We start from the raw sequence: 507,856 nt of genomic DNA on the forward strand, positions 1-507,856 counted from the left end.
AGTCTATTAATGTGGTGTATCACATTGATTGTCTTGCGCACATTAAACCATCCCTGCATACCAGGGATAAATCCCACTTGGTCTGGGTGGATGATCTTTCTGATGTGTTGTTGCATTCTATTGGCGAGAATTTTATTGAGGATTTTTGCATCTATGTTCATCAGGGATATTGGTCTGTAATTCTCTTTCAGTGCTGCATCTTTTTCCGGCTTAGGAATTAAGGTGATGCTGGCTTCATAGAAAGAATTTGGGAGGATTCCCTCTTCTTCAATTGTTCTGAATAGTTTGAGAAGAATTGGAGTCAGTTCTTCTTTAAATGTCTGGTAGAATTCAGCAGTGAATCTGTCTGGTCCTGGGCTTTTCTTTGTTGGGAGGGCCTTTATTACTGTTTCAATTTCTGTCTCAGTTATGGGTCTGTTTAGGTTTTCGATGTCATCCTGGTTCAATTTAGTCAGGTTGCATGTGTCCGGGAATCTATCCATTTCTGATAGGTTTCCCTGTTTGCTGGCATACAAGTCCTTGTAGTAATTTCTGATGATTCTTTTTATTTCTGTGGTGTCTGTTGTTACGTTTCCTTTTTCATCTCTGATTTTATTGATTTGGGTCTTTTCTCTTCTTTTTTTAGTTAGTTGGGCCAATGGGGTGTCAATTTTGTTTATTTTTTCAAAAAACCAGCTCCTCGTTTGGCTGATTTTTTGTAATGTTTTTCTTGATTCAATCCTGTTGATTTCTTCTCTGATTTTAATTATTTCTCTTCTCCTACTAGATTTGGGTCTGGTTTGCTGTAGGTTTTCTAGATCCTTGAGGTGAATTGAAAGCTCATCTATTTGGTGCCTTTCCAATTTTTTGATGTAGGCACCTATTGATATAAACTTTCCTCTTAACACTGCTTTTGCTGCGTCCCATAAGTTTTGGTATGTTGTGCTGTTATCCTCATTTACTTCCAGAAAGTTTTTGATTTCTCTTTTGATTTCTTCTATGACCCATTGTTCATTCAGGAGCATGTTGTTCAATCTCCATATGTTTGCGTATGCTCTAGGGATTCCTGAGTTGCTAATTTCCAACTTCATTCCTTTATGGTCTGAGAAGCTGCATGGTATGATTCTAATTCTTTTGAATTTGCTGAGACTTGCTTTATGGCCTAGTATGTGGTCAATCCTAGAGAAGGTTCCATGTACTGCTGAGAAGAATGTAAAATCTTTAGCTGTAGGATTGAAAGTTCTGTATAAATCTGTTAGATCCATTTGGGCTATAGTGTCGTTTAAATCTACTGTATCCTTGTTGATCTTCTGTCCTGTTGATCTGTCTATTTCTGAGAGTGGAGTATTGAAGTCCCCCAGTACTATTGTATTGGGGTCTAAGTCTCCCTTTATGTCCGTTAATAAATCTTTTAAATAAACTGGTGCCCTGTAGTTAGGTGCATATACATTGATAATTGTTATATCTTTTTGCTGTATTGATCCCTTAATCGTGATATAGTGTCCCTCTTTGTCTCTCTTAACAGTTTTTGTGGTAAAGTTTATGTTGTCCGATATTAAGATGGCTACGCCCGCTCTTTTTTCATTTCTGTTGGCATGGTGTATCTTTTTCCAGCCTTTCACTTTCAGTCTGTATGGATCTTTGTTGGAAAGATGTGTTTCTTGTAAGCAGCAAATAGATGGGTTGTGTTCCTTAACCCATTCAGCCAATTGGTGTCTTTTAACTGGACAGTTCAGGCCATTCACGTTCAATGTGACTAATGAAAAGTGGTAACTTTGCCCTGCCATTTGCCAAAGATAAGTTCTAATATATGCTTTGAATTCCCTGTGATCTTTTGCTGTGAGGTTTCCTACCTTGGTTTCCTTCCTTTACCTTCTTTCATATTGATGACCGTGTTTCTGTGTTTCTGTGTGCAACACATCTTTAAGCATCTTTTGAAGGGCTGGACGAGTGGCAACAAATTCTTTCAATTTCTGTTTGCTATGAAAAGTCTTTATTTCACCTTCATTCACAAATGATAGCTTTGGAGGATATAATATTCTGGGCTGGCAGTTTTTTCTCTCTTAGTACCTGGGCTATATCTCGCCATTCCCTCCTAGCTTGTAGGGTTTCTGATGAGAAGTCAGCTGTGAGTCTGATTGGAGATCCTCTGAGAGTAATCTGACGTCTCTCTCTTGCACATTTTAGGATCTTTTCTTTATGTTTCACTGTGGAGAGTTTAATTACAACATGTCGTGGTGAGGATCTCTTTTGGTCGTGTTTATTAGGGGTTCTGTGAGCTTCCTGTACTAGGATTTCTCTGTCCTTCTCCAAACCTGGGAAATTTTCTGCTAATATCTCACTAAAAAGGCCTTCTAATCCTTTCTCCCTCTCCATGCCTTCAGGAACTCCTAGAACCCGAATGTTGGGTTTTTTAATAGTATCCTGTAGATTCCCGACAGTATGTTTTAGATTTCTAATTTCCTCGTCTTTTCTTTGGTCTGACTGTATCCTTTCCTGTTCTCTGTCTTCTAAGTCCGATATTCTCTCTTCTGCTTCACCCATTCTGTTTGTAAGGCTCTCTATTGTGTTTTTCATTTGATCTATTGAATTCTTCACTTCAGTCACTATCACAGTTTCCTGTTGTACTAGTTATTTCGTTTAATTTTGATTCCTCCTTAATATTTCATTTTCACGAGAGAGATTTTCTATCTTGTCCATTAAGCATTTCTGTAGTTCAAGAATTTGTTTTTGAGAACTTCTTAATGTTCTTATCAATTTTTTGAGATCTGCTTCTTGCATTTCTTCTATGTCATCATCTTCATAATCTTGAATTGGGGTGTCTTTTTCATTTGAGGGCGTCATGGTGACTTCCTTGTTTTTATTACCTCGGTTTTTGCGTTTGTTATTTGGCATATTGGAGATATTTGGTTTCTTCACTGTGGTGCTTTTTCTTGTTATACTATGACTCTAGATTAAGTGGACTGTCTGTTTTTGATGGAGCCTTAGAGGCTTGAGATGGGTGTGGCCTGAGAGCTCTGTTTGGTGTGCCAAAGGTGACACTCCCAGGTTAGGCGTGGTGAATCTCTCTCTCTCTCTCTATTTCTTTTTTTGATTCAAAAGGGAAGTAATTCTGCACAGCTGAACGATGTTGGAGGTAGTTAGCAGGCAAATGATATACCCACAGGAGCCAGAGATCGGAAGCTCTTTCCCAAGGACCACAAAGGGAATCTGTTCGGCCCTCAGAGTGGGCTCAAATTCTCCTTCAGTCTCCCACTGGGTTGCCAAAGTTACAGAATTGTAGTGTCTCTGGAGAGTACTCACGTGAATTCCGTGAGTTCTCTCCCCCACCGTCTCTTTTTTCACAGTCTCAGTTCAGTAGCACCACAAATTTACTAGGTCCTAATCTCCTGTTAATTCGCCCCGCCCAGAGTCAGGTTTTTCTGCTAGGCTCAGGGCCAGTGCAGACCTGAGATCGCTCTGCTTATGACGTATGTCCAAGATGGTGCCTGCTCTTTGTCTTGCTCGTCCTTGAGAGGTGAGCGGGGAGAGAGAAACCCGTGTGCATACGAGTCACCTTTTTTTTTTTTTCTCTCTCTCTCTTCCAGTTAGCCTGGTGAACTTCCCCCCCGCCCCGGGGGTCGTTCCCTCTAGTCTCCTCTCTCTGCTTGCCTGCCGGTGTCTCGGGCTATTGAGGTTCGGCTCACCTCACGTTCCAGCGCTGGTGTGTTGAGTCTGCCGCTGGTGTCCCGAACTGTGGGCTCCCAGGCTCTCCACACAGGTCCACTGTGAATCACGTGTTCCGGAAGAGTTTCTTCTGCTGTTTCCTCCCCTACTCTTCCTTGAACCTGCAGTATCTCCACTTTTATTAAACTATCTCTCCCCGGATTATCAGTGTGCTCCCTTCCTATTCCGCCATCTTGCCTGTACTGTTTAGAACTTTTTTTTTTTTTTAAAGGCAGAGTGGACAGTGAGAGAGAGAGACAGAGAGAAAGGTCTTCATTTTCTGTTGGTTAACCCCCCAATGGCCGCTCCGGCGGCGCGCTGCGGCAGGCGCACTACGCTGATCTGAAGCCAGGAGCCAGGTGCTTCTCCCAGTCTTCCATGCGGGTGTAGGGCCCAAGTACTTGGGCCATCCTCCGCTGTACTCCCTGGCCACAGCAGAGAGCTGGCCTGGAAGAGGGGCAACCGGGACAGAATCCGGCGCCCCGACCAGGACTAGACCCTGATGAGCGGGCGCCGCAAGGCAGAGGATTAGCCTATTGAGCTGCAGCACCAGCCAGAACTCAGAACTTTTAAAACAATACAGCAGTAAATCAAAGGAGCATAGTTGGAAGAGTTCAATATGAATAAAGAATTTGTAAAATAACATGCCATCAATCACTGTCTCAGGTTATATTAAATGTGGAGATCAAAACTGTCCCAGTGTTGCTTGAGTCAGATTATTAGTAGAAATAAAGGTATTGATATGGAAAGAAAGAATTCCTTTTTTTACAACATGAGGCAACCAGACTTGCTTCATGTTCAATCCTCACCAAATTATGTAAGTGTACTGTAATTCTGTTTTTCCCAACATAACTTATTAGTAGTCCCCAGTTTCACTGCACATATTAGGTGTTTGATTTTTTTGATGATTGATTGCTTGAACACTGTATCTGCTATTTTAGGTGTGTTCCATCATGTCATTGATATTGATACTATGATTTTATTGATATTTAATACCAATAAAGTTGGAAACTAACTTAGAATTTTTATTTTTTTTTCTAGAGAAATATTAACCTTTTAAGCTGTCTGTAGAAAACCATAGGAAAACCATTTCTGTCATCCCTTTATACACTGCTTATACCAATTATAGCTAAGCTAATCTTGAAAAAGTAAATACAACTTATTGAAAACTTACTATTTTAAGCACAAAATAAGATAATTTCTCATTTTAAAGGTGGCATTATTGAATCAATATAGTTATTTTATTTGTAAATGGTAGACTAGGCATTTGAATCCAGATTTATCTGATATTTAAGAATGTTTTACTGTTCCTGTATAACAATTCATGTGGTATATTATTTTGAAAATTTCTTTCATGCTTAGCTTCCTTTAAATAGACTAAAATAAACTAAAGTGCTAAGGCAGTGCCTTACTTATTGCTTCTGAATACTAATGTCTAGACTACTATCTGGCAGAAAAAGCTGCATCTAGTAATTAATTAAAAAAAAAAACAATATAATTGCATCCAGTACTGCCAAAGGAAAAATTGATGTTCCATTTTTCAGAGTTCATTCCAAAAAAGGGACATTCCCTGAAGCGTTAACTTTAACTTCAAAATACACCCATTTTCTTGGTGTTATTCCAACATACAAAATCTTACATATAAAAAATGAAATGTATCATTTTAGGTAGCTAATTTCTGACTGCAAGTGATTTTTAAAATTGTTATTGGGACTATGAATTATGTCAATCACTAAATTAAAATATTAGAAAACCACATGCTTTGCCATGTAAAGTTTAAGGCTTAACTATTTATGATATTTGACACTTTTCAAAGGAAAAAATATGGTTTTAAAAGCTTATGCACATTCAAATCAGTGAAATTTCCTTTCACTAGACTAAATTTCACCTGAATCTTCAGATCTTCAAATGGAATTTTTCCCTGTGATCAAATGTTGCGAAATTTACAGTGTGGCATTATACAGCTGTCCAATTCCACAAACAGGGCCTGATTTGGCAGTTTACAAAGGCTAAACTTCTACTGCATCTAGGGACAGTTACCGTTTTTAGCATTTCTTGGAGATGAATGTTAGGAATTACTTCCAAAAAGCTTTCTTCCAAATTATTTTACATACAAGAAAGAGGATATATACAAAGACTCAACTGAGTTTTTGAAGTGTATATACATTTATAGAGTTAAAACTCAGATATCAGTTTTTGTTTTAACTGCAAATTTCATACAAATATTAAAGGTATTTTCATATTACACCTTACTGTTTAGGTAAAAACCAACTTGCTTATATTAAGCTCCAATATCAGAGATATAGACAGGGAGTAGGCAAATATTAAATAAACAACAATAAGAAAGAGTGAATAAACTCACGGGGTATAAAGTGACCATTCTTCAAAAGACAACTACTTATCTTCAGGAGGAAGAAGTGAAAATGTGTGTGTATGGGGAGGAGAGCAGGAACTGAATTGCCAGGTTTTTGAAAGTTAAAAATCATCCCCTTCAACTTTATAACCAAAGTGGCTGCTCAAACTGATAACCAATGTTTACATTCAAAATCCTACTAGGGAGGTGTAGCGGCATAGTGGGCTAGTTGCTGCTTGGGACACCTGCATCTCCGGAGTTCTGTTCTAGTCACAGCTGCTCTACTTCCCATCCAGCTTCCTGCTAATAATTCCCAGGAGACAGAAAATGATGGTTCAAGTGATCAGAAGCTGTCACCCATTTTAGGGAACAGGATGGAGTTTTAAGCTCCTGATTTCAGCTCTACAGCTTGCCCACACTCTGGCAGTTGTAGGCATTTGGGTAGTGAAGCAGTGGATGAAAGATAACACGCTCTCTCTCTCTCTCTCTCTCTCTCTGCTGTCCTCTCTCTGGCTTTCTTGCTTTCACCTTGGCTCTGCTTTCAAGTAGATCAGAATAAGTAAACATTCAAAAAGGAGTTCAACATAATGTAAATAAATTTAAGAAATTAAATGTTAACAATTAAACCAAGAAGTTCTCAAGATAAAGGAATCCCAGTTAGCCGTCAATTCGTAAACCACAGTTAAGTAAAGTTGGAATGCTCAGCGGCAGGGTGAGAGTGATAAAAGCAGAGCCTGAAATGAATTCATTGAAGGAAGGTCAAAAGTGTCAGGATTCTTCTCCCCCTTTCTCTATCTTGGGGAAATATAAATTATGCCTCTCAAACTGAAACTGAGTACACTGGGAAGCTAGCTCAAAACAAGGCTGGACATGCCAAAGTGGCGACCCTCTCCCTTTCATACTGTAGGGGGATGGAGGAGGTACAGATGTCCTGCATGCTCATAGCCAGCACCCAATTCAATGAAATCCCTGGTCAAGACACTCCACTCACATTCCTGTAGAAAGTAGTCAGCCTCGTCAATTTTTCCATCCGATGAAGTATCCTTAAATGATATATGGCAATTTGAACACAATTCCAACAACTGCCAGGCACCCAAAGAGAGTCAAGAACAACAACCAAAGATTATAAACAAACTGCATTTGAACAAATATTTTCTGTCTTGTCAATTCGCTTTACAACAAATAGACCTGACTTACACAGTTCTTACTCTGACCCCTGCAAATTGGATGTGATGTTGACTCCCTGATAGGCTCAGACACTTTGCTCTTGGAAGTTATCTCTTTTCTCTAATGAATCATTTCCCCTCATTACTTTAGTCCCCTCTAAAACATACTGTGATATGTCTTATGGCAAATCAAACAAATAAAACTTGCCTTGACTTTTATTGCTCTATCTTCCAGTCAAGTGGTAAACTCCAATTTAGAAGTAATCTGCTTGAGAGGTTGCTTGTGTCTTGTTCTCTGGACATCTGCAGCAATCAGACTTTTATTTCCACCACTTGTCAAAGCTGATCAATTTGCTTCACATTTCCGGAACACAAAGGCATTTTCAACTGAAGACTGGGAAACTCGCAGGCAGCAGACCATGAGCATGTGTCCTCCGACGAGAGTGGTGGAGACAAGCACTTCAGGGAGGAGGAACTCTTCTGCGACATCCACATTCTACTGTGTACCACTCATCAGACAGAAATGGATCTGTATTCCAGGAGACCACGTGTGGCCAGAGGTGCCCCATCTACTAGGGTGGCACCGCCAAAATGCAGCAGAGCACCCTCAGAAAATCTTACAGACTGCTGCTCTGAAAAAGGATATGACTATTCTGGAGAACTATGTTTCAACAAGCAAAGAAAAAAGAAATATTCAGACTACACACGATGAGGCATTAAGGACTAGATGAAGTGATCAAAGTTCAATGGAAATCAAATTTAATTGAGAAATATTGAATTAAATAATACCTTATTCATTGAATGCATGAAAGCTGCATAAACTGAGAACCCAAAATGGCGCTCTCAACCAGATAAAACAGAAGAGTGTTACTGAGGACACTGGCCTTAAAATCATGTGGGCATGTTGCAAAGTTGATAATATTAAATATCTATCGGATTCTATTCTATGTTTCTATCCCTAATAATACCTTGTGGCTTATTGGCATATAATACAATTTATACTTGAGGTAATTTTTCTTTTTACTATTTTTCTTATTTTTGTTGCAAAATTTAATCCTTTTTGATTTTTATGCATGCTACTTACTTTATATGCATTATGGATACATATATATATATGTATGTATAAAATAAGTGTGTACAAATGTCAAAATCGTCATAGCAGCCCTCCTTTTTTTTGTTTGGTTGACCTTAAAAGTTGAATGTTGTGGGCAATGTACACTCAGTGGTGCAGGAAACTTTGCTTGGCCTAGATTGCACAATCATGAAGATATTTTAATAAAATCCTACAATCTCTAATAATTTATATGTATAGCATTGGATGCTCTATTAAAAAGCCACAATGGCTTTATTACACAAATAATTCAAAATATGCAAGAATTCCAAATTATTTTTATTCAAGCCCTAACATCAACTATGACCTATTCCATACATTTGGTTTCAGAGAATTTTGTTTCATTTGTAGTTGCCTGGTGTGTTAATGATACAGTAGAACATGTGCACCCGAGTAGTTTTCTTTTCTTAACATTACTTCATGATATTTTTGTATGCCTTCCAGTAAAATTTTGAAAACAAACATGTTGGGTGGGCATGTGGCACCGCCAGTCATGTTGCTGCTTATAACATCTACATCACATAGAAATGTACATTTAAGTCTATGCTACTTTGCTTTTGATCCAGCTCCTTGTTGATGTGCCTGGGAAGCAGAATAATAGCTCAAGTACTTGAGTTCCTGCTAATCCCCAAAAGATACCCAGATGGAGTTCCTGGCTTCAGCCTAGCCCAACTTTGCTGTTACAGTCATATGTTGAATGAATCAGCAAATGGAAGACCTCTCTGTGCCTTTCAAATAAATGAATTTTTAACAAATGGAGTTATATAATAAATGTAATAATATATTGGAAATTTCTCATATTATTTTTGGAATACAGTGTTTGTTTTTCTATTCATTCCATTTTAGAGCTATACTAACTTTCCAACTATGATATTATCTTCTAGAAAACTTAATTGCTAGATAGCTAGACACAACATTATAAGGCTTACTGAATTACCCTATTTAATAAGGATCCACATCATTTTCAATAATAAGTACTAGCACTTTGGAGATAGAAGGGAAAATTTAAAACTTGCAGATAACAATTTTAGGTCTAGCAAATGGAAATATTAGAAAAAGCTTGATACTCAAAACACACATTTGTAGACAAAAACAAAAGTTATCATCAAATTCATGACAAAATGTCAAATGAGAAAAATAGTTATATTGCTATTTCACCCGACAGTCAATGTGTTGGACTTCCTTCTGTAGGAATTTTTCCTCTCCCACCCCCCTCTACTTTGTCTTAAAAACCCTGAACATCCCTTACATGTTTACTGCTTGATTAGTAAAGACTCCACCCTGTTGTGCAGTGAAGTCCTTATTAGAAACATCAGTTTTGGGCTGGCGCCGGGGCTCAACAGGCTAATCCTCCACCTAGCTGCGCCAGCACACCGGGTTCTAGTCCCCGTCAGGGCACTGGATTCTGTCCTGGTTGCCCCTCTTCCAGGCCAGCTCTCTGCTGTGGCCAGGGAAGTGCAGTGGAGGATGGCCCAAATACTTGGGCCCTGCACCCCATGGGAGACCAGGAGAAGTACCTGTCTCCTGCCTTCGGATCAGCGTGGTGTGCCGGCCACAGTGCGCCGGCCACGGCGGCCATTGGAGGGTGAACCAATGGCAAAGGAAGACCTTTCTCTCTGTCTCTCTCTCTCTCACTGTCCACTCTGCCTGTCAAAATAAAATAAAATAAAGAAACATTAGTTTTAGTTTGAATGCCATTTTAGTTTCACAAATTGGTATCTACCTTAATATTTAGAAAACCTAAAATTTAATTGTATTCCTTTTTCTCTTCACTGTATTATATATCAGTTGACCAGGCAAAGTTCAAGAAGATTGGGGCAGGTGCTGTTTTGTAGTGGGTTAAGCCTCTGTCTGCAATGCCAGCATGCCATATGGCAGCCTGTTCATGTCCCAGCTGCTCCACTTCTGATTCAGTTCCATGCTAATGGCCTGGGAAAAGTAGTGGAAGATGGCGCAAGTGCTTGGGCACCTGCACCCATGTGGTAGACCCAAATGAAGCTCCTGTCTCCTGGCTTCATAATGGCTTAGCCCTGGCTGTTGCAGCCATTTGCGGGGTGAAACAGCAGATGGAAGACCTCCCGTCTTTCCCTCTCTGTCTGTAATTCTGATTTTCAAACAAATTTTAAAAAAACATGTGGGGAGCAACTCGGACTAGACTGTTACTGGAATTAAGACTTATTCTATGCATCTGCTCTCCCACAATATGGTGCTGGGAGAGGAGGAAACAGCTTCTACACAGCTGCCTCCAGTTCAACCAATAAACTGTAGGACCTACTCCTGATTGGAGGAGAGCAGCGTACTCGGCGTGTGGGTAGCAGAGTTGGGATTGGTGGAAGAGGACTATAAAGGAGGAGAGAGACAACATGCACCAGGAACATCTATCTGAAGGAACACCTGTGCAGCCCCCGAGAGAGCCGGCCGGCGGTGTGCCACTCCCCCGCGGAAGTGGGGAAAGTGGCAGGGGGAACCGCCCTTCCACGGAGGTGGAAGGGTCGGTAACCAACCCGGGAAGAACCAGCAGCAAACCCGGGGAGGGCCGAGCAGACAAAAGAACAGCGCAGGGTCCTGTGTCGTTCCTCCATGAAGAGGGGGAGCGACAAAACAGTTCAAGAAGATTTGAGCCAAACCACAAATGTCGCTAGAATCTGTATCTGAAATTTTCCAAACAAATCTGCGATCATAAGGTGATATAGTGGGTGTTACATAATGGTTAGGTAGGGCAGAGAGGAATCCACTTTTTTCCAGTCTGTATTTTGGACATCCCTTGAAATCCATTGTCTCATTTTCATGGTAAACAAATATATTTAATAGTCATGCTCTGAAAATGGCATATTGGAAAATGGCTATCTCCTCTCAGGCATGGGAATTTGTATGATCCCTTATCTGAGTGCTAGATCCAGTGCTGGCTACACAGCTTGCAATGCAGCTTCCTGCTGAAGCACCTGGGAAGGCAGCAGAAGGTAGTCCATGTGCTTGGTCCTCTGCCACCCACATGGGACATCAGGATGGAGTTTCTGGCTCCCAGCTTTTGTCTGGCCCAAACCCAGATGTTGTGGGCAAAATATTCTCCCTAGATCACTGTCTTGCTCTCTCTCTCTCTTCCTGCCAAATAAATAAATTAGTAAGTAGATAACTACATAAATAAATCTTAGAAAAATAAAGTGGGTACTAAAGGTAGAAGAAGTGGTAGATACTATGGTTTGTCTCAGTGAATTCTCACTTAGAATTTTTTCCCAGAAAATTTGAAAAGCCTATCAGGATCTTATAGTTGCTACTTACAAAACTTCTGTAAGGAATTTTTTCTAGGACTGGAGGGTGGACTGACCTTAAGGTTGTGACTCAGTCTTAGATTCCTTCTAATGATTGTCCAGACTCATTCCCCTGGATATTTTGTGATTGATCCATGTTGACAGCTCTAAGCTGCTAGATTTTTCCTGGACTTCTCTTCAGTTGAAGAAAGACATTATCTTGTTGAGTGCACTCCTCTCCCAGACAGAAGCCTGTATACAGTGACTGTTTGCTGTGTGCAATCAGCCCAGAAACCTGTGTGTTTTAGGAAATATACTTTTCCTGGTTTTAATTTAGTACATTGGAAACTAATGAGGATAAAATAGGTGTTAAAACTTGAACTCTGAAAATATAACCTGTCTCTCTTTTCAACAAATTTCAATATTTATGATTCAAGACTCCTTATAAAATATAATCAGAGATAATTTAGTTTGAATATCTGATAAACTCATATGCATCATTTTAAAAAGAGTAAAGTTTTATTTTCAGAACCATTATGGAGCTTCTTTCACATTTCTCACAGATTGTTTTGACATATTAAGTTTCAAAAGAAAAAAATAAGGAATTTCTGGGATAGAAATTAGTCCTTTAAACTGCCCTTGCTTTAATAAATACAATATTAGCATTCAATAATGTCTTTGATGTAGCTTTATACAATATTTTAAGGTTAAAAAAAAGATGTGTTTTTAAGTATCACAGGATTAGATGTATTAGGAACAAAGACTGGGAGAGAAACTCAGGTGAATTAAGCAAGCGAAGTTCAAGGATAACAAGAGATAATCTCATATAATCGCATATATGTAGATGTCAGTTATTAGGATACAATTGCTTTGTTTTGCTCTCCTAAGTTTAAGACATACAAGAAACTGAGCCCCTAGCTGAGGAGTCAAATATTAAAAAAATGTACTTGAAAGTAATGAAAACCTAACAAATCTATATGTAATGCTCCATGATTAACTGATTTCTGTTTTTCAACAAAAATTTTTAAGTAACAAAAGGATGTCAATTATACAAGCTAAGTATCTTGGACACTCTTTCTTCTTCTTTTATTAAAATAAAGGTCTATAGCATTGTAAAATATATATATATATATGTGTGTAAGAGAGAATAGACAAAAAGAAGAAGGTATCAGTAAATTAAACATTAATTAGACCCATAAATAAGTTGATGAGGATATCAAAACATTAAAAATTGCTGGGTTAAACATTTGGCATAATGTTTAAGACGCTGCTTGCGACACCTGCATCCCAGTTGAAATGCCTGGGTTCAAGTTGTAGATCCACCCACGATTTCAGCTTTCCATAAATATGAAATCTTAGGAAGCACCTTGTGAGGATTCCAGTAGTTAGGTCTCTGCTACCCATGAAAATGACTTAAAGAAGTTTCGAAGTTTTTGGTTCTCAATTTCAGTCTGGCCCAGCACTAGGTCAGATGTCTCTATGAAAATTGAATGAGTGATCCAGTTACTATCGCTGTCTCTTCTCTGCCTCAGAAATAAACATTAAATATGCGAAAATTCTTTAAAGAGTATACAATTGAGCAGAAAATATTTGCTACATTATAGGATTATCTCATTCTACATATAAAATATATACCCCCTATATTTTCTTATTGAAAATTTTCCTTTTCTATATGAAGAAAACACATCTACATGTATATCTTGTTTGTAAAATTAACTGTTGGAAAGAATAGAGTTTTCTCTGGCTCATATAGTAAGATATACAATAAAACATTCTAAAAGAGAGTGTAGATACAATGGAGCTATCAAATAATTTTGGCTAAAGAGGGACTGTTGGAATCAATTAATCACCGAGGCAGACAGTTAAAATCATATTATATTAGCCACGTCATGGTCTTGTCCAAAGCACACAATGGGTTTATTAGCTTGAAGATACGAAGTGGTTTTCAAGGCTAAATAATTACTAAGTGAAAGAAAGAAAACTGGACTTCTTACCTGCAGTTCTCTGGTCTATGCCCTGTCCTTTCATGACTCAAAGTCAATTTGTTCTCATTGTCCCAATAAGCTTATACTAAAAAAGTGGGAGCACGTATTTATCTGACGTACCTAGAGCATAACCAATTACACTATATTTTCTGTTTTGCAAGAGATGCAGAAGAAGACCATACCCATGTTCTAAGGACCACTCTTAAGCTGGATCTAGTTAGATTCAAACACAATTTACCTATGCTAATATATGTTTTAAAAAAAACCCTATTTTTGCAACGAGATGGAGGAATTTGGAAAACATCATGCTGAGTGAATTAAGCCAGTCCCAAAGGGACAAATATCATATGTTCTCCCTGATCGGCAACAACTAACTGAGCACCAAAGGGGAAACCTGTTGAAGTGAAATGGGCACTATAAGAAACAGTGACTTGATCAGCTCTTGTCTTGACTGTTGATGTACAATGTAATACTTTATCCCTTTTAGTTTTTTTTGTTGTTGTTGTTCTAGTACTTGTGGGGAGCAATCCGGACTGGACTGAGTTACTGGAATTAAGACTTATTCTATGCATCTGCTCTCCCACAATATGGCGCTGGGAGAGAAGAAAACAGCTTCCGCACAGCTGCCTCCAGTTCAACCAATAAACTGTAGGACTTGCTCCTGATTGGAGGAGAGCAGCGTACTCGGCGTGTGGGCAGCCGAGTTGGGATTGGCAGAGGAGGACTATAAAGGAGGAGAGAGACGGCATGCACCAGGAACATCTAAGGGGAACATCTAAGGGGAACACCTGTGCAGCCCCCCGAGAAAGCCGGCCGGCGGTGTGCCGCTCCCCTGCGGAAGTGGGGAATGTGGCCAGGGGGAACTGCCCTTCCACGGAGGTGGAGGGGATAGTAGCCAACCCGGGAGGAACCAGCAGCGAGCCCGGGGAGGGCCGAGCGGACGGAAGAACAGCGCAGGGTCCTGTGTCGTTCCTCCACGAAGAGGGGGAGCGACAGTACTATTGGTTGAACTCTGTAATTAACACACAATTATTCTTAGGTGTTTAAATTTTAACTGAAAAGTGATCCCTGTTAGGAATTTGGAAACATTACGCTGAGTGAAATAAGCCAGTCCCAAAGGGACAAATATCATATGTTCTCCCTGATCGGTGACAATTAACCAAGCACCAAAAAGGAAACCTGTTAAAAAAAAAAAAAAAAAAAACTATTTTAGGGGGTTGGCACTGTGGCACAGCAGGTTAAAGCCCTGGCCTGAAGCATTAGCATCCAATATGGGTGCCAGTTCTGGTTCTGGCTGATCCTCTTCCAATCCAGCTCTCTGCTGTGGCCCAGGAAAGCTTGAGAAGATGGATCAAGTCCTTGAGCCCCTGCTCTCATGTAAGACCTGGGAGAAGCTCCTGGCTCCTTACTTCTGATGGGCTCATCTCTGGCCCTTGCACTCCTCCAGGGAGTGAACCAGTGGATGGAATAGCCCTCTCTCTCTGTCTGTCTATACCTCTCTCTCTGTAAATCTATGTTTCCAATAAATTTAAAAAAAAGAAAGGAAGAAAGAAAAGAAAACTTCTCTTTTCATAATGCTGTCAGTCTCAGAATATCAGATGAACAATGCTGTCTCTCAGAACTTGTATTCTTGGGGCCGGCACTGTGGCATAGTGGGCTAAAGCCCCTGCCTGCAGCACTGGCATCCCATATGGGTGCTGGTTCTAGTCCCTGCTGCTCCTCTTCTGATCCAGCTCTCTGTTATAGCCTGGGAAGGCAATAGAACAGCTCTGGCAGTTGTGGCTATTTGGGGAATGAAAAGTGATGGAAGACATTTCTTTCTCTCTGTCTCTCTCTTTCAGTGTCTCTAACTCTATCACTCAAATAAATAAATAAAAATCTTTAAAAAATGGAAATTGTATTCCTGAACTCTTTACTTTATAGAGTTAATCATATGTGTATAAAGTTAGTTGAAAATAAATCTTAGTAAAAAAATAAGAATGAGAATAGGAGAGGGAGGAGGAAGAAATGTGGGGGCTGGGAGGCAGGTTAGGGTGGGAAGAATCACAATGACTCTAAAGTATACCTTAAATAAAAGGTTTCTGGGGGAAAAAGTGAACAGAATCATGAAAAGAAAGAAAAATGTAATCTGAAGATCATCCTGGAGCATTTTATATCCAAGACAATGTGCCCTGTCTCAATGAATCATCACACAAATTACCAATATATAGTTTAAAAAGTTACAACTAAAGACATTTAATTTACTAGAGTCTTCCTAGTATTAAATACATAATATTTTGGCTCTGAGCTTTTTAACTGGTGAAAAAACCTTATAAATTATTATTTTAATATTTTATGCTTAATAATTCCTTGGATTGTACCTAAAATAAAATCCACTTATTGTGCAAGTTTTAAATTGGAGTTTTATAAAACATATTAGAAATATTTCCTTTCTTAAATTTTTTATGTCTGTTATGCACAGACATATTAGAGCAGTGAATTAAAATAAATATATTAAAAGAATGAACTAATTGGCATAAATATATATAGTTTGCTGCTTTATTGAACTCTTCATTAAAGTAGACCTGTTTATAAAAGTTTGAGGGTTTAGAGTTGTACCAAGTGATTTGATGGATTCAGTAAACTGTAAAATAATTTATCACTTGAGGTCATGGCTAGGCTTCTTTCCATTCACTTCCAAGTTTACCGGTGACTTGCTATTAGTTTGTGCACATTGTATGGAGGATTGCTCAGAGTTCCCAGACAGTGATTCACCCTTCATACCTTTCTTTTCTGATTTTTGGCAGCTTATGTTGCCAAAACATAAACTTGGTGACAGCACATTCTAGACTTCCTTGAAGGTATCCTCTGGCCAAAAGTATAAACAAAACAAAAGAACAAAACAAAACAAAAACAAAATAAAAGTACAAACTACAAAAACAAAGTGTGTAACTTCTTACTCATAACCTTAAAATACGGATCAGCTGTCCCTGATCTCTCTTCCCTTTATTGCTCTCTGAAAGACATGATGGGAACCACAAGAGCAATCTGTTTGACTTTTTGCAGAGATGTCAAAAATATCTTGCAGAGGTGGTAAATATTTTTGTGAATGTGGCCAGAATAAAGAATAGGGATGTGGGGCCAGTGCAGTGGCTCAGTGGGTTAAAGCCCCAGCCTGCAGTGCCGGCATCCCATTTGGGTGCCGGTTCGAGTCTTGGCTGCTCCTCTTTAGATTCAGCTCTCTGCTGTGGCCTGGGAAAGCAGGGGAAGGTGGCTCAAGTCCTTGTGTCCCTGCACCCACGTGGGAGACCTGGAGGAGGCTCCTGACTCCTAGCTTCGGATCAGCTCAGCTCTGGCTGTTGTAGTCATTTGTGGAGTGAACCAGTGGAATGGAAGTTCTCTCTCTCTCTCTCTCCCTCTCTCTCTCTCTTTCTCTGCCTCTCCTTCTCTCTCTGTGTAACTCTGAGTTTCAAACAAATAAAATAGTTTTTTAGAAAAAGAATAGAGATGTGTATTACCAGAATTTTTAATGTTCTCATTTCAAGGAGAGATGCAAAGACTCTCATATTAAATACTATGCAGAGTCAAGTTGGGAGTTGATAATTTCTTTTCTTTTCTTTTCTTTTTTTTTTTTTTTTTACAGAGGATCAGTTTAGTATGCATTAAGTAAAGATTTCAACAGTTTGCACCCCCATAGAAACACAAAGTGAAATATACTGTTTGAGTACTCGTTATAGCATTAAATCTCAATGCACAGCACATTAAGGACAGAGATCCTACATGAGGAGTAAGTGCACAGTGACTCCTGTTGTTGACTTTACCAATTGACACTCCTGTCTATGGCATCAGTAATCTCCCTATGCTCCAGTCATGAGTTTCCAAGGCTATGGAAGCCCCTTGAGTTCTCCGACTCTTATCTTGTTTAGACAAGGTCATAGTCAAAGTGGAGGTTCTCTCCTCCCTTCAGAGAAAGGTACCTCCTTCTTTGAAGACCTGTTCTTTCCACTGAGATCTCACTCACAGAGATCTTTTGCCAGAGTGTCTTGGCTTTCCATGCCTGAAATACTCTCATGGGCTTTTCAGCCAGATCTGAATGCCTTTAGGGCTGATTCTGAGGCCAGAGTGCTATTTAGGGCATCTGCCATTCTATGAGTCTGCTGAGTATCTCACTTCCCATGTTGGATCACTCTCCCCTTTATTTATTCTATCGGTTAGTGTTAGCAGGTACTAGACTTGCTTATGTGCTCCCTTTGACTCTTAGTCCTTTCATTATGATCAATTGTGAACTGAAATTGATCACTTGGACTAGTGAGATGGCATTGGTACATGCCACCTTGATGGGATTAAATTGGAGTCCCCTGGTATGCTTCTAACTCTACCATTTGGGGCAAGTCAGCTTGAGCATGTCCCAAATTATATATCTCTTCCCTCTCTTATTCCTACTCTTATGTTTAACAGGGATCACATTTCAGTTAAATTTCAACACTTAAGAATAACTGTGTATTAATTACAGAATTAAACCAGTCGTATTAAGTAGAACAGACAAAAAAACTACTAAGAGGGATAATGTATTAAGTTGTTCATTAACAGTCAGGGCTATGCTGATCAAGTCACCGTTTCCCATAGTGTCCCTTTCACTTCAACAAGTTTCCTTTTTGGTGTTCAGTCAGTTGTCACCGATCAGGGAGAACATATGGTATTTGTCCCTTTGGGACTGGCTTATTTCACTCAGCATGATGTGTTCCAGATTCCTCCATTTTGTTGCAAATGACTGGATTTCGTTGTTTCTTACTGCAGTATAGTATTCTAAAGAGTACATATCCCATAATTTCTTTATCCAGTCTACCGTTGATGGGCATTTAGGTTGGTTCCAGGTCTTAGCTATTGTGAATTGTGCTGCAATAAACATTAGGGTGCAGACCGCTTTTTTGTTTGCCAATTTAAATTCCTTTGGGTAAATTCCAAGGAGTGGGATGGCTGGGTTGAACGGTAGGGTTATCTTCAGGTTTCTGAGGAATCTCCAGACTGATTTCCATAGTGGCTTGACCAGTTTGCATTCCCACCAACAGTGGGTTAGTGTCCCTTTTTCCCCACATCCTCGCCAGCATCTGTTGTTGGTAGATTTCTGAATGTGAGCCATTCTAACCGGGGTGAGGTGGAACCTCATTGTGGTTTTGATTTGCATTTCTCTGATTGCTAATGACCTTGAACATTTTTTCATGTGCCTGTTGGCCATTTGGATTTCCTCTTTTGAAAAATGTCTATTGAGGTCCTTGGCCCATCTCTTAATTGGGTTGTTGGTTTTGTTTTTGTGGAGTTTCTTGATCTCTTTGTAGATTCTGGTTATTAACCCTTTATCTGTTGCATAGTTTGCAAATATTTTTTCCCATTCTGTCGGTTGTCTCTTCACTCTCCTGACTGTTTCTTTTGCAGTACAGAAACTTCTCAATATATTTCACTTTGTGTTTCTATGGGGGTGCAAACTGTTGAAATCTTTACTTAATGCATACTAAACTGATCCTCTGTAAAAAAAAAAAAAAAAGAAAAGAAAAGAAAAGATACTATCAACTCCCAACTTGACTCTCACTGGGATTAAACATGACAGTAGGTCTGATCTGATTTCATCATCATTAAAAAAAATCATCTATTATTTTTCACTTTATGTTTCTGTGTGGGAGCAAACTGTTGAAATCCTTACTTAATGTATACTAAGCTGATCTTCTGTATATTAAGATAATCGAAAATGAATCTTGATGTGAATGGAAGGGGAGAGGGAGTGGGAAAGGGGAGGGTTGTGGGTGGGAGGGACGGTATGGGGGGGAAGCCATAGTAATCCATTATTCGTACTTTGGAAACGTATATTCATTAAATAAAAGTTAAAAAAAATACTATGCAGAGACAAGTGTTATAAACATATATAAATATATATGTATATAATTTTAGAATACTACATAGTTTCCTTTTAAACATGGATGAAGTAGAAAACGAACTGAAGCCACAGATTTGTGCCAACAAGAAACTACATGGATATATAAACAATTCTAGTGGAAAAGCCAAGGATACTCCGTGGATGAGAAAGAGAGAGAGAAAGGGAGGGGTGGGAAGGAGAGAGAATGAATGAATGAATAAAAATGAATCAAATGTGTGCTTGGACAGGGATCCCATAACTAAAATTTAAAGTGTTCATGAATATTGATTTAAGGTACATCGAAATTTATAAGCTTAGCAAATGTACCCACTGGGCTCCATTTTTCCAGCCTAATGAATTCAGATAACTATTTACTGATTTAAAAGAACCATAATTTCAAAAATAATCATCCATTTGGGATAATTCAACCAAACACAGTGGAAGATATTTTGTAGCTTTCCCTTGCTTTACCTGTGGAAATATTATTTCTAAGTTTAGATAATGATGCTGTCACATGGAGAAGTTCAAATAGTATCAATAAAAATATGGTAACACTTATTTTTAGAAGGAAAGGGAGCTATTTTTAAGCTTCTTCTCACTTTTGAATCATGTCATGAATCATCATATATCCCAGATCTTTTATCTTTACTTCATGCCTCTTTCTTCCTAATCACTTCCACAGACAGCAGCTCTCTATTAAATTACAGTTAAGTCTATTTTATAAGATTTTGCATGCCAGATGATCTAGTCAGATTCAATGACATTCTACATTTTGCATTTTGAGAAGTCATTAATATCTGAAAGAACAGCTTGAATTGTTTTCTAAATGGACTGAATAATACTTGTTAAAACATATAGAATAGAAATGGATAATTGAGATACAGTAAGAAAAAAGATAAGTACAGGAAATACAGGAGATATCTTACATTAAAGTCATTACAGCACTACACTGCATAAAGAAAAAGAAATGGAAAGGATGGAGTGCCTACATTTTTTCTTCCTTTAGTTGTGAGCGTGCTTGAAAAAGCATGTTTCCTAAAAATATATAACTTATATGCAATGAAATATAAACATTATGTATAGTTAGTAGCAATCTTATAGAATTTTCATCAGAATTAAATTAATTAAGTTATATTACCATTTAGCTATGTATAAACCTTCATGAATTTTATTCTCTATAGCATATATTACTTATCGTTACTCTCATTAGCAGAATCATTACCATATTACATTACGCAGTCTCAATAAAGAAAAAATGTACATGTTTCCTTATGTTTGCAAAATCATTTTCTCACTTTGGGCTTATCATCAGGGGTTGTGTGAATTATAAACCATTTCTTCTATTTCACTGAATTCCCCATTTCATACTGAAAATAAGAATTGTTTACACATAATGCATTTACTTTGTTCCTCCAGATCCACTCTATTCAATCTATGGCATTGTATACTTTGCTTGGTGCCCTAGGAGGACAGGTTTTCCTGAGTTCCCTTGCTTTCTGTGTTTCTGGTGAAGTTAACCAGAAGAGGGCACCAACAGGGAAGTGAAGGGGAGGAGGAGAGAGATGAGTGTGCCGTTCCAACTCTTCCAATTCCAGAATATATGTGGTTAGTTTTATTGCACATTTGACCAGATCTTCTGGTTACTAGTCAGACAACTCTTTGCCTTTGGTCCTCTGCTCTTATAGATAATAATGACTTCCTACTACAGCTAGTCCCAAATTGCTTTATTATCATAGCTCTACTATAAGTTTGCAGTACTTTTTTTTTTGTAGTCCCTATGTGAAATTTTCTTCAACTATCACCTAGGAGTGTATCCTATATGCCTAGTAGGAGCCTGATCAAATTAAGTGTCACTAATACTCTACCAGTTCAGAGAGAGCTACCTTTAATGGGTTGGTCATGTTACTTAGAAAATAAACTAAATAAACTCCACAATGAAAACACTAAATGTGTACTCTAACTCTTCTTTTTATTCTGACATCCCCAAAAGGGAGTGTTGGCCATACATCACAGCATCTCATTACTCAAAGAGGCAAACATCTGTAATTTGTGTCTCTGAACTGGCACTATTTGCTATTTTCAGGGGGAAACAGAAGGCTACAGTTATTTTTCAGTTAGCAGGGGATTAATGATTTTCAGGTGAGAAATAGTCTTGGTCTCAGTAGATCTCACAAAGGGTTTTGTGGGATTATAGAAGTGAAGCGGTAGTTATTTCCTCAGTCCAAAAATGCATTATGGTGATTAAAAGACACCTCACAAAATTAGTTAAGGTTCCTATCATAGCCAGAGCCAAGTAGAACTACCTTCACACACCCACTAAAATAATAATCAAAAGCATTAGTGTATACCCAAGAAATTGAGGATGTTAGTGCAAACATTAAAAACCTGAATTCTGCTTGAGTGATTTTTCCTATCATGTTTCTATTTAATTTCCCTCCTCATGTGTACAAAAGTCAGATGAATCTCAGAGAATAACTGTGGATTATCATAAATTTGTTCAGGTGCCGACACTAATCACAGCTGTGTTTTTAGATGTACTAACATGATTGTTTCAATTAGCATGCCCTTGTTCTGCATCTATTGGAATTACCAATAGCTTTTAATTTAATTTAAAATCCAAGAAGAGAAATCCTCCAAGTATTAGGATATATAGTAATTACTAAGAGGCATGTTGCAGCAAATAAGAGTACAACTGAAACTTAGGGCATTTTTTGGGCTACCTCTTTTTAACTTATTTGCCAACATATCAATGACTGGCCAAGAATAATGGGGATGTGGAAGGATTTTATAATTAGACTTCACAACAAGAAATAGAAGTGGGGAACACAGCATAATTGTTAATACCTTCAACCTTTTCCTTCTTCCTTACATGAAGTCAACTGATGATAATTGAGTTTAAAAATCTCTAACAGGCATGCAAAAGATGATGAGATCTTTAAAAATAAATAAAATGGGACCATTCTTGTGGTGCAGCACATTAAAGTAATGTTTGAGATATCTGTATCCCATATCACAGGGCTGGTTCTAGTATCAGCTGCCCTGCATTCTGTCTGTTCTGCTTCTGATCTAGCTTCCTGCTAATTCTCATGGAAAGGCAGCCAATGATAGCCCAGGAGTTTGGGCCACTGCCACCTACAGAAACTGTAGAAGTTCCAGATGGAGTCCCAGAATCTTGGCTTGTGTCTGGTCCAGGCCTGGATGTTGTAGGCATTTGGGGAATGAAACAGCAGATGGAAGATCTCTGTCCCTCTGTCATTCTGCCTTTCAAATAAATAAATTCTTCCATAAAAAATTTGGGAGTTTTTTCTATATTTCCTTTGGGTTGCTGTGCAGATTTTTTTTTTTAATCCAAACTAAGGGTAGTCACATATTTTATACTATACTCCTGTCTTCCCATAGAGTCATGTGATTTTAGTGAACAAAAGCATTGAGACAAGTAACACATCAGTTATATAGCAAATAAATATACAAATTGTGCAAATTCTAACTCTAGGAAAGAAGCAAAGAAACAGGAAGAAATAAGCTAGAATTGGTTACAAATAGTCAATACATACAGATTTGAGAATTGGAGGTTTACTTGAATGATACTTAGCAGTGCATGTGTGTATACAGATAAATCTGATTCTTTCTTTAACCTCAACAGTTTATGGTTAACATTTTTCAAGAAATATCAATATATTGCAGATTATAAATACTGAAAAGAAATTTTTGTCAGCCTTTTACAGTTTCTTACACATAGGATTCCACATTATATAGAATTTTATACACAAAATTTTTAGCAAATTTCGAATATCGGCTTAGTAGTTAAGGTTTAAAACATCACTAAGAGGTAAGGAGTTGTAGTGTGGTAGGTTAAGTAAACACTCTGGACACCTGTATCTTACAGTGGAGTGCCTGGTTCAATTCCTAACTATTCTTTACTTGCTATCCAGTTTCCTGCTAATGTGTCTGGGAGGCACACTCATGTGAGAAAACCAGATGTAGTTCCTGACTCTTGATTTCTTGACTGCCATGTAGGAAACCTAGATGAAGTTCCTGACTCTTGGTTTTGGCCAGCCAACTCCCACCTCCAACTCCACCCCTCGATTTTGTCCTACCCTGTATCTGTCTGTCTGTTGCGCATACTTGAGTGAAGCAGAAGATAGAAAATTTGTCTCTCATTCAATCTTTCTCACTTTGAATTTCAAATAAATAAGTAAAACTTTCCTAACATTAACTAAAGTTAACTAAAGTGTCAGATAAAGATAATTATCCAAATTTATTTTATTTCTTTCACAACTTTTAAAAATAAGATAATATTAAATTTTGAGCATTATGAAGACAAATAATAAAAGGGAAAGTTATCTACTTAAGATTATCAATCATAATTATTTATAAATGCCCAAATTGCTCTCTTTTCACAGTGAAAAAATATTACAGAAATCATTTCAGTAATCTGAAAGAGAGAAGGTTGAGAAATCAAAGCATAAATTTTCATAAATTGTCTGTTTCTTCAACTGATTTTTCAGACTTAACTTAGTATCAGTTTTACTTACATAACTGCATTATCCTTCCTCTATATTTCACTCTGCAAGAGTATCGTTGGATTTTGTACAGGAAACTAACCTCTTCAAATAATATTTTGTAGGTAACAGCTGCTCTGGCAATCCAAACAGCTGTGAAAAATATGAACAATTGTCATCAAGCAGAGATAATGTGAGTTTATTGCAATGTTCTAAAGAGTTGCCAGCTGCATCCTTGGTGTCACAAACTCCTGAAGTTTTCTAATACCTCTTCATCAACATTTTCTTATAATTTTATCTCATTTATAACAGACTCTTTACTACAAATTCCTCTGAGATGTAAGGCAATTTAATTTTTTATCAGAATTATAAAGAGGCAAGACACTCAATATTTTATATCATTTCTCCCTTCTTCAAGATTATACAACCCACAAAATATTAGTTTTAATTGGAAATTGCTGAATAGGAGTTCACCTCATGACATCAAACACATACACACACACACTTTTTATCTACTATAGGTTTTTTGTAATATCTCACATTTTCTTTTTTTTAAGGTTTATTTATTTATTTGATAGAGTTACACAGAGAGAGGAGAGGCAAAGAGAGAGAGAGGTCTTCCATCTGATGGTTCACTTCCCAGTTGGCCAGAACAGCCGGAGCTGCACTGATCCAAAGCCAGGAGCCAGGAGCTTCCTCTGGGTCTCCTACGTGCGCGTAGATGCCCAAGGACTTGGGCCATCTTTCACTGCTTTCCAGGCCATAGCAGAGAACTGGATCAGAAGTGGAGCAGTGGGTTCTCAAATTGCATTCATATGGGATACCAGTGCCTCAGGACAGGGTGTTAACCTGCTGTGCCACAGCACCGGCCCCTAATATCTCACATTTTTAAAATTTTGCATTATATGCAAATCCAATAGAAGCAACACCTTTATTATCATCAGCCTATATTCATTTATACTTGACTGAGTCACCAGTGTACACCTTGAAATGAATTAGTAGCAACATAAATGAGTATTGCATAATATGGCTTCCAACAGTAAAAGAGAGCCTAGTTCAGTACCAGTTTCTCTGGGGTTCTTTTCCAGTTATCAAAGGTAAAGTATATTATACTAATAAAATTTGATTTCATATAGCATAGGCCATTTTTCAGTAGAAAAGGACATCCCATTGTCTACATCAAAAGATGTAAAGCAAGATTTTTAGTTCCCAAAAATATATGGAAACAAAGTAGCCATTAGGGTCTCTAATTTTCATATTCCAGGAAAATTCACCTTTAGATCCTGATATTGAGCATTTGTATTCAGTCTGTATTTGTATTCAGTTCTGTAGCATCAGAGCAGGCAGAGATTGCAAATCTCTGGATAGCGAAATGGGAAATGTGGAAGGGTGAGAAAGAAATTGATGAGCAATGCAGAGAGAGAACTACAATAAAAATTCCTGTGGAGATAAAGTTAACTATGGAGGAATGGAGTTTTGTAACTGTGAAAAAAAGAAAAAAAGAATAATCCTTCTTCACACAAAAGAATCATTTTCAAATCTTTATCTAGTATCTTTGGACAGTAAAATTTATTTACTTTTTGAAATTTAGTAAATATTCCTTGAATAACTCATTTACAAAAAAAGGTACTGAGTCTTAAAGATCTTGTAATCTGTTGTTCAATGACTAAGCTTCTACACACACCAAAAAAGATCAGAAGATGCACAACTTGATAAAAAGAAGAAATAGTGTTTTTTGATTAAAATTTTCTTTATTTTTCATGTTATTTGAAACGGAGAGAGAGACAGACAGACAGAGAGTGTTCTTCTAGCCACAGATTCCTACCTCAAATGCTCCCAATAGCTGGTGTTACACCAGGCAAAAGCCAGGAATCCAGCTGGTTCTTCCATGTGCTTTACAGGGACTCGAATACTTGAGCCATTATTTGCTGCCTCACAGGGGACACACTGCAGAAGCTATATCCAAAAAGGAGCAGGGTCTCAAATCAAGGCATTTGGGGCCAGCAGCGGGTTAATGCCCTGGCCGGAAGCGCCGGCATCCCATATGGGCTCCAGTTCTAGTCCTGGCTGCTCCTCTTCCGATGGGATGCCAGCACCTCAGGTGGAGGATTAATCAAGTGAGCCATGGTGCCAGCCCCAATTACTATTGTTAATAAGTCCTATTTAATTTATTAAGTAAAAAGGAAATTCAAAGAAGGATTGCTTCAGTCAGACATTTATCATTACATTTTTCCATTTATTATATCATTATATTGCATCATTCACCAGAGAACATTATTCTACATGTTAAATTGAGTGATGCAGTCAAATGACAAAGTTTTAATCTGCACTGAAAATTTTAAAGACACACAGCTATATTTGGCTGAGGAAGCTGTCATGGATTCATTTATAGATTTTTTCCCCCAACTGCAGTGAAGTTGTAGTCATTTCTTTCATGCCTATCATATATTATAGAGAGCAGTGCTTCAATTATTTAATTTCTAGGAGAAGAACTTGGAAATAAAAATGCATGATGAGGTTTGGTCAGTTAAGGGTAAAATGATTTTCTATAATTCAAAACCAAGATTTTCTTCTTTCTATTTAAGATAAAAGCAACTTCATGATGATTCGTTGAATCCTTTTGGAAGCCAAAATTTAAAAAAAAAAAAGTCATAGCATGGGAATTAGGAGGCACTATTCTTAATGGCAATGATACCTTTAAAATTAGAAAAAAAAAAAAAACCTAAGCACAATCTGTACTCATAATCAAAAATAATATCTTTCTATATCTCTCTAAAATTTGAATACCATTCATGCCACAGGTACGTAATGAAAACTTATGTGTATGATCTAGTCCTTTCAAGCACTGGAAACTTCATTTTCTAATTAAATACAGGGCTTCATTTTTGTGTTTTTAAAAAATTCAGATGATGTGCCCATTATTTTATATAGGAATATCTCAAGTCAAATAAATGTCACAAAACCCAGGGAACAAGAGATTAATGTCATCTAGAAGAGTTTTGAAAAATCAATAGAGAGAAACATTATTGGAAGATGATGGCTGAGTATGAGGATAGGTACAAAAATAAAAAGATAAACATATTTCAGAATAGATAATAGCTGAAATACTCATTTTGAACTGAGAATGAGTATCACACATTAAACAAAATGAGGTAAATAATATGTATTAAGAATATTGAGGAATAGGTGAGAAAATCAGAATTCTGGGCTTAAGCTGGATAGTTAATCCAATATTTCCAGTATAATGAACAGATATTTTTACATTAAACATTATGAAAATGCTTTTAATGTCCTGCTTAATTACACAAAATACTAGAATGATATGCTAAGAGAAGCAGCATTAACATGATTAATAAAGCTTAAGTTCTATATTAATTTTCATCATTGCGAGCTAACAGGAGTACTTGACATGCTTGTGCCATAGCTGTTTTATGAGAGAGAGAAAATAGCATTTTTTTAATTCAATATTTCAAGTATGGTGATTTTTGTCCAATAGAACAGAAAATAATGTGCTAAGGAAAACTAAATACCAGAATGACACTTAAGTTAGGGCACCTTAAAGAATATAGACCCCTTTCTAGAAAGAGCATATTCTCCTTAGTATGAGTAGGAGAGCAAAATCATTTTGAGAAAATGTCTTCATTATTTTTCTCTTCATGTTTTACTTTAGAGATACTCTCTGTATATTATAAATCTTAAGTTTTAAAGACTTTTTTTTTAATAGAAAGGTAGAGTGACAGACAAGGGGCAGAGACAGACAGAAGACATCTTCCATGTACAAGTTCACTTCCTAAATGACCACAATGGCCAGCCATGGGCCAGGTTGAAGACACGATCCAGGATCCATATACGGATCCCCAGTGTAGATGGCAGGGGCCCAGGTATTTAAGCCATCTTACGCTGCTTTTCCGTCACATCGGCAGGGAGGTGGATAGGAGTGAGCAGCCTGGGCTTGAATTAGGACTCTGATATGGAATGCTGATATTGCAGGTGGCAGCTTAGGCAACTGTGCCACAACGGCTGCCTTTCCTTTTAATTTTTTATTAATCATAACTAAATACACTGTAATCGAATATTATAAATAATGATTGTATATATTAAGTATTAAAGCAATAGGTTAAATTTGTGATGGGAGAAAGATGGAAGAACAGGAATTGATACCATTACACTTGAGCAGAAACATCAATTTTAACAATAATCCATGGACAAAAGTACCTTTCTTTCTCTCTGTTTCTCCCCACCTCTGGCACTTGCCCTTCAATTAATAAAGTAAAAAAAAAAGAAATAATATAAAATTCCTACAAAGTCCAAGGGATCAAAAACAAATAACAAAAAAAAAAATTGACAGAGACACATTATAATTAGTTTGTCAAAAATCAGAGGTTAAGCTTAGAAAGAAATAAGAAGACATACTCTTCATATACGAGGGAACACAATTGAGGTTTCTTAGCAGAAATCCTGCAAGTCAAGAGAGGGTGATATAACGTACAGATATTCTTCTGTATTTGTGAGCTCTAGATTCTTGAATTTAATCAATCATGGATTAAACATATTGGATGAAAAAATCCATCTGTATTGAACATTTATAGACAAACTCTTGACGTTATTCCCAGCACAATGTAGTTCAGTAACTATGTACATTGTGTTAGCTATTATAAATGATGTAGAAACGAGCTAAAGTATACACAATGACATGTATCTGGTATTTTACAAATTGTGATTCTCAGGGTTAGGGATCCTGAACGAATCCATCATTAACTCCAAGGCAAGAAGCGTTCAAAATGCGGAAAGAAAAGCAAAACTGCCAACTCCAAATACTTTAACTGGAATTGTTGCCTGTCAGAAATGTTGGAGCAACAAAAACTTTCCCAATTAAAAAAAAAAAAAAAAAAAACACTGAGGAAGTTCAGGAAGTTCATCACCACTATATCGTCTTAGGATAAATGTTAGAGGATTTTTAAGCAGAAATTATAAGCTGCCAAGTAATAACATGAAAACAGTTGAAAGTGTAAAACTCATGAGTAAAGATAATTATATGGTCAAAATATGTACAGTATAACATTGTAAATTATTCGTTACTCTATTTTAAAGATTATAAAACAGATACTTAAAAGAACCATAGTTAAAATAGATACAGAGTATTAAAAAAGATGCAAATTGTTCATCAAAAACATTATGCAGGTATATCAGAAAAATTAAAATTTTTCAATGTAATTGAAATAAATCTGTCATCAGCTTAAATACACTGCTATGTCTGAATAATATTTATGTAAGTCTCACTGTAGCTACAAAGCTCAAACATCTACTAGTTTCACAATAAAAATAGACAGGAATCAAGGCCCACTAGAGAAAATCACCAAATCACAGAGAAGACAGCAAAGAAGGAAGAAAGAAACAATGAAAGTGACTGGTTCCAGGAGCAAAGTCACCATAAGGAGCCTCCACCAAGGCAATGCCAAGCAGAAATACGGGATCAGAAGGGCTGCAGAGAGTCCTCATGAAGACAATGCCTACTGAAGCTATGAAGGTGAGACCTCAACCTACAAGAACAGGAATAGGACTGTTACCAGCAAAACTGTAGGAGTAGGGCTGCCTAAGGTGATGGGAACCCAACCATCAAAATAATGCAGTGAGGATGCCACATACATATGGAATTTTAAGACAATATTTCCCCTGCTAGTTTTGGCCTTATTTAGGTCTTACTAATTGTTTATATTTCCTGTCTTCCCTGTCTGTAAAGGAAATACATACCCTGTGTTTGACATGACTTTTTGCTTTTAAGATTTATTTATTTATTTGAAAGGAAGAGCTAAGGAGAAAGGAAGAGAGGGGGAGAGAATCATCCACCCTCTGAGTCACTCCCCATATGACTACAATGACCAGGGCTGAGCCACGACGAAGCCAGGGCCAGGAGATTCTTTCAGGTCTCCCACGTGAGTGCAGGGGCCTGAGGACTTCGGCCATCTTCCACTGTTTTACCAGACCACGAGCAGAGAAAAGGGTGGGAAATGGAACAGCTGGGAAATGAACTTGAGATGCTGCACATCACCAATCATCTCAGAAATGCATAGGAAAAACACAGAATAAGCTTATCTCACACTAGTTATGATGAATAGTATCAAATGTTAAATTGATAAAAGTAGTAGTGAAGGTGTAGACAAAGGGAATACTTTTCTGTCTTTTGATAAATATTGTTTATTTGAGATTCTGAGTGGATGAGTGAGTAATTTAAGAGAGAGAGAAAGAGAGAGGGAGAGCTATCTTCCACTTAGAGGTTCACTCCCCAAATGGCTGCAACAGCCAGGTCTGAGCCAAGCAGAAGCCAGGAAACAAGAACTTCATAATGGTTTCCCACATGGGTAAAAGGCTCAAGTACTTATGCTGTTTTCTGTTGCCTTTCCTGGCACATAAGTAGGAAGCTGGATAAGAAGCCGAGTAACTGGGGGCCAGCATTGCTTCACAGCAGGAAAAGCTGCTGCCTGCAAAACCGACATCCCATGTGGGTGCTGGTTCATTTCTGGCTGCTTTACTTCTGTGCAGCTCACTGCTAGTGTGTGTGGGAAAGCAGTTGGAAGAAGACCTAAGTTCTTGTGCCCCTGCACTCATATGGGAAAACTTGATAGAATTCCAGGCTTCTGGCTTTGGCCTGGCCCAGCCCCCATTCCTGTAGTCATTTGAGGAGAAACCTGCAGATGGAATATGTCTCTCTGTCTGTCTCTGTCTCTGTCTCTCTCTCCCTCTGTCTCTCTCTCTTTCTCTCTAACTCTTCCTCTCAAATAAGTAATAAAAAGTAAATCTTCAGACAAAAACGGTGTGTGGGGAATCACTTCCCTGTCCACACCATGAAAAAAAATGAGTAGGGGTGAGAATACTTTGAATCTAGGTGAATATTGTGGAATCCTGATAATATTCAAATTACAGAAATTTAACAATAAAATCAATATCAAGTCAAAGAATAAAGTTGTAGTGGTAAGAATTTTATGCTAATTCAATTATGAAGATTAAAACTTACTACTTTATATAATCAATTTTCTCAATAATTTATGAATATATGCATTTACATACATATATTACATGTATAATATGTTATATATAACATTGAGTTATATGTAATGTGATCATCTATAACTATATTAATAATATATTGATAATCAAATACAACATGATAGAATTTCAAATGTAATTATTAAATGGCATTTTAAATTTAAAATTAAGTGACTTTATAAGAAATTATCATCACTAAACTTGAGTACTCACTGTTTAGTTTAATAAATTAATATTAGTGTTTTCAAAAATTATTTCTGTGCACCATTTTTATCCATTCATTCTCCTCATTAAAAGGAATTTTAAAGCATTAAAGATTGAGCAATATTTCATTTGAAATGGATTTATTATACTATTATTTAGAAATAATCTCCATTAGGGTGCTCATTTTCAAATATTACCTTTATCTGAACTCAGAAAATAAAGCATATGTAAATGATACAACACAGAGAAATATGTTTTGAACCTATTTTAATAAATAATTGCTTTATGTTTCTAACTCTACCATTTGAGGTAAGTCAGCTTGAGCATGTAACAAATTGCTCATCTCTTCCCTGTCTTATTCCCACTCTTATATTTAACAGTGATTACTTTTCAGTTAAGTTTCAGCACTTAAGAAGAATTGTGTATTGATTACAGAATTCAACCAAAAGTATTAAGTAGAACAAACAAAAAAATACTAATAGGGATAACATATCAAGTTCCTCATCAACAGTCAGGGTGAGGGCTGATCAAGTCACTGTTTCTCATAGTGTTCATTTCATATAACAGGTTTCCTTTTTGGTGCTCAGTTAGTTGTCACCTATCAAGGAGAACAAGTGGTATTTGTCCCTTTGGGATTCCAATTCAATCCCATCAAGGTGGTATGCACCAATGCCATCTCACTAGTCCCAGTGATAAATTTCTGTTCACAATTGATCATAATGATAGGACTAAGAACCAAAGGGATCACATAAACAAGAATAGTGTCTGCAAATACTAGCTGATAGAATAAAAAAGGGAGAGAATGATCCAACATGGGAAGTGAGATACACAGCAGACCCATAGAATGGCAGATGCCCTAAACAGCACTCTGGCCTCAGAATCAGCCCTTATAAGGCATGTGGATCTGGCTGAAAAGCCCATGAGAGTATTTCAGGCATGGAAAGCCAAGACACTCTGGAAAAAAAAAAAAAAAAAAAAAAAAACTAAATGAAAGATCTTCGTGAGTGAGATCCCAGTGGAAAGAACAGGTCATCAAAGAAGGAGGTACCTTTCTCTGAAGGAAGGAAAGAGCTTCCACTTTGACCATGGCCTTGTCTAAAAATTATCAGAGTCAGTGAACTCAGGGGGCTTCCATAGCCTTGGCAGCTCATGACAAGAGCCTAGGGTGATTACTGATGCCATAAACAAGAGTGTCAATTTGTTAAGTCAACAACAGGAGTCACTGTGCACTTACTCCTCATGTAGGATCTCTGTCCTTAGTGTGCTGTACATTGAGATTTAATGCTATAACTAGTACTCAAACAGTATTTTTCACTTTATGTTTCTGTGTGGGAGCAAACTGTTGAAATCTTTACTTAATGTATGCTAAACTGATCTTCTGTATATAAAGAGAAACGAAAATGAATCTTGATGTGAATGGAAGGGGGAGGGAGTGGGAAAGGGGAGGGTTGCGGGTGGGAGGGACGTTATGGGGGGGAAGCCATTGTAATCCATAAGCTGTACTTTGGAAATTTATATTCATTAAATAAAAGTTTAAACAAAAATAAATAAATAAATTATGCTTTATGGAAATGCATGCATCTTCAGTAATGATCAGTCTACTGAAACACTGAAATAACTACTTTAATATTTTTTGAAGTTGTTATTAATGACTGCATAAAATTCATTAGGGCATTTCTTGAAATATTATAAGAAAAAACATTGGTTGGAGGAAATTTCCAAAGTAATATTTTTGGACACTGAAACCCTTCACTTTTGTTTCTTTTCATAAAATTTCATTTCAGATTATGAAAGCGCTAAAATTTTGAAAAAACTGTGATGACTAAATGAGTCATCTATTACCAAACAGAAATGGAAAGACTGTGAAGTTCTCCATCCTTTAGGTATTAGAAATACAAATACAGGCTGGCGCCACGGCTCAATAGGCTAATTGTCTGCCTGCAGCGACGGCACACCGGGGTCTAGTCCCAGTCTGAGCGCCAGATTCTGTCCTGGTTGCTCCTCTTCCAGGCCAGCTCTCTGCTGTGGCCTGGGAGTGCAGTGGAGGATGGCCCAGGTTCTTGGGCCCTGCACCCCATGGGAGACCAGGAGAAGCACCTGGTCCTGCATTCGGATCAGCGCTATGCCCTGGCTGCAGTGCGCCGTTGTGGCAGCCATTGGAGGGTGAACCAACCACAAAAGGAAGACCTGTCTCTCTCTCTCACTGTCCACTCTGCCTGTCAAAAATTAAAAAAAAAAAAAGAAGAAGAAGAAATACAAATACAATGTGGGCGTCAATTGAAAATGAATAATATTTACAACTATTAGGAAATGTTCTCAAAGATACAAAAAGGATAATGATATAATGATAATCAGAATTTTTAATAAAATTCTAAAATGCATAATATATAAGTAAAATTTTATTTTGTATATAGATGCATGAGATACAAGGGAGAGAAATGGATATCTTCCATTTGTGGGTTCACTCCCCAGATGGCTGCAACAACCAGGATTGTGGCAGGCTGAAGCCAGGAGCCAGGAGCTTCTTGGGTCTCTCACATGGATGGCTAGGGCCTGAACACTTCCACTGCTTTTCCGGGCCATTAGCAGGGAGCTGGATAGGAAATGGAGAAGCCCCATCATGAACTGTCACCCAAATGGAATCTTGATGTTGGAGTCAGCAGCTTTACCTACAATGCCATAACTCTGAACCAAACAGTTTGCAGTTTTTAATATTGGCTTGAGCATCTAAAATGTAATGTCACTGGGTATATGTGTGGAAATACTGCACTGTACTCCAATAAATTTCCATGCATGCATGTTAAGTGTTTTTAATGTAAAAATTTAAATGATTGTGTTGTTCAATATGATAGCCACTAGTTGTGTGTAGCTATTTAAATTTATTTATTTTTTAAAGATTTATTTATTTATTTGAAAGTCAGAGTTACAGAGAAGAAGGAGAGGCAGAGAGAGAGAGAGAGAGAGAGAGAGACAGGGAGAGGTCTTCCATCCGATGGTTCACTCCCCAGATGGCCGCCACGATCCAAGCTGCGCCAATCCCACATGTGTGCAGGGGCCCAAGGACCTGAACCATCTTCTACTGCTTTCCCAGGCAATAGCAGAGAGCTGGATCAGAAGAGGAGCAGCCGGGATTACAGTCTGAACCCATATGGGATGCCAGCACTTCAGGCCAGGACATTAACCCACTGCACCACAGTGCTGGCTCCAGCTATTTAAATTTAAATCATGCCTACATAGCTTACAACTTTTTTGTACCTCAGCCACACCTGTTGCATTTCAATTGTTCAGTAGCAGCTTATAAAAAAAAAAAAATCTTTGCTCCTTAATATGCAGTGTGTTTCCATTATTATAAAGCCCATGCTGTCTCCATTAAAATTACCTCAAGATATTAGGGAAATTCAAAATATTCATAGAAAGATGGAATAAAAGAAGTTTATTTATGTGCAAAAATCATGAAATCCATTCATATTGTCTTCATAATATGCATTTTTAATTAACTTGTTGAAGGTCCCTGGTATGTACAGAAAAAAAAAAAACTTTTTTTTCAACTTTTATTTAATAAGAGAGTGAAAATTATGTGAAGATATTTTATGGAATAAGTCTTTGATAAAGGACTATACACATATTTTTAAAATTAGAATTTACATTTTCTCTCCCACAGCTAGCTTTTATCTGTTTTTACACACATTGAACAAGCATAGCCGGTACATAGAGAATAACAGAAAATTAAAAAGCCACTGATTTGACTTTTATGGTTAAAACTTAGGTAAGACTATCCAGGAAGTAAAGAAAGGATTTAGGAAATATGAATTTCTTAGATCACTAAGTTGTAGGCAGTCTTATTTTATCAAACTTAGTTTGTTATCACAAAGATATTCAGCATAGTTTGTACAGATTGCTATTTTAAAAATTACTATCATCATATAATTCTAAAAATTATTAAGCTAACCAGTGTTAATTTTTTAAAAAATTCACAATCATATTTAAATAACTAAGGGAAATGTTTGACTTGTTAATTTCAACAGAAAAATTCAAATGTGCCCATCAATATCGTAGCAAGATATTATATATATATATTATGTTATATTCTTTCAATCAAGAATTTAATTGCTACAATATGGTCTTAATTATTTTATTACAAAAACACAGAAAAACCAGAAGCTAAATTAAAGATTTATTTTATTTATTTGAAAGACAGAGTTACAGAGAAGTAGAGACAGAGAGAGAGAGAGGTCTTCCATCTATTGGTCCTCTCCCCAGATGGCCGCCACGATCCAAGCTGCGCCAATTCGAAGCCAGGAGCCAGGAACTTCTTCCAGGTCTTCCACGTGGGTGCAGGGGCCCAAGGACTTGGGCCACCTTCTACTGCTTTCTCAGGCCATAGCAGAGATCTGGATTGGAAGAGGAATAGCCAGGACTAGAACAGGTGCCTATTTGGGATGCTGGCATTTCAGGCCAGGTCTTTAACCTGCTGTGCCACAATGCCAGCCCCGCTAAATTCCTAAATAGTTTAAAAATATAATTCATTAAATTTAATTATACTTAACCTGCTGGGTGTTATGTTTACAGGATCCAGTGAGATTTAACTAGAATAGCTTCCCTTGCAGAGCAAAACATCTTCAGTAATGCCCGGGACTGTTGTTACTATATTTTGGTTATCAAATCACTCCATGTAGGAAGGAAATATTTTTAAGTCATTTTATTTATTTTTTTATTTTTTAAATTCTTTTTGACAGGTAGAGTGGATAGTGAGAGAGAGAGGCAAAGAGAAAGGTCTTCCTTTTCCGTTGGTTCACCCCCCAATGCCTGGAGCCAGGTGCTTCTCCTGGTCTCCCATGCGGGTGCAGGGCCCAAGGACTTGGGCCACCCTCCACTGCAATCCCGGGCCACAGCAGAGAGCTGTAAAAAAAATTAAAATGAGAAAAACCCCCCAAAAGATTAATTTCTTTTGATGTTTCACTTATTTCTTCAATCTGCTATTTAAGTCACTTATAGTTATCTCAACTCTCCTTCAATTCTACTCATATTTGTTTGTTTATTTTGTTTTGCTTTTTAATTTGAAAATAAAATTGAGAAAAATGGAGACAGACATAGAGAGATATTTCATTTGCTGATTCACTTCCCAAATGCTAGGGTTGGACCAGGCTGAAGCCAGGAATTCCATCTTGCTCTCCCATATGTGTGGCAAAGACCCAAGTACTTGAGTCACCACCTGCTTCTTCTGAGGATGCACATCAACAGGAAACTGGATTCAAAGCAGCTGTGGACTCTGATTCTCCCACTGACAGCCGTATGAAATTTGGTCATCCCAAGCAGCATCTTACCCATAGACTGGAAATATTCCAATTTCAGGGAGCAAGAAAGATTCAATTCAGAGGTTCCCATTCCTCATTAGGTTCTAGAGGACCACATTCTATTTGCTCTCCTAGAGAATAACTGGGGAAGAAACATAACTCCTTTCTCCAGGGAGTTACAATTTGCTCTGTAGACATCTCTCTGTCTTCAAGATGTAAACAAATAATTACATATAAATATAAGATGTTAAGTATCTTGTTGGAATGATTCTCTATAGAACCTTTCCAAATAATTTCACTACTCTTTTTTTCAATTCAATGAAAGTAAATCTTTCTCAGGCTTAATTAATTTATTTACAATCCTTCTTATTTTTTATGAAAATTAACTTCAAAGAAGAACCCAAAAATGATACATCTTTTGTGAGCACTTAGACATAACTATAGCTTATGAGACATAGGAATATCCTTCACATAACACACTAAAACAAAGTAAATCTTTGAGAAAATATTTTATTGCTAACTCTCGTAATGCAACACTTTGGGGAAGTTAGTGCACAGCGAGTCATGTTGTTAATTTAACAATTAACACTCTTATGTGTGATGCCAGTGATCGCCCTAAGCTCTTGACGTGAGCTGCCTATGCTATGGAAGCCTTTTGAATCCAGAAGCTCCAATAGTATTTAGTCAAGACCATAAGCTAAATTGGAAAGTTTCTCCTTCCTTGAAATAAAAGTACATCTTTTTTTGATGACCACTTCTTTCCTCTATGGTCTCACTCAGAAAGGTCCTTCATGTAGAATATTTTTTGCCAAAATGTCTTGGCTTTTCATGTCTGAAATGCTCTCGTGGGCTTTTCAGCCAGACCAGAATGTCTTAAGGGTGATTCTGAGGTCAGAGTGCTACTTAAAGCTATTATCAGTCTATGAGTCTGCTGTAGACACTGCTTCCCTTATTGGAGTAGTCAATCCTTTTTAATTCTATTATAATTACAAAACACTTAATCTTATTTACAGGATCATTTTAACACTTAATTCTATCTGATCATTTTAACACTTAATCCTATTCATACACTCCCTTTAACACTTAAAATGCTATTTTTACCACTCATCTTAAAGCAATTTGGGGTCCCATGATAAATTTTTAAAATGTACCCTGAGAAGTAAGTCTGTAAGAATGCATGCAGAACTATACAGCTTTACAATTACAAATGTCATACACTTCTTAATTACAACTTTAGGAACATGGTGATTCTTCCCACCATTTTTGCCCTCCCCCACACACCCCCACACCTCTTACTCCTCGCTCTCTTATTCTCACTACTTTTACTAAGATCTACTTTCAGTTAACTTATACACCCATGATTATCTCTATGGTAAGAGTTCAACAAACAGTATATAAAAAAAAAAAAAAAAAAAAAACTGTTCCTCAACAGTTAAGACAAGGGCTGTTCCAAGTCATTGCTTCTCAAAGTATCAATTTCACTATACAGATTGCCTTTTAGGTGCTCTATTAGTTATCAAAGGTCAGGGAGAACATATGGTATTTGTCCCTTTGGACTGGCTTATTTCATTAAGTATAATGTTTTCAAGATTCATCCATTTTGTTGCAAATGGCCATATTTCTTTAATTTATTTTAACAACTGTGTGGTATTCATGGTGTACATATCCCATAATTTTTTATCCAGTCTTCAGTTGATGGGTATTTCGGTTGATTACATGTCTGAGCTAATGTGAATTGAGCTACACTCAACAGGGGTACAGATAACTCTTTCATATGTGGATTTCATTTCCTTTGGGTAAATTCCCAGGAATGGAATGGCTGGGTTATATAGAAGGCCTATATCCAGATTTCTGAGATAATCACCATACTGTCTTTCACAGTGGCTTTACCAATTTACATTCACACCAACAGTGGGATAGGGTACCTTTTCCCCATAATCTTCACTAGCATTTGTTGTTTGTTGATTTCTGTATGAAAGCCATTCTAATGGGGGTGAGGTAAAACCACCTTGTGGTTTTGATTTGCATTTCCTTGATGCCTAGTGATCCTGAGCATTTTTTTATATGTCTGATGGCAATTTGGATTTCTTCTTTTGAAAAATGTCTGCTTATGTCCTTATTAATTAATTAATTTATTAATTAAGATTTATATATTTGAAAGAGAGAGTTTCAGAGAGGTAGAGGCAGAGAGAGAAAGAGGGAGAAAGAGAGGTCTTCCACCCACTGGTTCACTCCTCAGATGGCTACGATGGCTGGAGCTGCACTGATCTGAAGCCAGGAGCCAGGAGCTTCTTCTGGGTTTCCCATGTGAGTGCAGAGGCCCAAGAACTTGGATCATCTTCTGTTGCTTTTCCAGGCCATAACAGAAAGCTGGTATGGAAGTGGAGCAGCTGGGATTCGAGCTTGTGCCCATTTGGGATATTGGCACTGCAGGCAGTGGCCTTACCCACCATGCCACAGCGCTGGCTCCTCCTTGTGAATTTAATAACTAAGTAGTTTGTATTTTTGCTGTTGAGTTTCTTGAACTCTGTATATATTCTGGTTATCCATCCTTATCAGTTGTATACTTTGCAAATCATTTCTCCCATTCTGTCCATGCTTCTGCACTTTGCCAAGTGTTTCTTTTACAGCACAGAAGCTTCTGAATTTGATGTAATCCTATTGACAATTTTTGCTTTGATTGTCTGTGCCTCTGGGATCTTTTCCAAGAACTTTTTGCCTATGCCAATGTCTTGCAGAGTTTCCCCAATGTTCTCTAACACTTTGATGATACTGGGTAGTAGTTTTAAGTCTTCCATCCAATTAGAGTGAATTTTTGTGTAAGGTGTAAGGTAGGGGTCTTGTTTCATACTTATGCTTGTGGAGATCCAGTTTTTCCAGCATCATTTGTTGAAGAGATTGTCCTTGCTCCAGGGATTGGTTTTAGGCCCTTTATCAAAGATAAGTTGGTTAAGATTATTGAATTGATTTCTGGTGTCTCTATTCTGTTCCATTGGTTTATCTATCTGTTTTTATACCAATTTTAGGCTGTTTTGATTAGAACTGCCCTGAAAAGTATGTATTGAAATATGCTATTGCTATCCTCTGGCTTTGTTTGAGTTGTATAAGATTGCTTTAGCTATTTGGGTTCTCCTGTGTTTCCATATGAATTTAAGCATCATTTTTGCTATATCTGAGAAGAATTTTCTTGTCATTTTGATTGGTATCACAATCAATTCATGAATTTCTTTAGTAGTATGGACATTTTGATGATATTGATTCTTCCAATGCATGAACATGGAAGTTTTTTCAATTTTTTGTCTTTTATTTCTTTCTTTAATGTTTTGTAATTCTCATCTTAGAGATCTTTGACAATCTTGGTTAAATTTATTTCAAGGTATTTGATTTTCTTAGTAGCTATTGTGAATGTAATTGATTTCAGAAGTTCATCTTCAGCTGTGCCATTGGCTTTGTATACAAAGGCTGTTGATTTTTGTGTATTGATTTTATATCTTGCTAATTTACAAACTCTTCTATGAGTTCTAATAGTCTCTCAGTGGAGTTTTTTGAATCCCCTAAATATAGAATCATGACAGCTGCAAATAAATATACTTTGACTTCCTTCTTCCGATTTGTATCTCTTTGATTTATTTTTCTTGCCAAATGGCTCTTGATAAAAATTCCAGGATTTTATGGAATAGCAAAGCTGAGAGTTCACATCTTTGTCTGGTTCTGGATCTCAGTGGGAATGCTTATCCCCATTCGATAGGATGCTGGTCATGGGTTTGTCATAAATTGCCTTGATTGTGTTAATGCATGTTCTTTCTACACCTAATTTGCTTAGAGTTTTCATCAGGAAATGTTGTATTTCGTCAAGTGCTTTCTCTGCATCTATTGAGATAATCATATGATCTTTGTTCTTCAATTTGTTAATGTGACGTGTCACATTGTTTGATTTGCAAATGTTGAAACATCCCTGCATACCATGTATAAATCCCACTTGGTCCAGGTGAATGATCTTTCTGAGGTGTTATTATATTCAATTGGTTAAATTTTGTTGAGGATTTTTGTGTTTATGTCCATCAGTGAAACTGGTCTGTAGTTCTCTTTCTCTATTTTGTCTTTTTCAGGTTTAGGATAAGGTGATGATGGCTTCATAGAAAGAATTTGGGAGACTTTCCTCCCTTTTCATTGTTTGAAGAGCTTAAGAATTAGAGTTAGTTCTTCTTTAACTGTCTGGTAGAATTCTGCAGTGAAGTTATCTGGTCCTGTGATTTTCTTTGTTGGGAGGGCCTTTATTATTGATTCAATTTCTGTCTTGGTTCTGAGTTTGTTTAGGTTTTCTTTGTCTTCATGGCTCAAATCAGTTAGGCTGTATGTGGCCAGAAATCTTTCCATTTCTACTAGTTTTCCTGAATTTTTGGCAAACAGCTCTTTGTAGGCATTTATGATTATTATTCTTGATTCTGTGATGTCTGATGTTACATTACCTTTTTCATCTCTAATTTTATTATTTTTGGTTTTCTACATCCTTTTGTTTAACTGAGCTAGTGGTGTGTCATTTTTTTAATTTTTTAAAGAACCAGCTTTCCTTTTGCTGATCTTTTCTATTTTTTTTGTTTGTTTTGATTTTATTGATTTCTTCTCTAATTTTAATTATTTCCTTTCTCCTACTTGTTTTGGGTTTGGTTTGCTGTTGTTTTTCCACCTCTTTGAGATGCACTGATAGCTCATTTATGTGGTGCCTTTCCAATTTCCTTATGTACACACCACTTGCTATAAACTTTCTTCTTAAGATGGCTTTTGCTGTGTCCTGTAAGTTTGATATGTTGCATTGTCATCTTCATTTCTTTCCAGAAATTTTTTCTTTCCCTTTTTGATTTCTTCCATGACTCACTATTCTTTCAGGAGCTTGCTGTTCATTCTCCATGTGTCTGCACATGTTCTAGAGCTTCCTGAGTTACTGATTTCCAACTTCATTACAAGTGGACTGAGAAGATGCATGGTATGATTTTGATTTTTTTGAATTTGCTGAGACTTGCTTTATGAACTAGCATGTGGTCAATCCTAGAGAAAGTTCTATGCACTAGTGAGAAGAATGTGTATTCTGTGGCTGTAGGATGGAAAGTTCTGAAGATATCTATTAGGTCCATTTGGTCTATAGTGTTGATTAATTTTGTAATTTTCTTGCTGATTTCTGTCTGCTTGATTTGTCCATTGCTGAAAGTAGGTTATTGAAGTCCCCCATTGCTTATTGTATTTGAGTCTCTGTCTTCCTTTAGATGTATTAACATTTCTTTTAAATAGCCAAGTGCCCTGTGGTTAGGTACATATACATTTATAATAGTCATTTTTTCCTGTTGAGATGATCCATTAATTATTACATAGTGCCCTTCTCTGTCTCTTTTAACTCTATTTTTGAGTCAGTCTGTTCTGTCTGATATTAGGATGGCAAAAGGAACTCTTTTTTGGTTTCTGTTAGCATGGAGTATCTTTTTTCATTCTTTCACTTTGAGTCTGTGAGTCTCTTTCTTGGTGCAGTATGTTTCTTGTGGGCAGCTGATAAATGGATTTTGCTTTTTAATCCACTCAGCCAGTCTGTATCTTTTAACTAGGGAGTTGAGGCCATTTACATTCAAGATGACTATTGATAAAAAATGACTTTTTTATTACTAAATATATTTTATTTTTTATTTATACAATTAATTTGGAAATGTTTATACCAGAACTGTGAAACTAAAGTTTAGATACAACAGGTGTCATTATCTTAAACAGACGTGAAAATTATTTACATGATAGAAGATTCCAGAACTTCAGTGGAATACAGTCTCACGTACGCCATTTGTTTTTTTTTTTTTTATTTATTTAGTAAGTATAAATTTCCAAAGTACAGTTTATGGATTACAATGGCTCCCCCCCATAATTTCCCTCCCACTCACACCCCTCCCATCTCCCACTCCCTCTCCCATTCCATTCACATCAAGATTCATTTTCAATTATCTTTATATACAGAAGATCAATTCATATATATTAAGTAAAGATTTCATCAGTTTGCACCCCACAGAAATGCAAAGTGTAAAATGCTGTTTCAGTACTAGTTATAGCATTACTTCACATTGGACAACACACTAAGGACAGATCCCACATGAGAAGTAAGTACACAGTGACTCCTTTTGTCGATTTAACAACTTGACACTCTTGTTTATGGTGTCAGTAATCACCCTAGGCTCTAGTCATGAGTTGTCAAGGCTCTGAAAGCCTCTTAAGTTCACAGACTCAGATCTTATTTAGACAAGGTCATAGCCAAAGTAGAAGTTCTCTCCTCCCTTCAGAGAAGGGTACCTCCTTCTTTGATGGCCCCGTTCTTTCCACTGGGATCTCACTCACAGAGATCTTTCATTTAGGTCTTCTTTTTTTCCCAGGGTGTCTTGGCTTTCCATGCCTAAAATACTCTCATGGGCTCTTCAGCCATATCCAAATGCCTTAAGGGCTGATTCTGAGGCCAGAGTGCTCTTTAGGAAATCTGCCATTCTATGAGTCTGCTGTAATCTCCCAGTAAAAGAACAAATGGGAACCCAAAGTGAACAATAGGAATATTTATAGAAAAATGGCAGGGAAAAGTCATTATTTCAGACTTTTCCCTGCCATTTTTCTATAAATATTCTTATTGTTCACTTTGGATTTCCATTTGTTCTTTTACTGGGAGATTTTTACCTTCACCTTCTTTCACAGTGATGACCATGTTTCTGTGTTTCTGTGTGTAGCATCTCCTTAAACATCTTTTGTAAGGCTGGAAGTGTGGTGACAAATTCTTTCAACTTCTGTTTGTTATGGTAGGTCTTTATTTCACCTTGATTCACATATGAGAACTTTGCAGAGTACAGTATTTCGGTTGACAGCTATTTTTTTTTCTTACGTCTTGGAATACATCTCGTATTCTCTGCAAGGCTGTAGAGTTTCTGATGAGAAGTCAGCTGTGAGTCTAATTTGAGATCCTCTGAAGGTAATCTGGTATTTCTCTTATGCACATTTTAGAATCTTTTTCTTTATGCTTTATTGTGGAGAGTTTGACTACAATGTGTCATGTTGAAGATCTTTTCTGGTTATATCTATTGGGAGTTTTATGTGCTTCCTTTACTTGGATGTCCTTTTCTTTCTCCAAATTAGGGAATTTTTCTGTTATCATCCACTAAAAAGGCCTTCTAATCTTTTCTCTCTTTCCATACCTTCAAGAAATCCTAAGACCCATATGTTGTGTCATTTGATGGTATCCTTTATATCTCCAACATTGTTTTTTTTATTTTTTAATTTCTTTTGTTTATGATCTGACTGTACAATTTCCATAGATTTGTCTTCTAGCTAAGATATTTTTTCTTCTGCCTCACTGACTCTGTTGTTAAGATGTTTCTATGTATGTTTTATTTGATCCATTGAATCTTCATTTCCAGTATTTCATTTTGATTTCTCTTTAAGGTCTCAATTTTATGGGAAAAATTTTCAGTCATATCATACATAGTTTTCTTTAGTTCATGAAATTGATTCTGATTGCTTCTGAGTAATCTGATAATTAGTTTTTTGAATTCCATTTCTGGCATTTCCTCTATCTTCATCTTCACATTCTAATATTGAAATGTTGTGGTGTTCCATTGGGAGGCTCATAGTGTCTTATTCTTGTTTATTGAATTTTTGCCTTCATTTTTCAGCATTTGTAGATTTTTTTTGTCTGATGGCTTTTTTCTTTGATCTGTGTCTCTGTGGCTTAGTGGGATGTCTACACTTTCAGTGAATACCAAAAGGTGCATTATGGGTATGGCCAGGGTGCTCTAATCAGTATTCCAGGGTGGGACAAATATCCAAGATAAAACCATAGTTGGGCATGGTAGCTCTCCTCCGGTTAACTGGATGGAGAGGAATCATCACCTCTGTTGGGGCGGCCAGCTGTTCTCTGAGCTGAGGAATGCCCAGGTGTTAGTCCCCAGTGTGCTCTGCACTCATTCACAACACTTTATGAATTGTGCATTTGACATGTGTTGTCTTTCCTGTGAGCATATTTTCCTCCACTATGAGCTGCTATAGACAACCAAGGAGCTCAGAGAGTACAGATAAACATTCTCTGGTTGCCCAGAACCTAGGCATATTCTGCTTTCTCTTGTGCAATCACTGTTTTCTCAGACCCAGCTCTCAGGCCTCCCCAGATCATGGAGTTCCAGTGGGGCTAACCAGTCCTGTCAATAAGGGAACTAAGGTGTTCCCAGAGTTGCTGTCTGTGTGTGGTCCTCCCAACCAGATTTGGTGTCAGAGGTTTTTCTCTCTGGTTAGATCTGTGGTTGGCAGGTGCCCAAAGTACCTGCCCCTTGCAGCCCTGTTCGCTTCTCAATTGTGCTGAACTAGGAGAGTCCTGCAGGCAGTACCTCCCCTCCCCTCCCATTGTAGGGCAGCTGGCATGGTGCAACTGGCTCAGTGGAGGACCTTCTCACCTTCTCCTGAGTTGCTGGGCCCTTGATCACTGGGTAGAAACGGACCCCAACTATTGCTGGGTACACACACAGGAGCTGTGGTGGCTGCCACTTACCTGTATCCAAAAGTGGCATCAGCTCTCCCTCTGGCTGGACTCAGGAAGAGAGACATGTGTCATTTCATATATTTTTTTTTTTCTTTTTCACCTGTCACCTGCTGTTGTGGGGGATTAGCATGGAACTTCAAAAGCAGTTCATCAAGCTCCCCCTCCCATTGTATTAGCCACACTATGGGCCTGTGGAGTCCCCTTTCATCTGGCTTGGGGGGCAGACATCTTTCTTCCAGGATCATAGTTGGCCAGTCTTCTGTTGTGTATTTGCTCTCTCAGCATGTGCCCAAACCACTTCCGCTGCTTTCACAGAATCTCCTACCATGGCTTTCCCACAGCTTTATCCTGAGAATATAGTCTCTCTTTTTTTAAATATTCATTTTGCACCACATAAATCAGATCATCCTGTAGCTATTCCACCATCTTGGAAACACCCAATTTCATTACTCTTAAATAAAACTCACAAGATTGATAAATTATTTGTTTAACTTCTTTTTCTCATGTTCAAATGCATTGGCTACTGACTTAGCAATATCTGATTGTGATGATGGAGATCAATTTAATAACATTATCAGTACATAGATCTTTACATAAGTGATAAATTCCTGTTGATTACAATAATGTTAAACATAAATTGTAGTAAAGTCTAGATAAATACTTTTTATTTTTTGAAAAGTATCTTTAGGAGTGAGTTTATCAATTTTCTAAAAAATTTTAGACCTTTAGTATATTAGAAAAATATATAGTATAATATATAACTAATATATAGTCTATTAATAAATATATTAATATATACTCTATGATAATATATAGTCTAATATATAGTCTAATATATAATTACTCTGTTAATGGTTTGCTATTGACAATTTTTAATTTTATTCCATTTATAATCCATAAATTTTGATAGGTGTCGCTCCCCCTCTTCATGGAGGAACGACACAGGACCCTGCGCTGTTCTTTCGTCTGCTCGGCCCTCCCCGGGTTTGCTGCTGGTTCTTCCCGGGTTGGCTACTATCCCTTCCACCTCCGTGGAAGGGCAGTTCCCCCTGGCCGCATTCCCCACTTCCGCAGGGGAGCGGCACACCGCCGGCCGGCTCTTCTTGGGGGCTGCACAGGTGTTCCTTCAGATGTTCCCCATAGATGTTCCCCCGTGCATGCCGTCTCTCTCCTCCTTTATAGTCCTCCTCCGCCAATCCCAACTCGGCTGCCCACACGCCGAGTACGCTGCTCTCCTTCAATCAGGAACAGGTCCTGCAGCTTGTCAAGTTGGTGAGAGGCAGCTGGGTAGAAGCTGTTGCCTCCTCTCCCAGCGCCATATTGTGGGAGAGCAGATGCATAGAATAAGTCTTAATTCCAGTAACTCAGTCCAGTCCGGATTGCTCCCCACAGATCCCCCTTTCTTTTTATTTTTTGGCGTTGATACGCGCCTGTCTTCGGTGTCCCGCGGCACACACTCTGCTCTACTTGCTAGAGTTGCCACAGGCTCTTACAAGTCCTATCCATCAGGCAAACTGAATCCGGGTCCTCTCTTCGCCATGTTGTGAGGAGGTTTTTAGGCGCTGATGCGTGCCTGTGTTCGGTGCCCTGCAGCGCATGCTTTGCTCTGCCTGCAGGGGCTTACAAGCTCTATCAGGCAAACCGAATCCAAGCCTTCTCATTGCCTTTTTGTGGGGAGGCCTTACTGATGTTAATTCGTGCCTGTCTTCGGTGACCTGCGGCGCATAAGCTGCTAGCCGCCCAGGTGCTCATCGCCTCACTTAATCAGGCAGACCGAATCCAAGCTTTCTAATTGCCATGTTGAGGGGAGGCCTTTCTATTTCTCTATTTCTCTATCTCCGGGCATTCCTATTTCTCCCATTTTACTTCTATCTTCCAGCATTCCTATTTTTCTCATCTTACTTCTAAACTTCTGTTTCTCTTATCCCCGCAGCTTCCCGCTGCCCGCCCCGAGGCTACTTCTCGGCGGCTTCCCGGCTGCGCTCGCCCCGAGGCTGCTTCACGGCTCTGCGCGGCTTCCCGGTGCCTCGCCCCGCCGGCGGGTTCCCGGCTCTGCGCGGCTTCCCGGCGCCTCGCCCCGCCGGCGGGTTCCCGGCTCTGCGCGCACGCTCCGCGGTCTCCACGCACTTCGCGCCCGCACCACGGCCTCGCGCCAGCCCATCTATTCACGCCCCGTGCTCTCTCTGCACGCAGCGGCTTCCGCGAATGTTTCCGCCACCACCGGCATTCAGTCCAAGTTCCCCGGACTAACCTGGCGAATCCTGGCGGCCCACGTCTCTGCCTCTGGTTCCAGATCTTCGCCTCTTGCTCCCCGGGGTGACTTGAAGAATTCCAAGATGGCTTGGCCTGCACTCGCGGCTTCATCCTCCCTAACATTTTTCTCTACCCGGTGTGTTTCCCTAAGTTTTCTTCCAACAATATTCCTCTCATTTCTCCTGGCTTCTCCCCACAGTCCGTATCCGAGTCTAAGTTTCTTCTAGGTTTCACTTTCACTTTCAACCTGCAGTCCGTATCTAAGTTTCTTCTTGCTTTCACTTTAAATCCTAACTTCTTTCCCACAGTCCATATCCGAGTCCAAGCCTCCTCCAGGTTTCACTTTCGCTTTCAATCTCCTAGCTTCCCCGCCATAGTCCACATCCGAGTCTATGAAAGCTTTCACTTTCGCTTTCAATCCTAACTTCTTTCCCACAGTCCGTATCCGAGTCTATGCCTAGGCTTTCAATAGCTTCTTCCGGCACCTAGGCTTTTTGCTAGTCTCTCTCTCCGGTATTTTCCTGCTTCTTCCCGTTTCTTCCCTCCTAAGTTTCCTATCCGAGTCAGGTTTCCTATCCGAGTCACGGCACCACTTGCTGCTCCTCCGCACGCGGAGGAGCCGCACCGGACCGGGCGCTTGTTGTTCCCTTTTTTTACAAGTCCTTTCTATAGTAAAGTAAGAATAAGTAAACAGCAAACTCCCAAAGCAAGAATGAGTAGAGAGAAATGAGAAAGAACGAAGTAACGAACTTCCCCGCGAACTCTCCAACGCACTCTCCAACCAACCCACACCACCATGCCGTCTCTCTCCTCCTATATAGTCCTCTCCACCAATCCCAACTCGGCTGCCCACACGCCGAGCACGCCGCTCTCCTCCAATCAGGAGCAGCTCCTGCAGCTTGTCAAGTTGGTGAGAGGCAGCTGGGTAGAAGCTGTTTACTTCTCTCCCAGCGCCATATTGTGGGAGAGCAGATGTATAGAATAAATCTTAATTCCAGTAACAGTATAGTCCGAATTGCTCCCCACAGATCCCCCTTTCTTTTTATTTTTTTTTTTGGCGTTGATACGCGCCTGTGTAAAGTTCAGTGTGATCTTCATGCTATTGACTCTTGTTTGTCGTGCTACTTCAGAGTTTGTTGAAAAATGTCCCGTATTCCAAAGATCTCAGGGATTGGTTATTCATTGTTTTCTTCCTCAAATGGAGTTTTCTTCTTCTAGATCTTCTGCTGGCAGGTTTATCAACCGAATTCTTCTCTCAGGGGTCCATATTGGTTGTGCCGCACCCTGTGGAAAAAAACAAACGGCGCCTCGTACTCTTCTGAGTAAGGGGAACGGGCCTTTCCATTGGTTGTCCTGTAAATCCTTCCACATTACCCACTGTATTGATTCCTTATCAGCTGATTGAGTATGCATTTCTGCAGGTGTTTTACCGTTCTTTTTCTTGTTCAAAAAATTAATTGTATAAAGAGCTAGGGCCAAGACGTCCTTGTTGGATGTGGCCATTTCCCCTATTCCCCCTTTTTGTTTAATTATTAAATTTTTTAAATATAAGTGAGCGCGTTCTACCACAGCTTGCCCCTGTGGATTGTATGGAATACCGGTAATATGGGAGATTCCGAATTCTTTCAAAAATGCAGCAAAACGCTTTGATGTATACGCTGGGCCGTTATCCGTTTTGATCACATGAGGAACTCCCCAGGCTGCAAAAGCCTGCAAGCAGTGTTGGATTACTTGTTGTACTCCTTCTTTATTCATGGCTGTGGCCATAATTACACCTGAGTATGTATCTACAGTGACGTGAACACAGCTTTGTCGCCCAAAAGAGGGGATATGTGTAACGTCCATCTGCCAGATATGTCCTGGTTTAAGGCCACGGGGATTGGCTCCCGCAGGAATCTTTGGAACTATGGTAACAACGCACTTTTCACAGGATCTAATGATATCTTCTGCTTGCTTGCGGGGAATATTAAATTTAAAACTTAAAGTGTGGGTGTTAACATGCCATTTAGAGTGATATTCTTTAGCTTGTTCCAAAGCGGTGCATGCAAGCAAGAATCTTGAATAGTGATCTGCCATCATGTTTCCTCGAGTAAGTGGGCCAGGTAAATTAGAATGAGCTCTTATGTGGCCTATGTAAATAGCATGCTCTCTTTGATTTAATAACCCCTGAATTTCACTTAGATAAGAATAGACTGAGGAGGATTTAAGAATAAGGCACTGTGTAGCGAGCATCTGAACTGCATTCACCACATATGCACTATCAGACAAAATATTCATGGGTGCACTCTCTCTGCGTAATACTGTTGCGATAATAGCTAATTCTGCATGTTGTGGAGAAGGGGATGCTGTTAAAACAAAATATCGTTGATTGTTAAATATAGCTGCTCCTGTTCCGCCTTTAGCTCCATCCGTAAATACGGTAACTGCCCCTTGAATTGGATCCCTTCGCACCTTCTGCACCCGTTTTATTGAAACCTGTGTGCAGAAGTTAACAAATGGATGGCGAGGGTAGTGATTGTCAATCTCTATTTGTAGAATGAGAACTATGTATGCCCATTGCCAGCATTCCCTTGTAAAGGCTTCTACTGCCTCTTGAGCAAAGGGAACTACACATCGCTTTGGAGTCTTCCCCGCCATTTCTGTCGCCTTTTTTATTGCTGTTAATATTAAATCAGCCACCGCAATGCCTTGGGTGTATAGTACACGCGGTGCATGTGAATGTGGGTATACAAACAACAAGGGTCCTCCTTGCCAAATGACTGCGAAGGGATACAGCTGTTCCATAAAAATTAATATTTCTAGGGCTTGTTGTGGATCACATCTTTCCATCTGCATTGCTTTAATTTGTTTTTCAATTTTCTGTAACGCCAAGCGGGCTTCTATTGTCAATCTACGAGGGGAATCAAGCTGGGCATCTCCTTCTAAAATATTGAATAATGGCATCATATCTTCGGTAGTTAATTTACAATAGGGCCTCAACCAATTTAAATTGCCACATAATTTTTGGAAGTCATTAAGGGTCTGTAACCCATCTATTGCAATTTCAAATTCTAATGGGGTTACCTTTTCAGAAGTTACTTTAAGTCCTAAGTACTGTACTACTTCCCCTTTTTGTATCTTCTCTGGCGCTACTTGTAACCCAACTTTTTCCAAATATAATAGCAGCAGCTTATATGCTTCCATTAGGTGACTTTCACTTTCAGCCGTTATTAACAAGTCATCCATGTAGTGTAAAATTTGTACTTTTGGGCACTGTTGTCGAACCGGCTCTACTGCCTGGTCAACATATAGCTGGCATATGGCAGGACTGTTAGTCATTCCTTGGGGAAGCACCTTCCATTCATATCTTTTGTCGGGACCTTGATGATTAATGGAAGGTACAGTGAAAGCAAACCTCTGAGTGTCTTGTTCATGTAGAGGTATGCTAAAAAAGCAGTCCTTCAGATCGAGTACTATTAGTGGCCAATGCTTTGGGATCATAGTAGGAACCGGGAGTCCGGGTTGCAATGACCCCATGGGTTGCATCTGCTGATTAACAGCCCGTAAATCATGCAACAACCGGTATTTCCCTGATTTTTTCTTTATCACGAATATTGGCGTATTCCATGGGGAGGTTGATGGTTGCAAGTGGCCTGCCTCTAATTGTTGTGATACTATATCATTTACCGCAGCCAGCTTTTCCTGGGTAAGGGGCCACTGTGGTATCCACTTTGGCTTGTTGTCCAGCCATGACAATGGCAGCGGCTGCATCTCAGTGGCCCCCACGAAAAACCCGTGTCCTGTCTTTTAAAATCGCCTTTGGGCTGGGCTAGGTCCCTTCTGCCTTCTCTGGAGCCTAATCCTCTCTCCTGATATCCCTTTTTATACATAATACGCCGTTCTGTAGAACTCTCCAATTGATCCTCATTTGTTAACGTCAGTCCCAATTGTTCTAAAATGTCTCTTCCCCATAATGTGATGGGGAGTGCACTAACATAAGGTTGCACATTTCCCTTGTTCCCTTCTTGATCCTGCCAATGAAGCACCTGAGCACTCCTTGATGGTGTCATGGCCGCACCTAGGCCTACTAAAGTATTATCTCCTGGCTGAAGGGGCCATGACTTCGGCCAATCATTTTCCGAAATTATACTTACATCCGCACCTGTGTCTAGCAGGCCCTGAATCGACTTTCCTCTAATGGTTAAGGTCCACAGAGGTCGATCTGCTAGAGATAGGGACAAGGCTGCAAATTTCTCCCCTTGGGGTCCATGAACGTCCTGCGCTCCAATCATGATCAGTATTTGAGCCACAGGTTCTTCTGGTTTGATTTGAATAATACCCTTTGTAGATTGTATTAGCACTTTTAGCTTATCAAAAGGTAACTGAATGACTCCGGTGATGACCATTAGGCCTCTCAAAGCATTTGTTTCTTTTCCTACGATTATTCCAAGTCCGTTATGCTCCGCTGAAATTGCTTCTGCCCTCACCTCTATGGCTTGTGGCCCCATTTGAGGTGTCAGTACCGAATATTCGGTGGCTCGTAACTCTGCGCGGTAAATATTTGGTTTTGGGACCGTGGCACCCACCGATTGTTTTGGCCCCGGGGTGCAGGGGCCCACATTCCGTTTTTTTGCTGTTGACCATATACACCTGATCTTCTTATGGGGCCCGGCTCATTTGGCATCCTCTGGGGATTGCCTGCGCTGTTTATTTTAAAGTAACATTCACTGACCCAATGATTTCCTCTTCTACAGCGTGGGCAAAGGCCTGGTCTTCTCGAGTTCTCTATGCCCTGCCGATCTCGGGCTGGAAATCTGGCCCTACATTCCCTCATTAGATGCCCTTCTCGACCACATCTAAAGCATATACGTCCCCTCATGTTCTGTCTGAATTGTCGGGTTACTGCTACTGCAGCATGTGATCCAGAAACTACATCATCCATGACATCCCTACAGATTTTCAAAAAGGTAGGGATGTCCTTATGCTGCCATGGTCTAAGAGCTTCCCGACATGTTTTATTGGCCTGTTCATACGCCAATCTTTTGACTAAGGGCATTGCTTCTTCCACGGTTTCGAAAATGTTTCCTGCTGCTTCCATTAATCGGTTCACGAAATCAGCGTAAGGTTCGGTAGGGCCCTGTACTATCTTAGTTAGGCTGTGTCTTACTTCTCCTTTTCTGGGTATCACCTTCCAGGCTCTTCTTGCTATCTCTCTCACCTGTAAGAGGACAGCTGTTGGTAATCGGGCCTGCTCATCGGGACAGGCAAATCGCCCTTCTCCATTCAACATTTCCTCATCCCATGCTTGATTCCCTGTTTGATAGTTCTGCTTTGAATATTCTCGCGCAAATTCTTTATAGGCAGCTAACCACAAGAGGAAGTCACCCCCGCCTAACACCGCCTTTACTAAGTTTCTCCAATCCTCAGGTATTAGGCCTTGCTGCCCGATGTTATCAAGGATTGCCTGAGTGTAACTTGCATGGGGCCCATACAATTGTACTGATTGCTGCAACTCTTTAAGTAATTTATGGTCAAGAGGCGTCCATCCCCTGTTTCCCTGTGGATCCTGAATTACAGGAAACACCTGGCCTGGTTCCTGGTACTGCTCCCAAGCAGGTTTTCTATAAACAGCTCCCCTTTGCTTGTTTTCAGTTCTTGGCCTTTCTAGCTCCTCCTGCATACCTACTCCCTCCATCACTCCTTCTTCCTCCCACTCTTCAATCTCATGGGGAAAAAAGGGGCTTTTCTTTACAGGAGGAAACTTTGGTAGTACCAATGGGCGATACCGGGGTGGTGATTCATCCTTTATGGTTGAATTTGCCAGCCTTATATGGCCAGGCATCTCTCTCGGGGGCGAGGTTCCCTCCTCAGCTTCCTTCTCCCCCCCATAAGCTTCCTGGCTCTCTAAATCCTTCTTTGATTTTCTTCTCACTTGTTCGTTACAATAGTTGCTCGCCTGGCTGCCCTGCCATAATTCTTCCTGCATTTCACTCCCCTCATTAAGCAACAACTCGATCCCTTCCGTGGGGTTCTGAAGCACCTGATCAACGAGTTGCCACAGCTTCAGCACTTCTATCGGTTCCCCAGCCTCGCGCATTTTCCGTCCCACCTGCCTCCACTGCTGTAGAAACCAGGGGGACGTCTCTACGATTGCTCTTACGAATGCACGAATTTTCCTCCCCCCTCGTTTCCCTTGCTTAGAGGAAAAGCTGCGACGAGGTGGGGAGTAGGAAGAGAGAGAGAGAGAAACCATATTTAGCCCATAGATGATCTTTAGGGAGAAACAGAGGATGGTGCCCAGGAGGAGGAAGAGGTAGCCAGTGGGCAAAGAGTAGCCAAAGAACTCCATTGTCTGTACCGTCTGTGACATGTTGGAGCAGTGAGCGTAATGGAAGACTGAGTCTCCCAGACGTTCCCAGTTAATACCTCCTTCCTAGCTTCTAATTTTCTTCCCCCGCGGCTTTTTTCCTAGGTTCTGACTAGCTTTTCACCGGCACTCTTTCCGTCCGGCCTTCCCCTAGGCTCTTTGCTAGTCTCTCTCTCCAGTAATTTCCTGCTTCTTCCCGTTTCTTCCCTCTTAGGTTTCCTATCCGTCCTAGGTTTCCTATCCGAGTCACGGCACCATTATGTCGCTCCCCCTCTTCATGGAGGAACGACACAGGACCCTGCGCTGTTCTTTCGTCTGCTCGGCCCTCCCCGGGTTTGCTGCTGGTTCTTCCCGGGTTGGCTACTATCCCTTCCACCTCCGTGGAAGGGCAGTTCCCCCTGGCCGCATTCCCCACTTCCGCAGGGGAGCGGCACACCGCCGGCCGGCTCTTCTTGGGGGCTGCACAGGTGTTCCTTCAGATGTTCCCCATAGATGTTCCCCCGTGCATGCCGTCTCTCTCCTCCTTTATAGTCCTCCTCCGCCAATCCCAACTCGGCTGCCCACACGCCGAGTACGCTGCTCTCCTTCAATCAGGAACAGGTCCTGCAGCTTGTCAAGTTGGTGAGAGGCAGCTGGGTAGAAGCTGTTGCCTCCTCTCCCAGCGCCATATTGTGGGAGAGCAGATGCATAGAATAAGTCTTAATTCCAGTAACTCAGTCCAGTCCGGATTGCTCCCCACAGATAGGCAATGTTCTTCTTGAACATAAAAAGATAAATATTTATCTTTCTTATAAATAGTTTTTGTTTGATTTATATCTTCATGCAAACAACAAATTCCACATGGTTAGCTTATATTTTTTCTTTTTATAATCTATGGTTTTGTGCTTATTATAATTCTTGCTTTATTCATAGAGATAAGAAATTACAGGTTATGAAATTAAAAATTTTTGATTGATCAATGTTAAATATTTCCCATGTTGGTTTTAAAACATGCCCTCTGAGTGTCATAATCATGTAAGTTTTGTTATTATATCAACATTGGTAATTGATTTATTTTGTATGTATAACTTTTTTGTTGTTTGGTTAACATCGAATATCTCTATATCCACTTTTTTGATTAGAAATTTATCCATCCTTTCATTTTCAATCTTCCTTTATAATTTTAATTTAGATGTGTATCTTCAAAATACCCTATAATTAGGGGCCAGCGCCATGGCACAGTAGCTTAATCCTCCACCTGTGGCACTGGCATCCCGTATGGGTGTCAATTCTAATCCTGGCTACTCCACTTCCAGTCTGGCTCTCTGCTGTGGCCTGGGAGGGCAGTAGAAGAAGGCCCAAGTCCTTGGGCCCCTGCACCCATGTGGGAGACCAGGAAGAAGCACCTGGCTCCTGGCTTCTGATTTGAGCAGCTTGGGTCGTTGCGGCCAGTTAGGGAGTGAACCATCAGATGGAAGATCTTTTCTCTGTCTCAACCTCTTACTGTTTGTAATTCAAACTCTCAAATAGAATAAATAAAATATTTTAAAAATATATCATATAATTAAAAGTTGTTTCCTTGCCAATACTAAGTTATCTATTAATGTTAATCATCTTTATTTATTAAGTAAAATTCTAAGAATCACTCTATGTTCTTATTTTTTTTTCTATCAGAAAATTTGTGGTTACACACACATAAATTTCCATAATTGGAACTTACTACACTGGTCAATTTATTCTTATATCTCTTTTATTTAATAGAAATTTGAAAACAATGCACTAGATGTGTCTTCTTAAGGAGCTCATATCTGGGGATGGCATTATGGTATAGCAGGTTAAGCTGCTGCCTGCAATGCTAACATCCCATGTAGAAGCTAGTTCATCTACTGGTGGCTCTATTCTGATCCAGCTCCCTGCTAATGCACATGAAAAGCAGCACAATCTTGCCCAGGTACTTGGGTCCCTGGACACACATGGGAGACCAGAAGCCCCTGACTTCTGGAAATGGCCTGACCCAGTGCAGGCTGTTCTAACCATTTGTGGAGTGAACCAGTGGATGTGTGATCTCTCATTCTTTGTCTCTACATCTCTGTAACTCTGCCATCCACATAAATAAATAAGTATAAAAAAATAAAATGTTCATATTTAACATATGTAAAAAATCTAAAAAATAAAAACTCTAATTCAATTAAAATTAATCTTTTTTTTCATTTAAAAGCCTAGTAAATGTGGTATCTTTTACTTTTCCCATTTCTCTAATCTGCTCTTAATTTTATTTTTGGTAATCTGATACCTTTATTCCCAATTATATTTAAATTTCATATACACCATTAATTTGTTTATTTCATTATTTTCTGATTAAAATAATGTACCCCTTTTGTATTCACTCTTTTCAAGTCCCTATAAAATATCATTTATGAGTTGTTTAGAAGATAATGAGTTAAGACCCTAATCTTTGTATTTTTTAATTTTTTTTTATTTTAGTTAAGTCTTATTTTGGCTGATAATAAAATTTATTTTTTAATTAATATAAAATCTGAGAAATATGAAAGCTGTTGCTTTATGGTAGCTGTTTTTGTCTGAAGGATCTTTGATCTCCATTTTCCCCAGGCTTTCCTGACATTTTATTTTTTTTTTTTTTTTTTTTTTTTTTTTTTTTTTTTTTTTTTTTTTTACAGGCAGAGTGGACAGTGAGAGAGAGAGACAGAGAGAAAGGTCTTCCTTTTGCCGTTGGTTCACCCTCCAATGGCCGCCGCTGCAGCCGGCGCACCGCGCTGATCCTGGCAGGAGCCAGGAGCCAGGTGCTTTTTCCTGGTCTCCCATGGGGTGCAGGGCCCAAGCACCTGGGCCATCCTCCACTGCACTCCCTGGCCATAGCAGAGAGCTGGCCTGGAAGAGGGGCAACCGGGACAGAATCCGGCGCCCCAACCGGGACTAGAACCCGGTGTGCCGGCGCCGCAAGGTGGAGGATTAGCCTATTGAGCCACGGCGCCGGCTCCTTTCCTGACATTTTAATTACAATGTACTGTAGTTACTATCCTGGTCCTCACAAGCAAAACATCCAAGTTGGGAGCCAGTTTGGAAACTTCACGAAGGTTTCCTCTGTCATTCAAATCATATTCTTTCTGGCTTTAATTCTTAGGAAATGCAAAGTACAATTATCATTTTTTTATTTTGCTTAAATTTCCCTTCCTATGAATCATATTACATATGATTACCTAAGAAATATACGTGTATAGCAAATTTTTAAGGAGTAGTAGAAAGGAGGAATAAGCAGACATATTTGTTCGATTTTCTACTTTCCTCCATTTGTAAAATTCAATACATTTATAAATTAATATATACATAATAAATATATTTTATGATATGAATATTATATATTTATATTAAGACAGCTTAATGTGATTTTGTATCACAGCACAGAAAATTGATAATATGGAGCTTCATAGGAAATATACTTTAGGGGCCGGCGCTGTGGTGCAGTGGGTTAACGCCCTGGCCTGAAGTGCCGATTCGAGACCTGACTGCTCCACTTCTAATTCAGCTCTCTGCTATGGCCTGGGAAAGCAGTACAAGATGGGCCAAGTCCTTGGGCATCTGCACCTGCGTGGGAGACCCGGAAGAAGCTCCTGGCTCCTGGCTTCGGATCGGCATAGTTCTGGCCGTTGCAGCCAAGTGGGGAGTGAACCAACGGATGGAAGACCTCTCTCTCTCTTTCACTCTCTCTCTCTCTCTATGCCTCTTCTTCTTTCTCTGTGTAACTCTTTCAAATAAATAAATCTTTAAAAAGGAAATATACTTTAATTATTATGTTATAGTGCATCCATGCAATTAAACTGTTTTATATCTGTTTCCTGCCACAATGTGTTCACTCATATAAATAACTCTGGAACAATTTTCACACGGAATATATATGCATGTAATTTAATGGTTTGTTGTTAATAAAGTGTACATGGGTTTCACATGCTGCAAATATATTGCTTTTAAAATGTAATGCTTTCTATAGATAATAACAATATATTGGCACTCATGTTAAGAGTAAAAATTTTTAAATTATTTTCCATGTTGTGCAACAAGTCTGTTTACAATTGTGCCTATTTTACTAGAATCCAATATCCTACATTTGCCTGTATTCTCCTTACTTCTTTAGGATTTACTCTAAGAGAATAAATCTTCACATGTATAAAGGGACTGGCATTATGGTAAGCAGGTTAAGACAATTGCATCCTATATTGGAGTCCCTGTATTACCAAGTCCCTATGCTGCTTCCAACTCAGCTTTCCACATCTTGGAGGCAGGAAATTAAGGTCCTCATATTTGCGTTTCTGCCACCCGTATAAGAGACTGAATGGAGTTACTGGCTCCTAACTCAACCCTGGCTGTTGTGGGCATTTGAGTAGGGAACCAGTGGGTAGAAGGTATCTTACTCTTTCTCTGCTTTTCTCCTTCTTTCCAGCCCCCCCCCCCCAATCCTCATTCACCATACCTTTTAAGTAAACATACCTTTAAAAGGTACATTTTTGGAGGCTGGTGCTGTGGCTTAGTGAGTTAAGCCACTGCCTGTGGTGCCAGCATCCCAAATGGGTGCCAGTTCCACACACAGCTGCTCTACTTCCGATTCAGCTCTCCGCTAGGCCTGGTAAGGCAGTGGAGGATGGCTCAGGTCCTTGGGCCCCTGCACAAACATGGGAGAGCTGGGGGAGCTCCTGGTTCCTGGCTTCAGATCGGTGCAGCTTTGACCTTTGTGGCCAATTGGGGAATGAACCAGTGGATGGAAGACCACTCTTTCTCTCTCTCTGCCTCTCCTTCTCTTTCTGTGTAACTCCGACTTTCAAATAAATAAATAAATCTTTAAAAAAGAAAATGTACATTTTTAAAGTAAGCAGATATCTCTTACAAATCTCCTTAAAATGTGGAGCAATTTAAATTTCTGTAACCTATTAGGAGAAACTCCATTTCCTAATAATCTTCTATAGCATAAATTTTTTTTCAAATATGGCCTTGTTAATAACTGAAAATCTAATAAATAATTGTAATTCATAAGTCTAAAATTTTGATGCAAATTTTTTCGGAAAATTATAGTCAACACAGCTTCTTTTTTTTTTTTTTTTCTTGAATCTTAAAGGAGATAATATATGTGAAGCATCTATTAAAGTACTTTGGAGATGATATGAGCTCAATAAATGCAATCCTCTGCTTGATATCCTTTTTCTTAACAACAAATTGCAACTATACAAGCACATGCACATTTATCTTACATGTGAAAGCCCGTGCATGTACAAATGAGGGCTTGGTGAAGTAAGAATCTCTATCGCCTAATTTTGTCCAGTGTAATATCTCTTCCAGGTAAACTGCACTGTACACATAATCTGTGACATTGTGTTTGTAGTATCTCTTTGAAGGCCTAGGTTTCTACAGAAAAGATAAAATTATTATTTTAGGTAAAGTCAGTATTGTTCATGTTTTTTATATCAACCTAAAAGATCCATAAAACATTTTAGCTTTTGAATTTTATTTTATTTATTTGACAAGTAGAATTATACACAGCGAGAGAGAGAGACAGAGAGGTCTTCCTTCTGTTGGTTCACTCCCCTAATGGCCAGCACTGCACTGATTTGAAACCAGGAGCCAGGTGCTTCTTCCTGGTCTCCCATGCAGGTGCAGGGCCCAAGCACCTGGGCCATCCTCCACTGCCTTCCTGGGCCACAGCAGAGAGCTGAACTGGAAGAGAAGCAACTGGGACTAGAACCCAGTGCCCATATGGGATGCCGGCGCTGCAGACGGTGGATTAACTAAGTGAGCCACAGCGCCGGCCCCTTGAATTTTATTTTTGAATTTAAAAATATTTGTTTGACAGGCAGACACACACAGAGAGAGAGAGAGAGAGAGAGAGAGAGCTCCTATCTAAATAACATGAGAGGCAGGAGCCCAGTTACTGAAGCCATCACTCCTATATTCCCATTTATGCATTAGCAGGAATCTAGACCCAGAAGCCAGAGATAGAAGTGAAACTCAGAGAGTCTGACTTGAGACACAAGTGAAATGACCAGCAAATTAGCTTCTAGACCAAATCATTATCCCCCTAAAAACCATCTTAATGTCTTGTGGCTAGGTTGTGTTCTTAGGAAAGAATGACAATGATAATAAGAGGTCTTATTTGTATGCTAGGAAAAGCATTTCTTTTTAAAAATTATGTAATTGTGAAGCAGTGAGACAGAAAATGTGCTTATCCTCTTTTCACTCTGCAGATGTCTAAAATGAAGAGGACTGAGCCAAGTCCAAAGCTGGGGGCCTGGAGTGCAATCAAGTCTCCTGTGAAGAGGACAGGACAAAAATTCCATCATTATTCCCTCCCAGAGTCTGCACTGGTGGGAAGCTGGAGTCAGGAACTGGAGCCTGGAATCAGGTACAGTTTCTCTGAGGCAGAATGCAGGTGTCTTAACTATTACACTAAACACCTGCTCCAATAATAGTATTTTTTATTAAATTTTCTTAAAATATCTTGTTAGCAGTTCAAGAAACAAAGAAGTTTCTAACAAAAGCTATATTTGTAAGCTTAGAAAGGACAAAATTTCTTGTTAAAATACCTTTAAAGTGAATTTTCCTTAAACATGTCTACAGTTCTTCCAAAAGTAGTTTAACATCTTCCTAAATAATTTACTAATTGGGTAATTTGATTAATAAATTGGCTCAAAATAAAAATCCTATTATCCATTTGTGACATAATGATTGACTTATTTCAATGAGTATTGTTTATTTCTTGCCTCATTGCACATCAGTGATGACTTATTTTAGAGCCATTAAAGAAAATGTCTAGCTATTTTTCTACAAGGATGATCTAGAATAAATTTCGTAGATTTTTATTGCAGAAGGAAGTACTCTTTGTGGAAAATCATGGGAATACTAAAATATGCTGTTTTCAGATACTTCAAGCAAACAATAAGATTTATATAAGGTACTTAGAATTACAATAGTTCACATCTGCAATGCATTAAAACTGAAAATCCATTCATTTTGGTGTATTTGTAAGTGAGGAAAGGAAGGTAATATTAACGATGATATCATATTTAGTTGTACCACCAGCATACCCTGTACTAGATACCTTACAAGTACTTTTAGAGAAGTTCATCCACAGACTTTCCTTTTGCTTCCCGTTTGTGAGGCAGTTAACTCTTATAGAATCAGTGTTACTTGTGAAAAGAAAAAGATGTGAAAATAGCCACAACACCAAGTCAGAATGCCACTATCACTCCCTGTCTCATCAGAATTGGAGGAAAAAATAGAGAGCTGAGAGCCCTTCCTCAACAACTCACGAAAGCACCTTCCTCAACTGTTGGCTTTACCCTTTCTCAGCATGCACAATAAAATAAAAGTCACTTTGATTAGAGGGGAGGGAATGTGTGCAACCCCGTCTCATACCCTTATCCATTCTGCTTTTCAATTAGCAATCATATATTTCTCTTTATTCTTTAGAGCACATGCTTGTAGCAGTCAGGTTAGAAGTTGAACACAAATGCTGGAGGAGGGCACTTCCACATTGAACTAAACTGTGATTTTCACATCAACCTAGAAACATGAATATGCATATCTTAGTGTTCCTAAATTCAGTTAAAATTAAATTTGCTTTTGGTTTTAGTCATGGTAAAAGTGTTCAGACTTTGGAAATCCCTCACATATATATTTTATGGACATTTGTCTATGAAGTTGTAATGGAAAAAAAGCATTTTCCCTCTAAAGTTCCTTTGAATATTAATAATAATTATAAATATTGATGACAATTTTTTTAGGTTTCCCTAGCTGGGCTTGGACCAGGATTTTTTCTCTCAGTGCAAGAAAGTATTCAAGAAAGAGATACAGATAAAGATGTGCAGAAAAGCAGATTTCCTTAAAGCAAAAGTTAATAAGCGATATTAATAAGCAAGCTCAAGAGAAAATGTAATTCTATCAGCAAGGTTTATGGCTGTCTTTTTAAACATATTGAAGCATACCACGTGGTGTTTGGGGTAGGGCTTGAGTATATGCCACTTCCCTGCCCTTTTATGGAAATCTGAGAAGTGTATGCCTTCAAGTGCATGATTGGAGTGGGAGCGTTGGCCATGGTATCTTTCTTATAATGACATTATAATGACTTGAAGATCATGTGGGGACGATGCCTATCACCATATTTTAGATACCTAGCAGGAGCTGGCTGTTAAGTTTCATCATTGTGAAAGTTACAGTTTCTGCTACATGGCAGGGTAATTTGTGCAGTGCACAGCATCGTGTTTGGGATGGTGCAGACCATGCTGCCATATGCATAGCTGAGATTTTCAACATAGCCTAGCCGTGGCTGTTGTGTTATTCATCAAGTGCTGCTGCTCAGGTCAGCTGGTGCTGTCATGGAGATTGGCCAGGGCTGAGTTGTGGCAGGCCAGGCAGGAAATCAAAAGAGTTCCCTCAAATCTCAGCACTCTTTGTTCTTGCTACCTCCCTGCCTATGTTAGCAATGTAGAACTGAACAGTGTACTAGAGGGAGAAAGTGACTTAACAGTGATCTATCCAATCACTAATGTAGTATTTCTGGCTTGGTACAGATATCAATAAGGAGCTTGAAAAGTTGGATGCATCAAACTTTAGCCTAACAAAATATTCCATAGTAAATATGAGATGCCTCTTTTTAAATTTTTTATGAGAAGGAAGCTGGTAAAATAATGGAAAAGAAGTAGAAATATATTTTGCTGTTCTGTAAGTACACATGGATATGAAATTAAAGAGATTCTGCTGGTTTTGCTGTATAATTATATTCTTACCCCAATGGAGAAATATCCAAGTTAAAGCATTTCCTCATTTATTTTAAAACACTTCAGTTAAGGAAGTGTAATATAAATAGGTATTAGTTTTACCTATGCCCTGAACAGTCTGCTGCCCTCATGATGAAGAACCCAACTAAAAGGGCTTCTCTGTGCCATGCACCAGAGATAGCAAACACAAATCAGCAATCCATCACTAGGACAGTGAAAGTCAAAATGAGACTATTACTTGGGAAGTATGTGGTGTTGATTAGAAGTATTTTAGAGTCGTAACTTTAAGGTACTAAAGAATTCTTCAGGATTTTCTACCCAGAATGAGACTTCTGCTGCCCCAGTTAAATACCACTAATGCATCAGCACAAATATAACTTTCTCTGAATTAATGAAGCTTCAAGTCTGCAAACAATATTTTCATACTCCTATATTTTCTCGTAAAAGAAGGAAATACTTCCTGAGTTTCCAGTTTGCTGGCCTTCCTACAGTTATGTGTGTGTGTGTGTGTGTGTGTGTGTGTGTATATATATATATATATGAAGAGAGAGGGAGAGTTAGAGAGTGACAGAGAGATTTTGCAGACTCCTAATACAAACCTAACAATTTCATCAAATGAACAAGTGCATTTTCTTCACATCTGCTAATAAACGAAGTCTTCTGCACTGCACTCTGCTTTCAGTCACCCTACAGTAAGGATGTAGATAGGAACTCTGCTCTCCCCATGTACCTGTAAATATTGAAGCATACTGAAATTCATTAAACACAGAGGTCACAAATGCTAATGGATGTGCAAATTGAGTTTGTCCCTTCAAAACACTTCATTTGTATAAGGATCTCTTATACTACTTGAAGTGAAGCTGAATATACATATCTATGTATACTATTAATGATGCAAAACACTGAAAATCTACTAAACCACAATCTGGATTCACCATGTTCATTAGATAACCAGAATAATTGCCTGAAATATATTTTAATTGTGCTATGTCCCTCTTATCTCCTTGTTATTGTCAATTGAGTCATTTTTAAAATATGGAAAACAAAAATGAATATGTATTTATTTCTACAAAAAAGTCATATCATTACGTGGCTAATGATGTTAAATACCAGAAGACAAATTTCAAAAAGCAAGAAATGAAAAATAGTGCTAGTCTTATGCAACATTTGTTAAATGTTATATGAAGAAATAATAACTTGCTAAACTGACTTTCAAAGTTTGTAAAATGGACAAAAGAATTTAAAGCTGAACATTAAGTGCAATTCTGCTTCTAGAAATATAAACAATATTAGGTGTAAATATATCAAAATACATATTATGATACTTGACTATTTCTTGCAGTCAACATTACAGTTTTTCCACTTAGAAAACTACAAGGAGGGGGAAACACAGCAGCACTCACGTGAAGGATCAAGACTATAATGACAATGTCATTGAAATTTCACCTGCCAAGCTATCCCCTAGTGCCTTAATCTGGTACAGTACAGAGTCGACAAGTTCTTGGTAAGTTAATAACTGAAGGAAGGAAGAATGGAAGGAAGGACTTAGTTAATGGAAGGAATGGAAGGAGGGAAGGAAGGACTGAGGAAAGGGGATAGGTAGCACACGATGGGATGGGATGGGAAGATAATTTTAAGCAGAGTGGTCAAAGAGCCTAGAGCCTTTAATGAAGGAAAGAAGGCCAGTGATCTTCAGAAGTTGTGAGGGAGGGTTACAGCGTTAGCAGACAAGGATGGAGAATGGTTCAAGATCCTGATGAACAGGATATTGAAGACATGACTAGAGCTCCTAGATTTCATCTTAAAAACAGTGAAATATGTGGATGGGTTTTGAGTCTAGGAATGCTAAGATCAAATTTATGTTTTAGTGCATTCCTTCCAGCTGCTAAGGGTGAAAATGTTGGGATAGAGAGAAGTTATAGGATTATAAAAAAAAAAAAAAAAAAGAAAAAAAAACATTGATTTGCATTGGAGTTGATTAACTTCTGAAAACAACTTGCACAGATGCACTTGCATGCACATGCAAGTACAGCTTGGAAATTTTAAAGAGAACTGAGCAGAACAGAGCCCGTTCTGGGAATCATAAGACCTGAATTCTGGTTCTTACTTTACATTTATTAGCCATGTGACCTCAGAAAAGTAAATTAAACTCATCTATGAAAGGAAAAACACAAATTAGATGAACTTTAAGGTCTCTTCTATTTCTACAATTGAAGACAATTTAATTTTTGAAGTAAGCATTATTGAGCCTGAAATTTTAAAAGGTCAATTAACCAAAGTTCTCCAGGGAAATCTGCCACTAACACAAGGATTTTCATGGTAATGAAGAATAGAAGTCTGTTTTCAGAACATCCTAGGCAATCTGAATTTTAAGACATGTAGTGATTTGTTAATTTACAGGTCATAGAAAAGAAAAAGAAAATTAAAAGCACAAGTTTAAGCATATAAATACTCATACACTAGGAACTTTTATAAAAACATTGCGTGAGAGTTCAGCACAGCAATTAAGACCTCACCTAGGGTGTCCACATCCCATATTGGAGTGCCTGAGTCCAGGTTCTAGCTCTGCTCCTGATTCTAACTGCTTGCTAATGCACACATAAGGAGAGAGCAGGGAATGGATGAAGTGATCGGGTCATCAGGTTGCAGACCAGTATTGAGTTCTGTGCTTCTGAAATCGGACATGACCCCCTAAAATTCATACAAAAACGTGGCCCTATAAAGTTCCCCAGAAGTGCTATCTGGGGTGCCACATATGCTACCAGAATTTGGGGTGCCATATGATTTCACCAAATGCTTATTAAGAAATCCTCAATATTGGCAGGCGCCGTGACTCACTAGGTTAATCCTCTGACTGCGGCACTGGCAGCCCAGGTTCTAGTCCTGGTCGGAGCGCCGGATTCTGTCCCAGTTGCTCCTCTTCCTGTCCAGCTCTCTGCTGTTGCCCGGGAGGGCAGTGGAGGATGGCCCAGGTCCTTGGGCCCTGCACCCACATGGAAGACCAGGAGGAAACACCTGGCTCCTGGCTTCGGATCAGCGCAGCGCACCAGCCGTAGCAGCCACTTGGGGGGTAAACCAACCGAAAAAGGAAGACCTTTCTCTCTGTCTCTCTCTCTCACTGCTATCTCTGCCAGTCAAAAAAAAAAAAAAAAAAAAAAAAAAAAAAAAAAAAAAGAAGAAGAAGAAGAAGAAAAGAAATCCTCAATATTAATAAGCCCAAGAGGGTTCTTGCCTAATATTTAGAGAAGAATTCTACATACCGGCACAGATAAATGAGGCAGCAAGGTACATTTTAAACTTTTATTTAGTGAGAATGATGCATAGGAGAGTGAGAGATTTATTAAGAGAGAGAGATAAATCTGCATTCATACCAATCACCAGGAACCAGCCACGTGGAGGAGCATCTAGGCCAGGAAGCCTAGGGCACGTGGCCCAAAGGCCATGCACCCTGGAGGCACAGGGCTACAGCAAGCCCCTCCTGGCAAGAGACCAGGGAAGAAGAGAAGGGCTGGGACACACTGTGTCCCAGGCTTTTAACCCACTTCCAAAGAGGAGTGGTTAATTAACCTGATTGTCTGTTGGGCACCCAGGTGTGGCCAGGTAGGGGGATGAGGTCACACAAGGATGTAGTGAAGGTATCAGTTAGGGTGTGAGGTCACACAGGGGTGTGGCGAAGGCATGGTCTTCCAGCTCACAAACCTAATTGATTTTAACCTGTATGCCTGCCTACTTCATTCCCGGCTCAGAGACTCCATCCCTTAATCCCAAGGGAAGTTGATGAACGTCGAATCGTCTCTTCTGTAACTGCTTCCCTATCCAGGCTCTGGAGGTCTCTGCCTATCCTATCCAGCAAATTTGCTTTGTGAGCTGGAGAAATCTCTGTCATTGACAATGTCTGTGTCCCCTGCATGCTCAGTTACTCCAAGAAGCTGAGTTCTGAAACATAAATTGTTGATTAGCAAAGGCAAAACTGGAGCAAAACCAATTGTAAGTGGGGTGCCCCTTTTGATGAAAACAACATAGCTTACAGAATCCCAAATAGTGGGTAGAGTTGTGCCTCTCCTTAATAATTTTCCATTGAGTGGCCATTGGTAGCACAATTCTATGATTTAGCATCCACCATCCATTTGCGTTTTTAGTATAGCCTCGCTGTAGGGCCCATTCCTTATGTTTTGTTTACTTATCTTTTGTTCTGGGGAGAATCACTGTTGTTTTGGCTCTTTTTTTTTTTTTTTAATTTAAAAAGAAAGAAGGTGAGTGAATCAGTATAGATTTGGTCAGATTCCTTGAACCAGCATTGGTGTTGAGGAGTTCATAAACTGTTCTACATTAGAGTCTTTGGAAAACATTGTATTCTTGTCACTAATTAGAATTTTATAAAGGACTTCTTTCTCATTGTTATTTCTTATCTCTGAATATTTTGTTGTGCTATTCAGGTCATTTGTTGATTGGTCAAGAATTTAAGAGACCCAAGCTAGCAGTTATTATCCATAAAGACAGTTCCTCTGTTGCCAATTTACATAGGTGCTTCTAGACCAATCACCTTGTTTCTTCATGTGTTTTGACTGCAATTGCAAATTGTGTGTATTTTTTTAAATTTGCACAATTTCACAGAAGTTGAAATTCCATGAGCAGAATTGCTCCAATGAGTGACATTTAAACAGAGGAGAACTTCTTTGAAGGAGGAAAATCCATTTTGCTTGGCTTATGTCATGTTCCTCTCTATTTTGTAATTTATTTATGAATATTGGTTTATTTATCATAGACCTTATAGCATTTTTCAAATTCTCACATTCTTTCAAATGACAATTTGCTCATTTATTCTGTTTTACCTGTCAAAATACGGTCTTTGTACCTTTTCTTAGCAAAGAAAAGCACATTAAGTTTGTAGATTCTTTGTCTCTCTCTTCTTAACTTGGCAGATAAAGAATTGTACAATTTACGGAATACCATGTTTTGTTTCTATACATTTATACCTTGTGTGACATTCCAATCAGCATATCTATCATCTCATCATTTCAAATTTTTATCATTTTTGTAGTGAGAACATTTGATATCTTTTTTCTATAGTTTTTTTTTTTTTAAAGAAGATACAGTCTATTATCATTATCTGTTGTTTCACTATTGTACAACTGAGCACCAGGACTTTCTTATCTTCTCTAAGTGTTGACTGATCTTTTCCTTTCCTTTCTCTTCAGCCTTTCATCACTATTATTTTTCTCCCAAATACTTAAAAATAAAAAAGTTCCCAATATACATATGAATAAGATCATGCAATGTAAGTATTTTTTCCTGTGCCTGGCTTATTCTACTTAACATAACATTTTTACTTCCATTCATATTCTTGAAAATGACAGAATTTCATCTATTTATGGCTAAATAGTATTAATTCCTATATATAGTATTTTTCAATCCATTCATCAGTTAATGGACATTTATATTTTCATCTTCTGACTATTAGGAATTGTGGTCTTGTACACACAGGAGCACAGATATTTTTCAACAGAATGCTGTCATTTCCCTTGGATATATACCCAGATTCCTGGAACATATGTGACAGGTCTGTTTTTATTTTTGTGAATAGCTTCATTATTGTCTCCCACAACAATTATATACTAATTTACTTCCCATTAATAGCATTCAAGCATTTTCTTTCAAGAAACCTTCACCAGTCTTTGTTTTATTTTATCTTTTTGTCATATTCACTCTAATCAGAATGAAGTAATATCTCCTGGCTTTGATTTGAACTTCACTAAATTTTAGAGATGTCAGGTATTTTTCATGTAACTTGGTCATTTGTATGTATTCTATTGAGAAATTTCAATTTCAGTCTATTTTTTAAAGAATTCATTTTCCATTTAATTTTCCTGAGGGTAGCTTTATAAATGTTTTAAAATGTACTTGAAAGTCAGAGAAATGGGGCCAGTGCTGTGGCATAGAATGTTAAGCCTCTATCTACAATGCTGGCATTCCATATGCGCACTGGTTGGAGTCCTGGCTTCCCCACTTCTATTCCAGCTCCCTGCTAATGCACCTGGAAAAGAAGTAGATGATGGTCCAAGTACTTGGGTCACTGCAACCCACATGGGAGACCCAAAAGAAGCTCCTGGTTACTGGCTTAGGCCTGGTCCAGTCCAGCAGTTGCAACCATTTGGAGAATGAACCAATGGAGGGAAGATTCTGTCTCTCTCTGTCTCTCTCTCTTTCTGTATTTCTGCCTTTCAAATAAATACATAAACCTTAAAAAAAAGTCAGAAAAACACACACAACCACACACACACACACACACACACACAGAGTGAGAGATCTCCCATCCACAAGTTCATTCTTTTATAAGATTTGTTTATTTATTTGAAAGGCATAGTTACAGATGTTTATTATGTAATTACTCTGTTATATATCAGTCATAAATAAATATCTGCATGCCTCCTGATCCAATTCTATTGTTGACTATTTAAATGTTTATGATTGTCCCAGAAAATGTAAAAAGAAATTTAGGAACATTACATCATTCCTCATTTTTATCAGATTTCAATTTACATATTTTAAAACATCAATGAGAAAAATATTAAATTAGCTTAATATAAACATAAGATCAGTTTATTAATAGAATTTATTATGTTTATTTTATTCTTCTCTATTATATTAAAAGCAGCATTAAGGAAGATACATTCCAGTTCCCCAACAAACTCATCCAGTTTTCTTCTTTTTTTTTTAACTTTTATTTAATGAATATAAATTTCCAAAGTACGGCTTATGGATTACAATGGCTTCCCCCATAACGTCCCTCCCACCCGCAACCCTCCCCTTTCCCATTCCCTCTCCCCTTCCATTCACATGAGGATTCATTTTCAATTCTCTTTATATACAGAAGATCAGTTTAGCATACATTAAGTAAAGATTTCAACAGTTTGCTCCCACACAGAAACATAAAGTGAAAAATAATAGATGATTTTTTAAATGATGATGAAATCAGATCAGACCTATTGTCATGTTTAATCCCAGCGAGAGTCAAGTTGGGAATTGATAATTTCTTCTTTTTTTTTTTTTTTAAAACAGAAGATCAGTTTAGTATACATTAAGTAAAGCTTTCAACAGTTTGCACCCCCATAGAAACACAAAGTGAAATATACTGTTTGAGTACTCATTATAGCATTAAGTCTCAATGTACAGCACATTAAGGACAGAGATCCTACATGAGGAGTAAGTGCACAGTGACTCCTGTTGTTGACTTTACAAATTGACACTCTTGTTTATGGCATCAGTAATCTCCCTATGCACCAGTCATGAGTTTCCAAGGCTATGGAAGCCCCTTGAGTTCTCCGACTCTTATCTTGTTTAGACAAGGTCATAGTCAAAGTGGAAGTTCTCTCCTCCCTTCAGAGAAAGGTACCTCCTTCTTTGAAGACCTGTTCTTTCCACTGGGATCTCACTGAGATCTTTCATTTAGGTTTTTTTTTTTTTTTTTTTTTTTTTTTTTTTTTGCCAGAGTGTCTTGCCTTTCCATGCCTGATATACTCTCATGGGCTTTTCAGCCAGATCGGAATGACTTTAGGGCTGATTCTGAGGCCAGAGTGCTGTTTAGGACATGTGCCATTCTATGAGTCTGCTGAGTATCTCGCTTCCCATGTTGGATCACTCTCCCCTTTATTCTATCAGTTAGTATTAGCAGGTACTAGACTTGTTTATGTGCTCCCTTTGACTCTTAGTCCTTTCATTATGATCAAGCTTCTGCATGGGACCGATACAGAAATTCATTTAATAACAATGTTACAACAAATTAAAAGGCAAACAGTTTCCATGTATGCATAATTTTAGCAGTATGAGGAATCTTTCTGCACAGTTACACTTAATAATGTCTTCTATACAATATTGCTGCTCTTAAAGAAAGTACATACTGAAACAAAATAAACTAAATATGTCATGTCAAAGCTAATATGGAAGCTAGCTAATTAAATATGTAATCTGAAACAGAAAAATACTAGAAAGTAGATAATAAACTAAACAAGACTTTGGGGAACTCAGCTAATAATCTGGATTGTACCATTTGGTGCTTCAGTATGACTATTTTATTACCTGCAACCATAAGTGTCCCAGCATTCTCTTTTTTTTTTTTTAATCAAAAAAGGAGTATGTTTGGTTTTAGTTTGCTTAAAGTAGAAAATTCACATTTTATTAGCAAATAGCTTTAAATAGATTTTTACAAATTGCCAAATATTTTAACAAATCAGCAGAGTGTCTGTATATTGATTTTGTGCTTGGATTGCTTTATCATCTTACATTTAAACTAAAGCAGCTTTCAGTATTTTAGAATCTGTTGCATTAAAATTAATGGCCATATCAAAAAAAAAAAAACCTCTCATTTGCTTTTCATATAAATTACTGCTGACCAATAAATGACATATAACGTAGAGAATGCAGAAGAAAGAATGAATGATATTTCTTGTGGTCATGAGGGTGAAAATTGTTATTGTTGTAGCATTGTCAATGATCTGGGTAGAAGGAAAGGTTTCTTTTTTCATCAGTGTGCAAAGTCTTATGGCTCATAATTGTAATTACATCAGCACTGTGTTCATCTTTTTTTATCTTGGTGACTACAGCAAATACAACACAAATGGAAAGTTGAACTTCCATGAAATGCACACAATTTTGCACGAATTTGTAAGCACATTCTGACTCTAGTAAACAGTTTTTCCTCAAATACATAAAAATTCAATGCATCATTCAAAACAAATTAAAACCTTTTGAATAAAATCTCTCTTGTTTTATCAAGATCTTCTTAATGTTTCTTATCTGTTCAGAATTTTGGGGGAGATGTTAAATTATCATTCTATTGAATCATTTATAATACTTCTGACTATGTGATGACTATGTTACCCCAAACAAGTATTATATTAAGTGACAACCTCTGTATTGAGAACTGAGTAGTTACAAGAACTTTGTTATAGGATGAAGATTTGTGTGGAGAGCTGAGCTTCTTCTTACCTGTGGTTCATTGATGGAACAAGATAAATTTATCCTCCCAGGGAAGTTTGTTTCTTTATGTACTGACATGTAATATTCTTTTAAAATAATTAATAGCATTACATTAAATAAAACATGCAACAATTTAATGATTAAGAATTTTATTTTTTATTTTTATTTTTTAACTTTTATTTAATGAATATAAATTTCCAAAGTACAGCTTATGGATTACAATGGCTTCCCCCCCTCAATAACTTCCCTCCCACCCGCAACCCTCCTCTTTCCCGCTCCCTCTCCTCTTCCATTCACATCAAGATTCATTTTCAATTCTCTTTATATACAGAAGATCAGTTTAGCATATATTAAGTAAAGGTTTCAACAGTTTGCACCCACATAGAAACACAGAGTGAAAAATACTGTTTGAGTACTAGTTATACCATTAAATCTCAATGTACAGCACATTAAGGACAGAGATCCTACATGAGGAGTAAGTGCACAGTGACGCCTGTTGTTGACTTAACAAATTGACACTGTTGTTTATGGCATCAGTAATCACCCTAGTCTCTTGTCATGAGCTTCCAAGGTTATGGAAGCCTTTTGAGTTCACCAACTCTGATCGTATTTAGACAAGCTCGTAGTGAAAGTGGAAGTTCTCTCCTCCCTTCAGAGAAAGGTACCCCCTTCTTTGATGACCTGTTCTTTCCACTGGGATCTCACGCTTGGAGATCTTTCATTTAGGTGTGTTTTTTTTTTTTTTTTTTTTTTTTTTTGCCTGAGTCTCTTGGCTTTCCATGCCTGTAATACTCTCATGGGCTTTTCAGCCAGATCCACATGCCTTAAGGGCTGATTCTGAGGCCAGAGTGCTGATTAAGAATTTTAAAATATTTGTTTATTTATTTGAATGACAATTTATTACTTGGAGAAAGAGAGAAAAAGATATAAAGAAAGATAGAAAGAGAAAGAGAGAGAGAGAGAGAGAGATAATTTCATTTGCTTTTTCACTACCCAAATGGCCACAATGGCCTGAGCTGGGCCAGTCAGAAGTTGGGAGCCAGAAGCTTTTTCCAGGTCTCCCATGTGTGATAGGGGTCCAAGTACTTGGGCCACCTTCCGCTGTTTTCTCAGGCTCATTAGAATGGTGTTAGATTGGAAGTGGAGCACTGAGACTCAAATCAGCACCATTATAGGATGCCAGTGTTCCAGGCCATGGTTTTACATGCCAGGTCACAACATCAGCTCTGAGATTTAGGAAATTTTAATTGAAAATTTATAGTGCTAGAAAATCTGTGTAGGTTTTTTTGTTTGTTTGCTTCCTCTTTGATCTTTGCATCCTTTGTGATCAATGCTCTAATAAGGTGAGTTAATTCTTGTTTTGTACTTTGCCTTTTATATGAAAACATTAATGACTGGAGTCCAGATTTATTCACAATGGAATAATTGGCCTATTCACTAGGAATTCAATCTCTAAGTACAGACAAAATTCTTTCCTTTCCTTTATAAAACAAAAGCTGCGATTGTGTGACACACATGCATACATGCCAACAAACATTGCTTCTGAAAATTGTAGATACTCTGTACAATAGCTTATAAATTTATAAACATTCAATCTAGAAAGGACAAAATTCTGTAATAGGTTTTAGCCTTAACATTAATTCTGTAACAGTTTTGAGACTTAAAAGCATTTTACGATTCTAAAACAAAACTGGGATGGAAATAAATTCAGAAGTGGGTAAAAAGATAATCATCAACTTTTTCATATTATTTTATCCATTATTTTGTTGCTTTTAAATAAAATAATGTATATGGAGACATTAGAATAATTGCTGTTTTATCTTTCTCACTGTTTATATTGCATATAACTCTTTAGAACAATATGTAAACTCATAAAATGTGAGGCTTAATAATCCTTTTATTTTAAAGATTTATTTATTTGCAAGTCAGTTACACAGAGAGAGAAGGAGAGGCAGAAAGAGAGGTCTTTCACCCACTGGTTCACTCCTAAGATGGCCACAACAACTGGAGCCTCTTCTGGGTCTTTCCAGGAGGGTTCAGGAGCCCAAGGACTTGAGCCATCTTCTACTGCTCTCCCAGGCCATAGCAGAGAGATGAATGGGAAGTGGAACAGTCAAACTGGTGCCCATATGGGATGCAAGCACTGAAAGTGGTGGCTTTACCCAGTATGCCACAGTGCCAGCCCCTTAATAATCCTTTCAAGGTAGCCAAGATCACAAAAACAGGTATCTACTAAAAACTGCAAGATGCAATATATTTTATATCTAAATATATTAGACTTTAAGAGGTTAATTGAACACAAATAACAAAGTAACTATAGATTAAATTCCATCCACTAAAATATTGTTATAGAAAAAGTAATGTATATGCTTTATTTTACCGTTTGTCACTGACTCCTATTTTATCAATTATAAACACTTGAGGAAATTTGTCGCTCCCCCTCTTCGTGGAGGAACGACACAGGACCCTGCGCTGTTCTTTCGTCTGCTCGGCCCTCCCCGGGTTTGCTGCTGGTTCTTCCCGGGTTGGCTACTGTCCCTTCCACCTCCGTGGAAGGGCGGTTCCCCCTGGCCACATTCCCCACTTCCGCAGGGGAGCGGCACACCGCCGGCCGGCTCTCTGGGGGCTGCACAGGTGTTCCTTCAGCTAGATGTTCCCCTTAGATGTTCCCGGTGCGTGCCGTCTCTCTCCTCCTTTATAGTCCTCTTCCGCCAATCCTAACTCGGCTGCCCACACGCCAAGTACGCTGCTCTCCAATCAGGAGCAAGTCCTACAGTTAATTGGTTGAACTGGAGGCAGCTGTGCGGAAGCTGTTTACTTCTCTCCCAGCGCCATATTGTGGGAGAGCAGATGCATAGAATAAGTCTTAATTCCAGTAACTCAGTCTAGTCCGGATTGCTCCCCACAGAAATTAACTTCACTGAATACCTGTCAGCTTAGCATTGCACTTTACTTATGCCAATGGTTATCACTAGACTGTAAACCTCATTATTATCATGTTATTAAAAAAAAGTGACAACTTTAAACAGGGTATGAAATTAGTTCAAAGATAAGAGTTCTTCAGTTAGATCAAATGTTTTGTCCCAACTTGTTTTACTTTGCCTGGGATGCAAGTTCCTGTAGTACCAATGTAGCCACTGAGATTCTCATCTACGAATTGGAAAAGTGACCCTCAAAGAATTTGGATCAAAGTGTGATCTACTGGATTGATTAAGTTTAGGAAACTTTTTGAAGTCTCCATATATCTCTAAAGGTTATCAATTAGGTAGAGATCAGAAGAAATATGCCTGAAAATAATTTATATAGAAGCATACAAATGCAAGGATACTGGTGAACACTGAAGTGTTTTCTGACCTTATTCTGTGCCAGAATACCATGTAAATGGAATCACATAGCGTATAGCCTTTTAAGCATGGCTGCTTTCATTTTTTGTGCATTTGACACTAACTGATGTCATTGCAAGCATTAGTGCTTCATGCATTTCATTGTATAGATGCAATATTTTGCTTACCCACTGAACAGTCAAAGGATAATTTGGTTGTTTTTAGTTTGGGATGTTGTAAATAAAGATGCTATATTTGGTGCCCAGCACTGTGGTGCAATGGGCTAAAGCCCTGGCCTGAAGTGCCAGAATCCCATATGGGCGCTGGTTCTAATACCAGCTGCTCCTCTTCCAATCTAGCTATCTGCTATGGCCTGGGATACCAGGAGAAGGTGCCCAGGACCTTGGGTCCTTACACCCACATGGGAGACCTGGAAGTAGCTCCTGGATCCTGGCTTCAGATCAGTGAAGCTCCAGCCATTGCAGCCATATGGGGAGTGAACCAACCGAAGGAAGACCTCTCTCTGTGTCTCTACCTCTCTCTGTAACTAACTCTGTCTTTCAAATAAATAAAATAAATCTTTTTTTAAAAAGATGCTATATTTGATTGCTTAATGTATTTTTATGTTTTCATTTCACTTTGGTAAACTTTTAAGTGTGATTTTTTAAATTGTACAATAAGTTTATTTTTAGCATAATGAGAAACTTCCAAAGTTTTACAAAGTGGTTGTACTATGATACATAGTTGCTCTGCATAATATTGTCAGTACAATACTTAATATTGTCAGTAGTATTTCCCTTTATATATTTACTATTTCAAATAATTTTGCAATGTTAACACCTAACTTATTTTTTAAGAATTTATTTATTTGAAAGGCAGAGTTACAGAGAGGCAGAGGCAGACAAAAAGGTTTCCCATCTACTGCTTCAACACCCAGATGGCTGCAACAGTTGGAGATGCACCAATCCAAAGCCACAAGCCAGGAGCTGCTTCCAGGTCTCCCATGTGGGTTCAGGGACCCAAGCACTTGGGCCATCTTCCACTGCTTTCCCAGGCCATAGCAGAGAGTTGGATGGGAAGTGCAGCAACTGGGACTCCAACTGGAGCCCATATGGGAAGCTGGCATGGCAGGTGGTGGCTTTACCCAGCATGCCACAGGCACAGCCCCTCTTAATGCTTTTAATTTGAACCTTTATGGCTACTTTGATAAAGTATCTATTCAATTAATTTATTTTTTGGTGATTTTGCTGTCATATTTGAATTTTGATTTTTTCATTAAGTATAAAATTTGTCATAAAATATTTAATGTGGAATAAATTTATTTTTGGATTTGTGGCTCATGTTAGCAGTATATTTATTAATAGAAACTTAATTCTAGAGAATTCTAATTTGTCAAGTTTAAATTTTTGGAATTTACTTTCAGTTGTGCCTATGAAAGCTTTGCTTCACTCAGTTAATAAAGGTTTTCTTCTACATTTTATCTCTAATATTTTTATAGTATTATTTTTATATTATGATCAATGGTAAGATACATGAAATTCAATTCCTTTTTTATAAGCACATTCAACTTATTTAGCACAACTTATTGAAAACACTATCTTTTTTACATTGAAGTTCATTTGAATACTCACTGAATATCAATTGCAATTTATTGAAAATTCAGATGCTCTGTCTTAATCTGGTTTTTTTTTTTTTTTGCTATTGCTCTTTTTTCTTTTTTCTTTTTCTGCCACAGAATACCAGAGACTGGGTAACGCATAAAGAAAATACATTTCTATTGTGAATTGAGCTGCAATAAACATTAATGTGCAGACAGCTTGTTTGTTTGCCAATTTCATTTCCTTTGGGTAAGTTCCAAGTAGTGGGATGGCTGGATTGAATGGTAGGGTTATCTTCAGGTTTCTGAGGAATCTCCAGACTGACTTCCATAGTGGCTTAACCAATTTGCATTCCCACCAACAGTGGGTTAATTCACAATAGCTAAGACCTGGAACCAACCCAAATGCCCATCAACAGTAGACTGGATAAAGAAATTATGGGACATGTACTCTATAGAATACTATACAGCAGTCAAAAACAACGAAACCCGGTCATTTGCAGCAAGATGGAGGAATTTGGAAAACATCATGCTGAGTGAATTAAGCCAGTCCCAAAGGGACAAATATCATATGTTCTGCCTGATCGGCAACAACTAACTGAGCACCAAAGGGGAAACTTGTTGAAATGAAATGGACACTATGAGAAACAGTGACTTGATAAGCTCTTGTCCTGATGGTTGATGTACAATGTAATACTTTATCAATTTTAGTATTTTTTTTGTTCTAGTACCATTGGTTGAACTCTGTAATTAACACACAATTATTCTTAGGTGTTTAAATTTTAACTGAAAAGTGATCCCTGTTAGGAATTTGGAAAACATTATGCTGAGTGAAATAAGCCAATCCCAAAGGGAGAAATACCGCTTGTTCTCCTTGATAGGTGACAACTAACTGAGAACCAAAAAGGAAACCTGTTAAAGTGAAATGAACACTAGGAGAAACGGTGACTTGATCAGCCCTCACCCTGACTGTTGATGAGCAACTTAATATGTTATCCCTCTTAGTATTTTTTTTGTTTGTTCTACTTAATACTTTTGGTTGAATACTGTAATCAATACACAATTCTTCTTAAGTGCTGAAACTTAACTGAAAAGTGATCGCTGTTAAATATAGGAGTGGGAATAAGAGAGGGAAGAGATGTGCAATTCGGGACATGCTCAAGCTGACTTACCTCAAACGGTAGAGTTAGAAACATACCAGGGGATTTGAATTCAATCCCATCAAGGTGGCATGTACCAATGCCATCTCACTACTCCCAGTGATCAATTTCTGTTCACAATTGATCATAATGATAGGACTAAGAACCAAAGGGATCACATAAACAAGAATAGTGTCAGCAAATACTAGATGATAGAATAAAAAAGGGAGAGAATGATCCAACATGGGAAGTGAGATGCACAGCAGACCCATAGAATGGCAGATGTCCTAAACAGCACTCTGGCCTCAGAATCAGCCCTTAAGGCATGCGGATCTGGCTGAAAAGGCCATGAGAGTATTTCAGGCATGGAAAGCCAAGACACTCTGTGGGAAAAAAAAAAAAAAAAAAACCTAAATGAAAGATCTCCGTGAGTGAGATCCCAGTGGAAAGAACGGGTCATCAAAGAAGGAGGTACCTTTCTCTGAAGGGAGGAGAGAACTTCCACTTTGACCATGGCCTTGTCTAAAAATTATCAGAGTCAGTGAACTCAGGGGGCTTCCATAGCCTTGGCAGCTAGGTTGATTACTGATGCCATAAACAAGAGTGTCAATTTGTTAAGCCAACAACAGGAGTCACTGTGCACTTACTCCTCATGTAGGATCTTTGTCCTTAGTGTGCTCTACATTGAGATTTAATGGTATAACTAGTACTCAAACAGTATTTTTCACTTTGTGTTTCTGTGTGGGAGCAAACTGTTGAAATCTTTACTTAATATATGCTAAACTGATCTTCTGTATATTAAGAGAATTGAAAATGAATCTTGATGTGAATGGAAGGGGAGAGGGAGTGGGAAAGGGGAGGGTTGTGGGTGGGAGTGATGTTATGGGGGGGAAGCCATTGTAATCCGTAAGCTGTAGTTTGGAAATTTATATTCATTAAATAAAAGTTAAAAAAAAGAAATTGTAAAAAAAAGAATGAAATTCTTTAATTTGCATCAAAATGTCTTCAACTGGGGGACATCATATTGTGTGAAATAAGCTGGACCAAGAAAGACAAATACCACATATTTTCCCTTATATCTGGGAGCTGAAATTAAAAACAAAACAAAAGCAAAAAAAAAAAAAAAGAAAAGAAAATACACTTCTTTCTCACAGTTTTGGTGTAAAGGAATTCCAATATCAAGGCACTGTTACATGACAAGGAGCTTCTTTCTGTGTCATCCCACAAACAAAGTGAGATCCACAAGAGGACAAGATAAACTAATTAACATCCTATGTGCTTTTTCCTTTACTTGATTGCTTATTTTTTGAATTTGTGATTAACATGATACTTCCACCATTATAAGGGTTTATAATCGAATTCTTAAATGAAGATGAAGCCCTCATGTCCTAAACACCTCTCCTTAGGATGCCAACAGTCACATTGTTGTATTGCGATAACATACGCATTTTGGGATAAACATACCAGCAGTAGAAACTTACTCCAATTCTCACCATTATTTATGCCTCATTATCTTTGTGTCACCTCTTAATGCAATTCCCTGATCATTATAATTTATGCTAAGTCTTTGAATTGAAGCATTTGAGTTATCCACCTTTGTTTTTACCAAAATTATTTTTGCTATTTTAGTTCCTTTGTCTATCCATATGATTGTTAGAGTCTACTCTCCCGGGAGGTCACCATATTGATGCCAAACTTAGTGTGGACACCGAATCGGCATAGTGCACACCAGCCCAGAACTCCTGGACTCAAGCGATCCTCCCGCCTCAGCCTCCCGAGTAGCTGGGACTACAGGCGTATGCGACCACTCCCGGCTAGAGTCTACTCTTTGCTGTAAAGTATCACTGCTGGGATGTGATTGGAAATGCATTGAATCTGTGCATTATTCTGGAGAAGATTAGCATTCTATTATTATTTTTTGTTACTGAGTTCTTGCTGCCCTTTTGTGGAAATACTGCTCTTGCTCAGGCTCAGTAATAGGGAGGTGATCTGTTCTTTTGTCTTGGAATTGAGATTTTCTCAGTGATACCATCTTATCTTCCTCAGTAATAAACAGGTGGTTGTGGGAGACAGGGCCCGTCTCTCACAAGATGGCGCTGAGAGGAAGTGGAAAAATGCGGAACTGAGAATGGAGTGTTGCAAATGCTGAATGACTGGGAGCTGACCTTATCATTGATTGGAGGAGAACTGCGTGCGCACCGCATGGACTCAAACCTGATTGGTCTGATTGCTGCATGAACTGAGGGACAATTCTGATAGGTGGAAAAGGACTATATATGGAAGAGAATACAGCATAGAGCTCTCTCTTTTTTTTTTTTTTTTCCTCTTTTCTATCTTTCTACCCTGTAACATTTTCTATTAATAAAGCCCTACTGAAGGGGAAGCAAACAGCGTTCGGTGTCGTTCCTCTGCGGGCGGGAGAGCGACAGGTGGTATTTAATAATCCATGGCTTTATCTGACAGCAATGATCTATACCAGTGTCATCACTGTAATGAGTTTTGCCCCATTCCAGTATGGTGAAGTCCTTAAACACAATGGAGAGTGCAGAGGAGAGGACTGGGGCCACCAGCAGTGTTGATAGCAGTTGCACTTCACCCTGAGGCCTGCCTGGACCACAGAGGAAAGGTTCTCCAGTCTCCTGCTTTGACCCTCATCTTTCTTGTGTGTGCCTAGAGCAGTTTGTAAAGAGCCTACGAATGGGCCTAAACCAAAGTAGTATTTGCTCCTAATGAAATTTTATACTGTTATAGCCTACTTCCGTTTTTAGCAGTTAGCTAAACATTTTACATGGATTCTTCTATCTGTGTCATTGGCATCTGGTATAGGTAACCTATATTTACTTTGCATGGACAGAATAAACTTTAAATTATCTATTTTAAATGCTCTGTTTCCATTTTATCATTTATAAGATGAAGACTCATTCCCCAAATGATATGCACTTTTTAAAGATGTAGTTTATTTATTTGAAAGACAGAATTACAGAGAGGGGCAGACAGAATTGTTTTATTTACAATTCATTTATTTATTTGGAAATCAGAGTTATAAAGGGAGAGAGAGATGGATGGAGAAAGTGTGAGAGAGGTCTTCCATCTGTTGGTTCACTCCACTAATGAGCACATCAGTCAAGGCTGGGTCAGGCTGATTCCATCTGGTTCTACCGCGCGGGTCAGGGTTCCCCAGGGAGTTGAGCCATCTTTCACTGTTCTCCCAAATGCATTAGCAGGGAGCTGAATCAGAGTAGAGCAGCCAGGATTGACAGGAACTGGTGCCCATATGTGATGCTGGCACTTCAGTCAGCAGTTTAATTTGCTTTGCCACAGCACCAGCCCCCAGAGAGAGAGAGATCTTATATTTGCTGATCAACTCCCCAAATGGCTATTACAGCTAGACCGGAAAGAGGAAAGCCCTAAGGTTAAAGCTCCATTAGCTTCTCCTATGTGGGTGGCAGGAAACCATCTTCCATTGCTGTCTCAGGCATGTTAGCAGGGTACTGAATCAGAAATGGAGCACCCAGGACTCAAAATGGCATTCATATGGGATGCCAGTGTCGCTCCCCCTCTTCATGGAGGAACGACACTAAGCCCTGCCTAGGCTTCATATCCGAGTCACGGCACCATTATGTCGCTCCCCCTCTTCGTGGAGGAACGACACTGAACCCTGCGCTGTTCTTTCTGTCTGCTCGGCCCTCCCCGGGTTTGCTGCTGGTTCTTCCCGGGTTGGCTACTATCCCTTCCACCTCCGTGGAAGGGCGGTTCCCCCTGGCCACATTCCCCACTTCCGCAGGGGAGCGGCACACCGCCGGCCGGCTCTCTCGGGGGCTGCACAGGTGTTCCCCTTAGATGTTCCCCTTAGATGTTCCTGGTGCATGCCGTCTCTCTCCTCCTTTATAGTCCTCCTCCGCCAATCCCAACTCGGCTGCCCACACGCCGAGTACGCTGCTCTCCTCCAATCAGGAGCAAGTCCTACAATTTATTGGTTGAACTGGAGGCAGCTGTGCGGAAGCTGTTCACCTCTCTCCCAGCGCCATATTGTGGGAGAGCAGATGCATAGAATAAGTCTTAATTCCAGTAACTTAGTCTAGTCCGGATTGCTCCCCACATGCCAGCATGACAAGCAGTGACTTAACCAACTGTACCCCTAAACTGACAATTTTAAGATATAGATCTAGCTATGACTCCCAGTTCTTTTCATTTTTGTCCTTATTAGAAATGTTTCCTATGGGAAATGTGTCTATTTTTTCTATTTTCACCCTTTTAGTCTTTCTCTGTGACTAGAAATACATCGCACATGTAGTGTAATCTTAATTAACATTTATGCAACGTATTCTACCAAGTAGATTCTACCACGTAGATTTACCTCATCTTTCAAACTATTCTCTTTTGAAAGAGAAATTCAATCTCATCTCCCCAAAAAGTAACTCAATCAGTCAAAATAAATTAAAAACAAGTAAAAAAACATGCAATAGATACCATTATCTTAAGTATAAGCAGAATAAAATTGACTATATTTTTTTTCTATTTTTTTGACAGGCAGAGTTAGACAGTGAGAGAGAGACAGAAAAGACTTCCTTTCCGTTGGTTCACCCCCCAAGTGGCCGCTACGGCTGGCACGCTGCGCTGATCTGAAGCCAGGAGCCAGGTGCTTCCTCCTGGTCTTCCATGTGGGTGCAGGGCCCAAGGACCTGGGCCATCCTCCACTGCCCTCCCGGGCCACAGCAGAGAGCTGGACTGGGAGAGGAGCAGTTTTTAAGCACTATTGTTCCATCTCCAAGTCACCAGCTAATACTTGTATTCCATGAATGTTCATATTTTTATTTTGCTTTAACATATTTATTGAGAGCTATTAAAATAAAAATGATTCTTAGATAATAATAAATCATAAAACCTAGATTACACTAATTGACCTCATTGGATCCAGTAGAAAATTTTAAAAAGAGGGGTTATTTATTAAGAGAGAATTGGTGTTTGTAGAATTGAGAATAGAAGTAGAACAGAGTGAATTCTTATTGACCATATAGGATATGTCATGGCCACCTTTTATAAATTTATTTAATGTTAAAAATTGAGTTAAAATATTTCCATTTATATCCTTTTTCCAAATGAAAAAAATGTTCAGAGAAATGTGCAGCCATTTGTCTTGGTTCCTGTGTGGACTGAATGAATGAACGAAAGGTCACAGCTCCTTCAAGTATTTTGTACCTTTCCAATAGTCTAAAATGTCTGCCTGAAGGAATACGCAAGATAAAAACACAGACTAGGAAGTGGAGAGAGGAGATTTAGAATATCGTTTTCTGTCACTGAAAAATAACAAGATAAATGAAGATTCCAGGATAAGGATACTGATAAGTTCATGGTGTTTTTCATTCTCTTCAAGCCAATTTGAAGCAGAACAATGCAAAGCAAGTTATCATGACTTCCTTTTAACGCCATGGTGTTCAGATAGACTTTAAAAAGGAAGCATATTGAAAAATTTATTTCAACAAATAGGCAACCACTTTCATTTGAATGTGTTCATTCCTGTGGCTATAAAATAATTTAGACTGGCCATTTGTAGGTTTTCAAATTCTTAATTTAGCACAATTTTAAAGAAATTCAAATTTCTCTTTTCTTCTGCTTAAAACATCCATATTCATATAAAAACAAAAAGCAACTACGCACAAAAGGGATTTTTAAACATGTGTGAAAAAATAAACTTCACTCTCTTTGATTTTTGAATAAAAAGTTCTGCTCCTTTTTCATAAAAAATGAAGTATGTTGTTAATCAATTTCATGCACTGTGATTATTAACACCCTTTAATTAGCCTGTTAACCAATGTAAATGTCATCTGTTTCAATTTTCATACACTGCACCTATGTCATATAATGGCCTGATTTCTTTAAAAATCAGCATTATTTGATTTTTAAAATAAATGCATGCAGTTCTGATACCTCTTTAAATATAATAAATTACTTTTGTATCTGAGCTATGTTTATCTTTCTTTCATTCCCTCTTCTCAAATAAGAACAGATTTTTTGATGTTCCTATATTCTTTATTTTGCCTTACTAGGTCTCATTTTAGAAAATTTAACTGACTTTTACTTTTGAATTTAGGTAAAATAGGAAGCAACTATAAACAAAACAATAAAAAAAACCTGCCTTCACAGAATCTCATTTAGTGGAGGAGAATAAACTATGCAACATACACATAAAGAAGCAAATGAGTAAGTCACGTTGTGTACTTGAAGGTGTTAAATGATTGAAGAAATAGAGAGCGAGATGGTCAAGTAAACGATTGAAGTAATTTAAATAATGTGTTCAGGAAAGCCCTCATAAAAAATAGAAATGGATCTTAGAACTATTTTCAGCATCATAGATTTTGGGGACTTCTACTCTCCTGTCAGTTTCCAAATATTCCCTCAATGTCTTCTCCTATTGTTAATAAGAATTATTTCTCTATATTTGTTATTTATTTATTTATACAATGAATGACTGGAGACTTGGCTCTAGGATGCTTCTTTTTAAGATTAGCCCAAGTCAGCATGACAAGGGATTAAAACCTGTGGAATTAAAACGGTTTAAACAATCAAAAGAGAGGAGAAATAAATAAAGAAAATATCAAGTAATATTTCATAGAGTAATTGGAATTCAAGGTTTTTTACTCCCAAAGAGTTAACAAATCATGGTGAAATATATATAAACATTAAATTGACAGTTACCATTCAATCAGAAGGAAACTATAGATGTTAATATGCTACTTTATATTGTAAATAATAGAGCAGCAACAAGTTGCCAATTATTCTAGTTTTTTATACTTAATTATTCCAATCCAGTGAGAGAAAATAATGTGATTTATCATTCTTTTAAGCCCTTCAAATGTTCACTTCTAGTGATGTTGCTTCTTCAATCTAGTATTCAACTCTAGAAATTAAGGCACTTAAATTATTTGAGCTTCATCTTCTTCATAATCAAAACAGATAGCTTAATTTCACATGCTTTACCTGGTATTGAAAATAAAGTAAAAAATTAAAGTAAAAATTTATTTTCAGAACACATATTGCCTCTTTGAATACTTTTAAAATTTTACCCAAATACACAAAGTTAATGCAATTTTGTTACTAATAAAACAATTTATGTAGCAAGTATAACCTTTTGTAATCATCCAGCATGCAGGAATTATATAAATAGATGTCAAAAGCATAATATTTGATTACATATTTTCTCTTAAATTCATCCAGGAGGCAGTTCTATTTTTTGAGAAATTAAGAGAGAATTGCATAGTTGCTCCATTTTTATACTAATAACTTTTTTCTGTTATCAGCAAACCTTGAAATTGTATGAAATCATACTATATCAATTTAAAAGTTTCTTTCTTAACAAAATTGTGATTTTGTGTATTGATAATATGAAACTAATTGATGTTTGAATTATTTAAACTTTGTTCAAGTTGTCTCTTTCTAAAACAAGACAACTTCATTTAAAAATAAATTATTTTTATTTTATTTGAAATATGGAGAGATAGCTAAAGAAAGAAACAAAGAAATAGACCCACAGAGAGATCTTGCATCCAATGGTTCACTTAGCAAATGACTGCAACAACCAGGGCTGGGTCACGCTGAGGCCAGGAGCCTGGAATTCAGTCTGGCTCCCCCAAATGTATAGCAGACATCACAGTATTTGAGCCATCATTTGCTGCCTCTAAGGGTGTGCATTAGCAGAAGTGAAGTCAGATTCACAGCCTGTACTCAAATCAGCTACTTCGATACGGCAGTGAGCATCTTAAGTGACATTCGAACAACTGTTCCAGATGCTTGCTCCAGGATTTTATTTAAGAACATGTAATCATTTATCACTAGAACTCTAAATGTTTTTCCAAAGTATGCTGCAGCTATCAATCAAGTTAAACATTAACTGTATTTATTATTTGGGAGGGTGGAAAGTTTTTAGTGCAAGAGTAATAGAAATTCTCTTTAGGATTCTTTTGGTCCACCATGTCTTACTGAGTATGTCAAGAATACAAGTCCCCCACCGATTTTTACCACCACCATTTCACAATGTTGTTTCTAGCAAACTTGAACAATTGTTACAATATCAGACACAGAATAGATTGATTAACTGTTTTATATGAGAGGAGTAGTTTCTCCAGGTTTGGATCCCTCAGCTCTGAATCAAAGACACTGAATATGGACATTTTCCTGAACTCCTTCATATTGTCCCTGTGAGACATGGGGACAAATATTACTAACTGAAATATTCTCATGATGGCTATAGCTGCTGCTGAGCTGTATGTAATAATATTCTTTGTTATTTAAGAATCTATTATCTTCTGCCACATTTGTAACAGTTACAGGTTAACATATTAAGTTGAATAAGGGCACCAAAAGAAAAGAAAAGAGAGAGAGAGAGAGAAAACGAAAAATGTATATGAATTCCTTCTCACAAGAGAAACATGTTTTTAAATTGTAATTTTGCGGCTCAATAGGCTAATCTTCCGCCTGAGGCACCAGCACCCCAGGTTCTAGTCCCAGTCAGAGCACCAGATTCTGTCCTTGTTGCTCCTCTTCCAGTCCAGCTCTCTGCTGTGGCCCCGGGAGTGCAGTAGAGGATGGCCCAAGTCCTTGGGCCCTGCACACACATGGGCGACCAGGAGAAGCACCTGGCTCCTGGCTTCGGATCAGCGCGGTGCTGGGTTCACTGGTGGGTGAACCAACGGAAAAGCTCTCTGTCTCTCTCTCACTGTCCACTCTGCCTGTCAAAAAAAAAAAAAAATGTAATTCCATGTAGTGATTTTTTTTTTATCGATTTAAAGCTTTATTTATTTGAAAGGTAGAGTTACAGAGAGGCAGAGGCAGAGAAACAGGTCTTCATCTGCTGGTTCACTCCCCAAATGGTCCCAAATGTCAGAGCTGGGCAGATCCTAAGCCAGGAGCCTGGAGCTTCCTCTGGCTGCCCCGCATGGCAGCACAGGGGCCCAAGGACCTGGCCCATTCTCCATCCTTGCCTTCCGAGGCCGTACCAGATAGCTGGATCAGAAGTGGAGCAGCTGGGAGTAGAACCAGTGCCCATATGGGATGCCCAGCTCTGGCCATTTCTGCCATTTGAGGTGTGAACCAGTAGATGGAACTGCAGGCAGTGGCTTTTCCAGTTACACAACAGCCAACCCCAATGATTTATTTTACATATAAATTTTATCATGTTTTTACCTTTTAGATACATAAGGATAACGACTCACTACCTTAGAAATCTGGCATTTTTTTTTAATAAAATGGCAGTCGATGCAGTAATTCCAAAGCACATTATGTGAGCAGTCATTACGCAGAAAGAAATCAATATTCGTCACTGTGAGCCCATGATAACTTGCATAGTCAATCTAATACAAATTTCTCTCGACAAACATTGACAATATTTACTTTCTAGTCAGAAAATAATTTGAGAGAGAGAGGCTGTGGCATAGTGAGTTAAACCGCTAGCATGAATGACTGCATCCTACACCTGAGTACCAGGGACCCCCTCATACCTGCATTGATAACCTGCCTTCCTGATAATGTACCCAGTGGAAGGCAGAACCAGAGAGTATAACATTGTCTCTCTCTCTCTTTCTGTTATTTTTCTCAAGCTTTCAAACAAATAAAAATAAATAAATAATATTTAAAGGAAGAATGAATTTTAATTAGAGCTCTTCATTTCAATATATTAATAGAAGTATTTTCAAAATAAATTGAAATACTCACTTTGCTCTGCTGTTTGATTTGCGATCTCTAAGATAAGTTACACTTTTAACTAAAAAAAGATAAATTAAATTTATTTCTACAATACATGTCTTGAACAATTCTTAATTTTTTTAACTATTTCCTTTTGAAGTTGCACTGAACCACTTAAATTAAAAGAAATCACATAGAAACCTTGCTTTAAATTACAACTTTTCCATTTATTGAAATTGAGTTTTATTCCTTATAACCAGAATCCATAGTATTATTCAACATAAATTAGCTTTAATGTTTTTGTAGTCACTATGGTATTTACAGTTTTTTCTGTTCTTTTTTTCTTTTTATTTTTTTATTTATTTTTGACAGGTAGAGTTAGACAGAGAGAAAGACAGAGAGAAATGTCTTCCTTTCCCGTTGGTTCATCCCCCAAATGGCCGCTATGGCCTGCGCGCTGTGGCAGGCACACTGCGCCAATCCGAAGCCGGGAGGCAGGTGCTTCTCCTGATCTCCCATGTGAGTGCAGGGCCCAAGGACTTGGGCCATCCTCCACTGCTTTCCCGGGCCACAGCAGAGAGCTGGACTGGAAGAAGAGGATCCGGGACAGTACTGGCGCCCCAACCGGGACTAGAACCTGGGGTGCCAGCGCCACAGACGGAGGATTAGACTAGGGAGCTGCGGCACCGGCCAGTTTTTTTCTGTTTCTATAATCATAATAAAGATTGGAAAAAACTCACTTCAAATGTTTCACTAGGGACAGGAGCAACTGTTACAAAAATTGAGGGGAAAAAGCCCTAATATGAATATTGCCTAACCACTTTTCAAATAAAATAATAAATAAATCTGAAAATTAAAAGCAGATGTAGATTCTGTGAATCGTAATGTAAAACTTAGGAATTGGGCTTGTGTGTATGCAAGCACTTTTTGAATGTTTACATGCAGATGGACTGCTTGACTAGATGAAACAGGAAGCTTCTCCACGGTCAGAAGATGACAACATTTTTCTGGTTTCTTTATACACCATAGAGCAAATTTCTTCAACATACAGTTTCTTAATCAAAAATCAAGTTTAAGCTTTGAAATTGAACACAGTTGATCTTTAATCTTGTGAAAAACCACAATTGTATGATATGTCAGTTATCAGTTGATCATAAAATATTACTTGTCTGGGGCCATATTAACAGAATTAACAGCATAACAATGTTTATCATAAAATGAAAGTACAAAGCATAGCTGTTTATATTTTATAATTATGTTACTAACCTGCCTTCGCAATAAAAGGTGTTTTTCTTCTTCACTTCTCCTAAAGTGCAATTTTCTTGTAAGCAATGCCATAAATCAAAAGGGTTAATTCTAAATGAATAATAAACCACTACTATGATTGGGCCAAGGTAGGAAATTGCTGGAAGAATAGGTCTGTATAATCTCTCTGAAGATATTGGTCCTAGACCTGATCCACTATGAAAGTATTCTATCATCTTGAGTCAATCAACTTGGGTAGATTATAGACATTATGCCAGTTACAGCTGTATTTAATAACACATACCTTATTTTGAAAGATAAATTGATATATGTTAAATTTTAAGACAATTATGTATCATGTCAATTCTCAAAGTTAGAAATCACCACTGAGAGAATTTTCACCCTAAGCATCATTTTATAAAGGATGATCTTCTTTAGCAGCTCATTTCTCCCTGGCACATCTTCTAAAAACTTTTCTCTCTCTCTTTATTGGTAGTGCAGATATGACATTAGCATTTAGGGTCCATAACTCTCTTTAACCTTATTAAATAAGAGACATCTAAAGAAAACATGGATGATTGGAGTATGTGTTAGTTTTCTACTTCTGAGTAACAATTGTTCTCAAATGTTTATCTAAAAATACTTCCATTTGTTTTCTCAGTTTCCAGGAGTCAGGAGTACAGACTGAGTACTCTTTCCTTCTTTACAAGATTGCAGTTAAGTCATACGTTGGGGGTGCACTTCTTATCTGAAGCTTCATTTACCCAGATGAAGTGAAATTGGCATATGAGAGGGTTATCTGTACTCCTATGCTTATTGCAGTTTAATTCACAATCGCTAAGATATGGAATCAACCCGTATGTCCATCAACTGTTGACTAGATCAAGAAATTATGGTATACATACATACACTATTTACCCAGAAGAAGAACTGTGGGTCTTATGATTGTTCTATTTTCACGGCTTTGCACTTGCATAGCATTTTCTGTAATGACTGTACCAATATACATTGCCACCAACCTTCTACAACAGTTCCCATAACTTCATCAGCACTTGTTATCTTTTGGCTTTTTGATAATAGGCAATTTTAATGAGTGTAAACTACTTTCTCATAGTAGTTTCATTTGTATTCATCTAATTAGCACTGTTGAGCACATTTTATTAATGAGGATGCTTTAAAAAGTTCATGGAAATTGTATTAACAGATATTTCTTTTGGTCAAAAAGTTTTCAAAACCATGATTATTTTTCCTTTCATAATATACACTTTTTATGAAATGCCTGAAGATCCACCATTTTTGTTGGCCATGTTTTCTTTGAGAAAATGTCTATTCTGGACTTTTTTTTCCCCATCCATTACACAAGTTATTGGATTTCGATCATTGAGTCCATGAGTTATCTAAAAATTTGTATATTAACCCATTATTAGATGCATTGTTAAAAATATTTTTTTCTGTGCAGAAGCTTCTGGTTTGATGTAGTCCCATTTATTTATATTTAGCTTTTGCGTCTTGAGCTTCTGGTGTGATGATATCCAGAAAATAATTGCCAAGATCAATTGTGTACTTTTTTTTTTCTTTTTGTATTCTAAGGTGCTAATTTCATACTTTCACATGTAGAAATTCAATCTGCCCATCACTATTCATTGAAGAGATTATCCTTTCACTATTGTTTCTTTTTGGTTCTCTTTTCAAAATTCATTTGGCAATAAATATTTGGATTTATTGGCTGGCGCCGCGGCTCACTAGGCTAATCCTCCGCCTAGCGGCGCTGGCACACCGGGTTCTAGTCCCGGTTGGGGCGCCGGATTCTGTCCCGGTTGCCCCTCTTCCAGGCCAGCTCTCTGCTGTGGCCAGGGAGTGCAGTGGAGGATGGCCCAAGTGCTTGGGCCCTGCACCCTATGGGAGACCAGGAAAAGCACCTGGCTCCTGGCTCCTGCCATCGGATCAGCGCGGTGCCCCGGCCGCAGCGCGCTGGCCACGGCGGCCATTGGAGGGTGAACCAACGGCAAAGGAAGACCTTTCTCTCTGTCTCTCTCTCTCACTGTCCACTCTGCCTGTCAAAAAAAAAAAAATTGGATTTATTTCCAGGATTCCTATTCTGTTTCACTGACCTATCCATCTGTTTTTATGCCAGTACTATATTATTTTTAATGTCTATTTATTTATATCCATCTACTTGAAAGACAGAGCACCCCTGCACATGGTTGGAAAGAGAGACAGAGAATAAGAGAGAGGAGAGAGAGAGAGAGTAAGAATGAGTCTTCCATCCAGTGATTCAGTCCCCAAATGCCCACAACAGCCAAGGCTGGACCCAGTAGAAATCAGGAACCAGGGGCTCACCCATGAGTCTTCCTTGTGGCTGCAGGAGACCAAGCACTTGCAACATAATCTGTTGCCTATCAGGATTCATTATCAGGAAGCTTGGTCGAAAGCAGGGTAACAGGGACTTGAACAGGAACTCCAATATGGGAAATGGATGTCCCAAGTGATGGCTTTACTGACTGCAGCAAACTGCCCACTCTACCATATTGTTTTGGTTCCTATATCTTGCGATATAATTTTAAATGAATTCTTCTTTCCTCAATTTTTTGCTATTTGAAGTTATTTATGGTTCTTTATGAGCCTTAGAATAAGTTTTTCTATTTCTATAAAGATTACATTGGGATTTTTATATAAAACATGCTGAAACTGTATTTATATAAAATGAATAAAATTCATGTATTTCATATATGAAGTTTTCAGAATAATACTTCCTATCCTACCATCACTACCACCATCCTTCTTCCTTTCTTACTTTTCAATTTTAAATTTTTTCAAGGGAACACTTTAAATTAACCATAATCTCAATCATCAAAAAAATGAAGAATTCAATAAGTAATAAGTAGAAAAATCTCTTTTCCTCAGGAGCATAGACAAGGGCTAGAAACAATAATCAAGTCTCAAAACATCAATTTCATTCATATATATAATTTTTTTTAGTATATGTGTTAGGTACCACAGCTCAGAGAAAACATATATTTGTTGTTTTGGTACTGGCTTCTTCCGCTAAGAATAATTATCTCCAACTATATCCATTTTGTTTGGAAAGAAAGGGTTTATTGTTTTTTGGCTGTGTAGCATCCCATTATATATATATATATATATATATATATATATACACATATATATATACACACACACACACACATATATATGTGTGTGTGTTTGTGTGTGTACATATAATTTTGTGTGTATACATATACTTATGTGTGTGTGTGTATCACATTCGGTTCATTAGTTGATGGACATCTGGGTTGATTCCATATCTTAGCTATTGTGAATTAAGCCGCTGCAAACAGATAACACTTTAATATGTTGTTTTCATGCCCTTTTAACAATATCAACTCTTCTAATCTATGACTTTGAGTTATTTTTCATCTATTTTTGCCCTTTAGTCCAACATTCTTGTTGGATTAAAAGCTCTCAATAATTTTGGCATATAATGAGTGTGATTCTACATAATAAAAATCTTTGGGTAAAAACCCAAAGCTAACATTTTATTTTTTTTAAAGATTATTTATTTCCTAGAAAGTAAGAGTTACAGACAGAGAGAAAGAGAGACAGAAAAAGAAAAAAGAGAGAAGTCTTCCATCCGCTGATTCACTGCCCAATTGGCCACAATAGCTGGAGCTGTGCTGATCTGAAGACAGGAGCCAGGAGCTTCTTCCAGGTCTCCCATGTGGGTGCAGGGGCCGAAGAACTTGGGCCGTCTTCCACTGCTTTCCAGGCCATGGCAGAGAGCTGGGTCAGAAGTGGAGTAGCTGGGAACCCGAGCCAGTGCCCATGTGGGCGGCACTGCAGGTGTCAGCTTTACCCTCTACACCACAGCACCAGCCCCCAAACTCAAAGCTAACATTTTAATTAATAAAGAAAAACTGAAAGCTTTCCATTAAGATATTGAAGAAGACAAGGGTGTTCATCATGCCACTTCTATTCACTATAGCACTGGAAGTACTAGTAAGAGTATTAGAAAAGAAAAAGAAAGAAAGGCATTAAAATCAGGATGAAAGAAGTAAAATTTTCCCTATTTGTGATAGACATGATTGTATATGTAAAAAATCTAAAGATTCAAAAGGTAACCCTTAGAGCTAATCAATGCGTTCAGTAACTGTAGTATACGAAACCAGAATACAAAATGTGGCAGTATTTTATTCACAGATAGTGACCCAATTAAAAAATAAATAAAGCAGTACAGTCATAATAATATCGTAAAAATAATGATTCCAGGAAATAATTTAACATATAAGTAAAATCTCTGTATAAAAAGTACAACCTGGAAAATTTAATTTAGTTGAAACTTTTCTTGAAGTTGGGTATAAAATGAGGAATAATCTTGACCTGATTAGAATCTAGTAAAATGTATCTAGAAATTTAGTATGAAGAAAAAAGATCTGGAAAACTTACAAATACTCAGATTCTGGATTCCTTCAATGATTTGCTTCAGGAATTTCTACTTGGGAATGATGACCATAATTCTCTATTACTGACAGGCTGCCAGAGGTGATGTGGCTGGTCTGCAAGCCACACATTCTATAGTGTATTAATATTACCCCATAAGGCATTTTATGTAGCAAGTTTATTTTCTTCATTCATTCCTTCTGGACATTTTTTTTTTTTTTCATTCTACTCAGATCTCTCACCTATTTCTTCTTTTTACTGCTTCTCCTTCCTTCACAATCTCTTTTGGGTTTCTTATTTAAACATTCCGAATGATAGGTTAGCTTTACAAATAAAAAAAGAAAATGACAAAATATTCTCATTATTAAAATTACTTTCATTGAAAATGCTAAATACTTTATTTTTCTTTCTACACTTGCACCTAAAGAATAGAAATATTTATTTGAAAATGTTTGAAGAGAAATCATTCAGACCACAGTTAAATAGAGAATGGAATTTAGAAGAAAAATGATTTTTCTTGTTGGTATGAAAGTAATAGTAAATTTTTCTAAGAAATACTAAATTTAGTGTGGTAAGCAAGAAAAGCCTGTTGTACTTCTTGGAGTACTTAATTATTTTTGTGATATATAATGTTTACACATGAATACAAATTTGTATATTTGTAATGATAAAGTATTTTTCTTATATAATCAATGTACTAGTTACCTAGAATCTATGCATAAAAGCAACAAAATATGTTTTCTAATCACAAACATAATTTAATATACTTTTCTTATGCCCACACTAAAGAGAGATACATTAGCACATGATGAGTTCTTGTGCCTGGGCATTATTCTAACTATAATCTATGATAAACAAATACTAGCACCACTTTTTTCAGTATATAAATTATATTTGCTTGAGTTTGTGTCTAAGAAAGCAGGAAAGAGTGATGAAGGAGGGCAAGAAAGATTGGAAGGTAGGGAGGAAGGGTGTTGTGCATGTAATGCCATGAACCCACATGCTTGGATACAATTTACAGATGCAATGAAGCCATTGTTTTTAATCACAAACATAGAAAATCTCCATTTAGTAAACCTATATTATCAACTCATGTCTATATGATATTTAAGTGCTTGTTGACCATTTTTGCAATATATTTAAGGTAAATATATTGTAAATATTTTTAAGATTTAGGCTCATAATGCATGAAAAGTATAGAAAAAATTCTTGCTGTTGATACATATATTTAGAAATCACTCAGAACCTAAGGTCAATATTTGTTAGTGAGTGAGAAATAAAATGCATAATTAGTGGATTTTCAAAATTGGTGATATTGAGTAAGCTACTGTAATCATAATTATGTCTCCTTCATTTCTAGTGAACAGATTATATGATGCATTTTAATTATCTTAATGAATAGTGATAAGGTATTTTAACTCAACTCGTAGCACAATTTAGATTTAATATAAGATAAACAGATCATGAATTTAAATTAGCACAAAGAATGTTCTTATAACATTCAAGTAGTAAATTATATCTTTTAAAATCTGCAAACACACACAGACACACAATACTCTGCAAATGTTTCCTTCTTTTCTTTTCCTTTTAATAAAAGTTATTATCCAGGTCTACAGCTAATTGTTACTATTGCTTTACATTCATAAAGCTCTAAGGGACTTACCAGGTTTCAGAAACAGACTTCAAAATTTTAAAACCCCAGTATGAATAGATAAAGAAATAATAACCCATTGTATAGCACTTCATTACACTTTTATTTTATCTGTCATAAAATCCACCAAAATTGTTCATTCTCCCTATAGATGAAAACGAAAGCTAGTAACCCATGAAATGCAGTTTTGAATTTAGTGCAGCAGGTATGGATGAACAGATATTTCAAATCCAATTGTAAAAGAAAATTCGTTAACTCTTTTGGATGCTAGATCTTTCTTTGATCTCATTTTGCCAAATATTCATGAAAACTACCAAACTGATGTTCAGCTTCTCAGAGAATTTGCTATTCAGAAGTGTTTGTGGTTCATATGGAACTTGGCTTACAGGAGAGTTCCCAAACTTCACTGTGGACATATATCACTTCAGGATCTAGTTAAAATTCAGTTTCTTGCCAGTTCCACAGCTCACTAGGCTAATCCTCCACCTACGGTGCCAGTACCCGGAGTTCTAGTCCTGGTTGGGGTGCCGGATTCTGTCCCTGTTGCTCCTCTTCCAGTCCAGCTCTCTGCTGTGGCCTGGGAAGGCAGTGGAGGATGGCCCAAGTGCTTGGGGCCTGCACCCTTATGGGAGACCAGGAGGAAACACCGGGCTCCTGACTTCGGATCAGCACAGCACGCCAGCCATAGCGGCCATTTAGGGGTTGAACCAACGGAAAGGAAGACCTTTCTCTCTGTCTCTCTCTCTCTCACTGTCTAACTCTGCCTGTCAAAAATAAATCAGTTTCTTATTCTGTAAGTCATGGTTGGAGCTAAAGATTCTGTATTTCTACTTATTCTACTGGTCCTAACAAAGATGATCCCCACCTTGAGATCTTTCCTGTCCCACCACTAAATTCTAGTGAACAATTCAGAGTATCTTATACTCTCCCACAACAAAGAATAGTGTGGGTTTTGGACATATGAATGGAAAGCCTTTTTTAGAATATTTAAAATGATTTTTAGTTAATTTATTTGAAATGCAGAGCTACAGAGAATGAGAGAGAGCTACAGAGAGAGAGTTCCCATCCACTGGTTCACTCCCCATATGTCCACAACTACCAACTCAGGGCCAAGCCAAAGCCAGGAGCCAGGAGCTCCCTTCAGGTCTTCCACATGAGTGCAGGGTCCAAGAACTTGAGCCACCCTTTACTGCTTTCCCAAGGGAATTAGCAGGGAGCTAGATAGGAAGTAGAGTAGGGCTCAAGCTGGCACCTACATGAGATGCCGGCATTACAGTTGGTGAAAAGCTTTACCCTTTGTGTTAGAATGCCAACCCACAGCTTTTGTTTCACCAGTTGTAACTATGATCCAAAACTATGGAAATTTTAAGACACAGAGAGTTTCAAAACCTAATGATTTTAGTTTACTATTACTACTTCATTAATCATACACTTAGTGTTTGAAAGTCTTTTTTTTTTTTTTTAAGATTTATTTATTTATTTGAAAGTCTGTGTTACACAGAGATAGAAGGAGAGGGAGAGCGAGAGCGAGAGAGAGAGAGAGAGAGAGAGGTCTTCCATCCACTGTTGACTCTCCAATTGGCCGCAATGGCCAGAACTGTGCCAGTCCGAAGCCAGGAGCCAAGAGATTTTTCCTGGTCTCCCAGGTAGGTGACTTGGGCCATCTTCCATTGTTTTTCCAGGCTATAGCAGAAAGCTGGATTAGAAGTGGAGCACCCAAGTCACAAACCAGCGGCCATATGGGATGCTAGCACTGTAGGTGGCAGCCTTACCTGCTATGCTACAGCACTGGCCTGGAAAATCTTTTCCATAATTATCTGAAAAGAGAAAAACAGTGTGCCTCTACCCATCTTTAAACATGAGCTGAAGTGTTCACTTTTACCTTTACTTTCCTCTTTTTGTCTAGTTCTGTTTCCTGTCATTTTGAATAAAAGATTTTATTTCTGGTGACAACCTATCTTGAATGGCAAAGAAAGACATTCAGGATGCAGACATATGAAGAATTATTTTTGCACCTTATTCTGAATGGATAATGCTGGAATCTGTTATAACTGCAGCCAAGAATAATTTTGTGTTATCCTGATAACCCACTTCCTGGCAATATTTTTAATGCAATCTGGAGGAGAAAAATCAATGTTTAGATCAAAAGCTCAACTGAATATTATTTAAAATGTTTCCTTGCAATTCTTAACTATAGAGGTTAATTTTGGGAAGATAAATTATGTAGGAAGATCTCTGTGAAGACAAATTTGAAAAAAAATACATATTTTTTTTATTTGAGAGTGGGAGAGAGCAAGCGAGACAGCTCCCATCCACTGGTTAACTCACCAAATGCCTGTGATGTTACAGGCAGAAGACAAATACAAGGAACTGGGAACACAATCCAGGTCTCCTGCATGGATAGTAGGCAACCAACCCATTAAGCTATCACCTGCTGCCTCCCAGCACACTCATTAAGAGGAAGGTGGAATTGGGGCTGAGTTGGGACTTAAATACAGGCACAGTATTTGGGTTGTTGGTGTCCCAAAAAAGTGTTAACTGATAGGCCCAACACTTGCCCCAGAGGGTAGAATTTTTAGATTACTTTTTTTTTTTTTTTGACAGGCAGAGTGGACAGTGAGAGAGAGAGACAGAGAGAAAGGTCTTCCTTTGCCGTTGGTTCACCCTCCAATGGCCGCCGCGACTGGCACACCGCGCTGATCCTATGGCAGGAGCCAGGAGCCAGGTGCTTTTCCTGGTCTCCCATGGGGTGCAGGGCCCAAGCACCTGGGCCATCCTCCACTGCACTCCCTGGCCACAGCAGAGAGCTGGCCTGGAAGAGGGGCAACTGGGACAGAATCCGGCGCCCCAACCGGGACTAGAACCCGGTGTGCTGGCGCCGCTAGGCGGAGGATTAGCCTAGTGAGCCGCAGCGCCAGCCTGATTACTTTTAATTAATTATACATTCACAACACTTCAGATATGATTCATACATTGGCATAATACTCTCAGTTATCAAGATTTCATAATTCATGGTTACTGAATATGCTTTTTTTTCCTACTTTTTGTATTACATGATATAATTAAAAGTAATGGCGATCTGTTTAAACTGGCTTGCTCAACACAAAATTGAATTATTATCCCCACTTGTGGAAACCATGAAAAAAACACAAGGCTTCTTCAAAAAGTTTATGGAAATGTGTAATGTCATTTAATTCATTTTTTCATGAACTTTAGGATGTACAATTGTATGTCTTTTGGATTCACATCCCACAGCTTCCTTTTTTTTTTTTTTTTTTTTTTTTTTTTTTTTTTTTTTGACAGGCAGAGTGGACAGTGAGAGAGAGAGACAGAGAGAAAGGTTTTCCATTTCCATTGGTTCACCCTGCAATGACCACCATGGCCGGCGCACCGCGCTGATCTGAAGCCAGGAGCCAGGTGCTTCTCCTGGTCTCCCATGGGGTGCAGGGCCCAAGCACTTGGGCCATCCTCCACTGCACTCCCTGGCCACAGCAGAGAGCTGGCCTGGAAGAGGGGCGACCAGGAATAGAACCCGGGGTGCTGGTGCTGCAAGGCGGAGGATTAGCCTATTGAGCCTTGGCGCCGGCCCCCACAGCTTCCAACATGTGATTGGAAAAGAATGCAGGCGAACAATAACAACAACTGCAAGGGGATGTGCACATTAAATTGGTAAGCAGAATAAACACTCCTTTGGTTAAATTCATTTTATAAAAGTAACTGGATGGTGCTTTCACTTGCTAATTTAAAGTCATATTATTTTGTGTAAGTGCTTTTATAATGTATTGGGTGATTTGAATAACCAAGACAAAGATAATTACATAGAAATGAATAAGAGGTCATCTATAGATACACATTGAAAACACAATAAAATAAAACAAACATAGAATTATTTATAAAACTGTACATAAAATTTATTTGTAAGTGGTTTTTAGAGTGGTAAATTATACATGATTTAAAATCCTCTACATTTTAGCGATACGAACAACATCAAAATTCTGCTAAATATGCACTATGGTATCTGAGGTAGAAATATTGAATTTATTCTAAAGACTTATTTTATTGAATTTTGATCATATTTTCCAAATGTAATTCAAGAAAGTAACTAAAATTCTGAGTCAGGGCTAGAGCTGTGCACAGGGGCATAATAAAAATCAGTCACTGAACAAGAAAAATATATTCAAGTTTTCCCAGGAGGAATAAAGAAGCCTCACCTGGGGAGAAGCTTGACTGCTCTGAAGAAATGTTATATACCACAATAGCCAAAGAAGTAGCATGGATGATTTACGAAGCTGGAGGGAAATACAGAGTATGCTGAAACAGAAATATAGTAGCAGGTGAGATAGAATGACTATGAATGTAGATGAGTGTGAATAGGAGCATGTATTGCATTTCAAACCATCAGTTATAATTGAATGGAAATCAAGTATTACATTATTTTTCAGATAAAATAAAGATGTTTAAAAACACAAAACTTAAATTGTATAGAAAACAACAATTCATTTATGGAAAAGAAAAATTTTTAAGAAGTCACTGCTAGCGCAGAGCTTCAGAACTGTTTTATCGTCATTAGTATGTAAATATCTGTAATTAAAGGAAGAGACAGATAAGCCAGTGACAATATGTCATGTTTAATTTAGAGCTGTAATATTATTCAGATTTCCTCTAAGTCTAGGATGTTTTCTAGGGAATTGTTTTGGTTCTCAATATAAAAATGCTTCTGAATTTGGTGTAATGCATGACAATTTTTCAACAGTCTTAAGTGTATATCCAAAACACAAGGTATAATTGTTTCAAAGAGTTACCAGCTCTACCATGTTTGTTGTAACACTATTAATGATAGTGAAGATTTAGAATCAACCAAAATGCCCACCATAAGACTAATGGATAAAGAAAATAAGGTATATACACAACATAGAACAGTATTATACCATCAAGAAGAAAGAGATTCTTTCACTTGAAGCAAAAGGGAATGAACTGGAGGGCATCATATTAAGTGAAATAAGTCAGTCACAAACAATAATGGATGTTCTATTTCACACATTAAAGTTTAAAAAGAAGAATCTAAACACAGAATAGTAGCTACTCAAGGTGAAGGGGGGATAGATTTTAGACAATAGATACTAAATCAGAATTAGATTGAAGGAATAACTTTCAGCATATTTAAGGGGCTATAGGTCATAATAACCTATTAAATATTTTATGAGAAAGAGATGAAGTATTCTATAGGGCATCAATGATAAATAATATCAAGAAATGAGAAATGTTAATTACTCTGATTTGATCAGTACATACATGAAATGTTTCGCGGTGGTCCATAAATATGTACAATTATTATTAATAAATTGTTAAAATAAATATCTTTAAAAATTACTAAAGAAGTTAACAAAAATAACAAACTTTTAAAAATTACTGCTGCTATCATTACATCTCAAAAAAAAGACTGGTTTAACTTACGTTTTAAGTATGTCAAAAAAGGACACTGAGACATACTTCAAGTGGTAAAGTTAACTGATTTTAGGCTGGAGCAGTGGCTCACTAGGCTAATCCTCAACCCGCAGCGCTGGCACCCCGGGTTCTAGCCCAGGTCGGGGCGCCGGTTCTGTCCTGGTTGCTCCTCTTCCAGTCCAGCTCTCTGCTGTTGCCCAGGAAGGCAGTGGAGGATAGCCCAAGTGCTTGGGCCCTGCACCCACATGGGAGACCAGGAGGAAGTGCCTGGCTCCTGGCTTCAGATTGGGGCAGCATGCCGGTGGGAGCAGCCATTTGCGGAGTGAACCAACGTAAGGAAGACCTTTCTCTCTGTCTCTCTCACTGTCTAACTCTGCCTGTTAAAAAAAAAAAAAAAAAGTTAACTGAGTGTAGGAAACATAATGATGTCCTCAAAAACAATGACTAGTGCATTAATAGTCTTATTTATCTGTGGTTTTGCTTTCTACAATTTCAGTTGCCCATAATTAAGTGCAATCCAAAAATATTAATTGGAAAACTCCAGAATTAAATAGAAATAAAGGAAGATATGAGAAAGGAACTGTCTTTTAAAGTCAGAAATATAGAAAAATATAGCTTAAATTGATTTTATTTTGTTACACAGGCCCCAGCTCAGAGCCTTTCAGAACTGTTGAGATATCTATCTGAAACCCTGTAGAAGATAGCTCGGGTATGATGGCTGCTACATCCAGAGTATGGGAGTCAATCTCAGAGTGCGCTCACTGGGGACCATCAAAGGCTCAGCTAGAGTTGAGTGCAAACCCTGAGGATGATAAGGCAATGTCCGAGTAGTCTGTGTTACTAAAACTCACAGAATTGTCAATTTGAAAGACAAGGGGCGGAGTTTTTTAACAACCAATGTCCCCAGAACATGCAGGTCATTGAGAGAAAGGAGGGTTTGTTTCCGTAAAAAGAAATCAAATAGTAAACCAGTAGCAATGAAAGGCCAGACAGTTAGGAACTCAGAAAGTTCCTAGGAGAATGCATGTGCTTTATGGCTGACAGTTGGGAGACTAGTAAATCAAATGAACCATCAATGCTCAGAGAGACAAGGACTCAGAGAACAACAGATGGTTGGATGAAAAAACCCATAAGGAACTTGGCTGTTCCATGGACCAAACATTAGACAATCCAATTTCTGATATGCAGAGAACCAACTGTACAAATGAGTTAGAGATAAGAACCAGGTCAGGAAACAGATCTCTGCTCTTCCCCCTCTGGTGGTACTCCCAATATCCTTGAGTTACCTGCATAATCTGAACAAACAATGCCTTAAATTTGTCTTTGTCCTTACTATTATTTTGCTAAGCTATAAAATTAAATAAGCACTCTAATGGACATTATTTGGCTACAAATATTACTCTGGTTTTGGCTTCTAGGAAAGAAGACACCAGGTTGCATAAGTTCACAAAGCCTTCGCAGGTTGTACAGTTTTATGTGTCTTATTCCTGAAGAAAACGTAATAGTTCTTGTTATTGGGTAAACTATGTTTCCACCTCAGACTCCTATACTGAAGTCCTCAATCCCAGTAACTCAGAATGTAATCATGTGTGGAGATTGGATCTTTATATTGTTAATCAAGTTAAAATGAGATCATTAGGATAGGGCTTAATCTAATATGGCTGGTATTTTGAAAGCCTGGAATTTGACCATAGGGAGAACAAGTGAAGACTAAGGTATGATGCTTCTGAAAACCAAGGGATACCTAAGATTATCATTAACTGAAAAGAAGCAAGGGGGAGAATCTCGGGATATAGCCCTTCTCACAACACTTAGAAGCAGCCACCTCTGCCAGTCTGGACTCTGCCTTCAGAACTATGAAGCAATGAATTTCTGTTATTTAAGTAACCCCCTTTGGTTCTGTCTTGCAGCAGCCCTGGCAGGGTAATATAGACTTCCACACTTAAACTTAGGTGTAGTAAGAGACTCTATGCAATACTGTTTCCAGCTTTCAGAGCCCTGCCTGGCCATGGCAAATGCCGTTGTGGACTACAAAGACCTCAGCAAAAACGCAGCCACCGTTGTTCCTTTCCAGCTATACATCACCACAGTATCACTCTCAAAACCAACCATTAGTAAGAAACCATTTGCATTTTTATGTCTGCCTGTTATAGTCCTCTATGAAGTAAACTGGCATCAATTTTCCTTCATCAAATGACATACATAACTATATTCTGTTAAGTATCAGTGATACATCATCAAACAATAGATAAGCCCCAGTCAAATATAAAGTGACGGTGGATGTCGAGGCCATCTGTTACAGAGAGGTTTGCCTTTGGAAGGTCATCGATGCTTGTTTTTTAATATAAGCATATTAAGAAATAAGTACTTCTTTATTAGCTCTCACAAAATTAAATTCATTTTATTTTCATAAACTTTCATTTCTGAATATTTCATGATTTTCTCTGTACTTCCTTCTTTGATGAATGAGTTAATTAGAGGACTGATGCTTAACATAAATTATTTGGGGATTTTTCTAGACATCTTACTGCTACTATTTACTAATTTTTAATTCATTGGGGTCTAAAAACATATTCTATCTGACTTCAATTACTTTAAAATGTTGAGAATTTTTCAATACCCTAGTATATGATGTATATTCATGAATGTACCATGTGAACATGAAAAGAATATGTACATTAAACAGTAGCTGGAAAACTCTTCAATGCTTAATAAGTTAAGAAGATTGATAGTGTTGAAATACCTATCTTTAGTGATTATTCAAAAGATAGAATTTATAACTTCTGGCTATAAAGTATCTGCAATATTGCTCTGCCCTTTTAGCTTTGTCCATTTTTGTTTCACATATTTTGAAACTTCATTATTAAACCAATACACATTTGGAGTTTTATGTCTTTTTGATAAATTAATCATTTTATAAGACTGATTATGTTCTCCTTTATAATTCAGCATATTTTTGTCTTAAAGTCTACTTAATCTTATATTAATATATCCATAAATCATTCCTGTAATTTGTGTTGTACATCCAAATTCCATTTATCTCAAAAAGTATTTTTCATATTATTTTATTTCAATTTTTAATTTTTTAAAATATTATTTGAAAGCCAGAGCTACAGAGATGGGGAGAGACAAAGTGATTTTTCATACACTTGTTCACTCCCAAGTGGCTGCAATGATCTGGATTGGGCTGAGACTGGGTTGGACCTGGGCCTGGGCCAGGTCAAAGCCAGGAGTCAGGAACTTTTTTTCTGGGTCTCTCATGTGGATCAGGGGCAAGGAATTGGGGCATCTTCAGCTGCTTTCCTGTGAGCATTAACAAGGAGTCGGATTGTGTTGAGATGATTCGTTCTGAGAGGAGGAGCGTGGTGGGTACAAGAGGCATGGAGTCACCACACAGACCCCGGGAGTCAGGTGAAAGTGAGCCAGAGGTGAGAAGCTCACAGACTCATTTATTTCAGTTAGTACAGCAGCTTATATAGCCAAGGCAGCCAATACGGTCAAGGGCCAGTCTATGCCTTAACCAATCACAGCCTGTTGCCAGGCAGTTACTGAAGCCATCCAATCACAGCCTGTTGCCAGGCAGCCTCCATTGCCATGTGGTTTCCAAAGCCATCCAATCACAACCTGTTGCCAAGCAGTTTCCGTTGCCAGCAGCTATCTTGACATGGCCTTCTCATTCCACCACATTTCCCCCTTTTCATTTATTTTTGAGTAATGGGAGGCATGATTCTTGGCCATACCATTGTTGACCTTGTTTCCATGTGGTCTCCATATGCGGCTGTGACTGTCTCAGGTTGTCCCCCATGGGATCTTACCCGTAATTGACTAAACAGCACTCAAAATAGGAGACCACAGGAGTGCTTGCTCAGATCGGGGTAGGAATGAGGAACAGTGGTAATCAGGAATGGCATGACCACATGCAGGCTGTGGGCCATTTGAGTAGCTGACCAGATCTAATGGGGTATAAAACAGTAGTGGATGTGGCTATGGGCAGTTTCTCAGGTAGAATGATAGGGCAGGTGCATCTGCTAACAAGGCAGGTTCTCAGTCTTGTTCAGCTGGTTCTGGTTGGCTGTCAGTTGCAGGCTTGATGTTTCTGGCTGGTACCCAAATGGGCTGTCCCACATTCTCTGGAAAGACACAAGCATATCCTCGACCCTTGGTTAGCAGAGGGTGTGGTCCCTTCCATTCTCCTGTCAGGGGGTCTTTCCACCTAACCATAGAGGCTGGTGGCTGGGATGGAAGGGATCCCCAGTGTTTACAAACTGGGCTGATTCCTTGGGAATCAAAAGTAAGAACATTGATAGTGAAAAGGACCTCAGTCAAAGCAAGCTCTGGGTCTGGGGGCATATGATTGTTTTTCTGTCTTTGTAAGATATCTTTAATTGTCCTATGAGTTCTTTCAATGATTGCCTGTCCCTGTGGGTTGTATGGGATACCTATGGAAGACTGTATGTTCCAGGATTTCAGGAGGGAATTAAATTACTGTGATGTATACGCTGGCCCATTATCTGTCTTTATGGTCTGGGGGACACCAAGGACCAGCATGGCTGACTTAACTGCCTTTATCACATTACTAGCCTTTTCTCTGGACTGGGCTGTTGCAAATCCAGCCTTTGAATAAGTATCTATTACCACATGGACAAACTTAAGTTTACCAAAGGAGTTAATGTGGGTGACGTCCACTTGCCAGAGCTTATTAGGAGCAAGGCCTCATGGTTTCACTCCTGCTTGTTGCAGTGGGCCTAACAGGGTGAGGGGGGAACAATTTTTGTAAAAGTGTACTAGGTATTTGCATTAGCTCGTTATTAGCTCCGGGAAAAGCAATTTTATGTTGCTTGCCAACATATGAAATTTTTGGTGTAGAATAAAGATTTGTTTTAGGTGTCCAATGGAAGTCATGCAGGGGATAAGACAATCAACCTTTTTGTTGCCTTGGAAAATAAAGCCAAGTAACCCAGTATGTGATCTTATGTGTGAGATATACCATGGGTGTTTTCTGTTCTCAGTTAGCTCCTTAAGTGTTGTGAACATCTGGTCAATTGGCTTATTGGTCGGGTTAAAGACTGCAAAAGGTATCGTCTTTGCTACCTGTACTGAGTATTTGCTGTGTGAAAGTATATTTACTGGCCCATCCTGGCTAAGGAGTAGAACCTTGACTATTGCACTTATTTCTCCTAATTGTACTGATCCCCCATGGGGTTCTACATGGATCTTATCTTTTTCTGTTGAGGATTTGATCACTATTCCAAACAGTGAATTGTTGGTGCCTGTAAACGCACAGGGTGCCATAGGTATAGATAGGTTGATTAACAGAGAAAGCATGTTTGGATAGTCTATTTCTAAGATTTGTAACGTCTGGAGTAGCCTGTCCAGATGATTGGAAGTGGAGCAGCCTGAACTAAACTGGTGCCTATTTGGGATGACAATTTTGCAGATAGTGTCTTTACCCCCATACTACAATATGGGCCCTTCATTTTAATTTTTGAATTCAGCTTTTTTGTTCACTGGCTATAGTATTCAACATAGATAGCTTTTCTTTTTCTTTCAGCACTTTACAAAAGCTGTCCATTTGCTTCTCGGTTTCAATGTCTCTGGTAAGAAAGCTGTTGCTTTTTTTCTTGTTCATTTATGATATCTTTTTTATCTGGTTGTTTTGATTTTTTTCAACTGTTTTTCCAGCAATTTGCACATTGTGGAAGGTATGGCTTTATTTGTAGTTAATATATGTTCTGTTTTTATTTAGGAAATACTAGTTGAAAATATATGGCATATTATAGGTTATTCTGTGGAGATGTGCAGGAGGAGGTCAAATGGGAGGAACTAGCTCCAAAGGAATTCACAGATTAAAGTCATTAGTACTTCAAATTTGATTAAGTCAAAGTATCTGAAAACTGTTAAATAATATTGAAATAGATGTATTTTCTTGGGTGGATTGGAGAGATGCTAAAATTTCTTAAGGATGGTATCATATTAACCAGGAAAATCACTTGAGCAAAAAGAAAATGACACCAATTACTGCCTAAAGTATAAAAATTCTGATATATTTCCAGCTGAATTGTCTTCGACTTAGCATTTAAGTATATTTTCAAAATATAGTCATTCCTCATTACCAATAGGACATTGGTTCTAGCACCCCTTGAAAACAGAAAATTCAGTTTTTTAAATACCACATATAAAGTGTTGTAATATTTGTATGTAACATACATATATCTTTGTCATATACTTTGTATCATCTCTAGATTATAAAGTAAACGCTCAGTAAAAGTTATCACATATTGTTTAGGTAATCATCAGAAAAAATCATGTTCAATACAGATGCAATTTTTTAAAAATATTTCTTTTTGAGATGATTCAATCAGTGGATGCTGAACTTACAGTTAGAGAGGGCCAGTTTAGTATTAAAGTACGTATTTATATATACCAAACACAGTTATAATTATGTAAAGATAGAGTTCATCATAAGTAAGCATGAGAAGAAGCGACCAGGACCAAGAAATAGGGCATAATTTTGTGGTTGAAATCGGTCCAAAATATATAGTTTTAGTAGAGAGACATCATGGAAGACAAATAATGGAGCTCAATCTTTAAGTATACTCAAGGAATTAGAGAAGCAGAAAAAAATGAAACATGATTTTTTGGGAAAAAATCAAGGAAACAGATCATTTAAACGTTAATAGGGCTACCTTGCATATGGTTCAAAAGAGTACACTAAATCATAGTTAAGTCCAGAGACAAATTTGAAGATACCAACTTATGCTAACAAATTGTCTTTTTCATGCCCCAAGAGTCCTTGAATATTCTTCCCATTATTGCAATTCTTTCTACCTTAGAGTAGATTACTTTTCTTTCAAGGGTGCATTTTAGATTTCAGGAAAACAATTGTTTAATTCCATGTTTGTTCAGTATATCACTAGATGGTTTGTCATATTATCATAATGAGAATTATTAATAAAAGTTCATGATAAAATGTTGATGATAAAAAGTTGATGATAACTATGTGGTGAATTATTGAAGAGTCGATTATCACAATGAGGTCAAGCTAGAGATAAGTGAAGTACCAGACAGTCCTCTGCTATTGAGCATATGTTTAACTTAGTAAAACAGAAGACAGTTAAAATTTGTGAATTGAATTGCATTGGTAAGGGAAAGCTATTGTACAGAGGTTAAGCCACACCACCACTTGGGATGCCAACATCCCAGATAAGAGTGCCAGTTGCTGTGCTGATTGTTCTGCTTCCAGTCAAGCTCCCTGTTAATGCAATGTGAAGCAGCTCAAAAACTTGAGTTCCCAACACCCACCTCAGGTAGCCCCGAAGGAATTCCTGGCTCCTGGATTTTTCCTCAGCCAGCCCTGGTTGTTATGGGCATTTGGGGTGTGAACTAGTGGATGGAAGATATTTGTGTGTGTGTGTGTGTGTATGTGTGTGTGTTTGTCATTTTGCTTTTCAAATACATAAATAAATTTAGAAAAAAATTGAGTTAATGATATGAATGAATTAATTAAATATAATATTAATTGGCCGGCACCGTGGCTCAACAGGCTAATCCTCCACCTAGCGGCGCTGGCACACAGGGTTCTAGTCCCGGTCAAGGCGCCGGATTCTGTCTTGGTTGCCCCTCTTCCAGGCCAGCTCTCTGCTGTGGCCTGGGAGAGCAGTGGAGAATGGCCCAAGTGCTTGGGCCCTGCACCCCATGGGAGACCAGGAGAAGCACCTGGCTCCTGCCTTCAGATCAGCGTGGTGCGCTCGCCACAGCACACCGGCTGTGGCGGCCATCGAGGGTGAACCAACGGCAAAAGGGAAGACTTTTTTCTGTGTCTCTCTCTCTCACTGTCAACTCTATCTGTCAAAAAAATAATATTAATAACAGTCTCCATGAAGAAAATAATTACAAATGAATATAGAATTATATACATAAATATGAATGATTAATTTCTTCCATCCAGGATAAACTACTGATCCAGAAAGTTCAAAATACATATGTTAACCACTTAATAAAATAGTTCATGTAAAAAGTTATCTTAGTTGTCTTTTAAGATAATAACTTTCATTCTCCAGAAGGGGTTAATTCAAATCAGTATTTTTTAAGATATCACAACTATGTATCTGGGTAGCACACTTCATTATGATTGCTAAAAATTTAAACTCAATACTGGAATCAGAGCAAGATGAAATGGAGAAGTTGCAAACCGTGTCACAAAAGTAAAGGTTATTGCAACTAGAATTGTGTAGTCCAGGGGAGAGAATATTTGACAAGGGGAACAGGGCATTATCACACTTTAATATTCTTACACTGCTGAAGTTCATTAGTATTCAATGCATGCATAGCTATTTCTCAGATTATTTGACAACATGCAGTCTTGCTGTTCAAGTTGTCTGAGAATCATTGATCCCAATATCAAAGTGTAGACGTGTTTGACAGGCTGTCATATGAAAGAAAACTTCTGTTTTTATTCCACAGGGTAAAAGCAGAATAAATGGTTATATGAATCAAGAAATTAGATATTTACTTCTATATATTGAATTTGTAAATTGCAAATTAATCCAGTATTAGCAATGTTTTGACAAAAAACACATACATGATAATTATCAATCATATGGAATAAAAAAGTATTTATTGTAGAGGGGAATTAGTTTTACTAATATTCAATGTTGTTCAACCATTAGTGCTGGTATTAACTAGTATGATGGGGATATTTGTATTTAGTAAAAACAGTTTCTTAAATGTATAACCTACTTTAAAATATTATATTAATAAAATAATCACTTAAATAAGCATTTTGATAAATTCTCAATCAATTGACATTTCAGTTCTCTTATTTTTTTTTAATTTGCATCTTGTTCAGCAAACAACTACTACTAAATTTGCTATTAATGTTCTCTGTATTACCAAGATCTGGTACACAATGTTCACTGAATCAAATGGCAGAAGAAAATTCATACTCTCAGAGTCATGTGCTTTCTCAAAATTCTTACGTAGCATCCTTGCAAATGGGACACTTAGCACAAAATAATGATGAAATATCCATTTAAAATTAAGAAGAAGCAAATGACTCCATCATTCATGAATGAGTTTATCCTCAAGCAAAAATTAGGGCCTGGAGGTAGTAAACTTTGAGTACTCCGGAGTAGGATATACTACATAGCATGGCATGGTATTGAAACTATTGAGATATTCTTAAAGTTATGCCTCAAATAGAGAAAATTGAGACAAGCTTAGTTTGCTCTGCAATTCTGTATCTTTTGCTTATACAAATTGGCAAAATAATAATTTTTTTTCTAGTGTAAAAACAATTTGGGTCCACTTTCTTACTGAATTTTTAAACGTCTATTATAGTATTGTTTTTTTTTTTAAGATTTATTTATTTATTTGAAAGTCAGAGTTACACAGAAGAGGAAGGGTAGAGAGAGAGAGTTCTTCCATCCGATGGTTCGCTCCCCAGTTGGCTGCAATGGCCGGAGCTGCATCAATCCAAAGCCAGGATCCACGTGCTTCTTCCAGGTCTCCCATGCGGGGGTAGGGCCTAAGGACCTGGACCATCTTCTACTGCTTTCCCAGGTCATAGCCAAGAGCAGGATCAGAAGTGGAGCAGCTGGGTTTCAAACCGGTGCCCGTATGGGATGCTGGCGCTTCAGGCCAGGGCATTAACCCACTGCACCACAGCACCGACCCCTATTACAGAAATGTTAACTACATGTACACTGCTGCATAGCAGAGTTCTAGAACTTTTTGCCTTTGTGTAATTGAAACTTTATACCTGTTAAACTACAATTTCCCATTGCTCCTTCATTATGGCCTATGTCTATGAGTTTGTGTATTGTAGATGTAATATAAGTGGAATTATGTAACATTTGTCTTGTGACTAATTTCTCTTAGAATAAGATGTTCCACAGCCATCCATATTGTTGCCTAGGACTCATTTTTCAAGACTAAATAGTAGTCCACGGTGTACATTTATCACATTTCTTTTTTTTTTTTTTCAGTTATCATGCCTTCTGTTTTTTTTTTTTTTTAACTTTTATTTAATGAATATAAATTTCCAAACTACAGCTTATGGATTACAATGGTTCCTCCCCCCCATAACTTCCCTCCCACCCGCAACCCTCCCCTTTCTCTCTCCCTCCCCCCTTCCATTCACATCAAGATTCATTTTCAATTATCTTTATATACAGAAGATCAGTTTAGCATATATTAAGTAAAGATTTCAACAGTTTGCACCCACATAGAAACACAGAGTGAAAAATACTGTTTGAATACTAGTTATAGCATTAAACCACAATGTACAGCACATTAAGGACAGAGATCCTACATGAGGAGTAAGTGCACAGTGACTCCTGTTGTTGACTTAACAAATTGACACTCTTGTTTATGGCATCAGTAATCACCCTTGGCTCTTGTCATGAGTTGCCAAGGCTATGGAAGCCTTTTGAGTTCACTGACTCTGATCATATTTAGACAAGCTCGTAGTCAAAGTGGAAGTTCTCTCCTCCCTTCAGAGAAAGGTACCTCATTCTTTGATGACCTGTTCTTTCCACTGGGATCTCATTCATGGAGATCTTTCATTTAGGTCTTCCTTTTTTTTTTTTCCAGTGTGTTTTGGCTTTCCATGCCTGAAATACTTTCATGGGCTTTTCAGCTGGATCTGCATGCCTTAAGGGCTGATTCTGAGGCCAGAGTGCTGTTCAGGACATCTGCCATTCTATGGGTCTGCTGTGTATCTCACTTCCCTTGTTGGATCGTTCTCTCCCTTTTTGATTCTATCAGCTAGTATTTGTTGACAGATACTTAGGTTGTCTCTGCATCTTGTCTATGGTGATTAATGTTGCAACAAACATAGAATAGGGAGAAATGAAATACAGTAAGAAGTGTAATTGGCTATTCTATTTTGAAATACTGAGATAACCTCATACTTTGTTCCATAGCTCTGCATCATTTACATCTCCACCAACAGTGCACAGGTATTCCAGTTTGTTCACATTCTCACCAAGACTTCATACCTTTTATTTATGAAATAACCTATGTACATATAGTGAACTGACCTTCAACTAGGGTGCCTAGAAAATAATAAGAATACTCTTTCAGCTAATGGTCCAAGGACAACTGGACCTCCTTGTGGAAAAGAATGAAATAGTCCTTATAATACAGAGTCCACAAAATCAACTCAAAATAGATTCATGGTCATAAGGTCCATATCAATATAACTGGAAGAAAATATAGCAGAAATTTTGATGGCATTGATCTGGACAATGATTCCTTGAATATGACACCAAAATCATAGGTAACAAAAGCAGAAAGAAATAAAAATCAGATGTAATGGCTTCTGCACACCAAAAAACCAACAAAGAAAAAAAGACAAAATAAGAAATGGAGAAGATATTTCAACCATGTATCTAATAGGAGATTAATATCTAATATATGTAAATAACTCTTGCAACCTTGTTCCAATAAACAACCCAATTAGAAATGGACTGAGGAGTTGAAATGACGCTTACTAAAAGATGACATGAGAATGGGCAACAGATGATATGCGGCAAGATACTCAAAGTTGATAATTGTCAAGATGAAAATCACAACAGCATATAACCTCACACCTGTTAGGATGTTTATTATTTTATTTCATTTTTTAAAGATTTATTTTATTGCTTTGAAAGGGTTACAGAGAGAGGTAGAGACAGAGAGAGAGGTCTTCCATCCACCGGTTCACTTCCCAGATGTCCGCAACCCCGGAGTTGTGCCAATCTGAAGCCAGGAGCCAGGAGCTTCCTCTGGGTCTCCCACGTTGGTGCAGGAGCCCAAGGACTTGGGTCATCTTCCACTGTTTTCCCAGGCCATTGCAGAGAGCTGGATCAGAGGAAGAACAGCCAGGACTAGAACTGGCGCCCATATGGGATGCCGGTGCTTCAAGGCCAGCGTTTTAACTCGCTGTGCCACAGCCCTGGCCCCAGGATGGTTATTATTTTAAAAAATAATTTGGAATCCACTTAGCTCTAGTAATTTACTCCTTCATGATTATTGCTATTACAGTTTGTTTTCTCCATATTCAAAACCTGTGTAAATATTAGCACACTGTTCATGTCATAGTATTTTTGAAGACATTTGGAACTGAGGGTGCTTTGCATAGTTGTCAAGAGCACATGAACAGGAGCCAGCTGGCCTTTTTGTGATTTAAAATTTCAATGATTTTCAATATTATTATCTTCATTCTAAACCTTGGGGAAAATATTCTCTTGTTTTAGTGAAGAGGAAATCTTAGAAATATTAAATGATGCAAACTCTATCTCATAACTTGTATACCAGCTCATTTCTTTTACAGTATTGGTTTGTGCATCATTTATCTAATTTTATACCTCTTATTTATTGATAAAACTTCTTTTTTAAAGCTAAAAGCCTCACTTGTATAAGTTTTGACATTTTAAAGCTGCTCTGTTGCACTCCCATTTGCTGTATCACTGCCAGTTTATCCAATTAGTCTGACAACACATGTAGTCTCAGTAGTCCCCTTGTCTCGGAATCACTGATCCCAAGATCAACAGATAAGTGTTGCTGATTTTCAAACCCATGCACACGATGTTATTCTTAATCACGGATGTCCTCGTGCCTTTCTGTCTGTGACAAAAGCATTGTGAGCTGACTTGAGTCATCTGTGGTAAGCTGTTGTCATTACTGAGAATTTCACCTTCCAAAGATGTAAACAAGTCTCTTGCTGTCCATTTTTACACTGAGAAGTCTTAGGAGCAATTCCTTTTACCAGGTTGCTAAATTTAAATATGGTTTGACATTTTACTTAAAAGTTCCCAACATGCCTATTTTTCAAGAAAGGAATTTAAAATAATTTAATAATTTTCTATAAGTTTAATAAATATAATTGCATTCTTCTTCTATGTATCATTATACAGTCTCTTAGGAAAGTTGGTAATTTGACCATTAAATCAATCTGTTAACAAACAGGTTTTTAGTATCTGCATGTGCACTATTGAAATATAAGTTCTGTAGTTACAAGTAATTAAATTTTGAATAAATGTGTGCTGAATGGTGTAATTCTTTTTGGTTTGCTATTCACTCAGTTTATTGACTTAATTGTACATGAATCTAACCATTTAGATTGCTATGTAAGTTAAACTCAGAATGTATTACCAGCTTTTTAAAGAATGTAGTTACGTGAGTAGACTTGCTTCTACAATATTCAGAGTTCTCCAGTTCAGTAGATTATCAACATAATATTACTTCTCCCTCTTTACACCCGACTTTTGACCTTTTTAGTGCTTTTTCACACCACTAATAAATGAACAGAATTGATATTAAACCTAAATTAGTCTACTTGTTAGTCAGCCACTGAGTCAGCAAGGTTCTGCTGGAGTCTACAGCATACAAATTACAGCAATTTTCTCTTTGGTAATCTCTTAGGCAGAGTGAACATCACTTTCTGAAAAAGTACAATGCATTAATTATGGCATTTTACAGATGCAGCCATTTATGTTTCTTCTATTTCAGCACATATTAATTGTTGTTATTTCTATCACCATTCTAATTTTTTCTTATAGAAAAAAATAACATTTTGTGGAATTTTAAATATGTTAATTTCTGTATAGACATGGTAACAGACTAGCAATATTTTATAATATTGTATGCTATTTTTATGTTTTGGTTTAAACAAACAGAACATTCGTTACCTATTTGACAGTGAGTCTTAAGTAAAGTAAGCACCAGTGCATCCCAGGAATGTGAATAAGAATCCAGGTTGTCTCCATATCTGTGATATGTCATCTGTATGCTAATTATTTGCATACTAATTATCCTCCTAGACACAAGATAGCTGCCAATAGTAATTGGTAGAACTTTTGCCCTGGGTTTCGTGTGTTAGAATAAAGACCGAAGGATTTGAGGATAGAGTATTGGGTGGACAGAAAGAAGGAAGTGAGAATTATGTGAGTACCTCAAAAGTGGTTGGCCGGCACCGCAGCTCACTAGGCTAATCCTCCACCTTGCGGCGCTGGCACACTGGGTTCTAGTCCCGGTCGGGGCGCCGGATTCTGTCCCGGTTGCCCCTCTTCCAGGCCAGCTCTCTGCTGTGGCCAGGGAGTGCAGTGGAGGATAGCCCAAGTCCTTGGGCCCTGCACCCCATGGGAGACCAGGAGAAGCACCTGGCTCCTGCCATAGGATCAGTGCAGTGCGCCAGCCGTGGCGGCCATTGGAGGGTGAACCAATGGCAAAGGAAGACCTTTGTCTCTGTCTCTCTCTCACACTGTCCACTCTGCCTGTCAAAAAAAAAAAATAGAATATAAATTATTTCGTTTAGCCTGATTGGGATAGTTTAGATCACATGCCGTCTATTTGACCAGTGAAAGCCACCAGAAAGCATTTTCCAGTGATTTGTTGGGACTAATTAGAATGTACCCAGAGTCACTAATGCAGTAAGCTTCCCTGAGTCACATGGGCTATATGGAAAAAGTGTCAAAAATGACACAAAATTAAATTGTTTGTGTGGAAGATTTTATCAGTTCACTATCAAATATCTATTTCCTGCTTCCTGTTACCTAGAGGAATTCTAATTCTATCCATGCTCTTTTTATGAAAATATAAACTTAAGTTTTAAAATTAAAAATTTCATTGACATCCAAAAACATGGTCAATAATTTAATTAATATTAAAGGACTAACTGGTGACTACAACAGATGGAAATACTGTGATTTAGAAGATATAATTATTGGCACAAGCATTCTTCATTCTGGTGCACAAGAATGCAAATAGTTGGAAAATAAGGATACAGCCAAAAGTATGTAAAATGTAAGAATGGTAGTGTCTATTTTTTAAAAATACTGCAACAGATATATATATGTATATACACATATTTAAATTTTTATTTTTCCACAACAAGTTGAAGAATCCACCTCATATTTGTGTGATTGTCTGTTGTTTTCAACTGCCCTGCACTACAGTTTGACAATAGCTACCAGTTAATGTGCTTCCTAGTGGGTAGCAGGTGATGGCTCAGGTAGCTGAGTCCCTGAGTACCTACCACCCCTGGTGGAGAGTTGAATTGAATTCCAGGCTCCTGTTTTGCCCTGGCTTAGCCTTAGCTGAACAACTGTGGAGTGAACTGGCAGGTAGAGGATGTGTCTCTCTCAACCTCTCTCTCTCTCCCTTTTTCTCTCTCTCACTATCTTTCTCCCCACTGCCTAAAAAATAAAAAGTAAATAAATATTAATAGCAACATTAGTCTACAGATAAAAAATAAAAAATAGGGGCCAGTGTTCTGGCTTAGTAGGTAAACTGCTGCCTGTGACACCAACATCCCTTATGGCACTGGTTCACATCCTGGCTACACCAGTTCTGATCCAGCTCCCTGCTTATGGCCTGAGAAAAGCAGCAGAATGTGGCCCAACAGTTTCGGCCCATGCACTCATGTTGGAGGCTCAGAAAAGCTCCTGCCTCTGGAGCCCCAACTGTTGCGACAGAATGGGGAGTGAACCAGCAGACAGAAGATATTTCCCTCTCTGTAACTCTGATTTTCAAGTAAATAAATAAATCTTTTTTTTTAATTAGCACTTCTTTATTATCTCTTATTTTACTGCATCCATATGAACAGAATATATATATATATATATATATATATATATATATAGAATAGAATAGAATAGAATAGAATAGAAGCGGGGTCGCATTGCCAAAAATTTAGGGAGAAAGTTTACTAGATTAATAAGAATCCCTGTATTTTATTCCCTACATATGAAAAAAGGCAATATGCTCTTTATGATTCAAAAGCAAGAGGTCTTAAAAGGAAACTTTAAGGGACGGGCACTGTGGCAGAGCAGGTAAAGCTGCATTGCTTGCATTCCATATGTGCACCGGTTCAAGACCCAGATGCTCCACTGCAGATCCAGCTCTCTGCTATGGCCTCGGAAGGCAGTAGAAGATGACCCAAGTCCTTGGGCCCCTGAGCTCATGTGGGAGATTCAGATGAAGCTCCTGGTTCCTGGGTTTGGATCGGCTCAGCTCTGACTGTTGTGGCCAACTGGGGAGTGAACCAGCAGATGGAAGACCTCTCTTTCTCTCTCTCTCTCTGTGTAACTCTGACTTTCAAATAAGTAAATAAATCTTTTTTAAGAAAGGAACGTTTAATAGGTTAGGGCAATGTTTCTGTGTGGCAATGTGCAGAAATCTAATAGCAGTAAATGATGTTATCAAGTAGTCTGGGAATTGCACATTGTAACACCAATTAGAGTTCCAGCTGCCCGTTTCCAGTCCAGCTCCCTGTGAATGCTTCCCAAGGCTCATGTACATGGACCTCTACCACCCACATGGAAGACTCTTTTGTAGTTCCAAGCTCCTGGCTTCAGCCTGACCCCCTGACAAATCAGGCCATTTGGGGAGTGACCCAGTAGACAGAATTTGTCTCTCTCTCTCTCTCTTTCTCTCTGTCTCTCTCTCATTCTGTTTTTCAAATAAATGAACATGAAAAAAATCAAGACGTCTGCAGTTAGGTTTTTTGTTCTTTGTAAGAGGAAGAAGTTATATAACTATGAACATATGAAAGTCGCATACAGTGTGCAGTGTTTTATTCCTGATATTGTTCCCTACAAGCAACTTACTGTTGACTAACATTTACTCGATGGTAAAAATTTCATTAAACTAGACGTCATTGCCAGGTGCAGAAAGAGGCATTTTTGCTGAAGCACTCAGTAGTTCACTCTAAAATGTTATTCTTTTTGATGAAATATCAAAAAAAGTAAGATATTTCATATAAGGATTCAGCTTTTCCGTCTTTCTTGAAAAAATGTGTATGTGTAATGACAATATTGGGCCTGCATTGCCAAAAGGCAGCTATCTGAGCTGACAGTCACGGACCTTTAGATGGTTACATGTCCTCCCCACCTCCCTAACTCTTCCTCCCCACCATCCCTCTGCCATGCCATGTCTCTTATACTTTATTTATTTTGCTCGTTGTAAGACCCATCTAATTTGAATTTCCAATTTTTGCTCTATTTTAGCAGAGCATATTTTCATGACAAATGTTTATAGATTACTTAAATCTGCAGTTATTATTGTGTCAACCCCATCCCCATGTTACCTTCAATCCATAAAAAAGAATCAATAATTATAATGGTATATTGAGGCATATGAGCCTGAAGAATTTTTAACCATGATTTTGTTAAATAGAAATTTCTAAGAACTCATTTGCATTTCTTGCAAGAACTGTGAATTCAATTAATACTGGAAAGAATTGCATTGCTTCTGGTGGATTTCCTTATAAAGAAAATTAACTAAGTCAACTATAGTTTGGGTTTTTTTTAAAGATTTATTTATTTATTTGAAAGTCAAAGTTGCACAGAGAAGGAGAAGTCTTCCATCTGCTGGTTCCCTCCACAATTGGCCGCAATGGCCGGAGCTGCGCCAATCCAAAGCCAGGTGCCAGGAGCTTCTTCCAGGTCTCCCAAGCAGTGCAGGGCCTCAAAGACTTGGACCATTTTCTACTGCTTTCTCAGGCCATAGCAGAGAGCTGGATAGGAAGTGGAGAAGCCGGGTCTTGAACCGGTGCCTGTATAGGATGCCAGCACTGTAGGCAGTGGCTTTACTCTCTAAGCTACAGTGCTGGCCAACTAAATCAACTATAGTTAATAATTGTATAGTGAATCTTTAATTTCTTATTCTCAGATTGAATTTTGACCTGAGAAAACTTGATTTATACTTTAAGTAAATGCTCCATGAATTAAGTGGTCACATTGCACTGTCCACACTGATAAACTTGATGTGTAAGTTATGAATAACTTGTACGTTACAACTTTATACAAGTATATATTAAGTATATAATCACAGAAACACATATTGAAAGATATTTGTATAAATGAATACTTGAATATCAGTTAGAAAGTCAGTAGTACTTGCTTGCATTTGATTTTTAAAATTAGATAATTGTTCTTAATAATATAATTAATCAGACTTCTTCCATTTTTATTAGCAAAGATTATTAGCTAAATAGAACATTATTAAATTTTTATTTTTTAAAAAAACTTGCCACCAAGATCAGAAACAGAAAAACCACTAGGAGGCCTTTTTAATCTGTTCTGCTTATTTTATAGTTTGTAAGTTTATAACTTTCATTCATGAGATAAAAAATCTTTTTGAATAGTGTCATTCGATATAAGTTTCATTCATCACTGAATATTGATTTTCAAGATAGTATTTGGAATTTTCAAGTCATAAAATGTAACTTAAATTTTTACTTTAAGATTATTTTGTTCATAGTAACATTTAATTGCAATAATGCACAAAGTAAGTCACAATAGAAATTTCTAGTTCCAATTGAGAATGCTCTAATTCCTATATAAGTGTAATTGGTAATATTTATCTTTAAATATCAAGTTTTCAAAGATTAAACTATCAACATATAATCAAGTTTACTTTCACTGTTTATATATATATATATATATTTATGTAATAACTACAAATGAGAACTTTGAAAAAATATAATCATCTACAATATTGAGAAGCATATGCTAAATAAATGCAAAACACTCTGAAAAAATTAATATAATTTTTGTAAAGTAAATTAATATTGAATACAATGAAACAACCTTCTTTGCAACAGAAAATCAATTTTCTAAGTGGGGACTTGACAATAACATTCCATGGCCTCCGTGATGATAATCATTTTTGTTAATGTGGTAGTATGTGAAGACAGAGAGCCATTTGATCCTGCAGCAACACCCATCATGACAATAGGGTGGTGACACAGCTCACATGGGCTGCCTTATCAATCCATCTCTGCTTGCTCCTTTTTCTGGTGTCTAAAAATTGTGTGAGATATCTTTCAACTTTTCTCTTAATGGCTCTTATCTTGATTAACCTTACATTTTTATTCTTTTATCATCTATCTTGACTTTTGAAGATAAAGTTTCTACTTAAATCTCATTTTTAAATGTATTCAGACTCTTAAAAAATGATTGAAGACAGAAAAGGGCTCAGTTGCTTTAAGCGGGCTATCTATTGATATTATGTTAGAGATCATAGCATATATGTAAGTGTGTTTCTTAATTAAAAGATATAACACATGTTAATATTAATAAAATAGTTTGTGAAAAATAACTATGGACTAAAATTCAAAATATTACTTTGTTTTATATTTCTGGGAGTTTTCATGTCTGAGTCCATAAATTACAGTGAGATCCTCATAACTGCCTCTGTATTCCATCCACTGCAATCATATACATCATACCAAAAACAAAACCAACATTTATATGATTTTACAGGCAAAATATCCAGGACCTCCAAGAAACTGGGCAGCAATAGAAGGCTTGAGTAAAATGCACAGGTAGCTGGCAAGTAGCTACAAGAATTAGGAATACAAAACCAACAAAGTCCCCTGAAGATAACTGTCACAGAAATAATAGTAAATGCAGAAGCATAAGTTGTAAATAAAATGGCTTGAAATTCTAAATCAGATGGGAACACGAGTATCTTATTGTTTTAAATGAAACTAATTTAAGAGTCCATTTCACATCCTTTGGAAATTTAAACCATTCCCTGAGACTAATAATTCTAATGAATCTATATTATGCATAAATACTCTTAATACTAACCTCCTAAATGAAAATATCTGTTTAATTTTTATGTCAAATGGCTAAAAATTTAATATTCAAACATTCAAAAGTTTCACTAGTATAAGCAGTGGAAGTTATCTTCCTCCCCTGATGTCCACTGTTTATCTTGTTTTCTTCCCTATGGACAAACACTCATGAGTTTCATGACTACTCATCTGGAGATGGCCAATGTATTTGCAATACAAGTATTCTATTATCTGTCATCTATATGTATATGCACACCAGTGATCATTTTGTTTTTATATTAAATAAGTTTTTCTCTTTGTGTATTTATCTCAAAATATATCTATGGGGCCAATGCTGTGGTTTAGTAGGCTAAGAATCTGCTTGTAGTGTGGGCATCCCATATGGGCACAGGTTCATGTCCCAGCTGCTCCTCTTCTGATCCAGCCCTCTACTATGTCCTGGGAATGCAATGGCAGTTGCTTCAGCCCCTGCACCCTTTTGGGAGACCTGGAAGAAGCTCCTTGCTCATGGTTTCAGATTTGCATAGATCATGCTATTGTGGCCATTTGCAAAGTGAACCATGAGGTGGAAGATCTCTCTTTCTCAATCTGCAATTCTACCTCTCAAATAGATACATAAAATACTCAAATAGAAATATATCTATGACATATTTCCATATTTTAATCTTATTCTATTAAAAGCTACAATACATGGTAGACTATCTTCTCTCTACATATATGCTGTATATTTATTGTTTTAATTGTTTTAAAGATTTATTTTATTTATTTGAAAGGCAAAGTTACAGAGAGAGAAAAAGAGAGATCTTCCATCTCATGGTCTCACTCTAAACAGTCATAACTCCTGGGGTTGGGCCAGGCTAAAGCCGGGAGCCAGAAGACTCTTGCATGTCTCTCACATGTTTGCAGAGGCCCAAGCACTTGGGCCATTCTCTGTTGCTTTCCTAGGCATATTAGCAGGGAGCTGGACCAGAAGTGGAGCAGCCAGAACTTGACCCACAGCCCATATGGGAGGCCGGTGCTGCAGGTGGCAGCTTAACCCACTGTGCCACAGCGTGGGCTCTTATGTATGCTATTTTAAAATACAATAATTTCTATAAATTATACACTATAGTATAATCTACAAATTATCATATATATATATGTACCCTCTCACATATGTTTGTATATCTTTATATGTGTGTTTTTTATCTACATTAATTTTAAGTGTCAACTTGAGTTGGTTAAAAAATACCACGAGCTGGTAAAGTCTCATTCCTGGGTGTGTCTGTGAGTGTTTCCAGAGAATGTGGGTAAGTGAGCAGCTGGACTGAGTATGAATGATTCGCACTCATTATGGTTAGGCACCATTCATTCACTGGGGACTAGAAAAAAGCACAAAAAGCATAGGAAAGTTGACCTCTGTTTCTTTCCTAGAACTGTGAAAACCTTCCTCCCTCACTTATGAACATCAGAACTCTAGGATGTCTAGCATTTGGCTTCTGAGATATATAACAGTGGCCTCTGGATCTTGAGGCCTTTGGCCATGGAAAGGGAGGTACATAATAGGCTTTCTGCTTTGGTTCTGCAGTATTCAGACTTGAACTGAGCCGTGCTACTGGGGTCCCAGGTTGTCAATATGACAGGTAACCTGACATACGACTTCTAATTTTCCTAAGTGCTTGAAACAATTCTCCTATACCAATATGCATATATTCACATTTATGTCTTCGGTCTATATCTCCAGAAAATTATGACTAATGTATAAAAACACACATTTCACACAATTTGTGAATTCATCTGTAAATATTAACTGGCAGTAAAAACGTTAACCAATAGGCAGGCACATTTGAAATTTTTGATTGATACTGGCACGTATTCATATGATATAAAAGCTATGAAAATTACTCTTCTTACAAAAAGGCCAAGACTATCCATTTTGCCATTGCATTCTTCAATGTTTATCTAACATTATTGTGCATATTATTCACCTTGAAATTAAAATGTCAATTATTATTCAGGAAGAGTGTAGCAGGACCTGAAGTTCTGCATAGCTAAACAAGCTGCTACTGATCATTATTGTTAGTCTAACACTTCAATAGCACAGCTATAGTTTAAGCAAGATAATGAGATTTCAATTCTCTATATCAATAAATTTTAAAAGATGCATGATGTATAAACATGACATTAATAGGCATAATTATTATAAATGAAAATGAGCATTTTCTACTTTTCTAGTTTTGAGAGAACTTTTCAATTTTGTGTTGCTCAGGAACAGCTTTTATTGCCTTTTGCCTATTTATTTTCAAAAAATTTTCCTTATTGGTGTATGATTTTGTTTGTATACCCAAAATATAACTTGTAAGAATGATGTTTTGGGGGCCGGCGCCATGGCTCACTTGGTTAATCCTCTGCCTACGGCACCAGCATTCCATATGTGTGCCAGGTTCTAGTCCCGGTTGATCCTCTTCCAGTCCAGCTCTCTGCTGTGGCCCAGGAAGGCAGTGGAGGATGGCCCAGGTGCTTGGGCCCTGTACCTGCATGGGAGACCAGGAGGAAGCACCTGGCTCCTGGCTTCGGATTGGCGCAGCTCCGACCATAGCGGCCATTTAGGGGGTAAACCAAGGGAAGGAAGACCTTTCTCTCTGTCTCTCTCTCTCACTCACTGTCTAACTCTGCCTGTCCAAAAAAAAAAAAAAATGATGTTTGATAGATTCAATGTTTCTTAACATTTATGTGGCATGTTTTTATTATTCTTCATGTTCTTATTATTCTTTGTACAAAATAAACTTGAGGGAACCGGAGCTGTGGCTCACTTGGTTAATCCTCCACCTGAGGCACAGGCATCCTATGTGAGCACCGGGTTCTAGTCCTGGTTGCTCCTCCTGCAGTCGTAGTGGCCATTTTGAGAGTGAACCAACAGAATGAAGACCTTTCTCTCTCTCTGTCTATAACTCTAACAGTCAAATAAATTTTTTAAAAAATCTACAAAATAAACTTGAATTCTCTTTATTTATTTTTCTTTTTATGTTTTGGATTTGGGATTTAGAAATATCTTCCTGAATTCCCATTTCTGACTGCTTAGATTTAAAAAAAAAAAAACAGTGATGTGGAATAGGCACTGAAGTAAGGATTATGATCATGAAAAAACTTACTATGCTTACTCAACATGCTCATTAAATAGTGCACAATTTTTTTTTGCAAAATCCAACCCCCCATCAATATATGCAGCAAATATTTTGACATAGGGTAATTTCATTTGTTTCTTTTTCAGGTCTTTGATTGCTTCATACTCTATGTCTACTTCATATTACAGCATATTTTAATTAATGTATCTTTATACTATTTTATAAAAACAAGGTATTTTATCAAAAAATAAACAATAAAATGCCATTTACACTAGTACTTTCCAGAATTAAATACTTGAGTATAAAATTAACAAATTAAAAATAAGACTTATATGAAGCAAACATCAAAATCATGTTGAAAGATATCAAAGAACTAAATAAATAGGGAAATAATCAATGTTTATGGATAGGATCACTTAATATTGTCAAGATGCCAGTTACAAATGTCAATTCATGTATTGAACATAATTCAATCATAATCTCAAAATCAGTAGTTTGTTGATATTCACAACCTGATTTTAAATTTTATAAAGAGATGCAAAATACTCAAAAGCAACTTCATATTAAAGGAACAAATATAGGAGGAAGACACATATTACCTAATTTGAAGAATTACTATAAAGTTAAGGCTTCTGAGAGAGTGTGGTGTTGATAAAATAGTAGACAAATAAGTAGATAGAACCTAATGGAAAGTCCACAGGTACACCCTAGGTAGAAATAGTCAACTGCCTTTGATAAAGGAATGAGGCAATTAAAAGGCTTTAAGATCATGATTTCAACAAATCAACTCAGAACAACTTAACATGCATATGAAAAACAAACAAAACAAAAAACCTTAAGAACTGAACTTTTCAAAAAAATAAACTCACAATTTACCACAGACCTAAGGGTAAAATGTAAAACTATAAAACTGCTAGGAAATAGCATAAGAGAAATCTCAATGATTTTAGAAGTGGTAAAGACTTTTTAGATAGAATACCAAAGCACAGGCCATGGAAGAACTTTTAAGATTTATGACTTTTTTGAAAAAGATGCACAGAAAGAGGAAGAGACAGAGAAATAGCAATTTTCCATCTGCTGGTTCACTCACCAAAGCGCTGCAAAAGTTGGGCTTGGGCAGGCTGAAGCCAGGAGGCAGTAACTTCTCCTACGTGGGTGGTAGAGGCCCGAACTTGGACCATCTTCTGTTGCTTTGCCCAGGCTATTATATTATCAGGGAGCTGGATCAGAAGTGGAGCAGCTGGGATATGAACTGGTGCACATGTGGGACTCAGGCCTTGCAGGTGGAGGCTGTAGGCTTAACCTATCTGGAAACACAGGCAGAAGTAAAGTTATATTTCAAAGGCTATACACACACACACACACACATATATATCATAATTACAGCAATACATTCCTCATGAGGTTGGAAAATGTGTTAATATTTGATTAAACAATTAAACTAATGGTTAACACAAAGAACGGTATGGTGTTTGATAAATTTAGTCTAAAACAGAAAATAATTAGATTACTTACTTATCAGTGGGAAGAGATAATAAATAGTATTCTTATACATAAATATTTATCATGAAGAAATGTGGTAAAAATTATTGGTAATCCCACTGTGGCATTTATTGTTTAGAAAAAATCATCATTTTTTAAAATGTTGTTGATTTATTAGTGTTTTTTTTTCTGTCAGATCCAAACTCTTAGGTGTAGGAAACTAATAAAATATTGCTGGGCATGCATTGTGGAATAACAGCTGAAGCCTCTCCTGACACGCCAGCTCACATATGGGCACATGTTGGAGTTCTACCCGCTCTTCTTCTGATCCCTTTCCCTACTAATGTGCTTGGGAAAGCAAGGAAGATGGCCCAAGTGCTTGGGTCCCTGCCTCACATGTGGCAAATGAATTTCCAGACCTCTGGTTTTAGCCTATCCCAGCCCCGGCCATTGCAGCCATTTGGGAAGTGAACCAGCAGATAGATGATCTCTTTCTCTCTCTCTCTCTCTGTCTCTCTCTGTCTCTCCCTCCCTCTCTCTCTCTGCTGTTCAAATCAATATATCTTTAAAAAAGCATTGCATAAAAGGTAATACTAATTCTTGAGAAAAACTATAGCCCAATGTTTTAGTACAGTTAAAAAGGAGACAGTAATATGAAAATTATCAACTATCACTAATTGGTATTTAATATTTTAAGAATATTATCCTAGAAAAGTTTTCAGATCCCAGTTCATCTTTTTTACTCTTGTTTGTATTAACAAAGTGAGAATTTTACCTTAATCAATTAACTTATGCAAACATTTCTTCTTTCATTTCATTTGGGAAACAAGGTGAGCAGAAATTAATTTGCATGATATTGGCTATAATTGGAACTTTTAATTAATATTTTTAATTTCAAAAATCAATTGAATTATGAACTGTTCTCAAAAAAAAAAAAACAGCTAGCACAAAATAATTGATGGAATTTGACAAGAACTACAATATTTTCCTAGCACTGATAAAGAGAAATTAATGAAACATCCTAATTGAAATTTTTTTAAAGATTTTTATTTATTTATTTGAGAGGTAGATTTACAGACAGTGAGAGTGAGAGAGCAAGAAAGGTCTTCCTTCCATTGGTTCACTCTCCAAATGGCCACAATGGCTGGAGCTGCGTCAATCTGAAGCCAAGAGCCAGGTGCTTCTTCCCAGTCTCCCATGTGGGTGCAGGGGTCCAAGGACTTAGACCACCTTCTACTGCTTTCCCAGGCCACAGCAGAGAGCTGAACTGAAAGAGGAGCAGCTGGGACTAGAACTGGCGCTCATGTAGGATGCCAGTGCCACAGGTGGAGGATTAACCTACTGTGCCATGGTGCTGGCCCCCTAATTGAAATTTTTAAAAATATCTGAACTCTCAGCATTTATCTATCGTTACTTGAAAGTATCATGCCTTTGTATTCTGATAGTAGTTTGTTTCATTAATTGTGTGACATTTATTTTCTACTATGAAATAAATATTTAAGTGTAAATACATATTTTGTATCCCGGGATACTGAACTGGTACCACCTGCAGACCTCAGGCAAAACAAACAAACAAACAAAAAACAAAAACAAAAAAACCCTCTATTTTAGTTTTAAATAATTCTAATTGATAGTCAAAGAAAGACAGTAACACAGCTAGATAAAGAGAGAGAAAGTGTGCCCATCAACTGGACCAAGCACCAGATGAGATCAATGAACAGGACTGGGAACCAAGAACTCCTTCTAGGTCTTTCCTGTGGGTGACAGGAACTCAACTGTTTGAGTCATTGTCTGCTGCTTCCCAGTGTGTGCACTGGCAGGAAGCTGGAGTTTGGGGCTGGAGGTGGGTGTCAAAATTAGGTAAGCGATATGGAATACAGACATCTTAACTGACATCTTAACTACAGGTCAAATATCTAACACAAAGCTGTTATTTTGTAAATACTTTCTCAGGGCCAGCATTGTGGCACAGCAGGATAAGTTGATGCCTTCAATGCTAGCATTCCACATGGGTGCTGGTTCAAGTCCTGGCTGCTCCAATACCAAACCGACACCCTGTTAATGCATTAATGCACCTGGGAAAATAGCACAGGATGCCATAAGTTCTTGGGACCTTGCTACCCATGTGGGAGACCCAGATGGATTTCCCATTTCAAGGCTTCAGCCTGGTCCAGCCCTGGCTGTTGTGGTTATCTGGGGAGTAAACCAGTGGCTAGAAGAATTCTTTCTCTCCTCTCTCTGTAACTCTGCTTTAAATAATAAATAAATCTTTTAAAAAATAGCTTCTAAGATGTTCCTAAAATTATCTTATTAGTGCTGATCATACAGTTCCTTAAGCAATTCTTTGGGGGGCAAAGGAAAAAAAAAATTCAGATAAATGTTCTTTATTCATGTGATTTTCAATCGTGTTTTTTTCCTTTTGAAATCATATCATATAGTACATAATGAAAAATATACTTCATAAAAAGTAGCAGACTTACTGATGGACTAGACTTCAAAACATGTAGCAGATACACCACTATATATTTTATGTAAATGTGATCATAAACATTGTATTTAAGTATATGTTCATAAAATTTTTACACATGCCTTTATTTTCCTTAGATTATTTTTTCTACAGAAATTTAACCTTATTTTAAAATTTAAAAAATAAAGATTTTATAGATTAGTATATATTTGGACTTTTTGGTATAACTACATTATGTAATAATCTAATATGTGTGAATTATTATACCAACACACAAAAGAAAAATAAAGCATAATGATCACATGTTATTTAGAAAATTGAACTTATTCTGTTTATTTTTTTGAGTTATGATGCTTAACTATTAGGTGTTTTTATGAGAAATAAGCTATTTATTATAATTAGGAAAAGTCATTTTAAAATGTTCATAGTAATAAATAGCATATATACAACAGCTTTACTTTATTTTTTAAAAAAGATTTTATTTGAGAGATAGAATTACAGACAGTGAGAGGGAGAGACAGAGAGAAAGGTCTTTCTTCTGTTGGTTCACTCTCCAAATGGCCACAATGGCCAGAACTGCTCCAATCTGAAGCCAGGAGCCAGGTGCTTCTTCCAGGTCTCCCATGTGAGTTCAGGGGCCCAAGGACTTGGGCCTTCTTCTACTGCTCTCCCAGGCCATAGCAGAGAGCTGGATTGGAAGTGGAGCAACCGGGACTAGAACCGGCGCCCATATGAGATGCGCTACAGGTGGAGGATTAGCCTACTGTGCCATGGCACCAACCCCAAACAGCTTTACTTTAATTCTACCTTATTATCACAGTTTCAAAAGCTGTGTTCTAAAAGACAATGCTCTAATTTATCAAAAGAAACTAAAATATTGAACTTTTAGAATAGATGCAAAGTGTCATGGCAACTAGCTAAGAACAGTCTGTGTTTAATGTATACTGGGTTGAATAAAAAAAAAAAAATTCAGAGCTTCCACTGTGTTGTGATGGGCTAAGCCTCTGCCTGCGGCATCGGTATCCTATCTGATTCTCTGCTGTGTCCTGGTAGGGCAGTAGAGGTTGACCCAAGTGCTTGGGCTCCTGCACCCTCGCGGAAGACCTGAAAGAAATTCCAGTCTCCTGACTTCAGATCAGCCCAGCTCCAGCCATTGCAGCCATTTGGGGAGTGAACCAGCAGATGGAGGGCCTTTCTCTCTCTTTCTCTTTCTCTGTGGTTCTACCACTCAAATGAATAAATAAAATCTTAAAAAAAAAAAGTTCAATGAGAAGGAAAATAAGACAGTGGTTCTTTCTAAAATGATAAAACTCAAAATTGAACTAAGTTTTCCTTCTATCTGAACTTGATTATAAAAAGTAGGTTGGATATTTTGGTTTCATTTTGGTAGGCTAAGTACTCATAAGGATATATCTCATTTATTTCTTTCTTTCTGTGTCATAAGCAATGCTCCTACACAAAACAGATTTACTGTAAATCATGGAATATTATTGTTTTTTAATTTTATTGAAGTACAATTTATATATTTAGCTCATATTAAAAAGAATTATAATCTCACTCATACATGATTGATAATATATAACACTATGATATAAATAAAAAAGAACTTACCAAATCCTTTTCTAGCTTAACAATGTCAATAAATCAATCAACTGATAAATAATAAATAACTGGAATACATTTTAAAACATTTTGCATTTTGGTGAGCTACTAGTGATAGATCATGAAGCGATTTTAAATAAAATATCACATCTTACATTTTAATGAAAACATGATGGGTTGTTCCATGAGTCCTTCAGGATTATGACTCTGGATACAGAACACATTTGCAACAGAAGTAGTTGCAATTCCTATTTGTAGGCCGTCTTCTAATTTAATAAGATAAATAGAAAAGCATATTTCCTTTATTCTATCATTTATTTAATAATTCTTTATATCCTTAGAAATAGTCTAAATTCTAATTTATACTAATATGTATGTGTATATGATCAATAAAGCATGGTACATTGAAATCAAAAATGCCCATCAAACTCTTGTACCATTTCTCTCAGAATTATCTGATACAAAAATGTTTCATTTCATATTTACATGTATACATATATATTTGAATATATTTGTGACTATATATGTATATTAATCTGTTTAATTATATTTTGATATTTGAGTTCAAGTAAACATAATGAAATTTACATTTTTTATTACAATACAAAATTGAGAAATATCAAATGATGTTCCAGGGGCCAGCACTGTGGCATCACAGGTAAAGCCTCTGCCTGCAGTGCCAGAATCCCATATAGTCACTATTTTGAGTCCTGGCTGCTCCACTTGGCAATCCAGCTCTCTGCTATGGCCTGAGAAAGCAGTAGAAGATAGCCCAAGTCCATGGGCCTCTGCACCCACGTGAGAGACCTAGAAGAAGCTCCCAGTTCCTGGCTATGGATCAGCACAGCTCCAGCCATTGTGGCCAACTGGGGAGTGAACCAACAGATAGAAACCTCTCTCTCTCTCCCCCTTTCTCTTTCTCTCCTTCTCTCTCTGTGTAACTCTGACATTCAAATAAATAAATAAATCTTTAAAAAATGATTCTCCAATTGATATTTTTCCTTTTTTTCCATATAATTAAGATTTAATATGGGGTGGGATTATAGCATAAGAGGTTACATTGCCATCCCATATATGCATACCTAGGTTCAAGTCCTGGCTTTGCCTCCAATTCCAATTTCCTGAAATTCATAGCCATGTAGGCAGCAGAAGAATCCCTAAGGGAGAAAAGAAGAAAGCTATAGGATCATAATGCAATGAAATAAAAGTTGAGAACTTCCCCAGTCTGGAGAAAGATTGTGCCTACATCCAAATATAAGAGGTTCAAATAGAACCCCATATAGACATGACCAGTAAAGATTCTCATGGAAATTTATTGTATTAAAACTCTCAGAAAGAAAACATAGAGTAAACTTTAAAATCTGCAAAAGAAAAACACCAAGGTGCATTTAATTCCTGTTAGATTAGCAGAAGATTTTTCAATAGAAAATTTACAGGCCAGGAGAGATTGAGATGATATATTCCAAAAGTTTAGAGAGGAAAGAAAATTCCTACCAAGAATTCTTTATCCATAAAAGCTATCTTTCATGAATGAAGAGGAATGAAAGGCTTTCCAGGAGAGGCAAAACCTAAGTGAATTTCATAATACTGGACTGACTTTGAAAAGATACTTAGGAGAGTTATGCATTGTGATGCAAAAGGAAGATAACCACCATCATTAAAGTGTAAGAAAGTATAAAGCCCAATAGAAGAGCAGTTACACAAAAGAATAATAGAAATCAAGCCTTGCCAATACAGCAAAATGCCAAATCACAAACATGAATAATAACAACAAACAAAACAAAAAGAAAATATGAAGGAATAAACAAAGTTATTTTAAATACATATTTTTCAATAATAGGACAAAATCATTAATTATCAATGACACTCTTGAAAGTAAGAAGACTAAATTTCCCAACTACAAGACGCAGGTAGCTGAATAGATTAAAACAAAGAAGCAAATAAATAATTGGAAGCAATTATATTCTGCTTATGAAAGGCTCACTTCATTGGTGAAGGTAGGCACACAGAGTGAAATGGGGTGGAAAAGATATTCCACACAATCCGGAACTAAACTTAAGCAGTAGTAGCAATATTTGTACCAGACAAAATAGACTTGAAACTAAAAGAATGCAGAGACAAGGAAGGTCAATGTACAGATAAAGGGATCAATTTAACAAGAAGACATAATGATATCACTATATATGAGGGAAGCTGAACTTTTTTCCTTTGACTATTGGGTATGGAGATCACATGGAAACGGGGTCAACAATGGTATGGCCAAGGATCATGCCTCCGATTGCTCAAAAATAAAAGAAAAGGGGGAAATATGGTGGAATGAGAAGGCCGTGCCAAGATGGCGCTGGCAAGAGAGTGAGAAGTGCGTTCAGTTACTCAGGAAATGGAGGCAAAACCCACCTGGCAAAGGAGTCTGCCAAGCAACAGGCAGTGATTGGTTACAGTATAAACCGCCCCTTGACTGGATTGGCTGCTTTGGCTATATAAGCTGCTGCACGAACTGAAATAAACAAGTCTGCGGACTGCTCACCTCTGGCCCACTTTCACTGAACTCTTGGTGTCTGTGTCATGACTCCACGCCTCTTGCCCCCACTGCACTTCTCTCAGAACGAATACACAGCAACAGGTATTGTCTGTGTCTATTTTCCTATTACCTATGGTCTTTGTACTCCTTATTCAAGAGTCAATAAACCTTTTGCTAAAATGTAAGTTAAAAATGTTATCTCAAAAATAATAAAATATTTTAAAAGAATGTATACTGATTGTCACTCTATATGCATTTCAGAGTGGACCGTGAATATTATAAATTATTACTGCATCAAAAAGGAAAGGTAAGGTACAGTACAGTAATAGTGGAAGGCTTCAACACCACACTTTCAGGGGCCAGTGTTGAAACACTGCAAACTAAGGTACCACCTGCAAGACAGGAATTTTATATGGTTTGAGTCTCACTCTGACTCCTTGGCTGCTCCACTTCTGATTCAGCTCCCTGCTAGTTTGCCTTGGAAAGCAGTGAAAGATGGCTCAATTCTTAGACCTCTGTCTCCCACGTTGGAGACCTTGATAGTGTCCTGGCTTTGGCCTGGTCCTGACCATTTCAATACAGCCATTTGGAAAGTGAAGTGACAAACAGTGAAGTGATCTCTCTCTCTCTCTCTCTCTCTCTCTCTCTCTGTATGTGTTTCCAACTCTGCTTTTAAAACAAATAAATAGATGTTATAAAACTAACTTCCATAGGACTACTATTGAACACATCATACTTTTGTACCTATGCTAGACTTGAATTGGAAATAAATATTTTTAAGACTAAGAATTCATGTTAAAATATTATACACGAGTCAAGAGTTAATTTTGTGCTCTCTTTGTGGCAGAATTTCTGCATCATTGCTTCTTCCTGACAATTTCTTCATCTTAATACATACCCTGAATTGTTTTGACAGTCTTCTCCTTGGCCATTTATTATGTCAATACCAATGTCATATATTCCAGAGGTATTTTGCTTGTCATCAATTCGTTTTCAATATGCTTTTCTTTTAGTAAACAAGAAAAAAAAATTCTAGAAAATATTAATGCTTTCATTTACAAATTTTGTTTTCTGCTCTAATTTTGATATTGCTTGATTCTGATGCTATTAACAACATCCAGTATGTCACTGGTGATACAAATAATCAACTCACATGAGGCATCTCATCATGATATTCAGTTTCTGGAGTTTTAAAAAATCCAGCCCTATTATAATATTTTTCTGAGCTTTAGATGTCATAATTGTCCTTTCTCTACTTTCATCATGTAATGACTTTAATAAAATTTAATATGTACTTTCCGGCTACCTCCTGAATTTATTTTAATATAAACAATTCATGTTGTTTCTCTTTAAAATTAGTGGATTGTGTTTCCACATATTTTGCATTAAATTATTATTAATTTCTGTTTCTTAAGAGTGTGTTGTGCAGGCGCCGCAGCCCAGTAGGCTAATCTTCCACCTTGCGGTGCCGGTGCCGGCACACGGGGTTCTAGTCCCGGTCGAGGCGCCGGATTCTGTCCCGGTTGCCCCTCTTCCAGGCCAGCTCTCTGCTGTGGCCCGGGAGTGCAGTAGAGGATGGCCCAAGTGCTTGGGCCCTGCACCTGCAAGGGAGACCAGGAGAAGCACCTGGCTCCTGCCTTCGGATAGGCGCAGTGCGCCGGCCGCAGTGTGCCGGCCGCGGCAGCCATTGGAGGGTGAACCAACAGCAAAGGAAGACCTTTCTCTCTGTCTCTCTCTCACTGTCCACTCTGCCTATCAAAAAAAAAAAGAAAAAAGAGTATGTTGTACACCCACACACACAGGTATTATTTACTAGATGATATTCAGTCTCATCATTCTTGCAATATGAGTTTTTGTCTTTTTTTCAGAATTTAATAATAAAACAAAGATCTGGAAGGTAGAGTGTGTTGTCCTGTTATCATTATTATTATTATTATTATTGATGATAAGCATCTTGGAGGAAGAATAGGAAGGACTGCTTGCAAAAGTAGTGGCAGAATGAAGGAAAATCTCTTTGTGGATAGAAGCACGTGTGTAGAATAGCCATCTAATGGAACAGCTTAACTTTTATGGGAACACCACAGAGAGCTAACAAGACCTCAAAAATTAGAATGAAACACTTCAAAATTGAGAGTCCCAACAAATTCTCTCTCTCTCTTTCTCTCCCTGAGTTGCCAAAGATTCTGAATTTTGTAGTCCAAATGCCAAGAATCATTACTTCGGCTTATATCAGTATTAATCATATTAATATTACTATTGGTACAACTTACAAAGACTTAATATTTTCTAGGCACTATTCTAAGCACTCATCAATAATTCTTTATACTCCATGTAACTTATTTGGGCCTCATGATAGTTTTATATATTATTGTGCAATAAGTAATACTTTATCCAAGAAATTGTATCTTGTGAATCGACTTACACAAAACTCAATGGACACTAACTTTTATTAAGTGTTAAAGATTTTCAGTCCTAGTAGATTTCTGAAATGGCAGATCAGGTAGGCTTTTTATTATTGTATGTAAACAGGAAGCCAAATTTTCAGCCTATATCCCTGATAATGCCAGGAAAATAATCTCTGATGCTGTGGGAATCCAAAATGATATAGCGATCTTCAGAGACAGGCTTGAATCTTCCTACAAAACTAAGCATACTCCCATATTAACATAGCAGTTAACTCCTTAGTATCTAACCAAGGGTTAAACATGGTTTCACAAAACCTCCACTATGATGTATATAACAACTTTATTTATAATTGCCTGAACTTGGAAGCAGCAATGCTGTGATATGTCTAAATAATGGATTATTATTCAGAACTGAAAAGTAATGATTAAGCCATGGAGATATATGGAATAATCTAAAATGCATATTACTTAGTGGAAGCAGCCAATCTTAAAAGGCTATAAAACTGTACCATTTCAACTTTATGATGGTCTGAAAAAGGTAAAGAATGAAGATAGTGAAAATGTTCACAGTTGATAAGACAGGGATGAATAGGTGGAGCACAGAGGATTCTTCAAGAACTGAAAATCCTCTGTATGACACTGTCAGGAAAGAGTACTTAAAACATGCAGAAAATGTGTTTTATGAATTGTAATGTAAAAGAGATTCAGTCATATGTCAAGATAGAGTAAAATGAGATATATTTGAATAGTTCTGGAGATCTATTCTCCCGAGAAATAGAGAAATGATTTAACAAATTGTCTAGAATGAATTATCACAAAATATTGATTGAAGGAACGAGAAAGGTTATGAGAAAAAAAAGTAAAATAGAGAGAAGAAAATGAAATGAAGAGGGTTTGCAAATGGACTAAGATGGAAAGCAATGGTGCTTTCAAAGACAGTAAGTGACATTAAAACTTGGAAACTCATGACTGGAGCATAGGGAGATTACTGATGCCATAGACAAGAGTGTCAATTGGTAAAGTCAACAACAGGAGTCACTGTGCACTTACTCCTCATGTAGGATCTCTGTCCTTAATGTGCTTTGCATTGAGATTTAATGCTATAACGAGTACTCAAACAATATATTTCACTTTGTGTTTCTATGGGGGTGCAAACTGTTGAAATCTTTACTTAGTGCATACTAAACTGATCTTATGTAAAAAAAAAAAAATATCAATTCCCAACTTGACTCTCACTGGGATTAAACATGACAATAGGTCTGATCTGATTTCATCATCATTTAAAAAAGATCATCTATTATTTTTCACTTTATGTTTCTGTGTGGGAGCAAACTGTTGAAATCCTTACTTAATGTATACTAAGCTGATCTTCTGTATATTAAGATAATCGAAAATGAATCTTGATGTGAATGGAAGGGGAGAGGGAGTGGGAAAGGGGAGGGTTGTGGGTGGGAGGGACGGTCTGGGGGGGAAGCCATTGTAATCCATAAGTCGTACTTTGGAAATTTATATTCATTAAATAAAAGTTAAAAAAATTGAGATCCTAGAAGATTTTTAAAGTATTATATTTTTTCTAAAAGGTTTCTGATTTTAAATTAATATATTTAATATGGGAAGATATACTTCATATTTTGACTTTTAAAAAGCATAGTATATTGTCACTAAAATAGATTTTAACCCAACTTAAATGTTGTTTTGGATGAAAAAAAAGTATACCCATGTTATAAAATGTCTAACATATTTCATTTTATATCATATCTCTTATTCCCTGTCACTCTTTCCTCAGGCCTATTGTTCCCTAGTAATGCATCTTGAATTGTTATATTTTTATACCTGATGAGCCAGTATTGACACATTATTATTAACTGAAGTCTTATGCTTATGTTGGTGGGATGCAGGTGATGTCCAATGTGCAGGAGAAATATATAAACATTTTTCTCTGTATGTTGGTTTTCCTCACTTTTCTAGACTCAAAAGTTAGAGAGGGTTTAGCACATTAGTCCAGCTCTTTACAGGCCCTTAAGATGTCAGGAAAAACTCACACAATTGAGTATAATAGAAGTTCTTTAAGACTCCTGGAAAGGCATCAACGTCTTCAAACCTCTTCCTCTCCGGAATTGGTTCAGTTACGTTTTTGTGTATATCTGTGTCCTAAGAAAGTTAGTCAGGGCCATTAGCAGAACTGATGTTATATTCTCAGTCCAACAGCTGCTTCCTCAGAGGATATTTGGACTGGAGTTGGAACAAGTGTCTCAAAGAAAATCAGGTATAAGTGATGTGGGAGGTGTGTCTGTGCTCCTCTGGCTCTTTATGTGCTTGTTAGATTTAGTCTAGAGTAAGGAAAACATTGATGGTATAGCAAAATGGGTAAGTATGTAATTATGTGTCTATGTAATATACTTTTATGTACAGAAAATTAAAAATGTTAGCTATACAATGTAGGTAATGACAAATACTTATTTCCAAAATGCATATTTTGAGGACGTATTTTATGAATGTGGTCCAGAGAATAAGACATGTACTCCAAAGTCACAGATCTAAAAATTTCTATATCTTTCACCGTTTGTCACTGCACCATGTCACATGTATGGGAACAAATCTAATAAAAAATTGATATGGTAAATGTTTCATAAGTAGTCATTTTCCCACACACTCCTATAATGCCAATTCTACATTCAATTTGTCTCTCTGGGTACTGGCATGTTTAATTTGAAAGATTGGTGTGAAATTATTTTCAACAGAAGGAACTAAAGCAATTTAAGTTTGTGTTGATTGTAGAAAAACATTTAGATCCTTGAAGTAATAGGAAATGAGATGTGTATGCATGGAAAATATATTCCTCCAGGTCTCACACACGGGTGCAGGGTCCCAAGCTCTTTGGCTATCTTACACTGTTTCCTCAGGCCATAGCAGAGAGCTGGGTAGGAAGAGGAGTAATCGGGACTCAAACAGGAGCCCATATGGCATGCCAGCACTGCAGGCAGTAGCTTTACCCAGTATGCCATAGCACTGGCCCCAAGCTTCATATTTTTTTTAAGATTTTAATTATTTGAGAGATAGAGTTACAGACAGTGAGAGGGAGAGATAGAGAGAAAAGTCTCCCTTCCATTGGTTCACTCCCCAAATGGCCACAACAGCTGGAGCTATGCCAATTCAAAGCCAGGAGACAGATGCTTCCAGGCCCTTGGGCCATCCTCCACTGCTTTCCCATGCCATAGAAGAGAGCTGGATTGGAAGAGGGGCTGCCGGGACTAGGACCAGTGCCCACATGGGATGCCAGTGCCACAGGTGGAGGATTAACCTACTGCACCACGGTGCTGAGCGCCAAGCTTCATATTTTAATAATGTTAGTGATTGACATATTTAACCTGAAAAAAATTGAAGTAGCATGTAGTGCAAATTGATATTAACTCTGCCTCATTTGTAGAATTATTATAATATAGTGAGATAAAAAATTGAAGATGGAGATTCTTTTTTTGCAAAAATAAGTCTGACATATTGTCTAATCATAGCAATTTCAATTCATCTTCATATTTAATTTTTTATTTATAGTGATTTGAACCTTTTTTAGATACAAATATATGTAATCATTTAATTCTGAAAAAGTTGATTACTGTTTAAGAACACAAATAACCTCTCAGAATTTTTAAAATGTCATAAATTTTAATATATATTATCAATTCACACTTTAAGTGCTAAATGCAAATTTTTGAGATTTAGGACATTCAAAAAATTTTAGACTGTGGTTCCTTGATGTGTTCATTAATACTTAAATAAAAGGTTTTAGTAATACATTAAAAATTAACAACCATATGTTATTTATTTATTTCCTTGAATGTTTACTGTATCATTACCTATTTAGACTTCATATTAAAACAGGAAATCTATAAAATAATACTTTTAAACAAGTTACTTTTCCTACTATATATATATGTATATATATATATATGAGCATACAACAAAGTCAACAGACTAGAAAAATATTAGAAAATGCATCTAAATGAAATAGTGTCAGAGATTAAATATTAGTTACCACCTCTATGTTATCATTCTGATATCAGAAATGACCCCCTAAAATATATATCAAAATGTGGCCCCTAAAATTCCCCAGAAGACCCATCTGGGTGCCACATATGTTACTGGAATTTGGGGTGCCATATGATATCACCATATGCTTATTAATAAATCCCTAATATTAATAAGCCCAAATAGGTTCTTGCCAAATATTTAGAGAAGGATCCTAAATACTGGCATAAATAAATGAGGCAGATTGGTACATTTTAAGCTTTTTTTAGTGTGAAAGGTGCAAAGGAAAGTGAGAACTTTATCTAAAGAGAGAAGGGTAAATCTGGGCTCATACCAAAGACTAGGAACCAGCCACATGGAGAAGCATCTAGGCCAGGAAGCCTAGGGCAGGTGGCTTGAAGGCCATGCTCCCTGGAGGTGCAGGGCTACAGCAAGCCCCCTCCTGGCTAGAGGCCAGGGCAAGGAAGAGAGAGAGGGAAACATAGTGTCCCAGGCTTCTAACCCATTTCTAAAGGGGAGTGGTTAATTAACCTTATTGGCCATTGCAAAAGATGCTTAAAGATGTGTTACACACAGAAACAAGGCCATCAAAATGAAAGAAGGTAAAGGAAGAAAACCTCACAGTAAAAGATCACAGGAAGTTCAAAGCATATATTAAAAAATATCTTTGGGAAAATGGCAGGGCAAAGTTACTACTTATCAATAGTCATATTGAACATTAATGGCCTCAACTCTCCAGTTAAAAGAAACAGACAGGCTGAATGGATTAAGGAACAAAACCCATCTAATTCAATCCCTTCAAGGTGGCATGTTCCAATGCCATCTCACTAGTCCAAGTGATCAATTTCAGTTCACAATTGACCATCACAATAGATCTAAAAGTAAAAGGGATCACATAAACAAGACTAGCGTATGCTAATACTAAGTGATAGAATTAAAAAAGGGAGAGAATGATCCAACATGGGAAGCAGGATACACAGCAGACTCATGTGTGTCCTAACCAGCACTCTGGCCTCAGAATCAGCCCTTAAGGCATTCGGATCTGGCTACAGAGCCCATGAGAGTATTTTAGGCATGGAAAGCCAAGACACTCTGGCAAAACAAACAAACAAACAAACAAAACCCTAAATGAAAGATCTCTGTGAGTGAGATCTCAGTGGAAAGAATGGGTCATCAAAGAAGGAGGTACCTTTCTCTGAAGGGAGGAGTGAACCTCCAAGTTGACTATGACCTTGTCTAAAAAAGATCAGAGTCGGTGAACCCAAAGGCTTCCGTAGCCTTGGCAACTCATGACAAGGACCTAGGGTGATTACTGATGCCATAAACAAGAGTGTCAATTGGTAAAGTCAACAACAGGAGTCACTGTGCACTTACTCCTCATGTAGGATCTCTGTCCTTAATGTGCTGTAGATAGTGAATTAATGCTATAAATAGTACTCAAACAGTATTTTACACTTTATGTTCAGTGTGTGTGCAAACTATTGAAATCTTTACTAATATATGCTAAACTGATCTTCTGTATATAAAGAGAATTGAAAATTAATCTTGATGGGAATGGAATGGGAGAGGGAGCAGAAGGGAGGGTTGTGGGTGGGAGAATAAAACATCATTTTGCCTGCAACTGTTTTAAAATGTTTCATTAAAAAATATTTATCTTGCTGGCACCGTGGCTCAATAGGCTAATCCTCCGCCTAGTGGCGCCGGCACACTGGGTTCTAGTCCCGGTTGGGATGCCGGATTCTGTCCCGGATGCCTCTCTTCCAGGCCAGCTCTCTGCTGTGGCCCGGGAGTGCAGTAGAGGATGGCCCAAGTCCTTGGACCCTGCACCCCATGGGAGACCAGGAGAAGCACCTGGCTCCTTCCTTCAGATCAGTGCAGTGCGCCGGTCGCGGTGTGCTGGCCGTGGCGGCCATTGGAGGATGAACCAATGGCAAAGGAAGACCTTTCTCTCTGTCTCTCTCTCTCTCTCTCACTGTCCACTCTGCCTGTAAAAAAATTAAAAGAGGAAATCCAAATGGCCAACAGGCACATGAAAAAATGTTCAAGGTCACTAGCAATCAGGGAAATGCAAATCAAAAGCACAATGAGGTTTCACCTCACCCCGGTTAGAATGGCTCACATACAGAAATCTACCAACAACAGATGCTGGCGAGGATGTGGGGAAAAAGGGACACTAACCCACTGTTGGTGGGAATGCAAACTGGTAAGCCACTATGGAAATCAGTCTGGAGATTCCTCAGAAACCTGAAGATAACCCTACCGTTCGACCCAGCCATCCCACTCCTTGGAATTTACCCAAAGGAGTTTAAATTGATAAACAAAAAAGCGGTCTGCACCCTAATGTTTATTGCAGCACAATTCACAATAGCCAAGACCTGGAACCAACCTAAATGCCCATCAATGGTAGACTGGATAAAGAAATTATGGGATATGTATTCTTTAGAGTACTATACCGCAGTAAGAAACAATGAAATCCAGTCATTTGCAACAAAATGGAGGAATCTGGAACACATCATGCTGAGTGAAGTAAGCCAGTCCCAAAGGGACAAATACCATATGTTCTCCCTGATCGGTGACAACTGACTGAACACCAAAAAGGAAACCTCCTGAAGTGAAATGGACACTATGAGAAATGGTGACTTGATCAGCATAGACCTGACTGCTAATGGACAACTTAATACATTATCCCTCATAGTATTTTTTTTTGTCTGTTCTACTTAATATGACTGGTTTAATTCTGTAATTATCACACAGTTATTCTTAAGTGTTGAAAATTAACTGAAATGTGATCCCTGTTAAACATAAGAGTGGGAATAAGAGAGGGAAGAGATGTATAATTTGGGGCATGCTCGGGCTGACTTGCCCCAATTGGTAGAGTTGGAAACATACCAGGGGATTCCAATTCAATCCCATCAAGGTGGCATGTGCCAATGCCATCTCACTATTCCAAGTGATCAATTTCAGTTCACAATTGATCATAATGAAAGGACTAAGAGTCAAAGGGAGCACATAAACAAGTCTAGTATCTGCTAACACCAACCGATAGAATAAATAAAGGGGAGAGTGATCCAACATGGGAAGTGAGATACTCAGCAGACTCATAGAATGGCGGATGTCCTAAATAGCACTCTGGCCTCAGAATCAGCCCTAAAGGCACTCAGATCTGGCTGAAAAGCCCATGAGAGTATTTCAGGCATGGAAAGCCAAGACACTCTGGCAAAAAGATCTCTGTGAGTGAGATTCCAGTGGAAAGAACAGGTCTTCAAAGAGGGAGGTGCCTTTCTCTGAAGGGAGGAGAGAACCTCCACTTTGACTATGACCTTGTCTAAACAAGATAAGAGTCGGAGAACTCAAGGGGCTTCCATAGCCTTGGAAACTCATAACTGGTGCATAGGGAGATTACCGATGCCATAAACAGGAGTGTCAATTTGTAAAGTCAACAACAGGAGTCACTGTGCACTTACTCCTCATGTAGGATCTCTGTCCTTAATGTGCTGTACACTGAGGCTTAATGCTATAACGAGTACTCAAACAGTATATTTCACTTTGTGTTTCTATGGGGGTGCAAACGATTGAAATCTTTACTTAATGTACACTAAACTGATCTTCTGTAAAAAAAAAAAAAAAAAAAAAGAAATTATCAATTCCCAACTTGACTCTCACTGGGATTAAACATGACAATAGGTCTGATCTGAGTTCGTCATCATTTAAAAAAAATCATCTATTATTTTTCACTTTATGTTTCTGTGTGGGAGCAAACTGTTGGAATACTTACTTAAGGTATACTAAGCTGATCTTCTGTATATTAAGATAATCAAAAATGAATCTTGATGTGAATGGAAGGGGAGAGGGAGTGGGAAAGGGGAGGGTTGTGGGTGGGAGGGACGGTATGGGGGGGGAAGCCATTGTAACACATGAGTCGTACTTTGGAAATTTATATTCATTAAATAAAAGATAAAAAAAAATTATCAATAAAAAAAACAATTCGCATTAGGTTGCTTTTTTTGGTAAGGAGTTATTCAGAAGCAACTACATTATCATGCTATGGAAAACTAATCTTTTGAGAAATTTTATTGTTTTCTCTGTCTCCTGATTTTTTTTTTTTTTTAGTTTAAATCAACATGAACTTCTATTTCTAAGAAATTAAATTAACTAAACATTATTTTTAAATTAAACATATCCTCACAAGGGGCCAGTGTTGTGGCATAATGGGTTAATACACCAAGTGCAATGCTAGCATCCCATATGGGCACCAGTTTGAGTCCATGTTGCTCCACTTTCAGTCCAGCTCTCTGCTAATGTACTTGGGAAAGCAGTGGTAGATGGCTCAAATCCTTGGGCTCTAGCACCCATATGGAATACCTGGAAGAAGCTCCTGGCTCTTAGTCCATCCCTGGCTATGTGTTGGGTTCAATTAGAGAGTGAAACAATAGACAGCAGATCTCTGTCTTTCACACTCTCATTCTGTATCTCTGCCTTTTGAATAAATAAAAATAATTCTTTGAAAGAAAATCCACATTGAAAGCCAGCGTGGTGGTGCAGAAAATCAAGCCACTGTGTGATGCCAGCATCCCGTGTTGGAGTGCTGGTTTGAGTTCCAGCTAATCTTCCCATCCAGCTAACTTCTAATGCAGCCACGAAACAGTGGACAATGGACCAAACATTTGGGTCCCTTCCACCCACATGTGAGATCCAAATGGAGCTCTGAGTTGCTGGCTTCAGCCTGGCCCAATCCCAAAAATTGCAGCAATTTGAGGAGTGAACCAGTAGATGGAAAACCTCTCTGTATCTCTGTTTCCCTCTCTTCCCCTCCTCCTCTCCTCCTCCTCCTCCTCCACATTGAAAAGCCAGCGTCATCGTCGTCATCTTCCTCCTCCTCCTCCTCCTCCTCCTCCTTCTTCTTCTTCTTCTTCTTCTTCTTCTTCTTCTTCTTCTTCTTCTCTATCTCTCTCTCTTTGCCTCTCATTTTGTCTTTCAAGTAAGTAAATCTTTTAAAAAATATACACAGTGACTTACTATTTAAATGATTGGTCATAAACAAATGGCACTGAATGAATAAACATGATAAAAAACAGCCTATAATTATAATTAAATAGCTTAATTAAATATGAAAGACATGATACATATAAGGTGATTAAAATGGAATACATTATGACCCTGAAATTTCTGTTTAATCCAACTAAGACACAGAAAAGAACTGTTTTTATAATACTGGATTTTTAAAACTGCTCAATCATTAATTTTATAAAGGTAAATTATCAATAGCATGAAAGCTGGGAATAATGCCAACTAAACATATTTAGTGGGGTTTAATAATTTAAATTAATGGACATTTATTGTGTATGCAGAAACCTGCATTAGGAATGATCAAGATAAAAATAAAGGACTACCAAGGGGCCAGTGCTGTAGCACAGCCAGTTAAAGCCCTAGCCTAAAGTGCTGGCATTCCATATATGCGCTGGTTCTAGTCCCAGTTGCTCCTCTTCAGATATGGCTCTCTGCTATGGCCTGGGAAAGTAGTAGAAGATAGCCCAAGTCCTTGGGCCCCTTCACCCACATGGGAGACCCAGATGAAGTTCCTGGATCCTGGCTTCAGATCAGCTCAGCTCTGGCTGTTGTGGTCTTTTGGGGAGTGAACCAGTGGAATGGAAGACCTCTCTCTGGCTCTACCTCTCTCTATAACTCTGTCTTTCAAATGAATAAAATACTTCTTAAAAAAAAAAGTTACTAACAAGTAGCTCATATATTAGCTGCCAAGGCACATATCCAAATAAGTATTCATGGAACACACTAAATATAGGATGAAATTAATAAATATTTGCTGAGTAAATATGACTTGATCAAATATTGACAAAATAATACTATGTAAGTTCTGAACCCAGCTCACCTGGTGTCAGTCACATCTCTGCACATCATAGGTCTGTCTGGTTATATCAATTAATAATCTCCCTGAATCTTAGCAATTTTGGTACAACAATGTTTAGATCATAAGATTGTTTTGAGGAGTACATGACACAAAGTACATTTATATGTTTATGCAGGTCAGTATTTAGATACCCAACCCTTACTATAGTAACTTTTTTTTTTTTTTTTGGTATGAAACAATTTAAAATAATTTTGGAAAAGACTGGATTCCTTCTAAGAAAAGAGGCTATCCATTGTGGACCATCTCCTAAAAGAAATGTTTATATTCTGAACACTGTAAGTTTCCTGACAGTGACTGAATTATCAAAGGAATCATCCAGGTTGTAAAACTTCATGTAATTAGGCAGGATAATAAGTTATGTTTCTGTAAGTATGAAAAAGTTTTAAAAGAAATTGGTTTGTATTGATGTAATTTTGTTGTCTTAATGCATGCTTGAGAAATTCTTCTTTGATTTTTTCTGTATGCATGTAACTTCAGTGAATCTACCTAAGTAATATTGTGAAGTCAACATTTTTTTAGTCACTGTGACACAAATACTGGCCTGGAAGAACTCACGTTATTTAACTGAACTCCTAATATTTCTCCAAAATTCTGCCCAAGCCCTCAGACAAATCAGAACTCATTGCAAAAAAATAAAGCAGAATTGAATTAAAAACACAAAGTGGTTCGAGTTTCTGTTTTGGCTTACGATTATGATAAAATTATATCATCTATTTAAGGTTAGTTTTATTCATCGTAGATATTTTGTTTATCAGTCTTCACTTTTCCCAAGCCCAGGGGGAAAATTTTATTAAATTTTATGGCCTGAATTCCTAGAGAAGCAATGAAAATAATATGTTAATAAACTAATTAAAATGCTGGTTTAATTTTTGCCTTGCTCTAAAACAATATTTTCAATTAACTTTTTACTTTAAACCTGTCAATCACTTTCAAATTCCTTATTTAATTGTCAGTTATTTCCATCCACACCATTCAATAATACTGTACATTTTACCATATGACTTGGGGGCTGTGGAAGAGAAAATGGAATTTATTATCTTTTCTGGTAAGACCATTTTGACATGTAGTTGCTCCAGGGAAGATACTGTCCAACAACGTTTGTTTTGTCGTATGGCCATGGGGCTATGACAGTCACATCCTAAGGCCTTGTTAACACCATGAAGAAAGTAATGACTGCCACCTTGCTTTTGAGTCTTTTAAAATATTTCATGTCCTTCTACCAGGATCTTTCTTTTTCTCCCTTATACAGAAAAATGAATACAGCCGGCATACGAAGCCAGCACCTTAGGGGAGAGTGGAAAACCAGAGAACAGGTTGCTGGAACAACATGTGGAACAAAGCTACTCACTAACAAAGACTGCCGTCATATGTTTGGAACTTAAGCCAATCAGCATTTATTTCCAGTAAGTTAATAATTTGAAAACTCTTCTAACTCACTTCAGTCTTCATCATAACCAGTTTAAGTGATTAGCAAACCCTTGGAAGACAACAAATATGCATTTCTTAATACTTCAATAACATGTCTTATGTTCATACAGCAGCTGCAGGAGTAACCTCCCAGAAGACAGTAGTTTCAGCAAAAACTATCATTTTTATTTTGCAAGCAAAGAGATGTATGCTCAGCCTCAGCTAGCAACTAAGCAACTCGCCAGCATAAATATAAATCTCTGATTATCATTCAAGCAAATAACTCGAAAGGATAATCTTCTGCAGCTAAGCAATCGTCTACATATATATTCAATTATAGGTATTTCAGTAAAACAGCTTTATAAGTGGGGTGAGTTTCATTTTTAAACACCTGTTTAATTCATGTCACCACAAAAACATGTTTAATTGTAGCATCTTTATATATGACATGTTTGCATATCTTGATATCCTAATTAAGAATGTAATTTTAAATTGTTTTGTTTTAATTTTTAATTAGTAACACATTCAATGTGGCATGTAGATACAGTTGTAAGGGTATCCTGATATTCCCTTCCTTCCACCCTCCTTCCTTCTCTCTGCCTCCCTCTTTTTTTTAATTTTTCCAGAGAACATATTTTATATTTACTTACATGGGAAAGGCTTATACTTAACCAAATAAGAAGTTTAACTAGTAAAAAGCAAAAAGACCCTAGTGTAGTAGGAATTTAGACAAAGGCTATAAACAATAGTTGAATGGAAAAATGATCATTTCACCCATATGAAGTAAATTTTAAAATATTCAGAGATCATTAAAACTATAGTAGTATAACATTTATAACCATTACTATGACAAAGTTTTTTTCTTCAAAAATGGCTTAAATCTTTTTTTAAATAAAACTATGTTTGTAGCAATACTGATACATACAATTTTTTCTCTTTCTTTCTTTTTTTTTTTTTAATTTTAGCTCCTACATACCAGGGAGAACATGCAGTATTAATTTTTCTGGGTCTGGCTTATTTCACCCAACATGATGTCCTCCAAATATGTCTATTTTGTTCCAAATGGTAGATTTTTGTTCTTTTTTATACATGAATACCATTCCATTATGTATATATATTTTCTTTATCCATTTATTTGATGATGGACACGTAGGTCGGTTCCAGATTTTGGCTATGTGAACAGTTCTGCTAAAATATGGGGGTGCAGGTATCTCTTTGATACAGTGTGTTTGACTCTTTTGGGTATAAAACCAGTAGTGAGCTTGCCAGCTTATATGACAAGTGCATTTCTTTTTTTAAGAAATCTCCATATGTTTTCCACAGTGACTGCACTGATCTACATTCCCACCAGTAGCATATAAGTATTCCCTAGTCCACATCCTCACCAGGATTTGTCACTCTCCATGGTTTGGATTTGTAGCCATTCTGACTACAAATGTGAAGGGGTGAAGTGTTTTCTCATTGTGGTTTTGCTTTCAATTTCCCTGATGGCTAGTGATGTTGAGCATTTTTCAAATATTGTTTTGGCCATTTGTATTTATTCTTTTGAGATCTATTGAAGTCCTTTACCCATTTCTCAACTGGGTTGGTTGTTTTTGGTTGCAGTTGAGTTTTTTGTTTGTTTGTTTTAAGTTGCTGATACATTCTGGATATTAGTTCTTTGTCAGATGGTTCGCAAATTTTTTTCTGATTCTGCTGGATGTCTCCTCAGCCTTTTGATCATTTCTTTTGTTGTGCAAAAGCTTCTGAGTGTGACATAGTTTCCTATCTTTAGTTTTGCTTTTGTTGTCTCTATTTTAGGGGTCTTGTCCAGAAGCTGTCTCCTGCCCTGTAGTTTCCTCTACGTTTTCTTCCAGCAACTTCATAGTCTCAGGTCTTAAATTGAGGTCTTTGATCCATCTTGAGTTGTGCCTTACACTTGCAGAACAAAAAAAAAAAAAAAAAAAAAAAGAAAAAAAAAAGAAAAAAAAAAAGACTTTCCAGGTATGATTAATTTTAACTTCTTGGGGAGGGATTAACCTGAGCTATCTAGATGAGTGCTAAATGCAATCATACATACATTTATAGGAGAAAAAATGAAGGCTCAACTCACAAAAGAGAAGGGAAGATAATCACAGAGGAGAGCCTGGAGTGATACAACAACCAGCCAAGGAGTGTTATCTCGCTGGAGCCTCTGAGAAGAGTGTAGCTCTGCTGCACCCTTGATGTCAGGTGAGTAAAAGGATTTTAGAACTCCTACGCTCAGTACTCTAAGATATTATTATGCACTGTGCATTTATATTTTTATATCATACATTTAATAAAAACATGTTTGGAAATACTAATCACAATTTAAAAATTGGGGATATAGTATCAGCAAATGTAGACCATTGAAATTAATTACAGAAGTCATGATGCATTTGAATGTCCATAATTATGCAGTATCCTGTAATACCATTCATATTAGTAGCACTAAATTGATATAATCCTAATTTTTGCAGGCTAAAAATTAGGTAATTTTAGAGCACTGAGATTCTTGGAATATTTTTCTTTTAGGATGTAAAGCAAATGACACTTGAGGGATTTAGAGACTCAGAAATGACAAGTTCAATATGATAAGCAGAGTATTTAAGACAATTTAGGATAGTTGAAGTGACTAGCCTCTTTATATAACCTATTTTGAATAAGGCACCAGCTTAATCAAATTTATTAGACATGAAAGATTGATTGTAATCCTTTTCCAAGTCAGCAAGCTTACACTGAGTCCTATTTTGGCATTAAAATTAATGGTACCCATTAGTAAATTGTACTGGAATAGAATGTTTCAGTCAAGTATTTATTTACGGGAGGAGTTCGTAAATAAAATCAGCTGAGCCACATGAAAAGTTCTTTATGGGTTTGCATAATGTAAGAAATAAATTTGTTAATGTGAAATAAAAATGTATAAACATTCTTCTATCAAGCACTATGCAAAGATGAAGTCATTATAAAGCCAATTCCATAGGAAGATTTTATAATCCACTGAGCATGATGAAACCAGCAGACAATTGCCAGTTTAAAGTAACTGCATAGTATGGTTGTACAAGTAGAGTAGCCAAACTGTTACGAACAGGAGAATGATAGCTGTGACTGCACAGAGTCAGAGCACTGAGTGCCTAGAGCAAGGGAGCTACATCCAAAATACAGACAAGATCAAGATGAGAGCCTCCTAGGAATGCTGAGTCAAAAAAGTTTACAAAAATAGAAAAGGTATATTACATTCAAAAAATAACTAACAGGGAAATAAACTAAAAAAGTAGATATATACACCTTTATTTTAGGCCAGTGGCTTTTAAAACTATATGTACACATGAATCATCTGAGCATTTAAAAATTCTCAGGTCCAACCTCTGAGAAATATATAAGAATCTCAAGATGATTAGTGCTTAAAAATGTTTATAATCTCCCTCGGTGATTCTGATGTACTGTTTTCAAGAAAAAGTCTAAGATCTAGTTGAAAAATAATTGAAAGGAACAAATCTATATGCAGCCAAGGTACATTTTCTGCCATGGTAAAATAAAATTTTGGGGAGCAATACAAGATTTCAAGGAGTATACCCATGAGGAAGGTTTGTGAGAAAGGGTTGTAACACAACATTACTTAGAGCCTAGTACTTTAAGAGAGAGAAAGCTGAAGTCCAGGGGACTCTGGGGAGCAGTGAATCTTACCTAGATATTACCACATGCAAGAGGTAATGATGGAAAGTAGGAATATGAAATAGAGGTAAATAATGAATCAAGACACAAAAACATGGGATGAGGGGATATTCCATTTCAACCAAAGAATGAAAATATAAAAATATTAGTAAAACATAGAGGTCTTGCTAAAAGAAATGAGAAATAAAATTATGTTTAACTTATTTTCTCAGTCAATGTATACTAAAAGTTTTTGGCAGGCAAAATGCAATAATGTAACTTGATGGGAAATTATGTTTAATATTGTGTTTTTACATTCAGAAAAAATGAGTGGCCACAAAATGAATAAGTTTACAGAAGAATCCCAAATTAAAAGGGAAATGTGAAGCAATTCGATTAAGGTACCAAAACACAAGGAAAAACAGAGTAAACAACGCTTCAGGAATAAAACTGATGTGTGATAGATATTACATGACATATGGACAGGCAGAGCTACCTTTTTGAAAGTGCTGTCTCACTTTCTAAAAACTAAAGAACCAATTCTACTGTATGTATACATGAAATAACAAAAGTGTTGTGGTTAAAAATGGTTGAAAATCAGTGCCTGGCCCAAAGAAACAGGATAGGAATATTTGGAAACAACTCCCCACTCAGCTTCCGATTCCAGCTTACCGCGAATATGTGCCTTGTGTGGAAGAGGGTGGTGGCTCAAATGCTTTGGTACCTATCATAAACATGGAAGATTCAGAATAAGCTACAGTCTCTTGGCTTAAGTCTGGCCCAGTTGGGGTTATTGTGTTTTTTTGGGGGAGTGAACCACCTGATGGAACATCATTTTCTGTATCTCTTTGTCTATCTCCCTCTTGCTTTTTCTGGCTTTGACTTTCAAATTAGAAAAAAAAAAAGACAGTATAAAAACTAATTAAAAGGAAACAAAAAGAATGGCTACATTAATACTTGAAATATTTAAAGAATTTTAAAATGACAATAACTGTCATATAATGACAAAAGACATGTATTCATTAAACCAATAACATCTAAATATACAATACCAAATTTATTTACACTTTTTAAAGTACTCTATTCTAAAAAAGTATTTATTTGAAAGACACAGTTATAGAGATATTGAGGGAAAGACAGAAAGAGAAATCTTCCATCTGCTGGTTCACTTCCCAGATAGCTGCATTAACTAGGCTAGGCCAGGCTGAAACCAGGAGCCAAGAGCTTCATCTGGGTCTCCTACGTGGGTGCTGGGGTCCAGGGAGTTGCGCCATTCTCTGATGCTTTGCCAGGTGTATTAGCAGGGACCTAGATGGGATGTAGAGCAGCCAGAACTCAAATCAACAACCATATGGGAGAAAGTACTCTTAATATGCTTTTAAACTTTTTTAATTTTATATATCAAGTAATAAATTTTAAAAATCTCTTTTAGAATTTTAATCCTGGAACTCTTTATTCCTTTTCTTTTCATGTCATACAATTAAGATGTTGTATGATTTATAGAGAATTAATATGGTGTTCTTGTTATCAAAAGTAAAGTTTTCATTGATTCACTAATAAGTATGATTACATTATGCTTGCTAAGATACTTTATTCAAAAAGGAAATTTTGTCGTATTAATATTTAACTTAGAAACTTTTAATAAAGTCAGGAAAATGATTTTTATAAATATTTCTTGCATCATTAGAAATAAATACATAATTTCTTCACCTTTAATCAGCAATGTGGTAGTTCCCATCAATTTTCATTAAAAATCCTATGTTTATTTATTTGAAAGGGCAAAGAGAGAGAGAGATCTTCCATCCACTGGATCATTTCCCAAAAATGACAGTAGGTACTACTGGGCCTTATGGATGACATTGAGCAGTTAAAATGTAGAGTGAGTTACTTGACATTGACAGGGCATCATCTTTCAAAAGTATTAGAGGAAGAATCCCATCCCATAATAAGATATTGGACTACATGACATTTACAGATCCAGTAGCACTTCTAGTCTTTGCATCTTACAATGTTTGTAGAAGATCGAAGCTTTAAACTTGAGGAAAATGCTAAAAAGGTTATAGAAACTGTTCCCTTTCCCCTATTGCTGTACCTTTCCAATAAATGAATAAATAATTCATTTTAATGGAAGAAGAAAAAGTAATCAAACATTTTGTTTCATTACAGATTTAGTAGGATTTCCACTTCTCCCTAATAGAAATTTCAGTTCAAAGTTGCTTTGCTTGTATTTTGTATAACTTTTTGTTGATGTCCCTCTATTCAAACCAAGATGGAAGCTCACAGCGAAAATCAGCACTGTTTCAATATGCCTAACTCATAAAATATTAAGTTTGAAACCAGCCTACCAGAAGCAGTTTCAAGATCTATTGTGTTATGATTGAAGGAAACTAGTATATATAATCCCTGGGATACCTTTTTGATGTAAAGAATATTTTTGAAATAAAGAAAAGTAAGAAACAGCAAATAGAGGAATGACTCTTTTTTTTTTTTTTTTGGCTCAAAGGCAGTATTTAAATTCGCCTTTCCTTGACACAACTCTAGGCTCAGCGTTCCAAAGGTAGCACCAGAGGAATTTGCAAACAAAACTTACTCATTTAGCTACCTTCCATGCATTTACTTCCCCAGTTTTCTGTCCAAAGATGTTTAAAAAAGATCTTTTTATAGCTTTGTTGATGGTTCTATATAAGACAGAGATTTAAGCCACTGCTATGATTTACTTGATTCAGTATTCACTGTGGTTTTTCCCATGTGATATGCTGTGTAGGCATTAATAAACTTGCTTTTCTCTTGTTCACCTGTCTTATGTTACTGGATCCCAATTAATACGGGAGAGAGGTTCTTCTTTGCCACATAACTCAAGAGGGATGAATATGCGAACATTTGTAGATTATCAAGTTTGAGAATATTGTGTTTGGTTCTCTTATTTGCAATTTTAATAAAAGTTATATTTCTGAGAGACAAAAATCAGAAACCAGAAGACACAACTACTTTTTAAAAAATATTAAATGCTTTGAAAAATATTTTAGAGATTATAAAGATCAACAATATTAGTAATGTTTGGGGGGCTTTTAAAACTTGTTAAAACCAGTAACTAACACAAAATCATCTATCTAGAAAGGAAGCAGTAGATAGTAAAGCAATTTCTTGTATTCTTCAGCATTCCTAAGGTAATTATTCATGTTACACTATTAAAGGACATTACTGAACTTACATCTTTGTATGACTATCTTCTAAGGGAGAGGGTGGAGAATAAGAACTTTTAAAATACACGTAGGTAAAAGATGATACATTTCCCATGTCTAAAAATATAGTACATAAAATAAAAAATAGAAAAAAATAAACTTACAAATAATGTTTATATGTAAAAAATCAGATTATAATTTGCCTCTGATTAGAAAGATACTTGCATAAATCCAACTCTCATCCTTGGAAGAATTTAAAAAGTAGAAAAAAATTAAAAATCCTTTTTAAAGGCCTGAAAGCTCTGAAGAAGCAAAGACTGGAGAGACCAGGATTCAGCAGCCAGGACTAAGAAATGAGCTGACATTCTACAGCCAGGTTTTCCATCTTGTGTATAGAACAAGAAGCTAAAAAAATCAAAGCCTCATTTGGGCGCAGGAAAAATGTTTTAGAAAAAAAAAAAAAAAAACCAGTTGAACTGTTGTGATGACATCAATGGTTTCAGAGACAAAACCAGAGAATTTGAAGAACAAGAGTTGAGTAAGAGGAGTGAGATGAAGAACTGGACCTGACAGACATCACATTTTTCAGAAGAGCATCATTAAATTCTGAAAATGTGTGGACAGAGTGAAACATTTAATAATTGCAAAGAAATACAAAATATGGAAGCCTATGGCAAAAAAGAAAAAGACAATAAGAAAGAAAAAGAAAAAGACAATGTGGAAAGGACAGAATACTAAATCAGTAACATATTACCGTGCAACCATATGGTGTACAATGCTGTAGGAAATATAAAGTGAAAAGAAATTTCTGTGATATGCCCCCCTAGATTAAAATCAGCGAAAGTGCAAATCTGTCAAGATCATTTGAGAAGCATTGTCAGGTGAGTCTACACATCATACTAGAGCAAAAGTTTCTCAAACTTCAGTGATTTCAGAATCAGGTAGAGAGATATTTAACACACAGTTTGAGCACAGGGAGACAAACAGTGTAACATCTCACATTTAGAAACTTAAAGTGTCAGTCTCAAAGAACAGAGAGCACAAAGAGGGTTGGTAGAGCCTGGGGGTGAAGGGTGGAGGAAGGACAGGGAAAGAAGAGATGCTGATCAAAGGATACACGTTTCCCTTAGATTGCAGGAATAAATTTTACTGATTTATTGCATTGTAATAAAATATTTTTGTGTATTTTAAAATTGTTATTAAGAATAGATTTTTACCATGTTTACCACAAAAATAATGATGTTGGTGAAGTGATGCATATGCTAATTAGCTTTACTGTATCTTTCTACAATGCATACATAGATGAAAATATCATACTGTGCTACATGAATATAGAAAACTATCACTTGTCAATTCAAAAGTAATTCATTTAAAAATACACACACAGCATCCAGGATAGTAACCCAAAACGTAAGTTTCTAGTTAATTAGATCTGGCACAAGGACCAAGAATTTGTAACTCTAACAAGTTCCCAGGTAATATTAATGCTGCTAGTTCAAGGACCACACATTGAAAGCTACTGTGTCCAATATTCCCTTAAAACATTAAAACAATTAGGTTAGTTAGAGTAAATTGCATGCAACATTGTTCTATTGTGATTTAATGCTTGGTGCAATCAGATTTTTGTATTATTTCTGGAATCAGCAATTACAGAATCCTCCTACTGATATTGGGAATCTAAGTGGAATGAGATGATTGTGCCTAAAAGCATAAGAAGCACATGAAGACGCTTCAGAGTTTGGGTAAATTCCCTATGCTAAGTCATAGTCCATCTAACCTTTATGCCTGATTCTTTTCTCTTTTATCTTTATTACTTGAACCTTAAATTAGAAGATATCATATGATATCTTTGTGATAGAACTAGAGATATATCCTAAGTGTAGCATTTTTTTTCTCTGTCAAACTTACCCATCTCGAGCAAGTATAGGGCTCTGTATTATTGAATAAACTGCTTTGTAGTGCATTGTAATTGCCTACTGACTCTCTGTCCTCTTTCACTTTTAGTCACTCTAGATTTTTCTCCAAATGTCTCATTTGTATGTATTTCATTTGAACTCACTTTGTAATTTCAGATTTTATGTTTGGAGAAGTACAGAATAATTATCTGATCTAGCTTCCTTTATTAAAATAATTAGGAAATTATTTCACATGTGTTATATTTGAATTAATAATTTTACAAATTAATAAATAAACTATAATAAAAATGCCCCAATTTTAAAATTTGACACTTAATAAAATTAATGAAATCACTTATATTTAAATTTAAAGTGTGTTTAGTAGTATTAAACAAATTAAAATTTTCTTCAAGAGATATGAGTTGATCACTAACTTGATAATGATATTTCAGCTGCTTAAAACAAAAATACCTACAGGAGAGAAATCAAGATATTCTTTCTTCAATTACATGAATAGAGAATGTCTTGGAAAAGACCCCTTAGGCACAATCAAAGGAAAAATAGATAAATGGGAATTCATCAAATTAAGAAGGTTCTGCACAGCAAAGGAGACACTCAATAGAGTGAAGAGGCAACTGATGTAATGGGAGAAAACATTTGCAAAAATTTCCTCTGATAAAGGATTAAAAACAAAAGCATTTAAGGCACTCAAGAAACACAGCAATGACAAAATAAACAGTATTACATGGATGAAATGCATATGGTCAACAGACACATGTAAAATGCTCAGAATCACTGCTTATCAGGGAAATGTAAATAAAAACCACAATGAGATTTCACCTCACCCTTATTAGAATGGCTACTATCCTTGGCTGCCGCCATGGCTCACTTGGCTAATCCTCCGCCAGTGGCTCTGGCACCCCAGGTTCTAGTCCCAGTTGGGGCGCCAGATTCTGTCCCGGCTGCTCCTCTTCCAGTCCAGCTCTCTGCTGTGGCCCAAGTGCTTGGGCCCTGCACCCGTATGGGAGACTGTCGCTCCTCCGCAGGCTCGCTGGAGAATAACACCGGACCAGACGCTGTTGTTTAAGCGAATGACTCTGCTTTGTGCACTCAAGTTTGCTCCTGTGCTAACTGCATTCTAACCGCATTCCACTTGTGTGTGTCCGCATTCTTTCGGCGTGTGGTGTGAGATGTCTGCGGCGCCTCGCGGCACATAAGCAAATTCCCCCGTGCTGCTTCTATCTCACCTTTATAGTCCACCAATATAGTCTCCCACCAATCCGTGCTCTGCTGCCCACAGGCTGAGCATGCCGCTTTCTTCCAATCAGAGGTTGGGTCAGCTCCTGCAACTCATTAGTCAAATTGATGAAGCAGATGAAGCTGCTGTGTAGAACTTGTTTACTCCCTCTCAGCACCACGTTGTGGGAGCCGGGCCCTGCTTCCCACAGGAAACCAGTAGAAATCACCTGGCTCTTGGCTTCCAATCGGCACAGCACGCCGGCAGTAGCAGCCTTTTGAGGGGTGAACCAACGGAAAGGAAGACTTTCTCTCTGTATCTCTCTCACTGCCTAACTATGCCTGTCAAAAAAAAAAAAAAAGAAAAAAAGAAAAGAAAAGAAAAGAAAAGAAAAGAAAAGAAAAGAAAAGAAAAGAAAAGATGGCTACTATCCGAAAGTCAAAAAATAAGAAAATAAGAAATGCTGGTGAGGATGTGGAGAAAATGATACTCTAATACACAACTGGTTAGAATGTAAACTAGTACAACAATTATGAAAAACATTGAAAGCCATGACACTCTGGAAAAAAAAAAAAGACCTAAATGAAAGATCTCTGCGAGTGAGATCCCAGTAGAAAGAATGGGGCCATCAAAGAAGGAGGTACCTTTCTCTGAAGGGAGGAGAGAACTTCCACTTTGACTATGACCCTGTCGGAATAAGATCAAAGTCATCAAACTCAAAAGGCTTCCATAGCCAGCATTTCCACTGAGATCTGGTACCAGACAGGGATCCCCACTCTCACCACTGCTATTTAACATAGTTATGGAAGTTCTAGCCAGAGCCATCAGAAAAGAAAAACAAATTAAAGGAATACAAATTGAGAAGCAAGAAGTCAAACTATCCCTCTTTGCAGTTGATATGATTCTTTACTTAGAGGATCCAAAGAACTCTACTAAAAGACTATTAGAACTCATAGAGGAGTTTGGCAAAGTGGCAGGATATAAAATCAATGCACAAAAATCAACAGCCTTTGTATACACAGGCAATGCCATGGCTGAGAAAGGACTTCTAAGATCAATCCCATTCACAATAGCTACAAAAACAATCAAATACCTTGGAATAAACTTAACCAAGGATGTCAAAGATCTCTATGATGAGAATTACAAAATCTTAAAGAAAGAAATAGAAGAGGATACGAAAAAATGGAAAAATCTTCCATGCTCATGGATTGGAAGAATCAACATCATCAAAATGTCCATTCTCCCAAAAGCAATTTATAGATTCAATGCAATACCAATCAAGATACCGAAGATCTTCTCAGATCTGGAAAAAATGATGCTGAAATTCATATGGAGGCAAAACAGACCTCGAATCGCTAAAGCAGTCTTGTACAACAAAAACAAAGCTGGAGGCATCACAATACCAGATTTCAGGACATACTACAGGGCAGTTGTAATCAAAACAGCATGGTACTGGTACAGAAACAGATGCATAGACCAATGGAACAGAATTGAAACACCAGAAATCAACCCAAACATCTACAGCCAACTTATATTTGACCAAGGATCTAAAACCAATTCCTGGAGCAAGGACAGTCGATTCAATAAATGGTACTGGCAAAACTGGATTTCCACATGCAGAATCAAGAAGCAAGACACCTACCTTACACCTTACACAAAAATCCACTCAACGTGGATTAAAGACCTAAATCTACGACCTGACACCATCAAGTTATTAGAGAACATTGGAGAAACCCTTCAAGATATTGGCACAGGCAAAGAATTTCTGGAAAAGACCCGGGAGGCACAGGCAGTCAAAGCCAAAATCAACTATTGGGATTGCATCAAATTGAGAAGTTTCTGTACTGCAAAAGAAACAGGAGAGTGAAGAGACAACCAACAGAATTGGAAAAAATATTTGCAAACTATGCAACAGATAAAGGGTTAATAACCAGAATCTACAAAGAGATCAAGAAACTCCACAAAAACAAAACCAACAACCCACTTAAGAGATGGGCCAAGGACCTCAATAGACATTTTTCAAAAGAGGAAATCCAAATGGCCAACAGGCACATGAAAAAATGTTCAAGGTCACTAGCAATCAGGGAAATGCAAATCAAAACCACAATGAGGTTTCACCTCACCCCGGTTAGGATGGCTCACATACAGAAATCTACCAACAATAGATGCTGGAGAGGATGTGGGGAAAAAGGGACACTAACCCACTGTTGGTGGGAATGCAAACTGGTCAAGCCACTATGGAAGTCAGTCTGGAGATTCCTCAGAAACCTGAAGATAACCCTACCATTCAACCCAGCCACACCACTCCTTGGAATTTACCCAAAGGAATTTAAATTGGCAAACAAAAAAGCGGTCTGCACCCTAATGTTTATTGCAGCACAATTCACAATAGCCAAGACCTGGAACCAACCTAAATGCCCATCAACGGTAGACAGGATAAAGAAATTATGGGATATGTACTCTTTAGAATACTATACCGCAGTAAGAAACAACGAAATCCAGTCATTTGCAACAAAATGGAGGAATCTGGAACACATCATGCTGAGTGAAATAAGCCAGTCCCAAAGGGACAAATACCATATGTTCTCCCTGATCAGTGACAACTGACTGAACACCAAAAAGGAAACCTGCTGAAGTGAAATGGACACTATGAGAAATGGTGACTTGATCAGCATAGCCCTGACTGTTAATGAACAACTTAATTCATTATCCTTCTTAGTAGTTTTTTTTGTCTGTTCTACTTAATATGACAGGTTTAATTCTGTAATTAATACACAGTTATTCTTAAGTGTTGAAATTTAACTGAAAAGTGGTCCCTGTTAAACATAAGAGTGGGAATAAGAGAGGGAAGAGATGTACAATTCGGGATATGCTTAAGCTGACTTGCCCCAAATGGTAGAGTTAGAAACATACCAGGGGAATCCAATTCAATCCCATCAAATTGGCATGTACCAATGCCATCTCACTAGTCCAAGTGATCAATTTCAGTTCACAATTGATCATAATGAAAGGACTAAGAGTCAAAGGGAGCACATAAACAAGTCTAGTACCTGCTAACACTAACCGATAGAATAAATAAAGGGGAGAGTGATCCAACATGGGAAGCGAGATACTCAGGAGACTCATAGAATGGCGGATGTCCTAAACAGTACTCTGGCCTAAGAATCAGCCGTAAAGTCATGCGGATCAGGCTGAAAAGCCCATGAGAGTATTTCAGGCATGGAAAGCCAAGACACTCCGGCAAAAAAAAAAAAAAAAAAAAAAAAAAAACACCTACCTAAATGAAAGATCTCTGTGAGTGAGATCCCAGTGGAAAGAACATGTCTTCAAAAAAGGAGGTACCTCTCTCTGAAGGGAGGAGAGAACCTCCACTTTGACTATGACCTTGTCTAAACAAGATAAGAGTCGGAGAACTCAGAGGGCTTCCATAGCCTTGGAAACTCATGACTGGAGCATAGGGAGATTACTGATGCCATAAACAGGAGTGTCAATTGGTAAAGTCAACAACAGGAGTCACTGTGCACTCACTCCTCATGTAGGATCTCTGTCCTTAATGTGCTGTATATTGAGATTTAATGCTATAACGAGTACTCAAACAGTATATTTCACTTTGTGTTTCTATGGGGGTGCAAACTTTGAAAGCTTTACTTAATGTATACTAAACTGATCCTCTGTAAAAAAAAAAAAAAAAAAAAAAAGAAGAAATTATCAATTCCCAACTTGACTCTCACTGGAATTAAACATGACATAGGTCTGATCTGATTTCATCATCATTTATAAAATCATCTATTATTTTTCACTTTATGTTTCTGTGTGGGAGCAAACTGTTGAAATCTTTACTTAATGTATGCTAAACTGATCTTCTGTATATAAAGAGAATCGAAAATGAATCTTGATGTGAATGGAAGGGGAGAGGGAGTGAGAAAGGGGAGGGTTGCGGGTGGGAGGGATGTAATGGCGGGGAAGCCATTGTAATCCATAAGCCGTACTTTGGAAATTTATATTCATTAAATAAAAGTCAAAAAAATGTAAAAAAAAAAAAGGCTTCCATAGCCTTGGCAACTCATGACAAGAGCCTAGGGAGATTACTGACGCCATAAACAAGAGTGTCAAATTGTTAAGTCAACAACTGGAGTCACTGTGTACTTACTCCTCATGTGAGATGTGTCCTTAATGTGTTGTCCAATGTGAAGTAATGTTATAACTAGTATTGAAACAGTATTTTACACTTTGTGTTTCTGTGTGGGTGCAAACTGACTTTATATAAACTAAACTGATCTTCTGTATATAAAGATAATTGAAAATGAATCTTGATGTGAATGGAATGGGAGAGGGAGTGGAGATGGGAGGGGTGCAAGTGGGAGGGAAGTAAAGGGGGGGTGTTAAGCCATTGTAATCCATAAACTGTACTTTGGAAATTTATATTTACTAAATAAAAGTTAAAAACAAAGGAAACAGAAACAAAAAATGAAGCTGTCTCTTCTGAATTGAAATATGTATGACCCAGTGCAATGTTTACACTTCCCCTGATGTAGAAGCATGTATTGTGATAAAACTTGTGCCACCCTGGTCCCTGAACAGTTGCCCTGAATGAAGACCTCCCTGCATGCAAGTATTCCACATGCAGTATGAGCCAGATATTATGTTGTCACATGTGTTGAGGTTTGGGGACTTGTTTGTTACTGGATAATAACCCAGTCTTTTCTTTTGCAAATTTTAGAAACAACACAGAATTCAGGAGAAAATGGAATCCTGGCATCCAGCTTATGATAGCCCAACTGTAGAAGTGTATGCCAGCATGCCATTTAGTTCTTAATATAAAATCGCATTTTATCACTGATTGGTTATGTGAATTAATAAATATATTATTTAAACGATATAAAGATCAATTCATTTGAGAAAACTTTGTAGGCTCTAGGTACTCTGATTTTCTCAAATTGTAATTTTGTGCACTAGTATATTTTATAAGCCAGAGAAGTTCAAGAACTCGGAAACTGTTCTACTCCATAACCCCTCCTTTGAATTGTAGTAAAACCTAAGAAGTGACACTGACATGTATTTTCTTATTATGCATATTGTTTGGATAGTTTGCAATAAATGTTTAATAAAAAGCTAAAAAAAAATCTGAAAATGGATCTACTCCATGACCCAGCCATCCTTCTCCTGGTGATTTACACAAAGGTAATGAAATCAGCATATAAGTAGTTGTCTGTTTATAGCAACAGAATTGCTATAATATTTTTTATCCTAGCTATTGTGCCCATCAACTGCTGTCCATTAGTTGATGACTGGATAAGGAAAATATGGTATTTATACACACAAAAGTATACTGCTTATCCATAAAAAAGAATCAAATCCTGTTTTTGTAACAAATGGATGCCAAACCCCAAAAGACAAATATTATATTTTTTATAATTTGAGGCAGCTAATATAGAGAGCACAAAAAACGCGATGTATATGAGTGAAATTATCATTTTTTATATTTGATTATTATTTATGTATGTGTCTTGACTATGCTACTATGAAACAGTGGTCTTTATTTCTTTCCTGTTTTAGAGTTACAGAAATTGGGTGAACAAGATCTTCCATCCACTGGGTCACTTCCCAAATGGCCACAATGGTAGATCTAGGACATGCTTAAGCCAGGAGCTGGGAGCTTCATTTGTGTCTTATGTTAGTGTAGGAGGCCAAGCACCTGGGCAATCTTCTGCTGCTTTCCCAGGTGAATTAGCAGATTTGGAAATGGATCACTTGGTCTTGAAGCAGTGTTCATATGTGATGCCGGCATTGTAGGGACAGGCTAAACCCACTCCACCACGACACTGGGCCCAGAAGAGTGGTCCCTATACTTAATACATCTTGAATTATTTTTCAATGAAGGAATATGCTTTGACTACAAAGTAAATTTAGGAGTATTACTTTAAAAATTTAAAAAAGGAAGTAGAGTTTTGGAAACAATATTATTATGTGCTGGATAGTGTATATATGAAATATATGAAATTTGTTCCCTTAGTGTAAATAAATAAATATAAAAGTATTTTTCAATAATAATCAAATATTATTTTCCTCCAAATTTTCAAGATATTCAATAAAATAATAATTTTAATATGAGGCACACACAGATGAAAACATTTCTTATATTTAGTAGGAATAAATATTAATATAAAGTTTTTTCCTGAATACTTCTAATAATATAGCTTCCTATAAGGTTCATTACATTTTAAAAATCTCTTATTGAAAAAAGTTATTTAATTGTTCTATTATAAAGTTTTATGAGCCATATTTGTAAATGAATTTTATTATTATTGAACCAGAATGGAGAAGAATGCATTATAAGCTAAATTAACTGTGATTTGTATTGCTTTTTATTTCTCTAAATTAGTTTTCAATCAACATTTTAAAATAATTATCATATTACAAAAGAATGAATAGAAACTTATTTTTTAATTTGTATAAAAAGAAAAATTTTCCAAACTAAGATCATTAATTTCTAAATCTTACGTATTAGTTTCATGTTCTGAATTATTCAGTTCTGTATATTTTAATATTTAAGAACTTGCTTTTAAATTTCATTACGAACTAACGTTTGAGATAAAATTAATAATAAATTTGGATACATTGATTTTTAAATATTACTTGTGATAAATATTATTAGTGAAAACATATTATATCATTTTACACAAAATGAAGAATAGTCTATTTTCTAGAGTCAAGTGTTCAGAAAAATTATGAGGTACAATTATACAATTGTCCTCTTCTGAATAAGAAGTACCAGAAAATAAGGTAATTTTCTGTGATCTTTACCATTCTTATTCTTATTATTTTAATTTAATACATTACATTGTTCTACAAAAGAGTTACATTATTCTATATCTTTGTATTATTAGAGGAGCATCTGCTGTGTAAAGCAAGTTGACAGATATTATATATATTCAGGGTGATGATTTACAATATGACAACACCAATGAACTATAAATGTTAAGATGTGAACTTGAGCAAGCTACATTTATAAATATGCAGTCTGGCTTTGTTATATGAAAAATAACAAACTTTTAAGCATACATATATCTATTTATACATATCTGTATGAAATGATTTAGTGTGATAAACAAATACGTAGGGGGACAAATGAAATGATGTTATTCAACAGTTTTATTCACTGTTATTTACAGAAGATATTTAAGTCATTTTAACCATGAAATATGTGTAGTAAATTCATAGATATTCAGGAATTGTCAAATAAAAATGAAATCTAAGAATTTTACTAGCAGCGTATTGGAAAGAAAGGGTAAAACAGAGCACTCAATGTATTATTTCTAATCCATGTTATATTCACAAGCCAAAAAAAAAATCTCTTGTTTTCTGTAACTTAAATGGAAATTCCTACCAACAGTTTATTCCTTTTTTTGACTAGAAGGCAATCCTGAATTTGATAGTCAAAATAATTTCTTGCTTCACAAGTAGTTTCACTGCTTCATAAAATGCACATTTGTTTTAAGCTTCTATTATTCTTCAGTAAATTTACATACTTTTTCTCTAAGTGCCATGGGAATAACATTCAAAATAGGAAAGCTCATTATTTAAGATTTTAGTACTCCTTGAAAACTATGTGGATAGAAGTAAAAAAAAAAAAAAAAAGATAATGTGTGGTTTTTTGTTGTTGCAAGATCTTCTAGGAAATACCTAATAATCAAATGCAATGTTAAAAATAAATTTAATCTATATTAGCAAATCAATGTGTGAGCATATAAGAATTGAATGGTTGTTAGCAAAGTGTGTAACAGTCAAATCAAAAGCTTGAGAATTCAGTTAAAAATAAATTAATTACCAGGTCACAATTTTGTTTCAACATTATGCATAACTATGCATGAAAATTGGATTATACATGACTGACAAATTCTGATATTTTCAATAGGAAATTATATAAATATACATTTTTTCCAAAGCACTATAGCTCATGGGTGTAGCGCATATCTCTTGTTTTTTTTACCATTTCTTCTCTAAGTATATCCATTTAAAAACATATAATTATCTATGAAGCTCATGCCAATGATTTTTCTCTATGCTTAATAATGGAATCCAGTCTTATTAAGATCACCAAATTATCCATGCTATTCAATCCAGAATTCAATTCTCAGTCATTCTGAAACTATCGTTGGGGTCTGCATACTTTCAGGTCCTTCAACTAAAGGTACAAGAAAGCTCATTTATCTCCCAGGATTCCACACTCTCTAATCCTTCATTTTTTTCATGCTGAGTTACCTTTCTTCAGTCTGTTGCATTGATTCTTCTTTGTCTCTAAAATATTTTAATGTTGAAGTTATGAGATTTAGTCATTCACCCCGTCCTTTTGTGAGATTTCTGTTACTACACTAATTTTCTTGAGATCTGTAAACTTTGTGTTGACTTTGAGCACCATTCCTCATCTCTTGGCTGCAAAATTCACATCTGCAGCATAGATGTCTCTTTCAAACTATCTAATTACTTCTATAATCTCCCACTTAACTACCTAATATATATAAATATATAAATATATATTAAAGTGTTATATATTTTTAAATATAGTAAATTGAACATGTACAAAATTAAACTTCTGGCCATGTTCACCAAATATGTTCCACCTTAGTTTTACTCTGTTTGTAACAACTCCTGTTTTACACTTTATGTCTGGCCCAATCCCTTATTCTCATTCTATGACTCACATCATATCAAATCAATAAGGTAGTCTTTACCTTAAAAAATATATATATATATATATATATATATATATATAATGATATCATCTTCACCATCTTTCCCAACTGATTTGAACTAGAATCACCTCTCATTTGAATTATTACAATCTCAAATATAGTCTGTTCTCAACAACATAGTCGGAACAACTTACCAGAATTAACTCAGACATACCATCCCTAAACTTTAAAAATTAACTTAAAGGGTACTACAAATTTCTTTAAAATGGTGATTTGATCTTCTTTTCCATCCACCTACTTTAGTATTTCTTTCCAAATTCATTTCTCATTATTATTTCACTTGAGTCACAATGTCATTTTGCTCTTCCATGAACAGAACACAGTAATTTCTACATTAGTACTTTTGCCCCAGTTGATCTTGAAATATGCATTTCCTGGGGATCTTCATGATTACTCTCCCCTGCTCACTGTTCTAACTCCTCAGCCTACTCTGTTTTCTTCCAGTTCCCATTAATGTCTAATACTTAGCGACTCCAAAAAGTTTGTGAAAAGTGCATATTATGAGAAAACTATATGTGGATTTCAAAGAAAATTTGCACCAGAATAAATTTAGCTTCTATTTCCACTTTTAATGAACTTTTTGAGGTAATTCCCTATAGTAGAATATATGAAAACTGATTATTTGTGTAGACTATCTCCAATACTAGAAAACTTCCTGCTATAGAGCCAGGATTTTTGCAATTTTTAAACAAAGTTGGATCTCCAGGATCTAGAACAGTGTACGTTAATAGTTACTCCGTAAATATTGTGAAATAAATTATTGAAACAAAGACATAATTTTATCTGCATTTGATGTGCTCAAGCAAATGTGAAATAGAATTGTTGTATTTAAGGGAAATATTATCCAATATATTATTTGTAGGAGAATGCAAAGAAAGCCAATCTGATTCCATGGTGGCAGAAAAGGGAAAGGATATGCTGTTTTAGGCTGGGGTTAATACTAACAAAAAGTGGAGGAAATGCATTCCCAGGAGAGAGTTGGAGTGAAATCTGTAGTAGAAATTCTACAGAAAGAAGAGTAAAGCCATGGATCAAAGGAACTAAAATCAATTCCTGGAGAAAGGATAGTGTCTTCAACAAATGGTGCTGGGAAAAATTGATTTCCACATTTGGAAATATGAAACAAGACTGCTATCTCAACCCTTATAAAAAATAAAGGCAAATGGATCAAGAATACAAATCTATGACCAGATACCAACAAATTATTAGAGGAAAACACTGAAGAAACTCTGCAAACATTGGCATTGGCAACAATTTCTTAGAAAAGACTCAAGAGACATAGCACTCAAAGCCAAGGTTGACAAATAGGATTATGTCAAGCTAAGAGTCTTCTGCACTGCAAACAACAGAATTAAAATGAAGAGGCAACCAATAGAATAGGAGAAAATATCTGCAAATATGAAACTGATAAAGGACATGTTTCAAAAATTATTTATTTACTTGACAGAGTTACACAGAGAGGGAAGGAGAGGCAGAAAGAAAGAGACATCTTCCATCCTCTGGTTCACTCTCCAGTTGGCCCCAATGACAGGACTCCACCAATCAGAAACCAGGAGCCAGGAGCTTCTGGGTCTCCCACAAGGGTGCAGGAGCCATCTTCCACAGCTTTCCCAGATTATAGAAGAAAGCTCTATCAGAAGTGGAGTACCTGGGACTTACACCAGCACCCATTTGGGATGCTGGCACTGCAGGTGGCAGCCTCATCTACTACGTCAGAGTGTCAGCCCCCTAATAAAGGATTAATATCCAGAATTCATAAGGAGCTCAAGAAATTCAACAACAACAAAGCAACCAATTCAGTTGAGAAATGTGCAAAGCACTTGCACAGGAATTTTTCAAGAGAGGAAATATAAATGGCCAATAGACACATGAAAAATACTCAGAATCAGTAGCCATCAGAAAATGCAAATCAAAACATCAATGATGTTTCACCTTTACTAGATAGAATGGCTCTCATAAAGAAATCAAAACACAACAAAGGCTGTTGAGGATGTGAGGAAAAAGTACCCTAATCTTCCTTGTTGGGAATGTAAACTAGTACAGCCATTGTGGAAGACAGTATGCAGATACTTTGGAAAGTTGAAAATGGATATACCATACCACCCATCAATCCCAATCTTGAAAATTTGTCCAAAAAAAAAAGCAAGCATCTGAATGAGATATCTGTATCCCATGTTTATTGCAGCTCAATTAACAATAGCTAAGATATAGAATCATCACATGTCCATCAACTAAAGACTGGATAAAGAAATTATGATACGTATACATTACAGAATATTACTCGGCCATAAAAAAAATGAAATCCTGTCTTTTGCAACACAGTGGATACAACTGGAAACCATTTTACTTAGTGAAAGAACCCATCCTAAAAGACAAATATTGTATGTTTTCATTGACCTCTGGTAACAGAGTACAAAAAGATAGTAATGCATAGCTGTGATATTGACATTTTGAGACTTGATGGTTGTTACAGCCCTTGTCTCTATTGTTAAGGAACAATGTTTTTTCTTCATATTATTTGTTGAACTCTTTACTTTATATAGGGTTAATCTTATGAATATAATGTAAACTGAAAGTAGATCATTCTGGGGCCGGCACCCTGGCTCAGTAGGTTAATCCTCTGTCTGCAATACTGGCATCCCATATGGGCACTGGTTCTAGTCTGGCTGCTCCACTTCCAATCCAGCTCTTTGCTATGGCCTGGGAAAGCAGTGGAAGATGGCCCATGTCCTTGGGCCCCTGCACCAAAGTGGGAGATCCGGAAGAAGCTCCTGGCTCCTGGCTCCTGGCTTCAGATCAGCACAGCTCTGGCAGTTGCAGCCATCTGGGGAGTGAACCAGTGGACGGAAGACATTTCTCTCTGTCTCTCCCTCTCACTGTCTGTAACTCTACCTCTCAAATAAACTAAATAAAACCTAAAAAATGAAAGCAGGTAACTCTAAAACTTAAGACAGAGACTAGGAGAGGAAGGAGGAGGAAGTGTGTATGCCTCGGCGAGAGCAAGGGTAGGGCATAGGAAGTATCACTATGTTCTTAAACTTCTATACATGAAATACAATAAATTTATATACCTTAAATAAAATTTTGAAAAATAAACTGAAAAAAATTAATCCACATTGTGGCCATATATAAGAAGTGGCTTATCCTGTGGTTCAGTGGAAGTGCCAGTTTGAATCTATTCACTCTGGTTTGGATACATTTGTGCCTCAGAAAATAGCAGAGGATGGTGCAATTACTTGGGCTATTTCCAGCCATGTGTGGAATCCTGCATGAAGCTCTAGCCATTGTAAGTGAAGCAGCAGATGGAAGATTTCATTTCTGTGTCTCCTCTGTCTATCTCTGTCACACTGCATTTCAAATATTTTCTTAAAAGATTATGGAAAATGTGTACTATGGCAAAATTGTATCAAAATAACTTATTAATTCCATTACATAGCTTTTTGAAATATAAAACATGATATATAATAATAGTACTATGATATATACATAACATATATATATGATCACAGTACTTATTATTGAGGCTGAACTTATCACTTAAATGCATCCTTTTACTATATATGTAGTGAATCTTCCACTTCTGTGATATTTCAATAGAGAAGGATGCACTTTTCAAAAAAATAGTAAATCCTACTTCCAAACATTAAATAACTTGCAGATATGGAATATGTCCACAAGTTACAGTATGTATTTAAAAATTTGCTAAAAATGACCTCCCAAAACATCATTTAATCCATCAGTTTTTTAAAAGGTTTAATTATTTATTTGAAAGAGAGACACAGAGAGAGAGAATGCTTCTACGTGTTGGTTCACACCCCAAATGGCTGCAACCTTGCTGGGCAAGGCCTAAGCATGGAGCCAGAAACCAGGAGCTTCTTCCAGATGGGTACAGGACCTCAAAGACTTGGATCATCCTCTACTGCTTTCCCGGGCACATTATCCAGGAGCTGGAAGGGAAGTAGAACAACCAGGACTCAAATCAATGACTATATAGAATGCAGGTGCTGAAGGCCATGGCTATAACCTGCTGTGCCATAGTGTTGGTCTCCAATCACCCAAGTTTTTTTGGTGTTAACTTTGAACCCATTATAAAGCTCAAATGTTAAAAAGGATAACATCTGAAAAGAGACAGAGGAAGAACACTGTGCATAATTATATATGAAGATTTAATGACTGATTGTTGCATATGTTGCACAAATATGAAATACTTTATGTTGTTAGATATAATTTCCATTAATATGTGTGTAAATGTTTATTTTTATATAAAGCATATATTAAATGCATTGCCATATTGCTTTTTCACATATAATGAAGGAAGAAAATAATGTCTATATCTCATCCCCAGAAATCAAAAACTTGAAACAAATGTTTATTTTTTATGCAGTATAATAAAAGATAAAAACAGAGCATGAGAAAAATGATGTAAGTAGGGAGGAAGTATATTAACATTAAGATATATTTTCAAACCAAACAACATGACCACAGACCTTATCTACAATTGTTTTTCAGATAATCCATTTGAAGAGAGTAGGGAAAGCAACATCTCTGTGATTCCATTTCCTATTTGGGTAAATGTTTGTCCTGTAGTACATTACTCTATGTACATCTAGTGGCTATGTATGCTTGAAGTTGAGTCACATCACATCTGTCAAAAGAATAGCTTGATGCAGGAGGCAAGAGGAGCTTGACATGGATCTGACATGAATCATCATTCAGAATATAGACAGGCCTGACCAAAAGCCCCAGAGGGAAATAAGATGGGAAGATGCTGAAGCTGTTCATGAGAGGTGTTCAAGATCATCATGTCAGTCTCTACAAACAGTTCTTGTTAAGAAAAGATTTATTTATTTATTTCTAAGATGAAGCATGGAATCTGGAACTCCATGTGGGTCTCCTGAGTGGCAGGGGCCCAAGCACTTGGGCCATCCTCCACTGTTTTCACAGATATGTTGGCAGGAGTTGGATTGCAAGTGGAGCAGCTGGTTCGTATCTTTTGCCCAACACATACATCATCACATTTAACCTGTGATAACTGACAAGTACACAAATAATGTTTATGAGCAAAATTGACATTTTGAGATTTGATGATTTGAAGATTGCTTACAGTCCTTGCCTCTACTGTTGTGGACCAGTGTTTTCTTTTTCTTCTCACTATTTGTAGAATTCTTAATGTAAGATTAATCATATGAGTATCAAATAAACTGAAAGTAGATCATTTTAAAAATTAAAAGAATGAGAATGAAAAGAGAGGGAAGTGTGGTAAGTATTACTATGCCCCTAAATTTGTATATATGAAATTGTTCACCCTAAAATTTTAAAAAAGAAAGCACCTTACTTTAAAAAATATATTCTATTGGCTGGCACTGCGGCTCACTAGGCTAATCCTCTGCCTCGTGGCGCCAGCACACTGGGTTCTAGTCCCCGTCGGGGCGCCAGATTCTGTGCCGGTTGCCCCTCTTCCAGGTCAGCTCTTTGCTGTGGCCCAGGAGTGCAGTGGAGGATGGCCCAAGTGCTTGGGCCCTGCACCCCATGGGAGACCAGGAGAAGCACCTGGCTCCTGCCATCATATCAGCACGGTGCACCAGCCGCAGCACAACGGCCGTGGCGGCCATTGGAGGGTGAACCAACAGCAAAAGGAAGACCTTTCTCTCTGTCTATCTCTCTCACTGTCCACTCTGCCTGTCAAAAAAAAAAAAGTAAAAAATATATTCTATTGACAAAAATATTTATTGAAATTACATTTATGTAGCACCTATTTATTGCCCCAAAATGTGCTGTATCATATTTCTAATATTTTTCAAAAAAACTTAATAGCTTGAAAATGAGATTGCTATTTACCTCAGTTATGTTTCTATTTTAATGTGAAATTTTTACTACCTATTATTACAAATGCACCGGGCCGGTGCCGTGGCTCACTTGGTTAATCCTCCGCCTGCAGTGCAGGCATCCCATATGGGTGCCGGGTTCTAATCCCGGTTGCTTTTCATCCAGTCCAGCTCTCTGCTGTGGCCCAGGAGAACACTGGAGGATGGTCCAAATGCTTGGGTCTCTGCACCCACATGGGAGACCAGGAAGAAGCACCTGGCTTCTGGCTTTGGATTCATGCAGCGCCAGCCATGTTGGCTATTTGGGGAATGAACCAACGGAAGGAAGACCTTTCTCTCTGTCTCTCTGTCTCTCTGTCTCTCTCTCTCTCTCTCACTGTCTATAACTATACCAGTCCAATTAAAAAAAAAAATACACACACAAACACACACATATGCATACACCTATGAGGGTACTATAAAAATTTCATGGAAAATAGAATTAAAGGAAGCTTTATTTTTGTGCAAAATATTCTGAAACATATACATGGTTTTTCATGATACACATTTCACGTGAAATGTTTGAACATTCCTCATACTTATGAGAGAGGGAGAGTGAAACAGGGAGTGTCATATATTATCTGTGTTAGTCTTAGGTTAAAAAGAAAGGTTGAAAGATACTAGAAAACTCCTACTTTCTATCTTTCAAATTTTAGAGGATCCTTAGTAGACAGTCAAGCTTAAGTTTACTAATTGGACATGGAGTTTAAGTGGAGATCTCTTTTTTTATAGAATAATATTAACTCTTAATTCCACAAAGCGGCATCAAAAAACTTGCTGCCCAAGAGTATTTGAATTTATTAGCTCTGTTGCAGTAAAGGAGGGCATTTAAAATAATCTTAGTAGTATCTCAGGAAGAACTAGTCAGGAAATGATATTTATGGAGTTGTAGATTCTAAATTCAGAAGGTTTAATGCAGGTTCTCCTGTGCAGCAAACAGAATGGGATTGGTAAATTTATATTTAAGATTTACATTTGTGGAATAAAGCTAGGTGAAATTATTTAAGGGCATATTTATAAGTAAACTAACATTTGGCTAGCAATCTATTTTTCTGATAAGAGAGATATTTGCTCAGGTGAGAGGAAGTATTTATCTATGTATATGTGCTGATTTAGAGCAATTTTCTAAAGCAAAGAGTGAAGTTATTGGCCTACACTCTAATATACCTACAGGAAAGTTTTCTATGATAAATGGGTGATTCGTATTTACATGAATGGTATAGTTTTCAGTCTTGTCTATTAGGGATGCCACATCAGAAGCTGATATATTTTGTGAATTGTTTTTCTCCATAACATCAATGTACTTTTAAAAAATAGATGGCTATTTATGTTGCTATTAATACTTTATTAGAAGATAATTGACATATTTAAACATACATTTCATATATGTATACATAATTTGAAATGGTGGGGTAGCAAACTATATTTCACAGACCAAATGTTTTCACATGTATAACTTTATACCCAAGCTCAGCCATACCTATTTATTTACATATTTCCTATAGCTACTTTTAAACTATAATAAAATTAAGTAGTTGCAGTAGTGAGCTTATCTACTGTCTACCTAAATTATTTTCTATATTATTCTTTACAAAATATGTGAACATAATCTTCTATTAGTTTCTTGAATAAATGTGCAAACATTTAATTTGCAAGGCAAAGAGTTTAGCATGAAATTATTTATAATTAGAATAAAAAATGGCTTTTTTATAAAAGGAAAATTTTAATACATATTGTTTTCAATATAAACACATAATAGGTAATATTTTGCATATAAATAGAAAATATATTAAGAAATATTACTTTTGAACATACTGCAATATGGATATTTTTAACTTAATGCATTATACTATACATGAATATACATATAACACTCTTGCTATGAAATTTAAACATAACAGATTTTTATTAACACCTTGAACTAAAATCAAGGTGTGAAATAATCAAAAAATGTTTTCTTAGATATGAATGAACATGACAGAGAGTGATATAACAATGTTCTATGCAATTTGCAGTTATAGAGCAAAGAGAAAACAATCGTAAATGCGATAATGTAAATAAGTATTTTTCTCTGAGTAGATGACAGCTTTCATTCAAAATTTTTAAATTCACTTCCATGAGAATGTTACTAAGAAAGAAAAATACTTTTCCCTTAAAGTGCTTTTAAGAGACATACGTATTATTTAAATCGAGTTCCTATTTCCTGTGTAGAACTGTTTTCCTGGAGGCCTAATGAAGCCACCAAGGCTAAGACCCCAGAAGATGTTAAACCAGCTGAGCAAATGTAAACTTTCAATAAGAACAGAACTCATGAATATTTCATGTGTAGACGAAAACTATGCGAGGTAATCACTTGCCCTTTCCCTGATATTTTAGGCAGCAGAAAATAAACAGGGAAAAGCATAAAAGAAGGACCCCAAACAGCCTTTTGAAAGCACATCTGGTGCGACTGAGAATGCTGTGGTTGTTGAATTATATTTACATATTTATAATCTGAATCTTTCTTCAGATGGTGCAAGTTACAAGATTTCACTTTTTTATTATTCAGATATTCAGTCTTTGGGGTCTAAACATTCCAGTTCTTGTGAGAGAAGTCAATTTAAAAACAAAACCATAGCACACCACAATTTCTTCAAAACAAGTCATGAATATTTCCTTGGCAAACTGTGATTGCTGTCAATCTTGGTGTATGTGTACCCCAACCTCAAATAATATTATCAAAAATATATGCAGAGATAAAGAAAGAACTTAAATAGCAAACTTATCAAGGATTCTTGTGACTCAATACATATTACATTATGTATTGTTGTTTTAAGGTAATGAAAATGTGTATTTGGTGTAAGCTTTGTTCCTGACTAGTGGAGCAGTAATTGAGTGTCACCCATATTTGGAAAACTTTCCATTAACCTAGGTGATTTTCTATTTTGTGACATCTTTTAATCTCTGAAGGCTCAACTCTTGTGCCCTCCCCAATTTTTTTTCAAATTTATTTAATAAATATAAATTTCCAAAGTATAACTTTTGGATTACAGCGGCTTTTCATGCCCATAACCTCCCTCCCTCCAGCAAGCATCCCATCTCCCATGCCTTCTCTCATCCCATTCTTCATTAAGATTCATTTTCAATTATCTTTATACACAGAAGATCAACTTAGTATATACTAAGTAAAGATTTCAAGAGTTTGTACCAACACAGACACACAAAGTATAAAGTACTGTTTGAGATGTAGTTTTACCATTAATTTGCATAGTACAGCACATTAAGGACAGAAATCCTACATAGAGAGTAGGTGCACAATGACTCCCATTGTTGACACTCTTATTTATGATGTCAGTAATCACCCAAGTTTCCTGTCATGAGCTGCCAAGGCCATGGAAGCCTCTTGAGTTCACAAACTCGGATCTTATTTAGACAAGGCCATAGTCAAAGTGGAAGTTTTCACCTCCCTTCAGAGAAAGGAGTTCCCTTCTTTGATGGCCCCTCCTTTCCACTGGGATCTCACCCACGGAGATCTTTCATTCAGGTCGTTTTTTGTTTGTTTGTTTGTTTTTTGTGTTTTTGTTTTTGTTTTTGTTTTTGTTTTTTTTTTGTGTGTGTGTGCTACAGTATCTTGGGTTTCCATGCCTGTGAAACTCTCTTGGGCTTTTTAGTTGGATCTAAATGCCTTCAGGGAAGATTCTGAGACCAGAGTGCTGTTTAGGACACCTGCCATTCTATGAGTCTGCTGTGCACCCCACTTCCTATGCTAGACATTCTCTCTTTTTTAATTCTGTCAGACAATAGTCTTGTTTATGTGATCACTTTGACACTCAGTCCTATCATTATGATCAATTATGAACTTAAACTGAGCACTTTGACTAGCAAGATGGATTTGGTACATGCCAACTTGATGGGATTGAATTGGAATCCCCTGGCACATTTCTAGCTCTACCATTGGGGTAAGTCTGAGTGAGTATGTGCCGAACTGTATATCACCTCCCTGTTTTATTCCCACTCTTATATTTAACAGGGATCACTTTTCAGTAAAACTAAATGCCTAGGAATAACGGTTTGTTAATTAAAGAGTTCAACTAATGGTATTAAGTAGCACAAAAAATACTAAAAGGAAGAAAATAGTAAGTTGTTCCTTGACAGTCAGGACAAGGGCTGATCAAGTCATTGTTTCTCATAGTATCCATTTCACTTCTACAGGTTTCCTTTTAGGTGCTCAGTTAGTTGTCACAAATCAGGGAGAACATATGACATTTGTCCCTTTGGGACTGGCTTATTTCATTCAGCAGGATGTTTTCTAGATTCCTCCATTTTCTTGCAAATGACCAGATTTAATTTTTTTTACTACTGTATAGTATTCTATATAGTACATATCCCATAATTCCTTTATCCAGTCTACTGTTGATGGGCATTTAGATTAATGCCAGGTCTCAGCTATTGTGAATTGAGCTGCAATAAACATTGAGGTGCTGACAGCTATTTTATTTGCCAAATTAATTTCCTTTAGGTAAATTCCAAGGAGAGCGATGGCTGTGTCACATGGTAGTCTATATTCAGGTTTCTGAGGAATCTCCAAACTCTCTTCCATAATGGCTTTACCAGTTTGCATTCCCACCAGTAGTGCATAAGTGTCCCTTTTCCCCACATCCTCACCAGCATCTGTTGTTAGTTGATTTCTGTACGTAAGCCATTCTAACTGGGGTGAGGTGAAACCTTATTGTGGTTTTGATTTGCATTTTCCTAATGGCTAGTGATCCTGAACATTTTTTCATGTGTCTGTTGGCCATTTGGATTTCCTCTTTTGAAAAATGTCTATTTAGGTCCTTGGCCTATCTCTTAAGTGGGTTGTTTGTTTTGTTGTTGTGGAGTTTCTTGTTCTCTTTGTTTATTCTGGTTATTAAACCTTTATCAGTTGCATAATTTGCAAATATTTTCCCATTCTATTGGTTGCCTCTTCACTTTCCTGACTTTTTCTTTTGCATTACAGAAACTCCTCAATTTTATGAAATCCCAGTTGCTAATTTTGGCTTTGACCACCTGTGCCTCGAGTCTTTTTGAAGAAATCTTTGAAATTGAACCAGTAATAAAGGCCCTCCCAACAAAGAAAACCCAGGACTGGAAGGATTCACTACTGAATTCTATCAGACAATTAAAGAAGTGAAGTAGCCCCTTGACAATAGGGACTCCATTTTGGAGTACTTGAGACTCCATTCTGGGAAAACACCCCCCCCCACCGTGAGACTCTGGTCTAAAATTATGATCTCAAATAGTCGGACAATAGCAGTGCAGGACATCACCCTTGGCAACCCACAAAAACCCCCTAGCATGATTGCTCAAGCTTAAAAGTAGAAAGGTTGCACCTGGGTTACCTGGGCTAATAATGAAGATGTAATTTTTCTATGTCTTAAGATCATAATTGCTGATTGTAAGATTTTAGCAACCGCTTAGGAACCCTGTATTCCCTCCCCCCTCCCGATTTTGCGGTTTTTGCCTTTATAAACCCTATGCTGTAGTTCCTCGTGGCTCCTCTGTCCTTGTATGTTCAGAGGGCCCCAACATGTTGGATCAATAAATTTAACCCTTTGTTGGTTGCATGACAGAAAAAGTCTCTTGGAGTCGTTCCTCGGGCGGTGGGCTAACAGAAGAACTAACTCCAATTCTTCTCAAATTATTCAGAACAATTGAAAGAGAGGGAATCCTCCCAAATTCTTTCTATGATATCAGCATCACCTTAGTTCCTAAACATGAAAAAGATGAAGCAGAGAAAGTTAATTACAGACCAATTTCCCTGATGAACATAGATGCAAAAATCCTCAATAAAATTCTGGCCAATAAAATTCGACAACACATCAGAAAGAAAAATAGAATCCAACTAAATTAAGTGGGATTTATCCATGCTATGCAGGGATTTTCAACATTCGCAAACCAATCGATGTGATACACTACATTCACAAACTGCAGAAGAAAAACCATATGATTATCTCAATAGACGCCGACAAAGCATTTGATAAAATACAACACCCTTTCATGAGGAAAACTCTAAGCAAACCGGGTTTGGAAGGAACATTCCTCAATGCAATCAAAGCAACCTATGAAAAACCCACAGCCAACATCCTATTGAATGGGGAAAAGTTGGAAGCATTTCCACTGAGATCTGGTACCAGACAGGGATATCCACTCTCACCATTTCTATTCAATATAGTCCTGAAAGTTTTAGCCAGAGCCATTAGGCAAGAAAAAGAAATTAATGGAAACAAATTGGGAAGGAAGAAGTCAAACTATCCATCTTTGCAGTTGATATGATTCTTTATTTAGGGGACCCAAAGAACTCTACTAGAGACTATTGGAACTCATAGAAGAGTTTGGCAAAGTGGCAGGATATAAAATCAATGCACAAAAATCAACAGCCTTTGTATACACAGGCAATGCCATGGCTGAGAAAGAACTTCTAAGATCAATCCCATTCACAATAGCTACAAAAACAATCAAATACCTTGGAATAAACTTAACCAAGGATGTCAAAGTTCTCTACGATGAGAATTACAAAACCTTAAAGAAAGAAATAGAATAGGATACCAAGAAATGGAAAAATCTTCCACACTCGTGGATTGGAATAATCAGTATCATCAAAATGCCCACTCTCCCAAAAGCCATTTATAGATTCAATGTGATACCAATCAAAACACCAAAGACATTCTTCTCAGATCTGGAAAAAATGGTGTGGAAATTCATATGGAGACACAGGAGACCTCAAATAGCTAAAGCAATCTTGTACAACAAAAACAATGCCTGAGGCATCACAATACCAGATTTCAAGACATACTACAGGGCTATTATAATCAAAAAAGCATGGCACTGGTACAGATACAGATAGATAGACCAATGGAACAGAATAGAAATACCAGAAATCAATCCAAACATCTACAGCCAACTAATTTTTTTTTCAAGAATCTGAATCCAATTCCTGTAGCAAGGACAGTTTATTCAACAAATGGTGCTGGGAAAACTGGATTTCCACATGCAGAAACATGAAGCAAGACCTCTACCATACACCTTACACAAAAATCCACTCAATATGGATTAAGATCTAAATCTACGACCTGACACCATCAAATTATTAGAGAACATCAGAGAAACCCTGCAAGATATAGGCACAGTCATCCTCTCAATTTTGTATAGTCTGAGTATTGAAATATAATCCCCAATTCAGTGGTACTTGGGGAATCCTATTGGAAGTTAAATAAACCAGGAGTATGGAAATATTTCAACTGGATTAGTACCCCTTTAAAAAGAGAGAGAGAGAGAGCAAGAGAGAGAAAGTGCTTGGCTTCTTTATACTATGCTCCTATACAATGAAAGGTCAGCTATCTGTAACTCACAATACAACTTTCGCTAAAATCCTAACCAGCTTGCATCCTGATGTCAGGCATCCAGTGCCCAGAACTATGAGAACTACTTTTCTGTTTTTCAAACCAGTCTATGATTCCTTTTTATAGAAAATCCTAAGAAGACACCCAATTTCATTTAAGAAGGCAGTAAATTTGGACCTAAATTTTTTATCAACAAAGACAAATCCTAATTTGTCATAAAGTTGCCATGTCAATGACAGTTTTCACAATAGGCCACAGAAGTATAGGAAAGTGAGTAATCTGTAAACATATTAGAACATATTAGTTATGTTTGGCCTTATATTCAAAAGTGAAACTCTTTAAAGTTTTCTGTTTTGGGGAGGGAGGATGTTCTGTTTTAAATATTTTATTTATATAATGGTACATATTTATTTCATATATGTGATTTTAAGAACATGATACTTCCCTCAATACCCTTCCTCACTACCACTCCTCTTCCTCCTCCTATCTTATTTTTCTCTTAATATTTGCAATAGCATACTTTTAATTTACTTTATAGTCACAAGCTAACCCTCCACTGAATAAAAAATTATAGAAGAACTAAGTAGAAAAATCACTGTTCTTTGAGATTATAGATGAGGATTTTAAGCAATAACCACAACTCAAAATGTTAATGTCATTCAAATATATTACATTTTTATACTCTGTATATTAATTACCACAAATCAGGGATAGCTTATGATATGTGTCTTTGTGGGATTGGCTTATTTCCCTAAGCATGATGGTCTCCAATAGCATACATTTTGTAGTGAAAGACACTATTTCATTCTTTTTTGTGGTTGTTGAGTATTCCACAGCGTATGTATACCACAATTTCTTTATCTAGTCATCAGTTAATAGGCATCTGAGTTGCTTCCATATCTTAGCTATTGTGATTCAACTGCTAAAATTATGTCTGGAAGTTGCAATGAAACTGAATAGTTGGGAAAATAGCATTGTGTACAAGTTCAGGATGATGCTGGAGGAAACAGAAGAAATTCAAGGTGTAAATGGTAGTGACAAAGTACCAACAAGACAAACTAGACTAAGCTTGATAATCTTCCAAAGAAATATATCTGAGTATGGATTAGCATACTGTAGCTGAGTTGTAGATGAACTGTTACTTTTGTTTACAAAAAATCCAATCATTTTATCCATTTACCACCAACACGTTTACCACCGACACAATCTTTCTTTGGGGAGGTCAGAAATTGTTCAGTAAGGTTATGTGGTGTTGTACTGTTTTCTTTTTAGGTATTCAGTTTTCTAACTGTTACAACTTGTCACAAACATGGTGGATTAAAATAATGTAGATGTTTTATCACATAGTTCTGAAGATCAGAACTCTAAAACAAGAATACAAGACTGCATTTATCTGGAAATGAATCAATGACATTGACTTTCCTGCCTTCTAGAGACTGTCCATATCTTTGACTATTATATTTACATCACTCTGAACTTCGCTCTCTAAGCTGGCTATGACCCATCTGCACTCTTATGAGTATTCTTGTGATTAAATTAAATTCTGCTAGTTATCCAAAATGATCTCCATTCTTGAGATCCTTGATCTATTCACATCTATAATGTCTCTTTTGAAGTGTAAGTTAAGACGTTTACAGGATTACATGATTAGATCATTGAATCTTGACATTGTTCTACCAATCATCATCATTATTTTCTTCTGCTCATCATAGTTCAGCTTTACTAACCACTTATTTGTTCCCAAGATATTCACCACAAATGCTGGAATCCTCTAAAATGTAAGCTCCATTAGAGGAAGAGTCTAACTGCTTTGTGCTCCACTGAATTTCCGAGCAGGCCAGATCCAGAGTATTGCTCCCAGTTGTATTGCCTTACATGAATGCCCCATATTTTGGTGATTTAACAAAGCCAGTTTATTTTTCACTTATACAACAGGTCCTACTATTTTTAATGTGTACTCTGCTTTATTTGGTGACATTGGCTGTACCCATTGAAGACTTTTTATTTTTCCTAAAATCAAAAATAAATAATTTGGAGGGCTAGAAACAAAAGCAAAGGTTAGGGTTTCTACACCTCTGAATAGAAATGACATTTTTCATATTTTTCATCTTTAATTGACTAGGGCTAACCGCATGGCTCTAACTGATTTCAAAGAAACTTTAAAACGTTTTCTAGTCCTAACCAGAAATGAAAGAAAACCAAGGCATCGTGAACACTGGTGCACTCTGTAAATATTTGTTGAACATTGAATGTAATGAGAATGGACAACAGTGATGATAAAAAGTTCTCCTGGACCAGCATTGTGGCGCAGCAGGTTAACGCCCTGGCCTGAAGCACCAGCATCCCATATGGGCGCCAGTTCTAGTCTCAGCTGCTCTTCTTCTGATCCAGCTCTCTGCTATGGCTGGGAAAGCCGTAGAAGATGGCCCAAGTCCTTGAGCCCCTGCAACCGCGTGGGAGACCTGGAAGAAGCTCCTGGCTCCTGGCTTCAGATAGGTGCAGCTCCGGCCATTGCGGCCATTTGGGGAGTGAACCAGCGGATGGAAGACCTCTCTCTCTCTCTCTCTCTCTCTCTCTCTCTGTAATTTTGACATTCAAATAAATAAATAAATAAATCTTTTTTTTTAAAGTTCTTCTTTTAATAGGTAAATAGCAAATGTGTAAGTCAATAACCTGCCTCTCAAGCTGGAAATTTGGGGCATAATATATTTCTGTGACAATATGATTCTTCTTAAAATATATGTTGAGTTTTTAATCCTATTCCATAGTATACTGATGTCTAACTTAGTAGAAATTATGGCTCTTTGTTTATTCAAATCCACAGGAGTCAAGTTATACTTAGTTGACCATTTGAATGGGTGCCTAGTCGAAGCATAAATATTGAGTGAAAAAATAAAATGAACAATTAATTCATCAGTATGGGCAGTGAATTTCCAGTCTAGAAAATTTAGGGTTCAGCACAAAGGTCATAAGAAATTTTATCCAGAGTGAATTTTATCCAATTCAATTTAACAAGAGATTCAATATCCTCTATATACTTGACCTATTTGTGCAGACACCAGCCAGTACTAATTGCATCATTAGATCTAATAGATCTTTATAAATTCTATAGATTGCCAGTCTGTAATCAGTTTTAAATAGATACAAGATTTGTAGACGTTCCTTTCTCTGTTCTTAGTGTCTATATATTGTTTTTAAAATCTGAGAGCTAAAGGAGCATCTGAGCTCCTATAAAACACTTTTTGATCTAGAAAATGTGTTCAGTCAGTGCTACTACCTAAAAGGACTGTTGAAATTGTATCTAACAATCACAAAACAAGAAAGTACAACCTACTGAAGGATTCTCAGATTCTAGATTTTTCTGTCAGACTTAATTTTTACTTATTTCACTCAAATGAGTTAATAGAAATCAAAGTATATTTGCTATTGCTTTTCTAGTGATTCATTCTCAGATTAACTGATAAAAGATTAAAGCAAAATTTATTTATACATATTTAATTCATATCAACCCCATATTTTCCTTATTTTTCAAATATAATTAAAACTGGTCTCTATCAGTTCCAAACTACTTCCTACACCCTTCTGTATTTGATATGTCCTTCTAAAGCATATATTCCTGAGACATCATCTCCCATCTTACATTTTCTTTAGAGCATCTCCAATATAATAAAATTAAGTATCACACAAAGAGAATGGCCATTGACACAACTAGGCTTAAGTGTGTTTTAGCATCTATTCTGTCTTAGAAAAGACAGTAAACTGGCTCTCAGTTTGAAATGAGAAACCAAACATTTGACATGATGCCCAATTTGACTATGGCTCAAATGTCAGCACAGACATAATCACTGGTACTATAAAAATATATGTACATATACAAATATTTACTATATATTTTTATTAAATATTGTCCCAGTTTTATAAACAAACATGATAAACATAAGTAGTCTAAGTGATTTGAATCATGTAATCATAGATATTATTTTCAATATAAATTTTTATTAAAAAAAGGGAAAATGTATTACTATCTCAGCAGCTGAGTTGGCATATGGAAGGGAAAATCAAATATCTCTTTTCTGAATCCATATAACAGATAATTTATTTCAGTTATGATAACTATATTTTGAGTGGTTTCAATGAAAGTAAATTTTGTAAGGCATGTTAACTATTCTTAACTAATCGTTCTATAATTCCAGGGGTTCCCTTCCCCCAACAATGAACCAAAATAATAATCAAATAAAAACCAGTGCATAAAACCTGCATTTGTAAGCATTATTAACAAGTATGTATTATTTTTTATTGTAATAATATAAAACTGTTGAAATATGATAAATTATTTTATGTATATCTTAATGTACACACACTTTGTCAATTATTATGTATTATTTCCAGTTATATATTGCTATACTTATATGTATTAGTTACTCTAAAGGAAAAATTAATCTCTTTTTACTATTCAAAAAACAATAAAAAGCTTTCGTTCATATTAATGGATCATTGTTTTCATAGCTCCCTATCAAACTATCTTTTTTCTCATTTCATTATTTTTAAGATTTATTTATTTATTTGAAAGGGAGAGTTACATAGATGTAGGGCCAGAGAGAGTGAGAGGTCTTCCATCTGATGGTTCAACCCCAAATATCTGCAAAGGCCAGAGCTGAGCTGATCCCAAGCCAGGAGCCAGAAGCTTCTTCTAGGTCTCCCATGTGGGTGCAGGGGCCCAAGGACTTGGGCCATCTTCCACTGCTTTCCCAGGCCATAGCAGAGAGCTGGATTGGAAGTAGAACAGTCTGGTCTCATACCAGAGCCCATATGGGATGCTGGCACTACAGGTGGAGGCTTCATCCGCTATGCCATAGCACTGGCTGCTTTGTAATTGTTTTCACATCCACGTCTCTTTGAGTCCTCCAGATGATCAATGAATCTGAATTTCATTTACTTTGGACTTCATTTGGACTACAATGTTTGAAATTCAGGATTACCTAAAATATATGATATTACACAAAATATATTTCATTTTTCTAACAATTGGTTTTATTTTTGTATAGGATAAACAATCAACATTTCATAGTTATGACAAATAACTTGAAATTATTTAAAATTTTATATAACTTCCCTCTTTCTCTTCTATTAATTGCTATAAAAATTCAAATACTCCAACAAAATTTCTTTAAAATTCGAACATTGTACTTATGTGTTCTTTGTTTAAAATTAACTCTTCACAATCCAGTTATGAATGCTTTCAGAATTTAATGTAGGGGCTGTTGCTGTGGTGTAGCAGGTAAATCCCTGGCCTGCAGCACCAGTATCCCACATGGGTGCCGTTTCGTGTCCCGGCTGCTCCACTTCCAATCCAACTCTCTGCTATTGCCTGGGAAAGCATTGGAAAATGGCCCAAGTCCTTGGGCCTCTGCACCTGCATGTGAGACCCAAGAGAAGCTTCAGGCTCCTGGCTTGGGATCAGCTCAGTCCTGCCCATTTGGGTAGTGAATCAGCCGTTAGAAGAACTCTCTCTCTCTCTCTCTCTTTCTCTCTCTCTGGTTCTACCTCTCCTGTAACTCTATATTTCCAATAAATAAAATAAATCTTTAAAAAAAGAATTTAATGTAATCCAGAATCTTGAATTACTCTGATCCTTTTTATTTTGATATTTCAGAGTGTTCAGAAATAAAAGAACAGGACTGTTTTTAAGTGAAATGAACATGGGGATTTGTAAACTGGTTTCTGAAGAAAAAGCAATATGATCAAGCTGATTTCAAAGGGAATTTGAGAAGCTAAGTATGTATAGCAGCTGAAACAACTTTGATTTATAGTTGCTAAATAAGCTAATAAACTGACAAGTGAGAGTAGGAATTTGATGAAGACTAGGCACCATAAATTTAAGGAAACTAAAATAATTTACCATCCACATATACCTCTCCCTTGAGTACTTAACTGTCACACTTAAAGAACTTTAGTATTAAGTCAATTATTACTTCTATTTGTCCTTCCTATACCTGGACCTAATTACTTCCAGAAGTATTCCTTCCTCACTAAGAGACAGAGAGATTTGCTCTACTGTAAGCTCATATCTGCCATTAATTAAGAATTTTATTTGAAAAGCTATGATGAGGCCAGAGCCGTGGCTCACTTGGCTAATCCTCCGCCTGCGGCGCCAGCTCCCCGGGTTCTAGTCCCGGTTGGGACGCCAGATTCTGTCCTGGTTGCTCCTCTTCCAGGCCAGCTCTCTGCTGTGCCCGGGAGTGCAGTGGAGGATGGCCCAAGTGCTTGGGCCCTGCACCCCATGGGAGACCAGTAGGAAGCACCTGGCTCCTGGCTTCGGATTGGCGCTGCGTGCCGGCCACAGCGGTCATTTGGTGGGTGAACCAACGGAAGGAAGAGCTTTCTCTCTGTCTCTCTCTCTCACTGTGTAACTCTGCCTGTCAAAAAAAAAAAAAAAAAAAGCTATGATGTACTGTTCCATAACATCATTTACATATTTCACCCTGGCTCTTAGTGTTGTCCTTGCTAGCTTTTTAATTACCATTATTATTCTACTTTCTGTATAAGACGTTCTTTTTAGCAGTACTTTTTTTAATATTGAAATATTATACTGGTTTGCAGAGATGGTTCAACATTTGGAAACCATTATACTTAGTGAAATAAGCCAATCCCCAAAAGCAAATGCTGTGTTCTCCCTGATCTCTGATAACTAATAGAATACCTGAAATGTAATCTATAGAAGTTAAATTGACACTTTGCGATGGGAGGACTTTGAGCTGTCCTTGTGTCGACTGTTGAGGACAATTTTTTTCTTTTTCAGACTATTTGTTGAACTCTGTACTTAGTGTAGGGTTGATCTTATGTGTATAAAGTTAATTGAAAATACATCTTAGTGAAAAATAAGAATGGGATAAGATAAGGAGGAGGAAGAAGGGTGGGAGTGTTAGTGGGAGGGAGTATGGGGTGGGAAGAATCACTGTGTTTCTAAATTTGTATTTATGATATACATGAAGTTTGTATATCTTAAATAAAATCTTTCTGGGGGAATTTTTTTTTTTTAAATTACAGACTGAGACTATTAAAATTATATAACTACTCATTGGAAAGAAGGTATTCCAGTAACAACATGATTTATTTTCAAAGATGAAAGTTGTGGTATGAGCAGAAGATAGTTCAGCTGCTTGAGATTAGCATATCTCACATCAAAGTTTTGGATTGAAGTCTAGGTTCCGTCTCTTCTTTCAACTTCCTGTTAATGTACACCCTTGGAGGCCAAAATTGATTGGTTAAGTAGCTGGCTTCCTGTCATCCATGTCAGAGACTCAGGTTGACTTCACAGCTTTTGGGTTCAGCCTGCTCCTGTTCTGACCATTGCAGGTATTTGGAAAATGATTCATTGGATGAAATGCCTCTCTGGATTTCAAGTAAAAATAAATAAAAATATTTTTTTCTTTTTTGGAAAATAAAGCAATGACACCAGTTATGATTAGGCTTGTTGAGTGAAACTCTGAAGTTGTGCAGAATGACTAATCACAGATACATTTTATTTTAACACAATTTCACACAAAACCTACTGTTTATGAAGCATAATGAACTCCACTCAAAATGAACTTTCCCATGTTCAAGTCCTAGTCCAGAAGGCAAATTTTTGTAGTCCGTGTCTTCTTTCTTTCCTCAACAGCATGTTCTGTAGCAGATTTTGAAATGCTTTGATTTGTGATATAATACATCACATACATATTGCATACATACATATGGTGAGAGCAAAGAAAAAAAACAGTAATACCAATTTAAAATCATTCCTAGCTCCTATACAGGGACAACTGATAATGAAAATATAAGCTTTTATCCAATTTTTAAACACATTTTGGGCATGATGATTCCAACAGTGAAAAGGCACAGTATTTTTTAATATCATCTAATTTAAACTTAATACAGATCATTTTTATGAAAGTAAGCTTTCCACCTACACTTTCATAACAATATATTCACATCTGAAATAGAAAAGTACATTTGATATTAATGATGATGAGAACCTCACCAAGGAGAGCATTTACTTATGTTCTAGTCATCAGCAGTATGTATGCTAAGAGAATCTGAAGTTTCAGTGAATAAAATTCATTTTGGATAGTTATTCAAACAAGGATTTCTACCAAATTGTGGAGTAATATAAAAGGAAAAGGGGGTGTGGGGCTGTGGTGTTGCAGGTAAAATCACCTCCTGCAGTGCTGCCATCCCATATGGGCACTGGTTCAAGACCCTGCAGCAACACTTCCACTCTAGCTCTCTGCTATGGCCTGGGAAAGCAGTAGAAGATGGCCCAAGCTTTTGGGCCCTTGCACCAACATTGGAAGACCTGGAGGAAGCTCCTGGCTCCTGGCTTCAGATCCGCACTGTTCTGGCCTTTACAGCCAATTGGAGAGAGTGAACCAGTGGATGGATGGAAGAACTCTCTCTCTCTCTGTCTCTCTGTCTCTCTCTCTCTCTCTCTCGTGTGTGTGTGTGTGTGTGTAACTCCGATTTTCAAACTAAATAAATAAATCTTCAGAAAAAAGGAACAAAATAGTTCTTGAAATATTATCTCATTCACTGCAAACAAATAATATTATTATTCTGTGTGGTTCTCACAAACCAAACTAGGATTATAGCTGGAAATTATTGTGAAGAAATTTCAGTTCTTACTGGTGTTGCAATTAGTCAGCAGCCATGAAAAAGGATGTTGGCAATGACCGCTGTAGAAGGAATGCCTGTATTGGAAAGTGCACACTGACACTGATAATGCACAGATTGACAGATTGGGTTTGAAATTGAGTTATTTAGGTCTGTGTTGCGCAAACTGTGTTATCTTTTGAAAAGTTTCTTAACAACTCATTTTTAGGGATGGTAACTGATTATTAACACATGGATTTCTTAATCAAAAGTATTGTTATATGAAAGATTTTTATAGAAGATTATAAAAATAAGATTTTATTATTAGACTCAAGCACTATTTCAAAGTTATGCACTGCTTAAAATGAATATTTTCAAGTAATTTGGAGAGGGCTTTTGCAGCAAATGATTTTGCTGAGTGTACTTAAATTTATCTCTCTAACACTGTAAGCACTTTATTGTCATAACCATTAGCTGATCTAAGGAGAAATTCATAAATTTCACTGTTCACCTGGCCCTAAGTGGTTGAAGCAGAATTTGAATATATTTTGCTTAACATAAAAACACATATGTTCTGCCCTGTGATATTTCTTTGCATGGTAATTCTTCTAAATCTAAAATTAGGAAAGCATGGAAGACGGCACGTTATTTTTTGAAGAAATGTGTTTATTCCTCTGAAAAATCTATACCTAGGAAAGATGGGAAATTCATAGTGCAGTATCAAGTACAAGCAAGTGTCAAATATTGTAATAATATTAATATATCCCTACAGAAAATGAGTATTCAATATTATATTAAATGTATAGATTCCTTTATATATGCAAAGTTATAAAATATTGGTAGTATTTGATATTAAAAATAGTAACAGTACTTTTTTATTCTCAAATAAAATTAGCTACTATTTACCAATTACATTTAATTTTAAATATAAAGTGAAGTAAAATGTTTGTGATTTTTTAAAAATCAAAAAAACAAAATCCTAAAAAAAGGCAAAGATGCAACACGATCTGATCCCTGAAGAATTTTAAAACCTGTAGAATCAGAAAACAGAATATAGAAGCCACTCAGGAAGCATACAAATTGAAAGAATAATAATAAAAAATGTGGAAATCTGAAGATCTTGACTTAAGTGACAATTGGATTACATGTGCACATTCTATGAATAGGTAAATGTGGAGAGATAAAATCTGGAATCGTATTGCAAAGTGCCTTGAGTGCCACAAGAAAGAAGTGTACTTTGTTCTATTATCAATGAAAGTAAGTGAAATGCATTGGCCATATGAGTAAAATGATCATATATAAACCTGAAAACTTCCTCAGGATTACATTCTTTTTTAAATGGTGAAATATTGACTTACTAGTTCTAGTACAAGAAGTGGTTTAATGAACATGTATTACTTTGGAAAAGAATATTTCAAATTTTTTAAAGTTCTTTATTGACTGGATGTTGATGGTTTCACTTTTTATTGATCAACAATATTTGCATTAAGTGAAGCTGCTAAAGGTCACATTTTCATTTTCATTTTTCTGAAAAAAATACCCAAAAAAGGCACCCAAAGATGATATAGAAGTTCATAAAATCCTGATTTCAAAATACTGGATGCTATGGTGTTGAACCATATAGTACAGTGCATCCTCCCGCAGTGCTGTTTGCTGATAGCTGTCAGAGAACATCGTCTGGTCATTCCCAGTTAAAAGAAACTGCGTTGCACAACCACTTCCCTAAACAAGGCAATGCAGGAATATAAACGCTTAGCTCATGTCTTAGTCATTTCAGGCAGAGAAATATCGTAGAGTGGCATAAACAACAAATGCCTTTTTCACACAGTTCTGGAGACTGAAAGCCCAAGATCAAGGTACAGGCATATCTGGAGTCTGGTAGTGGCACACCCCTGCTTGCAGGCCACTGTCTTCACATCCAGGGGAGATTATGCTCCTGTCTTTTTCCCTTGTTATGATGACATTAATCCATTCCTGGGATTTCCATCCTCACTCATTTTTTTTAAAAAAAAGTACTTAAATTATACAGTTTTCATGTAATTCATTTATACAGACTTAGGAAAATGGTGATACTTCCCACCCTATGCTCTCTCCCTCCCACAGTCCAATACTTCTTCCTCTTCCCTCTCCTGCTCCCACTATTAGATTTTACAAAAATCTATTTTCAGTTTACTGAATAATTGTATGGTTAACCCTACCATACATAAAGAGCTCAACAAATTGTATGAAGAAAAAAACAAAAACAAAAACACTGTGCCTAAACAGCAAAGACAAAGGCTATAAACAATCCTCAACTGTCCATTTCATTCCAATACATTAAATTTTAGGTACTCTATGATTTATTCCAAATCAAGGCAAACATATGATATCTGTCTTTTTGAGACTGTCTTATTTCATTAAGTTAATAGTTTCCAGTTGCGTCCATTTTATTGCAAAAGACAGGATTTCAGTTCTTTTTTTTTCTTTTTTTCTTTTTGAGTAATATTACATAGTGTATATATACAATAATTTATTTATGCAATCTTAGTTGATACACATCTGGGTTGATTACATACCTTAGCCATTTTTAATTGAGCTATAATAGCTAAAGAAATCTTATAAAACAAAAACAAAGCCGGAGGCATAACATTACCAGATTTCAAGACATACTACCAGGCAGCTATAATCAAAACTTCTTGGAACCAGCACAAAAACAGAGTTATAGAACAATGGAACAGAATAGACACTCCAGAAATCCAGAAATCAATCCATGCATCTACAACTAACTTATGTTTGACGAAGGAACTAAAATCAAGCCCTGGAGTAAGGACAGTCTCTTCAATAAATGTGTTCGGAAAACTGGTTCTCCACATGCAGGAGTATTAAACAAGACTCATACCTTATATCTTATACAAAAATACACTCAAAATGGATCAATGCCTAAATCTATGACTCAATACCATCAAATTACTAGAGAACATTGGGGAAACTCTGCAAGACATTGGCATAGGCAACGACTTCATGGAAAAGACTCCAGAAACACAGGTAAACAAAGCCAAAATTGACAAATGTAAAAACATCCAGTTGAAAAGATTCTGCACCACAAAAGAAACACTAAGCAAAGTGAAGAGGTGACTGACACAATGGGAGAAAATATTCGCAAACTATGCAAATGATAAAGGGTTAATATCCACAGTTTATGTAAACAATTCAAGAAAGTCAACAACAAAACAAACAACCAAGATAAGAAATGATACAGGGATTGAGCAGGCATTTTTTAAGAGAAGAAATTTAAGTGGCCAACAGACAGATGACAAATATCTCAGGATCACTAGCCACCAATGAAATGCAAGTGAAACTCACAATTAGGATTCACTTCATCCCAGGTAGAATGGCTCTTCTACAGAATTCAACAAACAACAAATGCCAACGAGGATATAGGGAAAAAGGTACCTTAACCCTCTGTTAATGCGAATGTAAACTGGTGCAGCCATTATGAAAGATAATGTGCAGATACCTCAGATATTTGAGTATAGACCTACAATATTATCCAGCAATCCCACTTCTGGGAATTTACGCAAACCAAGGTATCAGCATATGAAAGAGTTATCTGTATCCCCACATTCATTCTCACTCTTGACTTCATCTAAATCTAATTAAGATCCTGCTTTCTCAAACCATTGCATTGACTGCTATGCTTTCACTGAAACAGTTGGAGATTGGGGAGAAGAAACATATGGGCCACAATATACTATTAATTATACTCAGAGAAATTCAGCAAAACTATCCTCTCCAACTTCAGAGCTTCCTCTGTGACTTGATATTTGTTGCCTTATTATCTATTTAGTCTGCCCAACCTGCCTCTTTTTTTTTTTTTCAATATTTTATTTATTTGAGAGAAAGAGTTAGACACTGAGAGGGAGAGACAGAGAGAAAGGACTTCCATCAGCTGGTTCACTCCCCAAATGGCTGCAAAGGCCGGGACTTCGGCGATCCAAAGCCAGGAACCAGGAGCTTCCTCCAGGTTTCCTACAAGGGTCAGGGGCCCAAGCGTCTGGGCCATCTTCTACTGCTTTCCCAGACAAAGCAGAGAGCTGGAATGGAAGAGGAGCAACTGGGACTAGAATCAGCGCCCACATGGGATGCCTGTGCTACTGAACCACAGCGCTACCCCATCTGTGACCCCACACTCTCATATACAGAATGATCTTAAGAGTCATGACTCATTTATCTGCATTATACATAACATTTTAGTGTTAAGCCCTATCTTAGGAGGTCTGTTGTTTTTGTTGCTCTTGTTTTCTTACAATAACTCCACACCCTCAGAAAACAATGTAACAGCCATGAGCACATAGACCCAGACCGGCAAGGGCTTAGTTTTTCATTATCAAAATTTCCAAAAGAACATGATAGTCATTCTATTGCTGACCAAAGGAGGAACACAAGCAGTGTAGGGCATTCAGAGACATGCATATAAATTATCCATGCACCAACCAATATCAAATTCAATTTATGAATTACCTGTTATTCCCTAGGGAAATTTGGGAATTGATACTTCCCATAATCTTTTTTATTTATTTTATAAATTCCTTCTGTCTTCTCGCATCCCAGTGTTATTGACTGTTATGACCTATTCGAGATGAGTATACCAGCATTTGGGAATTCTTAAATACCTGGATATTACTTTTAAATTTGGACACAGGCAGGGTAAAAATGTGTCATTCAGCACAGCCTGATCATCTATTAAAACAAATTTGCTTTAGTAAACATGTCACTGAGATAATCAATGACACAATGGAAGTAACAACTTCTCACCTGGTATGGCTCACTGAGGAGGACGGGTGACTTCTGCTTCCTGAGGATTGGCAAGACACTTTAGGATAAATTAGACATACTTTGGGCTGTTAATAAATGGGATACCAAGAACAGACAATTCCCTAGAATTAGGCATATGAAAAACCTGATTCTTTAAACATCTTGGTTGCTAGGAGTTTGAAGAGCATATACCTATAATCTGGTGATCTCTCTAAATTAAAGCAATTGTTGAAAGATTTAGAAATTATTTAACTAATGAAATATTAAGAATTTCTGTACATTTGGGTAAAATAATTCTTTTTCCTTCTTTCTTTTTTAAATTTTAAAAACTTTATTTCAGGTATACAAATTTAATGTATTTGATACACACGAATTTTTGAATACAGTGAAACTTCCCACCCTACCCTCTCTCCTATCCATACTACTACCCTTCTTCTTCCTTGTCCTATTCCAACTCTTAATTTTTACAAAGATCTATTTTTAGTTTGCCTTATATTCATAAGATTAACTCTACACTAAGTGAAGAATTCCAAAAATACTTTGAGGAAAAAACACTGTTCCTCAACAGTAGAGACAAGGGCTGTAAACAATTATCAGATCTCAGAATGCCAATTTTACTCTAATACATTATATTTTAAATACTCTAGTAATACTCTATTAATTACCACAGATCAGGGAAAGCATATAGTATCTATCTTTTTGGGGACTGGCTTATTTCTTTATTTTAAAGATTTATTCATTTATTTGAAAGTCAGAGTTACACACAGAGAGAAGGAGAGGCAGAGAGAGATAAAGGTTCTGCTGGTTCACACCCCAGTTGACCACAACGGCCAGAGCTGCGCTGATATGAAGGCAGGAGCCAGGTGCTTCCAACAGGTCACCCCACATGAGTGCAAGGGCCCAAGCACTTGGGCCATCTTCTTCTTTCCCAGGCCATAGCAGAGAGCTGGATCGGAAGTGGAGCAGCTGGGACTTGAACTGGTACCCATATGGGATGTGGGCACTGCAGGAAGTGGCTTTACCCACTATGCCACAGTGGCGGCCACCGGGACTGGCTTATTTCACTAAGTATAATGATTTCCAGTTGCATCCATTTCGTTGTAAAGTACAAATTTCATTTATTTTTACAACTTAGCAGCATTCCATAATATTTATATTTGTATTTATATTTATATATAAACCATAATTTCTTTATCCAGTCATCAGTTGCTGGACATCTGAGTTGATTCCAAAATTGAGCTATTGTGAATTGAGTTGCAATAAACTTGGGGGTACAAATAATACTTTAATATACTGATTTCATGTTGGTTGGAAAATTCCTAGGAATGGGGTTACTGGGTCATATGGTAGATCTATCTTTATACTTCTGAGTTATTTCCAACTGTCTTCAACAAAGGCTGCACCAGTACACAATCCCACCAATAGTGGATTAGAGTACCTTTTACCCACATCCTCAGTAAGAAATGGCAAATGACTTTGACAGGCATTTTTCAAGAGAGGAAACTCGAATGCACAAAAGACATATAAAAAACAAAAAGGAAACCTGTTGAAGTGAAATGGACACTTTGAGAAACAGTGACTTGATCAGCCCTTGTCCTGACTGTTGATGAACAACTTAGTACTTTATCCCTCCTAGTATTTTTTTGTCCTACTTAATACTATTGGTTGAACTCTGTAATTAACACACAATTATTCTTAACTATTGAAATTTAACTGAAAAGTGATCCCTGTTAAATATAAGAGTGGGAATAAGAGAGGGAGGAGATGTACAATTTGGGACATGCTCAAATGGACTTGCCCCAAATGCCCCAATGGTAGCGATAGAAATGTGCCAGGGGATTCCAAGTCAATCTCATCAAGGTGTCAAGTACCAACACCATCTCACTAGTCCAAGAGATCAATTTCTGTTCATAATTGATCATAAAGATAGAACTAAGAGTAAAAGGGATCACATAAACAAGACTGGTGTCTGCTAATACTAACTGATAGAATCAAAAAAGGAGAGAATGATGGGAAGAAGGATACACAGCAGACTCATAGAATGGCAGATGTCCTAAACGGCACTCTGGCCTCAGAATCAGCCCTTCAGGCATTCAGATCTGGCTAAAGAGCCCATGGGAGTATTTAAGGCATGGAAAGCCAAGACACTCTGGGGAAAAAAAAAAAAAAAAACTATATGAAAGATCTCTGAGTGAGATCCCAGTGGAAAGAACAGGTCATCAAAGGAGGAGGTACCTTTTTCTGAAGGGAGGAGAGAACTTCCACTTTGACTATGAACTTGTCTAAATAAGATTGGAGTCAGCAAAATCAAAAGGCCTCCATAGCCTTGGCAACTCATGACAAGAGCCTAGGGTGATTACTGATGCCATAAACAAGAGTGTCAATTTGTTAAGTCTACAACAGGAGTCACTGTGCACCTACTCCTCATGTAGGATCTCTGTCCTAAATGTGCTGTACAGTGTGATTTAATGCTATATATAGTACTCACAGTATTTTACACTTTGTATTTCTGTGTGGGTGTAAACTGTTGAAATCTTTACTTAATATACGCTAAGTTGATCTTAGGTATATAAAGATAGTTGAGAATGAATCTTGATGTGAATGGAAGGGGAGAGGGAGCGGGGAGGGGAGGGTCATGGGTGGGATGGAAGTTATGGGGGGGGAAAGACATTGTAACTCATAAGCTGTACTTTCGAAATTTATATTCTTTTTTTCTTTCATTTTTTTAGTTAGAAAATATAAATTTTTAAAGTACAGTTAATGGATTACAATGGCTCCCCCCCATAATTTCCCTCCCACTCACACCCCTCCCATCTCCCGCTCCCTCTCCCATTCCATTCACATCAAGATTCATTTTCAATTATCTTTATATACAGAAGATCAATTCATATATATTAAGTAAAGATTTCATCAGTTTGCACCCACACAGAAACATAAAGTGAAAAATACTGTTTCAGTACTAGTTATAGCATTACTTCACATTGGACAACACATTAAGGACAGATCTCACATGAGAAGTAAGTACACAGTGACTCCTGTTGTTGACTTAACAATTTGACACTCTTGTTTATGACTAGGCTCTAGTCACGAGTTGCCAACTTCGATCTTATACCGACAGGGTCATAGTCAAAGTGGAAGTTCTCTCCTCCCTTCAGAGAAAGGTACCTCCTTCTTTGATGGCCCCGTTCTTTCCACTGAATCTCACTCGCAGAGATCTTCCATTTAGGTCTTCTTTTTTTTTTTTTTTTTTTTTTTTTTTTTTTTTTTTTTTTTCATGGTGTCTTGGCTTTCCATGCCTAAAATACTCTCATGGGCTCTTCAGCCAGATCCGAATGCCTTAAGGGCTGATTCTGAGGCCAGAGTGCTGTTCAGGACATCTGCCATTCTGAGTCTACTGTGTATCTCGCTTCCCATGTTGGATCATTTTCTCCCTTTTTGATTCTATCAGCTAGTATTAGCAGACACTAGTCTTGTTTGTGTGATCCCTTTGACTCTTAGACCTCTCAGTGTGATCAATTGTGAACTGAAATTGATTACTTGGACTAGTGAGATGGTATTGGTACATGCCACCTTTCCGCGGCTCAACAGGCTAATCCTGCTCCTAGCGGTGCCGGCACACTGGGTTCTGGTCCCGGTCGGGGTGCTGGATTCTGTCCCGCTTGCCCCTCTTCCAGGCCAGATCTCTGCTGTGGCCCGGGAGTGCAGTGGAGGATGGCCCAAGTGCTTTGGCCCTGCACCCACATGGGAGACCAGGAGAAACACCTGGCTCCTGCCTTTGGATCAGTGTGGTGGGCCAGCACAGCGCAGCCATGGCGTCCATTGGATGGTGAACCAACGGCAAAAGGATGCCCATCAACAGTAGACTGGATAAAGAAATTATGGGATATGTACTCTATAGAATACTATACAGCAGTCAAAAACAATGAAATCCGGTCATTTGCAACAAGATGGAAGAATCTAGAAAACATTATGCTCAGTGAATTAAGCCAGTCCCAAAGGGACAAATATCACATGTTCTCCCTGATCAGCGACAACTAACTGAACACCAAAGGGGAAACTTTTGAAGTGAAATGGACACTATGAGAAACAGTGACTTGATCAGCTCTTTGTCCTGACTATTGATGTACAATGTAATACTTTATCCATTTTAGTATTTTCTCTTTGTTTTGTTCTAGTACTATTGTTGAACTCTGTAATTAACACACAATTATTCTTAGGTGTTTAAATTTTAACTGAAATGTGATCCCTGTTAAATATAAGAGTGGGAATAAGAGAGGGAGGAGATGTACAATTTGGGACATGCTCAATAGGAGTTGCCCCAAATGGTGGAGTTAAAATCATGCCAGGGGAATTTTATATTCATTAAATAAAAGCTAAAAAAAAAAGCTCAGAATCACAATGAGGATTCACATCATCCCAGTTAGAATGGCTCTCATACATTAATCAACAAACAACAAATGCTGGTGAGGATTTGATAAAATTTTCATTAATTGTGTGACTCAATACTATTAATATATAAATTCCTCCAAGTTGATCTATACATTAATTTCAGTCTCAATCATATTCTAAGCAGATATTTCTTTCCTTCAAATTCACAAGCTGTTTCTTTCTTTCTTTTCATTTATTTGACAGGTAGAGTTGTAGACAGTGAGAGAGACAAAGAGGAAGGTCTTCCTTCCATCGGTTCACCCCTCAAATGGCCGCTATGTCTGGAGCTGTGCCGATCCGAAGCCAGGAAACAGCAGCTTCCTCCTGATCTCTTATGTGGTGCAGGGGCCCAAGTGCTTGGGCCATCCCCCACTGCCTTCCCAGGCCACAGCAGAGAGCTGGCCTGGAAGAGAAGCAGCCAGGACTAGAATAATGCTGGGGTCGCAGGTGGAGGATTAACCAAATGAGCCACGGTGCCAGCCCCAATCTGTTTCTAAAATTAATATAAATATACACATATCTCAACTGCAAATGTAATCAACACTATAGAAGATGGATTATATAATGGAATAATTCATCATATACCACAACTTACATATAAAAGTGCATACAGGTAATACAATAGTATCTATAGTATTGGATAGAAAACTAATTAAGAGAAATGTAAACTGAAATAAAAATAGAATTTCATTATTTTTAGAAGGGAAACAGAATGTCCAGATGTAGAAATCCCTACCTCCAAACCTCTTTCAGTCCAGATGATTTGATTGTGTCTTTGGAAGGGTGCTATAAAATTTCTCCAGAAACATGTTAGGAATGTCCTAAGGACCAAGGACCTAAATCTACTACCTGATGCCATCAATTACTAGAGAACCTTGGGGAAAAAGAAGATGCAACTGACACAATGAGAGAGAACATTTGCAAACTATGAAACTGATAAAGGGCTAATATCCAGAATCTATAGAGAGACAACCCTGGTAAGGTCACACGGAAAACTTCATGTTTGAGGGAGACCCAAAACACATGCATTCTCTGGAAGACATGAAATGCTCAGTTAGTAAAGCCCTGCCTGTAAGGTCTATAAAGTCCCTTTATTCTTTACAACTGCATGCCTCAAGAAAACTCACTCATACCTAATGAAATCTATGGCAGAAGACACTGATACCTGTATTCAACACCCAGTGGGGCTCTGGGCCTCAACTTTGTCCTCCACCTTTGAGTAAACATCCTGGCCTGTTATACACAAATGGAGACAAAAACAGATATTACCCATAAATCCATGTTGTTGATGAGACTCAATCTTCCTATGTAAAACAGTTATACTAACCTAATCAATAATGCAGAACAAATGTAACACATTTCCTTCAATCCATGTGGGGCCCAGAGCTTATACACTTGCATTAACAGATAGTCCACATCCTGGAAGTACCATCTCTGGCTGCAGTTATCTGATCACTTGTTGAGAATCATGTTGGGAGAAGATATTCTTATAAGGTGTTGTTTATTGATTGATCAAGCTAACTAAAATTGTCAGTGTCCATTGGTATGTGGCTTTTACACAACCCTAAGGTAGCTGCTTTGTTACTGACTGAATATTAGGCAAAACACTTCAATGAGCAGTGCTGATGGTGACACAGTTGACTGTACCAGCTATGCACAATTCTTTCCTGTGCTATATCTTCATGGTCAATGATCTTCTCATATAATCAAGGGAATTGTAGAAAACTGATTGATTTAAAAAGATACCCTTCTGTTGAAATAAACTCTATTTTTGAAAAAATCCATTGTGAAGAAGACAAAAATTTTTCACTCATATAGATGGACATAATAAAGGCACCTACAAAACAGAACAACTGTTACAATCATGCTGACTCATCTTGCACCAGGTTGGTAACCATTATAGCCTGTTGAACTAGCATGCAAAATGGACATGTAATTGTAGCTGATATGTTTCCACACACACCCCCTGTGAGCCAGAGACCAATGGTTAAATGGTTCCATGAGATATCTGTGAAATGGCATAACAATGTGAAATGAGGAGAACTGGGTAACAACTACCATGGTTTGGCCCCAATACGAGACTGACAAATAGATCCCATTGATTGTTTTTTTATATTTTATTTTATTTAATTAACATAAATTTCCAAAGTACAGCTTATGGATTACAATAGCTTCCCCCCCATAACTTCCTTCCCACCCACAACACTCCCCTCCCCCACTCCCTCTCCGCTTCCATTCACATCAAGATTCATTCTCAATTATCTTTATATACAGAAGATCAACTTAGCATATATTAAGTAAAGATTTCAACAGTTTGCACCCACACAGAAACAAAAAATGTAAAATACTGTTTGAGTATTAATTATAGCATTAATTAAACACCTAACAGTAATTGTGTATTAATTACAGAGTTCAACCAATAGTTTTAAGTAGAACATAAAAAATACTAAAAGGGTAATGTACTAAGTTCTTTATTTTTCTTTTTTAGTTTGTTATATAGTTATTTTTTATTTAATAAATGTGAATAAAAGTGTAACTTTTGTATTGTTGTGGCTCCCCCCCAACCTCCCTCCCTCCTGTGGCCCTCCCCTCTCCCACTCCCTCTCTCATCCCGCCCTTCATCGAGTTTCATTTTCAATTACCTTCATATACTGAAGATCAACTTAGTATATACTAAGCAAGGATTTCAACAGGCTGTACTCACACAACCACACAAGGTATAGGGTATTGTTCGACTAGCAATGTTGTTTTTAAGTTTCATAGCAAAACACATTAAGGACAGAGATCCTACGTGGGGAGCATGTACCCAGTGATTCCCGTTGTTGATTTAACAGTTGGCACTCCCCATTGATTGTTGCACTTTACCATGGATTCTAATGATCTCTAATTACTGTGTGGATGCAGGAACTACCATTCAGTCACAACAGACTTATGCAAGATGTTAGGAGATCCCATCATCATTCAAATATGTTAGATAATTACTTTCACTTTAAAGAATACCCAATAATTTGCAGTATCCATGTTCCTTATCCTCCATCACTCAGTAGTACTGTAGCAATAACTACACAAGACACCATTAGTGACTGGACAACAAGACTAACTAAAGGCCCCAGGACCCTAAGTGTACCAGGAGGGAAGCAGTATATTGAATATGTTGCTTGGAAATGACAGAGCAATGGAGAGACTAGGTACCACTAACATGACAGTGCTATGACTGACAATGTTTATCCACAACCAGATTTGTTTGATATTTGTTGTTTGTCATTTTTCTCTTGGAGCATAAACTTAAGGGATGGTAGACATTCAAGCAGCTGTCTTACATGATAAAGAGTCTATCACTAGACTTCATATTACTACTAGGGAGCTCCTTAATATGAGAGCTTATTCCTTAGAAAGACTCTTAGACAGTTACAGAAAGAAGGAAACCTCTCATTCACTGGGCAGAGTGGCAGATTCAGTAGGTGTGATCATGGGATTTGTCAAGGTTGCTGTTGATGCTGTTTACGTGGAAGGTCTCTACGATCATAGACACACGTTGTGGGTACTTGTAGCTAGGATGTGGGCACACATAGCCCTGCAAATTAATTGCCCTTGAGCAAGATCAGACAGAGTGGGTAATGTCGCTCCCTTGCCCGCAAAGGAACGACACTGTTCGCAGCTTATCGGTCTTCAGTAGACTTTTAATGAGAAAATAACAGTGACATAGAAAGAATGAAGGGAGGAGCTTTTCTGATGTTTGACTTTTGGACAATATTTGTACATGTCCCTGCTGCCCACATTGATAGCACCCTCATTTATCAGGTATAGCCCTCCTTGTTGATTTTTGTAATGACATACCAAGCAGAGTGGCAGGTCCTGAATGTTCTGTTTTTTAAATTAATTTATTTTGTTAATTTTTTATTAAAGGGACTGTTACAGAACACCTCAGCCACAATAGCCAATCGATCCATATCTGCGTTGTACTTATGTTTTGTAGAATTTACAGTACTATGGGCATTACTAGGCAATCTTCACACAGCACCAGAAAAGGATCCATACTGAGAATTAAACATCATTAGTAGTCATCACCCGCACATTCAACGTCCAGCATGACTGCGTGTTCCCCTGGGATGGAACAGCAGCAGCAGAGGCTTGCTCCGGCTCCCCCTTAAAGCCCCCAAGGACAAGGGTGGCTCATTGCCAAGATGTTAGGCAAGCAGTGCGTCCCGTCCCGGATCTTGGCCAGAGAGCCAAGACATGAAGCATGCCCACCTGTTTATCAGAAAACATTCCTTTATCCCCCTCCCCGGGAACTGGCCAGGCTCCCAAGGAGCGGGAGAAGGTCATCCGGCAGAGAAGTTACTTGTCTATCAGAGCCAAACAAAGACACAAGCCTCTCCATCCCAAAATCTGTCCTTACATTTGGCCCTAGAGTTGCACCAAGGTATAGGCATAATTAATACATCATAAGAATATAATACAAATTTTTATACAAATCTACATTTAGCAATCAAACACAATAATATTCAATATGTTTTAAGGATAAATTGAAACATATCTGAGGGAACTAGCCTCTTATTATCTGTAATTATTACATTTCTGCAGGTGTGTGGAATCTTAACTACTTGTGGCATATTTTGACTTACTTTTTTTTTTTTTTTTTGTAAAGCAAACCAAGCATAATCTGCTCAAGCATTCCTATCAATAATAGGGGTAGAGTTAGTACATAAAACAAAAACAGAATGGGTAGTCCGGACACTTTGTCACCACAATTTCTCATTTCACATAGTAATATTAACTTTATAACAGAGAACATTTACTTCAAATGAAATATTTAAATGCAAGGTGAGGGCTGTTCAGTGTACACTGATCTATATTTTTTACTCCCAGTGTTTCTTATCCACAACACCCTCTTCAGCAAACCAAGGACTAATTGTTTCAACAGCACTGATAAACTGCTCTCCGGTTTGTTTCTTTAACCCTATTCTCTACATCTGTAACAAAGTTTTCACAGCCTTTGTCATGGCTTGCTTTTTTTTTTTTTTTTAATGCACATTTAAATCTTTTCTGAGCAAATCCCAATGTTGCTCATTCATGACTCCTTTTGCTAACCAAGGACTATTTTTATAGCATTAATGAACCGTTCTATGGCTCGCCTTTTTTAACCCTATTCCCTGTATCTGTAATGGAGTCTTTATAGCTTTTTTTTTTTTTTTTTTCCTAGGGGCCGATTTAGGGAGAGTCAATGGACAATACCGCAGCGGCGGTTCGTCCTCTAAGGACTAATTTGGTAGCCTAGTCAAACTGGGATATAAATGAGATGGCCCCCTCGAGCGCAGGGGTGCACTTGATGGGGGATGGTCCTTCACTGAATTTTCCTTTGTCTTATCCAGTGGCTCATCCCTACAGGGACCTTTGTCCGTCTGTTTCCTGTCCCACTGACTACCACAGTCACTAGACTGACTATCATGCCGAGACTCCTCCTGAACCTTTTCTAGGAGCTCGCATCCTTCATCAAGTAAAAGCCCTATGCTCTCAGTGGGGTCCTGAAGTGTCTGTTCAATGAGTTGCCACAATCTAAGTATTTCTGCCGGCTCTCCGGCTGCTCTCAACTGTCTCCCTACTCTCTGCCACTGTTGCTCATCTAATTCGCCACCTTCCACAAACCATGGTGACGTCTTGGCAATGGCCCTAGTGAATGCGCATACTGTAGCCTCCCTGCAGCTTTTAACAAGCAGCTCAACAGCACGCGCAACCTAGTGGTGGACGGAGTATTGTCCATTTCGAGGTAAAAAGGAAGTTTCCGAGTATTGTCCATTTGGAGGTAAAAAGGAAGTTTCTGCCTATTTCCTGGCATTTCTGAACACTTTGTACTCCCGCCTTTTAAGGGATTCCTTTACCCTTTTTTCTGGCGCTTAATTTCCCCGTCTTTCTTCGACGGAACCGCGGTTTCTATTCTTTCCCCAGCTGGATTTCCATGCACATGCACGCTTACCTTTTGTTCCTTACCTATTCCTGCGTGTAGAAAGTGGTCCGAATCCGAGTCATGGAACCACTTGTCGCTCCCTTGCCCGCAAAGAAACGACACTGTTCGCAGCTTATCGGTCTTCAGTAGACTTTTAATGAGAAAATAACAGTGACAGAGAAAGAATGAAGGGAGGAGAGTGGACAGGAAAGCCCCCTCCTTCCTCAGCACACAGCTTATATACAAAATCTGGCCAATTGCAAGCGGGCTCAAGTCCATGCACGGAACACTCCAATCCGCTGTCTGTTCACGCAGTGTGCACGCGTCCTCGGGCCAATCAGATGAGGTGTCACGCAGCAGGCAGGCTCACCGCGTGGTCCTCGGCGCCATCTTGTTGTTTACAACATTCTCAACTCCTCTGGAAAGTCCCAACTGTGGGAAAGCATTGTCCTAACCGAAACTAGCAACATTGGCCTTGTGATAAAGACACAGCAACAGCTATCAGACCAACCTTGACGTGGGGGCTCCATGGCTGCGCATCCCATGGAGCCCCACAGGGTAATGTAGGTCAGCCAGATAACCAGTATATTGGAGAACTGAGAGCATAACCAAATACTGAATGGCTTTGGAAGGAGAGTGGTAACCAACCCACTCTTCCCTTTCTTCTTTAGGACTTTAGTGGCAGGTGTGATGGGAAAATGCGATGGTCCATTTTAACCAAGCACTAGCACAAGGTGACAATCTGATGAAGCACTAGATTTGTCACACTCCAGTTCAGAGTGAATCTATAATCATTCACATCTCCCCACAATCAATGCTTCTGCCATATATTCAAATTGAATGACCACACAGTATTTCAGGGATTGATATATCTTTGAACTACAGGCATAAATATTGAAGATTTCAAACATCATTGATATTTCAAGAAGACTAATGTTTCCTGAAACTGTTTCTATGTCAATGGATTCATCGGTAAACCAAGGTCTCACCAACTGGACTAGAACTATTTAGACAAATGTTTATTTACAAACACCCAATGGATTTTAAGTAAATCTGGACATAGAATGCTTACATTTCAGGACCTCTCCAATATTTTGAGGGATTTGAGGACTCCATGTACTGAAGTACAATAACATCCTTTGGTAGATAGCTGACAAATCAGATGTCTCTTCCCTGAGCACACCCTCCTTGAAAGGCCAATCAGATGACTTTGTCCATTAATCTGAATGCATACTTATACCTGTTGTTGGTGTGATACCATAAAGACCATGGAATAGAATATATGCCTAATCATAGCAGCTTGGGTAAAGCCATAGTCAATATAATATAACAATAATATTCACCAATGAGAAGAAATTCAGCAAATGAAGTGCTATGCTGAAATAATTATTGAAGTAACAGCAGTTCATACAATAATGTTAGAGTATAGCCCACATGTCCCAGGATCAGCTGTCAGAAATTATATGGAATTAGATCTTGAGTGTTTAGGATAAAGGAAAAAGTAGCACAAAACTGGATCAATGAGAGCTTATTAATGGAAGAACATTCTCCTGTGAAATAGATTTTTATTTATTCACAAGGCTATTAGGAGAGGATGCTAATATAGTGCAAACCTGACACTTGGAAGATTGTAAAAGGATATTTCCTAACCAAAGTGAAGAATATGATGGACCAAAATTAATAAAATATGGCTATATTACAATGGATATACTATGTACAGCATACACCAGTGTTCTACAGGAAGACATTTAGGCCATTTTATTTAGCAAACTCATAAGAAGGGCTCTGTAGATTTGTATATCAAAATTGTTAATTTCAGTGTGGAGAATTGTATGTAGACCATAGTTGATATCAAGGTATATTATTATAGAAGTGGACTGCCTGAAAAAAATCCAATATAGAGACCCAAACTAATAGAGATTAGGTGACTATTCCATTACAGCTAATTGCAATAAATCACTGGTTATGTAGCAAAGAAGTCTTGATAACTTATGGAGAGTAATGATGATAAATACAGAAACTGTTATTAGCAGCATGATAAATAGATAGCTAACAATAGTTTGCTCAATCTGTGTAACCAAAATCAACCAGAAATAAATGATTAGGAGATTGTAATGTCAACATCCATTGGCCAATTTCTATTTAAGCCAATTCTCAAAGCTAAGCCCAGTAACTAAAATGTAGAATTAGGATCAGTGATAAAGGAATCATCAGAATACTATGAGAATTATAAACCAGTTAATCAATTATTTCTCAGTGTGACTTATGGTCATTTACCTAGTTGACTTTAACAAGGACATGGAATATACACATTTTTTAGGTATAGTGAATACATAGTCAAAAGTGATCTTGATACCAAGGGTCACTAAATTTTATCATGACTCTTAATTAAACTGATGATGTAAAGGAACCAGGTAATATATAGAGTTTGGCTCACTCTGGTCTGCAGTCTCTTCAGAGTCATGTCATATTTCTGGCCCTGTAATATATAAAGGAAAAGGGCAAATTAAATGTTGGCATAACACATACATAAGTTTATCAGCCTATAATTTAAGAAGCATTTCAGTGGAGCAGGGCAAGAAGAAGTCCATGAAACTGTCTATTTTGATCAAGATATTAAATATATGTACTACATGTTGGGAAAACAGAAGAGATTGATCCTTCCATAATTACAAAGGATGCCAAATTGATGCTTCTTAATTGCTCCTGTTCTTCACACACATAGATTGTAGTGAATAATGGTGGATTGCTTCAACTCAACTAAGTAATAATTTTAATTGTAATGCTATGTCTGAGGTAATATGTTCTTTAAGGAAGGTTAATACAGTATAGGGAATATACTATACAGCTGTTAACTGAGCAAGTACATTTTTGCAACCCTATTAATAAGAAAAAAAGTCATAAGCAGCTACTAATCTACTAATTTTAAGTGATACCCAAAGATGGAACAAGGTCTGTGCAGAAGGTTCAGGCTGACATCCAAATCAGCCTTATCAAAGGGACAACATACACCTTAGATTCTATATAGACAATGATATACATAAGAATAAAAGATATGTGGTGTTATAGAAAGTGTTAGTAAGTAGGTGAATATCAAATAGAATAATGTAGACACTAATCGTTTTGAAGAAAGACACTTTTAAGTAAATATCAAAAACTGAGTCATTGTACCATTTTAAATAGAGCTCCAGGGATTCTGAGTCATATGAAATCAAGAGGCCATAAAGCTATATTTCCATATCATGACCTATGTAACAAAACACCTAACTCTGTTATTTGAGGTTTACCAATAGTTTTTAAGTTTCATAACTCCATATTCTCCACATGTCCAAATCTTGAGAAAACTGAAAAGGTAGCCCAGGTTTTTGTATTTGTTGTTGTTGTTTTTCCTTTAACACCAGTTGGAAGCCTCATCTGCACACCATTTTTAAGCCACAGTAAAAACTCCAAGGTAGTCTCATTTCCTCTCACTCAGCCCATAATGAAAACTTCTTGGGATCTCATTTGTTGTACACTAACACCTCGCTTACAAAGCTAATAAGATTAAGAATTTAAAAAAATGAAATTCAGTCATTTGCAACAAAATGGAGGAATCTGGAAAACATGCTGAGTGAAACAAGCCTGTCCCAAAGGGACAAATATCATACGTTCTCCCTGATTGGTGACAACTAACCGAGCACCAAAAAGGAAACCTATTGAAGTGAAACAGACACTATGAGAAACAGTGACTTGATCAGCGCCTTGTCCTGACTGTTGATGTACAACTTAATACTTTATCCCTTTTAGTATTTTTTGTCCCACTTAATACTATTGGTTGAACTCTGTAGTTAACACACAATTATTCTTAGATGTTTAAATTTAACTGAAAAGTGATCTCTGTTAAATATAAGAATGGGAATAAGAGAGGGAGGAGATGTACAATTTGGGACATACTCAATCAGACTTGCCCCAAATGCCCCAATGGTAGAGTTAGAAACGTACCAGGGGCTTCCAAGTCAATCCCATAAAGATGGCATGTATCAACACCATCTCACTAGTCCAAGTGATCCATTTCAGTTCACAATTGATCACACTAATAGGACTAAGAGTCAAAGGGATCACATAAACAAGACTGGTGTCTGCTAATACTAACTGATAGAATCAAAAAGGGAGCGAACGATCCAACATGGGAAGCAGGATACACAGCAGATTCATAGAATGTTAGATGTCCTAAACAGCACTCTGGCCTCAGAATCAGCCCTTCAGGCATTCAGATCTGGCTAAAGAGCCCATGGGAGTATTTTAGGCATGGAAAGCCAAGACATTCTGGAAAAAAAAAAAAAAAAAACTATATGAAAGATCTCTACAAGTGAGATTCCAGTGGAAAGAATAGGTCATCAAAGAAGGAGGTACTTCTGAAGGGAGGAGAGAACTTCCACTTTGACTTTGACCTTGTCTAAATAAGATTGGAGTCAGCAAAATCAAAAGGCCTCCAAAGCCTTGGCAACTCATGACAAGAGACTAGAGATTACTGATGCCATAAACAAGAGTGTCAATTTGTTAAGTCTACAACAGGAGTCACTGTGCACCTACTCCTCATTTAGGATCACTGTCCTTAATGTGTTGTTCAATGTGAATTAATGCTATAACTTGTACTCAAACAGTATTTTGCACTTTATGTTCTGTGTGGGTGCAAACTGTTGAAATCTTTACTTAATATATGCTAGTTGGTCTTCTGTATATAAAGATAATTGAAAATGAATCTTGATGCGAATGGAATGAGAGAGGGAGTGGGAGATGGGAGGATTGCGGGTGGGAGGGAAGTTATGGGGAGGGAGCCATTATAATCCATAAGCTGTACTTTGGAAATTTATATTTATTAAATAAAAGTTAAAAAATAAAATAAAAATTATGGGAAACAAGCTAGTAAATTCTGTTTCCCATGCCAAAAATGGAAGAGACAGTTGAAAGTGTTACCATATTGGCTGGGTTAATTGACTCTGATCAGAGGATTAGTGGCTATTATCCAATGGGTATAGAAAGGATACATTTGGAACATAAGTGATTCACTGCTGTGTCATGTGGTATGTCTTTTTGTTAATGGCAACCATTAATTTATCTTTGCCTAAAATAGTTAATCTGTCATACAGTCCATAGTTTAAAAATAAATCTCAATTGAAATAATCGCATATTCATTAAATAAAAGTTAAAAAAAATTAAAAAAAAGAAATAATCACACAAATTCATCTGTTACCCTGTTCTTCCTTTATATGGGGGAGTGGTGCTTTGAGAAATATCAAATAATTAAACTAAAATATGTATTTAATTTGGTACTGTGGGGAGCAACTCGGAATAGACTGTTACTGGAATTAAGACTTATTCTATGCATCTGCTTTCCCACAATATGGTGCTGGGAGAGGAGCAAACAGCTTCTACACAGCTGCCTCCGGTTCAACCAATAAACTGTAGGACCTGCTCCTGATTGGAGGAGAGCAGCGTACTCGGCGTGTGGGTAGCAGAGTTGGGATTGGTGGAAGAGGACTATAAAGGAGGAGAGAGACAACATGCACCAGGAACATCTATCTGAAGGAACACCTGAGCAGCCCCCGAGAGAGCCGGCCGGCAGTGTGCCGCTCCCCCGCGGAAGTGGGGAAAGTGGCAGGGGGAACCGCCCTTCCACGGAGGTGGAAGGGTCGGTAGCCAACCCGGGAAGAACCAGCAGCAAACCCGGGGAGGGCCGAGCAGACAAAAGAACAGTGCAGGGTCCTGTGTCGTTCCTCCACGAAGAGGGGGAGCAACATAATGGTGCCGTGACTGGGATAGGAAGCCTAGGCAGGGTTTAGTGTCGTTCCTCCCCAAAGAGGGGGAGCGACAGGTACAAATTTCTTGCAATTAATGTATAGCTTTTTTCACAATATGCATTTTAATGAACATTTTTATTGGAAGAAGCTATATATATATATATATATTAAAAATTTTCAATACCAAAATAAACTTACACTTAATTTCACTTTTCATAACATTTTGGAGTACCCTGTTTAAGTATGTATGTACACATACACACACACACATACATCAATACACACACATGAATACATACACATCTCAATTGATGGTGTAAAATATTCTTAAAGCATTTGTTGGGGATAGGAAGTTGTGGAAGATAAAGCTGTTGTGTTCATATGGGAATTAGTAGCACATGTAAAAACCAGTGCAAAACTTTGATACTGAATATTTTGACATCTGAAGAAATATAAACCGGGTCATTAGTGTGTCTGTACATGAAGCAGAGTGCCCAGGCACAGATTTGGAATGAATTCTTCATATATCTCCTTCAAGAACACAACACAGAATTGGTGAGGTGTCTGTCAGCTTTATCTACAGCTAAATAAGGAGCTGATCACTCCCATCATGAGGATGACTGCTTCAGCCATCTTCTGTCAGTGACTGTACTGCCAGGGTATTCCATGTCCTTAGAAGCCTGTGAAGCCATCCAGGACAGATCTGGAAGCAATGGTGTTATTGAGCATCAATGCTCTAGTGGGAGAGATCTGTGTCACACTGAATTTAATTGATTTGGGGTGCGTGATGGCATGTGAGGATAATGATTTTATTTATTTTACTTGTTATTAGCCACATTTTAGTGTTGAAAGTATATTATTATTGCTATTATCACTATTGAATGAATGCTTTATGATGTGCTAAAAAATTTCAAAATCAATGGACCTTTCAGAAACACCTTTTCTGTTTATTTTTTTCACCTTTTCTAAAAGTAACTTCCATGTTAGGAAAGTCAAGGACATTTCTATCTTTTTTTTTTTTTTTTTGACAGGCAGAGTGGACAGTGAGAGAGAGAGACAGAGAGAAAGGTCTTCCTTTGCCGTTGGTTCACCCTCCAATGGCCGCTGCGGCCGGCGCGCTGCGGCTGGTGCACCACTCTGATCCGATGGCAGGAGCCAGGAGCCAGGTGCTTTTCCTGGTCTCCCATGGGGTGCAGGGCCCAAGCACCTGGGCCATCCTCCGCTGCACTCCCTGGCCACAGCAGAGAGCTGGCCTGGAAGAGGGGCAACCGGGACAGAATCCGGCACCCCAACCGGGACTAGAACCCGGTGTGCCTGCGCCACTAGGCGGAGGATTAGCCTAGTGAGCCCCGGCGCCAGCCGATTTCTATCTTCTTGATGCAATGTCTGTGGGCAGTCACAGGTAGTCGCTCCCTTTGTGTACACTTAAACATATGAATGGAGACTTCCTGGCACAGACAATTGGGCTTGGGAGATTCCAGGAAGAGGCAGGAAGAACCTAAACCTCTCACAAGAGATGATATAGATAATCAGTCACACCTGAAACCTGCATTTATCACCTAAGTGTTTTATTGTAACCTTAAGAGCCTTTTTGATATGTAAATCTTTTGTGCTCCTTCTTGTAAACAACTGGTCATGCTTAAATACTACTGGATTTATTCAATAAAGGAGCCTTGATCAGGACTTGTCTTGGCTCCATTCTTTGCATCCTTGTCCCCACATTCCCACTCTGTTTCAGGAAAACCCAGTTCATTGTGCCTCAGGCCAGCACAAATGTCCATAGAACAAAACATTACTCCTTTTTCCTCATGTCCTTATTTATACATTTTCTCAGATCCTTTATTAAAATAAACATAAAATAAATAATTTTAGGATCTAGGTCACATGTTGGAAATTAATATAATTTATTTGATATTTGTTCATTTTTAATCTTCATTTGCCAATTCACAGTTCATTGTTTTGTGTTGGTTGACTAAGAACAGTATATGACAAGACAAAAAATCTAGTAATAAGACCAATAAATTGAGATATGAACAGGACTGAACAAAAGCTAATTTAATCAGTTATGGAGGTACAGACCTAGACACATTGATAGACAATAAAGGATGAGGAAATAATAAAAATACATTAGCATGGTGGAAAGATAATTTCACGTGATGAAAAAGAAGATTGTTTCCTCCCCCAAACCTCCTCCAACCCCATTTTTAGTTCTTATTTTTTTGGAAAATCAGAGAGCAAGTGGAACAAGATCTTTCATTGGCTGTTTCACTTTTCAAACACCAGCAATACTGGGTGTGAGCCAGACTGAAGCCAGGAACCTAGCACTCAATCCATGCCACTGACATGGGTAGTAGGGTGTGCATTAACAAGAAACTGCATCAAAATCAGGGTCAAAATTTGAACCAGTCTCTTCAATATGGGATGGGTATTTCCCAAATGCAGATTTAACTACTGCACCGAAAATCCACAATGAACATGTTGTGTTTTTGAGTAAGAAAAAAATAGCTTCTGATATGATGTGTATGGTGTAACCTTCGTTCTTATCATGTGTAAAGCTGGGACAATAATAAAACTTTTATATGGTTTGTTGTGAAGATAAAACGAATTGCTTGTTCTACTCTTTTAATTATTGACTAAAACAATAAAACACAATGGAGGTATTATGTGTCCATATTTCTATCTGAGAATTAGAATCCTAGGGCTCTGCTTTAAACTTTAATCGCATAAGTACCCTACCTTGAGTTGTCAGAGTTTAATCATAACAGTGCTTGAAAAATATATATATATATGCTGGAAACTAACACAGTGCACATATGCACATGGAAATCACTCTAATTCCAAGTTATTTTGATGGTGATTCCTGCAGAATATAGTACATTTTTAATTGACTAAGACATGCATTTAAGCAGATTACTGCCAACATGTAAATGAGTATTAATCTCAGACTCTTGTGTTATGCTTATTTCTTCCTGTTTCATTGTAATTTTAGCTACAAAAGCAATCAATTGTGAGAAGTACAAACTGCTTAGCAACTTAATGTGTTTTCCTCCCTAAATATTATCATTATTATAAAATTATATATTAATCATACATGACATATTATCTCGCTTGCATTTATTTATTTATTGTGGAAGAAAGCATCATCAGAGACTATTATGTGTTGTTGTGCTTCTTCTTCAGAGAACTTTTTTGACTGTGGATGTTTCAAATCTTTTAGTTTACTTTATAATTATTTGAATATAGAGAACTCTAAGAGAAATAGTTCTTTAGCTGTCATACGGGTTTCACAATGTTTTCTTCAACTTGCTATTGCTCTTTTAAAGTTTAATATTTATTTTGTACTTTAACTTTCTTCCCAGTAAAGTATGAAGAAATATTGTCAAACTTTAAATCTTTTGTGGGAATATTTTCTTGAATATATTACCAGCATGTCTATAAACAGTGATTCCATTACAAGTTTATCATTTAGTTGCTTCAAATTTGTATTTATTTATTTTCATTTTTATTTGAAAGGCGGATCAACAGAAATCTTCCATCCACTGGTTCATTCCCAAAATACCTGAAATGGCCAGGCTGGGCCATTTCAAATTCAGGAGCCTGAAATTCAATCTTGCTCTCCCATTTGGATGCAGGGAATATTTATGTATTAAACACATCTCCTTTTCTAAATGTTAACTCCTGGGAGGCTATCTTGAGTTTTATATTACTTTATATTCTTTATATAACCTAGCATTTTCCTTGCACATGAATGTCACAAAAGCCTTTAATAGTAATTGATGTTACCTTTTGAAAACAGTTATATCCTTCCATTGCTTTTTAAGAGTGATATTGTTCTTGATTATAAAAGCATATAAGATTATACAAATATTAATGACAGAAAAAGGAATAAAAGGAAAATAATTGAAAGAAAGAAATTCCACCAAAATATTAAAATAGTACCAATTATTTTCCAATGCCTCTGTGAGTTTAAGATAATGGAGCATTCTGTTCATTTGAACGTAAACTTTGATGCTGATTTTTTTTTAACACAGCAGTGTTTATCAATTGGGAGAAAAAATGATATTCACATTCTTTATTGAATGGCTTGTTTTCTATTATAGATATTTTCTTCTTTCCATTTTCACTTACACTATATTAAGGGAACTCATTATTTTATGTAGATTTTTATAGCTTTCATTGTGACAAGAAGAGTTACTTACATTAAATGATATTGGGCATGTTCATCAAAAAGATGAAATTCTTTGAGGCTATATAGAAAAGAGAACTCTTATAGCCTGTTGATAGGAATATAAATTATCATAGCCATTGTGGAGAACAGTATGGAAGATTCCAAAATAAAAGTGTATCTACCATATAATTTAGCACCTCACTTTGTGATACATATACCCAAAGTAAATCAGTATATAATAGAGTCATCTGTAATGTAATGTTCATGGCAGCAATATTTACAATAGGTAAGATACAGAATCAACTGAGATGTCCACCAGTGGATGAGTGGATAAAGACAGTGTGGCATGTATATACAATGCAACTTTATTCAACTATAAAAAGGACAGAATCCAGTCACTTGCAGCAAAATGGATAGAACTGTAGGTCATCAGGTTAAACAAAATAATCCAGACACACAAATACCATACATTTCTCTGATGTGGAAGTTTAAAAAAAGCTTATCTCAAGTTAGAGAAGTAATCACAATAGTTTACAAAGAATGGAACAGTATAAGAGAAAGATTAGATAGCTGGATACCAAAAATAACTAGAAGTAATAATGTCTATTGTTCCATAGCAATGTTGAATGGCTATGACTCATAAAAATGTGTTATATACCAATTAGTACAAAGAAAAGAAAATACAAATGCAGATCACATTAAACACATGATGAGTGTATGCTGTATACATGTGTCTAAATATTTCATGTAACCCTACAAAATGTATACATATTAATGTTAATCAAACATGAAAGAAAATGAGTTTTTTATATATAAGACTTTGTTTATCTTATCTAATTCCAAAAGCTTATCAAAACTCTGAAAGAATAGAAGAAAATCATTTACATTTCAAGTTGTTGACTAAAATTTTCATAATTTACCCAGTGCTAGTATTTTGTTGAGAGTTTTTGCATCCGTATTCACAAAGCATATTGGTCTGTAGTTTTCTATTTCTCTTGCCTTTATTTGCTTTTCATATCACACTGAAGTTATTGATTGAAATTATTTACTAGTAAATGTTTTACATTGTAAATGTTTTCTACAGTTTGGTAGTAAAACCATCAAGTCCTAGTTTTTTGTTTAATGAGAGATTTTCTTAAAAGTTTCATTTAAAAAAAAAAAAAAAAAACTTTTGTTGAATAAATATAAATTTCCAAAGTACAACTTTTGAATTATAGTAGTTTTGCCCCCCATAACCTTCCTCCCACCTTCAAACATCCCATCTCCCACTCCCTCTCCCATCCCATTCTTCATCAAGATTCATTTTTAATTATCTTTATATACTGAAGATCAACTTAGTATATACTAAGTAAAGATTTCAACAGTTTGCACCCACACAGAAACACAAAGTGTAAAATACTGTTTCAGTAAATAGCTATACTGATAATTCACATAGTACTACACATTAAGTACAGAGATCCTACATGGGGAGTAGGTGCACAGTGACTCCTGTTGTTGATTTAACAATTGACACTCTTATTTATGACATCAGTAATGACCCGAGGCTCTTGTCATGAGCTGTGGAAGCCTCTTAAGTTCACCAGCTGTGCTCTTATTTAGCCAAGGCCATGGTCAAAGTGCAAGTTCTCTCCTCCCTTCAGAGAAAGTTACCTCCTTCTTTGATGGCCCGTTCTTTCCACTGGGATCTCACTCACAGAGATCTTTCATTTAGGTCTTTTTTTTTTTTTTTTTTTTTTTTTCTAGAGTGTCTTGGCTTTCTATGCCTGTGAAACTCTCTTGGGCTTTTAGCAGGACCCAAATACCTTAAGGGCTGATTCTGAGGCCAGAGTGCTGTTTAGGGCATCTGCCACTCTACAAGTCTGCTGTTTATCCCACTTCCAATGTTGGATCGTTCTCTCCCTTTTTTAATTTTACCAGTTAGTATTAGCAGACACTAGTCTTGTTTATGTGATCCCTTTGACACTCATTCCTATCATTATGCTCAATTATGAACTGAACCTGATCACTTTGACTGGTGAGATGGCATTGGTACATGCCACCTTGGTGAGATTGACTTGGAATCCCCTGGCACAATTCTAGCTCTACCTTATGGGTAAGTGTGAGTGAGCATGTCCCAAATTGTAAATCTCCTCCCTCTCTTATTCCCATTCTTATATTTAACAGGGATCACCTTTCAGTTAAATTTAACTGACTAAGGCCGGCGCCGCGGCTCACTAGGCTAATCCTCCACCTAGCGGTGCCGGCACACTGGGTTCTAGTCCCGGTCGGGGTGCCGGATCCTGTCCCGGTTGCCCCTCTTCCAGGCCAGCTCTCTGCTGTGGCCAGGGAGTGCAGTGGAGGATGGCCCAAGTGCTTGGGCCGTGCACCCCATGGGAGACCAGGAAAAGCACCTGGCTCCTGGCTCCTGCCATCAGATCAGCGCGGTGTGCCGACTGCGGCGGCCATTGGAGGGTGAACCAATGGCAAAGGAAGACCTTTCTCTCTGTCTCTCTCTCTCACTGTCCACTCTGACTGTCAAAAAAAAAAAATTAACTGACTAAGAATATTTGTGTGTTAATTAAAGAGTTCAACCAATTGTATTAAGTAGCACAAAAAAATACTAAAAGGAATAAAATAGTAAATTGTTCCTTGACAGGACAAGGGCTGATCAAGTCATTGTTTCTCAGTGTCCATTTCACTTCTACAGGTTTCCTTTTAGGTGCTTAGTCAGTTGTCACCAATCGGGGAAAACATATGCTATTTGTCCCTTTGGGACTGGCTTATTTCACTCAGCATGATGTTTCCATTTTGTTGGAAATGGCTCAATTTCATTTTTTTTCAATTCTTAATCTTATATTTTGAAGATTGTTTAAGGTACACAAATTTCATGCATTTCATATATACAGATTTAGGACCAAGGTGTTACTTCCCAGCCTACATTCCCTTCAGCTCATTATCCAACCTTCTTCTTTCTCCCTCTCCTATTACTACCCTTAAGTTTTACAAAGATATATTTTCAGTTTAATTTATACTTGCTGCTTCCATTTCATTGCTTATCTTGTTTTTGTTTATATTTTCTATATATTCTTGACTTATTCTTGGTAGATTGTATTTTCATGAATTTATCCATTTCAGATTTCCAATTTTAGCATATAATTACTTATAATAGTTTATTATGACACATTGATTTCAGTGTTGTCAGTTATAATACTCCTTTTTCACCTCCAGATTTATATATTTGATTTTTTTCTTTTTGCTATTCTGACTAAACATTTATTTATTTAGTTTATTTTCTCAAAATAGCAGTTTATTTTTCTTGATATTTTGTATATCTTTTAGTTTCAGGTTCATTTATTTCTACTTCAATTTTACCATTTCTTTCCACCTACTATTTTTTTTTTTTCCTGATCAAGGCTCATTTATTGAACAAATCCAGTAGTATTTAAACATGACCAGTTGTTTACAAGATTTACATATCAAAAAGGATTTTAAGCTTACAAAGAGTTCCTGATAAGGTTCTTAATTATTGATTACAAGGGTACAATAAAACACTTAGGTGATAAATGCAGGTTTCAGGTGTGACTGATTATCTATATCATCTCTTATGAAAGGTTTAGGTTCTCACTGCCTCTTCCTGGAATCTCCCTAGCCCAATTGTCTGTGCCAGGAAGTCTACATCCATATGTTTAAGTGTAAACAAAGGGAGAGACTACCTGTGACTGCCCACATTTCCCCCTTTTTTTATTTTTTGAGGCATTGTTCCTGTCTTAGGTTGCCCGTGTCTCTTCTTGTCCTTACCCGTCATTGGACACCCCAGACATTCTCTTGAGGCACCTCTCTTAGGTTGGTACAAGGAGACCAAGTCTTACCCGTCATTGGAATTCAGTGCCATCGTTTTTGGCTCTCTGCCTACTAATTTAATGTTTGATTTCTTCTTGTTTTTGAAATCTTTGAGATGCATAATTAGATCATTGATTTGAGATCTTTCTTTTTTTAAAAAAGATTTATTTTTACTTATTTGCAAGACAGAGTTACATAGAGAGGTGGAGACAGAGAGAAAGGTCTTACATTCACTAGTTCACTCCCTAGATGGCCACAACGGCCAGAGCTGAGCCAATCTGAAGCCAGGAGATTCTTCCAGGTCCCCCACATGGGTGCAGGGGCCCAAGGACCTGAGCCATCTTCTACTGCTTTCCCAGGCCATAGCAGAGAGCTGAATTGGAAGAGGAGCAGCCAAGACATGAACCGGTGACCATATGGGATGCTGGCACTTCAGGTCAGGGCTTTAACCCGCTGAGCCATAGTGGTGGCCCCTATCTTTCTTTTTTTTTAATATAAGTATTTATTGTTTAAAATATCTCAATATTATCATTGTGTATCTCAAATATTTTAGCATGTGGTGTTTTTATTTTAATTAGTTTAAAGAAATGTTTTATTTATTTTTTATTTTATTCTATTTTAAATTCCATAATGATCCATTCATCATTCGGGAGTTTACTTTGTAATTTCTATCTATCTGTAAATTTTCAATTTTTTTTTTTTTTTAGTTTTATTTTGTATGGAATGAAAACATCCATGGAATCTTCACCTTGAGGAGATTGGTATGTGGGACTGGCATTGTGGCATAGTGGGTTAAGCAGCTACTTGAAATGCCAGTGTCCCATAATCCTCTACTTCTGATCCAGCTCCCTACAATGCATCCAGGAAAGCAGAGGAAAATGGCTCCAGTACTTAGGCTCCTTGCTCCTGCACCTCATGGGAGACATGGATGAAGCTCCTAGCTCCTGGCCTTGGTCTGGCCCAGCCCTAGCCATTGTGGCCATTTGGGGAATAAATCAGTAGATGGAATCTCATTCTTTCTCTCTCTGCCTCTCACTCTCTGTGAACCTGACTTTCAAATAATAAATAAATCTTTAAAAAACAATAAAACGTGAGCCTAACTGCAAGATTTTTTGCATTCTTTATTATTTATATAAAGAGAACAAATTTCATGAATTTCGTATTTACAGTTTTAAGAGGATAGTGATTTCCATGGGTAGCATTTACCAGGTTGCAGAATCTCCCTTCTATTCCTAATCTGTTTAGTGCTTTAATTGTGGAAAGAGTTGTATTTTATCAAATGTTTGCTTCTGTAGCTTTGTCTTATCTTATTGATAGCATGTATTACATTAAATGCTTGTTGTATTTCCAAACAACCTTGTGTTCCTGAAGTAAATCCAATTATCCATATTATATCATCATTTATATATGTTGCTGGATTCAATGTATTTTGTTGAAGGACTTATCTGTTAATAACAGATATTCATCTGTAATTTTCATTTCGTGCATTTGTCTGCTTTGACTAATACCTAATACAATGAATTTGAGAATATATTCCCTTCCTTTTTGGAAAGATTTCTTGAAGGATTAGTATTATTTCTTCTATAAATGTTTGGTATGGGGTGGGTGTTCTGGTACAATTGTTTAAGTCACCACTTGAGACATCACCATTCTATATTAGAGTACCTGGGCTGGCATCCTCCCTCATCTTTCAATCCATTCTCTGGCTTATTCAACCTGGGGGCTGCACAAGTAGTATGGTCTCTAGCTCACACATAAAATGTATGACGCTGTGCCTTGCTCTTGCCTTGGACTCTCTTCAGGCCCAGCTGTTGTGGGAACTCCAGTGCATTGAAAGATTTTTCTCTCTCTTTCAGCCTTTCAGATATAAACAAATAAATCAATAAATCTCCGTAGGATTCACGAGTGAGGTCATCTGGTCTTGTGTCTTTCTTAGTGTTTCCTTTTTGTGTGACTGATTGAATCTCATTACTTGCTGTAGTTCTATTCAGATTATTAGAAATTCCTTCATGAGTAAAGTTTCAGAAATTGGTGTCACTTAAGGGACTTGCTGATTCTAAGTTAAATGTTTGGCATAAAATTCATAAAATACTTGCAGGATAATTGTTTTCAGTAAGGTATAGGTAGCCCTCTACATTCCTTCTTTCGTAATTTGAGTCTTCTCTATGTTTTTTTGTCAGAGCAGCTAAAGTTCTATTTTTTCAATTTTACTCTTTCAAATAATCAACTTTTGATTGTGTTGTTTTTTTCTTTTGGTTTTCCATTTAATTAAATCTTGTCATTGTCGTCATCATCATCATCATCATCACCACTTGCTTTATTTATTTATTTATTTATTATTTATTATTATTTGCTTTACATTTCCCAATATTGGAAAATGAGAATTTATGTTATTAAGATAGGATCTTTTTAAGTTTTAAATGAGCCACCTATTTATTTGAAAGGCACAGTAATAGAGGTAGAGGGAGAGACAGAGAAAGTGAAACATCTTCAGTCTGCTCATTTATTCCTCAAATGCCTGCAAAAAGATGCTTCTGGTCCAAGCTGGAACCTGGAATACCTCCTAAAGCTATGAAGTGGGTAGAAGAGACCCAAATACTTTGACAATTTTCCTCTCCGTTCCTAGGAACATTAGCAGGAAACTGGACTTGGGCCATCTTCCACTGCCTTCCCCAGGCCACAGGAAAGAACTGGATTGGAAGTGGAACAGCCGAGACTCAAACCGGCACCCATATGGGTTGCTGGCACCATAGGCAGCAGCTTTACCGCTATGCCCATCATCAGCCCCAACCTATGTCTTCTGTTTCAGGTGCACACTACACATTTTTATATAGTGTATTTTTGTTTTTATTCATCTCAAAGTATTTTCTAGTTTCTCTCATTGTGATTGCTTTTAACATTTAGTAATCTAAAACTCTGTTGCTTTAATTTCCAAACATCTGTCAATTTGTAAAATTACCTTGTGCTATTGACACCTAATTTCATTCCATTTTAATCACATAGGACAGTTTGTATGATCAGTCCTTTTATTTACTGATGCTTAGTTAATGTTCAGTAATATCTACTCCACCATTTACATGTGTGCTAGAGAAGACAGTATTCTTTGCTGTTGGATGAATTTTTCTATAGATGTGGTTAGTGCTAATTTTTGTAATGTATCATTCAAGTCTTTATTTTATTTAAATCTTCTGAGAAGTTGTTCTATTTATTTAGAATTTCTGGTATTAAAATGCTGTATCTAAATATTATTGCAAATTTCTCTGCCTTCCTTAACATTCTTTAACATTTCGTTTATGTTACAAGTTATTTTTTTTTCCTTGATCCATTATAGATTTTCTCTTTGTCTTTCAAATATGATCTCCATCAGGATGGGACTCTGTGTATTCTTCATGGGGTTCCTTAGAATTATTAATGCTTTACTTCAAGTTTGAGAATTTGTCTGTCATTTTGTCAAAGTTTTTTTCTATATCTTTGTCTTATCTCCTTCTGGTATGTCTATGATAGGTATGTTGGTATGCCTAATGGTAATCTTCATTTTTCTGAGACTCATTTCATATTCTTTGATATATTTTTGTCTTTCTATATTTCAAGAATTTCCAATAATGTTTTTAAATTCACTGGTCCTTTAATCTATCAGCTCTTTTTTTTTTTTTTTTTTTTTTGACAGGCAGAGTGGACAGTGAGAGAGAGAGACAGAGAGAAAGGTCTTCCTTTGCCGTTGGTTCACCCTCCAATGGCCGCCGCAGCCGGCGCACTGCGGCCGGCGCACCGCGCTGATCCGATGGCAGGAGCCAGGAGCCAGGTGCTTTTCCTGGTCTCCCATGGGGTGCAGGGCCCAAGCACCTGGGCTCTTAATAGTCATCTCCTCTACTTTTTTTATTTTTTTAAGTTTCAATGATTGTTTCTTTTGGGCCACAAATATCTGTTTGGTACTTGTGTTGTGATTCTTTCTATATTGGTACTGTATTATCAGTTAGATTTACACATTAACATTTTTCATTAATTTTAAATAATTATTACTTTTAGTTCTTATTTCTACTAAACTTATGAGAGATATATGCTTCCTATTTGGGTGTTCACTCTCAAAATTCCTTGGAGCTAGAAAATAAATCCAGGTTTTCCAAATATCTGAGCCTTAACCACAGCCTCGTGGGGTACAGTTTAGCAGGAAGATGGACTAGAGCTGGGACTGGATCCGGGAGCTCTCTTTGGGGATGCAGATGTCCCAAGTGTGTTCCAGGCCAAACTCACATCCCAATCATTAGCTTTTTAAAAAGCACAGTCACAGGGGCCAGTACCATGGCGTAGTGGGTAAAGCAGCTGCCTGCGGTGCCAATATCCCATGGGGGAGCCGGTTCAAGACTCAGCTGCTCCACTTCCGATCCAGCTCTCTGCTGTGCCCTGGGAAAGCAGTAGAAGATGGCCCAAGTCTCTGGGCCCCTGCACCCACATGGGATGACCCGGAGGAAGTTTCTGGCTCCTGGCTTTGGATCAGCGCAGCCCCAGCCATTGTGGCAAACTAGGGAGTAAACAAGTTGGTGGACCAAAGGTGACACTCCCAGGTTAGGCGTGGTAAATCTCTCTCTCTCTCTCTCTCTCTCTCTCTCTCTCTTTTTGATTCAAAAGGGGAAAATCTTCCATTCTCATGGATTGGGAGAATCAATATCATCAAAATGTCCATTCTCCCAAAAGCAATTTATAGATTCAATGCAATACCAATCAAGATACCAAAGACCTTCTTCTCAGATCTGGAAAAAATGGTGCTGAAATTTATATGGAGGCACAAGAGACCTCGAATAGCTAAAGTAATCTTGTACAACAAAAACAAAGCCAGAGGCATCACAATACCAGATTTCAGGACATACTACAGGGCAGTTGTAATCAAAACAGCATGGTACTGGTACAGAAACAGATGGATAGACCAATGGAACAGAATTGAAACACCAGAAATCAACCCAAACATCTACAGCCAACTTATATTTGATCAAGGATCTAAAACCAATTCCTGGAGCAAGGACAGTCTATTCAAAAAATGGTGCTGGGAAAATTGGATTTCCACGTGCAGAATCATGAAGCAAGACCCCTACCTTACACCTTACACAAAAATCCACTCAACATGGATTAAAGACCTAAATCTATGACCTGACACCATCAAGTTATTAGAGAACATTGGAGAAACCCTTCAAGATATTGGCACAGGCAAAGAATTTCTGGAAAAGACCCGGGAGGCACAGGCAGTCAAAGCCAAAATCAACTATTGGGATTGCATCAAATTGAGAAGTTTCTGTACTGGAAAAGAAACAGCCAGGAGAGTGAAGAGACAACCGACAGAATGGGAAAAAATATTTGCAAACTATGCAACAGATAAAGGGTTAATAACCAGAATCTACAAAGAGATCAAGAAACTCCACAAAAACAAAACAAACAACCCACTTAAGAGATGGGCCAAGGACCTCAGTAGACATTTTTCAAAAGAGGAAATCCAAATGGCCAACAGGCACATGAAAAAATGTTCAAGGTCACTAGCAATCAGGGAAATGCAAATCAAAACCACAATGAGGTTTCACCTCACCCCGGTTAGAATGGCTCACATTCACAAATCTACCAACAACAGATGCTGGCGAGGATGTGGGGAAAAAGGGACACTAACCCACTGTTGGTGGGAATGCAAACTGGTCAAGCAAAAAAGGAAGTCAGTCTGGAGATTCCTCAGAAACCTGAAAATAACCCTATCATTCGACCCAGCCATCCCACTCCTTGGAATTTACCCAAAGGAATTTAAATTGGCAAACAAAAAAGAGGTCTGCACCCTAATGTTTATTGCAGCTCAATTCACAATAGCTAAGACCTGGAACCAACCTAAATGCCCATCAACGGTAGACTGGATAAAGAAATTATGGGATATGTACTCTTTAGAATACTATACTGCAGTAAGAAACAACGAAATCCAGTCATTGGCAACAAAATGGAGGAATCTGGAACACATCATGCTGAGTGAAATAAGCCAGTCCCAAAGGGACAAATACCATATGTTCTCCCTGATCAGTGACAACTGACTGAACACCAAAAAGGAAACCTGTTGAAATGAAATGGACACTGAGAAACGGTGACTTGATCAGCATAGTCCTGACTGTTAATGAACAACTTAACACATTATCCCTCTTAGTAGTTTTTTTGTCTGTTCTACTTAATATGACTGGTTTAATTCTGTAATTAATACACAGTTATTCTTAAGTGTTGAAAATTAACTGAAATGTGATCCCTGTTAAACATAAGAGTAGGAATAAGAGAGGGAAGAGATGTACAATTTGGGACATGCTCAAGCTGACTTGCCCTAAATGGTAGAGTTAGAAACATACTAGGGGACTCCAATTCAATCCCATCAAGTTGGCATGTACCAATGCCATCTCACTAGTCCAAGTGATCAATTTCAGTTCACAATTGATCATAATGAAAGGACTAAGAGTCAAAGGAAGCACATAAACAAGTCTAGTACCTGCTAATATTAACTGATAGAATAAATAAAGGGGAGAGTGATCCAACATGGGAAGTGAGATCCTCAGCAGTCTCATAGAATGGCAGAAGTCCTAAATAGCACTCTGGCCTCAGAATCAGCCCTAAAAGCATTCGGATCTGGCTGAAAAGCCCATGAGAGTATTTCAGGCATGGAAAGCCAAGACACTCTGGCCAAAAAAAAAAAAAAAAAAAAAAAAAAAAACAAACAAAAAAAAAACACCTAAATGAAAGATCTCTGTGAGTGAGATCCCAGTGGAAAGAACAGGTCTTCAAAGAAGGAGGTACCTTTCTCTGAAGGGAGGAGAGAACCTCCATTTTGAATATGACCTTGTCTAAACAAGATAAGAGTCGGTGAACTCAAAAGGCTTCCATAGCCTTGGAAACTCATGACTGGTGTATAGGGAGATTACTGAGGCCATAAACAAGAGTGTCAATTTGTAAAGTCAACAATAGGAGTCACTGTGCACCTACTCCTCATGTAGGATCTCTGTCCTTAATGTGCTGTACATTGAGACTTAATGCTATAATGAGTACTCAAACAGTATATTTCGCTTTGTGTTTCTATGGGGGTGCAAACTGTTGAAATCTTTACTTAATGTATACTAAACTGATCTTCTGTTAAAAAAAAAAAAAAAGAAGAAGAAATTATCAATTCCCAACTTGACTCTCACTGGGATTAAACATGACAATAGGTCCGATCTGATTTCATCATCATTTAAAAAATCATCTATTATTTTTCACTTTATGTTTGTGTGGGAGCAAGCTGTTGAAATCTTTACTTAATGTATACTAAACTGATCTTCTATATATAAAGAGAATCGAAAATGAATCCTCATGTGAATGGAAGGGGAGAGGGAGTGTAAAAGGCGAGGGGTGCGGGTGGGAGAGACGATATGGGGGGAAAGCCATTGTAATCCATAAGCCGTACTTTGGAAATTTATATTCATTAAATAAAAGTAAAAAAAAAAAAAAACCAAGTTGGTGGAAGCTCTCTCTCTCTCTCTCTGCTTCTCCTTTTCTCTCTCTGTAACTCTGACTTTCAAATAAATACATAAAATCTTTAAAAAAAAATAGGATAGTCACAATGTCTCTCTCTAGGTATTTTTCTTCAATTTCTCCATCAAAGATTTTGATATCTGCTTTTTTTTCTTTTGCAGCCATCTCACATTCCTTTTTTCATGCTTGTCTAATTACATTGTTAAAAAAGAGAAATTTTAGTTCACATATTAACAAATGCGCTTGCCACTTTCAACTTCAGAAATTGTTGTTATTGTTCTTTCTTATAGATTTACCAAGTGGCTTATTTATTTTGTTAGCTAGATAATTTCTGTTGGTCTAGTTTCCTACATTACCTGAGGATTCTGATGTGAGATTTCAGAGAACACTAAAGTGGGCATGAAAACATTCATTCTGAATCTCCACCCACAAGGAAGACATTGGTTTTAATTGCATTCTCTATTAATGTCTTTGTTGTCTCTAATTTTCATGGTAAACTTCTAGCTAAATTGCTTCACGCAATGTAATAACCAGTATCCACACGTTGCACACACAATGGTCTTACATGGTCTTATTCATTAGCGATTTTATTCTGTGTAAATACTCTCTATGATGTTCCCACAGTGACAAAACCATCTAATGGTGCATTTGTCAGAATATATTCCAATGATAAGCAAAAAAACGACCAAAATGACAACTTCCCGGGGCATAAAGTGCTCCATATGATCCAGTAAACGCAGGCTCCCTTTACAATGGTCTGACTTGAAATCAGTTCTTATTTCTGTAGAAGTTTTTGAGAGTATCTCACATCATCATTTTGAAGTTTTTTTACAGGACTACCTTTTTTGTTTTGTTTTGTTTTTAATGTTTGCAGTTCCTAGACACTATCATGAGCTCTTCACATAAATCAGTACATTAAGCCTTATGCCATAATTATAGTATAGTGATTTTACACAGAGGAAAAACTATGAGTTTCCCAAGGACACATAAGTACTAAATTTGAGTGTAGTAATTTAAATTCATTCCTATCTTACTACAAAATTCAGGTTCTCGGAGACTATATGAATAAACAGTATTGTTCAGAAGATAGGTATATGATCAAAAAGCATGGACCTCAGGAGAGAGGCTTCAAGAGATAAATATTGGGCAATAGAGGGATGGTATAGGTAGGTAAAAAGAGAAAAAAGTGATTATTGTGATGTAACCTGTAAAATCCAGCTAATTTTTATGGTTTATCCCAGACTAGGTGTTTTTTTGATGATTATTTCTTTGACCTTATGGACATAAGCAAAACTTGTATAAGGGCATATAACTGATCATATGAGAATTTTCAGATTCAGCAAAGCACTTCAAATTACCAACTAGCCTGAAATGACTATATGTGTGTTATAATCTGCACAGGAAGAGCCCTTAATGCAGCCAAAACATTTCACTCATAATGTAGCACATAATTCCATCAGCCAATCACTGTAATTTCACCATGTTCTGTCAAATGATAACAAAGTTTTAGGGTGAAAGAGTAAAAAACAAATCCATAAACACCTAAGTGTTACTTTAGAGATTAAGGTATGCATTTTTCAGTATTGGTTCCAGCAAAATGAGCAGATATGCATTTCAAATCATAATTCTCACCAACTTTGTACACAAATCCCAATGACAAAGTAGGAATCTGAAGCTAGATCTTTAAATAATGAGTATTTTCCTTGAAAATATGATTTAACAGTGACTCATTATATTTTATACCACGTCATGTGATTATGTTTAATTTATATCAAACCAATTATTTTAATAGAAATAGCCTCTTTAACAGGGTATCTTCTTATCTGTCACTTTCGCTCTCTCCCTCTCTCTTCCTTTATCTCTCTGCAAAACTATTGTTTCCTGGAATTACCTAAATGTATAAAATTTTAACAGTAATTTTTGCCTAAAATACAACTGATAAACATATAAAGGAAACTTATGTGTTGAATTTTTTAAATTTATTTTTTGTATAATTACTATATTTATGGCATATTATGGCATTTAGTCAATAAGACTAAAGTAGAATGAAAGATATTTAATCTATTCTATTTGCCCTTAGGAAACTTCTACTCAAAGTACAATCCTAAAAATTATACTCTAATACACAATTGTCCAACTGAAGGATAACCACAATCTTGTTCTTTTTTATATTCAAGCTACTACGATGTGGACAGTACTTCTTATGATCAAAATCTATTTTCTGAGGGAAATACAATGTTTCTCTTTTGCAGGTGTGAAACTGAGACAACAAAGTAGTGAGCAGTAGGGTCAAGTCCCAAAGATACATCTTCAGAACTAGAATGTACTTTGTCCTTGTCTCTGATTTATTATAGCAGAAAGTATACCAGGCTACCTTAAAGTGACGTACAGTGTATTTATTTCTACCCCTTCCTCGCACACCATTATTATGATGCCAAATTAAATATAAAAATCAACAGGAATCCAAAGCGGGGAAAGACAGCATTAGTTTTATTCACAAGGAAGAAAAGAAAATCAAGAAATTGTACCAAGCACTCTACCCCAACTTCTTCACACACAGGAAAGCTGTATGTTATCACAGACAGTCATCCAGACTCATCCGGGGGTCTTTGCTTAGCTGCCCAGGTGCCTTCTGCCATGTTCACATCTCACATCTTGTGCCAGTTAGAGCCCCAGCTGCTCAAGTTCTGATCCAGCTTCTTTCTAATGCCTCGGATGCAGCAAATGATGATCCAAGTGCTTTGGCTTCTGTCATCCATGTAGGAGACGCAGATGGAGTTCCTGTCTCCTGCCTTCAGTGTGGGCACACCCTGAATCTTCTGTCCATTCAGGAAGATAAACAGATAATGGAAGATCTTTCTCTCCTTCTCCCTCCATCACTTTGTATTTCAAGGAGACAAAAATAAATAAACGAGCATTAAATACATTATACTGATTTTTATTTACTCTAAGCTACATGACTTAAGGAGTTATATGTGATAGATTAGACTTACTTTTCTATTTGTGTCTGTTTAGCAGTGCAGCATTAGCTTAGTTTAATGTAAGATTTTCACATGTATCCTTATGGTTCCCTTACCACTCAATGTAACTGTGTTTGGAGGTCTGGAATTAAGAGGGCAATTAATGTCAAATGAGGACATAGAATGGTTCCTAATCTGATAGGACTGCTGTTTTCTCCCTGAAGAGACTAGATAATAGGTATAGACCTCTGGCCCTATACTGCATGCATACAGAGAAAAGAATATGTGAGGACACTGAAAGAAGGTGTCCTGCAAACCAAGGAAACAGTATGACTAGAAACCAACACTGCTAGCACTTTGATCTTGCACTTCCAGCCTACAGAATTCCAGTACTACGAGAAACTATGAGAAAATAAATTTATGCTTGTTAAACTGCCTATTCTGTAGTATTTAGTTATAGCAGCCACGAAATTAATGCAATGGTTAAACACAGAAGAAGTTTCCAAACTATCAGTTTCAGTTCATAACTGATCATAATGATATCATTAGGAGTCAAAGGGATCACATACACAAGACTAGTGTCTGTTAATACTAACTGATAGGCCGGCACCATGGCTCAATAGGCTAATCTTCCACCTAGCAGCACCAGCACACCGGGTTCTAGTCCTGGTCAGGGCACCGGATTCTGTCCCGGTTGCCCCTTTTCCAGGCCAGCTCTCTGCTGTGCCCCGGGAAGGCAGTGGAGGATGGCCCAAGTGCTTGGGCCCTGCACCCCATGGGAGACCAGGAGAATCACCTGGCTCCTGGCTTTGGATCAGCGCGGTGTGCCGGCCGCAGCGCGCCAGCCGTGGCAGCCATTGGAGGGTGAACCAACGGCAAAAGGAAGACTTTTCTCTCTGTCTCTCTCTCTCACACTATCCACTCTGCCTGTCAAAAAAAAAAAATACTGTTAGAATTAAAAGGAGAGAATAATCCAATATGGGGAGCAGGATACACAGCAGACTCATAGAATGGCAGATGTCCTAAATAGCACTCTGGCCTCAGAGTCAGCCCTTAAGGCATTCGGATCCAGCTAAAAACCCATGAGAGTATTTCAGGTGTGGAAAGCCATGACACTCTGGAAAAAAAAAAAAATGACCTAAATGAAAGATCTCTGCAAGTGAGATCCCAGTGGAAAGAACGGGCCATCAAAGAAGGAGGTAACTTTCTCTGAAGGGAGGAACTTCCCATTTGACTATGACCTTGTCTAAATAAGATCAGAGTTGATGAACTCAAGAGGCTTCCACAGCCTCCGCAGCTCATGACAAGAGCCTCGGGTCATTACTGATGTCATAAATAAGAGTGTCAATTGTTAAATCAACAGCAGGAGTCACTGTGCACTTACTCCGCATGTAGGATCTCTGTCCTTAATGTGTTATACTATGTGAATTAATGGTATAGCTAGTACTCAAACAGTACTTTATACTTTGTATTTCTTTGTGGGTGCAAACTGTTGAAATCTTTACTTAGTATATACTAAATGGATCATCTGTATATAAAGAGAATTGAAAATGAATCTTGATGTGAATGGAATGGGAGAGGGAGTGGGAGATATGAGGGTTGCAGGTGGGAGGGAGGTTATGGGGGGAAAAAGCTGCTATAATCCAAAAGTTGTACTTTGGAAATATATATTTATTAAATAAGTTAAAAAAATACTATGGCTACCACTAGTGTTAATAACTTCCATTTAAATACTTAACGACCCAGGGCCCAATAACTAATTTAATTTTTTAAAACACTTTACCTTCTTCATATCTATCAATACTCTATTAATTCAATTTAATTTGCTACCTGAAATGCAACATCCTTACGTCATTCCCAAGGGGAGAGGAGGAGTGTGTTTACAAAGCTTCATGCACTTTTTTATATCTGTCTAGTGACAGTGAAGAAAATGTAAAAACTTTTATTATCAGACAGAAATGATGTTTACCTGAGTATAGGAGTGACAGAGATTAATGAGAGCTGATTATTCAGAAGAAGCATCATAGAAATGGTTAACTTTTTTTTTTTAATTTTTTATTTAGGAAATATAAACTTTATTTTTTTTTTACTTTTATTTAATGAATATAAATTTCCAAAGTACAGCTTATGGATTACAATGGCTTCCCCCCCATAATGTCCCTCCCACACGCAACCCTCCCCTTTCCCACTCCTTCTACCTTTCCATTCACATCAAGATTCATTTTCGTTTCTCTTTATATACAGAAGATCAGTTTAGCATACATTAAGTAAAGATTTCAACAGTTTGCTCCCACACAGAAACATAAAGTGAAAAATACTGTTTGAGTACTCATTATAGCATTAAATCTCAATGTACAGCACACTAAGGACAAAGATCCTACATGAGGAGTAAGTGCACAGTGACTCCTGTTGTTGATTTAACAAATTGACACTCTTGTTTATGGCCTCAGTAATCACCCTAGGCTCTTGTCATGAGCTGCCAAGGCTATGGAAGCCCTCTAAGTTCACCGACTCTGATCATATTTAGACAAGGCCATGGTCAAAGTGGAAGTTCTCTCCTCCCTTCAGAGAAAGGTACCTCCTTCTTTGATGACCCATTCTTTCCACTGGGATCTCACTCACGGAGATCTTTCATTTAGGTTTTTTTTTTTCCCCCAGAGTGTCTTGGCTTTCCATGCCTGAAATACTCTCATGGGCTTTTCAGCCAGAAATAGTTAACTCTTGCAATATGAAGAAGATAAAAGTATGATGACTGATTCACAATCAGCCAGAAACATGATTGTCACCTGTGAAAAATAAAAATTATTCATTTTATCCTTTAGAAATTAATATCAATATTAATAATATAGTTGAAATAACATGCACTTTATACACATGTATAAACCTTCTTTAAAAGATTTATTTATTTATTTGAAAGGCAGAGCTTCTGAGAGAGAAGCAGAGGTAGAGAGAGTGATCCCTGCTGCATACATGGGACACCTGGAGGATGTCCAAGCTCCTAGCTTTAACCTTGCCCAGTACCAGCTGCTGAGGGCATTTGGGAAGTCAACTGGTGGATAGGTCTCTCTCTCTTTTCCCCTGCAGCTGCCTTCCCTACCAATTCTATCACTCTGATGTTCAAACAAATAAATAAATAAATAAATATTTTTAAAAGGCAAAGATACAGTACAGTGTGATAAAAGTGTCAACTGGGACTCAGAATACATTAAATATATATGTATATTTGTATTTGAGCTTTGACAAGCTGTACAGACATTCTTTATTTGACAGGCAATATGTGACAAAGGAATGACTATAGACACTATAAAATGCTTGATAAGTCCACTAGAAAAAGACTTTATTCATTTGAGCAATTACATTTACAATGTCCAATGATGAAGAGAAATGTGTGCTTTTTTTCTACATTTTCATGTTTAACTGTGATTAGAGCAAAGCAATAAAAAAACATACAAGTAGGAAATGAGGAAGTCAAATTATCATTGCTTGCAGATGAAATAATTCTATATATAAGAGAATTGAAAGACTCCATCAAGAGACTATTAGAAGCAGTAAATTAATTTAACAAAGTTGTACAATACAAAATCATAACAGAAAAGTCAATAGTGTTTTTATACATGAAGAACAGTCTTGAAGGGATAGGACATAAAAAAGAAATCCCATTCAAAATAGTTATGAATCAAATTAAATGTCTTGAGATAAATTTAATCAAGGATGGTAAAGAAATCTACAATACAATTACAGAACCCTATAGAAAAAAAAATATTGAAGGATGCACAAACACACAAAGGGAAATCCCACCCCCAATGTTCAAATATTGGCCTAAAATTCCCAAATATCCTAACAATATTGAACAATAGAGACAAAGCTGTTAGAGTAAAACAGTTTCCTCTGATTTTAAAGTTGTTTTTAATTAGTTGATGACAATGCTATTCTCATGGTTGTCAGTGATGCGCTAAGTCAGTTTAGAGAATAGATTAGAAGTAATGTTAGTAATGTGGACTTTGTAAAGTAATATAAATAAGGCTAACATTTGTAGGACTAATTTTACACTTATTAAACTGATAAGAACAGATACTACACTTGGTCTTAGCCAACAGGCTGAGAAGCGATAATTTTACACTTATAATTAGAAATGGTGCATAGAATAGAATGTAACTGACTTGCGTAAGTGTAACTGAGCAAAACATCCATCAGAACTTAGAAAAGCACAATATTAATTTATTATATTTAACATAGTGTGAAGAAACTCTGCTTATTCGTGGTGTTTCAGTTTACTTTTCCCATCTAAAAAGCAGAACGTCATTTTTAGCTATTGTAATTTTACTATAAGGATTTGGAGACAAATTTTTTTTTAAATATTTATTTATTTATTTGAAAGTCAGAGTTACACAGAGAGAGAAGGAGAGGCAGAAAGAGAGAGAGGTCTTCCATCCGCTGGTTCACTCCCCAGTTGGCTGCAAGGCCGGAGCTATGCTGAACCGAAGCCAGGAGCCTCTTCTGGGTCTCTCACGCAGGTGCAGGGGCCCAAGGATTTGGGCCATTTTCTACTGCTTTCCTAGGCCACAGCAGAGAGCTGGATTGGAAAAGGAGCGGCTAGGACTTGAACCAGTGCCCATATGGGATGCCGGCACTGCAGGTGGCGGCTTTATCCACTATGCCACAGTGCTGGCCCCAAGATAGGGATTTAAAAACAATCTAATCTTAATCTTAGTTCCCTCATATTAAAGTCAACATCTACAAAAAAAAAAAAAAATGAAAACTACAACTGTTACTTTCAAAATAAAACAAACTAAGAAATTTAATTCATGTTAAGCAATATGGAGAGGAACACTATAGATGTTTAGCAAATTAAAAGTACTGTTACGAAAAGTAGATTCTAATCAAAACAACAGCATTCCCAAAGTAGGGAAGAAACCAATCTTTAATTTGTCTTCATATACATCATATAAGAATATCTTCAAGGTTAAACTTTGATGGTTCTCAGAATTATTTCAATGTTTTTTTTTAACTTTTATTTAGTAAATATAAATCTCCAAAGTACAGTTTATGGATTATAGTGGCTCCCCCCGCATAACTTACCTCCCAATCGCACCCCTCCCATCTCCTGCTCCCTCTCCCATTCCATTCACATCAAGATTCATTTTCAATTATCTTTATATACAGAAGATCAGTTTAGTATATATTAAGTAAAGATTCCATTACTTTGCACCAAAACAGAACATAAAGTGTAAAATACTGTTTGAGTACTAGTTATAGCTTTAATTCACATTGGACAACACGTTAAGGACAGAGATCCCACATGAGGAGTAAGTACACAGGGACTCCTCTTGTTGACTTAACAATTTTACACTCTTGTTTATGGCATCAGTAATCTCCCTAGGCTCTAGTCATGAGTTACCAAGGCTATGGAAGCCTCTTGAGTTCACTGACTTCGATCTTATTCAGACAAGCTCATAGTCAAAGTGGAAGATCTCTCCTCCCTTCAGAGAAAGATACCACCTTCTTTGATGGCCTTGTTCTTTCCACTGGGATCTCACTCGCAGAGATCTTTCATTTAGGTCCTTCTTTTTTTTTTTTTTTCCCCCCCCAGAGTGTCTTGGCTTTCCATGCCTAAAATATTCTCATGGGCTCTTCAGCCAGATCCGAATGCCTTAAGGGCTGATTCTCAGGCCATAGTGTTGTTTAGGACATTTGCCATTCTATGAGTCTGCTGTGTAAACTGCTTCCCATGTTGGATCATTCTCTCCCTTTTTTATTCTATCAGTTAGTATTAGCAGACACTAGTCTTGTTTGTGTGATCCCTTTGACTCTTAGACCTATCAGTGTGATCTATTGTGAACTGAAATTGATCACTTGAGAGATCAATTTCAATGTTTTTAAAAGCCATTTATATTTCTACTTTTCCTCAATATAAATATTTGTGATTGCTAAATTTTTATTTGCTTTATAAGATTCTCTTTTTTATCCAGAAATAAAGATTGAAACTATATTTCATCTACAAAAAAGATAGACTGTAATACCTCATTGGGTTTGCATCACATGTATTGAAAGTCTTGTTATTAGAGACTGAAACATTTAATAACTTGTATTATATCTCTAAACTAATCAATAAAATCTAAATAAGCTTACATCAGGTACAGCACAACAAAAAACATGCCTATAATTTACTGAGCATCAACACATTTAGACATATCCAATAGTCTCTATTTGATAATTTATGCTATAACAGTTACAGGATAAAAACTGCTTTGTATCCAATTTAAAAACATGAATGTTCCTCTTTATACCCTGGAGCTTAAAAACAATTTACAGAAGTAGGCCAGTATGAAGTATTGCCACAATAAACTCTTATTTTACTTCCCTTTTTTAGCAAAAATTAGGAAAACATTGCAATGTTGTTGAGTCATAAAATGTGTTCACAATAAAAAAATGCAAGCTATCAGGCTTACTTAATTTCTACTGGCCTTATCATTATTCAGAAACCTCCTTAAAGTCTTTCATATACTTGAAAGCAATTTGTTCTGAAAAAATATCAAAGTTGTAAAAGATTTTTTTTGAAAAATGCTCCATTATGGACAAAGTCATCCCTCATAAAGAAAAGCATAAGAAAGTTCTTTTACTATTTCCCTATAAAATTTTGATTTAAAAATAATTTTCTATGAAAAACTTTAATTTCAACACATATGCTGTGACAATAAACAATATCTTTTTAAAACAACAGTTGCTTTTATTTGAGATCATTAGCTCATGATCAATTGTAAGGGTCAAATTTGTGTTGAAAAATGAAATATACTTCAATAAAATCACTGTGCTTTCTACTATTCAAAATGCACAGTTGTCAAAACACCAAACACCAAAACTTACTTAATATAATTTTGTTCAAATTTTCTATTTTAAATACTAATATTCATAATGATATATATAAATAATTTATTGTAATTTGTACAGGCTATAATAGTGGTAATGAGTGGAAATGACAATAAATAGATTTAAAAATGTCAGATTTAAAAATTATTTTAATCTTAATAAAATTTTATTTTTTCCAAAAAGGCACATTAATATTCTATATATTTATTTTCTTTAACTTTTAGTTTCATTTTTTATTGAAAGGCTGAAAGAGAGAATGAGAGTTAAGGAGAGAGACTGACATGAGGAATAGAGAGAGTTGACTTGTGGAGTAGAGAGAATGCTCATCTGCTGTTTCACTCCCCAAATTGTCACAACATCCAGGACTGGCCCTGGTCAAAGCTAGGGGCAACAGATTCAATCTGGATAACTTATGTGAGTGGCAGGGACCCGGCTACTTGGGCCATCACTCACTACCTCCTAGGGAGTTCATTAGTGAGAAGTTAGAACTGAGAGAAGTGCTGGGACTGGAACCCAGGTTCGCCAATAAGGGATATGAGCCTTCCAAGCAGGGTCTTAACCACTACACCAGATGCCTACTCCTGTACACTTTTTTTCCTAGTTAATCAGTCCTTATGGATTTCAACAAATTTGTAGAAAATATAAAGAGACTAATCACCTGGTATTCTTTTTTTAAGATTTATTTATTTTACTTGAGAGTCAGAGTTACAGAGAGGAGAGGCTGAGAGAGGGAGAGAGAGAGTGAAGTCTTCCATGCGATGGTTCACTCCCCAATTGGCTGCAATGGCCAGAACTGCACGGATCCGAAGCCAGGAGCCAGGAGCTTCTTCTAGGCCTCCCATGTGGGTGCAGGGGCCCAAGGACTTGGGCCATCTTCTAGTGTTTTCCCAGGCCATAGCAGAGAACTGGATAGGAAGTGGAGCAGCCAGGACCAGAATCAGTACCCATATGGGATGCCAGTGCTTCAGGCCAGGGTGTTAGTTAACCCGCTGCACCACAGTGCCGGCCCCTGGTGTTCTTTAAAGAAGGATTTTTCCCAAATACAGGGTATTTGGCACTGATAATGCTTTGCAAATTTATTACATCAGAAGCTATTTTTGAATTTCCTGGATAACAAAGTAATATGACAGAACTTTTCTAACAACTAAGATTAAAGTGGAGAATATATATTATAAGGATATCCAAACTGTGTCAACAGGTGTGAAAAATTATCCAGTGTAATGGCATATGACTTCTCTGGTTGCAAGGATTAAAGGAAGAATGGCCAACTTTGAATTACCTCTGGCTTCTCCAGAATTTCTTGGGTTTCTGTTTCTTTATCAAGGGTTAAGAGAAGAAGCTCACCATGAATACGACAAATTTCCTTTAGATTTTATAGTTCCATAATTGAGGGAAGCCTGAGAGACCCACGACTCCTACCTCACTGTCGTTAGCTGCCTTGAATACACCAGTACTAACTTCAGTGTGTCCTTTGTTCTGGTTCACATCATCCAATAAAAAGATACCTAAGGGCCCTGGTGACTTCTAAATTCTCACAATATCCTCTGTTTATGGAACGGGTGGGGAACCTTTTTCTGACAAGGGCTAGTAGATATCTATAACATCATCCACAAGTCATGTAGTAAAATTATCGTTTAAAAATTAACCTGCTATAGATATACTGAGCTTCAAGTACCACATGTGGTTGCCTTGCCAGTGTAAGACCCAGTGATTTTGCAAACCTTATAGAACCCTCAATTAGGAGTCTACCACTCAAAATTTATAGTTATATATTCTCTGTTTCAATGCTTCTCAACAATCTTTGTTTGTTTGTTTGTTTGTTTTAACATACCTTATAAGGGGGAAACAAACCACTACATACAACATTGGCATCCCATGTTGGAATGCCAGTTTGAGTCCTTAGTTACTTGGCATCCAATCCAGCTTCTTGCTAATGAGCCTGGGAAGACAGTGGAAGATGGTACACATTCTTGTTTTCCTGTCACCCATGTGGGAAACCCAGGTGATGTTTCTGGTTCCTGAATTCATCCTGGCTCAGACCTGGTTGTTGCCACCATTTAGGGGATAGATCACCAGGTGAAAGATCTTTTTTCTCTGTCTCTCCTTTACTCTTGGTTGCCCTGCCTTTCAAAGCAATCAATCAGCATTTCTTTAGAAAGATTTATTTATTTATTTGAAAGGCAGACTTACGGATAGGGAGAGGCAGAGGCAGAGGCAGAGAGAGAGGTCTTTCATCCACTCCATCACTCCCCAAATGGCTGCAATGGTTAGAACTGGGCTGATGCACAACCAGGAGCCAGGAGCTTCTTCGTGGTCTCCCACATGGGTACAGGAGCCCAGGCACTTGGGCTATCTTCTACTGCTTTCTCAGTCCATAGAAGAGAGCTGGATTAGAAGTGGAACTGCTGAGTCTTGAAGCTGCAGCCATATGGGATGCTGACACTGCAGACTATGCCATAGTGCTGGCCCCCTCAATTAGCATTTTTAAAAAGTTGCCTTTTCATTCTTAATTTTATAATTTGTCTTCATTTATTGTTCAGAATACCTCTATAAACAAATTTTAATTCTTCAATAATTTTGTTACCTTAATGAACAGTTCATGAAAGAAAAGTAAAATGCACCTTTTTTTGTAAGGTTTATTTATTTGAAAGAGTTACACAGAGAGAGAAGGAGAGGCAGAGAGAGAGAGAGAGGTCTTCCATCTGCTGGCTCATTCCACAGTTTGCCGCAAAGGCTGGAGCTATGCCGATCCGAAGGCAAGAGCCAGTAGCTTTTTTCAGGTCTCCCATGCAGGTGCAGGGCCAGGGACTCAGGTCATCCTTTACTGCTTTCCCTGGCCATAGCAGAGAGCTGGATGGGAAGTGGAACAGCCAGGACTTGAACTGGCGCCCATACGGGATGCTGGCAGGCCTCACCCACTAGGACATAGCGTCGGCCAAAAAATGCATTTAGTTTCCCTATATTCACAAATTTTCAAATTAGTTGATTTCTTTTGCATATTCTAAAATGGTCCAATATGTTCTGTCTTATTAATAAAATTAGCAATGTATACTTTTCATATACTTGGTGTATTCTAATCTATTGCTCTTTAATTTTTTTGATTTCTAAATTGACCAGTATTTGGTCAACGGTAAACTATTAAATGAACTTCTTCTCTAATAGTCACTTTTTTATGGAGTAGGTTTATTGGAAAAGAGTGTACGGTTTGGACTGAATACAGAGTATCACTTGGCTTACTGAATTGGCTTTGGTTCTAGATGAGCCCAGAAGCATACTCTTTGTATCATTTGTTTTAATCCGTGTGCAGATGTCAAAGTAGGGAAATACAAAAATGCAACATAGCATGATACCTCCAAAAACACAAGAGGACTCTATAATTAGATCCTGATGAGGGAAATCTATGAAATGCCAGAATAATGATTGTAAGGAAACTGAAAGTGATGCAAGAGAATTCAGACAGGTAATAAATAAATGATAAAATCAATGAGTGATGTGAATTAAAATGAAAAACTGACTCAGGAGATAAAAATCACTAAGAGGAATCAAACGGAAATTTTGGATGGGTGCTAGAATTGTGGAGCAGTGTGGTAAGCTGGCTTCTGCAAGTCCTAACTGCTCCATTTCCAATCCAGCTCTTTGCTAATGCACCTGAGAAAATAGAAGATGGCCCATGTGGGCCGGCGCCGCGGCTCACTAGGCTAATCCTCCGCCTAGCGGTGCCGGCACACCGGGTTCTAGTCCCGGTCGGGGCGCCGGATTCTGTCCCGGTTGCCCCTCTTCTAGGCCAGCCCTCTGCTGTGGCCAGGGAGTGCAGTGGAGGATGGCCCAAGTCCTTGGGCCCTGCACCCCATGGGAGACCAGGAGAAGCACCTGGTTCCTGCCTTCGGATAGGTGGGGTGCGCCAGCCGCAGAGCACTGGCCGCGGCGGCCATTGGAGGGTGAACCAACGGCAAAGGAAGACCTTTCTCTCTGTCTCTCTCTCTCACTGTCCACTCTGCCTGTCAAAAAAAAAAAAAAAAAAAAAAAAAAAAAAAAAAGAAGATGGCCCATGTGCATGGACCTCTGGCTCCTAGACTCCAGCAGATGGAAAACCTCTCTCTCTCTCTCTCTGTCTCTCTGTCTCTCTCTCTCCCCCTCTGTGTGTGTGTGTGTGTGTGTGTGTATGTACTTTCTTCTTTATTTCTGAACTCTACCTTTCAAATAAATAAATAATCTTAAAAAAGAAAATTGCGAGGTGAAATCTTAGATTGGTGAGAAAAAATGTGATTGACAGTCTTAACATCAAAATAGACCAAAGGAAATAATTATTTATTTATTTATTTATTTGACAGGCAGAGTGGACAGTGAGAGAGAGAGACAGAGAGAAAGGTCTTCCTTTGTCATTGGTTCACCCTCCAATGGCCGCCGCGGCCAGTGCTCTGCGGCTGGCGCACCCCACCTATCCGAAGGCAGGAACCAGGTGCTTCTCCTGGTCTCCCATGGGGTGCAGGGCCCAAGGACTTGGGCCATCCTCCACTGCACTCCCTGGCCACAGCAGAGAGCTGGACTGGAAGAGGGGCAACCGGGACAGAATCTGGTGCCCCAACCAGGACTAGAACCCGGTGTGCTGGCGCTGCAAGGCGGAGGATTAGCCTACTGAGCTGCAGTGCCAGCCGGAAATAATTCTTGACCTGTATGACAAGACTTCTGAAATAGCTGAATCAGACAAAAATAAAAGCAAAATAATTAAAAAGAATTAAGAATATCTATATGAAATTGAGATACAGTTAAATGACCAAATAATTGTAAAATTCTTCGACATACATAAGATACCAATAATAAATTCAGAAAATATATACAATCTAAATAGATCATAGAAAAGAGATTGATACAGTAATTAAACTTCTTCCATCCAGGAAAAGTTCAGGGACTGATGACTTTACTACTGAATTCTACAAAACATTTAGAAAGGAATTGGAGTAATCCAATACTTTTGTTTTCTATTTTTATTTTATTTTATTTTTGACAGGCAGAGTGGACAGTGAGAGAGAGAGAGAAACAGAGAGAAAAGTCTTCCTTTTCCGCTGGTTCATCCCCCAATGGCCGCTGAGGCCAGCACGCTGATCTGAAGCCAGGAGCCATGTGCTTCTCTTGGTCCCCCATGCAGGCGCAGGACCCAAGCACTTGGGCCATCCTCCACTGCACTCCCTGGCCACAGCAGAGAGCTGGCCTGAAAGAGGGGCAACTTGGACAGAATCTGGCACCCCGACCGGGACTAGACCCCGGGGTGCTGTCGCTGCAGTCAGAGGATTAGCCTATTGAGCGGTGGTGCTGGCCCCAATACTTTTCAATTATTCCAAAATACTGTATAGGATGGAACTCTACCAAATGGTTTTATGAAACCAGCATCAGTCTGATACCAAAACCAAAAAAGACACAATGTGTAAAGAAGTCTACAGACCAATATTCCTGATAAACTTATATGCAATAACTCTCAAAAATACCAGCAAACTGAATCAAAAACCAAATCAAAAAGGTTGTAAATTATGATAAAAACCTTCAACAATGAACTATGCAAGAAACACACTTCTAAATTATAAAAGCTTTATATGACGGACAAACAATCAATTTCATACTAAATGGGGAAAAGCTGAAAACATTTCCCCTCATGTTTCAAACTAGACAAGAATGTCCACTTTAATTACTCTTATTCAGTATCATAAAGGAAGTTTTGGGAAGAGCAATTAGGAAAAATATCTAAAGGGCATCAAAACTGGAAAGAAAGAAGTCAAAATATCCACATTGGCTGATGAGATGATATTAAATGTGGAAAAGCCTACAAACTACACCGAAAAGCTGGCTGAACTGATGCATAGTCTATGCCACAAAGCAAGTCTCAGCAAATCAAAAAAAAAATTGAAATTGAAATCATTCCATGCACCTTCTCTGAACACAATGGTATAAAGCTAGAAATCAACAACTCAAAAATCTCTAGAATATATGTAAACATATGGAAACTGAACAACAGGCTACTGAATGAACAATGGGCCATCGGAAAAAGCAAAAGAGTAATCAAAAAAATTATGGAAACACTATATTAAAGAAGAAATCTTTTTAAAGTTTAACTAAACTGTGGAAAACATTAAGGTCATATAGTCAGTAATATATCCACTTAAGTTTTTGTAAAAGCAAAAACCAAAGTGTTCACTCTTTACTGTAATACAGAAAATATGTGTGTGTTCTCACACACTGATGTGTAAAATGAGGGAACTAGTAGGAGGAGACTCATTGAAGTGAAGAGTTTGCAGCTGGAACTAGGCTGGCTTGCTTTTAATTACAGACCATCTGTATTTGGAAGGAAAGCCCATTGGAAACTTAACTGCTGTAACATGGTACAGATAGTCGGGAAGTTTTGAATCCTGTAAGAGCATTTAAAGCCCATATTTGTTGGTCAGTGAGTTGATGAATCACAATATAGACATTTTACAGCCATTTTTATGTAGTTGAAAGAACTCTTAATGCCAATGCATAATGACTAAGGTTTTCCATTTGGATATTTTTAGGGGGGTGTTAAAAAGGGAGAATTCTTTTTTGTTTGTTTGTTTGTTTCATTTTACCCATGTTAATTACACTGCTTGATAATGTTACCCTTACTCCTTTAAAAAAATTAAAAATATATTAAAAGGGGAATTCTAATGCCACAGGCTCTCCAGAGGCTATCTTACTCTAGTCTCTGCACTTACAACCCTGAATAAACCATTTCTTTATAATGACTAATTAGGCCTATTAGCTACTGATCCCGTGGGAGGGCAAGGGACAAGCCGTTAGTTTAATTGCTACTACACCCTTTACTAGATCTGTAAACAGAATTTCCTAAATTAATTGTGTTCTCTGTTTCATCTATTTTGTGATAAAAGTGCTAAGAGACAGAGACTTGTATAAACTAAAAAGAGCAGAATACATGTGACAGGAAAAAAAAGCAGAAAGAGAATATTGGAAATAGCTATACTAAAAAAAAATTGCAAAGAAATAATAATTCATAAAGAGGACTCCAGGAAATTTTTCTCTGCATGGTACTTAATTTACTCAGAAAAAGTGATGAAATGTAAAAGTATTTATGAAATTTCATTTTTTCAATGTATTCACTTTCTAATGCACTCTGGAATCTCCTGTTCCTTATTTGAATATTTTTAATCACTTTTGTTAATCTAAAATTATTTATTTAATTTTTTATTTTTTTGGACAGGCAGAGTGGACAGTGAGAAAGAGACAGAGAGAAAGGTCTTCCTTTTCCGTTGGTTCACCCCCCAATGGCCGCTGCGGCCGGTGTGCTGAGGCGCTGATCAGAAGCCAGGAGCCAGGTGCTTCTCCTGGTCTCCCATGCAGGTGCAGGGCCCAAGCACTTGGGCCATCCTCCACTGCCTTCCCGGGCCACAGCAGAGAGCTGGCCTGGAAGAGGGGCAACCGGGACAGAATCCAGCGCCCCAACCGGGACTGGAACCCGAAGTGCTGGTGCCGCAGGTGGAGGATTAGCCTGTTGAGCCGCAGCGCCGTCCTAAAATTATTTCTTTAAAAAAAAATTGTTTGTTAAAATGAAAGGCAGTAACAGAGAGAAGGAGAGACAGAGACTTCCCATTTGCTGTTGTACTCCTCAAATGGCTGCTGGGCCAGGCCTAAGCAAGGACCTGAAACTTCTTCAAGTCTTCCACATGAGTTTACAGCACCAGCCCCTAAAATGGATTTTTTAAAGAAAAAAATAGATTCCAATAATTTTTCCTTTCGTTTATCCCATCTTTCTTGAACGAGTTTGTATAATAATTCTAATATCTGGCCCTCTATATAATACACAATAGAATACGAATTTACCCCATAAATTGAGAAAGATAGCCTTCTATCATTGTAAAAAAGCTATGATGAGAAAGCATTTGGGATAATTGCCACATAAACATTTATTCTTCGTGATTTTATAAATTCACTAATTTCTTTGTGAAGTTCAATTTCCTACTTTGTAAAAAGCTGAAAATATTAACAACCATGTAATAGGGTTGCTGTGAATACCATAGATAATAGCAATTGTGAAACACCTCCTACAGGGTCTGAAACAGTTAATGCCACAAAATAGCACATTGTCATTGTCATAACTGAAAAATTGATGGTATTTAAAAAAGAGCAGATAAATTTCAACTTAATTTATGTAAATTTTATCAAATCCTCTTAGTAATTAATGGACCTTGCACTTATTAGGAATCAGAAGGCATTTTAGGGACCAATGTTGTGGTACAATGTGTTAAACTACTGTTTGTGACACAAACTTCCTGTATCAGAATGTCCGTTCAAATCCCAGCAGTGCCACTTCCAAACCAGCATACAGTAATACTACTGACTTTCATGTTAATTTTGTATCATTAAAATTAGTTAATTTATTGATTTTGAAAGTTTTTCATGAAATCTTTAGGGTTTCCTACATATGGGACCATCTTATCTAAAAATAGGGGTCATTTGACATTCTCCTTTCCAATGTGCATGCCATCTATTTTTTGTTTTGGTAAATCTCTCTGGCTAGGACTTCCATGTTGAAGAGAACTGTGAAAAAAGGCATCCTTGTCTTATTACAATCTTAACGGAAAAGCTTTCAGGTTTTTCCATATTCAGTGTGATGTTAGCTGTATATTTTGTCACATATGATCTTTATTATTTTGAAACATGTTCCTTAAGTACCTGTTCTGTTGAGATATTTATCATGAAGGAATGTTTGCCTGTTATCATTTTTTTATCTTTGTTTGCATCTGTTGAGATAATCATACTTTTGTCATTCCTTTGGTTAATGTGATATATTGCATTTCTTAATTTTTTTTGTTGAACTATCATTACATCCTGGCATGATCCTCACCTCACCATGTTCAATGATCTTTTTAATGTGTTCTTTAAATAGTTTCGTTAGTGTTTTTGAAGACTTTTGCATCTATAGTCATCAAAGATATTGGTCTGTAAGTTTGTTTTCCTGGTATACCTACCTAGTTTTGACATCAGCATGATGTGGGTCTCTTAGCATATGTTGTGAGGAATTCCTGCTTCTATGATTTTTGAATAATTTGTAAAGGGTTGGTATTGATTGTTATTCAAATGTTTGGTAGATTTAAGCAGTGAAGTCATTAAGTTTTGGGCTTTTCATTAATGGAATACTTCATTACTGTTTCAGTTTTCTCAGTCACTATTGTTCTATTCACATTTTCTTAGTTGTTTTGTCCAAAAGAAAATCAGTAGCATTTCTTTTTTTTTTTAAGATTTATTTATTTGTTTTAAGGCAGATTTACAGAGAGGCAGAGGTAGAGAGACAGAGAGGAGAGAGAGAGAGAGAAAGAGAGAGAGAGAGAATCTTCCATCCACGGGTTCACCCTCAGATGGCCATAATGGCCCAGAGCTATGCTGATCCAAAACTAGGAGCCAGGAGCTTCCCTGCAGTCTCCCACGCAGGTGCAGAGGCCCAATGACTTCAGCCATCTTCCATCGCTTTCTCAGGCCAGAGCAGAGAGCTGGATTGGAAGTGGAGCATCTGGGTCTCCAACCGGCACCTATATGCGATGCTAGAACTGCAGGTGGAGACTTTACCAGCTATGTCACAGTGCCGGCCCTGAGTAGCATTTCTATACACCATCAAAAGTATTCGAAAACATAAAGAAATCCCATTACAATAGCTATAAAATAAAATATACTATCAAGAAAGTGAAAGATCTGTACACTGGAAACTATGAAATATTAATGAAAGAAATTGATGATAACATAAATAAGTTCAATAATAGTCTGGTTCATGGATTCAAAGACCTGATCTTGTTAAAATGTCCATACTACCAATGTGATTTAGGGGTTCAATAAAATCACTACCAAAATTCTAGTGACATTTTTCAGTAAGAACAAGCAAAAGAAAATGTTAAAATTAGTGTGAAACAACAAAATATCCCCAATATAAAAAAAAAGAACAAAAATAACAAAGCTGGAAGTATCACAATACTGGACTTAAAATATACTATGCAGCTATACTGAAAATAGAATAAAATAGTAAAAAAAAAAGTTTGCTACTGGCATATAACAATGCACATTAGCTAATGGTTTTTTGACACAGGTACCAAGACTGAAATTGTGAGAAGAGTAGTCTCTAGCATAAATTGTAGTAAGAAACACTGTATCTATATACAGAAGAATGAAGTCAGACCTCTGTCTTTCATTGTGTACTAAAATAAATTCAGAATTGATCAAATATCTAATATAAAATGGAAAATTATGAAAATACTAGAGGAAAAACTTCAAGATGTCAGTATAAACAATGATTTTTCACATAACAACCTAAAACACAGGGAATAAAAGAAAAGAAATCATTAATTTTTTTTCATAACAAGATGACTCTTGTTGCAAAAAATAATCAATGTGTGAAAAGAGAAACTGGGCCAGCGCCACAGCTCACTAGGTTAATCCTCCGCCTTGCGGCGCCGGCACACCGGGTTCTAGTCCCGGTCAGGGCACCGGATTCTGTTCCGGTTGCCCCTCTTCCAGTCCAGCTCTCCGCTGTGGCCCAGGAGTGCAGTGGAGGATGGCCCAAGTCCTTGGGCCCTGCACCCCATGGGAAACCAGGAGAAGCACCTGTCTCCTGCCGTTGGATCAGCACAGCTCCGGCTGTTGCAGCCATTTCGAGGGTGAACCAATGGAAAGAAGACTTTCTCTTCTTTTTTTTTTTAACTTTTATTTAATGAATATAAATTTCCAAAGTACAGCTTATGGATTACAGTGGCTTTCCCCCTCCAATAACTTCCCTCCCATCCGTAACCCTCCCCTTTCATGCCCTCTCTCCCCTTTCATTCACATCAAGATTCATTTTCGATTCTCTTTATATACAAAAGGTCAGTTTAGTATACATTAAGAAAATATTTCAACAGTTTGCACTCACACAGAAACACAAAGTGAAAAATACTGTTTAAGTACTCGTTATAGCATTAAATCACATGTACCGCACATTAAGGACAGAGATCCTACATGAGGAGTAAGTGCACAGTGACTCCTGTTGTTGACTTTACAAATTGACACTCCTGTTTATGACATCAGTAATCTCCCTATGCTCCAGTCATGAGTTTCCAAGGCAATGGAGGCCTTTTGAGTTCACCGACTCTTATCTTATTTAGACAAGGTCATAGTCAAAGTGGAGGTTCTCTCCTCCCTTCAGAGAAAGGTACCTCCTTCTTTGAAGACCTGTTTTTTTCCACTGATCACACACACGGAGATCTTTCATTTAGGTCATTTTTTTTTTTTTTTTGACAGAGTGTCTTGGCTTTCCATGCCCAAAATACTCTCATTGGCTTTTCAGCCAGATCCGAATGCCTTAAGGGCTGAATCTGAGGCCAGAGTGCTGTTTAGGACATCTGCCATTTTATGAGTCTGCTGTGTATCTCGGAAGGAAGACTTTCTCTCTGTCTCTCTCTCTCTCTCACTGTCTGTAACTCTACCTGTCAAATAAATAAACAAAAAATTATATGTAATTGTATATGCCAGTTAAAACTTTAAGGAAAAGGAAATGCTATATGTCTTAATAGTTTGCATCGTTCATTCACTTACAACTGTCACCAAACCATCTCATAAAAACTTTTGTTTCTCTTCTCATGGAGAGAAAATGTACTTATTAATGCATTAGAATAAATATACTCAAGGTATATTAGTGCTTAAAAATGATACACTTAAATGTTTTAAGTAAATTGACAAGGTAGTTCAAAATATCAACTGAGTTAACACTAACTAGGAGTTTATTTTCACATAGAACTACTGGAAATTTTTTTTAAACTTTTATTTAATGAATATAAATTTCCAAAGTATGATTTATGGATTACAATGACTTCCCCCACATACCGTCCCTCCCACCCACAACCCTCCCCTTTCCCACTCCCTCTCACCTTCCATTCACATCAAGATTCATTTTCGATTATCTTAATATACAGAAGATCAGCTTAGTATACATTAAGTAAGGATTTCAACAGTTTGCTCCCACACAGAAACATAAAGTGAAAAATAATAGATGATTTTTTTTAAATGATGATGAAATCAGATCAGACCTATTGTCATGTTTAATCCCAGTGAGAGTCAAGTTGGGAGTTGATAATTTCTTTTTTTTTTTTTTTTTTTTTACAGAGGATCAGTTTAGTATACATTAAGTAAGGATTTCAACAGTTTGCACCCCCATAGAAACACAAAGTGAAATATATTGTTTGAGTACTCGTTATAGCATTAAATCTCAATGTACAGCACATTAAGGCTAGAGATCCTACATGAGGAGTAAGTGCACAGTGACTCCTGTTGTTGACTTTACAAATTGGCACTCCTGTCTATGGCATCAGTAGTCTCCCTATGCTCCAGTCATGAGTTTCCAAGGCTATGGAAGCCCTCTGAGTTTTCCGATTCTTATCTTGTTTAGACAAGGTCATAGTCAAAGTGGAGGTTCTCTCCCCCCTTCAGAGAAAGGCACCTCCTTCTTTGAAGACCTGTTCTTTCCACTTGGTTCTCACTCGCAGAGATCTTTTGCCAGAGTGTCTTGTCTTTCCATGCCTGAAATACTCTCATGGGCTTTTCAGCCAGATCCAAATGCCTTTAGGGCTGATTCTGAGGCCAGAGTGCTATTTAGGACATCTGCCATTCTATGAGTCTGCTGAGTATCTCACTTCCCATGTTGGATCACTCTCCCCTTTATTTATTCCATCGGTTAGTGTTAGCAGGTACTAGACTTGTTTATGTGCTCCCTTTGACTCTTAGTCCTTTCATTATGATCAATTGTGAACTGAAATTGATCACTTGGACTGGTGAGATGGCATTGGTACATGCCACCTTGATGGGATTGAATTGGAATCCCCTGGTATGTTTTTAACTCTACCATATAGGGCAAGTCAGCTTGAGCATGTCCCAAATTATACATCTCTTCCCTCTCTTATTCCCACTCTTATGTTTAACAGGGATCACATTTCAGTTAATTTTTAACACTTAAGAATAACTGTGTATTAATACGTCCTATAAATAAGTCACTTTCATGAGGCAATAAAATTACACCATTATTTTTTCTATTTTCTGAATATCTTTAGAATAATTTTTAGGATTTAATTTAAAGTTTTATGAGCTGAATATGCAATTTAGCCTTATTATTTAGTTAAATTGTTTTCTTTTATTAAACTATTATATTCTAACTCAATCATTCCCTTAGTCAGCAAACTTAACTCAAAATTGGTTATCAAGTTCTCAAAAACTAATTTAACTTTCAAAAGATAAACATTCTCCATGGCAAAGAGACTTTAAAATATGTGCCAGGCCCCTGTGAACGACTCTGAAAGACCCAGAAACCTTTTGAACAGTGTCAGTTTACTTAGGAACTATTTATTTTCTTATATTCTCACATTTCTCTATTCTCTCTACTATGTGTTTTAAATTATTTTATCGAGAAATCTTATATATTCCTCGGAGTCACTACCAAGTGAAGGGAGTTTTCTTATCCTTTGTTTACTTTTAAAATTAAACTTTACGGGTTTTCTTAAGCATAATAAATCCATTCAAATGAACAAAGTTATACTTTATATTTTTGGAAAAACATGCATATTTCAAAACAAGAATAAAGTATTTTGGAAGGAACAGAGTAAATTTTATTAACTTTGATTGTTTGCTTGCTTTTCCGTTTCTTTTGTTAATCTTCTTATCAATTCCCAGGAAATAAACCGTTATTTCAATTGACCTTTTCTTATAGCTTTTTAAACCAGAAATATTTATTTTATGATTTCAGGATGTTATGAGTTCTACTAGACAAATAAAATAGACATAATTTTATGCCTTATTTTACATTATTCTGTTGTAGAGAAAAGAAAAAAAAAGGAAATACAGCTATTGTTGATGCTGATTATAATCCTGAAGGAAATAAAGAGCAGCTTGCTTAAAATGAATGCAATCATCCCAGAAATCCTCATGATCAAGGAAGGAATCTAACTAATCTTTCAGAAGAGAATGAACATGACCAAGTCCTCAAAACTACAGAATCTAAAAATTACTATAGACTTTGGAAGATCACCATTGTGGATTTATCACAGGGAACTGCTGAAGGGAAGTGAACTGGTGGGATTATGGAGCAATAAGAAGAATGCTAACAACACAGGACCCTGCAGAAAAGCAAATACTGAAGATTCAGTACGATATTTAATAACATTCAGTACTCTAACAACATCTAATAAAATTGCTATCAACTTAAAGAAACCCATAGAGGGAGGAAGCAAAAACAATTCACTTTACTTTGAATCTTTTAAGTTCAAGATATTATTCAGACGTGTGATAATACCCATACATACATATATTTTACATGAGTGTGTGTTTATGGAAAGGCAGATAAAAATGCGTACATATATAAACACACATTCTAATGACTCGATGATAGAGTCTAATAAACACTGATTTGAAAGCAATTAAAAGGTAAAATTATAGCATTCTACTATATATCTGTTGCCTTGATGGAAAATATAAAATATTTGTATCGTGGTGTACACACGGATAATGCAATAAATTTTGATTACCATTGCAAATTTTTACACGAAGAAATCTTTTCAATTCTGCATAGTTCAACTCTTAATTCTATGTATGACTCAAATTGATATCTTGCATGGCATTTCTTTGAAACTAGCATCAATGAAAAAAAATCAATACCTCATTTGATAATAAATCAATAGGAGTCTCCTAGAGACAAGTAGAACTTGTCTCCATGAGATATACATTAATATCTACTAACTCCTCAAATAGTAGCATAGTCTCTGACAAGACAAGAATTTCATTTTAAGAATAAAAAAGAGAAATAGGAATAAAGTAACCAAATGAATTTTTTTTTTACAGGCAGAGTGGACAGTGAGAGAGAGAGAGAGACAGAAAGGTCTTTCTTTGCTGTTGGTTCACCCCCCACAATGGCCGCTGCGGCGGGCGCATCGTGCTGATCTGAAGCCAGGAGCCAGGTGCTTCTCCTGGTCTCCCATGGGGTGCAGGGCCCAAGCACTTGGGCCATCCTCCAAAGCACTCTGGGGCCACAGCGGAGATCTGGCCTGGAAGAGGGGCAACTGGGACAGAATTCGGAGTCCTGACGTGAACTAGAACCTGGTGTGCTGAAGCCGCAGGTGGAGGATTAACCTATTGAGCTGTGGAGCCAGCCATGAATGTGCTTTTGAGAAATAAATACTAGAATAAAGGTACTACTTTCCCAGATAATAAAAAAGGGAAAGTAATGCATCATTCTATAATAGCACTTTCAAATAAATAGACCCTGAAATACATTTATCTTGTATTTGTAAAATAATAGCATCATTATGGTCTTAAAATTTACATTTGATGCAACAATATCACTCAGATATATATAAAAAAGAAATAAAAAACATACATCTACAAAAGAGTATATGAATATTCATTGTATGTTATTAATAATAACCAGAAAGGAGAAATAATTTAAATATCCATAAATTGTTATATCCACATAAAATATTATTAAATCATAAATAGAAATGAGAAAATGGTGCACGCTATAACATAGATAAATGTTGAAAACAGTAAACTAAAAGCATCAATTCAGGCACAAAATATAACAAATTGTATTACTTCCTGTCTATGAGGTATTCAGAATGGACAGGATTATACAAACAAAAAGCAGAATAGCAGTTTATTACCATTGGGGTAGGTAGAGGAATGAGAGAAACTGCTAATTTGTATTAGGCTTTCTTTTTGAGTGAGGAGAATATACCATAATTACAATGCTGCTGGAGGCACAGCAGTGTGAATATAAAAGAAAACATTTAGTTGTACACACTAAGTGGGAGAATTGCATAGTATCAATGAAGAATGAATTTCTGTATCAGTGAAGCTGTTAATGGACTAACAATGAAAAATGAAGAAAGATAATAATTCAGACTTCTACTTTCATACAATTATGCAAATGTCTGTATTTAGGTAAAATGCTCATTTCCTTGGAGTATATGAGCTTACAAAATTAACTTAAGAAGATATAAGAAATGCATTATGTTCAATAACATCTAAATAAAATTTTCAAAGAGTCTGTCCAACTTAAATATACTATGTAAAATGATTCCATTTCAAAGTTTAACAAATAAAAGAAAAAGATGCATTTGCTATTCAAAATGTACTATAACAGGATGAATATAAGCAGAGAAGTTATGAATATAGAATAAATACATGGAAATATTTTATTAATAGTGATCATAAAGGTTAACCAAATTTGGTCTATATTTATATTTATATTTATATTAAGAGTAACGATACATCACCTCCAAGTAATTTTGTTGCTAGTGAGAATGCAAGAATTGTCTAGTTATATTCAACAAATAAAGTGAATAGATCCATGGGAGATCAACTTTATGATCATATAATAAAAGACTAAATGATTTATATATATATATAAATGCAATATTTAAAAACACTCTCTAGTTCCCTAAGAAAATGATAAGTAGCAAACTATGATTGTATCTACATTTATAGCTATCTATCAGATCAAATTGGCTACCAACTTCATGGTCAATATGAAGCATAAAAATCTACGATAGAAAAAAAGAAGCATAATACCACTGACTTTTATTGTTTAACATGGTTCTTGACATTTCAGCAAAGAATATTGACAAGAGTGTAGCATAAGCATCAGAAACGCAGAAGCAAAAGGAAGTCGTCCCTGAATGCACTTGCTCTGGAGTCACATTTCTTGATTAGAACTGTTCATCTCATCAAATATTAGTTGCAAATATGTGATGTGGAATTCTTTAAGATATAAATATTTGCACATGCGGAGGGAAGAGGATGAGCAGAAAAGCAGAAAAAATGTGAAGTTGGCATCTCCGTGTGTCTGGGGAATGCTTGCTGCAGTTTTTGTCATTCTATCTTGTTCCCAAAAATGTTTCCCTGGGAGCTGACTGTTCTTGTTGCTTTAAAGAATTTTGTAGCTCTTGTAAGCACGAGAGAGAACGCTTTCTAGCATGTGTCTCCAAAAGCTTCTTGACATGCATTTCTATCAGCTAATATTTGAATATGTATACTAATAAATGGATTGTGTTTGCATGTATTTCAAAATTACATCCATGCACTACTCTATTAAACTATATCCATTTTAAACAACAAAAATTAAATTTTACAAAGAATAAAAAATAAATATTTATGAGATTATTCATTATTAGCACACTTTTTCCCAGATAAACTGTTAATTTTTAATAAAACCAATGTTGCCTAATGTGCTTGATTTAACATTTTAATGCACCTGGAGTTAAAATTCTAATTCTATTTTCATTTAATTTTATACTCATTGTCATAACTAATAAAATATAACTGCTTATAAACTTACAATTATAACAGGGTTGACTGTATTTGTTCTGCAGAGAGACACAACCAGAGAGAGGAGGGAGGAGGGCATGAGAAAGGGAGAAAGAAGGGATTTTAGGAGCATTGACCATTGCAGCTTTGAAAACTAAGTTCCACAGTGGGTCATTTGCAATCTGCAGACCTTTGGATGCCAGTAATGTGACTCACTCCAACTCTGAAAGCATGAGAAACTGGGAAATCAATGGAACAACTGTCTGAACTGCAGGCCTGGAAGCCAGGCAGCCTCAGATGGCAATCCTGAAATTCAAAGGACAGAGAACCTGAAATTTTGAAGCCCAAGGGAAGTCCACCGCTAGCAGGGAGGGCAGGAGGAAATCCTGTTACCTCTGTTTTTCTAACTAGAACCCCAGCCCTTTGGTTGCTGCCTGTCTACACTGTGGGCAGATTTTTCGTACTCACTGCTAATCTGACTCACATGTCAATCTACTCTGAAAATGCCCTCTCAGAAACGTCTAGAAATAATATCAACTACTTTCACATCCCTTAACTGATTCAAGTTCACATGTAAAAGCAACAATCATGGTAACTGTTTGTTGTTGTTTTTAAAAATATTTATTTATTTATTTGAAAGTTAGCATTAGAGAGAGAGAGAGAGAGAGAGAGAGAGGTTTTCCATCACTGATTCATTCCCGAAATGGCAGCAATGGTTAGGGCTGGGCCAGGCTGAAGCCAGAAGCCAGAGGCTTCATCTGGATTTCTCCTGTGGCTACACGGGCCCAAGGACTTCGGCTATCCTCCGCTGTTTTCCCAGGCACATTAGCAGGAAGCTGGATTGGATGTAGACCCCACGGGACTAAAACTGAAGCCCAGATAAAACGCTGGTGCTGCAGGCAGCAGCTTTGCTCACTATGCCATAGCACTGGCTCCCATTGTTTTTATAATAAAATATTTTCCCAATTTTGTCTTCAAACTTTGACAAGAATTTAGTGAGAATATGATTTTTATGTTATTCTGTGCCCATCAACTGTGCATATAAATCAATAAAAGATTTGCATTTCTATATTTTAATCATATAGGTGCAAATCATATAGAAACACTTCATTTGAAAGAATTTTAAGCAATTAGGAAAAGATGAATTTATGTTCACAAGGTACAGATGTGAGAGTTCCTACAGATATATATTACACCAGTTTTATTAGTTTAATAGCAGAGTAATGAGGACACTTCTGGGCATCTAATTTCAAAAATATTTGGCCATACTACATGCTGTGTTGAAAAGTAGATAAATTAATCCTTATCCTAAAGAGTATCTGGTTATTTCTTAATATCTGCCTATTAAAACACTATATTTCTCATTTTGGCAATGAAATTAAAAAAATAATATTGGCCAATTAAGCAAGTTTATTTACTAAAAAAAAAAAAATGTAGCTGATTATAGCCTTAAAACTCCCCCGAGGTTTTCATCATGATGTAATGCCTCTGTGTTATAAAAGTGATTTTGATTATTCTACACCACCTTACAAAGTATTATTTATATTCTATTATTAAAACACTTGCTCATGTAAAATAAACTGTCTCTACCATTACACAGAGAACTGCAGTAAGTTTAAAAAAAAAACAAAAACCCTAGTGGAAAATGATATGGGTTTGCTTAAATGTTGCTTGAAGTTAATTCCCAAACTATACTGAAATATGACATCCCACTTAAAGGATGTTAATTGAATTTTTCAATTATAAAATACAGAAAGGAGAATACGCATATTCCAACTTTGGTGACCATTGGCCCCAACATTTCTGTTAAGCTAATTGCTCTTCTTGTTCCCTATGAATGTCTCCACAGGTGACACACCTTCATTGAGGAGAAAGCTTCTCCCGTCCCTGTCTTCCAGGTAAGCTTACAATATTTGAGCGCGTAGAAAAGAGCTGTAAGTATCTCTGCTACTCTGTGAATCATTTACTTGCTTCCTCATAACAAAGGTTTTAGTGACTTTGCTTATGTAAAATATTACTGGGAAACATACATTAGATATATATCACTGTAAATTTTTTGGAACAATCTCAAATAGGTACTAATTAATTTATGTTGTTGGCCAATGTCATGGCTCACTTGGCTAATCCTCCGCCTGCGGTGCCGGGAGCCTGGGTTCTAGTCCCGGTTACACCTCTTCCAGGCCAGCTCTTTGCTGTGGCCTGAGAGTACAGTGGAGGATGGCCCAGGTCCTTGGGCCTTGCACCCACATTGGAGACTAGGAGGAAGCACCTGGCTCCTGGCAGTGCAGTGCAGTGCATTGGCCGCAACATGCCGGCCGTAGCAGCCATTTGGAGGGTGAACCAACGGAAGGAAGACCTTTCTCTCTGTCTCTCTCTCTCACTGTCCACTCTGCCTGTCAAAAAAAAAAAAAAAAAAAAAGATTCATTATTTTATTCCTCATTGTGAAACCAGCCATATTAAGCTAGTTTGATACTCAAACATTTATAAATGAATACTATTGGTTTATTTATGATGGATGAGAAATGGTTTAGAATAATTAAAGCTCACCAAAAATTTATTTTCTTACTATCTGGCTCCTTTAATAAGGTATTTCTTATGTGAAATTATTGAAAATATAAATGTAAAAATAAAATGATGGATAAGATGGAATGAATTGATTGGCATTTCCATTGCTAGTTTTTGGCACAAGTCACCAGAATTTAGTTCCAAACTTAATGAAGTCTCCTTAGAAAGACTCTAGGAAAATGGCAGGATTCTGACAACAGTCATCGTATATTACTGTATTCTATAAATGCATACCTATATCTCCATCATTTATATATCTCCCCAAAAATGGAGGGCTGAAGAGTGTAAAGTCCTTAATTCATCAGATTAGAATTCCTTAGGTCTTCTACCCACTGATTATCTTGCTTCCGCATTCATAATAAAGTTTCCTTCTCAAATACATTTTGCAACACAAAATCCCTTGAATTTTTGAACATATTTTGCCAATTGCAGTCTGACTATGACAAGGCATAATTTTATAAAGGATAGTTGGCAATTCCCTGTCACTGTGCAACTGACATATCAAAAGTAACAGACATCTCCAGTGGGGGAGAGGTGAGAAGAATGTTTATTACATATAGCTAAATGGGAAAAGGATACAAAACACAACACACAGTCTTTTCCCAATATGCTAATGGTCTAGGATATCAATATCATTTATTCATGTGAATAGCTACAAAACAGGATCACAGCACTAGATAAAACAATTAAATATAGTTAGGAGATTGGACCATAGAAACAAAATCACTTATGTATTTAACTGAATTACCTAGATATCAGACAAATTCTTCTTCAATACATACAAAGAAATTTACAATCACATTTTCTTTCCTAGTAATATTATTATCCCATTCTTCAATTAATATCACTGTCATTGGATTGGCTTAGATCTGTCACATGCCTACAGCTAAAGTTTATTCTGGAAGAAAGAGCTGTGCTGATTTGTCAGGATTGTGTAAACTAGGTTTACCAATTAAATCACCTATTCAGATTAAGAAAAAAATTAATTCCTATAGAGGACAATTGCAGAAAGAATGAATCATGAATACTCAGAAGAAAGCAACAAATATAGCACAGTAGTAAATAGAAAACTGCAGGAAATTTCTTCATTGTCTTTTACCCTTTAAGCAATTATTTTTAACTTATTTTTAGTTATTAACAAATATAATTCTAATAATATAACGATGTTCCCTTCCCTGCCCTCCTCCAGCTCTTCCTTCCCATTCTATTTTTTTCCCATTCTATTTTTTTTTTTTAGTTTTTTAGTTAACATATTTTTTAATTTACATTACAGTGAAGAGGTTAATGCTCCACCAAATAAAAAGTTTAACAAGTAAAAGGCAAAAAAGTTTAGCGGGAATATTGGCAAGGACTATATACAATAATCAAATGCAAATGTGACCATTCCACCCATATACCGTGCATTTTTTTAAAAAATCATAGGTCATTCAACTATAGCAACATAAAATTCTTAAGTACTGGTTTGATAAAGCTAGAAAACAAAGACTGACAAAAGTATACTTGCAACAGTACTGATACACACAGGTATTTCTTTTCTTTTTTCTTTTTAAATTTTAACTCCCATATTTGAAGGAGAAAGTGTGGTATTTTTCTTTCTGTTTCTGACTGATTTCCATCAACACGATGTTCTCCAGTTATATCCATTTGGTTGCAAATGGTAGAATTCTATAGCTGAATAATGTTCTGTTGTGTATATATACCACATGTTCTTTACCTGTTCATCTGATGAAGGACACCTTGGCTGATTCTATCTTTTGGCTATTGTGAACAGTGCTTCAATAAACATTGTGATGCAGGCAGGTATCTTGTTGATACAGTGTATTCATATTTTTGGGTGTATACCAGTAGTGGGATTGCTGGATCCTATGGCAAGTCTATTTCTAGTTTTCTAAGAATTCTCCACACTCTTTTCCACAGTGGCCCCACAAATTCACATTCCCACCCACAGTGACAAGTATTCCCTTTTGCTTAAATTATTCTTAATGTTCAGTTTAAAATTACTGTCTCTGAAACAGCCTTGATAAGAGAATGTTTTAAAAAGTTTGTGTAAATAAAATTAAAAGTTAAGATTAATTTAGGGCAAAATAAATTTGCAATTAATGTTTTTCATAATATATATTTTGTTAAATATTTTAAGAACCCTAATATTTGTAGCTCCCTGCTTTTCTTCCAAGATGATATCTGAGGGCAATTGTATGCAAGCATATGTTGGCAAGAGACAGTCAGGGATACTTGGTGCTAGGTATTTTGAATATTCTATTTGCTTGCATTCCTTCTTCTGTCCCTTCTTTTCAATTTCAGAATCCCATTACGATTTCCTAGAATCACTGATAACATCCTACAAAGGGAAGCAAACCTTATGGTCTCAGGTGAGATAGAAGAGGTGTCTTTGCTACCACACTGCTGGATAAATCCACATTGTGGCTCCTCCGGGAAAGCTGATGATAATAATGGTTAACACTCATAAAACACTGGGTGACAGAAATAGTTTTAAGTGCTTTTCAATTATTAACTCATGTAATTAAATTAATCACCACAATTAAAAATGATGTCATACTCATTTCATTCATTCTATAAAAAATGTAATGACTGTCCTCTGGCAGATTCTTTAGGTACCAGCTCCAGTGAAGATCTCACAGGCAGAGAATTCAAAGTGGAATCATTTTAGCAACTCCACCAGACATTCGCTTTTATTTCTCTTTCTGTGGACATACAAATGTACTTAAGAATAATTAAAATGGACTTAACACATAAGCTTATTTGAACACAAAATTTGAATCTCTGCATAGCTTTTTTCATAATACAGAGTTTGCTCAAATCTTTTGATGTCCCCTCGTATAGCACAGTCATTTTACTTACAAGTCTTTTCACTTAGACATTAATGACATATGCTGAGTAAGGTCACTAAAAATCACCTCTACTTTGCCTCATGCTTTCTTCTCAGGAAAAATAGGCACAATCTCAAGTGGAGCTGAAAAATATAAAGCTGAATAAAACTTTAAAGCACAGGTAGAGGAAAGCAGAGAGAGACAGGAATAATACAACAGTAACAATATACTTAAAGCTATCATGTCAGAACATAATTGTGGATCCATTTTCTTCTTTCTTTTTTCTCAAATGAGCTGCAAATATATAATGCAAATCCTGCTTTCCTCTTTTCCCAGAGTAAAGGCAAAATGAAGATGGGATTTTGAAAGGAAGTGACAAGAAACCGTGAAGATATGAGATACCAACATGGGGTTAAAAAAGGCAATCCTCCTTATATGGCTGAGTCACCACGCAATATATAAGAAATAGAAGGATCAAATGGGTAAAATAATTAGTTTAAAGATAAATAGAATGGTGAACAAGACAGTATTATGAAAAGACAAAAGAGCCAAAAAACTTAGCTTCTGATTCTAGCTGTTTCTGCTGTTTCACCTCTTAACTCAGACCAATCAAATAAAAATAGCTAGAAAATGAATATCAATAGAGACCTCTAAATATGATCTCAAAAATGAGTCTGTTTGGAAACCACTGGTCAGATGATGTCTAACTTTTATTCCAGTTTAAATGTCCTGATTTGAATTCCTTTCATAAATTAATTTGTTCAAAAAACAGAAACATACAGACATAGAGAAAGGCAGACAAACCAACAGAACTCCATGAACCTGGACTTGGAACATAATCCAGGTCTCCCACATGTCAGGAAGTCAGTCACAGGAGCCATTATTGTTGTCCCCCAGGGTCTGCCTCAGGAGGAAACTGAATCCAAGAGCTGGAGCCAGGAATCAAACTCAGGCATTCCAAAAAATGGGACTTGAGTGAAATGCACACTACCAATTCTTTATATACATATATATAATATCCAGAAATAATAAAATTATCTTTTTAAAAGGGTACAATTTATCCTTTTTAACATGTTTACAAAATTATGTGATTATTCTTACTATCTTATGTCAGAAGATTTGCATCTTCTTAAGATAAACGCTCTGCCCATTGATGATCACTTCGTTTTATCCATACCTTCCAAGACCATGCCAACCATATCTCTTTCTGACTGGTGTTTGTCTATACTGTACATTTTCATGAATAATATGTTGCAATATATTTTATTGTGATGCTAGTTTTTTACAGCTGGCATAATACTGCCATGTTTTCTTCATGTTGCAGCATATATTAGGGCTTCATTTATTTCTCTCACTCAATTATATTGCATTGTATGGGTATCACACATTTTATGTATCCACTTTAACCCAGACATTTTGGTTATATCTACTTTTGGCTACCCTGAATAATTCATGTACACATTTTTCTTTGTAGGTATGTTTTCAATTTTCTACAGAATATACCTAGTTGCATATTTGATGGATCGTGTGATAAATGTTTGACTTCTTGAAAACTTATCGAACTATTTTTACAATAACTATCGCTTCTCGGCCTTTTGGCTAAGATCAAGTGTACAATAACTGATATTGTACATTCCCACATGCAATGCATCAGAGTTCTATTTTTTTCCACAACTAACACTTATTATTATTTAACAATATTTTTATATCTGTCCTTGTTGTTATGTAATAACATTGTGGTTTTGATTTGCATTTTCTTTGATAATTGATGACACTGAACATAATTTTATGGTGTTTCTCACTTTGTATTTTCTTTAAAGAACTATCTATTAAAGGATGTTTAACTGTCAATTTACCCACTGAGTCTTAACAATATGTTTTTTGTATACCAGAGCCCTCTCATGTAGATAATTTGTAAATATTTTCTCCCATTCCATGGCTTTTCACATTATTACTTGTGTTCTTTGATGTATTGAAGTTTTACTTTTGATGTTGTGTTTATCATTTGTTGCTTATGCTCTTGGTGTCATATTTAAGAATCATTTTCTGATCCAAGGTGAAGATTTACCTCTAGGTCTTCTTTTTATTGATTTTAGGTAATTTTCAATACAATGTGAGGTTTAGTACAAATCCTTTTTATTACTTATGAATATCAATTTGTCACAGTAACAATTATTAATGATATTCTTTCTTCATTGAACTGTCTTCACAGCCATATTGAAAATTGGTTGATCATAGATGTTTAATCTATTTCCTATGTTACCTATTCTGTTCCATTGATCTCTGTACATATACTTATGTAAATACTACAGTGTCTAGGTTACTCTGAATTTGTCGTAAGCCTTTTTTTAAGAGGGACACATTTTAATTCCTGAATTTTGCAATTCAGCATTAATGTCACCTCATGTACACAAATAGTATAAAACAAGTATAGTGATATTTTAATATAGTTAACAGCATTTTACTTTTTTTTATTTTTTATTTGACAGGTAGAGTTATAGACAGTGAGAGAGAGACAGAAAAAGGTCTTCCTTCCGTTGGTTTACTCCCCAAATGGCCACTATGGTTGGCGCTGCGCTGATCCAAAGCCAGGAGCCAAGTCCTTCCTCCTGGTCTCCCATGCGGGTGCAGGGTCCCAAGCACTTGGGCTATTCTCCACTGCCCTTCCGGGCCACAGCAGAGAGCTGTACTGGAAGAGGAGCAACTGGGATTAGAACCCAGCGCCCATATGGGATGCCAGCTCTGCAGGTGGCGGATTAACCAAATGAGCCATGGCTCCGGCCCCAGGTTAACATCATTTTATGGAAAAACAATACTTCCTACCTAAACAGAGAGCTATCTTTTCCAAACAATGACCAAAATTAAAATTAAACACAAAACATGAAACCAAAATGGGTGAAAAAATTTCAGTCCAAATAATTCCAAGAATTACAGACACATTACACATGATTACAACTATGGTCTAAAGATTATACCTGTAATTCATATTTTTAGATTTTTGTTCCATAATGTAGTAAGTTGTAGTCCAGGAATATTTTTCATACTTTAGTATGAGATTAGGCCACAGAAGTGTAACGAAACATTAAAATATTTATAGTTAACTTGCTGTTCCAAGAATACATCTGCATAACTTTTTTCCTCCTTTATTTTAAATTCATGGAAGGTGTTTTATTCTTTTTTTCAATATAAAGCAGCTTTCATAGCACACTCTTTTTGTTTATGGCAAAGTTTCACAGGCGAGATGCTGACTATAACACTTAAGTAACTTCTTGGATCAAAATGGCTTCCATGTGTTAAATGACACATAATTTGCACCATTCTTTATTGGTCTTTATAAATTATACATTAAATCTTGTCTCAGTTTAGAGTAACACGACAACCTTACGAAAAAGGGAGTAGGATCTTTAAAGTATCTTCCATAAAAGATTGTAGGAAGTTGGATGTACTTCCTATGTTACAGCATATGTTGAGTTTTCTACACCAGGAATTTTCAATACATATTTTGACAAAAATAGGCTGGATTCAAAAGGGGCAGTTGCTTTAATAGAACCTTAAAGTCATCACCTTTAGAGATAATAGGGGTCAAGAATCAGTAAACTAGTTTCCAAAATGATTTTCTCTAGGAACATGGGGTGGATAGAACAAAATGTTTTTAACTGCCTACCAGCAAAATCTTTTATGTCATAAGTTTAGCAATAAGAGAACACACATCTTCCAAGTTTTTTCTTTCTCAAATTATTTTGGGCTCCTTCCATTTTTATAATACAATTGGTATGTCCACTTTTATAAAAATTAAAAGATTGCATTTAATCTGTAGATTATTAGTGTGTAGATCATTTTGAATTGGAAACTTAGAGCCTCATTAAAGTTTTTCAAAGAATGTCTACATTGGCCAGCGCCGCGGCTCAATAGGCTAATCCTCCACCTGCGGCACCGGCACACAGGGTTCTAATCCCAGTCGGGGCACCGGATTTTGTCTCAGTTGCTCCTCTTCCAGGCCAGCTCTTTGCTGTGGTCCGGGAGTGCAGTGGAGGATGGCCCAAGTGCTTGGGCCCTGCACCCGCGTGGGAGACCAGGAGAAGCACCTGGCTCCTGGCTTCAGATCAGCGCGGTGTGCTGGCTACAGTGCGCTGGCCGCAGCAGCCATTGAGGGATGAACCAACAGTAAAGGAAGACCTTTCTCTCTCTCTCTCTCTCTCTCACTGTCCACTCTGCCTGTCAAAAAAAAAAAAAAAAATGTGTACAGCCATTAGCTTGTATTTGATCTTAGATTCCCCAGGTCCATAATGAGCCTTCTATTTTTCCTTATGAATATTGAATTCCTGAGATATTCTCTTTATACTTTTGTTATGCACCTCTTTGCCAGACATGTAATTTATTGTTCCAGGAGGTTATGATGTTAAGTCACTTGAAGTAAAGTAGTTTCAACAAAATTTCCTGAGAAGCTTTCAGTACTGTGTGAGCCTTGAAATAGTTCTCTTCCACTGATGTATGTGACTACCCCTCTGCCAATGCAAGACTATCCTGATTGCTATAGCTGTAGGATAAGTTTTAATATCAAATATTAGATTATGTGATTCATAGTACTTTATTCTTTTTTCAAAACTGGTTAACTTTTGTAGGTCATGTAGCTTTACATATAAATTTTAGAATTTATATGTATAATATAATATATATATATATTATGTGTATAATATATAATGCTATATATTGGCATTCATTGCATCGTGGTGGTGTGTAGGTGGAAAGTATTATATATATATATACACACCCATATATATTTTATATATTATATTATATTATATATTAAAGACTCATTTATTTGGAAGTCATAGTTACACACAGAGAGAAGGAGAGGCAGAGAGAGAGAGGTCTTCCATCAGCTGGTTCAATCCCCAGTTGGCCGCCATGGCCAGAGCTGTGCCAATCCAAAGCCAGGAGCAAGGAGCTTCTTCTAGGTCTCCCATCTGGGTTCAAGGGCCCAAGGGCTTTAACCATCTTTTAGTGCTTTCCCAGGCCATAGCAGAGAGCTGGAACAGAAGTGGAGCAGCCAGGACTTGAACCGGTGCCCATATGGGATGCCAGCACTGCAGGTGGCTGCTTTACCTGCTCCACCACAGCTCTGGCCCCAGAAAAGTATATTAAACATATGGATCGGCCGGCGCCATGGCTCACCAGGATAATCCTCTGCCTGTGGCACTAGCACCCCGGGTTCTAGTCCCTGTTGGGGCACCAGATTCTGTCCCAGTTGCTCCTCTTCCAATCCAGCTCTCTGCTGTGGCCCAGGAAGGCAGTGGAGGATGGCCCAAGTCCTTGGCCCTGCACCCGCATGGGAGACCAGGAGGAAGTACCTGGCTCCTGGCTTCAGATCAGTGCAGCGCCCACTGTAGCAGCCATTTGAGTGGTGAACCAACAGAAAGGAAGACCTTTCTCTCTCTCTCTCTCTCTCTCTCACTGTGTAACTCTACCTGTCAAAAAAAGAAAGAAAAAAGAAAAAAAAAGGGAAAAAATGGATTAATTTAGGGAAATTGGGAACTTTAGTATGATGAGTTTTCCTACCCATTAAACAATGTATATTTCTATTCATTTAAGTATTAGAATTAACACTATTCTTTGTCTTTATTGTCTTTAAAAAGATTTATTTTAAAAGTCAGAGTTATAGAGAGGGAATGCAGAAGGGAGAGATAGCAAGAGTGAGAATGAGAAAGTGAGAGCAAGAGAGAGAGAGAGAGAGAGAGAGAGAATCTTCCATCTGCTGGTTCTCCCCTCAGATAGCTGCAATGGCCATCATTGGGTCAGACCAAAGTCAGGAGCCAGGAGCTTCATTTGATTTTCCTACATGAGTGACAGTGGTCCAGACACTTGGACCATCTTCTGTTGCCCTTCCCAAGCCATTAGCAGGAAGCTGAATCAACAGTAGAGCAGTCGGGACAGGAACAGGTGCCCTTATGAGATGCTGGTGTCACAGGAGGTGGCTTCACCCTCTACAACAAAACACTGCCCCTTTTTATAATAGTTATATAATTTTATTTGAATCGGTCATCTCCTCATATACAGAATAAAGTTTAAAGTTTAATCAGCTGAGAATTTTGAGAACACTCCGCTAGATACATAGATGGATGGATGGATGGATAGATAGCTCGCTCGCTCGCTCGCTCGCTCAGGTAAGACTACATTTAACTGAGATAGAATGATATTTTTGGATTCATTTTCTTCCAATAGTGTAGGTATTGTAGTATAAAATTTCAGGATAGGTTATTAATTATATGCAAAGAGAAAACGGAGATGAAGTACCATAGCATAAAAGTTAATGTCTTCAAAAAATGAAACAAATAATTAGATATGTATTTGGCAAAAAGTGAAAAAATAAGAAGATTAAAAAGTTTTATTCATGAAAATGGTTGGAGATAGGATGAAACAAAGAAGGCATAACAATAGAAATGAACATTCTCAATCTAAATTTTATAAATATGACTTTGGAGATATTATGTATTTATATAACTGCAATGCAATATTAACGTCAAATGAATGTTCTAAATATATATAAAGTAAATGTAAAATGAATTAATGGAATTTTATTCAGTTCATCAGAATGTAACACAAATAAAAAATGATTTTAAGTGACTATAGCAAAATGTTTGTCAGTATATCCATTATAGGACACAGTTAATATATAGAAATAGAACAGCCATGTTAAATCATTTCTATAGTTAATAATAATAATAGTGGCTTTGATTTATGAAATAAATTTTGCTTTGAATGATTGAAATAAGTTTTATTTTGTTTTCATTAAGAAACAAACTATCAATATAAAAGAAAGTAGCTAAAAATGGAAAAAAACACAGAGTGAATATATTTTCACACATTTAACTATTTATATATATACACCAATAGTGCCTGTGAATTATTAACCTAATAGAAATGAGTACCACCAATTATGTAGATTGTGGTATTGAGATAGCAATTTCTAGTATAAACCATAGCTCTTTTATCTCTTTTTTGATTTTATTAATATAACAGATACAATTCTAAGAATATAACCATATTTGCCTCTCTTCCTTTTTCACTCAAACCCCTCTTCCTTTTTTTCCATTAATTTTTACAATAATTTCTTTTTTATTTCATATGTACAGTTTTAAGAGCATAATAATACTTCCCAACTTACCCTCCCTCACTCCCTCTCTCCCTCCTCCTCCTTCTTTTCTTGTTTTTCTTTTTATTTTTACAATGGCATGCTTTCAGCTTACTTTGTAATCTTAATCGTGCACCAAATAAATTGTACAAGGAGTAAATAGTAATGACTTAGCCCCACATCTATAGCCAGCATTTATTAGATGAAATGATGTAAGGCACTTTGTAATTCTAGAAAGCAAGAATGCTGTCAAGGGCTAAAAGAAATGCCACAATCACACAGATTGCTAAGGTAAAGGGTTTTTTACAAAGAAATAGACAATTTGGGGGCCAGTTTTGTGGTACAGCTAGGTAAACTATGAGCCGTAACGCAAGGATGGCATAAAAAGTGCAGGTTCGATTTCCCAGCTGCTTTGCCTTTGATTCAGCTCCCTGCTAATGCCCGTGGGAAAGCAGCAAAAGAAGGCCCATGTATTTGGGCCCCTGCACCACATGGGAAACAGATGGAGTTCCAAGCACCTGGTTTTGTCCTTTGCAGCCATTTTGGGAATGAACCAATGAATGGAAGCTCATCTTTCTCCCTTCCTCCCTCTTTTCTCTCTCTGTGTGTGTGTGTGTGTGTGTATAAAACTTTGCTTTTCAAATAAATAACCATTTTTTAAATAGACAGTGTGGACATGAAATGAGGAAGTGTTGTAACATATATGCTTACAGTAATCCAGATGGCACCCTACTTATGTTAAAATTTACATATTTTGATTTTACAATTGTGCAAAAATGATAGATATTCAGTAGAAAGTGTACCTTAATTTTTGAAATTGACCTTTTCTTAGGTAGTTGTTTGACAACACTCTCTGGCAGCCAGCTGAATCTCTCCCAGGAATCCACTTGATCACAAGGGTAACTCCTGATGGTCTACAGTGTTTACTGTTGCTGAACTAACATTAGCTGTATTAAATGCATTTTAAGTTCGAAATATTTTCAAGTTTTGTTGGGTGTAGCAGTATGTGACAATATTGTTAGCTGAGAAGCATTATATATTCAAAAATTGAACCACACAAATTAAGAACAAATTTGAGGGTATTAATAATCTTTGTTATTCTAAATATTCAGGGTAGGGAATAGAATCAAACATTAATATTATTCTCCTTGTATATGCCTTATCTCAGTGAAGGGTTGTCTAACTTTTGATTAGAAAGTAAATGCTCAAATTAGAAATATTCATTTCTCAATGTGTAAGGAAATAATATGTCTAGTTAATAGTCATAATTACTACTTATGTCTCTAAAGTCAAAGACTGACAAGTAATAGAATAATAGATGAATATACAGGTAATACATGAACTAACTGATAGGTTTTTAAGATTGAGTTATTTATTTGTGGAGCAAAGTTATAGACAGAGGAAGAGACAAAAAGAGAGGTCTCCCATCTGCTGGTTCCCTCCCTAAATGACTGCAACAGCCAGAGCTGGACCAATATGAAGCCAGGAGCCAGGACCTTCTTCCAGGTTCCATATTGGGTACAGGTGTCCATGCACTTGGGAAGTCCACTACTTTCCCAGGCCATCTGCAGGGAGATGAATCAGAAGTAGAGCATCTGAGACTTGAACCAGCATCCATATGTGATGCCTATGTTGCAGGCAAAGGCATAATCTACTATGTTGTGGGGCCAGTCCTTCACTACCTCACTAGTTATAATATCACAAGAAAAATACACAGAACTATCCTGTGTTTTCTGATGTACGCAAATAAAAAATGTAATGTATCATTTATAAAATATTCTAGGAAAAAAAATGAACCTTAATCTGATCAAGTCTGTGGTTTTAACTAAAACATCACAAAAATGAAAATTCAGAGTGTGATAATAATACCGTTTCAAGAATAAATAATTTAAAAGAAAAATTTGGCAACTTTGACTTATTTGTTAAATTGAATGCAAATAATCAAGTTGAATTTTTAAAAATGTTGGTATATATTTATACCATTTTGAGCAAATTCATCTTACTCTTACTATTTACTTTAAAATATCTATTGTGGAGATTAAAAAGTTCATAGATGAAATAAGATTGCACATATTTTGATAATTCTTAAAACTTTTTAATAGATGAGGAACAGTTTTTTTATGTTATTCTTTCAACTCTCAAACGTTTGGTAATTCCTGCAATTCAAATTTCAGACAACACAAAGGGTCCTTTGATTCATTATGCCTCTTACTGAAGAATAACTTCTGCTTCTTTATTATTTTATTTATGTCTTAGTGTTAATTTAAAATATACCCTTTTCCATTATTTATTACCTGGATAAAAGTAATGATGTTTTTATAGATGAACAGTTCCTATTTTTTAACTTTTAAGCTCCTTTTGAAAACTTTAAAGTTTTTATCCATATTCTGTGTGGTGATTGTGTGAGTTTGTGAATGTGTGCATGTGCACATCTAGCAATATAGTTAGTAAAATAAAAATATTTGGCCCCAGACAATTGAGACGCTTGGTTCACGTTTGGAACAAAGTAGACACACTGTGTTTTACTCTTTTCTGCATGGCAACCATTAGTATTAAATTTGTTTCCCAGAAGTTATTGGTATGACATCAAATTTAAAATTTCTTCCTGGTCTACCCCTAATCCTATTGGTAAAATATCCTAAACATATTGCCATATTGTGAACTTCAAAGTTGTTATATACTCTGTACACATTGACCAGAAATAAATTCATTTGAACCAAGTTGCATTAATGTGTCTGGAGTCTGGACGCTGAGATTTCAGGTTAATTCTTTCTCAATGTATAAAACTCAAAAACTTGGAGGTGTCAATATTCATGTTCCCTGGAATATGAAACAATAAAATGTGAACCAACACACTGTGAGAATCAGAGGTAAGAATGGAAAGAGTACTTTTAGGTTTAATGTCCCTATTTCCAATAGTGACTTAAGAACAGCTTCATTTGTTTCCTTTTTCTATATTGGTTACTTAAATAATATTTTGATTCAATAATCTGAAAATTCCTTTTATATGTTCAACTAGTTTTAATTTTACTTTGGTTAATTGTAAAGATATAAAGACACTTCCCTAATATTGTAAATATTGTCAATATGATTGCAACAAATATTTTAGATTAGCAATTTATAGTAGGTTTGTTCAAGAAATATAAACACACTGTGAAGTATATGAGACACTGAAGGTATTCCCCAAGAATAGGATTGAAATTTGGGTTCAATGGTTGGTTGTTATTACAGATAGAAGAAATTCTGTCTTAAAACAAGAATGTACTCAATAAAGACTTAGATTATATTTTTAGCCTTAAAAATAGGTTGAAACTCCAATTCAGCACCAGATAGGACAATAATAGATGATACTAAAAATTGCATTTCTGTAGTCCAAAATGACACCAGGACTGTGGGTTAGAGGCAAGTAGCTATACACATTTCTCTGCGCTGGAAGAATTCATTTTCTAGGTTGGAGTCAAAGTTCATAAAACATGTTTCCTTAAATGCAAACTAAAATTTATAGAACTGGTAGTTGTTAATGACTTTGTTGAATTATTCTCTTTTGAGCTAGCCTTAAAATCTAAATCACATTAATTTTGCCAACATATAATTCATAATTCAAGCTGAATCAAATGTTATCTTATTAACCTGAAGAAAAAGAGTAATGTACATTTTAACACAAAAAATGTTGTGAATTCAAGTGATTCTTGCCATAAGGCTGTGGTTGTCAGGCAAATGAAAGGCTAGGAGCTCTCATACTGATTGCTACTGTGAGTAACACTAAAGGAGAGATTTCATCACTTATCCTAAAAATGAAAAATCAAAGGCAACTAAATATAAAAGATCACTTGTGAGTTGTAATGAAAAAAAAAACTGCTTGAAACATCAATTTCTTATGTAAACAAAACTACAGCTGTTTCCTATTGAAATTCACTTGTGAATAGATATGGAGTTGACTTTTGATTTTGAGAAGTTTTTATTTACCTTTCTGAAGTGAAATTCACATTTTTGATGAAAAACTGAAGATGATATAACTCTGTCAGGATTTCTTTTTATTTTGCTATGTGATAACAATAAATTTCAGTGCAATTAAATTTATAACAATATGCCATGAATAATATGCTCACTTTTACAAAAATATAACTTTATTAGTTACTCAAAAGGGTCTATGACCAATTGCATATTATATAGTGCTATTTATATTTATTTTTTATTTAGAAATTCTTTATTTAAGGCATACCAACTTAATACATTTCATATAAACAAATTTAGGAACATAGTGATTCTTTCCATCCTAACATTCCTCCCATCCACACTTCCACCCTTCTTCCTCTTCCCTCCCCTATCGCCACTCCTACTTTTTACAAAGTTCTATTTTCAGTTAAGTTTATACTCATAAGATTAACCCTACACTAAGTAAAGATTTCAAATAATAGTATGAGGGGGAAAAAAGTAAAATATGCTGTACCTCAATATTTGAGACAGTCTATTCAAAATCATCACATCTCAAAGTGTCAATTTCACTTCTGTAGGTTACCTTTTAGGTACTGTATTCATTCCCACTGATCAGAAAGAATATATGATATTTGTCTTTTGGGGGACTGGGTATAATTGTCTCCAGTTGTATTCATATTGTTGCAAATGACAGGATTTCATTTTTAACACTGGGTAGCATTCCATAATATATAGACCATAATTTCTTTATCCATTCTACAGTTGGTGAACTTCTGGGTTGGCTACATATCTTAGCTATTGTGAATTGATCTGAAATAAACATGGGGGATAGAGATCACTCTTTCACATGCTGATTTCTTTTAATTTAGGTAAATTTCCAATAGTGGCATGGCTGAGTCATATGCTAGGTCCATATTCAGATTTCTGAGAAATCTCCAAACTGTTTTCCACAGTGGCTAAACAAGTTTACATTCTCACCAACAGTGGAGTAAGGTATCTTTCTCCTAACATCCTTGCCAACATTTGTAGATTTCTGTTTGAAGGTCTGTCTGACTGGTGTGAGGTGAAACCACATTGTGGGTTTGATTTGCATGTCCCTGATGGTTAGTGATCCTGAACATTTTTTTCATCTGTCTGTTATGCCATTTGCATTTCCACTACTAAAAATTTCCTGTTCATGTCTTCTGCCCATTTCTTAACTGGACTGTTCATTTTGTTGTTGTTGAATTTTTGTGAGCTCTTTATAGATTCTGGATATTAATCCTGTATCAACTGCATATTTTGCAATATTTCCTCTCATTCAGTTAGTTGCCTATTCACTTTGTGAAATATTTCTTCATCAGTGCAGAAGCCTCTCAGTTTCACATTTGTCAGTTTTAGCACAGGTATGTGTTTTGGGGGCCTTTTCCAAGAAGTCTTTACCTATGCCAATGTCTTCCAAGGTTTCCCCAATGTTCTCTAATAATTTGATGATATTAGGTCACAGATTTAGGTCTTTGATTCATTTTGTGTGGGTTTTTGTGTAATGTGTAATGTAGGAGTACAGTTTAAAACTTCTGCATGCAGCAATCCAGTTTTTCCAGTGTCATTATTTGAAGACACTATCCTTGCCCCAGGGATTGAATTTAGCTCCTTTGTCAGAGATAAGTTGGTTTTAGATGTGTAGATTCATTTCTATTCTGTTCCACTGGTCTATACATACTTTTCTGGCTGTTTTAATCAAATTAAATTTAATTAAATTACCCCATAGTTTGTCCTGGAATTTGGTATTTTGATACCCCAGGTTTTGATTTTGTTGTATAAGATTGATTTAGATATTTGGGTCTCTCGTGTTTCCACATGAGTGATAACAAATTCTTTCAATTTCTGTTTGTTTTGGAAAGTCTTTGTTTCACCTTCATTCAAAAATGAGAGCTTTACAGGGAACAATATTCTGGGTTGACAACTTTTTTTTTATTCTCTTAAAACTTGGACTGTGTTTCACCATTCTCTCCTAGGCAGTAAGGTTTCTGATGAGAAGTAAGCTGTGTGTCTAGTTAGGGATCCTCTGAAGGTAATCTGGCATTTCTTTTGTGCACATTTTAGAATCTTTTCTTTATTTTTACTTTTGTAATTGTGACTATAGTGTGTCATTGTGAAGATCTTTTATGAGCATATCTACTTAAAGTTCTATGTGCCTTAAATACTTGGATGTCCCTTTCTCCAAAATAGGGAAGTTTTCTGTAATGATTTCACTGAATAAGCCTTCTAATCCATCCTCTTTTTTAACACCTTCAGGAACTCTTAAGATCTGTATGCTGGATCACTTGATAATATCCCATAAATCTCCCATACTATTCTTATTTTGTCAAATTTCTCCTTTTTATTGGTCTACCTGAAAATGTTCCAGATTTTTCTTCTAGCTTAGATATTCTTTCTTCTGCCTCACCAAGTCTGTAGGTACGGGTTTCTACAACATTTTTAAATTGATCTATTGAATTGCTCATTTCTTTATTTCATTTATTTATTTTTGACAGGTAGAGTTAGACAGTGAGAGAGAGAGACAGAGAGAAAGGTCTTCCTTCCGTTGGTTCACCCCCCAAATGGCTACTACGGCCAGTGTGCTCCGCCGATCCAAAGCCAGGAGCCAGGTGCTTCCTCTTGGTCTCCCATGTGGTGCAGGGCCCAAGGACTTGGGCCATCCTCCACTGCCTTCCAAGGCCATAGCAGAGAGCTGGACTGGAAAAGGAGCAACCGGGATAGAATCTGGCACCCCAAGCAGGACTAGAACCTGGGGTACTGGCGCAGCAGGAGGAGGATTAGCCTAGTGAGCCACAGCACCAGCCTGAATTTCTCATTTCTAATATTTCATTTTGATTTCCCTTTAAATTCTCAATTTCATGGAAAAATGTTTCTTTCATGTGATATATGGCTTTCTGTAAGTTGCAGATTTGTTTTGATTGCTTGGAGTAATCATATGATTAATCTTTTGAATGCCATTTCAGGCATTTCCTCAATTTTTCAACTTTGCATTCTAATATTGTTGTGCTGTTGAGTTGCTTTGGGGTGGTCATGTTGTCTTCCTTTTACTTGATTCTTGAATTTCTACATTTATTTTTAGGCATCTGTTCAGATATTTGTTGTTTTTTTCCTTGGATGACGTTTATCTTCAGACTCTGCCTCTGTGGCTTAGAGAAGTGTCTGCTCTTTCAGTGAATACCCCGAGGTTTATGCAGGGTGTGGCCAGGCATCCCTGGGCAGTGCTCCATGGTGGAGAACTTGGACATTGTAGATCTCAACTTGGGCATGATAGATCTCCTCTTTTTTTGTTGTTATCAGGTGGGAGGGATTTAGCCCCCAGTGGGTGCAACATAGTCATGTGCACTGCTTTAAGAATCACAAAAAGAACCCTTGCAGTCCTCAGTTTGAGCACATATCCCACTGCAATGACCCACCCCAGGGGATAAGAGATGTCTGAGTATGTGGAGCAGCTCACAGTGCTTTCCCAGAGACCCAGATATACCCTGCACCCTCTCTGTCAGTCACAGTGTTTCCACAATCTCAGCACACAAGGCTCCCACAGTCAATGTGTGCCTAAGATCTGCTCTCTCCTGTCCCTAACTGGTCCTGTCCACAGAGAGGCAGAGAAGCTCTCTGAACCAGTTGCCTGTGAGTGCTTCACTTTGGCAGTTTGAGCCCCAGAGCCTGTGATGTGTTGGGAGCCTGGGGACACTTCACGGTTCTACATGGATGCCCAATCCTCCCTTTCAATCCTCCCAGCCAAACTCAGGCGTCTCCTCTCAGCTGATTACTGGCCATGCAGACACCAGCTGTGCAGCTGTTATGTATGTCCAAAATGGCACCCACCTTCTCTCAGATGGTTGCTGGTTGCTGGGATTGGGAAAGAGAAACAACCCTTAAGTTGGCAGGTACCCTGTCCCTGACTGGGCTACAGGCATGACTCATGCTAGGTCCTCCCCTCAGCTATATCAACGTGGCAAGGGCTGCTACAAGTCCAGTCTAACCTCACTGTCCAAAGCTGGCTTTAGGTTCTCAGTTCTGGGGTCCTCTGTTGTGTCCATGCTCATGTTGTGCGGTCATATCCTACAAGAAGATCCACAGCATCACTCTTCTTTCCATAGAATTTCCACCTCAGTTTTCTCCCTAACTTTTCCCTGAAATTTCACTCTCTCCACTTTTTTTTTTTTAAGCTGTCCTCCCCTAGCCCAGTGCAATAAGCCATCAAAGAACCCAATTATATTCATAACTTTGACTCCGAGGACCTCTTGGTTTAAACTTTCTCAAAGTTGTAATGGTATCTGTCTTTTCTTACCCTACTTAGCCTTTTCCTCTTCCCATTTAATGGGTGCTGTATTTACGTCACAATGTAACATCTATCCCTATTTGTGTTGGTTTCTTCTTCTCTCTAAATTTTACAAGAATTTTGTCTCAATAAATCTGTGAGACATATGACAACATCTCAGGATCTTCTTCTTGAAGGACTGAATGAACATAATCTTATTCCTAATCATTTTTGGTTGTTTAGTAAATGTGATCATGCTTTATTATTAGCATCCTATCACTTGAATTTCTTTAGAATTATCTTACTTATTCACAATGTAATGTCAATGGCTTTTGAATGAAATTTGAATCTCCAATGAATTCTGAAATTATATCATTAGACTTGCTACTCTCTATTTCTCCAAGGTCAGTAAATATATATATATATATATATATATATATATATATATATATAAAATTAGAATTTTGATAAACCGAACATGGAATAGTACCACATATACTTGTTTTTCCCACAGCAATTTGTTTATCTTTTTAAGGCCGCCTCAATTCTAAATATAAACCAAACTGCGATCTTAAAATTCGGCAATAAGAAAATCAACAACTGAGGCCAATGTTGTGGAATAAAGTGTTAAGCTGCTGCATGCAATGCTGGCTTCCCATCTAGGTGCTGGTTTGAGTCAGGCTACTCCACTTCTGATCCAGCTCCCTACTAATGCACCTGGGAAAACAGTGGAAAATGGCCAAAGTCCTTGAGCCCCTTCACCCATGTGGGAGACTTGAGTAAAGATCCTGGTTTCTGGCTCCTGACTTTGGCTTGGCCCAGCCTTGGCCATTGCAACCATTTGTGCAATGAACCATCAAATGGAAGATCTGTCTCTCTTTTGGTAACTCCGGGTTTCAAATAGAAAAATATTTTTTTAAAGAAAATTAGCAACTAAATTAACAAATGGGAAGACGAGTGTTAATAGACACTTCAACAAGGCAGATATACAGCTATCAAATAAGAACATGAAAAGATATTCAACATCATATGTCATCAGGAAATTACAAATTAAAACAACAAAATGCTGCTAAAAAACCTCTTGAATCGGCAAAAATCCAATAAGCTGACAAAGTCATATTCTGGCAAAGATGTGGGTCAAGAGAATATCTCATTCATTGCTGTTGGAAATAAAAAAAATGGTGTTTTGACTTTGGAAGATAGTTTGGTACTTTCTTACCAGTATAAACATATTCCTAGCATGCAATCACACTCATTGGTATTTTCCCAGATGAGTTTGGAGTATGTCTACAGATTATTCTACACATTGATGTTTGCAACTGCATAATTATAAATGAAGACACTGTAAGAAATTAAGATGTGCTTTGTTGGGTTATTGGGTAAATTAATTATGGTACAACCTTACAGGCAAATTTAATCAATATTCAAAAGTGTACTATCATGTTACACACGAGGATATTAAACTCATAATACAAACTGAAAGCAACCAATCTGAAAAGATTATATACAGTATCATTTCACTCATATGACATTCTTAAGAAGGCAAAACAATGAAGATAGTAAAAATATAAGTGGTTTTCAGGGATTTGTTGTAAGGGAGGGATAAATAGGTATAATACAGAAGACTTCTACAGCAGTGAGCCTATTCTCTACGATACATTTATTTGTGTATAAATATATACATATCATTATACAATTATCCAAATCCAAAGAATATGCAAACTAAGGGAATCCTAATGTAAATGCTCATACTTTCAGAATTTTTTGCTCTTTGACAAAGAGGATAACAAGACTCCTGGAGGGGCTGATGTTACAGCATACTGGTTAAAGCTGCTGCCTAGACACTGGCTTTCCATATGGGCTCCAGTTCATGTTCTGGCAGCTCTACTTCCAATCCAGATCTCTGCTAATAACTTAAGAACAACTTCTGAAAATTACTCAAGTGTTTGGGTCACTGCCACCCATGTGGGAGGCCTGAACAAAGCTCATGGTTCTTGGCTTCAGCATGGCCCAGTGCTGACTGATGTCCTTATCTGGGGAGTGAACAAGCAGAAGGAAGATTTGTCTCTTTCTCTGTCTGTCTCTCTGTGTAACTCTGACTCTAAAAATAAATAAATAAATATTTTAAAAGTGAAGACATTCAGATGAAGGACATAATTCTAATAAATTATTTGAGGAAATTGAATGTTTACATGCTGAAGTTTGAAACAAGATGTTCACCTTACACACTGTGTAAAAATCAAATCTAAATAGATACAAGATCTAAATACACAACACAAAATTATGAAACTATTAGAGGAAAACCTAGGGGAACTCTAAAAGACATTGTCACACAAATCTTTTTGGATAAAACCCAAAAACACAGGCAAGAAAAGCAATGTAATATAATGTACAGTACAGTCATTATGCAAAATGGTGTGGCTATACCTCAAAAACTAAAAATAGATCTACCATATGTCTCAGCTCTTCACTTCTGGGAATAGATACAAAGGAAATGAAATAAATATATGAAGCAAATACCTGCACTACCATGTTAATTGCAGCACCATTCACAATTGCAAACATATGGAATCAACCTTGATGTTCATCAATGCTTCAATGGATAAGGAAGATGTGGTATATATACAAAGTAGAACATTTCTTAGCCATAAAATTCTAATATTTGCAACAAAATATATGGAATTGGAGGTCATTGTACTTAGTTAAATAAGCCAGAGAAAGAAACACAAATGCCACAGGTTTTCTCCCATTTGCAGAATTATCTTTGTCATAATATTTAGTAAATAGATATTTGTAAGTACATTTGATCAGTGAATTATATCCTTTATGTAATATTCATTTTCTCATTTACTTCATTTTAAGTTTATGGCATTTATCATGAATGTCACCTTATGTGTTAAAATATATCTAAATCTGCTTTCAAAAATTATGTTTGTATGTGTGCATATATGCATTTATACATACTTACAATAACATATGACATAAACTTGGCAAAATGTTAATCATGAATTTATGTTTTCATTGAATTCTTTACACGTTTTATATTTTTTAATGTCAAAACCCAAAGACAAATTCAAACAAATGAATGTGACTGTATTGAAGAAAGCCATGTCCAAAAAGAAAAAACAATCCATTTTGATGCAAAACTTCAAAGCATAGCTAATGATCATGAAAGTTACTCAGTTATGCTGTACTTCTTTGCATCTGTCCATAATCTATTCCTGTAACACACCTTTTCATTTGTTAATGATTTTTGCATTTTGGTTCTATTTCACTTATTTGAATATTTCCCTGCTATTTGATCATTGTCATTATGTTTTATACTTTGCTATTGCATTCTTCCATCATTTCCATATTCAAGGTAAAATTCTGGAAAGATTTTTAGAGAGTTCTAATTCATTCTATGCATGTTTTGCAAATTTGATTTCTTGATAGTGAATTATTTCAACAAGAACTTTGTCAACACTGAACTTGTACATAACAATGTTAAATCTTTCTCGATAAAAGAAGAGGTGTATTTTGATACAACTGCACCTGTGAAAGATAAAATTACTCAATATCTTATAATTTTCTTTTTTTTTTTTGTAATTTATTTGGCAAGTAGAGTTAAAGACAGTGAGAGAGAGAGGGACAGAGAGAAAGGTCTTCCTTCCAGTGGTTTACTCCCCAAAGGGCCACTACAGCCGGAGCTGAGCCAATCTGAAGCCAGGAGCCTGGTGCTTTCTCCCGGTTTCCCATGCGGGAGCAGGGGCCCAAGCACTTGGGCGATTCTCCACTGCCCTCCCAGGCCGCAGCAGAGAGCTGGACTTGAAGAGGAGAAACGAGAAGTAGAACCTGGCTCCCCTATTGGGGATGCCTTCATAGAATAATAAGAGGAAAACATTAAAAAAACAAGAGGTGAATACATATTGTAAGTCTTATAGCAAGATCAACTACAAAAATGATGAATCAAGTAAAGCTATAACTAGTTTAAGAAGAATGATTAAGAGAGGGATATGTGAGCTTAAGTACTGTTATTAATGAAAAGTTGCCAAAGAGCAGTGGAGAAAGACTCAGTAGCCAGAGTATAGTTGAGGACCAGTTTCATCCAAAGATGCTTTCTCCATGATGGTTTAATGGAAGGGCAAGAAGCAGGAAAAATATTTACTGATGTGTCAATTTTTTTCCACAATTCCTCCTCGATTTCATCCTTGAGATGCTTAACCTCATGTACCTACCCATAAAAACTGTATTTTAAAAATATTAGTTTTAAATTTCTATTTTAGAGAAACGAGTCAAAACCAAGTAAATATAGATGTATCTCTATTAACCTCACAAAATAAACTCATTTATCAGGCATGGCCAGTAAAAATATCTACTGTCCAGGTTTAAGTCTTTCTTTTTGAGAAATCACCATTCTTTTTTATTTTATGAGGAAGAGATTGTGATCATTCTGAAATTGGGAAACAATTTGCTTGGTCACACATCACCATCTAAGTGTGTTACCAAAGATCTAGTTAATTTCTAAATATAACTGAAGATATAGAAATGCTGAGTCTGTGGGGAGATTCACACAAAAACCTCAAATACAAAGTATTTATCTAAAGTTGTGTTTGAAGTGATTTTTCAGTAATAATAATGTTAATCTTTAAATTGTAAACCAAAACCATGCGGACATTCCTTTGAATTAAGCAGTACAACAAGAGTTTCTGCATTTTGGGCGTTTCCTTTGTATACATGAGACAATTTTAGCAGAATGAATCACAACATCCTGGAAGACTGGAAGGAGTATAAATATAAGGCCATGTAGAAAACATAGCCTACATATAGCCCTTCTGCAATTGTGAAGCATGAGGGAAAAAGCAAAAATTCCCATAGTGTTCCCTTCTTCAGACTCTGACTTTTAACAGTCAGCAACAATGTTTTCTGCATTAGCCATTTGGAAATATATAATCTAGAAATATTTTCATTAATTAAACCATGGAAAATCTTGAAAATATGCATTCCAGGAATTAAAAGACTCTTTATCCAGATGGTATTGGCAGCTACAACCTTTTTAAAAACAATAAACCGTGCTTATGTTATTTTTTTTTTTTTTTTTTTGGACAGGTAGAGTGGAAAGTGAGAGAGAGAGACAAAGAGAAAGGTCTTCCTTTGCCGTTGGTTCACCCTCCAATGGCCGCTGCGGCCAGCGCGCTGCGGCCGGCGCACTGCGCTGATCCGATGGCAGGAGCCAGGTACTTATCCTGGTCTCCCATGCTTATGTTTTTAATCACATGGCACCAACGTTTTATTTTTTGTCATGCATATCGAAGTTTTCATGTACTCAAATGACAGGTGTGTCTCTTGTCCACTAAAGAAATCATTTACTAATCTACTATAATAATAATACTTTGGCTCTGCCTAGCTGAGAGGGCCATATTACATCACTGATTTTGGTGAAGTTCTTATACCAGTATCCATAATAGATATAAATGAAATTGATATTTAAAAACAATAATCGGCTGGCATCGCGGTTCAATAGGCTAATCCTCCGCCTACAGCACCGGCACCTGCATGGGAGACCAGGAGAAGCACCTGGCTCCCAGCTTCAGATCAGCGCGGTGCGCCGGCTGCAGTGGCCATTGGAGGGTGAACCAACGGTAAAGGAAGACTTTTCTCTCTGTCTCTCTCTCTCACTGTCCACTCTGCCTGTCAAAAATAAAAAAAAAATAATAAAATAAAAACAATAATCATTTATTCTCATGACAGACCAACTGAAACAACATTTCAAGGTAGGAAGGTCCAGGTACTGGTGATTTTAAAAAGTACTTTACATGATTCAATTGTACAATAGGTTTGAGAACCATGGACATTGACGAAGAAATGTGTTGATATACTGCTTTGCCTCTGTCGCTTTTACTGTTGTTTTTCTTTTTTCTTTATCTTTTTTCCCTTTAATTTGGTTACAGAGAATCATTGTCTTCTGTTACATTCTCTGACTGCTTGGATGCCATAAGGCCTGACTGTTTCCATTTAGAATATACTCCATAATGGATTAGACAAAATAAAAGGTGAAAGACAGGCATAAACCTAACTACTGACACTATTTAGACAGTAACTAAGAATCGGGCTTTACTACATGGTTTGTGTTCGCCTGTACTTGTTTTGAACTATGCCTTTTTAAAAAGATAATAGAACAATCCTTTGTTTTATCATAATTTTATTACAAAAGAGGTAAGTAGAAGTCATGTTCTCATTCCAGCTACACAAACATTTTGGGAATATTGGTTCTGGAATGGACGTTAGAGAACATATAATTCAAATTTTTATTCTTCAGGGTGGCAAAGATGTTTAATACAAAGTTTCAGCAACTAATGGTAAGAATAGAAATACCATGTTTGATCTTCACCATTGCAACAATCAATTTATATATCTGAAACTTCAAACATTTAACTGCTCTTCACTTTAGTATTCTCACATTACGATGTAGACTTGTTACAGGTATTAACTGGCAAAAGTATCTGTCACAAACAAATTTTTTTAATTATTTCCTATCATTTCTCACACTGAATATTTTATCATCTATTGTCTCATCTCAAAGAGAATGGGATTCACAATACATTTTGTTTTCAAATAGTCTGTTTGGGGAATGGTGTTGTGATGCAGCAGGATAAGCCACTGCTGGTGATGCTACCATTCCTTGTGAGCAACTCTTCAAGTCCTGGCTGTTCCATGTCCTATCCAGCTCCCCATTGATGCACCTGGAAGAGCCACAGAGGCTGGCCCAAGAGCTTGGGCCCCTGTCACCCATCTGGGAGACCTGGGTTGAATTCCAGATTCTGGCTTTTGCCATTTGAGGAGTGAACCAACAGATAGAAGCTCGCTCGCGCTCTCTCTCTCTCTCTCCCCCCCCCACACACACCCCACTCTGCTCTCTCAATCTTTATCTGTGTCTTTCCCCCATCTCAGTATCCCTGCCTTTCAAATATTAAGTAAATATTAAAATAAATCTGTTCTTTTCTTGCTTTGGAGTTACATGTCTTTGGTTGATATGAACCTACTACTTTTCCATTAATTATATAAAAATTAGTCCAAAAGTGGTCTTCAAATAAAACAGGTTTCTGTATTTCCTTTATCTTACCTGTTTGTATGCTATAGTATAACACTCTTGTAAAGTAAGTTCTAATTTACATGATATGTGAAGATGAACATATTTTCACTATTTACATCTGTAGTCACAAATGAAACATCTTTTTAATATTTGAAGGAAATTCAGTATTTTTATATCCCCCTTTGATTATCCCATTAGTTTGGGTCTTTCTTGGAAATTCGTGACTTCATATTGTAATGGCTATCCAAAAATTTATCTCTAATCCTTTATTCACTGCATTCTATCACTATAATCATGTTAGAAAATAAAATACTATGACTAAAATGAAAATGTTTTCATAATGGTTTCAATACATTTTTCCAAAAATAACTTCTCCTTGATTATCTGTTTCATCTCTAATGTGCATATTCTGCTGCCACCATCCGAGCAAAATGTCTCTCCTTCGAACCTACTTCTTCCACATCATTGGTTGTGCTCTTATCTTCTTTGCATGTAATGTGAAGTTGGACCCATTCTTTTCTTAGATGGTAAAAATCCTTACTTATTCTTCCAAATTCTACAAGACTTGCTTGTCTGCTGCAACAATTTCTTTTGCAGGTTAAATAAATGCATTTTCTCTAGCTAATAATTTTATCCAGCAGGATTCTTGAAGAGTAAGGTGTGATAGGCAGAATAATGACCATTTGAGGATGTTCATCTCCTAACGCTTGAAATTTGTGAATATTTTACTTTCCATGGCAGAAAGAACTTTTCAGATATCATTGTCTTGAAATAAGGAGATTGAACTGAATGATGCAGATGGACCTAATGTAATCACCAGGGCCTTATCAAAAGACAGAGTCAGAGGATAAAAAAGGAAAACTAGAAGCTGGAAAAGGCAAGTGAATGGATTTTCTCCCGGCACCTTCCTGACCGAAGAAATGCAACTTGGGCAACAACTTGATTTCAGCCCTGTAAAATCCATGTTAGGACTGATATGCTCCATAAATATAAAATATATGTGAATTAAATCCATTAAATGTGTGGCAATTTATTACAGTAACCTCAGAACACTAACATGAGGGGTAGCCTCATCTCATCATATGATGAGTACCTTATTGTAGAGGTGCCTGTGGAAATGGAAAGGACAGGAAAATCAGCCCCAGCATGGTATGGCCACTTTCATGGTTTCCAGGGCTAGGATGACAAGACCACACACCTTGAATTAAAATGGTTTCATGGATTTGTGTATGTTCTTCAAACATCTCCAAAACAGAGGGAAATGCCAAACTTCATAACTAAAATTTAGTTTGTTCTTTGTCACTCTGCCTAGACTCTACTTGTGACTTCTGTTAACTCTTCAGTGCTCACTCTGTAGATCAACTCTTCACTCCATAACTAGTACTTCATCACGGCATCTGTTTATAAATGCCTTGCCTTAATCCCTTGTGGTTTCCACGGATGTACCTGTCTGTGCACTGACATTTCTGTTTTCCTTTCAGTTCTGCTCCAATCGCCTGTCCTCATCATTCCATCTTCAACTCAGTTACTTGAGGAAAAGAATTAAAATGATCCAAATAGTAGCCTACATTTCCATTTGGATTCCACTTCTTTTATGGATCATAGCCCCGTCAACAGTTTTACTTGGTTGGCTTGTTCTGGAACAAGCTTAACTTTTTTTCATTGTACTTACATTTTGCTTCTGCAAAGGTGACTATGAGAAATTTAATGTCTACAAATATTGTACTCTATTTAAGTTACCATTATAAAAAGTGGAGCCCAGAATCCCTAAGTCTTGTTTAATTGTTTTGTTTATGCGATAATAAAGTAATACCATCTCCTATCTTAAGAAACAAGAAAATGACAAAGTAAATCTTCTACATTCTCAATTTAAGGTAGATTGATATCATAAACTTAGTTATTAGGTACATTCACTGTTTTAGGAATATATATATATATTTATGTTTGTGTGTTTCTATATATCTATCTATATATCTTTCTATATGTTTATCTAATGTGTGTGTATATGTGTGTGTGTGTTTATGGAGCTGGTGCTGTGGTGGAGGGAGTAAAGCTGCCACCTTCAGTGCTCACATCCCATATGGGCTCCAGCTCCAGTCCCGGCTGCTCCACTTCCAATTCAGCACTCTGCTGTGGCCTGGGAAAGCAGTCAAATATTACCAAGTCCTTGGGCCCCTGAACCCACTTGGTTATACCTGGACTTGGCTCCTGGCTCCTGGATTCAAATACTCAGGTCTGGCCATTGCAGCCAACTGGGAGTGAACCAGCTGACGGAAGACCTCTCTCTCTGCCTTTCCTTCTCTTTCTGTGTAAATGTGACTTTCAAATAAATAAATCTTTAGTGTGTGCGTGTGTGTGTGTATAAATATATACAGTTTTTAAAATTGAAAAAAATATTTGTGTCAGGATTTCCCCCTCCGGGAACTGGCCAGGTTGCCTTGAAGGAAGAGTTGAGGAGACTGAGGAAGGTCAAGCTAAACACACTTTATTGATACTCTAGGCGACTAGGAGGAGAGATCGCTCAAGCCAACTTCCGCGGGCACTAGGCACTACGGACCAGGAGCTTCTCCCCGCGGGCACTAGGAGCTACGGACCAGGGAGAGAGGCTGAGCAACCTCTGGTTTGCAGCATCTGAGGGTCCCCTTATATACAGTTTCTAGAGGCTAGCCCTGCCCACATTCCAACCTCCCAGGGTCCTGTAGTCATGGCAATGACAGTTTGTGGTTAGGCCATATAGTTAGGCCTTCCCTTTTCAAATCTTACCAGCTAGCATGGTTACCTTTCTACTTTTCTTTCAAGCTGCGCTACTATGCAGTTACTTTCTTTCAAATGGCGCTACAGTTACTTTCTCCATTAATGGTTCTCTAACAATTTGTATTCTAATTTCCCTACTAAAATGACTAATCAGTTAATGTTCAAGACTTTTAATTTAAAACTATGCATATTCTTAAATCATATGCACTTCATTGTAGAATACATGAATCTGTAGTTACTAAGTTACTATTTAGTCGCTTGGTCATGTTTAGTGTAAATTAATGACAAAGTATTGAGGCATTAGGAAATCATGTAACAGGCTAATGTTGATAAATGGTGATATCAATGACTTTTAGTCTATATTTTATACTCATCTCATGTTCTCTAATGTCCCATTGCTTAATTATTTAAATCACACAAATAAATGAATAAATAAATTTTACTTATTAATGACAATACATATGTCATTCAAATTTATAACTTTCCATTTTACAGCATATGTTTTATTAATGAAGAGAAGTACATTGAAGGATACCCTAACATTTGTATTTTTATGAAACAGACTGAAAAAAAGTCTAACTTACTGTAGAAATATTTTAAATTCAAGTATAATAAAGCTAAGATTTTGTCATCTACACTTGATCTTAGCCAAAAGGCTGAGAAGCGATTGTTGTCATTTAAATTGCATTTTTGCCTTGAAAAGAAACTTGAATTTACATCAAGCACTTGAGAGTAGAAATATATTCTTTCTATATATTTAAATGATAACACTTTTCCAGTGTTATTTATCAGGTAAGCCATTCTTCTTACAGAGCTCAGAGATCTGTACATAAATGCATATTTAGTAATATACATGTGGTCCAATTGTTCCTTGGCAGAAGATTCTTTCTAAAAGCAGTTTAGGTAAACTGTCAAACATATCTTTTTTCAGTCATAAAAAATATGAGATATCTCATGTTTTAGTAAAGAGAAGCCAGAGATATTTCATCAGATTTAAAATCATTCAGATGTGACAAAAATTGCCACAATGTCTATTTCAAGTAAGTAGTGCAGAATGTGAAATAGTGATATTAATGTATACAGAGATTTATTAACATTTAAATATGTTTGGTCCCTTATGAGCTTCCTTCTAGCTTCCTCACTAAAGTAGTAAGAATAAAAATAGCATTAAAAAAGAGAAAGATAGAGACCAAGAATTAGTCTGAATATACAATATAGAAAATCACATTGGATTAAGTAATTCCTTCTAAGACCATATTAATACTGACTTCACCCCAGAAAGAATGGCTATTATCAAAAACAGAGAGTAACAATGCTGGTAGGATCTGGAGAAAGGGCAACTCTTACATATTCTTCGTGGGAATGTAAATTAGCACAGCCACTGTGGGAAACAGCAAGGAGATTTCTTTAAAAACTAGAAATAGAATTGCATATGATCCAGATACCCCACTATGTATAACCCAAAGCCATGAACACATTGTTACCAAAGTGATACCTGTACCACCATGTTTATAGCAGCACTATTCATAGAATCAAACAACATGCCCATAATCACATGAATGGATAAAAGAAATGTGTATGCACACACACATATACATACATACATACATACACAATAGAATATTATTCAGGTACAAAAAAGAATGTTATTGTTTTATTTTCTTCCAAATGATTACAGGTGTAGGACAATGTGTTGAATGAAGTAAGCCAGACAGAAAGGCAAATACTTCATGTTCTGGCTTATGTGTGGGAGCTAAAATTAAAAGAAAAACAATGGCAACAACAAAGTAAAGAAATGTTTTTGTGTAACAATGTTGATGCAAATATAGTTTCGTCAAGCTTTGTGTTAGATCTTTGTCAAAAAGATTGTTAATGATATAAAACCACAGTTTGGGGGCTGGTATTGTGGCTCAGTGAGTTAAGCTACCCCTGTTATACTAGCATCTCTTATGGTCCCTAGTTCAGCTCCAGGCTGCTCCACATCTGATCAAGCTCTCTGCTATTGTGCCTGAGAAAGAAGCAAAAAATGTCTAAATTGCTTGAGTCCCTGCCACCCACTTGAGAGAATGGGATGTAATTTCATGCTTCTGGCTTCTGCCTGGCCCAGTACCAGCTTTTTGGCTATTAGGAAGTAAACCAGAGGATAGAGGATCTCTCTCTCCCTCTCTCTCTCTCTCTCTCTCTCTCTCTCTCTCTCTCTTTCTCTCCCCTTCCCTCTCTCTCTCCCTCTCTCTCTGTAACTATGATTTATAAATCTTAAAAATAGGAATCATATACTACTATAGTTTTAATGATGTGTGAATATTTTAGAAGATATTGTATATGAGTGCAATTGACATCTTTTTATTTGCTTATTATTTATAGCCTTTGCCTTACCTATATTCCTGTTGATCTATGGTCTTATTTGTTGAATTCTTTAATATATCATATTTTTTAATTTATTTCTTTTATTTGGAAGTTATAGAAAAAGAAAAGGGAAGTTAGAGTTCAGAGAGAGAGAATGAGAGAGAGAGAATCTTCCATCAACTGATTCACTCCTCAGAGGGTTCCAACGCCAGAGCTGGGCCAGGCTGAAGCAAGGAGCCAGGAGCTTCTTCTGAGTCTCCCATGTGGGTGCAGGGCCCAAGTACTTGGGCCATCTTCTGTTACTTCCCCAGGTGCATTAGCAGGGATCTGGATTGAAGTGGAGCACCTGGGACTCAAACTGGCACTCACATACGATACTAGTATTGCAGACAGTGGCTTAACTTGTAAAACCACAATACCTGTCTTTTTTTGAATTCTTTATTTAGCAGAATTAAGCCTTTGGCTATAGAATAAATTTAAAAATGCTATCTCAAAAATAAATGGATTGGTGATATCCTGTGGATTACATCATTCAGCTTCAGTGTTAAGAGTTTCATCCCACTGTTTGCTCATTTCATGAACATACAGAATCACATAAAATGTCCAAGTCCATTGCCAGATGTAGTCTCCACTGCAGCTTTCCTTGAGGAGTGCTGTTTTTGAAGCTTTCCACCTAAATTTCATATATTTGTAAATGTTTTATTTATCTATCCATTATTTATTTAAAGACAAAGCAACAGAGAGAGAGATGTTCCATCCACTAGTTCACTCCGCGAATGCCTGTAACAGCTAGGGTTGTATCAAATCAAAGCCTGGACCTTAGAGCTCATTTCAGACTTCCCATGTGAGTAGCAGGGAACTTGCACTTTCTTTTGCTACCTCCCAGGATAGACATTAGCAGGAAGCTAGAATTGAAAGTGGAGCTAGAGCTCAAGCTCAGGCACTCTAACATGGGATACAGGCATCTTGAGTCAAGTTTTAACCTTTGGACTAAATGCGCACCTTTGGCATTGCAGGTAGCATACTAACTACCTGTGCCAAGCACAGGCCCCCATATCATTCATTTAAAAATACATTTATCTATTTATGAGACAGAAAGAGACATGGAGGGACAGAGACAGAAAGAAAAAAAAAAAGAAATCTGTCTTTTGAGTATTCACAATGGCTGAGTCAGTCAGTGTTAAAAGTTGTGAACTCAGCCTAGGTCTCCCATGTGGTTGGCATTAGCCAACTGCTTGATCCATCACTTTTGCCTCCCATGGTCTCTTTTTTTTAATTTTTTGACAGGCAGAGTGGAAAGTGAGAGAGAGAGACAGAAAGGTCTTCCTTTACCGTTGGTTCACCCTCCAATGGCCACCGCGGTGGGTGCGCAGCTGCCGGCGCACCGCGCTGATCCGATGGCAGGAGCCGGGTACTTATCCTGGTCTCCCATGCGGGTGTAGGACCGAAGCACTTGGGCCATCCTCCACTGCATTCCCTGGCCATAGCAGAGAGCTGGCCTGGAAGAGGGGCAACTAGGACAGAATCCGGTGCCCTGACCGGGACTAGAACCCGGTGTGCCGGTGCCTCAAAGTGGAGGATTAGCCTAGTGAGCCGTGGCGCCGGCGTCCCATGGTCTTTATTAGCAGGAAGCTGGAATTAAGAAATAGCCCTGGAAAGTGAACCCAATTACTCCTTTGTGGGATGCAGGCATCTTAGCCTGTGCCTTAACCTCTATGTTGTCTAATCATATAACACCTGCCCTAGTCCTATAATTCTTTAAATAATTTCATGAGATATATCCATTTAAAGCATAGAACAAATCAGTAACCATTGTATCATGTAAATATGACTTGAACTCTGTGAGCAAAGAGAAATGAGATAGAGATGAGATCATAGACGTGACTGTAGTGTTAAAAATAGATGCAATGCATTTATAAAGTAGAGAGATCACTTTGAAAGATATTGTAATAATCCAAGTGAAGGATGTAGTGAAAGTTGTCAGATGCTAGAAATATTTTGAAGGTGTCTCTGACAAGAATTGCTGAGAGCTTATATTAAGATGATGGGATAACAGAAGAAACAAGGGGGACATTAACTGCTTTTGTCCCCCAAAACCTGTAGGATGGAATTCCCTTGAACTCTAATGGGAAAGACTTCACTGGGTTATAAAGACAAGGCACAGCCATTGACTCCTCACCCTGAAGGCTGTACTACTAATGTTTGCTATCTGGAAATGAAATCAACACAGAAGACAGCCGATAATCTCAGGCAGCTTTCACGAAAGAAAAATCACAGAATTTCCTCCAGTAGTCTCACCGTTAGTCACTAGGTTGCAACCACTCTGATCTGCTTTCCTTTTTTCTAAAAGTTGAATCTGTTTCACTTCAGGGATTTTGCATTTGCTGTTCTACTTATAGGAAGTACTCTGGAATCTCCCTGATGGTATCTTTTGGCCACTTTTCAGATATTAACATAAATATAGCTATGTTTCACATTCCTTTACTTTCTAGCCTAAAGGTGTATGCTGTTACCTTTTACACTCACCCATTTTGCCTTCTAGTACATACTACATAGAGAGCATATTTGGGAATATAGTATAGGCATATAATAATCACTTGATTGCTCCTATGTAGGTTTCATAAATGTATTTTAATCATTTATTATATTATTAAATTAGATGAGTATGAGTGTAAGGTTTACTGCTGTTAGAATACACAATATGTGACTGGTTCATTAATTTGCTATTATTCCTTTGGTAGCTACATTCCACACCATTCTTTATCCAGAAACTACCTGATCTACAAGAGCTTGACATCACATCCCCTCTTAGGATGATATCACATTATTTGTATTATATGCTTTGATTTATTATATTTAAACTCTACAATTTACTACATAGGGTGATTTCTGTCTTGAAAATCAATATTTATGAAAATACACCAATCACTGGAGAAACAGATATATTTGTGGTCAGATTGCATCATCTAATTTTAAATTGTTCTTTTTCATTGTATGAATAAGAAACTTCAGTGCACTTTCTTCATTCCAGAATATTTGGTGTTTATTAGGGAAATATTAGGTGAATGAGGACATGCACTGTGAAAATAATTCAAAATAGTCTAAAGCATGACAAAACCTGTATTGGTAGAACAGTCTCATTCACTTTTAGAGTCATAGTTTCTTTGTGTTTAATAAAATCTAACTGTTAATTAAAGATTTAAAAGAATTGGGATTCCTAATGTTCTACGTATTTGATCCTAAGTTTCTATCTATGATTAAGGAGAAAATTATATTCAATTTAATTTTATTGTTAACCACTTTATACTTTTCTTGCCTTTTCTCTTTTTGTTTCTAAAAAGGAAACAAATTTCATGTATTTCATTTATAGAGTTCTTTTTTCTTTTTTTTTTTTTTTTTTTTTGACAGGCAGAGTTAGACAGTGAGAGAGAGAGACAGAGAGAAGGGTCTTCCTTTTCCATTGGTTCACCCCCCAAATGGCCGCTAAGGCCAGCGTGCTGTGCTGATCCGAAGCCAGGAGCCAGGTGCTTCCTCCTTGTCTCCCATGCGGGTGCAGGGCCCAAGCACTTGGGCCATCCTCCACTGCACTCCTGGGCCACAGCAGAAAGCTGGCCTGGAAGAGGGGCAGCCAGGACAGAATCCGGTGCCTCGACCTGGATTAGAACCCGGGGTGCCGGTGCCACAGGCAGAGGATTAGCCTAGTGAGCCATGGCGCTGGCCCATTTATAGAGCATAATAGTAGTTCCTTCCTTACCCTCCCTTCCTCACACCCACCCTCATTCCTTCTTTTCTTGTTTTTCTTTTAATTTTCACAATTACATATCTTATCGTTTTGTTGTTTTAAAACATTGATTGTTATTTAGGTGAAAGGCAGAGCTATAGAGAAAGAGATCCGCACATGCATGCACACACAAACACACACATGCACAGAGAGAGTAATCATGAATCCAATGGTTCCCTCCTCATGGTCATAACTGCCAGCACTGGGCCAGACTGAATCCAGAAGCCAGGAGCTTCATCCAGGTCTCCTACAAGGGTGCTGGAGCTCAAGCACTTGGGCCATCTTCCACTGCTCTTCTGAGGCCATTAGCAGCAAGGTGGGTTGGAAGTGGAGCAACCAGGACTGAAACTGGCCCCAGTATGAGATGACAGCATCACAGGCAGTGGCTTTACCAACAAACCACAATGCCAGCCCCCGGTTGACACACTTGCAATTTATTCTATAGTCACAGGCTTCCCTCTCCACTAAATAAAGAATTCAACAAGTAGTACGTAGAAAAATCACTGTTCTTCAAAATATAGGCAACAGCTATAAACAAGAATCCGATGCTTTGAAAATTGAGGATTATTTCAGATCATGATAATATCCTATTCATCCATTATTTTCTTTCTCTTCTGCCCTTGTCTCAAGTTTCGCAATTATTGGGAATTCTTTCAATTAATATCAACAGTAATGAGGTTTCTGCTGAGCCAAAAGTAAGTTATGTGAGAAATACAAGGGACAGGAAGACAGACTCCAGTCAGACTTCTACATGCACAATCAAAGGGAAATGGAATGTATGAGGTCAATTCAATTCATAAAAGAAAATATTAAAGTGTTGAAAGTGTTAAATGGGACACGCAGAACCCAGTAAGTAAATTATAATTAAGAGCATTTAATAATTTTAAATTTCAGGAAGCTTTAACAGTTATAATTGCATTTAAAAACCCCATAGTATGACTCTCTTGTTTGTATGCAGACAGAGCATACATAATAGCTAGCACAGAAAACTCTCAGTACAGATGAAATGAAACCTGGCCCCAAGGGCCAGCACTAGAAACTCCCAGGTATCATACTCTGTATTATTTTTAGAAAACTGGTTGTATGTAACATTATTCTATAACTTGGTATTAAAAGTATATTTCAATAAATGTATACCAATTAAGACAGGATAATTAATGTTTTATTCTTTGGTCATAAGTTTCTGTTCGGGGCCTTTTGGCTTCTCCTATTTTTTTCATAAAATATATAACAGTTTGTTGTGACCCTAGTGACCCCACTGTATTATAGAGCACTAGAATTGTAGCTGTAGAACAATGTCATTGATTATTTTCGTAAGATAGATAGAAGTACAGTTTTAGATCACTAGTACATAAAATTTTAGACCTATTTAGTTTGGTTAAAGAAATAGTAAAGGTAAATTAATGGCACTGAAAAATATTTGGATAGTTTATTTCCTTAGTTCATTTTGGTACTTTATCCCTCACTTTTGTAGATTTGCTGACTGTATCCTGGTCACATGACTGAAGTCATAGAGAAGGATGGTCAGGTGAGATCAGAACATTTGTAAACAGCCTCCTCTCTTCTCTCATCCCACACAGCTCCCAACATGAAGACTTGTGCTTTTCTCATATTCTCCACTAAAAGAGCCTTAAGAAAATTTTAAAAACTGTTATTGTCTGTGTGAAAATGTTCAGAAAACAGAACTGACTCAAATTAAAATGCATTACTTACAATACTCTGTTAGAAACACACCTTCAAATAATGTACTTTGAAATCTAGGCTAGTACTACTTTGGCAGGGTGCACACAGCAATATTTGTGTTCCTGACAACATCTATTATGCCCTCTGTCCTAAGTCCCAATTTTCTCTTCCTCACTAGGGAACCTATGGTTGCAGCCTGATTGCTTTCGTCCTGAGATGTTCAATAAGGTCTGGAAGTGCCACAGGGACCAAGCTCCTGTTTTCCTCCACTGCTTCTTCGGTGCTATGCATGCAGTGGAGCAGGAGTAAGTGTTTTTACTTCCTTTAACCTATTGCAGAAGAGAAACGTGAAAAATTATAATGAAAATCCTATCCACATGATAAAATTATTTTTAAGTTTCTCTATTGTTGAAGCAAATTTTTATTATTACCACAAATAACCTACTTTGGAGATAACATTTTAAACGCATAGGTTCTGACACATCCAGGGTATGCGTCCTGGAAATGAACTACCTGTTTCCATAACCTCTCAGATAATTTATGGGAAAAGCAAAATTTGGAAGGTACAATTTTTTTACCTGAGAATTTACCACTGCTAAGTTTCTAATTTAGAACTGTGGAAACAAAGAAGAACTACATGCCTCTACCTTCAAAGAGTTTATAATTCGTAGAGACGATAAAAGATACAAAGAGAGCTTGCTGTACAGACATGATTTCAAGTGATGGTGTCCTGAATTAATGTTACAAAGAAAGTGATAGTTTTGAACCTTGCATTATGACCATCTTGCACACCTGTAGAGATGTAGAGCCATGGTTTTGGAAAAAAGTATACAAGGCATCAATTTGCAATAAGTCCTTGTGCTTTTTCTTTATTCAAAAATGATTGAAATTTGATGACAAAACAGTTATATTATTACATTTTATAGATCAAGGAAAAGGAAACAGTTAATATATAAATGATATAGTCATGAACACCTAAAACTAAAATTCCTAAGTAATGAATCAGTGTTCACAATTTTGATTTTTAACATATGGATTATTGCTGATTTCATCTTAATTGATATGATAGTTCGCTTTACACTCTGTAACAACATTTGGCATTGTGGTTTTATTCAGACTGAGTAACTCAAATATCTGACATCTTAATTTAGGGACATCTGTCAGTCTAAGTTAGAATTGTTCATAGATTATTCAGAACCAAAGTGTTTAGTAATATAATGTAAAACTATCTCTAGAATAATTTAACCATATTCTATAAATTATGTATTCATTTAAACAATATGCTATGTCATCACACACAATATATTAAAAGCCCATTTTTCTTGTAAATATTAACTAAACAGAAGACTATAATTTTCCCTACATGAAATTTCAAGTATTTTTAATATGCTTTTAGTGAAAAATTATAAAGTGGACTGTCTTCTTGGTTAATTTCTGAAACTTTTATTTGTGTCTCTATTTTATATATATGATGTTTGATTCATAAATAAATATTTTTGTGAGTAGCTCAATAACATATGCATATTCTGGAGTTTCTGAACAAAGTTTCAAAGTAGTATGTTATTTAAATTATCAATAGTTGTGTTGACAAAAATGATATCAGAGATCCTCATCTAAACTGGAGGTTAAGACCCTGTTCTTAAACTCCTCCCTACCAGTTTTCTTTACTCCTGTTCCCTCTCCTTTTTAGGCACTGCTTTGGACAATCATTATTACTGGTAGGAATTCATTTTATTCCTCATTTGTGTGCAGGGAGATGCCAGTGGCTTATAATCGCTGCATTATAACTCATTAAAATAATTTAATATCTAGAAAAAGCAAGTCATTCTTTCTTATACCATAATATTTAAGCACTTTTCACAGGCAACAAAAGTAACAGAAATTATTGCTATCTCATTCCCAAGACTGATTATATAGGGGAAATAATTCTTTTTATGCCTTCATTGCCTTTGCAAATATGCTTGGCTGTTAGGAAATTGGAAGTGTTTTAAGAATTGCTGCAAATTTTTTTCAATTTTAATCATTAGCATTGGATAGATACACAAAAGGGTCAGTATGAGAATCAAAGCCTACATTTTCCACTGATAGTGATGTAAATTTCTTACAGCTCATCATTGGAGAAACATTGTATTCATACTGCTTGCATTTAAAACACAGGTCTGTCAATTTTTCATTAGAGATAACTTGAGCATTATTTATTTAATGTAGCTAAGTCCAAATTTACTCAATTACTAGCCAATCATAGAGAGATTCCTATTTCATAGACTTGTGGAAAAGATACAATTAATTACAAATGCAAAATATTTAGCCCACAGGTTGGTAAAGGGAAGAGCTATGAAATTTTGTTATCATCATCATCATCATCACCATCATCATCATTATCATCGTCATCACCATCACAGAATAGACATAGTGTAAAACTCTGTATTAGAGAAACTTATGAGATGCTCTCCTCAATTGTAACTTTCTATTTTGATAATATACTATTTAAATTTTCATTTAAATTCTTACAAGGTTTTATTTAAAATTACATTTGCTTTTATGTTTTTGATTTGTTTGTGTGTAGATTGTTTTGTTTGTTAAGACAAAATTATTATAGCTATTCTTCTAAGGCTTTTTGCATTTTTGTAAATTTTGCAGATTGCTATGTCATAGAGGAGAACTGAAAATTTGAAGAGATACCCTGATCACTTAGCTAATTTGTGTATACCCAACAGTTTGGTCCACCAACAGAACAAAAGCAAACTGAAGCACTAAACTTAGTAAGTCCCAAGAAAAAAATCTTTGCTTTTAAATTAGCAATGGGTAAAAGGATATGTATGATAGATTTCAGCAATAGATATGTATTAAGAAATCCGAAATGAGTGTCATACTGCTTCTGAAGATATTTAATTAAATGTCTTAGGCTTTCATCTCCTATTTTTCAACTCCTAGAATATCCACTTACGTAGCACATTCTCATAAGTAACATGCTAGACACAGAGGCAGGATATACACTCCTACGTTTGAATGTGATTTGTAAGGATGGATGCTTTAGAACTACAAATCTAATCCTGGATATCCTGAAGTTCTTCTAAAATGGATATTCCTCTACTTACTTTTCTACCTTATGCCCTTGAAAATCAAATTCTATAAACTTTACATGAAACTGCCTCAGGTAATGGAAATATTCTATATTTTAATTGGGTGATGTTTTCATGGTATATACAATAGACAAAACTGATTGATCTTACAATTAAAATAATGCATAAATGAAAGGTACATAATTTTTCTTCAAAGAAGAAAATTATCTATGTTTCTAATTTTTTAATTTGCATTTTAAGATGAAGTTTTACACTGGGCTTTTGATTGTTATTGTTGACAGAGATATAAATAAGTTCTGCCTTCTTCTAGCTCAATCAAAAGAGGTTGAAACCGAAGTGTAGAGTGTATGGCACCTTTATCATCTAGTTGTAGAATATATTCATTACATTAGTGGGATTAACAGAGGAAATTCCAGCACAAAACTGAAAAACAGAAATTTAGCATTTTATCTCCTTCTTTTAATTAACATATTTTCAGATTTACTGTATTGAGACCACTGTTTGATGTATATGAAAGTGTATCTAGGGTCCAAAGAAATTCAATAAACATTTCTCACCACCACCAATATTCCTAACAAATTGAGAATTTGTCAAAAAAATCAAAAGTGGCAGTTTTGCAAAGCTACCTTTGTGGATCCTGTTGACGTGAGAAGCAAATGGGAGTGATCTTCTGACCTCCAGTTCAAGCATGACACAGCTCACCTGAAAGAGGGTGTACATCTGTAGATATAAAGGGCTCATTCTGCTCTTTGTCTTCCACTGATCTGAGATGGATATGGAAGAAGATGCAGCATTCCTAGTGCTAGTTCTTTTAAATAAAAAAAACATAAATATATATATATACATATATGTGTGTGTGTGTGTGTGTGTGTGTGTATCAAAAGCTTTCGCTCAACAAATAGGTAATTGCTTACCCCTGTGTCAACAAATGTAAGAAGTTTTAGGAAACATTAAATTGGGAAGTGTGGACATGAAACATTTTCTATTTAACAATCAATTAAAAGACATATAGTAAAAATCTGTGAAATCAGTATAGGATCCGTAGGCATCTCTGGCCTCATTCTTGGACTTAATGCAACAGAGATCTCTGTGATTGGATGCAGCCGATCAGCAAATATATCAGAAGTCTTGTACAGGGGGCAGGGTTGTGACACAGGAGTTTAAGCCACCAGCTGCAACACAGCATCCCGTATTAGAGCATCACATCTAGTCCTGGCTGTTGTGCTTCCTATCCAGTTTCCTCCTACTGCTCTTGAGACAGTAGTAGATTATGTCTCAAGTCCCTGCCACCCATATGGGAGAACTCTACGGAGTTTCTGTCTCCTGACTTCATCCTGGTCCATATCGGTTTGTTGCACTCATCTGGGGAATGAACCAGAAGTTGGAAGACCTCTTTTCCTATGTATTCCCTTCTCTTTCTGTAGCTTTGCTTTTCAAATAAATAAATCTTTTAAAAAAAAGAGTTTTTGAAGACTGACATTAATGCTTTGAATGTCTCTATACTAACAAAAGCATCAACAGGAAAAGCAAATTATAAAGTAAATCTCTCAGTACTGTTAGGTAAAAGGGTATTTGTTGATCCTCACATGCTATTTCCTAGACTTTGTTAAAAAAACTCAATTAGTTATCTTCTGTTAGAATTAAGGGCAAATACAAAGTCAACATACTTATACGTAAGTATTATAGGATCGTTATTCTCAGAGGGGAAAGAGTAGGGATAGAAATCAGTCATAAGAGTGCACAGAAGCTTGCTTGTAGGCTAGCACATTCCTGATTAAATTTCTAGGTGCTCCAATGGCTTTTTTTTTTTTTTTTTTTTGAAAGGCAGAGTGGATAGTGAGAGAGAGACAGAGAGAAAGGTCTTCCTTTTGCTGTTGGTTCACCTTCCAATGGCCGCCGCGGCCAGCGCGCTGCGGCCGGCCAGCACACCGCACTGATCCGATGGCAGGAGCCAAGTACTTCTCCTGGTCTCCATAGGGTGCAGGGCCCAAGGACTTGGGCCATCCTCCACTGCACTCCCTGGCCACAGCAGAGAGCTAGCCTGGAAGAGGGGCAACCAGGACAGAATCCGGCGCCCCAACCGGGACTAGAACCCAGTGTGCTGGCATCGCAAGGCGGAGGATTAGCCTACTGAGCCGCGGCGCCGGCCTCCAATGGCTTTTCATACCAATCAAGACAATACCTTTCTGTCCTCATCTATGACTGTCCACCCCTTTGGCCAGTCCACACCAGGCACATTTGCTTTCTTACTATTCTTTAAAACCAGTAGGCACACCTCTGTCTTTTATCTATTTGTGTACATACTACTTCACTCCAATATTTTTTAAATGTTACCCTCTCAGTAAGGACTAATAATTAACCCATCACATCTGAATCCATGCATCTTTTCCAAGGGATTTATCACCTACCACTATATCATGTACAAAGAAACATCAAAAATAGAGTGAAAAATGGAATGAGAAGTTTATTCACGGGAAAAACAAATGAAATCCATGCATAGATTTTCCATGGTATGCATTTTCATGAACTTTTGAAGAGCCCTTATGTGCACAGATTTCAAATTTATTTTGCACCATAGAAACTTGTCATTTAGTACCATTTTCCATGAACTTTTTGAAACACCCTCAAATTTATCAGGTCTGGATCCAATTCCCTTGATTCAAACTCCATGAGAGCTAATATTTCTGACTCTTTTAACCAAGGCTATGCCTATCTGATAAATGAATGAGTATCCTCACATAGTATGACTAAAGCAAAGAGCATTCCAGGTTTCCTGCTGGTGCAGGACACATAACTGTTTGCCACCATCTGTTCTACCCATGGCACATGCACCCAACTCATCAGGCTGCACAGATCGCCTTACCAGCGACTTAACAAGAACATTATCCCGTGTGCTTACTGCTAGCTGTTGCTCTGGTCCTGTTCCTCGGATCCTTGGCTTCACACCATAGGACCATACTTCATTTCTGGCCCTTCACATTAATGGTTGATTGGGTTATAAATGGAAGGATTGTCTTTCCTTCTGGGTCCCTATATGAGCATCATATACTTGTTCTCCCTCCATGCAGTATAAGCTCTAATGTCCTTCCTTAGACAAGTGAAAGAGACGACAATGCACTTCCCATTAACATCCTTAAAATATGCAGCCCTCTCTCTCTCTCTGTCACTGTCCACTCTGCCTGTCAAAAATTAAAAAAAAAAAAAAATGCAGCCTTCAGGAGAGCAATCTGCCACCTACTGCTTGTGTTTATAATTACGTAAGTAATTTTTTAAAAAAATCCAGATATAACATGTAGAACATAAAAATAAGAGTCTTTTGTCCCCATTTCTTTTATTTTATCATTTTATTTTCTCTGTTCTTCAGTCAGATTTCCCTTGCTTTCTATTGAGTCACGTTCTGATTGCCTGGGGGGTTCTTTCTTCTTAGAGTTGTGTGGGTCTGTTCCCGATGCCTGGCTTCTGCAGTTGTTAAATTTCAGAAGCAGGTGTGGAACAGAGACATCTGAAACACACGATCTGCCAACATGGTGCAGAGGCGAACACTGAGCAGAGGCCAGGGACGAAGCAGGGAAAGGGATTGGAGCCAGGGCTGAACTGGCTTATGTTGCTAAGCTTTTCAATAGATGTCAAGAGCCAAGAATAAGAGCCAGATATAAGCTTTTCATCATATTGAGATTTTAATTCTGGGAACAAGAAAGATGTATTTTTAAAGTCTGAATGTCATCATTTGCTACTGATGTTAAGACTTGTGAGGAACTTCCACTTCTGCTATTTTCATCTGGGACTGATAAAATTTGTCTATACCGAAGACAGCTGACAAACTCTTAGACTCTCCAGCTTCCCCAGAGTGACTCCCCACTGTGATTTGTATAATACTTTCCCATTGATTTTGGATATGACACATGACTTGTTTCTCATCAATAAAATCTGGCAAAGGCAGGTAAAGGGATGTCACTCCTACACCTATGTTACGTAAAACTCCATCTTGCTCACAAACTTGCTCCTGAGACATCTCCCTCTGGCTTGAAGCAGTAAGCAGACATACTGGGAAAGCCAACAGCAGCTGTGGGAACCAGGTGTAGCTTCTCAGAAGTGACATGACCTTTAGCCTCTGGCTACTCAGAACCTGATAATACTCAGTCCAAGAGTTACAAAGAAATGAAGTCTATGGAAAGGCCAAGTTACTTTGAAAAGGGATTACTCCTAAGTCATAATGTCCTGATGTGACTATAGTCCCGACTGATCTTTACTATATCATTCTAAGATCCCAAGAAAACAAGTTGGCTAAGCTGTTTCCAGATGTCTGACTAACAAAACCTTGGATAAACAAATGTACGCTATTGTAAACCTCTAAGTTTTCTGTAATTGATTATACAGCAACAAAAAACTAAGCTCTGGTGACCTGCCCCTGCCAGAAAACTTGAAAGCATGCTGTCGTATCAATAGCCACACAAGCAGCCCTAGTTTTACCAGATAAAACCGTGTATTCCACTCTCCTAGGCACTTTTTTTTATTATATCGGGATTGGACAACAGTCAGTTCCGAAGTTAAGAGATGTTGTAAACTTGGTTATCATATTTGAAAACTAAACTGGGTCAATTAGTTTGTTCTTTTTATGAAGTTGAAAAAAAGAAGCACTATATTTCACACACTTAGGAAAGAGGATAAATTTAGAGAATATGTGGAAGTCTGTACTATAATGTACAACTCTACTAACATATAAAGTATTAATATTGTATTGTAATTATTATGATTTTCAAAGAAAAAGGTACCTATATGTCAAGTGTCACTGTTTATAGTCAATGTGGTTCTCCATTTATCCCTAGCGTAGATTTTTAATAAAATACCTTTAGAGATGTGTCCAATTGTATTATTATCACACTTTTAGTGAGAGATATTTAATAAAATAATTTTTTCATTTGGGAAGTATGAAGGCTAGTTAGTACTGGCGCAGACACTGGTGCTGCAGGTTAACAGCTGCTGCCTGCGATGCCAGCATCAAATAAGAGCGCTGGTTCAAGTCCTGGCTACTCCATTTCCTATCCGATTCCCTGCCTGAGATGGCAGCAGATGATGGTCCAAGGGCTTGGGCTCCTGCTACCCTTGGGAGAGACCTGGATGGAGTTCCTGGTTTCTGGATCTGCCTAGCCCAGTTCCAGCCATTGCAGCCATTTGGCAAATTAACCAGTAGATAGAAAATCATCTCTCTCTCTCCATAAATTTATATATATATATATATATATATATATATATAACTGTGTCTTTCAAATCAATAAAGAAATCTTTTAAAATGTTAATAATGAAATGGGGGTATAAAAATGGTGTAGAAAACACAATAAAAATTTAATTAAAGAAAGCTGAATTCTTTATTGCAATGAAAATAGTCCTAAAAAATTAAAAGATTTCTTTTCAGAGTTAGAGAAATAATTGGATATGAACTTTGTTATGGAAAAGTAAGTGTATTCAGATTTTGAAGTAGAAAATAAAATTGTTTCATTTAATCTTGAAGACTATGTTATAGAAGTTTAGCACGACAGAATTACATATAAGTTACTCTAACAAAATAGAAGGGAGCCACCAGAACATAATTACAATAGTAAATGATGGTGAAGATGTGTTTAGAGAATGAGCCTGAGTTGAAAATATTAGAAAGACCAGTAGGAATAAGAACAGAGAAAAACAAAAGAATGGTGTGGTAGGGGTGACATGTAATTTTTAAACAATATTTCATCATCAAGTCTATTTGAAAAGGTTATTTTGGTAGTGTTTGTGAAAATATTATTTTTATTCTAATAAACTTATGTGATTTTTAATCTGAAAAATAAAATGTAATTATGATCTTAATGAAATTTTATAACCTACATAAAAAACTAGGTTATAATATACTTATTATGTAGTGTCTACCTAATGTCATAGAATTGAAGACAATTAAAATCAGCTTTTTTTTAGATTTATCCATTTATTTGAAAGTCAGAGTACACAGAGAGAGAAGGAGAGACAGAGAAAGAGAGAGGTCTTCCATCTTCTGGTTCACTCCCAATTTGGCCGCAACGAGGTGAGCTGCGCCAATCCGAAGCCAGGAGCCAGGATCTTCCTCTGGGTCTCCCACATGGGTGCACGGACCCAAGGACTCAGGCCATCTTCTACTGCTTTCCCAGGCCATAGCAGAGTGCTGGATCAGAAGTAGAACAGTTGGGACTCGAATTGGTGCCCATATCGGATGCTGGCACAGCAGGCGAAGGCTTTGCCTACTATGCCACAGCACCGGCCCCAAAATCAGCATTTTTTGTTCAGTTGATAGGGAAGTCATATCTTTATTATATTTTTAGCAACATATATTTGACCTTCCATATTTGTAAGTTCCACATCCCAAAGGTTGAAACTAACCATGGTTTGAAATTACAGGTGTGAAATGATCTGCTTTGAATATGTACATTCTTACTCTCTAGTCATTATTTCTTAAGAAATGGAGAACAGGATTTATATGCGTTGCCTTTACATTGTGTGGGTATTTTATGCAATCTAGAGATAATAACATGTACAGGAGTATATGTAGGTTATATGCAAAAATAATGTTATTTTATGTTAGGCACTGTAGTATTTTGGAGCATTGGTATCCACAGAAAGTCCTGGTTTCAATTTCCCATGAATATTAGGGAGAACTCTACTCTGTAACAGCACTTCTGTACCACTTTCTTGAAAGAAGAGTGGTATGTAAGAAATATTCTGGAAGGAAATATGCAAAGACCCAAAGAGCTCCTTGTGTTTTTTAAGAGAACATTGGCAAGGTAGCATAAATATGAGTGTGATGGTTAATGTTTCATGTAGACTTGACTGAGACATGCTAGTGTCCAGATGTCTGGTAGAAAGCTATTCTGAACATTTTTCTTCGAAGGTATTTTTGATCAAATTAACATTTAAAACATTGGGTTTTAGGGGCTGGCACTGTGACATAGCACATAAAGCTGCTGAATGCAGTGCCAGCATTACATATGGGTTCCGGTTCTAGTCCCGGCTGCTCCTCTCCTGATCCAGCTCTCTGTTATGGGCTGGGAAAGCAGTAGAAGATGCCCCAAGTCCTTGGGCCCCTGCACCCCACTGGAGACCCAGAAGAGACTCCTGGTTCCTGGCTTTGGATCAGCTCAGTTCTGGCCACTGTGGCTATTTGGGGAATGAACCAGCAGATGGAAAACCTCTCTCTCTCTCTCTCTCTCTCTCTCTCTCTCTCTCTCCCCCCACAACTCCACACATTCTATAGATTCTGATTCTACTTCTCTGGAAAAGGAAAGAAGTTCTGTCAAATGAGTTCTTGGCCACTCAGAAAAATAATTTTGTTTTCATGAACTGCAGGAGTTGAATTGCAAATTTCAAAATCCTTTATAGTCAAATTTTCCATGAACCACAATTAGAAGTCATTTTCTCAAAGACCTCTGAGCTAGGAAAGCCTGGATGTCCTACATTCTTTTTCCATTGTTGATCACTTACAATACAATATTCAGTCAGTGATAAAGGACAATATTTGCAATTGCATATAATCTTAAAAATTTCTCATGCAAATTAGGTAAAAATATATTTACATTATAGTGGATCTAAGGAAATTTACATCTGTATGGTACCAGAATGAATAATTAGAGAAAAAATCTAGATCAATAGATTTTCATTAAAAACATCACTATCCTATTTTTTAAATATATACAGTATTTTTTCACAAGCTTAAAAGAAAAATGGATACTTAGTTGTGATTTTAGGTAAAATTTATTCATTTGCTTAGGATTAAATTTATTTTTGATAGTTATTCTTTCTTTAGAATGCTATTTTGCTTTTACAAACTAATGCTCAGCACGGATTTTTGTTCATTTATCATTAAAAGCGTTTACATAAGGCACAAGATAATTTATTTCCCTAATAATCCATCCATGTTGGCAGCTATGATTTTTAAGCAGATGGCATGATGATAAATTATCCAACATGTAGGAATCATGGCATGAATTTGGAAAGTTTGCGCAGATGCCCATAATGAAATGTTCATGATCACATACTACTTCTACACTTAGAGAGTAATAAAGACTTCTCTTGTAAAAGATATTTATTGGTGAGGTTTCATGTAATAATGCTCAGTAGTGCTGCATAATGGTGTCGCTTTGGTTTAAAAGTGATGTATTATATAATAAATGTATTTATTATATTTAATGGTTTCAATTTTTAGGTAAAATATTTATAAGAGAATATTTTGGTGGAACATATCAATAAAAGTGTATTCATTTTTTTTTTTTTTTGAAAGAGCCCAAGATGTTCTGAGCTTAAAGGTGTTATACAGGGGCTGGGGCTGTGCCATAATGGTAAAGCTGTCACTTGTGATTCTGGCATCCCCTCTGGGCACCGGTTTGAGTCCTGGCTGCTTCACTTCTTATCCAGCTCCCAGCTAATGCACCGTGGAATGCAGTTCTTAAATGCCCAAGTACTTGGTGTGTGTGTGTGTGTGTGTGTGTGTACTATATCACCATGAATATTCTAAAAATTCAATGGAAGTAGAGAACTCATTGGAAAATGAACAAATATTGCTACATAATTTGTTACTTTAGACTATATGTCCATATTATACAAAAGAAATTCTCATATATTTACATTTTATTATGCTGACAGAATTTATTGAGCTTTAAGTCTATAAATCAATTCTGATGTATTACATCCCAATTATGTGCCACCTGTATTTTAGCTTCATATTTCAAACTGAATTATGAATGTTTTACCTATGCACATTTGAATATTGCTTTAAATGGGTATAAATGTGATATATATACAATAAATTTGATGTCTTCATAATAAAAATTCTGTTACTAAGGACTTTTATTGAGATTAAATGGGATATTCAGTATTGAAACAAGGGTTACAAATTCTACAGTATTATCCTTCTTATGTACCCAAAAATCATCATTTTCTTAAGAAAATACAGTAATCCCTCACTATATTCAATCCAAAAATGAGGGAGCTATGGTTTTCATTAATCAATCTGTACCTTAAATTACAAACAGTATTGTTTTAAAAATTTTTAAATATAGAGGAAGTTTCTTGATGGAATATGAAGAGAAAGAGCAGTTTTCCCAGTATTTTTCATTTCTCCTACGTCTTTTATATTTCTTTTATTTATTGTTCTTATGTTGAGCTATTTTGGTTGGTGTCAACAGAAAACAAACTTATCAATGAATAATCAAGCCAATGGTTTTCAAAATGTGTACCAGGGATTTCTAGATTTCCCTGAGAGCCTTTCAGAGGTCCATAAACACAAAATGTTCTCATACTATTGAGATTGTTTGCCTTTCACATCTATCTCCTGTGGATATGGTAGTTTTCCAGAGGTTACACAACACATAGTAATCACCAGAAATTGAATTCTGAAATAGATATGAATACCCAGCTGACTCCTATTAAGGTAAAGATTAAAGAGAACATTGAAGAATGTAAAACAATGCCATTTTCAGACTAAATTTTTTTTTCAAATCTGAAAAATATACTATTTTTTACACATTTTTATATTCTCACATAATGACTTTTACTGTATTATTTATTTGAAGAATTGAGAGGGTTGAGAGAGGAGAGAAAGAGAGAGATAAAGATATTCAGACAGTTTCTATTTTCCAAATATACACAACAGTAGGGGCTGGACCAGGCTAAAGGCAGGAGCTGAAAATCAATCTGCTTTTCACACACAGGTGGCAGTAACTCAACTACATGAGCCATTGTGTACTGACTCCTAGGATGTACATTAGTAAGAAACTGGAATTGAGAGCAGAGATAAACTTGAACTCAGACACTCATGGGATGTGAACATCCCTATTACCATCTTAATCTGTACACCAACCCCTGCTCCTATTACTGTATTAATTACTGAATTAATAAGTATTTTCAAAATGTCTCATTTTAAGGTCTAATAATGCAAATTTAATAAATAAAACCCACATAAAAATGTATTTGGAATTCTTAATGGTTTTTAAGTTTATAAAACAGCTCAAAGTCCCCAAATCTTGAAAACCTCTCCACTAAGTGAATTCTCAATATCTGATACTATTGGAATACTCTATATAAATTTAAAGACTCAAAATGACCAGTATATACAGTTTTCTTTGTTAAGCTACTCCATGCAAATACGTTAAGAATTATAGTATACAACTCATGGTGCTAAGTATGAGGCTAAATTAGGTGAAAAGACTTAGTTTCTGTCTCAGAAAAAATGTTCTGAAGTCATCATATTCTTCTAGGCACTAAAAGAGGGTTATTCCCTTATACTATTATATCATTCTTCTGATAAGGAGTGTTGCTTCCTGAATATTACTTTTTATATTTTCATCTCAATTATTGTTCCTTAGATATTTTTCATCTTGAGTTTGAGGAATGTGTCAAGGCGACCACCTTCCTTAAGTCCTGTTTCCAGAGTTATACAAAGTCAATCCTGTGCCTGGGCTACATGTGCTATCACAAGGAATTTTTTATATTTTTGTAGTAGGAATACAAAAATAAAGTGAAAAATCTGCTGTATTAGTTTTTTCGAAGATCTTTTTCACAATGAAAAGCTTTGATGCTTAAAAACTGTGTCTTTTTAAGTAAATGAAATAATTATAGAAGTTAAAAAGATTTTAAAACAGGTGAGCAGGAGTTTATAACACAGCAAGAACTGGAGAAATGGTGGAGATATAACTTGGTCACAGAAAGATACAGTTGTGACCAGAGCAGTGGCTCACTTGGCTAATCCTCCACCTGTGGCGCCAGCACTCCGGGTTTGTGTCCCGGTTGGGGTGCCAGTTCTGTGCCGGCTGCTCCTCTTCTAGTCCAGCTCTCTGCTGTGGCCTGGGAAGGCAGTGGAGGATGGCCCAAGTGCTTGGATCCCTGCACCCGCATGGGAGACCAGTAGGAAGCACCTGGCTCCTGGCTTCAGATCAGCGCAGCGCACAGGCCATAGTGGCCATATGCAGGGTGAACCAACAGAAGGAAGACTTTTCTCTCGGTCTCTCTCTCTCACTGTCTAGCTCTGCTTGTCAAAAAAAAAAAAAAAAAAAAAGATACAATTGAACTGATCTGAAATGTGATTTAACATAAGAAAAAGAAACACACCATGAGGGATGAGATGTATGGAGACCATGCATAGAGAAGTAAAAACACTATCATTAGCCTAGCCAGCATGTGCCACGTCACACTCAGAGCAACAAGGGATCAATACCAAGCATTCAACAACATCATTTCCTGCATGAGCACATGCCTCAAAATGCTAGATCGAATCATCCTCTAGATTATGCTTTTCTTGTCATTGCCTGGCAAAGTCTCATCAGTAATCTTCTGCAGTTTGCCCGTAAGCCATTCCACGCAAGTGATTTTTTGATCTCCTCTCAAAAGTTTCAGTGTAATTCCTCCAAAACTCACTTGCATTACTCTTGGAAACTCTTTTAACAACACCAAGAATTCTTAATTACAGTGATATTTACCTACAAAGCCTCAGTAATTGAATTTTATATCTATATCCAGATCTATTATTTGTGGCAATTTATAGCCATAGAGTCATTACCAATCCCCTGAATAAAAATCTAATTACTTGAACCCAATCATATGACATTTTAGAAAAAGACACACACATATACCAAGGAAACAGATTATTCGAGAAAAGTAAGAAAAGAAGATAAGGAGGAATGACCTAGAAAAATACCTTTAAATCTCCTTTCTTGGACTCTGAGCTTTTAAACCATGGAGCACTCTTTCAGGCACAGAATACAGATTTCCACAGCAACAGTTCTAGGCTATATGTGTGGCCTAGAAATATTTGAAAAAGTTGAAAATTTGTGGAAAAAAATCCAGACTCAGCATCTAGGCCAAAAAGAAAATATAAAGTTGGCAATGGGGACAGTAAGTCATTTGGAAATGTCTTGACAAGCAACAGGAGACTATCACACCAGGACATACCATTATTTTGAATATGAGGACACGTGCATCACTGTTGAACTAGATGAAATTGTGACTCACAATTGGGCAATGATGCAAAACTGCTCAAAGAAAGTTTTGCTGGTGTTAGTGGCAAAGTTATGTGTGAAGGACTTGTAAATCCTGGAGTCCCTCCTACATCTACTGAATTAGAGACTCTGGGAATGAAGCCTAAAAATCTCTTTTCATGCCTTCTGAGTTTTCCTGATGCATGATTACTTTGAAGATTGCTGTTCTAGGGTAAAATATATGCCCTCTAGTGTTCACATTTTAGAATAACAACCAGACCCCACATGTTATCTAGCCAAATTTAGTGAGATGGCTGGCATGTGATGGAAAAGTCAAGTTTAACAGCATGCAATTTTCAACCTGTAGGAATAAATGGAAGCCTTAAGTGTCTTCTGCCTGAAAGCAATATTTTTCTTGGGTATGATAGAGTTGAGAAAGCATTTTGTGTATTGAAGCAATAGAATTTCAGTCCCAATAATCTGATTGCAACATACAAGCACACATTGTCAAATACAGCCCAAATAAGTCATTTATTGCTGTTTTGAATTTCACATTAGTTTTTGTCTGAATAAGTATAATGGACAGTTAATGCCTTTTCTGAAAGTTTGAAGCTTCCTTTCACATATCAACTTAAAATTCAGAGGTATGAGCATAGCTTTTTGTCAAAGTGTACAAAGGGCATAGTATATAAACAGATTTACTATAATTTAGAAAGGAAATATGTTTGAGTCTTGATAGGAATATAAACACACAGAATGGAAGCTTGTTAAGATCTTGAGCGATTCTCTGGTTAGCATCCCAATCCCCTCACTGGGAATGGAAAAAAAGGTAAAGTAAATTCAAGGCAGAGCAAGGAGAAAGCCAAAAAAGATCTTATACCTAAGGCACACGCTAATCACTGAAGACTAGAAATAGCAGCTTTACTGGATAGGCAGAAGAAGAGGCTAAGATAGTGCCACAGGGAGCTCAGAATTTGTTTAAGGTGAGCAAGAACTCAGAATTGCATTCCTCCTCTTTGAGTGTGTGGCAATGCCAAACTGATCTGAAAGATGACTCAACTTGGAACAAGGGAACTATAGCATCTGGAAATCTGGTAATATGAGGCAGTGTGAAGTTATACAGTCACAGTCAGCAGGTCCATGCAGGTATTCTGAAACTAGGCACAGCTAGGGCCCCATCAACACATATGGATTCAGACTGGTGGGAAGTACACAGTTCAGTGAAGTCAGGAAGATATATATGGACGATATCTTCCACAGAGATCAAACAGCTTTACCTGAAGCACAGTGCAAAATCTAGAGTCATATCAGGAACACAACATTGGAAGCAGAAAATAGTCCTTGGAGGATATTATAACTTACACTGATCAAATGCTTAAGCAAAAGCAACTACTTTACACAAACAGCTATAAAACTGTATTTAATAGGTAAACATAAGACCTACTTCTCTGCCACCATCATCAGCGTGAATGTGTGTTTCAAGTGACAGTGAGGTCAGTTAGAAACAAGAATTTATATTGTCAGTTATAATACACAGAAGGGCTTAGGGCCCAGGAATGTGTGTTTTACAACAATCTTCTTGAGTCTTCCCAGTAAAACCTTCCTTGCAGTGAGTGAGGCAGTGTGGCAACAACTCAGACAAGCAGATCAGTTTTACGTCCAAAGCAGCATTATATTTGCACTTAAGTAAATGTACAGTCTTTATCAGCAACAACAGTTATAGGCAATTCATGCCTGCAAAAAAGCAGGAAACTTATTGAAATAGAATTTTTTTCTATCATACCAGCATCACTTAAAATAAATTTGACAAAAAGCTACAACAATCAAGGAGTTTCCCAGAATATTAAAAAAAAAAGACTTATTTACTAAAGTTAAGCTGAGTGTGCTTTCCAAATATTGGCACCCATTCCATACCATCAGCTATAGCATATAGCCGATGTTTGAGTGCAAACAATTCAAGATTTCTTGCATAAAATGATGCCAAATATGATAATAAATGCCTCTTATAAAAACAAGACTTACTCATAAAAGACATTCTTTGTGGACAGATAACTCATGCCGACAGCTTGTGAATTCCAGAATTTGTCAGGCAGTTTTTCCACTGGCTTTCCACTGTGGCTCAAGTTTATAATGGTAACTGATCATCATACAAAAATGGATAAGGATGCGTTTTATAAGCAGAATTCAGACTCTAATTTTGGATTTGCTATAGCATATGACAGAGAGTTTCAGCATGTTGTTTTATCTTGTTATATGTGTAGGCAAGTAAAGGAGTCTATGCCTTAAAGAAAAAATTCTAGAAAAATATGTATGCATAATTAATTTTTGGCCTCAGCGTTAGATAAAATTTTCTAAACAAAAAACATTTTTAAAATTCAACGATGTATCTGTGTAAAGGGCTTCTTCATTCAGGCTTCCAAACATAGCACTGTCTTTGTCAATTTGTCTGTAGGCCGTTCTGATAGGTGACATTGTTCTTGAGTAGTAATCAATTGACGTTTCGTGCCATCTGGCATTCTGTTGCTAAGCACAGCTGCAACACTGTAAGGTGAAGACTGAGTGGCAAGAAGCAGGGTTTATGTTCATCACTATGTAGCAGCACAGACTACACAGTCAATAAATCCTTCCTGTGCTAGGCTGAGGCCAGGAGATGTTTTATCCTAATAGAAGATGAAATGCCTTGGCAATTCATGTAGGTAAATATCATGAAAAGTAATGACTTCAATAAGATTTTGGAGATCATACTTATATAGTGATCTCATAAGGAAAGACACTGTTCTTTTCTTGAATTGAATATTTACAAGTCATTAACAGCTATATTCATCACATACAAAGATGTTACTGAAAACTCTGAGTTTACATATGTTTCTCTTCACTTAGAAATATTCTATAATATGTCCTCATTTACCCATTTTCACCTATTGGGGCCTATATAATTTTTCATTAACCTTATTTTAGTAAAAGTCAACACTATTATTATTATACAGAGAAAACGAGAATGTATCAGGTGTGTCCCAGAAAAATAAAGTCCAAGTCTGCAATTCTGGAAAGTATTCCCTGTTAAATACTGTACATTTCAAGATAAAGACTACATAAACAGATCCATAAGAAACAATGAGATTGAAACTGTAATCAAAAGTTTGCTGTCATGAAAAAGTCCGGGACCTGATGGCCTTACCACTGAATACCACAAAATTAAAGGCTATATATCACAAATCCACATTCAATACTGTATTGAATGGGGAAAACCTGAAAGCATTTCCCCTCAGATCTGGAACAAGACAAGGATGTATCCTTCCATCAGTCTTATTCAATATAGTCCCGGAAGTTTTAGCAAGAGCAAATAAGGAGGCGAAAGAAAGAAAGGGCATCAAATTTGGAAAAGAGGAGGTCAAATTATCCATGTTTGCAGATGATATGATGTTGTACATGAAAAAACCTAAACACTCCACCTAAAAGCTTTTAGAACTGATAAACCAATTCAGTAAAGTTGCAGGTTATAAAATAAACATATAAAAAGGGTAGCTTTTTGATGAACTAACAGAAAAAGAAACCGAGAAATAAATTCCATCCACAACAATCACACACACAGATACAGGCACAACACACAGACACACAAACACACACACACAAAATACCTGTTTTGGAATAAGTTTAACTAAATGAAGTTAAATATCTCTACAATGAAAATTATCAAACTCTGATGAAAGAAATCATCAAGAATAGAAAAAATGGAAAGATATTCCTTGCTCATGGGTTAGAAGAATCAATATAATTAAAATGACTGTACTACTAAAGCAATCTTCTGATTCAATGTAATCTCTATCAAAATAACAATGATAGTATTTACTGTATTAGAAAAAAAATTCTAAAATTCACATGGAATGACTAAAGATCTAGAATTGCCAAGGGATCCTGAACAAGAAAAATTAAGATGGAGGTGCCAATCCCAGTCCTATGCAGCTCCACTTCTGATCCAGCTACCTGGTAAGGCAACTGGGAAAGCAGTAGAAGATGACCTAAGTGATTGGGCCTCTGCACCCATCTGGGAGACCAAGATGCAGCTCTTTGCTCCAGGCTTCAGATCAGTCCAGCTCTGGCCCTTGTGGCCATTTGGGGAATGAACCAATAGACAGAAGATTTTTCTCTCTGTCTATAACTCTGCCTATCAATAAATAAATAATAAAATCTTTTATATATACATATTTGTTATAAAACTTTCCAATAAGGTTATAATTACTGCAAGATAATTTTGGTTAGCATTTATCTGAAATAAAATTTTCCACTCTGTACTTTCAAAATATTTACATTATTTTTTCTTCAATCTTATTTCTTTTACATTGTATACAACTTTCTCTTAAAACCCCAATTTAAAGAAATGCATATTGCACTGCAGTGGATGAAGCTGTTGCTTGGGATGTATGCATCCTATATCAGCATACTAGTTGAAATTCCTGCTGATTGTCATTTTTTTAAAAAAACGATTTATTTATTTACTTGAAAGTCAGAATTACACAGAGAAGGAGAGGCAAACAGAGAGAGAGAGAGAGAGAGAGAGAGAGAAAGGTCTTCCATCCGCTGGTTCACACCCCAGATGGCCACACCGGCTGGAGCTGCACCAATCCGAAGCCAGGTGATTGTCACTTCTTAATCCAACTTTCAGCTCCAGCAACTGGGAGGCAGAAGAAGATGAACAAAGTACTTGGATACCTGCATGGAATTCCTGGCTCCTGGTTTCAACCTGATCTCTGGCTGTTGAGGATATTTGGGGAATGAACCAGCAGACAGTATATCTCTTTTTCCCTCTTTCTCTCTGTCACTCTGTCATGTAAATAAATTGCTAATATATGTAGATATAATTTATAAATTATTCATTTTACTATTATTTATCCATTTGTTTCAAATAGATACACATTCTTCTCCCTCTCCCCCCTTTTACATTTCAATTGTGTTTTCTTCTGACTACATTTCCTTACCTTCCCTTCTTTGTATTTGATTTTTGAGTCTTCTTTATTTTGTTGTCCTACCTACATATTTGGAAGCATCATGTTCTATTTATTTATAATTCATTTTATATTATCCTGCTATATCTGGTAAATTCTCAAAAAAAGTAATTCAAAGATATTGGGTTTTTTTAGATTTATTTGTATTTTGGGCCAGCACCATAGCACAGTAGGTTAATCCTCCACCTGTGGTGCCAGCATCCCATATGGGCTCCCGGCTGCTCCTCTCCCAATCCAGCTCTCTGCTGTGACCTGGGAAATCAGTGGAAGATGCCCCAAGTCCTTGGGCCCCTACACCCACATGGAAGACCCGGAAGAAGCTCCTGGCTCCTGGTTTCCGATCAGCGCAACTCTAGCCATTGCAGCCATTTGAGGAGTGAACCAACGGAAGGACGACCTTTCTCTGTCTCTCCCTCTCATTGTCTGTATTATTTATTTGAAAGGCAGAGTTAGAGAGAGACACAAACACCACCTACCATACACAGAGAGAGAAAGAGAGAGGGAGAGAGAGGGAGAGAGAGAGAGAAAGAGAGAGAGACGGAGAGAGAGAGAGAGAAAGAAAGAGGGAGAAAGAGAGATATCTTGCATCCACTGGTTCACTCCTCACATGGCTGTACTGGCCAGGGCTGGGCCAAGATGAAGCCAGGAGCTTCTGGATCTCCCACATTGGTGTAGGCATGCAAGCATTTGGGCCATCCTCTGATGGACATTAGCAGGGAGCTGGATCGGAAGTGGAACAGCCAGGATTGGAATTGACTCCATGTGGGATGCCAGCACTGAAGGCTGCAGTTTAACCTACTTTGCTACAGTGTTGGGCCCAACTTTTAAATTTACCCTATTTAAAAGGTGTATTATTTTCCCTATGGTGATTGAATTCAGCTAAGATCTGCTCAATCAGTTTAGGATTGGTCAGTTCTGTGTTTTCTATCTCTTAATAGCAAATTGTTTTCCTCTATATTTTATCTTTCAGCATCATAGATATTAAAGTCTCTAATGAACTATTTACAATCTTAAAAAATAGGTGTTTGTACTGGAAACAAAATGTAAGAAACATAATTGGTAGGGTGGGTGTTGTGATGTAGTTGGTTAAGCTGACAGTTCAAGCCCGTTCAAGACCTGGCTCCTACATCTGTGATTTAGCTTCTTGCCAGTGCCCGTGGACAGGCTGTGGACAATAATCTATCACCAACATGGGATATCTGGATGATTTTTCAGGCTCCAGAGGAGCCTAACCTCAGCTATTATGGGCATTTGGAGAGTGAAACAATGGATGAAAGATATTTCTCTCTCTCTCAGCTTTACAAATAAATAAATCCTTTAAAAACAATTAAAAATAATTTTAAGATTTCATTCTTAAATGAAAATCTGTCTGGCAATAGAAATCTAGACTATCATCCTAAGTAGATTTATTTCTACTTATTTATTTGAGAGGCAGAGAGGCCCAGAAAAAGAGGCAGATGTTGGGGACACTCTCCCCCTCCCTAATAGCTCTAGGCATGGAAAGGTGCCTGCATAGCCTCTTGCCCTGAGGACTGAAACATTCTGCCATAACTAAAGAACATCCTGTGGTTAAGATAACATGTGCCTGCTTGCGATAACTGTGTCCTGCCACCTGACCTTCAACCCTGAACAGATCCTGAAACAGCTCCTCTTTCCCACCCCCTACTGCTTCCCCTAAGAAGTATATAAACCCCTGTGTAAAAAAAATAAACTTTGCAGCTTGATTAGAACTCTTATCTTGCTGCCTCCCTTGTGTCTCCTGTCCCTTTCATTCCTCTTTCTAGGTGCTTGGCCCTAGTTGACGTCCCGCGGGACGGGACAGACAGAGAGACCTTCCATACACTGACTTACTTCTAAAATACCTACCACAGCTGGGGCTGTGCTGAGGATGAAGCCAAGAGTCAGGAACGAAACTCAGGTCATCCACATTGGTGATAGGAACCACTGGGCCATCACAGCTGCCTTCACTTTAGCAGGAAGCTGAAGTCAGGAGTTGGAACTAGGCGTCAAGCCCAGGCATTCCAAGGCAGGACAGGGGCATCTTCACTGGCGTCTTCCCTGCTAATCTAAATGCCCAACACCACCTAAGTAGTTTGAATACGTAATTATTTTGAATTATCTTTTTCTGATGAGCAGCCCACTGTCATCTAATGACTTTTTGTTTTTGAATAATTGCAGTTATGGTTTTCATAGTAGACTTAGAATATTTCCATTTCTGAAATAAGAATCCACATAATTCATAAATGTTGAAAAATTCTCTTTGCATGATTTCTTTTGTTTGGTTATTTTCTCCCAGAACACCTCTGGGATGTATGTCATAACTTTGATTTATGACTTTAATATGTTTAATTATTTTCAAATATCCCATTTCCCCTCTTGTTTTATATGTTAGCTACTATCTTTCAGTTCTAGTTTAAAAATGTTTGTATGAATTTTAAAGTCCACAAATTTTCTTTGTGATTAAATTATTGTTTTCTCTACTATTTAATATTTCGCTTTAATTTCACTACTTTTCTTTTTCATGAACACTTGCTTGAGTCTTTAATAAAACTAAATTTTTCTTCTAAGGAATATATTTTTTTACAATTGTCTCTCCACTAATTTTAGGAATATTTATTTTACATATTACGTATTGGTATTGTAATATTGATGTTTTTGAATCATCACAATTTCTTGCTTGGAAATCAGATTCTGAGTTTCTGTGTTGATGGTTTTCAGTCACTGACCTTCTCAACGAATGTACCATCTCATTTTTAGCGACAGTTTCTCTTAGAGATAGTCTTCTCTACATAGGACTCGTGACCTGGGTTATGACACTGTCCCTTCAGAATAATTTTGGGTTTTTGTTTGCTCTGCCAAGAATGAAATCTCCAAGATTTTATTCTCTAGGGACTAGTTTTTAACAGTATTTCTTAGCTTTTAGATGCCACAAAAATATGCTAAATATACATTTAAATCTCTTAAGGACTTGTAGCACAAATTTACCTTGTTTCCTCTTGTGGTAGATCTATGATTCTACCCATAGGGTTCAAATACTTAGTCCCTGCATTTTGGGCTCAAGATTCTGCTGGAACTCCTTCAGCAGAGGTGTACTAATTCCAATTCCTGGGTTTATTTAAGAATCTTAAGATGGTAGCTGATTAAAATTCTCTGGCGATCACCTCTCCACAGAGACACCAATGTGAAAAGCTGTACGCATACCAAGTCATCTTCACGAGAGCTACAGAAGCCAGATGAAAGAACACAGTGCATTGTTTTGGTATAATCATAAGAAAAGCCACATTGATGAAGAAAGGAAAGAGCTGCCTGTATCACCCCTCCTCAAGCTGCAAGGAGGGCATTGTGGAGAGACCTTTCTTGCTTAGGAGAGAGAACTGAGCCAGTTTCAGGCCCACTGCAAAAAATTCAGTTGAATTGAGCCTCCTAGACCTGTATCTGTGAAGTAAGTATTTGGAACCACTACAGCTAGGTGACCTCTAGGTTGTAGGAATAAGCATGCATTCCTGGGAAACATTTTTCTCCTGGATGGTGACCACACACGTTTGTGTCTTTCCACGTGTCAGATGTAGTTTTCAAATGCATACAAGCAAATAAATCAATCATAGCAAATATGCAAAGTTAATCTGTAATGCATATCACTCGCATCAAGGGGGAAGGAGAGGAAAGAATAGAATAATAGAGTCCATTGTCTGGGATGCTCCAGTCACCAAGGAGGCAGATCTCAAGTTAATTGTGGTTGTGGTCTCTCTGAATTGGCTTGCACAATCACTTGGGAAGAGTGCTTTGTGGCAAACACCAGTTGTTAAAGGTGGGTACTGTACTGCTGCAGGGCCCTGGTACACAGAGCCAAAGTCCTTGCTCTTCTTTTAGAAGTCATTTTGGGTGAAATTGTCTCCTTATTTTTAAATCAATGAGTCTTTGTGTTATGTGATATGTCTCTTAGGTCACTCTTGGCTCTGTGTCCTGGCTCTGTGTCTGTTCAATTGGTAAGTCCATCAGTGATGTTATTTGTCTTAACAAGAGCTATTCAATTTCATATTTCAAGATGGAGTCACTTTGGTCAACCTGGTTTATGCTCCATACACTCTGCTACCTCTTCCTCAACTGCTGACAAAAGTGAAACTAATTTGTGGAGAGGCTGGGAAAGTGAGTTCAGAAACAAGTCTTGGAGCCCCAAGCCAGACCTACCTGAGCCACAGCCAGTACCTGAAAAAGCCCAAAGGCTTCTACCCTTCCTACAAGTTCTCACAGACTGAGTGTCTAGACGTGTCTGGCATCTGCAATCTGGCAAGGCAGATTCATTTTGGCTTTTGTCTCTGCTGGCCTTGGGTGCATTAGCATATACTCCAAGACTTTGCAGGAACCCAAGATGGTGAAACCTAGGTCTGAGCAGCATGGGGCCAGACTAGGAGGCTGGAGGTCTGCCTTTATTACCATTACCGTTCTCTAAGTTTGAACAGATAACAAGTGGTCACAGGGCCATGTCTTGGGACTCAGTGCGGTGCTGGTAAGCTCAATACTGAGCACATTCTAATTATTTCTGCCCTTAGCTCAGGGAGTTTGACAGAATTTCTAGACTTGCATTTTGCAGGCTGGTTGTGCAAACTCAGGACTGCACAGGACCTGGTGACATAAGACACAGGTGTGACCTACCTAAGTAACTGAGAACTACCTATATCACCCATTTTACAATCTTTAACAGACAGCAGGGAGTCACAGAATGTTTTGTGATTCACTGTCAGGCTGATAAAACCCAGCATCCAGCACATCCAAATAGCTCCTATCCCCAGGCCAGTACAGAGCCATTAACATTCTTCACTGGCCTGACAGAGTTCTTTAGTCCTGGTGGAATAGTCTTGTACCCCCTATAACATCACCAGTAACTGATGGGCACATCAGAGAGTGCCCCAATCAGTAATAGTCTGTATAGCAGAGTGAGCTGTCGTTCTATCCCCCTCCCCAGGCTGCACAGGTCCTGGTGAGCTGTGGATTCTGGATGTGATCTAGCATTACAGCATTTGTGATCACATGGCAAGAAGTCTAAGTTTACGACAGGCCCAATAAGAGGCTCGTGAGGTCAGACTACAGCTTTTTAGGCAATTCTCAATTTCATATTGGACAGCATATCAACTACAGATTTTATTGAATGAATCAGTAAAAATGTATCAACAAACTAGGGCAAACATTGACATTGTAAGCTACCAATTTCTGAAATAACAAAAGCATGCATAGAAACAGATAAACAGACTGCTTAGGAATCAACCAAGCTATTCATAAAGCAATGACTGAATAAAGAAAATGTAGTATATATACACTATGGAATACTCATCAGCCATGAAAAATAGTGAAATCCTTTATTTTGCAACAAAATGAATTCAACTTATAACCATTATACTTAGTGAAATAAGCCAGTCCCCCCAAAAAAACCAAATATCATGATTTCCCTCATCTATGGTAACTCATAGAGTACAAAAGCTCTAATGTATATGAGCAAAATTGACATTTTGAGATTTGATTATTGTTTACAGCCCTTGTCTCTACTGTTGAGGAACAGGGTTTTCTGTTTGTTTTGTTAAATTCTCTACTTAGTGGAGGGTTAAGTTTATGATTATAAAATAAAATGAAAGTATGTCAATGTAAAAACTAAAATAAAGAATAAGAAAAATAGGGGACTGGTGCTGTGGCGTAGCAGGTAAAGCCGCTGCCTGCAGTGCCAGCATCCCATATGGGCGCCAGTTTGCATCCAGGCTGCTCCACTTGCAATCCAGCTCTTTGTTATGGCCTGGGAAATCAGTGGAAGTTGGCCCAAGTCCTAGGGCCCCTGCACTCATGTAGGAAACTCGGAAGAAGCTCCTGGCCCCTGGCTTCAGATCAGCTCAGCTCTGGCTGTTGTGGCCATCTGGAGAGTGAACTTTGGATGGAAGACCTCTCTCTCTCTCTCTCTCTCTCTGACTCTCTTTCTCTCTCTGTGTAACAGTGACTTTCAAATAAATAAATAAATCTTTTAAAAACAAGGAATAAGAAAAATAGAGCGGAGTGGATGGGAGAATCAACAGAAGGGAGGGTAGGGTGGTGAGTATCACTGTGTTCCTAAATTTGTATATATGAAATATGTGAAATTTGTTCACCTTATACAAAAAAAATTTCAAAGAATATTTAAGGCAGTCACAAATGAAGCCAGATTACCTAAAGTAATCTTTCAATGCACAAATGATTGTATACATTAACAAGCATCAAGAACATCTAGGAGCCCTGATCTCACCTAAATAACAAACTAAAGTACCAGAAACCAACCATTAAGGAATTGAAACTTCCTGGATGAAGATTTCAAGATGGCTACTTTAAGAAAATGTAACAAAATTCAAAAGAACATAGAGAAATGATTAAATATTCTAACAGTAAGATTTTATAGTGATAAATGTTATTAAACAAAGCAAAAATTATTCAATTGAGAAGTTCACTAGTTCAAATCTAAAAGATGCTGGAAGTCATCAATAGCAGAATAGGTTAAACAGAAGAAAGAAACATTGAGATCAAAGTCTATCTGAAAATACACAAATAGGAGGTGGTATTGTGGCACAGCAGATTAAGTCACTACTCAGAAAGTTCTCATGCAGTATCAGGGTGCCTGCTCCTGTCTTGGCTACACTGTTTCTGATCCAGCTTACTGCTAAAGTATCCTGGGATGCAACAAATGATGGCTCAGATATTTGGGCCTTTGCCATCCAAGTAGGAGACCTGGATAGAGTTCTAGGCTCCTGGCCTCAGCCTGGAGAAGCCCTCACAATTGTGGACATTTGAGATGGGAACCAGTGATAAAAGAGGTCTCTCTCTCTCTCTTCCTCTCCTTCTTCCACTCCCTCTCCCTCTCCCTCCCTCTTTCCTTCTCTGTCACTTTATCTTTTAAGTAGAGGAAAGTAAACAGTTAAAGAAAAAATGAAGTAAATAATTAGAGGATAAAAAGACTAAGGAGGAATGAAGAAAGCTTATAGGAAAAATGAGATAGCCCAAAAGAGCACATATTTTAATTTCTAGGATTCAAGATAGACCTGAGAATTTCAAAGGGGTAGAAAGCATATTCAGAAATAATGACAGAAACCTTTCAAATTCTACAGAAAGATAAAACAGTCCAGGCATAGGAATGGCCAAAGTTTGCAGTCAGCTTCAACTCAACCAAGGTTACCCCCAGGTATATTATAGTTGAGTTCTCTAAGGTTAAAGATAAAGAGAATTCTCAAAACTACACAAGAAAAGAATCAAATAACACATAATGGTATCTCAATTTGCCTAACTGCACAAATACTCAGCAGAATCCTTACAGGCCAGGAGGTAGTGGGATGAGACTTTCACAGTACTAAAGAAAAAATAAATTACCAGTCAAGAATACTGCATCTGCAAAGGCTATTCTGCAGATATCATAGAGCGATAAAACATTCCCAAACAAAAGATGAAAGATTCTATCATCACCAGACCTGTGTTAAAAGGAATGCTAAAGGAGTTCTTCAAACTTAAATAAAAGGCACTAAGAAAATATAAAGAAATAAAGGGCGTACAAACTAAAAAGGAAGTACTCATATTATCACTGTTTGTACCTGACAGGAATCTTATATGTAGAAAACTCCAAAGACATCACAAAAGGATTCTAGAGCTAATAAGCAAATTCAGCAAGTTGTAGGATTTAAAGTCAATGTATAAAAATCAGCAGTGTTGTTAGAGACCACTCATGAATAAACTGAAAAAAGAAATCAAGAGGCCGGCCTCGGCTCATTAGGCCAATCCTCCGCCTGTAGCACCGGCACCCCAGGTTCTAGTCTCCTCTTCCAGTCCAGCTCCCTGCTGTGGCTCTGGAAGGCAGTGGAGGATGGCCCAAGTGCTTGGGCCCTGCACCCTCATGGGAGACCAGGAGTAAAAACTTGGCTCCTGGCTTCAGATCAGAGCAGTGCGCTGGCCACAGCGCATGGGCCGTAGCGGCCATGTTGGGGTGGGTGAACCAATGGAAAAGGAAGACCTTTCTCTCTGTCTCTGTCTCTCTCTCTCACTATCTAACTCTGCCTGTCAAAAAAAAAAAAAAAAAAGAAAGAAAGAAATCAAGAAAGCAACACAATTTCTAATAGCTACCTGGCTGTCACTGTGGCTCAGCAGGTTAATCCTGCTGGGCTGGCATCACCTCCCCACACCCCTCCATGGGTGCTGGTTCTAGTCCTGGCTGCATCTTCCAATCCAGCTCTCTGCTATGGCCTGGGAAACAGTGAAAGATGGCCCAGATGCATGGGCCCCCGCATCTGGAAGACCTGGAATTAGCTCCTGACTTCAGAACTGCTGCTATGGGGGTTGCAGCCATTTGGAGAGTGAACTAGCAGATGGAAGACCTTTCTCTCTGTCTCCCTCTCATTGTCTGTAACTCTTATCTCTCAAATAAGTAAAGAAAATCTTAAAAAAAAGTTCCAATACCTACCAAAAACAAATAAAAAAAAAAACAAAACACAACAAGAACTAGAAGAAAATACCCTGATAATAAATTTAACCAAAGAGGTGAAACTTGTCTAAAATGATAAACAAAAGTCAATGATAAATGCAATGGAAGAGGACATAAAGAAATGCCAAGATAAACATGCTGATGGTTTGGAAGAATCAATTTTGTTCAAATGTGTGTGCAAACCAAAATGATTTATTGATTCAATCCAACAACCCATATTAAAATACCAATAACATTTTTATATGACTAAATGAATCACTACTATAATTTGTGTGAAACCATGGAAGATCTCAAATGACCAAAATGATATTGAGTAAAGAAAACAAAATCTCACTGAAAGATTAAATTAAAAAATAAGATAATTGTGGTGAAATAATTTTTTGAATTCTTGTATGGATTTTCACAAACTTTTTGAAGATCCTTTGTATGCAACTAAAGCACTGTAAAATATGACAAAATTATAATTTCCAATGAGCATTTCCATCATTACTTCATATGATTTTTTCCCAAAATGTGATGAAATGGGCAAGTCTGAATTTTATATATTCTCTTAGATGCCTGTATTACTCAGCATTTGCCAGAAAAACAGAGCTAATAGCATATAATAAATAAGAGGAAATTTATTGTAGGTATTGGTTTACAGAGTTATGGAGGCTAAGAAGTCCTGTAATATACCAACTGCTGTCTGAGGAACCAGGGAAACCTGTTGTATAATTCAATGAGTGAAGGCCTGTGATGGAGGATCTCATTGGCACTGTAATTCTCAGTCTAAGGTCAAAGGTTTGAGAACTGGGCAGAGAATGATGCAATCCCAGAATCGAAAATCAGGATCTTCAGTCTCCAAAGGCAGAAGATGAATGTCCCTGCTCAAGAAGAGACAAATGTGCTCTTCCTCTGCCCTCTTCCTCTCTATGCAGAGTGGGGTGGAGTTTCTGGAGGAATGAGATGCTGCCTCCCTATGCTGGTTGGGGCAGGCCTTCTTTAATTAGTCTAATTCAAGCACTGGTCTCTTCTGGAAATATCTTCACAGACTCACCCAGAAACAATGCTTTTCCAGCTGTTGGCACATCACTTAAATCAGTCAAATTCACAAATAAAATTAACCACCATATTACAGATCTCTTAGAATGTTTTCTGTGTCCACTAATGTAGATTTACAATGCTCATACTACTCCGGTTCTGATAATTTCTATAAAAAATTAGTTATGTACATCTATTTGTAGAAGAATATTTTGTAAGGCCTATGGAAAGGTTGCCTTTTCAAGAACTGTTTCTTGGAGTTTGTAATAGTGAATGGTATGTTTTGCATCATGTTGATAATTAAACAGAGCCAAAAGTATAGCTTTACTCAGGAGAGTGATGATGGAGACAAAGTTATAAAGTATCCTATGATGGGCTGAAGGAGGATATCAGATGTGAAATCAGGGACGGAGCCAAGATGGCGGAATAGGGAGGGCGCGCACCGATAGTCCGGGAAAATTTAGTTTAATAAAAGGGGAGTTACGGTAGCCGCAGAAAATAGAACCAAACAAAAATTGCAGGGGAAACCCTTCTGAATGGAACAGGCGTGAATCGGACGACCTACTGGGAGAACAAGGTCGCCCACCGCACGGAAGCAAAGTCCCGGGACCCAGCCGCAGAAGCCCCAGGGTCTGCGCGACAGTGCTCCAAGGAGAGTGCACGCCACACAGAAAACAGCGGGGAGACTTGAGACGCTCAGGGCTCCGAGTCCACACATCGGCGCTGGAAGGGGAGGTGAGCTCAATAACCCGAGACATTGGTGGGGAAACGGGGGTCAGAATCTAGAGGGGGGCCGGAAAGTGCAGCAAACTCACTACCGGAAAGAAGGAAAAAAAAAAGCTTCGGGGTTTCTCTTCCCCCTAACCTTGCAAAGGTTACAAGCCTGCAAGACTTGAAGAATTCCCAAGAGACAAAGAGCAGGCCTCCTCTTTGGATTTACATATCAGTGGGGGACAGTTAAGGAACTGAGTCACTACAATTCAGTAGCCTAGGCAACCCAGTGGGAGTCCAGAGGAGCCAAAGACTGGAAGCTAAATACCATCAATTCTGCACAGCCCTGCCCTGCAGTGTTACTTACCCCCTGAATAAATAAAATAAATAAATAAATAAAAAGAGAGAGATTTACCACGCATAACCTGAGGGTGTCACCTTTGCACACCCTTAACCTGGAAGAACCAGGCAGAGCTCTCAGGCCCCACCCATCTCAAGCCTCCAAGGCTCCTCCAACAGCAGGCAGTCCACTTAACACGGACACAGTATAAAAAAAAAAAAAAAAAAGAAAAAAAAAAGCGCACAGTGACGCAAGAAGAATTAACTATGCCGAGTAACAAACACAGAAATAGAGGGAGCAAGATCAACGATGACACTATGATGCCTCCAAATAAGCAAAACACCCCAAGCCAAGAGTATGAAGATGATGAGATAGAAGAAATGCAAGATACGGATTTCAAAAAATTTATGATAAGAACATTTAGAAGTTTTCAAAAGCAAATCCTTGAACTACAGAAATCCTTAATGGACAAGATTGAAAATCTTTCTCGTGAAAATGAAATTTTAAGGAAGAGTCAAAATGAAACTCAGAAACTAGTAGAACAGGAAAGTGTAATAGTCAAGAGAAATCAAAATGAAATGAAGAGCTCAATAGATCAAATGACAAACACATTAGAAAGCCTTAAAAACAGAATGGGTGAAGCAGAAGAGAGAATATCGGACTTAGAAGATAGAGCACAGGAAAACATACAGTCAAACCAAAGAAAAGAAGAGGAAATTAGAAACCTGAAAAATATTGTTGGGAATCTACAGGATACTATTAAAAAAACCAACATTCGAGTTCTAGGAGTTCCTGAAGGCATGGAGAGAGAGAAAGGATTGGAAGGCCTTTTTAGTGAGATACTAGCAGAGAACTTTCCAGGTTTGGAGAAGGACAGAGATATCCTAGTACAGGAAGCTCATAGAACCCCCAATAAACATGACCAAAAGAGATCCTCACCACGACACGTGGTAATTAAACTTACCACAGTGAAACATAAAGAAAAGATCCTAAAATGTGCAAGAGAGAAACGTCAGATTACTCTCAGAGGATCTCCAATCAGACTCACAGCTGACTTCTCATCAGAAACCCTACAAGCTAGGAGGGAATGGCGAGACATAGCACAGGTGCTAAGAGAGAAAAATTGCCAGCCCAGAATATTATATCCTGCCAAGCTCTCATTTGTGAATGAAGGTGAAATAAAGACCTTTCATAGCAAACAGAAATTGAAAGACTTTGTGGCCACTCGTCCGGCCCTGCAAAAGATACTTAAAGATGTGCTACACTCAGAAACACAGAAACACGGCCATCAATATGAAAGAAGGGAAAGGAAGAACACCTACCAGTAAAAGAGCATGGGAAGCTCAAAGCATATACTAGAAAATATTTCCGGGAAAATGGCAGGGCAAAGTCACTACATATCAATTGTCACATTGAACATTAATGGTCTGAATTCTTCAGTTAAAAGACACCGTTTAGCTGACTGGCTCACAGAACACAACCCAACTATTTGTTGCCTACAAGAAACACATCTCTCTAACAAAGAGGCATGCAGACTGAAAGTGAAAGGTTGGAAAAAGATATTCCATGCCAACAGAAACCAAAAAAAAGCAGGTGTAGCCATATTAATATCAGACAAAATAAACTTTAATACAAAAACTGTTAAGAGAGACAAAGAGGGACACTATATAATGATTAAGGGTTCAATTCAACAGGAAGATGTAACTATTATAAATGTATATGCACCTAATTACAGGGCACCGGTCTATTTAAAAGATATGTTAAGGGACTTAAAGGGAGATTTAGATTCCAATACAATAGTACTGGGGGACTTCAATACTCCACTCTCAGAAATAGACAGATCATCCGGACAGAAGATCAACAAGGAAACAGCAGATTTAATTGACACTATTGCCCAAATGGATCTAACAGATATCTACAGAACTTTCAACCCTACATCTACAGACTTCACATTCTTCTCAGCAGCGCGTGGAACCTTCTCTAGGATTGATCACATACTAGGCCATAAAGCAAGTCTCAGCAAATTTAAAAAAATTAGAATCATACCATGCAGCTTCTCAGACCACAGCGGGATGAAGCTGGAAATTAGCAACTCAGGAAACCCCAGAAAGTATGCAAACACATGGAGACTGAACAACATGCTCCTGAATGAACACTGGGTCATTCAAGAAATCAAAAGAGAAATCAAAAACTTTCTGGAAGTAAATGAAGACAACAACACAACATATCAAAACTTATGGGATACAGCAAAAGCAGTATTGAGAGACAAATTTATAGCAATAGGTGCCTATATCAAGAAATTGGAAAGGTACCAAATAAATGAGCTTTCAGCGCACCTCAAGGACCTAGAAAAACTGCAGCAAACCAAACCCAAATCTAGTAGGAGAAGAGAAATAATTAAAACCAGAGAAGAAATTAACAGGATTGAATCCAAAAAAACATTACAAAAAATCAGCCAAGCGAGAAGCTGGTTTTTTGAAAAAATAAACAAAATTGACACCCCATTGGCCCAACTAACTAAAAAAAGAAGAGAAAAGACCCAAATCAATAAAATCAGAGATGAAAAAGGAAACGTAACAACAGACACCACAGAAATAAAAAGAATCATCAGAAATTACTACAAGGACCTGTATGCCAGCAAACAGGAAAACCTATCAGAAATGGATAGATTCCTGGACACATGCAATCTACCAAAATTGAACCATGAAGACATCGAAAACCTAAATAGACCCATAACTGAAACAGAAATTGAAACAGTAATAAAGGCCCTCCCAACAAAGAAAAGCCCAGGACCAGATGGATTCACTGCTGAATTATACCAGACATTTAAAGAAGAACTAATCCCATTTCTTCTCAAACTATTCAGAACAATCGAAGAAGAGGGAATCCTCCCAAATTCTTTCTATGAAGCCAGCATCACCTTAATCCCTAAGCCAGAGAAAGATGCAGCACTGAAAGAAAATTACAGACCAATATCCCTGATGAACATAGATGCAAAAATCCTCAATAAAATTCTGGCCAACAGAATACAACAACACATCAGGAAAATCATCCACCCAGACCAAGTGGGATTCATCCCTGGTATGCAGGGATGGTTCAACATTCGCAAATCAATCAATGTGATTCACCACATTAACAGACTGCAGAAGAAAAACCATATGATTATCTCAATTGATGCAGAGAAAGCATTTGATAAAATTCAACACCCTTTCATGATGAAAACTCTAAGCAAATTGGGTATAGAAGGAACATTCCTCAATATAATCAAAGCAATTTATAAAAAACCCACAGCCAGCATCCTATTGAATGGGGAAAAGTTGGAAGCATTTCCACTGAAATCTGGCACCAGGCAGGGATGCCCACTCTCACCACTGCTATTTAACATAGTTCTGGAAGTTTTAGCCAGAGCCATCAGACAAGAAAAAGAAATCAAAGGAATACAAATCAAGAAGGAAGAAGTCAAACTATCCCTCTTTGCAGACGATATGATTCTGTACTTAGAGGATCCAAAGAACTCTACTAAGAGACTATTGGAACTCATAGAGGAGTTTGGCAAAGTGGCAGGATATAAAATCAATGCACAAAAATCAACAGCCTTTGTATACACAAGCAATGCCATGACTGAGAAAGAACTGCTAAGATCAATCCCATTCACAATAGCTACAAAAACAATCAAATACCTTGGAATAAACTTAACCAAGGACGTTAAAGATCTCTACGATGAAAATTACAAAACCTTAAAGAAAGAAATAGAAGAGGATACCAAAAAATGGAAAAATCTTCCATGCTCATGGATTGGAAGAATCAACATCATCAAAATGTCCATTCTCCCAAAAGCAATTTATAGATTCAATGCAATCCCAATCAAGATACCAAAGACATTCTTCGCAGATCTAGAAAAAATGATGCTGAAATTCATATGGAGGCACAAGAGACCTCGAATAGCTAAAGCAATCTTGTACAACAAAAACAAAGCCAGAGGCATCACAATACCAGATTTCAGGACATACTACAGGGCAGTTGTAATCAAAACAGCATGGTACTGGTACAGAAACAGATGGATAGACCAATGGAACAGAATTGAAACACCAGAAATCAACCCAAACATCTACAGCCAACTTATATTTGATCAAGGATCTAAAACTAATTCCTGGAGCAAGGACAGTCTATTCAATAAATGGTGCTGGCAAAACTGGATTTCCACGTGCAGAATCATGAAGCAAGACCCCTACCTTACACCTTACACAAAAATCCACTCAACGTGGATTAAAGACCTAAATCTACGTCCTGACACCATTAAGTTATTAGAGAACATTGGAGAAACCCTTCAAGATATTGGCACAGGCAAAGAATTTCTGGAAAAGACCCGGGAGGCACAGACAGTCAAAGCCAAAATCAACTATTGGGATTGCATCAAATTGAGAAGTTTCTGTACTGCAAAAGAAACAGTCAGGAGAGTGAAGAGACAACGGACAGAATGGGAAAAAATATTTGCAAACTATGCAACAGATAAAGGGTTAATAACCAGAATTTACAAAGAGATCAAGAAACTCCACAAAAACAAAACCAACAACCCACTTAAGAGATGGGCCAAGGACTTCAATAGACATTTTTCAAAAGAGGAAATCCAAATGGCCAACAGGCACATGAAAAAATGTTCAAGGTCACTAGCAATCAGGGAAATGCAAATCAAAAGCACAATGAGGTTTCACCTCACCCCGGTTAGAATGGCTCACATACAGAAATCTACCAACAACAGATGCTGGCGAGGATGTGGGGAAAAAGGGACACTAACCCACTGTTGGTGGGAATGCAAACTGGTTAAGCCACTATGGAAATCAGTCTGGAGATTCCTCAGAAACCTGAATATAACCCTACCGTTCGACCCAGCCATCCCACTCCTTGGAATTTACCCAAAGAAGTTTAAATTGATAAAGAAAAAAGCGGTCTGCACCCTAATGTTTATTGCAGCACAATTCACAATAGCCAAGACCTGGAACCAACCTAAATGCCCATCAACGGTAGACTGGATAAAGAAATTATGGGATATGTATTCGTTAGAATACTATACCGCAGTAAGAAACAACGAAATCCAGTCATTTGCAACAAAATGGAGGAATCTGGAACACATCATGCTGAGTGAAGTAAGCCAGTCCCAAAGGGACAAATACCATATGTTCTCCCTGATCGGTGACAACTGACTGAACACCAAAAAGGAAACCTCCTGAAGTGAAAGGGACACTATGAGAAATGGTGACTTGATCAGCATAGCCCTGACTGCTAATGGACAACTTAATACATTATCCCTCATAGTATTTTTTTTTTTGTCTGTTCTACTTAATATGACTGGTTTAATTCTGTAATTATCACACAGTTATTCTTAAGTGTTGAAAATTAACTGAAATGTGATCCCTGTTAAACATAAAAGTGGGAATAAGAGAGGGAAGAGATGTATAATTTGGGGCATGCTCGGGCTGACTTGCCCCAATTGGTAGAGTTGGAAACATACTAGGGGATTCCAATTCAATCCCATCAAGGTGGCATGTGCCAATGCCATCTCACTATTCCAAGTGATCAATTTCAGTTCACAATTGATCATAATGAAAGGACTAAGAGTCAAAGGGAGCACATAAACAAGTCTAGTATCTGCTAACACTAACCGATAGAATAAATAAAGGGGAGAGTGATCCAACATGGGAAGTGAGATACTCAGCAGACTCATAGAATGGCAGATGTCCTAAATAGCACTCTTGCCTCAGAATCAGCCCTAAAGGCACTCGGATCTGGCTGAAAAGCCCATGAGAGTATTTCAGGCATGGAAAGCCAAGACACTCTGGCAAAAAGATCTCTGTGAGTGAGATCCCAGTGGAAAGAACAGGTCTTCAAAGAGGGAGGTGCCTTTCTCTGAAGGGAGGAGAGAACCTCCACTTTGACTATGACCTTGTCTAAACAAGATAAGAATCGGAGAACTCAAGGGGCTTCCATAGCCTTGGAAACTCATGACTGGTGCATAGGGAGATTACTGATGCCATAAACAGGAGTGTCAATTTGTAAAGTCAACAACAGGAGTCACTGTGCACTTACTCCTCATGTAGGATCTCTGTCCTTAATGTGCTGTACACTGAGGCTTAATGCTATAACGAGTACTCAAACAGTATATTTCACTTTGTGTTTCTATGGGGGTGCAAACTGTTGAAATCTTTACTTAATGTACACTAAACTGATCTTCTGTTAAAAAAAAAAAAAAAAAAAGAAAAGAAAAGAAATTATCAACTCCCAACTTGACTCTCACTGGGATTAAACATGACAATAGGTCTGATCTGATTTCATCATCATTTAAAAAAAAATCATCTATTATTTTTCACTTTATGTTTCTGTGTGGGAACAAACTGTTGAAATCCTTACTTAAGGTATACTAAGCTGATCTTCTGTATACTAAGATAATCGAAAATGAATCTTGATGTGAATGGAAGGGGAGAGGGAGTGGGAAAGGGGAGGGTGGTGGGTGGGAGGGACGGTATGGGGGGGAAAGCCATTGTAACCCATGAGACGTACTTTGGAAATTTATATTCATTAAATAAAAGATAAAAAAAAAAAAAAAAAAAGATGTGAAATCATTGCTTGGAGTCAGGCTGATATCATGATGTTTTCTCATGGCTGGCAAAGTTAAGGTCTTTGTATTTAAGAATACCTTCCGAAAAAAACCTCCCTTGCATGATCAAATCATGCTGTGATTATAATCACCAAATATGAACAGACTGAAAAACATTGTTAAGATACAGATTGTACTAAGACAGAAAGATTAATTATTATTGGACTGATTATATTTAGTAACTGCTGTAACACACCAGCAATCCAATGCTTAGCTAAATGTCAGGCTATTTGGCAGTGCTTTGCTAATCGAGCTCCAAAACAGAGGTGAATTTCAACAGTTCACGATTTTTGCACTGTGGATCTTGACTCTATCTCTCTACTCCCCCCACAACATAGATTGAAATTTTGGCATTTGAAAAATCATTCTGAAGTGGATAAAATAACAGTTCTTAGGCACAGCAGATAGACAAATATTTGAAATTATTGCAAAGCAGATAAAGAAACAAGATATAGAAGGTAAATATTGGTTAGAGGCCAAAAGTCTCTGAAGAAAGAGGCAGATTGTAGAGATCTTCAAGGTGAGAACCTACCATGCAAAGTATTCTTTACTCGTAGTTTGGAAGCCATTGCGTAACTCCAAATGGTGCTCTTATGGTGATCAAGCTTATTTTAGGAGAAACTTATTTTTACTTACACATTTTTTGTGTAAATAAGGAAATTTTTCAAATTATAGTGATGGAGAAAGAATGCCAAGGGCCCCATTGTCCTACCTCACTAACAGCACAACCGCTTTATTCAATATAAATAAAACTGACCTGTTCCCCCTTCCTTAAGCCCTGCTCTGCATATTTGTGCAGCCTGTGTCTCTCCAAAACATGCCCTTCACACACACATGCACTCACACACTTGCACACACACACACACACACATAGAAGGGAGAGGAAAAAAAAAAAAAACAGAAACACATGACTACTTCAGAATCATTGAAAAACCTTCACATCTAACAGATTTAAGGATTCTCAGGAGAGCGTTACACCTCACCACAAATATCTTTCTAGAAGTCTTTATTTTGGGTCTGTCTCTTCAGCACTCGTGGTCTGTATGGTGTATCCTAAAAGCACTGTCTTTTCTTTAATTTGTATTTGATTTTCACTTTTTTGCCTTGCCGCATCTTAGAATGTTTGAGCTCCAGATTCTTCCTTCTTTTCATTGTCCTCAAGTTATTTTTCCTGTGAAGGTTATATCATCTCTGTAATGTGTAATGTGCGTTGAGCAAATTTGTCTCTTCCTGATTCTTTAAATCATTAAAGAAAAAGCTGCCTCATAATTTTGGGTAAAAAATCTCCTGCTAGATATTTTTATTTATTTAATAGGGAGAGAAGAAGGAAGGGGAGAAAGAGAGAGAGAGAGACTATGAGCTCCCATCCACTGATTCAAAGGAGTTGGGATGGGCTAAAGCATTCACATGGGGTCTGCCATGTGAATGTCAGAAACTCAATTAATTGAGCCATTCCTTCTGCTTCGAAGATCTGAATTGGTAGGAAACTAGAGTTGAGAACCTGTGGCAGGCTACCCAAAACACTCACACTTGTGAGGTCATTTTGAGCATGAATTGCTGAATGAAATGTTTTACTATCCTTCACTGAAATGCAACTTTCTATTCATATGCATAATAATTTCAGGAACAGTGCATTTGCATTACAAAAATTTGAAAACAGAAATATTTTGAAGACATTTGATATGCTCACTTAATGCATAGGCTTCCAATTGTGTATGTGTTGGGGGGTGTGGGTGTATGTATGTACCACAAGGAGATCATATTTATCCTAACATTCTGCAACTTGCTACTTTTACTCTAGAATTTTCACCTCAGGACAGGCATGTAATGTAGTGATTATGATGCATTTGGGATGTCCGTATTGCATATCACAGAACCTTGGTTTGGGGGTCGTGATTTGAGTACCATTTCCACTTCCAATTCTGGCTTCTTGCAAATGTGCACCTTGAGAGGTAGCAGGTGATGGCTTAAGTACTGAAGTCCCTGCCCCTTCATGGGATGTTGTGACTAAGTTCTGAGCTCCTGATTTCAGTCTGGCCCAGCTATGGATTTTGCAGGCAGCAGGGAGTAAACCAGTGGGTGGAGGATCTACATCTAATTGCCTGTCCCTGACTCTCATGATGTCTGTCTTTCAAATAAATAAAAACAAATACATAAAAATACAGGGAAAAAAGGAATGCTCACAACACCATAACTGACTCTTGGTTTGAGTTTTGAAAATTTGAATGTAAACTGCATGGTTTAGCAGCAACATTAAATATCCAGGTCCATATCAAGCACACACCACATCCAATACCTTTAATATTGATTGTCAATTCTTGCTTGAATCAATATTTCATCAAAGTCTGCAAAATATTTGTTTCCTGCATCATGTTCCTTTACATTTATGTGTTGTCATCTTGATGTTAAATATTTCCTTCAGTAACAGAGCTGTTTAATTTTATATGATTACCATACTACTGGTTAAATTGATTCACTGTATTTACAAGTGGATAGCAGGTAGATTTCCACAGATATTAATGGAGGGTTTAGGGATAGAACATGATAGTACAAATAACACTGAAATATTCAGACAAATAATTTCCAAGTGCATATAAAGATCTAAAACAATACCACATGAAGATACATATGTATGGAGATAAATAAAAATATAGACATAGATATATAAAAATAGTTATCCCTCCATATCTGCAGGTTCTGCATCTGCTGATTTGACCAACCACAGATCAAAAAATAAAATAACTGCATCTGTACTGCATGGGTACAGACATTTTTCCCTGTTGGCATAATACAATGCAGTATGAAGGCTATCTACGTAACATTCACATTGCATTATGTATTATAAGTAATCTAAACATGGCCTAAAATGTGCGGGAGAATGTTCATATGTCAACTTACTTATTTAAGAGATTTTTATAATATCTGCAGGTTTTGGTATTCTTAAGGGTCCTGAAACCAAACCAATCTCTTGTGGAAAATAGCAATAATTGTGTGTATATGAGTGTGTGTGTATGTGTGTGTATAAAGATGATAAAGAAAAAGGGTCCAAATATTAACACGTCATAAATCAAGGTAAGACTTTTTGTTCTTGCCATTAACTTGAAAGGTTTATATAAACTTGAAATTACATCATAAAACAATTTATATTTTAGAGAATTAACACAATGGTTCATCACAATGATATACAAATGAATTAAACACAAGTATAGTCATAATTTTAAATGAAATGGAAAAAAATGAAAAAAAAATACAAGATAATACTGTATTTTGAGAGGAAAGGATGTTCTTATTTTCCTAGATTGTTGGTGAGAATGTAAATTGTTAATATGTTGTAGACATAGTTGGGGATACATTTTTTATTTAAAGATTAATTTATTTGAAAGACAGAGTTACAGAGAGGCAGAGGAAGATAGAGAGGATTTCCATCTGCTGGTTCATTCCTCAAATGGCCACCATGGCCGGAGCTGCTCTTATCTGAAGCCAGGAGCCAGGAGCTTCTTCCAGGTCTTTCACACCAGTGCAGGGGCCCAAGGACTTGGACCATATTCTACTGCTTTCCCAAGCCATAGCCGAGAGCTGGATCAGAGATGGAGCAGCTGGGACCTGGACAGGCACCCATATAGTATTCTGGCACCGCAGGCGGTGGCTTTACATTTTAGGCCACAGTGCTGGCCCCAGGTGATACACTTCTAATCAAAAATCTCTATATACCTCTGGACAACTCTTTTTTTTATGTAATTTCCTAATGAAAAGTAAGAAATATTCCAATTATAATGCCCACTTATATAGTTATTTACTGGAAAAATTGGCTTTCCAAAACAGGAGATTAGATAAATTATAATACATCCATATAAAAGATAAGTGTGCTTGCCCGGCGCTGCAGCACAGCGGGTTAACGCCCTGGCCTGAAGCACCAGCATCCCACGTGGGCGCCAGCTGGAGACCAGCTGCTCCACTTCCAATCCAGCTCTCTGCTGTGGCCTGGGAAAGCATAGAAAATAGTCCAAGTCCTTGGGCCCCTACACCCGTGTAGGTCTCTATGTGGGAGACACAGAAGAAGCTCCTGGCTCCTGGCTTCAGATCAGCACAGCTCCGGCCGTTGCAGCAAATTGGGGAGTGAATCAGCGGATGGAAGACCTCTCTCTCTCTCTCTCTCTGCCTCTCCCCTCTCTGTGTAACTTTGACTTTCAAATAAATAAATAAATCTTTAAAAAAAGATAAATGTGCTGTTAACAAAAATAACTTGAAGAAGTATATTTGATACCACTATTTGTATTTTTTTTTAAATTCTTATTTCACGGAATTGGAATTTTGGTATAGCGAGTTAGTCTGCCTCTTGCAATACTGACATCCCACTTGGGTACTGGTTCATGACCTAGCTACTCCACTTCTGATCCAGTTCCCTTCTAACAGTCTTGGAAAAGCAACAAAAGGCCCAAGTACTGGGCCACTGCTACCCACGTTGGAGACTGGGCTGAATCTCCTGGCTCCTGGCTTCCATCTGACCCAACCCTGCCTGTTGTAGCCATCTGGGGAGTGCACCATCAGAGGTAAGGTCTCTCTCCCTCCTTCTCTTTCTCTCCCTCTTTCCCTTTCAAATAGCACTCACTTTCAAATAAATAGATTTTTTAAAAATTCTTATTTCAGAATAGTTTTAATTCTACAAAACAAAAAATTGTGAAGTAGTACAAAGAATTCCTATATACCCTATAACCAATGTTCTCTATTTTAATTTCTTATGTTAGTATAATATATTTGTCAAAATTAATGAACCATACCCAACTTCACCTATGGAAAAACAAAAACTTAAAATGGGCTAAATGAAAGAAGCTTCAAGGATCCATATGCCTCATTTCTAAATTAGCTTAAAATGTAATTATACAGGAGTAAAAGAAAGAAAACAGATAAAACGTACACACAGTGGGACAACCATTTCCTCAGGAGCAAGGCTTCAGGAATTCGTCTCTTTGCTGTGGTGTCTAAACTTATCCCAATCAGGTTCATAGATGAGGCCAAATTAAAAATCTACCCCCAAGATCTGCTGTGGTCCAAGCCAAGGATTGTGGTCTTGGAATCTGGATTTTTAAAACAGCACTCCGACTGACATGTTAATGCACAATTTTTCCAAAAGCATAATTCATGGTCATTGAAGTACTTGGCAAGAGTATGTTTAAGTCACTTTAACAAATTAGATTATAATAAAAGAGCTTGCAGCTTTTCCCTCTCTTTTTTCTTGCGTTAAAAAAAAAAAAAAGTGATTTCTCTTTTAAAACTCTTTGTGATCCAGTTTCAGAGTTTGCTTCCATATTCTGATTTTTCTGACTCCACCACTTCTATGAAAATCTGGTTGGTATATTGTTCCGTAAGAACAATGACATGTTGTTGATTTCTACTTACATTTTATTTTATTTATTTTTATTTTTTAAAGATTTATTTATTTTACTTGAGAGTCAGAGGTACACAGAGAGAGGAGAGATTGAGAGACAAAGACGGGATGGGGGGTAGGGTCTTCCATCTGATGGTTCACTTCCCAATTGGTCACAACAGGCAGAACTGCACCAATCCGAAGCCAGGAGCCAGGAGCTTCTTCTGGGTCTCCCACGCTGGTGCAGGGGCCCAAGGACTTGGGCCATCTTCTGCTGCTATCCCAGGCCATAGCAGAGCGCTGGATCAGAAGAAAAGCAGCAGGGACTAGAACCAGCGCCCATAGCACTGACCCCTCTATTTACATTTTAGGAGCTAGTGTTCTAGGTTGATGCCCATAAATCTCTTTCCACAACTCCTTCACTTGAACTACATATATATCTACATATACAAACCAGCAGCTCCCATTACTTCCTGTCCCTTAACTTCAGAAGACCTATGTGCTGTTCCTTATTGATGACACTGCCTGAGTCACTTTCCTCATAGCTGCCCCCAGATCCTCACAGAATTTTATAACTGGCACATCTGGGCCTGCTTCCAATGTCTGCTGAGAAATACACCTTCAAACACGTAACATGTAATTGAGGATGATTGTCTAGTCCTTTGCTTCAGGGATTGTTTAGATTCATTCTGATTAACATGTGTACCATTTATGCCAGAACTGTTGGAAACATTTCTATTCAATAGCCTGTAAAGGATTTCAGAAGGTTGAAAATCAACTTCGCACATACCAAGGAAAAGAAATTAATCAAACAAACAAAATATGCATATCCATAGTAAAATATGCATTGTAGTTGGTGTTAACATGAATATTGGAAAATATTAAAAGTATTATGATGGAAGGAAAATTACTTAGCCCCTTTGTAACTAAATTTCTTCAACTGTGAAACTGGAGTAAGATAGCACTTACATTAAAGTGATAATTACTTTTAAGTGAATTATTGTATTTACAGAGCTTCAAAAAGTGTTTTCAAATAATTTTTATAGCTTAATATTATTACCATTATAAAAGCAACAAAAAGTGCAATAAGTTTACACCATACCTATATAATAGTTTGTCAGTCATTAAAATAATAATGGAAAATTAGTATCATTAAAGAAAAACAAGAAAGGCTATTAAAAGCCATTTAATTGCTAATAAACTGTGTAAGTATAGGTACATAGATTTTTTAAAACAATAAACAGAACACAGAATGATCTTTTCCATATTGATGATATGTAAAATATTGAAATAATCTTCCTTATCACTCCTAGTTTTTCAGAGAATATATTGTTCTTGTATAAAACGAATGTATTAATAAAAGAAAATATCAAGACACTTGTGTGGCATCGATAAGCCTAAGGAAGATTAACTCTAAATAAGATTAATGCAGTGCATTGACTCAACTATCCTTTAGTGCAGCTATTGAGAAAACAGCCAGCTGGGTGGGAACTGAGTTATAATGAAACCTTAAAAGCAAAAAGCCACCAACACTGGCTAACTGAAAGAGATCCCAGAGCCAAGACTGTAATGGCTGCCCTGCCCAAACTTGAGCATATATGGTTGCAAAATCCGTGCAGTGTTAATGTGGTGTCAAGTGCCTTGTGATTCATCAGTGTCGCTTATAAGGCCTACTCAACGTTGAGCAGCAGGATCATTAACCATCAAGGCTGTGAGGCAATGAAGTAGCGCTTGCCTACTGACCCCAAACCAAGCTCACTGTAGGTGACCTACATCCTCTCGCTGGATGTGTGTGAGAAAATGATGACACCTCAGAAGCAAAGCAGCTGCTGTTTGTTGAGCCACAAAGGAAGAGACTCTGAAGAAAGACAGGAAGAAGAAATGCTTTAAGGGCACACAGAAATAAAGCAATAAACTATGTGGCATAGCTGAGGAAGCGTGAGTGAAAAGGAATTAAAGGGACAGTAGCTGAAGGTGGTTTACTGAAATCAAACACTGAGCAGAAGTAGAATTGCCAGGTTGTGTATTGGTTGATGTTGCTAGTGAGCCAGTTTAAACAGGAGTTAAAAATAAAACTATGCTTGTGAATTTATTATTTGGTTATGCTTCATTTTTAAAGATGAAAACAAAACATGGGCATATTTGGAATCGTTTACATAGTAGTAAAGGGGTATTAGGAGCATGAAGGGAGCTCTACTGAGTTCATTAACATCAAAACACATCACTCAACAGTTGCAAGGCTTTATAACGAGGTCCTCATGCAAGCACAGAAAGCAATGCAGTGGATGTGCCTTGGAGAGAATCATTTTGATGTCTGCATGCAAAAAAAACACCTATACTGAATCATGAATTTTCATGTGGGCCACCAGAATCACTACATTTTAAACCAAAGTGCCATCACTTTATAAACCACTGCATAATTGTCACCATAGGCCCTTTAAAACTCATTTTCCTAATTTGAGATAGAGTGATGCATTCTGTAATGTTTGTGTAACTAAGTTATATATAAAATATATTCTAAGTACACCATAAATCATTTTGATTCTGAATTATAATATCTCATCAATAATTCCTAGGTAGCAACTTTCACAGAAAAGATAATTTTAAAAAGACCGAAATTGTTAGTATCTTGAATCAGACAATGTATAATGACATCAGACAAATGTAGGTTAAAATTCTGACTCAATAGCTACTACTAGTAGGATATACAAGTTTCTGACTTTTATATAGTTTTCTCATTTGAAACTGTGGATAATAACATTTAATTCATATATTTATTGTACCAATAACAAACTTTTCCATGTAAAGTGTCAAGGTAGAACCCCACAAATGTCAGTTTTCACAGGCTTGTTTTAAATTTGAATATGGCTAAAAACAAAAAAGCAGAATTACCTACAAATACATACCTTCTGATTACTCCATAGTGAGCCCATTAGTGATTTAAATGAAAAGTTATGGCGTATAAGATATTAAAAATGTAACTCCACTGAAAATTCAAACATTAAAAAGTTTGTTCATGTTTTTTTCTTAATTTTTCTAAGAAGACATAAATATATCCTCTAGAGCACATTGACTGCTGGCTCACAAGTGCTTCAGAGTTCCATGGAAATCATACAATGCGTTTTTATTCTCTTGAGCAGAAAGTTAAGGCTTTTCTCACATGTTCTCCTGCAGGGTCCCCTAAATAAGAAATACCAACACAAATTTGTATAAGTTAAAGCAAGTGTAGGGGTGTAGGAGTTGGAAGGTGATACAAGTCAGTGACATACATTTAGTAAATACACCACTCTTGATTTGCATACTTTATACTACATTGTATTTATCTTATTTCATATTTTCTTCCCTATTAATCTTTACAACTGCACAGCTGACACACATTGCAACTGCAAAGGACTTCAATGACAGCATTTTTTTTTTTTTTTGGAAAAAAAAATGGACATCTTCAAATTTTCAGTACGGGGGAAAAAGATACATTCTACTAAAATTTTAAAAAGTTCTGATAATGTTAAAAAATGCATCTTCTCCTTACGTTTAAAAAAAAAAAAAGAAAAATCCCGTACACTTTTTTTTTTTTTTCTCTTAACTCTTAGAAGGGTATCAGCAATTGTAAAACATGAATCTGGCAATATTTTTGTAAATGAATCATTCATACCATTAGTCTCTGAACAGATGTCAGAAAGTAAAGATTGGCTGCCTCTCGATCAAGTTGCTGCTGCCAACTCTCGCGAGCTTTGTCAGTAACAGTTGATTGTAATGTCAGTGCAGTCCAATTTACAGGCTGGAGCAGCAGCTGCATCCTGCATTTCCCTGAAGTGTTTACATGATTTCCAGTCCTTAGAAACTTTATCACCTTTGCTGCAGAGTCGGGTAAGTTGCTCTGATTTTACACCTTCCTAGAGGGATGCAAGTTACTGAGAAACTCATTCCGTGCGAGAAGTGCGATCTCTTCACGTGTTTGCTCTGTCTCTTTAGTGCTCTGTGGAGAGCAGTTTAGTAAAGCTTGTAAATGGGACAGATGAAGCGGGCAGGCACATGCATCGAATCTATTATTCAGGGAACACAGACACAGTCCATTTAACTGCTGAAGAAATAATGAATTTGGTCAACACTGTATAAAGGACTTGTGGAATCGCTGTCATGGATGTTTCTAGTGGGCTCCCTAAGGAATTATATTTTATGCAGTTTTACCTTAAATGCATTCTGTATTCAATCTGTTCTTAAAAGACCAACAAAAATAGTCTTTGCCTTATTTTCCTCCTTTTTAAAAAATGGCATTAAATTAATAGTTCTCATATTGTCTTGTTTAACAGAGTAGTTTTCTGAATCAACATTTTGGCATCAGAAACTTTAACACTGTCAATTGACAAATCAAAGATCTAAGTATCATTTATGTAAAGAGAAGACTAATTTTTTAATTTGATTCACAAACACACCCCCTTTGCTGTCTGTTCTCTTTTTATATGTGTATTTAAATTGTAACAAAATATCTGACAGTTGCTATTATTTTTATCTTTAAAGAAATTTAAGCAAATTAAAACTTTCTATTTGTGCTATAATCTCATAAACTATTCCTATAATTTATTCCTAACATTTTGATGTCTTCAGTTCCAGTATATCCAGGGGATTAAGCATTCAAAGTATAAAATGTATAAGTGATTAAAACTAAATTGAATTATAAAAGTAATTTCATTGTTTATGATTTCTATTAGTTGCGTGTATATTTTATTTTATTCTATGTCATATATTTATATGAATGTCTCATGATAAACTCAATTACACTATCCCTAGTCTGTGTAATGTCTTAATATAGAGCATCTCATAATTATGATAAATGCAATTATTATTTACTTTAAAAACTACTTTTATGGGTATAATTATGAGATTTTAAAACATAGTTTTATAACTGAAAAATATCTTTAGACTTCTCAATGTTATACAATAATATGAATTTTCTGGTAGGATTTTCAAAGTTTGGTTTGGTTATTGCTGTTTGAAATGTCCTCCTCCTATTATTAAAAAAAAAAAACTTGAAATCTACTCTATTTTTCATTTATACAAAATTTAAGCTAATAATATCTTAAAAATCATGTCATGAAAATTTTGTTTGTTTTGATTGGTTTCTTGATATCAATTAGTAACACATATTTAAATTATGTTGAGTCTTTGTTTTGATGGTTTCATGACAAAGTCTGCTTCCTAGTAAAAACAATGGATTGTCTCAGATGTTAGAAATTTTATTTGAGTACATACAACCTAAGAGCGGATCCACTTTCAAAGACACAATAAATGTTGTAATTAAATATTCATATTATCCATACAATGAAATGTTTGTGAGTGGTCTTTCTGATTGAGGACAAGAAGTTCCTAGTACTTCTACGTAATACAGTGTCTTTTATCAAAGATAGTGGTATACTCTATTTATAAACAGACTTCCTCAATTTTCCACTTCACTTAGTCTGCAACAAAACAAGCCTGTTAGGTTTGATATAAAGACTTAGTTGTTTTAATTTGACCAAATACTTTTTAGTGGTGCTTGTTCTAAATTATATTAATATATCTAGGTGGATATTTTCCCACCAATTAAACAAGTTTTATTTTCAAACAGAAATACATATTTGTCCATACATAACTTTTTAAAAGAAAAATTACTCTAAACTTTGGAAAATTACTGTGAATATCTGATCATTCTTTAATAAGTTTCTGGTTGGGCCATAACTTTGGAAAGTTGATGACTATCCAATTACGACAAATAGATGATAAACACAGAGCTCTTTTTATCAATCATTTTATCATATCCGTATGTTATGGAGCAGCATTCTGAATTCTTCTACTAGTAGGATATACAATTCTTCTTGAATTTGGCATGAGAATTCTGCAACTTCTTTCAAACTTGAATTCAAAACATAAAACAGAGAACTTTAAATTTTCTTTCTTATTTTGAAAGTCATATTTTAAATGTTCAGAGGTTTTCAAAAATCACCAGTACTTTTGAAAGTGAATTTTTTATTATATTAGATTATCAGGTTTATAGCAAATGCATGATAATTACCACAACACAATATTCAACAATTCTCATGTTAATATAATATTAATACAATAAGAACAGTTTCCATGTAGTTCAAAGATATATTTCTAAGAATATAATGATATTATTTATCCTCCCTCCTTCCTTCCCTTTTCCTTTCTCCTTCCTTCCTTGTTAACTTTTGAGATAACATCTTTTTAAATTGCATTATCATCAAAGGCTTCCACTACATAAGTTCAGCAAGTAAAAAATAAACATTTTCATATGTGAACATATTTGATAAACTTGTAATACTATAGCACTTATTTTTTATCAAGTATTTCTACTTTTTTTTTTGTCAGTTCCACACAAATTCTCACCTTTCAACTATTAAACACTATTTCAGGGACAAGCAATTGTTGTAATGGTTAAGATGAAGTTTGCTTTTTAGGACACCCACAATCCACCTCAGAGTCCCTGAGTTTGAATCCTGGGTGTGTTCCCAGTTCATCTTCCTGCTGATGCACATCCTGGGAGGCAATAGATGAAGGAAGGCTCAAATATCTGGGTCCCTGCCACCTGTATAAGAGATCCAGATTGAGTCCTGGCTCCTGGTTTCAGCCTGGTCAAACTACAGCTATTGCAAGCATTTGGGAAGTGAACCAGTGGATGGAAGATCTCTCTCTCCCTCTCTAATACACACAGACACACACACAACACAAAATATACGTATATTAGAAATATCTAATATATGTATATATATGCTGTTCAAATACATAAAATAAAAATTAGAAGTATGTAAATAATTTCTATATAATTAATTTATTTTATTTCAATAAGTTGATTGATCTAAATTCAGGTACTCAGTTGTACTTGGTGTAAAAGTGTGCCCATACTTTGTAATACATATTCTAAGTGCTCTCAAAGTTTAATCATTTATTCAATGTGAAATACTCAGTTGCTGACAACTTATAAAAGGGAAAACAGTAAAGTTCTATTGAATATTTTAATACTTATTGAATATTTAGAGATATAGGTTATTAAGAACTTTTTAGTGTCCTTTAATTTCTTTCTTTTAATTGTTTAAAAATATATAGTAAACAAATATTAAAAAATTAAACCTGGGCTGATGTAGTATAGTGGGTAAGCTCCCATGTGTAATACCAGTATCCTATATTAGAGTATGGTTCAATGCTGGCCACTCCACTTCCTGCTAATGTGCCTGGGATGGCAACAACAAAACATGGCCGCGTCCTTGTTTTCCTGGCACTCACATGGCAGACCTGTGTGGAGTTCCAGCTTGCTGACTTTGGTTACTGTTCCCATCTGGGGACTGAATCAGAAGCTGGAAGATCTCTCTGTAATCCCCACTCCCTGTCTCTCTGCCTGTCGAGTGAATAAATAAAGCTTTAAAAAATAATACAAAATAATTGAAACCTATTTTCAATGGAAGAAATAAGAGCAGCATGCTGGAATATAGAAGATCAAATCATGAAAAAGTGATGCTTATTAAATAACAGACTGTGGCTAAATGTAAAAATATTAGCCTATGCCAAGATGTGAACATATTCATAATTTTATATTAAAGTACAGATTTAGTGATTTGGTATATACGCTCTCCAACAAGTAGGATTTGATTTCCAATTATATTGTCATTTTGCAATAAATGCAAAACAACAATTGTTTTGAAAATTACTAGTTACATTATTTACATGTAACTACTCACAGATATTGTTGAAAAAGCAAGGATTCTGATTCATAAAATAGCTCTATATAAAATCAGGATCTTGTGAGCACAAAATATAAATGAAACAATTGAAGATAAGAAATATTTATGTAAGTCAAGCTAAGTGAATGGGAATAATATCCCAACCCTTTAGCTGTAATAGCAGTTATTTTAAAACATGAACAGTGAAAATTATCACATTTATTAGTTATACACAAAGCAAATATATTTTGGTAATAAGTATACTTGCTTTGAAATAAAATTAACAAGTTATTTAAAGAACAAAAGTTTGAAAATGAGACCAAAACTCATTAGGACCAGGTGTTTCATTTTTAAAGACCAAATAGCTTTTAAATAAAACCAAGGAAACAAAACAAAAACAACAGATGTACTTTGTGTTAGAAGAACATTGACTGAGCCAAGCTAGAGGAATGAGTAAAACCAGGGATGTTGCAATTTTGAAATGCACTCTAGAGTAAACTGGTTTTGTAGTTCATGTTTCCAATGAAAATTTTCAAAACAGAAAAAAATCATAAGGCAAAATAAGGTAATAACAGTGCCTCGCACTCCTATCAGAAATATAAAATTTCAGTAGCTAATAAAAAGTTACAAAAAGCTTTACATTACAGTATATCAGTTTGTTATTATTTATATTACAACGGATTACATTTATTGTGACTACAATGATACATAAATACCATAACTATATAAAATGTTAAAATTTTATACATTTTAATAATATATTTTATGGATCTTAGGACACAATCCATTTTATCAAACTGTAAATTTTTTAAAATTATAGTTTTCTGGCTTGGTTAAAAATTATAGCATTTTATTTAAAACACATGAATATAGATATGCATATTGATAGGATTAGATATAGATATAAGTATGGATATATTCATTATTGATCTTTGAATAAAATACTTTACAACATGCATTGATTTATTAAGCTAGTTTTGGGGATTAAAAAATGCTTATTCATCGGTAGCTCTCCCATTTTCATTGGTAAATTAAGTTGATTTAAATGGGTCTAGGCTGTGGGTTATAGGAGAATGCCTTATTGTCTGGCCTTCTAAGACAGTATAACAAATGAACAACAAATGAACAAAACAAAAGGCACAAATTTCCAGTGCTCATAGGATTAAGCTTCTTGTTCATGTAGGTTGCATTTACAATTATAGCATCATAAAATATAATAAAGGAAATGTCTTGGACATTCATGAGCCTTTTTATTATTGTCTGGCAAGAGTCTGTTTGTAATTGACTATTTAAATCAGTTTCTTTCAGCTATATAAATATATTAGCTCTTTAAACAATACTTGTGCTACATTTTTCTTTCCCTCTTTGTGGAGCTTCAAAATCTGAAAAGTTTCTATTACTTAAAATACACTAAGATTTGCACTACGAATTTTTGATAAAATTTTATCTCCCCAAATAATCTCTTTATGGCATCAAATAAATATTACTGAATAAAACGCCAAAAACTAATCTTTTTGTAGGTCACAAAGATTACTTTGGATCTCTTATTGTCCTGGAATTTTTTCTGCTTTAATCCTCTGACTTCAGTTATTTGATTCACCATCAAAATACAACTGTGACTATACTATCATGTTTCATTTCATTTGTTTTATATATTGTAATCAGTTAACAAATTAATTTATGTGCCACATGCAATCACTGAGTGTACCATACCTTTCAAATCAGTATCTTCTCCCACATATTGTAATACCAGCCACAACTTGTCTATCTTCTACATATTGTAATACCAGCCATCAGCTCTCACCATTGGAATTGTAAGGTAGACAGAGAGGCCTATCATGATTTAAAAACTTCAAATCACCTGATACATATTCCAGCCCTAATTTTTCTGTTTTTCAGTGATAGCAAGCTTCCTGGTTTTCACAATTCGTAGGACAATTTCATTACTATAGTTCTGTCATTGTACAGTCTAAGTTGTCCGATTTTTCTTCTGACCATAGGCTGGATTGTACAGGGGGAGAAATCGCTGGCAAAAAGGTATCACAGAAGGGACTGTGAAATAGGAAAGGACCATCGTAGCTTACAATTCCTTAAAACTTGTTAAATTATTTCACAATTCTGATAAGAATCAGCCATCATGAATTTCAGAAAACACACTAGTTTGCATTTCCCCCTCTGCACAGGTAGAAATTTTACCTGATGTAAGCAGAAAACTACTTAATGCCAGGTTTGCTGTGACTGTGTATGGTTTCCAGCCCAGGGTATCAAAACTTACAAAAATCCCTGATCATGTGTGTTGTGAAAAATTGTACACGGTTTTGAAAATTTTCTCGGCATCAAAATAGTTACCTTTAATTATATTTTCCCTGAACTTTTAAAATTCCCTTTGCATTATATATGCTAGGGACAAATTTATTCTTTAAAATACTAAATCTCCTTTACAGATTAATGATAATGACTAATCTTCAAATCAAATAAATTCTACTTCCTAATGCACTTACTTCTCTTCCAAACTGAAAACTATTTGAATAGTTTTCGTATTTTATAGGATTCATAAAAGCTACTATATTTCAGGGGATTCGCATCAACACAGTGTAATTCTATATGCATAATACTGATAAAACTTCCTACTGATCTCTCTTTCAGAAGTCAATATGCAGGACAAGGACACAATCATATCTATCCGATTTCTTTTCTGGTTTCTTTTACTCTGCATGGTTATCAGGAAGTCACACACCGAAGATGTGATAATTACAACCAAGAATGGAAGAATCAGAGGGATAAACTTGCCCGTTCTCGGAGGCACTGTAACAGCCTTTCTTGGCATTCCCTATGCACAGCCACCTCTAGGTAGACTTCGATTCAAAAAGCCACAATCTCTAACCAAATGGTCTGACATTTGGAATGCCACAAAATATGCAAATTCCTGCTATCAGAACATAGATCAAAGTTTCCCAGGCTTCCATGGATCAGAAATGTGGAACCCAAACACTGACCTCAGTGAAGATTGTTTATATCTGAATGTGTGGATTCCGACACCTAAACCAAAAAATGCCACTGTAATGATATGGATCTATGGTGGTGGTTTTCAGACTGGAACCTCTTCTTTGCAAGTTTATGATGGCAAGTTTCTGACTCGGGTTGAAAGAGTGATTGTGGTTTCAATGAACTATAGGGTGGGTGCTTTAGGATTCCTAGCTTTGCCGGGAAATCCCGAAGCCCCAGGGAATATGGGCTTATTTGATCAACAGTTGGCCCTTCAGTGGGTTCAAAAAAACATAGCAGCCTTTGGTGGAAATCCTAAAAGTGTAACTCTCTTTGGGGAAAGTGCAGGAGCAGCTTCTGTGAGCCTCCATTTGCTTTCTCCTAGAAGTCACCCGTTGTTCACCAGAGCCATTCTGCAGAGTGGATCATCTAATGCCCCTTGGGCAGTCATGTCTCTTCATGAAGCTAGGAATAGAACGTTGACATTAGCTAAGTTTGTTGGATGCTCTACAGAGAATGAGACTGAAATCATAAAATGCCTTCGAAACAAAGATGCCCAGGAGATTCTTCTGAATGAAGTATTTGTTGTTCCCTTTGATAGTCTCCTCTCAGTGAACTTTGGTCCAACAGTGGACGGTGACTTTCTCACTGACATGCCAGACACACTCCTTCAGCTTGGACAACTAAAAAAAACCCAGATCTTGGTGGGTGTGAATAAAGATGAAGGGACAGCCTTTCTTGTCTATGGTGCTCCTGGTTTCAGTAAAGATAACAATAGTATCATAACTAGAAAAGAATTTCAAGATGGTTTAAAAATATTTTTTCCTAGAGTGAGTGAATTTGGAAAGGAGTCAATCCTGTTCCACTATGCAGACTGGTTAGATGATGAGAGGCCTGAGAATTACCGCGAAGCATTGGATGATGTGGTTGGGGATTACAACATTATATGCCCTGCTTTAGAGTTTGCCAAGAAGTGCTCGGAAATGGGAAACAATGCCTATTTTTACTATTTTGAACACCGATCCTCCAAACTTCCTTGGCCAGAATGGATGGGAGTGATGCATGGCTATGAAATTGAATTTGTCTTTGGCTTACCACTTGAAAGAAGAGTTAATTATACAAAAGCTGAAGAAATTTTGAGTAGATCCATTATGAAACGCTGGGCAAATTTTGCAAAGTATGGGTAAGTGTGATTTTCATTCATTCTTTTTCTCTGGTTTTTTTTTGTTTTGTTTTGTTTTGTTTTGCGTGTCTTTGCTTGGTCTTTGATGCAGACTTCATTAACAACTCGCAGAAGTTTTAATTATTTATTCTCTGTGTACTTAAATTAGTTTCTCTTTATTATACAGTGAATTTTGCTCCATGTCAGAGTGCTTAAAAGTATTCATCATAGAAATTTTAAGGAAAATATTTTCTGATTTCATCACCAAAAATATCGTGAAATCCTTTAACTATGTTGGCAAAACTTTGTATGGAGATAGATATTTATTTCAAGTACTGAAATTACTTGTTGCTCTGATTTTAAACTTGAAACTTTATAATGCTCACAGATTTAGGAAAGTGGGGGAATATATCTTGTATGCTCAAGTTGGTATAGTGGTATCAGATACATGAAGAATTACAACTCTGTTCAACAAAATCAAAGGGCAAAATCGTGGTAGGGTTGCCCTCAGATTACACAGAACACATAGAATTGGCTATTTCATCATTGTTTTTCTCTATTGAGTTCAGAGCTGTCAGATAATCTATGGTTGACAGGTGCTATGGAAGGTCTTCATGTTTAGCCAAACTGTTCTCCATTTGAGGAATCTGATGACTGTAAGTGGATAGAGTCTTCACCGAAAAGCACATTTTCCCTGATATGCTACGCATATTATGATAGTATTTCCTTAAGACAGAATAAAATACAGACAATCCCAGTTTATGATAATTTGGCTTTCAATTTTTCATGTTTGTAATACCATTCAGTAGAAATATATTTGGAATCTTGCATTTTTGTTTTCTTCTGGGTGGCAACATGTGATAATAAATTCCTTGGTGAAACTAGACAGTAGCAGCAAACTGAAATTTTCAGTCAACCACATGCTTGCCTGTGTGAACAACTGTAACTCTCTCCTTTACTATGTTGCTAAACTATTATGTTTAAGAAGATAAATGTATCACATGCAATTTGGACTTATGATAATTCAAATTCACAATGAATTTATTGGGAAACAACTCCATTGTAAATCAAGAAACATCTGTAATCAGTCGGAGTACATTTTTAAGTCTACATATCCAAAGGTTATTCAAAATATTTTGTGGAAAAAATGAAATTAAAAATATTGGTTTGGTTTAAAATTTTTAGAAATCCATACATATTTTCATAATACGCAATGCTATAAAAAACATTTTGAAGGTCCACAGATATGCATAGACTTTTAAATTTTTCTTTTTCTAAAAAAGATTTATTTATTTGTTTGAGAAGTAGAGTAACAGACAGAGAGATTGAAAGGCAGAGAGAAAGGTCTTCCATCTGCTTGTTCACTCCCCAAATGTCCAGAATGCCCAGAGCTGAGCCGATCTGAAGCCCAGAGCCAGGAGCTTCTTCTGGGTCTCCCACATGAATTCAGGGCCCAAGCAGTTAGGCCATCCTCCACTGCCTTTCCAGGCCATAATTGGAGAGCTGGATAGGAAGAGGAGCAGCCAGGACATGAACTGGCATCCTTATGGGATGACATCACTGAAGATGAAGGCTTAGTCCACTATGCCACAGTGCCAGCCCCAGACTAGATCAAAAATTTCAGTGAGCTTTATGAGAGACTCTTATATATTTATTGCAAATAATATTCATGTTCCCCCTGTAGTTGTAACCTCAAAGGAATATTAGATGATGGAATTGTTTGTATCAATGAGAATAATAGCAATATAAAAGAAGAAATGACTATTTGGGAATCTCATTTTAAAAGGAGAATTTATATAAAAACAAATTGATATATTAATATAATCTGAATATATTATTTTATAATAAAATAATGCTGATAATGAAATTTTTTGTGGTTTTCTTTTTCACCCTCCATTCAAAATTCCTTATATTTCATGTTACTGTATGTATATTCCTACAATAGGAGTTGCATATTATAATTATATCAAAGTTGTTTTTCAGTTGTCCCTTGTGTATAATGCTAAAATTGTTCAGTTAGTATTTAAATGGACTCTACAATTTTGCTGCAATGTACATTATCCTACACCTGGTGCTTGGTAAGCTAGGTATTAGAGGAATGCCAAAGACTCCAAACTTTACTGCACCTTAGAGTTTTGTTTTTGCTGTGTGCCCAGTTTTGAACACCTATTGCTCTCTTTAATAAAACAAACTGTACTTTTTTTAAGACCTTATTTTACACAGCTCATCCAATAATGATTTAATTTCTAAAGTTGCAGTTATTTTAGACCTCTTTTTATTCTCACAGAAATCATTATTAGGAATTTGTCATAACCAATCTTCTATTGCAAACTGCTCCTCCAAAATTACACTATGTTAGCTTCTTGAAACAAAAACTGATTTTGTTGTGTATTCATTGTAGTACAAAGATAGGTATGTATCATACTTAGCAAATATTTTCTTGGCGTTTGAATGAAAGCTGATAAAAACTAGTATGAATAATCAATGCAATGTTACTCTTCCAAGATATATAGATTATTAGATTAGCAATGAAATTTTTTTGATTTTTGAACAGCTCCCTAAATTTCCGCTCGTAAAAAAGGGTCATCATATTTTTAAAGTTTTGTTAGAGTTACTTCTGTCTCATTCTGCTCTCTCCTGAAAGGTTACACCTATATTGAACCATTTGAATATGTATTTAATTCTTTCTTACAACTCCTGATACTATAAATAATTTAATAAGGAATATTTCTTTAAATTATCGATGACTGTAATTGATTTCATATTTTCTATGTTGAAATCATGGAGGAATTTATATTTTCTCACTTCACAATAGAACATACTGAATATCAGAGGTGATAAGAGTCTTATTTTATAACACATAAATAGCGGGAGGTCAAAAAGAGTCTATGACTATAATAATATGAATTATTTGATCTTTTAAAAATATTTAATTTATTTATTTGAGAGTTAGAGTTAAAGACAGCGAGATAGTGAGACAGAGAGAAAGGTCTTCCATCTGCTGGTTCACTCCCCAAATGGCCGCAATGTCCAGAGCCAGACCAATCTAAAGCCAGGAACCAGGAGCTTCTTCCAGGTCTCTCACATGAGTGCAGGGCCCAAGCACTTGAGCTATTTTCCACCACTTTCCTAGGCCATTAGCAAAGAGATGGATTGGAAGAGGAACAGCTGGGACACCGAAAGGGGCCCATATAGGATGCTGGCACTGCAGGTGGAGGCGTAGCCTACTATGCGGCACTCTGGCCCCAATTATTTAATCTTGTTAAAGTACTTCTGTTATTAGCATATTTCAATGCTAAATAAATGAGAGTTGGTCTTTTATTTACAATGACAAATAAATATAATAGAGCTTATCAACCTAAAGGGTCAAAGTAAACTTTATGAAATAGCATAGCCATAACAAAACACTATTTTAATAAGTAATTTTCTTTACTGTCTATGTATCTGTAGTTGACCAGAGAAAAAATAGTACATGATATGTCTTGAGAATTGCCTTAATGGAAAACACAGTTTTAATCCCTTGGTGTACATTATTTTCCCCAAAAATATATCCATAAATAAACATTGAAAGAGAGTGGTTAAATGAATTCCAATAGAAATGAAGTTGGTGTTAGGTTTTAAAACCATTCAATCTGTCTCACCACAGACATGATATTCCAATGCTGTGGTTCTTCCTTTCAGTTCTCTACCACAGTGAGCCCATGGGAACATGTAACAATGTCTGGACCCTGATTTGAGTGTCAAAACTGGGAATAATGGTGATAGCAGAGTGTGGGCCTGGGATGCATTAAACATTCTGTAATGCACAGGCAGTGCCTCGCATTCCTTCCAAAATGTCTTTAATGCAAAGTTGAAAAACTTTCCTCATTTCTACTTCCCCCAGAATCTCCAAATTGCAAGTTAAGAAAGTACAGAACAGGAGATGGAGTTCTAGTTATCTTTCAGGAGAATGGATTTTCAAGTTCACACTTCATATAATATCAATACTTTTATTTATTATATAGTAAATCTATGTGGTACTTATGAATTTCATGGGGATATAACACATACTAAGCAGACAGTTCAACAGGTTGGGACCAGTGGACACAGCCCAATACAGTAGCATCCCATCATGACAATAATAATTACATCATGTCAGAAGATTCTCTCATCTTGCCACTTTGCAGTCTTTTTTCTGCTCGACTCTCCAGTCAACCACGGATTTCATGCTGATCATCATAGATTGGCTTAACCTTTTCTAGATTTTCATATCATTGATGTCACATTCTATATTATCTTTCATCTGGCTTATTTTGCTCAGTATTATTCATTTGCAGTTTACCTGAACTGTCTAAATCAGTATTCCATTTGTAGCTTACTACTGGAGACCTTACAAATATTTTTCTTGGGAGATCAATCCACAATTTATCAGTTCACCCACAGACTATTTGCTATGTGGGAATACTAGGAATAAAGATTCTGAGAATATATTTATAGAACACTTTTGTTGATATGTTTTTTTTTTTTTTCTTGTGGACAAAAACCAGGAGAGGGGTTTCTAGAGTAAATATAAATGCATGCTTATCTTTTTAAGAAACTGTTTGACTCTTTTCCTTTATTGATGATGTTACACTCCCTAGAGCAAGGTACTGGAACCCCAGTGCTCCGCATCCTTAGCAGCACTTGGAATTAGATTTTTTGTTTGTTTGTTTGTTTGTTTGTTTTTTACTCTTGCACTGTCTGCTTTCTTTGTAGCAACTTTTCATTGTGGTTTCACTTTTCTGCTTTTCTCTGAAAGCTCTTGAGCTTAGTGGTCATTGTGTATGTTGTATTTCAAAGTGTTTGTTTAAATCTATTTCAGACTATGTTTTCCAAATAAAGTTCAGAATATTCTTCTTGGTTTCCACAAATTCTGATAGGACCTAAAAGCATTATCTTTTTGAAGAGAAGGATCATTTTAGCATTGTTGTTTTTCAACTAATATTTCAAGGTTTCATGTGAAGAGTTCTTGCATTTGTTTCATTAAATTTATTCCTAAGTTTTTCTGTATTTCAAAATTTATTTTCCACTGCATATTTCTGGAAATACATAAAAAATATACTGACTTTATGTTGACCTTAAGCTATGTAATTTTTCTAATTGTATTTAGTAATTATATTTTTGTGAATTGATTAAGAATTCTACTTTTGGGAAAATTGTTCTGTGAACTATAGAAGACAGCTGACTTCTTCCAATTCATCTTTACTTTTTTTTTATTGATTTTGTTATTCCATTCACTAGGATTTTAGGACAACTATAAATTAAATAGTATGTAATCTTGTTTCAAACCTTAGGAAAATGGTTATAATTTTACGATTGTCTATATTAATTGCAAAATGCCCTTCACCAAATTGAGAACATTCCCTTCTATTTCTATTTTATTTATTTATTTATTTTTGACAGGCAGAGTTAGACAGTAAGAGAGAGACAGAGAGAGAGAGGGAGAGATAGGTCTTCATTTCTGTTGGTTCACCCCAAAAATGGTCACTATGGCCAGCGCACTGTGGCCTGTGCACTGCGCCTATCCAAAGCCAGCAGCCAGGTGCTTCCTTCTGGTCCCCCATGCGGGTGCAGGACCCAAGCATTTGGGCCATCCTCCACTGCACTCCCTGGCCACAGCAGAGAGCTGGACTGGAAGAGGAGCAAACTGGGACAGAATCCGGCGCCCCAACTGGGGCTAGAACCCGGTGTGCCTGCGCCGTAGGCTGAGGATTAGCCAAGTAAGCCACGGCACCGGCCTCTATTTCTATTTTCTTGAGACTTCATTATACTTGGTTACTAAATTAAGACAAGTGCTTTTTTTTTAAGAGGATCATACTGTTTGGTGATTGTTGTTTATTTTCTCATTAATTCTGTTAATGTGGTGAAACATGCTGAATCCTTTTTTTGAGTATTGGAGCAATCTCATATTTAAGGGTTAAAGCCACTTTGCATTAACCCATCCTTCTACATTTCTGGATTGACTTGTTAATAGTAATGTAATTTATTGATGAATGTTCCTTTAATTCATTGGAAACATTGCTATATAATTTTCTTTCCTTGAATAACTTTCTAAGGTTTTAGTATCAGAATAATATTGTTTCTGTTTCAAATTACTGAATATGCCCACATTAGCATTATTGAATCCTTGAGTATTTAATATACTCTACTAGTGAAACCATTTGAATTTGGAATTTCTTTGTTAAAAAATAAAACCTATAGGCCAGCGCCGCGGCTCACTAGGCTAATCCTCTGCCTGCGGCCCCGGCACACGGGGTTCTAGTCCCGGTCGGGGCGCCGGATTCTGTCCCGGTTGCTCCTCTTCCAGTCCAGCTCTCTGCTATGGCCCGGGAAGGCAGTGGAGGATGGCCCAAGTGCTTGGGCCCTGCACCCCATGGGAGACCAGGAGAAGCACCTGGCTCCTGGCTTCAGATCAGCACGATGCGCCCGCCGCAGCGGCCATTGGGGGGGTGAACCAACGGCAAAGGAAGACCTTTCTCTCTATCTCTCTCTCTCACTGTCCACTCTGCCTGTCAAAAAATAAATAAATAAAAAATAAATAAAACCTATACCTCACCAGATATAGAGCTACCTAAATATTATATTTATTCTAGACTTAATTTCAGTGGTTATGTTTTTCAATGATATATTTTTCAATAAATTAATTATTAAATTTATTTGAATAAAATTATTCAATAGTATTATTTTATTTTTGATTTTTATGGTGTTTGTGATATCTAATTTTAATTCTTAGTATTGGCCATTTAATTATCTTCTTTTTGCACTAGGTTGATTTTGCTTGACTTTTTTTAATTTTATTAACCTTTTAAAAATCATTATGATTTGACTTTGCTAGTTTTCTCCATCTTTTTCCACTTTATTGCTTTGTATCATATCTTTTAAAAACTTTTATTCCTTCTGTGAATTAAGATTTATTTTACTGCTCTTTTTATAACTTATTAATCTTCTAAATAAATATCATTTCAGCCTTTTTCTTTTCTAATATAGACATCTAAATAACATGCCCTGCTTAACATTACTTTAACTTCTTTCTGTAAATTATTATTTTTCATTATATTAAGTTTAAAATAATTCTGACTTTTTAAATTTGTTGTTTGTTTATGGGTTATTAAGTAGTTTGTTATTTGATTTCTGATATTTGAAAGATTTTTGCAATTCCTTTTTTTTTGCTATCTGTTTATATCAATATTTCTTTTTCTTTTTAAATATTTATTTATTTGAAAGGTAGAGTTAGAGAGAGAGAGGCGGAGACAATGATAAAGATCTTCCATCCACTTGGCCGCTCTCCAAATGGCTAAAATGGCTAGGGCTGTGCCAGGCTGAAGCCACGAGCTTCTTTCAGGTCTCCCACATGGTGTTGGGGCCCAGGTATTTGGTCCATCTCACACTGCTTTCTCAGGAGCATTAGCAAGGAGCTGGAACAGAAGTGGAACAGCCAGGGCTCGAACCAGTGCCTACATGGAATGTCAGCATTGCAGATCACAACTTAATCCACTGTGCCACAGCACTGGCCCTGCAATTCTTTTTTGTTGTGGGATTCTAACTTATTTTAGCAGGATAAACTCTGTAATGTTTCTGCCTTTGAAATACATTGGGAATTATGACCCCGCACATAATCTATCTGCATGAATATTTAATGCACACTTGAAAGGAATATGTGTTCTTCAGTTATTTACAACAATAAATTCTTTAAATTAATTTATTCGTATTCAGATAGTCTAATATTCTAATGTCTTTATCTCCCTTTATGAAATACAGAGAGCTATAAAAATCTCCACCTATAATTATGGTTTATCTATTTATATTTACTTTTACTAATTTCCTGTCCCTACTTTAAGTTTAAGCTATTATGTCTGCTTAAGATTATATATTAGTGTTTAATTGACCATTTTATCATTATGAAATGTCTTCTGTTCAGAAATCAGTTTTGGCTAATATTGGGATAGACAGGCCAAGTTTCACATGTTTATGTCTGCATAACATATTTTATTTCACCCTCTATTTTCAACTTATCCATATATTTTTAAAGATTGATTTTTTATTTATTTGAAAGGAAGAGTTAGAGACAGAGAGAGACAGAAAGAGAGATCTTCCAAGCATTTACTCCCTGAATGGTAGCAATAGCCGAGCCTGGGCCAGGATGAAGCCAGAAGCCTCGAACTCCATCAGGGTCTTCCACGTGAGTGGTGAAGTCAAGCTCTTGGGCTACTTTCTGCAGCTTTCACAGTCATACTAGCAGAGAGCTGGATCAGAAGTGGAGCATCACGTACTCAAACTGACTCACCTTTGGGATGCTGGAGTCATAGGCAGCAGCTTAACTTGGTGCACTACAATGCTGGCCCTATTTTTAAAAAATATCTATATGTCTATCTGCCCATCTATTTGAAAAGCAGAGTGACAAAGAGAGAGGGAGAGATAATCTTCTGTACACTGGTATACATCCCAAATGCCAACAACCAGGTATAGGGCAGACCTATGCCAGGAACTTCATCTTGGTGGTAGGGGCCCAAGCACTTGGACCATCATCCTCTCTCTACCCTGGCATACTGGAAGCGAATAATACAGGACTCAAACCAGCCCTGTGATACGGGGTACCTACCTTGCAAGCAACAACTTAAAGGGCTGCTCCACAACTCCTAGAACTCTATGTAGATGTATACTTTTGCTTTTTTTTAGTGATTTCCTCAGTTATAACGATTTCTTCTTGTGTTTATAACAACCCACCCAGAATTAGTATTTGAACAGTTCACAACTCTGAAAAATACTCTCAAAAGAATTAAAGGGATAACAATTTATTTGAATGGAGAATGATTCATGAGTCGGATGGCAACCTGAAACTATAAAAGGTTAGAGAGTTCTTTGCAGCAGTGCAGACAGTATAAATAGAGAGAAAAAGAAAGCAATGCATGGAAACATTATGATTTGTTAAAGCAACGTTTGCTTCACTCTGGTATGGAGAAATACAGCAGTTACCTTATATGGAAGTGGTTGAATGAGTTGATACCTGTTGCTGTTTGACTGAGATTCAGCTACATTTTTGAAGCATATACTCTTACCTCAGATTGTACTTTGTTTACAAACTAAAACTGGTTGCAGTTCTTTATGTAGGAATTGAAATTACAGAGGCCTGTTTTGGCCAAATTTAATTAAATCTACATGCTTCCCAACTGACAGTACTGACTTTACCGTTCATGTTTCTCACTTTCCTCTTCACTCTTTCTGTTTTCTATTTCATAACCATCACTTCACAAAACTAATAGACTTGCAATATAGTTTCACTTTTCTCCCCTCTTGTTTTTTGTATTGCTTTCAGACGTTCAAAGTGATGTAGAATGAAGCCCCTCTTCAAACACTGCTTGCTCTAAGTAATCACATTTTAGGAAATTTATAAAATAAAACAAAAAATTGTATTACATATAATATTTCTTATTCTTTCTCATTGGTTTTAATTTTCCAATTTGGTATCATATGGTATGCAAAACAGTACCCTTTAGAATTTCACATTGCACAGACTGGGAAGTTACAATCTCTCTCTACTTTCTTTTATTTGAAAAATCTTTATTTGGGTTCATTTGAAATTTTGAAAGAATATAGAATTCTTAGTTGATTGAGTTTCTTTCATCAGTTTTAGGATGTGTACCTTTTATTTCTTGTCCGTCCACTTAAGGTTTCAAAGGAGCCTTTATTCATGCTCTCATCACGTGTATGCAACGTCCTTTGCAATTTTACTCTGGCTGCTTTCAGAATTTTCCCTTTATCTTTAGTTTTCAGTAGTTCATGTTTTTCAAGATATGTTTTTTTTAATTTGTGCTGCTTTTATTATTGGCCTGAAGTTACTTGAGATTCTCGTAAGTTTAAATTTTATGTCTTATTTGAGAAATGCTAGATAGGTATTTCATCATGTATTTTTTGTCTTATTCTCACTCTTATCTGCTTTTAGAATTCCAGTTATACATTATCCAGGCTATCAAATATTGTTGGACAATCACTAAGGTTGTGTCCTCTTTTCTTTAATTTTGTTTCTGTTTTTCCAACTAGGTATTCTTTATTGATTTCTGTGTGAGCTCACTGAATCCTTTTTCTCCTGTTTAAATCTGTGTTGGAACTTACCAACTAATTTTCTTTCATTTCACTTACTTTAGTTTTGAATTTAGTATCTACACATCTTTTCAAAGTGCAATCACTGCATCCCCCTTATGCATGGTTCCACTTCCTGAGATTTAGTTACCCACAGTCAACAGCAGTACAAAAATATTAAATGGAAAATTCTTGCCATGATCTAACAATGAATTTAAATTATGTGCCCTCTGAGTTGTGTGATAAATTCTCCACCTCCTAGGATAGCAAATATTCCTTTTTCTACCCACTAGCTACCCATTAGTCATTTGGTACCTGTCCTGGTTGTCTAATCAATTGTGATGCTTTCCCAGGGTTTATGTTCAGGCAACAACACCCTCACCCTCTTTTTTTTTTTTTTTGATGGCTTAATAATGGCCCAAATGAGTAAAATTAATGATGTCAACAGAGTCGTTAGGGCATAAAATATGGAAGGACATATTAACTGTTGTTCTATGTGGCAGTGCTGCAGGGATTGTAGGAATAACAAAAGAATTGTGTGTGTGTGTGTGTGTGTGTGTGTGTGACTGAATACTATCCATAGTTGCAGGCATTAACAGTTGTTCTTGGGGATGTATCTCTTAGAGTTAAAGAAAAACGACTGTAGCTTTAATTCTTTGGCAAGAGTGTACACTTTCTTATTAATAAAGAAAATATATTAAGTGCTGGTGCTGTGGCGGCTATGGCATAGCTGGTTAAACCTCTACCTGCAGTGCTGGTTCCAGTCCCAGCTACTGCATTTCTGATCCAGCTCTCTGTTATGGTCTGGGAAAGCAGTGGAAGATGGACCAGGTACTTGGGCCCCTGATTCCATATGGGAGACCCAGAAGAAGCTCCTGGCTCCTGGCTGTGGATCAGGCCAGCTCTGGCCATTTCAAGCATTTGGGGAGTGAAATAGCAGATGGAAGTCTTCTCTCTCTGTCTCTCCTTTTGTCTCTCTGTAAATTTGCTGCTCAAATAAATAAATATTTTTTTAAAAAAAGGAACACATATTATTCTTTCAATTCTTGAACATATTTAAAATATCTAATTTAAGACATTTGTTCTTTCACCTAATATCTGAGTCATCAGATTCATCTTATGTTTTCCTATTTCACAATATCCTTAATAATTTTAAATTTTATATTAGACTTTATGGGTAAAACATGAGAAAATATTACACATCATTTTATCTTATTTGGAAGAATACATGTTTCCACTAAAGAACGTTTATTTTTATTTTATGATGAAGTTCAACCAAGGAATGTAAATAGACTTGATTTTGTACCACGTGTGTATCTTCTTCATTTAATGATTTGTTGGTGACTGCATGGCAAGGTCAAGATATTTTATAGATCTTCCAAATAGGCAGAAATTAAAGTTAAAAGTCTGCTCCATTTGGTTTGAGAATTTGTTAGGCTTGGATAGTCTAGTTCTTATGATATTCTTCATGTACAAGCTATGTCTTCAAGTCAACTGAATGCCAACTATTAAACACATTGATGTGACGTAAGCAGAGCTTTCCCAACAGTGTAACCTTCCTTTCTTCACCCTCCAAAATTTCCCAGCCCTTCTTGTCACTTATTTTCTTCTGTCAGTCCTGTGGTAGCTTCTCTCTGATCAGCTTCTCATAGCCTCACCCGGTATGTACTCAGCCCAACCTCAGTCAGTTGTTTTCAGGAGCTCCTGAAGAGAACTCGAGCCCATCTCTTTGCCAACTCCCGACTCTCTGAAGTCCTTCAGATTCCACCTTTTGCAGTAGTACAGAACTCTCTCTTCACTTTGCTGGAGGTAACTTACTTTAATTTGGGTAAAGTTTCCTGACCTGAGACAATAAATTAACTTCAAGTAGGGAATCACAGTAAACATGGACTCACCTCGGGGTTCTTCTCTCAGTTGTCATAGGATTGCAGTGCCTGTTATCTGGTTATTGAAATTCCCTGCCGTGTTTGCTTTGTCCAGTGATCTGACTGATTAGGTGGCCATTCTGGATTTAGCCATGCTGTCATGGAGGCAGGTTAATGCCTTACACTCTCTCCCCTGCTCTGTGCTTTACAGGTATCTCCTGTATCCAGTTCAGTTACACAAAGCTTCTTTTTCAGTTATTCTTAAAGACACATGAAACGCTTTTGATTTCTTAAGTCAAAACAATGAGGGAGTTATTCTGTGATAAAACTAAGCAACATTTACATTTGGTGCCTCTACAGACTGCATTTAATTATCTTTACTAAATAGAAGTGAGAATATTATTTAAACCTTTGTTAGTTGAAATTATAACCTAAGCACACTTTATTTCCTTCTGCTCTTCCTCCCACCCTTCTGTAAAAGAAGCTTGAAATCGTATCTAAATAGCACACAGGTATAAATGTACATTACACCCATTATACCATTGTACTCTAAGTTGGAATAGCAATGTAACATCCATCACTAATTATGCATTCAAGCAGTAACTGGATGGTGAAAGAATTAAATTAACCACTGAATGTCATGTTGTCAGCACTATTCTAGCAATAGATAAATTGATGGAATCTAATTTGTAACAGAGAGTAGAACACTAAGAAAGGAAAATAAACCAAAACATAGTTAAGATAACAGACAGTATAGAGGCCAGCACTGTAGCCTAGCGGGTTAAGCCGCTGGCTGCAGTGTCAGCATCCCATATGGGTGCCAATTCAGGTCCCAGCTGCTCCACTTCCAATCTAGCTCTCTGCTGTAGCCTGGGAAAGCAGTAGAGAATGGCCCAGGTCCTAGTACCCCTGCACCAACGTGGGAGACCCAGAGGAGGCTCCTGGCTCCTATCTCAGATGGGCATAGTTCCAGCTGTTGCAGCCAACTGGGGAGTGAGCCAAAAGATAGAAGATCTCTCTCTCCCTCTGCCTCTCCTTCTCTCTTTGTGTAACTCTTTCAAATAGATAAATAAATCTTAAAAACAAACAAACAAACAAACAAACAAAAAACACAGCATAGATTATTACCCCAGGACCTCTCAAGTTGCCTTCTACTCTTATAGAGAGCTGATGTGCACTATAACCTCTTTGAGTGCTATATTCAGTTTCTTCAGTGTACAACTCTGTGGGGAACCATTCACAGTGAAGTCACACAGTCTTCTGGATCATGTGTGACACGCCTCTGATGTCCCCAGTGGTAATCTTTCTACAAATCCTCTGTCTGTATAAACTTAGCTGGGTTACTTAAAATTCACTGCTGTTTTATCTTGTCTATACAATGGTAATATAAATATCCTACCCCATGCTTTGATATATTCTTATCTAAGATTAAATTCAGGTTCCTTGATATATTTTATCCTATTTTGATATGAAACTAAAGTTATTTAATAAAGTAACTTGCAGGGCCGGCATTGTGGTTTAGCAGGTTAAGCCTCTGCCTGCAACACTGGCATCCGATATGGGAACTGGTTAAAGACAAGACTGTTGCATTTCTGATCCAAAATCCCTGCTGATGCAGCTGAGAAACCACCAAAAGATGTTCCAAGTGTTTGAGTCCCTACACCCACCTGGAAGACCAGGAAGAAATTCGGGGCTCCTGGCATGAGCCTGCCCCATCCCTGGTGGTTGTAGCCATTTGGAGTGAACCAGTGGATGCAAGATATCTCTGTCTGTCTTTCTCTGCAACTCTGCTTTATAAATAAATACAGGATAAATCTTTAAAAAGTAAAAATTAAACATATAATTTGTAAGCATCATCACATAACTTCTGCTATTCTGATAAGATTGTATTTATTTATTCTCTTGCACATTAAAGAACTTTAGCACAGGAGGAATAATTTATTAAATAAAAAACAAATACTTTCACTAAAATTTATAGTTCCACTGCTAACTGATTTGGAAAAAATGCATATATTATATATATACACATATACAAATACAGAGTTATTAACTATTTCAATGGGAAGTAGATAAGATTAATTAAAATGACAAATTATATTTTATTAGCGCAGATTTTTAACTGACAATATAAAAAAGTAGTCATGTTTCCGTGTACTATATAGCAATCATCAGAAATTATAATTTGACATATTTATAAAGCCATAAACTTTAGTTGTAATTTGAAACACACACACACACACACACACAAATGGGGCACACTCATACTTGTGCATTACAGTAATGGGAGTCTGCCCCACAGTGACGTGCTTTCTAATGCTCATACTGTGAATTTAATTTAATAATGTTAACATTTCTGTAGTGTGTTTCATTCTTGTTTACTCATAAAACACCCAAGAAACAAGGTAATAGAAATAACAGTATTTCAACCCCACATATTTTTCCAGATAGCTATATTTCTTGAAGTACTAATTTATTGTTGCTCTTTTTTTTCCTCCTGGTATTATTGTGTGTTTCCCAAAGGCAACAGAAACAATGAGGAAAATCCAAAGAATTATGAAAGGAGAATCAGTGTTACTTTATCCTAAATCACTGTATATGAATTTAGCATGTGTGGGTACCCATTACATAGCACTTGTGCAAATACCTACACCAATAAATTCATTTTGAAATTACACTTGAATTTAATTTTTATTTTATTTTCAACTTAACAAAGAACTTCACTATAATATGCTTTCCAAAAATAAGATGACTTTAATATGCCAATAGTATATCAGTCAAAGATTATTTTAATATGAATGGTACATTACACTGACAAGGTATGAGGCTTATCACTTCTATTATTAGATGGGAAAAAATGCTGAAGTAATGATACGATTGAACATATTTCAAATGAGAAAATTGTGGTTCATAGAAAAGTGAAATGTGGCTAATATGTGGCAGAACAAAAATTAACTATGACTCAAGTCTATTAACTTTAATTTCCGTGTATTATACATTCACCAGTCTGTCTTCATAATGAATTATTAAAAGCAGTCATTAACAATGCTTATGAAACTCATTTGATTGCAAACTGGTAATTTTAACATGCTAGCATGCTGATACCTGTCTGGTTAATGTTACAGAGATAAGGGGAAAAAAGAGACTAAAATTAGATATCCTGGGATATAAAGAAAAGTTCAAGTTTGTGAAAAACTGTCATCTGGCCATCTAGTCCAATTATTATCAGTCTTATAATTAGATTTTATGACAGATAACAGTTTATGTGGTTTCCAGAGTGAAGAGAAAATCCTTACCCTCTGATTCTATAATTATTTGTGGTACCTGATTGTAATTAACCCACTGGAACATTGTGATGACTTTGCAAAAGGGTCAGGTCTCAAATCCTGTGGGATTTATTTTATTAGTATCATGACAGCATCCATGTTCTATTACATCAAATCCTTTCCCCTCTTAACAATTAGATGGGAAATGACTAGGAAAGGAGTAATATAGTAAGTGCTCACTGCAGCATTCTTGTAACATCTTACCATTAACAGAATATAGATGTATATAACAAAAACATATATATTACTGTAACTGGTCAGAAAAAGAATTACATTAAAGTGTTCATAAGATAACTTGCAAAATCATTTCAGAGAGCAGCCCTATATTACCGTTAATGACAGGGAATGAGATGCACACAACACCTGCTCCTTAAAGGGAGAATCTGTGAAAAGAGCTTTGAAATAACACACTTGACTGAATATTTCAGAATGTTCTGTCACAGTGCAGTTAGGGTACTCTCACTTTAATGTGTCCTCACTTATTAAAAGTTGGAAAATGTATTCATTGATCCATTTTCTTAGAAATAATGTGATTTGTTTTCAACTTTCTCAAGTGTTTCTGCACTTGGAGATACTAGAGCAATCCATCCAAGTGTACTTCTTATGTTCAGTCTAATATTAAAATTAATAACACAGTTTATCATTTAAAAATCAATCATCATTTGATAAATATACACCCAAATGCCTGCTTTAATAGATCAGTGAGATAAGAGACTAGCTTCAAAAATTGCAAAGCTACAAATTCAGTAACCAAAATGTCAATTTTAATGTCATTATATAAAGTACTATGTGTTTCTGACTGTTCTGTAATCACATATGATTACATTATGTCTGGTCAGATTGATGTGCTTCAAAAAGTTATTCTTGCTCCAATTTTCTTTCACAGTCAGTTACAATCAAGATCAGAGTTCTAAGAAGCATTGTTCCACTCCCTTTGTTTTGCACATGTTCCTATTTTGTCTCAAGTTTTTTATATTAACGTTAGGTACTATTAATGTGACAGAATGATCTGGTTAATTATAAATGAAATGTTAATACTATCTAGTCCACGGACCTCAGTTATCTAAAAATAAATGAGCCTTAATTTTATAGAAATTACATTATTTTTGGATGCCAGTCTTTGAGAATTGGTAGCAAAGTCATATTTGTTTAATGACTAAAATCAAGTTATTATTTGGGAGATGTATTTTTCTTGTAAATCATTAAAAAGCAAAGTAACAACTCATTGAAGTCACAAGCTAGAATTTCAGATTTTGCTTAAGAACTATAATGCCAGTTATGCATTTGCTTTTTTGATAGGTTTTTAGAAATATAAAGAAGATATATTCCCTTAAACTTCTTGAAGTAAGAATCTATCTTTTCTAGTAGAGCTTTGCAGATCGTAAGTTAATACATTTGATGAGGCTCCATTTTATGATTATTTGTATATTTATTCTTCAATTTATTAATTCAGTAAATACCTTTGAAAATTTATATGGATCAAACATTATCAAGGTGAATGTAATACTGCAGTAAGGGTCCAGGATATAGTGTAGGATCTGTAATCTGATCTAAATGAGATGTTAAATTATGAAAGTTCTCATGCAGTTGAGTGGTATAATTTAAATTTTATAAAGAGGTCTCTGGTATGTACAAAAGGATGAAACAGACAGAAGGCCTAGGAGGCAATTATAGCCATAGCAGTGAGAAATGGTGTCTTAGCTTAGCTATAAATAGAAAAAACGGTCACATCCAGGATAGACTTTGAAGGAAGTTATGACAGAATTTACTGGTAGACTGAATGTGGAATATGAGAGAACAGTGGATACCAGGATACTCTGAGGTTGTTTATCTGAGCCACCAGAAAAGCAAAGGTGCCATTTTCTGAGCTAGCGACTCTGGGAAGATGTGTTTGGGACCTTGTAATTAAGGCATTTTGAGTTTAAAATCTCTCTTTTGAAGAGAAGACATTTAGAATATTAAAACTGCCATTCAAATACGTAAGTCTGGAATTGAAGGAAGAAGTAAGGGCTTGAGTTATCCAAAGTAAAGAAACAAAGGCTTTTGGTATCCAAAAATATGAAGATGATATTTTTAAAACCATGGAAAAAAATCATATCACCTGTGGAAATTGTAGGTGGAGCAGGTGTCTGTGCACTCCAGGTGAGCAGTCAGAGAACGAAAACATGAGAATGGAATACCCAAACAAACTAGTTAGAAGGATAAAACCAACTGAAGAAAGTGCTTCCAGGAAAGAATGAATTCCTATGTCAATTATAGATACAACTGTATATAATTGTGTGTTTGGAAATGTGGACATTATGAATGGCAAATCTGTGATGTTTTGATGGAGTGATGGGAACTGAAATGTCAGAGGAGATGCAATACACAGAAGAAAGGAATCACAGATTGCAATTAGAGGCAAATTTCCAGAGTTTTATCCTGAAGGACAGCAGGGAAGTTGAATCAGGGGACATTGGACAGAACAGGACAGGGTGTTGCTTTATCTTTCTTGTGGGAGGTATTGCTATATGTTGATTTGCTGATGGGATTGGGATAGTGATTAAGGTGACCAATTTGGCTTCCTCAAGTACCATAACTAAACACCTAATTTTATTTATGTATCGTTAGGAAACAATAATTGTAAATTCAATGGAAGTTAATTGGTTGGAACTTAGGCTGTCAGTAACTTGGACATTATGAGCACGAGTAAGGAAAAATCAAGAGATAAAAGCAAATGGAAAATAGATAAAACAACTAGTCACTTACTCTAAACATTAAAGAAACTGTCACAGAAATATTCCTTTGATATTTGTTCCACAGAAAAGGCTGTATTTGAACCTATTCATTGGTAATGTATCTTATATTCTAAGAGAATTACTCCTCTATGCTTTAAAATAAGTGACAAACCAGAAGTGGATTTCTAAGGATTAGGTAAGAGGCAAACAATTTTGCAACAGAACTGAGAGGACACAGATTAACATTAACACAAGTGTTGGGGATGGGAGGGATAACTTTTCTTGTGTTAACTAGGCTAAATAGTAAGAAAATATTGATGTTGAGATCACAAAGCACGTTATACAATGGCTGTACATGTTGTTGTTCACTCAGGGAAGTGTTATTTAATGTCTGTTAGAAAATAATTTGTTAGACTCTTAAAGAGTATGCTTTTCTTGTATCATGTATCGTATAAATAATTAACATAGACTATTGTGTCATAGGAATGCTTTTAAGGAAGTGCTTACTAAATAGTCTGGATTCAAAATCTTAAAACCATAGTATTGATGGTAGTAATAACAGCATCAGATAAATTTTACTAATTACAAGCAAATGCTTGCTCCTTTTCCAGAACGTCACTGTCATTATCACGCAGCATCTCATAGGAGCATGGATTCAAGTCCTGGATGCTCCCCTACTTACCCCTTTGTCAAGCAACAAAAGATGTCCTGAGTACTTGGGTCACTGCCAAAGTCCTTTTTCTTTCTTTCTTTTTTTGTTTGTTTTTAAAGACATATTTGTTTGAGAGGAAGAGTGCCAAAGAGAAAAAGGGAGACACTGCTTGAGAGAGATCCTCTATCTGCTGGTTCTTTCCCAAATTAATTGCAAAAGCCTTAGAGAAGCCAGGCTGAAGCCAGGATCCATTAACACCATACAGGTCTCCCACATAAGGGGTAGCAACTCGAGTTCTTGGATCCTCACCTGCTGCCTCCCTCTCATCACCTGCTGCCTCAATTCCCCGCACTTGAGGTGGGGGGAACTCGAGGCAATAACCCAGAAATAGGATGTGGGCTTCCTACGTGGTGGCTTAACCTGCTGTGCCGCAACACCTGCCCCAAAGCCCATTTGTTTCCAATTAACCACGTAGACACCTTGTCTATTTAGATTTTAATGATTAATATTATTTTTAATCTCCATTGAGTTCATTACATCACATTTCTGTGATTAGGCCAGAACTCCACACATTAGGATAACACTATGTTTATCCTTGGTACCTAACATCTTGCTGAAAAATACCACATTTGAATGATAATATTAAATTCTATTTATTTAATGCATTTAAATTAGAAATGTTTATACTGAAACAAAAAATCAAAAACATATTTTTGAAGAGCAAAGAAAATTGATTAGTTTATCAGTTTGATTTGGTGGATTTTGGTAAATACACAAATTAAGTTATTGGTAGAATGTTATTGATGAATGTTATTGCAAGCACTGTTTTACTTTTATTTTTCCATTTATTTCACATCCATGTATTTCTCACGTATGACTCTCTGTGAGGCACATTTGAGTTCAGATGTATGCATATTTTCACTTCTACTTCAAAACGGTGCCTTTTGATATTAAATGGAAATTTAGTTACAAAGCCTCTTCGACCTCCACCTGCATGTGCAGGATCATTTTTATTTTTACTAATCTATCAAGGTTAAATGCTAAATGGAGAAGTCTGTGTTCCTCAGCTTTATATACATCTGCAATTTGACCTTACACTTTGAATAAGACAGCTTCAATTCAAAGACTGTATTGCTCTACTTATTAAAATTACCATTACTGCTGCTTCAATGAATGATTTAAAAAATTAAAGATTTATTGTATTGTAAATATGAAGTGGACACTACAGTTTCTTTTTTATTAACTCTGAACAATGAATTTCAATCAATTTATCTCAAAAGATAAAGATTCTTCAGTCAGCTGTATGTGTTTGTCAGAGTTGTAATACATTAATCTTGCGCCAGATGATTCTGTTCCCCACAAAGTCCCTCCTTCTGCTGATCCAGCAGCAGAGCGCCCTTTGAGATGGGAGCACCACGTGAATTCTTCATTTCATGGAACACTAAAGAGAAAATATATTTAAAAGACAAAAATGGAATTATAGCACAGCCTCAAACAATGCTAAGGAAAGCACTCCAACAATTTACCATTAATTTCAAACACAGGAACATGAGGCTTGGCTTGCCTGTGATGTGAGAATGATGACCTCAAAGAATCTTCACTGCCCTTGGCATTTATCCTAGAGTGGATGACACAACTAAATCGAATTAAAAAAATACAGCAAGCAAATATTTAGCCTTGCCTCGATTTTACTTTTATAAAAATGCTTGCTTGTTTATTTGCATTTATTTCAAAAGAAGAGAGAGAGCTCTTCCATCTACTGGTTTACTTCCTTAATGCCTGTAGCAGCTGGGACTGAGCCAGGCAGAAATTAGGAGCATGGAATCCAATCCAAGTCTGCCTCATATGTGGCATGGATCCAAATAGTTGAGTCATCACCTGCTTCCTCCCAGGATGTGCATTAGCAGGAAGCTAGATTCAAGTACTTAGTAGCTGGAACTCAAACCAGGCATTCTGATATGGGGTATGACTTCTCCAAGAGGCTGCTTAATGACTCTACCAAAAACACTTACTTATTTTTTTTGTCTTTAAAATAACTCTTTTGCACTTGGTGTTTAAAAAAGAATGCATTTAAATCAGCTGAAAAGAGGCCAGAGCTTAGCCTAATAAGCCTCTGCCTGCAGCACTGGTTCCTGTCCCTGCTGCTCCTCTTCAAATCCAGGTCTCTGCTATGGCCTGGGAAGGCACTGGAGGATAGCACAAGTGCTTGGGTCCCTGCACCCACATGGGAGACCCAGAAGAAGCTCCCGGCTTCTGGATTCAGATAGGCCTAGCTCTGGCCATTGCATTCATTTGGGGAGTGAATCAGTGGATGAAAGACCTTTTTCTCATATCTCTTTTCTGTAATGATCTCTCAAATATGTAAATAACATCCTTAAAATAAATAAAGGAAATGTAACAACAGATACCACAGAAATAAAAAGAATAATCAGAAATTACTACAAGGACTTGTATGCCAGCAAACAGGGAAACCTATCAGAAATGGATAGATTTCTGGACACATAAACCTACTTAAATTGAACCATGAAGACATAGAAAACCTAAACAGACTCATAACTGAGACAGAAATTGAAACAGTAATAAAGGCCCTCCAAACAAGAAAAGCCCAGGACCAGATGGATTCAGTGCTGAATTCTACCAGACATTAAAAGAAGAACTAACTCCAATTCTCCTCAAACTATTCAGAACAATCGAAAAAGATGGAATCCTCCTAAATTCTTTCTGTGAAGCCAGCATCACCTTGATCCCTAAGCCAGAGAAAGATGCAGCACTGAAAGAAAATTACAGACCAATATCCCTGATGAACATAGACGCAAAAATCCTCAATAAAATACTCGCCAATAGAAAACAACAACACATCAGAAAAATCATCCACCCAGACCAAGTGGGATTTATCCCTGGTATGCAGGGGGTGGTTCAGTGTTCACAAAACAATCAATGTGATTCACCACATTAACAGATTTCAGAAGAAAAACCATATGATTATCTCAATAGATGCAGAGAAAGCATTTGATAAAATACAACACCCTTTCATGAGGAAAACTCTAAGCAAATTGGGTATAGAAGGAACATTCCTCAATACAATCAAAGCAATTTATGAAAAACCCATGGCCAGCATACTACTGAATGGGGAAAAGTTGGAAGCATTTCTACTGAGATCTGGTACCAGACAGGGATGCCCACTCTCACCACTGCTATTCAATATAGTTCTGGAAGTCTTAGCCAAAGCCATCAGGCAAGAAAAAGAAATTAAAGGAATACAAATTGGGAAGGAAGAAGTCAAACTATCCCTCTTTGCAGACGATATGATTCTTTATTTAGGGGATCCAAAGAACTCTACTAAGAGACTATTGGAACTCATAGAAGAGTTTGGCAAAGTGGCAGGATATAAAATCAATACACAAAAATCAACAGCCTTTGTATACACAGGCAATGCCATGGCTGAGAAAGAACTTCTAAGATCAATCCCATTCACAATGGCTACAAAAACAATCAAATACCTTGGAATAAACTTAACCAAGGACGTTAAAGATCTCTATGATGAGTATTACAAAATCTTAAAGAAAGAAATAGAAGTGGATACCAAAAAATGGAAAAATCTTCCATGCTCATGGATTGGAAGAATCAATATCATCAAAATGTCCATTCTCCCAAAAGCAATTTATAAATTCAATGCAATACCAATCAAGATACCAAAGACATTCTTCACCTATCTAGAAAAAATGATGCTGAAATTCATATGGAGAAGCAAGAGACCTCGAATAGCTAAAGCAATCTTGTACAACAAAAACAATCCGGGGCATCACAATACCAGATTTCAGGACATACTACAGGGCAGTTGTAATAAAAACAGCATGGTACTGGTACAGAAACAGATGGATAGACAAATGGAACAGAATAGAAACACCAGAAATCAACCCAAACATCTACAGCCAACTTATATTTGATCAAAGATCTAGACTGTCCTGGAGCAAGAACAGCCTATTCAATAAATGGTGCTGGGAAAACTGGATTTCCACGTGCAGAAGCATGAAGCAACACCCCTGCCTTACACCTTACACAAAAATCAACCCAAATGCCCATCAGCAGTAGACCGGATAAAGAAATTATGGAACATATACTCTATAGAATACTATACAGCAGTCAAAACAATGAAATCCAGTCATTTGCAATAAAATGGAGGAATCTGGAAAACATCATGCTGAGTGAATTAAGCCAGTCCCAAAGGGACAAATATCATATGTTCTCCCTGATCGGTGACAACTAACAAACCACAAAAAAGGAAACCTGTTGAATTGAAAGGGACACTATGAGAAACAGTGACTTGATCAGCCTTTGTCCTTACTGTTGATGTACAATTTAATACTTTATCACTTTTAGTATTTTTTTGTTCTAGTTAATACTATTGGTTGAACTCTGTAATCAACACATATTTATTCATAGGTGATGAAATTGAACTGAAAGGTGATCCCTGTTAAATATAAGAGTGGGAATAAGAGAGGGAGGAGATGTACGATTTGGAACATGTTCAGTCGGACTTGCCCCAAATGGTGGAGTTAGAAATGTGCCAGGGGATTCCAATACAATCCCATCAAGATTGCATGTACCAATGCCATCTAACTTGTCCAAGTGATCAATTTCAATTCACAATTAATCACACTGATAGGTCTAAGAGTCAAAGGGATCACATAAACAAGACTACTGTCTGTGAATACTAACTGATAGAATCAAAATGGGAGAGAACGATCCTACATGGGAAGTGGGATACACAGCAGACTTATAGAATGGCAGATGTCCTAAATAGCACTCTGGCCTCAGAATCAGCCCTTAAGGCACTCAGATCTGGCTGAAGAGCCCCTGAGAGTATTTTAGGCATGGAAAGCCAAGACACTCTGAAAAAAAAAAAAAAAAAAAAAAAAAAAGGACCTAAATGAAAGATCTCTGCGAGTGAGATCCCAGTAGAAAAAATAGGCCATCAAAGAAGGAGGTATCTTTCTCTGAAGGGAGGAGAGAATGAACTTCCACTTTGACTATGAGCTTGTCTAAATAAAATCGAAGTTAGTGACCTCAAGAGATTTCCATAGCCTTGGAAACTCATGACTAGAGCCTAGGGAGATTTCTGACGCCATAAACAAGAGTTTCAAATTGTTAAGTCAACAACAGGATTCACTGTGTATTTACTCCTTATGTGGGATCTCTGTCCTTAATGTGTTGTCCAATGTGAATTAATGCTGCAACTAGTACTCAAAAAGTATTTTACACTTTATGATCTGTTTGGGTGCAAACTGATGAAATCTTTACTTCATATATACTAAATTTATCTTCTGTATATAAAGATAGTTGAAAATGAATCTTGATGAAAATGGAATGGGAGAGGGAGCGGGAGATAGGAGGGGTGCAAGTGGGAGGGGAGTTATGGGGAGGAAAAGCCATTGTAATCCATAAACTGTACTTTGGAAAATTATATTTACTAAATAAAAGTTTAAAAAAATAATAAATAAATACATAAATAGATTTGCTGACAAAATGCAGCATAGGCATGACTAAGAATAGTAATTTTAATGATAATTAACAATCATATTGTTTAAATCTTGGGATATGTGAATTCTTATTTGCTAGAGAAATTGGGATTTTCAAATAAATTATAACATAATTCAACTTGATAACACATTTTTAGAATTTGATAATTAAAGAAATTTAAAGATAATGGTATACTGGACATGACTAACATCAACTTCTTTTACTATTGCAAGTTTAATCATTATAATCATGCCACTTCTCATAAAGAGCTTTTATGTATTATCATATTATGTACTTTTCCTTGAAAGCTACTGTAATATAGATTTTTTGTTAAGATTTATTTTATTTATTTAATAAGCACATTTACAGGGTGTGGCCTGGGGAGACTGAGAGAGAGAGAGAGAGAGAGAGATCTTGTAGACCAAAGCTAGGAGCCAAGAGCTTCCTCTGGATCTCCCACATAGGTGCAGGGATCCAAGGACACAGACTACCTCCCGCTGCTTTCCCAGGCACATTAGCAGGGAGCTGTATCAGAAGTGGAGCGGTCAGGACTCAAATCACCACCCATATGGAATGCCGGTGTTGCAGGCGGCAGCTTGTCATGCTATGCCACAATGCCCACTCCTCATTTCATTTTATAACTAAAAATAGTCTTTGACATTCTCAGTATTTACATTTAATATTACATATAGAGTCTAAAGGAATAAATAACTAAAATATATCACTACTCAATTAATAGTTTTCTCTTTAAATTTTGCTCTCTTAACTTATCAAGATATTAGGTTATATTCTATAATTTTCTAGAGTATATGCCTATTTTGCAGATATGAATGGTATTTTCGAGTTGCTATTCAAATCTGCCTTCTTAAGTTATAACAGAAATCTAGTAACCAAAATATAGCCATAGCCCTTAAAAGCAATTTTTACTATGTTTATTAAAAAAAGCCAAAATGGTGTTCAGTTAAAATAAAAAAAAAATCCTAAACAGTCTTATTACATGGTGGATTATGGAGCATTTTTTTCAGGAGGCAGTATTCACCAGAATATTTTTTGTAACTTTTATTTAATGAATATAAATTTCCAAAGTACAGCTTATGGATTACAATGGCTTCCCCCCCATAACGTCCCTCCCACCCACAACCCTCCCCTTTCCCTCTCTCTCCCCCCTTCCATTCACATCAAGATATATTTTCAATTCTCTTTATATAAAGAAGATCAGTTTAGCATATATTAAGTAAAGATTTCAGCAGTTTGTACCCACATAGAAACACAAAGTGAAAAATACTGTTTGAGTACTAATTATAGCATTAAATCACAATGTACAGCACATTAAGCACAGAGATCCTACATGAGGAGTAAGTGCACAGTGACTCCTGTTGTTGACTTAACAAATTGACACTCTTGTTTATGGCCTCAGTAATCACTCTATGCTCTTGTCTTGAGCTGCCAAGGCTATGGAAGCCTTTTGAGTTTACCAACTCTGATCATATTTAGACAAGGCCATGGTCAAAGTGGAAGTTCTCTCCTCCCTTCAGAGAAAGGTACCTCCTTGTTTGATGACCCGTTCTTTTCACTGGGATCTCACTCACGGAGATCTTTCATGTAGGGTTTTTGTTTGTTTGTTTGTTTGCCAGAGTATTTTGGCTTTCCATGCCTGTAATACTCTCATGAGATTTTCAGCCAGATCTGCGTGCCTTAAGGGCTGATTCTGAGGCCAGAGTGTTATTTAGGACATCTGCCATTCTATGGGTCTGCTGTGTATCTCGCTTCCTATGTTGGATCGTTCTCTCCCTTTTTTATTCTATCAGCTAGTATTTGCAGACACTAGTCTTGTTATGAGCACATAAACATGACTAGTATTCACCAGAATATTACAAATTAAGCATATAAAAATTACATGTGTAACATTTCTCATCGTGTTCTATGATATATGTTGCTCTAACACAAAGATTAGATATTTGTGTATCTGTGGCAACTTAAAGGAAATTTTTTAGATATATTTCTCATCAATCAGTAAATATGTATTCATAAAGAATATCTGTCATATCTACTAGCACTATTTTTAATGCCATCATTGAAATACTTAACATTATTTAGAATAGGTAAGATCAAACCAGGTTACCAGTTTATTGTAAAGAAATTCAACTCAACAAAATGTGAAGCATAAAAATTTCATTGAGTAAATAATTTTTGTTTCAGCTCTATTTTGATATATTTTATGTAAGTTATACAAGTTTCATATATTTTCTTTATGCAAATCTCCCTTTCACGCTCCAACATTTCCTCCTCCTCTCTCTCAGATTCCCACTCTTAATTTTTACAATGATCTTTTTTCAGTGCACTTAATGATCACATAATTAACCCTGCCCAAAGTAAAATATATCAACAAATAGTATGAAGAGAAAACAAAACAAAACACTGTTCCTCATTGAAAGCCCCTGAGTAAATAATTTTACTTTAGAATATTTAATAAATTTTCTCCTTTTTAATTTGTAAGAGGAATTCATATAGTAGTAAAAGGCTGATAACTACTTTTTTAAATGATGATAAGTCTCTCAAGTGTACTAAAATACCATTGTGTTATTGAGTAGGGTAAAATTCAGTCATATTTCCTAAAGACACTGATGGGATGCATGTTTCTAGAAAATATCACTTTCCTTTAAAAGTCATGAAAGGTTGCAGAAAAAAATGAATCTTTTATGATATCCAAAAGATAAACAAACATAACTATTATTTACTTCAATCTGCAGAGTTTTGTTCTGAACTTTAAAAAGGACTAGATGCTGCCAATTCTTAATAAATTAATATGAGGAACATATGACATATTTTTCTTTTGTCCTACAATCTTAGCTAAAAAATACATGAAAATTAAAAACTCCTGATATTTCCTTTTTCACTCCAATCAAAAACTAATGACTTCATAAGGAAATTATATCAAATAATAACCATTTTTAAAATTGACATTTCAATCCTATTTATTTAATATGTCCTCCAAAGACATGGCATAATTATCTATATTTGTTTCTTTACAATTATATTACATTTATTTATAATACAATTATGTCAAATGTATTCATATTTGTATCTATAAAATTACAGTCTGAGTCATAATGCTATTTTCCCTCTAATTTAACAACTGAACTTTGTATAATCCATCAATATTGCCATTGAAAAAAACCAATTCGGTCATTAAAACTATCAGAAAATGTTTCATCAATTTTTGAGTAATTCAGCCAAGTTAAGATAAACTACATAATGATAATCATAAAGATGCAATTCTGCCATTATTTGGGCATCTGGTTCTAGTCTCTTTTTGTCTTATCCAACTTTATGAACATAAATGATGATTATAAAAATCAAATATTTTGTATATATTTTATAAGTTCATTAATTTAACAAACAATTATGGAGTACCAATTATGATTCAAGCATTGGTTAAATGCTGTAGATTAAGTATGAATATAGTGCAAAGTAAAATTCAGTTACCAACACAGAGGTCTCCACCCACTGCTGGAACAGGGCAGAATATAAGAAATTGACCAAAAATGCAATGAGAACTGTACCATGGTCAGTGATACATAACAGGCTCTTAGTCCAGTCCTCGTAGCTTATAAAAACCTTTCTCAAGAAGATCAGAAAGTCCTCTGGGAAGATGGAAGAGGACGTGCAAAGACCCAGAAGTGATAGAAAGAGTGTGAGAAAGCAAAAGACGTCTTGGGGAGACATTCGGAGTTACGGAGAAACCTTCTGGAGAATTTAACAAATCAGGTTACAAACTTGTAAACAAGGCTAGTTTTGAACACATGCAGTGAGAGCCATGTGGTAATTTTGTTTTTAATGTCATAGGATAGTGTTCTCAAATTTGACTTTAAAAAGTTCATTTTGTATGCAGAGTGGAGAATGGTCTGGAAGGGAGCCAGAAAAATGACAGTGAGAACACTTTGAAGAACACTGCTAGGTCCAGCAAGGCAATAAAAATGTTGCAGATAGAAATGAAAACCCAAAGCAAAAGACAAATTTGAGAGGTTCCATGAATATGACCCGTAGGTATTGGTGATTATTTACCTAGAAGTGGAAGCTATCTAAAATGAAAGGTAAAATCAATGACATTGTACAGTACTATAAATCAGCCTAAGCCAAGACCTTTAATCGTGTTAAAAAATGTGTATTAAGAGGCAGGGACCATGGCAGAGGTTAATCCTCCCCTACAGCACTGGCATCCCATGTGGGAACCAGTTCTAGTCCTGGCTGCTCCAGTTTGGATCCAGCTCTATTATGGCCCCAAAAAGCAGTGGAAGATGGCCCGCGTGGGAGACCTGGAAGAAGCTCCTGGCTTCTGGCTACAGACAGCTCAGTTCCACCCCTTGGTGCCACTTAGGGAGTAGACCAATGGATGGAAGACCTTTCTCTCTGTTTGCCCTCTCACTGTCTGTAGCTTTGCCTCTCAAATAAATAAAATATATTTAAAAAGTGTATTCATAAAAAAGAAAATAAGGAAGAGTGAGGATAAAACTGTGGTATTTCTGTAGATGATTAAAGTAAATTTCTCAAAAAGAAAGGAAATAGAGTAAAAAAAAAATTGCAACCATCAACTGTTAGGGCAGTCAGCCTAGCTGTTACTATGTCAGTTGGGACAACTATGTTCCATACTGAAGTGACAGAGTTCAAGTCCTTGTTCTGTTCCTGATTCAAATTTCTTGCTGATACACACCCTGAGAGGCACCAGACAGTTAGATATGTCATGAGGTGGAAGACTTGAATTAAGTTCCTGGCTCTCAGCTTCAGCATCCCAGGCCACATCCCAGGCCAGTGCAATTGTCTGCAGAGTGAACCAGCAGATAGGAGCTTTCTGCCTCTCTGTTTCTATTGCTCTCAGCCTTTCATTTATTTAAAAAAGAAACAATGTCTTTATACTTAATGAGTTATGTTATTGCTGCCATCTCTGTGTGCTGTATGTTACATTATCCAGAATTACATGATGACAGGAATATCTTTCCATTTGCCTGTATTCTTAGGTGTAAGCAAACATTATGTTAAATGTTCAAAATAGGTGATAAAACATCTTATGTCATTGAGAAACAAAACAATGCCCTTTTCAAAATATATTTGTAATTTTGTAGTAAACTGTGCTGCAATCTACATTAATCAAATTTCTGTATATTCCAAACTTGCAAACCTTTCAATTATTCTTCCTGGGATTCCCATTCTGGCAGCAAAATTTACTGCAGTTTCAACTACTGAGTATTTATTTTACTCCTTGTAACGAAAGTCTGGCCCATCCTGAAGTTTTCATATCACCTTGAGCCCTCTCAAGTGATGGTTGTCTTTATTCCTGTAATCATTTACATAGGATCATATATATGTCTATCTGAATGCTCTTCATCATTTTCAAAAAGTTGTTCCTTGCTCCTCTCTCAGAATAAATTCTCTTGAAGCTGATTCTATCAGATTACATAATTCACTCTTCATTCTTTTATTAATCATCTGTGTAAACCCTGCTGAATCCTACTATTCATTGGATTTTTTTTAAACTTTTATTTAATGAATATAAATTTCCAAAGTACAGAATATGGATTACAATGGCTTCCCCCCCCATAACGTCCCTCCCACCCGCAACCCTCCCCTTTCCCACTCCCTCTCCCCTTCCATTCACATCAAGATTCATTTTTGTTTCTCTTTATATACAGAAGATCAGTTTAGCATACATTAAGTAAAGATTTCAACAGTTTGCTCCCACACAGAAACATAAAGTGAAAAATACTGTTTGAGTACTAGTTATAGCATTAAATCTCAATGTACAGCACACTAAGGACAAAGATCTTTTTTTAAGATTTATTTATTTACTTGAGAGGCGGAGTTACAGGTATATATAGAGAGAGGCAAAGAGAGTGATCATTCATCTGCTGGTTCACTCCCCAAATGGCTGCAATGGCTGACTCTGGGCTGATCTGAAGACAAGAGATTCTTCTGGATCTCCCACGTGGATGCAGGAGCCCAAGTACATGGGTCATCTTCCACTGCTTTCCCAGTCCATCAGCAGGGAGCTGGATCTGAGGAACAGCCAGGACTCTAACTGGTGCCCATATGGGATGCCCACACTGAAGGTCGATATTTAACCCACCATGCCACAACGCCAGTCTCATTGATTGGAGTTTTTAGCTTCTTTCCTTTTCTCAATCATAAATCAAGTAAACACTTTTAATTAATTCAAGGTTTAGGTCTTTCTCACCTTCAAGAATCACAATCTTTTTTATAATTTGTGGGGAGCAACTCGGACTAGACTAAGTTATGCGAATTAAGACTTATTCTATGCATCTGCTCTCCCACAATATGGCGCTGGGAGAGGAGGAAACAGCTTCTACACAGCTGCCTCCAGTTCAACCAATAAACTGTAGGACCTGCTCCTGATTGGAGGAGAGCAGCGTACTCGGCGTGTGGGTAGCAGAGTTGGGATTGGTGGAAGAGGACTATAAAGGAGGAGAGAGACAACATGCACCAAGAACACCTGAGGAACATCTGAGCAGCCCCCGAGAGAGCCAGCCGGTGGTGTGCCGCTCCCCCGCGGAAGTGGGGAAAGTGGCAGGGGGAACCGCCCTCCCACGGAGGTGGAAGGGATGGTAGCCAACCCGGGAAGAACCTGCAGCAAACCCGGGGAGGGCCGAGCAGACAAAAGAACAGCGCAGGGTCCTGTGTCGTTCCTCCACGAAGAGGGGGAGCGACAATAATTAAATACATGATCACTACCTAACAGTTTACTGTGCCTGAAAACACACACACACACGCACACACACAATACACGTACAATGTGCTAAGGAAGATAAGACTTTAAGTTCAAAAGAGTTGTTAATGTGGACTAACATTAAATGCCCTTAATCAACTGATTCCACCTTTACTAAAGACAATATGTACATTCTACCCTCTCCTCAAAGCTAAAAAATGTCCTTTTCCAGTCACATTACCTGTTATAAACTTTTTATTTACACCAAGAAATTAAAACACAACATAGTTTCAATCAGCTCACCAAATCAACCAATCTATCAAACCCATGCACAAATACTCATTGGAGTGTCTATGATGTTCTTGTTTCCCATCTCGACATGGAGGTGGGATTCTGTAAAGCCCATGTGTGGCTATGCAAGAACTGAGCTCCTAAAATTGTTTTTTTGTTTCTGAATTACCATTATTAATTTTTCTATCCACTGAATCATTCCTGTAGGTTTACTTAAGAATAACGTTTCTATTCTTTTTTTTAAAAAGGCCCCTTTCCTTGTCTAATAGTCCTATTCTCTTTGACAGCACAACTCACTCAATGATTTACCTCTACTAATTGCATTCCTTTCTCTTCTATTCTATATTTGAACTAGCCCTTTATTCCAGACAACTCACTGGTTTCTCTGCAGGAGGTTAGCAATTACTTCCACAATGCCAAGTATTGTGGTCATCTGTCAATCATCTTTGTTACCCTGTTGTCAGTGTTCAGTGCGTTGTTAAAGCATCTTCCCCAGCTGAATGACAGAAACCCAGAAATCACCAAGTTTTGTCTGACATTTCCTGGCCTGCCATTTTAGTCTCCTTTCTTCCTTCCTCCTCATCTATAAATGTTCTAGTGCTGCACATCTTATCCTTTGGTACCCATTTATTCCATGGATGTTATCATTCAGCTTCACTGCTTTAACTATGGTCTACACATTGCTAACACCCAAAGTTCTATATCTCCATGTACTGCTTGGCTTTATGTATATGTATACTTAAATATTTAATAAGTACCTAGAACACTATACATCTATAATTCATTTTAATATTCTCTTCGTATACTCCCTGATATACACTAAAAACATGACCATTTTTCCATTTGTTTGTGGCCAAATTATCTGTATCAATGTTACTGCCGGTCTTTTCATCACTGCCCATAGCCAATTTGTCAGTAAACTCTGTCAATGACTTTATCAGTAACTTAACCTTAAAAAAAAAACCAAGCTGGGATCATGTCCAAAACTATACCTTGGGGCCAGCACAATGGCCCAGTGGGTTAAGCCATTGATTCTAATGCCAGCATCCCATATTGGAGTGCCAGTTCCTGTCACAGATATTCTGCTTCTGATTTAGCTCCCTACTAATGTGCCTGGTTTAACAGCAGAAGATGAACCAAATATTTGGGCACCTGCCACCCATGTAAGAGTTTTCAACAAGGAGGGAGCTCCCAGCTTCAGCCTGGCCCAGAGCAAGGCTATGTGGCTATTTAAGGAATAAGCCAGAATGTGGAAAATTGATTCTCTCTCTCTCTCTCTTTCTCTGTATATATATATATATATATATATATATATACACATATATATATGTATATATATATATATATATACATATACTTATTCTATGTCATTCTTCCAAATATTAAATGATACTTAAAATATATTTTTCTAATCATTCTCATGTCTATTTCATATTATAATGGTCATAAATATAGTCATAAATGTATCTTGTAATAGTCATAAATATAGTCATAAAATATAGTCTGTGCAACAGGTGAAGTGACCTATTCTTGTAAACACTGTTAGAACTGACAATGTTGTTTTGACTAACTATAAATTTGTCCTCTTTTGTTGAAAATGCATCTTGAATTGCTTCAAAAACAAGGTTGTGGTGTCTGTAGTATAGCATTAAAAGTTTAATGAATTAGAAACTTGCTGTAACTATCTGTATGGTTAATGTTGGCTTTATTTATTATTTGTGCTCTTAGCATCTATCATTTAACTGATTTGTTTTATTCATTTCTCCCACTTCCACCCAAAATATAAGCTTCAGAAGAATAGGGCTTTTGTTTGTTTTGTCTACAAGTATATTTCCAGAACCTACAACATTGTTGAGCATCTAATAGAGAGTTAATAAATAATTGTTGAATAAGTTAGTAAATAACTAATTGATGGGATTCTTCTCATTTTCTCCACCTCTAAATGTTCTCAAAGTTGTTTCTAGATATCTTCCCTAAGTACTTTTCCTTAACTAATCTCACCTATTTTGTTGACATTAAGTATCATGTATATGCTCATGAATTCTGTTAATATTTCTGTAAGTGTCCCCTTCTTTTACAAGTTGCTGAAAATGCAAACTTTTGCTAATTTTGAGTCCTTTCTCCATTCCATATCAGCAAATGCTATCAGCTCAATCCTAAATATATCTCAAGATAATTTAGATGTCACTGTCTCCATAGTCACCAACCTATTTTCAGTCAATGAGGTTTCTTTTCTAGTTCAAAAAATGGCTAGTCTCATTGGTAGGGTGACTGCAATTCAAAAGTCCCACAAAGAAGACAGGTAACATGTCACATGGCATTGTCTTTACCACTTGAGTTTTTTCTTATTCCTATCTCTCACTGCACTGTGAATCATTGAGTTACAGTGTTAAAAGACAAACTTTGGATAAGTTAAATTTAACAGTTTATTTAACCAAAGAATGATTCATGAATCAGGAAGCACTTAAAACCAGAGGAGAGCTAGAGAGCTCCACCCGGCAACATGAGCAACGAAACAAAATGAACCATAGTCCAAAAATGGAAGCAAAGTAGAGACACCACCTAACTGGCTAGGTGTCTGCCTCACTGAGACATTGAATAGGCAGACATCTATTTTATTTGAGCATGTTCTGATCAGTTGCTGCCTGTGATTGACTGAAACTCAATTGTTTGCCATTGGGCTAACCTGGCTATTTGTAGCAAAAATATACTTCCAAGTTAGGTTGTGGTGTATTACTTAGAAATGAAAAGTATAGGGCACTATGCTATGCCAAAGCAGGTTAAGCCACTGCCTGTGACTCTGGCATCCCATAGCAGAGTTCTGTTTCAAGTCCCTGCTGTTCTGCTTCTGATCCAGCTCCCTGATTGAGCATCTGGGAGGGCAGAGAAAGATAGATAATGTTCTAGGTCCCCTAGCACCCATGTGGGTGACCCAAATGGTGTTCCAGTTTCCTGGCTTCTGCCTGAAATATCTAGTTGTTGCAGCCATTTGGAGAGTGAACTAATAGATGGTTCACTCTTTCTTCCTTTGTCTATCACTTTCTCTCTCTGTGTTGCTCTACAGTTCAAAACAATAAATAAATAAATATATATATATCTTTTTTATTTTTTTTAACAGGCAGAGTTAGACAGTGAGAGAGAGAGACAGAGGGAAAGGTCTTCCTTCCGTTGGTTCACCCCCCCAGTTGGCCGCCATGGCTGTCCCTCAGCGCCAATCCAAAGCCAAGAGCCAGGTGCTTCCTCCTGGTCTCCCATGTGGGTGCAGGGCCCAAGCACTTGGGCCATCCTCCACTGCCCTCCTGGGCCACAGCAGAGAGCTGGACTGGAAGATTGGCAGCCGTGACTAGAACCCAGTGCCCATATGGAATGCCGGGGCTGCAGGTGGAGGATTAACCAAATGAGCCACGGTGCCGTCCCCAAAAATATACATCTTGAAAAAATAAACTACAGGGGATATACTGTGGCATAGCAGGCTAAACCTCTGCCTGTGGCACTGGTATCCCAAATGGGAACCGGTTCTAGTCTCAGCTGCTCCACTTCTAATCCAGCTTCCTGCTAATGGCCTGGGAAAGCAATGGAAGATGATCCAAGTGCTTGGGCCCCTGCACTAGAATAGGAGGCCAGGAAGAAGCCCCTGCTTCCTGGCTTTGGATTGGCCTAGTGCCAGCAGTTTAGCCCATTTGGGGAGTGAACCAGCAGATAGAAGACCTCTCTCTCTCTCTGTCTCTCTCTTGTTTGTAACTCTGTCACTCAAATAAGTAAACATTGAAAAATACATTAAAAATAAACTAGAAATACAGAAATAGCCATAGGTTAATGCCTTATAGTTTACATAAAAAGAGCATAAGCAAATAAACACCTAAAATATTTCTAATATTTATTGACTACATACACAAAAGTTTCATAGCATAAATGAAAATAACAGTAGCAACAAAAGAAATACAGCATAAAAAGAAATATTTCAATGAAGAATTGTCTTGTGGATAGCACTCTCATTATCATACCTATGTATGTATGATATTATATGTATTTTTATTATATGTATTATTACTCATTATTATTATATGTATATGTATTATCATACATATAATTAGAATTACTGATAAATGAATATCAGTAAGATTTTATTTCTAAAAAAAAGAATTGGATGAGGATTTTTTAAAATCGTACACATTTTTAAAAAGATGTAATGCTATTGCATTTTAATTACTTTTTAATCCTGAAAGTATTGCAATATTTCACATTAGAAGCACAAAATCTAAACACACACTTAAATATGGCTTTCTTGGATGTGCTTTCACATCCACGGAAAAAGCTTTGCTTTGACTTCCAACAAACTGTGATGTATCAGAAAGAGTTTTGCATTGGAGGGTGCAAATTAATTGACTCTGAAGCCCATGTTAATCTCACAGTTGCCAAGGTACTTCATCCCTGTGTGTCTCTATTCCCCTGATGAAAATTCCCTCACATGCTTAGTGTGAAAATGTACTCAGTAAGCAGTATATCCTACTGTGGATACATACAGATATGGTCTATGGTGGACAAATTTGCAAGCAGCAGCAAGCTTTGGTGGTTGGAGGAGGCTGATGCCTATTTTCCCCATTCTCATTTCTTTCCTGTTGCCTTCCTCTCACCATTATAATTTACACTGACTAAATATTTTATTTATTTTTAAAGAATTATTTTATTTATTTGAAAGACAGAGTTAAAGAGAGAGGTAGAGCCAGAGAGAGAAGTTTTCCATTCTGCTGGTTCACTCCCCAAATGACTGCAATGGCCTGAGGTGACCTGAGCTGATCTGAAGCCAAGAGCCAGGAGCTTCTTCTAGGTCTCCCACACAGATGCAGTGGCCCAAGGACTTGGGCCATCTTCTACTGCTTTCCCAGGCCATAGCAGAGAGCTGGATAGGAAGTGGAGCAGCCAAGACATGAACTGGCACCCATATGGAATGCCAGCACTGCAGGCTGGGGCTTTAACCCACTGCGCCACAGCGCCGGCCCCTAAATATTTTATTTATTAAGCTACACTCATAGCTCCAAATATCCTACATTGGTATTGCATGCATTTTTATGATCACTCTATGTAAAGATGTTAATATTTCTATATCACAAATGAAGCAACTGACGATGACAGAGCTTAGGTAAATTATTCAAAGATGCTCTACCAACAAAATTTTTAATAAATACTTTTTTAACCTCAATTCCTTAATTTTGAAAATCTTTTTACATTATGGTGATTAAAATAACAATTTGGGACTTTTGTCATAAATAAAATAAAACATAAGATTAACATACTATTGTATTGTTGGTAAGAATACTTCACAAAGTCTTTCTAAAGCTGCAATTCTCCAATGTAGTAAATCAACTTTTACCCGACTTTTAAGATTGAAGACATTTTTCATTCCTAATATTAAAATTATATTTATTTATTTTTATATTTTATAGTTCATAACTTATCCCATGTTTCATATTTCTACATTCTACTTTTTAACTTTTATTTAATGAATATAAATTTCCAAAGTACAGCTTATGGATTACAATGGCTTCCCCCCCATAACGTCCCTCCCACCCGCAACCCTCCCCTTTCCCACTCCCTCTCCCCTTCCATTCACATCAAGATTCATTTTCAATTCTCTTTATATACAGAAGATCAGTTTAGCATACATTAAGTAAAGATTTCAACAGTTTGCTCCCACACTGAAACATAAAGTGAAAAATAATAGATGATTTTTTAAATGATGATGAAATCAGATCAGACCTATTGTCATGTTTAATCCCAGTGAGAGTCAAGTTGGGAATTGATAATTTCTTCTTTTTTTTTTTTTTAACAGAAGATCAGTTTAGTATACATTAAGTAAAGATTTCAACAGTTTGCACCCCCATAGAAACACAAAGTGAAATATACTGTACTCGTTATAGCATTAAGTCTCAATGTACAGCACATTAAGGACAGAGATCCTACATGAGGAGTAAGTGCACAGTGACTCGTGTTGTTGACTTTACAAATTGACACTCCTGTTTATGGCATCAGTAATCTCCCTATGCACCAGTCATGAGTTTCCAAGGCTATGGAAGCCCCTTGAATTCTCCGACTCTTATCTTGTTTAGATAAGGTCATAGTCAAAGTGGAGGTTCTCTACTCCCTTCAGAGAAAGGTACCTCCTTCTTTGATGGCCCCGTTCTTTCCACTGGGATCTCACTCACAGAGATCTTTCATTTAAGTTTGTTTTTGTTTTTTTTGTTTGTTTGTTTGTTTGTTTGTTTGTTTTTTGCCAGAGTGTCTTGGCTTTCCATGCCTGATATACTCTCATGGGCTTTTCAGCCAGATTGGAATGCCTTTAGGGCTGATTCTGAGGCCAGAGTGCTGTTTAGGACATCCGCCATTCTATGAGTCTGCTGAGTATCTCGCTTCCCATGTTGGATCACTCTCCCCTTTATTCATTCTATCGGTTAGTATTAGCAGGTACTAGACTTGTTTATGTGCTCCCTTTGACTCTTAGTCCTTTCATTATGATCAATTGTGAACTGAAATTGATCACTTGGACTAGTGAGATGGCATTGGTACCTGCCACCTTGATGGGATTAAATTGGAGTCCCCTGGTATGTTTCTAACTCTACCATTTGGGGCAAGTCAGCTTGAGCATGTCCCGAATTGCACATATCTTCCCTCTCTTATTCCCACTCTTATGTTTAACAGGGATCACATTTCAGTTAAATTTCAACACTTAAGAATAACTGTGTATTAATTACAGAATTAAACCAGTCGTATTAAGTAGAACAGACAAAAAAAAACTACTAAGAGGGATAATGTATTAAGTTGTTCATTAACAGTCAGGGCTATGCTGATCAAGTCACCGTTTCTCATAGTGTCCATTTCACTTCAACAGGTTTCCTTTTTGGTGATCAGTCAGTTGTCACCGATCAGGGAGAACATATGGTATTTGTCCCTTTGGGACTGGCTTATTTCACTCAGCATGATGTGTTCCAGATTCCTCCATTTTGTTGCAAATGACTGGATTTCGTTGTTTCTTACTGCAGTATAGTATTCTAAAGAGTACATATCCCATAATTTCTTTATCCAGTCTACCGTTGATGGGCATTTAGGTTGGTTCCAGGTCTTGGCTAATGTGAATTGTGCTGCAATAAACATTAGGGTGCAGACCGCTTGTTTGTTTGTCAATTTAAATTCCTTTGGGTAAATTCCAAGGAGTGGGATGGCTGGGTCGAACGGTAGGTCTATATTCAGGTTTCTGAGGAATCTCCAGACTGACTTCCATAGTGGCTTGACCAGTTTGCATTCCCACCAGCAGTGGGTTAGTGTCCCTTTTTCCTCACATCCTCGCCAGCATCTGTTGTTGGTAGATTTCTGTATGTGAGCCATTCTAACCGGGGTGAGGTGAAACCTCATTGTGGTTTTGCTTTGCATTTCCCTGATTGCTAGTGACCTTGAACATTTTTTCATGTGCCTGTTGGCCATTTGGATTTCCTCTTTTGAAAAATGTCTATTGAGGTCCTTGGCCCATCTCTTAAGTGGGTTGTTGGTTTTGTTTTTGTGGAGTTTCTTGATCTCTTTGTAGATTCTGGTTATTAACCTTTTATCTGTTGCATAGTTTGCAAATATTTTTTCCCATTCTGTCCGTTGTCTCTTCACTCTCCTGACTGTTTCTTTTGCAGTACAGAAACTTCTCAATTTGATGCAATCCCAATAGTTGATTTTGGCTTTGACTGCCTGTGCCTCCCGGGTCTTTTCCAGAAATTCTTTGCCTGTGCCAATATCTTGAAGGGTTTCTCCAATGTTCTCTAATAACTTGATGGTGTCCGGTCGTAGATTTAGGTCTTTAATCCATGTTGAGTGGATATTTGTGTAAGGTGTAAGGTAGGGGTCTTGCTTCATGCTTCTGCACGTGGAAATCCAGTTTTCGCAGCACCATTTATTGAATAGACTGTCCTTGCTCCAGGAATTGGTTTTAGATCCTTGATCAAATATAAGTTGGCTGTAGATGTTTGGGTTGATTTCTGGTGTTTCAATTCTGTTCCATTGGTCTATCCATCTGTTTCTGTACCAGTACCATGCTGTTTTGATTACAACTGCCCTGTAGTATGCCCTGAAATCTGGTATTGTGATGCCTCCGGCTTTGTTTTTGTTGTACAAGATTGCTTTAGCTATTCGAGGTCTCTTGTGCCTCCATATAAATTTCAGCACCATTTTTTCCAGATCTGAGAAGAAGGTCTTCGGTATCTTGATTGGTATTGCATTGAATCTATAAATTGCTTTTGGGAGAATGGACATTTTGGTGATATTGATTCTTCCAATCCATGAGCATGGAAGATTTTTCCATTTCTTGGTATCCACTTCTATTTCTTTCTTTAAGATTTTGTAATACTCATCATAGAGATCTTTAACGTCCTTGGTTAAGTTTCTTCCAAGGTATTTGATTGTTTTTGTAGCTATTGTGAATGGGATTGATCTTACAAGTTCTTCCTCAGCCATGGCATTGTCGGTGTATACAAAGGCTGTTGATTTTTGTGCATTGATTTTATACCCTGCTACTTTGCTAAAACTCTTCTATGAGTTCCAATAATCTCTTAGTAGAGTTCTTTGGGTCCCCTAAATAAAGAATCATATCGTCTGCAAAGAGGGATAGTTTGAGTTCTTCCTTCCCAATTTGTATCCCTTTAATTTCTTTTTCTTGCCTAATAGCTCTGGCTAAAACTTCCAGAACTATATTGAATAGCAGTGGTGAGAGTGGGCATCCCTGTCTGGTCCCAGATTGTCGCTCCCCCTCTTTGTGGAGGAACGACACTAAGCCCTGCCTAGGCTTCATATCTGAGTCACGGCACCATTATGTCGCTCCCCCTCTTCATGGAGGAACGACACAGGACCCTGCGCTGTTCTTTCGTCTGCTCGGCCCTCCCCGGGTTTGCTGCTGGTTCTTCCCGGGTTGGCTACTATCCCTTCCACCTCCGTGGAAGGGCAGTTCCCCCTGGCCGCATTCCCCACTTCCGCAGGGGAGCGGCACACCGCCGGCCGGCTCTCTCGGGGGCTGCACGGGTTCCCTTAGATGTTCCCCATAGATGTTCCTCGTGCATGCCGTTTCTCTCCTCCTTTATAGTCCTCCTCCGCCAATCCCAACTCGGCTGCCCACACGCCGAGTACGCTGCTCTCCAATCAGGAGCAAGTCCTACAGTTAATTGGTTGAACTGGAGGCAGCTGTGCGGAAGCTGTTTACTTCTCTCCCAGCGCCATATTGTGGGAGAGCAGATGCATAGAATAAGTCTTAATTCCAGTAACAGTCTAGTCCGGTTTGCTCCCCACAGATCCCCCTTTCTTTTTATTTTTGGCGTTGATACGCGCCTGTCTTCGGTGTCCCGCGGCACACACTCTGCTCTACTTGCTAGAGTTGCCCACAGGCTCTTACAAGTCCTATCAGGCAAACCGAATCCGAGCCTTCTCATTGCCGTATTGTGGGGGAGACTTATTAGTGTTGGTTTGTGCCTATCTTCGGTGACCTGCAGCTCATACTCTGGTCGAGCTGCTTGCTGGCGCTTACCGCCTTAAATCAGGCAGACCGAATCCAAGCCTCCTAATGGTTGTATTGTGGGGAAGCCTTACTGATGTTAATTCGTGCCCGTCTTCGGTGACCTGCGGCGCACAAGCTGCTAGCCGCCCAGGTGCTCATCGCCTCACTTAATCAGGCAGACCGAATCCAAGCTTTCTCATTGGCATGTTGAGGGGAGGCCTTATTTTTCTCTATTTCTCTATCTCCGGGCATTTCTATTTCTCCCATTTTACTTCTGTCTGCCAACATTCCTATTTCTCTTTTACTTCTAAACTTCTGTTTCTCTTATCCCTGCGGCTTTCCGGCACCTCGCCCCGCCGGCGGGTTCCCGGCTCTGCGCCGCTTCAGCCCGCGCGCCTCTCTCATCTGCGCAGCTTCCCGACTTTGCGCGGCTCGGCTTCGCGCGCTCCGCGGTCTCCACGCTTAACCCTTTCGCGTCTGAACCACGGCCTACGCCAGCGTTCCCTATCTATTCACGCCCTGTGCTCTCTCTGCACGCGGCGGCTTCCGCGAATGTTTCCGCCACCACCGGCATTCAGTCCAAGTTCCCCGGACTAACCTGGCGAATTTCAACCTGGCGGCCCACGTCTCTGCCTCTGGTTCCAGATCTTCGCCTCTTGCTCCCCGGGGTGACTTGAAGAATTCCAAGGTGGCTTATATCTCCGCCTCGGCCTGCACTCGCGGCTTCATCCTCCCTAACATTTTTCTCTATCCGGTATGTTTCCTTAAGTTTTCTTCCAACAATATTCCTCTCATTTCTCCTGGCTACTCCCCACAGTCCGTATCCGAGTCCAAGCCTCCTCCAGGTTTCACTTTCGCTTTCAATCTCCTAGCTTCCCCGCCATAGTCCGCATCCGAGTCTATGAAAGCTTTCACTTTCGCTTTCAATCCTAACTTCTTTCCCACAGTCCATATCCGAGTCTATGCCTAGGCTTTCAATAGCTTCTTCCGGCACCTAGGCTCTTTGCTAGTCTCTCTCTCCGGTATTTTCCTGCTTCTTCCCGTTTCTTCCCTCCTAAGTTTGCTATCCGTCCTAGGTTTCCTATCCGAGTCACGGCACCAGTATGTCACTCCCCCTCTTCGTGGAGGAACGACACTAAGCCCTGCCTAGGCTTCATATCCGAGTCACGGCACCATTATGTCGCTCCCCCTCTTCATGGAGGAACGACACAGGACCCTGCGCTGTTCTTTCGTCTGCTCGGCCCTCCCCGGGTTTGCTGCTGGTTCTTCCCGGGTTGGCTACTATCCCTTCCACCTCCGTGGAAGGGCAGTTCCCCCTGGCCGCATTCCCCACTTCCGCAGGGGAGCGGCACACCGCCGGCCGGCTCTCTCGGGGGCTGCACGGGTTCCCTTAGATGTTCCCCATAGATGTTCCTCGTGCATGCCGTTTCTCTCCTCCTTTATAGTCCTCCTCCGCCAATCCCAACTCGGCTGCCCACACGCCGAGTACGCTGCTCTCCAATCAGGAGCAAGTCCTACAGTTAATTGGTTGAACTGGAGGCAGCTGTGCGGAAGCTGTTTACTTCTCTCCCAGCGCCATATTGTGGGAGAGCAGATGCATAGAATAAGTCTTAATTCCAGTAACAGTCTAGTCCGGTTTGCTCCCCACACCAGATCTCAGTGGAAATGCTTCCAACTTTTCCCCATTCAATAGGATGTTGGCTGTGGGTTTTTCATAGATTGCTTTGATTGTATTGAGGAATGTTCCTTCCAAACCCAGTTTGCTTAGAGTTTTCATCATGCACGGGTGTTGTATTTTATCAAATGCTTTCTCTGCATCTATTGAGATAATCATATGGTTTTTCTTCTGCAGTCTGTTAATGTGGTGTATCACATTGATTGTCAGGCGCACATTAAACCATCCCTGCATACCAGGGATAAATTCCACTTGGTCTGGGTGGATGATCTTTCTGATGTGTTGTTGCATTCTATTGGCGAGAATTTTATTGAGGATTTTTGCATCTATGTTCATCAGGGATATTGGTCTATAATTCTCTTTCAATGCTGCATCTTTTTCCGGCTTAGTAATTAAGGTGATGCTGGCTTCGTAGAAAGAATTGGGGAGGACTCCCTCTTTTTCGATTGTTCTGAATAGTTTGAGAAGAATTGGAGTTAGTTCTTCTTTAAATGTCTGGTAGAATTCAGCAGTGAATCCATCTGGTCCTGGGCTTTTCTTTGTTGGGAGGGCCTTTATTACTGTTTCAATTTCTGTCTCAGTTATGGGTCTGTTTAGGTTTTCTACGTCTTCCTGGTTCAATTTAGGTAGGTTGCATGTGTCCAGGAATCTATCCATTTCTGATGGGTTTCCCTGGTTGCTGGCATACAAGTCCTTGTAGTAATTTCTGATGATTCTTTTTATTTCTATGGTGTCTATTGTTACGTTTGGTTTTTCATCTCTGATTTAATTGATTTGGGTCTTTTCTCTTCTTTTTTTAGTTAGTTGGGCCAATGGGGTGTCAATTTTGTTTATTTTTTCAGAAAACCAGCTCCTCATTTGGCTGGTTTTTTGTAATGTTTTTTTGGATTCAATCCTGTTGATTTCTTCTCTGATTTTAATTATTTCTCTTCTCCTACTAGATTTGGGTCTGGTTTGCTGTAGGTTTTCTAGATCCTTGAGGTGAATTGAAAGCTCCTCTATTTGGTGCCTTTCCAATTTCTTGATGTAGGCACCTATTGATATAAACTTTCCTCTTAACACTGCTTTTGCTGCGTCCCATAAGTTTTGGTATGTTGTGCTGTTATCCTCATTTACTTCCAGAAAGTTTTTGATTTCTCTTTTAATTTATTCTATGACCCATTGTTCATTCAGGAGCATGTTGTTCAATCTCCATGTGTTTGTGTATGCTCTAGGGATTCCTGAGTTGCTAATTTCCAACTTCATTCCTTTATGGTCTGAGAAGCTTCATGGTATGATTCTCATTCTTTTGAATTTGCTGAGACTTGCTTTATGCCTAGTATGTGGTCATTCCTAGAGAAGGTTCCATGTAATGCTGAGAAGAATGTAAAATCTTTAGCTGTAGGATTGAAAGTTCTGTATATATCTGTTAGATCCATTTGGGCTATAGTGTCGTTTAAATCTACTGTATCCTTGTTGATCTTCTGTCATTTTGATCTGTCTATTTCTGAGAGTGGAGTATTGAAGTCCTCCAGTACTATTGTATTGGGGTCCAAGTCTCCCTTTAAGTCCCTTAACAAATCTTTTAGATAAACCGGTGCCCTGTAGTTAGGTGCACATACATTGATAATTGTAATATCTTCTTGTTGTATTGATCCCTTTATCATTATATAGTGTCCCTCTTTGTCTCTCTTAACAGTTTTTGTGGTAAAGTTTATGTTGTCCGATATTAAGATGGCTACGCCCGCTCTTTTTTCATTTCTGTTGGCATGGTATATCTTTTTCCAGCCTTTCACTTTCAGTCTGTATGGATCTTTGTTGGAAAGATGTGTTTCTTGTAAGCAGCAAATAGATGGGTTTTGTTCCTTAACCCAATCAGCCAATCGGTGTCTTTTAACTGGACAGTTCAGGCCATTCAAGTTCAATGTGACTAATGATAAGTGGTAACTTTGCCCTGCCATTTGCCAAAGATAAGTTCTAATATATGCTTTGAATTCCCTGTGATCTTTTGCTGTGAGGTTTCCTTCCTTTACCTTCTTTCATATTGATGACTGTGTTTCTATGTTTCTGTGTGCAGCACATCTTTAAGCATTTTTTTCAGGGCTGGACGAGTGGCGACAATTTCTTTCAATTTCTGTTTGCTATGAAAGGTCTTTATTTCACCTTCATTCACAAATGATAGCTTTGCAGGATATAATATTCTGGGCTGGCAGTTGTTCTCTCTTAGTACCTGGACTATATCTCGCCATTCCCTCCTAGCTTGTAGGGTTTCTGATGAGAAGTCAGCTGTGAGTCTGATTGGAGATCCTCTGAGAGTAATCTGACGTTTCTCTCTTGCACATTTTAGAATCTTTTCTTTATGTTTCACTGTGGAGAGTTTAATTACAACATGTCGTGGTGAGGATCTCTTTTGGTCGTGTTTATTAGGGGTTCTATGAGCTTCCTGTACTAGGATTTCTCTGTCCTTCTCCAAACCTGGGAAATTTTCTGCTAATATCTCACTAAAAAGGCCTTCTAATCCTTTCTCCCTCTCCATGCCTTCAGGAACTCCTAGAACCCGAATGTTGGGTTTTTTTAATAGTATCCTGCAGATTCCTGACAATATGTTTTAGATTCCTTATTTCCTCTTCTTTTCTTTGGTCTGACTGTGTCATTTCCTGTTCTCTGTCTTCTAAGTCCGATATTCTCTCTTCTGCTTCACCCATTCTGTTTGTAAGGCTCTCTATTGTGTTTTTCATTTGATCTATTGAATTCTTCCCTTCATTATGATTTCTCGTCACTATCACAGTTTCCTGTTGTACTAGTTGTTTCATTTCATTTTGATTCCTCCTTAATATTTCATTTTCATGAGAGAGATTTTCTATCTTGTCCATTAAGGATTTCTGTAGTTCAAGAATTTGTTTTTGAGAACTTCTTAATGTTCTTATCAATTTTTTGAGATCTGCTTCTTGCATTTCTTCTATCTCATCATCTTTACAATCTTGAATTGGGGTGTCTTTTTCATTTGGGGGCGTCATGGTGACTTCTTTGTTTTTATTGCCTCGGTTTTTGCGTTTGTTATTTGGCATATTGGAGATATTCTTTGGTTTCTTCACTGTGGTGCTTTTTCTTGTTATACTATGACTCTAGATTAAGTGGACTGTCTGTTTTTGATGGAGCCTTACAGGCTTGAGATGGTTGTGGCCTGAGAGCTCTGTTTGGTGTGCCAAAGGTGACACTCCCAGGTTAGACGTGGTAGATCTCTCTCTCTCTCTTTCTTTCTTTTTTTTTAATTCAAAAGGGAAGTAATTCCACCCAGCTGAACAAAGTTGGAGGTAGTTAGCAGGCAAATGATATACCCACAGGAGCCAGAGATCGGAAGCTCTTTCCCAAGGACCACACAAGGAATCTGTTCTGCCCTCAGAGTGGGCTCAAATTCTCCTTCAGTCTCCCTTTGGGTTGCCAAAGTTACGGAATTGTAGCGTCTCTGGAGAGTACTCATGTGAATTCCGTGAGTTCTCTCCCCCACCGTCTCTTTTTTCACAGTCTCAGTTCAGTAGCACCACGAATTTACTAGGTCCTAATCTCCTGTTAATTCGCCCCGCTCAGAGTCAGCTTTTTCTGCTAGGTTCAGGGCTGGTGCAGACCTGAGGTCGCTCTGCTTATTACATATGTCCAAGATGGCGCCTGCTCTTTGTCTTGCTCACCCTTGAAAGGTGAGCGGAGAGAGAGAAACCCGTGTCTGTACCAGTCACCTATTTTTTTTTTTCTCTCTCTCTCTTCCAGTTAACCTGGTGAACTTTTCCCCTCTGGGGGTCTTTCCCTCTAGTCTCCTCTCTCCACTTGCCTGCCGGTATCTCGGGCTATTGAGGTTCGGCTCACCTTGCGTTCCAGCACTGGTGTGTTGAGTCTGCTGCTGGTGTCCCGAACTGTGGGCTCCCATGCTCTCCACGCAGGTCCACTGTGAATCACGCATTCTGGAAGAGTTTCTTCTGCTGTTTCCTCCCCTACTCTTCCTTGAACCTGCAGTATCTCCACTTTTATTAAACTGTCTCTCCCTGGACTATCAGTGTGCTCCCTTCCTATTCCGCATATTTCTACATTCTTAAAAGTGCTGAAAGCCTATCTGGTCATAAAATATGTATATTACTCTATCCTAAGACAAAATACAACTTAACAGAAAACATGTTGTTGCTTCTTCAACATTCCCTTAAATAGATTTTTGTGCATAAACCTCATAAAACAGTTTCTAAGATGCAGTGCCTTTAAACACACATGTTAATAAGTAGTATTTTTCTGTACAAAATAATTATTCTTGAAGTTTTTATTATGGCATATATGCCGTGGACCCAAGAAGCAAAATGCTGTTACTGACTTAGCTGCAATTAACAGTCATTTAGAAACCACATTCATCACTGTCACAACAGAAGAGTCTGGAAGGAATTACCAGATCTGTATTTAGCATCTATGAGAGCTACCAAGTCCAGTCCATTCATCCTTCTCACATTTCTCATTCTACATAAAAGCCAGAAAGCTGTAACCAAGGGCAGGAAGGAATATCTGCTTTAAATAAACTTCCTCAGTTCATCTCACTACTTCTTGCTATGACTCAGGAGCCAATTCCAAATTATATGCTCATTAAAGATATTTAGTTATCCCATTTGTCTTTTCTTAGTAAGATAACATTATTATATGTATTTATAATGTTCATTAATTTGCTTATTTATGTCTGTCTCTACTCATTAAGATCAAGAAACTTTTATATTTCTGTTTTCTATTATATCCATTGCTCACAGATGAATTTCTGGCACACGTAGGTAATAAAGTTCAATTATTTAAAAAATCACTTCAATCTTTTTTTTAACTTTTATTTAATGAATATAAATTTCCAAAGTACAGCTTATGGATTACAATGGCTTCCCCCCAATAATGTCCCTCCCACCCGCAACCCTCCCCTTTCCCACTCCCTCTCCCCTTCCATTCACATCAAGATTCATTTTTGTTTCTCTTTATATACAGAAGATCAGTTTAGCATTGTGAATTAAAACAACATTAACAAAATACTGGCCATCATTTGATATATTTCTGGATTAAAGAAACTTCATTTTCTCACAATACGAAATCTTCAATCTATATGACAGGAAGAGTGATGACTGGTGGAAGGGAGTGGGATTGATCTGGGAGTGAATAGATCTGGTTTCAAGTACAACAGCCATTATGTCATAAAAGAGAAATAGATATATTCTAGGTAGGCATAAAACAGAGAAACTTGGGTAAAATTTATAGAGAGAAAGTTTTTACTTTAGTATTATCAAAGATATATTTTTCTTTTCTTTTAAAAGAAAATTCTACAAAGCTTCAGTTCCTGGAATTCTAGTGGAGTCTGAATGCAGATATTTTGCCAACTAGATTTAGTATTGAATGAAGTTGTCAGAGATTGGAATGACCTTGTCTCCAATGTGACAAACACACTCTTTATGAAGAATGAACAAACAGAAGTTAAAATCTTTTGTAGATATTCTAGAGAGAATAAAACACTGAATGAGAAATTGGACAATGTTATTTAAAAATCACATTTATTGTATAGCAAAATCCCAACATTGCTTCAATAATAGGAAAATAAAGAAAAGTACATTGAAAATACTTAACTAAAATAATTTAATAATAAAAATGTAATTATAGAATACTGCATATTACATACTAGTAAAATAGGGGACTTCAATGAGAAATAACTGAAGGCTTACCTGGGATATCAAAAAATGTTTAAATAAGTGGAAATATAGATAATTCTTAGTGTACCAATTATTGATAAGATAGTTAAATAGTAGAAGTGTTCTTGTAAAATAATCTGATGTGTTCTATGTTGACACCAATCATTCTTTGATGAACACCTCAATGTTAACATAGATCTAATGTCATTTGGGTCAAAGATTTTTACCACTTAGTAGTCAAAATACCTCAGATTGATTATTAAAGTGAAAGAAGATTGTTTTTTAAAATTTATTTTTATTTTATTCTATAGGCAGAATTGAGGGGGGAGATAGAGATAGACATCTTCTATCAACTGGTTAGCTCCCCAAAATATCCACAACAGCTGAGCTGTACCAACCAGGGGCTTTCTCAGGGGTTCCCATGTGGATGCAAGAACCCAAGCACTTGGGTCAGCTTCTGTTGCTTCCTCTGGCAGCTGGATCAGAAGTGGAGCAACTGGGACTCGAACCAGTGCCTATATGGGATGCCAGCATCACAGGCAGCAGCTTTACAGACTATGCCACATCGTGCTGGCTCCAGAAGATTGCTTTTATTTTTTTCTAAGATTTTATTTATTTATTTGAGAGGTAGAATTACAGACAGAGAGAGGAAGAGACAAAGGTCTTCAATCCATTGGTTTACTCCTCAAATGGCCACAAAGGCCAGAACTGCACCGATCCAAAGCCAGAAGCCAGGAGCTTCCTATGGGTCCCCGACGTGAGCGCAAGGTCCCAAGCACTTTGGCCATCTTCTACTGCCTTCCCAGGCCAGAGTAGAGGCCTGGATGGGAAGATGAGCAGCTGGAATATGAACTGGCACCCATATGGGATGCCAGTGTCACAGGTGGGGGCTTTGCCTACTGCACTACAGCATTGGCCCCAAAGATTACTTTTTATGTGCCATCATTATACCAGTATAAATGTAATTTGCTTAGTTGCTCAGTTTGGGAAATTCATTAAGTAATGATTTTGGCTCCATTTTACACATATGTGTACTGCAACAAAAGTGACTTAAAACATCTGTGGTACACTAAGGTTCTTACAAGAGTGTAATAGCTCTCTGTACACCTTAATATGTCACACTGAGCTGCTTCTCATTACCTTCTATCTTATTTGTATAATAGTGAAAAATGGAATTACAAGATAATTCACATTTCCATGAATTTAGAACTCTCATGCACAATTAAAATTAAATGGATACAGATATGTTTGAAATTTAATTTTAATTTTCGTTTGTTTTATAAATCTTCCCTTTGTATTTAGATGGTATATATAGTATATATTAATGATATATTAATGTATTAATTGATATATTTATATAACATTGTGTATGTAATACTTAAGCATGTTAACCTCAATTCAATTTATGATTTATCAATACTGGGAGGAGAAAAAGCTTTAAAGAGGAAGTTCAACTGAAACAGAAAATGGATTTTCTAGAAACATAATATCTGGCACAATGTAATCTCAAAACTTCAAGATGAGGGGCTGATGCTATGGCTTTACAGGTAAAGCTGCAGCCTACAGTGCTGGCACTCCATATGGGCTCTGGTTTGGGTCCCGGCTGCTCCACCTCTGATCCGGCTCTCTGCTGTGGCCTGGGAAAGCTGTGGAAGATGGCCCAAGGGCTTGGACCCTTGCACCCCTGTGGGCGACACAGAGGAGGCTCCTGGCTCCTGGCTTCGGATTGGCTCAATTCCAGTTGTTGCAGCCATTTGGGGAGTGAATCAGTAGATGGAAGATCTCTCTCTCTCTCTCTCTCTCTCTGTCTCTGCCTCTACCTCTCTGTAATCTCTCCCTTTCAAGTTAATAAATAAGTCTTAAAAAAAAATTCAAGATGAGATCTATGTCATTGCAAAGATCACACATCACTAAATAAAGGAAACACATTTTAAAAATTAGATGGCATTATGTAAAGATGTCAAGTAAAATTGAGAGAAATACTGTATATTTTATCTTAAGGTTTGAAAAATATTTATCTATAAAAGTATATCAAATATTTTGAGAGATAATTTGAGTATGGCTTGTGTACATAGCAAAGAAGTAAAGACATAAGTAGTCACCCAGAGTCGCAGGTGTTATACAGAAAATTAGATAATTTCAGACTCCATATTGAAAATGGAATGTTTTCATAAGTCATTTGAATGCAACTTTGTAAGATTCTTTTCAGAAACTACATAACAATAAACTTTTATTGGTAAAGATTAATATAATTTTAATGTTCATATTGGTGTATTTAGTTGAAACCACTGAAATATCATGTTTCTGCTTTTGGTATTGTGGGTTTTTTTAATAGAAAAATTTTATTTAATACATATAAATTTCATAGGTATAACTTTTGGATTATAGCAGTTCTTTTTGTTGTTGTTGTTGTTGTTGTTTGACAGGCAGAGTGGACAGTGAAAGAGAGAGACAGAGAGAAAGGTCTTCCTTTTCCGTTGGTTCACCCTCCAATGGCCGCAGCGGCCGGCGCACCGCACTGATCTGAAGCCAGGAGCCAGGTGCTTCTCCTGGTCTCCCATGCGGGTACAGGGCCCAAGGACTTGGGCCATCCTCCACTGCACTCCCAGCCATAGCAGAGAGCTGGACTGGAAGAGGGGCAACTGGGACAGAATCCGGCGCCCCCACTGGGACTAGAACCCGGTGTGCCGGCACCGCAAGGTGGAGGATTAGCCTAGTGAGCTTCAGTGCTGGCCTATAGCAGTTCTTACCCCCATAACCATCCTCCCACCACAAACCATCCCATCTCCTACTCTCTTCCATCTCATTCTTCATTAAGAACCATTTTTAATTATCTTTATATACAGAAGATCAACTCTATACTACGTAAAGATTTTAACAGATTGCCCCCACACAGACACACAAGTATAAAGTACTGTTTGAGTACTAGTTTTACTGCTAATTCTCATGGTACAACACATTAAGGACAGAGGTCCTACTTGTGGAGCAAGTGCACAGTGGACTTTAAGGCACCCTTCCGAGTCTGAAGACTCACTCATTCATTCTAGTGCTTTGATCTTGGACATGTTGCTCTCTTTCCCTTAGCTTCTTCATCCATAAGATATGAACAATAACATCACATCCTTCAAAGAACTATTGTGATGGTTAAATGTTAGCACATAACACGTACTTAGACCAGTGTCTAAAAAGATTTTCACTAAATATTAGCTAAATGCATTGTTCTAGGAGTGAGCACTGGGCATAAGAGTTAAGCCACCACTTAAGATGCCTGCATGTCATATCAGAGTATCTGGGTTCAATTCTGGCTCCATTCTGCATTTCTGCTTCCTCCTAATATGCCTTGTAGGAAGCAATAGATTATGGCCAAACCTCTTGCATCCTTGACATCCATGTGAGGGCCCAGATTGAATTCCAAGCTCATGACTCTGCCCTGGCCCAGACCTGGTTGTTAAGTACACTTAGTAACTAAACCAGTGAATAAGAGATTTCTTCTGTCTCTGTCTGTCTCTCTCTCTCTGCCTTTCAAATAAGTAAAATAGACAAATTTTAAATTAAAATATTGTGTTTTATGTATTTAACTTCCTCTGAAACAGATCTCAAATAACCTCAAAATATCTTAGCCAGCATCCATGCCATTTGTTTAGGAAACTAAAATGAATTTGCTCTTTACCTTAGAAAGGCAGGTTGTGATTTATAGATGTAAGCAGTATAATTCAAATCACTTTAAAGATTTGTTAAAATCCAGATTTATATAATGGTTTACATATCCAAACAAATCTTCTAGTGGTGAAAACTTTACCAAGCAGATTTTATTGAGCTCTATTTCAGTGCTAGGCTGTAGGAGTAAAGACAACAGATATGTTTCTTTTTTTTTTTCTTTTTTTTTTTTTTTTTTTTTTTGCTGTGATTAGTCCAATATAAGGATCTGCCATGAACAGAAATATAAAGAAATAACTTTGAATTCAAGCATAATTATTTGATATGCCCAAGCTAACCATTAAAGGAAAAAATACAATAATTAGGATTTTATATAACATACTTAGAGTATTTTATTTCCCAGGTCCTACCTAATAATATTTCAATATTCCTTACAATTCAAGTCAAGCTATTTTAAGATTTGTACATGCTAATACAAAAACTAAGTTTCCAGGACTTTTTCTCAGCATTTCTCAGCTCATTCCTGTAACTTTGGGACTGCTGCCATCAACTTTATAGCACCAAGTGGAGCAAACAGACCTGAGTGAGAACAACATTGACAGAACTTGGAAGACTCAAAGGGAAACCAATTCATTTCAAGTTTAGAATATTTTCTTGCCCATAGTTTATGTAAAATTGTCTCCTTATTAAAATGAATGTATTTCTAACATGATATGAAAGGACATTTGAACTTCCTACAGACCATTATGCTGTAGCAGTTCCAGGATTGTATAATAGTATCAAATGGTAACAGTTGTTTTGTTTTCATTAGAGAAAAAAAGGTACAAATATAATGCATCTTTACATTTAGAAATTAGGCAAGACAGGTGAATGCAATCAAAACCTTTGAAACAGGAATGAAGGAAGGAAAGCAGGGAGGGTGGAAAACGTCTTACTTCTCTTTAAATTAATCTAGTATTCCATGCAGGTCTTTTTTGGGAGAGCTGAAGGAGGCTAACCAGGGCCTGGTATTCCTCGTTAACTTTACCGCTAATTAAGCAAGCTATTTTGTCCAAGTAATGCAGAGGAAGAAGAAAGAATAAACTTCCAGACCATGAAAGCTTTGTTCATCCATCATACAAACGGTACACTGAAGAGCTCAGAGATCTTTTGTCTGGCAACCCTTTGCCCTTCAGCTGATGAACGATGGAAGATGTGCAATGTGACTTAATTACTAAAGGAGAACTGTACACTAGGAATCAATTGGCTTTCATGTCTCTATCCAGTGACTTCAGGGAAATATTTAAGAGAGTGAATTAAGTAGGCAAATATGTTTTAAATACTAATTAAAATTTAGCTGTTCTCACAGAATATAGAAAAATGTGCCTTAACATGGGCACATTTATGACACATATTAAAAAAGTTACATCTCAACAAAGGTGAAAATATGCTGGAAATTTTTTATTTCGATTAAAAAACCATGTCTGTGTGTCATGAAGGTACTTTATGCTTTTATGAAAGTATAACTGAGTTGAATAAATCTCGGTCTCCATCTCTGTATCACTACCTCTCTCTATTACTCTGCCTTTCAAATAAGTAACTAAATGTTTAATAAGATATAATTACCTTCAATGAAACCCACTGATAACCTTTGTGCAATACATTCTATTAGGTGATACTAAAAATAATAATAACACAAATAATTAGAATAATATAAAATTCATGACACTAAGAACCACTCAGAAGTAATAGAAAATTCCTGACACCAGGAACCAGACAGGGCTTGAGCATATTTGCTTACCATCCTTGAGCGCTGTTGCGTCTTTCTTACTCGCGAGTTGTCCACTTTCATAGTACATGTACATCCATGTTAAATCATAACTGACCTTTGCTTGTTGACAGCACTGAAACTCCATCCGTTTTTCAGCACACTCAGTTACTACAGCTGCTAATTATTCTTAAAATTAGATTATATGCAGCTAAATATATCTCACCTTCCAAGTATTTAAACTGGAATGTAATTGCTCTTCTTTGTCAGTATTGAGCAAAATACATCTTCCTTTTCTATTTTTTTTTTCTTTCCTGGAAAGTTTAACATATTGATGTGCTTTGGCTTTAGGTCAGAGTTGGTAACAAGGTTGTACAGGTTATACATATCCCTTGACATCCCCCTCCCTTCCTCTCCTCTTCCTGTCTCTTTCCCAGAAAGTCAGTATTCCTATTTCTCCGTGAAATTGAGAACGTATTCTAATTCACTTTTCATGAATAATGAAACAGTAAAAATGTAATAACTGATTTGACCATGGCGGGCTTTTACTACAGCATTGCTGATTCAAGATGTCACTGATAGTGAATTTCTGATTTACTGCCAATTTCTAATGTATGCTATTATAATCCCATCCCTCTGGATATTTAGATTCCAGAGTAGAAACAAAAACACAAATCCTAATGTTTAACTAAGGAAGAAACTTAACACGCTAATGAATACCAGGAATTGTTTTTTAATCATTTTTTCTCTGATTTCTAGTTTGTAATAGAAATATCAGGAGATAAGTAGAAGCAAGTAACATATGTATACTAGATTTAGGTATTTGCATTGATATAGTTTTAACCAAAAATAATACAGTTATGCTATTTTCTACATTCATATGCATTATTTCACACTACATATTGCTACATTAAAGTAATACTTCTGACTTTATTACATCCAGAAGTTTAAAAAAAAAGCACAATCATTAAAAACCTTCCAAGGAGTCAGCATTGAAGCACAGCAGGTTAAGCTTCCACTTGCAATGTGTCAGAGTGCTGGCTGGCATTTCAGGTATTTCACTTCTGATTCAGCTCCCTACTCCTGAGAAACTGAGCCATCGCCACTCATGGAGGAGACAAGAATGGAATTCCTGACTCCTTCTTTCTGCAGCTGGAAGATATCTAACTGACTAAATAAGTAAATAAGTAAATAAATAAATGAAATGACTTTTTTTTTTTTTGACAGGCAGAGTGGACAGTGAGAGAGACAAAGAGAAAGGTCTTCCTTTGCCGTTGGTTCACCCTCCAATGGCCGCTGCGGCCGGCGCACCGCGCTGATCTGATGGCAGGAGCCAGGTGCTTCTCCTGGTCTCCCATGGGGTGCAGGGCCCAAGCACTTGGGCCATCCTCCGCTGCACTCCCTGGCCACAGCAGAGCTGGCCTGGAAGAGGGGCAACTGGGACAGAATCCGGCGCCCCGCCTGGGTCTAGAACCCGGTGTGCCGGCACCGCAAGGCGGAGGATTAGCCTAGTGAGCCACGGTGCCGGCTGAAATGACTTTCTAACAAGCTATACTGAATCAAGATGGAGAACAAATGTGGGTCTTGGGCAATCTGAGTTAAGTTTAAGTTTGGGAACAGGCTTATGGACATTATAATGGAGAGCATTGCTGTATTACTTGAAGCATCAATGAGATTTAAAAAAAAAAGTTTTCAAATTATTTTAAAAGTGTAATTGACTTATTTGAAAAAGAGAGTGACAATGAGAGGGGGCAAGAGAGAGACAGAGGGAGAGACAGTGAGAGAGAGATCTTCTGATTCATGCCCTAAATGTCCCCAATGGCCTGTGCTGGGCCAGGTTGAACCCAGGAGCCTGGAACTTTGTTCTTTAATCACACATGGATTGTAGAGTCTCAAATGCCTGGGCCATCATCTGATGTTTACCAAGCATGTTAGCAGGGAACTGGATCAGAAGCAGAGCAGCCTGGACTTGAGCTGGCACTCTGATATAGTATGCAGGTATCATAAGAAGTCAATTAAGCGACAGTACTGCAATGCTGCCCCCTAATAAAATATGAAACAGGCAAACACCTAAAATATTTCTTAGTTACATTCACAAAGAAGAGGTTCATAATATGAGAGAAAATAATGGTAGTAGCAAAAGAAACACAAGATAAAAAGGAGGACTTTGTCTTCATCTTGATGAATGAGAATAAACTGGATTTCACTCTTCTAATATTGTGCAACTTTATACTTTATAATAGACACTGAACTTATTCAAAATATAGGCAACGTTTTGAAGCTGTACACTCATTCTTGTTTAGACAAGTATTTTTTGAGCTTAGGCTTATCGTAAGTGCTAGGCGTGCAAAAATAAATAACATTTAATTCTCTTTGAAGTAAATAAATTAATATTATTTGACACTATGGTATTAAGTTGCAAAATATGATATGCTATAAAATTGTTTTAATTAATTAATATTGAAAGTTGGAGTTACAGAGAGAGAAGGAGAGAAAGAGAGAGTGATATCTTATCTGCTGTTTAACACTCAGATGATGCAACAGCCAGCTCTGGACCAGGCTAAAGCCAAGAAGAGCTAGGAGCTTCTTCCAAGTCTCCCACGTAGGTGCAGGAGCCCAAACACTTGGGTCATCTTCTGCTACATTTCCCAGTTCATTAGCAGGGAACTGGACCAGAAGTACAGCAGCTGGGACTCAAATTAGTGCCCATATGGCATGCCGACATCACAGGCAGCAGCTTTACCTGATAGCCCACAATTCTGGCCCCCAAAATTAAGTTTTTATGTAAGTGATATACATTCAATTGTTTTTATATTCTTAATATTCAAATTGTAGACTATACACACATGTAAATGTATACATTTTTTTTGCATGTTCTAGGAACTGAGAATTTTTTTCCCCTAAAACTAGTATGCTGAAATCCTAACTGCTAATGTGATGTTATTAGGAGCTGGGGCCTTTGGAAAGTGATTAAGTCATGAGAATAGAACCCTCCAGAATGCGAGAATGGGGTTACTGTTCTTAAATCAGAGACTTCAAAGAATTCCCTTCCTTCCCTTTCCTACTTGAGAGGACACAGGAGAAGACTGCTGAGTGTGAAACAGGAAGTAGCCCTCACAAACAACATATCTGTCAGTGGTCTTGAACTTCTCCATCTCCAGAAGTGTGAACAATAAATGTCTATTTTTATAAGTGACTCAATTATGATGCTCCGTTACAGTAGTCCAGATAAACTAAGATAGTATGTGTATAGGTGTATTTATGCAGAAAAATATTTGAATTATTTCATTTGTCTTTATATAGACTCATCTTAAAGTCATACAGAAAATTATAAAATTCATTATGACATTAAAACTAATCAGTCATACTAGGTTATTGTGGTTGCGTTTTAAAATGTAGCCATTATGATTAAGTTCATGAGTTACTACAAGTTACTTTAGTGGAATTCAACAGACAATTAACTCATTTTATTTGGGAATATAATTATAAAAATTTTATAATTAATTTATTTAGTATAAGAAAGTCATCTTCATCCAATTTTAAAGACTGTACAGATGTCTTTCTCAACAAAATAGACACAGCTGGAGACTGAATGCTTAATGAAATAAGCCATTCCAAAAAGACAAATATCATGTTTTCTATGATTGTGGTTATTAATATATGGAGTACAAAAAATGTAATGTGTATGAGTACAAAAATATAATGTATATGAGTGAAATTGAGATTTGATTATGGTTTATAGCCCTTGTCTATGTTCCTAAGAAACAGGGCTTTTTTCTACTTACTCTGTGTTGAAATTTTTACTTAGTAGTGGATTAAGCTTGAGATCATAAAGTAAATTGAAAGTAAGTCTTTGCAAAAATTTAAAGAAAAATAAGGAAGGAAGTAGAAGGGTGGGAACAAGGGAGGGAAAATGGGTAGGGTGGGAAGATCCATAATGTTCTTAAAACCTTATATACAAAATACATGAATTTATAGCCTTTAGATATAAAATTTTAAAAAATGAAGTAAATTCAAAGTATGTCATTAAAAAATTAACAGGAAGTATAAGAAAGGAAGGGGGTGTATGGTGGGAAGTATTACGTTCTTAAAACTGTATATGTGAAATAATTGAAATATCTTCCCTTTATATAAATTATTTAATTAAACTAAAAATAAAAAAGAAAAAATAGAATACTTAATTAAATATAATAAATAATGGGACTTGATCAAATTTATAAATAAATATATTATAGTTATAGAACATTTCTCTAGAAAGAATAAAAACTATTTGAAATGAATCTCACACCCACATTTAGCCAGTTACTTTTACATAAAATGAAACTCAGAATATGATCTTGAGAAAAGTCACACTTTATATTTTTCTTTTTATTCAGTATCACTATGCCATCTATGTCTCTATACTTTCCTTAAACAGATCATATTATAAACTCATGTTTAACAGTGGTTAAATGTGAAGAGAAAACTTGTTTGTTCTCTCTATAAATGTCAAATAAATAAGAGAAGCAACTTGTGAATCTCTCCTTTGATCTCACAACTGCTGGTTATGATCTTAATTGAATGTTTTTAAAATTTCCTCTTTGCTCAATTGGCTCCTAATTTTTCCTTGGGATACTAAATATCATCATCTCATTTTTAAAATGTATATCTTTTAGATACAGGTTATGTGCTATGCTGCAAATTATTTGATTTGAATAATAAACAATCATACAAAAATAGTGTATATGTGACGCAAATGTTAAAACTGTCGAAGTTACTTGAAGTCGAATTTCTCATTAGTTAATTTAGAATATTGATTTTCCTCAAGTGAAGAAATTATCATCTATGAAATATAATTTTTCTGTAGAATTACTTTTTATTTTTATTTATTTAGTTTTAAATGTTTTATTTATTTATTTGAAATTCAGAGTTACACAGAGAGAGGAAAGTCAGAGAGAGAGAGAGAGGTCTTCCATCTGATGGTTCACTCTCCAATTGGCCTCAACTGCCGGAGCTGTGCTGATCAAAAGCCAGGAGCCAGGAGCTTCCTTTGGGTCTCCCATGTGGGTGCAGGGGCCCAAGGACTTGGGTCATCTTCCACTGCTTTCCCAGGCCATAGCAGAGAGCTGGATTGGAAGTGGAGCAGCCTTGTCTTGAACCGGCACCCGTATGGATGCTGGTGCTTCAGTCCACAGTGTTAACCCACTGTGCCACAGCGCCAGCCCAGAGCTGCTTTTTAAATATGAATATTTGTTATAGTCAAAGGAGAAAGAGTTAACTTAAAATATCAGTTACGATGCTTCTTGCTTATTCTAGTCTTCTTTCTTAACTTACACTATGATTTATGCACAATTTCAGTTTTCAACAAAGCAATCTACTTACATTCTAATGAGAAAAGAGGGAAAAATGGCTTGTACTTAAAGTAGATAAAACTATAGTAGGAGAAAAAGAATGCCTGCTCCAACTGGAATATTAAGGACAGCATCTAAAAAGGTAAGATAATAGGATGAGAATAGAACAAATACCTGGGAAGGAACAGGTACCCTACCTCATATGAATTAATATATTTAATACATTTAAATGTCATATCTGTATTGAAATTTGCAAATTGAATCACACACTTTTAGATCTCCAGGGAGAACATTGCATTAAAGAGTTTGTGAGTCCATCTAGAATGCAGAGATTCCATCAATAAAGTTTTTTTAAAAAATTATGTATTTTATTTATTTGAAAGAGTTACAGAGAGAGAGACAGAGAGAGAGAGAGCTCTTCCTTCTGCTGGTTCACTCCAGAAATGACTGCAACGACCAGGACTGGGCCAGGCTGAAGCCAGGAGCCAAGAGCTTCTTTCCGATCTCCCATCTGGGTGCAGGAGTCCAAGGGCTTGGGCCATTCTGCGCTGTTTTCCTGGCCGCATTAACAGAGATCTGGATAAGTAGAGCAACCAGGATTAGAGCTGGTGCCCATAAGGGATGCTGGTGCTCTTTACCGATACCATTTGTCTGTGAAATTGACGTGTGAGCATGTTTGTTTAAATGTTTGAACTGTTGATATTTCCCTCTGAGCATACTCTTCTTGCTGTCTTTCCTGGCTCAGTAATGACAACTCCATTTGGCCATAATTCTTAGAGTAATCATTGCACTCTTCCTTTTCATATTTAATCTATTAGTCATACTTAAGGTCTCTATGCTCAAAATATATGCAAGATTTGATCACTCATTTCAGTTTTTACTACCATCTTCCTAGTCCAATAAACCATCATCTCTCACCTTAATTATTCTAGTACCCTCCTCACTGGTCTCCCTGATTCTGACTTTGATCCCTCTGTAGTCTATTTCCAGCACAGCAGCCAGATGATCTTCTAAATAATTTAAAGGAGATCTTGATCTTTGTTCAAAAACCTTTCAAAATTCTACAGGACACTAAGGTGGCCTGTTAGCCCTCTAAGTTCATCTCATAATACTCCCTCCATGGCCGATTCCACAAGGACCACACTGTACTATCTGCTTTACTTGGACAACCACAGGCACATGGCAACTCATGGCTTTTATTTTATATTCCTTCTGCTGAAATACTCTTCTCTCATTCAACTGCATGGGTCACCCCTATTCTTCAAATATTTACCCCAAAATTCTTTTCCTCTAAATTATTAAAAATCAGCCTTATTCAGTTAGATAAAATCTGGTTCAAGTGTATAGTTCTCCAGACTGGCAAGTGAAACCAAGATTTCTGACAGCAGTCTCAAGTTCAGGGGTCCCATGGCTACCTCACTGCAGATTAGCAAACTAGAAATATGGATTCCCACTGGACTCCATCAAGTTTCCCAATTCACTAGAATTATTCACATAAATCAAGAAAGCTCTATATTCACAATCACAATTTTATTACAACAAAACATCAAAATCAGAACCAGTCAAGGAGACAGACATGGAATAGGATCTTGGCCTTCAAAGGTTCCAAATGCTTTGAATCCCTGTCCTCAGGGATGCAGTGTCCATAAGGCATCAATTGTGGCAATTCTTAGGTGGGGTCTTGCAACCCAAGCAGATAGCACAGTCTTTATGTATAGAGTTATAAGTGGAATTTTATTATGTAGGCATGATGGATTTAATTGTTGCTCACATATTTTAACTCAGTCTTCAGCTGTCCCCGTGCCTGGAAGGAAGGCAGATTGATACCACAATTCGAAATACCAGCCTTCCAATCATATGATGCCATTTCACTCAGGGTTAGTAGCTGTCCTAAGAATATCAGTGTGACCATTCCCAGTCTGAGTCACCTCATTGGCCTGAACTAACAGGAATGGCATCAGATTCATAGGTTTACATAACTGTGCATGAACTTGAGACAGATGCCAATGGAAGTATGTATTATTTACCCTCTCACCATGACCTCTCCACACACACAGTGATGCTCACTTTCATTCTTCTATTGTCCCCCAGCCTCATTTTTTGATTATCTCTAGCACTTACTGTCTAATGTAATATATATTTCTTTGTTGAAACACTTTATTGTCTATCTTCCCCATAGAATAAAATCTACAAAAAGCAAAAAAAAAATTTATTCTGTCTGTTGAATCTCCTGTAGTTCAAATACATCTGACATAGTACATACTGGATAAATATTGATTCAATGAATAAATTTATTTTATAAAATCAAATTGTCTCATAGTCCCTCTACTCATTAAATTAAAATAGAATTTTATTTAAGTGTGACATGACATGGAATATGAAACTGAATGTTTCATATTTAAGAAATTGTCTAATATAAATAATCTCCTGTCAGACTTCTTATGATAATGACATAATTCAGCAGGGCATTCAATTTCTATCAATGGTTTCAATACTATGTTTTGATATATAGTCACTTGAAATATAGTCTGAAATATAGTCACTTGAAAATCACTATATTGCTTCTATAGAAATAATTTTCTGAATTCTCAATCAAGATTAATCTTGATATCTGTGTTAGGACCAGGCTAGGAAATATCAAGATTCCATAATCACAAGAAAATTTATACAAGAAATTAAATACATACTTACTCATAATAGAACATCTTGAGTCAATTATTGTCTTGGTTTTAACCTGCTCATCAAATGGATTATCAAATGTGTGACCAGTATCAATGACAGGCAGGTAATTTTCAGTAACACTAATGTTAGGAAGATATTCTCTGCCTTTTTGGTTAAATAAGCCTTCTCTTTCAAACCTGCCTGAAAGGAAAACCATATGGATAATCTTTCCATTTTGGTATTCTGTTAAGTAGAAAAATAGCCTGGCTGTAAAAATAGGACATATATTTCTCTATTTTGTCAAGAACTTTAGGTATTATGGCTTATTTTTGACAAGAACAGAAAGTGTTTTTGAGAAATATGAAAGTCAAGATGCTGAAACTTATCTTATAATCTTGAGATTAGAATAACATAGTGTTTCAGAATTGTGTGTCTGGGAAGTAAATTATATTTCACAAAGTTTTTAATTGATACAGAGAATCATAGCCTTGCTAAGTTTTGAAATATTTGGGGATTTTTTCAAATTATAGTCTAAAATGTTGTATCACCTCAATGGCTATTTCAATCATTTTTTGAATACCCTACCTATATCTATAATCAAAGGAATTTTATCATCTCTGGATTACAATTTGGAATGTCATGATTTATTTCATAGGACAAAGTTTCTTAAATGAACATTGGCAATGCCATTAACACTTTGCTCTTGAACTCAAGTACAAGTCAGCTCTGTTTAAGTCACCATTTACAGAAGCCAGAAATGGATGTGCAGTTAACATGGTGCTGTAAATTAATTAGAGTGAAAGTAGAAGGAAAGGAAGGTGGGCACTTTAGGAAAACAAGAATTTCTGTACCGAATCAGACCAATGGTCCTCCTGGTTTAATATCCAGGAGTCAGCTGCTGTGCATTCTAGTTTCTACAGGTTTAAAAGAAAGGAAAAAGTCTACATAATTCACCAAGACAAGTGTTCCACCTGTGATCTGGAGAAATTTTCTTCTTGACCTCTTTCAAATAATTCCCTAAAGCAGGAGGTTTCAATCCTGCTATAATATTGGTTTAGCTTGAATAGCTCTGGTTATTAATAATTCTTTAAATCAATCCCTACACAAATCAACTAGTCCATCAGAAAGCTATTTATCTCTAAAGCTCCTGAATTAATGGTTGAGTATTTCTGATTCTATGATGAAATATTAATTTATGGGTCTAATTCTATACAAGTTCTTGATGGCAAAATCTGCCTACATGTAACCATGCTGGATGAATATCTGCTTCTCTTTCCAAACTCTATTGGATTCTGAAGCTTTTGGAGGAAAAATAAAGTAAATATATGCTAACACTATTGCCAGATTTGTATGTATTCATATTCTACATATGCTGTTTGAATGATAAATAAGCTTGTGTGCTGAAGTTTTTATTTACTTAAATTTATTTGAGAGGCAGAGAGATTCACAGAAAGAAAGAGTGAGTGCCCATCCTCTGAATCATCCTCCACATGCTTGCAATGGCTAGGACTGGGCCAGGGCAAAGTCTGAAGCCAAGAATTCAATTCATGTTCTCCTTCTGAATAGCAGGATTCACATATTTGAGCTATCACCTAAAACCTCCCAGGATGTGAACTGGCAGAAAGCTGGAGTCAAGATTAGAGCCAGGAATAGAATCCAAGTGCTTTGATTTGGATTGTGGGTGTCTTAACTAACATATAAACATCCATTCCAAAGACCAATCTCTATGTGCTGAATTTCTTAAAACCTCACCTGAGGTTTTTCTTGTATGATTCTGTTAAAAGTAAAATGAATCTAAGAGAATGGGATAAAATGATTTAACCTTATCATTTTAATCTTCCATTTATGATCAAAGTACTTGTGACTGCTTTATGTTTCTTAATTATTCTAAAAACCACCTTAATATCGATATTTATAAAATACTGCATTGTTGGTGTAGCTATTTAGTCAAAAACTCTTCAAGAATACAAATGCCTGCAAGCTAAAATCTGAACCATTTTTCTAGGATGTGTCATCTGATAATGTGAAAATAAAAAAAAAAAACTAAATATATAACTCCCATAGTGTTGTTTCCTTAAGCCTAGAATCCAAGAAAATCTTTTTTTTCATAGATAGTTGCCTCAGAAGGAGATTTATCTTTTATGTGTATGCTAATTCTGTTCCCTTTCCCTAGTTTTTCCCACTTCCTTCTACGGTTTCGGTTTTGCATTTCCTCTCCTACATAATAATTTTCTTTCAAGTATATGGTGATTTTTGCCTCTTTAATAAGTTGTTCCTTTTTGTTTAGAATGATATTTTTTGTCCTTTATTTTCATGAATATAATGGTTATAAATCCCTTCGGGGAAATAAATTTACCATAATTATTTATTTTTATAGAGCCAAGATCATGTTATAACTCATAATAACAAAGATAAGTGCAAAGAAATCATAGAATCACCATTGACTAACTACTTAGAGTCATTTAAAAATGTTCTTTGAATTTCTGTTCATGCTATCTTGTTAATAATAACTCAGTACTACAAAAGTATGGATTAACTAAAACTGCAAGCATCAAAAAAATGTCAACTGATATTCATCAAAAAATCACACTTATACATACAGGATATATCAACAAAAACCACATGAATATTCTCAACGGACTTTGAACCTTTAGGCTAGGGAATACAAGAATTCCAAACAGAGATATTAGCTATAAAAAAGACAGGAAGTGAAATAGAGGAAGGAATTAATAGGGAATTGTTTCCAATTCCCACTGGCTTGTTTATAAAAAGAGTATCTGAAAAGAAGCTTGAAAATGTGAGTTCCATTATGTTCATTAACTTTACCTGAAGTCAGTGGGTAATGATTAAAAAGTTTTCAATAGGTGAGCAGATATATGAGAGAATAAGACAAAGTTAAAATTGAGACTTAAGATTGTTTCTCGAGTAATGAGGTTATTGTTTAGGGATGATGGGTAATCAGTCTCAAACTCAGGAAGTCCTGGTAAAAACAAAAGAATGAAAAACACAGATGCAAGAGATAATTTTGTATACACAATTTAATGTTCACTGTGAATTAGGACTGGGATATAGGAAGAAAATGAAACAAAAATAACGCTACACTTTTGAACATATTTAAATGTGAATGATGAAATATTTCATTGAAACAGAGTATTTTTCTTCCTTTATGTTAAACAGAATTGCATATGATAGTTGCTGGCATTGTGTCCCAATGGGTTACACTGCTGTTTGTGACACCAACATCCCATATCAGAATTCTGGTTAGAGTCCTGGCTGCTCTACTTCAAATCCACCTCCCCACTAAGTACTTGAGAAGGTATCCCAAGGTGGCACAGACCGTGGGCCCCTGACAAGCATGAGGGAGACCAGAAGGAAGTTCCTAGCTCCTGGCATCAGCTTGATGCAGCTCCAACCATTGTAGTCATCAGGAGAGTAAACCTGCAGATGGAAGAGTTCTTTCTATCATTGTCTTTCCTTCTCATTCTGCCTTTTTAATAAAAATAAGCCTTTTAAAAAAAGAAATGAATGTGATAAACTTGTCTTTAGATTTTAACTACTAGGATTTTTAACTGATACATGCTTGAATATCTTAAAAACTCTAAAACTGGTTCACCTATGTTTAATCTCATGAAAATATGGGCTACATTTTTCAGGTCTGATGAAATATTCTTGCGAAAAGTCAAAAAATTATTTTCTAACAAATATTTCAACTGAAGTGTAATATCTCTATTTAATTATGTAGTAATCCAAATGGGACCCAGAACAATAGCACAAGATGGCCAGTCTTCAAAAGCACTGAACAAAAATATCTGACCTTGAATACAGAGTCACCAAGGATATACACTAAACTACGTGCTCAACAATGCCGATTCTGGACACTATTTTTCCCCAAAGTCTTGGAAATGACAGGTGTGTGTTTTTTATTGCTTGCTTAATTAATATGGTATGGATTATGTAGAAGGAGAAACTGGCAGACTATCCGAGGCACAGAGATACTGTTAATAAACATATATGTTTGACAATCTGGTTACTTGATCTCAATGAATACATGTTATTAAGGAACTTTTATCAGATCAGTATTTTTGAGTGTTTACTATATGAGCATGTGAAGCACTTTAGTAATTAATATAGAGAGAACAAAAATGCAACAATGTGTATGTGGTTTGGTTATTGTTTGTAGCCCTTGTCTACTCCTGAGGAACAGCAGCCTTTCTATTTATTACTTACTGAATTCTTTATTTAGTGGATGATTAAGTTTGAGATTATAAAGTAAATTAAAAGTATGTCATCGCCTCATAGAATGACAGAAGTCCTAAACAGCACTCTAGCCTCAGAATCAGCCCTTAAGGCATTCGAACCGGGCTAAAAAGCCCATGAGAGTTTCACAGGCATGGAAAGCCTGTGAAAAAGGCTTTTTTCACACTGTGGCAAAAAAAAAAAAAAAAAAAAAAAAAATGACCTAAATGAAAGATCTCTGTGAGTTAGATCCCAGCAGAAAGAACGGGCCATCAAAGAAGGAGGTACCTTTCTCTGAAGGGAGGAGAGAACTTCCACTTTGACTATGGCCTTGTCTAAATGAGATCAAAGTTGGTGAACTCAAGAGGCTTCCATAGCCCTGGCAGCTCATGACAAGAAACTCGGGTGATTACTGACGTCATAACTAAGAGTGTCAATTGTTAAATCAACAACGGGAGTCATGTGCACCTACTCCCCATGTAGGATCTCTGTCCTTAATGTGTTGTACTATGTGAATTAACGGTAAAACTCAAACAGTATTCTATACTTTGTGTTTCTGTGTGGGTGCAGTCTGTTGAAATCTTTACTTAGTATACACTATGTTGATCTTCTTTATATAAAGATAATTGAAAATGAATCTTGATGAAGAATGGGATGGGAGAAAGAGTGGGAGATGGGATGGTTTTGGGTAGGAGGGAGGTTATGGGGGGAAAAGCCATTATAATCCAAAAGTTGTACTTTGAAATTTATATTTATTCAATAAAAGTTGAAAAAAGTATGCAATCACAAAAATTAAGAGAAAAATAAGGAAAAAAGGATGAGTGAGGAGGAAAGCATAGGAAGAATCATTATGTTCTTAAAGCTGTATTTATGAAATACATAAAATCTATTCCTTTTATATAAGCAAATAAAAATAAATTACAAAAGAAAAATTAAATATAAATTTTCCCAAAGATAAAATGTAGTAGGGAAAATAAAATGTCATGCTACTTCTTATTCAGCCTATCTTTGTTCAACTAACTGGTAGTTAAATTAATATTATTTATATATTAATATTAAATATGGATTCATTTTCAGAGTAACAGAGCCATCCTTTTGTCCTCCTAGCGTGAATAATAATGATGTAACTGACTTAATTTCCCAAGAAGTTCAAAGAGATATAATTTAATGTACATTAGACTACATATATATAATCAATCATGACATGAAACACTAAAATATGAATATTATAGGTAAAAAAAATTTATTGGTTGGTTAGTAAGAATCCCTGATTCCTAGTAAGGGAAAAATTATAAAATTTACATGTTAAAACACATAATCTTAAATGTTCTGAATATATTGCACTCGTAAATATTTATTAAGGGCACAGACATATTACATATCACACACTCATAAGCAGGTTGTAATTTAGTTAACCAATCCATAGGAAGTTATTGCTTACGAGTAAGGAAACATTAATGAAATCAGTTCAGATTATCAAATACTTCCAATATCCATTATTAAGAAAATATTTTAGAGTGATTAAACATGTTTTATCTTCCTTTAATCTTCCCTGTGAAAAATGGCACATAGATCCAATTCACTACCTATTTTTAAAATGCCCAGCTGTTTAGAGCTGAAATAGTTCCTAATATCTATTTTCTGTTTTTATTTTTCAAGTAAAATAGTTGACTTTCAATGATGAGACATAATGCTGCCCAGTTCCTTCATAGCTTGGCAGTCTGCTCACAGCACCCTGTCACATTCAGGTTCTGTGCTGGACATCACAACACAATATATGCTTTTGGTTTATTGTTTGGAGACATTGGGGGATAGTTTCAAACAAATGTGAGAGTCTCAGAGCTTTATTTGATTGTTTAATATGACTTTGAATTCTAAAACATTACCACCAAAATTACAATTATCTTCTCCATCTGTTTGGGAGATGTTTCTCATATACCAGTGTTATATGCATTACCAAATGTTCTATGGCACAATCTATACCCAGAGATGAGCTTCTGCAGCCATTGGCAGAGCAACAAAGCTGCCCTGTGTCCTCTGAGAATGAATAGCAATGAGGTAATGGGTTTAATCTGCCAAGAGACCCAAACTGATAGCATTTAGCATATCATAAACTACATATTCTTAAGCTTTGTTTAAAATGTTCTTATATGAAACAGACTTAATTTGAGCAAAAATGAGTGGAGATAGTAGAGATGATTTTAAATGACTTAATTATGATAAACCACACTGAACTATTTTGGTTCAAGCTACTGTGACATATTGTAGCTGATATGCGTTTATGCCAATAAATAAAATTTCAATACTAATAATTTTTGAAGATGTGCTTCAAAAATATTTCTCCAAATACTTACGTTCCATAAACACATGGACTCTAAAGTTTTGGGGCGGCTGCTACTCCTTCCTAAAAATGTGGAACAACCTTTTAGCTTGAGCAACATTGAGCTTTATAGAAAACCATACCTTGCTCTGGTATGGCTAGTTCCCATGTGGCTGGAAAACAAGATTTTATATTTTATATTTTATCAATAGTTTTCAAGTAATTTACCTCTACAAAGGTTTTCATGTTTAATATGATTTTTATATTGTATCCTAAGTGCATAAAATGATGAAACATCAATAAAGTATCATTAATAATAAAAATATTACATTTAAATAAAATCAATGCATGTTTAGGCTTTGTAAATAATTAATGTAGAAGGATTACATAGATCAAGAACACAAGTCATGACTTAGCTGATATTTTTCGTGTTAATTTTTAAATTTTTAATGTTTTGAAAATTAGTGTTATTCAAATGATGTGGTTTGAAGTGTTCATGAATTTTTAAACGTTTATTTATTCATTTTTATTTACTTGAAAGATTTGAGAGAGAAATCAATCTTCCATACACTGATTCACTCCCCAGAAGAGAGCATCAGCCAGGTCTAGGACAGTCAGAAGCCAGGAGTCAGGAACTGCACTGGGGTCTCCACGTAGAAGACCGGGACTCATTACTTGAGCCATTATCTGCTGCCTCCAAGGTGCTTAAGTATGAAGCTTCATGAGAAGCAGAGGCGGGGCTTCATCCCAGTGGATCTGAGCTGGGACTGAATAGAAGTCTCCCAGGTCTGTGATAGGAACCCTTCAATGCTGCCTATCTCGGTCTGACTTAACAGGAAACCAGTCAGGAGCCACAACCAAGTATTGAATCAGGCAGTCTGATATGGAAGCAATTGTCTTAACAGGTATCAATTTTTATTAAAAACCCTACCTCTGACAATAACATTTTAAAAATATATGGACTGGGGCCAGCGCTGTGGCGCAGCAGGTTAACCTCCTGACCCTAAGCGTTGGCATCCCATATGGGCACTGGTTCGAGACCTGGCTGCTCCACTTCCAATCTAGCTCTCTGGTATGGCCTGGGATAGCAGTAGAAGATGGCCAATGTCCTTGGGCCCTTGCACCCGCGTGGGAGATCCGGTAGAGGCTCCTGGCTCCTGGCTTCAGATGGGTGCAGCTCCAGCCCTTGAGGCCAGTTGAGGAGTGAACTATCAGATGGAAGACCTCTCTCTCTCTCTGCCTCTCCTCTCTCTGTGTAACTCTGACTTTCAAATAAATAAATAAATATTTTAATAAAAAGTTACAGACTAATAAAAATACTCAAATTATTTATAAAATAAAAAACAAAATTTCCCAATATTAATTAGCATGAAAATATAACAAAATGAGAAACACAAAATAATTCCTAAACAGCTAGACATTCACATTTATGGTTGTTTTAAGTCAATTACCTTTCCTTAGCAATTACCTCTCATTTCTGAACACATTTTTAGTACAGGTTACCACAAGCATAAGCAGAAATATGATCATTTTACTGTTTTCAGTTTTTCATCAGGTAGTTTAAGAAGCCTTACAAAGCCTACCCTGCAACTAGGAACAGCACTAGCAGCTGGAACTGCACAAATGAGAATGAAAAGACATGCTCATCTACAGTGAGAGGCTAGACTCAGGGTACAGGGCCAAGGAAAGCATCTAAGGCAAGAGGATATTTGCACTGAATTTCAATAGGAAGACAAAGTACAGAGAAGCCAGATAAGCATGGAGCAGGGATGAACTGTCTTATGCATAATGCTATGGAATTTGAATTTTATCTTAAGGAAAACTATTTAGTAACTTCAAATGAGAGACTGACATGTTCTGGTTATTGTTTCATAAATGCAATAGCTTTCACTGCATACATCTTTCAGAATTTGTAAGACTATCATATGGTATAAATGTAACAATTTTGTCCTAAGGTAGTACATTCATCTGAAGAGTTGCTTTTGTTTGCTGGAGTGTTTGTATCAGGATATACTGACATCTTTTCAATTTATTTGTTTTGATATTTTATACCTTACTTATGTTTTATTTATTCTTTGAAAAGTTATTCTGAAAGTATTGTTTTCTTTGAGTGTGAAAGCAGTTAAGAATAAATCATGTTTTTTTTTTCATTCAAGACATGATGCAGTAATAAAATACTTCACTAAATATATTATTATGATTTCTTATGTTTCAGTGTGATCCTCTTTAGGAAAAAAACACAGAATTTTAAGTTTTATGAATTTTGAAGAAGTTTCATCTTATTTGTGAACAATCAGTTATATTTACTTTTAGGCCTTGATTGTTACAGTGGCTGCAGTTCATATTGCCACGTTTTTAAAAATTTATATTAATGTTATATACTTGCCCCTGTTATTTTATTTTTAACTTTTCTGAATTATTTTAAATGTATTAATTTTTTACCAGATTTGTTTATTTATTTGAAAGGCAGAGTTACACACACACACACACACACACAGAGACAGAGTCAGAGAGAAAAAGACAGATGGAGAAAGATCCTCCTTCTACTGGTTCACTCCCCAGTTGGCCACAACAGCCAGGAAAAAGGCAGGAGCCTGAACTTCCATCCAGGTCTCCACCTGTGTAGCAGGAGTCCAAGTCCATGTGCCATCTTCTTCTGCTTTCCCAGGCACATTAGCAAGAAGCTGGATCAGAAGTGGAGCATCCAGACTGGAGCAGGTGCTAAATGGGATGCCCGTGAGGCAGACATCAATTTACATGCTATGCCACAATGCCGGCCCCAAAATGGCAAATTATTAGACATATTTGTTATATCCAAAATTTTGCTCTTTCTGAAATTTCAAATCCTTATTTTGTGCAAAAACATTTAAAGCAACATTTAATTATCATATATTGAGTGTAAAAGTGGATCCTTTGGGATTAGCATATTTCCTCTACATTTCCTGCTTTGTAATGCTTTAGAGGACCTCTATTATTCACAAAATGATTATAGTCATTGACCTTTTAAAATTATTTTTACATAAAAGTGGAACATTTTACATAAATCCTCAAATACTTGTCCAATGTCCATGCATTATGAACTTTTCGAGCCTAAATATATTCAAAATATATGAATATATTAAGATGCCTTAAATATTTTGACTTTTATATAAGTTTAAAATGAGTCACTACATTGTGTTTTCCAAATTAATATCTTATAAAGCTATAATTAATTTCAAAGATTTCTAACTAAAATGTGTATATTTTTAAAAATTGCTAGTCCCTATTTTTGGTTTATGTAAAATTAAAATTTTGTCTGCAGTTTAATGACTGTGGCTCTGCATCCTAAAATATTAATAGTAAAATAAACTGAAAGAGTATAAAATCATTTTAGATTTAAGTAATTTAAATTATTTTCTAGCCTCTTCAGATTTAGTTATTTCAAGTACATAAATATGTGGTTAAAGTAATAATTGGGGAATTTCTAATATTTAAATACTTTATTCTTATTTATTTCAAATGGATAAGTGTTAAAATTCTTTAATACAGAGACCTTTTTTATTTCACTGCTTCACATTATTTCTGAATATTGCAAACTATTTGAAAGTGGAAATTGCCTTAGTAATTTTTATATTGGACAAAGCAATTAATAAAGCACTTTCACTTAGTTGGTGGTTGGACAAATGTCTAACCATGGTTTGGAATTACAATATATTGTAATGAATGTAAAATCCAAATGGAATGACAATTACAAAAGTATCCCTGTGCATTAATAAATATTCATAAATAAATATTTTTATCAGAAATAATACTTTGCTGTGTAATGAGATGCATTAAGTGAGGTTTTTTTGTGTTAAGCAAAGTCAAGATGATGAATATCTATGTGTTTTTCTGGAAACTAAAGACAATATTTCTAATGTAATTTGACATAATGCAATATATAGACTTTTTTATTTATATATTTATGTGCTTCATATACATTATACAACTTACTTGTTATTTGTATTTTCACATAATACACATATGAAATGAAAGTATTTCTAGAAAAAAGCTAAAAAATAATGAAAGAAGATAAAAAATAATGAATAATAAAAAAATTGCTATGTAGTATATTAGGAGAAAATGGCATCTGTAATCAAAATTATTTTTCAAGTAATATAAACAGAGATTAAAATTTAGATTAATGTATTTTATATTCCATGTTTTACAGGAAATATTGATGAAGCAGAACAAGAGTGGAAAGCAGGATTCCATCGTTGGAACAATTACATGATGGACTGGAAAAATCAATTTAATGACTACACTAGCAAAAAAGAAAGCTGCGCAGGATTCTAATTAGTAGAATAGCCCTTTATGAAAAGTTCATAAAAGTAGATCAAAGCAAAACACTCTTACACATATACTAAGAAAGCTTTTATACAGCTGAAAGAAAAATTCCGGAATTATATTGATTCCTCACATCTTTCACTTTGTATTTTACCTAGCATTTAAAATCCAAATGACTATAATATGTTTAATTAAAATTCACAGCATAGGCCGGCTCCACGGCTCACTAGGCTAATCCTCCACCTGCGGCACCGGCACCCCGGGTTCTGGTCCCGGTTGGGTTGCCAGATTCTGTCCCGGTTACTCCTCTTCCAGACCAGCTCTCTGCTGTGGCCCAGGAAGGCCATGGAGTTTGGCCTAAGTGTTTGGGTCCTGCACCCGCATGGGAGACCAGGAAGAAGCACCTGGCTCCTGGCTTCAGATCGGCACAGCATGCGGGTGGTAGCGGCATTTTGGAGGGTGAACCAACAGAAGGAAGGAAGGAAGACCTTTCTCTCTGTCTCTCTCTTACTGCCTAACTCGTCCTGTCAAAAAAAAAAAAAAAAAAATCCCAACATAAAATTCAACAATTAATTATGCACACATGAAATTGAAGTGCTGCTTCAAATTCTCCTGAATAACTTTAAGACTGATTTCCTCTAAAGTAGCAGTGTTCGGTTTTTAGTCTCATTTATATTTTCACTACTATACATGAAGTATATCCTTTTAAAATGAATGACACCTTGAAGAACAGGCATTATAGTGAAGTGGAATATGCTATTGCTTGGAATGCCCACGTTCTACATTACAGTGTGGTTTGGAGTCCTGGTTCCTTTGCTTCCAATCCAGCTTCTGCCAATGCATCCTGGGAGACAACAGATGATGGCTGATGGTCTTGGGCCCCTGCCACTTAAGTGGAAATCCTGATTCCTGGCTTTGACTTCACCCAGCCCCTGCCGTTTTGGTGATTTAGAGAGTGAACCAGAGAATTGATGATCTCTCTCTGTCTCTTCCTCTATGTCTCTCTGCCTTTGAAGTACATGAAAATAAATAAGCAAACATTTTTAAATGAGCTAAACCTTGAAACACTGGATACTCAGTCATTTGGAAATATCGTATGATAGAAAGAAAATGTTGCTACCAAGAGACAAGATAAAAAGGAATATATTCCTGGAATCTATGTTTTAAAATATGTATGCCTATGATTCTCAAATTCTATTCATTTTAAGTCTTGCTCTTTCTCATCTCCATCTGCCAACTCTTCACAAACATTGTTTATATGTGAATTACCCTTCCTATGATTCAAAATAGATAGTGGGGAAAATTTTAAAGTTGGAAGTTTTTACATCTGGCTTGGGGTGACATTTCCTAGAACCCAAAATATTAGGGTTTTAATAAAGACAATTCTCAGCTCCTGAAGAGAAATGATTATACTCTTTGCTACAAACTGTATTATTTTTATAATTTAAAAAATTACATTGCTCATTTCCAAACCTGTCAAGGACACACGTAGTATTGAATAAATTCACTGAGTCGTTCCCTAAAGGGTAGCAGTAAAGGGGTTATTACTCAAGTGCTAAACAGGCTCCTGGATGGAATTGTAGGCTCCTGATTGGTCTGGCACAGCCCTGCTTATTGGAGATATTTTGGGATGAAGCAGTGGATGGGAGATCTCTTTATCTGACTCTCTCTGTTCGTCTCTCTGTTTTTCTGTCTTCAGATAACAACAATAACAACAACAACCAAAAATTAATTGTTATTTATCAATACAATCCTGGTGGAGTATTCAGTCTATGAAAGAATATACCAAAGATCACCAGATTTAAAATGAGATACACATGTGTATAAATGCAAATTTATCTACATTTATATATACACGATTCTATTGATGTCCAGCATGGGATTATAGTGAATTCACTAACTGGCACTGTGGTAAGAAAAAAGTGAAAATTTTTTAGTGCTAGAAAATAAGGGTGCATGATGGCCATAGATGGTCTTCAAATTAAGCATAAAAGCTAATATGATACAGTTTATAAACATCATATATATTATTATGTATATTTCTGTAGTTAGTTATAAAATAATACTAAAATATAAATTACATATATATTACATTGAAGGCACATGTAATAAACAAACAACAGCAACTGTTTTGATGCCATTGGCTAGTTCTGGTGTAATTGTAAAACACAATTTACAAATTAATTGAAGTGAGAAATATCACATCAATTATATTGTTAGAAGTTGAGTAAATAATAATGTTAACCCAAATACAAAGAAAGTATTGCAGGTATAAAAGCAACAGAAATGATAAAACCTCCATGTAGTCACATCACAAATCTAATAGTATATTCAGAAGTGAACACATCCAATACAGACAATTTGTTGTACAAGTGTGGGGAAGGGAGAGACAAGGGGAAATTTTCTTCAACAATCAGCCCTTAGCTTTCATGAAGTCAATCTAAATCTCTCTTGTCCCTGTTCCAAAATCCCATCATTAGAGTAACCAGTTTTTGAAATTATAGGCAGCAGCAGTGGTCTGATGATTTTACAGGTGAGTTCCAACACAAATAGTCATGAGTGTACAACACACAGACGTACATCTCACCAAAAGAAGACTGGTTTTCTTCCTCCAGACTTTGCTCATTTCCTCAGCTCAATTAAACCCTTTATGATTACTGTAAAGATGAACAAACTTGAATTTCCAAGACATTTAGCTACCAATACCTTGACATTGTGAGATTATCCCTGTAACTCAGTTAACCACTTTCACAATGCTGTCACTGTGTTTTGTGACTGTTAAGTAGATGAATGGGGCTATATATAGCAGAGCTCAGTTGTACTATGTGGAAAGAAAGTCACATCGTAAATCTTTGGGGAAACTGGAGGAAGCATGAAAAAAAAAAGTAGAAATGAGGATGAGAAGAAACAGAAAGAGGAGGAGGGGCAACAAAGGAGGAGGAGGAGAGACATCATCTCAGTCATTTGGAACTGAATTCATCTAAATTGACCATCTAGTCACCTCAGGGTATCAGCATAGAAGAAGTGATGAGATAAAAAAATATATAAATAGATAGATCATAGATAGAGATAATTATATATATGGATATTTTCACAAGCTATACATGGGATATTTAATTTAGTGATTATCAATCTTCAGTCTTCACTACACATTAGAATCCCCAGGGACAACTGTGGCTTGCTACACCTACAGCCAAATACATTAGGATAGCTGCACCTGAACACTAGGATGATTTCCCCAGGGTGAGGCTTATCCATTGCATTCCAGATGTGCTGACCCCTGTGATTTCCCCAATTTGTGGCAGTAGGGGACTGATTTCATGTTCTCCTCTGAAAAAAAAAAAAAATCGAATCTCTGTGAGTCTACTCTGTGTTTCTAAATCCATTCTGATTTATTTGTCTATGACAAGTGTTAGGCATCTTGACAATTTAAGTGCAAGTTTTTCCCTAAATGAGAATTTATACATTCTAGATTAGTGGATCCCAAACTTTGTTACATTACAGAATTGACTAGGAAGTTATTAAAATTCCAAAATGCATGCCACATACAACATAGTAATCAAATCACCACATGAAAGTAGAAGCTAAATATTAATATTTCTTAATGGTATCTACTAGGTTCCAAAATGTAACAAATTTTGGAAACCAATGACCCATTCTAGATGGTTAATACAAAGAGTTGAGATAATATCCATATGGGTTTAATAACCATGAGCAAACAACTATAAAATCTGCAATTTTACATGAGAAAGAACTCTATTTACTTCTGATATTTAGAAACTAGTTACTTTTCCATAAAATGGTTTGTAACACAGATTACCAATCATTAAAGATAAATTTCTGACAAATTTTTTTTTTCTAAAATGTCTACATGAGAAAATTGCTATATCAAGATATCTTTTTTTAATTTTTACAATAAAAATGTGCTTTAAGGAGAGGTATGCTTGAAAATAAGATTTAGTGAAGTACATTTATAATATTATATGATTATTTGTATAGCAGTAATTATTAGAGATGGTCATCGTTTTAATTGAGCTAATTGGGAATCAGATAAATAGACTATAATTAGTGGTGATAATGTATATACTAAATATAAGGAATTATAATTTTAATTCCTATTTTTGAGTATATTTATCCTGTAAATATACTGGCTGTCTGTGAACTCTCAAAAGTACAAGTAATCCTTTTGCCAGGCTTGTAAAGCAACATTGCTAATATCAATTACTTAACTGTTATTAAACTATGGCAGTCAGTACTAGTGATTGCTTTTCATCTTAGAAGTACTAGCAGAAGGGCCGGCGCCGCGGCTCACTAGGCTAATCCTCCGCCTAGCGGCGCCGGCACACCGGGTTCTAGTCCCGGTCGGGGCGCCGGATTCTGTCCCGGTTGCCCCTCTTCCAGGCCAGCCCTCTGCTGTGGCCCGGGAGTGCAGTGGAGGATGGCCCAGGTGCTTGGGCCCTGCACCCCATGGGAGACCAGGAAAAGCACCTGGCTCCTGGCTCCTGCCATCGGATCAGCGCGGTGCGCCGGCCGCAGCGCGCCGGCCGCGGCGGCCATTGGAGGGTGAACCAACGGCAAAGGAAGACCTTTCTCTCTGTCTCTCTCTCTCACTGTCCACTCTGCCTGTCAAAAAATAAAAAAAAAAAAAAAAAAAAAAAAAAAAAAAAAAAAAAAAGTACTAGCAGAAGGTTTTTGCTTGAGGCAATTATAGTATTACCTTGTTTTCCTGAAAAGAGACCTTCCATTCTCCTTTAATTGTTTTTATATCAATGGTTGAGAGAAAAGAAATAGAAAAAAAAAAAAAAACTTCTCACAGATGTCTCTAAAGAGTAAAATGTAAACATGCATTAGAGAAAGTTAAACATTTTAAAATTATTGCAATAAATATTTAAAGAGATCTGTCTACCTAGCATATCTATCTACTTACCTATCTATCCACCCACCTGTCTATTCAGGATATCCATTCCCAATTTTATCAATCAAGAGAAGAAAAAACAAAAACAAAAACACCAAAAACGGGAATTTGCTAGTCTAGTCTATTGAAGACAATCTGGATTGTAAAACCAGTTATTGGCATTGAGAAAAACGGCCTTAATATTCCATTCATTATGCTTTACACACACTTTTACCCAACTATAAGATTTTGAATTCTCTTTTCTTTGAGCAGTTTCTTTACGAAATTGTTTTTGTACAATATTTGCCTGACCTTTCAAAACACATGTAGATCTTCTTGTGTCATCTTGTAAATTTCACTGTCCAAAATCTGGGGCATTTCTCAAAGACTTGGGAGCTATCATTTTGAAACATAGTGTTGGTACAAGAGAGTGCACCTGCCTCCCCATGCCAGTGAGGAGATAGAAGCCTACCTAACTTCGGTAGGCATCAACTAACAGGCATGGATGGCCTCATCTAAGGGAAAAAAAAAGGAAATATTTCTAGTCACAGAAATATTGCCCCCATTGGTTAATGCTCCCAATAGTGTTGTCACCTTACTTTTCCACCAGCTCACTCCAACACTTTTTTCTCCAGAAAATTGAATTCTTTCTCTCTTTTCCATTGTGATGGTATTGAATAAAGTCTGCCTAGCCTATTTAATGTTGTGAAATGCAATTTTTTATGTTGACACTAAGTGCAATCCAACACTTCTGCAAGTGCCTATCATACACTCCAATTTCCACCAACCTCCTGGAATCATATCAAGGAAATACAAATATTTATCTGCAGCAGATTTCCTTGAAAAATTGTGAGTCTCTTCATAACCCAAATAAAAGTAGTAGCAGAACTTGAAATTATAATAAGTGTTGAATACCTAATTTTTAGTGATTTTTTCTAATATTTTTCAAGCCCCAGGAATATAATAATCTTAATACATGTTAATCTCCAGCTGTCAACAATTTTATTTTTTAGTACTTTTTGATGTTTTCATTGTTTGTTTCTCTTTTCCTTTGACATCAAATTTATATCTTCACAATTCTGTTGGTTTCCTGACAGACTGAGTCTGAACAAGAAATAATTATTTTTGTAAAAAGAATTTCCTATATTTTCTTTTCTTCTCTACTTTTTCCCTATTATCTCTTTTCTTTTCCCATTAATGCAAAGGAATAATTGGGGATCCTTGTGATGTGATATTGGACTCACAGGGGATTATACCTGTATATTGATCATATATATAATGCAAATTTCCCTTATTATCTCTATTTCCTTTGAGAAGTCCAAGTAAATACCATTCTCTCAGAGAAAGATTTATCAAGAGGCTTACATAATTTAAACATCAGGGGTCCTCACTGCAAGGATCCTGTCAAAGGCAATATGTTATTTGGTATTGTTATTTTACTTTATTTTTCTTAAAGAGAGTTCTAAGTAGGATATGAGTTTCAGGATGTGTGAATTTTTGTTTAGCTGTTTTCCCAAACATTGGCATGAATGTGCCTTTAGTCTCTTGCTGAAATAACATTCTTGATCATAGAGGATGTTTCCTTTCCCATTGCTCTCAAAAACATTGCCACGATTTTTTTTTTCAGTTGAAATGCGTTATCTTCGTTTTCACCATTATAATATGATAATTCTGAAGTCACTAACTTTGTGTAAGGTAATAAGTGAGTGAAAATCTCAGATGTTAATATCTGCAGTGGCATTTCCATATTAAACCAAATGTGTGCATAATATTCTCTTTGGTAAGTAAATTAACATTTTCTCATAACCATGAAGAATAAAATTTTAATAATCTCCCATGGAGTTGTCTCTTTGAAGTCATGTGCAAAATATTAAATGAAAATTCTATCAGAACGTTATTTCTCTTTTTCGATTTCAGAAGCTTTCAAAGATAGGAAGAGGGTATCATGCCTCATTCTTAGTTCAGTTGATATTATAGCCAGTGAGAGAGGCAGCCTTTTATTTATCTTACTGAGAATTGAAGGTTACCAAGGAAAGCCTCAAATCCTAAAGACTCAATGCTCTTCATTTTTTGTTGGCATTGCTGTAGGGAATTCCACTACTTCACATGCATTATCCAGTGCCTGAGATACATTTCAGTTTTTCCTAAGACTCTTTTTAACTGCCTTCACAAATTCTTCTTATATGTCACTATCTCACAAAAGAACAAATTTGTATGAGGAAGTCCTAAAGACCATTATTTAATTTATCACATCACTATCAATCTAATGCATAAAATGTCAATTGTTTAGTAATGTGCATCGAGTTTGGATCCCACCTAAAAAATGTCACCAGTGAAATCTTTTGTGACATATTCCTATTTAAGTTGCTTCATCTATACAGATCTTAGAGGCAATTGTTGAGGAGGATCCTTTTATTTTATTTTATTTTATTTTATTTTATTTTATTTTATTTTATTTTATTTTATTTTTGACAGGCAGAATTAGTGAGAGGGAGAGACAGAGAGGAAGGTCTTGCTTCCTTTGGTTTATCCCCCAAATGGCCACTACAGCCGGCCCGCTGCGCCAATCAGAAGCCAGGAGCTGGGTGCTTCTCCCTGGTCTCCCATGCAGGTGCAGGGTCCAAGCACTTGGGCCATCGAGGAGGATCCCTTTAAACAAGATAAGAGGATAGGTATTTTGGTGCTCCATGTTCAAAACAATTTGAGGAAATACATATGTGTGTGTTCGTGTACACATACACACACACAGACATTTTCAATTAATGTCTACTTTTTCTGCTTTATTTAGCTATAAATATTGCTAATAGTTCTACATTTAAAACTGTGGGGAGCAACCCGGACTGGACTGAGTTACTGGAATTAAGACTTATTCTATGCATCTGCTCTCCCACAATATGGCGCTGGGAGAGGAGAAAACAGCTTCTACGCAGCTGCCTCTTGCCAACTTGAGTGATGACCTCCAGGAGCTGATCCTGCTCCTGATTGGAGGAGAGCAGCGTACTCGGCGTGTGGGCAGCCAAGTTAGGATTGGCGGAGGAGGACTATAAAGGAGGAGAGAGACGGCATGAACCAGGAACATCTAACGGGAACATCTAAGGGGAACACCTGTGCAGCCCCCGAGAGAGCCGGCCGGCGGTGTGCCGCTCCCCTGCGGAAGTGGGGAAAGTGGCAGGGGGAACCGCCCTTCCACGGAGGTGGAAGGGTCAGTAGCCAACCCGGGAAGAACCAGCAGCAAACCCGGGGAGGGCCGAGCAGACAAAAGAACAGCGCAGGGTCCTGTGTCGTTCCTCCACGAAGAGGGGGAGCGACATAATGGTGCCGTGACTCGGATATGAAGCCTAGGCAGGGTTTAGTGTCGTTCCTCCATGAAGACGGGGAGCGACAAAAACTATATCTGATGAAAAATCTCTTACAACATGAAAAAATAAAAAAATATTATAATCTTACTGAGATGCTCTATTTTTTGTGTATGTCCATAAAAATGTTAGTGAATATTTTTACTTCACAAAATACATACATATATACTGTATATACATATATATACCCACATATTCCAAAATATGTCTTATGATATACTAGAACAATTTTTCCTTTTCCATTTAGCACATGTTGTTATTTTTTCATGTATAATTTTAGACACTAGGGATACAGCAGTGTTTAAAATAGAAAACAATTCTGCTCTCATGGAGCTCACATTCTGGCAGGATGGGATACGCAATGAATAAATAAACAACCATATCATTATATAAAATTTTGACCATGAATCAAATACAGAAAAATAAAGAAATGAAATTCACCTTGGGTCAGACTTGTCTGGTGATTTAACAGATGTGTCAGCCCAACCAAAAGGTACTGAGAAAGTAAACCGTGCAAGTTCCCAAGGGATATCACAAATGAGAAGACTTCGGGCAGGCCTTCTTTGCATTTATAATATTAGGGAGCAGCAAGGTGGTCTTTGACTGTAATAGGAAACAAGAGAAGATGGGAGATGAGATTCAGGAGGAGAAAAATGGACAGATTGGAAACCATCATTGGGCTTCAAGCAAATGACTAACATGATTATGATCACACAATGTTTTAGAAAGATCAGTCTGGCTCCCTGCAGGCTGAAATAGAGTGGTGAGGAGGGGAAACATGAGAGTGCAGAAAGCTGCTTAACTATTTTAGGCAAGTAGTCTGAGGTAGGTAATAGCCTGGAATGACAGATATATTTCTGGTATTTTGAAAACAACAGCTAACAAAATTTATCATAAATAGAAAAGTAGGTAATGAATATTAAGACTCTCTGACTAAATGATATGCTAGGTGGAGTTATCCACTTCTAAGAAAGGGAACACTATTGGTGCAGATCTAAATAAAGAAACACAAGATTGGTTCATGCTTGCTAACTTTCATGTGCTGATCAGATATCTAAGAAAGAGAGGATACTTTGCTAAATGAAAATATAGTTGAAAGGAGTCATCTATATTAGAGACACAAACTGTATTTTAGCATAAAGGTGGTGTATAAACTATAGGACTGACAGAGATTACCCAGCGATTGAATGTCAGCCTGGACTCAGCAGAGGCATCACTCAAGAGTCCAGATTCAATTTCATGCCTAAGCCTCTGTTAAGCTTTCAGTACTCCTTGCTAGACTTTTATGAAACATCTCAATGAAGTGTACTACTTTAACTCAACTCTTATCTTTAATTCAGATATTTCGTTCTTCAGGAAATGTAAGCTAAACCTTTTGATAGCTAAGAAAACCTTTTGGTTTCCTTCACAGGTAAACAAACAAACAAAAAAACACTACTAATTGAATGTATTTTTAATATTCATTTATTTGAAAGGCAGAGTGACAAAGAGAGGGAAAGACAGAGAGAAAGAGATCTTCAATTCCTGGTTTACTCTACAAATGACCATTAACAGGCAGGTCTGGTACTGGCCGTAGACAGGAGCCAGAAGTTTATGTGGGGTCCAGGCACTCAGGCCACTTTCACTTATTTCCTAGGTGCATTACTAAGGAGTTGGATCAAAAGCAGAGCAGCAAGAACTCAAACCAGAGTTCTGATATGGCACACAGCATTGTAGGCAACAGCTTAAACCACTACTCCACAATGTCTGCCCATGAATTTATTTTTAAAATATCCCCTCAACTCCATAGACTTCTGAACAGAATAAAAACCTGAATGTAACAATATTGCTATTCTTATGCACATAATTAACATATTTTGTTTGTATGCTTACTGTAATTGCTGCATACATACATTTATCATGTACCTTGAGTAGTAGTCTCCCAAAAGATATCTTGTTCCTAGTCCCTGGAACTTGTGAATGTTGTACTGTAAAAGAAAAATATAATGAGGATTAAATTAAATATCTTCATAGGAATAACAAATACTATAGTAGCCATATGTGTACCAGATACAATCACATGTATCTAGATACATTTTCTAGATACAATCATGTGTATCCTTCTATGAAGAAAAGGGCAATTTGACCCAATGAGGAGAAAGCAGTGTGACCACAGAGGCTGGGATTGGAATGGTTCCACCGAAAGGCAAATTTTCCAGTAGCCATTTTTAAAACCAACAAAGGCAAAGGATTTATTCTTCCCTTGAGCCCATGGAGAGAAGATGCTGTGTCAACACCATGCTTTTAACCCAGTGAAACTCATTTGAAACTCCTGTTCTCCTGGACTAAGAAAGAACAAACTTCTATTATTTAATTGTAAAGTTTGTGTTATTTTGTTACAGCAGCCATAGGAATAAACACAAATAAGAAAATTTCCAAAAAAAATCTAATTATTATTTGTCTAATATAATTTTGCCTTGGTTTTCAAAGTTTACTTCCAATAGGCAAATTCAGATAAATCTTCATTTGGTGAAAGTTTACAGATGTATGTCTGCTATTTTTGCTCAATCTGCTTGTTCTCTCCTACCATAATCCTATTATAAATGGATCAGATTACCCAAATCTGTCTCACTTTAGCATTACTTTAATTTTTGCTTATTCCTTTCCTCAGAAATAACCTAAAGTAGAAAAATTACCCTCAAATGTTTCCTTTTCCCTCCAGTTTGGCTTCCTATATCTAATATATTTTTATTATTATTACCACCATTATTTTCCTTTAATTTTGTTACTTTAATTATGTATTCCATACAGGTTTTCTTATTTAACTTATTCTCCATGGTTCATTGCTAAAATTTCAAAAAATGCAAAATTTTCATTTAATTATTTGAAAATAATTATCATTACTAATAAATATTCTTTTACTAAGTAATTTTTCAAATTTATTTCACAGAGTTAGACAGTGAGAGAGAGAGAGAGAGACAGAAAGAAAGGTCTTCCTTCTATTGGTTCGCCCCCAAATGGCCACCATGACTGGAACTGTGCTGACCCAAAGCCAGGAGCTAGATGCTTCCTCCTGGTCTCCTATATGGGTGCAGGGGCCCAAGAACTTGGACCATCCTCCACTGCCTTCCTGGGCCACAGCAGAGAGCTGGACTGGAAGAGGAGCAACTGGGACTAGAACCAGCAGCCAAATGGGATGCTGGCGCTGCAGGCGGAGGATTAACCAAGTGAGCCACAGCGCCGGCCCAAATAGATACTCTAAAAATAATCTATTGTATCTATATTAAAAGAATTTCAGAAGTAGGTTATCTTTGGACACAGCCATTCCTTTTAAATGAATTATTTCTCCATATGCCTAGGCTAACAGAGGGTTATTATTGTTATAAATCTTGAGAAATTCTGGCATAAATTTTTGGGGATTCCAAGTCAAATCCTCCAGACAAATATAAATGGTGAAGAGATAGATTATATTTACTCTGACTGTAACTTAACAATATGGATTCTCAACACTTTTTAGGTTCTAGGAAGAACTTCTAAGGGATAATTATTGAGTTCCAAACAATTTCCTTCCCAAAATAGTTGTGATGGCAAATTGCCTTAGCAATCCTTCAGTTCATTTTGCTTTCCATTGTGCTCAATTTTTAGTTTGTTTCACAGTGGCATGGCTGTGGTCACCAGGACTCAACTTCAAAAATTTGTTCTTGGCTGGCACCATGGCTCACTAGGCTAATCCTCTGCCTGCGGCACTGGCACACGCGGTTCTAGTCCCAGTTGGGGCGCCAGATTCTGTCCCGGTTGCTTCTCTTCCAGTCCAGCTCCCTGCTGTGGCCTGGGTAGGCAGTGGAGGATGGCCCAAGTGCATGGGCCCTGCCCCTGCATGGGAGACCAGGAGGAAGCACCTGCTCCTGGCTTCGGATTGGCTCAGCGAGCCGGCTGTAGCGAGCCGGCTGTACCGGCCATTTGGGGGGTGAACCAACGGAAAAGGAAGACCTTTCTCTCTGTCTCTCTCTCTCTCACTGTCTAACTCTGCCTGTCAAAAAAAAAAAAAAAAAAAAATCTGTTCTTTGCATGTATCAGTTTTCAGTGCCAAGAATGTGATCAGTTTAAATGGTGAATTCAAAATTTTTAGAAAAATTAGGAAACAACCAAAATGTCCACCAATAGAAGGACATTGATTTAATTTGGTTCATTTATAAAATGGACTATCATGTAGCAGTGACATAAGGTAACCTTTATGTGATAAAATGGACAAATCTGCAAGATATTTTTAATTATAGGAAATCAGTGTATAATTTGTATTATTATCTCTATTTTAACAAACAGTATACATGCTTTCTGTTCATCAGTATGTATAGATTATCTCTGGAGGAACACATTTATAAAGGAATAACAGTGAATGATGGAACAAAGACATAAGCCTCAGCCATTCTGGCTCATTGTCAGAAAGATATATAAACATTGGAATTTATTCCTTGCCCTTGAATCTCAATTGGGTCTCACACCATATTGCCTTCATACTCCACCCCCCACAGCCACCTGAAAGACCAGTTGCTTGAATACTTGAAAGACCAGTTCCAGGAATTCCCTTCTGCATGCTGCCCCCTATCCCTCCCCACATTCCTAGCCCTCCTAAAATATAAAATATAAAAAGCCTGGGCTCCTGCGGGTAAGGGCCTTCTGCAAGGTGTTCCATCATATGCATGTTGGCAGTTGGTCACCTATCACTATGAATTGATTTCTCGGAATAAAGTTGGTCTGGCTATAAATTCGTACACTGCCCCTCTCTATTCTGTGCCTCTTTTTCCTAACATGTATGGTGCCCCATGTAAGAATGCATTGATCTACAACTCTTTTCCTAACAGTGAATGCCTCCAGGGAGGGGAATGAAAGGCTGTGATACAGGGACTGAGAGTGATATCTGCTGTTCTATCTTGGAGTGCATTTTCTACTCAGTATTCTGCATATTACCTGCTCAAAACAAATAATAAAATTTAATTTTAAAAAAGAAAGACAAACCTGTTGTTTAATTATTCTATGGAGGGGAAATGCAACAAAAGTAAATCCATATTTTTTGGTGGAGTGGGTATTGTTCAGAATTGTAATGGATAATGATAAATAACCCAACCAGTATGTTAACATCTTCAACTTCTTGGAGCAGCATTTTGTTGCTAACTAATCCTGGAGGACCCTAATGCAGAACTACTCAAAATTGCACATTTGGCAAGAGCTCTATTGAAATTCTTCATTAACTGCTAACACCTGCCCTTAACATTTTCAGGCCAAAAATGGCTCTTCTTTGCTTTGTAGTGCAGAATTCTGGGATCACAACCAAGATGTCAATTCTCTTACATAAAAGAAAAAACAGCCAATAGGACTTCTTAACTGGAAATACAATTATGCTCTTTAATTTCCATTATGGAATCTTAAAATGGTTGCTTATAATTTGCTTCAGTCAATATCTGAATGTTTCTCTATCTTAGGCTGTTGGAACATAAAATGTACATGTGGATCTGCATAATACCTGTGTCGTTTACCTCTTTCTTAAGATAAAAGAAAAGAAGAACTAGAATATTGGCATCATAGTCACATCCAGCGGGAATACTTTAATGTTCATATTACCCATATATATTCCCTTCTTTCTCCCATTGATGAGAATTAGGAGAAAGTAACAAAGGACAAAAAGTGAAAATCACATTCAAGTATATTCTTTATGACATGATCATATTAATCTACCTCTCTGTATAATTTGCACTACAGTGACTTCTAAAGTTTTTGTATAAGCATAGCTGATACACCTAAGATATTACAGTTGACATTTTTGTAACACAGTAAGAATTCTCAGTAAGTAAAATAAGGTTATTGGCCACCATGCCACCATTGCTTGAAGCCAGGTAAGCACATGGCCCAAAAACAGGTGTCAGCTCCATCCCACCCTAATGGGATTCACTGCTCCGACTTCCCCGCCCACCTCCCAGCAAGGATTTAGCAAGGAGCTGTTCCTGAACACATGCTCTCTCTCTTATGCTCTCATATTCTCTCACCCTTCCTCCCCAGCCCATTGGGCTTCTCCCACCCATCAATAAATCTTTCCTCTAACTCTGGTGTTTGGTGTGTTTTGTGGTGGCCTTACATTGGTGCTGTGACTCAGATCCAGGCTTCCCCATTGATCTTGCTCTCTTTGGGAATCTCAAATGCTTTGGAGTCCTGGATTTCTGCCAGTCACAACACATACTCCCAGACCTCCTTTCATGACACTGAGTGCTCTGTTATCTCCATCCACAATTAGCCTTTCAAATCCTGTGGTAAGACATGGAATAGGGAACACTCTCATGGCGAACTTTACCACACGTGATGGTTCCACTCATTCTTCTTTGTCTTGAAATCCTGATACCAGGCACCACAACCTTCCACAGGCCTTTTGCTGTCCACGGGTAGTATGCCTTACCATGGACTCTATGACTCCCTTGATCTCTAGGCCTTGGGCTCCAGTGAGTGCATGGATGATGACCTCCACTTCCTGTTCCCATACGCTCCTAATCAGATGGCCATCACCTTAGGGACACCCTCTATCCACCAATCTGACTCCACAGGTGGTCATGGGAACTTCTCTGTCCTGCATTCCACCCAACCATCTACTCTGATGGATGCTTTCCCCCATTAAACCTAACATAATGGTGAATAATCTCCAATGGACTTCTTGCCCCTGGCATATCAGCCCCTGGTGCACAGTCACCTTAGGGACCTGCCTGGCAGCTGCCTAAAATTTTGTTTCAGAGGCAGTCCCAAATGGCTGATTGTTGACCCGGGCATCATTGAACTAAAGTGTTTTTAGGGTAAAAAGCAAGTGTAACATTAGGTTTGAAGAAATTTCTCTCTTCAAATCTAAGATCACTGCTTTTAAAAATATTGCTTTATAACTTACCAAACTTATTTTGTGATTTGTTTTAGCAGGTTTCCGATGATATAGCATTGGGAAATCTGTAATTGTTATAGCCCCTAAGGTGGATGTTGCAGTCTCTGTTTTAATGTCACTGATTTATAGAGTTTTATGAAAGGAGTAGACTTCCATAAGAATGTAATTTTGACCTTAATTCAGATAGAGGTATGGCATAATACCACCATCTTCATTCACCCAGGTGGTATTACTAAATGCAAATTGGGTAAAGGCAAATGAGATAAACGTGTCTAAATGTAACCTTTGGTACTCTTAACACCTTATATTCTATAGAAAAACTACTTGAGTTTGCTAGCATGTTTTCATAAATTGTCCATATGAAAATAGCTCAGCACTGCTCGAAAGTTATGAACGTTGAAATTTGATGTTATCTTATTTAGAAAATGTTGTCTTAATTTGGATATTTCTAAAGGATTATTTCAAAATGTAAGTTAGGGAAATCAGCAGATGGAAAGCAAAAGCTATTAGTCTATTTTACAAAGAATTAGAATCTGATCATTGTTAAAACAATGAGTTAAATTAATCTATTACATTCTTTTAATGTCTCTGTTAGGTTTTAATTGCTTAAAAACAACTGAGTTTTAAAGGAGTTATGATTTGTCTGAATATATACTCATTCTAAAACATTTGAGTAATCACCTTGTAACAACGATCAGATCTGGTCTATATTATGTCATGATATTAAGGGATCTTATTTCAACCAGATATTGAAAGCCTTTTGGTCATCCTTGACAGGCATTCAAAAAATCAAAGCTGCCCTAAATTTGGACTTTGATATTTCCAGTTGGGCCCCAGAAATATCAAAGGATATATGTTGGGGCCAGCACTGTGGCATAGTGGGTAAAGCTGCCACCTACAGTGCCAGCATCCCATATGGGCACTGGTTTGACTCCAGCTGTTCCACATCCTATCCAGCTCTCTGCTATGGCCTGGGAAAGCAGTAGAAGATGGCCCAAGTCCTTGGGCCCCTGCATCCACGTGGGAGACCTGGAAGAAGCTCTTGCCTCCTGGCTTCAGATTGGCGCAGCTCCAGCCATTGTGGCCAATTGGGGAATGAACCAGCGGATGGCAGACCTCTCTTTCTGCCTCTCCTTCTCTCTCTGTGTATCTCTGGCTTTCAAGTAAAATAAATCTTTAAAAAACAGCCATATGTGGCCAATGGCTACCATGTTGGAAAAAAAAAAAAAAAGAATATACGTCATCTTATAGACACCAATTGATCAAACTATTTGGATTTTATTACTGATACTGTCAAGATGTGAAGTGGTGTTAAATTTTAAGTTTTGATAATATAAAATGCTATTGACATAAATGTCTGAAAATTAAAAATTTAAAGCTTTTGTGTTACTAGATATGATGGTTAGCTTAATGAGAATGGCCCAGAGACCTAAATTAGAAAATTTTTTGTAAAATCCTACAGGTGCTTTTGAAAATATTGTGTGGAGCAAGCAAGTGCCTCTTGTTAGTTAATGAGTTTATAATTGTAAATGTGGCTATTTAAAGCCTTTTGTCATTCACAGTTTTTATATCAGACTTTCTGCTCATAAAACTAAAACATTGTTTGTTCTGTGTTTAGCTGTCCTCATATAGGTTACGATGGACTTTTTCCAGCCACTTCTACTGCATTCAGTACTTTGGGAGGGCTCTGTAAACAGAAGAAGCCAATAATGTACTACAGGTTCCAACTGTGAGAAAGTATGGTTAATCAAGGTTACTAAGAACAGAAAGTAATTTGGTAATTTATGAAAAAAAAAGATTTTAAGAAGCTATTACTGAAACTGTTTTATTGTTATATCTTGTATATTATACGTGTATACATATTGTATGTCTACATGGGAAAATTTCTTAAGAACTCTATTTTAATTAGCTTATAGATAAAAGATTAAATAAACTGCTAAAATTAATTGAAGATACATTTTGATTCATGTGGCCTGGATCTTTGTATCAGATGTTTTAAATTTGTTGGTAGAAAGAAACTAAACATATTTTTACATGTTTGTGCTTGACTTTGCTGGTCAAACAAGTTATGCTGTGTTAGATATTTAAGTGATGTTTCCAAATACACATATTTTTAAAATTTATAGAAGACATTGGACCTTCTAGTAAATGTTTGCATAAGTTGTTATTTAACAATTGACATTGCTTGCTAAGTTTTTATTTTATATTGCTATTGTCAGTAAGTGATCTGGGAAGCCTGACTTGTTCCCTCATTTCTTTATTTTCTTCAAGATGGGAAATTGACTCTATACTGAAGTACTCTCCAGGATGTACAGTTTGATTTTTAGATCTTATAAAAGGAATGGCTAACATTTTCTGTAATAATAGCATAGCCAAAATGAGAGCTTAAATTATAACTTCACAGCTAGATTTACTTCGTCATGGGCACAGTAAACAGGAAAAACCTCCCTTTCAGACCAAACAAAGGGAGAGAAAGCTTTAAAGTGAGGACACAGCTTTCCTCATGGGAATTGTCTACCTCACAGAAAAACCAATATCAGAACATGCGTGTAACTATAGACTTCTAATTTAGACCACCAAAGATTAGATATGGGACTGAGCACCCCCTTAACTTACATCCTCTGGTCTGCTTCAACAAAAGCCAGGAAGAAAAGAAAGCTAGGCACCAGAAGCAGTGTAAAGAAAGGTGGCAGCCCAATTAAGGCTGCCCTGTACAGCGATCTGCCATCAAGGAGACCTGACAGACAAGTCCAGTGCAGTGGCTTTCATTGTGGAAAGCCAGGGCTTCAGCAGAAGTCAGCTTATGACGAGCCCTGGCAGCTCTGCCAGCCAAGAGTTGGGTCACTAGAAATAGAACTTCCTTGGAGTCGAAGGACTTCAGGTCAGAGCCACAGACCTTGCTGGCTCTAAGCTGAAAAGCCCTTCACTCTGCCCAGCTCCCAAAATAACCACCACTGCGGAGGGGACAGCCAAGTAGGGTGAGTAACATTGAAGAACTGTAAATTTCCTGTTAGAGATGTCACATGCTTTTACCTGGCCAGCTCTCCTCCCAGGGCAGCTGGGCAATAGAAGTCAACAGAATGTATTCCCCAAGGAGGTTCACACCTTCCTTAGGATGTACCCCATGAAGAGATAGCTAGGTCTAGGCCTCATAACTAATAAGGCCTTAAAGCCCACCTGATTATTATCAGGCCCCCTCTGTCAGTTTCTATTTGCCTCTCAAACATAAAACTTATTCATGGCTTAGACAGCAGCTTTCTTAGGTCCTCCAATAATGACTCTGTCCTTTGTTCTAGACCCTGTCTAGCCCACTTGGAGCCTCATTCCTTTGTAATCATAGCCTCTACTCTAACATCAATGGCTCTACTCCCAACCCGTGTGTATTGATGGTCCTCTACCCCACTTAACATTGTATGATTGTTCAGAATTTTCTCTGCAGACAAACCCCTCTAACTGCAACAGACAAGTGGCCTTTCTCCCAGGCTTGGTTGGGACCAGCTTCAAACCACATCCATCAAACAATCTTCACAGGAGCCCAGAGACCTCCCTCATTTTCTCTCCTCTGTGAAATCCTCTCATTACTTGGTTAATGCCATTCTTGGGATCATTGGCTGCTATTCTCACCCTGTCTTTTATACTATCTTGTCTGTTTAAGTGTTTACAGGAGGTGATAATGGAACAAACCAAAGACTTCACCAACTAGGCGCTCAATCAAATGCTGCTATAGGGATATACTTGCTTCCCCACCGAGGAGACAGTGGCTTGAAACATCGCCCCATGCCAGCAGATAGTAACTTGTTGCCCCATGTCGGCAGAAAGTAGCTCTAAAGACAGATCATTGTCCCTTCACCCCTCTTGGACATTTGGGGCTGATGTAATCCCATTCAACTCTTGCTTTATAAAAAAAAAAAAAAAAAAAAAAAAAAAAAAAAAAAAAAAAAAAAAAAGGAGGGTATTAGTAAAATGGTGTAGTCTTCTCTGTGGTGAGATCTATGCCCTGAGCACCATCCTAGGCTCTAGCTTCCGCTCATCCCCGCTGCCATTGCTGGAAGCCAGTTGACTACATGGCCCAACCACAGGTATCAGCTCCATCTCACCCTAATGAGATTCGCTGCTCCTACCTTCCTGCTCACCCCCCTGCAAGGGGTTAACAGGAGCTATTCCTCAACAAATGCTCTCTCTCTTATACTCTTACTCTCCTGCCCTCTCCCCACAGCCTATTGGGCTTTCTCCACCTGACAATAAACCTTTCCCTAACTCTGGTGTTCGGTGTGATTTGTGGCGGCCTTCCAGCTATGATTTACATTCTGGCTCATGTTACTTATTTCCATTTGAAAAACACTGTGATACTGTGTGCCTGAAGGATGACTTAGATTGAGGGGACATAAAAGGTCTAACAAGTCAACAATAGTTAAATTTGAGATGAAAATGGCAAGAATAAGTTTTCCATGCAAAGATCTGAAGAACATTCTAGGAAGTACAAAAATCTGAAGACAAAAATAAACTCATAACCTTTGAGAACAAGGTTGAAATGTAGAAAGAATATGGAGAGCCACAGGAGATGAAACTTAATCATAGGATATTATAAGAGTAGTAGACATTGACACTTTTTCTGAAGTTCGTTGAAAAACTATTAGAAGAATGATACAAATAGGGATGGCATGATCTGGTTTCGGTTTCACAAGATCACTTTGACTGCCATGGGGCGAATTGATTGCAGGAAAAGATAGACCCAGTGAAAGCAGGGAGATCAATATGGAGGTTGTAGGTTCCAGTCAGTAGTGGAAATTATTTCAACTTGAATGATTGTGGTTTGAAAAAGAAAGGTTCAGATAAGAAAATGGAATATATTTTGGAGGTGAATTCATTATAATATTTTAATTTGTTGAATATGGGATATGAAGAATATGAGCACTTGAAAGTGACTAAGTTATAAGGTTTGAATAATTTAACATGCGGAAGTACACTGAAATGAGATGGGGAAGCTCAGGAATTGGAATAAATTCATTAGCTGAGGGTGTCAGTCAAGTGTTCTGCTCTGGGAACGCCAGTAATTAACATTACTTATTTATTTATTAAAATAAACCCCATATTCCTTAGGAAAAAATTATCAGAGCTCTAATTCTCATTTTAGAGTATCTTTCCAATTATATCCCTTCTTTTTTAATTTCTTAATTTTTTAAAGGTTTATTTTATTTTATTTGAAAGAGTTAGAGAGAGAGGTAGAGACAGAGAGAAAGCTCTTTCATCCTCTGGTTTACTCCCCAAATTGCTGCAATGGCCAGAGCTGAGCTGATCTGAAGCCAGGAGCCAGGAGCTTCCTCCCAGTCTCCCACATGGGTGCAGGGGCCCAAGGACTTGGGCCATGCTCTGCTGCATCTTCAGGTGCGTTAGCAGGGAACTGGATTGGAAGTGGAACAGTCTGGACATGAACCAGCCCCCATATGGGATCCCGGTGCACAACATCTCTTCCTAATCTTAAAAAGCATACGTGAACTTAACTTTTCAAAATAAACTACCTGTTTGCTGGCATGCAGCTTTTTGTAGTAATTTCTGATGATTCTTTTTATTTCTGTGGTGTCTGTTGTTACATTCCCTTTTTCATCTCTGATTTTATTGATTTGGGTCTCTTCTTTTTTTAGTTAGTTCGGCCAATGGTGTGTCAAAAAACCAGCTCTTCCTTTGGCTGATCTTTTGTAATTTTTTGATTCAATTCTGCTGATTTCTTCTCTGATTTTAATTATTTCTCTTCTCCTACTAGTTTTGGGTCTTGTTTGCTGCAGTTTTTCTAGATCCTTGAGAAGCATTGAAAGCTCATTTATTTGGTGCCGATCCAATTTCTTGATATAGGCACCTATTGCTATAAACTTTCCTCTTAGCACTGCTTTTGCTGTATCCCGTAAGTTTTGATATGTTGTGTTATCCTCATTTACTTCCAAAAATTTTTTGATTTCTCTTTTGATTTTTTTTTTTTTACAGGTAGCATTAGACAGTGAGAAAGGTCTTCCTTCCGTTGGTTCACTCCCCAAATGGCCGCCACGGCCGGCGCGCTGCACTGATCTGAAGCCAAGAGCCAAGTGCTTCCTCCCGGTCTCCCATGCGGGTACAGGACCAAGCCCTTGGGACATCCTCCACTGCCTTCCCAGGCCACAGCAGAGAGCTGGACTGATAGAGGAGCAACTGGGACAGAATCCGGTGCCCCAACCAGGACTAGAACCCAGAGTGCTGGTGCCGCAGGTGGAGGATTTAGCCTAGTGAGCCGTGGTGCCAGCCTCTTTTGATTTCTTCTGTGACCCAGTGTTCATTCAGTAGCATGTTGTTCAGTCTCCATGTGTTTGCATATACTCCAGGGATTCCTGAGTTGCTATATTCCAGTTTCATTCCACTGTGGTCTGATAAGCTGCATGGTATGATTCTAATTCTTTTGAATTTGCTGAGACTTGCTTTATGGCCTAGTATGTGGTCAGTCCTAGAGTAGGTTCCCTGTACTGCTGAGCAGAATGTAAATTCTTTAAGTGTAGGATGAAAAGTTGTGTAAGTTGTGCAGATATCTGTTGGATCCATTTGGTCTATAGCGTTGATAATCACTGTCTCTAGATATATCTTGAAAGAGGAAAGATGAAGGTAGTTGAACAACCAATAGTATGAGTTGAAAGCTAATAGCAAAAACATGTGTCTTTTGGCTTTAATTAAAGTAAATTTATTTTAAATTGTATTTTATTTTGTTGCAGAAACATTTAATAACAGATAGAAAAGTACTGTCTTCACATTTTCTCAGTTCTCATTCACTGTTGGTAGTTAACACTGTATGAAGGAATACATTATTTCCATACTGAATTTATATGTTTGTAATTAACCAAAAAATGGCTTCCTTCCAACTTGCAAATATGGGTCAGAATCTGACAGTGATTCAGGAATCAAGAGGACATGATAGCAGTGGGTCTGGCTCAACTATAAGACTCAATGCGGAGAAAGATGATTGCCAGCTGAATGAGTATGTGCCCTCACTCTGTGGTTTTTTTTTTGTTTTTTTTTTGTTTTTTTTTTTGTTTTTTTTTGACAACTATGGGGATCTGCCAACATTCTGTAAACTGCTGGCAGGCAAGCAAAGCCCATCCAAGCACCTGTGTTGCACAACTCAGCAGTTGTGTGTTTGTCATTACTTATCCATCTGTGAGGCTGTTACTTGCCACACGTCAGTTGACTCACATAAACTAGATTGGAAGGGAAATTCCATTCAATGAGGTGGACAGCAAATCTAATGTTTTGTTAGTTCTCATGGTTGAAGATACACTGCAAACATAGCTGAGTTCTGAAGATTTTACAAATAACTAGAACAGGTTAGTAAAACTACTACATGACAAAAGGGAAATTTTAATTTAAAAAGAAAATAGTAAATTATTTTATGTAATTTGAGGAACCAAACCTTTAATTTCCTTAATAATTCACCACACACAATTAGGATACTAGAGTCACTAGTCTGGTTCGGAGAAAAGATAATGTTTTCTTTTAAAAAGAATCCACAAAATTAGGTGTAACTCATTGTCTCAGATATTCTAATAACAAAATCACATTTGGATGTCAGAACTTGTCAGAGCAGAAGATTCAGCTGCATTAACAATGAAAGCAGGCTTAAACATATAAATAATCTAAAATATTTATGAAAACAGTGAAACTTCTTTTCATAATTTTGTAATTTTATTCTATCAATATACTAAAATATGTAAAACAAAAATAATATACTAATAGCAAGTAATGCTTGTACACATGGAGCAGATCCCATGAACTGGATGGAGTGTTGCAAGTATTATATTGAATCCTACTGAAGTGTTTGGAATACTGGGGCAAAGAGAATTGAGCTATCTTAACCCTTTGAAAAAATGAACCAGTTCATATTTCTTCAGAGAAGTTTGTTTCCTTTATATAATCTTTGTGGCACAATTGATAGTGGTAACTATTAGGCAGTACTTGATAAACATCACAGTCCCTAAGCTATTGAGGCAGTACAATCCAATAATATTATATTATAAAGTACATGTACAATACTGAACTGGCTGAGAAAATCAATAAGCATAAACTACCAATGGAATAGGTCAATGAAAAATCTGGAGGATAAAAACAAATGTTTGTTGTGACATGTTCAGGTGGGAAATGATAAATTTTATTTTTAAAAAGCAGGATTTCTAGCCAGATCAATAAAATGACAAAGGCAATACATGCTTTCCATTTATTAGGCTTAGTCTCTTCAACGTTTAAAAGGGCACTTATGAAAACAAATTTTGGAAGAATGTACACCAAAAATCTTGGAATAGTAAGTTTACAAATAATTTATATTTTAAAATTTCACATTTATTTGTTTCTAAATAAATTTCTATTCATTGTGGAATAAGAAACCTGAAAAGGGGTGGGCTTTTTGGCCTAGCAGCTGAGAGACTGGTTAAGAAGCCAGCACACCTTATCAGAATGACTGGGCTCATGTTCCCAATTCCATCTTCCTGCAAGTGTTGATACTGGTAGGAAGCAGGGGATGGAAGAAGTAGTTGGGTCCTGTCACCAACTTGAGAGACCTGGATTGAGTTCCCAGTTCCCAGTTTTATCCTAGCCCAGTTCTGAATGTTGTGGGTATTTGGGGAGCAACTTAATAAATGAGATCTCTGATTCATCTCATCTGGATGTACCAGATGACTGAATAGGGAAAAGACATGCTGACTTTGAACATGGGAAGATAACAGAAGAAAAGGTGAGAAACTTATTCCTGGGAGACAGTTGTAGAGAAGTTTGTGGTGGAAATTCTACAGAATGAAGAGAGATACCATGAAGCAGTGTGGACAGAACAATCACACAGCAGCTAGAGAGACAACATAGTAACTCCCACAACAACCAGTGGCTGGAAGAGATGCCATCTTCCAGAGTGAGGTGAGGGGAGCCTACAGCTGCCCTTGTCACTGGTGATACTGCCTGAGGGAGAACCTCGTGAGACACACTGACTTCTGTTATGGCCTGGAGGGCTAACCTGGGGTAGGGTGGGAGTGGGGACAGAGTGCCCACCTAACCCTGTGAAGGGAGACCATGCTGCTTTCTTCCCATCTCCCCACAAGGGCACCTGATAACTAACAGGGAGGAAGTATCCTCTTAATAAGGAGAGTAGAGGCTTCAACATTCCGTGTGTGAGACTAGGCACATAGTTGTAGTTCAGTGTCAGCATACTATATTAAGAGTGCTGGTTTGAGCTGTTGGTCCACTTCCCATTTGGCTCCATGCTAATGCACCTGGGAAAGAATAAATGATGGCTTTATTTGATCCCGTTACTCATTTGAGAGACTCAGCTGGAGTCTGAGTCTCCATCTTCTGGATTCAGCCTTGCCCAGCCCATTTGTTGTGGCCATTTGGGGAGTGAACCAGGGGATGGGATATCTGTCTCCGTTTCTCTGTCTCTGCCTCTCTCTCCATCTCTTTGCCTTTCAAATAAATAAATAAATGTTAAAATAATTAAAATGAGACATTAATGAATTGCATTTTATGAGTACTTCCTCAATTTATATTTCAGTCCTAAGCTGCAAACAACAGAAACCAAACCAGCTAGAGCTAAGTCTTTCTTGACTAAGCAGAAATATATATATTATAAATATATAAATATATTGTATAAATATAACTGTATAAAAATATACATTATATTATAAATATATTTATATATATATTGTATAAATATATTTATATATTATAAATATTCATATATATGAATATTTATAATATATTTATATATTTATAGACAGAGAGAAATTGAAATTGTTCCAATGGAAGAGTATAAAAAAATAAGAATAAGCATGAAAAATCCAAGTTTTATAATGAGTGGAATCAGTTTGATGTAAGAACTAGTTTTCCTAAACCTGGATAGAAAAGACACACTGTGGTAGACTGAATACTGCCCAGGGCACCATCGCCTCCACCAACACGCATGAGATCAAGCTGATATCACCATCAGAGATGCCAGCATCCACTATCCAAATGAGTATACTCTGTGCATGGTAATTTTATATTGTGATGAACAGTCCCTGATGAATGAATGTTATTGTCCTATCTATGCCACATGTTCATGCATGATACACTAGGGAGACTCGGAATGTTAAGAATCTAGCTTTATTCCTAGCTTCTGGAGTGTGTGTGTTTCCCAGGAAGAACCACATATCATTGACATCAGTGTCTTCAGTGCATACAAACTTGGTATCCAATAATTCAATTCTAACATTATCTACTTGGAGATTGTGTCAGATTTCACAGGTTGTAGCCTCAGTTCCTTAAGACATCCCCCTCTTCAGACACCAATCACCTGTACCTTTGAATGACAAGACTGAGGTCTCCATAACCACTTACTCTGACTTAGTAAATTTTCTAGGATAGCCCACAGAAGTAGCTCAGAGAAATGCCTACTCATTGTGCTATTAATAGTAAGTGAGAAAATAAGAGATACAGATGAATATTCTGATGAAGAGATACATGGACTCAAGGTCCAGAAGGGGCCCATGCAGAGTAACATATGCATGACCCTGTAAAGTTAGGATACACCACTCTTCTGGCACACTGGTATTTTTGTCAACCAGAAATTCTCCAAACCTTATCATCCAGGAATTTTTATTGGGTTTTGATTATGTGCTCATGACCAATTATTAACTTTATTTGTAGCTCCTCTACCTTCTCCAGCAAATGCAAGACTCTAATTTTAAAATCATGGCTTAGTCTTTCTGGTGAGCAGTGCAAACTGACAAGCCCAATAAGAGTCACCCTATTAGAGCAAATGTGCCCCATCACCCAGGAAATTCCATGGGATTTAGGATCTTTGTGTTAGGAATATGGGTCAAATACCAAATATTTGAACAAGCAATTCTCCTAATACTCCTATCTCAAGGGGCACTAAGATTCTCATTACAATAACTCAGGAGGAGATTAAGCATTACATCAAAATATTCCCCTAGCATCATTATTGCCAAGAAATTACAAGGGTTTGAGGAGTTCTGTTTCAGGGACAGAGTCACAGTGTGTATATTCTTTGATATTCCATAGAAAACAAGGCAAAAATTCCTGTTTTATGGATGAAGGAAGTGTTTTTTTTAGACAAATGTTACTTTGATAAATTGGCACATTTTTCAGCTTGACTTGCGAGTTCCTCTCAGACCAGACCTGTGAAATCTCCCCCTGTGGACCTGGTGGCAGGAATTTAGGACCTGTTGTGGTCAACTAGGGATGGAGCACAACTGGCACAAATCAGGCCACATAGTTCCTTAGCAAGGATTCTGTATGTTGAACCCCTGTCATGTCACTCTTTTGTAATAAGAGTGTAAACTTGAAAGGTAATGGCTGCCCTTTTCTCCTGTGAGAAGGAATTGACCAATAAGTCTGAGCAAGGAAGTAGGTCAAAGTGATATTAAGAAGGAAGCCCTGATGACAGCCATGTAGAGGTCCGTTATTTTCTTAAGACCTGAACTTGTGAGGCTCTTGTGAACTGTGAAGTATCTTTATAGTCCTTTTAAGCAACAACTTTTCCATTTTGATTAAGTAATCCTCAATGTGTTTTGTATTTGGCAGTAAGAGTTATAGTCATTGTATTAATTATAGCTAGATGATCCTGATCTTCAACCTTTTACCCTACATGGCAGAGATGTATTATAATTTATTAAGTGTGTGGACCTAAACATTTTCTAATTATAATCTTTCACATAATTAATATCAAATCAATTTTCTCCTTAATAAATAACACCCTAGAATAAGAAGCTTCTCTTAAAATGAGGAAATCTTCCTTGTATGCTGACAAGTAGATGGGCAGACCAAAGGGGATCAAAAATATGGGGGAACAACTCGCCTTCATTTAAGTCATCAGCCATTTTGTCTTCTCCACCCTGTTCCTGTAAAACATTAATAAGGCTGTAACTCTAAGCTCTTATGTCATTGTAACTGTTCACAGCTTTTGGACTCTTTAAGAGATTGACTCCAAATATGGCATTTTCTTGCTACAAGTAATGTGCATATGAGAGGCAATAACTCATCTCAGCAAGCTCTAATTCCATAGTAATTTATTCCAGGGCCTTGGCAGCTAATGCTTCAAGCACTATTAATAGAAAACTATGTAAGTGGTGTAGGTGGTACTTCAGATTAGTGATGCTGTAGTTAATTCCTTAATTTATAAAGTATTTATAAATCTATCCTTTCTGCTTAAACTGTGTAGGCAGAAACTAGTTATCTCTTTATCTCACAGTTTTCCAAATTGTTTCCACTCTTATAACCCACATAATCATTTAGAATAATCTTACTCATTCTGTTATGTGACCTCCATCTGTTACTCTGTATCTTATGAAACAGGTGATAATTGGCATAGATCATGATTAGGAATTATTTTGATTTCACAATCACTCCTTACAATTTTGATACACAGGGCTTGATTGAAGTCTTGATGCTGCCTGGTGTTCTAAAACATTAATGGAATTTTTGGAGTTGGAATATTATGGCTTTTCACCTGCTATGCATAATTTTTTCTTCTTTTGATTTTATCCTAATTATTTAAATGTAAGCACCATTCCCTGCTTGTAGGTCATACAAAAACATTCAGTGGGCTAAATTTAATCTGTTGCCAGTATTATACCAACTTCCATTATTCACATAAAATAAAATTAATCATAGTTAAAGTTTTAAATTCCTTATACATAGTTTATTTTATTAGATATTTATTAATTAGTTCAATTCAGTGAGACACTGAAAATTTGCAAAGTAAAAAGGGAGATATTTTGCAGAATACAGGGCAGTAACTTGAGATATTGTTGAGATAGAACTTCTATGGACTTTTAAAAGGCATAAAGTAAATGTATAGTAAAGTGAATTTAACAAATGTGCACACTTATGAAAACAGCATCTCATTAACTACAAAAATATTTTCATTACCCTGAGAAAATATTATTTGTCCCTTTAGAGTTAAACCTTTATGAAGCATAACTTCTACTAAGATTTCCTTGGAATGGATTAGCATTTCATGTTTTAGAAATTTATGTAAATAAAATCATACAATATGTTCCTTCAACAATTACAGATTTTTTAAACTTCCTTTAGTTCTGTAAGTTATTGCTTCATGTTCAGAAAACGTGCCATCATTGGGTATACACAAATTTGAAATTTTTCAATTCTCCGTGAAATTGATTCAATAAGAATGCTTCTGGGGGCCTGCATTGTGGCATAGTAAGATTAACTTCCACCTGCAACCCTGGCATCTCATATAAGCACTGGTTCAACTCCTAGCTGCTCTAATTCCAATCTACCTCCCTTCTCATGCACTTGACAAAGCAGTGAAAGATTGTCCAGGCGGCATTGTGGGATAGCTGGTAAAGCTGCTGCCTGCAATGCCAGCATCCCTCATGGGCACCGGTTTGAGTCCCATCTGCTCCATTTACCACCCAGCTCTCTGCTATGGCCTGGGAAAGCAGTGGAAGATGGCCCAAGTCCTTGGGCTCCTACACCTATGTAAGAGACTCAGAAGAAGCTCCTGGCTCCTGGCTTCAGGTTGGCATAGCTCCAGCCATTGGTGACCAATTGAGGAGTTAATAAGCAGATGGGAGACCTCTCTCTCTCTCTGCCTCTGCCTCTCTGTAACTTTGCCTTTCAAATAAATACATAAATCTAAAAAAAAAAAGAAAGAAAAAAAGATATCCCAAGTACTTGGGTCTCAGTACCGATGTGGGAGATGTGGATAAAGCTCTTGACTTCTGGCTTTGGCCTGGCCAATGCAGCCCTTTGGGGACTGAACCAGTGGATGGAAGTGGTCTCTCTGTTTCTCCCCCTCTCTTTCTAGAACTCTGCCTTTCAAATAAATAAATAATTTTTAAAAATATTTTAAAAAATAATGATTATAACTAATTCTATCCCAGTCTTGATATATATTTTTACCTTATAATCTGCATATACATGCATGTATATAATATACACACACATATATAAGGGTTTATAGTATACTTTCAGATATCTATATACACATGTACGTATATATATATTATTTTATGTAATATAAACCTAATTGTATCTGATTTATTGTGTTCCATGTTTATATAATTTTTCTCATATTTTACTTTGAGTGTTTTCACACTTAAAAATGCATCTTAGACTTTACATGGATGAATTGATCTTATCCAACTTGACAGTCTCTGATTCTTAATTGAAACAAGTCCATTTGCACTTAATGTAATCAGTTGTATGTTTGAAATTAATAAGATCTTCTTGTTGTCTTCCATTTTTCATCTCTATTTATGGTCTCAGTGTTCTTCCTTCATTGCCTTCCTTTAAAATAATATAAAGCTTTAGCATTCCAGGTACTCTCCTTATTTAGGACTGCATTAGCATTCAACTAATTTTATAGTGCTTATTTAAGAAATTACAATACGCTTTCCCAACTTTTCATCTTGCTTGAAATAATGTGAAACCACTTCATATAAAATAGAATAGAATAGGATTATGTCTGTGGGGAGCAACCCGGACTGGACTGAGTTACTGGAATTAAGACTTATTCTATGCATCTGCTCTCCCACAATATGGCGCTGGGAGAGGAGGCAACAGCTTCTACCCAGCTGCCTCTCACCAACTTGACAAGCTGCAGGACCTGCTCCTGATTGGAGGAGAGCAGCGTACTCGGCATGTGGGCAGCCGAGTTAGGATTGGCGGAGGAGGACTATAAAGGAGGAGAGAGACGGCATGCACCAGGAACATCTAAGGGGAACACCTGTGCAGCCCCCGAGAGAGCCGGCCGGCGGTGTGCCGCTCCCCCGTGGAAGTGGGGAATGTGGCAGAGGGAACCGCCCTTCCACGGAGGTGGAAGGGACGGTAGCCAACCCGGGAAGAACCAGCAGCAAACCCGGGGAGGGCCGAGCAGACGAAAGAATGACGCAGGGTCCTGTGTCGTTCCTCCACGAAGACGGGGAGCGACACAATGGTGCCGTGACTCGGATATGAAGCCTAGGTAGGGCTTAGTGTCGCTCCTCCACGAAGATGGGGAGCGACATAATGGTGCTGTGACTCAGATATGAAGCCTAGGCAGGGTTTAGTGTCGTTCCTCCACGAAGAGGGGGAGCGACATAATGGTGCTGTGACTCGGATAGAAAACTTAGGAGGGAAGAAACGGGAAGAAATGGGAAAATACCGGAGAGAGAGACTATCAAAGAGCCTAGGGAAAAGCCGGACAGAAAAGGTGCTGGAAGAAGCTATCGAAAGCCTAGGCATAGACTGGGATACGGACTGTGGGAAAGAAGTTAGGATTTAAAGTGAAAGCAAGAAGAAACTTAGACTCAGATATGGACTGCAGGTTGAAAGTGAAAGTGAAACCTATAAGAAACTTAGACTTGGATACGGACTGTGGGGAGAGGCCAGGAGAAACGAGGGAGGAATATTGTTGGAAGAAAACTTAGGGAAACATACCAGGTAGAAAAATATGTTCGGGAGGATGAAGCCGCGAGTGCAGGCCGAGGCGGAGACGTAAGCCAGCTTGGAATTCTTCAAGTCACCCCGGGGAGCAAGAGGCGAAGATCTGGAATCAGAGGCAGAGACGTGGGCCGCCAGGTTGGAATTCGCCAGGTTAGTCCGGGGAACTTGGATTAAATGCTAGTGGCGGAGACGTAAGCTACGCTGTGTGACTCGCGGAAGCCGCCGTGTGCAGAGAGAGCACGGGGCGTGAATAGATAGGGAACACGGGGCTGGCGCGAGGCTGTGGTGTGGACGCGAAGGGCGTGGAGACCGCAGAGTGCGCGAAGCCAAGCCGCGCAAAGCCGGGAAGCCGCACAGATGGGAGAAGTGCGGGCTGAAGCAGCTCAGAGCCGGGAAGCCGCCGAGAAGCAGCCTTGGGGCGGGCGCCGGGAAGCCGCAGGGATAAGAGAAACAGAAGTTTAGAAGTAAAATGAGAGAAATAGGAATGCTGGTAGATAGAAGTAAAATAGGAGAAATAGGAATGCCCGGAGATAGGGAAATAGAGAAAAATAAGGCCTCCCCACAACATGGCAATGAGAGAGCTTGGATTCGGTCTGCCTGATTAGGGAGGTGGTGAGAACCTGCGGGCGGCTAGCAGCTTATGCGCCGCAGGTCACCGAAGACAGGCACGAATTAACATCAATAAGTCTCCCACAATACCGCAATGAGAAGGCTTGGATTCGGTCTGCCTGATTAGTAAGGCGGTAAGCACCAGCAGGCAGCTTGACCAGAGTATGAGCTGCAGGTCACCGAAGATAGGCACGAATCAACACCAATAAGTCTCCCCACAATACGGCAATGAGAAGGCTTGGATTCAGTTTGCCTGATTGCTAGGACTTGTAAGCACCTGCAGGCAGTTCTAGCAGAGTAGAGCATGTGCTGCAGGGCACTGAACTCAGGCACGCATCAGCGCCTAAAAACCTCCTCACAACATGGCGAAGAGAGGACCCGGATTCAGTTTGCCTGATTGATAGGACTTGTAAGAACCTGCGGGCAACTCTAGCAAGCAGAGCAGAGTGTGTGCCGCGGGACACCGAAGACAGGCGCGTATCAACGCCAAAAAAAATAAAAAGAAAGGGGGATCTGTGGGGAGCAACCCGGACTGGACTGAGTTACTGGAATTAAGACTTATTCTATGCATCTGCTCTCCCACAATATGGCGCTGGGAGAGGAGGCAACAGCTTCTACCCAGCTGCCTCTCACCAACTTGACAAGCTGCAGGACCTGCTCCTGATTGGAGGAGAGCAGCGTACTCGGCATGTGGGCAGCCGAGTTAGGATTGGCGGAGGAGGACTATAAAGGAGGAGAGAGACAACATGCACCAGGAACATCTAAGGGGAACATCTAAGGGGAACACCTGTGCAGCCCCTGAGAGAGCCGGCCGGCGGTGTGCCGCTCCCCCGTGGAAGTGGGGAATGTGGCAGGGGGAACCGCCCTTCCACGGAGGTGGAAGGGTCAGTAGCCAACCCGGGAAGAACCAGCAGCAAACCCGGGGAGGGCCGAGCAGACGAAAGAACGACGCAGGGTCCTGTGTCGTTCCTCCACGAAGACGGGGAGCGACATAATGGTGCTGTGACTCGGATATGAAGCCTAGGCGGGGTTTAGTGTCGTTCCTCCACGAAGAGGAGGAGCGACAATGTCTAGTCTCATTTTTTCGCCCTGATTCTCTTCATGTATTGCCTGCCTTAGTCCTGATCAGTTCATGAACAATTCTCTTGGTATATATTTATATGAAAGCTTTTTTTTTGTCTTCACTTTTGAAGGATATTTTCATTGTATAAAAAGTTTAGATAAGTTGGTCATATAATTCTATTAATTTCTTTTCAATCTTTTTTCTCTATTTGTTTGTATTAGTGAAGGTTCTCCAAACAGATGGAGTCCATAAGGAAAATGATAAGTAAATAGGAAGTAAATACAAATAATGATATAGATAGATAGATAGATAGATAAGTCAATATGTATTAACAGCACTTCTTACTAGTAGGATTACAATTATAGAGTGTTTGCAAATTGATAATATTCTAATTTGATGGTTCCTTCTATATTTTATGTGTGCTTTTTTCTTTAAAGGAGAACTTTGCTTTCACTTCATAATTTTCTCAGTAATTATAGTCTAAAGGATTATTTTTCTTTCCAATACAGTATATTAAGGCAATATATTATAAATTTAATCCTCCTTACTTTTGATACTCAAATTGTCCAAATATTATCTAAATGAGCTGTGAAGATGGCTTTATTATTTTGTTATACAGTCATCAAATTTCAAGTAATGTTAAGCTTTCTTCTGTTACAAGAATTTCCATGTTAATTTTGAGCTATAGCTCATTCCTCAAAAGGGTACTGGTTCATTGTTAGTGGTTAATGTTTTAAATGAAGATCTGGGTGCTGGACATTATGATGCCTGTGATATGTCATTATACCTGGACCCATTCCATGGGAAGGTATTAAAAAATAACATTTTAAAATGAGTTCAAGAATATTTCCAACTCTGCTCATTACATAGTTCAGTGAGAATGGCCCTACTTCATCAAGGAACTAGAAAATCAGAAAAAAAATAAAAAATTGATTTCACATATTGGTTTGAGGCCAAGAGAAGGAAACAAATGAAACTAATGATTGACAAAGCTACTTTTTGAAGGCACCTTCCAGCTGTAGTACAGAGAAAGAACAATGAGTGAAGACATGTAATCTCACCATGTTGAAGAGCCAGAGGTCTGAGTTGAGGGAGATGGAGAAGTTCTGAAGTTTGTGGGAAGAATTCTGGGATGTAATGAACAGCACAGAGAGGACAAGAGCTCCAGACAACCATAGAGAGATCATTCTGAATCTTTAGTTTATTACTGATCTGCACATAAAAGGGGTAAAATTCCATGAGGTCTTGGTGTCCTACCAGTCGGAACAAATTCTGGAACACAAGAAGTGCCAGGGCATCAGGGATAGTCAACACAAGGGCATCAGTTTGGTCATGGAGTCAAATAAGCTGTGGGCTCATGGCTTCTCTGGAGCAACATTCACAATATCTAATAAATTGATGCAAAATAGCTTACACCCAGAGCAAATTCTAAAACTCTTAAAAGAAATAAGATCCAAAACCTAACAATATACAGTTCATAGTATTAGGATACAGTAAAATTCTATTAGCATGCAATGAAGCAAGAAAAGTGGTTAATAATCAGCAAGAAAAGTACCCAAATGAAAGAGATGTGGATGACACAGAGCAGGGACAGTTCAGAGAAGCAACTTAAAATGACTACATGGAAAGAAATTCATGAAAAAATGGAATGTGAAAATTTTGCAGCTGCCTCATCTATGCCTCAAATGACCCAAAAAATACAAACACACTCTCATACACACATGCACATATACACATATATACATATATATGCATCTAGAATATATATATGCACATATATATAGATATATATATATATACAAAGAGAGAGAGAAACTGCCTTTGTACCATAATATATAAAAAAGCTATGAGTGCAATGCACAGAGGATTAAATATGACAAAGAGGCAAAAATAGAAGAAATAGAAAAAAAATTGAAATAAATACTATACTATTGGGGCTGGCACTGAGGCTTAGTTGGCTAAGCCTCTGCCTGCTGTGCTGGCATCCCTTATGGGTGCCAATTACAGTCCCAGCTGAGCCTTTCTACTTATGTCCTGGAAAAGCAGTGGAAAATCACCTGAGTACTTGAGCCCCTGCATCCAAGTGGGAGATCCAGAGAAAGCTCCTGGCTCTTGACTTTGGATCAGCCGAGCTCCAGTAGCTTGGGGCTGTGAATCAACGAATGGAAGATCTCTTTCTCTGTCGTTCCCTCTCTGTCTGTAGTTCCACCTCCTAAATAAAAAAAAAAAAAAAGAAAAACTATATTGCCAGTAATAAATTAAAGTAAGAAAATAAAGAGAAAATAAAAAGAGGGTATGGGGAAGAAAAATATTTGAAGAAATTATGACCAAAGAATATATTGATTTGATAAAAATTATGAATGTGCTATCAAATATGTCCAAGAGTAAACAAAGAAAAGCACATCAAAGTAAAATATGGTCAATATTTTGAAAACCACTGAAAAAGGGAAAAAATGTTGAGCAGATAAAGATAAAAGACATTTACATAAGGGGAAACAATCAATGTGATAACAAAGCCCTCATTGGAACATATTCAATTAGAATACAAACAGAAAAAAGAGTAAAAGGAAAATATAACTTTTAACTCAGAAATATATATTCCAAAAAAATCTTAATAATGAAGCCAAACAAAGATATTAGTTACTGTACATATTCTATTTGAATGTCTATATCAGAACTGCTTTATAAGAATGTTAAGGAACTTCTTCGACCAGAAACAGATAGCATACGAAAATTTGAATCTTAGGGCTGGCACTGTGATGTAGTGGGTAAAGCTGCCACTTGCAGTGCTGGCATCCCATATGGGTGCTGGTTCAAGTCCTGGCTGCTACACTTCCGATCCAGCTCTCTGCCATCGCCTGGGAAAGCAGTAGAAGATGGCCCAAGTCCTTGGGCCCCTGCATTTGCCTGGGAGACCCAGAGGAAGCTCCTGGCTCTTGAATTCAGATCGGTGCACCTCTGGAGGTTGCCAACTGGGGAGTGAACCAGCAGATGGAAGACATCTTTCTCTCTTTCTGCCTCTCCTTCTCTCTGTGTGTAACTCTGCCTTTCAAATATAAATTAAAAAATCTTTAAAAAAAAGAAAGAAAATTTGAAGTTCCTGGATGGAATGGAGTTGATGCAAAAATGGAAACACTGAAAAATATGAAAATGGTCATGGACAAATGAAAGAGAGAATGAAGTTGACAAATGGATATAATGTGAATGAAAAGCAGATAGTGACACTTGAACTCTGAGCAACTGCTAGTGAATACAACAAAGATATACAGCAAACAAGTCAATATTGAAGAAGAACCAAATTTACAAAAAAAAGAAAATTACTCCAAAATTAGTTCGAAATATGGAGAAAAAAATGAGCAAATAAATGATCACACACACACACAAACAGGCACAAACACAAACAAAATCAAATAGTAATAGGGCATATTTAAATCTAAATATATATGGGACTGATGCTGTGGCACAGCGGGTTAAGGCCCTGACCTGCAGCATCGGCATCCCAGATGGGCACCACCTGCCTGCTCCACTTCCAATCCAGGTCTCTGCGATGGCCTGGGAAGCTCCTGGCTCCTGGCTTCAGATCAGCTCAGCTCTGGCCGTTGTGGTCATTTGGGGAGTGAACCAGCAGATGGAAGACCCCTCTCTCTCTCTATGGCTCTACCTCTCTCTGTAACTCTGACCTTCAACTATATAAAATAAATATTTTTTAAAAATCTAAATATATAAATAATCACATTAATAGAAACAATCTACTTCTGTGAACAGGCAGCCACTGTTAAAACGGGAGGTAGGAGTGGCTATTTGAAACAGAGGTTAAGATGCCCTGTGGAACTCCTTCATCCCATATTAGAGTGTGAATGTTTGAAAGCTTCAGCTTTGCTTCTGAAGCTAATGTCTTGCTAAGTCCCACTCTGTTAGATGGCAGATGATGGATCAAGTAATTGGTTCGCTGCTACTCATATGTGAGAACAAGTCTGAGTTCTAGGCTCCTAGCTTTGGTCTGGCCCAGCCCAGACCTGGCTGCTTTTGTTTACGGAGGGAACACACAAAAGAAAGATATCTCTCTCTCTCTCTCTCTCTCTCTCTCTCTCTCCCCCCTACTCTGCCTTACAGATAAAGTGAAAACAAATTTTAAAAATCAATTTAAAAAGTAAATGATGACATAAAATATCTATGAGAATTTTCTTTTGATATAAACACTAATATAATGATAAAAAGAGTTAAAATGAAAAATATAGTGAAAATTATTCAAAAAATTAGTATATCCATATTATTACCAGAAAAATAAGACATCAGAAGAAAGAACTCTTCACAGGTAGAGTGACACTTCATACTGATAAAGAACTGAGTTCAACAACAACAACAAAAAAAAACATGAAAATCTTAAATACATACATATCTACTAAGAGAGGTGTGAATACATGAAAAATTATAATAAAAATCTGCAATTATAACTGAAAATTTGAAACTCTTTTTAGTAATTGATAAAATAACTGGACAGAAAATAAACAATGATATAGAAGGTTTAACTATCATAATTAATCAACTTAACATTTAGGCAACATTCAACAACAATAAAATACACATTTTTTCAGGAAAACACAAGCCAGTTTATTATAATATATGGGCATAAATTAAATCTAAATACATTTAATAATTTAAATTTAAATTTAAATCAAAACCTGGTGTTTACAATGACAATAAGTTAAAAATAAAAAAACATAAATATCTATAAAAACCTCAAGTCCTGAAATTGATTTGTGGATCACAGAATAAATCATGAGAAAACTTTGAAATTCTTTCAAATTGAAAGAAATACACAATCATGCAGAAATTTATGACAGTACTAATTCTTAAAGAAAAATTCAGGGCATCTTTTAGATAAAAGCAAAAGTCTAAAATTAAAAATTTAAGTCTCCACCTTATAAGACAAGCAAATTAAATGGAAATTATAATCAAAGACTAGAAGAAGAAAAAGTACAATACAGATAACATAAACCAACTGAGTAGAAATTGGCAAAAATCCAAAAAACATGACACTTGGAAAAGAACAATATAATTGATGAATGTAATTGGTAAACCTCCCATAGTACTGATGAATGGGAAACTAATGAGAGGGAGAGAGACAGAGACAGAGACAGAGACAGAGACAGAGAGGAAGGAGACATAAATTACCAAGGACAGTGAGGGGATATTGCTATAGCTTCCACAGACATTATAAGAATAATAAATGCATTGTAGAACAATTATATGTAAATATATAGAAAAATAGAAAATTCTTTGAAAGATGAAACTACTCAAATCACTCAAGAAGAAATATATAAGGGAAATTAGTTTATATATAATTTTGATTACAAACTTTGAAGATAGAAAACTCTAGGCCAAAGCCCATGAGAGGTGATCAGTTTCAGTTCACAGTTGGTCATGGTGGAGTGACTGGGAGTCAAAGGGAGCACATAGACAAGTCTAGTACCTGCTAACGCAAACCGATGGAGTAAATAAAGGGGAGAGTGATCCAACATGGGAAGTGAGATACTCAGCAGACTCATAGAATGGCAGATGTCCTAAATAGCACTCTGGCCTCAGAATCAGCCCTAAAGGCATTCGGAGCTGGCTGAAAAGCTCATGAGAGTATTTCAGGCATGGAAAGCCAAGACACTCTGGCAAAAGATCTCTGCGAGTGAGATCCCAGTGGAAAGAACAGGTCATCAAAGAAGGAGGTACCTTTCTCTGAAGGGAGGAGAGAACCTCCACTTTGACTATGACCTTGTCTAAACAAGATAAGAATCAGAGAACTCAGAGGGCTTCCATAGCCTTGGAAACTCATGACTGGAGCATACATAGGGAGATTACTGATGCCATAGACAGGAGTGTCAATTGGTAAAGTCAACAACAGGAGTCACTGTGCACCTACTCCTCATGTAGGATCTCTATCCTTAATGTGCTGTACATTGAGATTTAATGCCATAACGAGTACTCAAACAATATATTTCACTTTGTGTTTCTATGGGGGTGCAAACTGTTGAAATCCTTACTTAATGCATACTAAACTGATCCTCTGTAAAAAAAAAAAAAAAAAAAAAAAAAAGAAATTATCAATTCCCAACTTGACTCTCACTGGGATTAAACATGACAATAGGTCTGCTCTGATTTCATCATCATTTAAAAAAAATCATCTATTATTTTTCACTTTATGTTTCTGTGTGGGAGCAAACTGTTGAAATCCATACTTGATGTATATACTAAGCTGATCTTCTGTATATTAAGATAATCGAAAATGAATCTTGATGTGAATGGAAGGGGAGAGGGAGTGGGAAAGGGGAGGGTTGTGGGTGGGAGGGACGGTATGGGGGGAAGCCATTGTAATCCATAAGTCGTACCTTGGAAATTTATATTCATTAAATAAAAGTTAAAAAAAAAAAAAAGTCCATGAGAGTATTTCAGGCATGGAAAGCCAAGACACTCTGGAAAAAAAAAAAAAAACACAAAAAACTAAACTTAAATGAAAGATCTCTGTGAGTGAGACCCCAGTGGAAAGAACAGGTCTTCAAAGAAGGAGGTACCTTTCTCTGAAGGGAGGAGAGAACCTCCACTTTGACTATGACCTTATCTAAACAAGATAAGAGTCGGAGAATTCAAGGGGCTTCCATAGCCTTGGAAACTCATGACTGGTGCATAGGGAGATTACTGATGCCATAAACAGGAGTGTCAATTTGTAAAGTCAACAACAGGAGTCACTGTGCACCTACTCCTCATGTAGGATCTCTGTCCTTAATGTGCTGTACATTGAGACTTAATGCTATAACGAGTACTCAAACAGTATATTTCACTTTGTGTTTCTGTGTGGGTGCAAACTGTTGAAATCTTTACTTAATATATACTAAACTGATCTTCTGTAAAAAAAAAAAAAAAAGAAAGAAAGAAATTATCAATTCCCAACATGACAATAGGTCTGATCTGATTTCATCATCATTTAAAAAATCATCTATTATTCATCTATTATTTTTCACTTTATGTCTCTGTGTGGGAGCAAACTGTTGAAATCTTTTAATGTATGCTAAACTGATCTTCTGTAGATAAAGAGAATCGAAAATGAATCCTCATGTGAATGGAAGGGGAGAGGAAGTGGGAGAGGGGAGGGTTGCGGGTGGGAGGGACGTAATGGGGGGGAAGCCATTGTAATCCATAAGCCGTACTTTGGAAATTTATATTCATTAAATAAAAGTAAAAAAAAAAAAAGAAAAAGAAAACTCTAGGCCTATGTGGCTTTAATTGCAAATTCTATCAAATATTTTAAAGGAAAACACCTATTGATTTTACACAAAAGCTTCTAGGAAAATAAGAGCTAAAAACCCTTTCAAAATCATTCTGCAATGCCAGCATCACCATGACACCAAAATATTACTAGAAACGTAACCACTGGCAGTACTTTTAATGAACCTGGTTAAAAACATTCTAACCATAGTTTTAGTAGGCCAAATTTAGTACCACATCAAAATAATAATATATCAAGAATAAGTGGAGTTTTTTCCAGAAATGCAAGAGTGGTTTCCATTTGAAACTGTATCACTGAATTAACACTTTAAAATATTTAAATTTAAATTATTCCTTGACATAGTTTTTTTAAAAAAAAATTATTGATTGATTCATTTATTTGAAAATGTGTGTTTGTGTGTGTGAGAGAGAGAGAGAGAGAGAGAGCAAGAACATCTGCTAGTTCACTCCCAAAGTGGTTACAATGACCAGGACTAGATCAGGCCAAAGCCAGGAAGCTGAAGCTTCTTCCATGTCTCCCATATGGGTTGCAGGGACTCAAATACTTTAGCCATTCCACTACCTTCCCAGCCTGTTATCAGAGAACTGGATGGGAAGTGGAGCAGACGGAACTTAAACCAGTGCCCATAAGTGCTGTAGGCAGCAGCTTTACCCACTATACCATCACACTGTACCTAAAGTCAATTTTCAAGTGGGTTTATACTTACACCTCTAATTCAAATCCTACATCATAGAATTTTCCTTTTACTATTTCTTATTTGTATTTTATCACAATGAAATACAAACAACATAAATAATAGTTACCTATTTGCTCAATAGACACAAGATTATAACAAGATCACTCTTTGAAACTGACTGAGGAAAGTCTCAAAATTTCTTAGTGGAATTTTTGACTTCCTAAAATACATTTAATGTGTAGAATCAGGGTACTAACTATAATTTTATCACTTTTTACAGAACAGAATGTCATTTTGGGGGTAATTTATCACCTAATATATGATCAATTTTTGTGAACATTTAAAGTGTACTTGAGGAAAATGTTCTTTTCTTTGGAAGTTTAAATTTGTATTTAATTCTATCTCTTGTCCTTTCTGTATATGCTTATCTGATCTAACTTATTAGTTAGGTTTATTAGGAATATAGATGCTAATATTAGGAATACATATCTTATGTGTTTTTTTTGTCCACTTGACCTGTCTTGACCTACCTTGGACCGAGGCTTGTATGTTAGATTCATGTATTAGCATAGTTCTTTTCCCTTCACGTCTTTGCTGTTTGTAATTTTGATAACTCCTACCAAATCTCCTATAAGGATTAAATCAGTAAACATTTTCCAGTCACATTATCAGAAAAAGATCTCAGAAATTTCAAAAGATGTGTCTCTCATCCTGAATTGACAATAGGCATGTAAGCTAATTTGGATTTTTTTTAGTTTCTTTTTAAAAGTTTTGATTTAATGAATGCATTTCTTATAGGTATAACTTTTGAAATATAGCAGTTCTTTCCCCCATACCCACCCTTCCACCCCGACTCCCATCCTACCTTCTACTCCCTCTCCCAACTTCTTCTTAATTATGGTTCATTTTTAGTTTAATTTTATATACAGAGGACCAACTCTATGTTAAGCACATATTTCAACAGTTTGCACCACACACACACAACATATAGAGTACAGTTTGAGAACAAGTTTTGCAGTTAATTTTCATAGTACAACTCATTAAGGATGGAGGTCTTACATGGGGAGCAAGTGCACAGTGACTTGTTGTTCCTTTAACAATTAGCACTCTTATTTATAATGTCGGTGATCACCCGAGGCCCTTTTGTGACCATCAGTATTTGGACACAAGCATAAGCAAAGTGGAAGTTCTCTCCTCCCCTCAGAGAAAAGTACATCCTTCTTTGATGGCCTCTTCTTTCCACTGAGGTCTCACAGAGATCCTTTGTGTAGGATTTTTTTTTTTTTTTTTTTGCCTTAGAGTCTTGGCTTTCCATGCTCAAAATGACAAGGGCTGTTCAAGTCATTGTTTCTAAAAGTATCAATTTGACTTCTATAGCTTTCATTTTAGGAGTGCACTATTAATTCTCACAGATCAGAGGGAACATATGGTGTTTGTCTCCTTGGGACTGGGTTATTTCACTCATCCATTTTGTTGCAAATGACCAGATTTCATGTTTTTTACTGCTGTATAGTATTCTATAGAGTACATATCCCATAATTTCTTTATCCAGTCTTCAGTTGATGGGCATTCAGATTGATTGAATGTCTTAGCTATTGTGATTTGAGCTGCAATAAACATTGAGGTGCAGATAGCTGTTTATTTATTTCATTTCCATTGGGTAAATGCTAATTTGGATTATATCAACTACATTGTCAGGTCATAAAATGATGTAAAACTTCATATTTTGTTTATATTGTTATCTTATTGATATCATATAAGTATTCTAAAATTATATAACTTATATAGAGATCTGATGTTACTAGTGAGTTATTATCAAGCATAATTGTAAATTTAATGGGAAAAAAATCTAGGGGCATTTTAAAATCTTTAAAACTACCCCTCACTGACAATTTTGCTTATGTATCTAAGGGAATCACCACTCTTAGAAGTGGGTTACAGGGCCAACCCTTCTGCATGGCCTTACTTGGTTTTTCCAGGTCACTGTATGAATTAAAAGCAGTAGGAAAGGTGCATGGAAAGATTTAGAGATGACCGAGGTGGGATTATGTGGTAAGAACTAGTTGGTTATATAAACCCAGAAAATATCTGATCCATTGCTAGACCAGTTCTTGTTCAATTAGGAGATCAGAGATGCCTTTATTTCTTGGAAAATGAGCATGGATGTCTGATCCTTTACACTCATTTCTCTTCTGTTCTCTTCCAGATGAGAAACTGATCCACTGTCCTGAAAAACTCTCCACTATGATGCATTCTCCAAAGTGGGTCACTATATGATCCCCAGACCTTAAAGAGGAGATGACTAAAATTTTCTGTAACAGTCCCTGGACATAATGTAAATTAGAGGATCAAGAATCATAGAAAATGGGAGCCTAAATTTTAATACCATTTGACAGCTAAATCTACTCTGTCACATACAAAATAAATGGGCAAAATTCCCTTATGTATACACCTTTGCGGCAGTAAGGGAAAAATCATAAACTCTATAAGGGGTGCCAGCTGGACACTGCCACACTAGCTTTACTTTAACAACCATTGAGACCCCACTATAAATCAGAGTCAAAATATGTGCCATCACACTGAAATGCCCCCACAAAAACTAAAGACCCCCAGGATTCTGATAACAAAATCCCTCTGTATCCTCCCCTTCCTGATGTGGGGCTGCCTCTGCCTTACTTGGGGACATAATCCATAGCCTAGATTATAGATATCATCGGGATGTTCCCCCAATGCGGCAGTGAGACCAACTGGGTTCATCAAAATACAAGTCCCCTTTCAATTCAGGTTTAAACCAAATTAAAGGAAAAATGAGAAGTTTCACTGATGATCCAACAAAAAAATTATTAGATATATCATAAAAAGTAATCCCCATGGCCCTACCTGGAAGGACATAATCTTCCTATGGACACCATCTTATCCCACAGGGAAAGAAAAACAGTGGCAGAATACACCCATGCTCATGTGAATGCTCTGCATTTATAAAATAAAAGTGAATAATTTTGAATGAAGCTTGCCAATGGATAGCCCTAATGGGACTGTAGTACTCCTGCCAGACAAAGTTGTAGGGATCATATGTTAGCTTATCTGCTATCAAGATTTGTATGCCGGCAAGAAATGGCAGATAAACTTCAACAAACTAGTAACCATGTAACTGTAGTCCAAGAAAAATCCAACACCTTTGTAGAGAGTCTTAAAGATGTAGATTCTCACTCTCATATAGTATTAAAGGATTATTTCTACTTTGCACCACTGATGATAATAGAAGGAAGCTTAAAATATTATGGATGGTACTATGTACCCCCTTGGCTGACATCCAGAAGGTTGCCTGCACAGTCTACTTTAATCAAGACCAAACAGGGGCCAATGCAGTGGTGTAGTGGTTAAAGCCGTGACCTGCAGTGCTGGCTTCTCATATGGATGCCAGTTAGAGTCCTAGCTGCTCTACTTCCATTCCAACTCTCTGCTATGGCCTGAGAAAGCCATAGACAATGGCCCAAGTCCTTTGGGCCCCTTGAACCCGTGTGGGAGACCCGGAAAAACACTGGCTGCTAGTTTCGGACTGGTGCAGCTCTGGCCATTGTGGCCATCTGGGGAGTGAGCCAGCCCTCTCTCCCTCTCTCTCTCTCTCTGCCTCTTTTCTCTCTCTGTGTAACTCTTTCAAATAAATAAATACATAAATAAATCTTAAAAAAAGACCAAATAGAAGAAGAAAGGATAGGCAGTAGGTGTAACATAAGGATAGGTGGGAAGCAAAGCTGACAGCTATTATATGTGGTGATCTGCCGTAAGAGAAACTTAGCAAGGGCTGTCCATGCTCAAATAAAACAGTGTATCAATTCAGGATGCCAGACCATTGGGCAAGCAGCCATCTTAACAAAAGTCAGCCCCGCAAAAGACTTGTCCACTCTGGTGAAAAGTGAGTCACTGGAAAAAGGGCTGATCTGGGATTTGAAGGACCCCTGGATTGGAAAAACAAATGCTGTTGGTCATAAATTGAATAAATCCTTCACTCCAACTGACTCTCAAATCAATTACTACTGTTGAAGAGATGAAGATTATGGTAACTCTTGACATAGCAGGTAGGACCATAACTTTTTTTTTTTTTTAGATTCAGAAATTATCCACTCTTTTTAACTTCCTATTTGGGTCAACTTTCCCCTCTTCTCATCCAGGCAGATAATGGGAGTTAATGGGATGTCTTCCCTCAGTAGGTTCATGTATAATGAGGGTACATGGTCTTGGAGCAGACCATATTATCCCACCAGTTCTTGATAATGACTGAATGGCCCATGGCCCTTATGGGAAGGATGTTCTAAGCAAGTTAGGAAGCCAGATAAATTTGCCCACATATGAGGAAGTCAGATTTCACACCATAACCATAAACCATCCCAAATTTTCCAGTACTCCATATGAAGAAATGGATCTGTAGGCCTCGGATATACATGTCTGGGCCTTTAAAGGCTGCCAATTATTATGAATCTTAAATGTTAATTTATATTTGCTTTTAAATGGATTAGCAAACAGGACTTAAAGCAACAGCTACCAAGAACAGCACTGCCATAAGAACTTAGTGGCACCCTCCATCCGTTTGGACAGGGCTTTGTGGGGAATCTGAAGGATTTATCTCTTGAGTGTGGATGTGTAGATAATTCATTATGTAGACAATTTGTTCATCTGTTTCCTTACTTGAGAGTCCAACTTAGAGCACTAACTAGCACCCTTTGCTTCCTGACAGAACATGGCCACCAGGTATCTAAGGAAAAAGTACAACTAGTCTGATAAAAGTTAACAACTTAGGGCTCATCTTCATGCCAGAGGCATGGAGACTGCCTCAGAGAAGATACAGGTCATACAGGCAATTTCTATTCCTACAACTTTAGGACAGCTCTTGACATGGACTACCAGGATTTTGCAGACTACGAATCCCTGGGTACGGAGAGATAGTGAGTCCACCCTCTCACAGAGGTAGGGCTTGCACATTCTAAACATTGCCCAAGGTGTTATCTGTGCCATGTTCCGAGAAGAATTCTGTTTTGGGGTCTATCAGACCAGACAGGTATAACACCATAGGCAACATTTCCTGGACAAAGATAGATAACTCCAAGGCCAAGCCAAACAGGGTTAGAATCTGGGGCCTAACATCTGCTTGTGAAAATCCTGTCTATTGCCCCATTATTAGACTTATAAATTCCATGCTCTTATTACTTCTGTCTTGAGTATGTGTCTTTAACATCTTCATTCATTTTGTTTCTAACAGGAAACAATTCCAGGTGGTCATCAGCATGGCTTACAGCCTATAACATTGGACAATATGACCAATCTTATATACCACAAAAGACAATCTTTTCCCAGTTCATCTTCAAACAGTGTAGGATAGACAGCAAGAGAAGAATATCCTTAAATTGCTTTATGTCCCTATGCCAGTAGGAAGAAGATACAGAAGACAGACCCCTACCCATGCTATTCACATAAGATTTATGGGTTATTTCCCTTAAGTGGGAATATTAGTCAGAAAGACAGACATTAACCTATGAGTATGAGAAGAGAAAGTGTGTTTTTAGAACAAAGGTCCTGACTGATAACATTGTACAATAGGTCTTAGATCTGGTGCCCAGGAACATTTATGCTTGGTAACATAGCACATAGGAGGGATCTTACACATGGGAAGTTTTCCAGCTCAGTAACATTCTGGAGAGGGAAGCAGAAATAACAACAGGAGGAAATTTGCTCCATGCCCATAAAAAACCCATTCTGACGCAGGTGGGGCCTCTGGGTTTATGCCAACCTGTCTACCTTTGCCTTGTCTTGTGGATTCTTTCATTAAATGTCACTGGCTTGCTTACCAGTCTATGTCTCTCTTCTGAATTGTATTCTTATAGTGAGACAAGGACCTCTGTTGCCGCCTAAGTAGTAATGCTCTCAGCAGTTGACAAGCCTACCAGGGAGTAATTAGGCATAATCGCAGAGGCTCCTGAGGCCTATTTGTTCTAGGAAAATTCCCATTTAGCCTTCCTTGGTGATGTAGCCACAGCTTTCTTTGTTTTTAGGGAATAGAAGTGAATTTTACAAGTTCCAAGTTTTACTTCCACCTGTATCAATAATGGTACTGTTTTCTCAAATTGTTTCTTTCCATGCCTCAATTATAAGGTAGTGACTTTGAGGTGTGGATAATATTGTTTCTAACTTTTGCACGTATTTGTTGGTCACGGCCCATTTCCTGTAGTTTTTACTCCCACATTGTTTCTAGAATTGTCTCTACTAGACAAAGCCAGCAAGGTCATAACTCACAACTCTCAGTCCTTAGCATTAGCATGTGTGCATCATATAGTTACTACTCAAGATTTTATGAATAAAAATGAAATGTACACATACATATGTATGAATATTGAGATGTGTGTATGTGTACATGTATACACAAGTGGGAGAAAGTAGTGGTTGTTCAGATAATTTTGAGGAAAGGAACCTCAGTTAAGACAGCTTTCCAAGTTTACCATCTCTTTAACCTTTCAGTCTATCTTCTAATTCTCTAAATTTCCTTATTAAATTGAGGATGACAATTTTCATGTAATTTTTGAAATCATTATAGAGGGATTAATCATACCAACAAGGTGAAGTTTTTAGAATGCTACTTCAAAGACTAAGCACTCTGCAAGCGTTAGCCATTATCATTGTTGTTATTATTATTAAAGTAAGGAATGTCAAAATTAACTGAAGGATTTTGTGAAAATACTAAAGTGTAGGTTGATTGGGTAGAGTCTTTACTAGGTTAATTTGCTTGCCAGAAAATAACAAAAGCATCCAGGACTTAAAAGGAGAATTACTAGATCAAAGGATAAGAGAAGCAAAGTGCTAAAAATAAAGTGGTGATAACATAGACAGTTAATAAGGAGTTATTGACTAATAATTGTACTGCCTAAGGCAGTATCTGTTTTGTTTACTCTATTATTTATATTAATGAGTTTCTTAATGCTTTCATGCTTTTCTTGTGCGTTTAAATTTGTGAATTCCTAGGCCTTAGCAAATTCTGTATATGACTATGAGTTAATCACATACTATATTTTAACATCTCCTGGAGATGTTGCTTAATTAATAATAATACCACATATATGACATAAAGAGCCTTGACACTTTGCTTTGTTGCTTGAGAGACTCTGATTTTAAGAAGCATATGAATTACACAGTGGTTTTAAATGACTTGAGATAGAATTCACATTGATATTAACCCTGTAATGGCATTTGTACAAAAATAAATTTTAAATGCATTTTGAACTTTGTGCAGCAAACAATTCTTTTTATAAAGGCATAAACATATTTACTTTAACTGTCAATCCATCATCTATCCATTGATCCATTTGCCTTTTTGAGAAATCTATGATTAAATATGAAATGTAATTATTTTAATAATGCAAGATATTTTAAATTCACAAAGGCTTGTGACTTGTTAGTACAAGTTTAATACTGATCATATTTACATTGTTTTACACTTTACAAGATGCAGTTATAGGAGCCGGCCCTGTGGCGCAGCGAGTTAACGCCCTGGCCTGAGGCTCTGTCATCCCAAATGGGCGTTTGTTCTAGCCCTAGCTGCTCCTCTTCTGATCTAGCTCTCTGCTATGGCCTGGGATAGAAGCCGATCGCCCAAGTCCTTGGGCCCCTGCACCCGTGTGGGAGACCTGGAAGAAGCTCCTGTCTCCTGGCTTCAGATTGGCACAGCTCCGACCGTTGCGGCCATCTGGGGAGTGAACCAATGGAGGGAAGACCTCTCCTTCTGTCTCTACCACTCTCTGTAACTCTGTCTTTCAAATAAATAAATAAATCATTAAAAAAAATAGTGCAGTTATATGCACTTCCCCATTAGAATTTCACAGTTCTCTGAGAGGTACAAGAAGTATGACTGTCTTTTGTTGTGAGAAATAGAATGTGGCGATATTGGACTTGAGGTCAGCTATTCTGATTGTCTCTCCAGTGCTCTTTGTTATAGAACAAAATCTCTGTAGAAATAAAGGAAATTTTTTTCATAATTTTCATATATTCATTATGCTTCTATTTAAAAACAAGTATGATGTCAGTAACTTGACTGAATCTATATTAAATATAAAATCTTAATCATATGTGATTATAATTTATTGATTTATTAATATACTATTTCAGAAATAAAACGACAATAGTAAAGAACAATGATTTAGACAGTGTGTTAGTTTACTATTGCCACAAACAAGTTGCCACTAACATCAGGTTAAAACAGCATCTATTTATTATCTCACAGATTTGGTAGGTCAGAAATTTGACATGGCATGACTAGATAATCTGACCAGTGTCTCAAAATTGCCACAACTACAAAATCAGTTTCAACAGGGCTGCAATTCAATCTAGAACTTGAGGTCTTTTTTTTCCAAGTTCACTAGTTATTGTTAGAATTCCTTTTCTTCTCAGATGTTCCACAGAGTTTCGTATCAAGCTAGCAATGCCAGATGGAATTCTCCTCATACTTTAGATTTAATTTTTTTTTCTTTTACCTCTTTCTAAATTACTTTTTCTGCTTTAAATATAGTATTTTACTTCTTTATTTTAAAGAATTGCTGTCATAGACACAGATACAAAGTCAGGGAGGGAGAAAGAGAGAGAGAAATCTTCAATCGCTAGTTCATGCTCCCCAGTTGGCTGCAATGGCCAGATCTGGGCCAGACTGAAGCCAAGAGCCTGGAGCTCCATCTGGGTCTCCAAGGAGGGTAGCAGGGGCCCAAGCATTTGGAACATCTTCCACTGCTTTCCCAGACACATTAGCAGGGAGCTGGATCAGAAGCAGAGCAGCTGGGACTCATATGGGATGAACAGTGCTGATATGGGATGCTGGTGTCTCAAGCAGAACCTCAACCTGTTGGGCTACAATGCCATTTTTGATGTCTTTACTGTTTTTAACGTCTCATGAGTTTACCACAAATGACCATTAACTTCCAATAATTTTGACTTTTTATTTTTCAAATTCACAATGGTGAAAGTGATACATTTTCAGTAGAAATCAAACATCAAATTTTCAATATTGAAGTTTTCTACAGCTAACAGTTTTCGGTATGATGCTCCCTTGGCATGCTGGACATTAAAAGTTTGTCACAGCTTTCAGTCAATCATACAATCATGAGATACACAACTGATACTCTTCAGCATATTGTGTATTAAGTTATGGTGTCAGGTAGGTTGAGGTTGTGTTAAATGCATTTTCAGGGGAGATCCAAAATAGTTGAATAGAGTGTAAACACACTAACTTCAGCTACTCTAGAATATGAAAAGAACAAAGGAAGAACCACGTTTCCAGGGGTCTAACTGTTGGAATTTTATGATGAAAAAGTGAAAAAATAACAGATTCCATAGGACAAGAGTACAGAAGACAGAGACACAGATGCAACCAGCTGCTGACTGTGGGCTGCCGTTGTACCATGTAGAGGTAGCCAGAAATTTCATGCCTCAGCACTCCCAATTTTAGCTGAGGGGGAATTCCACAGTCACCCACTGGCTTTTATGTCAGGCTGTGGAGCTGACTGGGGTCTGAGCAACTTCCCAGGTTGGAACAGGGAAACTGCATTGCTTCTTTCTCATCGATTACCACAAAATACCATACTCAGCAACAAAAAGCCACACAGTGTGCTTCTGTTCCACTCATGCCTGCATCATATTCAGAGTGAGAGCAACACGTGTGGAAAAACAGATTCCTCTGTGGCCTGCAACCGTAGGAGTTTTGGGACTATGTGCATGCATTCTACGTATGCAAAGGGCATTCACCTTAGCTTCTAGGGACTAACAACAGAAGCAGCCCATAAATGTTTGCTCTCACCCTGTGAGATCTGGGTAATGACCCCACTATACCCAGCTATATCAGGACTGTAACAATTTGTTCTAAATTTCTCTGTGCCACTGGAATCTACATAATGGATATAGAGACGAACTCACCTGAATTCCACTTCTCTGGACTCATACCTTCCAGAATAAAATCTCCTCTATACCTTGTAGTTACTCTGTAGACCTGGAATAGGGCTTAGTTCATATTCCCCAGTCCTAGGACTTGGGCTGTTGGCATCATAAGCCACAGCACTAGTTGGATTCCCCTATCATGACCTGAATGAAGTCCATCCATACCACATAGTCTTAGAGCCACAGTAATTGGTACCACAAGACCTAACAGCATTCAGGCTTACCAGTAGAAAAAGGGGACAGTCACCCCTTTTCAAGAACAAGGCCCTGACTATCACATTCACCAAGAAGACTGACACCAAACACTCTGTGGACCAGGCAAACACACCCCAGGAAACCCTTATTCATCTCAAAGCCACACTTCTATCATTATGAACTGCAGCAGACTAGTCCACTTTGTCACTTACAGACATAGCTGACATTAAAACCAAATAAGTCACTCAGAGACTACACTCCTGAGCTTAACTAGAGCCAAAGCCAAATCAATGAGCCAACTGATTTCCTACATTCCAGCTAAACCATGAAATCTTTTAAAATAAAGCCTCCTCCTTAAAGAAGGAGGGATGAGTACAAATGGGCAAATGCCAACCTAGGAACATAAGAGACACAAAGTAGCATGACACCTCCGGAAGAAAACAATAATCCTCCAGAATTAGATCCTGTACTGAAGGTAATCTTCGAAATGACAAATAAAGAATTAAAATAATGATTTAAAGAAAATCCAATGAGATGCAAGAGAATATAGACAGATTAAAGAAATTAGGATGTCAGTGAGTGACATGAATGAAAATATTAATAAAGAGATATGTCTCATTAAGAAGAATCAAGGCCGGCGCCGCGGTTCACTAGGCTAATCCTCTGCCTTGCGGCGCCGGCACACCAGGTTCTAGTCCCGGTCGGGGCACCGGATTCTGTCCCGGTTTCCCCTCTTCCAGGCCAGCTCTCTGCTGTGGCCAGGGAGTGCAGTGGAGGATGGCCCAGGTCCTTGGGTCCTGCACCCCATGGGAGACCAGGATAAGTACCTGGCTCCTGCCATCGGATCAGTGCGGAGCGCCGGCCGCAGCGTGCGGGCCGCGGTGGCCATTGGAGGGTGAACCAGCAGCAAAGGAAGACCTTTCTCTCTTTCTCTCTCTCTCACTATCCACTCTGCCTGTCAAAAAATAAATAAATAAATAAATAAAAAATAAAAAAAGAAGAATCAAACAGAAATTTTGGCAATGAAATCTTCAATCAGTAGAATAAAAATATGATTGCAAGCTTTAAGAGTATAATAGACTTGGGGCCGGCGCAGTGGCACAGTAAGTTAATCCTCTGCCTGTGGCACCAGCATCCAATGTGGATGCCGGTTCTAGTCCCGGCTGCTCCTCTTCCAATCCAGCTCTCTGCTGTGGCCTGGGAAAGCAGTAAAAGATGGCTTTACTTCTAAATTCTATAAAACATTTAAAGAGGTCTTAACTCCAACATACTTCAAACTATTCCAAAATATCGAACAAGATGAAACTCAGCAAAACTCTTCTTATGAGGCTAGTATTACTTTGATATCAAAACCAAAGACATGACGTGGAAAAAATAATACAAAGCTTTATCCTTAATGAACATAAATGAATATAGATTCTCAAAAGGATACTAGCAAATTGAATTCAATAGCATATCAAAAATATCATATAACACAATCAAGTGGGAATAATCCCAGATGTGCAACAGTGGTTCAACATTCACAAAACAATAAACATCATTAATCATATCTATAGAATGAATATAACTATATAGTCATCTCAATAAATTTAGAAGAATCATTTAATAAGACTCAACACAACTTCATGATAAAAACCCTCCACAAATTAAGTATTCAAGGAAGGAATATTCCTAAAAATTATAAAGGCTATGTATGACAAACCAACAACCAATATCATACTGAATAGGGAAAAGCTGAAAGCATGTTCCCTTAGATCTGGAACAAGACACAGACATCCACTTCTGCCACTCCTATTCGATACAGTACTGGAAGTTTTAGTTAGAGCAATTAGGAAGGATAAAGAAATAAAGGACATCAAAATTAGAAAATAGGAAGCCAAATTATCTATGTTTGCAGATGACATGACGTTGTGTGTGGAAAAAACTAAACACTCCACAAAAAAGCTGTTAGAACTGATAAACAAACTCAGTAAAGTTGCAGGTTACAAAATAAACATAGAAAAAGAGGTAACTTTTTTGTATTCTAACAATAAACTCACAGGTAGAGAAATGAAGAAAGAAATTCCATTCATAATAATCACCAAAAAAATCAAATAAATCTAACCAAATCAGTGAAAGGTCTGTTTAATGAATATGATCAAACCTTGAAAAGAAATTATCAAGGACGCAAACAATGGAAAGATGTTTTTTGCTCATGGATTGGAAGAATGAATGTCATTAAAATGTCTATATTAACTAAAGCAATTTACATATTCAATGTAATCCCTATAAAATACCAATGACATCACTTACAGAACTAGAAAAAGCAAACCAAAAATCCTTGTGAAATCACTAAAGACCCAGAATAGCCAAAGCAATCCTGATTAAAAAAAAAAATCAAGGTGAACGCATCACTAAACCTGAGTTCAGAGCATATTTCAAAGCTATTCCAATTAAACAGCATGATACTGGCACACACACACACACACACAAACACATAGACAAATGGAACAGAATATAGGGCCCAGAAATTAATCCACACGCATATAGGCATCTGATTTGTTAAAAAAAAAAAAAAAAAAAAAAAGCTCAGGCCGGCGCCACGGCTCACTAGGCTAATCCTCCACCTTACGGCGCTGGCACACCGGGTTCTAGTCCCGGTCGGGGCACCGGATTCTGTCCCGGTTGCTCCCAGGGAGTGCAGTGGAGGATGGCCCAAGTGCTTGGGCCCTGCACCCCATGGGAGACCAGGAGAAGCACCTGGCTCCTGCCATCGGATCAGTGTGGTGTGCCAGCCGTGGCAGCCATTGGAGGGTGAACCAATGGCAAAGGAAAGACCTTTCTCTCTCTCTCTCTCACTATCCACTCTGCCTGTCAAAAAAAAAAAAAAAAAAAAAAAAAAAAAAAAAAAAAAAAAAAAAAACCTCAAGCAATACAGTGAAATAAGGATAATCTCTTCAACAAATGGTGCTGGCAAGACTGGATTTATAAATATAGAAGAATGAAATTAGATCCGTATCTCTCACAATATACAATATCAACTCAAGATGGATCAAAAGTTTAAATTTATGACCTGATGCTTGGAAGTTATTGGAAGAAAACATAGGGAAACACTTCAAGACATTGGTATATGGGATGACTTCTTGGATAAGACCCCCAAAGCACAGGCAACGACAGCAAAACTAAATAAACTGGGTTATATCAAACTGAGAAGATCAATGGAGTGAAGAGACATCCAGGAGAATATGAAAAACAAAATTTGCAAGTCACCTACCTAAAAAGATTAATATCCCAAATATATTAGCAACTTAAAAAACTCAATCTAGTTGAGAATTGGGCAAGACAGACTGTTTTCAGAAGAAATACAAATTATCAACAAATATCTGAGAAAATACTCACCATCACTAACCATGAGTTTTCACATCACCCCTGTCAGAGTGACTAAAATCCAAAACAGAGAGAGTAACAAATGCTGCTGATAATGTAGAGAAAGGGGAACAGTTTTACACTGCTGGTGGGAGTGTAAATTAATGTAGCCACTGTGGAAAACACGGTGGAGATGTCTTAAAAACTAGAAATAGACTTCCCAAATGATCCAGCAATCCCACTATTGTGTTTATAGCCAAAAGACTTGAACACAATGTATCAAAGAGATATCTGCACTACCATATTCATAGCAGCACTGTTCACAATAGCCAAAACTTGGGATCAACCAAGGTGTCCATCATCAGATGAATGGATAAAGAAATTGTGATATACATACATATATATACACATATTCATACATATACACACTGTAATATTATTCAGCTATAAGAAAGAATAGAATTCTATCATTTGCAGCAAAATGAATGTAGTCAGAAGATATCATGTTGAATGAAACCAGATTCAGAAAGACAAATGCTGCATGTTCTTCCTTAAATGTAGTTGTTAAAATTTAAAAAACAAACAAAAGAAAAAGAACGAAATGTCTGTGTGTGTCAGTATGGCCTGCAATATAGTTTTTGTGAAACTTTGATACCTTTGTCAAAGAGTGGTTAAGATTATTATACTACTACAGCTTTAATGATCATGATTAACTTTACTGTTTAAGAGTGAAATGTTCATTTTTCCATTCAATTATTGTTTTTAGCCACTGTCTTTATTCCCATTAAATTAGTGTCTTTTGCCTTTTTACTTTTTAATATTTTTATTCAGTAGAGTTAATGAGAGAAGAGGAGGGAGGGAGAGAATATCATTTATGCTCTTAGAATTATAACAACAAACCATATAAAATATGTTAAAAACTAAAAATTAAAAATACATGAACAAAAATTAAAATAAAAATAAAATGCTTTTCAATTTAAAATATTTTCAAAATTTGATGGCCTATTGAGACATCACTCTATCATAAATCAAAGAGCAACTGTACATATGTAATCTAGGATAATTTTTCTATTTTAAACCACAGTTCCTCATTAAGAACTTTAATTTCATCAGCAAAATTCTTTTCATTCATGTAATGTGACATCTTCATTGGCTTGACACCATGGACAAAGGTCACGGGGACAAAATTCTCTCTATCATAGGTAGAGAATTGAGTTATAAAATGTTTTGATACAGTAGAGGCATATCAAATAAATTATGTCTGAGAATATCTCTACTAACTCACAATTAATCTTTCCATGAAGAAAACTGCATTAAAATTCATTTTAAAAGTTTCTATTTAGTGGACAATAACAGACAGTCAAGAAATGTACATTTCATATTTGTTGTAGACTAGAACTACTGGAATCAAGATATGATTACATTTTAGTACCTTTTGGTCTCTGGTACATAGCATAATATCTGACAAAAATATGCTCTGTATGTATTTCAAACATAATCATAGGATAAAAATATTCATCATTTTTGATCCAAAACAACTAACAACTAAAATAGTTTCCAATATAACAAAACAAAAAGCAGCTTTTCTATTGTTTATGACCAAGGTCTATAAGAGGTAAATGAGAAGAAATTGAACCTGGAACATTAAGCAAGAGTCAGGTCATAAAATGTTTCTAAAACTGGCTGAAAAAATGATGTTGGTATAAACAGTATGAAGGCTTTTTTAAATGATCTTTTGATCTTTAATATAAATTAAAGCAATGCATTGCCTCTAGTAAACCATATTAGGAGCGACTATGAGGGATTTGAGGGATAATATGTGTGTCTTATTAAATGCGTTATAGGTACTAATAAATAAATGATGCTTTGAATAGGTAGTTTCTATTTTTCTATGAAATCATATAAATTATCACCTGTTCTATCTATATGTAACTAAATGTCATGATCTTATTACAGATTCAAAATCATAATAAAGTGTACATATTCTCTTTGATTCATGATTAGATACAAAGAAGATTCTGATTGCAAAATTGGTGAAATTATCATAATCAAACATATTTCACAAGTGAATGCACCTGCTTAACTCCATGGTTCAAAACTCTCCAATGCCATCTAAGTTAATGACAATCTCCTAGACAACTTGGAAAGTTTTGCATTTTCTACTCCCTGGCTACTTCTGCATTTTCTTATAGCAGCTATCTATCTTACTGTTGGATACATTAAAATTGAAATGCTTTTTTAAATTGAAAAAAAGTTTTTTAAACATTTACTTCCTTAAAGGTCTTTTACTCATAACTGTGTCAGTTGCAAAATACCACTTTTTTATTTAAAAAAAAAGGCTCAACTCAGTATAGATTTGTTATTAAAAAGACTTCAGAAAGTTTTATCCTTTCTCCCCTCCTCTACAATGTAAAACATTGAAAATAGCATTAAAATATTTATAGCTTAAAAGTTTCTGAGCTGGCATTGTGGCATAGCAGGTAAAGCCACCAGTCTGCAAAGCCAGCATCCCATCTGGTCAACTGTTTGAACCCTGACAGCTCCACTTGCAATCCAGTTCCCTTCTAATGCCTGAGAAAAGCAGCAAAAGATGGACCAAGTCTTTGGGCCCCTATCACCAACATGGGAGACCAGATGAAGCTCCTGCCTGTGACCATCAGACAGTTTGATATATTCATTTTATTTATTTGAAAGTAAGAGACATTTTTTTTATTTGTTGTTCACACCCAATGTCCAAAATAGCCAGGATTGTGTCAGGCTGAAGTCAGGAGCCAGAAACTCAATCCACATCTCCCATGTGGGTCACAGGGGCCCAAGTATTTGAGCCATCATTTGTTGCATACAAGGATACACATTAAGAAAAGGCTAGAATCAGGAGTGGAACCATAAGTTAGCCCAGGTTCTCTACCAATGGGATGTGGGCATCCCAAACAACTGTCTAACCACTAGAACAAATGCCTTCTTCCTTCTATTTAGGGTTCCTTCCTTCCATTGAATGGAGTAGTTTGGTATTGTACTTTCTGAGTTAATCCTTTAATTTTTTCCCTCAATCTTTATATTTTTGTGTTGTTCTACTTTCCAGAAAAATTCTAGAATTATTTCCCAAGTATAATACTGAATTTTATAATTATGCCATAACAGTTTTAACTCCTAAAATATCTTTGCTTTTGTAGTATTCTACTCTTTGTTTCTTCATGCAATACACTTGCATTGTTTTGAGAATTTAAATATAAGTTGTGAACATTTTTCCTTTCTTTCTCACTGTCTGCCTCAATAATATGAGTTTTTCCTTCACATATATTTTGAATTAAAGCTAATGTAAATTTTAATTTTCTATATTTAACTAGAATCTGAAAATGTATTCTTGTAGTTGTAAATAGAAGCAAAATTGACTATTTTTACTAAGACTAAAACCCAAATACAAAGAGGTGTTCATATCCTGTCTTTTAATTTTAATTATAGACTTATATTAAATTTCAAGAGTGACTTTAAATGTGGAGTATTGTAATGTGATTTTCTAAATTTCATATCTAAGCCTTTAGTTTTATTTCAGTGAAACATATTCATTAAGTGATCAGTTTTGTTAAACTGATCAGCAAAGAAACTGAGAAAGAAACATTAAATCAAATCTTATGAGGATCATCCGGATGAATTTTTGGCTCTGTTGAGACATAATAATCAATGGCCTCAAAACTTTACTCTTGTTTTGGCCACATAATGGTTGTAGTATCCTTCTCTGTCAGTTGGCTTTAGGCTTGGATATGTGTTGGTACTGGTTAATAGAACACAGATAGAAGTATTAGTGTTCTTAGACCTTAAGAAATTTCACATTTCTTTTTTGTATCCCTTCTTCATCTTATGCCATGTCATTAGAAAGAGATTCCACTGGATTCACTGGTGAACAGAAAGAATCAAAAGGATGTATCCAGGCAGGCACCACTGCTCACTAAGCTAATCCTCTTCCTGTGGCGCTGGCACACCGGGTTCTAGTCATGGTTGGGGCGCTGGATTCTGTCCTGGTTGCTCCTCTTCCAGTCCAGCTCTCTGCTGTGGCCTGGGAAGGCAGTGGAGGATGGCCCAAGTGCTTGGGCCCTACACCTGCATAGAAGACCATGAGGAAGCACCTGGCTCCTGGATTTGGATCGGCGCAGCGATGGCTGCAGCGGCCATTTGGGGGTGAACCAATGGAAGGAAGACCTTTCTCTCTGTTTCTCTCTCTCTCATTGTCTAAGTCTGCCTGTCAAAATAAAAAGTAAAAAAATAAAAAGATGTATCTGGGGAGGAATGACTGGGGTGTGGAGGAGGGCATGGACGGAGACGGAGAGAGATACACAAAGAAACAGACAGAGAAAGAGGCAGGGAGAGTGTGCACAATTTATTATAAGGAACTGGCCCCAAGATTATGGAGGCTGAATAGTCCCCCAATCTACATACAACAAGCTGGAGACCCAAGAGAGTTGATGCTGTAGTTCTGAAAACCGGCAGTCCCGAGACCCATAAAAAGCCAGTATTTCAGTTTGAATCCAAAGGCAAGAAATGACCAATATTCCAGCCTTAGACTGTGAGTCATAAGCAATACGCCCGTACTTCAGATATAGTTTGCTTTTATTTTTAAATATAGATCTTTTATCAAGATGTTTTTATTTATTTGAAAGGCAAAATGATGAGAAAGACAAAGAAACAGGACAGGGAAAAGAGACAGAGAGAGAGATATAAAGGATCTTCCAAATACTGGTTCACTCTCCAAATGGTACCAATAGCAGGGGAGGGACCAGGAGCCATGAACTACCCTTGAACTCCCCGCAAAGGCTCAAGTGCTGAGGTCATCTACTGTCATCCTAAGTGCATTAGCAGGACGCTGCATTGGGAACAAAGTAGCTTGCGACTCCAACGAGCACTTCAATATGGGATGTTGTATTGTAAGCAGTGGCTTAACCCTGTGATCCACAGTGCCCAGCCCTGTTCACCTCTTTTGTCTTAATCAGATCTTCAGCTTATTAGATGAGCTCCACTCAAGTTAGGGAGGACAATTTGCTATAATGAGTCTACCTAATCAAGTGTCAATCTTATCCTTAAAATTTCTCTTAGATACAACCAGAATGTTGTTGCAGCGATTTCCTGGCCTCTTGGTGACTCAGTCAAACTGGCATCTAGCTACCACTATCAGGGAATGGGTCCCTGTATAAATTAAGTAGAGTTGTACTAGTAGAATGTAACTAGACATACTCCAATAATTCAACAAACCACAAAAATAAATTATTTTGTTTACTCATTGAACTTGGAGTGTATAGTTACATAGAAATCATTAACCTACATATCCAGGGGCCAGTGCTGTGGCTTAGTGAGTAATTCTGTCACTAGCTGTGCTGGCATCTCATATGGACACTGGTCTGAGACCCAGCTGATCCACTTTAGATCCAGCTCCCTGCTAATGTGCTTGGGAAAGCAATGAAGATTGCCCAAGTGTTTGGGCACCTGCACCCATGTAGGAGACCTAGAAGAAGCTTCTGGCTCCTGGCTTCAGATCAGCCCAGCTCCAACCATTGGAGCCATTGTGGAGTGAACCAGAGGATGGAAGATCTTTCTCTCTCTCTGTCTCTGTGTCTCTCTCTCTCCCTCCCTCCCTCTCTCTTTTTCTCTGCCTCTGCCTCTGCTTAGGCACCTGCACCCACATGGGAGACCAGGAGAAGCACCTGGCTCCTGGCTTCAGAGGGGCACAGAGAAGGCCGTGGTGGCCATCTGGGGAGTGAACCAACGGAAGAAAGACCTTTCTCTCTCTCTCACTGTCTAACTCCATCTGTTAAATAAAAAAAATGAAAAACAAAATAAATAACCAAAGCACTTTTATTTTTCATTTTGCATATAGCATGTCTGTGTAAGTACTTACTTTCTATACTTGGTTTTCTAATATAGTTTCTCTCATAATTTATGTTAAGCTAACCAATTTTCTGTTCCTATACTTGTCATCACTTAATGTCTTTTTGATAAGTGTGTTATGACAACCACTTTCTAGTCTTAGGGAATTTGATGTGTCACAAGTGCACTTCTAAAAATAGAATTTGCAACCTCCATAATTTCTGCTGTACTCACTACAAAGTCTACGGAAGTGTATACTATGTATTTTCAACACAGCTTGTTTATTTCCCTGCAGAACCCCTGTTAATATACAAATGAGACTAAAGATTTTTTGTGAAATGAAATAAATTTCCTCTTGTCTAAATTTCACCTAACCTCCAGTGTAAAGTACTTAAATTATCCTAGAAATAAAGAAAAATCTAGTGACAATTAAGTCAAATGTTGAATCCAGATGAGACACCGGACTTGAATGCTGTCCCTACCACTTACTAGATACCTGTTGTTGGACAAATGTCTTAAGTCTCCAGTCATTTGTTTTCCTCACATTAATTTCATGTTTGCTGATTCCTTATTATTATTACAAGGGATATGTTTGCAGATAGTTTAAATGCAGTAAAATTTTCAATATGGCACTTCAAAAAATTTTTATTTATAGAATGCTCAATTAATATGTGAAGAAATTACTAAGGACACATTTTACTCCTACAGAATATTTTATTACTAAAAGCTTCATGTAGTGTCTACTTTGTAATGATTACTAGAATAAAAATAAGGAGAAATGATTAGCAGACTTGTGAGATCATAATATCTATGTAGGGAAATACGTTAAATAAATCATTTTGTCATTTATAGTCATTAGAACTTAGTCCAATTGGGAAACTGCTATTGTTACTAGCAGTACAAGGCTATTATGTTTGTATTCCACAAAAAAAAAAAAAAAAGAAAGAAAATATCTACTGAAATTGGTTTTAGTACCATATTACATTAACTATTAAGAGTAGAAAAGTTTTATATACAATAAATAGTATATTATAGGAGCTGGCACTGTGGCGTAGCAGGTAAAGCTTCTGTCTACAGTGCTGGCATCCCATGTGGTGGCGGTTCTAGTCCTGGCTGCTCCAGTTCTAATCCAGCTCTCTGCTATGGCCTGGGAAAGCAGAAGAAGATGGTCCAAGTCCTTGTGCCCCTGCACCCACCTGGGAGATCCAGAAGAAGCTACTGTCTCCTGCCTTCAGATCTGCACAGCTCTGGCCCTGTGGCCATCTGGGGAGTGAACCAGCAGTTGGAAGACCTCTCTCTCTTTCTCCCTCTCTCTGTGCCTCTGCCTCTTTGTAACTCTACCTTTCAAATAAATAAAAATATTTTTAAAAAGTACATTCTGCATTGCAAAAATAACATTTATGGAGAATTCATCATGTTCTAGTACTTTGCTACACATTTTTGACACTGATTAATTGAAAATTCATCAGTCTATGAGAAAACTACTGTTGCTTTTCTTAATTTTATCAGATGGAAAACCTTTGTTGAAAAATTTATGTTGCTTACTTTAATCAAAAAGCTGGAAGCAGGCACAAAGCCAGTGCCATAATAGCTATAGACCATTTACACCCATAACAAGTCTGAACATTGGTCGTAACATAATAACATACACTGTTGAAGTTTACATCTGTAATTCTGACTTCTCAAAAAAGTCTTGATTTTATAGTTCTCTCGACTATTAGTTCTTCTCTTATAATAACAAATGCATGTATTGGACCACTAAGTGAAGATTCTCTTGTAGATCTCTAAGTTTGCTGCTAATTGAACACAGGATTTTTCAAGTACCATTGTGTGCATTGTATGTTAAATACTTGCCACCATCTTTCAATTCATCCCTAAAACAATCCCTCTTAGTTTGGGAAAATGAGCTTGTCAACAAGCTATTCCTAAATTCCTGTTGCCTCTTACTTGAGTATCACCTCCACTTTTACCTGAGGAATCAGAAATGCTTCATAACTCACAGACTTTTTTTTCCACCTAGGATATCCAAAATGAAATGATCCTCCCGCAGGAGAATCTCTCTTTAAGTGGTGCTTGAATCTGAGCAGTGTTAGCATACATCCAAATGCTCAAGATAGAACGCTGATGTCACTATTTGTACTTATTCTCTTATCTTCCACATCCATCAGCAATTTCTGTGATGCTATCTTTTGAAAATTCCTAGACTCCTTAAAGCAAGCTACCAGAATCACATATCTGTATCATTGTAATGCAATTCTATGAAATCATTCCTCTGCAACCACTCTTACCATTTCTACCAAGGCAGTTTGTTTACAGAGCAACTCTAATTAGGTCAAGATCCTTATTTTAAAATATTTCAACTTCTTTAAAAAATAGTTTTGATAAGACCTGTTATTGTCTATTGCCACTACTATCTTCTTTACTCTTCCATGTTGATCTTTTTTCAATTCCTTTAAATGAAACTTAGCCTTCACTGCTGGGCCTTGTTCATGGTCTTTCATTGTTTCAACTTGCTCTTCATCTAAATTTTTATTTTATATTCTTCATATCACAGCATAATTTCCTCACATAAAATATTGCTGATTCCAAATATTTATATTTTCCCTAGTCTCACAGCACTGTGCACCTCATCGTCACAGATTTTCCCTATTTTAATTGCAATTTTTATGTTTGTAGTTGCTATAAAAGACCTGTAAGTTCCACATGAACTTAGATAATGTCATTTACTGAGCCTTGAAAATAGAGAGCCCTTCACAAATTTTGTTATATTCTTTAAATTATTTATTTACTTTCATTTGATTTGAAAGGCAGAGAAATAGATATCACATCCACTGATTTACTCCCTAAAGGTCTGCAAGAGCCAGGGCTGGGCCATGCTGAGCCAGTCATCAAAAACTCAATAAAGGTCTCCTAAATGGGTAATAGAACCACACCGTCGCTGAGCCCTTATCTGCGGCCTCTCAAAATGCACAATAAGAAGTTGGATCAGAAGTAGATTAGCCAGGACAAATCAGTCATTCAGCCCTGAGTTTTTTCAAATGTTTTATGGTTTGCTTTTTGTTTGAAGTCCTATACAAGTAATGTTCATACATTGCAACTGGCTGCTCCTTCCTACATCTCTTAATATACAGGACTCTCTTTCCCTCTCTCCCCTTTCTTGCTCTCCTACTTTAAATGTATTTTTATAAATTTTTATTTGAAAAATGCACCAAACATAAGATTTGTACATATTTATGGGATACTATGAGGTGTTTTGTTCCCTATATACATAATATAATGTCCCATTAGGTTATATATATTTATCATTTCAACACTTAACATTTCTCCATAGTGGAAATATTCAAATACACTGTCTTACAATTTTTAGTAGATAAATATATATTAAATTTTATATCTTCACACTACTATGAAGCAGAGCACAAGAACTTCTTATTCCTAGATAGGAAGAACTTAGCAACTGTCAATAAATATTTTTGAATGGTAGGTTGATTGATATTTATGTGGGAGAAATGCTTTACTATACACAAAAACAAAATTTCTTCTTTCCATATCAATCCCCTGGAACCTTTTGTATATATTTTAAGATTTATTTTATTTATTTGATAGGCAGAGCGAGAGAAGAGAGAGAGAGAGAGAGAGAGAGAGAGGTTTTCCATCTGCTGCTTCAGTTCCCAAATGCTTGCAGTGGTTGTGTTGGGTCAGGAAGAAGCCAGGAGCCAAGAGTTTCTTCCAGGTCTCCAACGTGTGTGTTGGGCTATCTTCTACTACATATTAGTAGGGATCTGGTTAGAAAGTGGAGCAGCCAGGAATTGAGCTAGCAGCCATATCGGATACCAGTGTTGTGGGTAGCAGCTTAACATACTACACCACAATGCCAGCTGCAAGCATTTTATTTTTTAAACAATTTTGATTTTTGGTTCTAGCTTTTTCTTTCCTATTTTCTCTAAAGAGATCGTTCTATTTTTTTTTACTTTTTTGAGATAGCATATTTTAATTTACATTATAGTCAATTACTTATTCACTCCACTAAATAAATAATTCAACAAATATAAAGTAAAGTTAGAGTATCATAGACCAGCAGGAAATAAGCATGCACTACATAAGATAAAATACACAGGAAAAATATTCAACTTCATTCATACAATGTAACTTTTAAAATAGTCACAAATCTTTAAAAGTATAGCAGTATATAATCCTTATCAATTTGTTAGACAAATATTTAAAATAAAGTTTGACAAAACACTTAGCAGCAAAACTGATACACTCCAACATTTCTTTCTCCTTTTTTTTTTTTTCAATTTTAGCTTCCGCATATAAAGGAGAACATATGCTATTTATCTATCCAGGTTTGGCTGATTTCACTTAACATGGTGTCCTCCAGATCCAACCATTTTCTTGCCATTTTCTGGCTGAATAATATTCCATTATTTATATATCATATTTTGTATCACTCATCACATGAGGAACACATTGGTTGAGTCCATATTTTGGTTATTGTGAAAAGTGCTGCTATAAACATGGTGCAAAGGGTATGTCTTTTAGGCAGTTCATGTCTTTTGGATATAACCAGTAGTGTGATTATTGCAACATATGGTAAGTCTATTTCTATATTTTTAAAATAATTCTTCATACTGTTTTCCATAGCAGCTTTCCTAATTTGTATTCCCACCAACAATATGTAAGAGTCCCCATTTCTCCACATACTCTCCAGAATTTGTTGCTCTCTGCCTTTGGATAATAACCATTCTGACAGGGGTGAGGTGTATCTCATTCTAGTTTTGATTTGCATTTCCCTGATTGCTAGTGCTGGTGCATTGTCTCATATTTTTGTTGGCCATTTATATTTCTTCTCTTGAGAACTCTCTATGGAGGTCGTTTGCCCATTTCTTAACTGAATCAGTTGTTTTTCAAACAAGTTAATATACTAACAATCCTGCATTCCACACAAAAGAAAAAATATCACCTTTTGTCCATAATAACAAGTAATTATCTCTCTACTTCCTTCATTGAAATCTTTATCAGCAAGTAGTGCATGAACACACACACACACACACACACGGAGTATTCAAAAGAAACATGGAAAAATGTATTATGAAAATATATACAAGGTTTCACTTTTTTAGCACCACAATAAACTTGCATTTTAATTCTACCATTCCACTACCGTGATGTCCCTTTGCATACCATAAAATATCTGTATCTGTAGGCTAGAGCATAGGGGCATGTGTTAGAGATCAATAATATGCTGTTGACTTCATGAATTCATGCACGAAAGACAATTTAATGGTAAGCAAAATCAAAGATATAGGAATATAATGCATTTAATTTACTTGGAAGAACTTACATTGTCTCGGGACTTATAAAAAAATGCAGGTAAAGGAAAAGGCTGGCAGGGTTGTCCATCAATAGCTTTTCCCTAAAGGTTTTCACCTGTACATTTATTTCAAATTACAAATGGAAACTATTCAATGTTGTTTCAGCCAGGGACAGCATGATCTGGCTTTATTCACTAGAATGGATTTTTGAAAAGGTTTGAAGCAAACAACTGAATTATAAGCCTTCATTATACCCAATTGTTGAGGATAAGTAAAATCAGTGCTGAAAAATCTTTTCTAAAACTTACTGGATACATAGAAGATAGAGATGATAGAGAATGAAGTGATGGGGACAGAGAGGACAGATTACATCTTAGTTAGCAACTATTTACTGACCATAAACTCTTACAGGTCTTAGGTGAGTTACATGTTATTTCTAAGGAAAAAAAGTGATATTATTTGATTGTTCAATCATAAAAAGTGATCCAACTTGCTAAAAAAGTTCAATCTAATATTCAACAGATCCAAAATCATTCAGATTAATGTCCTCTAATTAAAAATAAATTAGTAAGTAATATACATAATGGTATTTGAAATATTTTAAAAGCATGATACAAAATTAATGAAGACCAATCTATTCATCTGAAGTTTATCCACTCTTAATCAGACATGAACACAACAACCTCCTTCCCAAGGAATGTCAATTTACCTTCACATATTCAGAAACATTTGTAATGACTTCAGTCTATTCTTTGAAGAATTAAATTCTGAACACTCAGTGCATTCTTTATTTAGTGCATTATTCTATTGTTCCCCTAAGCCAGCTGCTTAGTTACCTACTTAGATTTTGAATTTTCAGCAGTTTTTAATAATGCTGACTTTTCAGAGTTTTTACTGTCATTTCAATTATAATTTTCACCAATATTTCTTTTCAACAATACAATGTGCTTAGCGATACTAAGAAGTGTAATTGCTCCTGGGCTGAAAATGCATGGTCTAACAAATATGTAGTCAGTTTTCTTCAACTTTCTCCAAAGTAGCTTTTGAGTTAGAACTAACAAACATATTATTAGTTTTTCTAAATAATTTATAAATAACAAAATTGTGTGTATTGATATCTTTCGATTATAAGTACTTTGTCTTATTTTTCTACTTGTAGACATGAATTCTATTGATTTCTTGATTTTTTTCCTCTTCCCTTTAAAGAACAAAGGTTTCTGAACTGATAGACTTATGCAATAGAAGAAAACTTTTTGCTAAAATATAGATAGCTGACTGAAATAATAAAAAATAGTGAAAATATGAACTTGAAAGCAATTAAAATTTCCTGCTGCAAACAAAAATCTCTGAAACTTACTATATTGATACACTTATCCTTCATTCATGCAATAGCTCAAGAAATGTTTATTGAGTACCTACTGGAAGCCTGATACTGACTTAGACATTAGTGACAAACAAAGTAACAACATTCCTAAGTCCAACTCATCTATAGAGACAGTTAACAAGAAAGTACATGCTTGGATTATGAGAAGATAAGTGTCCTTGGGAGAAAGAAAGTTGGATAAGGGAGATGTGCTAGTCAGTGTCTAGGAGAGCACCCATTTCCATTCCAAATTGGAGAGACAAGGAAACAGAAAGGATTAATAAGTTAAAGCAAAACCAAAACCAACAAGGTAAACATTAAGTTCTATTGTGTTGGGTGCTGAGCTACCAATGTCTTGGAAAACCCCACCCTACAGCTTTGCTGGTTGCAGCCCATTCTTCATTTTTCACAGTTGGAGTCTTTGCAGTTCCACTAGGCATTACCCTGGTTGGAATTCCTTGCAAGGTTTCTATCTGGCCCCCACTTTGTCCAAAAGATCATTTGAAGTCTTGGTGGAGTTCTCCATGCCTCCATGACTCCATTGATCTTCGCCCATGTGCCTGCTGATGCTTGTACTCTTTCCAAGATTGTCTGCCTACTGCTTGTAGTGTTTTTCAGCAGATGGGTCACATTTCCGGCCCTCTACTATTTTGGAGGTTCCTCTGCAGCTGTAATCTGAGAGCTTCACTGCATATTACTCCATGCAAGGGTTCCAGCCCCACTGTAATACTCTGCCTAGCCACCAAAGGTTTCCTTTGAAATCTTGGTGGAAGCTGACATGACCTCATAATTCTTGAACGCCTGGGGAAAATCAGCACTATTTGGATGATGCCCAGATTTGCCACCAGCAGGAGCCTCAACTAGAATTCCTTGCTGAAAGGACTCTATCTTGGAAGACCTACATTCCTTAGTTAGCCAAACTATAAATTTTCAAAATGTTTATGTTCTACCTACTGTTGCTTCCAGTTTTCTTTGTAAAACTTTCTGAGAGCAGTCATTAACACTCATGCTGCTGCCTGAACACTTTTCTATCTTGAAATTTCTTCTAATTAACAGCCCAATCCACCATCAGCCTCCCACAAAGTCTCAGGATAGGGGCACAATGCAGCCAGATTTTTGTCCACAGTATGGCAAGGGTGATCTGTCATTCAATTTCTGATAAGATACTCATTTCCAACCAAAACATCCTCACCAGCATGGCATTCATTATCCACAGTTCTATTTGCATTCTGGTCTTCTGAACCCTCATCAGAATTTCTCATAGCACTGAGCTTACAGCTTTCTAGACTTTCTCTGAATGTTATGAGCAATTCTGAAGAGATTTCTACTTTTTATTACCTTAAATAACATATCAGATAGGAGATTCTTGGGAAATAAATTGTTTAATTCAGCTCATACATTAGATGTTACAGTTCAGAATCAGACGTCACAATAATTCTGTATCATATGGAGGTTGAATACAACATGTTAGGGGAATGACCTTTTTTGTGAGCCTGGAAAGCAAAGAAAAAGCTTGGAAGCACTAGAACTAAAATAGTCAATGCTTTCATGAGGACCACCCTCTGAGGACACAGCCCCTCTAAAGACCTCCCAGGAGACCAACCTCTCAAATGCCATAATTACATTAAGTATCCACTGTTAATCCATCAACCATTAATATTAAGACATCCGAGTTTAAACATTGTCATGAATTTTAGGCAGACAAAGCCTACTCAGCCCATAACAGCAGCTGAAAATGGTATGGTCAGACATAAGAGAAAACAAAATTGAAATGTAAAATGTAAGCAATGTTCACTCCAGAACTATTTGGTAGAGAGAGAATTAGCATCCCTCTTTCAGCTGTTTAGATCACTGACAAATATCACACAATGTTAGAAACTGTTACAAACATCTATTTTAAGTTATACTATTTTTTATAAACCAACTTATCTCAGGGCCAGTGTTGTAGCATAGTGGTAAAGATGTCCTCTGCAGTGCTGGCATCCCTTATGGGTGCTGGTTTGAGTCCTGGCTGCTCCACTTCTGATCCAGCTCTCTGCTATGGCCTTGGAAAGCAGTAGAAGATGGCTCAAGTCCTTTGGCCCCTGCACCCGCGTGGGAGACCTGGATGAAATCTCTTGGCTGCTGGCTTTGGATTGGCGCAGCTCCCACCTTTGCAGCCATTTGGGGAGTGAACCAGTGGATGGAAGACATCTCTTTGTCTCTGTCTCTCTGTCTCTGGCTCTCTCTCTCTCTCTCTCTGTCTCTGTCTCTCTGCCCCTGCCTCTATGGAACTCTGCCTTTCCAACAAATAAATAAATTAAAAAAAATGATTCCACCAGGGCAAACTCATCTACAACTCATCACATATTTTATGCATATCACTATTTTTGTGTCTTTCTTCCAATTAGATAATGCAAAAGACTAGCTTGGGGAATAGGCTTGTGCAAAAGTCACATGAGTCACTTTCAGGCTGAATATTTGAGAACTAAAATAATTTTCCCATCTTTCCAATAGAAAAAATTTTGTTAAGCCAAAGATAATTTTAGAAGCTCACGTTTTTACAATGTTAACTAACCTATTTGCCTAATAAACAAACTCACCTTATTATAGCTTTATATTCATTAAACAAACAATTTAGTTTTTGACTACCTAGCTCTAACTATTAAGAATGTGTCATCATGCTCCACATGAAAATTTATGTACATTTACAGGTACATATCCTATTGTAAATTAGTAAATCAGTAGAAGAATTTTAATTGTAGTCTTTCAAAAGGATAAGTACACTTCTTACATGAAAAAAAAAAAAGTTTTAGATCTAAAATACAATCATTGACTGTTCTTCAATAATTCTTCTATGAACCGTACTCCTTTTTGATAAAGATTTATTTTATTTATATGAAATACAGAGTTACAGAAGGAAAGAGAGGAGAGAGAGAGAGAGAAAGAGAGAGAGAGAGAGGTTTTCCATGTGCTGGTTCACTCCTGAAATGGCCAAAGCAACCAGGGCTGGCCAATGCTAAAGCCAGGAGCCAGCAGTTTCTTCCAGGTCTCCCCTGTGGATGCAGAGGCCCAATCAACTTGGGCCACCTTCTGCTGCCTTACCGGGTGCAATAGCAGAGAGGCGAAGTGGTCGGGACTCATATTGGCATCCATATAGGATGTCAGCACTCTGAATAGTGGCTTAACCTGATGCATCACAGTGCTATCTCTGGTACTCTCTTCTGATGCACACAAATGTAGCCCAGCAAAATGTATTCATCTATTTTCATTCTCCAATTGCTTTGTATGTTTTATATTTAAGTACTGTTTACAATATACACTTATAAAACATTTATTAAAATCATGGAAGAGTATACAGAGATCAAAATAAACTATGTATTTTCATTTTATCCAAGTATCACAAATATCATTCAATATGTTTTTTAGTTTAGGTTTTTGCCTTATAAATGCTCTAAAAGCCCCAAGGTCAGAAGTGAATTAAATGTACAACAATACAATTTATCTTTAGGTTTAACCTATTGTCTGGGTACAATTTAAGTATATCTTTTACTTGTTCTGTTTTTGGCTCAAATACAATTTTCAGCAACTCATTCCTCAGGATTCTCTTTTTTAAGCAAACGGTCTTTTTAGCCTTCTTTATATATCCTATTTTCCAGACCATTTAGTATTATCATCCCTCAGTGCAGTGCTCTCTGGATCCTTTACAGATTTTTTTATGTTCTTTAAAGTTTAAGACATAAAAGCCTCAGAATAATATAAACTTAGCACAAATAAAAAATCCATGTGTACAGATATTTTTGTGAGTCAGTTGTTCTCTGTATAATTCAGAGTAAAAATCAAGTCTGAAAGATACCATGATTTGACAAATAAGATATTTTGCTATTAAAAAGTTGCTTTGATAATATGGTGCTGCCATGACACTATGAAAATGCATTTGGATATATTTCTTGTTTCCCACTGATGTCAAAGTGAACCCAAAATACATTGAAATCTTGTCAGTGATTTAGGCCAGTGATTGCTTTTCATGTATGTGATAGAGATGCCAAGCAAATGTTAGACATATAAATTCAAGCATTTTTTATTCTATATGTCCTTAATAGTATTTAAACATAACCTTAAACTTTTTTTTATTCTATGATTGTTAGTTTATTTATATCTTTTGAAAAAAAGAGCTATACTTGGTTGAGTTCTTTGTTTTGGTTTATATTTTTATGTTTCAAATTACTTATTTTGATTTTTTGCATAAGTTGTAGCATAAATATTGTGTTTGAATTTTAACACATCTTAAAACTAGTTTCTTTTTTGTTTGTTTACTTATCAGATAATAAGTAGACTTCAGGTTCAAGTGCTGCACAATTGATTCTTAGTCTTAGATTAATTGACCTCTCAGACCTAAAATTAGATTACAGGCCAACATACTCATTTGGTTGTGAATTACTTAGGAGACAATAATCCTATTAGTGCCCCCCTTGGAGTCTATGATTTCATTCCTAAATACCAACATCATGGTTTCCAAAGTTTTCTTATAGAACATTAGTTCTTCAATGTTTCTTATCAGCAGTAGTTTCCAGTACCAGTTAGGTTTGGGAATCAGGGCATGTAGCATACCATTTAAGAGGTATAAAATGTCCATTGAAGCTGTCAAAACTCTAAGGACTACTTAAATAAATAAATGTATTTAATTTTTAGCAATCAGTTTCTCACGATCTCCAAATTACCAACAATTCAAGTTCCCAGATAAACTGGAACCTTGTCACAAAGTTAACATGTTCTTATATCAGAAACTGAAGAATTCAAAAGAGGATCTGGTACTGTCTGCAGGATCCATAGGCTAAACTGCTCTTTCTCGCTTTAAAAAAAAAAAAAAAGTTGAACTAGTAGATATCAAAAAGCCTGTGAAAGCAACCACACCTGCATACAGTTCCCAACTATCCAAGTGTAAAAATAAAACATGTTATGCTCCTCTTCTGCCTTCCAAATCTGATGCCAAACATCTTTTGTGTAACCTGCTAATTTACATCTATTCTGGGAAGAGATTTCTAGAAAATGTGTTTCACCCTTATTTAAATTGACATAATCAAATTCTACTCTCCTAGCTAGGCAAGGAACAGTAAAGGGGGCATCCTAGAAATTAGGGCTAATATGGGTGAAATCCCAGAAGCATTAAAGAGCTTGGTGTGTTTCATAAATTGACAACAGAAGAGGATAAACAACAGTAAAGGAACAGGAGAAGAGCATGAAATATTTAGGAGATAAGCAAGGTTGAAACAGTGCAATGTCACGAGTTATGTAGGACCAAAAAGTAATGTTTCTGTCAAAATCATCTATTTTTGATAAGGCAGGATCAAGTATCTTAGCTGTGTGTACTAGCTGCAAAGTGAGGTCACAGCATCGATAGCATTACTTGAAACTCAGAATGCTTACCATAATCCTCTGGAGAGCTATGAATGATCTCATTTGAACCAGAATAGAATAGACATTGGTTCACAACAGAGTACTCCTGTTAATTTGAGTGTTTTCCTTCAAAATTCACCTTTCTTTTTCTTGGGTCCTAGAGGATGACAAGGTAAGATATTAAGAGAGATCAAGTTAATTGGAGGTAAAATATTGAATATTCTTGTATGACAACACACTAGAATATAAGCCAGCCCCTGCTTATATTCTTAATAGAAATATCTTGAAGATAAATTCAACTTCAGATGGCTTACAGTGAGAACCCCTTTGCAGGACTGCTTTGCTTTATATCCCTCCTCCTTATCCCAGGTTTTGAATAATGTAACTCTTCCCCCTTCTTCCACTTACACAACCTACTTCCTTCTAATGGAAGATATGTAGATCATGAGGGATTCCTCAAGGGTGAGTGCCATTTAAACAAGGGCTTGAGAGTATGAGCAGTTTGCTCTCCTTCTTTCTCAAATGTGTCACGTGATACCTTCTGCCCTGTCATGATGCTACAAGAAGGCCCAATGTGGCCCCTAGAACTTGGACCTGCTGGTCTCCAGAACAGTGAGCCAAACAATTGTTTATAAGTTACCAAGTCTGTAGTATTCTATTAGAGCAATACAATATTGACTAAGACACCGTATGAAGCACTTATAACAGCATCAGGCATTATATAAATTACCCTTCAGTGTGGATGCGGGTGTGTACACATGCATTCATATGCATGTTTTACAGATATATATGTGTTTTTAGTACGTGTGTGTTCTGTGTATGTATGTATATATTTGTAATATGCCATTATATCTTCTAACATAAAATGATGATTTTTTTTTAATTACCAGATAACTTCATAGCTTAGGACTTCTAAGGATCTGAAGAGCTGAGGTATCTTAGACTCCTCAAGAGAAGAGAGATGAAACTGCTGCAATTAAGCTTATCCGCTGCATCAATGAGAGAGGCTGCAGTCTTGTATGGACTGAAAAGAAAGTGAGATTTTCACAATTGCCATGTAGCAGGGTAACATTTCAATTATTATACTGTTTAGAAAAGGTTATAGCCTTAAAAATGTAATTTTTATTCAGCATTATTGCAGGGTCTACAATTTATTCCATCATTTCAGTACAGAGAATCAGAATCATAGATGATGAATGTCTTTTACAAGAAAAACATTTTCAGCTCTAGAGAGTAATTTATGAGACTATATTCATGTTATGAGCAGAATACAGAGTGCACGAGATGCTCACAGTGCCCTGTTCTTTACCAATGGTCCCTTTCTACTTGTCTCGATATCTATTACTCTAAGAAGTGGTGTTGATTGGTTCTGATTTTTCTCCTTCATGTTAGAAGAACAATAGCTGTGCTCCTCTTCACAAGGTCATGTTGGCCTTTCCCATCCTCTCCTGCTTTTTTTCTGCTGCTATAAATTACACACATAGCATTTATTTTTTTTTATTTTTTTATATTTTTTTTGACAGGCAGAGTGGACAGTGAGAGAGAGACAGAGAGAAAGGTCTTCCTTTGCCGCTGGTTCACCCTCCAATGGCCGCCACGGCCAGCGCACTGTGGCCAGCACACCGCTCTGATCTGATGGCAGGAGCCAGGTACTTATCCTGGTCTCCCATGTGGGTGCAGGGCCCAAGGACTTGGGCCATCCTCCACTGCACTCCCTGGCCACAGCAGAGAGCTGGCCTGGAAGACGGGCAACTGGGACAGAATCCGGCGCCCGGACCGGGACTAGAACCCGGTGCGCCGGCGCCGCAAGGCGGAGGATTAGCCTAGTGAGTCGCGGTGCTGGCCCACACATAGCATTTAATACAGCTAGGGACAACTATCAAGATGATATTTCATGTAGGAATTATCTAGATTGTTGCTACTTTTTTAGAAGATGCTGTATAGTCTGTAAGAGAATTGTTACCTCTGGTGTCCCCAATTGTACTAATGGGACCATATATCAACAGAATCACAGTGGTTGAGCAAAAGCAGGCATGAGAATTAATCTAATAAAGTCTCCTCATTTGATGTAAGAGCATAGAGAGGCCCATAAAGGTAATACTGACCGAGCTAACTGTAATCCCCTTTCTAAAAAAAAAAAAATCCAATTCCATGATAAAAAAAATAAAATCATCACCATCATAATCAGAAATAGTTATTTAAATAAAGAGGCAAAGTAATTATGCCAAAAAATTTAAAATTATAATAGATTATGAAAAAAAACAGTAGGGATAAAGAAAACAGCTAGTTATAAAGAGGTTCTAAAGAGACATATCAACAAATGTAACTAAGTAATCAAAGTCTTATTGAGAGTTAAAAATCCAACTCTGTTCCTAGATAAATCATGACTGGTCCTTTGCTTATTTCCCCAAAATGTTCAAAGATAAAGAAACTACATTAATGAGGTACAGTTGAATATGTTCTAAATATTTCATTTATAGAGGAAAGAATTCCTGTGACCACAATATGCTATTAAAATTTTCCAAAGGTCTCTTTAAAGAAAACAGTACAAAATAGTCTATGAAACTGTAATGAAGCACTAAGGGAAATAAATGTGGAATATGATTTTGATTTTCTAGACATAAAAGAAGCAGAAAGTGAGGAAATATCTCTGGGAGTGATCAAACGCAGGGAGGAAGAGCAAGACTAGGGGACCAAATGCCAGGGTTTCCTCCATACAATAAATAAGACAAACTCCTTCCAAATGACATTCCTGAGCTTTCTCACTGAGATTCTGTTATTCATGGCCCAAAATAAAGGGTGTGCTTGGTTCCTTGGGCAGGGGGGTAGTCAAAATAGCTCATCAAATCATAAAACTGAAAGAAAAAAAAGATGAATTAAAGTATCAGATGACCTTGTTTCTTTACTTCTACTTAAACAAGTAATACCATTCTTTAAAAATCTATTCTAGATGCATTGCCAACTTCCATTTCAGCTTACCTACAATGGCCTTAATGTCACTAGCTATAAAGTACATTGTAGGCCCAGAAACATCATTTACAGCCTTCATGTTCTTGTCTGTGAATTCTTACCAAACACATTTCATCAGTTTCAACTTGTCCTAGTGATCTATTACATTCTGCTCCACCTCAGTCATAATACTTATTTCATTTTAAACATTTATTTACTTTTCCACGGCCTCTACAGGACTGGAAGCTCCTTAAACAAATGGTTTTATTATTTATTGTATCCTCATACCTAGCAGTGTGTTTGGCACTTTGCAAGCTTCCATTAAATCTTTGTAGATAACTAGAACAATGAATATGTAAATGGGCAAATAAATAAGAATAGCCAATCTGTTAACTTCAGGTTATCTTCTTAAAGTCTCAGCAATTCTCACAAGGGTTCATATCAGGTCTTATATTTCTAGTGTCCTACACTTTTGTTGAATTGCATAGCATAGAACAAATACTAAATATTATTGTATGCCATAATTTAACTACATATTCCACTGTGACACACTGCAACAACATGTTAGATTACAGCTTGTTATGATTTATGTGCTTTACAGATACCCCGCTATAAAGTAAACACAATTTAGAATTTATCATTTAGAGGATTATTATAAAATATAATCTTTCACAGTCTTGAAATCCATTATACTCCAGGTTTCCAAGTAAGGAACTTGAGAAACACACACCTATCCACATATAAAAGAAACAAAAACACAGGTCATGCTGGCCCTAGTGGATTTTTAGTATGAGTGGAAAGTCTCACTAGAGGCAGGAAAGAGAAAAATCAAGTGGTGTTTTTTCTAAAGTATTTTATGATATCACTCATTGTTACTCATTCAACATTTGTCAAATAGCCATTCTGCAGAAAGCTCTAGGGCTATTAAGGCTAGAAAGAGAAGAAAAAAAAATCTCCCTTTCTATTTTCTTATATAAAAATCACATTTGAAAGAACATTTGGGGCCAGCACTGTGGCACAGTGAGTTAAGCACCAGTTGCGATGCCATCATCTCATATAGGACTGTGAGTTTGGAGGGTAGTTACTCTTCAGTTGTCTTGTGATGTGCCTGGCAAAGCAGCAACTTATGGTGTACATGCTTGGACCAGCCATGTAGGATACCTAGATGGAGTTCCTGGCTTCTGTCTTCAGCCTGGACTAGAGTGACTGTTGGGGCCATTTGGGAAGTGAAGAAGCACATGGAAGATCTCCCTCTCTCTCTTTTCTCTCTCTCTCTCTCTCTCTCTCTTTCAAATAAATAAATATTTTATAAAAATGCCCAAAATCTATTGGTAATGTTTTTGCAAAGCATTGTTCCAAGTTCTGTATATAACTCATCTCATAAAATTTTCACAGCAATTGAACTGAGATGACAGAAACGAAGTGACCTGCCCAGTGTCCCATACCTAGAAACAATCGAGGTTAGGATTCACCCTGCAGTCTGGCTCTGCAGCTGACTTCACAGAAGTCTCCAGTGAACTTAGGATTCACATCCATTCATGTCACAAAATGCATTTGAATACATAAATGTATAAAGTTTTATTTATCAATAATAGAAAACAACATGTTACATGTTTGATCTTTACAAAGACATTCTTTTCTCTCCCCCCGCCCCCCACCACCACACCTGAACAGTTCTCCATTCTTTCCCAGGATTTCACTTGTAAATGGAGTCCTTGCACCAAACTCCCTTTTGGGAGTGTTTACTTTCCAGGAGATGTTGTTTTAAAGGTACTGAGTATAGTGGCCAGGGCTGTTGTGTAAAAGGTCAGTCCTTCACCTGCAGGGCAGACATCCCATCTGGGCCTGTTCACATCCCAGCTGCTCCATTTCCTATTCAGCTCCCTGCTAATGCACCTAGGAAAGCAGCAGAAGATGGCTCAAGTACTTGGGCCCCTATGCCCATGTGGGAGACCTGGAAGAAGTCCCTGGCTCCTGGCTTTGACCTGGTCTATCCCTGGCCTTTGCGGGTATTTGGGGAGTGAACCAGCAGATGGAAGATTTTCTCTCTCTCTCTCCTTTCCTCTCTGTATTTCTGCCTTTTAAATAAATAAATATTTTTTTAAAAAGTACTGAAAAAATAATAATAAAGACAGATGGTGTGTGTAGAATTCCTATCCTGCCACTTGCTAGTTCTATAAGTTAAATTATATAACTTGATTGAATCTTCCTGATCTAGTCTGTGAACAAAACAGGAAAATGATTGAAAATGAAGTAATTAGCCTCCTTGAGGACATCTGGTAACAGTATCATGTGGCACTAGAGGAAAAAAAGCACTAAAAAAAATTCTAATAGACAAATGCTGAAAATATTACTCAATCAGTTAGGACTGGTATTCATCCAGCAAATCATGATGATAAGAAAATATTGATGATTAAAATATTGAGGTACTTCCTAGAAAGTTAGTAGCTGCCTATGGATCCTAAGTCAGAGAAGTAAAAGGGGCCAGCACTGTGGCATAACGGGTAAAGCTGCCGCCTGCAGTGCTGGCATCCCTTATGGATGCCAGTTCAAATCCCAGATGCTCCACTTCTGATCCAGCTCTCTGCTATGGCCTGGGATAGCAGTGAAAAATGGCCCAAGTCTTTAGGCCCCTGCACCCACATAGGAGACCCAGAGCAAGCTTCTGGCTTCGAATGGGCGCATCTCTGGACATTGTGGCCAATCGGGGAGTGGTCCAATGGATAGAAAATCCCTTTCTCCTCTCCCCTCTCCCCTTTCCCCTCTCCCCTCTCCCCTCTCCCATCTCCCCTCTCCCCTCTCCCCTCTCTGTGTAACTCTAACTTTCAGATAAATAAATAAATCTTTACAAAAAGTAAAAATGAAGCCCGCTTCTGTAGGACTCCTCCAAATGCCTGCTTCAGATCCACAACTTAATCCTTTCTAATGAACAGACCTTGTGATATGCTCTTTGTAGAGATGTTCAGAAAAAACTCTTGCTTTAACACATATCTCTTGAGCATACCAAGTACCTCTCAGAATCAGACTTACATGGTCCTGTAAGAGAACCCAAGGTCTGTGCACAACCGTTTAGAAAAGAAAATCAGTTTTGGAAAAGCGAGGGTCTTGCAGGCATCTATTTTAGAAAATGACCAAAGTCTGTCTTGAAAAATCAGTAACATACAATTTTCTTAAGTGTTTAGATGATTCTCTCTACTACCTAAGTGGATTACATTTAATGAGAATTAGGGATTTAAGCATTCCATTTTATTCTCTACTAAATGGTATAAATTGTTTGTGTTCTTCTCAATAGTTTATAAACTCACAGGAAGATTTGGCACCTGGATTCTCATTGACATTTGGTTCTTGCTGAATGTTACATGTGCTGCAGAGCCGTTTATTACTTTACAGCAATTTTCCCTCACCTTAGACACTAATGACTCATTACTAATCCATTATACTCCAGCTATTCAACTTCTTTACGGCATAAAATTGTACTTCATTTTTTTTAAAAATCTGTGCTTTCAATCTAAACCAGGGACTCCACTGATGTACAGATGCAAAATATGCTTGAGTAAGCTTTCACACGGGAAACATTTTTCTGCAAGATAAAGCTTGTTTCATTAAAGGAAAATGAAAATGTTAACAGCCAGATATCAACTAATCAGAATCTTAGTCATTAATAGATATCATATCAAGTATAAGTATACAAGAGAGAACAGTTTGATCTAAAGACAATGGGAGTAAAACAAAACTTCTGATATTAATAATGAAAAGCATTTTACAGTGAATGCTATATCCACCTAACAGAGTAAATTATGCTGAGAAATGAAATTTAATGGGGACACTGCATGGAGCTTGCTTTCTATGCTCCTATGTTTGAAAAACTGTCTGTACTCTCTTAAATTTAATAGCTGGTTTAGGAAACAAACTGATAACATGCAGAGTAAAGGAAGAAAAGGCATAAAAGCTTTTTAATTGCTAATGTCACACACAAGGAAATTATTGGGGGAAAAAGTAAATATCCACACTATTGATGAATTTGAAAGTTTATATAGAATCTTAATAGAGGAAGGATGAGAAATGCATGTCAATTATGAGAAACTACATTATTTTAGGAAGGATGAGTATGTTCTTTTAGAAATAGTTTGGACATAGCATAATGTTTGACAAAGTTGACTATATTTAAACTTAAACACTCCTCTCCTCTAGGAAGAGTTGATTGTTCCTGGTTGACGAAACAGCTGCAGGATTTTTGACAACTGAATTCCTTTTTGTCAATAAAAATGGATAACAGAGTTCAGGGAAAGTTACCCTCTCCTCTATTTTTCAAATATTTTCAGCTTAAAATTATTGATATACTAAAGTAGCATATTTTGGAGTGGAATGCATCAAATAAATTCACAATCGTATTTTGAGATGGTACACTCTGGTATGCAACAGTTGAGATCAGATTATAGAAATCTAGGTACTGAGTCAACTATTCCTAGATGAGCCTACAGAGAATAAGAATATCAATGCGCTGATCATAACTAATTTGTTTATTGCAACCCTGCAATGAATTTACAAAGGCAAATTACTTCCAAGGATGTTCCCTACAGTTCAAAAACTTTCCCATTTCTAATTTTATTCACAAAATGTTATACATTAGAATACCTTTCCCTATCAAATTTGGTACTTTGTATAATCCTGAGTCTTAAGTGAGAATTTAACTGCAGCATAAATATGCAAATACATTAATTCTTTTGTTATTTCAGGGAGTCTTCCATGGTGGTGTAGTTTAGTGAACATGCAAGTTAGACTAAGGGTTCATTTGTAAATTTAAATTAAAGGAAAACAAGTTTAAAGACAGAAATCATCACTGTTCCCTGAACATGTATTGCCTATGCCCTGTAGCTTTTCAGTAAGGTTAGAAAATCAACAATTGGGGCCCTGCACTGTGGCGCAGTCATTAGCGCCCTGGTCTGAAGGGATGGCATCCCACATGGATGCAAGTTCAAGACCCGGCTGCTCCATTTCCAATTCAGTTCTCTGATATGGCCTGGGAAAGCAGTAAAAGCAGCAGAAGATGGCCCAAGCCCTTGGAACCCTGAACCCACGTGGGAGACCCGATGGAAGCTCCTGACTCCTAGCTTTGGATTGGCCCAGCTCTGGCCATTGCAGCCAATTGGGGAATAAACCAGAGGATGGAAGACCTCTCTCTCTCTTTCTCTGCCTCTCTTCTCTCTGTGTAACTCTGACATTCAAATAAATAAATAAATCTTAAAATAAAAAACAACAATCTCAGGATGTTATAAAAGGAAAAATAACAGATCAATGAGAACCCAGAAAATATTTTATAGCCAAAAAAAGAAGGAGTATATAAGAGGATATGAGTTAGATTGCATTGGTTCTAATGCATTTCCAGCTAACACGGAAATCATTATCACACACATTTTTGTGAAAGCTTCCTTTATGAAAAGAGCCTTGTATAGAATTGTTACATATCATAGATGTGATTTCTATTTATTCATTTTATCATTTCATAGGCTGTTAATCTTCTTAGTAATGAATTTGCCTTCTTTATTTCTGTATTACTAAAAAAAAGTTTAGTTTGTGATTTAAAGTACCTCAAAATAGTTATTGAAAAAGAGCATATGAAAATATTTCAAAATTTATGAAAAAACTTTGAATAAAAGATAAGTTTATGTTGACACAAAAAATTTGAGAATCATGCCTATTAGGGCTGTTCAAAATACTGTTGGAAAAATCACATTATGAAAAAAATACATGTGATTTCAAAGTTTTTTTTAACAAAATAAGCTTATCTTTCAACTCCATTTTTTTCACAAAATTTTGAAGCACCCTTGTTAGTAGAGATGACTGGAATAGAGTTCCTTGTCTTCCCACAAGAAAAGAATTTCAGATGTGAGACAGATAAGTAAGCAAAGCAGCAAAGTGTGGTAAGGAAGTACATCTGAGAGGCCGTATGGGCATGTCTTCAGATGAGGCTGGGAGAGTGTGCCAGGCTGGACACACATACATTCAGACTGGAGTTCTATGGGTATGTGGTCCACTTTTTCCCTCCCACTCACTTTTCTTCTTGGATGAAGGGCTTCCTGTCTATGAAATTTATTAAATTCTTCCCAAGGTTTTATTCCCCAATGTCATCAAACTGGGTAGGCTTCTTGGTGTCAGGTCAGGAAGCTTCTCCTGTGGTGTCCCCAAGGCAAGAAGGCTGGGATCATCCACAAACTCATTGGAGGACTTTGTGTAAAGTGTGTAAAGTGTGGCTGCTTGCAAGGCATGCTTCTAAGGCTGCTGCAGTCCTTCCTACAGGGGCTTTTTTTCTTTTCCTTTCAGCCCCTTTCAAAAAGCTAGGCTAAAGTCTATCTTCCTATTTAACACCCTCATATAGTCCAACAATACTCAGAAAAAGGCCCAAAGAAAACAATTGTAAAAGAAAAGCAACTAAAATTAATTATTAAAATCTAATTACTTTCATGAGATTTATTCGTTGAGACCATTTTTAAATAAACAAATGTTAAATTCTAAATATACCACTTTTTATTCATGTATAACAGTACCTCCTTTAGCATTTGTTGTGCTAGTATGAATTATACAATATTTATTGGTTTACTACTTACTGTAAGATAAGTCACTAATCATTTCAAAAACAAGTTATTAAAGTTGAATTACATGGGGGCCAGCACTTTGGCACAGTGGATTAACGCCCTGGCCTGAAGCACCAGCATCCCATATGGGCGCTGGTTCTAGTCCCGGCTGCTCCACTTCCGATCCAGCTCTCTACTGTGGTCTGAGAAAGCAGTGGAAGATGGCTCAAGTCCTTGGGCCCCTGAACCTGCATAGGAGACACAGAAGAAGCTCCTGGCTCCTGGCTTCGGATCTGCGCAGTTCCAGCCATTGAGGCCAATTGGGGAGTGAACCATTGGATGGAAGAAATATCTCTCTCTCTCTCTGCCTCTCCTCTCTCTGTGTAACTCTGACTTTTGAATAAATAAATAAATCTTTAAAAAAAAGTTGAATTACATGAGCAACTTTTGGGACGGTTAAAACTTAATGTATGAGATGGTACAAAGTACTAAATGATAATTTAAAAAAATCAAAGTTGATTTTGTAGTATGAACTTCATGATGTTGTAGGTTTTAAGAAAAAGGAGATCTTAAATTAATAATCATGGATACAAAAACAAAGGAAAATTTCAAAAGACATTTTTTAGAGTAAGAGGTATATATAGAGGTAGAATTAACTAATGGAAGTGAGTATAATGTTGACAAGTAGTAAAAATGCAAGAAAATTTTAAAGGGAATGCACATTAAAACACGAAATAACAAAGTGTACACTTGATAATAACTAGAGTTATGCATAAGCTGTAAGAGAGACAAACATCTGAAAGAATTGGGATACCATATATAAGATTTGATTTTGGAAGTACTTTCCAGTGTCCACAGCAACACTGGCTACATGGATACAGAAAGAAATAAAATGAGTGCTGATGGAATGTACTAGAAAAGCTAATGCGCTTGGAGTGGTTGAATAAATTTCTAGCTACTAGATTGTTCTGACATTATTTTGAACCTCTCCCTGTGGAACTAAAACTCATATGTTTCATCTTAAGATGTGATAGAAAGTAGCAGGGAATCTCACATAACATATTACGTTTACGACAAATGTATTATCCCAAGTGGTCAGTCTATTCATGTCTAGACTTCAACAACTATTCCACTTTAAGAAAGAAATGTGGAGAAAAAAACTCATTGTTAATAACTGAATGCTGTTACTGTCCAATGTTGCTAGCTTTTAGTAATGTTAGAGTGTGGCAAGGAAACCAAATCCAGTACCAAGGTCAAGGTGCCTGCAGGTGGGGACAAAAAAGTCATCACCAAAAGTTTTTGGGAACACAACAGTTCAATCTAAGAAATGGATATGGTTTTATCAACAAGAATGGAACCAAAAAATGACACGTTTGTCCACCGGACTACCATGAAGAAGAAAAACCCCAGAAGTCCCTTCTCAGTGTAGGAGACTCAGAGACTCTGGTTTTGAAAGTTGTTGAAGACAAAAAGGGTGTGGAGGCAGCAAATGTTATAAGGCCCTGTTAGAGCTCCAGGGCACAGCCCTAAACATTACAGACTCTCTCTGTTGTAGTGGTCCTCCATGCAATGACCAGAAGAGATACCACAGCAGTGAGAGTGGGGAAAAGATGAGGAATCAGGGAACACTCCTAAAGGCCAGGCCCAACCATGCCAGCCCTACCACAGGCAAAGTTCACACCTTAGAATATATGGAGACCCCAAGGGTGTTGCCAGCCTCCTGTGCTGTGATAGGAGGTGCTGGCCACCAGGGTCCAGAACAAGGTAGACCAATGAGACATACTGTGTATCTTCCTTACATTCCTCAATTCCACAGGGGTCCTCCTCACCAAAAACAGCCTAGAGAGGACTGCAATGTGGGGATAAGGAAAATCAAGGTGATGAGACCCTAAGATAGCAAAGAAACAAAAACAGCCAGCCTACCAGCTGAGAATTCCTTTGCTAAGAGCCTGAAAAGGGCATGGGTGAGCAAATGCCTGACTAGCATCTCTACCATTATCTGGCTTAGGAATCCAACTATAAGGAATGCATGTGAAATACCAGCAATAAGAAATGAACAAAAGATTTAGCATAAAATTATTTAGAGAAAATTGGGATTTGAAAATTCTATTGGCTGCCAGATTTCATCTTATGTAAGGAGTTATAAATTATTTGTAGTGTGTGGTCTTGTTAAAAGAGAGTCTTAGGTATTGATCTATAGAGCTTTCCAATCTTGTCGTAAGTGATTTTGAAAATTAGACAGGATTGAATATCTGTGAGACTTTAAGCTGTGAGTGGCTATGGAAAGCAGGGGCTAAAAGTAGAAGTGGATAAAAGCAACATTATAATATTGTAGGATCGGTTGGTGGAGAGGTTTATAAATCAGAAAATTACAGATTATAAATAAAATGTGTATGAATGTTCTATATTAGTTATCTCAAAGGAATGTTGAGAAGGAGTATAAAACTGAAGATGAATGATATTCAGGAGAAATAATATTCTAAGTGTATGGTGAAATAATAGAATAGAACAGTCCTGATATTACTAAGTGTTAATAATGAATAATACATGATGCTAAGCCATTGGTTGTATTAAAATTTGTAGTTGATTGAGTTTATTACTATTGATAGCAGTTGAAATATTTTAGTTCTGTTAAAACATTAAGGGTAGATTGCAAAGGAAGATATGTAATATATTTAAAAATTCACAGAATACAACATTTTTGACACTGATATTCAGTCAAAAATAGAATCAGCTCAAATTTCCTTAATGCATGTTACAGACCAGGCACTATTTTAAATCCTTATCTGAATTGACTCATTATAATAGTGCATTTCTTTTTCCAATCAGTCCTCTAAGAAATGTGCTATGATTACAAAAATTTTAATAATTTAAAAAATAATAATAATAAGTAATAATTTAAAAAAAAGAACTTGAGGCACAGTCCATTAAAAAAGCAGAAGATATCTAACTTAGATAACATATTTTCATCCAATATATGAAATAAAAGTTTAAAATCACAGTAGATTTTTATAACTGAAGGCAAATTCAAGCTTCTTTGGCATGGCATCTCATCTTACAAAACAAAAAACAAAACAAAAGTAAAAAACAGTTGAGCCCTGTGCCTCAGCCAAAACCAAGACCACCATGATATCCAAGCTCTCTTAACACCCAACCATTGCTTAACATGAATATGTTTTATTTCAGATATGGGGAAAATAATAATACCCATGCTAAATGATGGCATTGAGAAGTAAATGGGCTAATTCTCATCAAACACTGACAATCTTGTCTGTTGCATAATTAGTGCTCAATCAATTCATGCTAATATAGTTTTACTAACAATTCACTTTCCTCAGCTTAAAATATTAATTTCTTCTGAAATTCTCAGTTTTCTCTCAGGCAGTTCCATCATCCTCAGGCTTTAAGTCTTTTAAAATAGCAATGAATTGCATAAATGCTCAAATCCTAAAATTCATTACCAATCACCTAAATAATATCTAAAGATTTTTAAAACTATTTTTGTACTTTGAAAAGTTGAAAAAATGAATGATGTTTCCATGTACTTATTAGTGTTAATTACTATGTTTGAACAATCTAAGGATGTTCTGAAAGTAGTCATTGTGTTTGCTAAGTAATGCATGCAGGAGTGAGGTTAACCCTGATGCTACAATATATAGCTGCTTCTTTCCTTCTGGTTTGGGATACTTTTGCAGTACATAAATTCTTTTCAAGGTAATACTGCTAAAGTTGGGAGAAGATGGGAAGTCTTTGAGAGATAGGAATTACATATTTCACCACCTAAATGGCAGCAATGGCTTGGGGTTGGCAAGGCTGAAATCAGGAACCTGGAACTACGTCTAGGTCTTCCACATTAGTGGCAGGGGCCCAGGCACTTGGACTATTTTCCACTGCTTTCCCTGGCACATTAATAGGGAGCTGGATCAGAAGTGGAGTAACTAGGACTGCAACCAGAGAGCAAGTGAGATGCCAGCATTACAGTCTGTGGTTTAACCCACTGAGCCACAACACTGGCCCCACAATTTTACTATTGAGTTATTTAGCATCACATTGTGATTTCCAGTTCCATCTCCATTAATTATTCTCCGACGGAAAATAGTGGCTGCATTCACAGCAAAGAGTTTTGCAAAAACTTTCATAAGAAGAGTCAAAAATTCCTAGATAACAATTTATGCTTATTTTCCCACCATGAGCTCAGTTTGTGCTACATAAATCTAGAGTGTATCATTTTACCATTTATGTAATTGACATTTACTACAGTTGTTAAATATTCAGTTAGAATACTCACAATACAGTCTTGTCAGCTTTAAAACTATTGGACACCAGGTGCTATTTGTGGGGATTTGTATTTTCAATAAAATGTCCTCCAACATTAGCAGCTGTGTTTTGTCAAGAAGTTTTAAATCCATAGCATTCAGTTCCTTCTTCCTTTCTTGGATTCTACTTGCACTCCTATTAACTTGGCAAAAATTTATGCCTGAGAAAAAGTTCAGATGGATAAGGAAAGAGAGAGAAGAAGGGAAAAGCAAAACAGATTATGGTAACTTCAGAGCATTTTCTCCTGGGCTTCTCACAAACCATGTGTGGACAAGAGAAGTGACAATGATTATATTAATTCACCAGCTATTTCTATTTCTGTTCTTTAAAAGTTATTGCATAATTTAGAATTTTTAAATATTATGAGAGTTTTTCTTAATTTATATTAGAAAAGTTAATATTATTTACTTAAGACTAATTAAACCAAAGAACTAAATATTTATGTTAAAACACAAAATAGATCTTGTGGAGTTCAGTTTAACTTACTATGGCAGTTACTAACCAGATCACATAATCCTTACTGTCAAAATGAGAACACTTGTATGCCTTCACAGTAAGTTTTGTCTGTCTCTCTACCACTTGTCCTGGTAGCTCGCTTTATAAACATTTTATTTTTAAATGATTTTCATTTTATGAATTAATTTTAAAAATATTAAAATTTTCAGAAATACACAACACTCATGTTTATCAAAAATTTTGAGGGCTTCACATCAAGGAAGGCAAAAGGAAGTATATCCCTTTCCCAGAAATGGCAGTAATCAGATTTAAACATTTTTGTTAATTATGAAACACTTAACAAGGCACAGAGAAGAGGAGAGGAAACATCCAAAGAATTTTATGAGCTGTAGAACAAATCTGTAAAAGAAAAATGAATTAACATACCCAAAGAAACCAAATCCCAAAGGTCAATTTGTAAATTCTGAAGTCATGGTGTTAGTGTTATCCATCCAAAACTGTGGGCCTACACCCTAGCAAGTTCAATTGAATGTACTAGAAGGACTTGAAACACAAAGTTGTTTATTTGTAGCACATAAGCAGACCACAGAGATCCCTTTCTCAAAGCCATGACCCGGAGCAAGGGAAAACAGGTAATTTTTTTTTTAAAGAAAAAATGATTATGCAAGAAGGGAAATACTTGTCATCACATGTAGAGGGAGTTGCAATGTCACATAGACCCAGTCTAGAAACATGCAACCACAATGCATCGCATGTCATGGTAATGGGCTGAAGATCATCCTTAGGGGAAATTGTAGTACTAAAATAAAGTTCAGGGTGATTGCCTTTGCAGTAGTATATGGAATAGTTCAGGATGACTTGTGATTATATTTTCTCCTGGACTATAAATGAAAACCTGCAAAGCAACTTGCAGCATATCAGACACCTTGGAAGCCCTACGTCCTTTAAGTAAAAATGAGTCTCCACAAAGATATTTGAGCTGCTTTGGCATTAGCGATGGTATTACCAATGAAGTAACATATCCTATCCTCCAGAAACCCAAAGGTTCAGAGATTTTTAGTATCTAGTATTTCTGAGGGAGATGAGAGTGAAAGGAAGATTAAACTAAGTAAGAACAGTTGGAAGATTTATTTAGGCAGTATTTGGACCCTCTATTAAAGATCTTCACACGTGCTGCACTTCAAGGTAGTTTCTCTTCCTATATTTTATCAGAGGTTTGGAGTTTTATTCTTTAAGAGAGCAAACTGGAGACACTGAGCACAATGGTAGTCCCAGTTGTAGATATAAAAGGGGCTGAGTAATTAAAATTTGTTGTTATATTTACTGTTGAAACACCCGGTCACCTCTGCTTCTTCTAATGAATTCTAGAAAGACTGATATATGGCTTATAAGTCTAGACATGAGACTGGAAGAAGTTTCTATGAGGAATATGACCCTAAGAGTATGAAATCTAACATAAAGTTTCCTCATTGAAATTGCACAACCAGTATACACTATAATTAGGTTCGCAGTTAACAATCCCTGTGCACAGACACTGAGTCATTGATCATTTAGTGCTCAGTATCAGATAGGAACATGCAGATATTGTTAGACTTTTCAGTTACCTCTGTAATACGTAAGAAAGCAATGAAATGGATATCCAAAAAAAATAATAAAAAACATCTTGGAGGGAGCAGAGTCTATGAGTTAATAAAAACTTTAAAATATGAGAATTTTCTATCAATAAAATAAAATATTACAGCTGTAAGAAAATATGATATCATATCAAGTAACACAGATATCAAAAAAGAGCTCAAAGAAGTTAATAATATGATACACTAAGTAAAAGGGTGAAAGAAAAAGTTGACGAATTTTCTAAAAAGTAGAGCATGAATATTGAAAATTAGGAGAGTAAGAACAAAATTATTGAAACTTTGTTTTCATATGTTCCATGAATAACAGAAATTCCAGATAGATACATCATAATAGAAGACTAACAATTAAAGAGAAATAACTTTATAATGTCGCGAGATCTGAAAGAGATGAGTTTCTAATTGTAAAGTACCACTGTTTCTCCAACAAAGAAAATGGAGAAAGAACAATATCAATTCTTATAATCCTGAAATTTTACAGTACAGAAAGTAAACAAATGATTTTAAGGAGTTTTTTAAGGTGTTTGAAGCATTAAAAAAATCAATAACTATTGATATTCAGAGACTGTGGACAGAATGACATGAAACTTCTCTACAGCTACATTGGAAGCTAAAGAAATTAAAGCAAAAGAAAGTAACATTCACCCAGAATTACATATATAATCAAAATATCCACTAGATGCACAAGTAGACTAAAGGAGTTGGGGCAGTGTGGCATTTGGCTGGTGGTCAAGATGCCAATTGGGGTAAATATTTCACATTGTACAGCTTAGGATTGACTCCTGGCTCTACACCATCTTCCAGCTTCCTTTTAATGCATACCCTGGGAGGCATTGGATGATGGCTCAGTTAGTTGGGTTCCTGCCACCTGAGAGACTTGGATTGAGTTCCCAGCTACGGACTTTGACCAAGCCCATTTTTGGTTCTTACGGCCATTTGGGGAGTGAACCAGTGGATGAGAGTTCTCTTTTGTCTGTCTCTCTTTGTCTTGGTCTCTCTGTCTTTCAAATAAATAAAGTGAAGACTTAAAACTTTTTTTAAAGAGTAGACCATGATATTTTCAGCTTTGACAATACCCTCCAAAATATCTTTCTTTCTCATACTCAGAGAACATATTGTGGGGATAAATTGTTTTGGATTGGCTTTTGTTTATTCAACTAACTTCTTAAATTATAGAGAAAATGAAGTCATATTACTTTTATATGAATTTTTCCCATTACCCGTAAGCTTAAATCAGCACTCAAATATTATTACTCCTTTTGGTGTTATCATTATATATTTTTTTAAAAGCTGATCTAGTGACACAAAATAATGCTTACAGAGTATACAAAATAAATATTAAAGAATTGAACTTTGTTAGATTGATAGGACCCACCTCAATAAAGGAATATATGATTTACATTTGTCTGTGCTAAGACAAACTGAAATCCAAAGAGAACTTCCAGCATTGAGAGGGAGAAATAATGTTAAGTCATCCCTCAGTACTCCTCAGAGCCATGTTGATTCACAGTGAACCTCTGAAGAAAATGGAGCAGTGACTGTCAAATTCTGAAGGCCCAAGAAAGGCGTGCATGGCTTTTAATTGTTCTTTCCTTCCTTTTGTAGCATTGTAATACTTTAAAGATTTATTTATTTGTTTATTATTTGAAAGGTATAGTTATAGGAAAGAAGGGATGGAGAGAGTAAAAGAGAGAGAATGAACTTCCATCCACTGATTCAATAACCAAATGGCCACTATGTCTAGGGCTGGGCCAGGCTGAAGCTAGGAGCAAGGAACCACATTTGAATCTCCCATGTAGATGCAGGAGTAGGCCCAGTATCTTGGCCATTTTCCCTGGCTTTCCAAGGCATGTTAGTAGGAAGCTGGATTGCAAATGGAGCAGCCAGCACTCAAACTGACACTTACATAGGATGCCAGCATCATAGACAGAGACGTAAAACATTGCTCCACATTGCCAGCCTTATTGGAAATTTTTAAACATATGCAATTCTAAAAGCTTAGAAAAGTATCAAATATTTTTATTGGTGCAGAATTCTGAATTTCTGTTTTCTGCCAGTTCCACCACATGCAATGAAACAAAATTATAATGAAATCAAAGAAACAAATAAAATAAATACTGGATAAATAGATTAGCTGTTTATCTCTTGAGATATTTCAGTGTAGAACTTCTCTTCCTGAACTTAGATTCTTACTAGCCTAATACTTGGGGTGTTTTTTTAAAATTAGAAAATCATTTCTAAATTCTGTATAAGGAAAGAAATAAAGAAGGGACTAAGTATTTCTTCAAAGACAATTCTCAGTAAAACTATTAAAAGGATTTTTTAATAGTATTTATGGCTTTGCTTCTTACTGGTCAAAATTTAGTGAACCTTATTGTATAGAGACTGAGAAATATAGACATTATGTTTCTAAAATAAACACAAATTTCATAGTGTTCTGTTTGAATATAGTAAAATTTATAGAAAAATATTTATGATACATATTGCTTAATAAAAGAAAAAGCATTAACCACATCTACTTTGCATTTAATAGAAAATAAAAGTGTGTCTACAAATAGATAATGCATGATAAGTAAACAAGAGAAAAATGAAACTACTATAATTGCTTGGGATCATGAAGTTGATTTTTTCTTTTATTTCATTTAAATTTTGTGTTTTACAATAGGTATTATCTTAATTTTTTATATGGGGCAGTTAAGGAAAGTAAGAAGGGACCCTGAAGTTTCAGATTTGACTTTTTCAAGTTTCTGTGTAAATATTTTGATTTCAGTGATTACTAGGGCACTTGAACCACTGAGGATCTTCAAATTGAGGCAGGAATGTAGGTGACAAGGATGAGCTGAGGTTATCAGTCTCTCCCTGCATGGCAGCCTTGCCTCCACAAATCAAACCTTACTGCCACTCCCATGCAGTGAAAAACCACCGCTTCTGTAGTTTGCTTAAAACTAGCACAGGCTAAAAATAGTCAACAAGGCTGCCGATAGCATACCCATAATGACTTTAGCTAAATACAATGTCATTATAATAAAATTACTATGGCTCACACTCCTACTCACGTCACACACCTGAAAGAATGCCATTTGTGCCATTTCCAAAACATAACAAGGAAATTGGAGTCGGGGGGACTAAAGTCCCTACCCCCAATACTACCCTCTACCACCTATGACTCTTGATAAAATGAAGGAGTGGACGTAAGCGTGTTTTATGTAGCTCTGTCTTGAACATGCCTGCCCACCATTGTGAGTCTGTAATTTGGCTTTGGATGCAAATAAATCTTGCTTCTCTGCTAACCTTTACCTACAAAATGAACACAAAGAAAGCTTATTATTCACTGAAGACTCCATTTATTCTGTTCTTTTAATTTTTGTCCTGTAATTATGAACAGCTGATATTTTAGTGCAAGCAGAGGAGGCATTATATAAAGTCATTTAGGCAATTCAAAGATTACTGATAAATTATTCATTTCCTAAAATTAGTAAATGGAAGGCTACCATTGTTCACCAATATCTGAATCACCACCCTGGCCTTCCAGCCATGTATAAGATACACTCTCTAAAATGACACGCACATGCAATTTATTCTGATCGATGAATTGTATGTAGAACCAAATTGCCTTGGTTTCCTTCTTTCATTCATTTAGTTTTTATTTATTTGAAAAGAAGAATGGCAGAGAGAGTGGGAAAAAGAAATAGAGGGAGATGCATTCCATCCACTGGTTCACATCCCAAATGCCTGCAATATCAAAGATTATGCCAGGCCAGAGCTTTGAGCCAGGAATTCCACCTAAATCTCTCACGTGATTGGCAGGGACACAAAGCCTTGAACCATCTTCCTTTACCATCCCAGGTGCATTAGCTGGAAGCTGGTTTGGAAGTGAAACAGCCAGGATTTGGACCAGCGCTGTGGAATGGGATAACCACTGCACCACAGAGCTGACCTTGCAAGTATCTCACTTTCTTACTGGAGACTTCATTGCCATAGGCTATAAAGTCTCATTTTCTCTGTTTTGGTCATTGTGAAAGGCTCATTACCAAAAGATTCTGCTGACCAAATCCCCTATCAGCCATTTTAAATACGTGTACTTAATGAGAAATAAATTTCATTGTACTTAGTAACTAAGAATAAGGACTATTGTGCTCACAGCATAAACTAACTTATCTTGATATAAAAGTCTTAACATACAAATCAACAATTACATTAAGGTTAAAGTTCAATAGTGTGAAAAGCATATGATTGCTTTTCTGTATATTAATTTCAAGTTAATTATAGCACTTGTCACATTAGAGTTGTGTTTTAAATTTTTTACAAAGAATTCTGAATGCAAGATTTTTAAGTAGATTCATGAGTTCTTATTACATAGACTTGGACCCCAATTTCACTAAAAGCTATTAATTATATTTTTAAAGATTTATTTATTTATTTGAAAGGCAGAATTACAGAGTGACAAAGAGAGAGAGAGAGACAAAAAGAGAGAGAAAGAGAGATCATCCATCAGCTAGTCCATTCCCCAAATGGTCTCAAGGGCTGGAGCTGTGCCAGTCTGAAGCCATGAGCCAAGAGCCTCCTCCAATCTCCATGTGGGTGCAGGTGCCCAAACACTTGAGCCGTACTCTGCTGCTTTCCCAGGTGCACCAGCAGGGAGCTGGTGGGACAGCCAGTACTTCTAATCACTCCCACATAGGGTACCAGCACTAAAGGCAGTGGCTCAACCTGTTATGCCACAGCACCAGCCCCCACTAATTGCTTTATTATTTAGAAAAGTTAAATGGCACATTAAAGTAGTACATATTTATGAGGCACTTTGTGAGGTTTTGATACTTGTATGCATTGTATGAGGAACAATTAGGGTAAATATATCTACCTTTTCAAACATTTAACATTTTTAAATGGCGAAAACATCCAAAATGTTACCTTACAAGCTCTTTTCTTTTTATTCATAAATATACAGTACATTAATATTATCTATAGTCACCATATTGTGCAAGACAACTTCAGAATGTGTTACTCCTATCTAATTATAATTTTTTCTGTCTCTGTCTGACTTATTTTTGTTTTTTTTTTAAGATTTATTTTATTTATTTGAAAAAAGAGTGACAAAGTCAGAGGAAGAGAGATCAATCTTCCAACCCCTTCCATCCCAGCTAAAGTTGTCTCTTCATTCTGTTGATTTTTTCCTATGCTATACAGAAGCTATTTAGTTCCATGAAATCCCACTTAACTATATTTTCTCTTGTGTCCTGTGTTTTACAATCTGATCCAAAAAGCCTTTGCTTATTTCAATATCCAAAATGTTTCCTCTAAGTGTTTTTTCTTATAGTTTAAAAGTCTAAGGAATAAAACAAGCTTAAAATAGAAAGTATAAACCACGATTTACTTTTTTAATCAGTATTTTTGTTGGATGTTTAGATTTTGGCAACATGGAGTTACAGTGGCAGTTCTAGTTTTAAACACTCCCATATGTACACGTTTGTATATGTGCATGTGTTCATAATAAGTCGTCTAATTAAAAGTAACATAAAATATGCCTGATTTTAGATATTCACTTTATTGAGTTCTGGTAATTTAAAGCTATGATCACCATTAAAAACAAGATGAAAACTACGTTATCCACCAAAGTATTCTTTTTGCTGTTGCTTTCTAGTCAATCTCTCTTTCTTGTTTTCCAGAAATCTGCTTTCCAATTTCTATAGTGACAGACTAACTACTCTGTTCTGCAATTTAATATATATGGAAACATAGGATTGAACTCTTGTGTTTCTAGCTTCTTTTGCTTGGCATACTGTTTTTCTTACCATCCTCATAGGTAATAGTTGAGGCTATAAAGATGAGTGCTATCTCCACTGGAGAGCAAAAAGAAAGTGGCTTTAGGGATAGAGAAGAGGAACATTCTGCAAAAAATAAAATGGTAATAATTATAAATATGCTGGACTCTAATTGAAGATTATCCTGAAGCTGTACTAAGGATTCCAAGGGAAAAATGGGAATCTCTTAAGAATAATGTTACTGTGTTGAAGAATACTATTTAGGAGGGATGTTGTGGTTGCAATTTTATGTCATGAATAATCAGAGCAAGCTTTCTACTTCCAAGTTATCTTCAACTGTGCATGCCTTAGTGGAAGATGTTAAAAAGTCAATTAAACTTTTCTTTCTGCTTTGTGGTTGGCTAGAGAGTACTTATTCTGACTCTAAAAATTAAATGCTTACACTTCCAGGTTTAAATTCTGAAAAATTAGCTACCAAATGGCATGTGTATATGCAGTCACTTTTCATGCAGTTTTGGCAGTCATCACTGGGATGGTCAAATAGTGGAGACAGTGATAAGTGCCCAGCATCTTTAGTGCCAACAGTAGTAACCAGAAGATCCCCCAAGAATGTCGTTGGCTCTCTTTCTAGCTACCTAGATGCTCTGGGCAGTCATCCAGTAGCTAAGCCTGTTTTTCAAGTCTTTAATAGATCATGCCATATCTTTCCAGTAAATTCTTTTCATGCTTGCATTTTAAAAAATATTCTGTGAAATGTTGTGTTACTCTGTTGCAACAAGATGGACACTTACTAAAATTATGCTCTGTTAAGTTGGATGATCCTGC

General features: G+C 37.0%; 1 protein-coding gene, 3 long non-coding RNA genes and 2 pseudogenes across 7 annotated transcripts; 1 reads left to right on the forward strand and 5 right to left on the reverse strand.

Moving 5' to 3' along the window:
* Positions 1 to 35,363: 35,363 nt before the first annotated feature.
* On the reverse strand, positions 35,364 to 200,542 carry LOC127482891 (uncharacterized). 4 transcript variants are annotated; one of them, XR_007908788.2, is made up of 4 exons: positions 200,147 to 200,542; positions 129,174 to 129,248; positions 123,631 to 123,847; positions 35,364 to 35,575 (listed from the first exon to the last, which is right to left on the reverse strand). It is a non-coding gene; the product is annotated as an uncharacterized lncRNA (long non-coding RNA). The 4 variants fall into 4 exon arrangements; XR_007908789.2 differs by having other exon boundaries at positions 35,365 to 35,575; positions 200,161 to 200,542; XR_011388381.1 differs by lacking the exon at positions 35,364 to 35,575 and adding an exon at positions 81,519 to 86,139.
* Positions 200,543 to 223,870: 23,328 nt separating this feature from the next.
* LOC127482890 (uncharacterized) lies at positions 223,871 to 353,612 on the reverse strand. The gene is made up of 3 exons (XR_007908785.2): positions 353,405 to 353,612; positions 332,462 to 332,735; positions 223,871 to 224,274 (listed from the first exon to the last, which is right to left on the reverse strand). It is a non-coding gene; the product is annotated as an uncharacterized lncRNA (long non-coding RNA).
* On the reverse strand, positions 228,345 to 228,465 carry LOC127483109 (U2 spliceosomal RNA; annotated as a pseudogene).
* On the reverse strand, positions 279,650 to 279,791 carry LOC127483016 (U2 spliceosomal RNA; annotated as a pseudogene).
* Positions 333,118 to 420,446, forward strand: BCHE (butyrylcholinesterase). Its single transcript, XM_002716368.5, has 4 exons — positions 333,118 to 333,422; positions 339,914 to 341,435; positions 406,597 to 406,763; positions 413,600 to 420,446. The coding sequence occupies exons 2-4, from the start codon at positions 339,922 to 339,924 to the stop codon at positions 413,722 to 413,724; spliced, it is 1,806 nt and encodes a 601-aa protein (XP_002716414.1). The 5' UTR covers positions 333,118 to 333,422; positions 339,914 to 339,921; the 3' UTR covers positions 413,725 to 420,446.
* Positions 420,447 to 448,039: 27,593 nt separating this feature from the next.
* Positions 448,040 to 486,368, reverse strand: LOC138849343 (uncharacterized). Its single transcript, XR_011388068.1, has 3 exons — positions 486,232 to 486,368; positions 485,375 to 485,501; positions 448,040 to 448,188 (listed from the first exon to the last, which is right to left on the reverse strand). It is a non-coding gene; the product is annotated as an uncharacterized lncRNA (long non-coding RNA).
* Positions 486,369 to 507,856: the final 21,488 nt, after the last annotated feature.

The sequence above is a fragment of the Oryctolagus cuniculus genome, chromosome 4, assembly GCF_964237555.1.
Source record: "Oryctolagus cuniculus chromosome 4, mOryCun1.1, whole genome shotgun sequence".
NCBI classification, from domain to species: domain Eukaryota; kingdom Metazoa; phylum Chordata; class Mammalia; order Lagomorpha; family Leporidae; genus Oryctolagus; species Oryctolagus cuniculus.

Excerpts from the sequence above, each read along its gene's own strand:
- BCHE (XM_002716368.5), top strand. The coding sequence starts at position 339,922 with ATGCAGGACAAGGACACAATCATATCTATCCGATTTCTTTTCTGGTTT. Across the intron at positions 341,436-406,596 it reads GCAAATTTTGCAAAGTATGG|TAATCCAAATGGGACCCAGA; the intron begins GTAAGTGTGATT and ends TTAATTATGTAG. Across the intron at positions 406,764-413,599 it reads CAAAGTCTTGGAAATGACAG|GAAATATTGATGAAGCAGAA; the intron begins GTGTGTGTTTTT and ends CATGTTTTACAG.